The sequence below is a fragment of the Diorhabda carinulata genome, chromosome 5, assembly GCF_026250575.1.
Source record: "Diorhabda carinulata isolate Delta chromosome 5, icDioCari1.1, whole genome shotgun sequence".
NCBI classification, from domain to species: Eukaryota; Metazoa; Arthropoda; class Insecta; order Coleoptera; family Chrysomelidae; genus Diorhabda; species Diorhabda carinulata.
In genome coordinates this window covers 7,021,930-7,488,601 of record NC_079464.1, presented here as the reverse complement: position 1 = coordinate 7,488,601, position 466,672 = coordinate 7,021,930, and the positions used below count along the sequence as shown (strand labels likewise).

At 32.5% G+C, this 466,672-nt stretch overlaps 8 protein-coding genes across 14 annotated transcripts; 5 read left to right on the top strand and 3 right to left on the bottom strand.

Annotated features, from left to right (window-relative positions):
• The first annotated feature begins 15,256 nt into the window (after nucleotides 1–15,256).
• On the top strand, nucleotides 15,257–71,650 carry LOC130894508 (Friend leukemia integration 1 transcription factor-like). Its single transcript, XM_057801390.1, has 5 exons — nucleotides 15,257–15,965; nucleotides 33,447–33,614; nucleotides 34,435–34,551; nucleotides 64,044–64,281; nucleotides 69,078–71,650. Exons 1-5 carry the CDS (start codon nucleotides 15,257–15,259, stop codon nucleotides 69,394–69,396), a joined length of 1,551 nt encoding a protein of 516 aa, XP_057657373.1. The 3' UTR covers nucleotides 69,397–71,650.
• Nucleotides 71,651–72,068: 418 nt separating this feature from the next.
• LOC130894087 (trafficking protein particle complex subunit 4) lies at nucleotides 72,069–75,553 on the bottom strand. The gene is made up of 2 exons (XM_057800662.1): nucleotides 75,320–75,553; nucleotides 72,069–75,268 (listed from the first exon to the last, which is right to left on the bottom strand). The coding sequence occupies exons 1-2, from the start codon at nucleotides 75,492–75,494 to the stop codon at nucleotides 74,790–74,792; spliced, it is 654 nt and encodes a 217-aa protein (XP_057656645.1). The 5' UTR covers nucleotides 75,495–75,553; the 3' UTR covers nucleotides 72,069–74,789.
• Nucleotides 75,554–75,819: 266 nt separating this feature from the next.
• LOC130893887 (transforming growth factor beta regulator 1) lies at nucleotides 75,820–79,154 on the top strand. Its single transcript, XM_057800325.1, has 4 exons — nucleotides 75,820–76,027; nucleotides 76,108–76,339; nucleotides 77,855–78,143; nucleotides 78,748–79,154. Exons 1-4 carry the CDS (start codon nucleotides 75,896–75,898, stop codon nucleotides 79,136–79,138), a joined length of 1,044 nt encoding a protein of 347 aa, XP_057656308.1. The 5' UTR covers nucleotides 75,820–75,895; the 3' UTR covers nucleotides 79,139–79,154.
• Nucleotides 79,155–89,143: 9,989 nt separating this feature from the next.
• Nucleotides 89,144–109,539, top strand: LOC130893899 (odorant receptor 49b-like). Of its 2 annotated transcripts, XM_057800343.1 has the most exons (9): nucleotides 89,144–89,452; nucleotides 91,606–91,787; nucleotides 91,860–91,959; nucleotides 93,685–93,774; nucleotides 105,826–106,007; nucleotides 107,687–107,786; nucleotides 107,844–107,933; nucleotides 109,155–109,310; nucleotides 109,361–109,539. In XM_057800343.1, the coding sequence occupies exons 1-9, from the start codon at nucleotides 89,168–89,170 to the stop codon at nucleotides 109,409–109,411; spliced, it is 1,236 nt and encodes a 411-aa protein (XP_057656326.1). In that variant the 5' UTR covers nucleotides 89,144–89,167; the 3' UTR covers nucleotides 109,412–109,539. The 2 variants fall into 2 exon arrangements, with proteins under 2 accessions (XP_057656326.1, XP_057656325.1); XM_057800342.1 differs by lacking the exons at nucleotides 89,144–89,452; nucleotides 91,606–91,787; nucleotides 91,860–91,959; nucleotides 93,685–93,774 and adding exons at nucleotides 99,320–99,469; nucleotides 102,796–103,187.
• A 4,751-nt stretch (nucleotides 109,540–114,290) lies between these two features.
• LOC130894651 (spondin-1) lies at nucleotides 114,291–129,147 on the top strand. The gene is made up of 11 exons (XM_057801590.1): nucleotides 114,291–114,526; nucleotides 116,081–116,336; nucleotides 116,418–116,550; nucleotides 117,600–117,930; nucleotides 119,681–119,811; nucleotides 121,253–121,472; nucleotides 122,575–122,749; nucleotides 123,620–123,795; nucleotides 126,846–127,100; nucleotides 128,096–128,266; nucleotides 128,755–129,147. The coding sequence occupies exons 1-11, from the start codon at nucleotides 114,361–114,363 to the stop codon at nucleotides 128,982–128,984; spliced, it is 2,244 nt and encodes a 747-aa protein (XP_057657573.1). The 5' UTR covers nucleotides 114,291–114,360; the 3' UTR covers nucleotides 128,985–129,147.
• An 8,920-nt stretch (nucleotides 129,148–138,067) lies between these two features.
• On the top strand, nucleotides 138,068–169,545 carry LOC130894633 (neuroendocrine protein 7B2). 2 transcript variants are annotated; one of them, XM_057801554.1, is made up of 7 exons: nucleotides 138,068–138,136; nucleotides 143,103–143,183; nucleotides 145,164–145,415; nucleotides 146,699–146,831; nucleotides 163,297–163,487; nucleotides 165,494–165,550; nucleotides 168,349–169,545. In XM_057801554.1, the coding sequence occupies exons 2-7, from the start codon at nucleotides 143,121–143,123 to the stop codon at nucleotides 168,421–168,423; spliced, it is 771 nt and encodes a 256-aa protein (XP_057657537.1). In that variant the 5' UTR covers nucleotides 138,068–138,136; nucleotides 143,103–143,120; the 3' UTR covers nucleotides 168,424–169,545. The 2 variants fall into 2 exon arrangements, with proteins under 2 accessions (XP_057657537.1, XP_057657538.1); XM_057801555.1 differs by lacking the exon at nucleotides 165,494–165,550.
• On the bottom strand, nucleotides 149,267–162,057 carry LOC130894632 (cytochrome P450 4c3-like). The gene is made up of 8 exons (XM_057801553.1): nucleotides 161,741–162,057; nucleotides 157,328–157,528; nucleotides 156,315–156,500; nucleotides 153,729–154,102; nucleotides 153,320–153,388; nucleotides 151,308–151,479; nucleotides 150,866–151,039; nucleotides 149,267–149,554 (listed from the first exon to the last, which is right to left on the bottom strand). Exons 1-8 carry the CDS (start codon nucleotides 161,919–161,921, stop codon nucleotides 149,397–149,399), a joined length of 1,515 nt encoding a protein of 504 aa, XP_057657536.1. The 5' UTR covers nucleotides 161,922–162,057; the 3' UTR covers nucleotides 149,267–149,396.
• An 11,845-nt stretch (nucleotides 169,546–181,390) lies between the features above and the next one.
• Nucleotides 181,391–450,945, bottom strand: LOC130893595 (leucine-rich repeat-containing protein 24). Of its 5 annotated transcripts, XM_057799813.1 has the most exons (6): nucleotides 450,641–450,945; nucleotides 377,901–378,156; nucleotides 320,136–320,156; nucleotides 254,682–254,761; nucleotides 198,866–200,333; nucleotides 181,391–182,752 (listed from the first exon to the last, which is right to left on the bottom strand). In XM_057799813.1, exons 5-6 carry the CDS (start codon nucleotides 200,304–200,306, stop codon nucleotides 181,944–181,946), a joined length of 2,250 nt encoding a protein of 749 aa, XP_057655796.1. In that variant the 5' UTR covers nucleotides 200,307–200,333; nucleotides 254,682–254,761; nucleotides 320,136–320,156; nucleotides 377,901–378,156; nucleotides 450,641–450,945; the 3' UTR covers nucleotides 181,391–181,943. The 5 variants fall into 5 exon arrangements, with proteins under 5 accessions (XP_057655796.1, XP_057655794.1, XP_057655797.1 ...); XM_057799811.1 differs by lacking the exon at nucleotides 377,901–378,156 and having other exon boundaries at nucleotides 450,641–450,940; XM_057799814.1 differs by lacking the exons at nucleotides 320,136–320,156; nucleotides 377,901–378,156 and having other exon boundaries at nucleotides 450,641–450,940.
• Between the last annotated feature and the right edge of the window lie 15,727 nt (nucleotides 450,946–466,672).

Here is a 466,672-nt window from a genome sequence, read left to right as displayed (position 1 = left end):
AAATTTGATGTTTCGACTTTTCTTTAGGTCTTTGTCAAAATATATCTAAATATTTTTGATTTTAAGTCTCTTCTGTTTCAAAATTAGTTTTTTTAATAATTTTTGGAAGGTAAAATTTGATGTTTCGACTTTTCTTTAGGTCTTTGTCAAAATTTATCTAAATGTTTTTGATTTTAGGTCTCTTCTGTTTCAAAATTAGTTTTTTAATAATTTTTGGAAGATAAAATTTGACATTTCGACTTTTCTTTAGGCCTTTGTCAAAATATATCTAAATGTTCTTGATTTTAGGTCTCTTCTGTTTCAAAATTAGTTTTTTAATATTTTTTGGAAGATAAAATTTGACATTTCGACTTTTCTTTAGGTCTTTGTCAAAATATATCTAAATGTTCTTGATTTTAGGTCTCTTCTGTTTCAAAATTAGTTTTTTAATAATTTTTGGAAGATAAAATTTGACATTTCGACTTTTCTTTAGGCCTTTGTCAAAATATATCTAAATGTTCTTGATTTTAGGTCTCTTCTGTTTCAAAATTAGTTTTTTAATAATTTTTGGAAGATAAAATTTGACATTTCGACTTTTCTTTAGGCCTTTGTCAAAATATATCTAAATGTTCTTGATTTTAGGTCTCTTCTGTTTCAAAATTAGTTTTTTTAATAATTTTTGGAAGGTAAAATTTGATGTTTCGACTTTTCTTTAGGTCTTTGTCAAAATATATCTAAATATTTTTGATTTTAAGTCTCTTCTGTTTCAAAATTAGTTTTTTTAATAATTTTTGGAAGGTAAAATTTGATGTTTCGACTTTTCTTTAGGTCTTTGTCAAAATTTATCTAAATGTTTTTGATTTTAGGTCTCTTCTGTTTCAAAATTAGTTTTTTAATAATTTTTGGAAGATAAAATTTGACATTTCGACTTTTCTTTAGGTCTTTGTCAAAATATATCTAAATGTTCTTGATTTTAGGTCTCTTCTGTTTCAAAATTAGTTTTTTAATAATTTTTGGAAGATAAAATTTGACATTTCGACTTTTCTTTAGGCCTTTGTCAAAATATATCTAAATGTTCTTGATTTTAGGTCTCTTCTGTTTCAAAATTAGTTTTTTAATAATTTTTGGAAGATAAAATTTGACATTTCGACTTTTCTTTAGGTCTTTGTCAAAATATATCTAAATGTTCTTGATTTTAGGTCTCTTCTGTTTCAAAATTAGTTTTTTAATAATTTTTGGAAGATAAAATTTGACATTTCGACTTTTCTTTAGGTCTTTGTCAAAATTTATCTAAATGTTTTTGATTTTAGGTCTCTTCTGTTTCAAAATTAGTTTTTTAATAATTTTTGGAAGATAAAATTTGACATTTCGACTTTTCTTTAGGTCTTTGTCAAAATATATCTAAATGTTCTTGATTTTAGGTCTCTTCTGTTTCAAAATTAGTTTTTTAATAATTTTTGGAAGATAAAATTTGACATTTCGACTTTTCTTTAGGCCTTTGTCAAAATATATCTAAATGTTCTTGATTTTAGGTCTCTTCTGTTTCAAAATTAGTTTTTTAATAATTTTTGGAAGATAAAATTTGACATTTCGACTTTTCTTTAGGTCTTTGTCAAAATATATCTAAATGTTCTTGATTTTAGGTCTCTTCTGTTTCAAAATTAGTTTTTTAATAATTTTTGGAAGATAAAATTTGACATTTCGACTTTTCTTTAGGTCGTTGTCAAAATATATCTAAATGTTTAAATGTTATTGATTTTAGGTCTCTTTTGTTTCAAAATTAGTTTTTTTAATAATTTTTGGAAGATAAAATTTGATGTTTCGACTTTTCTTTAGGTCTTTGTCAAAATTTATCTAAATGTTTTTGATTTAAGTCTCTTCTGTTTCAAAATTAGTTTTTTTAATAATTTTTGGAAGGTAAAATTTGATGTTTCGACTTTTCTTTAGGTCTTTGTCAAAATTTATCTAAATGATTTTGATTGTAGGTCTCTTCTGTTTCAAAATTAGTTGTTTTAATAATTTTTGGAAGGCAAAATTTGATGTTTCGACTTTTCTTTAGATTTTTGTCAAAATATATCTAAATATTTTTGATTTTAGGTCTCTTCTGTTTCAAAATTAGTTTTTTTAATAATTTTTGGAAGGTAAAATTTGATGTTTCGACTTTTCTTTAGGTCTTTGTCAAAATGTATCTAAATGTTTTTGATTTTAGGTCTCTTCTGTGTTAAAATTAGTTTTTTTAATAATTTTTGGAAGATAAAATTTGACATTTCGACTTTTCTTTAGGTCTTTGTCAAAATATATCTAAATGTTTTTGATTTTAGGTCTCTTCTGTTTCAAAATTAGTTTTTTTAATAATTTTTGGAAGGTAAAATTTGATGTTTCGACTTTTCTTTAGGTCTTTGTCAAAATATATCTAAATATTTTTGATTTTAGGTCTCTTCTGTTTCAAAATTAGTTTTTTTAATAATTTTTGGAAGATAAAATTTGATGTTTCGACTTTTCTTTAGGTCTTTGTCAAAATATATCTAAATGTTCTTGATTTTAGGTCTCTTCTGTTTCAAAATTAGTTTTTTTAATAATTTTTGGAAGGTAAAATTTGATGTTTCGACTTTTCTTTAGGTCTTTGTCAAAATTTATCTAAATGTTTTTGATTTTAGGTCTCTTCTGTTTCAAAATTAGTTTTTTAATAATTTTTGGAAGATAAAATTTGACATTTCGACTTTTCTTTAGGTCTTTGTCAAAATATATCTAAATGTTCTTGATTTTAGGTCTCTTCTGTTTCAAAATTAGTTTTTTAATAATTTTTGGAAGATAAAATTTGACATTTCGACTTTTCTTTAGGCCTTTGTCAAAATATATCTAAATGTTCTTGATTTTAGGTCTCTTCTGTTTCAAAATTAGTTTTTTAATAATTTTTGGAAGATAAAATTTGACATTTCGACTTTTCTTTAGGTCTTTGTCAAAATATATCTAAATGTTCTTGATTTTAGGTCTCTTCTGTTTCAAAATTAGTTTTTTAATAATTTTTGGAAGATAAAATTTGACATTTCGACTTTTCTTTAGGTCGTTGTCAAAATATATCTAAATGTTTAAATGTTATTGATTTTAGGTCTCTTTTGTTTCAAAATTAGTTTTTTTAATAATTTTTGGAAGATAAAATTTGATGTTTCGACTTTTCTTTAGGTCTTTGTCAAAATTTATCTAAATGTTTTTGATTTAAGTCTCTTCTGTTTCAAAATTAGTTTTTTTAATAATTTTTGGAAGGTAAAATTTGATGTTTCGACTTTTCTTTAGGTCTTTGTCAAAATATATCTAAATGTTTTTGATTTTAGGTCTCTTCTGTGTTAAAATTAGTTTTTTTAATAATTTTTGGAAGATAAAATTTGACATTTCGACTTTTCTTTAGGTCTTTGTCAAAATATATCTAAATGTTTTTGATTTTAGGTCTCTTCTGTTTCAAAATTAGTTTTTTTAATAATTTTTGGAAGGTAAAATTTGATGTTTCGACTTTTCTTTAGGTCTTTGTCAAAATATATCTAAATATTTTTGATTTTAGGTCTCTTCTGTTTCAAAATTAGTTTTTTTAATAATTTTTGGAAGATAAAATTTGATGTTTCGACTTTTCTTTAGGTCTTTGTCAAAATATATCTAAATGTTCTTGATTTTAGGTCTCTTCTGTTTCAAAATTAGTTTTTTTAATAATTTTTGGAAGGTAAAATTTGATGTTTCGACTTTTCTTTAGGTCTTTGTCAAAATTTATCTAAATGTTTTTGATTTTAGGTCTCTTCTGTTTCAAAATTAGTTTTTTAATAATTTTTGGAAGATAAAATTTGACATTTCGACTTTTCTTTAGGTCTTTGTCAAAATATATCTAAATGTTCTTGATTTTAGGTCTCTTCTGTTTCAAAATTAGTTTTTTAATAATTTTTGGAAGATAAAATTTGACATTTCGACTTTTCTTTAGGCCTTTGTCAAAATATATCTAAATGTTCTTGATTTTAGGTCTCTTCTGTTTCAAAATTAGTTTTTTAATAATTTTTGGAAGATAAAATTTGACATTTCGACTTTTCTTTAGGTCTTTGTCAAAATATATCTAAATGTTCTTGATTTTAGGTCTCTTCTGTTTCAAAATTAGTTTTTTAATAATTTTTGGAAGATAAAATTTGACATTTCGACTTTTCTTTAGGTCGTTGTCAAAATATATCTAAATGTTTAAATGTTATTGATTTTAGGTCTCTTTTGTTTCAAAATTAGTTTTTTTAATAATTTTTGGAAGATAAAATTTGATGTTTCGACTTTTCTTTAGGTCTTTGTCAAAATTTATCTAAATGTTTTTGATTTAAGTCTCTTCTGTTTCAAAATTAGTTTTTTTAATAATTTTTGGAAGGTAAAATTTGATGTTTCGACTTTTCTTTAGGTCTTTGTCAAAATATATCTAAATGTTTTTGATTTTAGGTCTCTTCTGTGTTAAAATTAGTTTTTTTAATAATTTTTGGAAGATAAAATTTGACATTTCGACTTTTCTTTAGGTCTTTGTCAAAATATATCTAAATGTTTTTGATTTTAGGTCTCTTCTGTTTCAAAATTAGTTTTTTTAATAATTTTTGGAAGGTAAAATTTGATGTTTCGACTTTTCTTTAGGTCTTTGTCAAAATTTATCTAAATGTTTTTGATTTTAGGTCTCTTCTGTTTCAAAATTAGTTTTTTTAATAATTTTTGGAAGGTAAAATTTGATGTTTCGACTTTTCTTTAGGTCTTTGTCAAAATTTATCTAAATGTTTTTGATTTTAGGTCTCTTCTGTTTCAAAATTAGTTTTTTTAATAATTTTTGGAAGGTAAAATTTGATGTTTCGACTTTTCTTTAGGTCTTTGTCAAAATTTATCTAAATGTTTTTGATTTTAGGTCCCTTCTGTTTCAAAATTAGTTTTTTTAATAATTTTTGGAAGGTAAAATTTGATGTTTCGACTTTTCTTTAGGTCTTTGTCAAAATTTATCTAAATGTTTTTGATTTTAGGTCTCTTCTGTTTCAAAATTAGTTTTTTTAATAATTTTTGGAAGGTAAAATTTGATGTTTCGACTTTTCTTTAGGTCTTTGTCAAAATTTATCTAAATGTTTTTGATTTTAGGTCTCTTCTGTTTCAAAATTAGTTTTTTTAATAATTTTTGGAAGGTAAAATTTGATGTTTCGACTTTTCTTTAGGTTTTTGTCAAAATATATCTAAATATTTTTGATTTTAGGTCTCTTCTGTTTCAAAATTAGTTTTTTTAATAATTTTTGGAAGGTAAAATTTGATGTTTCGACTTTTCTTTAGGTCTTTGTCAAAATTTATCTAAATGTTTTTGATTTTAAGTCTCTTCTGTTTCAAAATTAGTTGTTTTAATAATTTTTGGAAGGCAAAATTTGATGTTTCGACTTTTCTTTAGGTCTTTATCAAAATATATCCAAATGTTTTTGATTTTAGGTCTCTTCTCTTTCAAAATTAGTTTTTTTAATAATTTTTGGAAGGTAAAATTTGATGTTTCGACTTTTCTTTAGGTCTTTGTCAAAATTTATCTAAATGTTTTTGATTTTAGGTCTCTTCTGTTTCAAAATTAGTTTTTTAATAATTTTTGGAAGATAAAATTTGACATTTCGACTTTTCTTTAGGTCTTTGTCAAAATATATCTAAATGTTCTTGATTTTAGGTCTCTTCTGTTTCAAAATTAGTTTTTTAATAATTTTTGGAAGATAAAATTTGACATTTCGACTTTTCTTTAGGCCTTTGTCAAAATATATCTAAATGTTCTTGATTTTAGGTCTCTTCTGTTTCAAAATTAGTTTTTTAATAATTTTTGGAAGATAAAATTTGACATTTCGACTTTTCTTTAGGTCTTTGTCAAAATATATCTAAATGTTCTTGATTTTAGGTCTCTTCTGTTTCAAAATTAGTTTTTTAATAATTTTTGGAAGATAAAATTTGACATTTCGACTTTTCTTTAGGCCTTTGTCAAAATATATCTAAATGTTCTTGATTTTAGGTCTCTTCTGTTTCAAAATTAGTTTTTTAATAATTTTTGGAAGATAAAATTTGATGTTTCGACTTTTCTTTAGGTCTTTGTCAAAATATATCTAAATGTTCTTGATTTTAGGTCTCTTCTGTTTCAAAATTAATTTTTTTAATAATTTTTGGAAGGTAAAATTTGATGTTTCGACTTTTCTTTAGGTCTTTGTCAAAATATATCTAAATATTTTTGATTTTAAGTCTCTTCTGTTTCAAAATTAGTTTTTTTAATAATTTTTGGAAGGTAAAATTTGATGTTTCGACTTTTCTTTAGGTCTTTGTCAAAATTTATCTAAATGTTTTTGATTTTAGGTCTCTTCTGTTTCAAAATTAGTTTTTTAATAATTTTTGGAAGATAAAATTTGACATTTCGACTTTTCTTTAGGCCTTTGTCAAAATATATCTAAATGTTCTTGATTTTAGGTCTCTTCTGTTTCAAAATTAGTTTTTTAATATTTTTTGGAAGATAAAATTTGACATTTCGACTTTTCTTTAGGTCTTTGTCAAAATATATCTAAATGTTCTTGATTTTAGGTCTCTTCTGTTTCAAAATTAGTTTTTTAATAATTTTTGGAAGATAAAATTTGACATTTCGACTTTTCTTTAGGCCTTTGTCAAAATATATCTAAATGTTCTTGATTTTAGGTCTCTTCTGTTTCAAAATTAGTTTTTTAATAATTTTTGGAAGATAAAATTTGACATTTCGACTTTTCTTTAGGCCTTTGTCAAAATATATCTAAATGTTCTTGATTTTAGGTCTCTTCTGTTTCAAAATTAGTTTTTTTAATAATTTTTGGAAGGTAAAATTTGATGTTTCGACTTTTCTTTAGGTCTTTGTCAAAATATATCTAAATATTTTTGATTTTAAGTCTCTTCTGTTTCAAAATTAGTTTTTTTAATAATTTTTGGAAGGTAAAATTTGATGTTTCGACTTTTCTTTAGGTCTTTGTCAAAATTTATCTAAATGTTTTTGATTTTAGGTCTCTTCTGTTTCAAAATTAGTTTTTTAATAATTTTTGGAAGATAAAATTTGACATTTCGACTTTTCTTTAGGTCTTTGTCAAAATATATCTAAATGTTCTTGATTTTAGGTCTCTTCTGTTTCAAAATTAGTTTTTTAATAATTTTTGGAAGATAAAATTTGACATTTCGACTTTTCTTTAGGCCTTTGTCAAAATATATCTAAATGTTCTTGATTTTAGGTCTCTTCTGTTTCAAAATTAGTTTTTTAATAATTTTTGGAAGATAAAATTTGACATTTCGACTTTTCTTTAGGTCTTTGTCAAAATATATCTAAATGTTCTTGATTTTAGGTCTCTTCTGTTTCAAAATTAGTTTTTTAATAATTTTTGGAAGATAAAATTTGACATTTCGACTTTTCTTTAGGTCTTTGTCAAAATTTATCTAAATGTTTTTGATTTTAGGTCTCTTCTGTTTCAAAATTAGTTTTTTAATAATTTTTGGAAGATAAAATTTGACATTTCGACTTTTCTTTAGGTCTTTGTCAAAATATATCTAAATGTTCTTGATTTTAGGTCTCTTCTGTTTCAAAATTAGTTTTTTAATAATTTTTGGAAGATAAAATTTGACATTTCGACTTTTCTTTAGGCCTTTGTCAAAATATATCTAAATGTTCTTGATTTTAGGTCTCTTCTGTTTCAAAATTAGTTTTTTAATAATTTTTGGAAGATAAAATTTGACATTTCGACTTTTCTTTAGGTCTTTGTCAAAATATATCTAAATGTTCTTGATTTTAGGTCTCTTCTGTTTCAAAATTAGTTTTTTAATAATTTTTGGAAGATAAAATTTGACATTTCGACTTTTCTTTAGGTCGTTGTCAAAATATATCTAAATGTTTAAATGTTATTGATTTTAGGTCTCTTTTGTTTCAAAATTAGTTTTTTTAATAATTTTTGGAAGATAAAATTTGATGTTTCGACTTTTCTTTAGGTCTTTGTCAAAATTTATCTAAATGTTTTTGATTTAAGTCTCTTCTGTTTCAAAATTAGTTTTTTTAATAATTTTTGGAAGGTAAAATTTGATGTTTCGACTTTTCTTTAGGTCTTTGTCAAAATTTATCTAAATGATTTTGATTGTAGGTCTCTTCTGTTTCAAAATTAGTTGTTTTAATAATTTTTGGAAGGCAAAATTTGATGTTTCGACTTTTCTTTAGATTTTTGTCAAAATATATCTAAATATTTTTGATTTTAGGTCTCTTCTGTTTCAAAATTAGTTTTTTTAATAATTTTTGGAAGGTAAAATTTGATGTTTCGACTTTTCTTTAGGTCTTTGTCAAAATGTATCTAAATGTTTTTGATTTTAGGTCTCTTCTGTGTTAAAATTAGTTTTTTTAATAATTTTTGGAAGATAAAATTTGACATTTCGACTTTTCTTTAGGTCTTTGTCAAAATATATCTAAATGTTTTTGATTTTAGGTCTCTTCTGTTTCAAAATTAGTTTTTTTAATAATTTTTGGAAGGTAAAATTTGATGTTTCGACTTTTCTTTAGGTCTTTGTCAAAATATATCTAAATATTTTTGATTTTAGGTCTCTTCTGTTTCAAAATTAGTTTTTTTAATAATTTTTGGAAGATAAAATTTGATGTTTCGACTTTTCTTTAGGTCTTTGTCAAAATATATCTAAATGTTCTTGATTTTAGGTCTCTTCTGTTTCAAAATTAGTTTTTTTAATAATTTTTGGAAGGTAAAATTTGATGTTTCGACTTTTCTTTAGGTCTTTGTCAAAATTTATCTAAATGTTTTTGATTTTAGGTCTCTTCTGTTTCAAAATTAGTTTTTTAATAATTTTTGGAAGATAAAATTTGACATTTCGACTTTTCTTTAGGTCTTTGTCAAAATATATCTAAATGTTCTTGATTTTAGGTCTCTTCTGTTTCAAAATTAGTTTTTTAATAATTTTTGGAAGATAAAATTTGACATTTCGACTTTTCTTTAGGCCTTTGTCAAAATATATCTAAATGTTCTTGATTTTAGGTCTCTTCTGTTTCAAAATTAGTTTTTTAATAATTTTTGGAAGATAAAATTTGACATTTCGACTTTTCTTTAGGTCTTTGTCAAAATATATCTAAATGTTCTTGATTTTAGGTCTCTTCTGTTTCAAAATTAGTTTTTTAATAATTTTTGGAAGATAAAATTTGACATTTCGACTTTTCTTTAGGTCGTTGTCAAAATATATCTAAATGTTTAAATGTTATTGATTTTAGGTCTCTTTTGTTTCAAAATTAGTTTTTTTAATAATTTTTGGAAGATAAAATTTGATGTTTCGACTTTTCTTTAGGTCTTTGTCAAAATTTATCTAAATGTTTTTGATTTAAGTCTCTTCTGTTTCAAAATTAGTTTTTTTAATAATTTTTGGAAGGTAAAATTTGATGTTTCGACTTTTCTTTAGGTCTTTGTCAAAATATATCTAAATATTTTTGATTTTAGGTCTCTTCTGTTTCAAAATTAGTTTTTTTAATAATTTTTGGAAGGTAAAATTTGATGTTTCGACTTTTCTTTAGGTCTTTGTCAAAATTTATCTAAATGTTTTTGATTTTAAGTCTCTTCTGTTTCAAAATTAGTTTTTTTAATAATTTTTGGAAGGTAAAATTTGATGTTTCGACTTTTCTTTAGGTCTTTGTCAAAATATATCTAAATATTTTTGATTTTAGGTCTCTTCTGTTTCAAAATTAGTTTTTTTAATAATTTTTGGAAGGTAAAATTTGATGTTTCGACTTTTCTTTAGGTCTTTGTCAAAATATATCTAAATATTTTTGATTTTAAGTCTCTTCTGTTTCAAAATTAGTTTTTTTAATAATTTTTGGAAGGTAAAATTTGATGTTTCGACTTTTCTTTAGGTCTTTGTCAAAATTTATCTAAATGTTTTTGATTTTAGGTCTCTTCTGTTTCAAAATTAGTTTTTTAATAATTTTTGGAAGATAAAATTTGACATTTCGACTTTTCTTTAGGCCTTTGTCAAAATATATCTAAATGTTCTTGATTTTAGGTCTCTTCTGTTTCAAAATTAGTTTTTTAATATTTTTTGGAAGATAAAATTTGACATTTCGACTTTTCTTTAGGTCTTTGTCAAAATATATCTAAATGTTCTTGATTTTAGGTCTCTTCTGTTTCAAAATTAGTTTTTTAATAATTTTTGGAAGATAAAATTTGACATTTCGACTTTTCTTTAGGCCTTTGTCAAAATATATCTAAATGTTCTTGATTTTAGGTCTCTTCTGTTTCAAAATTAGTTTTTTAATAATTTTTGGAAGATAAAATTTGACATTTCGACTTTTCTTTAGGCCTTTGTCAAAATATATCTAAATGTTCTTGATTTTAGGTCTCTTCTGTTTCAAAATTAGTTTTTTTAATAATTTTTGGAAGGTAAAATTTGATGTTTCGACTTTTCTTTAGGTCTTTGTCAAAATATATCTAAATATTTTTGATTTTAAGTCTCTTCTGTTTCAAAATTAGTTTTTTTAATAATTTTTGGAAGGTAAAATTTGATGTTTCGACTTTTCTTTAGGTCTTTGTCAAAATTTATCTAAATGTTTTTGATTTTAGGTCTCTTCTGTTTCAAAATTAGTTTTTTAATAATTTTTGGAAGATAAAATTTGACATTTCGACTTTTCTTTAGGTCTTTGTCAAAATATATCTAAATGTTCTTGATTTTAGGTCTCTTCTGTTTCAAAATTAGTTTTTTAATAATTTTTGGAAGATAAAATTTGACATTTCGACTTTTCTTTAGGCCTTTGTCAAAATATATCTAAATGTTCTTGATTTTAGGTCTCTTCTGTTTCAAAATTAGTTTTTTAATAATTTTTGGAAGATAAAATTTGACATTTCGACTTTTCTTTAGGTCTTTGTCAAAATATATCTAAATGTTCTTGATTTTAGGTCTCTTCTGTTTCAAAATTAGTTTTTTAATAATTTTTGGAAGATAAAATTTGACATTTCGACTTTTCTTTAGGTCTTTGTCAAAATTTATCTAAATGTTTTTGATTTTAGGTCTCTTCTGTTTCAAAATTAGTTTTTTAATAATTTTTGGAAGATAAAATTTGACATTTCGACTTTTCTTTAGGTCTTTGTCAAAATATATCTAAATGTTCTTGATTTTAGGTCTCTTCTGTTTCAAAATTAGTTTTTTAATAATTTTTGGAAGATAAAATTTGACATTTCGACTTTTCTTTAGGCCTTTGTCAAAATATATCTAAATGTTCTTGATTTTAGGTCTCTTCTGTTTCAAAATTAGTTTTTTAATAATTTTTGGAAGATAAAATTTGACATTTCGACTTTTCTTTAGGTCTTTGTCAAAATATATCTAAATGTTCTTGATTTTAGGTCTCTTCTGTTTCAAAATTAGTTTTTTAATAATTTTTGGAAGATAAAATTTGACATTTCGACTTTTCTTTAGGTCGTTGTCAAAATATATCTAAATGTTTAAATGTTATTGATTTTAGGTCTCTTTTGTTTCAAAATTAGTTTTTTTAATAATTTTTGGAAGATAAAATTTGATGTTTCGACTTTTCTTTAGGTCTTTGTCAAAATTTATCTAAATGTTTTTGATTTAAGTCTCTTCTGTTTCAAAATTAGTTTTTTTAATAATTTTTGGAAGGTAAAATTTGATGTTTCGACTTTTCTTTAGGTCTTTGTCAAAATTTATCTAAATGATTTTGATTGTAGGTCTCTTCTGTTTCAAAATTAGTTGTTTTAATAATTTTTGGAAGGCAAAATTTGATGTTTCGACTTTTCTTTAGATTTTTGTCAAAATATATCTAAATATTTTTGATTTTAGGTCTCTTCTGTTTCAAAATTAGTTTTTTTAATAATTTTTGGAAGGTAAAATTTGATGTTTCGACTTTTCTTTAGGTCTTTGTCAAAATGTATCTAAATGTTTTTGATTTTAGGTCTCTTCTGTGTTAAAATTAGTTTTTTTAATAATTTTTGGAAGATAAAATTTGACATTTCGACTTTTCTTTAGGTCTTTGTCAAAATATATCTAAATGTTTTTGATTTTAGGTCTCTTCTGTTTCAAAATTAGTTTTTTTAATAATTTTTGGAAGGTAAAATTTGATGTTTCGACTTTTCTTTAGGTCTTTGTCAAAATATATCTAAATATTTTTGATTTTAGGTCTCTTCTGTTTCAAAATTAGTTTTTTTAATAATTTTTGGAAGATAAAATTTGATGTTTCGACTTTTCTTTAGGTCTTTGTCAAAATATATCTAAATGTTCTTGATTTTAGGTCTCTTCTGTTTCAAAATTAGTTTTTTTAATAATTTTTGGAAGGTAAAATTTGATGTTTCGACTTTTCTTTAGGTCTTTGTCAAAATTTATCTAAATGTTTTTGATTTTAGGTCTCTTCTGTTTCAAAATTAGTTTTTTAATAATTTTTGGAAGATAAAATTTGACATTTCGACTTTTCTTTAGGTCTTTGTCAAAATATATCTAAATGTTCTTGATTTTAGGTCTCTTCTGTTTCAAAATTAGTTTTTTAATAATTTTTGGAAGATAAAATTTGACATTTCGACTTTTCTTTAGGCCTTTGTCAAAATATATCTAAATGTTCTTGATTTTAGGTCTCTTCTGTTTCAAAATTAGTTTTTTAATAATTTTTGGAAGATAAAATTTGACATTTCGACTTTTCTTTAGGTCTTTGTCAAAATATATCTAAATGTTCTTGATTTTAGGTCTCTTCTGTTTCAAAATTAGTTTTTTAATAATTTTTGGAAGATAAAATTTGACATTTCGACTTTTCTTTAGGTCGTTGTCAAAATATATCTAAATGTTTAAATGTTATTGATTTTAGGTCTCTTTTGTTTCAAAATTAGTTTTTTTAATAATTTTTGGAAGATAAAATTTGATGTTTCGACTTTTCTTTAGGTCTTTGTCAAAATTTATCTAAATGTTTTTGATTTAAGTCTCTTCTGTTTCAAAATTAGTTTTTTTAATAATTTTTGGAAGGTAAAATTTGATGTTTCGACTTTTCTTTAGGTCTTTGTCAAAATATATCTAAATGTTTTTGATTTTAGGTCTCTTCTGTGTTAAAATTAGTTTTTTTAATAATTTTTGGAAGATAAAATTTGACATTTCGACTTTTCTTTAGGTCTTTGTCAAAATATATCTAAATGTTTTTGATTTTAGGTCTCTTCTGTTTCAAAATTAGTTTTTTTAATAATTTTTGGAAGGTAAAATTTGATGTTTCGACTTTTCTTTAGGTCTTTGTCAAAATTTATCTAAATGTTTTTGATTTTAGGTCTCTTCTGTTTCAAAATTAGTTTTTTTAATAATTTTTGGAAGGTAAAATTTGATGTTTCGACTTTTCTTTAGGTCTTTGTCAAAATTTATCTAAATGTTTTTGATTTTAGGTCTCTTCTGTTTCAAAATTAGTTTTTTTAATAATTTTTGGAAGGTAAAATTTGATGTTTCGACTTTTCTTTAGGTCTTTGTCAAAATTTATCTAAATGTTTTTGATTTTAGGTCCCTTCTGTTTCAAAATTAGTTTTTTTAATAATTTTTGGAAGGTAAAATTTGATGTTTCGACTTTTCTTTAGGTCTTTGTCAAAATTTATCTAAATGTTTTTGATTTTAGGTCTCTTCTGTTTCAAAATTAGTTTTTTTAATAATTTTTGGAAGGTAAAATTTGATGTTTCGACTTTTCTTTAGGTCTTTGTCAAAATTTATCTAAATGTTTTTGATTTTAGGTCTCTTCTGTTTCAAAATTAGTTTTTTTAATAATTTTTGGAAGGTAAAATTTGATGTTTCGACTTTTCTTTAGGTCTTTGTCAAAATATATCTAAATGTTTTTGATTTTAGGTCTCTTCTGTGTTAAAATTAGTTTTTTTAATAATTTTTGGAAGATAAAATTTGACATTTCGACTTTTCTTTAGGTCTTTGTCAAAATATATCTAAATGTTTTTGATTTTAGGTCTCTTCTGTTTCAAAATTTGTTTTTTTAATAATATTTGAAAGGTAAAATTTGATGTTTCGACTTTTCTTTAGGTCTTTGTCAAAATATATCTAAATATTTTTGATTTTAGGTCTCTTCTGTTTCAAAATTAGTTTTTTTAATAATTTTTGGAAGGTAAAATTTGATGTTTCGACTTTTCTTTAGGTCTTTGTCAAAATATATCTAAATGTTTTTGATTTTAGGTCTCTTCTGTTTCAAAATTAGTTTTTTTAATAATTTTTGGAAGATAAAATTTGATGTTTCGACTTTTCTTTAGGTCTTTGTCAAAATATATCTAAATATTTTTGATTTTAGGTCTCTTCTGTTTCAAAATTAGTTTTTTTAATAATTTTTGGAAGATAAAATTTGATGTTTCGACTTTTCTTTAGGTTTTTGTCAAAATATATCTAAATATTTTTGATTTTAGGTCTCTTCTGTTTCAAAATTAGTTTTTTTAATAATTTTTGGAAGGTAAAATTTGATGTTTCGACTTTTCTTTAGGTCTTTGTCAAAATTTATCTAAATGTTTTTGATTTTAAGTCTCTTCTGTTTCAAAATTAGTTGTTTTAATAATTTTTGGAAGGCAAAATTTGATGTTTCGACTTTTCTTTAGGTCTTTATCAAAATATATCCAAATGTTTTTGATTTTAGGTCTCTTCTCTTTCAAAATTAGTTTTTTAATAATTTTTGGAAGATAAAATTTGACATTTCAACTTTTCTTTAGGTCTTTGTCAAAATATATCTAAATGTTTTTGATTTTAGGTCTCTTCTGTATTAAAATTAGTTTTTTTTAATAATTTTTGAAAGGTAAAATTTGATGTTTCGACTTTTCTTTAAGTCTTTATCAAAATATATCTAAATGTTCTTGATTTTAGGTCTATTATGTGTTAAAATTAGTTTTTTCAATAATTTTTAGAAGATAAAATTTGTCGTTTCAACTTTTCTTTAAAAAAACTAATTTCAAAATAGAAGAGACCTAAAATCAAGAGCATTTAGATGCATTAATAGATGAAAAGGTCTAAGAATTGAGAAATTACAGGAAGTTACTATTATTCTGACCTACGGAATTTGTCCCAAATTGTACAATCTTTCTATACATTCAGCAACAACTGATAAATTAATCGACTTACCTACACATCACCCTGTACCGGTACTTTTACCAACGGAACGGGACCATAGTTAAGTTAAGATACAGCCGCTCATTGGGTTTTACCAGTATTCAGACTTGAAAAAGCACACATAATCAACACAGAAAAATCTCCACGTAAATATCTTCCCGGAATTTGATTCATGAATCCGTCGGCTCTGGCCGCGAAAAATGGTGATTCAACAACGTTGCACAGTTCACAATGTGACAGCGAAGACTTTCTACGACCGTCCACGTCTGAACGGTCGATTTTCAAAAATTTAACCACCAGTGAACTTTTAAAGTATCTTTTAAGTGCGCGAATATCTCAAGACACATCTAATGCATCTAATGAGACTAAGAAGTGTGAGTCATCTCAGGAGACTGAGATGATTTTACAACATGGATGTATGACTAAACGCACTTTTTGTTCGAGTTCGGATGAATTTTGGTTAGGTAGTGATAATATCAGAGAGGATTTCAGTTTCAGTTCCGCTTTAATACCGTTCGATAAAAATGGAACAATGGACAGACAAAGTAGCGAAAATAGCGAAAATAATGACCAAAGTCACCTGTGCGATGAAGAAGTACAAAAATTCGAAAGACAAGATAGTGCAGATACGGTTCAAAGTTACGGAGGAGATAGTTCCTGTTCGTTGGACTTTATTTTACGTATTCAATCACCTTTTGACGCCGAAAAAGAAATCGACATTACGAATACGGAATTCAGTGAAAATGTTGAATGTGGTGAAATTAGTGCAGAATCGACGGAAATACCACAATCCTCGTCAACCACCGACAGAAAAGTGCTAAACGAAAATTTCGCAGAATGCTCAACAACAGGCCTCGATGAAACGGTTTTAGTTCCTTCAGGTAAGTCCATCCCTTACAAACTATGAAGATTCATATATTTCATATATAGATTTCTAAAAAAAAATAATTTTTGGCAAAACTGATGATTTATTACAATGTTTCTGATAAAAATTGCGTTATTCAATAAAATAAATATTTGTTATTAAATGTTTTAATATAAATTCTAGAAATTAGTTTATTTTTGATTCTAGTCTAAATAAATTTACAAAATATTTGGTTTGTTACAATAGAAAAACTTTCTCTATTGATGCATAAATATTAACTTTTTTCCACCGGCAAAAAATTTTTTTTCGCTACTAAAATTATTCCCAAAATAAACATTAAATATTACCATTGTATAAAGAATAGAATAGTTTTTATACAATAATAATACCCTTTGAAGGACGTATTTTAAACAGAGTTAATTAATTATTGATTATTTATAATAAAACAATTTCTTTTATTGGAATATCACTTGATAGTAAAGTTTGAACAATTAACTTTCAACATAATTTCCCGAAGATGTTGCTGCTGATCAGAAACCTCAGTTATTTCTTGAAGAGTTGGTTCCATAATTTCATCAGATATATCAAGGGTGGACAATTGGATATTTTACTAGACATCGCAATTTATTTATCCAAATATCTTCTATATATGCTTTTGCTACGAAGATAGATTTACAGCGACCGTGACGTTTTATGGATGCAATGTTGCCCCTTTCGGTAACCGAATGACTTTTGTAGCTCTAATACATGTCTTTTGCAAACCATTTTGCAATCAAGCAGAGAATTAATTATACCTCTACCTTACAAAGTAAATTTGTTTGGTTATCAGCTTCTTGAATAAATTTATTGATATAATTCCTTTATAAAACTTCAGAATGGGATCAATTTTGAAAACTTATATGAATATTTTTCTTAGCATTCAATGTACTTTTCTACATTTAGTAAATATTTCATAATGTAGGAGGTTTTAATATTTTTGATTTTTCCTCAAAAAAGAATACAAGGATATTTCCAGAAACTTTTTTTACAGTTTCTTGTCGCACTATTCACGAAGAAGGTCATATATGTTCTCATATACTGACTTGGATTTGGCCGGTAACATATTAGATGCTTTTGCGTTCGCTTCCATAGATATTTGGTGGCGTAGCACTACCACTATCATAATCAACATCCAACTTTCGAAAACAACTACGAGCAAACACAGTCCAATAATCGAACACGCGGTATACCAATAAACCGTTTCTATAGTGACTACCCAGAAAGACTATTGAATGTTGAAAACATCACTCATTTTAAAAGAATTATGTTTTCTTTATATTCTCCCTTCATATGTGCCCATACCAGGTTTTGTTCTGATTTATTATATGTAAACATAACCAAATACTGCTCTGAATCATCACACGTTGTTGCTTTTAATCGAATGTGAGCAAACGCGGCACTCATTTTAAAACAAAGTTTTCTCGTGTTCAGATGTTCATACATAATTGGAAACACACTGTCTTCTGGTATCTTATCATCACGGCCTCAGCTAATTCACGCAATTTCAATTTACCATTAGATACAACCAATTTGTGGACTTTTTTGATGTTTTCTGGAATAACCTCTCAATTGAACAACCAGAACGTTGCCAATATCGTTGTTTGTACGACCACGTTTAAATTTCAGCAAACTTAAACCAATAAGAAATGATTCTTTTCAATGGAACAAAGTCCGCATAACGATTTTGAAGCCATCGCTGAGCTTGTACAGTATTTTCTTTCAATAAGAACTTATGATAATTTTGATGTTTCCTGGAGTAACCACCTCAAATGGACGACCAGATCGTTTAATATCATCGGTGTCTGTTGTAAATTTACACATGAAATTGTTTGGAATTCATTGTTTATAAAAAAGTTGCTTCACTTAAATGGTTGTCACTTTTTTCTGACTAATCGAAATGTCATAAAATTTTAGTCTTTTGGAAGTTGGTACTCCTTAAACGTCAAATGGATTCGACAGTAGCAGCGCTGTCTGTATGTCAGTCACTGTCAAAATTAATAATATATCGATATCTTCTGCAACAATATTTTATTTCAATATGACTTATCTTCCATGGCTCTAAATTCGTTAGCTTCTACTTTCCCTTGATGGCACTTGATCGATTTGTTCCTCCATAAGGTATTTTATTAAACTACTTTTGTTTGTAAACTAACTCTTAGTTTAGCTTCAGTATCTGAAGACGATAACTTGGTTATCGAAACGCGCGTTAGACAGTGTAATTTTGAGTGTTGGTGTAGTGGTAATGTAAACAGTGTGCCCCATGATATGGTGCTGATCTAACCACAGTAATTCCACAATTTCAGTAATTTCATCAATTCCATAATTTGTTGATTTCTCTTTACGCAGGGAGCACAAAGGATACAGCTCTTTCTTCATAGAACCGGGATGGAACTTGCTTTATCCACTACTATTATATAGTTCTGAGAAAGAAGATCTAATATTTGTTCGAACAATTCTTTAAAGACATCAGCATTCATGTCTTCATATTTGGTACTGGTTCGTGTAGATTCAAAAGCCAATAAACTAACCTGAACAGTTGTTGTGTATTATTAACAGTCTGTGTCTCTTTCTTGATAGTGGAAGCTTGAAACTCGCCACATTTCTCTACTTTAATAACTCATTAAATGATTAAATCATAGATTTACAAACACCAAGCATACTAGTAATTCCACTGCTTCATCGAGAATTTTACTTAAATGTTTGTCTGTAAATGTTTAGAAACAATTAATGTTGTGACTGGCTTGTGGAAAACCTCCAGTAGAGCTTTACCTTGGAAGAAACATTAGATGCTAACTGGATGTACTTCGTCCAATTAATCACAATCCAAACGTCGATCATGGTCTCCAAAGCCGCCGATTAAGCGTGGGAGATGTCGTGTTTTCGAGGTACTATGCCAACAACCGGAATCAGTGGCACCGTTCTCAAGAAGCTTGGAAGACTTCACTACATCGTTCAGCTCGATATGTACAAGTGGAAATAAAACGCCACATTGGCCTGCTTCGCCGTTCAGAAATTCCAAAGAAGAAGATTCACTTTGCCCCTGAACCAGAGGGAGATGATTTGCAATCTACCTCGACTACTCATTTTCTTTCAAACCTTTTTACCTATTTATGATCCAGATTCTGACAGTACTCAACGAGGGAGACCTCCAAGTTCCGGGTCGACTCAGACTCCAACACCAGAGGCTCCAGTTGCAGGGGCAGCTCCAGAGTCTCTCACTACTGATATAAGGCGTTCCAACCGTCTTCGCAAAGCGCCCTCTTACTTGGAAGACTATATAACGTCTTAATAAGCGTGGGAGACTGTTGTGCCATTTATGGTGAAAGCAGTGTCATCGTGAAATTAGAACAGTAATAAGGTGATACATTCGTATTTTAGGTGAAATTTGTTGAGAAGAGATTTTTGAAATTAAAATAAAACACTAACTTTATTAGCAAATGGGTGATTCCATTATAACTGTGATATTCAATGTCCTGTATTGTTTTTTTGTACTAGTCATTAATTAATAATCAATTAATAAAAATTTTGTGTTAATTGAATAATTCTTAAGATATTTAAACATTATTTTTATACAATATAACTTGCCACTTAAAGAAAACTTATACTACATCACTTGAATGTCAGTACCGTGTCATGTCCATTCCTAGAATTTACCGATAAATTATTAATTTTTTTTGTCGTAACAAATGATTTAAACTAATTACCTTATAAATTCTAATGTTTTTGATCAAACTGAGGAAAATTGATGCACTTGTTGTTTAATATCTTAAGTTACCATGTCAGTACCGTGGATAAATGAGTCAGTACCGTGGAACTCAAAATCCGACATTTGTGTCTTGCTCGTGATACTTTGAAGTTGTAGTAAATTCCTCTTAGAGTTTTATTTTTACAGTAAAATAGATGAATAATATGCATAAAAAAGTTAGAAAAGTTAAATTTTAAAATCTTGAAATTTTGAATACAAAAAATCACAGTTAGAACGGAATCACCCAAATAGATAAATTATAGAAAAAATTCTTATGATATGGCTATGTGATCTTTAATACACATGGCTTTGGCCTGTAAAAACCTTTTTCTATTCTTCTGTAGTGCTTATGATTATAAAAGACCTATAAACGTTCGAAAACTTGTATTAAGCTCAGGTACATGTATGAAAACTTTCGGATATATTAGGATTATTCTGTAGCAATATTAAAAATGATTGAACTGAGTTTTGGATTAGAAATTGGGTTTTATTACTCTTTTGTACGTAAAAATAGACTATATATAAATACAAAAAGGCTAAAAAAAGCAGTAACACGTGCTACCTTCTACCCTTCTCATCTCTGGAAGTTCCCAAATAATCAGGAATAATCAGTGTGGAGAAAATGATTTTTCAATGATATTAGGCAGTTAAGCAATTTATAGGAATTCGTTGTCTTAAAGAGTAGAGCCAAGAGGAGCAGGTAATTTGAAATTGTTAAATATAGTTGGACTAAACACCTACCCTAGCGGTTATTCAGTATGATCATTACTGCAATATTAGGAAAGCTTAAACTTACCTGGAAATTGTATCGAATGGTTCAGGGCTACAGTGCTGAAATATTTTTTAATAATGAAAGTGACGAAAATTGAAAATACATATTTGTTAATGAAATTTATGTAAAAGAGAGGCGGGAAATTATCTCTCTTACTATTTCAATATCTATGCTCCTAATTTCAGTATTTTATCATCATGGTGCTGATGCAGTGGCCGCGTTAGCTACCGCGTGGCTCTGTGCGAGGTGATAATAGGGTAGCCCTCCCCCGGAAAATTTTGAAAATTTAGATCCTAAATTTGAATTGTGCATTTTAAGCCTCCAAAAATCACTCAATAAGTCGTGTGACTGACACACAGATATGGCGCTGCCAATCTCAAATCCATATATGACGTTTATGAAGTACCAACTTTCAAATGTAAAAATTTCATGACGTTTCGATTAGTCAGAAAAAAGTGACAGCCATTTAAATGAAGCTACTTTTGTTATTTTCAAAACAATGGTATCAAAACAATTTCGTATGTTAATTTATCATAGCTTCTTAATGAAAAATCTGTACAAGTTCAGCAATGGCTTCAAAAGCGTTATCCGGACTCTGCTTCATTGAAAAGAACGTTTTGGTCGTCCAATTGAGGGGGTTACTTCAGAAAACATTAAAAAAGTCCACAAACATTCGGCCATGTTTACACGTAATAAATCAGATTTTTTGCGTCAATATTTGACAAAGAATGAAATATGGATCCATCCCTTCATTATGGAATCAAAATTATCATCATTTGAGTTGACTGCAGCCGGTGAACCACGTCCGAAGCGTCCAAAGGCACAAAAGCCATCTGGGAAGGTTATGGCTTTGATATTTTGGGATGCGCATGCAATATTTTGTACCGATTCACAAGTTGATGACAACGATGGTTAAATTTCACGAATTATACTTCGAATTGCTTCCTCGTCCATCGTATAGTCACACGACTTATTGAGTGATGTGTTGAAAAGTATTTTTTGTCAGTGTTTTATCTCTATATTTCCATATATGATTTTTCAGAGCGTAGCTGTAGCTGCGGGTCCCTGAGAGGCGCCGGGCACTGTACTGACGTATACAACGCACATATCTGGCGCCGCAACTGCATTGATGACTTATAGTTGTTGCCAGCGCTGTTTTAAAATTAAGCTGGAATATTTTTTGAAAAATATGACGTCAGCTGTTTTACTGATATCCACAACGCTATTACCATTCATTTCTCATGATTATAGAGTCTAATTTTCACATTATTGTTTTATTTGCATGTAGAATCTAATAAATAATAAAATTGACAACGACAAATGCGTTATTGTCACATAAATGAAAATATTTTCCGTATATAGTATAATATATATTAAACTACTTCAATGTGACTTTTTAGTATTCCAAAGTTTGCCGAGAACAACTAGAATTTAAATTTCATCGACTAATGATTTCTCCGAAAATCATATTATTCTTTCAAGGTGTCAAACAAATTTTTGTAGTTTTATTAGTAAAATTAGCAATACCGAGGCGCCGCTTATTAAGGCGCCAGACAGGTTAGCGCCAATCAAATGATGAGATCAAATGAATTACCAACTATATTTACTTTTTATATTCTGTTTATATCATTTCGTTTGTCAACTAAGTTATTTTCAGAATATCAAACTTCTATTTGCCTCGGCAACATCCTTTTTTGACATTTCAAATTATTATGGATTCATTCAAAACGTGTTTCCATCTTATTAATTGAAATCTAATATATTCCTAATACTTGGATACAAAGTACTTTTGAATATCTTTATTAGTGATAACTGCCCATCATTAAATGCAAGTGATAAAATGTTAAATCAAATCAAAGGCACTGAAATATTTATGTAAAAAATTTGAATGTTTTAACTGTTAAGTAAGTGATAAGGATTAAAAATAATACCCAGTACTGAATAGATTGTTGAATCCACCGCTACAACTGCACAATAACATTGTCTGACGCGCGTTTCGATAACCATGTACCGTCTTCAGATACTGATGCATACCTTCGGTAAACAGTGTGTTCAGTATGAATATCCCGAAATTTCAACCCAAACAGTCTTTTATGTTGGATTATAATTTTCATCATCATACGTCGGAATCGTTAGCAAGATCTATAGTATTGTAATGTTTTTCTTATTTATTCTTTAAATGGTGGAGTGAATTTATACACACGGTGTTTTTTAATTACTGAATTTATTTATAGACTAACACTAAGTATACTAAATTAATCACTTTGCACTAAAAACATTAAGACTTAATTATTCACTAAACTATGCCCAATAATGAAAACACAAAAATTTAGGGAAAAAATATATTTATTTTTCAATGTTCTTAGCTCTTTTTAGTTCCATACAGTTTCTCCAGCTATGTTCAATAAGTTCGATACCCTTTTTATATATGAATCGTCTTCTCAAGATAGACACTAATTGCCGACATCACCTCTTCTTTGACCACTGAACCATTTTTTTCAAATCTTGCAGCAGACATTAATCCGAGGGGGCTAAATCTGACGAATACGGTGCATAAGCTTGCAATTCAAACTATAATTAATTAGTTTTAGGCATTGCAATAACGATGTGTGAACTGGTGCATTGTCTTAATGAAACAAAACTTTCTTCTTAGCAAAATGCGTCTGTTTTTGCTTGATTTCTTCGCTAAAACGTTGCAATAAATTCGTATAATATTCGCTGTTGATAGTTGTTCTGACGACTTGATCTTGCCTGAAGATGGAACGGTCTTTGCCTTCTTTGCAGCCGGTTCTGCCATTTCAGTTTATCGTTTCGATTGTTGATTTGTTTCGAGTGTGAAATGATGGATCCATGTTTCATCTATAGTTATCTATAATTCGGCTTTATTTCTGTGAAACATTGACAAACACTCGTCGGAAACATCAAAACAACGCTGCTTTTGATCCATTGTGAGCAAACGCGGCACCCATCTTTCGCACAGCTTTCTCGTATCCAATTTCTCAGTTAATATGCGATGTAACGCACTTTTTGAAATGTCTACTATGCCTGCTAGATCGCGCACATTCAGTTGACGATCATCCAGTACCACTTTGTAGCTTTTCTTCAACATTTCTGGAGTCGTCACCTCATTTGGTCGATGGCGATGCTGATCTTCGCAGGTCGAAAGGCCTCGTTTAAATTCTGCTACCCAAAATTTCAATGTTGATAAGGAAAGAGCAGTCTCACCCAGAGTAGAATCGAGTTCAGCTTTTATATTGGTTGGGCTAATACCTTTCAAATAAAAATTTTGTATCACATAACGATGACCAATTTTTTCCAGAAAAATATAACTAAAAACGTTCACTACTGATGATTGCCAAACAAATAATAAACAACGTGGCATCTTCAAACTTAAAATATATGCTGTATAGATTGTGTACTTTCTAATAAAGTGGTATTTTTCAAGCAGCTACTGCCATCTCTAAGTCAGGCCAGGTACTTTTGGCATCATCCTCATATATAATAAAATTATATTAAAATGGTTTTTTACATCATATAGGAAGTGGTGAGGGGCTCTATCGTGCATGAACCACATGTCTGCGAATGTTTAGAGGATTATCACATAACATTCTTAACAAATTCCAAGTATTGTTGACCATTCAGGTTATTATCAAAAAATTACAACACAAAATCGATTCTTTGTGTATATGGTACGGTGAGGATTTGCATCTGCCCATAAATGTAATTCATGGGAATTAATTTTGTGTGAAACCAGTTTGATCAGTAAACAGTACTTTTCCAACAAATATATTATCAAATCGTTGTTAATCTAGAACATTCCGGATGTGGAAAAAAGGTGGTTCTGGAGAATGCTAGTTGTCGATTGTTATTGTTTCAATACGTCCTATAAGTATTTTCAATAAATAATAATAATTTATGATAATTTTCTTTAGAATGTCTCTTTATGGCAAACAGTTTTCTAAAATCTAAAAATCCATATACCTTCTAAACCATAAATTTTATCGAGTTAAGCAAAAAGTACCTTTATGCTTAAAAAATCGATTGAAAAATTCATTTTTGTTATCTTCATATTGTACAGGTTGTCCCTGTGAAACTTACGTATTGTTAACCATTGGGCATAAGCCGCCCCTGGTCTTCAGATAGTACTGTAGAAGTATTTATACCGCCAAATACATCACATAGACTTACGTAATCATCCATTAAAAATTCATCACGTTCGAATGTAAAATTTAGAAAATATTCTCAAATATAACTTTTGATTTCGCAGCTTTAAATGCCTATACCTCGTACGAGGAAATTTTTTTAGTAATTGTATCGTTTAACCCACACAGCTACGATGACCTTGAACATTCAGTTGCTGTAAGGTGATTAATTTGATACGCATATATGGGGCGCGGATATCATATCTTCACATAGTTGTTTTGTTTAAAATTAAATCAATTTACAGATTTCTTTCCATGCAGTATTTCTCAAAGAATTATTGATTTTCTAATTGAATATATAGTCATCAGAAATGAGATAATTTGTATAGAGTGTGGTTAGATTAGGTCAATATTTGCATCGCGATTGCTAATAAGCTCGAACAATTTATACTGTGGAATCATTCTAACTCCGCTTTTGACTAATGAAATATATCATACAAATAGCATATATTCGACAAATGTAAACAAAGACTGCTAAGTTTGCACAAATTCGTTAGATAGTGATGTCATCTTGATTGGATAAATCGTTTCTGAGAAATATTTCGTGGAAAGAAATCAATATCTTGATTCAATTTTAAACAACAAAACTATGTGAAAATATGAGGGTTAAACGATACAATTACCAATTTTTTTTTATATCACAGCAATTTTTTCACGTCATCTACTCACTCCTGAATTTCTTGCATCAAGTCCCGGATCACCCTGTATATGTTTACGTCAATTAAGTTTAAAATTATACGAATTCATTTGACGGAAGTAGAAACCAATGCCTCCTAAAATGATTCAAAAATAATACCATACTGTACAACTAACTAAAAAAAAATTATTATTCATCAAACAGGAAATGATTCAACGTGGTTATTGAAAGTAATAGAGATATTCTTAGAAGAAATTATTCACTAGTCTATCTTGATAAACTAGTACAACTTTTTCTTCTAAAAATACTGAGAGGATTCTGTTGAATTTGATTCCAATTATAGAGTTATATTGATGAGTAATATCAATTTAAATATTCGGTTAAATATCTAAACGTAATCGTGATTTTGATAATGAATGAGTTAAATTGTCAGGAATGGATTTCGGTAACTATGATATTCAATTCAAGGACACAACATAGTTATGTGTTAGTAATCACTTTATTGAACAAAAATCTATATTTTTTATAATATGGTTTTAAATAGTAGGCATTAAATTTTTGAAAATGATAGTAACACACTCTCCCAGTGGCGTAGTAAAAAATGTTTATAAATTTAAATAAACATTCTATTGAGTTAATACAGATACAAATAGTGTTTATTTACGCTATATTTTAGAATAGATTTTTGTTAAATATATTTTCAAACGTAACGTGCCATATTTTGTGAAAGGTTTTTATGAAGTCTATTGTATTGTAATATCGCTTTAAGTATTATCCAATTAAAGATGATTAAAAGCAAACCGTCATTGGTCTTTCAAATTTCTTTTTTTTTTTTTTTTAAAAACAAACATTTGTCTTAGAACACTCTCTTGTTCAAAAGCAAATCCAAGCTGTCTTTTTCGAAAGTAGACCGTTATTTGTTTTTGGGCACAGTCTTCAATTTTCAATTCAAACCACCATTTGTTTTTAGAAGTTGTTTTTATTTGGAAGGAAAATCGTCATTTGTCTTAGGAAACTGTCTTTTTTAGAGACAAACCGTCATTTGTCGTTTGAAATTGTTTTTTTCAGACAGAAACTGTCATGTGTCTTAGGAGACTTGTGTTTTCGTCGTCGTCATTTGTCTTGGAAAGAGCCTTTTTTAGAAATAAACCATCATTTTTCTCTAGAAACTGTCTTGTTTCAAAGCAAACCTACATTTTTTTTTAGAAACTTATTTTTTTTTCGAAGGAATATCGTGATTTTTCTTAGGAAACTGTTTTTTTCCAGAAACAAACTATCATTTGTTGTTGGAAACTGTTTTTCCCATAAGCAAACCGTCATTTGACTTGGAAATTGTGTTTTTCAAAACTGAACCATCATTTGTTTGTAGAAACTGTTCTACAGAAACAAACAAAACGTCATTTCTCTTTGAATACTGTCTTTTTTGAAAGCAAATCAACATTTGTCTTTAAAACTGTATTTTTTCAAAGCAAACCAACATTTGTTTTTAGAAGTTGTTTTTTTTTTCGAAAGAAAATCGTCATTTGTCTTAGGAAACTGTCTTGTTCAAAAGCAAATCCAAGCTGTCTTTTTCGAAAGTAGACCGTTATTTGTTTTTGGGCACAGTCTTTTTTAGAATTAAACCGTTTTTTGTCTTTAGAAGCTGTCTTCAATTTTCAATTCAAACCAGCTTTTGTTTTTAGAAGTTGTTTTTTTGGAAGGATAATCGTCATTTGTCTTAGGAAACTGTCTTTTTCAGAGACAAACCGTCATTTGTCGTTTGAAATTGTTTTTTTCAGACAGAAACTGTCATGTGTCTTAGGAGACTTGTGTTCGTCGTCATTTGTCTTGGAAAGAGCCTTTTTTAAAAATAAACCATCATTTTTCTCTAGAAACTGTCTTGGTTCAAAGCAAACCTACATTTGTTTTTAGAAACTTATTTTTTTTTCGAAGGAATATCGTGATTTTTCTTAGGAAACTATTTTTTTCCAGAAACAAACTATCATTTGTTGTTGGAAACTGTTTTTCCCATAAGCAAACCGTCATTTGACTTGAAAATTGTCTTTTTCAAAACTGAACCATCATTTGTTTGTGGAAACTGTTCTACAGAAACAAATAAAACGTCATTTCTCTTTGAATACTGTCTTTTTTGAAAGCAAACCAACATTTGTCTTTAAAACTGTATTTTTTTAAAGTAAACCAACATTTGTTTTTAGAAGTTGTTTTTTTGGAAGGATAATCGTCATTTGTCTTAGGAAACTGTCTTTTTCAGAGACAAACCGTCATTTGTCGTTTGAAATTGTTTTTTTCAGACAGAAACTGTCATGTGTCTTAGGAGACTTGTGTTCGTCGTCGTCATTTGTCTTGGAAAGAGCCTTTTTTAGAAATAAACCATCATTTTTCTCTAGAAACTGTCTTGTTTCAAAACAAACCTACATTTGTTTTTAGAAACTTATTTTTTTTTCGAAGGAATATCGTGATTTTTCTTAGGAAACTGTTTTTTTCCAGAAACAAACTATCATTTGTTGTTGGAAACTGTTTTTTCCATGAGCAAACCGTCATTTGACTTGAAAATTATCTTTTTCAAAACTGAACCATCATTTGTTTGTAGAAACTGTTCTACAGAAACAAACAAAACGTCATTTCTCTTTGAATACTGTCTTTTTTGAAAGCAAACCAACATTTGTCTTTAAAACTGTATTTTTTTAAAGTAAACCAACATTTGTTTTTAGAAGTTGTTTTTTTTTTCGAAAGAAAATCGTCATTTGTCTTAGGAAACTGTCTTTTTCAGACACAAACTGTCATTTGTCTTAGGGGACTTTTGTTTTCAAAAGTAAATTGTCATTTGTCTTGGAAACAGCCTTTTTCATTAATAAACCATCATTTGTCTTAAGAAACTATCTTTTTTCAAAACAAACCAACATTTGTTTTTATAAACTAATTCTTCTTTCGAAGGAATATCGTAATTTTTCTTAGAAAACTGTTTTTTCCAGAAACAAACCATCATTTGTTGTTGGAAACAGTTTTTTCTACATAAAAAAACCGTCATTTCTCTTTGAATACTGACTTTGTTTTCAAAAGCAAATCGTCATTTGTCATTCTTAGAAATAAGCCGTCATTTATGTTCGAAACTGTCTTTTTCAAAATCAAACCATCATGTGTGTGTAGAAACTGTTTTTTTTAGAAACGAACCGCCATTTCTCTTGTAAATTGTTTATTTCGATTTCAAGACATCATTGTAGAATCTTTGCCTTTTTCAGAAACAGTCATTTGTCGTTGGAAACTTTCTTTCAAAAGCAAACCTTCATTTGTTTTGGAAGTTATCTTTTTGGAAACCAAGCCATCATTTGTTTGAAGAATCTGTTTTTTTTTCAAAAGCAAAAGTTTTTTTTGTGTAATCTACCAAATAGTACTAATCAAGATAAAACAAATTAGTAACTTTCTTATTTAAATATATACATCGAATAGTGTTTGAAGAACGATATAAAAATCTATAATAGTTCCCAATACCTCAATATTATTATCATTCGAGACGTTTTAATTTTCTTATTTCCATTTGCTTTAATACTTGAGTCAAGACTACTTAAGGAAGTCTCTTAAAATAAGCGATTGGTTAGGGTGGGGCATTAACTGACCATCTTATGTCTTTGGGAGTTGTCTTTTTCTAAAATAATTCGACATGTGCCTTTAGAAACTACCGTTTTTTATAAAAAACATCATTTATATTTATAAACACATAATTAAAATGATCAAACCGACAATTTCTGGTTTCAGAAGACACACTAACTTTGGATATTTGTTTTTTACATTTCCCTTTGAAAACTAACAACCTAATATCAAAGTACAATTCCGAATTGTTAACCTCAATGTCTATATTTCAATATCTGTTATGGCCTCAAGAAGATTACGAACAGGAACATCTCATTCTTTGACAAAGTTCACCATATTGTAATTGTAAGATCTCATTTGATATGTGACTATAATTTACTATTGTAAATGATTATGTTGAATAAAAGGAAAACCGGAATTTAAAAACTGAATCAATGAATCGTGTAACTCCAATACGCCCAATTAAGGTAAATTTTTTGAAAATATGCGGATGCGTGTATGTATGAGTCACGCTATTGGTATGCGCAAACTTGTTATAGAATGCGGTCCATTCACAATTTAATTTCTTCATTCCCATACGGTCAACCACTCATAGAAGCAGATTAAATCTTTCTCGGATCTCTCTACCTTGCGGGGAGATAGTTACATTGAAAATGTCGATTATGGTTCTAACTTCCTCTCGTCATTATACTTCGTAGTTGAATACAGTACGAGAAGTTTTTATTTCAGGACTTCCGTCTGATATTATTAAAAAGAACAAGACCATTTTCATATGTCTTCATATTTTTCCTCGATATCTATCCAGTAAATCAATGCTTTCCCTAATTATACTTGTCAAATCTCTTTGAACACTTGAGTGACCGAGGGTTTCGGTACATAAATCAATTTAAATGCAATTTCTGTGTAAACAATACGTCTGTTATTGTGGTGTGGTGTTATTGTCAGTGTCGCGTAAAAAATTTTATCTTTGTAGTATTCGACTGTTGAATTATAATTATGACATACCTTTTGGATACTAAAAAGTAAAACACAACGACTCTTGCGAATATAAAACTGAGAATGTACGTGTACAAAGTTTTCTTCTTCTTCTTCCGTGTATTAGGCGTAGTCGCTTGTTTTATCTTCGACATCCTTGCCTTCTATCCTTGCTGCAAGGTTGACGCTCCACCTTTTTCTGGGTCCTTAGGCCCAATGGGGATTTATCGCCTATTATCTTGACCAGTCTGCTGTTATCCATACGACTTATGTGCTCCTTACATTCTTTCTTTCTCGATAGAACCCATTCGTTGACGTCATCTATTTTGCACAATCTTCTGATGTTCTCATTTCTTTCCCTGTCCAGTAGGGTTTTTCCGGCTATCCTGCGTAGCACTTTCATCTCTGTTGTTTCCATCATTCTTTTGGTTTTCGCCGTTTCTGGCCGTATCTCTGCGGTGTAAGTCATTATGAGTTTTACCGTGGCCTTGTATATTTTCGATTTGGTTCTATTCCGATATGTTTATTTCGCCATATGGTTTCGTTCAAATATGCTGCTATTCTTAAGGCTTTAGTTTGCTCTCTTACTTCGTTCTCTACGTCTCCAAATCCTAAATTCTCGATTCCTAGGTATTTGAATTTCATTATTTGGTGAATTATCTGGTCGCCTACGACCAAATTACATCTTATCGGAGTAATGGATGTGGCCATACACTTTGTTTTGGACACATGTAAAAGTCTTTGAAAACATCCTCATTTTTTGCTACTTGAACAGCATCCTCAGCGTAACATAATATTGTAATATTTCGGCCCCCATCTGGTAGCCCCTTACCTTTCTTACTTTCTTGATTATTTGGTCCATATTGATATTGAAAAGCAAGTGGCCTAAGGAGTCTCCCTGCCGAATCTCTTTGTGTACTTCTATTTGCTCCGTTAGCACTCTATTCACTTTGGTTTGGATTTTGTTGTCCGTGTATATATTTTCAATGGTTTTATCAAGTCATAAGGGATTTTTTATCGTATAGTAAATGTACTACGTCTTTTAGTTGTACTCGATCGAAGGCTTTTTGTAGATCTATAAAGCACATAAATGCTGGCCTATTGAACTCAATCGATTTTTCTGTGATCTACCGGATGACCAAGATCGCATCTGTGCACGACCTTCCCGTAATTGAAGATTTGATAATAACAAAAATTACCAAACTGACGAAGTTGAATTCATGGATTATAGGGTTCTCAAAGAGAGTGTAGTGGTGGATCACTCGGTTTACCTTCAGTCTCTGAAGACGATAATATTGTTACTGGTATGATCAGTATGATTATCACCAACGATTCCAGAAATTTCAAATTAGATGTGTTCCCTTTAACAAATGTTCGTTCGAATCATTTATCTTGTCCTTTAATGCAAAACTTCGTCAAGAAGGAACTGTAAATAGAGTAAAGATTGGTTTTGTTATGTTTGAGGTGTATAACAAAAAACAAATATTATTTAATTTTGTAACTTGTAAGCTGAACTAAAAAAAAATCGATACGTGCTCTGGAAGTAACGTAGATGATTATAATAACGTTTATTCGTTTGTAGTCCTGAAAATTCACTAATTTTCCATGAAAATACATTCAGCATCATTTGTAGATTATAAAAACACTAAATTTTTTTATTGCAGAGCCTAAATCTTTAGAGAAATTTTTATTGATAAAAATTTATGATGGAATGAACTACCAGCAACGAAGATGATTGTAATAACCTTTAATCGTTTGTATATATGTTTATAAATCGTCTTGACTTTAGGTCCCTTTATATTTTTGCGATGTAAAAACTATGGAAAAATGAATTTTTTTTGTTAATACAGATTTATATTTTGATTTTCTTTTCATTTCGATATTCATGATGTAGCTAATCTATTGATTAATATAAATACGAAAATTGTCAGTGTCAAATCATATTTTGGATAAAGATTGAAAGTAGTCGAAACGTCAAATTTTATCTACCTTTCAAAAATTATAGAAAAACTTATTTCAAAATCAGGATCTAATGATATTGCGAAGTTGTTTCTACGAGGATGTTCCCAGAAGTACCTAGCCATCAAAACTAAACACGAAAATTCTGTACAAAAATATATTTATTTTTCAACATAATCTCCTTTTAGCTCCATACACTTTCCCCAGCAATGTTCAATAAGTTCAACACCTTTTTTATAATAAGAATCGTCAAGCTCCTAAAAATAGTCATTAAATTTCAACATTACCTCATCATTGCTAGAAAATCTTCGACTACCAAGACATTTTTTCAAATCTGAGAGCAGAAAATAATCCGAGGGGTACTGGAGGTAGCAATTCAAAGTTTAATTCATTAATTTTGCCCATTGCAATGAGGGATATGTGAGCTGGTGCATTGTCTTGATGAAACAAAACTTTTTAGCCAAATTCCCCTGTTTTTGCTTGATTTCTTCGCTTAAACGTTTCAATAAGCCGTTAATGGTTTTCCATTTTCCAAGATAGTCAATGAAAATGATCCCATGCGCATCCTAAAAATTCGACGCCATGATCTTGCTTGCAGATGAAACGGTCTTTGCCTTCTTTGGAGCCGGTTCTCTTTTCAGTTAATTGTTTTGATTCTTCTTTTGTTTCGGGTGTGAAGTGATAGACCCACGTTCCATCCATAGTTATAAAACGGCACAAATTCTGTGAAATATTCGATGGAAACATCTGTTTTTGTTCCATCGTGGCTTCCATATTGCCTACAGCTTTCTAAGATCCAAATTTTCTGTTATTATGCGATGTACCGCACTTTTTAAAATGTCTACTATGTCTAATAGCCCACGCACTTTCAGTCGGTGATCATCCAGAACCGCTTTGTGAATTTTCTTCAACATTTATGTAGTCATCGCCTCATTTTGTCGGCCATTGCGACGTTGGTCTTCGCAGGTCGGAAGGCCTCATTTAAACTCTGCTACCCAATAATTTGATGTTGATAAAGAAGGAGCAATCTCACCCAGAGTGGAATCAAGTTCAGTTTGTGTATTGGTTGGGCTAGGGCCTTTCAAATAAAAGTTTTGTATCACATAAAAATGACCAATTTTTTCCAAAAAAAAAATAATTGAAAATGTTCATTACTGATGGGTGCCAAATAAATACTAAACAACGTGGCGTCTTCAAACTTAAAATATATTCTGTGTTCTTCCTAATAAAGTGGTATCTACCGCCATCTCTAAGTCAGACCAGGTACTTCTGGAACCATTCTCGTATACGATGGTGGACAGTTGTAAAAAAGTTGTTCCAATTGCCCATTCAATAATACTCAAAGAATAATACGAAAATGTTAAATTAGTTTAAAAAAAATCGTCGATCTGAGAGAATTTTTAAACACTATAAACAGATCTGTTATTTTGTTTAGAATGAAAAATAAAAATAAAATTTATAAGAAACGAGAGCGGATCTTGAAAAATCATTGATAATTTCATAAATTGTGATCATTAATTTATTCCAAAATTAATCTAATTACAATTTATAACATTATTATTTTGTATATTTCTGGGTAGATCCATTGGAATGGACCACCACCCACATAAAAGCATGGTTAGAATGGTGTACTAGGAAATTCTCGTTACATCCGAAACCGGACCCAAATAAATTTCCCGGAACTGGTCCCGAAATATGTGAATTAAATAGAATCGAATTTGAAGAGAGGGCCGATAGCTCTAGATCAGGTAAGATATTCTTGACATCTAAGGAGATTTATTGAAGACGTGAATTCTGTTATTAATAATTTACTACTAGAACCAGATTTATCGAAACAACAAGTGACTGTTTGATATATTCAAATTAAATATCCAACAACCCTTTTTGTGATATAGTGGAAGATATAACCTAAAATCCCACGTTGGTCCAGAGCTAAAAAAATTTAGTACCTATATTTTTATAATGCTTTACTTATCCGATTCTATTCACTTTATTTTCATCCTCATTTCCTTTGGCTCGCTTCCAAAATACCGTTACGAATTAGAACGATAGGGAGAGTGGCGAAGAAAGGCGAAAGGACACGAGCGCACTGTCCACACTCTCGCACTCGCGTTCCCTCATGTGGTCCCGTGAAGATTGTAACTTAGGTTTAATAACATTAAGCTAATTTATGAATTCAACTTCCATGTTAATCGGTTAAAATATCTGATTCGGTTGTTTTCATGCAGACCTGTATTAATATCAACTTTAAAAATAAATTTAATTTCCTACTAAGAATATTTGGAACAAAATTGTATGAAAATCAAACACCTTTTCATGTTCTAGGATCAATTTTTTATACTAGTAACTTCTTTAGATGATATTATTAAATTTTGCCTATCAATTATAGTTATTTGTTCAAGTTACTGTTATAACAATGATTTTTATTAATTATTTTCTCGTTTTTATACACTTATGCAGAGCAAAGAAATCTCATTACATAAATGGTAACCACCTCAGTGTTTTATAAACACGATTTCCAGTGATTCACCTCGTAGATTTTATTATTTATTAGCTAATTTTTTACAGGAAAAATTCTTGCCAAATACATAGCATACCTTCGACACAGTGTAACGGGAAGAGCGAGCAGTCCGTTGAATGTAGAATGTAAAGAATTTGAGGATGATACTGACGACGATGAACAAGGTACACTTCAAAAAATATCCTAATGATCTATAGAGAGTATGATTTTCTTAATATATTTGGTTAGTTAATTCGAAACCTACAAAACTTAGGCCCGGTTTCCTCACGTTCTAATAAAGTGTCAAATAATTATTAGCCACATTACTTGAGTAGGAGCTTTTAAATGTCGAATAAATGTTTACCGTTTCTTCACCCTAGTTGGTTTAAATCCGAACTGTTGGTAACATTATGAAAGATGCCTATATAGCAATTGTCCATGTATTGAATAAGGAAAGAAATAAGCGGAAAACGTTCTTCTATTGACGGTTTCCTACGATTTGTGTTTATGATAACGATCTGTGCGTATATTTTTATATGAAGCCATCTGAAAGTTGTTCGTTCTATATTCATTTACATACCGAGAGTTGCGTTTTGTGTGTTCCATGTAGTGAAAGTGACAGTTCCGTACTGCAAAACACTTTCGGGACGCTCTGGAGTAGACAACTTTAACGTCCCTAAATGTGACTCTAGCCATTTCAATGTTGACAGTTGACAGTTTCACTTCGATGGTTTTGATGAATGAACTAATCAATAATATATATAATAAACAAACAAAATACTTTTGATGTATATTAAGTTTAAGTTTCTTCTTATCATTAATTGACACTTGTGATTGCCGAATAACTTATTTGGCAAATAACTCGATTTACTCGGAGGTTTTCTTTATTAGAAGGTGAAGACACCGAATTTTTAGTTATTCGGTAAATAATAGTTAGTAGGCACTTTATTAGTTTAACAATACTTCGTACTATATTCCGAAAGAAAGAATTGTCAATTTGGCTCATTTATTCCATTAACAGAAGAAATAGCGGATTTCTTCTTCTTCTTCTTCTTCTTCTTGTAGTAGGACGAGGTCCTGTCAGGTCTGTCATCTGCCCTCTTGTGACGCCGATGTCCAGCTATCGTACCAGCGTTTTGGGGGCCTATCGATCGGGCGTCTTGTGTCTGGTTTCTGTGTTTTGGCCCATTTGGCAATCCGTTCTGGAGCCATTCGTTCTACATGGTCTCTCCATTGTCGGCGTCTTGCTCTTACCCATCTAACGACATCTTGTACTCCCAGTTCTCTTAAGGTATCTGTGTTGGGTATTCTATCGTGGAGTGTGGTACCCTTTATTGTTCGTAATATCTTCATCTCTGCTGTTCTCATTTTTCTCTTTGTTTGTGTTGTGTCTGCCCTTGTTTCTGCGGCATAGGTTAGTATGGGTCTGATACAGGTCTTGTAGATTCGCGTCTTACTTTCTATGCTCATATATTTATTTCTCCATATAATGTCCCGTAAATATCCCGATATTCTAGTTGCTTTCTTGATCTGCTTATCTACCTCGTCCGTTATGTTTCTGCTGCTCGTTGTTTCTACGCCCGAGTAGTTGAAATTCATTACTTGCTCTATAATGCGCTATAGCGGATTTAAATTTATAAATTCCAATATATTTTTATATTAAAGTAACAGTAATTGTTACAAAATAACTGAAATATCGATAAAAAGTAGACTCGTGAGCAAAAATTCGACTCAGATGACACCTCTGCAATCGCAAGTCACTGGCAAAAAAACTGAACATGGCTAATTCACAATAGAGCTAATTAGGGGTAACTGACTTTATAAAAGGTTATCTACCTGATCCACCATAATCAGTTAGCCATCAAACGTCAACCTATACACATCCCCGTTAATAACAAACAAGAATTTTACCTGAAAATGAACTAAACAAGTGATAAAGTTGCTCAAGCAGTCACCCTATTGCCACAAGGCCAAAATCAGCGAGAAGTAGCCAGTGCGATAAACAAGTCTACTGTTTCCAGAGTTTACCGTTGTTACCAAGAGATTGGTAACTTAATCGTAGACGCGGTTTCGGAAGAAAAAGGTGCACATCCGAGAGTGATGACCGATTCCCCACTGGTGTTCAAGTCCAACAAGTGCTCACAGAAACGTGAGGAGCGACTGTGAGTGGCTTGACAGTCAAAATGAGATTTGGGGCAGCTAGCCTTGAGTCAAAAGGCTAATCACTGGGTCCAAATGAACCCCAGCCCCGAGCAGTTGAATTACGATTTGCCAGAGAATGTGTTAGTTGAGCTGACGAACTCCGTTATCTTCTGAGGCAAGAGCAGACTATGCTTACATGACAGCGATAGTTTTAATTCCCCATATTATTTTTAATTAGCAGTTCTCTTCAAAAAACTCGTGCTTAAATTTGATAGAGGTTAGATTATCAGTTTGTGACTCAAAGCATTTGTTAGTTAGGAGGCTGTAGTCTAGGGCGGCAGATTTCAAAGACCGACAAATTTTATACAAAAAAAAATTATTTCCACAAAATTAAAAACAAATATTGCTCACTAGGAGAGTGAGGAGAAAAAAATATTGAAATATTGGGTAACCTACTCCAATATTTTTATGCTGCACTTTTAGGGGATGAAATAAGTTATGTTAAGTTGGGGGAAATATTGTTATTAAGGGGTGATTTGAAACAAAAATATTTCTCATTTTTAACATAATTTTAGTTTACTGTTTCATGTTTTCTTAATCTTAATATATGAAAATTTAGGGTCCGTGTGTATGTTCCGAATCAACTCAAAAATGAGTTCTGATATTCATGAAAGTTGGCATATATATGTAATTTGGTCCAACTTAAATGATGGGATAGTTATTATTTGAATAAATGGTCTCAATAATTAATAATTAGTAATCTTAATAATAAACTGATCATCAACGTTGATTGTTGTTATTAATCGTAGTTTCCATAAGTCTGGAACAAATGGAGCCTTAAGCGAATTTCTTCACAGAGGACTCTAAAATTTTGTTATTTACACCTCATAGATGGCGCCACACTTCAATGTAATATATTTTCTTAGACTACACAATACATACATCCTTTTTAAATCACTCAGCCATAGCAACGCGTGGCCGGGTCTGCTAGTACATCAACAAATAGTCATTTTATTTACAATTATAAATTATGAACAATTACAAAATAATTAACAATTACATTTAATATGCGAATCGCGAATCATTGTAACCAACGCATGCAAGCGATCAGTCTGGTTAGCATAAAGGCGTCTAAACAGAAATTCCGCGATGTAACTATCTATCTGATAATCACGGCGGCCATATTTTGATATATTATCACGTGAATCACGCCATACACGCTCCACATTTTGGATGTATGCACCAGAATCAGGATGCACGAAATTATAAGTATGATTAACTATCAATTGCTTGAGATCTATAATATTAATTAGAAGAAATAAATTTTTCACCTTTTTAACGATTGATATAATAGGTTCATTCACCTAACCTAATCTATTGAAACCTAACCTAATCTTATCCAACCTAACTTAACCCAATCTAACCTAATCTAACCTAACCTAACCTAACCTCATGTGCTATTGGATTGGATAATTATTGACATACAATATCCATAAGGTAATGAGTATTACGACAGAAAATATTTTTGGATAAAGTTGTTTTCAATCATTTTGACGCAATATTAAGAAATGTGTAGTAATTTTGGATGATTTTTAATGAGTAAAAAAATAAAAATAAAAACATTGCAATAGGACCAAATGTTCTTAAAAATAAAACTTGCATTCTAAATAATGATGTTCCTTCTTTTAAAGCGGTAGTAGCGTGTATTTCCGCCTCTGAATCTAATTGTTGCTAACATTCTCCTGGATATGCTTTCAATTAGGTGCTGTATCACTTCTTGAGGTATGTTCTCCCATTCCTCTAATGCAGCTTGCTCAGTCTCATTTGAATTTTGAAGAGATGGATTTCGACGACGAATATGGCATTTTAAAATGTCCCAAACATGCTCAATAGGATTCATATCTGGACTTCTTGATGGCCAGTCCAGGGTATGAATTCCTACTTCGTTTAGGTAATTCAGAACATCTGTGATAACGTGTAGTCTAGCATTATCATGCATTAAACGAAAATCTTCATCAATAAAAGGCTCAAACGGATTGACGTATTTGTCAAGAAAGTCAGTTATGTATCTTGCTGCGTTAAAGGCGAGTCTAGGAAAAGTCACTAATTCTGTGCGGGCATCAAAACAAATTCCTCTCCAAAACATTAATAACTCTCCATGGAACGGCTCCCTGGGAATGATATAAGACTGCGCAAATCTTTCTCCTCGCCGTCTTCGAATTTGATTACGTCCATTTGGACCTCTTAGACTGATTCTTGTCTCATCAGTAAATAAAACTTGGGACCAATTTTCTAAATTCCAATCTAAATGTTGCCTTGCAAATTTTAATCTAGCAAAACGATGCTGCCTGGTTAGCAAAGGTGCGTGGAGAGCTCTTCTGCTATGGAGACCCGCATTCTGAAGGTGTCGTCTTGTTGATCTATCAGAGATATTTACATTTCGGACTTCTCGTAAAAGGCTGTTGAGCTCTACACTTGTCATTGAACGATTTGTTAAGAAATCTCAATTTCTAAAGAATCATTAAAATATGCATGTAATTAAAATTTTAAAAAACCACAAAAACGAAACCCAAAAGATTAACATTTTAGGTTTTGACCTTGAAATAAAGGGTGGTGCGTTATTTATGTCCACGAGTTTAGTATTATAGGCAGTATACTAGATACTTAAACGCCTCTACATTGTCTCTAATTATGAACGATGCTATCAAATTTCAGAGCTCAATAGAGTAGGCAAAAGATGAATAGTCTACAGGTGGCAAATCTGTAAATCCGCCTCTGTTATCAACTCTAAAAATATACGGAGTAGCTCTCGTATATTACCATTACTTTGCGAGTTGTTGCGATGGTTTTGATTCAGTACTTTAATAGCTAATATGCAAAATTTAATATACTGAACTGATTAATTCCATTAAGTAAACGATTTTTATTCAGCTTCATTTTTTAGGCACGTTATATTAAATAAATAAAAATTATGAGTAATTCTGTATACTTTATTAACTCGTTTAATTTTTATTCATTTCGTAAGTATACATTATCAAACCGAGTATAAATTTATCTCGGTCTCTATGAAATAACAAAATACCGCGCGGGCTTCTTAGCAAACAATTCCGAGAATAGTCAAGGTGGCTTAGCTTTCGGCTTGGCAATCGTTTCGATTTAGATTGCGTTCGTTGTTGGAATTAAAAAGTTGTGGGTTTTCCGATGAATTGAAGTCTTTTAAGCGCCAAATAGCTATTAGAAGAGTCGGCTTTTTATTTATATAAAATACAGACACCAATAAATCTCTTTTTTACACGCCTAACAACCATGTAGTGATACTTTTTTTAGTACCCACCATAAGAGATTAATATAATTATTGTTGGAACTGTCGCCTATACTTCATCTGATTTATTATTTCAGTCTAGTAAGAAATGAATGACTAAATATATGCAGGACTTATTGACAAAGCTAAGGTGTCATCGCATGATCTCCACAAATGCCCTAGTCATCTTATTATTTGTTTTGTTTTATTATCTTAATTATATCTTCCATTTTAATTTTCTCCTTTATTTCGTAATTCATAAGTTGTCTGTTTTTATTTTGTCTTGTTTTTTTTTAAACGGCCCCTTTTGTCACTTATGGCATCGTTCCTGGAACATACTTCATGAGTGACGGGCTTCCTTTTACCCTACGTCTCCCTTCCCCTCTCGGGATTAGGAGTTCGGGTTCCTTTCTCTCTGCTGTCTTTGTCTTTCATCTTTTTCCTTGTTGCTGAGAATACTCTTAGCCATGTTCTGCACCGATTTCCAGTTCTCTGAGCTATCAAGCATCTTCTCTACAATGTTGTCTGAAGTGAGCTCGCATTCCAGCTGTCTGCAAGTCCTGTCTCTGACCTCTCTCCACTTGTAGCATACGAAGATGGTATGTTCGGCAGTGTCTACGGCGGCACAGTATATATATCTATCCGTGGTGTCTTTTCTGAACCTTTGGCATAACATCGAAAGACGCCATGTCCTGTTAGGACCTGTGTCAGGTAGTAGTCTACCTGGCGGTGCTCGCACTTAACCCACGGCTTGATGTCTGGTATTAACCTTTTGGTCCATTGGGCCTTTACTGTCTCACCTTCCCATCTAGTTTGCCATGTTGTGAGGGAACTTTCTCTAGCTTCGTTGCTATTCTGTAGCGATTTGTACTTGGATGTTCTTTCCTGGGCTAAGAGATCAATGGGCACCGTAGCCGTAATTACTTGGAGTGCTACCGCAGACAGAGTTCGGAAGGCGGAGGCTACACGCAACAGCATGTCTCTTTGTGCTCTATTGACCGTAGTATAGTGCTTTTTTCTCATAAGCGCTTTTTGCCATATTGGGGCTCCATATAGGACAATATTTTGCATAGCACTACACAACACTGCTCTTTTGCTTTGCCTAGGACCTCCTACGTTTGGCATAATCCGAGCAAGTTTGGACACCCTTTCTATTGCTTTCTCTGTTACTGTTTCTACATGTTTGCCAAAATTTCTACTTTCGTCAATGGTTATAACTAGGTATCTCAGGTTCTTTGCTGGCTTTATATTGACTCCGTCTACGCTGAAGCTTATTTGCTCCCTCTTTTGTTTATCCTTTAGTAGGATTGCCTCAGTTTTGTGGGGGGCAAGAGCAGTTGTCTCTCATCCAGGTATTTATTTTTTCCAGGCACATGTTGGTGTTAGTAACCAATGTCTGTTGGCTTTTTGCTCCGACTATCAGCGCCAGATCAGATTGTTCAGCATTACGAGTTAGTTCTAAGCTCAGCACGCCGTCATATAGTACATTCCACAGCAGTGAGCCTAGGACGGAACCCTGGGGAACACCTGACGTAATATCCACCTCCCTATTCTTTTCTAATTGCAGCTTTCTGTTTCTTAAATAGTTAGAGACAAGGTTTATTAGATATGTCGATATTTTCCTTTTTTGTAGCTCTTTGATAATCAGGCTGTGGCATGCAGCGTATTTTTTCTTGTTTAGTGCTAATATTGTTCTTATTATCTCTTTTCCCGTCAAATCGTCTATTCTTTCTTCTATGTCTGATCGTTTTTATTCCTATATATTACTATTTGTACTTTTTTACATTCATTACCTTTTTTTATTGTCCCTGTTCTGAATTTTGTTATACTTTCAACCACATTTATTTTTTCCCTCTTTTATCAGTTTCTTTAACACTACCGAGCACAAAATTAGGCTCGTCTCGTTTGAATTTGAAGTTATTTTACAAATTTTAATTTTCTTTTTTGGTTGTACCATGTACCTATGTATATAAACACAGTTAAAACTATCTGTATATGGCAAAATAGTTTGGTTTTCGAATACGATCTTTTTAACTAAAATATTTTCAAAGATGACTGACTTCCAATTCTACTGGAAGTCGACTGCGATTTTGTTATTTTAAATAGAACACCCTGTATATTAATAAATTTTTGAAGTCTACGTAATTTTTTAGTATACTTTTGTCTAAGAACTTTTTCCGAAAAATGCATACTTTTTGAGTTACTAATTTTTTTGTAAAAAATTTGACCCTTATAAATTATTTTTTTACGAGGATACCCTTAAAGATATGAAAATGGTTTTTTTCCGATTGCTTTTAGCAAGTCAGACGTATTTGAATCCATGTCGAAAAATTTTTCATTTTATACATGGTGTGTATAAAAGGTGTTTAAAGTTTAACTTCATAAATATCAAATTTCTGCATCCCTAAAAATTTACGGAAAACATTTAATATCTGGATAACGGTAACGTTTAGGTATAGAAAAGTATACATAATAATTTTTTTATTTTTCACCCCTGAATGCATTAAAATAGAAAAAACCGGGTAGTTCTATTTAAAAAAATAAAGAAAGATGTAAAACTTTGAACACTTTTTATACATACCCTGTATAAAATGAAAAACTTCTCGACATAGATTCAAATACGTTTGACTTGCTAAAAGCAATCGAAAAGAAACCATTTTCCTATCTTTAAGGGTATCATCATAAAAAAATAATTTATAAGGGTCTGCAACTGTCAAATTTTTTACAAAAAAATTAATAACTCATAAAGTATGCATTTTTCGAAAAAATTTTTTAGACAAAAGTATAATAAAATTTAACGTAAATTTCAATATACAGGGTGTTCTATTTAAAATAACCGGAAATCGGCTATTTTTGAAAAAATTTTAGCTAAAAAGATCGTATTCGAAAACCCAAACGTAGAAATTTTCATGATTTTACTCGGATTTACTTGGATTGCTAATTAGAAGTTCAAATGGTAAACGAATCACATATTCGATTCCGTTTATAAAACATTCGATCGGAAAGTTCAATTCAAGGAAAATGATTTTGATCGGGGTCACATATTTCTCTTTATCTACCGATTATGTCGAAACTATTCCAAGAGAAACTGGTTAAACGTTCACCCTCCACCTTGTCTGTTTCCGTTCCCAACGGTAATTGATAAGAAACCGACGATCATTATTAATAGATCCTTTCAAAGATTATACCTGACGTATTCAATCGGAACTCCCCGGGGTGGAATATAATTATCCTGAATCGTTCCGTATGCAATTGAATAGATTTCGCGGAAATTGTTTAATTTTAACATTTTAATTTGCATGATTTGTAATTTCGTTTTACCAACAATATCATTAGACGTGTCGTAGAATTACTTTAGGTAATATGTTTCTCAGAATGAAGTTATAGCAAATATATCAAAATCTGTCAATTACTTGGGACAAGATTACAACAATGGAATTTGTTTTATTATTTTTCCAAAAACTGACTAAGTTCTTGATTCTTTTGCATCCGCCGTTACGATTGTAAAACGTGGGTTTGAGTTTCTGTGGTCAACAAATCTTTTTTCCAAAGTTCTTTCGGTTTCTTGTTTGTGTTAGTGTCTCATGTAGTTTCTTCCCTCTGTTCTCAGTCGCTTTGTTAATTTCGTTCATACGGGTTTTCTCGCTCTTACTGTTCTGGCTTTTAGTATGCTTTTATAATCATTTCTGCACTTATCCTTTCCACATTTCCGAATCATCTTAGTTGCAGTGGTGGCGCTAGGCGTTGGTGAGCCGATCTGAAGAAAGTGGAAGGAGGAGAAGAAAAGTTGAATAGCAAAGTTTTAGGCAATAAAAAATTTTATTACTTCTTTTTTCATACTTTTTACACATAGCCTCAAAATTTATGTGAAAACATCAAAATCGAGTTTTTGGTTTTTTAGGGAATTCAAAAAACCTCCAATCTGAATATTATTTTAATCTCGAAGAAACATTCTTAGCTAAATAGCCAGGATACTATTATTTGTGACGCACACATCTGAGTAATATTATCATTCTAGTTTACACTACAGATAAACAAAAGCATTTCTCCATTTCATATTCTTATACCGTATAATAATTTAATTACAACTTTCATTTATCAAAGAGAAACTCTTATTGCTTGGAAAACGTATAGTATTTTTAAAGTCAATTGAAGAGCTACGATTTATATCATGTGAGCGAGGCTTTCCATCAAACACTCACGATAATCACATTCACGACCACGATTTTTCCCGATCCACTTAGTTCAGAGGCGTTTTGAGTGTTGATATTAATATTGGCCAAACAGAAAAAATAAATCAAAAACTTTAAGAAGTTATGTTACAATTTGTAAATCATTGAATCTTTTAGTTAAATCTTTATAACTAATTTACATTGAAGTAAAATCAAAATATCTTCTGCGGCGATAATAAAATATTTCGTGGTGCGTCACAAGAATGCTTCAAACAAACAAAATTTCAATGTCAAAATATTTTATTACTCAACATATCATCCCCTTAACTGGATACATTTATTACAGCGAATCTGCAACGTCTCTAGACCTTTAAAAAAAATGTTTCTTCTTGCTCTGCCTCCACCAGACCTCCACAGCTTTTATTGCATCCTCGTTGAAAGAAAATTCACTACCTTTTAAACTTTTTTTCAGTTGAGGAAAGAGATGATAGCCAAATCTGGTGAATAAGGGGGGTGTTCCAGTAATTCAAACTCCAAATCACGAATTTTTTACATGGCAATATGAGATTTGCGTACAGGGCGTTATCCTGCAAAACAAAACACCTTTGAATAGCTTTCCGCGTCTTTTCTCTTTAATTTTTTTCCGTATAGTGGTCAGTACTGTCGAATAGTAATCTCCAGTTATTGATCTACCCTAATCCAAAAAATCAATCATGATTACTCCACGGATTATTGGACACGAAACTTCTCAGGTCTTGGAGAACCAGAGAGTTGCTATTCCATCGATAGTTGCTTTGTTTCTGGATCATAGAAATGTACCCAAGTCTCATCCATAGTAACAATTCGGCTCAAGAAGTCTACATCGTTTTCAAATCGAGCACAGATCGAACGCGATGCTTCTACCCTTGCACGCTTTTGGTCAACATTCAAACATTTGGGGACCCATTTTGCAGCAATTTTTCTCATGTCCAAAATGACGTGAACTATATGATGAACGCGTTCGTACGAAATATTCAGTGCTTCAAATATCCGTTTTAGCCCAATTCGACGATCTGATAAAATCATGTCATGAACTGAATCGATATTTTCGAGGACTGACACAGAAAATGGTCTTCCCGATCGCTCACTTCGGCCTATCTCTTGACAAAAGTTCTTCGAGAAAGTGACGTGAGTGACGTTCTCACCACTATCGTAGTCGTTATGTGGAACGAGCAAAAAAGTATTTCTTCGCTGTGGAATGCACCAAATTAAGATAGGTTCTGACAAAGTCATTCATTAAACAAAGGAGAAGCATTCATCAATGCTACTCCTTATATACTATTTTTCAAAGTTGTAGTAGGTCTTGGGGCCAACTTCTACATAGTCTTCTCGTGCGTGGACCGTTAGTGGATAGTTCTTCTATTAGATCGTCATGATTTGATATCTGCTGATTGTATGTTAGGGCCATACGCCGATTCTCATTTTTGACGTAGGGAATGTTGAAATCAGTTTGGAGGGTGTGATTATGTCAGTAACCATGGAGCATACGCAAGGTTTCTTAGTGGTTTGGATTGAAACCTTTGTATTATGTTGATCGGAGAAGGTTTTGCGTATCACTGTACAGCTTCAAGATTGATTTTTATATCAACAATTTGTTGGTTATTGACAATTTTCATTTCCTTCCGAGGAGCCAGTACATTTGACGAGCATTGATATCTAGTTGGCTTCTTTTAGCCTTAATGTGTTTTTTACAGAAAAATAAAAGAAATAAATATTGAAGCTATAGAATATGTAGTTTATCGGCTGTCATAACTTTCAGGAATTATAAGTTTTTTTTTCCTGATTCCATCTCTTGAGCATTCTTGATTCTGGTTCAACTGTTGACGAATTCAATTTCAGATTAAGATGACTTATTTCCCATCTTTATTCCCAATTGAAACTTCGTTGTAAACGAAGCTGGTTCATATTGCTTTTCATCTATTTTTTATCTTATTTGCCGCGTCCACGAATCAAAGTGTAATGTTTTTTTCATTTATTTAAACTATGAATTTATACACTGTCTCTTACTTAATTAAATTATTAACACTCTTACACTAGTCATTATAATAATTAACTTATCACTACTTATATGATTGACTGACTTATATCCACTACTTTTATAGTTTATTCAATTTCGCCGGTTACTTTTTACTATTTCGTTCTGTTATCTGTAACTCGCTGCTAAGCAAGCACGAATTTATATCAGAAAGGAATTTCTAGAATTCTAGAAAGTAAACAAACAAATAAATGAAAAGGCTTTCTAGAAATTGGTTAAAAAAAACAAAATGAACAAATCGCCGATATGATGGAAAACAAACATCAAACGTATTCCGGAAACCGATGTATCCACCAAATTTTAGACTATTATTATAACCGAACAAAACCAGTTTTACAGTCTATGTCGTGGACGAGTTCGTAACTGAATCTGAGAACGATAAGACTTTCTTTTCGTTCTATAGTATGAGCTTGTATATCTAAGAATAATCATATTTTGATGTATTTTCGGTTTTAACTGCTTCTAGTCATATACATCGATGAAGGTCAAGAATTTATAGAACTATAGTACCGAGGATCGAAGGAGGTTTCTAAATCGCGTGATGCCATACATAGAAACCCTTTACTTTTTTTAATTTATTAGGCGAAATTGTTGAAAACATGTCTGTCATACACATTTTTCTTAAAAATGACAAAGCTTCATGAAACATTACAAAAGTAAAAAAAAATTAGAATTAAATTATCCATGGTATGAAAATAAAAATTTTTAACATATCTGACAGATAAAAATGTGTAAAATTTTAAGGTTAGGTCACATTTTCCTAGTTGAAGTGCCCTCAATAGTTTCATACTGAATTTGGCATTTTTAATCTAAAGGGTTATGAAGGTATTAATTTTTTTCGAAATATTGAGCCTATAACTTTTCATGGATGCTACTTGGTACAGAAGTAGATTGTCTCCAATCGTCATATTTTGGGCTCCCTATACTCCTCTGCTCTGTGTCGACTATTCTGCGGGACAGTCTGTATAATAACGCAATTAAATTCAATTTAATTTTATTTGAGATGAATAATCAGGTTCTTGAAAGGTTATTTTAGGCTATCTTCATTTGAAATTTCCATTCCTCGTAGTTGATGTCATTTTATTGAGTTTTATTTAAGAAAAAGTGAACGAGTTCATCTTATCTGACGAACAATAAAGATTAACATTCCGGCTGAAGGTGGTCAATGATCGTCGATCGAATCGCAACGATTTAATTCAATGGGAAATATCATGGCAATTTAGGGAAAGGAAAGAGAGATAAGAAACGTTGAGCCGGAACGCGTAAATCGGTTCCTGTAGGATTACAAGTGGAATTGGAAATGGAAACGATTAACTTCGAAAATAAAAGAATAAATTGACCGTTTCAGAAAGGGCTATAATCACATTTACAGCTGTACATAAATTCACCCGAAATAATGAAATCGATCGATAAGATATTTACTTGAAATCGAAGTGTGTTTATTGTTTTTTCGACCATGTACCCATGTACGATTTTTATTAAAATCCAAATTGTCTAGTGAAAAAACTCTTTATTCATTAGATTAGAAATAATATAAAGTACATATATAAAAAGATCTACGTATGAAATACGGTACATTCGACATTTCTGCTTCTCAACTAAACAAAACAGACAGGGAAACGGTCCTAAGCCATATTATATTTTGAAAAGCTGATGGGATTACCGCTCTGCGAGAGACCCATCTAAAAGTCAAATACTGTCACTTCTCTCTCGACCCGCTGACTTTACAGGGCTCAAAACTCTTACCCTTCTTGAGGCCTTTGTGTTTATTAGATGTGATACACTATTTTCTTACAGGAATATTTACGTATTGAAATGTAACAATTTTTTAATAGATTTGTGATATTTGTAGTATCACAGTTGTCATTCAATAAATTATTTTATTTTTATTATTCTAACAATTGCTATTAGATGCTTATTCCTTTCTAATTATTTCGTCGTGTTGGATACATATATTTCGTGCTACCATCATCCACTGATTTCCTACAGTCTCTTTATACTCAACTAAATTTTTTTGTGAAGACCCGATAAGAAAATTATCAGGTAATTCTGTTATAGTCTATTTCAGAAATGTATAGAGTAATAAAATGGAGAATCCCATCCAGTTCAGCTCAATTTCGGTGTCGGCCATAGGTGTTGATCTTGAAATGGTATTGTTTGTAATATTAAAATTTGAAATAATTGTGTAAGAGAATCAGGAAAAGTGTCAATATCGAAATATTGTGTAGGGATTACTTAGGTAGTAGATTATACAGTTACGTTTTGCGTTTAACAGGTACCGTTTAACCTTCTATTAGTGCTTCTGCCTAATTCCAACCCTATTTTATACTCGACTTTCCTTTTTACGAGTAACCTACCGGCACGCTACTATTTTCAGTGTTTGTGAATGGATAACAATAGGCTAAACCCATATATTGACACCAGTCCGGGTGGTACTACCTGCACTTGATAAAAAGAAAAAAAATTACAATGAAATCAATGCCAAACTATGAAAGTGGCTTAAATATTCGTTGGCCCACTCTGTGGTCCCTTTGCATACCTAATGAGGTTTTATTACTCTATACCTTTCTGAAATAAACTATAAAGTATAGGTCAGGATAACCTGACGAGGACCTGATGAGAATGTAACACAGATCACTAATGAGTTTACGTGGTTCTTATCAAGATTACCTAATTTGATCCTGTTTAGGATTATTCTATAAGATCCTGATCAGGATTAATTTATATGGATTTGATCAAGATTAATTTATTGTTGATTAGATTTTACTTGTATAATTTTCGTAAGGATTGCCTCAAATACTTTCTGATCAAGATCTTCTTACGAGGTACTGATCAGATTATGCTTAAATGTTGGTTTTATGGTTAGAATTGACATGTGGCTCTAAATCGAGTCACTTTATATGGTTTCTATCTGATCTGGAGAGTAAATCAGCAAACATTTTCATAAGAATACTTTATTGATCATAGGAACTTATCTGAGGATCCTGAGAGATCAAGAAAGCCTGAAGAGAAATTAATTTGTTTCCAATAAGGTCAAGCTAAGGTGATCCTAGTGTGGACAATATCAGATTATACAATTCTTTTTCCAGTAAATGATCCTGAGAAGTTCCTTGTTGACAGGATATTTTGATAAGAAATATTCTTTTTTCCAGTAAAGTGATCCTGAGAAGTTCCTCGTATGGACTTGCTCAGGAATATCTGAATAATAATTTATGTATTTTAAGAAGGGTTATCCAAGTGTGGACCTCTACGGAAGAACCCGATAAGAAATATTCTTTTTTCCAGTAAAGTGATCCTGAGAAGTTCCTCGTATGGACTTGCTCAGGAATATCTGAATAATAATTTATGTATTTTAAGAAGGGTTATCCAAGTGTGGACCTCTACGGAAGAACCCGATAAGAAATATTCTTTTTTCCAGTAAAGTGATCCTGAGAAGTTCCTCGTATGGACTTGCTCAGGAATATCTGAATAATAATTTATGTATTTTAAGAAGGGTTATCCAAGTGTGGACCTCTACGGAATAACCCGATAAGAAATATTCTTTTTTCCAGTAAAGTGATCCTGAGAAGTTCCTCGTATGGACTTGCTCAGGAATATCTGAATAATAATTTATGTATTTTAAGTAGGGTTAGCCAAGTGTGGACCTCTACAGAAGAACCCGATAAGAAATATTCTTTTTTCCAGTAAAGTGATCCTGAGAAGTTCCTCGTATGGACTTGCTCAGGAATATCTGAATAATAATTTATGTATTTTAAGAAGGGTTATCCAAGTGTGGACCTCTACGGAATAACCCGATAAGAAATATTCGTTTTTCCAGTAAAGTGATCCTGAGAAGTTCCTCGTATGGACTTGCTCAGGAATATCTGAATAATAATTTATGTATTTTAAGAAGGGTTATCCAAGTGTGGACCTCTACGGAAGAACCCGATAAGAAATATTCTTTTTTCCAGTAAAGTGATCCTGAGAAGTTCCTCGTATGGACTTGCTCAGGAATATCTGAATAATAATTTATGTATTTTAAGTAGGGTTAGCCAAATGTGGACCTCTTCAGAATAAACTGATAAGATAAGAAGTTCCTTGTATGGACATGATCAGAAAAGCCTGATGAAAAATCAATTGACTTTAAAAACGATTATTGTGATACGATTTAAAACGTGGAGCTCATAGCCCAGTCATATTAGGGGCTTCACCTCGGAATGAAAGATAATAAGCTGAGGATTTTTTTTGTCATTGCTATCGTGTTCGCGTCTTAAGATATGGAAGGTCAAAGATCATCAAAATCGGTTTTTTGTGAATATCTCGGTTCCTATTGCTCAAATGAGTTTTGTATTTATTATAAAAGTTCTAGAGTATAAAATTTTCTACACCTTTTGTTTAAACTTTTTTTCCATACAACCAACCATTTTTGAGGTAGAGCGCAGAGTGTGCACAACGGTTATATAATGTTATTCAATTACTTTCTAAAAAATTAAAATTATTAAACAATGCCCATTATTTATATACTATTTATTAATTATTTATATTTAACTATAGTATATTATTAATTCTGGATTATATATTTTTAAATAAAAAAACAGGAAGAGAATAGATTTTACATACATTTTTATTCATCATTAAATATCGCATATTATACATTTATTAAAATGTGAGTCCAAATATTAAAATTCATTGTCATCATCCTCATTATCGATCATATTCATGCTTTCTTCATCGGGATTACTTGGACATAGTGGGGCGTTGAGGTCAGCTTGTCCATTGCACTGGCCTCAAGCTAAATAACATAATAGCCCTGATTTTCTGCATCTACAGAGGTACCCAGAACCATTTTTGCAATTGCAAATTATTATGTTAAGTTGTTCAGCTGGTGCTGGAGGTAATAACGATCTTATTCCAGGATTTCATTTTCAAGTATCCTTCCCTATTATTGAGGTTCTAAGTTCTTTCCTAACCACGTTTGAATTTGGTAGTAGACTTGTTGGTGGAAGTATTGACAATTGTACAGGTTTATTTAGTTTTGTTAATTTGATCAGATCAGATTTTGCAGCTTTATATAATGCCATCAAGATAAATGGTTCCAAATGTGTATATGTGTATTTTATCAACAGCATATGTCTGTATACATCAATGAAGAAAAACGAATCTCATTCCCAAATACAGAAATATATTTATGAGGAGAGAACTATCGACATCAAGCTTCGCTGGAAAGAGAACAGCTTCGAATTAAATGTACAAAAACATCACTATCACCATTTACATACACAGCAGGATGTTCTAGTTAGAGCTCCAATTCTCCCCAGCATCAAAGCATTGATAGATTTACTGGAATCTAGTTTTGGTGTCGGTTTCATAGGAGCTTAAATATCTAGGACGAGTCGCAAATATTTTCCTCTGTTTACCTTTCATTTGGCTCGCCCGTCCAAATTGATTAGGTGAAGATTGAATTTTTTTTTCCCAATCTATGTTTCTCAGTGTGTAAACTTAAAACATTAATTTTATTGCTTTTATTCAATTGGAATTACTGCTCACGCTAAACAAATATAACCAATCCAAAGAGTTAACTAACGAATTTACAATCTGTTACAAAATATAATATCCGACTAAAGTATCCAATAAAATTATTGGAAAAATAATATTTAATTTTGATAATCATTCCACTTCCTGATTCTTCGCTGATTTTAATTAAAATCCAGTCTCATCAAACGGGTCAATTTGAAAACAATATGCAAATGCGACGACTCTTGCCAACTTAATTATGAGGCAATAAATAACTTAGCAGGCTAATATGGTAGTTGAGACCGTTGCGTCCTGAATCCTTGCCGGAGATAATCCTATATCCCGGCTCCGGGTTTATCCATAATCCCGCCCTCCGGTCTCATTATGCAGCGCTGCGGGATTCGCGAAATTGTTTTCTTGATTACCTGTGCCATGCGCCTCCGCCAAATCGAGTTTACTTTCTTGTGTTTAGAGAAGCCAATGACGTCGAAAAATGACAGTCGTTTTTAATCAAAGAATAAATGATAATGAGCCTGAATGAACCTGTTAAATTTGAAAATCGTGTATGTGAATAGTGACATTTTCATATGTTGTTAACAAAAGTATATGCTTGTACACTTCTAATGCCACTTACTTTTTCCTTAATTGATTCAAAATCTTGAATTATTTTCGAAATGGCATTGCTATCCTCATGCGTCAAATTTCAATGACGAAGGATCTTTTGTTTTTTTTTATTATTTCTGTAGCGTTTTTCCATGTTAAGTTTATCTGTTTTTCGGTCATCCAAACGCGCGTCAGACAGTTGTTGTAATGTAAACAGTGTGTTCACTATGAATATCTTCAACGTCTCTAAAAATTCCAGCTTAGTTCTTCTCCATTTTCGCACAAGTCTGTCTCTTTTTCTTTTACCTGTTGTATTGTAAATTAATGCTCAATCCCACTAGAACTAAAATACTGATTTTCCGTAGGTCGACAGCCACAATTTTGTAGTAAAGTGGTCCCTATTCGAATACCTATGAATATTTAAGACCTTCACATCCAATATAAACGCAGCAACTCATCGCTTATATAAAGTTTCAACTCAATAAAGATCCTGTAATAATTTTTGTAATACCTACATTCACATATGCAAACGGTACCTACAAATTTCTATTCCTTCGAACGCGAACAGCAGTCTATATGGCAGACCTTAGAGTTTCTTCGTTTGATCCACGTCTGATTCTTCTAGCAAATTGTCAAAAATACATTTTCAAATATCTAGCCTCATTCTTGAGGTTGTAAGTTCTTCCCTAACTACGTTTGAATTTGGTTTGATATCTTGATGAACTGTTATACTTGTTGGTGAAAGTATTGACAATTGACAATTCTCCTCTGATTTTGGAGCATTATTAATGTCATCAAGATGCGCACTCCATTTTCAAAAATGTTTGTACGAGTCAGTTTTCTGTTCAAATACGTCCACCAGTTTACACCAATTTGGAATTTTCCCCAATGCTCTAGCAACAGTTTTTTTCCTTCTTTAAACAGCGCAGAAATCGTGCTTTTTAGTACGAGGATATTGGTCAAAACTTGTGTTTTAACATTGCCTTTGTAAACTTTTTTAAAGAAAATTTTCTGTCGATGTGATTGAGTACGTCCAATTGAAATAATAAGCAAGTCAATATCTTCTCCTATGATGACGGCAGTCTTTTGATGTTCTGATACGGCAATAGCAGTGTCGATGATGAGAACATCAGCATCATCTTTGGCCATATTTGGTCATATTAACAGTTTTAAATTTTTCAACAAGCATATTTAAGACCCTTACATCCAATATAAACTCAGCAACTCATCGGTTATATCTTAGTTTCAACTCAATAAAGACCCTGTAAAAATTTTTGTAATACCTACTTTCACTTACTTACATACTAAAGATACTAAGGAAGAACCTTCTTTTTCTTCGAACGCGAGCAACAGCTTTTATAGCAGATCATAGAGCTGCTTGTAAGGATAAAGGATCAAAGCTCTAAAAGGAGCACTTCTTCGTCTGATCCACTTGAAAGATCCTTCTAGCAAATTGGATTGACCAAATACACTACATTATATTCATTCTACATTCGAGAGAGAGAGGAAAGTTCGTTCGGTATTTTGTGAAGATAATGGCGATATTATTCATGTAAGTTGATGAGTGTTGTAGGTTTGACTCTGATATAAGGATTTTTCTCTGCTGCAGAGACTCTGAAGGCTGAAATTCTGGTGGTGGTTCCCTATTGTTGACCTTGTGGCTGGTTGCAGGCTACAGGAAAACCGCAAAAACATTTAGGTAGAATTTAGGAGAGGGTTTTACTTAATGGGGGAATTGCCAAAGAAAGGGAAATCTTAGTAGCACGTCGCAAGCGGCCGAAAAAAAGTTTCCTCTTTGAATTTGAGAAAAGGGGCCGTCTAGTAGTAATTTAGGGGAGCCAAGAGCGTCTTTGGAAGTGGAATCGTTTGATTCGATTGTCCGAATCATGTATTTAAGGCCATTTAGACGGCTCGGAATTGGAGTTAAGTCAATATTGACATAAGCCGTATTATGCAGCTTTGTATTAGTAGTACCTGAGAATCGACTGCTCGTAGGACAAAAGCCCTTTCAGTTGATGGTTGGGACAAGGTAGACAGTGACATAATGTGATGATTATGATCTACAGGTGAATAGTTTTAACCTAACCTAACCTAAATTAACCAGCTGCAGAAAATATCTTACGAGGATACAAATAAAACTTCCAAGTACACACCGCTCATCCTATAGACACAATTTGTAATTTATAAACTAGGCTATGAAAATCAGATGGTTCATAATCAATGAATAATGAATTGAAAATGACATGTATGTGTGTTTAGCTTAGAGCCGGTATCATTTACCTATCTCGGACACAAAGTATGAAAAGGTTAGGTACAGTTCACATAATAACTTGCGTACTGTGTGGCATTCGAACTTTATAAGTAATTTTTTGTGTATTGATCCTGGATTCTAGCTTTAGAATGTGATGTTATTGCTTTTCATGCGTATTTAATATGTCAAGAAAATTCACAGTGAGAGCGCCTTCTTATTTTTATGAAAGTTTTCTATTATTTTTCATCTTCATCTATTTCATCGTATATTTTCATCAAGTACATTGAAAATCATATTAAATTAATATCATATCAGTTTTTCTGACTACTTTCGTTGTATAATATCGAATGTTCAAACCTAGAGATAACGAAGACGATATTCACTAACAAAAATGATCATTAATATTGTGGCATTACGTTGGATGCGGAAAGTTTTCGGAAATACGGTGCTGTCAAGGAAGGAAACTCCGTACACAGGAAGGAAGGGTAACAATGAGGCGTGAGGGGGCAGTTCCTGTAGGAAGGACTCCGTTATATATTGCCTTTATATCGGGATTCTTACTGAATTTCAAGTGGGATTTATACTTCGACTTGGAATAGAATGGAAGGTGCTTGGAAGACGTGCATCGGTTAAAGTTGGAAACTACGTTTACACAACGACAAAAGATGATGTGTGAGCAATATGAAACTCGGAACTACATAAATTACGAGTACGAGGGTTGTATGGAAAATTTTCGACCCAACAAGTTTTAATTTTTAATATTAAATACATTTAATTCACCGCAGCTTTCTTTTGAGTCGAATTTTTAGGTCACAAAGTCAAAATCAAACAGGTTTGATGCTTGATTAACGAATCCAAAATGCAATGTAGGAATTTCACCACAGGGACATCTGAAATTTGAGTTGTAAAACCCTTTTTTTCGATGCGGTAACTTTTTTGAATTTCCACTTCTTATTTTTCTTTATTGAGATTTTTTCAAGATGATAGATGCGTTGAATTCCGTGGTCATTTTTTAAAAAAAAGGTGCTAACCCCTTCTTCGTCTTCATCATAAGAATCTTAGCCTTTGTTGAAGCAGTTTCACCTTTCACAACTCACTTTGATGATTTTTTCGTTTCAATATAATTAGGCACAAATTGAAGTAGTTTCATTTAAATCGTTCCAAAAGGACTTTGGAAATAGTCATGTTCATGGCCTCTGCTATCTTTCTAACTTTAATTCTACGGTTATCTAGGAGTATTGAATGCCCAATTAGTCAAGCTATTCAGCTATCCAAAGTTTTTCATATTCAAGTAACTTTTGACTATACAATCTGTAGACAAATACCATCACCTTCAGTTCCTACTATGGATTCTAGGGTGTTCCAATAAGAGGTGTTATTTTGAACAGCCCGCTATTTTGGTAAATGTCACTTTTGAAGCTGTCATTTTTTGACATTTGACAAGTAGAAACTATGCCATTAATGAAAATGGAACGATACACGCTTCAATAACGCAATGAAATTATTAAAATTCACTATAAAAATGGTGAAAGTTTGGCAGAGACGGTTCGTAAAACTAAAACATTTTTGGGTCGACGTGAAGCACCTTCTCGGACCGCAATACAGAAATTGATGGAAAAATTTGAGCTGTTGGGACAAGTTAGTGATGTGAAGAATAAAATCCGTGCACGTCGCTCAAGAACAACTGAGAATATTGCTGCTGTAGCCCAAAGTGTTGAAGAAAACCCAGGTTTGTCCATTCCTAGTCGTTCTTTGGAATTAGCTATTCCACAAACGTCATTACACCGTATTTTGCATAAAGACTTGGGTCTTAAGGTCTATAAAGTTCAGTTAACACAAGAACTCAAGCCGGCCGATCATCAACAACGTCGTGTCTTTGCTGATTGGGTCCTTGAAATGCATGAAAATGATCCGGAATTTCATCGAAAAATCATCTTAACTGATGAGGCCCATTTCCACCTTGGTGGTTACGTCAATAAACAAAATTGTCGAATCTGGGGCTCGGAAAACCCAAGAGTTATTGTTGAAAATCCTCTCCATCCTCAACGCGTGACTGTTTGGTGCGGTTTATGGTCTGTCGGTGTCATTGGACCTTACTTTTTCGAAAATGAGGCTGGAGCAACAGTTACGGTGAATGGATTGCGCTATCGAGAGATGATTAATGATTTTTTATGGCCGGAATTGGATGGTATTGATTTGGGCAACGTTTACTTTCAACAAGACGGCGCTACGTGCCACAAAAGCAACGAATCCATCGATCTTTTACGGGAAAAATTTCCGTGTTATCTCTCGAAGAGGTGATCGCAATTGACCACCGAGATCTTGTGATTTAACACCTTGCGACTTTTTCCTTTGGGGCCACGTGAAAGATAAGGTCTACGCCAACAGTCCAGCATCGATTCAAGACCTCAAAGATGGAATTCGTGAGGCTATCGAGGACATAGGGCAGCCGCTTTGCAGTTTGGTTACGGAAAATTTCATGGAAAGGATATGGTCCTGTAAGCGCAGTCGTGGCGGCCATTTGGCTGATGTTGTGTTCCATTATTAACAGCATACCTTCCTCTTTATAATGAAATAAACATCCGATCATTTATCTCAAAAAATGACATTTTTCTTTGAATATCAAAATAACACCTCTTATTGGAAAACCCGCTAGTTTCAAGGAAGTTATCATAATTCCAGGGGAGACAGTCTTAATCCATTTCTGTTTATACTTGTCATGGATAGGATGATTAAAATAATAAAAGAAAAAAACTATAAACTGGGGACAATAATTGGCTACAGATCCGATGGAAACAGATAGATTAGCTTATGCAAATAATGTGGTAGTAGTATCAGTTACATTTAAGTAGAAGGAAGATAAAGTAAACGTATGGATAAAGATAATGGAACACCTGAAAATAGAAGTGAATATTTAAAAATGCAAAATAATGATGATAAACCAGAAAAGAGAATTTATAATGATCACATTTGGATACCTGGGAGACATTTTCACAGAAGATGGAAAAATAGACATAGAGGTAGCAAACAGAGTAGGAAAAGTTAAGGCGAAAAGACATAGAATGAAATACAAGCAGTAGAAATCAAAATAGCAGGGATTGGACAGGTAAGGGAAATATGGTAATTATAAGATAGTTTAAACAAAAACCAGTAGGGAATAAAAGTTGTTGAAACTGGTACGGAGACATAAAAATAAGAATACTACAAAGCCTATTTAGAAAAGTGACAGAAACAAAAAGATACAAGAAAAAGAAGGAAAGAAAAACCCAGTAAAATTTGGCTGCAACAAGTAGCATAGAAAAGAAGAAGAAGATATAGTGTTAAGTTTACTTGATTTCCAAAATTGGTTCATTTCACATTTAATAATTTGAGCTTCTATCCATTCAGTGATTGGAAATTGTTACACAAACTGGTTGTTGTATGATGTAATAAAATATCTGCAAACTTTCTTTTATTATGTCTTGTGTCCATTTTTGCATTTGCGTAGACACGGAATTCGTTGAAATAAGCCTTGATTTTAATAAGAAAAATGAACAACGGATTACGAAATACATTAATACTTTTTCACTGTTTTTCTTTGAAATGACTATTTATAGAAAAGAAAACTAATTATTACTATTACTTTTGCAGTTTATTCAACTGCAATTATTTAAGAGCAAGGAATAAAAAAAAAACTTGTCTAAAGTATTGGGACTACTTCTTCGTTTTCCACAAGGGTCCTTGAATTGCTTGTTGAGACGCTTTTATGCTGAATTCAACTTAAATACAGCCTTTCAAGAATTTGAACAAAATGGGAAAGGTTGCTAAAACTTACGCAATATACTGAAACGAAAACATTTTATAGGAAAAAGAAAATAGGATGTTAGGAATAAAAAATACATCTGTTTTAAGAGTTTAAATTTCCAAAAGAATTTGAGGATTTTAAGTGTCGCAAAATTTAAATTAAAATTGTGTCAATCACAAACAAACAACGTAACAAAGTGAAGAAAAATGATACAAACTGACAGAACATGTAGACAAGAGAAAATAAATAATTGAACTATTATAACAATGATATTTTCAATAGTACATCATTTTTCAAAAATTGGTATGGGGTAGCAGCTTCCACGAATACCTATTCAACTCATTTATCACTTGTTGATCGCGGTTAAACAAATAAAATCCCCTTTAAATGGTGTTAATATGCTCTAGAATTTAATAAGGGTCTGTATTCGTTTATGCGTTTGTCGGCGCAAGAGGGGATGCTTGACGTGATTTTTGGCGTCGAGACGCCACTTATTGTTTAACTCTCCAACCGCCGATGCGCTTTAAAAGTAGTTGGTGATTTTTTGTGCTATTAGCGTGCAGTGAACTAAATGAAAATGTGATAAACTTTAAAAAAATAGTGACAACTTGCTGAATAATTTTTTTTCTAATGTAAATACGTCAAATTTTTTACTAGTTTAGGAATTTTTTATGAGCAAGTTTCTAGAATTATATGAATTTTCTCCTTTTTTTCTAGTTATCTATTTAAACATATTATAAGAAAACTCTTCTTGTTTTCTCAAGTTTTTGATATCTCAAGGCGTAAATTGGATATTCGTAACATTTTTTCCATACTTTTCTACCACTAGCAAGTACTTCCTACTCTCCCTTCAGTTCAACCCGTTTCCTCTATCTGGTCAATCTCATGTCTCCTTCATATTTATCTTTGCCTTTTTTGATTTGCCTACCGCCATTTTTAGAGACATGAACCCAGAAATTTTTAATACTCGATATGTCTTGGTATTTCGTAAATATTCTTACCGAAGTTTGACGATACATGATTCCACAATAACCCTCCTTTGTTGTTAAAATTACAAGTGTCGTTAAACATTTGTAGTCATAATTAGGATACTTAGGCATTTTTTTGGGATCATATCCAATATTAGTGATAAAAGTCATACACCATTGATGGAATAACATTTCTGGTTGCATCGTCAACTTTTATCGGTTTTTGGATAACCTTCCTTCATTTTATCGTATAATTTACAACATCATTCGCTTGTACAACGCGATAATTGGTAGAATATGGAATTAAAGGTCAATTTATTCAATAATAGAGAGTTTTTCAACTCATCTTCATGTTACCGTCTTCTGCATCAAACATTTGTATCGTCTTCCTCAAACTATTGCCAAAAACACATTAATGAATTAAAATACATTTTTAAAACTATTTATAATGGTGGGGTGAATTTATACACACTGTCTCTTATTTTAACATTATAATAATTAACTTAATAATATATATTATAAACTGACTTCTCCGTACTAAACAACAGTGCCGGATTAAGCTATAGCCCCGGGTCCCAGGTCCAAGAGGGCCCCATCATTTGGAAATCATTCTGTATTTTTTGATGTGTTGATACCACAAATCTAACGTATTGATATTATTTTGTGAATTTTTCCGGGTTTCCGAATTCCTTAAGGGGGCCCCGTCATTATTTTAGCCCCGGCCCTTATAAATCTTAATTCGGCCCTGCTAAACAATCATGAATTTATACCAGGAAGGAATTTCTAGAGTTTTAGAAAGTAAACAAACAAAAAAATACAATCGCCTTTATAGAGAAGGGTTCAAAAAACCAATATGAACAAATCGCAGCTGTGGAAAAAAAGTAGATAAATAATACCAAACATTCGGCGCGGCCACCAGATTTTTGATTATTCAACTCTCAATTTTATTCAGTGGTCATTGAAAAAATAGTTTTTTACTTTACACCTTACTTTATGAACACACTGTATAACCTTGAACGTAGGAATATTCAAGGAAAACGCTCGAAGAAGACCGAAGGAAATCTAGAAAACATCTGAAACGTATATTTCAATTTTATTGCCATTTATTTTGGTAAGACGATAATTCGAAAGCCCATTATGTCTTCTTAAATTCCAGTTTACCATTAGGTATACTAATTCTGCTTGTATTATTGCAACGTTTGTCATTCTTCTTTTGATGTAGTACCAGACGTTTTCATTATGATTTAGATCCGATGATCCTACAAGCCTGTATAGAGTTGTTAAATCTTCTATTTCCATAAATTCTTCAGCTACTCTAGTCTATTCACTTGCTAATTTTATATAGAATTTTCATTAAAAAACTCCCGACACCAAAGTAGTACTGTAGTACTGTACTGTACTACTCTTTTAGTATGGGATGATACATTGAGTAAAGCATCATTGCACAAGAACTCCTATTGGTTCTTGGTAGAAGAATATTTGAGGTATTGATAATTAGCGTTGACTAATCTTTACTATTTTGTCTAAGATTTAATAATTTGGCTGATAAAAGTGTAGAGTTTTCTACCTTAATATCTTGTTTAAATTCAGATATTATGTAATTAATATTTTTCTCGTTGATAATAAGATTTCTTGCGAACGAAAACCAAAGCGTTGCTCTCGTGACCAGTTACATTTTTCTTAGAACATTCAAGAAGGATATTAGACACTCATGATTAATTTGGAACTAGTTTACTAAGCAAAGTTAACAAAATTAATTACACTGACATTATATCTACTTTAATATCATCAGAATCCGAACTAACTTCTTCCTCTTTAATTTCTTCGAACGAAACTAATATTGTTTCTAAACACAATTAAGGAACTTCATATTTCACGTTTAAAACTCGAAAGAATCTAACTAACTTTTATCTAACTTTAGTGAAATATTTCTTACAAACGTCATTTTCTAAATTACCTATCTAAAGAATTCCATGAATTTGTTATTTACTCGTAAAATTATTAAACACTTTATCCATTTAGCTTCTAGGGATCCTGATTTTGGTATTTTATTTTTAATTGTCGTTTTGGTTTGATTCGATATCTCTTCCGCTAAAGTAGAAGTACGAGGATGGTTCCAGAAATACCTGGCCCAACAAATTTTGGAAAAAAATGTATTTCTTTTTCAACATAATCTCCTTTTAGGTCCATATACTTTTCTCAGCGATGTTCAATAAGTTCGCTACCCTTTTTATAATAAGAATCGTCAAACTTTTCAAAATAGCCATTAACTGCAGACATCACCTCCTTATTTTTGGAAAATCTTCGATCGCCGAGCCATTTTTTCAAGTATAGGAACAGAAAATTATCCGAGGGGGCTAAATCTGGCGAATAGGGTGCATGAGGTAGCAATTCGAACTTAAATTCATTAATATTGACCATCCCAATAACGGATGTGTGAGCTGGTGCATTGTCTAGATGACTTGACTTTCTTCTTGCCAGCCGATGGAACGGTCTCTGCCTTCTTTGAACCTCATTCGCCCTTTTCAGTCTATCGTTTTGATTGTTGTTTTGCTCATTAAGTGATAGACCCACGTTTCATTCATAGTTATGGAATGGTGCAAAATTTTGGTTTAATGTCTGTGAATCAACGCCAAACACTCGTCGAACACATCTTAACGACGCTGCTTTTGATCCATTGTGAGCAAATGCAGCACTCATCTTGCGCACAGCTTTCCCATATCCAAATTTGCAATTAATATGTGAAATATCGCACTTTTTGTTGCCTGCTAGCTCGCCCACTTCCAGTCGACGATTATCTGTACTGCTTTTTGGATTTTCTTCAACATTTCTGGAGTCGTCTTCCCATTTGGTTGACCACTGCGATGCGGATCTTCGCATCATCTACGGCCTTTGCAACCCAATGTTTTACTGTTGATAACGAAGGAGCAGTTTTTGTCCTGAAGAAGGGAAACGCTGGAGGTACTGCCGTTTTTTACCGAGTTAACATTTGTCCAGGATACAGCTTCAGCTTGCTTACGGACTTTTTCTTGTATGCTCTAATTAAAGCAACATTTCGTCGTTTTTAATTATATTATACTCGAGGTACAATTTGTGTCCACCACGCCGTTTTCTTGCACTCTCTGTTTAGATGATTTGATCTGCGCCATTCTAACAATCGATATTTTCGTTATTTAGCATATCAAGGTGCAATTCATCTTTTTTTCAAGAGAAAAAAAATATTAACTAATTAAAGAAAATTTTGGCAGGATCGTCATGAAATGTCGAATTAAACAAGTGTAATATTTGAAAGATTTTTATTGATTGATATAATATATAATAAGATATAAACAAATATATACTGAGTGATAGAATTCATCTTCTATAATTATGATAAATCCAGACAATAACATCTTTAATTCCATCTAAATATTGACTACCAGTTGAAATTGATTGTATATTATATTTTGAATATATTTGATAACCTGCGATAAAGCTTGTCTTCTGGAAACTCAAAATCGACTTTCACCTTAATTTACAACCCACTTTTACCTAGAAACCTCGTGATCTCGTACAATTCTCAAAAGTGATTTCTGTTTCGAATGGTTTCCACCGGAAAACTTACATCTGTGGGTTTAAGAATATGTCGTTTTACATCTGGATGAGGAGAAATTTTAGACTACTTCAAAATATTTTATATTTTATAACCTTTGTTTTTATTTGCCCCATTGTTGAGTTGAGGACTTTATTAATATATATGATCAGGGCCGGATTAAGCTAGGGGCTTGGGGGGCTATAGCCCCGGGCCCCATCATTTGGAAATCATTCTGTATTTTTTGATGCGTTGATACCACAAATCTAACGTATTGATATTATTTTGTGAATTTTTCTGGGTTTTCGAATTCATTAAGGGGGCCCCGTCCCTTATAAATCTTAATCCGGCCCTGTATATGATAGATAATAGGTTGTTTTATTTGTCAACTAGATTACAACAACTTCAAACATTGATCTAATCTAATTAAAAATTGCAATTGTGATGAATTTAAATTAAAATGTTAAGTGCTTGAAAGGGCAGCCATGTGGAGGCTGCCCCCCGGTTGTACTCCGGAGGATTTATTGGTAGCTAGAAGACTTGCCGTCCGTTCTCAATCTGTGCATCACAAAATACACACGGCAAATATGATTTATAGTGGTGAGTAGATGGTACTTCCATCAACAAATTTCAGATCAATATTTGGCCGTTTAACATGTTTTTATTTCTTTTTTTGGCTACGATCAGTACTTATATCATTTTATCTGTGTATTGATTTTAGGTCTCTTTAATTACCTTCCAAAAATAGGTAAAAATCGATGATTTTTAAGCTAAGTTTCGTTCAAAAGGGACCTAATATCAAGACGATTTATCTAGAAAAACATAGTGTAAGGAGTAAAAAGTTAGAAAAGAAGAAAAAAAAGAAATTTACCTGCACCTTAAACAAAGGATCTGATAGAAATAAAATCAGATGGTATGGTAAAATAAGAAATTTTCAATTTTTTATTCAATTAAACCCTCTAGCCGTAGGAATAATAATTTCCAGGCTTTTTTGAGCCAAAATTTTGTCCCGCATCTGTATTATAAACGGTTTCCAATACATAACCAATAGCCATTTTTATTGTGACATATAGTACATACCTTAAAGACCGTTATAATGAACCTGCTAACGTAAATATTGGTTCCATGTTGAATAAAAACTAGTTTCTATACATTTTATTTAAACCGGTCCTCAACATCAAGACAAATATACATAAAAATGCAGTTGCGGACATTTTGGGAGGTGATATACCAACTTTTTGACCAGCCACGGAACTAGAAATATGATTACACTCGTATGTAATAAAAAAAAAGTAATAAAAATAATTCCTTTTTTAAGATCCTTATCAACTGTTAAACGCAGCTACGAGTCGATTGGTAGCGCAAGGTTCGGGTCAGATCCAACTGTGGCAGTTTCTTCTCGAACTGCTCAACGATTCGTCGAACGCCGCTTGTATCACGTGGGAAGGCACCAATGGGGAATTCAAACTCACCGATCCCGACGAGGTAGCCAGGAGATGGGGAGAGAGAAAATCAAAGCCGAACATGAACTATGACAAACTCAGTCGAGCTCTTAGGTAAGAACGTAAAAAAAACGTTTATATAAGATGTATCATTAAACTGACAATTGTATTTCGTTCTATATAGATATAAATATAGAGGGTGTTTCATAAATAATGTCGGATTCCAATGTTCACTTTGTTTATTAAATAATCAAATAGATATTCGAGGTACAGCCCATCGTATTCTCTGATTTTAACCCAATATTCACCAAACTCTTTGAGACCTTAGGCTTAGATGCAAAAAAATGTCGCGCTGTATTAACATCTCCTATGGATACAAGAATTTCCTAATGGATTTGAGTAAATAGAAATCTGATGGTGTAATGTCTGGACTAAATACTGGATGTGGTAGGAATAGGTATCACCAAGTTCTTCGATCTTGTTTTGCGTAAATGTTGCAATATGTATTGTTGTAAGGGAACCCGCTTTTGGTTAACTAAACCTGGATATTTCTCTAGCAAAACCTCATACATCCGCATCAGCTGTCCACAATATTCCTCGACATTCATAGCTCAAACATCTGGATTGATTTTGGAGTACACTAAATCTTCATAATTCCACCAGACAGGCAACAAAAGTTGAATCTACCTGTCTTTGCGACGGGTTCTAGTAATTGTTTTTTGTCTCATCACTGATTTTTCATGTTTAGGTTGTTATCATTGCAAGTAACAATGCATCTAATGAAACAATCATCTTTAGTCAGGGCACGAATATGTTTACACACCTCTACTGGGCGTTTCTCTTGAATCTCGGTAAATTCGTGTGGCACTATTCGAAAATTTTTATAGATCTTACCTAATGATTTTGAATAGTGTTGTATGTTTTCTTTAGAAGGTGCAAGAGAGTTTGATAAAATCGGTGAATGTGGGTACTAATTTGGTTTTCTGCTGCTTCCCTTGTAACCTCAATATCCCACGCAAGACGACATGAACACGAACGATCTCCAGTATATCGGTTGTATCCAGCCTCTTTTTCTTTGTATAACTGAAAACTTTCAAGTTTACAGACGGTGGCATGCTACTGTTATATTGAAAGGGATTAGATCAAATGTATACAGTTAGGAAATTAAGAAGGTTTTAAAAGAAAGGCAATTTGGAAATCCCAAAACCAGGCGCAACTAGGAATTCGGATGGCGAAGGAAAATTTTTTCGAAACGATCGAATGATGAAAATCTCGTAAATGAAAATGTACCTGTATTATGTATGATGAAGTCACTAAAATGTGGGTAATTATACATTTTCACGGTCACCTGGTTTTTTGGCTCTAGAAAATCGAAAAATGGATGGATTTTAATGATCTTGGTCCCAAAATGTTCCATTTTACGGCGGATTTATAAAAAAAATTAGTAGAAATAGTTGGAATGGAAATTTCTCATAGTTTTACTGTTTTAAATCGTAAAAAAAACAGTTTTGCAAAAAAATCCTTTACAAAAAATTATGGTAATTATACACTTTCGCGGTCATCTGGTTTTTTGGTTAGGTTAGGTTAGGTTAGGTTAGATTAGGTTAGGTTAGGTTGGCTCTAGAAAATCGAAAAATGGATGGATTTTAATGATCTTGGTCTCAAAATGTTCCATTTTACGGCGGATTTATAAAAAAAATTGGTAGAAATAGTTGGAATGAAAATTTCTCATAGTTTTACTGTTTTAAATCGTAAAAAAAAACAGTTTTGCAAAAGAATCCTTTACAAAAAATTATGGTAATTATACACTTTCGCGGTCACCTGGTTTTTTGGTTAGGTTAGGTTAGGTTAGGTTGGCTCTAGAAAATTGAAAAATGGATGGATTTTAATGATCTTGGTCTCAAAATGTTCCATTTTACGGCGGATTTATAAAAAAAATTAGTAGAAATAGTTGGAATGAAAATTTCTCATAGTTTTACTGTTTTGAATCGTAAAAAAAAACAGTTTTGCAAAAGAATCCTTTACAAAAAATTATGGTAATTATACACTTTCGCGGTCACCTGGTTTTTTGGTTAGGTTAGGTTAGGTTAGGTTAGGTTAGATTAGGTTAGGTTAGGTTAGATTAGGTTAGGTTAGGTTGGCTCTAGAAAATCGAAAAATGGATGGATTTTAATGATCTTGTTCTCAAAATGTTCCATTTTACGGCGGATTATATAGAATATAGTACGAAACTATTCACGAAAATTGATTGTTTTTCATCGATTTCATTTTAAGCTATAAAAACTGAAAAAATCATTCTTTTTGGATTTTTTTTTAAATTGTTTATTAATTTATGTAGAATACAAAAAAATATAAGAACTTTATCTGATAATGAGATAATTTTTTGTAAAGGATTATTTTGAAAAACCGTTTTTTTACGATTTAAAACAGTAAAACTATGAGAAATTTTCATTCCAGCTATTTCTACTAATTTTTTTTATAAATCCGCCGTAAAATGGAACATTTTGAGACCAAGATCATTAAAATCCATCCATTTTTCGATTTTCAAGAGCCAAAAAACCAGGTGACCGTGAAAATGTATAATTACCAAAATGTGTTTGTCTATGTGTACGTGCGTGCGTATATGTGTGTACTTTGTACAAATTGAACTCGCCGCTCTGAGAACGCCCGAGTTCTTGCTGCTGTTGTGCTGGTGCGTCGTCCATAGGCTATGGTTGCTGTACCGGATTTTGAGCTGCTACTGGTACCCATTCTCTTCGTAGATGGTAATCACACCATTCTCGTCCTGTGACAGCATGTAAGTCGGTTTCAACCTGCCTATCGTTGCGGTTTTTTTTCTTCGGACTTTGATGAAGAAAGTTTTTTCTCCTTGTTCCATCATTTAGTAAGGTCCGTCGCGTTGCATGCTGTAATCAAATACCTAATGTGTTTTTTTTTTATCTTCTAAGAAATTAAAAACTGAACGGCTGGGACTCGCGAAGACATTAAGAAATATATATTTTAAAAATGGTTTAGAGAACCTCTTCTACCTAATATTTCAAGTTAGGAAACGCAGAGAGTTATATCAAGTGAATAGGGAGGATGAATAATAAATCGTAACACAGTTTGGGTAATGTTGTGGATAGATTAAATACTTTTAATTTTTGGAGAGTTAACAGTCACACAGAAAGAAAAAGGGTTAGTTTTGCTTAATGGTAGCCATTATGCAACTGTAACAAACCTGCATAATGTCAAACAACGTGCGATATTTGACCTTGCATGCAACTTCTAACACGTTGACTTGCACTATGTTAAGCGGTCTTTATGGAGAATTTTTTAGAAATTAATAATTTGCATTTATGCTGCCGAATCTGCGATTGCAAAATAAAATAACAAGACGAAAGCAGTTTGTCTTCAAACAATCTTAAATATGTTTTTTGGATTACTGAGATGACACATCATTTCTAATGGAAAAAACTTTTTCTTCTTTTTATGATTAAACTTGTGTTCTTCCATTATATATTTTGCTCTTTATTCTGATTCAATTCAATTCAATTTGTAATAATTCCATTTATTTAGGTACTACATTTCTTTTTCTTTGGCTGTATTTTTTATGAAAGTTTTTTGAAGAATCCCTGTACAGACTTCAGTTTCTATTCTAAACGTTCTTTTTACTTTTTGAGGCCACCACGCTGAGTGCACTTCGAACGATCTTTTTCATCCTTGGACTGTTTCCCTGAAGAACTACCTCAACAAAACAAAAAAAAATTGTATTTTTATAACCTTTTTTAACTGTATGCAATTAACCTTCTTCTTCGTGTGTCGTGATCGTTATCAATTATTGGCTTCCACTACTTTATTTACTGCAGCAAGAAGTTGTTGATTTCACGAACGATTGACGAATATTTTTTAACCACGATCTTGTGTGTCGACCTATGCTATATTACCAATTGAAGAAGATTATACTTTACTGCCTCTCCTCTCCAATATACCTGGTAGCACGTTTTAGATAAAACGGAAATACCTACAGCCCTCTACCTTTCGATCTGTTTTATTACACCCTACCTCTTTTCTACTTCCTCATACGAAACTAAGGACTAAGTTTCCGATTGACGCGAGATCTCGTTTCGACACCTCACTCGTCTCTAGCCGAGTTATGCTGCTCCTGGAAACTAGGCATGAGCGGAGTTATGCTGCTCCTGGAGGATAGGCATGTGTGGAGACCATTGACTAAGTTTACTTAAGTTTTACGGAGATTTTTGTTCCTTAGTATCTCCTTCTTCAGACATGCTATAGAGCTATAGAGCTGTTATCATTGGAGTAAAACTTCTTTGTTTTAGTTATTTGTTTCTGTATTCCAAATAATTGTCTTGAGTGTCATTGAACAACTAATGAATCAGGTAATCACTGCCAAAAAGACATAGGTATTGGAATCGGGCCCTTAGATCCGTACGAAGGATAAAATTGGGGAGAACATGAACAAAATTAGATAGTTCTATGTTAACAGCTGGACATAGGCGTTGATTATGTAAGTTTTTGGCATCAACAATGGTGTACTCACCCTATAACTCCGATATTGCCCTCTACGACTTTTTTTATATTCTAAGATGTAGATACACCTCAAAGGAACTGAGCATATTATCGAGGAGGAGGTTAAACGGGTTAACCTCAAAAGCTTACCAATACGCTCTAAATCTTCGGAATAATAACATGTGGAGATTATTGTGGATAATAAAATTTTTTAGGGAACTTCATTTGCTTGTTCTTTATAGTAAATTCCCGAAACTTCATTGTACTACAGGTAACTAGAGATCACTCGATTGGTAGCATTCCACGCCCTGACGGCACAACTCATCGAAGTAACTTTTTACCTTCAAATAATTTCTGTTTGATGAATATTAAATTTATTTATTTTTTTTTTTCAATTTTAGGTATTACTACGACAAGAATATTATGTCAAAAGTCCATGGTAAAAGATACGCATACAAATTCGATTTTCAAGGTTTAATGGTTGCTTGTCAAGCTCAAGCACAAGGCCAAGGAGATGTTCTTCCCACTTACCACAAGTATCAACCGCATCAGAGCGATTTAGGCGCTGCGTTGTATCAAACCGGTCACCCAACCAATCACAGATTACCCAGTATTTTACCAACTACTACTCAACATTCCCAAACAGGACTCTTCCCACCACCCAGTTATTGGCCCTACTCTCCAGGAACGTTCGATCCTAGAGGTGGACATTTTAATTGAAGATATTAGTGAATTACGTTCATTATATGTTCAGATAGTCTATTAAACATCCGAAACATTTTTTTTATACCATATCATCGTCTTCGATATTGAAAAACCAAGGCGAAAATATGATTATATTTTTACTACAATCTACATTGATGGTAAAGCTTTTTGTGTCCAGTATAAAAGATAATATAATTATCAGTACGCTGATTATTGAATAAGAAATCTACTGAACTGTAGGTCTAAATCTGACCTAAACTTTACTACTATCAAAAAATAAATCTGAGGAAGAATAAAGATGTAGAATTTATGCAATATTAAGAAGGGTACTTTTCTATAATACACCAGCGGAGAAGCTGATACAAACGTGAAGAAATATATATCTCATCAGATAACTTCTAAATAATAATTTGAACATCAATAAAGTGAATAGTTTATAAGCCGTTTTGCGACAATATATAGACAACCAAGATTACTTACACATCATGAGTACTTCTTGGAAACTATACTTGCGTGCATAGAAATCGGCCCACTATAAACTTTTGACTGCAACTATATTTTTTTTCAATTATTCATCAGATCAAAAAAACATGCTGTTTTGAAAGACAACAAACTTATTTCGATTCCATATAACATAGTGAAATTAATGCATTAAGCAAATTAGGCTTTTTTATTATTAACATAATGGGGTTACTGACAATTTAAAAAAAATTGATTTCTTATAAATTCGTAGGAGCTCCTCTTGCCCTAATAACATCTCTCATACGATCTAATCAAGTTAGCAATTGTTTCTTGTGGGAGGTTAAGATGTTGAGCTAATCTTCTTCTACGGCAACAATAAGCTCTGGGATCGAATTTGGAGTAGGCAATTTAGCTCGAATTCTATTTTTAGCTTAGGTCAGGAATGTAACCTGAAAACCGACTTCTGCATTGTAATCTTGCACGATTCTGGCGGTGTGCGGCCTTGCATTATCATGCATAAACCTCTTCTTCCGTGAACAAGGTCACCCCTACAAAGGAAAACAGGTTCAGTTCGTCCTCTCGTAGAAAATGCACCACAGATCATGCAGGAACCAGCTCCATAAGATCTTCAAAGAAGTAATCTCTCTTGGTATTCAGTATACTTTCCTTCTTCAGTCGCCACCATGGAGATATATTCTGGTCTCATCTGATAACAGAACTGTCGAAGAGCTAGAGTAAGTTTTGGACTAATCGCAGGTGTTTTAGGGGTAATTTTATTTTCCTTCAGTCTTCGTCTTACTGTTCACTAAATAATAGTCAATCCTCGCACCTCATGGAGCTGTCGTTGCACTTGGACGGCATTAAGGTGACGATTTCTTAACGTTCTTGATACAATAAAGAGGAAATCACGAGCGGTTGTCAATCACCTTCAGCCTTTTCCAGGTCGCTTATGAAGGGATCGAATCTCCTCATAATGTTAGAACACTTCTCGAACCCAGCGCGGGTCATATCCAATTGACTAGCAACAGCTCGCTGACCAAGTCCATTTTCGATTAAAGCAATAACTTGGGCAGCTTTTTGTGGTGTAGTATGCATTAAACTAACACAATCGAATGTTATTTAGATTCTAAATGCAAAATTTCTTTTTTTGATCTGATGAATAATTTAAAAATTATATATCTAGTTAAGTGTATGATAGGATGGACCAGATCATGATCAGAATGTTTGGGAAACTAACGAGGATCACGTTCATTGTTATTCAGAAACTGCTCGAGTTTATCGGGTCGTAGTCATATGATATGATCTTTCTACCTTGGTGGGTAAATACGATAAGGGTTGTTTCGTTTGTTAATGTTTTTATTTCAACTTTACAAATTATTAATTCCCACTGATATGGTAGTCGTTGATTATTTCTTATGAGCAGCATAATTGAAATATAATTTGCTCAGTACCATATGGAACAACAGAATAAGTATCACGGCAAAATTAATGTCCGAAAAAAGGTTTTTGCAGATCATGTTTTATGCAATTTCCATTGAAAATTGAACGCAACTATCTCATTCTGGGCTAGAATTCGCAATCAGCTGATCTACATAATTTCCGAAAAAGCTCTATAATACATCATAATACATTTCGGATTTTTGTACTTAATTGGATGATTTCTAAACATATTGTGAAAGTATTATGAAATTTTAACTGTTGTAATGAACATTATATGTTCTAATTTTTTTATGTTATAATCTTTTTTTGTACAAGTACCGTTAAAACAAAAATATTGATTGTTGTACTTATAGAAATAAATAAGTAGTGACATTTGGCTTAGTTTTATTTCTTGACCTTACTTATGATAATTCTGCTCCACAAACGATAAAAATAATGAATTTATGTTCCAAAATAATTAACTGGTTTATTCATGTAGATACGACTGTTTTATACAATACTGGAAAATAGTATTCCTACGTCTGGAAATCTTTTGCACTAGTTACTGTTTTACACGAGCCGCGTAGCGGCGAAAGCTGAAACCTAACGTAAGTGCGAAATACACTTTCCAACTAAATGTGTACACTATTTTTCCTACGACCATGTGGAAAATTCTTCAAAGAAACGTATTTTTTAAATAAGAAAGTCAATTAAACAATATGATGAAAAGTGTATAAATACGTGTGCTGAAAAGTTAAAAAATCCTACAAAATATTTTTTATAGTAGATGACAAAAACGAAAAGAATGATTATTAAATATTTTATAACTATAGAACAGAAAAAGTACCAATAGAACAATAATTTTTTATAACTATATCAGATACCTAACAAAAATTAAATAATTTTAAACACAAATAACAACAAACTTTCAATTTTTATTGTAAACACTAATATAACAAAAAAATCATATTGTCTACTTCTTCAGTCTTCTTAAATTTGGCCTATTGCCTTTCGGCACCCAGCCAAATTCATATTGTATTCGCGTATTATCTCTTGAGTTCGAGACCATATATAACATAAGAAAAAGAAGCAATTAAATACATGTAAGTTTTGTTATTTTTTGATACTTGTGTGAAATAAGTTACTTTCGTAGGTAAAAATGTCAAAAAAGTTTTTTTTTTTCAATCAAAGTAGACTTTACAGTACTAATTTGAATCTGGAAAATGGCATTTTACGGTATCATTTTCATCAGAACTTTTTACCTGGTATTTCTTACGCCAGTCGCAAAACATCGCATATTTTTCGTACCTTTTCGAATACTTCACTGGAATAACCGCTTCCGCACGTTTCTCAGCTATTTTATTTGAATTATCAGCCATTCTTTCAGAAAATATTTTTTGTTTTTCCAATATATCTGCCTTTGTTTACAATGTTGAGTGACTTATGTTAATTTTTATTTGTTTAAATAGTAAGAGAATAACCAAAAGAGATATTTTTCATTAAAATTGTCGAATATGACACTTCATATTTCAATAAAATTCTGCTTTTTATTTAAAACTGAAAACAGTATGTAAAAAAATATATTAGGTATGATATAAGTCCGTGAAGTACTCGATTAGATATTCTTGACTCGGCTCCCTCGTCGCCTCGTCCAAAAACATCTATCTCGTACTAAATTACTTCCCAGACTTATAACGTAAATTACCATTACATAGATCATTATTGCAAAAAAAGTTAATCTTTTCATATCCAACGCGAAACTAGAATGACAAGTGACGTTTTTGTGTGAAAACAACAAATTGTATTTTGTGTTGCATAATGGCTAGTGAAAAATGTGGGAACAACAACTTTCTATCAATCCTCTGAAAATTCTTTTGATGTCTTTTCAACTTTCACGAAAATTTTTCAATTACTACAACTTCAACAAACATTAAAAGCAATACTGAAGTTATTGATATCAGTAATTTTTTGTTGTTCCAAAAGTCTTAAGAACCTGTCTTCTGACATATTGGTCTGATTCAGCCGACGTAGCGCATATCGCTAGTGCCACCTATCGGTAAGGGTTCTATCAGATGGTGCGGAATGAACGTGCGTCACGACTATTGCAGAACAGGGAAAGCCAATCAGCACCTTGACGCGCAGATCACAGAGTTCCGTATCCAGCGCGTGGTCATAGCATGTGCGTCATGAAAGTGTCAAACGTCGCAACGTTCAGTTTTATATACACTTCCACTACCGCCATCTAGCTAAATTTAAAGCGCTCCGAAACATGGCGTCCGCTCCAAAACGTGTTTTGTTGTAACATATGTATCACCAATGGATTCCGATCGGGTGGCACAAAGGTTTCATCCGCTGAATGAGACCATTATAAGTAATAACCTGACATGATATGATAAATAGTGTTCCTAAAGTGGTACACAAAATGAACGCGAGCACGACGCTCTAGACGTTTATAAATGTCAAAGATAGTTCAACTTATTGAGATACTGGATAAAGCATATAATGTTCGGGCTTGAACGCGCTCTTGACATCGAAGTTAACCAACTTTTAACGTGCTCATCTTAACTAAACGTCAAAACCATTACCTTACTTTTGTAGTTGCAGATACTCCGAAAAATGGCTTTTCTAAGTGAAAGGCTAGATACAAAAAATTTGGCTGTATATAGGAAATCATTTTTCTATTTGAAAATATCATTTATCTAATTTAGATTTCCTCAAGTGGGTCCCGGATCTATTTTAGCCCTACTACTTTCTAATCTGATGCTGCCTTTATCATTGACTACAGTAAAACAGCGATTGAGAGACACGAAGTTGTATGGTCGTGTCGCCATTCAATAACCTTTGCTGATGCCACAAAACAAGAAAAAAAAGGATGCAATAGGCCCTTGCCCATTGAGACTGGACTAAAAAAGATTTTAAAAAAGTTCTTTGAATTTAAGTATAGGGTATTCGGTTCGAAATGAACAATTTATATTTGATGCAGTGCACAAGATGATGTTAAGTTGTGTAATCCCAACAATCAAGCATGATGGTGGCTCAATTATGATCTGGGATTGCTTTTTTAGCCATGATACTGGCGATTTGATCAAATTCGGCAGAATTATGAAAAAGGATCAGTACAAAAAATTTTAGAACAAAACGCCTTTCCTATGGCTTAAGATTAATTTGAGATGAATTCATTTCCCTACAGGACAATGATCCAAAGCATAGTTCTAAATTATGCAGAGGATATTTGTAATGTCCAAGGGGCATTGATAAAGATGGTTTGGCATCGTGAGACCCCAGATCTCAATCTCATTGAACTTTTGTGAAAAGAGCTTAATAGGAGCGTCCTTAATTGTGGTCCATTGTAGTGAGAAGAAATGTGGAATGCTTTATAAGAAAATGGGAGCAATATATTACAATTCTCTATTTGATGAAAAATCAGTGTTTTATTGGATGATTTAAGTTTAATTAAGATGGTTTTAAACTTTTGGCCAGCAGTGTATATTAGAATCCTTAAATGCTTCTATAAATACTAGGAAAACTTATATATTATTTATACCTACTTTTTCTATCTGTTCTAATACATTTTTCAAATTACTATCAAATAATTCACACCTTATAGGCATTTCTAAAGAATAAAATGGATTTTTTAAAGCATAATCAGCATACAACTCATAAATGCGTTTAAGTAATATCTCCACTCCTATTTGAGCCCTATCTGATACTATCATAATTTTGACACCAGTAAGAGTTTGAAAACAATTTAATCGGAATGTATCAGCTTCAAGAACCTCTATTCCAGAAGATTTCGGTTCAGGACTTAACTGGCTAGCAATTGCAAACAATGGATAAAACATACTGGCCAGAAATATTTTTTCATTTGTAGTCATTTTCGGCCTTCCGAATTGTAAGGTAACTGGATAATTTTCTTTTTTGTCTAGGAATTCTAATGCACTTTGTCCATTATCCATTTGATGGCCGGTAACTGGTATACCATTTATGGCATTTAAAACGTGACCAACTGAAAAGTCGTAGTTAAAATCTAAAATCCCATAATGTCATTTTATCTTACCCTGAATTCCATCTTTTTGTCCAAACTCGACGACAATCTTTTTATTTTCTGTTCGTAACTTTATATCTAATGGGTAACTAAATTTTCTTTCCGTTTCAATTTTTGGAACTACATTGTCATAATTAAATATTAATCCTCCAGATTTTGATACAATGTAAATACCATAAATGACCATGTTCTTTAGAGCAAAATATTTATTTTCAGCAAAAACAAGCTACTGGTATTATTTTCTTCTTCACTTCAGTTTTCTTATATCTAGAGAGTGGTCTGTAATTTCCAGTAAATAAGTAACACTTTAAGATAACCTACTTTCTCTATTTATGACTATATAGCATATTTAACTAAGCAGTTATATGAAAAAAATTTTCAAACACAATTTATCCAAATATTTAACACCAACATAAGTTAATGAATACATTTTTATGTTTTTTAAGAATATTGCAAAACTGACTGATTTACCACGAAGTATAGGTAATATTGATCCAGACCAAGAAGAAAATGAATTTTGACGTTTAACCTTAGAAAAGAGTTGTTTACAAATATGTATATATTTTAAAATCCTTTAATTTCATTATTATGGCTTACAATTATTCTAGCTCTAATTTTAATAATAGCAATTACATTCCGAAGAATAATATAGAACGTACTGCTGGAAAATACAAACAGAAGGTTATGTTATTAAAACAAATGATTCGGGAGTATGTTCACGTAAGTGATTTAAAAAAAAGTAGTATTCATCACTTTGAATTTGTAAAGAATGCACATATAACCAAATCAAAATATTCTAGGAAAATGCTGCAATGGTAGATGAATTAGAAGAAATTCAAATGAAAATCATTATCAGAAAAGAAGAGCGAAAATTTCTTTTGAAAAAATTATGCGAATATGAACCCCAAGTAGCACTAGAAGTCCAAAACGCAGCTAAAGATGGACCTTCGTACAAGTCAAATGTTCCCAACTCATCAACTATTGGTAATTCAAATTCAGACAAAAAATCTAAAAAGAAAATTGACTCCACAGGTAATGAAATTACGTTGAATACTTTTTCTTTGCAAATTTAAATACCTATTATACTTTTTGATGAATGGAAATAAATGACATAGGGAAAACTTCCCAACTTAACATTCTTCTTATATAAGAAATCAAAACAAAACTTTCAATTTTCAATGAAGAAATTCTAAATTATTCGGTAAATTATAATGATTTGGTAAGATTCTAAAGTAGTTCTTGGACTATTTAATGCTAACTTTTGGAAGTGTATAAAAATTTCACATTTCCCAAGAAAGAAAAGAAATGATTTTAATTTACAGATAGTTTAGAACAATACATTGAACAGTTGATGCATATTTATTCTTCATTTTGCTTATAATCTAATTGAATATTCATTTATACCTAAAAAAAGTGAGTATGTCAAGGCGACCCACTGTTATCAATACTTCACACTAGAAGTCAAACTCATAGGAAAAATGTTCAGGCAGGGAACCGTTTATGACCAAAAACATCAACATTTCACATATGCCGATGAATTAATGATACTATAAAGGATTAGAGGAGGAATCAATGAAGGATTAAGATGATTAGGAATTTATGCAAAAACGGCCTTGATTAGAATGAAAATAATACGATGTAATTGATAACAAGAACTGGCAATGAAGAAACAAATATTGATCAAAAACCCAGGGATAACTAACTACCCATGACAGAAACCAAAGAAATTAGCAAAAGTTTATAGACATGCAGAAATATTATAACAGCCTTTCAGTAACAGAAGATGTAAGGTCATAGATATGCTGGAAATGTTAGGAAACAATAGGGTAACCAAAGAGGTATTGAAAAGAGAATCAGTATAACAAAAAAAGGAATGGATAAAAGTAGAAGAAGACCTATAAAAATTGAACATTCAGAGATATAGCTAAAAAAATTGGAATCCACTAATCAAGTGCTAGGCTACATTGAATAACTAGTTCTTTTAAGGATATTGTAAATATATGTTTTTTGTTACAAGTTTACATTAAGGCATTTTTGATGACAAAACGTAAATCTTTTGTATGGAACATTCAAAAATTATTCATCAGTACCCTGCAATTGTTCTGAAAGTAGTGTGATGTACTTCTTGATTTGTCACTTCTCTAAATGTACTAGTACTTGGTATTTATACTGTCGACAATTTCCAAATATTTTTCAGTTTTCTGTCTATCCTAAAGATGGGATCACCTTTTAAAAAAAACAACGTGTATAAGCTATCATCAATCAAATTTTTTCACAAAATTCACAAATTTTTATCTGGGAGGACATGACTGAATTTCCTTTTTTTGTCGTACATGGGAGACTACTGCCGCTCATCCCACTCACTGAACTGCAACTGACAATCACTAGACTTTATTATACCACTCTCTAATGCATTCTTCTAATTTTTGATAAAGAGTAACTTGGTCTTGTACTTATGTTGCCGGCCCCGGACTATTATATCATCATTTGAGAGCTATGAAACTCTTGTTTATTTATCATTATTATTATTTATCTATATGCTTACAGAAAGGAGATCATCTGGAATGAAATCGAGAAAAAGTTCATCAAAAAGTAGAAAAAAAGTTGTACAACCAGTACCCGTCGATCATAATGGTAAACCAGTGTTTCCAATTGAATTGGGTAGACTTACCTTACACTCTCTTGGAGAAGTAGTCTATAATAGACCTGAATTCCATTCAGAAAATGCTATTTACCCTGTTGGATATGTATCTACCAGAACATACGGTAGTTTGAAAGATCCCACACAGAAATGTGTATATACTTGTAAAATATCAGATGTAAACGATACACCAAGGTAATTTTAAAATTTATTTTGTTCCGATATAAAAATATCTTATTTAAAATTAGGCAACATTGCACGAATGTAACCTAGACAGAGATACAACCTCTTGTGTGTGAATTATCTCACCACTCCTGATGGGAACCATTAGTTATTCATATAGTTAAGTGATATCAAGTGTCTTTTGGACATTAATATATCTAATTACTTACTTTTATTTTGTATTGATGTAACTGTGAACGTCTTAAATCTCCATTTTTGTAATTAATTATAGCTTTTGTGTACAATAGTATTTGGTATTTAAGGCGGTTTGTAAAGGGATATGGTGATTTTGATAGCTTGACATTACTCAAGTACTGTAGTCGAATTATTGTAACCAAGTTTGAATAATTATTTTCTTGTTTAATATACAGTTTTTTTAAAAGTAGTTTTAATGTTTTAATTCAAAGAATATGGTCAACCATTATTGGCTAGTCCGAATATATGTTATAACATTTGGCGAAAATTTAATTTGTATTATTCAGATTTAAAGTCAATTTTATTTATATAACCAGCTCAACCAGCCTTAGAATTGTAGTTGTTCTTTTGGTTTCCTTTATGTATTTTTGTTGTATTTTAGATTTGAAATAGCATCAGATGATCATAGCCAGTCAATATCGGGGGATACCCCAGATATATGTCATTCACTTCTTCTGCAAGGCATCAATGATTCTCTATCGTTCAATGTTGTTAGTACAAGACCAAGAGGACATGACTTCTTTGGACTATCACATCCTACAGTTCTCCACCTAATCCAGAGTTCTCCGGGAGCCCGTAGATGTTCCAACTATAAATGGATTAAATTCGAGGTTTCAAAACAGTGCGAACCTTTTACAGATGACAACGATGCTGGATTAAGTTATGAGTACTTGCAGAGAAGTATAAATTTTTGTAAATATAAAATGGCACCCGACGTTTTACAGAGACCTGACGATTTTTTAGATACTAAGGATAATTTAGTTCTTTTTTAATAAAAACTTTTTCGTATCTGTGTTTTTCATTCGTTTTTCGATAAAAAAAGTAATCTACATACGAAATATTAGAAGATTATCTTGAACATCTTTATCTGATTCATCAGTTTTCAAAAACATCATTCAGGTGTTTAATTTTGCAGTATTACTGAGTATTTAAATCGCCTCTAATAAAAAAATCGAAACAACCCTTGCACGGGGTCTCGGCAGAGCGATGCGACGCGAGCGCTATCTATTGAGCAGTCATGACAACAATGCGTGGGCCATATTGTTGATGCGTACAATTTTAGACCATATCTGCAGCTCTAAAAATTTACAGAAAACATTTAATATCTGAATAACGGTAAAATTTAGGTATAGGAAAGTTATGAAATTTATGAAGTTAAACTTTGAACACTTTTTATACACACCTTGTATAAAATGAAAAAAATTTCAGCATAGAGTCTAATACGTCTGACCTTGCTTAATGCAACGAACAGAAACCATTCTCATATCTTCAAGGGTAAAAAAATAATTATAAGGGTCTCCAACGGTCAAATTTTTTACAAAAAAATTAATAATTCAAGAAGTATGCATTTTTTGAAAAAAGTTTTTAGACAAAAGTAATAAAATTTTACGTAGATTTGAAAAATGTATTAATATACAGGGTTTTTTTTTTATTTAAAATAACAAAGTTACATTGTACTTCCTGTAGAACCGGAGATTGGCCATCTTTGAAAATATTTTAGTTAACAAGATCGTATCCGAAAACTCAAACGTGGAAATTTTCATGATTATAGAAACTATTGCAACTATTCCAGCTCTTGCGATTCACCTCTAAAACAGTACTCTGTATATATCTCTGTATTTATATTATGTATGTAATAGTAGTTTAGGAAACAAGTCCCAAAAGTGGTCTTTTACTGGACGAGTGGGCAAATTGCAGAGCGAGTCCAGTAAAAGACCACTTTCGGGACGTATTACGTACAATATTTTTTAAAACCGGCATTGTTGTACTATAAACTTCATATTATTCAATTTAAATTTTTATAACAAAAATTTTTTATTAACTAATTTTAATAATTTTTTCAACAATCGTTAATTTTTTGTTTAAAAATATAAACATTATTTTTGAATAGTTATATTAAACGTACAATTATTAGCATTACTTATCTGTAGCACAGTATTTCAAAATTATTCGTTGATGTGAGATTTTTTGCATTGGTCATTAGATATTGTTTTTAGTAAAAGCTTCAGATGAAGCTTTTACTAAAAACTTATCGATATCCTCTTTATTAAGTACTCTAGACTTCTTTGCTTTATAATTTTTTCTTCATAAACGCTGTTAATTTAAAATATTTGTTATGTCGATATTTCTTCTGGTACCTAGCATGGCCTTCAGAATCGAAGATAAACTCCACAACGAGGAAGATTTCAGCATTTCTGATTTGTCTGACGAATACGTCAATAACACATCCTCACAAATGCTTATTACCTTCTTTTCCAGGTACCACTTTTCAAAAATTTGGTATGTTTGTTCATATCAAATGTTGCAAATCAGGTATAATTTCATCTTCCATTATCTCACAATCAAATACATCATTTTGAATATCCAGCCATAAAAGCTTTTACCGTACTATCACAAAATTTTCTGGCTCGGTCCGACAAAATGGAATTTTCTTACCTAAAAATAAACCGGAAAGTACTAATTTCTAGCCCGTTTAAAAAAAAAAAACATTAATCAGCATGAGTAATGTTACAAGAAACATAATTCTAATTGATGTAATATACGAGAGCATAATAATTATGTAACAACGGTAATTCGACAAAAAGCATTTACTCCAAAATAAATGTATTGAACACCGTACATTTTGGAGTAGATACTAATATAGTTTATGCACTTCAAGGTGGTATGAGGGACTATTCCGGCAGTTTTTGAGCGCCCATACCAAGATATTTTTAAAAATTACATAAAAATAAATAAAAAAAAAGTTTCGGGCATGATGGCGAAATTTTAGCCCTCATCACACATTTCAAATAGGTATGACAGACCCTTCCGGCAAAAGAGTGGTTTGCATGATTTTTTTCTAAAAGCCAATGAAATTTACTGTAGCTAAAACTTTTTTCAATTTTTTTAATAATTTTTTTTACATTGTTTCGGCAAAAGGAATCCACGTATACCGAGCTTAATTTATTCCTATACTTTTGTTCTATTTATTTGAATAAGCATTTTTTAATTCCGCTATGACGGTACTTTTAGTGTTACCGGTTTCAATTTAATTATTATTTATAAAATCACGTGTTACTAGATGGCGCTGAATTTGGCTTCTATAGTGGTGAACAACAATACAATCTGTAATGTGTTTTTAGTGATTTTGGTAGGATTTTTTTTATTTTTTCAATTTTAGTTATTTACTGAACGTGTTTGTGTGGTTAAAACAAAAAGTTGTTTTTAAGAATCGGTCTAAAAATGACAAAAATTGAAATAACCCTTTTTAACATCATGAAATATATTGCAGTCAGAAGCAGATCACTAAAAGAAGGTGCAGCGATTCTTAAAACGGGATATATGTGGCTTACAAGGTATATATTTGAAAACCATTAAAAGTTTGGGGCTACAGACGTCAGGTCCAACTTCCCAGCCTCATGAGATAGCAATTAATCTGAATAATGTAGTTAAAGATTGGAAGTGCATTTGTTCATATAAGTACGGGAGGAAGAGACTTGAATATATACACGAAACTACCAAAAAAGTGCACCACACTTTTGTTGGCCCCTCGAATTGGATTTTAACAACTAGTACATTAAAAACACTTCAACTTTTACCACATTTTTATTCTTTTCGAAGAGTGGTTGTTATTTTCTAAGAAAACCACTTTAAATTTTACTATTTAGACTAAAATTTTAAATAATAATTTTATTGTTTATAAAACAGCAAAATTAGTTCATATTCTGGATTTGTTATTCACCTCTAGTAAAGTTTGAAAGCAAATTAACAGATGTCGCCCACTTCGTAATTTTCGCGAATTATGCAATTTCTTCTTCTTAATTATATTGCAATAGCAGCAATTTATTCTTAGGGTTGGTGATACTATTTGTTATGTTAAAAGTCAGATTATTAGGCAAAGCAATGTCAGAAGACAAGTTTTTTCGGATTTTTGGAACAAAGAATAAAATTACTGATATCAATAATTAATTCAAATCAGAATTAATAATAATTAGGTTAACTAACTTCTGTTATGTATGAAATATTCCAAATTCCCCTAACAGAGAGATTATGATCTCCAAATACACAGAAAACTTACAGAGGCCTTTGAGAGGATGCATTGGTATCTAGTCAGCCTAGACCAGTTCCAAGCATAAACAAAATATTGCGTTACCATAGCAACGAACAATAACCAGTAAAAATCGAAAAATTGGAGTATCGAGCCATCATCAAGTACCTACCTGTATTTAAAATGGTTAAGAGGTAAGCAGATTTACGAAGATATGCTTAATACCCTTGGTGATCATTGTCCTTCGTATGTGACCTTGAAAAATTGGACTGCAAGCTTTAAAAAAGGTAAATTTTCCATTGAAGATGACCGATCGGAAAGGCCAGTTTTTGTCTCAGTTCCCGAAATATATCGATGCAGCTCATGACATGATTTTATCAGACCGTCGAATTGGGCTAAAACGGATATTTGAAGCACTGAATATTTCGTACGAACGCGTTCATCATATAGTTTACGTCAATTTGGACATGAGTAAAAGCGTGCAAGGGTAGAAGCATCGCGTTCGATCTGTGCTCGATTTGAAAACGATTTAGACTTCCTAAATCGACTTGTTATTATGGATGAGACTTGGGTACATTTCTACGATCCAGAAACAGAGCAACAATCGATGGAATAGCGACACTCTGGCTCTGCAAGACCTAAGAAGTTTCATCTGATCATGATTGATTTTTTGGATAAGGATAGAACAATAACTGGAGATTACTATTCGACATTACTGACCAATCTATGGGAAAAAATTGAGTTACTAGAACACCCCCCTTATTTACCATATTTGGCTCCGTCCGACTATCATCTCTTTCCTCAACTGAAAAAAGTTTGAAAGTTGTAAATTTTTTTTCAACGAGGAGGTAATAAAAGCTGTGGAGGTCTGGTTTGCAAAGCAAGAATAAACATTTTTTTGAAAGGTTTAGAGACGTTGCAGGTTCGCTGTAATAAATGTATCCAATTAAGAGGAGAATATGTTGAGTAATAAAATATTTTGATATTGAAATTTTGTTTGGTTCTATAGTAGGTTAAGAATTTTTCAATATATCCTCGTATCAACACCTAAATCCTAATACTTCTCAAAGATAACACGCTGATAAGATGTTGACGACAAAATCATCAAATGAGTGAGAAAGTTCATATATCTGGATAGGATATGGGTAGGTCGAAGTGAAGTTTCAAAAACAGAATTTTATAAAATAACTAGAAAAGAATATGGATATTAAATAGATATATCGAATGAAACTGATGGACAATACACGAATTGTAATAATAGTCCGGTCAAATTAGACCAAAAAATAAGAGTGAAGATACATAAATTCCCGTCAAGCTGAAAATCAGTAATTGTTTAAAATACAATTGAAAATAAAATTTTAATGCTCCTCATCATTTCCGAACTTTAGCATGATAAAACTCACCGTTTTGCTGAAAATTGCGAAAAGCTCATTTTTTTACCTTTGACCTTGAATAAAATTTTTTCCATGCACGGAAATGATGGAGAACAATCAAATTCTATGTTGAATTGTATTTTAAACAATTTTACTGATTTTCAGCTTGATGGGATTCTATGTAACTTCGAATGTCTAAATTGACCGAATTATAATTTCTCACGACAAATCATCGCAAGAGTATTGGGTCTGATTAGGTATCAAGATGAAAATGGAATGTGGAACTTCTCTTCAACTGGAGATTATAGAAAAACTGTTAAAGTATGATATTAGAACATTTAAATATCCATTCCAAAAGGGAACGAAGGATTTTGGGTTGGTTTGTGGAAATTGTACCGTTTTCGTAAAACGTTGTTGCTCTTGAAGTTGAAATATCAAAAGAATTTCCAGTATTTTGATAGTAAGCTGTTGTTTTGTCACAATTTCTCCCTAGCGATAGGCAAGACGACATCTTGGCTATCGAAACGCGCTCACACAGTGATGGGTAGTGGTAGTGTCTTAAATAAGGATTGCATCACTAAACATTCAGCACAATCATGCTCACGATCACGATCTTTCCCGTTCCACTTAGTCCAGAGCATTATAATCGTTAATCCAAGTGGAATGGATTACAAGGTGTTTTAAGCGTTGACATAAATTGGCAAGGGTCATCGTTAACGTTAATCATGATGAGTGACGTTCTCGCCGCAACTACAACGATCGTAGTCGCTATGTAGAACGCTCAAAAGACTATTTCATGCGCCGTGAACGCTTAGACACTCCGCACACGGGTCCACTCATTTGCTATTCGAGTTGTCAACGAGAGTCGCGTGCAATCTTGTCTGTGTTTCATAGTGGGAGTACTCACACGGGCCAACTGCCAGTTGTCAACTCAAATCCAGTTGGAACGTGAATCGCATGAGTTGCTTGCAACGCTGACTCCCGGTTGTGTGCAATCTCAGTCGCGTAGTTGCGTGCCGTACAATCGAAGACCACGGGTGCGGAGGATATTATTTAAAATGAGTGATCAATCTCAATCAATTTCTTTTGTTGAAGAGGTGGAGAAGCATGAAGTGTTGTACAATTACCACCTTCCTGGTTATTCTAAAAAAGATGTGACGGAGAAGGCTTGGCTGTATTGTAGCAGCAACCAATCTCATCAATTCTTCAAAGCTTTCTTTTGTCATCCTATAGAATGCTGCAAAACTTTGCATCTGTTTCTTTCAGTTCTTCGGCGGTAACAAACAGCCTGCGACTTAAGCTTTTTTGAATATATGGATGACACCATTATTTCCTTCTTCCTCCTCACAGATACCGTCTATACTGATAGTAATCTATCATTTATTCCTCAGACCCATCACTGCTAGAATGTATTTTGAAAAACTAGCACTACATAAAGTGAAATTATAAAAATGTAATTTCACTCATCCGAGCTCTTTTGCCAACTGAAACCGACTATCAGCCGAGAGTTGCCGACTGAAGTTACAGACATGGCCCTCCTGTGTGCGGATTCCAGTTGCAAACAGCTTGCACAACTCCGATTGCCCGATTCAGATTGCGCGTTGCGCAGTCAAGTTGTAAACTCAAGTTGCAAATGAGTCGACTCGTGTGCGGAGAGCCTTAGTGGAATGCTTCCAAGGAATCCTTCCCTAAGGATAGTGTAAACAGTGTGTTCAATAGGCAACAGAAAATAAAATTGCTTGTTTTCACATTGCAACGTCATTTTTGATTCTTATTTCGCATTGTCAATGTAAAAAATTAATTATTTCAGTAACAATAATTAATTTAAAATATTACTTTAAGATACCGTTTGTAGGGGGAGTTAATTTCATATGCCGGAAAGAAATTTAATAATTTAAAATATTTTTTTCTTTATCTCCTCGTCCCTCATTTATATTTTAGACAATTTACGACCATTAAAATAACCCTTTCACTGTTTATTAATATTTAAGGCTATTATTAATAGAGAGTTCCTATAAATTCAAGATTTATGTCACGTTTACAGTTAATAACGTGAAAAATGGCACCGACCACAGTAAATAAGAAAGTTTCGATAACGTGCATGCCAGCGTCATTATCAATATTGAGAACGTTTCTTGCATTTCCTTCAAAAAATACCGAACTCGAACCTGGAGTTGTCTTTTACTTAAAGTTTTTAGGTGTATCTCTATTAGGATCTCTCCCGATGTTAAGCAGTATAATGCATTTAATAAATACTGTTCAGAGTAAGTAAATACTTCATATTTTGTCAGTACTTACATAGAGCTGCCCTCTTTATTTTCATGCTCGTTTTTGTAATACCTTTTTTACATAAAATTTTTCGGAAAGACTATTCATGAACAAGGCGTGGTGTGATTATTATTTTATTAAAAACAAAGTGAAATTGTAACATAAAACAGTAAAAATCCTCGCTAGCAAATCACTTATTCAAATGTTTAGCCCATGAAGTATTTCTGGACTGCTTATTTCAGAATGATTTAAATCTGCTTTGTCGTGGATTTGAGGAATTGTGTCTAAAGAATCTTTATAGAACGTTGTTTATTTTCGTCCCAAAAGAAGCAGTCAGAAACTTGTTAATTGAAATCAATGTGTGGGACGATTCAAATTGTAACAAATATGAAACCAGAATATTTGAAAAATGAACGAAAAAATGTGATAAAAACAACAATTTATTGAAGCAATTTCTATGGAAAAATATTATCTCTTTAATCTTTGATATTATCTCTTCTACAAACCGTTATCCATTTTGTCCAAACCCCATAGAATTTACAAAAGCGTTTTATTCCTCTTCTTCTTTTAAAACCTTTACTCTTGTTTTGAGTAGGATCTTGTTGATTTGCTATCGTTTTTCCAGCTTAATCTCCAGTAAGAACTTGTAAATTTTGAATTGATGTTCCCAGTAAAATCAATTTAGAATCGACACTAAGCCTAAACGTCACACCAAGCGTCACATAAAAAATTAGTGAAACATTTTTTAAACGTAATAATTCCGGTTTCTACAAGTCTCCAGTGTGTTAATCAGACATTTGACTGTTATCTACATTTCTACCTATAGCACTTTTTCATCGCCTTTTTACTTTACGACTCTAAGTCGTCTTCTTTTTCTTTTAATAAAACCATGTTCTGGTCAATTCCGAATATTCTTGATTCACTAAGTTCCAGATCTAATACTATCTTTCTAGTTTGCAACCTTCGTATGGGACGCTTTAAACAATGTGAAGAAAAAATATTTTGGAAATTGAAAAAAATTTATGATAGAATTTTCAACGAAAAGATTCTATCTCCTTAATATGGGATATTTTCTACAACAAACCGTTAGATTTTCTATATAAAGTGCATAAAATTTACAAAAGTGTTTTGCTTGGCTTCTTTTACAATATTTACTCTTATTTTTAACAAAATCTTTTGTTGGTATGCAAGCGTTGCTGCTCCCTATTTTCCAGTAAAAGTTTCTTGGTAAATTCTAAATGTACGAGTACAATCAATTTATTTATTAGAGCCGACACCAAATGCTTAAGCCTTTCACTTTTAAATGTCATCGTTTCAAGATTGTTAGCTTTAGTTATAACAAACACGTTCATACTGGTAATATTGAGTATCGTCATTATTTTGTCAACTACATTAACACCGCTCTTTAAGTGGTTGTTAAAGGTAAAAAGTCAAGTTTCTACAAGTCTCTTTATCGTAATTGTCCAATTTATGTATTAAGAGAGAGGGACATGTTACAATTTGTAGACTAAAGCTTGTAAAAACTAAAGAACAAACATTAAAATAACTAAATAGAGATAAAACAAATAAAATAAAATTTTAATATACAGTAAACCAGTATGCAGCATATTCGGAATTAGCACTTTCCAGTAAATATGCCCTGAAATTATTGCGGAATACGGGAAAAATGATATCGATTCTATTTCAATTGGCAAGTGATTGTGCATTTTTTCCATTGTAAAATATTGAGCCCTTGCTTAATTCTGAACGTGGAGTATGTAGGTAAAGGTCGTGCGCTACATATCTACTGATACTGACTAAATTTGTTTGTTTTTTGACAACTGTGCTTGTTTTGGAAACTTTTTTCCGAATAGATACGGCATAATTTGCGAGAAGCATTGAAGAAATCGCTGTAACATAATCATTGTAAGTTTGCCTGTTATCTATATTTCTAATTATAGAGCTCTCTTATTGCCTCTTACCTTTACGACTGTAAATTGTCTTCTAATTATTTAATAGAACCATGATCTGTTCAACTCCAAATAATTAGCCTCCTCTTTCTGATCTTTTCTTGATTCTTATTTTTCTGAGACATCTTGTTGTGAACATACCGCCCAATTCACTAACTCACTTGGCTTAACCTATTGATTAGATTCTTAATATATAAGTAAAAGTCAGTCCAAGAGTAAAGAAATCAGGAAAGTCAAAGTTCTTCAAATGAAATTTATTTTCCGTTAACGCTACGTAAGAATATGTACGGAAAGAAAAATCATGAACAAGAAGTAAAAAGAAGAGTAGGTTGATCTAGGGAAAAGTGTTGGAGAGAATGAACCAGAATCAAAGTTAGACGGAGAATTAGAAACTCCGGCTGAGAATAGCAAACTAATGGAGCTGACGCGGATAGTATTAAAGGATACTGAAGAAGACATACTTGGAACAAAAATGATGGATGAAGGAATTGATTATAAGATACTTATGCAAGAAGACACATAAGTGTAACTAAAAACACCAGTGGATCTTCCAGAAATGTAAAGTAACTTTTTTATAACAATATAGAAGGGGATTTTTGTTTAGCTGGATATCAAAGAGCTAGTGTATTTATGTTTTGGATGTCTGCAATTTCTAAAATACGTTTTAAGTGAATTTTTTAGAAACAAACAATGTTTTTGAAGTAAATGGAGTTTTTTTGAAAAAGAAAACGTGTTTCATTTCACCACAATAGCTTTAGAAAGTAATTCATTATTAAATTCATATCTTGTATCAATTCACTCATCTAAATGGGGTGAACTGATACGGGAGGTTTATTTCTTAAAAGAAATTAAAATTTTCAAACGAATAGATATAGCTATGTAATGTAATATTCTTAAAAGTTGTAATAGGTTATGAAGTCAGAATCTTTATCATTTATGAACTGAGTGTTATCATACTTATAAAGTATTTTTTGTCAATAAAATTCTGTCAATTAAAAGCTTGAAGGAAACTTCTATAGAATAAAATATGATCGATTAAGGAACGTAAACTACTAATTTTTGTTACGAAATATTTTAGATGGAAAATTCCACCATATCGACTTGGATTTAACATATGCAGTTTCATTTTCAACCGCCTACGCTTTAATTTGGGCTTTCATAATAAAAATAAAATCTGCTGCAAAAATGTATACGTTCATATCAGATTTTGAAGTATTTGGGAAACCTACAGATTTCGATAGATGCAATAAAGCTTTTAATAGATACGCTAAAATACATTTTGTTTACCTGGAATTGCTTATATGGACCATTATTTTAACGTCAAATATATTTAAAACTCAAAAGTGCAAATTGGAAAATCAAATATATAATATGAATGAAGTTTGTGGACTTTTTTCATATACTTGGATGCCTTTCGATATCGATTATTCTCCAATACGTGAGCTCTACTTGTTATTTGAAATCTTTGGGGTAAGTTTTCAATCATCTGAAGTAAACAGAAAAAGTTATTCTGTATAGAGTAACCTATTATATGTTTATATACAGGGTTACTTCACTATTGAAACCTCTTAAATCGAAACAAGTAATATGTTTTGCAATGAGATGGAATAACTCTCATTATATATATAGTTTTAACTTTTTTCTGTGTTCAAATTAATAACAGACAAAAAGTGATATACAAGTAATGTAATATATATAGTGAAAGGGTTTAAGTTCAGGTTGCGTGCATGCCAATCTAAAACTACAAAATTTACCTTAAAAAGATATTGTTGTATTATCCTGGCAGCATGGGGACGTGCATTATTTTGCATAAGCACATATGGCTCTAAAATCTCTGTAATATACCTATAGACAATTATTCATTCTTTGTGAGCCTAAACGTATTCCACCCTTACAAAGTGATAGACCCTCCTACAATATTCATTGAAAGTCATATGTTGTAAGGAAAATACCTCTAAATCTCCTCTATAAACAGATATTCTCCGATCTGAGGTACATAAACAAAATATGGACTCTTCCGTCAAAAATACATTACCTTAATCTTGAACATTGCAATTCACATTTTTTCGTGCAAATTTTTCGAAATATTTCTCACGGTTTGTAAAGTATTACATTTCGAGCTTCGGGTAAATCATTTTGAAGTTGTCTTTTTCGTAAAGTTTACCGTCTCAAAAATCTACAGGCCTCTTATCTTAGCTTCCGATCTCTCGATGTGTCAAAACTACCCGGGACAGCGTTGACTGATTTCTTTCCAGTATATTGGCAACGTATTTCTGACTCCGCTCGTCTTCAATAAGAACAACTATTCCAACAATTTTCTTCCTTGTTGACTTTAAATTTCTGCTTAATTAGAAATTTTAATAAAACACAATTGTGTACTCTCGATCTGTGCATAACGAAGACATGTTTCTATCAATCAAACTAATAGATAGTGCAGCTAATAGTGTTGCTATCGAGTTTCTGAACTGTCTACTTGCAAGGCGGGCTCTGCAGAGATGGATAAAGACACCAGGCATGAGACAAGCAAAGGCACATATAGACCAAACAACTGCTCCAAGTAAACAGGCGCGAAATCCGACTAGTGATCGGACTTTTAACCGAGCACAGCCATATTAGATGCCATGTCCACACCATGGGTATCACGGACGATCCGGAGTGCCGTTGATCCATGAAACCGCAGATCACCTCATCTGTGAGTGTCCTCCACTCAAAAGAACGTTGTTTTAATACTTGGATAAGCCTCTCAGCTCACCTAATGACGTCAAAGTGTTCAAGCCGAAGCGCCTGATCAGCTTCTCATATGATATCCGCATTTGGTAACGACAAGACTGGGCACGACGGGTCTATCTGTAGACTTATGTGCACAACGGCCCCTTGGCCGCACACAATGTAACTATGAACTAATCGATATTTTTCTTACGTGGTCATATGTACTTTTGTTAGTTTCTAGTACCATAATAAAAGTCCACTAAGGCTGAATTTGCTGAATGTTTACATTTTCATGGAGTTTCAAATAATATAAAGACTAAAAATCGCTAACCAAAGTAGAATCAAGGCGAAGTGGTAGTAAAAACTCACCAGAAAATCAAAATTTATAAATTTAAGGTTTTAAAAGAGTTTCAAGCAAAGATATACTCATGTTTTGCATATTTTTCTTGATTTTTTAATTAGCTAAGGCAGTTTCACAAAAACTTGAAGCTCACTTTAAAGCTAAGTTGTGTACAGCAGCTTTGATCCTCTGAAAAGCCCAGATTTGTTCATTTTTGGAGCATTGCTCTCACATCTGGAGCTCGGCTTCTAAGTGTATTGTGAGGATTACCGACTAAATACAGAGAAGAGCAAATCGCTTATAGGTGATGCAGAATTGATTTGAAACTTCGACAACTTGGACACAACTTTTCCGGTACTACCATAGCATTAACATCTAGTTTACCTACAGACGCCCTTTGGGCTCACAATCCAACTATGTATTATGAACTTACCAAACTTCAAGATCAATACCCACAAGCATCTCCACACTTTAGGCACCACTGGAGCTACTCGAGTATAATGGAGTTTAGCCTGTGCCTGTATTTTACATTCAAAAAAGTTTCATTGAAAAATCCAAACAATATCATTTATAGGCTCATCATATTTATATGCTGGCCGGACTGATGGCTTGGCAAGTATTTGAAACTATGCAACACATAATAATAAGAATACGTCACGTGAAACATGTTATGGTGGAAGCTTTTACCTACAGAGACTCTACTGTAAGAAGAAGAAAGTTTAATATTGCTGTCAGATATCATAATTCTATTTTCGGGTAAGAATCCGAATAATTTATTTTATCTAGATATTCCCGCAATCTTAACAGATTATTTTCTTACTATTATAGGCTGGAAGAAAAATTAAATGATGCTTTTAGTATATTCATGTTCACACATATGGTTTTGACAGCGGCTGTACTCGGTATTGGAATTTATTCCTGGCTACGTGTAAGTTGTTTTAAGTGACTAGTGTGGAGTAGACCAACTTGCTGATAAGAATTTGATACCTTTGATATAAGTAGATCCAGTTTAATTCAGTACACACTATATATCGTTATGTGTTCATTTCATTGTTTCCCAAGGTCGAGTTATGCTTTAAAGATACTGTAGATGAAAAGTGAAGTATCCTACCATAAATATTTGAAGTTTTTTTGATAAAAATTGATTGTAATGCAGCCAACGAAAATGTGTGGGTCTATCTTAACATATAACAATTACACTGGAAAAACATAATTGAAAGTTTTTGAATGAAGTTGAAAGATGCAATGTTTTTCTTATTTATTTAATCCATTTCTAAAGATAGGAAAATTTATGAAGTTTCTTACTTACTTAATATTTTTAAACACTTACACTACTTACTAATTATAATAATTGCCCACTAATAATTAATTATTCACTACTTATACAATTTATTTAAATTCAGTTACTATTTACTATACTACGACATTCAGTTATTAACTGACATAAGCTGATAAACAAGCTACTATTTATACCATAAAGAATTTCTAGAATAATTCTAGAAAGTAAACAAACTAATCAAAACAAATCAATAAAAAGGCTTTCCTAGAAATTGGATTTAAAAAACAATATACCAATCTCCGCTGTATATATGAAAACATGTAGAAAAAGATTATCAAATGATTTCCGAGAACATCCGCATTAGACAAACTCTAAACGCTTCCATTATAAGGAAACAGGACCGCCTTGACGATCCTTGTTGTGGACGAGTTAAAAAATGTTATTTTGGGGCAAGAAAAGATATGAAAAAAGTTTAACAAGAAAAGGGGGAGGTTGAAATATATTTTAACATTGATTTGTATCAGGTTTGTAATAGTTGCAATAGATATCAACGTATTTGCAATAAACAATAAAATTTATAACTCATTCCCATGAAATATACGAAAATGTGGACTAAAGAAATCAGAGATGGATTTTCTCAATTAATTTGTATCAAGACGATTTTATGGGAAATTTTAGTTTTAATTTATTGTTTGTTTCATGTCATACAAGATCAGTTTGATTAAAAAATGACTTCTCAGCGGATGACAAAATTTTCTTTACCCCAGAAATAAAAATACAGCACGTAAAAACCGTTTTTCGACCAAAAAGGTTATGGCTACAGTATTTTGGGGCTCCAAACGTGTAATCTCTCTTGATTGATTAGAGATCACGTAGCTGCCTAATATTATGCTGATTTCTTGACAGATTTTGAAGCCGAATTTAAGATCACACGATTGCATTGAAGAGAGAAGCTTTATTTTATCAGAACAAGATGAGACATTTTAATTTTCATCCGCCACATTAACCTGATTTGGATCCCTCCGAATACTCTCCTCAAATGTAACAAAAATTGGATCGCTGTAACGCGATATAAGACAAATCAATTTTTTTAAAAGTATTTTCGGAAGATTATTTTTAGAATCATGAAAAAATTTGTAACTCACTAGATTGTATTGTATTATGCCTTTTTTTCGGGTTGAGTCTTCCGTCAAACTGTTCTTGTACTTGTTAATATTCTGGAAACACATATGAAATAGACTAACCCTTTACTAAGTTTTGTTTCTATAGAATTTCCAAATAATCAAACTATGCCCCATCCGCCATTTGATTGATATCAAAATCCTTGATCTGATTTATTTATTACAAAAAATTCACTAGCGTTTATTGTTATAGATAAAGTCACTATCTACTTTTATGGTTTGTACTGGATGGTTTGTTGGATTATTTATGGATTGTTTCAGTGGCCAGCGTCTTCAAGATGAGGTTAAAATTTTTTTGTTATTAGAGAACTAGCGAAGAGTATAATTGAGATAAAAACATGTCCTGTAAATATCAATCATGAAGGATGTTTTTTATTTCTTGAAAAGAATTAGGAAATAAATACAATTATTTTTTGTAATATTAACGAATTTTTTTATTTCAAACGTCTAACGCGTATATTTTAGAGTCTTTGCAGTGCTACAGGCTGTTAGTAGTTTATCCCGACGTAGCACTTTTCCCGTGCTATGTGGCACCATTCTACCGAAACTAAATCTCCAGATCTTTGATGGTTTCTAATCAAAGTATAAAAAGTTGCTGATCTTGTCTATATACCAGTGGGTTGACCATGGGCATTTCTAAATACGATAGAAACGGTTAGTTTGTCTGGGTGTATTGGTGTTTGGAAATAATCGTAATCGTAATCTTCATTGAACACATTTTCGAAACAAAATGGAGGATTAATTGCAGCGTTTTTTACGCATGCTAGCTCAGACGCAAAATTGGCCAGAGGTTCAGTTTTTTGAGCAAGATGATGAATAGACACATTTGGATCTTCTTCAATATTACACTAAAGGCCGCTTGACATGATGCAAGACAACATGCAATGAATTACATGCAATTTCCTAACTTCATATTTTATTTAGAAATTGTGTGCGGTTTAAAAATGTTAATAACAATTGTAGGTGAAGTAAATGAGAAAAAAGGAGTTAGTGCATCACTAACAATAATTATCTCAGCTTTACCTTGCTTCTGGAGTCTGATGGACATAAAAGGGCACCCAGACGATGGTGGGCCAGGTCCTGGCTGGATAGTACAAGGAGAAACATGAGTTTAACTATAGATTAAGACGAGAAAACATACGAGAACAACAACAGTTAAAAACCTTAATAAAAACGTAAGACAACCAAGAAATTCTTGGCGAGAGACGTATTATCAGCAGATCAGAAACTCATTTCTCCCTAGAAATACAACGTGCATGCAATAAAAATGCCATCAAACCGATAATATTGTAAGTGCGAGATCTTGCATGTAATAATAGGATAAACTTCATCTATGCATGCTTTTGATCAAGAAATATTGCGTCTTACATTGCATTGCACGCTGTCTTGCACTATATCAAGCTTCCTTAAACAGAGGCAATCGCTTTTTGTGTATTTACTATGATAATATGGATATTGGCGATTAGAATAAACATATAATTCTGAAAGACCATTATGAGAATCATACGACTAATGTTATGCCCAATATGTCTTCCGACATTTCTCAAAGTTAATTTGAACAATTTGAAAATGTTGTTTCACCGTGAATCCATTTATAGTAAATAACAACCAGGCAAAGTTTATAGGTGTATGCTATTCAAGAGAAAGATATTCACCTATTTTAGGTTTTTTGGCTTTTGTGATATCATATAACGTGTAGGCTTCATTTTGTATAAATATTTGCTTAAGGCTATGACATGGATTGAGATAACGTACAATGAAATACGAAACGTAATTTTTTTATCAAAGCCATGCCAAGATGAAACTGTGTTAATAGATTCCTGCAAGCACCTGCAATTGCAAATTTATTGGTTTTGTGCCATTGTCTGCAAGCTACAATCCAAGTGAGAAATCTAGTTATTTTTTTAGTTTTAGAACCAATCAAATAGTACTAAGAGTATTTGATAGTATTCAGAACTTTTGTAAAATTGAATATTTCTTTTTCCAATGTTAGTCAGAACATCTGATTTAATCGAACACTTTTATAAAACAAACTTTTTTGTCTTCAGCGGTAAATCTAATCCTGTTGATTGGTATTACTGACATTTATTTGTTGCTTTTTATTATGACCATGTGTGAAGTAATTGTGTAGCAAAAGAGAAAAGGGTTATGTTTAGTTAGTACCAAGAGCAATAGTTTGACCATGAAGGTGAAGCGTCTTTATAAGACATTTCGGGAAGCGTCTACAAACATCGGAGCAAAATCAAGTAGACAATAGTGCTCTTGATTAAGAATTGATGTTCAAAACCTAGATTTCAATATGTAAAAAATTATATTTTAGAGTTTAGAATTGGCAGTGGCAGTATATAATCTACCCTGGTATGATTGCGAAGAACCACTGAAGAAAGATATTATGGTCGTTTTACAGAAATGTCAGAGCAGCTTGAAACTGCGTGCTGGGGCTTTCGGTGTTATGGATAGAGCGATGTTTTTGGGGGTAAATCATATAAAGAAATAATGAAAATTGATTAAATTCATTTTTTTGTAGGTTATAAAATTGACTTACTCGTACATAACTTTGTTAAAGCAGACATAAAAATTAAAACTAATTTTTGTTAGATTACAAATTGTTGGTTTGGAAATAAAAGTTATTGGCAATTGAGTTTTTTTAAATGAATTCAGATATAATCGTGGATAGATGGTCTTAACTTTTGAGACCTAAAAGAGAATCTTTAACCTCAATTTGGTACAACCTGTTTCTTATTCTTGAAATTCTAATATAACTCCAATAAAAAACTAAGAATCCATATCCATAAACATCCGGAAATCAGCTGTTTACTTTGCCTGGCGCCACTTGCTATATCTTCCTTTACTGCACATCGGAATATTAGATCATATTGGTAAATCCTCAACCCCATCAATGCCTCAGTCTTGAGTGACGTTCAAACACCGATCCGTGTGCACATGAAATTAGTGCACTTGTAGCTCACAAATGCAATAATCGGTGTGGAAATGGGTATTTTGATAAAATGACGGACATTAGTCTGATATTTCCTTTTTCTTAAAAAAAATAACAGGGTACGTTTGAAATAAAATATATTGATCACGATTTGACTACGAGAGGTCTCGCACTACACACTCCGCCATTTTTGGCATTCAGGCGTCAGTCGGCGTTGTGCTACAGCCACGTAAACATGTCCGCCATTACTGATACTCCCGCCAAGTGTGAATTGCGAAGTGTGATCCGTTTTCCACAGGATGAAGGCCATAGTGATGCGGAAATCCATCGGAGAATGAGTCGTGTAAAGTCGTGTTAAACCACAGCACCATTACCGCTGTTTTAAGGTCTGTTTTGTACTCTACTCTAATTCATTGGCGATAACTTTCTTTGAAGAGGGTATTGAAAAGTTTGTCCACAAATACGACAAATATCTCATCTCTTCGGATGATTATATCGAAAAGTAACCTAAAGTGTACCAAATCTTTTGGTAATAAACTTATTGTTTTATATGAACTTGTCTTTTATCTATAGCCTATAGGAGGATTAAAAAAATCGGCCTTCGTAAATGCAAACGTCGTGAATACCAACGTAGTTTTAAAACTAAACGTTATGAAAAAATTGACTGATTGTACATGGGTGTGATGTAAGTAACAGTCTCTACTGCCTCCCGTGTTTATTATTTAGAAGAAACGAGGCATCAAATGGACAAAATTTAGGGTTTGGAGACTTATAACGAACAAAAACTATCCTCGCAATGTTATCTATTGAGAAATGGATGATACAAAAGATATCAACTTTCACGAATGAATTGAATTAGTTAGTGCCGAATTTATTTCGAAGAGGAGTATAAAATACTTTGATAAAGTGATAAGACTATTTTTGGGCGTCGCGTGGCACTTTTTTTAACCTTATATTATGCCCTAAATTGACCAGTCATATATAGCTATTACATCCAAGGGCGATTTTTGCTGTGCTACAGCTTTGTCTGCATACTTCTTAGATTTTTCCGCAATCCTCAAAGGATGTTAGGATACCCATAGCTACTTGTTTGGGACTTGGTAGATAAAAAATAATATTTTTTTTTCATGCACAAACAGCAGGATAACTTAGTATATCTACAAACTTTTCTTATGAACACCCTATAAATACGTGACTGTTACTTCAGGATTATATTCATTAGTGACGAAATCATCATTATAAATATCTCATTCATCTTGTATTTTTCATCCTTATAATATACACTACAGGTCAAAAGTTTTTTCCCACCCTATAGTTTGCGTGATAAACAACAAATAAAAATAATACGATCGATTTTTATTTATTCAAATTTTTGATTCATCAATGTAACCTTCTTTAGCTTTTATTATTTCGGTACACAATTTTGGCTTTCTTTGTAACAACTTCGATGAATAATCGTGTTCTATCTGGTTCCATTCGCTTTTCAGGATATTCCATAGATGTGGAATGGTTTCTGCTTTCTGATTCCCCTGTAAAATTTGTGCCACAACAACTCAATCGGGTCGAGGGCGTAAAACTGTGATGGTCAAAATCATTACTCTCAGTACATTCTTCCTTTCCAATTCTTTCAAATACTCTTTGCACAGCTTCGAGGAATGCTGAGACTCCACTGTGTTTCACAGTCGAGATTACAACTGGATCTAGCATGCGTTCTCCCTTTGAACTGCGTACAAACACTCTTTTGTTAGAACCAAAAACCTCAAAATTTCACAAACAATTCCCTAAACCTCTCTTCCACTCTACATGCGTCCAATTTTTATGTTTTTCAGGTTTATCCAATCTCTTAAATTTATTTTGACGTCTTAAAGAGTTTCTCCCAATCTCCTTTTCACTGTAGAATTACTCAAAGGCAGATACCTAGATTCATTGATTTGAGCTGCTATCTCTGTGCCCGTGAGTCGTTGATTACGTTGATCAATGCAATAGGTTTACCTTCAGGGATTGTGGTTCTTCACGGCCTCCCTGAACAAATCAGCAGGTATGTGCAAGTTTTAACTTGTCGCACTCAGCAACAAAATATAAACATGCGCTCTTATAAAGGAAATAAATGACGGACACTATTATCTTTGGTTTCTAAGAAACCGTTTCGATCTTCGCTTGGCAATATGAAAGAGAAATTTGTTAATGTGTATTATTTTGAATTTCAATGGTTTATGGGGTGGGTAAAAACTTTTGACCAGTAGTGTAACTTGTCGAGTTGATTTGTAGATGAAAACTTGAAATAAGTTAAAGAAGAAGACAAAAAATTGGACATGAAGTGTCAAGAAAGTGAGATCTTGTTAAGAGATTTACTGCTCATAATTAATTTCTTGTATAACTCCGTATATATTCTTGAATATATCAAAGGTATACTTGCTAATTCTGCTATTAACAATCCTAAATCACAAGTGTGAATATTTTTTTCTTATTATTGCTCAATATGTAGTTTAATTGATGAACCATAACCTCACTTTTGTACTTGTGACTATATTCCTTATCAGCGAAATAATACAGTTCACTTATTCATAGCACATCAACCAAACGCTTGCTTTTGGCCAACAATACGGAACAATACAGGAAATTACTTTATTAATAATAAAACAAGTTGAGACTATATTCATGTTTGAGTGTGCGAGTTCACACGATTTGCAAAATCCTATATACCCAAAACTAATTATTAGTAATCGGTAAGTAGATAAAAAATTTATAACATGATTCAATATAAGTTGAGATTTCTATGCCACAATTCCGTTTATCTTGAAAAGGTGTTAAAAATATATAGTTGAGTCAAAAGAAAACAAAATGAAAATGAATGGGGGAAACAAACAGTTTGTATGCATGTCAGTAACACTGAACATTTTAAGAAGATTTCATGTTCTTCCTCCGGAAGAAACAATGTTAAATCCCGGTACCTTTTTCTTTTTGAGATTCGTTATGATATCTATTTTTGGGTCCTTAACAATGGCGAGCAGTATTTTACATGTAATCCACACTGTAGTAAGTGAGTGAACTTCTTATACACTTTATAATTTATAGTTACGACGTGAGAATTATTTTATTAAAAACAAATCAAAAAGGTGACATAACCTTGATTTTTGAATTTGATTCTTCTTTTTTAAGACGAGGTGAGTCTGTGGTTTTCCTTTGATTTTTATCCCAGGTTTATATCTATAGAGATATTTCGACATTTCGTGAGTTTCATTGGCAACTTTTTAAACTTGAAATGAAAGTTGATAATAGTAACCAATGTCCATGTTCCACTACAGATACGATTCTACTGAAGAGTTGCTCGTTGAGGTTGGTTTATCTTATTGGGTTACTAACTTTCTTTACTAATATCTAATAACTTGGCTTTGGATGGTTCTGATAATGCATTTATTTCTTCTGCAGGGAGTGAATTCAAAGCGTTGTTTCATGTGTGTGATCCTGTGAGTTCATTACGCGAGGTATTCTTTAATTGACGCAAAAATGCAGAGAGATAGAGGGAGAAACATCTACGCTTTCATTATTTTCGTCCACCATTGGGCCGATGAACGAGATATCTATATTATAGAGAAACCGCATAAAATCTGCACCACCAACAATGGGTGAGATGGGATTTCAGACTGTGGGTTTACACCTTATGGTGGTAGAAGTATTATTTTTAGAAAAGCAAGGGGTTTAAAGTAAGTACTTTTTAGGCCGTTACTCATAATCTAAAGGGAAGTAGGATGGTTTTCTTTTGGTATTGCCTGGGTATAATCAGGACTGTGAGAATCGTCTGCTCATAAGACTAAATCCTTATTAAGGCCGATTGGTGAGGTAAACGATTGCTCTATATTCGACTGAAAGTTCTATTATGTTTTATGCATACAGAGTGTTTTTATATTCGACTGACAACGCTCTACTACAGAGAGATTGAATATAGGATTCATTTTGATATAGGAATACGAACCCGGATCTAGTTGCTGAGATATAGGGTGTTCAAAATTTTAAGGACAGGTTGTTGAGAGTCACCATCCATTTCCAGCACCAATTCAAGTAATGTGCAGGATATCATAAAATCTGATATTGAGTGAGCCCATGTTGGAGGTGGAAGTAATGTGTGCTCATTAATTGAGCTGTTTTGCGAGTGGCATTCAGGCAGAATCTACCATTGATTACCAATAGGCTATAAATTAAGGCCTCTCATTGGTTGTTATTAATCCCTGGTACGTTCTTTACAAACATTGCTAATCGCGGGTACATTTTGTCTCCCGGAATACTATGCACACAATTGCCAATAGGAGGTAGGATTTGCCTTGACGTTGCTAATCGGCACTATGTTTTATCTAAACATGTGCACGTTCATTTATGAGCTTGCTGATAGAAAAGGAAAGATATGGTAAAAGGAACAATACAGGCTTTATTATTTATACAAAACATTTTAAATTATTACAGAAACATTTTTATGTTTAGTGCTACTTCGCATTTTTATTTACATTCAAAGCGAGATTTCTTTTCCTTTTTGAGTGCGTTTTTTTCACTAGTAGCTGGTCAACCTGTAGGTCGACGCTTACTGCTTCTAGTTACATCTAGTTTCATTCTGGAGATGGACGTCGGCTGAACTCTTATCGAAGCATCAGCTCGATTGCGTAGGTCAAATGTACTACCGCACGTACTTAAAAATGTATACCAACTATTTTTTGTTTTTCCTTTATCCACACTTTTTAAATATTTGTTCACAAGTACTTTACATATACCAAACTTAGTATGTTGTTCTCGTAGTGCATCTAGGAAAATGATCAAACTCATTATCCTTAGCATTTTTGCTTTCTAGGACTGACAGTGTTTCAGTATTTTCATTTATAGCATCATAATTTTCATAATTCAAACCTATTTCATTTAAATCTGGATTATTTGAGCAGCTGATGGACTTACTTTCAACAGGCGGTGCATAAAAATCCCTTTCCTTGGCGTTATCTCCTAATGTCAAAACTGCCATCGAGTATCTATCATTAGCCTCAGTTGCAATAGGATCAGTATAAAAATTCGCTTATTTGAATTATGTTGTTTTTGGTCAAGTATGACGTTTTTTTGCAGAAGATTTTGAACAAGATTTTTGGTAGGTACGCGTCCATAATATGGGTGTAGTCAAAATTAGCAACGTCAATGCAAATCCTACCTCCTATTGGCAATAATGCGCATAGTATTCCTAGGGAGACAAAATCTACCAGCGATTAACAACAACCAATGAGAGACCTTCTGCCTAAATGCTTTCGGCTGTATAGTAGAACCTGGATATATGGAGAATTTTTGAACTCCAGTCCGGGTGGCGAATAGTTTACATCAGCAATAACTCATTTTAACATTTACAATAGTAATGTGAAGATTGATGATGGCTTTATTAGCCAGACCTGAATCCAATTTTGATATTTGAAGACTGCTGATTAGTGAAATAGGGGGATAAGATTCAGGTTTTGTAGGTTTTTTAATGGGTTTGTGGATGAGAACAATATTGCTAGTAAGGAAACTCTAAACGTGAGTTGAATAGGTCATAGACCAGGGGGATTACGCTCTTTGGCTAGCTTTTTAATGGTTGACTGGTAGTAGTGTTTCTTTCAGCTCGACAAGCCGTTTTAATGACTTTGATAGTGAGTGTTTCCATTCAGTCAGATGTATACGTAGGTTATATTTCAATGACAGTGACTAATGAATTCAGATTTTCCAATTGGTTCGTTAATTTTAGGCAATTTTGTCTTTCTAGGTGAAGATTTTTGGATCTTGTGCATGGACGTGCAACTTTACCGTCTAGTTTTTTCTGAAGCACACGTTCTTGTTAATAGCTCAATCATTTGTAGTGGACTTTCACTTTCTCCGCTTTTCTGCTTTGGTTTCTTTCTTAAGTTACCTGTTTAGACGATCACATTTTGTTTTTAGTGTGGATTTCTTGTAAGAAAATGTGTAGCTTGTATAACTGTGATTTTTAACGAATTAATACGAGAAAAGTTTGTCATAGGATAGAGGAACGACGATGTCCTGTGCATCGATGATTTGAAATTCGTCTGCGTCATCTAAATTATCAGTAGCTCTATAATTTATACCTTGGGGTGAATTAAAGGAAACTTGATTCGCGAAAAAATTCCAATCCGGTTATTTGATGATACGAAATATGTAGTTGTTTGGTAAAAGTTGTATTGTTTCGAATAGTGAAAGATCAGTAAAGCAACTTAGTTTGATACTGGATCACCTATAAATCTTGTTATTAATCGATATTTTTTAACTTCAAAACATTCCTCTGAACATATTGTGAATCAATTGCTCTAAAACATTTTGTAAATCAATTAATAAATCGAATAATTGTTTCAGGTGGGCAATATAATCGCATTGACACCGATTTAACATTCATTGTCTCGCTATTAACATGTTACGTTGCTGTTTGGGCGTACCTCATCAAAATGAAGCATGTCACCGAGATGTATACTTTCTTGTCGGACTTTAATACTTTTGGAAAACCCAAAGATTTCGATATTAACAACGACAATTTTAATAAATACTCCAGAATGCACTATATATATTTGGAATTATTGGTATGCATTCTAATTTTAGGTTCAAATATATTTGATGGTAAAAATTGTCGCAACGAGAACGTAAGGTTTAATTTAACTGAAGTTTGTGGACTTGTCACATACACTTGGTTACCATTTGATATTGATTATACTCCTGTACGAGAAATCTATTTATTACTTCAAATACTTGGAGTGAGTATAATAATAATTACTTATATCATCATGATTTGATTGCTCTCAGTGGAATGCGGATTTTAACCCAGAACAAGATTTCGATCCCAGTTTCCGAATGTCGCGTTTAATTTTCGGTGCAAATTTAAAATTTAAAACGTGAACTACCAGAAAGAACTATTAATTTTAATTACTTTTTATGCGTAAATTCTTCCATGACATTTATTTAGTTGTATAATAGATTCTAAATTTACCCCCACGCTCAGATTTTGCACTAAAGTTTAATGACAATAAGCTTTTTTATGCTGAAATGTATAAAAACCGCAATCTTCAGTAACCCATCAATTCCTCATGGTAATTACTAGTAACAAGCCATTTAAAAGGAATAAATAACTTTTAAATTTCAAAAAACCATAGACAAATGAAACAATCCGACAGCTGATCGTATTTACCCACAGGAAAGGATCGTAACATATGACTACGACCCCATTAATTGGATCAGTTTCCGAACAACAATGAACGTGATCCGGGTTAATTTGCGAACAATCAGATCAAATTCGGATTAGGTTGGTCCTATAATATGTGGAATACTAGGAGAATATTAACCAGTAGTGACAGTTCTAATTCTTGTTATAAGAAACGTATTCAAATCACAAAATACATTAGGTCTAAGTCACTTACAAATAAAGTAATTTATTTTGGTCTGCCGGATTCTATTCATTGTCCAAGAAAAGTTACAAACCGTCATCTATTGTATCAAAACAAGTCATTTCCAGCAGCTCAGTCTAAACAAGTATTAATTGTTGACATAATTTGTAAGTGAGGGATTTTTTTGATATTGAAAGCTGAAAAATCGTCAATAAAAGACTCATCATTCTCAATCGGTAGACAGAATGAACTCTAGACGTTTATAAATGTCAAAAATAGTTCAATTTGTTGAGAAACTGTGATAACGCACACAATTATCGCGCTTGAATGGGATATTAATGTCGAAGTTTACCAAATTTCTACTTTTTACGCGCTGATCGTCGCGAACGTCAAAAACCTAATCTCACTTTTGTAGTGTAGCTGCAGATAACCTGAAAAATGACTTCTCGAAGTGAAAGGCAGTACGTGCTCGTAAGTGGTTATATAACTATCGACTGAATACTAGAAAACTAAAATTTGGCAGAATATAGGAATCTTTTTCCCATTTGAAAATTTCATGACAAAACTGGTGATCAACTAATCGATAATAAGGTTTCTCATTGAAAGTTTTGTCGAGCCTCTGCTCAATAAGTTCAAAAGTTGATCATATAAGCCCCAATTCATTCTTCTATGTTTGAAAAATTCGTCTGGATCTATTTCGTTGATCACTGCTCAAACTTCTTTATATACATACACTTTTAAAGTTATGTTTACTATCGAACCAGCGTCATGTTCGCGTTCATTTTGTACTACTTTAAATTTGGTGTGTATTTTTAACATTTATGAACGTCTTGAGCGCGTCAAATTCGTGATCATCTTGTGCAACGCTTTAAGCCCGTCAGTCTTTTGAGGACTACGATCTCATCATCAGTTACGATTGCTGTGCAATTCTCTTTAGGTTGTTAAGAAGTGGAAATAGTTCCTTCTGTATACTCATGGCTGCGTAAAAGACTGAGTGGGACTTCGTTGTCCACGTCTAAACTATAATTTTATCTTAATTCATCTTTTCTTACATTAATTTGTTCGGGCCAAGATTACATGTCATCCCAATATTGCGTTAGTCATCTTCTGCTACATAAAAACTTGAAATAGCAAAGTTTCTGTAATCAATTCTTCAGCATATGGGACCAAGTGTCCTCTGAACCACTCTAGTGAAATATTTCTAATAACTGGTAACTCTTCGGATCCAGAGGATCTTGGCTTTTTGGCATTTCCTACGACTAGTAACTGTAATTATGATTGCCTGTTGAATTTGCACAAGACGTAAAAATGGTTCATTCTTTAGATACCTTTTCAATGGAAAAGGCTTAAGTTTTATCATCAGATCATTCTAAAACAATCTCGATTCATTTGCATTATAGATTTTTTTAGAATAATCGTCTTCTCTTTTCTCATTTAAGAGCTTTCCATTGTATGGTTGTACAGCCTCAGAGACTTTCTTACCTAATACTTGCAGCTGGTGTATGCCATGACACTTTTTGAAATTACTTTACACCTTACCTTGCAATGAAATCAGAGCCTATTAGCCATTTATGAAATAAGCTCGCTTTTTCCATTACGATTTTGCGTAGCAAGGGATTGTGTCTTCGTCTTTACCCTATAAAACCAAAAAAAGTACTGCTAGTAGTACTGGATTTTCTGGCAACGTTGGACCTGAAAACGAACGTATTCTCTGTTCTTTTTTTTTAATTAGTAATTGTCAATTTTTCAACACCATATTTAAAAGAAAGGGTAGCTCAAGACACTCCATTTTCAAGGATATACACGTGAAATAGAATTTTTAGAAGTGGTTATAAGTTAAACTTATAGTTCTATTCAATAAATTTTAATACAATTACGAATAATTTAATTGTTGCGTATTTTGGTAAAGGAAAAATAATTTTTTGTGGTCGAAACGTCTATTTTTGTCTGTTTGTTGAAACTAATTAGATTAGATTAGAGAAGAAAAATATTGTAATGTATTTTTTTACAGACTCATCATTTATACATGTTAGTTGGGTTGATGGCTTGGCAGGTATTCGAAGTTGTACAACATATAGTAGTTAGAATAAGAGATATCAAACACGTTATATTGGAAGCTTTGTCTCAAGAGGATCCATTAGTGAGAAAAAAACAGTTTCATTTTGCTATAAGATACCACAATGCTCTCTTCGGGTACAAACAAAGTTATTTCTAGTATATTCCTGATTTTTCAATTATCTTCAGATAAAAATAAATGTACTCGAATATGAATTTGTATAATATGGATAGTTTTTTCTTGTGTCCATATTGAAGCTTCGATATTTAAAACTCCACCATAAAATTGAGCAATACTACAACATATTCAAGATGTCTGAGTGATTGAATGATACTATGCCATCTATCCAGCTATAATTTCATACTGATACACGAATTCGAATAAAAAGTTTCCTGATCGGCAGATAGGGCCATTAGATAAGATTTGTTGACCTCCTTGGTCCAGTCGTCTAGTAAATCTACGAGAAGCACCACAAGCATGCTTGTCAACACTTTCGAAAACAATACCTCAAACTAAAACAACGTTACAAATACTGAATTCACATTCCAAATAGTTAGTAATTGACGTTAATTGACGTTAATCGACATCAATACACATCAAAAGACATCAATTGACAAACGACATCAATAGAGAGTAATTGGCGTTCATTGATGTTAATTGACGTATATCGACATCAACAGACGTGAATAGACATCGAAAGACATCAATTAATATGACAAAGAACAAAGAAAGGAAAATAAGTATAATTTTTAGAGACTTATTTTTTGGCAATACAATGTTTGTGTGATGTTATAAATCCACAAAGCAAGTGAAACTTTTTAGCGGTTCCTAGGCATTCAACAAATAATTTTTGGAAAATTATTAACGATTTAGCTTATTAAAATTTTGTTTTTAATCTCAATATCTGTAACAATATTTTCGGATATAGGTTTGTCGCTTTGAATGATAAACGTATCAAATCGATGCTGGACTCCTATTAGTACTAGATATAACATCTGTTGGCAGTCTACTGTTTTTTTCCGGAGGCTCAGAAAGTAGTTCAGCTTGTGAAGATGGCTAAGTACATTAAATATATTGAATGAACGGGGTGAAAATTGAAATACTTCATCAAATATTCATATGAAATAAGTTAAAAAAAAATTCAAGCTCCCAAAATTGAAACTTATACACACAGTATATCATAGTTTTTGAAGAGATTTGTTAATATTAAGCAAATTCATAATATTAGAGACTATTTTTCGACCCCAGACAATATTATATAATGATGATTTATATCAGATTTATTGACTGGCAACGGAATATTTTATATAGTAAAAAATATTTGTTTGGTGCTGAAAAATGGTCTTTGATGATTTACATGTTAACTGTTAACAATCTTTTGGAATCCTGACAAGTCTTTTTATCATAATGAACACACTGTTTACACCACCACTATACCTACACTCACGGACAATTACATTGTCTGACGCGCGTTTCGTTAACCAAGTTATCAACTTCAGGTTACCTTCAGTCTCTGAAGACGATAACTTGGTTATCGAAACGCGCAACAGATAGTGTAATTGTAAGTTTTGGTGTAGTAGTAGTGTAAACAGTGTGTTCAGTATGAATATCACCAACGGTTCCTTCTATCAGTGCACAAACAACCTGTAGAAGTGTCTGATAATTCTATTAAATTCGATATAAAAAGTAAAGAAACTCAACGAGCGTCTTTTTCCTTTCCACTGCAGGCCAAAATTTTTTTTCAAATATAAAATAATACGGTTTCCGAGATTAATCACCCTGTATATGGTTAATAGTGAAAATTTAAATATTACAGTTTGGTGGATAGACTGAACGAAGTGTTTAGTATCTTCATGTTCACGCATATGGTTGTAGCTTCGATTATAATGGGAATAGGTGCGTTCACATTTTTGCATGTAAGTTTAGTGTGATAATGAAGATTAGAATCTTTACGGATATATTTTTTATTGTAGTCGAAATCACTAACTACCATAATGGTATGTACAGGATGGTTTTGGGGATTGTTTATGGATTGTATCAGTGGTCAACGTCTGCAAGATGAGGTAAACAGTTTATATTCATGATTACTAAGGTTGTTTCTTAAGTTTTGAGATATGATAACACTTGGTCAAAAAATGGAATTTTCGTTCGATGATTTTCGACATGAATTAAACCAACAGCAGTTTGCCGAAAACTTCGTTCGACCACCTTGAGCTACAGTGTTTGAATCGTGGTCGTACTTACTACAGAATAAATTTAGTGAAGGTTGTTTAAAATCGGTTGTTGTGTCAGAAAACACCGATGCTGTGCGTCTCATGCTCCAAAAAAAGTTCGTGACGATTGTCTAAAGAAATACTGAAGAAATTCAATGACGGTACATCAAAAGACGTCTATAAGATCGTTAGGAATCATGGATCTATGTATATGAACCCGAATCTAAGCAATATTGACTGTATCGGTCTTTCAACTGGACCTAACCAGCGTTAGTTTATCAGAAGTTAAAAATGAAAAGGTTTTTGAACAGTTGTAACACCGAATTGATGGGTGTTACAACTGATGGGTGTTTCGTCGTACAGTCCTTGTTTAGTACCCAATGATTCCCTCTTATTCCCGTAGATCAAAAATAAGAAGCGTTGATGCGTTCAAATCACATGTTTTGAAGGTACCTCAATCAGAATGGAAAAAATTCTTGGACAACTGGTTCAACACATATAAAAGTGTATTGGTCTTGAAGGAGAATATTTTGAAAAACAAAAAAGCCATCCAATCTTTGTTTTTATTTGTCTATCTCAGAACCTAATTATCAACCCTCGTATAGGTACTATTTCCAAATTCAAGAAGTGAGTCTTATACTTTATTTATTATTACTTAAAGAAGACAAAAATATAGTAGTAAAACAAAAAAGTAATCAAGAGTCTGGGCGAATTAGAGAAGCTCCGAGTGCAATTTTAATTGAAATATGGGCGAATCATTTTTAAGAAATCAGTTCAACCAACAAGGAGAATATCGTCCTAGACAAAAGAACATCTTGGAACGAAGACAATATTGAGAGTGTTGTAAAGTCTGTACAAGATCCAGGATTGTCTACTTATAAGAGATCGTCTATCTTACAGTTTTTGGCGACGAAGTTGCAACGAATTTCAAACTTTGGTCTTAAGCCACACCCATACAAGCTGCAATTACCAAAAGAATTGAGAGAATGTGACTTTAGAACCTTTTTCAATATTCCATAACGTAGATATTTATTTGATGTATCAATATTAAACTGAAAATCCATATTTCAGTCGTCAGAATTGGCTGTGGCAGTATATAATGCTCCGTGGTATGAATGTAACGAAGAGTTGAAAAAAGATATTTTGTTTGTCCTTTATAAATGTCAAAAATGTCAAGTACTATATGCTGGAGCATTTGGAATTATGGATAGACCAATGTTTCTTGCGGTAATTGGTATATTTATATTAAAAATAGAATTTTCATTTATATTTTTTAGGTTTTGAAACTCACTTACTCTTATATAACTCTATTGGGAAAAGCAAAGTGAATTTGATGAAAAAAATTGAATAGTCCGCTTTTTTAAACCAGCTTCTATCAATTAGTATATTTATTATATTTAGTAAAAATGTACAAAAAGTTTAATTTAATTATTTATAGAAATAAAAATCAAATGTATCACTTGTATTATTTGTTCACAATTTGATATTTATGATAGAAAGAAAAGTTTCAAATGACCATTTTGTGGTTATCGAAAACATTCAACTAAAGAATACACAAACTAAGACGTTTGTAATTATTTGGCAACGTTACACTAGACTCATTTTTGTGATTAACCATATGAATACAGCCATGAAACCCATTTTCAAAATAATTCATTGATAGTCAAAGAAAATTCAAGATGATGAAAATAAAAGTCTCGAAAGATCTATTCCCCCATTCCACTCATATTCGTTGTCTCTCCAGGAAACTAGTAGTACTGATCCCTTCATAAATTGTGGGACCTCTGCTGATTCTTGAAAACATACCTATCAGCATTAATAATACGTGAATTAAGAATACATGTTATCAAGAGATGCTGTTTGTGTGAAGCAAGCAAAACTTTTTATGTACTTGCTATTTCATAACTATTGAAAATTATTAAAAGTAAAACTGAGTTGGAATCACGTCGACAAATATTGAAGTGGAGTACCTGCGGCACTAGGCCGCATTAACACGAGCCACCTTTCCCTGGTCGCCTCATGGGTAGAACAACACCAATTGAAAAACATTGATGGATTAATACATAACGTTTATTTTAATTTTACATTTTACAAAACGTTGCGGCTCCCTATTGCTTCCGGCCTTAGGCTGGGGCATAGTCGACTTAATGGTAAATCCGGCACTACATATAACATAATAATATAAAGCAAAAATACGTCACATAAGAAAAAACAGAGAATTGAAAAAACCAAATAAACTTATTTCCGGAATTTTCGAATACAAATAATAGGAAAAACCTGGATGGCAGTATTGGGCTCCAATAAGATGGTGCAACACTAAATTAGGCGCATTGGAATACGTGGGTCAATAGGGTGGTCACCTAGATCACCTGAACTTAACCCCCTTGATTTGTTTTCTGTGAGGACATTTGAAAAGTGGTACCAACGTTAATCGATCAGATAATTCAGAACAAAATTAGACATGAAATGACTCGTATAACTCTGCAGATGATTGAAAACTCAGTAAATCAGATCCAACATCGTTTTGGCATTTGTTGTGATTGTGAACTGGATAGAGTTTGAAGAATTCCTGTAAGAAATAGTTCATGTTCAATAGATTGCTTAGTAAGTTTCTAGGTTTTTTTCTTGTGTGGCTCCTACTTAAATTATTTTTTATAATGCAAATAATTCTAAAATCCTAGTTTCCAATTTAAAAAAAATGTTGATGGTGTCATAAATTTGACAAAACAAATTGTTTTTTTTTCATTTTTTCCAAAATGAACACTATACGTTTCTTTGTAAATTAGTGTAGAAAAACTTGAACTGTTATTGTTTGTATGAAAAGATTTTCCTGCGATTAACCTCAAAAGAATCATAATAATAATGGCTTAACACATTTTTTTCCTGCCGGTTTATAACTCCTACTCTCCTTAGATCAACTTACACCTTTTCTAATCATTTCGTCCTAAGCCTGTCGCATCTTTTTCTACTACTGGATTCCCATTGCATCATATTGAATGCTATAGATTTTGTAACTTCTTTCCATACACAGAACTCGCTGAATTTTGATTTGCATTGCGAATTCTGCGACTTAAGTTTGTACGTCTAATTGCTGGCATTTTCAAAAACGAAAATTAAAATGTAAATTAAAGAAAACTATTGTATACTTCTTTATAACTGAGTATATCACTTGTTATGTTGGTAACCCTTTGATGATATTTGCATCACGCAATCTGTCAATTCTATGACAAAGGTTATAATGTTATATTAAAAAAGTTATTATTGTCTAAAGCTCTAAGGTTAGACTAGAAGTTAGTATTTTTAAAAAAGTTTTATCTAATTTTCTGATGTTCCGCGACATTTTCTAGTTTTTTTTCCTTTTATAAGAACCTTCTCCTGACAATAACCAACATAACAAAAAAAATCGCGCGTGAGGATGCGACCAAGAGAAATAAGGATTCATTTATTGTGTCAGCTATATTATGAGAGGTTTCTTATTGGGAACGTGGCAATAAAACACCAAAGTGGACTAAGTTTAATATATTTTCCAAGCTTTCGAATACTTATATATTCATCATCTGGGAAATAATTAATTGATATTAGTGGTGGATTTAACTTGCATAAGTTCTTGTGAAAATTTTATATTCATAGTACTCGAAATTCCATATTCAAAGTGACGTTGAATATTGAATTTTGAATCCTATGAATATGTAGATTACAAATTTTGTTTATCAATGGAAGTGTGAACTAAATGTGGGACTAAATTTATTGTTCCATTTTGTGATTGTTGCATATACTTTTTTTTCACTTCATTATTAATATCACCATACTTTACCGGACTTGTTATAAAATAGAAACCCCGTAATCTATAATAAATTATTGAAATCAGCCATTTTGAATAAATATAATTGTCAGACATAATTTGATAAATAAACAGTAATTTGAATATTTTTAAATCGGCAACACCTTTCACGGGAAATATTTTGAATTATTTATTAGTTATATCGGATTTTGTGTTGATATTCTTATCAATTACTTTGTAATAAATAAAAAATGATGTGAAATTTTATTCAACAAATATAAGTTCATGTTGGATAATAGCTGAAAGTAATCTAAATAATAACAGTTTTGTAAAATTTATTATTTGAATTTTTAGCTTGGGAATATGACCAACAAAATATAGTTTGAAGGGTGGGAAAGATATTATTATAATAGCTACTGAACACCTTACTTACAATACTGTGAATGAAATAGAAAAATAGTAGAAAATAATTGGAAGACATAATAGATATTGAGAAACTGGAATTCTGTGGAAAGAATAGGAAAAAGGGGAGAAATTATTATACTGGGTGACTGAAATGTTAGAATGAGGATCAGGATAGAATTTAAAGGATGACGAAGACATAATAGACATTGAAAAACCGAAATTCTTTGGAAATAATAGGAAAAAAGGGGAAAAATAATAATACTATGTCACTGAAATGTTAAAGTGACCAACAGAATGGAATTTAAAGGATGGAGAAGACAAAATAGCTCTTAAAAAGCGGTAATTCTGTGAATAGAATAAAAAAATGAGAAATCATGGTACTAGATCACTGTTATTGTGAGACGGATTAACAGAATAGAATGTAGGAGGATGTAGTAGACATAATACCTACTAAAACTCTGGAATTCTTTAGAAAAAATAGAAAAAACGTGAAAAATTAATATACTGGGTGACTGAAATGTTAGAATGAGCATCAGGATAGAATTTGAAGGATGAGGAAGACAAAAAAGCTCTTAAAAAGCATTCTGTCAATATCATCATCATCATCTATCAGCCATCTTCCATCCACTGCTGGATATAGGCCTCCTCTAGTCTAAACCATCTATCTCTATCTTGAGCTGTATATATCCAATTTCCTACAATTTTCTTTACATCGTCACTCCATCTTGTTGGCGGCCTGCCTCTACTTCTCTTATCCATTCTTGGCCTCCACTCCAATATTCTTTTCGTCCATCTATTATCCGTCATTCGGGCTACATGGCCTGCCCATTTCCATTTCTTTTGGGCTATAATTTCAATAATGTCCTTAACGTTTGTTCTTCTTCTTATGTTCTCATTTGTAATTCTATCCCTTCTCGTAATTCCCAACATTGCCCTTTCCATTGCCCGTTGCGCCACTCTCATCTTTCCTGCAGTTTGTCTCGTGAGGGTAAGCGTCTCTGCCCCATAGGACATCACAGGTATAACACACTGCTCATATACTTTTCTCTTTAGGCTTATTGGTAAGTCTGATTTCAAGGTACTACTCAACTTGCCAAAAGCTATCCATCCTAACTGTATTCGACGCTTTATCTCACACGTTTGGTTATCTCTTCCTATCCTCACTTCATGGCCTAGATATTTATAGTAATATACTTGCGCTATCTCATCTCCATGTTATCATTTGTTACCAGATTTGTCATAAATTTGGTTTTGTCTAGATTTATTTCTAGGCCAACATTCTGTCATTATAATATGTTAATATAATAATTCTGTCAATAGAATAAAAAAATGAGAAATCATGTTACTAGATCACTGGTAATTTTGAGGGGGATAAACATAATAGAATGTAGAAGATGTAGATGTAGAAGACATAATATCTACTAAAAACACTTGAATTCTTTGGAAAGAGTAAACGGCAAAAATTATGATATAGGTCACTGTAATGTTGAAATGAGCAAAAGAAAAGAATGTAAAGGATAATAGCCATTAAAAAAATCTACAGTAGGACTCACAATGCAAAGAGTGCTGAGAAGTATACAACGCTATCTTTAGTACTTTATTAAGTTTCAGATATAATAACATCATTTATATAAATTTTCGATTCAATTATTCATTCCTAAATAAACTAATGAATGATACCTACATGTAACAATATTTGGAATCGAATCACTGTGTACATACTGCTAATTATTGTAATTGCAGGTGGCGTCTAACTTTTTTGTGTAATTGAAAAGCATTATTTTCTGTGCAGTTGAAATATGCATTCTGTATATTCTGCTATAGGGTATGTTATATTTGTATTGGAAGAGTATTTATTGATCAATTTTCGTTGTAATTTGGTTAAATATCCTTCATTTACAATTTTTATATTTCAAGGAAGCATCGTGGCAAATGAAAACAATCATTCTGTATGAAATAGGTTTTAATTGGGAAAAATATCAGTCAAGTATAAATAAGGTTTTGACCTAAAGGTTATCCACAATTCTGATAAAGTAAACTAAATAACGTTAACATTTGTAACATTTCTTTAATTTGTGTTGATCATCAGACATGAGAATATTAATTATATTCTGTTTACTAATTGGATACGCACATTCGTGTGGCAGGACTCCGAGTTATTATCATTCGAGGAAGATCAAAACACCAGGAGATAATGGATACGAAATAAAAATCAACGAGAATCCTAAAAAATATGTACCGGGACATCTTTACACTTGTAAGTCCGTCAACTATTTCTTGTAATTAATTCCAGGTTTATATCTCGAGAAAATGAAGAAGATTTAATAAATAAAATTCACTCGTGTTGTAACTGATATCGCCTTCCAGTTCGCCTTCTATCTTCTACTTTATGTAACGATACGTGAAGGGGCTGGTCTTATTTGATAAAGGAGGATAAAGATGGTTTAATCAGTCTTAAAAGTGATGGCGACACTTTTTTTTGGGATAGTCGTGGGATTGTATTCATTACATATTCAATAGCAAGAAAGTATTATGCTTTATGCTTTTTCCAGTTTTCTAACCTTAAATTTAGACTTGCGGGAGATATATTTCCATCAAATGAGGACGTTGTCACATATATAGATCTATTTTGAAGAATAAGATGTAACTATTATATGAAAGAGTTAAAAAAAAAGAGCTAGGGTATCCCTAGACCAAAGGTATAGACTTGAAAGGAGACTATATTGAACTGAATTAAAATGATTATGTAAAAAAATGTCTTTTCTCATTTTCAGGTAAAAAACTTTTCAGACAACCTTCTTAAGTGACTATGAGGCGTGTTTTTAATTAGGACTATCATATCTTGTAGTGCTGGTAGAAAAGAATTTTGGTATTAATATTTAAGAATTAGACAAATACTGTACTGTCTACACGTGATTTGTCCCTTTGTTTAATTGGTTATAAAGAATAGGCACGTACCCTTTTGCCTTTTGATGTTAGCCGATGATGGATATTCAATTGAACCTCCGATCGCTCCATGCAGACGATACACGGGCAGAAGAAAGCGGGCATGTGCTGTAGATGACTGCGAAGCTCTCGTACTACACTCTCCGCCATTGTTGACATTCAGGCGTCAGTCGGCGTTTTGTTACATTCCTATAAACATATCCGCCATTATTGATGTTCCTACCATGTGTGAATTGCGAAGTGCGATTCTTTTTGTACAGGTGGAAGGCCATAGTCCTGCGGAAATTAATCGGAGAATGAGTCGTGTGTATGGGGAAAACTTCATGAGTGATGGTGTTGTGCGTGAATGGTGCCGAAAGTTTGAATATGGCCGTTCATGATAAAGAGGGCCCCAAGGACGCAAATATGTCGTTGCAGATGACCTGGTTCAACGAGTTGACAGAATGGTTATAGAAAACCGCAGATTACTGCTTCGTCTACGAAATTTCCAGAAATTTCAAGGTTTGTTTTGTACTGTATTGTTACTGAATTGCTATGCTACATTTGCGACAACTTTCTTTGAAAGGGGTATTGAAAAGTTTGTCCACAGATATGACAAATGTCTCAATCATTTCGGTGATTATGTCGAAAATTAGCCTTAAGTGTACCAATCTTTTGGTAATAAAATTATTGTTTTATATGAACTTGTTTTATATTTATAGCCTATTGGATGTTGAAAAAAACGGCCCTCGTATACTTCACAACAATTTTAATATTTTGTATATTTGCATTTCGATTTAATCTACCTTTGCTTATTCTTTCCAATAATTTAATTACTTTTGTATCTGAAAAAATGTCTTATTAATAAAAATATTTGCTTTTACAGTATATTTATTGGCTCCAACGCTTCCAAATTCAAAGTCTCTTCGTAAGTTTACGAGATTCACCGTAAACGTGGAATCTACAAACAACAACACGGATGCTCCACAAAATGTAGGAAGTTTTCAGTTATACGGAGATGAAGTAGCTACTTTTAACGAAGAATGTATAAATACAATATCTGAAGCTACCACTTCACCAAAAAGTGAGGTTATATTCATGTGGTCCGCGCCTCCTCCAGGATCTGGCTGCGTAACTTTTAGGTAGGCTGAATTAAAAGATGAGCCAAACGACTCATTAATATATTTATTGATCATAATAATTTATATTTATTATGTTTTTAGAGCTATGGTGCTAGAAAATGCAGACACTTGGTTTTCTGAAGATGGAAAACTAACTAAAACTTTCTGTGAACAAAAAGATGAGGATGTTCAATACGAAGATGATTGCTGCGCCTGTGACGAAGCAAAATATAATGTGAGTATACTAATAAATTTACTCAACCACTGTATTTTTTAGTATTGTTATTGATAATCTTATGTAGCAATAACTTAGATAAGTTATTAAACCTTACTTAAACCTTCAACAGATGTTTGTGATCAGTCAACTTGTAACAACATTAGAAAATGAGTTAGTGCAGTTTATTATATGATTAGTTTTAAAAAAAATCACCAAGTTCTGCTCTTGAAATCATCTAAACTCAAATATCTAAGAATATAAAAGTATGTATATCACTAGAGCTATGAAATGTGCACAACTGAACCTGGTGAAAGAACAAAGAACGTTGTCTTTCCTGAGTAAGTACATTTCATGGGCGAATCTTGCTACTGACGATATGATCAAGCATCGGAAAGACTTTGACTACAATGTTAAACAGAAAAAAATTAGGGGATTAGAATATATCACTTGAACCTCCAAGAAAAACAACACCAATTGATACACTGATGGTTAAAAAACTACATTATCACTAAACAGAAAGACTAGACATTATGAGACTAGAATGAATCTCTCATGGACAATTTGCTATTGAATTTAATAAATTTTAACCAAGAGAACACAAAAGTCTTTCAGTGGTACATAATTTTTCTGTGTGCATCTATCTACAAGAAGTTCCAGGAGAAGGAAAAATCTGAAAAAGAATTACTTCTACGAGTGCTCCTCCCATTGAACCGATCCAAAAATTTTCTTCAAAACTAAAAAAACTCTTCTTCAGGACATCCCCGTCTCAGGAAGCACTTGAAAAAACGGGTTCTAGTAGAAACTGACGACTGGAAAGCATGGAGAATAGTGAGAAACTCAACATCATCTCTAGTTGCTTTGGACGGGACATTTGTAGAAGCGATTATTTGACCTTCTTTATGTCAGTTCCGATACTGATTCTAGGGCGAGCTATAAAAGATCGTCGACAAAACCAGCTGATTGGGATCTTCAATTTCAAAGCTACCCATCAATGTCATGATATATTTCATTGTCTACTATTTATTTTTTTCTAAATTCTGTAGAGTGGAATGATTTATATTTTATAGCTAGTTTTTGAGGGCATATGGTCGAGTAATACCCACCCCAAAGATTACCCGACACTCTTATGGTTAACGCATTTTTCCGACGTAATTGGTGCTTCCCACGAGAAAAACTTCACTTTTTGGGGCGAAGGACAAATCGCCTCGGAAGGTTTTCGAAGTTTAGCAGAATGGGGATCAGTACGACTAATGGAAACTGAACTCCGAGCTAAAAGTAAATATCTGAGAACTATCATTCGAGCAGCTGGATTATGGTATCCCAATGTTAATTCGAATACATCTACGTCTTTCAAAGTAGACAGACGTCATCATCTTATATCTTTGGCATCTATGTTCGGTGAGTATATTATAATAACATAATTTTTATTGTGATGATCCTACTTACGACGTATATTCATAAAGTAAGCTTCGATTGGTTATAAAAAAAAAAAAACGTGTACAGATAAAAAAATGTATTTATTCTAAAAAAGTATAATAAAGTGTTAAACTAATTTTCTACATATTTTATAGAAGGATGTCGATTGTGTTTTCAACTATATAGTATAGTATTTTTACAATTTAAGAAACCTATACAGGGTGTTTCTATATTCTACCGACAACGCTCTACCACAGAAAGATCTCAATAAATGATTCATTTTGATATAGGAATACGAACCCTTACGGGGCCTAGTTGTTGAGATGTAGGGTGTTCAAAATTTTAAATCAAAATCAAAAATTTGCCATAAATCCAGAAATTTTTTGATCAATGCATGATAAAGTAATATTTTGACATAAACAACCTTTGGAAGAATTTAACAATTGGCGCGCTGTCAGAGTTAGTTGTCACTTTTATTCCCCTATTTTTTTCGTCACTGGAGCAAATTCTTTTTTTAATTTTGTTTTAAATTGCCTGATTATTTTTAATTAAAAAACTCATAACCTTTTATGGAGATAAAATGAACGGTGTTGTGTGTTGTAGAAATTTGCTTCTAAACAAAAGTCTGCACTACTCAATATTTCTAAATTATAATTTAGTAGGCACGTTTCATATTTTTGATAGTTCGTGACACTTTGTATATTTGACACGATTTTCCAAAATATGTGTTGTATACCGACGAGGCAAGATTTACTAGGGAAGGAATTTTCAACTCTAGAAATAGTCACGTTTGGGAGGAACAAAATCCGTGATAACTAATCCTGATAGCGCGCCACTGGTTAAATTTTTACAAAAGTTTGTTTATGTCAAACTATTACTTTATTAAGGATTTGATCATCAAATTTGGAAAAAAAGTTTAAAGCCGTTCTTGATTTATGGCAAATTTTTGTTTTTGAATTGAAATTTTTTGAACACCCTATATCTCACCAACTAGGCCCCGTGAGTGTTCGTATTCCTATATCAAAATGAATATATATATAAACACTCTGTATAAAATTTGATGGGACCCAAAAGCTATAAATTTTTGGTTATTTATAGGGAGGGCATTACGCAGGGCCCTACTATTATATTATAAAACCTGGCATTGATACACAATATATTAATACATAAATTCAAATTCCACATTTTATCTATTACTAGTTCAATTTCGCAATCCTGCAAATCAATAAAAAGTTTTTTACGATTTCTTAACCATTTATATTTGTATACATACATCTATATGAAAACTTTTTTCACGTGTTGAATATAATGTCTCCAATTTTCAACGGTTAGATTTTAATTTCTATCTTTATCAACTCCATCGCACTATTGTTTAAAGTAGATGTATTATTGTGAGCACGTACATTAATCTTATTCTTTTGGCGACTGGTATGATACGTTATCCATCACAAAAGAGGTAATCGGTGGTATATTTGACATTAATTTATTTTGGAACCAATCTTCAAAAACTACCGCGGTTTTATTGCAATGATACTCCAGGCTGTAATCCGAAATATTCTTGGCTACTAAAAACAGTCTTTACTTTTATTAAACGAAATTTTCGTGTAACATTTTTTTGAATTTTTGAACCATCAACCCCTCTTTCACTAATTGATTGATATAATAAATATAATGTTGATAAAATCGAATTTGTTCGTTCGTTTCAGAAACCTTGTATAATTTCAATTTTTAGGTCCTTCGCCTGACTGGGTAGTCGGTATAAACGGCTTGAATTTATGTCTAAAAAATTGTACTTGGAAAGAAAAATTAATAATAGATCTTTATCCTTATGATGCTGGGACGGATAGTGGAGTTACTTACATGGTAATACTGATAAACATTTCATTTGTTTTAAGCTACTCTATTCATACTTGAAAAATTCATCAATGTGGATCATTAGAATAAAAGCACCTTATTAAATATGCGATTAATAAAGTTTAAGTTTATTTAAATTATATTTTCTCAAATTAAATTATGATTATTACAGATTTTGGAAATTCGTAGTAGCAATTTTTGGGTTAATACTATAATATTTACAATGAAATACCTGAAATTATAAATAAGACTCTGTTTCTTTTCCTTCCTGGCAAAACCTATACATGGTTTGTCCATCAGGTTCTGTCATCTTACAATATTGGATAAGGAGCCTTTCATGAATTAATTTTCTTTGTCTTTGTTTCCATCAAATTTGAAATAATCTACACATCAAGTTTTGAATAGACTCGTGAGCAAAAAATAGACTCCACTGTAATAGCGACTCACTGACAGAAAAACTGAACACGATATTATATTTTTCCCAGTAAAATCTAATGGTATTATCCTCAAAATGATAAATTATTGTAATGTGTATTGTTCTCAGAGTCCTTTTGTCTTTGGTTAAGATTCCTTTTCGTTTGATATTTGGTCTTTACCAAAAAAATAACTCAATAACAGCATAGACCTCTCATTATAAAGCTAAGACTAATCGTTTTGAGATACTAATATCAGAAAAAGAATGGAAGCTACAGATTTTTTGCTGCCTAATGCCGCAAATTTTCTTTCAGCTCATCATAGTTTCTGTCGATATTTCTTTGGCTAACATGCCATTCTCTGTAACTCTCAGATACCTTTCTTGAATCGTACTTAGGCTAAGAACATGTCTATATAGTTTCTAAACAATTTGAGACTTGATCATTAGAACTAACCCTCTTTGAAGCCGCTTTATTATTTATTTATTCAATTAATTCATTCTTTCATCATTGAAATCATCATGAAACAACCAAGTTCAACTACCTTTAAGGGCTTGTACAGGAAATATATCAAAATCGTAAAAAGTTTTTCACGTTTTTTTGTTCAAAACTCCAATTAATCTGAAGAAGCATGGAAAGTATAACAAGCTGAAAAAAAAACAAGGAAAAGACCATGATATCTAAGATTGTCAAATTCATGGGAGCGAAAGCGGGAGGAATTGATTTGATTAGGGTAGACTTAAAAACGTTTTTTAAAAGTTCTGAGAGCCATAAAGATCAAACAAATAAGCTTGGGAACACTAAAAGGTGATGAAAATTACATTTTAAAATGGTTAATCGTTAAATATTTCATACTACCATGTATATTTAAGTTGAGTTGAGTTGTATTATGTACTGTGTATTTATAGCTTGCTTTTTGGGATTTCTATAAAAGATTTTTTTTCTTTCTTTTTTGATTTTAATTCACCTCTTGTGCACTTATATTTACTCTACAAATAGAAAACGGTTGAATAACTATTTTACATTTAAACTTGTAGTCACCAAACGCAGAAACGAGTCCTAGAGAAAGAATGTACCGAATAACAACAACTTACCCCGAAGATCCCAGAGCTCCTTTCTACGACCCTTCTAAAAAAGAGATACCACCACTTGCGAGATTATATTTGAATAGAGAAAAGTTGATACCAAAGAACTGCGAGGATAATTTTCTCAGCGCTCAGCTGGATATTAGTGATAATACAGAAGATACAGTTAGACGTAAGTTTGAGTTTTTTACAGCTCTATTTCTAGAATAGACCCAGTAATATAAAAACCCGATTAATTTATTTCACCCACATTTTCATCATAACTATTATGTCAATATTATAGAATACTATTAATCGAACATTCCTATCTATATTTAGTTATTATTTTTGCTGTTTGTACAGATAAAATGAAAATAAAATTATCTTTACCCTCTTCTATATTAACAACTTCGTAATAACTCAGTATAGCCCTATTTGAATATTTATTATTATATTTGAATTTGGTATTAATCAAGAAGGGGCATTTTGAAGTTGACGTATATCACGTAAATTTGCCATTTTGTCCACAACATACACTTAAAATCTATATTTTGCATCTTAGCAATTGTATAAAGATACGGTTTTCGTGAATCATTAGAAAATGGAAGATCTTCATGATTGGTTTATGTAAAACGATATCTGATTTTCGCCAACTGCTAGTTGATAATGGTTTCAATGATTTTCATAATATCTTCTCCAAACAAAAGCAGAATATTGTCCAGGTATTTCCTTTCTTTAAATAAAGAGCGTGACTTTTCCGCCTCAAAATTGGATTCTTATCGAGTTGGACACTCACCAATTTAGTCAATGCGCCTGGACCGCATAAAAGACGATTCATTCAGATTATGGAGACTTACTTCATGTACTAAACGAAGAAGCCTACATATATCTGTCTCCCTGATCCTACTCAGGATGTCTTTTCCAACACATCCGAGAAGAGCATTGAGCATCTTGCGTGATGCTCGTCGTTTTGAAGTGTTGTGCCTTGTATCAGACTGTCTGTAATCAACCGGATAATCAGCCTTAGGTGATTTCTTTCAAGCTTGATGAGGTTGTCTCCCGGTACCTTGGATGACTCTCTAAGTAAAAACCCTCTTCAGCTCTCTTATTAGACTTCTGATTGAACCATAGTTATTTATCAACAGCTTCTCAAGCTATCTTAATTTCATTTTCTGGGACTGATCTAGTTTTATTTTTTTCGTGGTTGAAGCGTTTTAGTTTTTTTTTCTTTAATTACTTGTTTACTGTCGAGGACATCTCTGTCGCTTTCATATTAAAAGTTATTTCTATTGCAGCTGAATGTGCCGTTACAGAATATACTAACTGGACCAAATGTTCTGTGACTTGCGGGAAAGGTTTACGCATGAGGAACAGAGAATATATATTTCCGGAAAAAGCTAAATTGTCCGGCTGTAATAGGCAACTCGTATCAAAAGAAATGTGCGTGGCTGCTGTAGCGGAATGCGAAAGGTAAGAAACAAATAAAGCAATCCGTTTAGAACTACTAGTTTTTTTACTTTAAAGTTTGGTTCAAGTATTTGGAATAGAGTTTGCAAATCACGTTTAATGTAATTTACAGAGCTCAAAGATTTAATATCGAAACCTTTAACGTTTAATGGACATAACTAATTCCTTGTAGAAGTGAATAGATTCATCGAACTCACTTATTTCCGTGTTAAAATATGAAAACCACACCAAAACCCACTTTCCTTGTTTTCACATAAAGATGTACTAGCCCTCCCTACTTTAAACACTTCTTCAATTGAGTTTCAACTGAAAAAACCCAAATAATAACTTATATTTTATATAAAGAGCGCGAAAAGTAACATTTAACACACGAGGGGAAATGAAAATTCACGTTCCAGCGAATTATGTACAATATTTTTCCCACGATTCTCTCGACGCAATAAATTTTCATTTTAAATTTATATATTAACATTGTATTGTTTATAATTCACATACTTACTTAATTGTTTTTATTTGTGATGGTTAAAAAAATTTATAGTTGAACAATTTGAGAAATAAAAGGAAGGCTTTGGTGATTTATAATCTAAGCGACATTTTTTAAACAGATCGTAGGTTTCCTCGTTTGTCCCTTATAAAACACATCACTACCCTAAAATTTTATTTGCAACCCTCATTTTGTTTGCTAATTATTTATCTTTATAATCTTCTGCCACTGCAACCCCCATGTCTATCGAGAGCTGCATGCTGGAAATCACCAATTTTCGTAACTACTAGATCGAATGAATATGGACCATTCTTTATAGGGTCGTAGGGAGAAAACTAAATATTCTATTAATTTACATACTGAATTATTATTTGAATTATTGTTAACAGCGAGGCACAACCAGATTCACAAGAAATAGATTCTCTTGATAACAGTGGTATTTGTGCAACTACGGAATGGAGCGCTTGGTCTAACTGCTCCGAAATATGCGGTTCGGGATATAAGATGAGGACACGGAAATTCCTAAATAAGAATGGAAGGAAGAAATGTCCCCATGTAAAGTCAAGTAAGTTATTCAAACAATGTTAGAACCGATTGTTTCATTGTTTTTTGAATCCGGGTTGTAAGATTCCCATTCCAATACCGGTTTAGGGCACAGGAATTATGAATATATCATATTCTTAAATTACTTATGTATTTAACGAGTTAAAAATTTTCAATAGTAGAAAAATGATAACGATAAGTAATGCGGGCTTAAAATAAAAATCTCGGGCTGTAAACTATTAACAAAATTAAATATTTTTGTACATAAAAATGTTAAAACTGTGATCTATTTGCTAATTTTAATTACTTTCTATTACTCTATCTTTCTTATTTCTCTTTCACGATTATAACTTAAAAGTGATATGGCTTCACATCTTGTAGTGCCCCCAGTGTAAGAGTATACTACCACTTTCTACTGTGATGTGCCATCTTCATTTAATGAAGGTTGACAAAAATTTCGGTATACTTATTTCCGTCCTGAGTGGTGCGAATTAAAGATAGTGTGTTCAAACCAATCCAATTTTTTTTAACCATGAATGTTGTCTGCTACCGGCTCCACGTCTTCCTTCGATTTTCTCTTCTATTATCAATTTCAGTATATCATACTTGTTGTTACGGTATATGTGGCCCAGATAAGCGACCTTTCTTCTCTTTATTGTTGTAAGCAACTCTCTTTCCTTTCCTATCCGTCTAAGTACTTCATCGTTAGGTATATGTTGAGTCCATGATATTTTAAGTAGTCTACGGATGATCCACATTTCAAAAACCTCGAGTCTGTTCATGGTATCCACTTCCAATGTCCATATTTCTGCTCCATACAAGAGAACTGAATGCACGTACGCCTTTACAAAACGGTATCTTAAGCTTAAGTTCACGGTTGCGTTACATAATAGGTTTTTCACCTTTAGGAATATGGCTCTAGCTTTTTCTATACGTGATTTTACTTGCTTGCTTCTTGGTTCCAATAAAGATTTCCTATAAACTCGATGTTTTGTTTGTCTAACCCTTTTTTCTGTAGTAATTTCAGAAGGACGGTATGATTGACTCGATCGAAGGCTTTCTCGTAGTCTATGAAACAGGCATAGACATCTTTCCTCGTTTCTCGACATTTCTGGAAGAGTATTCATAAGCTGGCTAGTGATTCCCTTGTTCCTAGACCTTCGTGAAATCCGAATTGGGTATCGCTTTGATCAGCTTCACATTTATGGTAGATTCTGGCTTGTATAATTTTAAGTAGGATCTTAAACACTTGGCTCATTACGCTTATCAGTCTGAACTCATCACATTTCTTGGCTTTTGATTTCTTAGGGTGGTGAGCCAGTCTTTTGGAATATTACCTGTTGTATTAACTTCTTGTAGTAATTGGAAAAATAGTAATAAATTTTCTTGTTCTATTAGTTTCATCATTTCTATGTGGATATTGTCCGGACCCGCTGCTTTTTCGTTTTTACTCAAGTGTTTTCCTTATATATGTTTGCCATACTTTTAATAATTACCGTTTCGATGTTTTCGTTCAATATACCTGTTACGGGCTAATTTTTGTTGGATTGCGTTACCTCTTTTAGTTACTTATGAACTCTGTGGCTATCCTGTTTAATCTGAAGTAATTCAGTCTTCTCGCACCTTTCTTTTATTCACTTTTTTTTTACTATTCGGATTTTTTTTCTTATTTCTCTATTTATTTGTTTGTATTTTTTCATTGTTTTCATGCTTGTCAAGGAATAGGATAGTTCAACCCAAAGTTGAAATATCCTATTCCTTCTTTCTTCTATGTTCACTATCCCATGTTTAATTTGATCCCAGACATATTCTATATTCGTATCTCGTGTTGTAGTTGACTTTATTGTTGAAAATTCGTCATTTATTTGTTCTTTTACTTTTGTCTGTGTATCTTTGTCTATCTTGTCACCACAGGATTAGGGTCTGAGCCTATGTCCGCCCCAGAGTATGCTTTTAAGCCTTTTATTCCGTTCTCAAATCTTGTTTTGATTAGGACATAGTCTGGTTGCAAAAGATATTATCTGGACGGTGTTGCCGAGATTGCAAAATATACAAATGTCTTTCTGGTAGTTTGTACAATGTATTAGTAATTACAAACTCCTCTTCTTGACAAAATTGTACTAGCGTGATATAAGTTATGTATTTTATAGTTTTGTAACACAATTCTTGTAGTATTTTAGCTGTTATAAGATCATAAGCTGGGGATTTACGAGAATTTAGCTTTGTTCTCATAGAATTACAAAATTGTATTATAAATCTCTTAAGGGAAAGTTCTAGTTGAAGATGGACTTGTGGAATTCAATAATTTCATCATTTTTTTTCGACTGTATCCATTAGAAAAAGCAGAAAACCCTCTTCAAAAGTGCAGCTTTTCGCTACTAATCTTAGCTCATTCAATTTCTCTGTCTGTTATAGAGTTGTGGTTGGTTATATTAGTTGTATAGTTGCCATCAGGTTAATCAAGTATCTTTGTATATCAGCATTCTTGTGTTCACTCAACATTTTGTGGCTGTTGACTTTAGTAAGTTATTCTTCATTATTGTTTATTACGATTTATTAAAAGTAATTTACCAAATACTATTTTGTATAGTTTTGCTATCGCTGCTAGTCAGTAGGACTAAAATGGGTGAGTGCTGGGATGATGTAGAAGTCTACTAAATCTGGCATTTTTTGTGTCTGTAAGCCAGTAAATTGGTTTTTCGGTGGAGTTTACTTATACTGCTACTTTTGGGTAGACTTTGAGTTATAGTCTTCTCTAACAATGAAACAGTTTATTTTTAAAGTTATGCTTTGAAAGACAATATACAGCACATATTGTGAGAGGTTCATACAAGTCTTCAATTTCAATAGTAGTGGCTTGTTTATATTCTTAATTGTGTCCAGTAAACTCTTGGTGTAGTATTCATAATCATTATCGCCGTTCTTCCATGAGTCAGGGTGTTGAGTATTGTATATCATGTATTTGGGTAATTTGAAATAACTTCTGTTGTTAAAAAGAGTTTCTGATACTAACATTATGTCTATATGTTGATTTATAATGAATGCTTTTATTTATTTCAATATAATTCTCAGTGGAAAAAGAAGAATGTATCAATAGAGAATGTAGACAAGACGAGATTGAAGTGAAAGATTCCTATTGTCCGACAACACAATGGATGGACTGGAGTCCGTGCAGCGCTTCCTGCGGAAAAGGCATCAAAATGAGAACAAGACTGCTTTTGGTAGAACCGTCGAAGCAACAAGAATGTAGTAGTCGTGTCGAACTAATTCAACAATTACCTTGTGAGGATGTACCTACTTGCACTATCGACATGAACACAGCAAAAGGTTTGTATAGAATGAATCTGAAATTTGAAGTACTGAATATAATCAATTCTAAGTAAAAATATTATGCAATGCTGCTTGTTACTAAAATTCGACTGTTTTTTTCGTGGTTTACTAAAATCTTGAATTAAGAAGTATTTATTGTCTTGACTGTGGATCTCTTTTGATCTCTGTAGATCACTCCATTTTCAGGATCATTGAATAAATGATAAGAAACCTCTCAATAATATGTATCGAGCTCGCTCATTGGTGCGATTAATTTGATTCTCAGGTAGTCAAAATCTTCTTGTGTATTCAATTTGAAGTTACCTCAACTTCATGAGAAAGAGCTATTAAAGTTTTCGGAGCCTGTACTCTAGAGATGTTTAATTGGAGACAGATCGGGCGATTTTGTTGACCAGGGTAAACCAAGTTGATACGAAGTTGATCCATTTAAGGTCTAAATTATCTGGCAACATGTGATGTGACATTGTAATACTAAGAAATATGATATGGAGGTATAAAATGACGATCCCTATCAAATTGTGCATTCCCAAATAAAAACGTGATTCGTCAATGAATACGATCTGATTCTATGGATTGTCTTGATCTTAGGTCTCTTTTGATAAAAAATTAGTTTAAAATAATTGGTAAAAATTTGACTTTTCGACCAATTTTGGTTTTTATCAAACGTAACCTAATAATCAACTTAATAAAAAACTAGAAACATAAAAAAGTATATACCTGAAAAATCTTTAAATAAAAATTGAGGGTTTTTATATTTCTTCTGAGAACAAAATGCGACATTCGGAAATTCTTATGAAAATTTATTTACAGCACTCTCTACCCCTCGTTTCTGAAACATAGGCCTTTAAAGCTGCGAAATAAAGCAACGATAGGTCGTAAGACAAATGTTTATGTCACAGCATTATTTTCCTGTCATCTATTCACTTCCGTTTTGTATCAAATCCCGGAACAGCCTGTATAATTTTTTAATGTTGATTTTTTTCAAATTTCAGTTGTATGTATGCAAGATGGTGATCCAGGTCCATGTCAAGGATATTTTAATAGATGGTGGTTTGATGCGACAAAATTAAAATGTTTCCCGTTTATTTACGGAGGTTGCAGAGGAAATAGAAACAACTTTTTGACAGAAGATCAATGTATGGATACGTGCAAAATAGTTAAAGGTAATATCAGTTATTTTAATTGAAAATAACAGTTTATAACAACATTATTAAAAAAACAGCACGAGAAACCGCAGCTCTGAAAATTTCTGTAGACGTCTGTCCGAACCATCTGCGCTAGTCTTTCAGCCATGCATTTTTTTTCCTTCGATCTTCCCTTCTATTCCAGGCGGAGAATCTCATTATATGTCCTAAGCACTACAACTTTATGTCCTTTTTTTTATATTTACCCATTTGCTGTAGAACCTCTATGTTTGTCTTTTATTCCGCCTAAGATATCCTCAGCATTCGCCTGTAGGAGTATATTTCTAACGCATCAATTTTCTTCCCTGTGGCCGCATTTATGGTCCAACTTACGCATCCGTACAGAAGAACAGGAAAGATGTAACAGCGAGGCATTTTAATCAGGAGTTCCAGACTGAGGTTGCGATTTGCCAGAAGTGTTTATTTGATTCTTACTACAGCATTCTAACCAGAGATTGTTTTTGTAGATGCCATTACAGGAACTCTAGATTCTACAGCTCAGCTTAGACAAAATACTCGTCTTCAACCTACCAATTGCGTTTTATCGGAATGGACAACCTGGAGTTCGTGTAGTGCAAGTTGTGGTACAGGATATAGGGAGAGGTACAGAGTAGTTCTGCAACATGCTACCAATGGTGGGTACTGTCCTAACAACCTTCAACAAAGAAGAGGCTGTTTCCTCAGAACATGTTACTAAATTAATGTATTTTATATACTATAGCATAATTTTTATTGTTCTATTACAGTATTCAGAAAGTAATGAATCTTGATTTTATGTGCCGAGCCTTACATTTTACATTATACGATTTTCCAAAAAAAGTTTCACTTATTTGGTAGTTTAATAAAGAGGACAAATGTGATCAGTTTGTTTATTATTTATTCAGTTCATGCTTCAGATGTATCATTGACACTATTGGGTGAAAATGCCAGTCAAAATTTTACACCAAGAGTATTTTCAGATTGATAATGGTTTTAACACGATTCGAAAGTCTTGAATAGCTTCTTGAAGTGAGGAAAATTGCTGTCCGCGCATCTTTTGTGGTAGTAGTGAACAAGAAAGCGTCATTATTATTTGGTGTTTTGTTTGACGTGCTTTATAAGAAATCCATTTAGAACAAACGGCGCTAATAGCACGTACAGAATAATCTCGTCGGTTTGAGAAAGTTCTGGTGTCTTCTACTCACTTCTAAGTGGTAGTAATGGGAATATATAAGAAGGCTAGTGGCGCAACCACAAGTCGGTTCCTATGACCTTGTTGTGAAATAAAATAGTGCGTACCTCCTTAAAACGTGTTTGCGTGTGTTTAAGTTTAAGACATCTTTGTAACACTATTTTGATTTGAATTGTGAATGCAGAAAATTCAAAGATCAGTGGAACATTCAGTATTTCGTAATTGAGTCCAGTAACAAGTCGCTATGTTTGATTTGCAATGAAAGCATAGCTGTTCTCAAAGAATATAACATTAAACCTCATTATGAAACAAAACATTTTCAAAATTACTCAAAATATACAGGAAGTTTGCGGACAAAAAATTCGAAGCAATGAAGCGCGGATTGAAATCGCAGCAGTATTCATTTACAAAACTCAAAACTGAATAAGAGACTACTTTCGTGTGGCTCTTGAAATTGCAAAACGTGGAAAACCATTCACCGATGGAGAAATGATCAAAGAATGCATAATTGCAGTAGCCGAAGAAATGTGCCCTGAAAAGGTAAATTTATTAAAAACTGTCAGTATGTCAGCAAACACTGTGGCTCGACGGGTAGAAAACATCGCTGAAAATATATCCCCTCAACTGTTCGACAAAAATGAACATGAACAAAGCTATGAAGTGCATAAAGAACTTCTTGATATGTATAGTATTCATGGCACAACTACTGGTACAACTACAACGAGTTAAAATGGCCATTAACCAAAAGAACCTTCGATGGAAAAACTTGAAATGTGGGAAAGATAAAGGAGTGGTCGCTCTTGAGTCTGTTGATAATTTGCATAAATTTGCTCGTGGCGGTTTTCTGTTTTCTGTTTTTGGTACTACTTATTTGTGAGAAGATTTTCTCCAAAATGAAATTTCTTTTAATAATTGGTACAAATAAAATTAGTCCAAAACTACAAACTATTGTCAGTGGAAAATCTCAATTAAATAAATCTCGTTAGTATTTCATATTTCATTATGCTTGTTATAAGTTATGTTTTTATTTAAAATGTATAAAATGTTAGTTGGATTCATTTCAATAATTTGTTAGTTTTTATATACTGAAGTTAAATTTTCTGCATATTATACATGTTCTCTAAAAGGAGTTTTCAAGTATGCTAGCTCTCCGCGGGCCGGACAAAACCTGTCCGCGAGCTGGATGTGGCCCTCGGGCCGTAGTTTGGAGACCCCTGATCTAGAATATAGCTTTCTCACACCTAAATGTTCATGCAAAATGGATTTTATTGTTCCAAGAGACGCTTCTATCTGCCTGTAAGTGACATGCCGATCTTTAATCATGTTACGCGCAGCATCGATATTTGTCGGAATAACAACCGATTTTGATCGACAGTCTTCTCTGATAATGGTTCATTACAAAAAGTTCCACGAAGCAATTCTATGCATTTCTGTTTAGTAAGGTCTTTTTAAACGGGTTATTATCATTGTTGCACAAATCTGATTTTTTAAACGTTCATTATCAACAACTTACCACTCAAGTTCTAAATTGTCAATGAAACCTGAAGCAGGTCGATTTTTATTCTTAAATTGACAATTTACAGTATGAAAATATTATCCCCCTCTAGCACCCCCTCTGAATTATAAGCACCGCCACGAAAGGGATGTTAGTTCTCTGTTCAGCAAATAAGGTTTTTTTTTTTAAATTTGATGCCATCAAAACTAATAAAATTAATTTTTAAGATGTAAAATTTTAATGTCTCGATCTTAAATGAAGATAATAATGATGCATGATATTTAGAATGTATTTTTTAATTTATTTTACAATTAACTTGAATGTTCAAAATGACAACCATTCGCTTCTTGACAATAACCGAGGCGATTTAGGAATTATCGTACAATATTGTGTATGACATCAGGGGTTATTTTGTTAATTCCTTCCGTTATCCTAGCTTTTAAATCAGCAATATTGTTTGGTCTATTGAAATATACTTTAGATTTTAAATAACCCAATAGGAAGTAATCGAGAAGAGTCAAATCGGGGGATTTAGCCGGCCGTTCGATCTCTCACGTCTTCCAATTCACCTATTGGGAAAAACCTCGTTTAAATAATTTCTAACTGTACGTGCGAAATGCGCTAAAGCTCTGTCTTGTTCGTAGTTAATAGATCGATCTATCTTATTTGGATCATTAACATTCCGAAGTCTTTGTAATGTAGGTATTAGGAATTTAATCAAAAAATGTAGATAAACCTCATCATTAACTGTGCGCCTCAAATAATAAGGGTCAATAATTTAGTTGTTAATGATACCAGCCCAAATGTTTTTTAGGATATTGAGTGTGAACCTCACACATCCAGTGAGGACTTTCTCTGCTCCAATATCTATAATTCTGTTTGTTAACAGTTCTATTCTATTTTGTTCCCTCAAGCAACATTTTATTTGTTAAGCAAAAGTTGAACAGAAACTTCATTTAGATGCCTTCAATAATTAAATTTTTACTAAGTAAGAATGTTAGTTTTTATTATTTTACAACGCGTCCCTACGGTGCCGACAATATTAATTTTCTGTTTCATTCGAGACACTTTATCTATACTGCGCATGCTTGAGTAATTTTAAATTAATATTGTCTGTATAAATGAGATAATGAAGTGAACTTATACAACCTACGGATTATTTTCGCATATTCAACAACAAATAATCTAGTGTACCAGACAACTGGTAAAGTTTAATTAACAGTAGACGCTTAAAAGTGAAAATTTAATCAAGATTATATTTCCGAGTTACTTGAAGAGAAGCATAAATATTTCTTAGATAAACAACTAGGGTTTCGCTTTAACGAAGAGAAAAATTTGCTCAACATAACGAAAGATAAATGTTTTAACGGAAACTCTAGAAAACAAAGAATGAATCTATTAATTAAAGTCTTTATCAGAAACAATCAGCTAAAACATAAACTACCCGAACTTCAAGAAATTGGCATCAAGCATTAGGTAAACAATAGACGTTGCCGGATTATTCTTAATGTTCAAAATATTCACAATTTATCTATATAAATTTCTTAGTGAGAAAAAGTGAGAAAAGATAGACATTCGGGACAAACCGGTTCGGCAGACAAGAAAAATGCTACACTAAGTTCATACTTTATCATGGATAAATATTATTTAAGGTGTAAGATGTCGGAAGAAATAGAAACTTTGATTTTGTTACAATCAGTGGCGTAGCTAGGCGTGGGCGAAGTGGGCCCTCGACCACGGTCTCGAACTTAGAGGAGCCTCGCGAGGCCTTTTTAAATACCATGCCATCTAACTTAGGTAAACAATTCATCGAAGTTGCCGGATTGTTCTTTATATTCAAAATATCATTTTATATTGTTGTAAAAGCTGAAAAAATATAAAAATGAGATGAGGTTATTTATTCAAATACATAATAACTTTATAATCATTTTTCTTAGAGTGTACAATAAAGCATTTGGGTTTATTCATATCCAGTAGCGGATCGAGATAAAAAATTAGTTGTTGTGCAATGTTACCTTGTCGAATTTCTGTTGTCTGTGAAATTTTTATTGATTTCATCGATTTCCGTGAGAAATTATGAATTTGTAATATACTACTCTTTGCTCATATTTTAGCTCAGAAAATTATTTAACTTGTAATGTGTGGGAAGAAAAGAGAACCGTTGATTTTGTTACACTGAGCTAGCCCTCGCTCACGGTCTCGCACTTAAAGGGACCTCGTCATAGACTGGCAACACTGCTTTTCAAAACGTTTCTTTACACGCATACCTACATAAAAGATATGTAAGATAGGGCATAAAATCCATATAATCTTAAAATCGTTTGACAATTTTCACAATTTTTGTAACTGGATCCAGAAATTTCGGGAAACAGGCTTTAATGAATGTACTGCAAAAGCCAACGAATTCATAGAAAATAGGAGTTGTGTGATTCCAATGACTTTAAAAAAGATACAGGTTTCATAAAAAAAAGAAAATGTTTAATTTTGAAACTGTAGATCCTATTGATTCCGCGAAAAGTAGAATCAGAACTGATTTTTTTTTGTTATAATGATTGACGCCGTGATACAAGACATCAATACAAGATTTACTCCACTCACTGAATATTTCAACAATTTTGGATTCTTGTACGACATAAATAATTTAAATCCTTGCTAAATATGGAGATTTTTAATTGTGATTATTAAGTACTAGTACTTCAAAATGGATAAAGCAAAGACATAAATTTTACGAACTTTACGAAGATTACAAATTGATATCTATCCTAATGTTTACATGATTATTAGAATTATTATTGTGCTGAGATCAGTTTCCGAAGAACTAAGCTTATCCACTTCCTCAACAGTTATTATATCCCTTAACAGCAGGACTCACTGCAGGGACTTTTTCGAAAGATTAAAAATTCTGACTCTTCCTTCCTCATTCATCTTTTAATACGTTTGCCTAATTCGTAAGCACGCTTCTCCAATTTCAGAAAGATCGTTACAAGGCTATCCCCTTAGAAACACGAAGCACGACCTCTACCTACCTACCCCACATTCAGAATTAGTCAAGGGCTCAATATTTTATAATACAAAAAATGCACAATCACTTGCCAATTGAAATCAAATCGATATCATCCTTTCCCGCATTTCGCAATAATTTGAAGGCATTTTTACTGGAAAGTGCCTTCTACTCTGTAAAAGACTCTAATTCTAATAATATTTATTTCCGGGCATGCTTTATACTAGTTTAATTTTGTTATGGATTTATAATTATTACCTATTACTATTACCTATAATTCTTATTACTCATTGTGGTTTTCTTCTGTGTATTGAAATTGTTTTTCAGTTGTTACAAGCTTTTGTATACAAATTGTAAGTTAAAATTGATTAAAAATTACTTAAGAAACAAAATGAAACAGGACTGACTATTTCGTTTAGCAATTATCTCAGTCGAAGCAGATTAAATAACAAATCCTTATTACAGGAATTCAGTAAAAATGAAGAACATTTTTTTTGTAAAAAAGTAAATCACTCACTAAGTTATAAAATAAAACTATTTTTCCATCACTTAATTATATTAGATCAGCGAGCAAAAAAATAAGTTTAAAGTTAAGTTATGGATCAAGACAGATTTTAACTTTAAACTCAGGAACATTCGTTGGCTAAGGTACTCGAAACATCCGGCGGTTAAATTTAAAAATAGTGATAGACTGATAAAGAGGAATTTAAAGGAGTAATGTTTTAAGAAAAATCGAAATGAAAGTAACATGTAAAATTTTATATAAAGCTCAAAGTCACATAAGCACACAATAAGAAAATTTACTAGAAATTGGAGATTTACTTTACAGAGAGTCCAGGATTACTACACCAAAATTTATTAACAGACAAAAGTATTCAGAAAGACACAGACCCGTATGCGGACAGATATCTTGCACCCCAAAAATAATTTGAATTTTGCATAGTTTTTTATTATCATACCTCATATATTTTTATTGTTTAAACTGGTTTTCTTTAAGTAAGGACACATAACAGTTTCAACATATATTTTTTTAAAACATGACTGTAACTGCTTTTTACAAACGAAATAAAATAAATAAAAGTCACATTAAAACACATATACCCTTTCTGTCGCTTCTCTCTTACATACATTGTTGGATAAAAAAGAAACAAGTTATGTTGGATGTTGAGATTGGAAGCAATATGTCCTGACGTAGTCACAAGGTAGCTTCACAAAAACTTGGATCCCTCTTTAAGACCAAAAAGCAACAGCTTCTAATCCTCTCAAAGGCCTAGATTCATCCATCTTTGGAATATTGCTCACACATTTGGAACCCGGCTTTCAAGCATACTTTGTTCCACTCCATTCAGAAGAGGTTCGATTAGGTAATCCAGAGTCAAGATAGATACTACCAAGGCAGATGCTCTTCTGAGTATAATCCCACCTAAAGCAGTTTATGCAAGTCGTACTCGACGGGCCCACGTGGCTCACGAACACCAAGTTCGCCTGCATATGCCCAGAACTTCAATTTATCAGGACTCATATTTTTTTGGGAAGTGCAAGCCTGTCGAATCAGCTTCCAGGTACGTCTTTCTCGAACTCTACAACCTACAGAAATTCAAGATCAATATCCGCAGGTATCTTCACGCGGCAGATACCACTCGAACTACTCGAGTGCAAAAGAGTTTACCCTCTTGTGCTTGCCTTTTAAATTAAAAAAATGTTAATTATGTTAAATACCAATTATCAATTATTAATGTGTTCTCAAATTTTCCAGCCCCAATCTCCACAAATATGTGAAATCGACTTTTAAGCGGCGACCACAGAATTACTTATCTGATATTTCAGTATGTATCAAAGAATAATTCCATGAATAGTAATTCTGTTCATACTAAAACGAGAATTATTCAGTTTGATAATGTATGTATGGATTTGGGGTCTCGTATACACTGTGACTCAAAGAATCTATTGTGTCCGCCTTTCTTGCTGCGTTACTGGAGGACCCACTATTTACAGCTGATCGATTGATACCACTCCTTTCTTTCTAGTCTAATCTAGTTTAGATGTGGAATGGCTTCAATTGCGAGAGATCTTCGTCTTCTATTTTATATGTTCCCAGGTGTAGTGCTCTGGAGTTCCTTAGTGCTTCACACTTCGAGAGAATGTGGATAGAGGTTTCGTCTTCTGTGCAACAAAACCTGCACGCCGCATTATCTGCAGGGCCTAGAGTTTTCAGGTAGAACTCCTGCTAGCATTCGTAGATTGTTCTTAAGTTGATACATTCTGCAGATGTATTCTGGTTATAGATCCCAGAAGAGTCTTTGCCTGTCTTAGGCCATGTAGGTTGTCCCAATAATTGATTTTGCTTTTATCTACCTTCTTCTCCAGTGCTGTTTTCATTGCTCTGTAGCTGATACCACAGAAGAGTCCAGGTCCCATGAAGGGCTTGTCTGCCCCCGGTTTAACGAGCTTGTCAGCTGTAGGGTAATTTTATTTTTCTTGTCCATCTCGTTTAATGTTTCTAGGCAATCCCAGAGGAGTTTGGATTTTATGATATTGGAACTTATAGCTCTAATGACTGCTTGGCTTTTGGTAAGAATGATGATCTCCTGTTTGCGACAGTTTCTCTTTGGATTGAACCGAACACATCTTTGTTCATTTCTTGTATGATTAGATATTTTGGTCCCACTTATTGAGGTGTAGTTTTTTTTGCTTAACTTTTTCGATCTGAAATCCTGAGATATGTCCCAGGGTTGATTCTGTTTGATAATACTCGTCGTCAATAAATTTTCTAACTATTTAAAAAGCGAATTTAACTTATTTAACTGACTTATTGAAAGAAAATGTCTGAAATGTCACTTTTAAGAATATTGTCTTGTTTTTATATGTGTATATATGCTATCATATTTGATCTTTCTATTATCGCACAATACTCAGGCAACCCATAGATGTCTCTGAATTGTGAACATGCAGAATTCAAATATTTTCCACATGGTTTTTCGGAAATGGAACGATTTCATTCTTGCCGCTTGACTTGAATTGGTCGCTTTTTATTAAATCGATACTACCGAAGCTGCACGACGTGATGCATCGAGATGATCAGGATTGTATTGGCTCATTTGTAAGTTAGAATATTGAAATTACAAAATTTCGTACGTTCGGTCTGGTGTAAGATTTAAAGAAACTAATAAATTCAGTATATTAATAATATTAATAGTGAAATATTTCGATAAGGTATAATGTGCTTTATGACTAATATCATATTTATTATAGACCTTTGAATATAAATTACAGAAGACAGTTATGCGAGGATCAATCAATATTTCATAAATACGCACGGCACTCATACCAAATTAAAAAATGGAAAATAATGTTAATGAATAATAAATAATTTATAAAATGAGTTATCTACGCCTATGGTGGTTCAAACAAAATTGTCGACAAGGGCTTTTATATAAGTTTTTATAATATGCTATTGATATTGGAAGAACTATAGCTAAGTAGGAAGTTTTGGAACTATTCGTGATATTCATACTAAGCACACTACTTATACTACCACTACATCAACAGTCTCTGAAGACGATAACTTGGTTATCGAAACGAACACTAGGCAGTGTAATTTTGAATGTTGGTATAGTGGTAATGTGAACAGGGTATTCGTCTCTAGGATCTTGAACAGTATTGAGAAAATTTCCCAAAAAACTCGAGAATTGTTGGTAATAATGTGAGAAAGAATAATCAGAAATATTAGCAAGTGATGTAATGGTTCTAAAAGTTAAATAAGAAATAGGAACAAATGGTACAACCTCACAAACATATGATAACGTGAAAAAAGTTTTTCAATCAAACAGTCGATTGACTTCGAGATCTTATTGAAGAGCTTAAAAGATTCGAAAATAGACCAACGCCAAAAGAAGCTTTACAGAACAGCTTGCTAAAGACAATAGATATATTCATTCAAATTTTATATTGCTTGTGATGTTGTTAATAAAATAATCACAGAACTTTTATCGCGTAATCACCCAACAATAATCCCGTAATTAGAATAATTCTGATATCACTCTATTTAAAAAATACGAAGCATACGATACACTGGGATAAAATACGGAGCTGGCAACGCAACGCCGAATGCGCATTTCCCATTGATTCCAGGGAGCTACAATAAGAAATTACCCGTGTCTGCATTAGTGCTCGACCCTTGGGGTAAGTACTCACTTTCCATTTTGGAATATAATATTAAGACTGAATTATTCTGTGTTAAAGCATTTTTTTAGTTTGTGAGCATTGATTAGAATTCTCTAGTATTTATAATTTTGAAAATTAGATACTGTTATGATATAGTTTGCACATGTTTCGTTATTTAGAATTCTACTCTTTGAAATAGAGTCTTAACAGGTGGTTCTAAAGTTATTTAATTTCAAAATTTCACTAATCTGAGTCTATGTTTTGTAAATATTAGTTTTTCACGTGATATTTTTTGATGTGTAGTAATAATTTTAAGCATACTGACCGTATTTTATCACTCAAAATATGCAATCGCAAAACTTACACGCGGTTATCACCTTGAAGATAGATTCACAATACATAGTTTTCCAAAATTCCGTTTTTCCAAAACCTACAAGAATTTAGGCTTAAAATGAAAACTTGAGCTTTGATGAGTTAGTTTATCAGAATAAGTATAATTATATTTATATACAGGTGATCCCGTCTCTAGGATAGATAGACAGCTGAGAAATATTTGGGGTTTCTCAGTAAAAAACATAATATTCAACATAAATAGCGATGAAGAAAGAAATTATACACATTTTGTACGATTTTGTATGTTTAACACCAATAATGCACACTACTGGTGTCAAAAGGGTATCACATCAATAACACCCATTTAGAGTTAATGTTTGGGCAGCAACTTTAGGTAACAAAAAAATAGTTTATCACATTATACTTGGATATTTAAATAGTGATATGTACCTGGATTTTTCAAGCAATCACCTGAAAGTGTCGTAATTGGTTGTATAACCATATTCCGAAATGATGGATTGGTAGAGGTGCAAAAGCTCTGATTCATTGGCCTCCTCGGTCATGCGATTTTAATCTCTTGGATCACACAGTTTAGTCATACCTTAAACTAAAAGTTTATTTTACAGAGATAAATTCACCTCAAAAATTGAAAGATAGAATTCAATGTCACTTCAATGATCTCATAGGTGACTGTTTAGAAGAATAAAGGATTCTTTAGAAAAAAAGTCTTTTGTATTCATTTTGAACATCTACTCTAAATGAATTCTATCTTAAGTAATTAGACTTTTTTAAAGTTTTATCTTATATAAATCAAAATATTCCGAAAACGGTACACAGTATCGAGTTTTATCAAGAGTACCGTTTTGGTGTATAATTAAATGATGTTTTAGTTCACTTGAAATTTTGTTTATTCTAATATTGAAAAAGTTGGATACTACTTGGTACGAACCGTGTAACTAGCGCCCTCTATAAGAGTCAGACATAAAAACAAATTCATTGGATTTATCAGCTTCTAAAACAAATTTGTTTTAAATTTCAATACAGTGTTGCTCGTAGTTGCAGCAAAATCGTAAAAAGTATGTATACGGATGGTGTTACGAAAATTTTTTACTGAGCAAACCCCAAATATTTTTTTGAAAATACTATACTATAATGATATTATTCATCCTAATATTCAATAGATGATACCTCCCTTTTTTATAATTATTTGTAATATGCATACTGGATACACAAAAACCAAGTTACCGTCTGCAGAATCTGAAGAAAAACTTTTCGCTTCAAAGCAACGTTACTCCTGGGAAAAAATCCAATGAGCTAACCTATTTCCGTGGAAACACTTCATACTCTTTTCTTCATTTCTTATCTATAGTTTTTTTATTGTATTATGACTGTATTATTTGTTCCTAAATAATAGTATAATATTCAATTAGCGCGTAATAGCCATCACTCGCGAATAGAATACTATATTTTATCTACAACTGCCAGGAAAAAAACCTTCTATCCTTAATTTTTGTCAACATAATAATTATAAGTGGTGGATAATAGATAGACTTCGTATGATAGGCCGAGAGGTCAGCATCTTTGAAACTTTTAATAGTGAACATTAACAGGCCATGACCGGAAAAACCAAGGCTGCTGATGGCGACGATGTGCCGAGAATCTTCAGTTCCTACCGGACTGTCTCTGCACAAGCTGTAAGAGGATATAGACGTAGCAACCAACAGTGGACAAAAAAAAATCAGGTGAATGGCCGAGACGATAGATAAAGACGATACTTTCTACGGTATCTTCACAAAATAAAAAGAGTGCAGACACCTGAGTGTACGTATTGTGGTGTCAACACGAGCCAGATGATGCCGAACATGTTTAATCACTGGAAGGATTTGAGAGAGGGTACTATAGAAGACTATTGACAGCCTAACCTATAATATCGTGAAGGTAATGCTGCACAAGATGATTGCTACTCACGTAGAGACAAAAGGCTACGGGAGTCCCACATATCGATCAGCTCTTTTGGTGAAATCCGTTGGACTCCGCATCTTCTTAAAAATACTTTGTATAATACAATTATTCTTGTTAATTATTTCCACGATTTTTCTACCTTATTCTAGCTTGTTATTCATGTTGTCGTCGATGTAACCCACGGCAACAACGCTTTATTTTCACCCCCTTAGTTTTTTCACCACAGTTTGTTGCCAATTATTGACCAAAAGTAAATACTATAATCTTCAAGTTTAAAAACTGTACCTATTTGTCTGCCCATAGCTGCCAACTTTTTACCAATAATTGCAAAAATAAGAGTTTGATGTGGCACAAGGTACTCACAGTAGCAAATATCGTGAAATCCATCTGACACAGTAAACGGTATAGATGTCTTTGTTTTGGTGACAGGTATATTGACTAGGGTTTTGTTGTAATCATCTATACCCGAATCTTTTATATTCATAAAATGTAACTCGTGATTGAAGTAACTTGCGTAAAACAGTAACGAAATATTTCAAAATCTCGTTTTTAATAACTAACTTTGTTCAGGAGGAATCTGGAGCTTATTTCTGAAATTTAATCAGCTCCTCTGGTGCAAAAGTCTTGCTTTTCCTTTGGCCGATGGTCGAAATGGAATTTTAGGAACACAATATTTTAAGAATCCGTAAGAAACAAATATTGAGGACGGCTTGTACTTCTGTATTTTTAAAAAAACATGAGTAATATAGAAGTGGTTTTATACATTGATTGCCAATCCATAACTTTTCACTTTGTAGACAGCAGCTTTTTATGGTTAATTCCAATATTATGTCAGATGTACTGCTAAGCATAGCGAGAATCTGACCTCAACTGTCATAGTTGAACGCTTGCTACCAGAAAAAACTGGTTTCACTTTAGAACGGTTATAGAATAGATGATCTACGGAGATGTTTTTGTCATTGCTTAGTGTAGTGGCAGCTTCTAAAAGACCTTCAAAAGAAATATCCTCTGTCATGGATAGACAAGATATTTTCTTTAAACGGTTATTGTCGTTGAAATCCAAATACTTATCTTAATACTGACAAATGTCATAACAAATTTGGAAACACTTTAAAAAACGTCTATATCTGTTTCATTCTTGACCATCCTCAGATAGGATCAAAAAGATTGTTTTTTTGCCTAGCAATTACTAGCAATTTCTTCTTTTAAACGTTTCATAGTTGCAAAGAATTTTGTAGCTATGGTTTCAGTTTTCTTAAGAAATCTATTCGCTCTTTCCATATATTAGCAAGAAAAAGAGAATATACAGTGGTTTAGAGTGATCAAATGTATCTTCTAAGCCCAGCAGTTGTTTCAACGCATTTGGACAAACACCTTCCAAAGATAGAAAATCCGAAATAAGTGTAGGATAAAATTTTAAAATCTTCTCAAGAGCTAGGCCTAATGTATTTCGACTTCCTCCACGAATTCTTTCAAACATTCCCTATTGACGGCAGATTGTTGAAAGTGATTTCGCCAAGAATGAATTCTAATCTTGACAGTTTAACTTCTGAACTCTCAAACTCAGACAACCGTGCTCGTTATAGTATTTAATCTTTCACGCGAAACAAACAAAACTAAAGATTATTAGGCATTACTTTTATTATAGCTGATGGTTACATTTAAATAATAAAATCCTCATCACTCATCAACAACTCGCCAACAAGAATTTTGCATATCCATCGATTATTTTACATCGAAAATGGTAAATTTATCATCTTTTGTGATCGAAATAATTGACATTTTAATTTTATATAATCCCAATAATTATGCAACGCTTATTTTGTTCAGTAATCCGTGGGTAGATATGACGATCAAATAAATAGGTTTAACGTGAAGGTTGGTGTTTCCATTAATCTTACACCCACGACGACGAATTGGCATCAAAACCTCGATGAAGTTCTACTTTTTTGTATTATTGATTTTATATGGTGATGAATTTGGATAAGTTTTAATATTGTATATCGACGGTTATACTACGAGGGTGACGCTATACATAGTGAGACACAAGAAGTTTTTCTCAAGAAAATGATTCTATTTATTCCCAAAGTAGTCACAAACTTCATAATCTTGTATAAACCAAAAATTTAAATTTTGAGATAATTTTTTAGAATGTTTCTAAAAAATCAATGAACTCCTTAATTTATCTCATCCTCCATTTGTGTTTCTTTACCACAAATAGTCAAAGCAAGTGAATAATATAATATAAAAACTATTCTATATTCGAATGCTCCCCTTCAATATACTCCCCTTCATTAGCCGCACACCTTTCTATACGTTTTTTCCATTGATTGAAGCAGTGCTGGAAATCTTGTTCTGGTGTTTTTTGCTTTACCGCTTCCATCGACCCAAATCGAGTCCATTTCAAAGTATATTTTATCTTCGGAAACAAAAAAAGGTCACATGGTGCCAAATCTGGTGAGTACGGCGGGTGTTCGAGCACTGGAGTGCGCTTACCGTCCAAATACTGCTTCATAGATGATTACAGATTTCAGTTCTTAGATTGTCCTCATTTTCAAGAGGTTGTTACAAATTAGCACTATTAAAAAAGTGATGATTTCAGATATACAATTATTCACATTACGCTTGATACATAATCTTATAATTGAAACATGAAATATTGTTAATAATATGTTTATTACTTTTACAGGTCGAAATTTGATCCAGAATGAAGCTCGTTTTTCTACTATGTTGTGTCACAGCTGCTACTTGCTATATACCCCAAGGCAAAGTGAGTCAATTCCTATATAAACAAATTAATCATTTATTGAAGATGGAATAATTATGAATTTGATATTTTGTATTCTGGAACAACAGCTAATTCGACTGCTTGTTGAAGGCTAATTTTTAAACATCCTGTATGAATGATCGACTAGTGGGACATATAGATAACAAACAAACTCTTGTTGTCAATTTCAAGTCACCTATTTCGTTATTAGTTAATATATATTGAAAAAATTTTCTTAAAAATCTCAAATATTTCATTTCTAGTGAAAAACAAAACAAATTTTCCGTTTATAAAAGATTTTCCACGAAAATATGGACATGGGCATCTTAAAATCAATATAAATGACAAAGTTCGTTAAGTTTTAGTTTACCTTTGATCTTCGAAGAAGATTACTTCGTTATTTAAACATTTGTTATTTTGAAGTGTTAAAACTGAAGGCAACTGAAAATAATTTATTAAATACCTATACAACCTAGGACTTCTTGTGTACATAGAAAAAGCAAAAGTTTCATCTTATAGAGTCCATCGTTTTGATGTAACTTTATGAATCTTTCTTAACTGTGAGTTAATGATTTCAATCTTTCATTATATGACTTAAACTTTCTTCTATACTCTCGAAACGTTCCAATTTAAAACATCTTCTTCAATGTATTTAACTGCTCTTTGTTATTCTTCAAACTGTTTTTCAATTTTGATATTTTGGCTATTGTATTTCGATGAACTTGATACGTTACCATTTCCCTAGATGTTCAATTGTTCTTATTAGTTACAGCTACAGTCAAAAAACTGATTTTTGTTTGTCCAAAACTACTAATTTCCTCTGTAAAAATGTGATCCGGACATTTACTTGAAAACTCCAATGACTCTTCTATATGTAAATTGCCAGATGTTAAGGAATGAACACTCACACTATTAACTTGATGCTCTTTGATGATCATATCGGTGTCTACCATACCTGTATTTACAGCATATGAATGTTTTGCTATCAAGTCATGAACTTTGGCATAACTGTGATTTTCCTAAATGGAAGTAGACAATGAAGGCAATGCTTCATACTTCAAATGTTTTCTATTAAAATTTGAACAATCACAGAAAATGATTTTCACCCAAGTTGAGCATTGAATTTTACAACATTATTCCCATAGAACAAACGTCAGGAAAGCGTTTTGGGAAATTAAAAAAAAAATGTGTCGGGAATTGAGAAATTATTCAGGATGAATGACATATTGACAATTGACAATTGACAGTACTGACTTTTATTCACTAGCGCCACGATTAGTAAGTGTAAGAAGTAAATTTGTGTTGTCGAAATTTACATGCAAGTTGACGTTCTTATTGGTATGTTCTGTCAGTCATCCTTTGAACAATTTGCAACATTGACAAGATTTATAGTAATATTTGCTAATTAAGCTATTTTTTAATCACTTATCATACACATTATAATGTAATATGTTGATGAGATAGGAAATCCTGTAGGGTTCTTCGTGTAAAAAGTATATGTTCTCATAATATTCTAATTTTTTTACATCTTAAGTACAGATGCAGCTCATATTTTCACAAATCAATTATTTGAGTAAATATATTGCCCAGTTTTCATTTCTCGTGTTGTGCTTATGATGTTTTTGAAACTTAAGAATCTGCTCATGTTTTATAGATAAATCTATATTTTGAAAAACAAAAAACGAATAATAATATTATACAAAATCTTACAGCTCTGCATTTTCACGTGTAATTTCTTCAAAAATTAGAATTTTTATCTTTGTTTCACCTAAAGCAGCTATTTTAAAACCAAGTCGATAATTATTTTACTTTATAAAACCAGGAGATAAATCTGGTGGCCTGGAAGTATTCTCCAAATAATTTTCTTTCTCACGTTTGTGCATTCCATAAAAAATTCAAAGTCGTTTTAAAATCAGTTTACCATAGTTAGCGATATATTTTGATAAATTGTGTAATGTTTTAGTTTATATATATACCTTACAGGGAAACATCTTGTCCGGATTGTTTTTGCGAGATCTGGTAAATCGCATAAACGGTAAACAGATTGCTGAAGGGGATGGTATCTCTTATTTGGATTTTACTGAAGGAATGCCGTTGGATGGTCGATCTCTTACTCGAGGATTGGAAGAAGAGCCTATGTTTCCATTGGATTATGATAGCATCAGAGAAATGGATATTCATCCGAGTATTAGAGATCAGGAATATTTGAAGCATAGTACTTTGTGGAGTAAACAGGTTGGTCTGATATTGTAATTATTTCTGTTACTTGTATTCTTTTCGGCGTTCATGTCTCTCAATCTCGTTATAGAAATATTTCAAACCCTTATCGACACCCTTCTCCAATTTGATTCAGAACTATTTTACCTGTCCTTGTAGTTCCTACCATAAGTAGAAATATTGAGTTCAAATATCTCTTTTAAGATATTACTCTTTTCATATTTCAATTCCAAAAATGTTGAGGAAAACCATAGTGAAATTATTGTAAGTAGTTAGTTCTCTCAGTTCCTTGACATTGTTAAGACTTACTTTCAAAATTTTAAATAAAAGACAATCTCCTAATAATTAAGTACTATTATTCAATAAATACGAGGATTGTCCCAGAAGTACCTGGCCTGACCTAGAAATAGAGGTAGATGCTTGAAAAATACCACTGAATTAGAAAGTAATCAATCTATATATGTTTCAAGTTTGAAGACGCCACGTGTTTAATATTTGTTTGGTAGCCTTCAATAGTGAACGTTTTCAGTGAATTTGTAAACATAGAAAAGTACATATGTTTCAAGTTTGGAATTGATTATCATTATGTGATACAATACTTTTATTTTGAAAGACATTAGGCCATACAAATATATAAGCCGAACTAGATTATTGTCTGGTTGAGACTGCTACTTCGTTATCAACAGTAAACTATGTATTGGGTGGCAGAGCTTAAACGAGGCTGTATGACCTCGTAGGTCTCGTAGGTCTCGTAGGTCCGTACTTTTTAGGTCACGTGACGGGCCAAAGTTATATGGAAATGCTTGAAGATTAACGTAGTCGCTGCGCAACGCGTTATATGTGCGGGAGTACCTCAATGTTCATTTTGGGGAATGAATGGGCTGACGAGGATTCGTTGAGGGGTCCGCTCGGTCATGTCAACTGAGAACCTGTGATTTCTTCCTGTGGTGCCTTCTCAATTTGAAACTCTTCACGTAGAGCTTAACATGCTTCGTCGGACCTGCGTCTCCGTTGCTGTAAATTCATTGATCAAGTTATGCATCAATTTGATCATTTTTTCGAATCCCTCTTCTAATTTCTTTTAAAAAAATTTATTTTGACGCTGTCTTTTTTTCTCCCATTGCAACTTTATTGCTTCTGACTTATTCGACCTCTTTATAATGACAATTTATTCATTCATTCCATTATTTATACAGTCATTTCCCAAAGCAATTATTATCGATTATAAATAACCTTTTGAAGGTTATTTATATATATTTAGATATTTTTAAAATCGGGTAATCGTCTCAAATTATTTTCAGTTTCCCAACGGAGATAGAGACGAAGTTCAGGGACTTCAACATGGAGGAATGAAAACCAAAGATAGACTGAAAAGTGAAACAACTTTACCAGCTTATTGCAGTCCCCCCAATCCGTGTCCCGTTGGATATACTGGTAAGATATATCTAAAAGAATTTTATGTAATGATGATTTTTGGTAAATGTTTATTGCATCACTAAGAGTAGTAGTTCAGAGCATGCTAGAAGTACTGTTTCGCCATCTTTTTCGGAACATTTACATACATTCACAACTACAATGGACTTATACCTTAAGGTGGGTCTACATCTGATATAAATACTTGTGTATTGTGATTTTGTTGAAGGCTACGGGGTGTTTGAGCAAGTAATTACAGGGATTGAGTATAATTTTCTAATCTAATTTATTAGGGCCTCAAAGTCTGCAGGAGACATGCGTAAGAAATTTCGAAAATGACCAGTACTCTCATCCAGGGATAATATATTTGATAAATGATTTTTAATATATTCATTTCTATTTATATACAGATACTTCATCCAACAACATCTCCTTTGCTTTAAACTTTTTTTTGGTAACGAGGTGGTTGATAATATTGAAAATGACACTTTTTTCATTTCATTCAAATAGTCAATTTTCTTAGTACGTCCACATATACATCACTATGTGCCGCAAGTTTAGTGTGAGCTACTTAGGAATATGGGGTCGAAGAAAGTACACAAAATGGAATTTAAACCAGTTTATTACAAACGAACATTTATTTCTAGTATTAATCAAAATACCAATGTTCATTTCAATGGTGTGAATGGAACTCTTTTTGGCCATCAAGTATTTTCTTGAAGTTTGGAGAGTATGTTGTGGCCGCCAGTCTGATGCAGTTGTCCAAATGTTCATCATTCAGTCTGTTTCTATATTGATTTTTTATGAATTTCATAATTGAAAAAGATGCTTCGCACAAGGTTGTAGACCTGAACATAGTTTTCAATCTCAATGCAACTTGAACCACAATCAATATGCTTTTGAAATATTGAAATCATTGATCATATTTTTGTCTTAAGTCTGAAAGAATTTCCACGTATTCTTGCTTATTGTTGTGGTGTTGCGGAGGATTTTGTTTATCAACGATCTGCTTCAGACTAGGAGAGTGCTTGTATCAAACTGGTGGCTCGTGATCGACTGTTTGGCGTCCATTGGTCTACATAATTCATGTGCGTCGAAAAAAATTTTGCCGAATGCAACGCAAAACAAGAATTTATGTGAGATGTGGATCTGGCTTTAGGCGTCTCGGTTAAACACAATTTGTTCTCATAAAATAGGGTTCATTTTCATTTACATGAGTAGAACCAACTACATGGCATGAGAATATTATATTGGGAAAAACGTCGATTTGTAATTATAAATGTGCGCAGGTAGTTGCTCAGGTTAAGTTATGAAAGAAAATAAACTTCTAAGCGTTCTTCGAATCTATTTCATATGGCCGTTCCAAACCGTATATTTTTATTAATTAAGTTCATGTTTAAATAGCAAATTTTCGAATTCCCATGTCACAAAAAATTGTTGCTTCATTAATACAAGAATACAAGGGCTGCTACTCAAGTTTTGAGATATGGCAGCACTGATGTGAATATGTCAAATTTGAATTGGGAATCGGGAACATTTTATTGCGATGATTTCGTATGACTTTTCACGTGAATTAAACTAACAGCAGTGTGCCTATCAACTGCTTCGACTTTTGGTAATGAAGCACTATCTCAAGCCACCGTGTTTCGAAGGTTTTCCGAATTCAATCGTGATCGCAATTCGCTACAAGACGAATTTTGTGAAAGATGTCCATAATAGGTTGTTGTGCCAGAAAACATCGATGCTGTGCGAAAACTGATATTGCAGGATCGTTATGTGACATCCCGTGAGATTGTGGTATACTTGGATATTAGTTCCACTCGCATATATTCAATATTGCATAAACATTTGGTTGTAAAAAGATTTGTTCGCATAATTTGACATATGAAACCGAAACTAAACAACAATCGACTGTATGGGTCTTTCGAGATGAGCCAAATCCAACAAAAGTTGTTCGCGCACGAAGCACATCGAAGTAAATGTTTTTTGGATATGTCGCCACCGTCCCATTAGAACAACGTAGAACGGTTAATTCTGAATGGAATAGCCAATCCTAAAAGACGAATAATCGTCCACTACGACAATGCGAACTTTCACGCATCAGTTCATCAAAAACGTGTTTGAACATCATCCGCCTACAACGTTTTTCTGCACCTGAAGAAGCGGTTGATGTGCTCAAAACACATGTTTTGGAGGTACCTAAATCGGAATGGAAAAATTCGACAATTGGTTCAAACTCATACAAAAGTGTATTGATCTCAAAGGAGAATATTTTTAAAAACAATAAAGTCATATCCAATTATAACTATTTGTTTTTATTTTCTATCGCAAACTTCATTAATAACCCTCGTATAAAGTAACTGAAATCCAAATGAAGCAAATATTGAGTTTGTTCTCTTCTTCCAATTCGTTTATCTATGTTTTTTTCATTTATGTGGAAAAGAATATAATATTCCTTGAAGTTAAAATATATTTACTTAAATACTATCATGAAAAAAATATAAAAAATAAATTGCTGCAAAAAATATTAGTTTCACTATTTCGATAATGCTTGTCAGTAACAGTAGGGCATACATAATTTTTATTTTATTCCCTCTTTTTTACCGACAAATGTATACCACTTTTGGAGACTAATATCAATTCAGGAGCTAGTTTGAGTCGATGATTTTTCGCCGGAAGTAGTTCATAATTTCTCAACACTTTTGACACTGTACTTTTCATTTCGAGCATTGCAAATTTTTGCCCTGAAACATAACAAAAAATGTATGTAGACACTCGTATACTGTATGTCTCATTTAAGATGGAGACATCCTTAGATTTGCGATATTTTGAGGAATTGAAATTTGAATAAATCATTCTTGAAGACTAGAATTAACAATTTTTTCTCATAATACGAAATGGATAAAAATAAACAATCCTATAAAAGAAGAATAGGATGAAAATCGTGGCGGATAAAGGAATCTTGATCTTAATAGATGGCTCTGAAACAAAAAATGGAAGTGGAGAAGGTTTTATTACTAAAGGAACTGAAGATCCAAAAGCTTCACCGACTCAAAACAAAACTGGATGTGATATCCTTCAAGCGAAACAACAACAAAAAATGATTGCATACCCTAGTATACAGTATGTCTCATTTAACATAAAAACATCCTTAGATTTGAGATATTTAGAAGAATTTAGATTTCAATTTTTTACAAACTACGAAGAGAATAAAAATAAACAGTCCTACAAGAGAAGAACAGGATGAAAATCATGGGGGATAAAAAAATATTCATCTTAATAGATAGCTCTGTAACAAAAAATGGAACAAGAGCAGGATCTTGTTCTTAAGGAACTGGAGATCCAAAAGCTTTGACGACTCAAAAATGGATGTAATATCCTTCAAATAAAAATAAAAACAAAAGAGATAACTGCCCAACTGTTTAGGGAAAGTGGTGAATCAAACAAAAACACAACAATCTAAACAGATATCCAGACAGTCTTAAATACAGTAGCATGTGATACCAAAGAAGGCCCCTGCTGGATACCGGGACACTACAAAGAGAAAGGGAGCTCTAAAGTAGATAGGCTTGCACAAAGTGGTACAAGGGAAGAGGATGCCAAAAAAAATAGTAATAGTGCTACTATAGATGTAATTGTTGAAAAAACCAAACATCGGATAAATGGTCAGACAGAAGTTATTGTATGATATCCAGAGCGATCTGGTTAAGGATGAAATGAGAGTAAACAAAAATGATAATAAAATTCACGTTTCAATTCATCTAGTAGACCATTGGGATCATCACTGTTGGCACAAGACTCCAGAAATGGGGATTGGTAATGGACAACTATTGTAAAGTGTTTAACGAAGAACAGGCAGTAGAGCATCTGTTCTGCCGGTACCCTGCCTTGATGGAAAAATGACATTATATGCTGGGGGATTACAAAAAAATCACCTCGAAGAAATAGCAGACTTAGACAGAAAAAATGAAAATCTTCCTAGATTGGATATTTTTAAAAATCAAACTGTATAAGAAGCAAAAAAATGATATTATTGATATTTGAGTTGTAATTACCAATGCAGTTTCTAGGTCCAGCGCTGAACGGGATGTATGTGTAGGGACGGGTTCCATCAATGGTTTCAAACCTCTCTGGTATAAATTTCAGAGGTTCCGGAAAATTTTTTGGGTTTCTATGTATTATGTATGGGAATATAACAATCTGTTGACCTTTTGGAACGATTATATTATCTAAAAATAAAATAAATGTTCTCTAATTATAAAACGAAAACAAATGAAAAAAATTTAATAAATACATTGTACATTTCTATCGTATTGATAACTTAGAATGAACATAGAATTTGAGGAAATAATAGGGTTTGAAATATTAATTGGTTGCTTCAAAATTCATTAACTTTGATGAAAATATCACATGAAATCGTAAAAAATATTATGCACGATAAATGAAGTACTTCAAAGCAATGTGAGAGTAAATTTTCGAAAATAATATTTATCTTACTCCACTCAAATTCCTCGGATGCAGTTCTTCCAAAAAAAGGTACTGACGAATAAAGTCGTAACGTTTCTTTTATAACCATCTCCAAATATTTCATATTTTGCAAATCTCCAATTTTGGGTCTAGCTGTTGCCAAGTTTCCAAACATAATTTTTTGTTCGTCAAGTGCTTTTTCCTAAAAAATTTTGCCTCTTTAAAAAACTTCGGGGTAAGTAATTAACAAAAGATTAGTTATAATCGATGGTGATTCGAATCTCAAAAAGCCACTATTTTTAACTAATTGAAACACAATTTTACTGAAATGAGGAATAACCAAAGGTTGGGATTGATTTAAATGATGAGCAAAGCAATAATGTCATGAGAAAAAAAGAAGATAAGCGCGATTTTGAATGCTGAGGTATTCAAAGGGATGTATTTCAAATATACTTCATCTACGTAGAACCTTGGTCTTTTTTAAAAAATTCGGTTCCCTGCTTAAATGGCACCTGGAATTTATACAGCGGTTATTAACAATCATCATTGTTATTATAGAGGTCTCTCATAAATAATATCGCTTTCCAATGTTCACTTTATTCATCAATCATTCATTATTCATATTCATCATATTTTTACACAGAAAGCCTTAACATTGGAAGTATAACCCATCGTATTTTATGGTTTTAACCCAACGTTCAGCAAGCCCTTTAAGACGATAAAATCATTCTTTCGGCTTGAATGAAAAAAATTCTCGCACTGGATTTTTCATAAAAGAATTTCGTCTTGGATCTAAATAATTAGTAATCTGATGGTGCAAGGTTCTGGATCTTATTGTAAGAGAACCAGCTTTCGGTTAACCAAATATGGATATTTCTCCGATAAAACTTCATATATTCGCATCATCAGGCCACTACATACCTTGGCATTAATTTTTCGATCATCTGGAATGATTTCGACGTAAACTAAACCTTCGTAATTCCACAAGATACACAACAAGACTAATTTGTCACTTTCGGGTTGTTTATATGTATTCATTTTCCATCGCAAGTAACAATTCGTTTATACTATTATCTTTCAGAAGCTGTTTGAACATTTCTATTCGCTTGAATGTCGATTAACTAAGTTTTATAGATCTTACCTAATGATTTTATGATATATCTGGTATCGTTAGGAAGTCCAAGAGAGTCTGATAACTAGCGAGTGCTGGTTCAAGTTTGGTTATCTACTTTTTCAAGCGTCAAATCTACTTTCCATGCTACCACGATTTGTGACTTGTGTTTCCAATAATGTCTTAACAATACACGAATTTCATATTTATCGCACTACATACTATTAATTATAAAAATGTGCCACGTCGTCAATGAACAAAGAATGATTAAAAGAAAGTAAAACAATCATACTATTCGTAAAATTAGAGATTACTCTTAACAAGGTAGACATGTTTGAATTACGGCGTAGGACATTTTCACATACGAAAACCGACATCACACATGAGACGCCATCTGCAATATTGCAGGAAAATTTTTATTGTCTTGCCTAAAATGCAGTCAAAAACAATTACAAGTGTCTTTTTGAATAAGCGTTCGTGGTATCTATCATGTTCATTTCGGCAGTAAGGATATTATGTACCATGTCTATTCTACAAGAGAATATCATGGACTTCAAGCGTTCATTAGAGACATAAATTCACGACAACTCCCTCCCTACGTCGTATACCACTACAGACTTTTCTAATGTCACCACTAAATCTTTGTGAATCATAGCGTTTTTAAACGTAAGTATTTAATCACTTCGAGTTTCTCAATACCATTCATTTTGACTCTGAGATGTGACTGTCTCTATTTCTTCTACTAAATACAAGGTTTAACAGGTTCATACTTGTTAGTGTTTGACATTAGTCTATACAGTTTTTTTTATTTATAAATGGGTTAAGAGCGTATTTATGCTTGTCCTATACTGAATAATAATAATAATAATAATAAAACAATCTTATTTATTGCCAAGTGGAAGGAGGTCTCATTTATAGCGAAGTAATTTACCTGAGCTGCTGGATTGTTTGCCAAAGCATAAAGTGTGAGAGATATTGCAGATGAAGTAGTGTCATGTCCCTAAAATATAAAAATATATTTTATTAAATGTTCGTCAATATTTTACATAACTCTGGATGAAAAATATTTTCGTTACAATAAAAATAAAACAAAAATTGAATTGAAGTATCTAGCTATACTAACCAACGTTGTAACTAAAATGATAGGCTCAGACATACGGTTTATTACATCCAGTAAATCTGTCAAGAATTGACACCAGGTGACTTTTGACGAAACATCCCCATTGAGAAAAATATATAAATAAATTCAGAACCCTTATACACTAACTTAGTGAAATTGAATGCATTGAAAATATACATCAATAAGTTAAATATCATTGGAAAAATCTATGTTATCTTACTTCAAACATAAACGTATCCACTTCTTCTCTAATGTCTTCCACAGATAAGTTCTGACCGTTAACAGTACTTTTTAGTAACAGATCCAAAAAAGCAACTCTCTTTTTTATACCTATATCGTCGTCTTCTTCACTATCATCAGATTCCTTACGTTCTTCCATTTTCTTTCTAATTACCGAAATGGTATGCGAATGAAGTTTCTCCAATGTGTTGATTTCTTTGTAGTAGTTAGGCGTAAAGGGATATAGATATGAACCTATTGTTGCAACAATTGAATAATTCTTGGAATGTATCAAGGAACACATCTCTTTGACGGCAGCTCTATATTCGGATTGGTTGTTTATTTGGGCGTTTATTGATATACCCATGGCAGTTTCTGAAACGAGTAACGGTTCAATTGAGACTCTAGAAAACAGTTTGCTCACGGCCCCCACATTTGATTGCGGGTCCTGTAACTAGGATCAGGATCGCCCCTCTTCCCTTAATGTATTAAATTGTAGAAGGAGAAAGTAGAGGGAGTGTGTGGGGCCCGAGCAAGCGTTGTATGCAAACATTGCAAACAGTAACTAGCTCGTGAGCACCTATTTAAATAATAACTAACCCAGAATCTAGAATTTAAATTTATATATTTCATTTTAAGATCAAATATTTTGCAATAAATTTGAAAATTAAATTAAAAGGGGGCTAGGCCCGAACCCTCCTTATGCCTAGGACTGTAACCAAAGATGTACCAGCACCACCTTTGTGGGAGCCATGTGTTTGCTGACAGTTGTTCGCTGTAAACGAATAACAAGCAGCTTTTTTTATAAATATAGATTTGTAGATATGTATTTACATGTTGTCAGATCATTCGTTTTCTTATAACTGTAGTCAATTGTGTTAATTTAAAATAAATATTTTTTTGGAATGCTTTAACGTTTTTATGTCGTTTATCGGCATCACAGTAGTGATGATCCGAAATTGCCGAATTTTACATCGACGACAACATAAATAACAAGTAAGAAGTTAAAATTAGAAAAACGAATTGTGGCATTAATTAACAATAATAACAGTACCATAATGTTCCACCACAAGTTACAGGTGAAAAAAATCCACCTGTAGCTTTTAAATAATAGTATATTTATACTTTTATTTGATTAGCAGGTAAGGTCACTTCTACCTGTTATATGATACAAACTTATTTTTGTAGGGTATAAAAAGAAATCTATCATTACAATCCGAATAAATTGAAATTTCATAATATCAGTTATGAAGCAATGTACACACACGCGCGTGTTAAGCATCAACCACTGGATAAGTCCATGGATTTTCCACCAGCCCATATAATTCTAACAGGTCCTCGTCGTGTTTGAAGTTAATCCGAGGTTCAATTATTTCACCTAAGTACCGCATATAAAGCTTAGATGTTCTTTCTTGCGCCCCGACTTGCAGTTAGATCGCTTCCAGCTGCTTTTCACCAGTAATGAGCGCTGCCTCAGCATTGTGCTCAGTCCTTTTCAATTTGAGTGTTTGTGTGTGTGCAGCTCCAGCCAATTTTAATTTATGTGTGTGTGAAGCTCCAGTCAATTTCAATTTATTTGTGTGTATGCAGCTCCAGCCAATTTCAATTTATTTGTGTGTATGCAGCTCATGGGAGGTAAAAAGGTAGTAGACTCTTCTGTCATTAATTTCCATGGTCTGAAATACTTGCCTAATGGAGAGATATAGTACCTAGATATAGATAATGAACCATGGTCAAAATAAACTATTTTAAGTTAAGTAACACGATTATCAGAGATAATACTAGTCGCGCTAAAAATATCATAAATATTTAGCTATACATTGACAATCATCTTATATCGGCTCCTAATGTTCGTAAAACAAGAAAAATTTTTTCAAATTGTATGGTTCTGAAGGACTAACTTTTTATATTTTTTGAACGAAAAATTTGTTTTGAGTTTAAGCCTTAAGCCATATATATATATATATATATATATATATATATATATATATATATATATATATATATATATATATATATATACTGTTTCTGTAGCGTAGTTGGGTTAAGTTGTTTATAATAAATAGTCGGAGACCAGAAAAAATTACAAAGTAATCGAAGAATTTAAATAAATTATTCAAGTTAGTTAAGTGATAGTGATGAGTTATTATAAATTAGTTAAGTGAATTATTATAAGTTAGTTAAGTGTATTGTATAGTATTTAAAAAAATTGACAAGAGTCAGTGTTTATTAAATAACCCCACGAATAAAGGGGTGAACATAAAAACGGAAAGCAATACAATATCAACTAAGTACATGCGGCCGCAATTTTGAGTTTCCAAATTGGAAAACACCAAAATTTTCTTTCAGTTCTACTGGTATAGTGTTATAGGGAATACGATTTCCTACAATTATGTCCACAATATTTTTTTGCGAGCGAGGAAGACTCGATTTACGAATGCTAGAAGATGTACTGGTAATTTTGGAAAGACGTAATGGAACGATATGTTTTCAATTAGTTGATGTTAGGTCGAGTTTTTGACTTACTTCTAGAGACGAGATATGCATAATATACACATGTGAAGTAATAAATGCGAAGGAAACTTACCGCTGATTATGTCAAGTGTTAATAAAGACACCAAGGGATATATATCAAAGGATTTTTTTTCAGCTTGTGTCGCTAGAGTTTTAATAAAAATATCACTAGCGCTTTCAAATACATCAACGAAATTTTCCAATATTGAGAAATGGAACGCTGGCGTTATCAAACGTCTACGTTGCTTCCATTTAGTGCCTAAAAACGTGAAATAATGATTATGGAAAGTACTATTTTTGTAAAAAGTCGTTATATCATTGTATTTTTTTGTTTCTAAATTGTCTTGATTTTACGTTTTTTCTGTTTGAAAATTAAATATATATGCTATCGTTAATTTGCGTCAACCCTTTAGTGTGTAAATTAGAAAGGTATTCGGTAGAATAGCTTGCTGATTCAGTTCAAAGAGAAAATTATTCAATTCTTGCATCAACTGGATCTTGAACAACAGTAACATGTCCTATTGCGTTCACTGTCCACCGTACTATTCGTTTCTATGCAAACTATCTAGGTAAAGCACAAATTTCACACTTTAACAGATGGTATCAGAAAATCTGCAGATTTTCTGGTTAAGAGTGGTTTCTTATTGGGAACCTGGCAATGAAACATCAAATTGTACTAACTTTAATATATTTTCCGAGCTTTCGAATACTTATGTATTCATCGTCTGGGACTGAAATTGTGGTCAAATACAATATAAGATATATGTATAAATGTATAACAATAATAAAATTTTACTCATAATAATTAATTGAGATTTGTTGTGATTTTGAGTTTTTTAAATTCTTGTAAAAATTTTAAATTCATAGGATTCAAAATTCAATATTCAAAGTGACGTTGATAGAAATGTATAGACAGATAGATAAAGACCGAAGGAAGTTGAAACGACAATTTTTTACCTGTTTTAGAAACTGATTTGCAGTCTTAAGAGACCTAAAATTGAGACGATTTGTCCACAAAAACATCTAAAGAGGTTCAAAAAATTAGAAACTAAATAAATTTTTTGTCATTATATAGAACTAACTCACCTGTACTCGTTAGAAGTCCATTTCCCAACCACATTTTCAAATTATCATATTCATCAGATTTGTCGATCAATTTACTGGAGCTCAATAGAAATTCTACAAATTTTTCATTACCGACCAACAATATAGTTTGTAATGGACCTTTGTAAACTTTCACCAAATCTCCATATTCTTCGAAAGTAGAAGCAATTTCTTTTAAATATTCTATAAATACATATAAAAAAAAATATTAAAACTCTTTTAAAATTACAGACATAAGAAATTATTATGATCTCGCACACTCAATACCTAAAGATGGCGGTATTTGTTTGAAAAATACCACTGTATTAGAAAATATACAATCTATACTATATTTAGTATTTGTTTAGCACTTATCAATAGTCAGTGAATTTGTAAACATAAAAAAATTGGTCATCGTTATGTGATACAATATTTTTATTTGAAATAACACAGACCAAGCAATATAAAAGCTGAACTAGATTCTACTCTGGGTACGACTGCTCCTACGTTATCAACAGGGTAGCAGAGAACAAACGGAGCCGTACGACCTGCGAAGACCAGCGTCGTAGTGGTCGACCAAATGAGGTGAGGACTCAAGAAATGTTGAAGAAACAGCGTAGTGGAGATGTTTCTATCTAGTGTTTGACGATATTTTTCGGAAATAAAGCCACGTTTCATAACAATAGATGAAACGTGGGTCCATCACTTCACACTCGAAACAAAAGAACAATCAAAACAATGGACTGCAGGCAAGATCATGGCGTCGGTTTTGGGGATTCTCATTGACTATCTTGAAAAACTATCAACGCCGAGTATTATGCAACGTTTCAGCAAAGAAATCAAGTAAAAACGGCTGTATTTAGCTTGTTTCATCAAGACAATGCACCAGCTCACAAATCCGTTATTGCAATGGTAAAAATTGATGAATTAAAGTTTAAATTATGCACCGTATTCACCAGATTGAGCCCCCTCGGATTATTTTCTGCTTCCAGATTTGAAAAAATGACTCGGCGGTCAAAGATTTTCCAACAATAAAGAGGTGATGTCGGCAGTTAATCGCTATTTTAAGGAGCTTGACGATTCTTATTATAAAAAGGATATCGAACTTATTGAACATCGCTGGGAAAAGTAAGTGGAGCTAAAAGGAGATTACGTTAAAAAATTCTGAGAACACCCTCGTACGAGTAATCGGGTGTTTCACAAAAATAGTGACATATTTATTATCTGCTAAAACACTCGGTTTGGTGTAGATTGAAAAGGACGATGACCCAACGGTGCAAGACATTCATTCATCTGTCTCCATCATTTAGAAATTATGCTATGAGCATGATCACAACCGCAATTGTATACATAGATGTTGAAAATCAAATATAACTAATCAACTTCCGTCCTACAGTTGCTTGCGCACTACGGATTGAGTCTGAATAGGTGAGAAAGATGAATTCAGTTACTCTTTCTCTTAGTAGACAACACTCACGAGAATTAGCAATATAGGAATATTAGTTATATGCACAATACATAGACGTTTATCCGACAGTTCTCGTCTGAGAAATGTTGCCAGTATCGTATTCCGTGTGTATCAATTCTCTTTGTATATCCAAAATAATTTTCCTTTTTTAAAAAGAGGGATTTCTTAAATCTATAACGATCAATTAATCTATCTACGGGAGTTGTGTTTCCGAAGGGCTGTATAAAAAAGACGGGTGAATATACAAAAAAGATTTTATCGCCAAAAGTAAGGTACAACACAGCTTATTTTTCCACATAATCACCTTGACAACTAAGACATTTGTCATATCTGTGAACAAGCTTTGTTGTTGTGACGGTTTCTTTGCCATTGCCATGGATCAGAATAATTCCAGAAGTCAAAATGCCCCTTCGTTTCTTGTTAAGAGCTCTCCGTAAGCGTCGTAAAGCTCCACAAAATGGATCTGTATTAATTGTTATTCTATAACTGCATTAACTGCACAACATACCTCAGTCCCAAAAGAAGCTTCCTTAATATTACGGCTGTTAAGGATTTGTTTGAATTTTTCGGGTCTCGTTGAAATATGTGTGCGTTAATTGTTATGATTGCCGTTTCGTTTCGGGCGTGTCATACATAATCCATGTCTTATCACCTGTCACTAGAAATTTCGAAAAATATTCTCCATCAGTATTGTAACGGTCCAAAGCTACACCCACTCGGCGAGGTTGGTTTCTCTGGTGCAATTATTCAGTACCGTTAAACTACAGAGCAAATCTTAAAACTTCTCGTAATTGCTTCGATAATTCCGTTATGGTGATATAGCGAGTTTCCCTAACCTTTTGGTCAACTCTCTGAACAATTTCGTCTGCAGTGACAGTCTTGCGTCTTTGATCCCCTTCATAAAGAACATCAGTTCGGCTATTTTTAAATTTGCCACACCATTGACGAATGCCATTGCACATAAGGGTGTCTCCATACACTGGATTCTTTCTTAAATGTAGTTCAGTTGCACTGTCTTTTTCTGCTTGCAAGAAACGAGTAACGGCTCGCAATTTACTCTCGCGGAGAGAGTGAACAGCGACAGCCATGTTTATGTGACTGCAACTCAAAATGAAATTACCTGTTGGATTCGCCAGTGACAGAGCGTTTGAGCAAAGAAGATGTACAGTCGCTTACAACGTACATCAATTACCTGTTGAATTCCTGGCCATCATACTAAGCGATCGGAGATTGAATAAAAAAACAACCTTCGTATAATTCTCTTTTCAGAAATTTCAGCCTTGTCTTCAATCATTTCCTTATTGTATTTTTCGATGTTTATATGAGAATAATTAAACCATGTACAAGAAAATAGAGACTAGCCATCTTATGTAATATCGAGGCACCAAATAATTCATAAAAATTTATGGTTTTTGCATATTTGGCTGTCTTCTTTGAGAAATTGACTTTAAAAGTGAATAATTCTCTGATATTTCTACAGGAACTTTTAAAATAAAAATCCAATCCAATGTGCTGTTGAGGTTTATATCTGTATAATAATAATAATAAATAATAACATTAAATTTAAGAATTACGAGGTTTATCCATTATATTATTAGATGGTTTTCAACAAGTATTAGCTGTTTTTCCAGCCAGACTTTAGTTTCGAAATTATTTTTTCGATAGTCGAATTTATGTTAAAATATGGATTTCCTATTTCTAAAAAAATTCCATTTCATTCAGTTCATTTCGTTAACTATTGATAATAAGTTCACGCCATGAACAATCATTTGCATTTTTTGAAAGAACTATCTTTTCAGTGGTGGTATATGCTTATAATAAATTATTTACTATAGCTTCAGGCCAAATCATTATCTATCAAATCATTTTATAAGAAAATTTTCTCATTTGAATTTGTTCTGTGACTTCATTTGCTATGGAAAATACGAGGGGTGGCTTGAAAAATATCCGAAATCAACCTGAAGATGTCAGCAATTATCAACATAATTTGAGAAGGATATTTACGCGTGCGTTGAAAGATTCTCACTAAAACTTCAATCATTTTGGAAGTTCATTTTTGGTTAACAAGATTTGAATATATATTTTTTAAAGGCCTGCGCAAATGAAAGGCAGTTAGACTTTGCACTATTATTTGCGACTGGAAAATTTTGTACAGTTGAATTCAAACGTGGCCGTTCCAACTTGACTGACGAGAATCTGTAACATCCAGAGATCATCGAAAACATTCAGTAAATAGTACTAGGCGGCCGTTGAACTGAGATTAAGAGAGGTAGAAGAGGTTATCTCCATATCAAAACAACGCAATTGTCGAAAACTGAGTGAAAACTTATGCATGCGTAAGCTATAGGCGCGTCGTATGAGCAAAATAATAAAATGAAAGTGTACTTTATAAATAGCGTTCACTTACACATACTGTTAACACTGAAAATAGCCACAGTGTGTGAAAATTAACTTGCTCTAAAAAAGCAATGGAGGCTTAAAAATTCTTACAGGAAACATTCAACATAATCAATCATCATCAATAAATTATTTTCAAACCAAACCATTCGAGTATCGCAGATGTTGATTGAAGAAAAGTCTGTTTATGAAACACACATAAACAATAGATAATAGCGAGATATAATGAATAAACACAAAGATTTTAAGCTATTTTATTAGACTATTATTATACTATCTTGACAAGATACAATAAGATTGGAACAAGTTGATTTTACCAGTCAAGTCATCGTACGTTTTTGGATAAATTTAATTCAATAATCGTCGCGGCATATAGCCTGGAAACTAATTGTTTTTCCTTGGAAGAACGATTAGAATAATAAGTAATGGTGAATAATAGGACGGTTAGACTATAATATAATTTTTTTTTTCGTAATTAACTGATGTTCTATGAACATGAAATTTTTCTAATTGCGACTTTTTTGTTATTTAAATGCTATTTACATACTTACCATCGGGAGATTTTCCAATAAACGCTCCCAAATTTCCATAGTACGGATTTGGTTTCGGCCCGGGCACATTCCATAGATATTTTGATTGACGTTTAACGAAATTTCTATGTAAAATCGGAATAATTATTAACAATATAAACAAAATAAATAAAAAAGATAGAGAAACAATTAAAACGAGCATTGCTTTCTTTCAAGGTAATGTAAGATACGTATTGTTGAAAAATTCTGCGTTCAATCGATGAAATGATATGAAAATAACACTGAAATAAATTATTGAAGTAATCGAATAATTCCGATATTTTTCTGCTTGGAACAACATTCTCAACGATAACTTATAGCTAAATATTTGATACCAATAATTACGAAAGCACATTTTAACTCATAGAAATAGTGCATTAGAAAATCATATCGAAAGAAATGTGAATTGAAGAGTGAAAGTTGGAATACAATTCGATGAAAAGATATCTGAAGTTTTAAAATGAACAAGGAAATAAACGAATGCGACATTTGAAGCCTGCCCGTAACATATTATGTCAATTAATTTACCTATTTCATTAATTAATTATTGTGAATCAGTAGTTAAACCTGTTTTATAGTCACATCCAACTTCAAAAAGAATTCAATTTGTTGTCATCTTCCCGTCCTGAATTTTAAACAGTATCTTTACCTACAACTCCTGCCAGAAATAAATTTTGATAAGTTTGCGGTGATATTTTCATACTTGGAAAAAACATACTTTTATTGATACTAGTACATTACTAAAGACATAGTTTTGTCTCTTAATGATACCATCTTCAGACAACAAAGAACAGTACGCTACCTAGGGGTAGGTTTTTAAGAAAATGACAAATTTTGAGAATTATGTACTGGAAATTACACAAAACGCAACGAAAAATTAAGCCAAATACAAAGACTTACATCAAAAGACCATCAATAAATAAGAGTAAATTGTTCTACTAAGTACTCTATTGCAAGCCACTCCTGTTTGATTTGGTTACTGAAACTAATAAATAAAAGAATTCACTAATTATTAGTATAGAGGAGAAGACAAGTGTCATATGTTAATATCGAACGGTGTCGAATGAAACAATCAAAATCATTGGTCGTATACCTCCAATCGACTTAATAATGGAGGAACAAACATTCCTGTAGAATAAAAGCACAGCGGAAGATACTAAAAAGAGACCAAATGAAGGACGCTTGAAGTGTGTCAAGAAACATGTGAAGATACAGATATAGGCAAAACAGGGTGAATAAAGAGACATGTAATATAAAAATACCAAGAAGATACTGGCAAAAGAAAGTGGATTAAACGCTTAATCCCAGATATTGAAATTCTTATCATAAAATAAAAAGATAAATATATTTAACATAATTATAAGACCAAATCCAAGTGTCCGGCTTTTTTGCTGTTGAGTTTATACCTAATTATCATTTATTAAAATTATTTTTCTCAGTGTGTATTATATTTGTTGTTTGTGCTAAAGTTATCATTTAACCGATCTAACCTCTCACATTACTTTTCCTCATATTTTCATACATTTATTACGTTTTAGCTACTCAAGGTTGTATAGAAGATTTCGAAAATACGGCTACTTTCAGTAGAAGATACCAGGCGGCGCAGGATTGTATGTGTGACACAGAACATATGTTTGAGTGTCCAGATTCGAACGACATGGACGATAATGAAAATACGGTTGATTTATATGATGGTTTCGAATTGGAACGAATGTTACAATCAGTGAAGGTACATAAAAAAATGATCATTTACAAATTGTTGCTTCATAGTATTTAGGTAAACTGAAGATATAAATATTTCTAGATAATTTATCGTTGAAATACTGTTTGTTTATATTGTACCGAATTCTACGATGATTATATTACCTCAGATATTCGCTATACTGATCTGTATATCCTCTTATTCCATACTTCTTTTGTTAAATCTTCTTAATTTTTCCCTTCTGTTTAGTACTACTACTTGTTGCAGTACTACTAATACTAAGAAAGAAGAGGCTTTGTCCACCTTGATTGAAATGAAGTGAAATCCCTGTATTTTCCTCTTTCTGCCAATAAAAGCTTGACAAACGTCGAGGATATGCGTCCAGTATTCTACAAAACAAAGTTTGGATGAGTGACCCTCCCGGGGTTGTACCTATGATAAATAAATTCCGCGTACCCTTTTACTACCCTTTCCAGAGTCTTTACTTCCCCTTTATTTAGTTGTAGTATTTCTGTAGCTGTATGAGGGGTTTATCTTACCTTTGAAGGTAAAAATCTGCATGCATATCACTGGGACCGTGCCTATTTGTTTTTTCCTTTTTCTCTTAGCTCTAGTGATTTCCACTAGAGGTTTAAACACTGTTAACGATCGAGTAACTCCAAAGCTCGTCGGTAATTTCATAGCGCCTGAATCCCCTACGTTCAAGAATGTTATGTACGAAGCATTTCATGCTATCAACTATTATTACTCTAATATTAGTCCAAATTTATTCCTCTTACTTTGTGAAAAGAGTATCAATACAATTAGTAGGTTATCTCTGATGATATTATTTTCTCAACTATATTCAACAAATGGCACTACAACTTGGAGTAGGACATTGCTTCCTCACACCATTCTGTTCTCGATAACAACTCTCCATCCTTTCAGTTCCATTACCTTCAGGCCTATCACCATATTATGAGTCCAGCTTAGCCTGAGTCAATCCTCTTTCTAATGGCATCACCAACATCTCAACAACTTTTGTAACTGTATGGAGTTTTCTATTTTTATTGATATTGAAACATCATCAAATATTTCTGTAGATTGTGTTTAAATTATTTTACTTTGTTCGATTTCCTTCATTTCTTTTTAGAGTACAATTATAATATAAATAATAAATTATTATTCTGATTAAAACTAAGAAAAAAATTGACTTGGCGTTTTCAATACGTAATTTTCTTTCTACTGCCTTTTCTTTTCACTGCCTAATACATCAAATCATCTTTCTGTTCTCATATGTCTCTTTCACCGCAAATAATACTTTTATCTGTAGAAATGACAGTTTTCATCATTCTATAGAGACCAAAATGTAACAAGTAAAATTGCTTTTCATCAAGTATTCTATGTTGGTAATACTCTCCTTAGTTGAGGCAGCAAATGATACAATTGATAAGTGTTTATATAGCAGATGGTTGAAGGAGTTTAACTTATATCACACACATACACGTAATTAAAACCATCCCGTCCAAAATTCATTCAGGGGATTAACTACCACTCACCCTCTACTCGATATTTTATTCTGACTATCCCCTTTCCTTCTGCTGTGTTGGGTGTGTGTTTTTCGCAGCCTCGAGAATTGATTGCGACTACAAACTACTTGCTAAACCTGTTCCTACTCGAGATCCTATCAATCCTTAAAGATTAACAGGCCCTATAATATGTAGTGATTATTCTTCTGATAAAGCTGTTTTCTAAAGGTTGGATGCCTGATCTATAACCCTATAACCCACAACTATAACTTAACTAACGGACATTGGAATATATTTAGGAGATGATTTAATAAATATCGAAAAGATTAATGGAGAAAAATTGTCACACAGTAGTGATTCCTTTCATGATATTTTCATCTGTTTATTTTCCTGGTCTATGAACCACTTACTCTCGTTTAAACTTTTCCTTATTTATCTTACACATTTCAATCTGCCAGTCCTTCCTTATATTATATTGTAGTGGATATATACATTATATTGTTCAAACTATAATTTCTTTTACAGTTGAATCAATTATTGTCCAATACAAATATGATCACAAAAAAGTTTCTACGAAAGAAGGTAATTGAATAGTTGTAGGCTTGGTAGAACTATTTTGTGTGTAGGTTGGAATTGTTTAATTAGAATTTGAATGGAAGTTTGGAACTTTGGAACCAATTGGCGTTAGTCTATTATCTTTAAAATTTACCACCAGTTTAATCTGCATAAGACAAGTATACTTTACTAGAAGAAGGATTTTTTTACCCCCTTTGCGCTTGTTTACTTTAGACAGCTCATATTTTTTAGATCCATCCCTGTAATAGGTGTGACTATGTAAAAGCAAGTTGAGCTTATTTAAATCTCACTCCTTCCTACTGGAAATATTTATTTTTAAATTCCTGTCTAGTAGGTACGTAAGTGGAATCATGAGGATTTCCTCTACACTCAGTTCCTTCGGCCCGTGCTATTTGGGAAGTCTACATGCTGATGCTGATCCGCAGTCTCACGCCCAGATGAGCCCCTAAGACAGCTGTATCTGTTTACTTTGGTGTCTTTACTATCACTTTTAATATTTGCCACACATTTTTTGTAAATGTCTAAAGATAAGTTACATATAGCTCAAAAATTGGCTGGTAGTACTAGCTAGAAACGATCTATGTGGAGACTGGTAAATTTTCAAAAATATGTCGCGAGAGGCTGCGGATCTCTCACCCTTCCATTTTGGAATAAAATTTGTCAAACAAAAAATAGATATGGAAATGGTGGAAAACATTTTGAACATTGGATTGTATGCATTATGCAGAATTACTTTTATCTAGTTTTCATTCATTTTACTTGAAAATTCACTGTTTCTTTTTCTAATTTCCTGACTGCGAAAAAGTGCCAGGGATAGCTATTAGTATTTCCAAAGTTTTATAAACCAAATTCTGAAATTGTACGCGGAGGCATTGAGATATTTTTAGGTAAACCAAATTGTTTACATTAGAGGAATAGAAACTGGGGTCTAAATACCTCATTTATGGGAAAAGTTACTTAACTCTGATAGAATTTGAGCACCAACACATCTGCAATTTGAAACAATAATTGTCCAAGGTCATTCAATGAAAATTTAAGCCCCTGAGCATTGAAAAGTGTTTGGCGATGCCGTAGCTGAATACACACTTGTACACGTCTAGGCATCGACATAAATATGTCTTCTGGTGGTTTATCGTTTCAAATAACTTCAATTTCGTTGATTTACTGACGCAGAGACTGTTTAGGGTGGTATAAATTCAACAGCTTTCTCCCCATTCTCATCGAGTAGGTCTAAATCTGGTAACCGGCCATGGCAAAACATTAACCCAGATAAACTCGAAACGTTCTACATTTCCACATTCAAAGGTAGACTTAATCATTGATGGTACGAAAAGAAATCAAACGCTCGAAGGTGACGATATAGTTACGTGCATTGATTGTTATTATAGTCTGTTCTAAATTTGGCAATAATGCCAATTCTTCTTCTAATGGTCACAATAAATTTGAAACTATTATTTTATATAATACATATACAATTAAAAGACAAAAGCAAATTTGTACTAAACAGTGAAGACGTCTAAATTTATATTGTCCAATGTGCTCGTGCTAAATTATTTATTTGGGATAATCATTCATCAAAAGTACGACAAGATTTTTCAGCACTGTCTTCGGTGAAACCAAAATAGAAGACAATAGACTTTCAAACACAACTTGAGTGAGCTTTAAGTTATTTATTATGTCTTTTGGTACCTGAACACCATCAAATATATCTCGTTTATCCATTCCATATAATCATGAAATACCATGTTAATATTAGATTTATTCACTAGTTACAACTATCGCCAGAAGTGGATATGTGTTGCTAGATACCATGAAAAAGTACACTTTAGAATTAGTTTGCTTGACCCATAGATCTAGAAGTAGCTTAGATTATTTGAAATAGTAGATTGCACTGCAAATTAAGTTCTCACACATGATTTATTCTCCCACAGAAGGAACCTATGATGATATTCATTCCAAACACATTATTCAGTGTCTCCCGCACGTTTTGACAACCATATCATCGTCGATAAAGACCAAAGGTAAAAGCGATCTCTGAAAACGGAACTTGATCATTGAAATATACAAAATAATTTCCTAAAAATGTCTGCAATCTAAAAATTTGATAAAATTATGCAACCTCAATATATTTAGAAGGTTGACATGGAAAACCTTGTCAAAATCCTTCGATATATCCACTGCGATTGCTCGGGATTCCCCATATTTCTCTATAGCTTCAGTCCATACGTTAGTGATGGGTCAGGAGATCCCCGGTTGATCTATATTTATTAAAGCCATATTGATGATCGCTGATGATGCTAGCGGACTTGAGATTTTCGTCTTTCTCCATAACTTTGGCAATGTCTGGGATTAAAACAATCGGATGGTAGTTGTTGTCTTTTTTCCTTTTTCCATCCATCGGGGACAGTGGCCTTATTCATGTCTAAGTTTTGCCCATTCTATTTCTGGCATCGATGAACTAACTTCAGGCAGGCTGGGTGGTAGTTTTTCCCGCGACCCAGTTGGGTGTGTAAGTCGTATCCAGGATATTAAAGTTGAACTTTGAATGTTGTTGAGTGGCATTCATATTCATGTTAAGATCTTGCATATCACAGAAATCTCTCCTATATAATGTGACATGATAATAAAAATTTTTTCTGATTTATAAATAAGTCAGGGACGGGACTGAAGTTCTTGTTTTGACGTGGCTTCTCAACAGATAGATACATTATTTCTTCTGAATTAATTCCAAAAGTAATTTCTTTAGAAAAGATTGATATTTTTTAATTGTGACTAATAAAAATCTATATATATATTTTTTTCAGGATCATCATAATCCATTCCTGAATGGAGAAAAACTTCCTGTCGCCGCAAAGAAAGGCAATAACGTAATATTATAAACAAAATTCAAGTTATTAGCTTTGAACTAAACTTGATGACCAATGATAATAACTGACTACGGCTATGAACTCGGACGATCCAAAGAACAATAAATCTCTCGATAAATGTGTTTAAAAAATTTAGATAGTAGTTGCTTTCAATGTAAGAATTTAATACAAACAGAAAGGTACCCCTGCTGTTAGAGTTAGAACGAAGGCAATCCAACAATTCTCAAGAGAATGATGATACTTTAAATCATAACAATGTTTGACATATCATGACGTCGACCAAGAACAAAAGAAAACAAATCAACTTAAGTCACGTTCAAGGCCCTATTGAGATTGACCAATGTTTACATATAGCTACGAAGAACTTGCTCTGGTATGGTTTTCAACGCTAGCTTTTCGGACCTACTTTATACCTTGGTCAAAATCAAAACGTAACTTAAGTGGATTATTGAACTACTATGAATCAAAATTATGATTGTGTCAACAATTTTTTTCGTTATAGTGAGGAGGTTTAATGATTTTTAGATGAAAAAAAAAATCAAAAATACAATTTTACTGTATTAATTCGTTAAATTTGAAGTGATCTAGTAATATTTTATTTTATATGAGACAACTTATACTTATTGTCATCAAAGATGTTGAATTTTTTTACTCTATTCAATTAATTATCTTTCCTATCCAGTATTCTTCGAGTGTTAAAATTCAGCTTCAATATCTTCAACATCGAGTAGCCGATTTGTGGTTTCGTGTAAAATAGATTATATACTGATTTTAATCAAATATTTCATTGGAAAAAAATCAGTGAAAGTTACGAATTCTTACCAGTAACCATTTAAAAATTATTTAGTATTTATTTAATATATACTGAAACCTACTTCAAGATTTGTATGTTAAGGGTGGTTATAACATAAATCTAACTCTCTCTTGTGTTTATAGACTGTTAATATTTAAAAAAAATAGTTATTGGTGTTTGAATAAACCATTTATAAATGTTATTGAATCTAATTTTTTCTCTTATTACAAAAAAATAATAATTAAAACTGAGGCGTAATTTTATATGTTTATTATTTCACTTTTAACCTTAAAAAAATTTAAATATACCAAAAACGGAATAAAATTATTCTCTTAATGCAATTTTGGTTGTTTTATTTTTTTTCTTCGATATTACCATAGCATTTGTCAGAAAAAAACATGAAAATACACTAATAAACAAAAAAGAAATTTCGATACATATACGAGAGTGGTTCAAATATGAATTGGAATTTTACATTGAAAAGTTTTAATAATAAGTTACAGAGTATTCATACCGAAAGAAGGTAAATTGTTTATCTTTAGTCTCCGAAGACGATAATTTGGTTATCGAAACGCGCGTCACACAGTGTAATTGTGAGTTTTGTTTTAGAGATAGTGTAAGCAGTGTGTTCAGTATGAATCAGTTACAGATGAAATTATTTACAGACCCCAAAGCCGATTGTTCTTGAGAGCTTTTTGAGACTGACCCAAAATAGCTTAAAAACTTTCTGCAGGAATTACATTATTTTTTGTGCACTATTTGTGGAAGTTTAAAGGTATTTAAAAGACATATTTATTGGGACAAAAATAAAAATACAAATATAAAATTAAATAAGTAATATTTACTGATCATAAAACAAATACTTAATGTATGGTCTCAGCCTACAAATGAGTTGGAATGTAACATAACATCTTAAATAGATTAAGTTAGATTATGTCAAGAAAACTGCGAAAAACATGGCAATGTTGTGTCACTCAACTCATTCTGAATTCTTCCAACCATATCTGACATTTGCTTATGTTTAGATGTTGGCATAAAGTTTTTATAAAAACTAGTAACATATTTGCTGCATAAAGCCAACTTTAAAAATCTTTTGTTACCTTTATAGCCAGCTGGAGGTCCATTGATCATGACATAAGCTAGTTTGTCACTAGTGCCTCTAGGTCAGAGGTGTCACTGGCTGCTGGTCGTTTCAGCATTACAGAAGCAATAATAAACTCGAATTATATTGAGTTGATCGTCGTATCGTTGCCGGTAACAGTGGTAATATTGACAGCGACCCAGCAGAGGGAGTGAAGTGACTAAAGTAGTGGGAACTATCCGATAGAAACAAACGTTGAAATCAGTCGTTTTTCCTATCACTTCGAAGTGAATAGTGAATAGACTGAGAATGTGTTTGCTGAGGCGCGCAGCTCTATCCCTGAGTCAGCTGACAGTATTGCTTTTTGATTGTCCGACCGACCGTCACAGCTGAGTTGTCAACTAGCCAAAATTGCCTCCGCTCACGTTTGGCACATTACGTAACTAACTATGCCGGCTGTATCAACTCACACTGCTTGCTCTAGTATCGCTGCTCTTCTCCAACAGTTTGTTTTTATTATTCAGTTTTCTGCAGTATATTAAAAATATTCTGCAAGCAAGCATATATTGTTGTTGTTTTCTTAGTAACATACGAAATTTCGCTTTTTTTACATAGAGCCAATCTTTCTGCAGGCCTCTTTCTGCGACAATGTCGCACTATCTCTCGTCGTTCTGCTTTGGGTTTCACAGATCCAGAATCCAGAAATTTTCGGATGCGTTTTTCGTAAAAACCTCTCGGCTTGTCTCGAAACCATTCGCGGTCGAAGGATTCTACCTCCTCTTTGCTTTCGAATCGCAGTCCGCCAATTACTTCTTTCGCATGACGACAAATTAGGACTATAAGGAGGTTGTTCCAGTGGTTTCCAAATAAATTTGGTTAACGTTTCCATAGTAAGTCGCGCATTGTCTTGCTGCAATATTGCATCCCGGATTGGAATAGCACGTCGCTTTTGTCTGTAGACTCCGTATCAACAAATCGTTGTTCGGTGAGAAAATCAACCGCAATTACTTCTCTTTTGTCCCTACACACGGCACACAACACTTTTCCCCCTTACAGTGTATTCATATTCATATTTCTTCCAAGTCTCCTCTGTGGTGGATATTCGGTGCAATAAATTTTCTGCTTCCTCTTCATACTGCTGCAGAAGACGCGTACAAATTTCCCAGCGTATGAATTTCTACTTAAAATTCAAAAGTCTTGGCACCTATCTGGGTGTTCATAAATTGTTTGCTCAATATTATCTACGCTAATACCCAATTCTTCAGACATATCGCGTCTTGTCTTGAATAGACTCTCATCTCCGAATTGCTCTATTAACTTTTAATACATTTCTGGGAATTTTATATTATCTTTGACCAAAAAACGAATAATGATGCGTTGCGCAATAGACACTAGTACATCCTTGTAGCTCATGGCTATAAGTACACTAAAAAGCAAGGTTACGCGGTCCCGGCTATTCTCTATGCTTGTATCAGCCCATTTTTAACCCCAGTGCAGCCACTTTTGTGATACTAATTTTTTGCGTGTTCATCCAAAACCTCCAGTTTATATTTGAGCCTCCCTCGTATATTGATATCCAATATTTGTCTTAAACGTTCGAGACATGCTTATAAAAACTATTTGTCTCTATTTCATACCGTATTTGAGATATCTGACATGAATCATTTATACAAGGTGTTTAAACATACCTTACTTTTTTTAAAACTCTTAATAAAACGTATTTTATGAATCCGAAAATTTTAATTCTGTTTTTACGATGTAGATACATACCTAAGGTTTTGTTTCACATAGAAAATCATGTAGGTGAAGTTCCCTATTCTCATTAGATTGAGCTTAGCGATTTCTGGCGTTCTATCATGACTCTTTTAAATATACGAGGCGTTTCTTTGGAATTTGTTCTTTTGATATTGTTCTTAATATCTTGAAGGGTCCGTGTGCGGTTCAGATTAATGTGAGATTCCAAAACACCCCATAGAACATAACCACAAGGCGACAAATCGACCTCTGATTGACAAGAGACGTTTTGGGAAGTCAAATCAGCCATAGTTGCCCTTACTAGGTGTGCCTTGGCATTATTTTGTTGTAACCAAATGCACCCCTAGTCCAATTCATCTATCCATGTTTACATTCCGAATTCACTGCTACTTCATTGTCCTCAAAGAAACAGGAGGGCTGGAAAGTTCGTAAGCTGGTTTAGAAAAAATTTTAGATTAGACAAAATTAGATTTTATTCAATATCAATAAAGTTGTTTTTAAGGGCGATACCATTTTGTACGATTTGTCTTAAGCCTCGAAATAGGCTCCATTTTTGGCGATAACCTCGTCATCAGTGAAAAATGTCTGTCCATCGAGCATCCACCATCAAGCATCCTCTTGAGGTCTGAGCACATAAAAAAAGTTTCTGGGCACCAGATCTGTCATTTTGTCCTTCTAACGCTCCAATAACTTTACGTAATAGTCTCTGCTTATGGTTTTCCCAAAATACTGATGCCGACTTTTGGTTGACTGTCGATTGGCCCCTTTTAAAAATGATATGATGATGACCGGGTTGTTTTTAGTCAGTTGTAAGCTCATGCGACACCTACTTTGAACAGAGCTTTCGCATTTTCAAATTTTCTCTTTCAATATATCCAACACGTTCTGTTGCTATCTTTAGGATTCCAGCTATCTCAATCTCAATCAAGCTGCACTCTACGGGTTATCCGAAATAATTTCAGATACTTTCTTTGATATTTTCCTTTTCCAATAATGTTTTCCAAGTTTTGTTTTCTATAGAATTTTTTTGCCAAAAAACAAGACATTAACACAAAAAATTCCTTTGTTTTAATTTTTCAAACTAATAAAAGTTTATCCACTCAAAATGCTACTGCGGCTGTCAAATATATACATCTGTCTTTTGACGGTTACAGCTAACTGCAAATCTTGTGAATTTTATAGTAGCGCCATCTATATGTCCGCTCACCTAGCAATCGTCGTGGAATGACATCCAGAAGAACCTCCCACAAGCCGTCAATTTTTTGTACGACATATTTAATGTTAATATTTATAAAAAATGTTGATAATCGAAATAAGGTTAATAAAATATTGCTGCTTCCTTAATATCGATGCAAAATAATAATTTAAAATCAATATATTGAACATCGCAGAAATTAACAGTTAATACAGCACGCGGTGACTAGGTAGACGTTACGCAAATTCTGTAATATTCGTCGTACTCGATCCAATTGTATTGTGCAATTTAATATCAGTAACGTAGGAAAGTAAAAGTATTTAAAAGATTATGAGTGTAAAAAAGGGCAAAAGATATTATGGTAATCAAGTGTAATCAAGTAATTATTTCACTAATAATAAGGTTGAGCTGCTCACTTAAACAGTGGAAAATAAAACATCTGAAGCAACAGGTAAGTTTAATTTATGGGTGCAACGTATCAAGTATGCGTTTCATGGGAGTTTTTCTTAATTACTGCAGATGAACAACTTCGATTTTTAATTCGTATTTCTTTTCTCAAAGAAGAATAACTTATATTCATTGTTAAAGTATGAACTTCTGCCAATTAACCAGTGCAGATATGTTTCCGCCGTGTTAATCTTCTATATAGGTACATAACCAGATATTTTGTTTAATTTTTTCTGTTTTAACTCAATATTGATCATTTTAAAACCCATATTGACCCACAGGATTCAACTCTCTGCAAGTAACATTGAAAGTAACATTGAAATCCTTTAAAGATTTCAGAACTATTATGAACGCCTTTTAAAGACCTTGAAGTGCCTTCAGTTAGAAAATTCCAAGTTACGGTGCCAAAATAAGTGCCCGCCCTAATGTACTCGTAAGGAAACTAACTGAAGGAAAGGTACATCATCTTAAAAGCTTTAAACTAAACAACTTGTGAATAACTTTAATTAGAATATAAAGAATGTAAAGAGGAGATCCTTATTGAAGGATACTCCTCCATTGCGGTCTTCAATTAATATACCAATTAAAAATATGGTCCTATCAACACAGATTAAATGTGACATGGTGTTAGATAAAAAAATTTCTTTTGAATACTATGAGATAAAAGTGAAAATGTATATTACTTATATAAAATTTAAAACAATATTGAAAAGTAAACTACAGTATTATTTGTATAGCGCGCCATTGCTATTGGTTATACATAAGTGTTTTTTCCCTAACTTTTTTGTTCAACAGTCTCTTCTCTGTTTATTAAAAGTTCAATTTTCGAATAAAATCCTAAATATTTTTCTGTAGAGGTTTGTAAACAGAATACGTATGGATTAAGTTTAATTGAGAAACTTCTGGAAAACTTCACGGTATAATGTACACAAAAGATCTAGTTTGATGGTTATGTTTTGCTGAAATGGAAAAAACAAAAGTAAAGTATAGAATTTATGCTAATATGATTTATGATCTACTTCAGTTTTAGAAAAGATCTCGATTGGAGAACAAATTTTTTCGACAATAAATATCAGCTCATCATCTACTTATTATTAATACTATTATTTCTGTTTTGTTTGTTATATTTTTTTGGCTTATGAAATGTTGAGAACATCTAAAAGATCACTTTTTGGTAATAGTGATGCTATATAGTAGAAATGTCGCTTTTAGAATATAAAACTATCATTTGGAAATACTTCTTTCGAATATTTTCTTTCAATATTTTTTTTAAAAAAATTCTAGTGAATTGATTTATCATAAAAGTAAAATGAACAAAAGATTTCTTCCGTCTTCTCTCATAATATCAGCTTTTTCATAGAGAATAAGCTTTTTTCTCACATTTATGACAGATTCAGTAATTCTTTTTTTAATATCTTCACAAAACTTTTTTCACTTTAGTGTAAAAATTAGGCTTTTGTTTTAAGAGGTAATAAGCAGGTGGAATACTTATTTGTTTCATGTAAAACTGATATAAGATAGGATATTATATGAAATAAGATACTAGGGCCGTTTTGTTTTTCAACTTCCGATCGCTCTGTGCAGACGCTACGCGTGCATGCGCTGTAGGCGACTGCCCGCTCTCTCTCTCTCGCACTACACACTCCGCCATTGTTGACATTCAGGCATCAGTCGGCGTTTTGCTACAACACGTTAACATGTCTGTCATTATTGATGCTCCCGCCAAGTGGGATTCGTTTTCTACAGGCTGGAGGCCATAGTGCGGCAGAAATCCATCGGAGGATGATTGGTGTGAATGGGGAAAACTTCATGAGTGATGAAGGCGGCCAGGAACGCAAATATGTCGTTTCAGATCACCTGGTTCAACAAGTTGACAGAATGGTTAAAGAAAACCGCAGTTTCACCATTATTGTTTTGTCTACGGAATTTTCAGAAGTTTCAAGATCTGTTTTGTACTCTATTGTCACTGAACGGTTAGGCTACACTGGCGGCAACTTTCTTTGAAGAGGGTATTGAAAAGCTTGTCCACAGAAATGACAAATGTCTCAATCCCTTATGGGGTTTGTTTTATATGAAATTGTCTTTTATTTATACCCTATTGGAGGTTAGGCCCTCGGAAATACTGTTTTTTAATCTAGCCATCACTTGAATAGGATTATACTCTATTTGATCGCAATAAAAAAGAACCTACAGAAGTAAATCTGAATTTTATTCATAATTGTAACAAACTATATAAAACATCAAGCAAAATAAACTAAAAATCTAGTCCTCTATCCTCCTCTTTACAGTCACAGTCTTGTAAATCATTCTCACATTCGTCATGCAAAATTCCACTTAGTTTACTGGCCAAAAATTGAAGTTTTTCATCTTGTTGACAATTTTTTTTATTTGATTCCATCTCTGTCATTATATTCAGTAATAGGTTTATATTGTCTTCATCTTCTTTCTTCCTTCTTGTTGGCGATTTTACTGCGTTTTTAGTTGATACTTTTTCTAGTTCTTTTAATGCTCTTATTTTTCTTTCATCTGTTGAATAATCATCGTCTGAATCCATTTCAGTTTTTTGCTGTCGGCGTTCGATTTCAGTTATGTCAAATTTGATTTTATTGGCAAATTTGATAAACAAAAGATTGAAACAACTCGCAGAGAAAGAACTAGGGGATTACCAAAACGGCTTTAGACCAGGAAAATCAACTATCGACGCAATCCACACTCTAGACCAAATAATAGAGAAGACAATGGAGTAAAAAAATACATACAGTTTTTATTGATTTCAGAAGTGCTTTTGATTCAATAAAAAGAGAGAAAACAACAGAAGAACTAGAAGCATCAAACAGGGAGACCCACAATGTCACCAACGCTAATCAACATAATATTGGAAGGCATTGTGAGAAACGCAGGATTAACAGAATAAGAACACTATAACAGGCACAATACAGATAGTAGCATACGCAGTTGATGTAACTATGATAGCAAATGAACAGATGGAATTAATAAAGGCTATCAACAAATTAGAAGAAGAAGCAAATAATTACGGACTGGAAATAAATGCAAAAAAACAAAATATGTATATGAAAATAGGGGAAAGAACACAAGAAGAGATAGTATCGACCTTTAACTATCTATTAATAGGGTTGGGATAAACAATCAGAGACAGGATAAAGGAAAGGATACAAAAAACTATGGAAGAAACAAAAACCTATTAAATAACAAAAACATAACCACACAAAACAACCCTAATAAGACTAGTAATCACGTATGCGATGGAAACAACTGTAATCAACAAGAGGGAAGAACTTAAAGGAGCCGAGAGAAAGATAATGAGAACTATAACAGGCCCAAACATAACACAGGAAGGAGAAAGAAGAGCAAAAACAATGAAATAGAGAAGAGAACTGGGGAAGGAAAATATGGTGAGATATATAAAAGCACAAAGACTCAACTGGGATGGGCATATAATGAAAAGAAAACCAACTGATATGATCAAAAGAATAAAACAATGGAACCATTTTGAGGCCAAGGAGAAGAGGCAGGCCGAGAAAGATTTGGAGGAACGAAATAGGGGAGAACAATTAATATAGAGAATTGGAGGACAAAATGCCGGAACAGGAAAGAATGGAAAATAATAACAAAAGCAGCCGAAACAAACGATAAATAAAACAAAAATAGAACACGAGGAGTAGTCCACCTCAAAAAAGAATTTTAAAGCGATTTTTTTTTCACATAGTACAGTACATAATAACGCTTAAATTGAATTAATTCTATACATATGGACCGCATTATATAAATGACACAACTCACTTTTTTTAGTTATTAATAATTTTGATTCATAAATTATGTCATGCAGTGTCAATGCAATGGTCTCCCGTGATAAAATAAAATTTTAATGCTCCACAGTTTTGTCTGGATTATAGGTGAAATAAATTAAACCATTTTTTTTCAAATATTATTTATAGACCTCAAGATTTGATACTATACATTAGATTTGGGCAATAGACATATTAGTAATTATTATATATATACAGTGCTTCTAGTAAAATATTACCAGAAATTATATAAGTAACTAAGATACATCACATGTTTTTCATGAAAATAATTGAGCAATAACTCAATTGAAATTACATACAAAAGTGTATTATAAAGTTTGTACTATTGATTTTGTCGAATTTTCTGAATTTTATTACTAATTAGTCATACTAAAATAGCCATTTTGAAATATAAGCAAACCCTATTAATTTTTTACCCTCTCCTTTTAAAAATTAAAAGTGACTACTGAAATTTTTCCTATACTATTTCATAGAAATTAAGAATTATTAAGAATATTTGGGCATTGAAGCCACTATTCACTAAGTGACAAAAAACTTTTGTTCCACTGTAAAAAATAATGAACTGATATAAGTCCAACATTTGAACTAAATTTTTTTAGAGGAAAAAGTAAAAAATCACCAGAGTAACTAATTACTAATAAATCTAGTTAAGAGTTAGTTACCCAAAGCAGTATGACAGTAAAATATAAATTATGTGAGATCGAGTTGAATTATTGAATATTCTAATTCTTTGGAATGTTCTCAATTATGCATTTTTAAATATTGAATTGGTTGAAAAATAATCTATTATCACAGTTTATTAATACTATATGTATATAATTTAAGAACCTTTGTTGATTTTTACAAATTTTATTTGTAGAAAAATAAAAAATTCAATTAAAGAAAATATGGTAAAAACTCTTCCAATCTATTTCGAAAACAATTCGATGAAAAAATTCAATCTTACATTTCAACTATATTTAAAGAACTTCCCTAAATGTTTTTATTTATATGATGTCAATAAAATAATATGAGTGCATGAATTGGAGGAAATATGAATGCATGTATTGGAGGAAAATATGAATGCATACCTACTTTTCATAAAATTTACACTTGTCACAAAGTTCCTAATAAAACTTATTCAGACAAACTCGAAATTCCATGGGAACGAAATATTTCTAATTAAACACCAACCTTAAATTAAATATTTTTTGTATTGATAAAAATAGAAATTATTCATCATTCCATCATATTTTATTTTTTATACCAACAAAAACATTTTGTCATTGAGTTGGGATTTTTGAAAAATTTAAATAGTAAGAAAATTGTTTATCAATTCATTGCTATCTTCATTTAATGTAGGTTTTGAGATGAGAAACAGAATACATATGACATTTCAAAACTGGAGGAATAGTCTCAAGAGGTCAACCTACATGAAGAAGAAAAACAGAACAGAAATAACAACAAAGAATAAAGGGAGGAAACCATATTAGTAATTTTAAAAAAATGAAATTGATCAAGCAGAGATCTGAAGAGTGAATACACTGCTTATTACCATTAGACTTTGTACTAGCATATTTATAGAAGGTAGTTAACAGTCAACTTCGTTTTGGAAGGTTCTCAAAACCTAGCGAAAACTGTGTACGTGTGAAGTATCTTGGTTTAGATCTTAGACATTTCTGAACTAGAGGAATAGTCTCAATGTAAAGCTACATAAAAAATAAGAACAGAATAGAAATAACTAGAAAACGAAGAGTGAAGTTCTGATTTTGAATTTGAATAAAATATGATTGATAAAGTAGAGGTCACGTTTTCTACTAATACATTTTAGGAAGGTAATTAAAGATCAATCTTGCTTGAGAACATGTATACATTACAATATATATAAGAAGGCTCTGTTGAGATTAGATCATAGTTGGATAAAAAGTCGCATATTTTCACTTTTCATTGGACTGACCACCACAAATTGGTCCATATCAACTGGAAGAATAATAAATCAGACGACAACTTTTCAGATGAAATTTCAGTTTTTTTTAAAAACTCCAGTTGATAGGTTAGGCGAAAATCCATTAAAAATATGGAATGATTTGAAAATACAATTCCCAAAATTATATATTGTTGCATATAAATTTTTGAGAATGGTTGCCACTTCAGTACCTTCTGAACTATTGTTTTACAAAGTTTGGAAAAAAATATTGGGATATATAAATTATTTTTTATCTTGTTGAAAATTTATTGTATAGATATTTATTAGAAAATAAACTTTATTGCATTTTATTTAACCAATAATTCGATGCATCGCAAACATCGATATTTCTCCCTGATGCATCGAAAAGAATCGATGTGACGATGCGTTATATCGGAAAAAACATCGATGTATTTTTTCAGAAGACATCCCTATTAATAAGACCATTAAGACTTTTCCATTCCATGCATAGTAAAGTTGATGGAAATAGAGTGTGGAATCAATTTACGACGTCGAATCACAGGGTTCCAATTAAACAAAAATATCTTTTGGGCCACCCTGAACATCAAAATTAAAATTTAAAAACAGAAATCGATTCCTCGTAAAAAATGAAGGAAGCGTACGTTTAATTTTTTCCGTAGTGCCAACAGTCTGGACATAGAACTAAAATTATTTGGTGTTTCGCACCAGCGTGCGGCGCCACGGAAATCGTACTCTTCCCTAATTTTATACTGTTAACACTACACCAACAGTCTGAGGTTAGTCTCTGAAAACAATAACTTGGTTATCGAAACGAGCACCAGACAGTGTAATTTTGAGTATTGGTATAGTGCTGGTGCTAGTATAGTTTTCCAATAGAGACTTGACAATTTTGAAGTTAGTTTGTGAACGCACCTTTTCACTTAACATCGAACTGTCAGTTTATTCAGTAGAGCCGGTGGCCGCTACTTTAAGAGCGTTAACTCTGATTTTCGGTCATAATTCTCGACCTAGTAGACAGGCAGTAACAAGTTTAGTGCAAAAGTTTGAGCCTACATATTCGTTGTATGATATTGCCGTGCCAGTGAGACTACGGGTTGGTTGAAGTGTCGAAAGTATCGCTGCTATTGAAACGTCCGTAGCAAATGATCCAAATCAGTCAATTCCACGGCGTTCTCAATAGTTGGGCATTACCAAGACCACTTAATGGCGAATGTTGCGTAAGGATCTTACTTTACACCCATACAAGATATCAGACTCGCTCAAGAATTGAAGCTGATGGACCATTCGAAGCGACGTACGTTCTCCGATTGGGCTCTGGAAAAGATGCGCCAACATTTCTTCGCAAAATCATCTTCAGTGACGGAGCTCATTTCTGGCTCATGTGCTTAATGAAAAACCACTTCATCCACAAAAGATAACTGTTTGGTACGATTTGCATGCCGGCGGCGTCATAGGGCCATATTTTTTCATCGACGATAGTGGTCGCCAGGTTACTGTGAATGGTGATCGTTATCGCGCCATGATTATCGATTATTTTTGGCCCGAATTGGAATATATGGACTTGGTAGGCATGTGGTTTCAACAGGACGGCGCCACACAGCACACGTTACAATCGATTTATTGAAGAACAAGTTTGATGAGCGTGTTATTTCAGTGGATTGGCCGCCTCGTTCGGGCGATTTAACGCCTCTAGATTTTTTTCTTTGGGGCTACGTCAAGTCTATGCTAATAAGCCGACGACGTTGGAAGAGCTCAAAACCAACATTGAACGCGAAATTACAGCCGTTTCGGCCGAAATGTGTGCCCTTGTCATGGAAAATTGGGGGTCCAACGAATCAACCGCTGCAAACGTGCCCGTGGAGGCCATATGAGCGAGGTTGAGTTCCATTCATAAATGTTTTGAATTTACTTCAACCCGATAATAAAGTTTTTGAAATATCTCGAATGGTTTTCATTTTATTTTGAAAAAAGTTGTCAAGTCCTTATAGGAAATCCTTATTTAACACCATGGAAATGGTACTTTTCAATTACAACCCCATAGTTGTGCAAAATAAGTTAAGTATGATGGACACGGTTGGTATTAAATTAGTGATTATAATCAGTTATGCATTCAAATAGTACAAACTTTAAATACGTTATTATTCATAAATATGTATTATAAATAAATTTGTAATGAAAAAATTTTACTCGTAGTCAATTTATACCAATTACAATAAAAAAATCTACTTTGCGCTCAATAAAGAATGTTTTTTACAGCATCAGTCGAAGTGGAAGCCCGAAGGATAACATGCATAACATTCAGGGAATTCGAAGCATTATTTAAACTGGTTTAATATAATAATTATGTATTATATTCAATTAATGGTTCATTGTTCACGTTTATTAAGGCACTGTTTCGTAAAATGTATACAATTAATCAGTCCACGCTGTCTCTTAACCCTGTCACTACATGTTTTTGGACCTCATTATGTCACAACCAGTGCTACCAGCACTGATTTTAGCCAATCTCACACTTCTGTTCCATCTTCTCCTTCGTCTTCGAATAATGGGCCAGTTGAGATCCTCTTCTTAGGTTTTGGCGGTGGTCTTGGAGGTATTTTTTTCATAAGTTGTCCATCTGGTGGCAAGGATGACGAGGAATTTCTTTTTTCGGGACTTCGTAAGGCTTCAGCGTTATCCTTAGTCCATTGGAGTTTTGACGGTGTTAGTTTAGTGGCATTTAAATTTCTAGGAAGGGTTTGGCTGACAAGAACTTGGCTTGGTGAAGATTCGTGAGTCTCCGCTATTGGATCGCAATTTGTTGGACTTAACGCCAGTACTCTGTTCGACCTAGGGGTACTGGTATTGCTCTCTAATTTATTTAAAGATAAAGTACTATTAGTACCACCGTCAGCAGTTGTCCTAGCTCCTAAATTATCGTACAGAGGTTCAACTATCATATCTCCCGCGTTCGGTGGTTCAGAACTCCAACTTTGCATTCTAGGACGTCTCGGAATCGTAACGTATCCAGTACGTGGTACTCTAATCGGCGGTCCAACGAATGGTGAATGAGATCTGGAATAAGGTAGAGTACGATAAACGCTAAGTTGATCGTAAATTGGACTGTTGATAGGAGATTGAGGTCCATGATGCGGTGGAAGACGGGTTGTATCAGCTACAGTTGATGCCGAGCTTCCAGCAGGGGATACTTGAGCTGCTCTAGGAGGGAATGGTAATAAATCGGGCGGATAATGATGCGGAGGCGCGTCTAGTAAAACGTGGGCTTTTCGGAGAAGTGGTTGATCGAAGTCCAGAGAACGAGTTTCTTCATCACAATCTGGAAACAAATAATAGTGAAATTAATTAACAAACATTAATACGTATTGGATTTTTAATAATTGAATTCTATATTTTTCGAATTACTACGTAAGTTTTGAGATATGGCAACACTGATGTGAATATTTTAAATTTGGCATTGTCATCATAAAGCTGGACATTTTTAATATTGAGAGTACTCAAAACGTGTTGTCGTACTTGTTTACAGATAGTTAAAACATTCATTTTGGTCAAGAAACAGAATTAAAAAACGAACATTTTCATGTGACGCTTGTCTTTGACTTTCGTTATGGATTAAACCAACAGCAATATGCCGATCAACTCTCTTCAACTTTTGGTGATGAAGGTCGTCCAAATTGGCTGTTGTACCAGAAAACATCGATGCTGATATTTCAAGATCGTCATGTGACTTACAGTGTGATTGAGGCATACATTCAAAATTGCATGAATATTTGGCTGTCAAAAAGTATCGTGTCGATTGGTCCAATGAAATGCTGGATATCGCGGTGCTTCAAAAAGACGTCTAAAGTTGTTCGCGCACTAAGAACTTCGAAGCAAATAAACTGTTTTTTCGTATAACGTCATAAGCATTGATATTTTATCAATAACATCAAGCAGACAGTTTATTATCAAACATTAAGAGAAATTGAAATTATTGATTTATGTAACAGCGCCATGGATATAGAAGAAGTATAAAGCAATGTATCAATATTTCAAGAATTGTTGTTAAACAAAGATTGCCATCACAAATTGAGAAAAACATTTATCTGAATTTTGTAAACAATGTTCAAACCTATCAATATTCTTATTACATATTACTCACTTTTTATAAATCATTGTTACTATGGCGTATTAAAGGAGTGTTTATGGGATGAATTATTACCAACCAAGGGTAGTAAGTTGCCTTACAACCCGTCATCAAGGGCAATCGATACCTTTTTTGGTAACTGTTATTTATGTTTTTCAAAATAGTCTTAAAGGAGGAGAAATAATTATTTTATGGAACAGGTAATTAAATTATTGAAGCGGTATTGCCGGCATCAAAATTGAATAATGAAGATGAAATAAATAAAAAGGGAAATTTAATTTGTTTCATAAATATTCAGGTTTTTATTACTTTGCTTAGGATAATTAGTCCGGTGAAATTAGACCAAATAATAAAAGTGAAGCTACACAAATTCCCAGCAAGCTGAAAATCAGTAAAATTGTTTGAAATACAATTAAAAATAAAATTTTAATGTTCCGCATTATTTCCGTGTATGGAAACAATTTTATTCAAAGTCAAAGGTAAAAAAAGATGAGTTTTTCGCGATTATGGACAAAACGGTAAGCTTTATTATAAAAATACCTTAGACGGAAATTGTAGATCATAAAATTATTTACAAAAAACGTAACAATACTTTTTTTCCTACGAGCCACCATTTCTGAGATATAACGATTCAAAAAGTTATAATGTTTCAGATTTATGGTCGTTTTTAATGGCTATAATGATTGCACGAAGAATACCAAAGCTGCATATCAACAACTTAGCAACATCCTCATCAATTGATAATTTATTTGATGAACTTATGGCAGTTCCCACCAGTCAACAGAATTTTTTTATAAATACACCAATCTCCATTAAATACGACTTTTACAACTTTTTGAATCATTATATCTCAGAAACAGTGGCTTGTAAGAGAAAAAGTATTGATACGTATTTTGTAGATAATTTTATGATTTACAATTTTCGTCGAAGGTATTTTTATGATAAAACTCACCGTTTTGTTCAAAGTTGCGAAAAACTCATTTTTATGACCTTTGAACAATTGTATTTTGAACAATTTTACTGATTTTCAGCATTTGTGTTACGCATATCTCATTATTAGCTGGAAAAGATGGCGATATATTTAGGCACAATTTTCAAATTTGACGACAATTTTTTTTCAAATTCATGTTTACTTTAACATTTTTTCTAGTTTTATACAAATTTACGGAAATTTACATTTATTTTTCTCAGGCTTACATTATACTCCAGATATCACTTATCCTTTTCAATCAGTAGTTGGAAACAACTCATTATTCCCATTATCTGCCAATCGTAATTCCTTTCTTGAGTAGTATGTGACCCCTTATGTTTATCTACGACATTTTCAAGTTGTGAGAGGGAAAGAAAGAGACACTACTTGGGGAAAGAAAGAGACACTACTTGTGATGAATGGATTTTCAAAACGATTCTTGACACTCTGTGAAAGAGTTTGAGTGTTGAAATTCGAAATGTGTTTAAAAATATTCGACCCCATCAGTAACCTTAAATGGTGAAACTATTTCTTGTAAACACTGAAGTAAACTGGTTAATTTTTTTATACAATATAATTTGAATTGATAGATTTAATTTTGATATAAATTAAAAAATGTAACAAATAGACCAGCCTTTCTCCAAAAGATATTACGAGGAACGGATTTCGCAAAATTTGCTGCAGACGTTGATTCGGGAGGTTTTGTCAATCAATTCAGCAAAAAATAAAGAAGATACCTACAAGTTTGATTCACTTAAATCCCTTGCCTCTATAGCCAGTGGTGAAGCGGTTTCACTTTATTTTAAATATTTTACTTAGATGAAAAAAGTTCACTTTTTCTGTACGAGATTTGTACTGTGAAAAAATATAATCTCAAAGGGAAACAAAAGTGAATTTACTTCAATAATGAAAACTCCTGCCTTTTTTATCACCTCCAACATCCTTCTTATTAAATAAATTAACGTGCTTTCTGGTTTTTTTCCCCAAATTAATGTTATTCTTTTTTTGAGTTTTTAAAAAGTTTGGATTTCAGGCTTCTGAAGTTTGCAAACTTCCCTTGCCATAGTTTCTACCAAAGGTTCTATTGGATTTAGATCTGGACTAAGTGCTGGCCAATCCAAAATATTGATTCCTGAATCCTTAAACATCAATTGGCTCTTCTTTCAACAATGTAATGAATGAAAATCGTAGTTTTCCATAACATTTTGATATATGGTATTTTTTAAATTCACTGGTAAATTCAGTTAATAAGTGTCACAGGTACATGAGGCAGGTAAATAAACGAAATAGGAAAAGGGATACTAAATCGTTACACTCTGATTTACATCCCTTAATTGAATTTTTGTATATTAGGTTAGTTTGTTGTATTTCTATGCATTTGTACATTTTCGAAATTATAAGTTTACATACAGTATGTTTCTGAGGAAACCTGCCATAGGATTTCCCATATTACCATTTGAACTCCTACCTGGGCGGCCAGACCCTTCTCGCTCCAAGGAGGCGGTAGACCGCCGACCTTTTCGAGTCAGTCTTTCTACCCGAATTTTATTGTTGATACATTAAATAGCAATTTTTTTATCATAAGTTTTTATCTTCTTAATGCTATTCTATTAAACGCTATGAAATTATATTTATTTTGGTTTTTGAATGAAAAAAATCGAACAACTTTAACAAATGATTGGTCGGATTAATAGCTTGAAACTGTTTTCTTTTTTGTAGTTTAAAAATCGTTCTCGGGCACCTAGCGTCCTAAAAAAATGTATTTATTTAAAGTGTGAAACACCTTCTGGTCCTCTTAACCAAAAATTATGTTTAAAATTGTTATGGAAAAGCTTTGATCTGAAAAGTACTATTTATTCTAATGTTCTTCATTTAGTGTTTAATAAACTTCCAATTTTATAAGTTGAGTTAATTTTGCAGTACCGTATGTTTAAAAAAACTCTAAATATTCAATTAGTTATCAATTAACTGCCGTTTTTTTACCAAAATCATTTGGAAAATTCCTTATATTTCAATTCAGCAAATGAGTTTTGATAATATTATATTTATTTATAAATTTAATCAGAAACGAAAATTGACAAAAATGAATGGAACAGATAAACGATGCAAATAACAAATAAATATTAATGAACGAACTTATCATTCAGCAAAATATTGATATTGGGAAATTTTAAGGAAATCTCATTATCGAGAATTGAATATTTATAGATGGGAAGCTTGTTGCAATAGATAAAACGGAATGTATATTATGAATAATGTGAATGCGGTTTTAGAAAATTGGAACTTAATAAATTCAATTACAAGACAAGTGGCAATCACGGAAACGGCAATATACGAGGTCTGCCTATTAAATAACGAGACTGCGCGCCTAGGCGGGTGGGATAAAAAATGTTGGGTATCTAGATATAGCATCTATACACGTCCCAAAAACACGTTTCCGTCACTATTATAATATTTGTGCAGTGGCGGACGTGTTTTTTCTCTCTCTATCTTATGCGCGTGTTTTTGAGTGGTGTGAGCGCTTTAGTGAGGGCCGAGCTAGCAAATCAATATTCAAGGCAATATTGATCATTTTTTTTTCGACATTAACGGTATGGTGATGACTGAATAGGTTCCAGAGAATCAGACTGACAACCGGACTTACTATTTATCAGTTTTGGCAACACTGCGACGAATTCGTAAAAAACGGCCCGAGTTGTGGAAAAACAACTCGAGGATTTTGCTCCAGGACAACGCACCTGCCCATAACCCGCTATCTGTGAAGCAAGTATTTGGCCAGTAAACGTACTCCAATACTGAAACACCCCCCGTACTCACCAGATTTGATACCGTACGACTTTTTTTTGTTTCCGGAGAAAAAATTTGATTTGAGTCGATGGAAGCGGTAAAGCAAAAAACGAGAGAGATCCTAAAGGCCTTCATCAAAGAAGACTTCCAACACTGTTTGGATCAATGGGAAAAATGTATGGAAAGGTGTTAGGCGAGGGGAGGTGAATATATTGAAGGGGAGTATTCGAATGTTATAATAAAATCCTTTTTCGTAACCAGTCTCGTTATAGAATTAAATTCTAATAAAATTAAAAGCAAAGATGAGAAAAAGAAAATGTGTTGTAGAAACAAATTGCGAATGAATATTCTACCAAGTGTATTCCTAAAGTAATGTAACTTGTTAATATATCGATAGAAAACGGAATAAAAGTTTTTTTTTTGATAATTCACGTCAATTGCATAAGTCAATTCGAATTATATAGGGTGTGTTACAACGAAATAACCTATTGAAAATGTTTCTAATGATACATATAGTTGAGACAATTTTTGTATATACAAGAAAAAGAAATAGTTTCCATGACTTATGTTCCAACCTTCAAATTATATTATAGAAAACTGGAACTAAGTGAGAAGTCGTCTTGACTAACCTAACCTAATTTCTTTTAAGCCTAAGAGTTTGAATTCATGTAAAAATGTATATAAACTTTTTTGTTTTGTACAGCTTGTTATGAGCTTAATTTTTTCTCTAAAGCAAATATTTTGGGAGATATTTAGTAGAATTGCAACAATCTTGAATGGGATAGGGAGCAAACGAAGCTTTGTTGATAGAAATTCTTTGAGGGATTATCTTCTCTCTATCATCGACAAGTTTTAGCAAAAATTCTAGCAAAATTAGGGGTTCGAAATTACACTTTTGACTAGTAGAAAGAAAATTCGATTTTGCATGGAATTGAAAAATCGTATATAAATTGTCACTGAAGATGAAGGTTTTCAGATAAAATTTGACAGCTAACCAGTGATTTGCCTCGTCCGAAAAAGTACGACAGTCAAAGTCGTAAATCATTGTCGTGGTCATTGGTTCCCTCGATTATTATATCATCAAATTCGTTTCAGGGGAATAATTGTTTACCCAGAATTTCATATTTTATCAGGGGGTACTGGAACGTCTGTGTGCATAAGCAGATCGGGAAAATGTCATCATGCTCCAGCTTTTTCCCGTTTCTCTTTCTTCATTTTTAATACAATAATTCATTGTATTTTTTGTACAAATTATCTTCTTCTGTCGTTCATCATTTTTTAATTCAACGGTTGCTAATTTGAATTTGTAATAAAATTATTAGATTAGATTAGTTGGATGTAAATCAAAATATTTTCATTTTGCCAAGTAACACTCTAAAATCGTAAGAACTCCTACCACAACTACGTACTTAAATTAAATTAGAATAAAAGCTAAAATTCCAATAGGAGAAACGAAATATATACATATAGACATAATTACATGCAGGTTTTCCTCTTAACTCAAGTAAATTCAACTTGTTCGAAACTCCATTAATTTCAGTATTCGGAAGGTAAATTACTTGCTAAATTCCCTCCGCATATAGAACTTTGTTTCCTATTAAACGTTTTTCCTATTACCCTTTTTCCTCTGAAATCACAGAGACTGAACTAGGCCACGTTTTTAAAGGAAAAAACCAAATGTGGCTTTTCGCTTTTTTAAACCAGAGTCGTTTCAAACTTTAAATAGAAGCAACCCAGTGTTGTACCTCCAATATTACAAATATTTCAAACAATCCTCCAGCCACCAGTAGTAAAGATGCTTTTCAATTTATTATTAAATGGTTTTTTCTAATATAAGAGACAGACTTAAACCAATACTCTTCAGCGTCAAACTATCGAAGACTAAGATGAATAGGCGGAGAACTAGCAATCTCTCATTATCAATCGCCGTTCGTCTCCCAACCATAAACAGAAACTGTTTCAATTCTCGATATTCTCGATAAAATTTGTCAGAAAAGAATGTCTTACTGGCATTATGTTCGAATAAGAGACCCATCAATCAAAACGCAATAGAACCGTCTACATGTCCAAGTCAGGCTTTGTATGAATGTCGAAAAGCAGAGAAGAGATGGGTAACTTCACCCGGCTTGGATAGTCATATTTCTATAGCCTTACAGGCCAATAAAACACGTGAAGTCGCACCTTGAAGTAGAAAGTAGAAGCTTGGCATTAGCATTTATAGTTTACAATCCATCATCCATATCTTCAATATCGCAAAAACGGCGGGATGGATTCCCTCTGTTGAGCAATATGACGCGGAGGGGAATGTTTTCATGACGAGAATCGTCACTACAGACGAAACATGAGTAAACTATTTCGCTTCCGAAAGCAAAGTGTCGAGGAGGAAGGGGCGACAGTCAAAGCGAAGACAACCAGATCCACGGGTAAGATTATGCTGTACGTTAATTACCTGTGCACACAACGTTCTATAAATTCTGCAAACTGCTCTAATCTTATAAAAACATACATGAAACCCGATTCTTTTTCGGGATAACGCGCTCCCACAAACCGCGCGTCTCACGCTCAATTCAATATCAGAACTGGGATGGGAGATACTAGAACAATCCCCATACAGACCGGACTTATCACCTTGCGACTACCAATAATAGAAGTCCTCGGAAATCAAAAATTCAACGACGAGGCGTTTGTGCGCACATAACTGTCCGAGTAAGCCAAGGAACCGATGCACACTGGAGCAGAAAGGTCCTATATCTGGCAATAAATCGAAAAAGTAATTAGCAAAGAAAGCCTACTTTTCATAATTTTTGGCTAATCAATATCCCCTTCATTATAACACGGGTAAATGTTATCATTAATACCAAGAGTTTACTACCCAACCCTGTACTAAAATCATTTTTCTACGGATATTGTACGTTTATTTTGTAGATTTGAATTTTGAATTTTTTTGTGTGGATTTAAAGCTATATTTTCATAGTTTCTGATTGAATTTTAACATGGAACCTTTGACTTCAGGTATGTAAGAACATTTTAATGAAATTATATCCGCAGAAAAGTTTATGTATTTAGATAATAGCGGATTTTCCAATAAGAGGTGTTATTTTGATATTCAAAGAAACATGCCATTTTTTGAGATAAATGATCGGATGTTTATTTCATTATAAAGAGGAAGGTATGCCGTTAATAATGGAACACAGCCAACATCAGCCAAATGGTCGCCTCGACTGCGTTTACAGAGCCATATCCTTTTCATGAAATTTTCCGTAACCAAATTGCAAAGCGGCTGTCCAATGTCCTCGATAGCCTCACGAATTCCATCTTTGAGGTCTTGAATCGATGCTGGACTGTTGGCGTAGACCTTATCTTTCATGTGGCCCCAAAGGAAACAGTCGCACGGTGTTAAATCACAAGATCTCGGTGGCCAATTGTGATCACCTCTCCGAGAGATAACACGGTCCCGAAATTTTTCCCGTAAAAGATCGATGGTTTCGTTGCTTGTGTGGCACGTAGCGCCATCTTGTTGAAAGTAAACGTCCAAATCAATACCATCCAATTCCGGCCATAAAAAATCATTAATCATCTCTCGATAGCGCAATCCATTCACCGTAACTGTTGCTCCAGCCTCATTTTCGAAAAAGTAAGGTCCAATGACACCGCCAGACCATAAACCGCACCAAACAGTCACGCGTTGAGGATGGAAAGGATTTTCAACAATAACTCTTAGGTTTTCCGAGCCCCAGATTCGACAATTTTGTTTATTGACTTAACCACCAAGGTGGAAATGGTCCTCATCAGTTAAGATGATTTTTCGATGAAATTCAGGATCATTTTCATGCATTTCAAGGACCCAATCAGCAAAGACACGACGTTGTTGATGATCGGCCGGCTTGAGTTCTTGTGTTAACTGTCTTTATGCAAAATACGGTGTAATGACGTTTGTGGAATGGCTAATTCAAAAGAACGACAAGGAATGGACAAACCTGGGTTTTCTTCAACACTTTGGGCTACAGCAGCAATATTCTCAGTTGTTCTTGAGCGACGTGCACGGGTTTTATTCTTCACATCACTAACTTGTCCCAACAACTCAAATTTTTCCACCAATTTCTGTATTGCGGTCCGAGAAGGTGCTTCACGTCGACCCAAAAATGTTTTAGTTTTACGAACCGTCTCTGCAAAACTTTCACCATTTTTATAGTGAATTTTAATAATTTCAATGCGTTGTTGAAGCGTGTATCGTTCCATTTTCATTAATGGCGTAGTTTCCACTTGTCAAATGTCAAAAAATGACAGCTTCAAAAGTGACATTTACCGAAATAGCGGGCTGCTCAAAATACCACCTCTTATTGGAAAACCCTTTATTATTTAAAACAAGAAACAAAATAAAACAATATTATTTTAACATTTTCCAAAATATAATCTTTTAGTTGGGTTCCAATATAGTTCAAGTTTTCAAATAATTTTTTTAATAATTAATATTATTTTAGCTTTTCAAAATTGTTTAGATTAGGTTAGGTTGGGTTATTTTTCTTGCACTAATTTGCACTTTTCTTTTAAAAAAATAATTTCTGTCTGATATATTTAAAAGATAAAAGAAATAATGAAGCGAACGAAATGTGAAAGTGAAGAGCTTTTAAAGCTCTCAAATAAAACTTTATCATATTTCAAATCACAGTTTAAATTGCTCTGGATGAAAGCGTTTAGGATAGAAAAATGGTTTATTAAAATAATGCTGAGTGGCCTGATATATCAATTTAATTTACAATAAGAGATGTAGACTCCTAAAAAGAAAAAAGGTCGCACAGAAATTCCATTGGTTAGGTTCCGAGCGAACGAAACGACTAAAAACAAAACAGTTGAGAGAGTCTACATCAATAAATGTATTAAATTATGCCACTCAAATGACTTTAAGAGCTACTGGACAAACGCAAGCTTCAAAAGCGTTAGATGATATTACCAGCACATCTCTGAAACGTGCGAGTCGATACAGAAAAGCATTTGAGAAAGAAATTATGTCAGGTGAAGACGCTCTAGCGTGTAGTCATGAAAAAACAAACGAGAATATTTTTAATTCATTTTTACCGTTAACGTTCCGACCCCGTTAACCAGTACAAGAAAATTTCAAAAGAAAAAAATCGAGTGCCTTCCTTATTAAAACCGGGACTTCAGCAACACTGTGATTTTAACAACATTAATGACGCCAACGATGGTAGTGAAAAAAATGACAAGAATAGCTCTTTTCGTTCTAAAGATGATGAAATGTAATAGCTGTATCTTTTTTGTATGGATGTTTGTTATGTCTTACGATAATGTCTTTTTGAATTAACATAAAACTCAAAAAGTTAATTATGTGTTTTATTCGTAGTAATAACATATTCTATTAATAATAATCAACTTTGGCATATAATTATCGAGTTCCTGATTGATTGCCAGGTATAGGGCCTTTTTGTCCCAGTGTGCGACGTCAAAAAACTTTCCCATAAGTGGTATAAATGAGTAATTAGTGAAAAAATATGTGAATGTGTCAGAGCGCTTGACTCTTCATAAACCTTATAATAAAAAGCCTATTAACTCTATATGAATGTTGAAAAATTTAAAACAAAAATGCGACACACTGTATATTCTGTTAACAAATTTCATCAATAAGCATGAAGTATTAATAATAAACCAACTGTTACTTAGTACGGTCCTGTCAGTATTACTGCTCGCGTGTATACTTCATTTGATTATATATTTTTCTTTCATCCTGTTCACTCTATTTGATGATCTCCATTCATCCCCGATATAAATTTGATAGAAACCTCCATATTCACAATGTTTTCTTAAATGAAAACAGCCCCTATTATTCTAGCCACCCTATAATATAATAATCCCTTAATCTTTAATCAATTTCATTAATACGACCTTAGGGTACTGGTAAATAATGTTTTCGCATGTTTTTTTTTTTGATCTCGTGATATATTTTTTCATTATAATTGTCCCTTTAGGCGAAACGTCTCACGTAAACAAAGAAAAAAGCAGCTTAATTTTTCAAATACCATAAACTAACCGCGAAATTGTTTTCCGTAAAAATATTTTACGATGTCATAATTCGGGTTTACTCGAAGAGAAAAGAAATTATCTGGATGTATGTTTGGCACGTAAAAAATTTATATACTATATAAAATGTATTACGGCAAAACAGAAATGTAGGCGATATATAATGTCAAGGTGTACTAGTAGAATATTTTCCAAATACACTGGGTTTCAAAGTTCACGCATTTTATAAAAAATGTACATGAGAACAAAGTTCTAAGGCTCTCTAATGAACTAACAATGAATCGTTTTTCTATTGCTTTAAAAAAGCCATAGAAATAATAGTACTGAGTGGACAAAAATGCATAATTATTAGTAAAAAAACTTAAAACCTCCCCTAACTTGAATTATTGATGTGCTTTCACTTAGGACAATTTAAATTAGGTTTCTAATTGCAACTTATTCAATTTGATCCCTTATTACGGTTCTTCTTAATCACTGTACAACTAGACTTCTATGTGGATGCTGTAGAGCTCTAACTCAATATCTCAAATTGTCCCAAAAGCGTTGAAACGTGGTAATATCATTATACATAAGACATGATGTTCCAAAATAATGTTGTGATAAAAAAAATTCTCACACGACCCCTCGTTTCTGAGTTATAGGCCTGAAGGCCAGGGTCGGCCCATGCCTAATGGTTAACAATCTGGAACTTTTACAGGGACAACCTGTTTAATCTAAGGATGCAAAAATGAATTTTTCAATCGATTTTTCATCAAAAAGGTACTTTTTGCTAACTCTATCAAATTTATGGAGATATGTAGATTTTTAGATCGTTGTACATGTCAATGAAATCGTTCGCCATAAAGAGACATTCTGAAGAAAATTATCATAAATTGTTATTATTTATAGGAAAAACTTACAGGAGGTATACAAAAACACAATCAAACATTTCTTGGAGAACTATAGTATGGCCGCTCATTACAGAGAGTAATCACGTGCATAGTGCGTGAGAGAGAAATTGTAAGCCTTATTCACACCATACACAACACTAAAAGGTATTTAGTGGCAAATTTGAATTGAATTTTAAATGCTTTTTAAAAGTATCTATAAATATATATAATTATTATTTTAATCGTAATTTTGTTTTCCCTAACCTTAAATAGCTAGACGGTTTTTCAAATTTATGGTATATTAAATAAAAATATAAGGGTACCTAATACTGTGAAGTAATATCTAAGAAAGAAATGTCGTGCTATATGTTTTATTCAAATACGTATCAAAGGTTATAAAGTAAATTCATACAAAACGATATAAATAATAATAATCTTTATAAACAACACAAGGTCCTTTCCTGAATAAATTCTTTGTTTTCAAAAAAGCTGGTTGAGAGGGATATAAGGGCGGATGAATTTTTATTTTAATCTAAATCGGAATCTGATTCCGACGAGGACGAATCAGCTCTTAAATTTATTATTAGAGGTTCCACTTGTTTTTCCATTAAATTATCAATGTCCCACATTTTATTTCGAAAAAAGCGGACATATTGGATTGCCTTACTCCAATTGGTTTGGGTAACATCATTTAAAGCTTTAGTAAATAATGTTTGGACATCACTAATTTTAAATGTTGTGTTTTTCTTTGCCAATTGGGTTGAATTAACAATGGTAAGGTGGCAATCGTGAAACAATTTTATTTTTCTCTTTGGCCATCTCATCAACGACATATCTTTGGACTAATGGCCGATTCTCTTTAACCAATGCCAATAGTTCTGCCCGCACCATATTGTTTTCAAAATTAATATTTCGTTCCCTTAACCACTGTTGTATGTCCGCTTTTCTTGTGGAACTTGTGGGACACTGGTCTAATTTTCTGGAATGGTAGGATGCATTGTCCATTACAATGACTGATCCGTTCTCAAGTTTATTTAAAATTCCCTTAAACCAACCCTCGAACCTATCCTACCCGTTTTATTGGTGGAATTTAAAAAAAATGCCACTTTTATGCAATATGTAAACATTATAGTCTTGGAATATTTTTTTACCCACACTAACCAAAAGATTGCAACTACAATAAAAACAATAACTTGGTTGCAATGAGGAAAATCGCTCCAGTTTTTATAAATAATAAATATTTATTATGATTTGTATCCTCAGATGCATTTTGACAAAATTCTAAAAGTATTAAAGCAATGAAACGTTTAGAAATGATTGTTCTTCAGATTGAATAACGTAAATAGACAATTTTAAAGAATAATAAAAATTGAAGTACATGTTTAACATGCGCTATTATACAGTCACATAATTCTTACTGTAAAAGCGCATGTTAGAAATAGAAATGTAGTTTAATTTTTAATTTTTATCAAAGTAAATCAATAACATAATAAAACAAAAGCTTAAAATAATTATTAATATGAAATTTTTAGAATATAATAATAATAAATTAATGTAACGTGCAGCTGTGTGAACTTGACTTTCTCAGACATTGCTTCAGCCAATACGAATCGTTATAAAAGGTACCACTAGCATCCCATGAGCCGATCACGCGTTTTTATTGCTCTCACTACCGACCGGCCAGATTATAGTGAATGAAAGAATAAACGTTTGTACTACATACTATTGAAGAATTGAGTAAATTAGTTGCCATTATTTTTTTAAGAAATGATATTATGGGGAGTGTGGTGGAGGTGGCAAAGGTCAACAACGAACTATACGAACACCAGCTGTAGAACAAAATGTATTAGATGCAAGCATGGGCATGCCATAGAAGAGGAGGATTATCCAGCAAGGTTGGCCTAAGCTCGTTGGTTTCTAGATAAACAACGAGTTGATAATACATTTGTTGGAAAAATATTTATTGATGAATATTGTTTCACACGAGACGGTATTATTCAGTATATAGTATTTTAAATAAATAATTACAATTTATGAGAATTTCCCTCAAAGTATATCTTTATGGCAACTGTTTTCTTGGCATATACAACGATCTACATATCTCCTAAATCATAAATTTTTTTCAAGTTAAACAAAGCGTACCTTTTTCTTAAATCGATTGTTGTCCCTGTAAAAGTTACGGATAGTTAACCATTGGGCATGAGCCGCCTCTGGCCTTCCGATAGTAGTTTAGAATTATATATTCTGTCAAACTCGGTACATGGACATACGTAATTATCATAATTTTCGAATACATTATTTAAAAAATATACTTAAATATAAATTCTAAAACCGCAACTTTAAATGCCTATAATTGTCATGTCACAGCATTATTTCCACGTCATCTACTCACTCCAGAATTTTTTTCATCAAATCCCGAAACCGGTATGCTGTCAGATAACTACTAAATCACAAATAGATCTTGATTTAAATTCTACCCCATACCATAATTGGCCCACCTTTATAGGTAACATATTCTGCAATATTCATAATCGTGATATACCTTCCAGTGGAGCAAAGGGTATTTGTCAGTGTTTCGGCAGCTGTGGTCAAATGATGAGGTCGCTATTCTCCGTCAATTCTGTTGAATTAGTACTTTGTATTGTATACTATTGTATTGTAGTTCAATGCTTGTTTGGTTAAGTATGTTGCTGGTTTAAGCTATCACCTCCATTTTAACATTGTAAACTTTAAGTGTATTGTCTCTCTTTCATTTATGTTTCAAAGGTGTTCATTGCTTGTTTGACTGAACATTTTTTATACGGTGACTTAAAATCCCTTTTCACCAGACCCTCTCTTCTTTCAATGTCAATTTCAGTACCTCCTTTTGTACTCGACTTAATCTTTTTCTCTTTCTAAATACATGTTAAGTTATTATGTAGCCCGTATCATCTTGCATAGGATTTCTATTTGTTGTTATAAGATATATCTTATATATCCTATATCTCCATAAATTCAAGGTCCTCCAGTTTCTTAACTAGGATCCAGGTAATTTCTCATATTTTATCCTTTATTTCAATCATTATCCAAACTAAAACACATTCTGTATCATTTTCTTTTAGATTTTAATCCACTCCGATACTTGTCCTTCGTGTTTTATCCCGACTATGCAATTGTTACAAAAAGAGCTGTATTATTCTGATGATTTGATAGTCCGTACGTTTTTACAATTTTCCGAATCACTTTTTTATTTATCGAGTCAAATGCTTTTATAAAGTATATGAAATTTAACTGTATATTTTCGTTTTGCTCTTTTGTTTGAGTGTTTGTAAGAGTTACCACTTCTGAATCCAGTTTGTTTTTTGCTTGGTTTGTCGTTTATTGGTTATCTAATTCTTTCCAAAACAACTCTATAGCCTATTTTTATGAATGAGATAGTAATAAAATGATGAATTATTCATTACTTTCTCGTACGTAAAAATAGACGATAGCCATTATCAGTGATGGGTTGCCCGTTTTCATAATTGGATAAGTTTCCTTGTAGTTGTTGCAGTCTTGTGCATCACTTTTTTTTTTTGAAAATTGGTACTATTTATGCCTTCTGCCAGTTTTTTGTTGTTCTATAGCTTTATTGAGAATATAAAACGGCATTTCTTTTTCTCTTAGTTACCTTGTCATATCCTGAGGCTATTCCATTCTTTAGTTGTATAATTGCATGTTTTATCTCTTAATTAATTTTTATATCTGATTGTTCTGTTATGTCAATTTGTACAATTACTTCTGTATGTTCTCACCCATTATTGAGTAGTTATTGGTAATATTCTCTCCGCCTTTTGTATGTTCCTCTTCGTTTGTTAATTTCCAGTATCTGATCTGGTATGTTGTCTGCCGTTAACTTGATTATTTTCTCTAATATTTTTTCCATCGCTTTCTTCGCTGTACTGATTATGTTATTTCACGGTATTTGCTGCAATCTTTTGCACCACTTTTTTTAAAAATTGGTACTATCAATGCCTTCTGCCAGTCTGTTGGGAGTGTCTCATCTTCTATAGCTTGAAATATGAAACATGTTTTTTCTTTGTGACCCATATTTTTTATAATTTCTGAAGTTACTTTGTCATATCCTGGTACTTTTCCATTTTTTAGTTGTGTAATGTTCTATCTCTTTATTAATTTTTATTTCTAATTCTTCTGTTAGGTCAATTTGTACAATTTCTTCTTTCGTCTTTATACCTTTGTATGAATTCCTTTTAGTTTTTTAATATTTCTTATTCTTATTTTTTTGAAAAATATGTGTCCTGCTGTTTTTCAGTTCTCATATTTTTCAATGTTTTGTAGCAGTGCTTTAGATTTGCTTTAGAGTCTTGCACCTTCCAAATATTTGTCTGCTTCATTCTTTGATGTTTCAATTTGTTCTTTGGTTATTATATTGTTACTCTGTTCTAGATAATATGTAATTATGCTATTTTTATTTACTTGTTTTTTATTTCACTTTTGAAATAGTTTTTAATAATTTTTATCCCAATTGAAATGAAAAATTTTTGTGAACTAAAAATATCTTATATTCATTTCATGCTGAAACCAACTAATATATTGAGAAATATGAGATGGTCTCATTTTATAGGACCGAATGTACTATATCTAATAAAAAACAAATATTTTTCTTACCAAAAACAGATTCATTGTCCAGCAATGTTCTTTTGGCATCGCTTACTTCCGTTCCTCCACTGATCACCGACGGAGAGACTGTCGTTCTAGGCGGTTTAGTAACGGGATTAACATCAGTTATAAGTCCTTTTTTAATTTCAGCTTGTCCTCCGCTCATATTAATATATTCTTCCGATGTATTAGGATGAGGTCGTCTCTTCGAATAAAATCCGTGGGTATTTTTTCTGCAGAAACAGAAAAGGATAATAAGGACGATTAATAGTACAACTATTATGCCTATCGCCAATCCAATGACTAAGTATGTATTAGTCGATAACGTTCCTACGAACGTTCCCCCCGACAACGCTCCTGGGGGAATGTCCAAAGTGACGCTCTTTTCACTTTCTCCTCCGGGGTTCTTTCCTATGCATTTATATTCTCCTCTATCCTTATAATTCAAATTAATTATGGTCAGATTATTCCATGTATAATCACCGATGGTATTTTTGGAGGTTATATATTTTTGTTTGTCTTTTCTGGGATCTCTTTCTATTATAATTCCCCCGTTCATCCAATCGACATCTGGTACAGGGGTACCTGTAACTTTACAAGTGAGGGTGACGTTATTCGTGGCTGCTTGGATAATACTGTTAGGACCTACTTCTATTACTTTAGGAACGCATGCAAATATTACAGATTCCTCCATCCACGATCTACCTTTTAATTTTTGTGGTCCAACACAAATAACGTCTTCTCCTGATATCAGATTATTTATAATAACACTCCTTCGGATCTTATCTAATCGACAATCGCAAATCCATGGGTTGTTTCCTAAAGTTATGCTTGTTAATTTGGGTAATTGTTCGTGAACGTCGAAAGATATTCGTTGAATTTTGTTGTGAGCTAAAGATACATGCATCAACATCGGTAAATTTTGAAAAGTTTTAGAAGACACTGTCTGAATCTCGTTGTGATCCAAAAGAATCTTCTGAAAATAAGTCAAATTATAAAATAGTTCGTCTTCCAGAACGGTTAGTTTGTTATGACTTAATATTAAGGTTCTCAGTCTGACTGCAGGTCGGAAGACGTTCTTGTCCAACACCGCTATGTTATTCATGCTCAAATCCAATTCAATTACTAGACCTAATCCAATGAACGCCCCTTGACTTATTTTTTCTATCGTACAGTTTTGCAATTTCAATTTATGTACATTTATTAGATGAGCGTTATCGAATACTTTGTAATCTAGGGAATAGAAAAAATTATTTGAAAAATCTATATCTCTAATATCGTCGCTCAAATCGTTTGGGATTATGTCGAAATTTCGACCGGCACAGTTGGCTGTCTTCCTCCCGCTAACCCATAAACAATGGCATTTGTTACAATGTGTTTCCCAATCTTCTTGTGCTGTTGTTGTTACGAAGAAAATTACTAACAAGTATATCATTATCCTTAGGTCCATTTTTAATCAGTTGCTTTTCTTTGCTACCTGAAACAAAACAAAAATATTGTAACCACACAGTTTTCAATTTCCAGAAGTAAAATTATTTGACAATATTACGTAACTAGAATTATTCTACCAGTTTGGTTAAATTTTATGCTTGTGGTCATTCTAAAAAACATAAAGGAACAAAATGCAGCCACATTTAACAAAAAATCTACAACAGGAGGAATCAAAAACACTTAATTTGGTTTCTAAAGTTGTGTACGCGTCAAGCATTGTTTAAAACTCAAGTGCTGATTCAAAGATGTAGGGATATGAACCACAACGTTTATATTCACAACTAATCAAAAGTTTTGCCCACCTCATAATTTCAAAATAACACTCTAACAAATAAATTTCTCTTTCATATAGCCAAGTTAATGTCGAAACGGTGTCTTACAAAACCCAAACTATATGTTTATATGTTGTGGATGAGTGTGATAAGTTAAAACTTGCAAGTATCAATTGATTTGTTTATTATTCTTCAGCTGTACATTATTTCTTCGATGTTTATGATTGTAGTTTGGGCCCAGTGAGCCCAAAATTCGTATATTCGTTCTCTCCAAATCATACTTGCAAGTTATAACATGGGTAAAACCAAGAAACTATCGGTTGAAACTCGTGCATTAATCACAAGTCTTCATAGTCTAAGCAAAAGTAACCGTACCATTGTCGCTGAATTAGATAACGGATGCTAGATCCATACGTAATTTCCGCTGTAAAATACGACGGAGGCTCGATGTTGATGTGGAGATGTTTCGGAGGAAGGGCGACTGGAAGCTTGGTAAACAATGATTTGTAAGAAAGATTCTGATTCTGATCGGTACAAAATTTATCGTCCAGCTTGACAACGCTCTCAGGCATTCCCTCACGCTGTGCAAAGAGTATTTGAAATAATTGGAAAAGATGTACTACGAAGTAAAAATTTGGCTGTCACTGTCACCCGACCTCAACCCGATTGAGTTGTTGTGGGACAAATTGAAAAGGAAGTCAGAAAGAAGTTTCCTACTCCACATCTTTGGGATATTCTGGAGAACGAAAGAAACCAAATGTACGACGAGTATTTGTCGAAATTATTACACACACTTGAAAAATGAGTAAAAGCTGTTAATTTCAAGAAGTTTAAATGCATTCATTGAATTTTTGTTTTTTAATTATCATGAAAATCGTTATCCGAGTTTGTTAAAACAATCTGGAATTTTTTTCCTCTCGATCTATTTAGGTTTAGAGCATTAAGGAAAATAGATAATCACGTAATACGTATTTAGAGTATAATACTAGCGACGATTTACTTCAAAGTTGGTTAACGAAATTATCACGGACCTTTATCACTGGAAATCCTTCTCAGTTTCAAACAAATCGTATTTAGTCATCGCATTACGAGGTGGAATTCAATTTCACGCAGGTCACCCAAGCCTTTGTGTGATAATTGGATATACATTTTGGAAAAGAGAACAACTGTTTCATTGACTAAATTTGCCAAAATGACTTGTTAACTGCCTTGATGATTTTTATTTCATAAAAAATATATGTATAGTAAACTGTTATGGACGAAAAAGTGATAAAACCTAATTTCCAATACAAAACTTGGTTATAAGCTAATTCGGAACAATGGAAAGAGGTATGGACAGGCCAAAAGCCCTGTAAATTGATTATTACAAAGCCGTATTACAAGATTTTTTATAATAAGTAGCTTTTTGCCAATAAAAAGAAAGAATTTTTATTTTAATTCCAAGAATCTCCTCCAGACAATTTCTACCAAAAATAAATTTATAAGTTTTCCATTTAATGAGAGGGTACAAATTGTATATTCTTAACATAACGTGCAAGGTGCAGTGTGCAGTCTGTTGAGAGTTATAGTTTAATTATAGTAAATTTGGAAGGGCCCCGTAAATTCCACTGAACAATTGATGAAAAAAAAAAAACATTGATGTTTAATTGTTTCAAATCATTTACAAACATTTATGTAAAAGTATTGATGGGATATTAGTAAGTAGATAATTTATAGAATAATTGAAGACGTAAAGCTTCCGGAAAACCAAAATTTCATTTAAATTCTTCGAAGAAAAGTGTAAGCATTCTTCTTTAGAAAAGAACTGCCGACAGTAAAAAAAACTTTTAAAAGAAATAGGTTTTCGCTAGACAAAGCAATTCAGAAAGTATAATTTACTGAAAGAAGCATAGTAGTCAGAGGAAAACGTTATCAAACGAGATTTTAAGAAAAATACCCACAAGTTGAAAAAGATTTACAGAATTATCTAAATTCAAAGATATTAAGGTCCGATCCGGTTCTATAGGAAAAGAACTTCATAACAAGATATTCAAAAAATAGGAAATTGACGGATTTGGAGTGAATCGTGGCATCACCATTGTTATATCACCTTAATCTTCTTAGCATGCCGTATAAAGTCCCCTTGACTTTGGCGATCAGTATGACAAAACTCTCTCTATCTTGAGCTAGTCTTAATAACGTCCTGCTTCTCTTATCCCAGTCCATTCTCTGATATTCTTCAATCAAGAGGCTTGTTTCCTTCCAATTCCTCTACGACCTTCAACTTTATCCATAATAATCAATCGGAGGCTATTAAACCGGCTACCACGCATTATGTGTCCCAAATAAGCTATTTTCCTGCATTTAATGTTATCAGTTGTGTCTAGCTTGCTTAAAGATCTTATCAGGTTACAAATTAAACAGAAGTGGTGAGATTATGCAACCGTGACTCCTCTTAAGATTTTCCGATAAGTCGAACGCCCGCTCTTCGGCGCCAATATAATTTTTCGATGGTTCTTTCGTCGGAACTATCAACTCCTTTTTCCCTTAATATATTTATTAACTTGTCGTGTTGTACTCGATCGTATGCCTTTTCGTAATCGATAAAGACTGCAAATACATCTTTCCTTTGGTCATATCACCACTAAATATTATATACTGTATAACTGAGCCCGATTGAACTTGTATGGGCACAAATAAAGGAAGAAGTTTCAAGAAAAAATAATTCCCTTAAAATGAGTGATGTTGAACAGTTGTTTTTGGGGGCTGTAAATAATGAAGCCTGAAAACTGGGAAAAGGCAGTTAAACATACGATTAAGGAAGAAAAGAAAATGAAAAAGTTGGCAATATTACTAACGAAATGAACGAGCTATTCATTGTTAATATTGGCGGCATCAATTCAACTTCTGATTCTGATTTGTAAGAAGTAGCTCCGCTTATACTGGTAAATTTTTATTTGGGAATCATTATTTATGAATATAACATTGTTTAAAAGCCAAAGCTTAAGCCCTCATACATATATAACCAGTATGATAAATGTTCTCTTCAAAAAATTGCACTTTTTTACTTTTAGAAGGTGTTTAGAAGTTATTAGTCAACTAGGTGAAACATACGTATATATAAATGTTATTTTATAGGAAAATATTTCAACTATTTACTACAATAGACTATAATAATGGGGGTATCAAGAACAAATTGCGAGCATGTATGACACAATCGTGAATCAATTCCAAGCAACAACGAGTGAAGTGACAAGGCACACATGGCGCTGCCATTGTCAAATCCATATGACATTCATGTAGTACCAACTTTCAAAAGACTATGTGTAAAATTTCATGACAGCCATTATTTTCAAAACAATTTAGTGTGTTAATTTATTATTGCTTGTTGATAAAAAAAATACTGTACAAGCTCAACAATGAATTCAAAAGTGTTATCCTAACTCTGATCCATCGAAAAGAACCATTATGGTGAACGTTCTGGTCGTCCAATTGAGGTGGTTACTCCAGAAAACATCAAAAAAGTCCACAAATCGGTTATATCTAATAGTAAATTGAAATTGCGTGAGATAGCTGAGGCCATAAAGATATCAGAAGGCTGTGTGTTTACAATTATGCATGAACATGAGAAAGCTTTTTTCAAAATGGGTGAGCGTTTACTCACAATCGATCAAAATCAATAATGTGTTAATGATTCCGGGCAGTGTTTGGTCATGTTAACACGTAGTAAATCAAATTTTTTGTATCGACATGTGACAATGGATGAAATATGAATCCATCACTTCAAGACGATCATCATCTGAGAGGGCTGCAGTCGGTAAACCACGTCCGTAGCGTCCAATGGCACAATATTAAGTTGGGAAGTTTATGGCTTCAGTATTTTGGAATGCGCATGGAATATTATTCATCGAATACCTCCGAAAGGGAGACACAATCAATAGCGAATACTACATAGAGTGGTTGAATCAAGGAAAAACGGTCTCATATTCACACCTCCGCTCAAATATTATCATAAGTCACTCTTTTATTGTACTATTGGTGCCTCTTTTAAGTTATCATCCGAACAGTGAAAAACGAAGCTAGAATTAATTTCAAATGCTCATTATTCCATAGTTTGTTTGTTGATTTATGAATCTATTTGAGTTAAGGTGCTATGTTAAAGAGAAAACCTTATTTCACTAAGACAATGAACCGATTCATAAGTCGATGGCAACGAATTACACTTTAAATTGCTTCCTCATCCTTCGTTTAGTCCGGATCTGGACCCCAGTAACTACTGTCTATTCGCTGTATAAAAAAATTGCTTGCCGGTAAGAAATTCAGCTCAAATGAAGAAGCAACTGCTGAACCTGCAGCCTATTTTGAGGCAAAGGAAAAATCCTCCTACAAGTATTGCTCTTGAAGGAGATTACATTGATGAATTTTGGCAAAAAATGTATTTTTCTCAGTTAGTCATACGACTTATTGAGAGAAATATGTTTCCTAAAACGGTCTGCTATTGGTCGAACTTGATTCTAAAATGTACAATTGAAAATCTTGAAACAAATGTAGTCTTTAGTACTTGACAGTTTTAAAATGGATATGTATTTAAAAATTTTCAAAACTAGAACATGACTCATCGCATATGAAAGATAAATATTCTATTCGAATACGGAAAAAGACGACGGAATATTCGTGTAAGATATATATAAGGAAAGTAAACAGAGACGTGGATGACAAGATATTTCAATTTTGCCAAAAGAATCCCTAAGAGGGCATTTGAATATAAAGTAAAGGCTACGGAATCGGTTGAATTAGAGTTCCATCGATTGCGAAAATATATGATTGGATCAGCAAGTCGAGAGAATTTGCTTTCTGAATTAATTCGTATAAAATTTATTCATACCATACCAAATATAAGAAGTGAATTTGTTCCAATTGATACTGATAACAATTAGAGATCGGAAAAAAGAAGAAAAGCGTAAAAAAGGCATTTCATTGAATTCTAATACGAGTTTTCACATTCACCTAGCCATTTATTTCGCTGCATCCTAATTTATAAAAATTTTATACATTTTTTTCGATTTTCTTTAGTTGTTTTATGAATATATAATATATTTGAAATCAATTTTATATCAATATTATTGACTATTGTTAGTTTAAAAAATAAACATGGTTACAAATATTCTCAACAAATATACATTCAAGCTATGATAACATATCAATATTTTATCTTTGATCATGTTTACAAAAAAAGACATAAACAACACATATAAAGCGTACTATTTAATAATACGAGCCTTCGTTTCCCAACCAACGTCTACTGCATCCTACCAATTGCCTTCTTAACACACTTTACTTGCGGGCAGCGATTCCTCAGGTACTGCAAATAGTAGATGTGCCCATTTAGTCTCAGCGTCATTAATTCCGAGCAATCTAAAAGACCTTCAAACCTGATACATGATTCGTACTATCAAAACAAGGAATACTTTAGACGAAAACAACCTCTTCATTCCTTGGACTAATAAGTGACACCTTTCCTCAAAACTCTTTATCTCTTTCTTCGGCAACTAGCAACCGCCAACCGACATATTTAGGGAAGTTCCTTATCCTCCTTTGACGATTCTCCTATCTCCATTAGGGGAATCCTAAGCCCCTACTCTCCATTCTTCGGTGTTGCTGTTTTCTGCGGTTTTTCTGTTAACTGGTGAATTAGTTCATCAGCCAAATAGTAGCCGACATGGAATAATACAAACGTAGACGACCTATCATCTACTCATCAAACAGCGCCTTGTTTCCATGAGTCATTTTCTTTTCATTTCATCTCAGTTTTAATTTACAATTTACAAAAAATCACTCCAACGCCAGCGGTGCATAGACAGATGTTCCTATATTAGGACCATCCACAAATATAACCATTACAAACAACACACATACAAATGGGTAATATCGAGAAATAAGAATAGGAAGTAAACAATTCGAAAGTGTATAAAAATTTGTTTTAGGAGAACAAAGAAAAAGTAATGACAAGAAACCGATTGCACCGAACGAATAAAACCTCCAGAAAATTAAAGAATAGGAGAATAACGAACGAAACTGTAGATCGGAGAACAAAAATACCAAAGAAGATTCAATGAAGAAATATTGGAAGAAAGAAAGAAAGAAAAGAAAAGGACAAAGGGATTGACCAGTTGACAAGTTGACCAGAAAAAGTTGGAAATAATGAGTATAGAGAACTTAGAAACTATGAAATTAAGAATGTACCCTGTACCTTATGTATACTGCTGATATTCCAACTACCGACGATACTCTAATCGCTACCTTCGCAGATGATACTGCAGTAATGTCTTCAGATACAGACCTTACAAGAGCATCAGAAAAGCTGCAATACCACATATATAGGTGGAGAATGAAATTAAACACTGACAAATCGACACAAATCACGTTCACCACAAAACGACGTGTCTGTCCGCAATTGACCATTAACGATATGCCGATTCCAATGAAAACAAAAGTCAAATACCTCAGACTACACTTGGACCAAAAGTTAGCTTGGAAGAAACACATACAAGCTAAAAAAAACACAACTAAAGCTAAAACTTCAAAATATAAACTGGCTAATCGGCAGATGATCGCAGTTAACAATGGAAAATAAGATACTTATGTACAAAATCATCCCAAAACCAATATGCACATATGGCTTAGAGGTATGGGGTTGCAGTAAACCATCAAACACCAAGATACTGCAAACTTTTCAATCTAAAATACTTCACATAATAGCTAATACTGCATGGTTTATAAGCAACCACAAATCACATCGGCGATAAGAAACGCGCAACGAAAACCATCAAAATCCACTAATATCCAAGCTTTGCACTGATCCAATGGAACAGAGAAGATTGAAAAGACGCTGGCCAGAAGACCTCATAGAGTGATCTACTGAGACTCAGTAAATTTGCAATTAAATTTAAAAAAAGACATTAAAAGAATAGAAAAACAACATAAGGAAAATTCCACAATGTATACCGAACGAGAAAATATTACCGGGAATACTAAAAAATATTTGGGAAGATCAGGTTGTACAAGATTGGAAGAAACAGATGCAGTACCGAAAAGGAGAATAATCGACACCACAAAAACATGTAATAAACTGTGAATAAGTGTTGATGAAATGTGGGCTGGTGTCCCAAGGATACAGGGTTAAAGGAACTAGATTTGAGGGACTACAATTCGAAATAGAATGTATATATATGCTTACCCACAAATTTGGTATTTACATTTACAATAATTCTCGTTTCATAAAAAAATACTATCTCTATCGGTACAAATCTTTATATTTTAGAGTTAGAATTAGAAGTGCCAATAAATCATGCCGTATATTTTGATTTTCTGTTTAAAATATAATCGTCTGATTCAAACTGAATTCTATGAATATTCAAATCTTGCGCCAACTCATTCGAGTGAGGTAAGAGAAGAATGACTAATTTTCAATTATTCTACTCACTTTTAACGAATCTTCCAAATTCTCCGTAACTAGTTAATATTTATAACACGCCGCTTAAAAAAAAATTCGTACACCGTCGCTACATCTCAAAAATAAATTATCTATAGCACTCTTATTATACCGGATCACCCTGTACATGATTATGTACGTAACTTTAGTAATAAAAAACATAATTTATACGTAATTGATACTGTATTCAAGGCTGTTAATGAAATAATCTCGTTCGTTTCAAAACTAATGGATTCTCAAGTTTCTTATCTAATAAGATGATGATTAATAAATACATTTTTTTAATGATAAGAAAATTTATGATTTCAGATTAGGAGTCACACAATGATCTCCAGTTTCCATTTATAGTCAGTTTGTAAAGTACATAGTATAAAATTAATTATTGAATAGTGATAAAAACAGTAAATAATTACAAGAAACTGAAACGTACCTAGTGGGGAGTTAAACATGTTTGAATTTATTCAACAATTGATATAATTTAACTTCAACTATCACTTAATCTATAGATTACTAAGAGAATATTGACAGTTTTAATATTTAATATTCAAACGTCATAGGAAAAGTTACGGCAAAATTAAGTTATAACACCGGTCTACAACATTTTTGGGCACGGGTTATACGTTATTTATTTTCATTACTTTTATACCTAGAAATAAGAATTAGAACAGAAAATACTTCTGAATTTGTTTTTATGAGTATATAATCATTGAAAGTACATAAAAAATCCACAGAGAGATGATTTATTAAAACATATCAAAAATCAATAGTTTTAAAATGGGGTTGAGAAATTTAAATAGTTATTTATGCAACAAGTGAATAAAGTATTCCTTTGTTCACGAGTAGGACGGTTTGACCGCACGAGCCGAAGGCTTAATTTGTTTAGATCATCCCGTAGAATGATTTATTTGTCATTAGAATTTGTGAGCATAACTTGAGGTACCCGGAAAACAAAGTAAAGATTAGTTCAAAACTCATAAAAAACCAGTTTTACGTTGGTGTTTTCAAGAAAATTTTGATTGGAAAATAAACCGGAGATCTTGAGAAACACAATGTACTTTTATGCTTGTCTATGATGATTTTCGAGAAGTTATCAAATTTTGTTTCTCCGTATTGCAGTAATCTCGTGGTGGCAATCTTATATCCTGGTTTTCAATCGAGTTTTGTGAAAAATGTACCAAATTCGTAGGAAATTTAATGTAATCTCACCCAACCTAACCTAACTTTAAGTTGTGGATGAGGTTATTTTTCTAATTGAGATTAATTGAAATTGGTTTAGAAAGTTGAAACAAACCACCGAACACAAACACAAATTTAACAATTAATGTTTAATGAACGCCTGCGAGGTGGATTTAAAGCAGTGAAGTGGTAATCTACAGATGATTTAACTATTATTGGATGTACTGTGTCAAATGAAATGTGTATACGAATAATGTAAATTCCATATTTCTTCTCTAGCATAGGTGGTTGATAGAGGGAAAAAATAAAAACTCTGAACAATAAAACGGGAGAAGTAGCATAAACGAATAAGTTCGATAACTTAAACTTACAAAAATACACAAACAAAAATATATACAACGGAAAATTCAGTCGCGCGAACTGTCTGTGGAAACGGCGCTGCATCGCTGTGATCTCGGAGTTCGAGATCCGATCGCTTCGTTCTCTCGAGACAAAAAGAATGTCTCCACGATCCCAAACGCCTCGCCGGGGTTCGTGTAAGTTTGGAACATTGGAACATGGAAGATCAATTTAATTGAATTCTATCTGGATATTAAGAAGAGTACATGTATCGGTCAGTCAAGTGTGGACGAGTTATCGTTTTATTGAGGGAATTTGTTCGGAGAAATGTCTACCTGTATTAATATTCTGAATGCAGGGTAACATGGCGTCGTCGCCACATAACCCCCCAACCAATGATGTAGTCACGAAATTGTGTTTGTATACGTGCATATGTATATGTGTACACGTGTGAATGAGTGTGTATGTTCACTAAAACCAGGCTTAATTACGAAGCGAATTCGTCGCTCTGAACGCCGAAGTTCTAGCTGTTGCTGCTGTGGATAAGCTGGTGCGTCGTCCTCAGCTGGTAAGTCCATCGGCTGTGGTTGGCTACAGTCAGGCGGCTGCTCCGAATTTTGATCTGCTGCTGCTAACTATCAGCTTCGTATGTGGATAGTCACGTCATTGTCTTCTGGTGATGTCTAGTTCACCATATACGCCGGTTTCACTCGGTCGATCGTTACACGAAACGTTACGAAAGTTGTGTCCCTTCGTTCAATCACGTTGGGATCACGTTATGGGTGCTAGTCTTAGTATCAAGGGTATAATACATCAACCAAAGTATATACAACAAAACTACGTCGCGCGATCTAAGTCTCTACAAACTGCACAGCATCGCTCGTTCGAGAACCGATCGCTTTGCGATTTATCCACGATTCCAATCGCTTCCCCGGGTTTTTGTGAGTATGGTATTTGGGGAGGATTAATTTAATTGTATGCTATTTGGACATTGAGACGGATTGTCGTTATATCGAGGAAATTTGTTTGGGGAATTGTGATTGCCACACACTGACATGATCAGCTGAGAATGTTTACATGAAAATTTACATAACTACATTAATTTTCATGTAAATTTTCTCAACTTTTCAAATCAATTTGATCGTACATCAATGGCTACTTTTTTTCTGTTATTAGAAAAGTTCTTTAAAACATTACGATGCTAATGAAAACATTAAATCTCGTATCTAAATCTGGAAATGCCAATTTTAATTATCCCTTTGTTCTGGGTAAGCGAAAAATGCGACAAAACGTGAAAATATCAAGTTAATTGTTGTATATATGTATTTATGCATACACGATAATGAATGCCACACGCGTTGTCGCGTTTATCGTTCAACTACACGGGTTACAAATGTTGACATACCTACAAGCAATCGATATGTATATCTCTTATACAAGATAATCTTTGAAAGGAACAAGTATCAACAGTCCTGGAAATAAGCGAACTACCTTAAACTAAAAATTTATCTACAATAGTCTTTTGCCGTTATCCTCGAAAATTCTAAACCGACCCTCTTATTTGTTAAACAATTACGTTATCCCTATTTTCATCAGTGGGGTTATCTTATGGCGCTCAATAGCGTCGCTCTTTTCAATGAAACAAGCACCAATAAATGAGGGAACTTTAGGATTCAAAATGAACGACGGACAACTCTGCATGTAATTTTTTTCCGAGTGGTTGTCGAGTTCCACGTGTTTCAAAACAGTACATATTTTACCCCCAGTGACTATTTCTTGTTTTCAAGGCTGCAGGATCATTCACCAACACGTGATTTTCCTCAGAAACGTTTATAAAACATGGCACAATGGACCTGATTTCTACCCAGATCGGTTAAAAAAGATGCTTCAATCATGAGATAGACATGTATGATTTCAATTTTCATTATTCCACTTATATAGTGTTATTCCTTTGAAATTTTTGCTTATTTAACGTTTTTTGTTATATACCATTTGAGAAAATTATAATATACAATTTCATACTATCGAACTAATTTTTAACGTTAAAACGAGAGTTGCTACTCAAGTTTTAAGATGGACAAATAAAAACAAATATTTATTTATAATTAGACTTGGCATTATTGTTTCCCAAAATATTCTCCATTAAGATCAATATCAATTTTTCCATTACTATTGAGATACGTCCAAAATATGTGATTTGAACGCATCAACCGCTTCTTCAAGTGTAGAAAAACGTTAAGTTCGCAGCTTATTATTGATCTGCAGAAATAAGAAGAAATAATTGGATGCCAAACAAGCGGTTACCCCTTCAAATTGTTCAAAAACCTTTTTCTGATGTGTGAGAACTCGCATTTTCGTGGTGGAAAATGATCCATGTTCTGCGATTGGTTTCCCTGATTTTTTCGAACACTTTTGACGACGATTCATCGTTGGTCGGTCTAAGTTGCTCCAATGGAACGGTGGCGAAAAACCGAGCGACCATTTGCTTCGTGCGAGAAAAACTTTTCATCATTTATTTGCACCTATCGACTCAAGCTTTTTTTTAAATTGAGCAGTCTCCAACAGGAACAAATATTTTTAACAGCTAAATGTTCATCCAATATTGAACGTATGCGAATGGAGCTTCTGCCCAAGAATTTCACGGTATGTCACATGACGATCTGGCAATGTCAGTTTATATACAACATCGATGTTTTCGCACAACAGCCGATTATGAAGGACATTTAGTATTATTTTGCGTCAGGAGTTAGATATGAAATTAGCTTAACGGATTGCACTATCATTTATTTGTTATAATAGACATTTGTTATCGTAAACATGAGTGACAATTCACATTATGCAATTCATATCCGAAATGGTAGTAAATGCACAAAACATTTTAGTCATAGCTTCGAACAATCGATGAACTTGGAAGAAAAGAATGCATGTGGCACGTAGTATGACACATTTACCTTGAAACTATGCCACCTTTGTATTGCCGATAATGTGGAAATTAATTTCACCTTCAACTATTTAGTAAAGCAATTTTTTTGTAAACTAGTTTTTCTAGTAACTACCTACGTAGTCGTTTTCATAATGAATGACAAACCGATTATTATTAACATATGTTTATACTTTTAGCTCGAAATTAAGGATGTATAACAATTTTTTCAATTGTCTGTTGTCACATATTTTTTTTGTTTTTTCGAATTATGAACATTACATTGAGATACAGATTGTTCCGTAAGGCATAAGTTTATAGAAATGCAATAGTCGATAATCTTTGGACATCTATAATTGCAATGATCACCTGACGTATCTTAAATTTATCAATCTTGACAAATTGTAGAAAAAGTTTAGCGATTCAAATTCAATTTGAGGTTTTTATAAGAAAAATCTCTAAGAATGTCAGATATTAAAAGTGATAATTTAACTCTATCAAATACTATAGACCAGGCCACAAATAATTTATTGCAATGAAAATCAGCAAAAGTATGAATATTCCCAAATATCTTAAATTACATGCATTACTCAAAAAAAAATCTGAATGATATAAGCCTAAAAAAACGTTTTCTACCAATGAAATGAAAAATATTCATTGGGAGAGGCTCCAGATGTTGAAGATTTAATTTTCATAGGTGGCATGTACTTTAGTATTATGGGAGCTTGTAGAAGGTATTACCTGCACAAGTTGGAACTTGGCGATGTAAGTGATTTTGAAACAACTCTCTTAGTAATATAAAAACACGAAAATTCACCGTTACATGAAAATATTATGAAAGCTGGAAGAAGTACATAAAGCTTTGTCTGTGCAATCAAAAATGTTTATATAAATCTACCAGATTAATTATAAAAAACTAATTTTTATAAGATTCTTATTTTGTAATTGGATAAATAACTCATAATTCATCATAAGTTTAATATATTTTCAAAATTAAGTGATTGTTTTTCATTAAGATTGGCGTTGGAAAAAATAGTGTGTGCAGCTCGCATTTAATGACTATTAAAACACTCGTACTTTCAAGACACTTTAGTGTCTTGATCATAATACACTATTTCCGTAATAATCTTGATTTTAGTTCTCTTTTAATTAATAATAAACAATACTTTTGACATGCCCCATTGAACTTTATATCCTAGAAATTGATTAGTCCTTTTTTATTCATTGAGAGCTTTCTCATTTTTATGTATTGTTTGGAAATTTTTCTTTTCCTTTTATTTGGTTCTGCGATCTCGAATTTTAAAAAATGGATGTGATTTTTTTTCTCATTCTCCATGGTTTGTTAATGAAGTTTTCATCTTTTATCGTATTACACCTTCTTAATATATTTCATAATTATACAGATGTCTGTCTTATATTAAAAGAGCATTATAATTAATACAAGTAACCTCATATATAATATTTTATTAGTTCAGTTGAATATAATGATAATTTATTATGACGGGCACACAGCCTCACGCCATCCGCCGGCGTCGGTAATGAGTTAATGTGGTGGAAAAAGATAGTAGGACGCTCCATCTATTGAGTGACCATTAAGTTGATTATTATTATACATACAGAGTGGTTTAATATTGAGGAAAAGTATCCAACTTATGTCAGAACCTCTTTACGCAGCTTTTATTCTGCGGACGCTTACTCTTTACTGCGCAAATTACTCCCTGTGATTAGTTTTCTGCTTACAAAAAAACGTTTCTCTAATGAACATTCATTCCCAACTTTGTGAGGAGTATTGGGAAAAGCGTCTCACAGGCCAGACTTGGCCCCCCAGTGATTACTATCTCTTGCATGAATTTAGGAACATTTGAGAGAGACGCATTTCACAATCGACGAAGGGCTGACAGAAGATAAGTTATCTCCGCCGGCGCGACGGCACATTTCCATGACTCCAATTGATCCAAATGGCGATTTGTCTAAGCTTTCCAAACATGTATTATTCAATGACAATAAACAAATTTTTCATTGTGAAAAGTCGTTGGGAATTTTATTTTATGGGCAAGCCTGATATAAGTGTTTGTTACCATATTTTTCCTAAAATAAGTGTCGAAACGTAGTGGGACAACTTGTATATAACCAAAATTCCTCTTTGGTAAGTTTGAAAAGTAGAATTTTATTGATCAACAAATTCTTTTTTCCAGTCCTCGGAAAACTAGATCACTGATAAAGGGTGAGTGATATAGGTCTTCCGCAGTTACCCCTGATCAGGTTAAATGAGCCAGATGGTCATCTTTCAAAGGGAGTTCACTAACAGCTGTTAGTGTAAACCTCGAGAAGAATAAAAATAGTATAACCGGGTGAATAACAAAAATATTTTTTCCTAATTTTATAAAATCTGTTTCTTTCGCGAAATCAGTTATACGAGTCGTTTCACATTTAATTTGCTCTTCTCTTTTAAATTATGTGTTAATTTAACATAGGGGGTGAAATCAGTGACCTTAGTGGTGATTTAATTGATCCACGTCTTCCTACACACTTTCCTCAACTCTTCCAAATACAGACATCCAAGTTTTCCTAATTAGTTGGATTCGGAAATGCCGCAATTAGATCTGGAAGTACTGCCATACAAAGATGCTCTAAAATAAAACTCCGACGAAAGAAACCAGAATCAACAACTCTTCTCCTGACGATTCCTACCCAAACATTAATTTTTTGTGGGTACTGAGTGTGTTTTCACTGGACCCAGTGAGGATTTTCGCGAACTCAATAGCGAAAATTTACTATGCCACTTGAACAAAACATTACCTCGTCTGGAAATATTATATTATTAAGGAAATGTCCCGAGAGTTCGTGAACAAGGTCAACTTTGTATGTGTGCAGTTTTTCTTTCTTTAAAAACTTTACTCACAAACGACCGACTAATATTTTTTTGTAAAGCAATCTCCGATGCAGTTGTGAAAGGGTTGTTATCTAATGATAGCAGATTATCTAGCGTTGCATCGATGCCAGAAGATTTTTTTAAAAATAACTGTCACAAAACCAAGTAAAAAATACTCAAAATACTGAGGATTGAATCTCTAAATATTCATCAATACTCATCTACAGTGCCTTCTCAAAAATGTAATGAAATGTAAAATAAAAACTTCATCATATTAATAAATGATTTCAAAAGAATATAAGAGAAGGTTCACATTGATTTTTTTCCGTGTACAAACGATACTAGCATTTACTGATCCTTTGATAATAATTGAAGCATCAGCTGGCTTCAGTTTGCATAAGTCTTACTCTATCTAGTATTCCAAATGTCGACCCTGAGGTATTATCTTGCATGTGAGTGGATAGTATTTTCGCATCTTGTTCCACCACTTATAGTTTACCTCAATCTCTATTCTGGTATCGATATCTTGATAAAAAAGCTTTTGAATCTCTCATCGACTAATTATTTGTATCGGTATCTTTTCAAAGTTTCCTATTGGTGTCTTCGCCCTACAATGTTGTCCCACCGAGCCAATTTATCCTTCATTTCTTCCAAAATAATATCGGTGCTGATTCTTCAGAATGGTTCTCATCTCTAGAAGTGTGTTAAGACCATCTCATATTCTTTTACTTTAATATGTCCTGATATTCACTACGGAGGAAATATCTTGCTCCAAGTTTACCATAATTATATACAGTAATGGGAATGATAATCAGCAACAAGGGGCTCAGAGCCACTCTAAAAATTTTTATGGTATGTACAAATGTGGTTTTATATGAAAAGTTTTCCATATTTCATCCACAGATCTGCAATATAATTGCAAAATGGCAATCGAATATGATAATTCTGATGCAGAATTTATAATTTCAATTTCTTTTAATTATGTTTTTTTTTTTAATTTAATTTAATATTTCATCCTAGTCAGTCAATAACTAACTATCCATCGATAAGTTATCACCTCTAGGTGTCTACTGTTGTCAACTTTCATCCAGCAAACATCACGCAGTTGGGATGGGAACGAAGCCTCACTATACAGTTACCGGCCATTTTTTTTTTGGTATTATTCATGTATCGATCGTAGCAGTGACTGTGAAATAATTATTTACTGTACATGAAAATAGCGGATGTATAAAATCATCAACTCGCAAAATATTTCTTATCGATCACAATTTTCCAACGTACACATACAATATAAAAATCATAAGTAGCTGGCAGAAAGAGCGATTTTGGCAGCAAAAAATGTGAATACAAATCTATCGATGCCAACGAAGCTGTGAATTATTCAATCGAGTTTTATAGTTCTTCCAATACCAATTGCAGATTGTAAAAACCCTTTTAAACAATTTTGTTTGATCTACCATAAGCGTAGATATAAATTTATTAGTTTTATAAATACAACAGAGATCTATTCTTTGCTAGACCTCTTTTACGATCGCTGACAGGAATAGGAATAGTTTTTTCAGACATAAATGCTAAAATTTGAACTTTGTTAAGTGGTAGTAACAGTTCATTGAAAGTTGGATCTCCGATTGTTCTGCTCCATAAGTTAAACCAACCAAGGCTGTTTAATGGCATACGATTAGCCTTTAAAAAATTAATAAATGAATGAAAAATGTTGTTGAATCCAATATTTTGAACGGCAAGTTTTAAGGAGCATTCAATTCACAATAAATCACAATGCCAGACGTTGTCTGTATATGGCTTAGATTTTGAATCATCGTGCTTTTCCCAAGGACAACTATATGTGGCATATTGTCGCGTGGGAAAACCATCCAGTTTGTATTGACTAAAGACGGACTAAGTCATATTAAGTTAGTTATTTTTATTGAACTGAAAATATATTTATTTGGCAAAACAACCTTTGCCGGGCCAGCTAGTAACTACACACACTTCAGCAAATATTTTTGCTGATTTTAATTTTTTTCATTAATAACAAAACTATTTGACACCACAGGATACAATCATTCATTTCAATATTATTGTAAAAAATACATGACACGTCATGCCTTTCGTACACATACAAAAATATATCCATACGTGACAAATTAAAACTGAGTGATTACCTACAACGTCAGTTGATATCTGTTCATATTTTTTATTTAAATTTGAGCCGTTCCAATGTGAGCGCAAATAGTTCTTTTGTTATCCATATTTTGTGCTGAATATGACATGGACTATAAAACGACAACTTTCCATAACACAGCAATGTTTTTGTCAATGAATACGAGGTAATAACAAAAGTTTCCTTCTTGGGGTTGATTTATGGTGAAGAATAAAATTAGGGAAAGGCTGCATGTGGGTAAACATATTTTTATTTTTTTTTTGATACAATAAAGTCATTTACACTAAAAAATGTTTTGAAAAATTTATTATAAGTACTTTAGGCTATTATTATATAGAAAAACAACGACATTGAAAAAAAATATATCTTTGAATCATCGATAGTAGTATAAACACGGCAAATAATAGAATTTTTTTAAAGATACTGATTACAAAAATACTTATATGGTCAAATATTTTATACCATAAAGTATTGGGGCATACTTTTTCTAATAACCTGAAAAGTTTTAAAAAAAATGTTGGCCATATGACATTCGTTAATTACTATGGGTTTGAAAAAGATTTTTTGTTTTTATATGTGGAATATTTTTACTCAGCCCTCATTTCTTGCAACGCGCCAATCGCTTGTTTACGTCATCAGCGCCGATCGCGTTTCGCACGGCCAAGCTACAGCAGCGTCCACAATATGTTTGTTTTACCATCCTAACGCGTCGAGTCGTATTAGTCGTATGTGTGAATTTTGTTTCCGATTTTCAAGTAATCGTTGGGAATGGTGTTAATTTGAGAGACCGATATTTCATCGTAGACTCACAATAATTCAGTTACGTTTTTTTCACAACTTCTAGAATGCATTTCAATGCAATGTAGCTTTGTCACAAATTGAATATATGTAGATATATATTGGAGGTATCAAAATAAAGGATTTCTACTATTTACCTCTGAAATAATTTCGAAAATGTATTCCGCCGTTCTTCAAAGGGGAAAACAACTACTTTCCTGGCTAATGCCTCGATGAATATTGAATTACAAGACGAGATTTCGACGTTATTACGTCTCATCAGAGCAGTTTACCACCCCCCGTTCGGGCATGAGACCCGAACTGAAGACAACGTCAAAGAGTGTCGCATTTGGTACATGTAGTTAAACATTTCCCAGCGAAAGCTAAGTGGCGCCATCGTCACTTCCAACTGCGAACCATTGGTCAGGTAGAAATCTACCGTAGTCGCCGGTAATATAGATTTTTATGGTAAATGAGGTGTGCAAAATGTATGAAAATAAAGGATTTCTACTATTCAATTCTGGAATAATTTCGAAAATCAATATTTCGATATGTATTCTGCCGTTATTCAATTTGGAGGTATCATATATACTGCGACACAAAGGACCCATTGTGGTCCTTTTTCTTGCAGCGGCACTTGGAATAATTACATAACGTTCACAGCTGATCTATTAATCCCACTCCTTAGCGAAAGTTCTGGATGAGGAATCTAAAAACATCATCATCTTGAATTTCCGTAATGTCTCGCCCTTCGAGAAAATTTGGTTAGAAGTTTTGTCCTTCAGGATGCAATTTTATCAAAATTTGTGAAATTTATTTCATTCTATGCTTAATAAAGTTCAATCTCATAACAATTTTAACAATTTTATGTATTAAACACGTTCGAGGGACTGAAACAAACCAATCCCGTAACAATCTCAAACTTAATCTTGTGATTACTTTCCAGGAGTGCTTGACGTTCTTCAACATTAATATGAACAATTTTTGCACCATAGACGAAAGGTGGATCCACTATAAAATATCATAGACCAAATAGCAATCAAAACATTTGATTTTCTTGGGATGAATGAAACAAAAAGTAAAGGCCGCTTGACATAGGGCAAGACAACGCGCAAGAAAGTGCAAGAAATTTCTTGGAAGATCAAAATATTGCATAGACGAATATTGCACGCTGTTTAACATTATCGTAAGTATCTTTCTATTGTATTATGGTTGCCACTAATCAAAATTCCATAAAAAACAATTTCCTAACCTCAAATTTTATTTTATATCTTGTGTTTTGTTTATAGGCATTCTTTTGGAGACTAAGGCCCCTTTCACACGAAACGAATCCGAATAATTCTTACCTGGAATGTTTAATTCTTCGCCAATTTTTCTCCACACAGAAGATATGAGATTTCTGTTGCTGTGATTTTTATCACTGGCGTCATAAATCGCACTATTTTCTTTAACTTTTAAAATTAATAACTCCACGTCCATCTCGTATGGTTGTTGATTCAAGACCGACCGGACGAGGAATCTGACAGGTTGAATCAAGTGCGACCTCGAATCAAACCTGATTGAACCAGATTCGTCCGGTCTGAAGGCGGGAAAAGAGTCCCTTCACATTTAAACGGAGCTCTCGAAGCCGAATCTTGGTCAATCAGATTCAACTTGATTCGGAGTGATTCTGATTGATTCGGATTCATTTGGTGTGAAAGGGCCTTAAGAGTACTTAGGCGATGCCGATGGTGGGCCAAGCCCTGGCCAGATAAAATAAGGGAAAACATAAATTCAGCTATAGAATTAGTTGAGAAAATATACAAAATTATATTTGAAAATGGATGAAGAAACACTTGACAAACTCCCAAGAAGAATAAAACATGAGATAACTAAAAAATTCTTGGCAAGAGACGTAATACCAGCAGAACACAAAATCATTTCTTCCTAGAATTGCAACCTGCACGCAAAATAAATGGCACCAAACCGATAATGTTGCAAGTGCGTATCTTGCAAAACAATCAGCTTAACTTCATCTAATTTTCATCGAGAAATATTGCGTCGTGCAATGCACGTTGTCATGCGTCATTTCAAGAGGCCTTAAAGAATAAAAAAGAATATCATTCGATACAGACTTTAATTGATCTTTTTAAAAATTATCATCTTATCCATAGACTGAAAAATAAATAAAAAATTGAGCCATCACATATTTTATGGAAAATTCTTTACAAAAATAAATTTATTTTCAAATTTTTGTCCTCAAATCATACCGCCATAGGCTTGGGCCTCGCGTGCCTAAGCGTACATCCATCACTGATTTCAAAGGAATCTATTTGGGGCAAGTTGCCTTAATAACCGAAACGAAAAACATTGTAAGATTAAGTTGTTTTAATTTGCGTTTAAAAAGAATATAGTGTTTTTTAATTTTCCAATTCTATTCGAAACTTTTTCATAAAAAATCAAAAATTCCATAACACAATGGACATAAAATTTTTAGATCATAGCTTTATTTAATAAAATATCAAATGTATTTAGCGGAAAATTGTTAAATTAATTTTAATTATCTCCCAACTTCCAATTAAGCAGTTTCATCGGCAGCGAAACATAAACCCTGAGATATACATTAATGCATAAATTGTCACTTAGGTAATTATTCCGAGAATTTGGTCGTGTCATTGTAGAAATTAGTTAACTTGAATGGCACCGTCTAGTTGCCAGAAACTGGATTCTAATTACATTGAGTAGCAAATACCTAGTTATATGAGACTTATAACTTCCTGGACGTCCATCAATTTCATATTCAGAACGTTCGAGAATAAGGTTACGATGATTTCGCGCAGAAAACTCATATTCTCATATGAACGATTAGATTAGGTAATAAGTTTGTGCCCACCCCATACTTCATTCATTAAATTTTAACGAATTTCTCTTTCATATTGTCACGCGAAAATGGAAACAGTGTCTTAAACACCCAAACGGTGAGTACGACGTGTTAAAACTTGCAAACAATTATATCATGACAATGTCATATTTGACATATTCACATCATTGTTGCCATATTTGAAAACTTGAATACCATTCCTTGTAATACGGTGTAGAAAGACGCTATTTGAATGAGGAATAACGTGGTAGACATTCAGTGGAATAATCAACTTGATCATTGTACAAAAACAAAGGTGTAGAGTGTAGTGATTTAAATTAATAACTCTCCACTTGATTAAAAAATCTTTTCGTCGGTATTTCATACTAAAATAATGGTAGTTACTGACCTATAATATTCAAATCAAACTGCTGAATCAGAGGTACAATACTAAACATACAAACACTTTTAGCTTTATTTCTCAACCATATCTCCGTTTATACATAACCAGAATGCATATTGGTGAATTCAACCATTCAAAATTGTTTGGTCTGGAACTCAGTACCTCGTCAAATATAATAGACTTAATGCCGCCTTTATGCACTCGCCTCTCAATCCAGAGTGGCATTACCTATAGGTCAAATATCGCAATAGCGGGCATTCATATGTACAGCTTAGGGCGGCAATTACATCGAATGAATACTTGGAACACGCAAGTGGCACTTGTCGTTCTTTATTTAGACTAACCGAGATTCTATTATACATCGGTTTCAAGTTAAGATATCTAATACTCCTCTATTCCGATTATAAACTTTCAAAAGCATACGTATTGAGTCTATAATATCCAAGTCCTCTCGTATGATAACCACTAGAAGAAAATATCTATTCAAATATCAATTTGATATCGAATTATAGTAAAGTTCGTAGACAAGGATCTGAGATACAAACGAAATGTTGATATTGTATGTTTAATAATAATTGATATAATTACAGTCCACATTGACTTGGAATATCAACTTTTATATTCGAATTCTCCCTATAGTCAGAAAGTTCGGTTTTTTCAAAAAGTGTTCCTTTTCACTTCAAAATAAATTTACGAGTCAAGCCCATATAGAAAGTTTCCTTATGAGAAAAAAAAATAGCTCACACTATTTTGATTTTTAAAAAATTTTTAAAGATACATACGAGGATGATCAAATTTGGAAGATTTTTTCTACTGTTCCTCCTTCCAAGAAGTTTGAACTAAATAAAACAAAATACTTGATAGGTACCATTTTTAACGTACATTTAAACATATAAAGTATAATTTTAATTGAAATATTATTAAAATGAATATATAAAATAAATTCGTTAAATACTTAAAGATTTATTAAAAAATTGAGAAGTATTTTAAAACTTCTCTATTGGCAACGTTGTGCTTTGGTATATTTCGTGACCAATATCTAGACCAGGGGACCTGAATAATTCTTACCTGGAATGTTTAATTCTTCGCCAATTTTCCTCCACACATAAGATATGAGATTTCTGTTGCTGTGATTTTTATCACTGGCTTCATAAATCGCACTATTTTCTTTAACTTTTAAAATTAATAACTCCACGTCCATCTCGTATGGTTGTTGATTCAAGATTGAACGGACCAGGAATCTGACAGGTTGAATCAAGTGATTCTGATTGAACCAGATTCGTCCGGTTTGAAGGCGGGAAAAGAATCTTGGTCAATCAGATTCAACTTGATTCGAAGTGATTCTGATTCGATTCGGATTCGTTTGGTGTGAAAGGGCCCTAAGACTAATGTGTTACAATGTACTATGTATGTACTGTGATAAGTTGAATGGAATAGAATGAAAACACAGAGTGATAATTACTTTATTTAATAGCAAGGTGAAACTTTGATGATGTAGAAAACTCAACTAAAATATCTAAGCGTAAGCATATTTATAACTAACAAACAACAAATATGAAATTAATTGTGATTTTTCAACGATTATTGTTTTGGTCCTTGAGATGTACCGAAAAAAATTATCCTGGCCCGAAGGCTTCAAAGTTTGGAGACCCCTGATCTAGACGAACGCTACTAACTTCATAGAGATGGGAGTAATCGACAACTGGAACTGTTATTCACAATACTAAACGTAACAAATCGTGCCATTTTATACAGTATTTTTTTTATAACTTACAGGGTTGATGTGTGATATAGCGTAATAGTAGCAATGAGATTCAACCAACAAATAATTTCTATTTCTAGGTTGTGATTATAGCTCTGGTTTCATTTTTTTGTTTATATTTCGATTTTTAAAAATCAGGAATATTTTGACAACGAATACAACATGGTTTCGGAATTTATCAACGTAGCCACCTTCAGAATTGAAGCTCTTCATCGTTGCTAGACGCTCATTGGAGGATAGGAATTTCTTGAGGTGCAAGTAAACATGAAAATAAATGAATGATACGTCATAATTTCTGCAATGTTTCATAGTAACGATTAACGTTCACTTATTCACCACGTGGAAGGAAATCGATGAGCAGAATACCCTTCTTGTCCTAGAATACCGTGCATGTCCATACCGACAAAGTCAGTTTGAATTTCGTCCTGAAAGTAAATCCAATATGACATAAATACATTGACTTCTGCTTGGTTTCCGAGGTAAAGTACAACTCATCGCCATCACCAGTGCTGCTCCTAAGGGTTGAATTTTGTAATCGGGTTATTGGGCACCCACGATCGCGATGGTTATCCAAAATCGTGAATTGACATTTCTTCAGTACGTGCTGCCGCACAAGCTCAATAAGATCATTATTGATGAGTGATGGTAGCTCACTGGTTCATCATGCATACTTTGACGTCACTCAATAAATTGCCTAACCAGCGACGCATCATCTGCTTACTCTTGTTGTTCAATCCATAAACCTGACGATAAATTTCAATTGGTATAATGATTTGTGCACATCACCGAACAACCCTCACAGGCCACGGATAAATGGGTACGAGGTGGAACCTGTTCGGCTGGCATTTGGTTAAAGTCATAGATTTGTTGTTATACAAGCGCAATTGATACTGTCAATTATGTTTACTTTAAAGGGGAAAACATCGGGAAACTTACCTTCTCGATGTGATGATACAATATGAGAAGGTGTCAAAAAATGTTGCAAGTCGAATAAGGAAGAATATAAATACAAAAGGGAGTTAAGAGGCATATATAACTATCGTTTCTATTAACATAATCATCAAGTTTATTTGAGCTTTGATGAAAACCCAGCACCTTGGTAGAAATTAGATTCGGGCATTCAGAACTTATATAATGCACGCTACTATGTTTGTTCTAACCTGCTAATCTGGACCGTTCATATACGGCTATGCGCAGTTCTTGTAATAGTTACTTACTGTCAGCCAAGTTTCGAAAGAACCGTCCCGGATCACAAACGATGCCTAAATCGGATGAAAAACAAAATATAATCGTTCGTATAACGGTAACGGTTCTGTTAGAATACGCAATCTCTATTGTTCAGAATCGTCATCGTACCAAGGACGGTTGGAACGAACCTACCATAAGTCAGTTCTAACTTCAGACGTCTGACGAAGTTGTTCGTTCCTTCTTCGTTTTTAGACGGAAAGAGTAAATTTTTATACTCATTAAGAATATAATCATGATTCGCACTTCCATTCGAGAGCAATTTTCTAAGCGTTTTGTCATTTAAATCATCTCGTAATTTGCGCATTTACTAGTAACTAACACTAAGTCTATGACAAATACTACCGTCGATTTTCACTTTTTGTAAACCAAAGCTTGTTATCTTTCGTTTCATCAAAAATGAGTATATATTATTGTGATTAATTAGATCCCAAAATTCTGGAGATTTGGGCGAATAAATTTGCTTGAGATAACTGGAAGCTGCTCATTTCGTTTTCCACGTATTCTTCTTTGAAGTATATCTACTAAGAGACTTTGAGTAGTTCCTAGTGACTTTACTATGTATAATACCGAGAACAGTACGTATGTTGAACTGTTGTACATATAATGTACTCAGCCGTTTCTTCCTTTTATCAACAGAATTCGTTTTCCTGTTTAGCTTGTTTTCACCCGATGAATTAATCCGTTCTAAACTAGAGTGGTATTCTTTTGTTAGGAAAAAATACGTGCTAACGCTTAAAATTCACTGCCATATACTTCTTACCGTGAATTATAAGTTTTAGTTACTATTTCAAGTGATATTTCACAACTTGTAACTCTAATACCACGGATATACTAATTTGTTTACTGCATTCATACATGACAACAACTGTCGTTATTTGAAATCTATTTTTGTTCATTCATATAATTTTTTCATTATTATTTTTCATGATAAAAATCGGTGTGGATAGAAGGACTGTCAACTAATTTCATAGAATTAATTGCCTTCCGCAAATTACTTATGCTGATATTGAAAATGTGAAAAATGTTTGAAATTTTCACATTCTTATAAATGATAGTAATTTGCCACTGTTTTATTAAAGTTATAATTTATCCCATGCTGGTAAATTAGACAGAACAAAGCTTTTTCCAGCAGTAAATGAAAATTCCCCTCAAATTTCCATTTTTGGCTGTGGATATTATAATAAAAAAGAGAACGAATTAATATTCTGAATACCAACGATTTTTCTATACGGAATTTTAAACCTGGATACCATCTTTTCGAAAACGATAGACAAGAGATCTTTATGTTCTTGTCTTTCTAAACTTGGAGGTTGCTGGATCTTTATTCGTACATCATTCCATATAATTATTTTCTTGATGAAATTCAACTCCAAAAGTTTTTGATTTTTAATAATTCCCAAATATATTTTAGGTACACATTCTTTGGTTATTCTTGGGATCTATTTGATATATATATTATTTGATATTATTAACATGAAACTTTGATCTTTTCCGACCGTAAAAAGGTACTTGAATGTATCAGTCATCGTATCATCAAACAGTGTCAGTGAAAAATTTGGGTACATACATCAACTGGTTCTCTTTTTTCTGCTTGTAAATAAACCAAAAGTTACACGCATCAAATTTGATACTTTTTTCCGGAGGAGGACTTGGAAGTTCAACATTTCCCCTATCAACCAAAATCTCCGCTTCTTCTTACGACCTCGAGCATGAAACTACTTAACACATTATTTCGATCTGGATTCCCTTTTTCGTTATTCGGGCTCAACTTTTCCTTCTCTTGCTTAAATGACTATTAGGTCTAGGTCAGCTCTTTTTTGTGCGTAGAACTCCTTGAAGTATTGGGAAACCAGATTCCTGTAATTCCTTTTTCTTAAAAACTTCACCACGAAGGCTCATCGATGTGCGATGCCAATTTTCTTTTCCTTATAAAGTACACGTGTTGCTTCAGTAATGATGATGGCCTCTGTTTTTGCCATGACATAAAAGCTGTTCTACTGCGTAATGGGAAAAAATGTATCATTGAAATGCTATTAACTGCAATTAAATATATGGAATACAAGTGGGAAGTTATTGGTGAAGATGGTGTGTTTTTTGACAGGAATGAAAGATGGTTATACTAAACACTCCTGTTATCTATGCCTGTGGGATAGTGGAAATGATGCCACTCGCTACCAACATAAATATTGGTCTTCATGTACTGAGCACGAAGTAAGACAATTGTCGATCTAAAAGCTAACTAATAGAACTTTACCTTAATTTTTTAAATAATGCTTAATACGTATTATTCTTAATAATAAATCAGAAGCTAATTTTACCACAGTTTTCAGCGGTATTAGAACATGATTGAAAATGGTTTTGACTTCATTTCAAAAACAATTTTCATTTTAAAGAAAATCAGTTACATTCCACATCTCATACGGGCGCCATTGGTGTAGATAATATATTCTCTTTCTTCAATTTTGAAATATTTAAAACTGCTTTTATGAGATGGTTTTGTATACTTATACTCTACAAGATCAATTGTAAGATTGCAAGACCTTCAAGACTCTTGTAGTAAAACCAAGACCATGACATCATTGTCATATTTCGATATAATTTGCTTATGCTTTCTGTGATTACCGAACTTAGACTAAGTAAACGATTATATCTGCGTAGTTTTCTTTTTAATGTACTCCAGACCATTTCTATAGGATTAAGAGATATTGCCAAATGTACGTTTACCTCCCGAATCAATGTTGACTGGGTAGGGAGCTTGGTTAGAAGCGATAATGTTTGAATTTGGTAGAAATTATGAAGACAGTACTGCTATTTCACCAAATATTGTAACAAAAGCTTCATTGGCAAATCAAGTAAGCTTTAAGTATTAAAATGCATTTAAGTTTTGTAGCAAAAACAATCTAGAGAAACAAAAAATGTCTTCAATAGAATATGTTAAAATTATTGAAGAATTTAAGAAAATAATTCAAAAGTTTCAGCTAAAATTGGTTTTAGAAAAAACAACGGCTTAAATACTTATGAGAAATTTACGAAATTTTGAATGGTAACTTAGAAAGTGTAGAATTTTCATTATAATATGACAGATAAGCTTTATTTTCATTAGAAAATTTTACGACAAAGCTACATAATTTTATTTGAGATAATATAAAAATAAATATAAAAAATATGTTCCAGTTAACTCGGCAGATGTTGAGAAGAGTTTTTGGAATTATGAAAATATATTGTCAATTGTAAGACAAAATTTCCGTATAGATAACTCATTAAACGTGAATAAATCGTATTCTATCAAAAATATACAAAATATAAGTAAATCTAATTTTTAATTATCGTTCAATTAAAAAAAAGGAAAGTGTGAAACATCCTGCATACTAGAAAAGATCATATTTGCTTTGAATATTTACATCTAGCATTAGTGTATTATTTACAGAACTTTTTTTAAAAAATTTTGTTTTAAATCCTAGCGTAATAATTTTTTGAGAAATCAGTACTACCTATATACATTTTGTTATTTTTTCTTTGGATGTTTCAGTACAACTAATTTCGTAAAGGCGACTTATGACCTTCATTTTCGACAATCTGTCGACGACCGCGACCTGAAGAACCTTCCCATTGACACAATACACTACCGGTAAGACAAGATTTTTCAACAAGAGATAACATCACACTTTTACTTGGCACAGCTTTGTTGTGAACTTTGATTTATGTCTGGGACATCGTTTGGGTTCATTTATGAACTTATTTCAATTTACAGTAATATTAGAAAGGCAAAGCTGTGAATTTTACCATAAAATGTAAGTGAGAAACTTTGAGGGACTGGTTTATGGTATGAACAAATATTTACTGTCAACCATAGAAATGGAGAATATTCAAAATAACAGGATAGAAAATTTTTAAACTAGCTTTTGGGTTATACGATATCAAGAAATCAAGATAAAATTTCTCTGTCTTGCTTCCACTTATACAAACTGTCCATATAGGAGTATTAAATATGTCTTTGATACTTACAGAGGGGGTCTGAGAGGTTCTCTGCACAAGAACCCAAAATTTGTAGTTCCGCTATCGAAGCTATTTTATATTTGAAACTTCATTTAGCAAAAGGTTGATATAATACAAAAAATCATTAAGAAAATGATACAATCTAATTGATGTAATTATAAATATTATTGGAGAAGTTTTATACAAAAATTGAAAGTTAATCAATTCATGTCATATTAGATAATTCGAACAATTTTTTTTATTATCTTCACAAGCGCGAGAAAGTTTGCGAATTTTCCAGTCAAAAGGTTAATTAAAAATTAGTGAAAATTTCATTAGATAATTCCATTTATACAGATCCCATCCCGATATTATAATCCAACTACTATAGGATTAACATTTTTATTGTAGTCCCTACTATTTAATTGACAAGAAAAATTATTTTCATTTTTTCAATCAACTAACAAAATTAAATATAACAACTGTAACCTTTAAATGGAAACTTTAACCTAAGAAAATACCAATCTATTAAAATATTCATTAATTTATTTACAAATAATTGAAAATTCATATCGCCTTAACACAATTAAAGTTCAAATCAACTATTCTTTTTGTCTCTAATGAAACAAAAGGATTGAAAATGATTTATTTACCACGCTTTTTCATTTGGAATGTTCCGGCGAAAAGATAAGATAAAGCACGTCTATTGGATCTGAGATTGCTATTCAGTTAATTCTTAATATACCCAAAACAAAATTATATATATCAAAGTTAGATATAATAGATATATTATTTAATTTAATGAGTTAATATAAACTGATGTTCTCGAAATAACAATAGACGACCAATAAACTTAAGAAGCTTTCCAGATGGTTAAGTATAGTCAGTAAACATTATGACCCTTTGTAGTCACAAACAATAAGATTTTTTATAGCATTTTACGGTTGCTAGGCTACGCAAATAAACAGGTGTTCCAACACTGATGACGCCTTCGTCCACTTTTATTAAAACAGAGTTTAGGGCACTCAACCGCCGGTATAATATCGAGTTCACAACTAAATTCTTTGTGTGAATAAATATATAAAAAATTTCAATACTTTGAATATAAATAATGTAAATCTAGAACTTACCAATGGAACACCTGGTCCTAGGTATACGTGTTATTAAACTATATTGTGAAATTTACGGTTGTAAACTGAACCAGCACCCGGCACTCAGTCTAATAGATCTCAGCATCAACACTGTACCACAAATTTAATAAATATCCTGATGTTAGTGCCCATTTCATATATTAACCTATTTTATAAACACTTGCACTTAAATTTTGAAAACACAAAAACAGTTACCACTCACGATTGTTATTATTTCACATAAATTTAAATTCATTTTAGTAGACAATATACCTCTATATAAGTTCAACTACAAATCCTTTGTGTAGTTAATTAGGGGGTTTTATTAACGTTTTTTATACCCTTTTTAATTCAACTAGAATAAAACTTTTATTTGATTAGAATCACTTTCACGAATGCTGATTGAATTCAACTTTTAACTATGCTCACTCTATAACAAAAAAAAAACGGTTCAGGTACGAATAATTCAGGAGGTGAAATAGCGACTGAGAGTCGAAATGTCCGTACTACAAACTGTTCATGTCAAATCTGTGTTTCACTGCGCATTCGGAGCTCGGTAGATCATCGGATGTAGTATTTTAAACGAAGACTTCAACCGACAGTCGGTCGATCGACCTTATACAAGGTGTTCTTGAAAATTATTTGTATATAGTGAAGTAGTTTTATTTAACATTTAAAAATTAAAAGGCTTATAAAAAATATATCTTACAATTATGTATGTCTTAAATTAGGATAAATCAAATATGTATTAAGACATGCCAATAACAATGTTTGCCGGCTGTAAGGTTAATTAAGGGTCATTGAAAATCCGAAGTTTCAGTTCGTAGTGGTGAATAATAGTCAGTGAAGAGTGGGAAGAATCATATTAAAAACGTCGTAAATCCGGTTCTTTTTATACAGTAAGGTGCAAAAGTAGGTCAGAATACAGAAATTACTTATGCTATCGAATAGAATCATATTTATCTAGAGCAAAATATTTAGTGGTAGTCAGTGGCGTAACTATACCATTTTAAACAAATTCGCCAATATAAAGATTTTAATTTATAATCACTACGTGAACAAATTTTATAACTACTTGATTTTCTAATAACTCTCTTTAATTTAAAGTGAATATTGAACTGGCATCACAATTGTAGTTTAAGTAAATAGTATAAATCATTAAAATTCCTTTCTTCGAACTTTCTGTTTAGCAAAAGTGTTAATGGCATCATCAGGGCATTTGAAAAAGAGTGAAATTGGCTGAAGTGATTTTGAAGGAAAGAACACAAAGTTCATTTAAAATATGGACTAACCGAAAAATTGGAAATAACCGAGCTCGCTGTAAGTCAAAATCTTGAAATAAATATAAACAATGTAAAATTTATAAAAATGTATCCAATAATAAATTGTTGATTTGATTTGAAAGTATTGAGATTATTAAATGTGCGAAAAGTTTATATAGGGACAAAGACAAAGCTTGTCGGACAAGCGTAAACCGGCACCGACGAATTTACCGGAATGAATTTTCATTTCTTGGTCGGTTGTTGTTAGTGCCGGATGTGGTCACATGATTGTTTAATAATGATAGATAGTGAAATTTTGATCGCCGCAATTTTTAGAAGACCTGCCTTGTTTTGTCTAATGTTATCCTAATCTACTGCCAAAAGCGTTGCTCATCTTGCTTAAAAGTCGAGAAGATGATGATATTCTCCGTGAACTGCTCGGTCTTAATTCACTGGAGGATTCAGTGCCTGGCATTTTGTATCCGTAACAACACATTTTCCAGTAGCACAAACTCTTCATCTGAGGATGAACGGCAGGCAATCAGCGTCGTTTGTGCATGAACCAGTAGAAAAACTGACGCTGGTTTTCAGCGCCTACAGTAGACGCTGGATAATCTGCTTTCTTTGTGTGTGCGGCCTAAGGAATTAATGTGAAATTTCCTGCCGGAGAGGCTCTCCCACTGGAATTATTTATAGCTAAAATAGGCAAAAAATGCTATATCTTTATGTTCTATCGAATGTTTTACATAAGTTTTCATCACTTTTAGATTTGAAAATAATCGCTCGGCACTAGCCGTAGTCAAAAAATGGTGAGAAATAACAGATCCAGTGCACCATTCAGGAAAGCCTGAAGATAAAAAATGATTCTTTATTATTAACAAAGTCAATAAGATGTCTTATAGAAAAGGGGCGAAAAAGTCTTTCTGATATACAAAATTCACTCGGTGATTCCCATTAATTGAATTTTAACGATTTTTTATACACTTTTTTACTTGTATATGCAACTAAATAGGTAAGTTACGTAAAGACTAAATTATTTTTTTACTAAATGTGTAATGTGTAAAATTTTGCTGGGGGTCCATGACATATTGCCGACTTGCCATCCTGTAGTTACCCCTCTGGTGGTGGCAGTTTAAAATTGAGCTGGAAGTTTATTAGGCTGCACCAATTATAGAAAGATAATCTGCAAACTGATATTTCAACTGCTAACAGCAGACTTAAAAGTAGTAATAACTGGCTAATTAACACGTTGAACCACCGTGCGATCCGTAGGCCCGCAACTGACCTTTACTCACAGCCCAGAGTGGTCCTATGGACTGCGCGACGTATTTTATTTCAAACATTCTCCCAATGGACCTTATTTTAATTTCTTCTACAGTTAGGTTGGACCGTCCTGGGTTCTTGAAACATTACATAATTCAAATAATATTTGACTAAAATTTTTCATTTCGGCCACCTTTACGTTACCTTGATCTGATATGATATTTTCCAAAACACATCGCACATTTTTGTGCACTTTACATAAAAACATAAATCATTCCAAGGATGGAAAAGCAAAGAAAATTTAGTTTTTCCAAACTGCATGTAGAGTGTACCTTCAACGACATGTAATGAAAAGATTTATTTCGAATAAAAAGTGCAAAATATTTTATTGGGAAAAGTTTTAGCCCAGAGCGGGCCTTGGAACCACACGTCATATGGGGTGTAAAAACACAAAAAAATTTTTTAGACCCTAGGGAACGTTTATCAAGTTTGGTTGGGGGTCAACGTGTTAAGAATGCGTTTCAGGTTAATTTGGAGCCCTAATATAGGGAAAAAACATGAGAAGAATGCTTTCAAATGAATAACAAAGCCCCACCATTGAACTTAAGCAGTATGAAAAAGTATAGAAGAACAGTGCTACAAATTCCCACCTGGAAGATCAATTTTTCTTGTTACTCGAGTGGTTTTCAGTTTCCTATTTTTTTTCTTAAAAATATGAACTTGATTTAATGCCTAGAAGGGCAGTGTGGAAGGGAAGTGCGACTTTTTAATGAAAAAAAAATATTTTATATCTCCTTTTAAGTCTAAACAAACTATAATAATCTTTCGAAAGTCCCGCAAAATACACGTTCATCTCTGTCATTTAAATTTGTTAGGGAATATACAGTAACCGAAGGGGGCCAGATCAGGTGCATATGATGGATCTGGCAATAAATCGAGTCGCAAATTGGTAAATTTTTCTACAACAATCTAGAAAGATTCAGCAGGAGCATTGTCGTGATGGAATAAAACTTTTTTATTAAGAATTGCGATCGTTTATTTTTAATTTCAGCATCAAAACGTGTCAGTAAATCAGCATAACACTAGAAAGTTATAGTTTTCTCTTTTTCCAAATTAGTAATAAAAATTATACCTTCGGAATATTAAAACACTATGGCCATGATCAAAAACTGTGGATCGTGGAAGAAAAAGCGGTTTTTGCTTTCTCGCTAGCTCGTTCCTCAAATTAGGTTCATTTTTTCGGCTACATATCTGTTTCTGTAGTATATTCAATTTTCATTTACGATATATCGAAGCAAAAAATCAATTTCATTCCATTTCAAGATATTCAAGCAATTTTGTGACTTTTTCATACGAACGAGCTTTTAACTAACATTAAGCTATCGCTGCATCCACCTTGTAGATCCTTTTTTTCCATGTAAAACATTGCATACTACTTTGAATGAAAGATTTACTCCATTAGCTATCACGTACATTTATTCGACAATAGCTAAATCCAGAAACAAGAATTAACACATGGGATGAAATACGTTCATGATAATATCTATGTAACTTTTTCTTGATTTCTTCAATTATTTTTCCACATAATTTGTGGTCTTTCAACGTAGCGAAAGTGTTGTCAACCTCTGGAAAATAACTATCTATTTCCGGTGTAACCGGGATTATCTTCGGATAAATATCTAAAAATCTTCTTTAACCACATCTGGTAAATTGTTCTTTCATTCGCACTTTGAGTTTTTATGGATATTATTATTTATGGGACATGACACTTTGTATTTAAAACTTTCGACAATAAATCTGCCATTCTTTAGCTTTAAAAAACTATGTAAGTTCTAGTCGGATTCCGAAAACCGACAAATATATCCCATAATTATTTCCATACAGTTATCCTTTTAAGAACCTGGCATCCTACCTAATCCTCCACTTAAGGAGCTGGGTACTTCTCAGAATAACACATCGCCCTACCTGATATTTGCTATTTACAGTTTTTCAAGTTGCTACCTGTTGAAAAAATGTTGATAGTTTTTATTTGAAAGTAACAGAGAAGAATAAATCAAGCAGGCAAACAGATATAAGTTATAGTTAGTAACTTTTTTTATCATGACTTTACTGATTTTTATCATCGGTAATCAATTGTCCTGTAAATTAAAGTGACAATTCGTTCCTGATTTTGCGAGACAGTCTCGATTTTTTCCTACATGTCCCGCTAAAGAAACTTCCCGAAATACGTCCCGGAAAACGCGTCCATGATTTCAGTACCCGGACGGATAATAATAATAATGCTACTTGCATCATTAAAATAAATTTTACAGATCTGATTGCATAAATCGACAACACTATTTGAGTATTCCTGGTAGAAGGTATCTGGAAGGTTTATGATATATCAGTTAGGTAATCTTGTAGTGTGACCAAAATTCATTTTTGTATTTTTGGAACTGTACTCAACAGCCTTTGGGTGATTTTGGGACGATCTAGAACTGCAAGACTCCAAGATCAATCTATTTCTGTTATATTTTGGGAGGACTTTGTTCAATTTTTTTTGTTTCCCGACAACAATTTCAGCTAAGCTACATGATATGCCGATGTTTTGTCAGTTATTGACTTATTTGTTGACCTAGATTACAGTATTCGATGCTTCTTGCAGCAGTATCCAAAAGTTTCGAGTTGTAAAATAACTTTGTTCAACTCAAAGAATTTTTCGATGGAAAAGTAAACTGAGAAAAGGAATTGGAAGACCAGTACCAGAACCAGAAAACTCAACAAGTAAATATTAGAAACAGAACTGATTGGAATATTCTATTTTCATGTAAACCAGGGGCAACTTTCGAAAAAAAACCTGAAGCGGAAAAGTTATTTTCAGACTGCCATACTTTGGGTTAGTTTGACTAAAAAAAAAGTTGAAATTGGCGAAATTTGAAATTGCGAATTTCGCTTCAGAGATTCATTTGTGAGGTGCCTCCGTGGTATATTGTTCAGTGGTTAAACTAAGAAAATATCACTTTGGCAAACGATCACAGTCAATTTTATTAAAGTTGGCTGACTTGATAATTAAAAATGCGTTTTTTGGTAGAAAGACTCGAACTCTGTTCGGTTCTGGCCGAAAGGTAGAAGCCGTTCGGGATATATTGGTTTTTCACTTGTCAAATGAAAACTAAACAACCTTATTTTAATCGGGGCTGCGGCATCTCAATTTTGGATTGAGTATTTTTTAGCCAGAACTGCCAGAGGAACAATCTGTCATCTCTACAAGTGAACTCACTAGTGCGTGAAAAATATGCAGGTGGTAGAAACAGCCCCGTTAGGAAGCTAAATCCGTCCCGTCTCTTAGTCTATTTCTATCTACATATTCCCATTTTTTACAAAATGAACTACTCAATAGTAGTACAAATGAATTTTATTTTTAATGAGAATGAATGATTGCATTTCTATCTAAGTGCATTTTTCCTAGATTTTATGTCGCAATTTACGAAAAATAATGTTACGCCAATGGACAGCGTTTACCGACAATGCTTGTATGTTTTTATTCACTGTAATATTCTTTGTTTAGTCTACATTATCTTGAACAACTGATTTTAGTCTTTGGAGAGGTTAGTTTTTAATATTTTTTCAAAACTTTGTACTTATCTATATATAAAGAATTTAAAAAACGATTAGAAAGTTTATATTTCTGCATTTCTTTAGCGATAAAGATAAAACATTGGATTTTATCCCGAAATGTTACCTTCATATAACGAATCTGAATAAAATATTATAACATATTTTCAAGAACTATGACCTAAGCTCAAGTAGTTCATCAGCTAGCTTATTGTGGATCCTATTCCCAGCGCCCGCTCCAGTGCCGGCTGACCCGGACATTTATCCGAGGCGGCAAATCTGAAGGGCGGAATTTTGGTCGTTATTGACAAAATATTGATAAGCAGTTAATCAATTTATTATATATATTATGTATTTGATGATTTTTTCTTCAGTTAAAATCAACATAAATTTATATTTCGTATTTATAGTTTAATATTTTCTAAAAAGGATTTGTCATTGTTTCTAATGAAGAAAATAATAATTGCCTTTATCATTTATTCATTCATTAAAATCAACGGGCTCAAAGGACATAACAATGAGGCCAATATGAGAGGCCGCAAAGCAGGAGTGCAATGTAGAATTATAAATTTAAATTCGCGAGCCTTCCACATTCCATCTAGTAGCCACTTTCTCAATTAAAAACATTGTAACATGCCATTTGTGGCATAGTAGTCACTTCGGATTTATTTGTTCTAAATTTCGAGTTTTTGAAGAAATTAATTTGTTATCGACCTCCGCTCCATTCGAGGAAATCAATAAAACCTCGAAATTGATTCGAATTCTTCCTCTACCTATCTACACTTCAAGCAAAAGTAAATTTTAATAAATTTGTGGTGATTTTATTCTTTCTATTCTCTGTTCTACAGCTGCCAGGTTGGGAGTTTCCACAACAATCACCAGACTACAAACTCAAACTCAACTCTAACATCTGGGAATCCAGTTGAGAGCTGCTGTTAATACGAATTTATAATTTTTTCAATAAATTTATTTGTTGCTGAAACCTTTTCTATTGTTCTTAGCAATAAATATTAATTTGGATAATCGTGTCAGGGAATAGTTTTGGATTGTTTAATTTTTATTTTAATTTAATTCATAAGGTGTTTCCAGCTTTTCCGCCTTTTTTAATAATATTTAACGTCGTTCGTTAAAAAGCTGTTGGCGTCCAATTTAATATTAATTGTTCTGGGTACAAGTTTTTATATACTTTAACGAGGCCGAATACCACTTACTGAGGAAGAGTTTCCTGTAGGGGATTTAAGGTTACAACATCATTTGAAGACGTTAACAATATCTTTTTTTTTGGTTTCTACTTTTCGATGGGCAATACTATTAAAGGACTAACCATTGAGTGAGACTTGATGGGAGAGTAGGAAAGAGGCCTTAAAGCCCTTAAGGTTTCATTCAGGAAATATTTATGATGCCTTGTTAAGCATTTACGAAAACAAAGAGATAGATAACTTGATAAAAGACGAAGCATCTGGTTTACTAAATTGTATGAAACAGTTTTTGTGTTCATTAGTTATTTGGTATAAAATATTAAACTATATTTATCCAATAAGCAAGCTATTGCAAACAAAAGATTACATAACTGCAAAAAATTCTTTAGGGATCTAAGATCGGAAGAGTCCTTTAATGAAATTATTGTTGATACAAAAGAACTAGCTGATGAAATTGACGTTGAGTCGACAATACAACGACACCGAGTAAGAACCGATCAATAATCCTAAAGGAAAGTATAAAATAGGTTTTTTATTTATTTTAGAATTGATCAAGCACTGAATGCACTGGATACTAGATTTGAACAACTTAATAAACATAGTAATTATTTTCAATTCTTGTATAATATATACGACTTAATAACATATCTAAAGAAAGTGTATTAAAACACCGCAAGGATTTGCAAATAATTTCAACTGATGGCGATTCTGTTAACATAAATAGGATAGAATTAGCGGAGGAAATTTCTGCAATTTCTGCGCTTTTGGGGGGAAAAGCAAGCATAAACGGAATAATGAAATTAATAACAACTCCAAACCTTAGTCTTGCTTCAAAATATTGTTTACTATACCAATAACTGTAGTAAGTGGGGCAAGGAGTTTCTATAAATTAAAATTAATAAAGAACTTACGATCCACTACCCCGCAAAATCATCTTAACGATTTGGCTGTTTTGGCTATTGAACAAGAAATAACTGATCTAATTAACATGAAAGAGATAATAAAAAAGTTCAGAACTTAAAGTGAGAAAAAAAATATTTCTGTGATTTTAGCGAGTTTCTTTAAACGTGTTACTTTTGTTCCCTTTTAATCATATGCTATAATTTTTGCTTATTTGCTTATACAGTAATGTAGAATGTTAAGGAGTATCGGAAAGATTTTTCTTATATGTAATGTTTTGTTCAAGTCCAGAAAAAGTAAAAACATTATAAATTTATTTTCGTACGTTTTGGTAAAATTCTGTAAAATAATTATTGTGAATATTGTGAATATTGTGAATCTATTGCTCTGACTAAAAAAAATTGTTTAATGGAGCGGCAAATTTGTCTTTTTGTCCGGGGCGGCAAAAAAGCTAGAGCGGGCGCTGTCTTCCCAGATCACAGTTTCTGAACGTTGCATCCAATTTTTGGTTGAAGTTTTGAATTTAAAACACGATCGTCTACAAAGAGGCGTCTACACGAGACGTCTACAAAACTTTTGACTTATATTATGTACTTTTTTGTCCTTAATTCTTCCATGATATCTACTTAGTTGTGTAATAGATGGTGGATGTTATTGAGTAGTCATCAACGATTTATTCACTCACACGGAATTTACACTAAAGTTTAATACTAATAAGCTACCTTTATGCTGAAATACCGTAAAGTATTAAAACTGCAAGCCTTAGTTTCCTTTCAATTAGGCTTAGGCAGTTCCAGACTTTATATCGCTTCCAAATTAAGGATTTGAACAGTTTTAACACTGATGTTCGCTTATATGAATAAGTTCTATTGAACGACTCTAGGAGGTAAAGAAGTAAAGTGTGCACATTCAGTTTCAGCTCAGGACCATAGTATAGTGAAATGATCGTTCACGGAAGATCTGAAAATCCAATGATCAATTTTCATTAAGAACACCATTTTCGTGCCGCATGACCTTTTATAAATAGTTTTCAATAAAGTTGGAGCAAACCTTTAATCAAATATGTACCTAGAATATTTTTTATTAGAAATCATGTCTACCTGAGACCATTCAGAATGGATAAGTCGAATACCGACTGTTTTAGTTCTTTTGTGTAAATTATACAATCGAGAACAATAATAACTCTGCCGTCTGTATAAATTTTGAAAATTAGCACATTGTAATTTTTTTAGCATCTTTCCACTTTCCATTAATAATGTATAATCATCATTTTGCCTCCTATTCTAAATTTCTTCTATAAATTACTTAACTGAAAAAAGGAACCAGAACATTTTTTTTAAATTTCTATGTGCAGCTGTTTTCCATTAGACTCTTTTATTATCACAAAAGGTTCTAACGAATTGGTAATCAGAGCCGTAACGAAATAGGGTAAATTAGATATTAAAATGATTTTGGAAATGAATAGAGCAAAAAGCAGATTAACAGTATGAAGAGATATAAATTATTTAACCCTCAAAAATATTAGTGAAAAGTTGATAAATAAAAAAAAACGTTTTTGGGTGCTAGATCTGGAAAATGCAGAGGGTGGTAACCAATACGTAATACAATTCATAAATTTCGGGCTTGGAGTCATTGAAGATTGATAAGATACGTTGGAGAAGTACTTTCTTTTTCTTCAAATGTGATTGCAGTTTCTTTTTTTATCTTATTAAGACAGTGACGCGTACTACTTCCTTTTATTGTTTTCACTCTTTTAAAGGATAGACGATGAATATAATACCATGACTATCCAAAAAAAAAAAACGATCGCCATTACTTTTCCGACCGATGAAACCGTCTTTTGGAGCAGGTTCGCTATTTGAAATCCACTGTATTAACTGTTGTTTTGTTTCAGGAATATTGAGATGAACTCATTTTGCTTAAATCGCGTGAATGAGGCCTTGGAAATGTACATACGAATACGCTTTTGGAAAACGCGACACTCGACACGTGCATAGCTTACGCATGCTTAATAATTCAGTCAGTATTTGGCAAATAAATTTTTTTACATCCTGATAACCTCTTCTATATCTCTAACTTTAATCCAACGGTTTTCCACTAGCATTTGGTGACATAGCGATGGTTTTCTAACGCAATCTCATATCTCAAAAACTACTACTTTTCAGGAATGACAAAAAACGTTTTATAATGAAATTGAAATTTTTTTTATTAATTTAAAAAATATTCACTGTCTTCATAAATTTTCAAGATGAGTTTAGTATTTAAAACATTTAATCATTATTTTTTTTTATTTTTTGAGATACATGTTTGCTGCAAAGGAAAAAAATTAACATACGTAGTATTCTTACAAATATAAGTACATTAAAACGTTTTGTAAATTATTTTATTTTGCGAACAAATCATACTTAAACGAAGAAAAGTGTTAAACTTCTTAGTTATTTCAATATGTTACTCTGTTAAATTTAGTTAAATTTGTTGTCTTAATTCCAGTATTAGTATTAATATCACATAGTTTCATTTCAATACTTTTAATCACTTTTATCGACTTTTCGAATAGAGTATATACAGCCAATACTTGCAGATTTTAAAAAAATATCATTTTTAATTTTCATTATTCACGTATCTTAAATTTTCATAAAAAGATTGATAGTCCTTAGGTATTAATGGTTTGAGAGATAATAAGTCCAAGTATTTTTGCTTAGTTAACGGGATTTCTTTGGAATATAAATCCAGTATTGACAGAAATTTTTTTGTTCAAATATGATTACTTCATGGCAATTCCAAAAAACTGAATAAGCAAAAACTTTTCCAGCAGATTTTTGGACACGAAACTTTTTAGGTCTTGGAGAACCAGAGTGTCACCATTCCATCGATTGTTGCTTTGTTTCTGGATCGTAGAAATATACCCAAGTCTCACCTTTGCACGCTTTTGGTCAACATTCAAACATTTGGAGATCCATTTTGCAGCAAATTTTCTCATGTCCAAATTGACGTGAAAAATATGATCGTATTAAATATTCAATGCTTCAGATATCCGTTTTAGCCCAATTCGACGGTCTGATAAAATCATGTCATGAACTGCATCGATATTTTCGGGGACTGGCCTTCCCGATCAGTCATTATCTTTAATAGAAAATTTACCTCTTTTGAAGCTTGCAGTCCAATTTTTCACGGTCGCATACGAAGTACATTGATCACCAAGGGTATTAAGCATATCTTCGTAAATATGCTTACCTGTTAACCCAATTAAATACCTTTTAATTTATTGCGTAACTCTGGTTTACTTTTTTGACGTCAAACTTTACACCGACACTTTTAATAAATTATTGTTCGTTGCTATGGTAACGTAATATTTTGTTTATGCATGGAACTAGTTTAGGCTAACTAGATATCAATACATCCTCGTATGAAACTATTGAATGCACAGAAACGAGGGAGAGGTCACTGGTACTTTGGTAGCACTTGACATAGTGTAGTAGTACAGTACAATAAAAAGTAACATAGTTTGAATTGTATCTCTCTCTATGGTTTCATTCCTTCATGACGTTTTCAGATGAACTGGTAAATATTCAAATAATTTTCACATCACATCAACATACAGATCACAAAAATTTAACATTTGGAGAATTAAATTTCCTCATACCACTACTCATCCCATGCCCATTTAATTCGTTTCGAGTATTTTTCATGAAAATATGAAAACATGGCAATTATAGTAATGATATTTTATCATATCTTTGTCTTTTCATATACTTTTTGCTTTCGATTGTAGATGTTTCCAACTGGGGAAAAATTTAATTAGAAGATTTTTAATTAAAAATATCATCACCAGTGCCAATCGCGTCAGGGTTTGTTTATCTATATAATTAATTGAGAAAAAAAATATTTCATCAAAAAAAAGATAAAGGATATAGGCTAGGGTCCTTTTACATTATGAATAATTTCTGATATCGATTTTTTTTTCATCCGTTATCTACATACGTTGTGTTAATAACAAAAAATCCTTGTTTATCTACGACCTACAAAAAATTGTAACGCCGGGGACATACGTTCTGTGATCCGGGAAAGTAAAAGTACATCGAGAAGTATGGATCGGGCTCAAAAGTGTCCAGGTGTAGTCCTGGTATTCTCTATTGGCCCGAACCGGAACACACGACCGGGACAATTGTCCGACGCCTATATAGTGGGTCTTGTAGAAAGGTCTGAGCTTTGGGGCAAAATATATTTATAAATAAGGAAAAAGAACCAAACGAAAAACAATTTGAGAATGTTTTGCAAAATATTTTCTAATGTTTATAAAGTCCTTGAATGTGAATCTTTATCTACTTATCGAAGTTCGAAGCTCATTGAAATACTTAATATTATCATCCAGCGACTCTAAAAATAAAGTTAATTTTAATCTGATTTGAAACTTGAAAAATAAAGTACAGAAATTTAACTAAATAAGAGTTTTATACAAAATAAAAATATGAAATTTAGTATTGTAGAAAACATTGATGGGATGGATATTTTTAATTATTTTACGGGCGTTTACTCAGGTCGTGTGTTGAATACTGCAAATTGCTCTCAAGTCCAGACAAAGCCCGGACCGGACGTTGATCCGGATCGTGTGTCCCCGTCCTAATATACACGCTTCTATACCTCTTTCAATATCGATGAAGTTTCGTTTCAAGCATTCCTTGAAATGTATACTCAGAATAAAAAAAATGGTCAGCACTATTCGAAAAAAAAACATATAAATTCGCTACGTTTGTATTTAGTTGAAAAACAAATTTATAAACATGAAGAATGGATAATATAATTCGTAATAGGTTTTTCTCAACGTAAACTATTAAGTTCAGCATTTTCAAGCACAAAAAGTATTGTTTCCAGTTCATATGGTAAATTAAAACTAAATTATATTAAAAATTAAAAAAAAAATTGTTTGTATAGTTAGTTTTTAATAATTAAAAAAACCCGTCTTCAGGATAGATGTAAAACTTTTGGGTATTGCTCATACTAAATATTCTGTACACTCTACCAACACTCACAATTACAATATCTGATGCACGTTTCGATAACCGAGTTATCATCTTCAGCGACTGAAGATAAACAGATTAGTCTCTGAAGACGATCACTTGGTTAACGAAACGTGCGTCAGATAGTGTAATTTTCAGTGTTAATGTAGTGCTGGTGTAAGCAGTGACTCAACCAATTACGACACTTTCTATAAAAGGATGGTGGAGGTCGTCTACATATCATCATTCAACTTTCCAGGTTACATATAATAACCTATTAATTTGTTACCTAAAGTTTTTGCTTAAACATAAACTTTAAGAGGTTTTCGCAGGTAGCCTTGTTCATAAAATGAATACATTTAAAAACATTTTGAATTGGGGCTGACTTTTCCTGTAATATTTGACAAAAACTCACTCTATCACGTAGATCGTCTGGTAAAAGCTCTTGGACTTGTTAGTCACTCTTTGAGTATTCTCGAAGAGGTTTTTTGACTTGTTTACACAGTTTTTACATAAAAAATCTTGAAATAGAATGATTAAAAGTGTAGAATTAATTTTGAATCTCCCAGATACAAACTGTGTTTAGATATACAATCAAAGGACGGGTTTGATGTGGTTCATTGGAATACACAAGTGGACCATATGCTGTGAATTATCATCACTCTGTTCACTTATAAGCTTCTAAATTGGTGATTCAGTCACTAATAAAAATCACGATGATCACTCATAAGTATATTGTGTAGTAACCACGGATATCTAATATTTGGATTTATACGGACTTCGTTGCGATAAAACTCTTTTATGTTCTGTAGAAAGCCCATAGCGATCTGAATCACGTTCAATACATGTCAAGTTAACGCAAATTTTTGCCGTATCCCAATAATGTGGCATTTGTGTTCGTGTTTTATTTGGACTCAAACTTCAACGATTAGAGATGAAGAAAGACTACGACAAGATGGCATACAACGAAAGTTCACCCGTATATTATCGAATAGATACCAAACAAATTGATCTCACACAGAGGAGATGAACTAACTGCATCTCAGACCTATCTACTACAATTAAAGAACATTTGTGCTTTGAGTCGAAGTGTTTTCGAAAGTTAAAGGGTTAAGCTACAGGAATGCAGCAACTAGATGTCGATCCCTCTAATAATAAATTTTCATTTTATGTTTGTTATTTTAACTAAACCTTTGTTTCAATACAATGTGCTTTTTTTCGTAGAATACCAAAAGATTAAAAATTGTATGGCCCACTTTGTAAATTCTAACATATTTTGTAATCAAATTAGCGAATAAAATCTATTTCTTTGAAAAACAAAGTAGTTCCAATAATCTGACTATTGTTCTCGTTGGATGTCAAGACTATTAAGTACACTATGCGAGTTCTTAAATACTAATCCTAATTTATAAAAAAGTTACAATTAATCATATTTATGGTTGTCATATCAATAGAAAAATAAGGCTAAGTCATATGTAAGTAAGTAAGGGTCATATGGAACCTCTTAAGTAAGACGTTGAGGACGGTCAGTTCACAATAAATTTTAACGAATACAATAATAGAATAGAAGTTAGAAAGGTATATTTCACAGTCAAGGGAATATTATACAGAAATTAGGTAATCCGAGACGATACGTTAATGGAGCATAAAATAAGAGACATATTGTATAACTTAATATATGGTTAACAGATCCTTAATGATTCCCATCAGGAGTGGAGAGATAATTCTTACTTGAAACTTTGCATATCGCTTCCCTTCCATGAGTCCAACAAACTTTTTATCTTTGACTTTTTTCGAAACTGCTGCTTTTTAGAGCTACAAATTTCGAAACATATCGAATTCATGAGTTGTTTTTATCTGATGAATATATGTGTAACTTAAAGCTAATTTGACAATAAATTCAAAAAAAATTTTGTCCGACAGAATAACTGCTGCATTAATCTTGTCCGACGCCTCGAATATGACGAATATACCGGGTTAAAATTTGCAATACTCATTTTACATCAATTGTTTAGTAATTTAAGTATTGTATTGTTTATGTATTTAAACGATTATAGTGTCCGACAAATTGCCTGTTGCGTTTTTAGTGTCCGACAGCTTAAATATGACGATTTCGCGAGATTCTATTGTAACATGCCATTCGACTTCGTACGTTTTTCTTCATTTTGAATATTTCTTTGTTCACTTATTGTGGCATATTAGTCACTTTGGATTTATTTATTTCAACTTTCGAGTTTTTGAAGAAATTGATTTGTTATCGACCTCCCTCTCCAATCGAAAAATTCAATAAAATCTCGAAATTGATTCGAATTCTTCCTCTACCCATCTACACTTCAAACAAAAGTAAAATTCAATAAACTTGTGGTAATTTTATTCTTTGTATTCTCTGTTTTCACGACAACCACCAGACTACAAACTTAACCTCAACTCTAACATCTGGAATTCCAGTTGAGAGCTGCAACCATTCCGGATTTCCATAGATTTCCAGCCTTACCTTTAATATATAGACAAGTCTGAGTTGTTTTCAATTTATAACTGCTTTTGTTCGTTGTGCTCTTTTGCATACGTAGTTAATTCGAATTTATTATTTTTTCAATAAATTTATTTGTTGCTGAAGCTTTTTTTATTGTTCTTAGCAATAAATATTAATTTGGATAATCGTATCCAGGAATAGTTTTGGATTGTTTAATTTTCATTTTAATTTAATCCATACGGTGTTTCCAGCTTTTTCCGCTTTTTTTAATAATTACTTATTTAATATCAACGTCGTTTGTTAAAAAGCTGGTGGCGCCCAATCTAATATTAATTGTTCACCCCATCGGAGTACCAGTTTTTATATACTTTAACTGAGGCCGAATACCACTTTGTAAGTTTCCTGCCGGGGTTATAAAATTGGCACCCAGTTAAACCTATTGTTTACTTATTACTTGGGTGTTGTGTATGAACAATATTCGTTAAATAAATTAATTTTTTTTTAGTATCCAAATTTTCCTGTAGTCATTTCTCGTGAATTTGCATTATACTGGAAAGCAGTATAAATTATAAGATTTGCTTTGTTGTTAGGTAGAGCAACTATATTTTTTTACAGATTCTAGGTCATTTTTTGTTTTAAATTAATTTAGTTATTTCAATTTATTTTATGTTTTCGTTTTTTTCCTCATTTCGTCGTAAAAACTTGTTTAAATATATGGACTTAGAAAATATTTGCCGTTTCTTTAAGTATATTGTTCTCCTTTTAAAATTGATATTATTAATATACCAGTTTCTTCAAAATTAAAGCTTCTCTCTTAAAATTTTCAATTTGATTAGTGACAGTAAGTGACAAGTTTAAAGTTTATTTTTAAATATTATATTAGATGCAAGCCAATCATTTGAAAACTTACGAACTCTTATGAGATCAGTATCAGAAATGTACCTGTACCTGATACGTTTGAGGAAAAGCTGTAAACACCTTATGAATTACATTAAAATGAAATAAAAAATTAAACAATCTAAAACTATTCCCGGACGCGATTATCCAAATTAATATTTATTGCTAAGAACAATAGAAAAAGTTTCAGCAACAAATAAATTTATTGAAAAATTATAAATTCGCATTAACTGCGTATCCAAAACAAAAGCAGTCATAAATTGAAGAACTCATACTTGTCTATATATTAAAGATAAGGCTGACTTATCTATGGAAATCCGGAATGGTTGCAGTTCTCAACTGGATTCCCAGATGTTTGAGGTTGAGTTTGTAGTCTGGTGGTTGTTATGGAAACTCTCAACCTGGCAGCTGTAGAACAGAGAATAGAAAGAATAAAATCACCACAAATTTATTAAAATTTACTTTTGCTTAAAGTGTAGATGGGTAGAGGAGGAATTCGAATCAATTTCGAGGTTTCATTGAATTTCTCGAATGGAGTGGGAGGTCGATAACAAATTAATTCCTTCAAAACTCGAAAGTTATAATAAATAAATCCGAAGTGAAATACTATTCGACCACACACTAAGCTGGAACTACCATATTATAAACCTTCTCCTAGCTTGCAATAAACGACTGAACTTACTGAAAATGCTAACGAACAAAGAATGGGGTGCAGATCGACAAACATTACTAACATTGTACCGAACACTTATTCGATCAAAACTGGATTATGGATCAATTGTATATTCAACAGCAAACAAATCGCTACTGAAAAAACAGCTTTCACAACTCAGCCTTACGTTTGATGGGTATTCAGGTGCATTCAGAACAACAGCAGTGGAAAGTCTGTACTGCGAATCAGGGGAATCATCCTTGGGAGACAGAAGAATATATTTGAGTCTTACATATGCAGCCAAACTAAAATCCAATCCTTCCAATCCGACCCTCCAAAACTGCTTCTCCAAGAACTTCCCAAATCTTTTTTCAAATAAACCCAGAACCCCCAAACCTTTCTATGCTAGAATTCGATCATATCTAAGCGAATTAAATTTCTTTATTCCTGAATACCTTCCTATCGAATCTTCTCAAACTCAACCATGGACAATAGGAAGCACGAAATTCATTACCCATCTCACCTCTTTCGACAAACACTACACCAACCATAAGCTAATCGAAGGACACTTAAATAACATACTCAATGAGTACAAAAATTTTGTACATATTTACACAGACGCATCAACATCTCAAGACGGTACGGAGATCGCAATCATTACACCAACCTCCAAATATATGATAAAAGCTCCTCAAACCCTATCCACTTTCACTGCTGAATTATACGCAATATATCGAGCTACCCACTTCGCCGCTTCATCAAACGATCCTAATCATGTCATACTCACAGACTCTCTTAGCTCAATCCAAAGTCTTCAAAAAATTCACACCACAAATCCATTAGTAATCAAAATCAAGCAACAACTGCAATACATACAAGACAACAACAAAAAAATAGTATTCTGTTGGATCCCCTCACACATTGGAATAAAAGGAAACGAAGAGGCAGACCTGACGGCTAAGGAAGCTGTAATTAGTGATAGTGCGGATTGCGTGAACTTTTTAACTACTACCGATATTAAAACAATCTTAAAGTGTAAAGTGTTTAATGAATGGGAGATCAAATGGTCAACATCCACACACAAACTTCGCGTAGTGAAAGACTCAATAAAACCATGGTCAATACTACCGAAAAATCGCAGAGATGAAGTTCTTCTAACACGTCTGCGTCTAGGCCATACGCGACTGACGCACAGCTACTTATTCGATGCGAAACCCGAACCAAAATGTAGCAACTGCAATTGCAAATTAACTATAAAACACATAATCGCAGTATGTCCATCTCTTAACTCAGAAAGATCATCATCAAATCTACCACTCGGAACAATACGTGAAATTTTAGGACCAAAATACAACATTACTTACCTTAAAAATTACCTTAAACAGATCTCTATTATAAAATTGATTTAACAATTATTCATAGATTAAATACTTAATCATCTTTACTAAATCGCTAATAACCAGTATACGGTTGATGCGAATTTTGTAATAAAAAAAAATCCGAAGTGACTAGTGTACCACAATAAGTGAACAAAGGAATATTCAAAATGTTTGAAGAAAAACGTAACAAGCCGAATAGCATGTTACAATTTAATTTCGCGAAATCGTCATATTTAATCTGTCGGACTTTAAAATCGCAGCTGACAATTTGTCGCACACTATAAGCGTTTGAATACATAAATAATACAATACATAAATTACTAAACAATTGGTGATATGTATCGCAAATCTTAATCCGGTATATTCGTCATATTCGAGGCGTCGGACAAGATTAATGCAGCAGTTATTCTGTCGGACAAATTTTTTTTTGAATTTATTGTCAAATTAGCTTTAAGTTACACATATATTCATCAGATAAAAACAACTCATGAATTCGATATGTTTCGAAATTTGTAGCTCTAAAAAGCAGCAGTTTCGAAAAAAGTCAAAGATAAAAAGTTTGTTGGACTCACGGAAGGGAAGCGATATGCGAAGTTTCAAGTGTGAATTATCTTTACACTCCTGATAGGACTTATTAAGGATCTGTTAACCATATATTAAGTAATACAATATGTCTTATTTTATGATTCATTAAAACGTATCGTCTCATCTAATTTCTGTCCAATATTAATGTAATTGTGAAGAATCATAAATATACCTATCTAAGTTCTACTTATTATTGTATTCGTTAACTGTAAACGTAAACTGACCGTCCTCACCGTCTTACTTAAGCGCTTCCATATGACCCTTAGACACTTGAAGTTCCATTAACTTATCAAATTACTTACCCCTATTTTTGTATTGATGTGACTCTAGCAACCATAAATATAATTAATTTCAACTTTTGTATCAATTAGGATTAGTATTTAAGAGAGCATAAGCACGCATAGAGTGTTCTTAATAGTCTTGACATCCAACGAGAACAATAGTCAGATTATTGGAACTACTTTTTTATTTATATTTTATGTTAATGAATAGTATTTGTGAAGTAAGTTATTCAGCTTATGTATCAATCATTAAGTAGAAAGGGTTTTGTTCTGTGGTCTATAACCACTTATCTTAGAGACAAAAAAGTAAATTGATCTGACCTTGAATTCTACCATTTTTCAATCAATATATACGTTTCATGCTGTTGACAAAACCACATAGTATCAAAGAATATCAATTGTGTCCACTCAGTTTACGGCATTGGAATGAATATTTAATTTCAATTGATTGCATATTTTTTCATATTTTCTGGTTCAAGTAATATCAAACCTTTAGAATAAAGACTTTCGTTCTTTGTGATGTCAACTCGATAGTGATAACGTTGTTGACAAACAAATAGAATACTTACGTCCAAATTTCACTCCTTTAGCGATAAAGTGAAAGATAAAGATATTTTCTTGTTTTACATAGCGACGATATGATATCCGATTCTTGGTACAACAAAACACACAGAAAATAAATTTATGATCTAGCAAACTATACAGGATGTGTTTATTGATGTTTAATTTAGAACAGGAAGAAAATTCTTCTGCATATAGAAAAAAAAAATGGAAATTGTCAATATTTTAATCGATAAACTGTTTAATGTATTGGATAATAATTACATTAAAATATACAAGCACAATGTAGTAACCGCGTTAACGTGTTAAATTTTTTTCAAATTAAGCTTAATCATATCGTTTTGTTATCTCTTACATCTAAATTTTAGAATTATCACCAAATTCAAGAATCCTTTGAGGATCTGAGCATCATTTCAACAACAGAACATTCAATATCATTTCAATTATGAAACAATTGGGTCCCTAGAAAGAAACCTAGAAAGTTTTAATATCATCCTATTTTTTTTGGAGGACTTTTATACCTTGTGTTGATTTTAAGATATTTGTTTAGATGGGTTGCTTACATAATAACTGAAAGATGTACTCCACTAATATTTTAGTAGCCGCTTTAGATATTTTGCAACGCCACAAAAGGATTCCGGACCAACGAATACTATTAACTTAGCGTGTTTGGCAATTTCGTTAATCTTATGATACCATTTGGTCTTTGCTACGGTCAACCAGTATTTTTAGACACAATCCTATACGAGTTTACCTTCACGATCGCCTTCAGCCCTGCTTGGTTGTCAATGAGGACAGCAATGGAAATATATGTTACCGCATTTTGATTTTTTACACATAGTAGTTGATCACCATCGTTTGATTTATATCTTTAGTTAGGTATATTGAGAAAACTATCTCTTGTTTTAGAGCCACTACGCAGTTATATACGATTTGCGTCCCGCGGTCAAATATTAATCCTGGTTACTGTAAGGATCATATTTAAATTGCCGTACCGAAGGTCTTCCAAGAAATGTAGTTCCAAATACAATTATTTTCTCAGCAGTAGCTTCAATAAAATACATATTAACAACTTAATCATCATAACACCCTCTCTTATGTTGGGGTAACTACCATGGATAGGGATAAATTTAAAATAATTGTTTGAAATTTTGGATCAAAAACGTAACCTAACCTGAAATAACCAGATTAGCCTGTATATAAGAAAATGTTTAACCCGAACGTAACTATTATAGATCTATATAGGTCCGGTTGACCACGGGACGCAACTACCATCCGTAAACCAGGTTGCTTCCGTCTGGAAAGGTTATAGGTAAGGTTCGTTAATAACTTGAACGTGGTCGTCTTATTTTTTACAGGTTAAAGCCGTCCAAAAATATTCGCTTATTCACCATATTATAATTAACTTATTTATACTGAAGACATATTGAAAGTATCAAAGATCTTCGACCGCAAAACGCCTGCCAGGTGGATTTTAATGAATGATGTGATAATCTACATTTGCTTTATTCGTTTGATGTGAAAAAAATTGAATTAAAACACATCAACGAATAGAAACAACGCTAAAACTTGAAATAAATGAAACGATATTTTTGTTCTACCATACAAATGAAATGAATAAATACGAAAATTATTTTGTGGTTATGTGAAGTGACGTTTCTTATTGGTCCAAACTGGGCCAGTCAAACTTTCTACAGGATTCATGTCCCTTATTATTAGTTTTATCTCAACTCTTAAGAAGTACCAATATCAAAATCTATAAGACGTTAATTGAATCGGTTTTATTCTTTGGCTCCGTAACCTGGACCTTAATAAATGAGTCGTTACCATCGACCTTCGAGAGATACTTATGGGGTTGTTCATGAAAATATTGTCCGGAGACGAAAATATAACTTTAAGATCTACAACTTATAGAGAAGATCAGGAAACAGAGACATAATAACAACAATAAAAATTGCCAGAATTAGATGGGCAGGACAGCATGCATCGATAACAATGTGCCTACGAAAAAGAATTTCAAAATCATACCAACGGTTAGTTTAGGCGGAGAGAGACCAAGGCTAAGATAGAGAGACGGGGTCTATGAAGATGCTACAAAGATCAGTGCAGCAACCTGGATGGTCCTTGCAAGAGACCAGAAAGGATGGTTTTCAAGCCTAGAGAAAGTTGAGCCTCCCTGTAAGGCTGTAACGCTAGTGATGATAATAAGTCAACACCCTATATAGTTTTAGCTTTAAATCCTATACAAAAATGTTTAAATGTCGAAACTCCTCATCATATTAATATTTTGTTCTGAGTAAGTCGTTTCACATAAATATTCCAGATTAACAACTTCTTTTTATTTTCTTCCTTCTAAATTGTTAAACAAATGATCTCGTTAAAATGGAAATCCCCTTACCTGTCACAATTCTTCAATTACGATATTGCAAATAGCTTTTATTTTGTTATCAGATTTCTATTTTCTGGAATACAAGAGTTTCCCCACAGCGAATTTAGTCAACTGCCAAAAGCAAAGTCCTATTTGAGAGACAACGTCCATGTCAGTATTTCCAAAGAAGGAATCTATTTTATTTAAACCGGAAATTTTAGCGTTCCACACGAATGTCCATACTTTTCGAATAGAAAATTCCACTTCAACTACGTAGAAAGTTAATAATGTAATATTATGTATATAAAATGAAATTGTTCGAATTACGAGTTACCTTGGACCGCAGGGCTTTTTCTAATCGTCAACAATAATATAAATCACTGCTAGAATTAGTGGTACTGGATATGTCAACAATACCAGAGACAGAGGAAGAAACTGCGTAGCAAATTTAATCCAAATAGCTAGATTTGGTTAGTATTAGCGACTAATCTAATTTTAGTTTTCTGAGAAGTTGATTCATTGGGTGTCTTAGGTTTTTTTCAAATAATGTGGTGTAATTTGGTAATTTGGAGATTTAATCCATCAAGATGGTGCTCTTCTATGCTATTACACTGCAGTAAGATGCCCTTTTGATGAAGAATATTATGAGTTGCAATGGAATGACCAGCTCCAACATCAGACCTCACACCTTTCGATTTTTTTTCGTGAGAGTATCTTAAATAGAAGGTTTACGGCACTGAACCTAAGAATATTGATATTTGGAAACAATGTATTGTTGACGAATGTAGGATTATGTACACAGACACGTTTAAATAAGTAGTAGAAGAGTTTCAAAATAGGATGTGCTTTCTTTTGGAAATAGGGCTGCATTTTAATTATTGGTCACAATGATCTTATGGGTAATTTTAAACTTACGGGATCCCCTCGTTTTTTGGCTCTAGAAAATCGAAAAATCATTCAATTTCTATGAATTTTTATAATTCTTCGTTTTTACGGCAGATTTCTTCGCATATCACATCAAACACAGTTCATACATTTTTTTTGTTAAAATACAAAAAAAACGAACATTTTGAAAAAACTTGAACAGTATTAGCAAGAAAAGTTTTCAATTTTTCAAAGTTAACTTTTAATATTGTACACTTGATTACAATAAGTGATTTTAAGAATATTTTTGTTCATATAACTTTAATGATTACTTAATAAAAAAGGTACAAACGATTATATATGAGAAAAGGTGAATTTTAAGAAACATTGTTATTATTTTCAATTGAAAAAACATGATAAATCAATATTTTTGTATAATTTTTTTCCATTTGGTTCGTTTTTTTGTGTAGATTATGAAAAAAAATATAACAACTTCAAATAATTATTTGGAAAAAAGTTATCAACAATTATACGTGAATGAGTGCATTTTCATGAACATTTAAAGCCCCGAAACCAATATAAGTTTTCATTTTTGATTCCCATAATTTTTTCTCGTAAATCCTCCGTAAAAATGAAGGTTTACAAAAAATTCATCGAAATCGTATGATTTTCCGATTTTCTAGAGCCAAACAACGAGGGGACCATCAAAATTACCAAATCAATGTAGATAAATTACGAACAAACACAATTATACGACAGTTGCTACTTAAGTTTTAAGATGGACAAATAAAAACAAATGTTCATAATTGGATTTGACTTTGTTGATTTTAAAAATATTTTCTATTGATATTAATATACTTTTGCATGCGTTTGAACCAATTGTCGAAGCATTTTTTCCATTCCGATTGAAGTACCTCCAAAACATGTGATTTGAACGCATTAACCGCTTCTTTAGGTGTAGAAAAACATTGACCTTGCAACTTATTTTTGATCTATAGGAATAATAAGAAATAATTGGGTGCTAAACAAGGACTGTACGACAGATGACTCATTAATTGAATGTTTTGACGGTTCAAGAACGTTTTTGTTTGAACTGATATGTGAAAATCGTGGTGGAGAATGATTCGTCTTCTGTGATTGGTTTTCCCGATTTTAACGAGCACATTCTGGCAAACAAATGCTGGTGTACCATTCAGAATTAACCGTTCAACGTTGCTCTAATGGAATTGTGGCGACATGTCCAGTTATTTTTAAAAAACAAGCGTCCTATGCTTAAAAGTGCTTCGTGCGTGAAGAACTTTTGTTGGATTTGGCTCGACTTGAAAGACGCGTACAGTCGATGTTGTTTAGTGTGACAATCATATAGACGTCATTTGAAGCACCGCGATCAAATTTTTTCAGCATTTCTTTGCGCCAATCGACACTAGCTTTTTTTTGAGCGGTATCTAACGCGTCCAAATCTTTTTGACAGCCTAATGTTCGTACAATATTGAATATATGTGAGTGGAACTAATGTCCAAGTATACCTCAATCTCACGGTATGTATACATCTGTAAACAACACAAATAGCACTGTATGACAAGACGTTTTGAGTACGTTCAGCATTAACAATGTGAAACTTTTTGATGTCAGTGTCAGATTTGACATATTCACATCAATGTTGCCGTATCTCAAAACTTAAGTAGTAACCCTCGTGAAAGTAAAATCGACTTACCCGTTAAAACTATATACTTAATTAACAAGAATTATGATGAATCCACCATATCGCCAATTTAGTAAGCCCGATTCCAGCATCTGAAACAAAACATACATCATTTGAAGTTAAGTTGGGGTTTCTGTGAGTGATTTTCATACTGAACATACCAAAGTCTACAGAGTTATTGAAAAAGAGAAATGAAATAGATCGTAAAGCTCCAGCAAAAACCAAAATTCCAAATATAAAATCGTTTGAAAAAAAGACTTCGAAGGTGCAAGCGTTCTCATTTAGAAAAGAATTTCCGACAGTATACAAGGTTCTTGCCACGGTTCGAGATGATAGGAATTAATCTGGAATGAATCGAAACATACTATGGAAATTTTTTAAAAGAAATAGGTTTTCGCTGGACAAAGCATTCCAGAAAATCCATTTTAAACCAATATTGTAGTCAATTTTATTAATTTCTTGTGAGTTCGCGAACCATTGAAATTTGTAAACTCAAGTTATTCCATTTGAATCAGCCATATTTGAGCCCCTCACTATTTGATTACACAAAGTAGTTAGAATAATTTAGTTATTAGAATTTAATTGTTGATGAGAAATCAAATCGAGCCTATGCTATTATTCTATTTTTTTCATATTTTCCATTTCTCTAATTAAAATAACTTTGAAATTAGTATAAATAGAATTATAAATCTCCCTCGTTTATTCTAGAGCCTTCTATTAGTGAAATTTTTAAAAACCACTTAAAAGTTCTACATATAACAGTAAGTTATTTAAATATGTTACCAATTTTTCTTATTGCATTATGTTTCCTCATCAAATTTGAGAAAATATGCGACAATTCGATAAATTGATTAAAGTAAGTGGAAATTTTGATAAGGAAATATAATGCTATTTGTTTTTCTTTTTCTTGATTATCAGAATTCCATATTTAAGTGTATTAATTTTTAAGGATCGTAAATATCATAAAGTAATTTAAAAAATTATCAAGACTTTAATCTTGGTTCTTAATATAATACAATGCTCAGAAATTAGTAATGAAAGTGAAAACAAACTCATAATTAAAAATCACATAAATTTTTCAGCATAACTTTCCCATTATCCTAATTTGTTTAATTTCAAAACCCTTCTTAAGTTAATTAATCTTTTAGTCTGATAATTTGGAAGTTCGTTGGTAGTTTTAAATAATTTTCAGGTCAAAAAATAACCTCAATTTTTTATACTTCATACAAATTCATGGAATTATATTTCTTGAGAGAATAAATCAAATTTATTTCATTTATTTCTGCGTTTCACCCAATACGAACACATAATGTGATTGAACTTTCCAAAAGTAATAAAACTTTGTCATATTGGCATTAGATCAATACTCTATGAACCAAACTTCATAAATTCTTAGTTTCTTCTATTTTTCAATGTACTTTTAAAGTTTTATTTATGAGGATTTAATCGTTCGATATGAAACTATGGTTATAAAGAACTTTCGAGATATTTTTATTTTTCAAGTGATTCTTTACCAAGTGGAATCCAAATAAAAATAATCGTCCATTTTTAGTCCTTTCTCTTTAAACCTGTCTCTTGGACTATAGAGATACATAATAATAAAAATTTCACCCCACAACTCAAGTATTTCGGTTGGAAAAAAGCCTAGCAGCAATGAGCTCAGCTGGAAATATTTCCATAAAATCCATGGTTTCACATGAGATAAGATAGGACTAGACTTGAATTCGTTCAGAAGAACACAACTGGTGTAGGATTGGAAGAAATGGAGACCTAGGGAGAAAAGATTTCCAGAACGACCATATATAGATGGGAGCTTAATATTGTAGAGCAGAACACATAGATGCAGGATAGAAAAAAAGATCTAACGAGATAGACCAAATAGTAGATCAAGCTGTAGATGATGAATTAGTGAAGGAGAACAAATCTGGAAGAGCTTGAGTCAGGAAAAAAGAAAGACCAAAAAGCAGATCGGAAGTAGAAGTTATAAATGATAAAGAATACACGACCAGAATAGGCAGACGGGAGATAATAAGACATTGCAAATATCTCTCTCGAGGGGCGGTTGGTTTTAGCCACTGTCACATGACACAACCTGTATTTTCTCAAGGAATTCATTATCATTTTATTATTAGAATGAATTTAATTATCCACTCAATATATCAAAAGATAAGCGAAGTGCTCCTTGTTTACCTTCATCCGAAATACAATGAGAATGACGTGGCGCGAACTCTTCTCGAACCTTCTTTATAACTTCCGGAGTTATTTGTACAACCTCAATACGTTCAAGATAAGTCAAATCAGATGACCTGAGCGATCATTCTATTGTTCCTCTTCGACCTATCTACCGATGTGGAAAGACGTTGTTCAATTAGTTGCGCACCAAGACAGCTTGGTGTGGAGGCGCACCATCTTACTGCAGCCATGAATAATTACTATTTGCAAACAACTGGTTCAAGTCGGGGATCAAGAAATTGCAAGGAGATCCTAAATATCGACCTAGTACCAATGAGTATATATAAGGTTCTAGAAGAGTTCATGGCACGTCTTTCTCATTGAATTTCAACTGGAGGTCAATAATTTGAGCACATAATTTGGGTTTCGTTGTATTCAAAGAATAATACAATTTATCGCTATAATAAATTAATTAATTAGTTCATTAGACAATAGTTGACAAGGTATTAGAAATACCTTTCCAATAATGTATCACAACACTCACATTTCAGGTTGGAATTTCAGGAACCATTGGCGATATTCATACAGAATACACTGTTTTCACCACCAGTCTCTGAAGACGATAACTTGGTTATCGAAACGCGCGTCACACAGTGTAATTGTGTGTGTTGGTGTAATGGTGGTGGAAACAGCGTATTCAGTACTCACATTTCTATTTAAAAATTTAGGCGTTGACGTCATTACGCTCACATAGATGACGTCAAAAATAAAAAGATTTCCTCACGAATAGCCTATTCAAACAGAAAAAGCGACGGGTTTCAGGATTTGCACCATACTGTATATGTATAGCCTTTCGGGAAGAAAATATCTGTTCTCATTGTACAAACATGTGTTTGGAGTAGTATAATTACAATCCTATTACGGCACCCTAAGATGCTTACCATGTTGTAAATATTAATTATTATTTCCCAGAGATGTTTCCATAATTGATATTCACGGTGTATGTATTTATAGTTTGGGTTTTGTGTCGCTTACGAGTTTATTACTCGGTACCTTTTAGTGGTGATAAATAGCAACCATTACGTCTATTACATATACTTTTTAATTTATTACATCAGAAAATGTATGTAACGTAACGTATTTCCAGTAATTTGTGAAACCGAAATGGAAAATGGAACATACAATGACTTTTCGAATATGAATAAAATACCACCTGTTGCCATTCAGATCATTGAAATATGTCTTTTTTGACTCGATTTGTGCTATAAGATTTAATAAAAACTAGTCAAATACATAAGCGTGCAGTACCAAACGTACAAATCGAGATGGAACAATCAATACGTCTGATTGAAGAAACTATACAATACAGTTCAAAAACACGGAGAAACGTTTTTAGACTTAGTTATACCAATAAGTAAAAAATAATGAAGAGTAAATGAAAATGAAAACCTACTTAATAACTAATTTTCGGTAATGGAAAGAAAGTTTGGACAAGCCGAGAAAAGAATCCAATCCAGATCTATTGGTTACGAGCTAGAAGATTCAGCAGTTAGGCTAGAGAGAAAAGTGCTTTATTCTCAACAAATTGTTACAATTTGTATACAAAAACTTGAAAAAATTAAAAAAACTAACATAAAGATACAAATTAAATCAAATTTCAATATACAGAAAAAAACCACAATGTATAACAAAATTATAGGTAAAAGTAATAGGTCCGGAATTAAATATTATTATTACAATAGAAGTCATTTACAGAGTAGAAGGCACTTTTCAGTAAATATGCTCTCGAATTATTGCGAAAAGATGATATCGATCTGATTTCAAATGGCAAGTGATTGTGCATTTTTTTGCATTGTATAATATTGAAACTGTACTAATTCTGAACGTGTAGTAGGTAGGTAAAGACCATACTCCGCGCTCCTAAGTGAGTAGACGGAATTTTTAGCCCTGCTGTTTAGTCCGAGTAAATATTTAACAGCTCTCCTTTGTAGTTTGAAGATTCGCTCAAATTGAATCGCACCAGATGTATCTCAGAAGGGAAGGGCATATCGGAGATGCGACTCAATAAGCGCATAATGAACTGTTAAGGAGATGGATAAGTTCAGTTCTTTGAAAACCGATCTCAGCACAAAACAAGAGGAACTTTTTTAGATAAGATATATTTTACTGCTGATGTCAAGATAGGCGATGTCGTTTATTACCAGAAGAAATAAAATAGGGCTTAGTACTGAGTCTTGGGGCATTTCACTTTCTATGTCAAGAAGACACCATTGTATCAACCATTGTAGTGGAACTAGATTATCTGGCAAGTATAAATAAATAATAAATACAATAAATCATTTTTCCATAAGGAAACATATCCAAATGCTTCTATATATTCTGACAGATCACAGAGCTATCGCGGACTTACTCTAAAGCAATTTTTCAAAAATTTTCATTTGATGTTTATCTCCAAATTTCTCTATTAGTTGCGATGTCGGCATAACTTGCTAACTATGCTACTGATGAATCTGCAGATTTAATTTTTTTTTTGTTTATTCTTTATATGAGTTCCGTCAACAGAAATCTGATTTTCTTAAGAGATCGAAAGTGTCTATTCTATGTTCATTGTTCACACTCATTTAATCACTAGGAAAAATTGAATTTTTTGAGTTTTTTTGCTCTACTTCTTAACACATCAATAAATCAGAGATCAATTCAAGAAATTGTGTGCATACGGCTCCAATAGAAATGCATTTTTGTTTATGATTCGATATTTTAATTGGTAAACAGTGGAGATGATGAGTCCACGTGGACTGACGGTTTATTAGATGTTTACCGAATTTTACACGGGGAGTAAACATTATCTCTAAACATATTATCCTCGCATAACTGTATTATGCAATTGATATTGGAAGAACTGTACTTTCCTCTGATTAGAAATGTATGAGTATTAAATATACGTATATTATCTATAACATTTTAGTTTCAAGGCAAACGTATGTATTTTTGACAAATAAAATATGAGTTGCAATTTATCTTTACTTGCACCTCCTACAGTTGTTCCTTTCGGCGCCTCGGGTTCGATATACAAGATAATTGCAGAAATCTGAACATTTGTAGTAAAAATTCTCAACAACAAAAAAACTAGTTAGAATACTCCAATAACGTTTCAAATAAAATGAACGAAATGAAATTCTAGCGTATCGGGATCCATAAATAATTGTGTTGTCAAGAAATGCGAAATATAATCTTAAGGTTATCGCGAAATATCGCCTAACTGACCTCTGTTCCACTATAGCGCTGTTTGATTTCACGTAGCATGCATGCCGTTGCGTGCTTTCGTTTTATTTATTAAGTCAAAAGACTAACTTGTTTTTTGCTTATAGAAACTTGAGATAAACAACTACCGAGGCAGTTGTTCGTTTTTACGGATAAACAGTTTTATTTTTAGACAATGAGAATTATTCGAGTCTATAGTTTGTTTAGAAATCGCGAGATGATAAATCATTCATAGGATTCTATTTATTTATTGTGCTTAAAACCCAATCCTATCAAATATCTTGAACTATGAGGAAGCACTATAAACCAATAGAAATGATATTTGGTTTACAAACAGTTTTTGAACACCACTTCAAGAAAAAAAACGTTCTACCCGCAAAACCTGGGAAACTTGGTTATTTTTTCAATAACTAATTTATAGAACGTGAAGTGAAAATCTGTACAAAAAAGTCTGTACATATTTTTTTCAAAAATGTTTTCTTCGCGAGATAATAAGCTATAATTGGTAATATTAGATCTACACTTCGGAATACTATGAGACTTGCCGTGTTCGACTAAAATTTGTATAACTCCCTTCTTTTTGTACGAAGAGTCCCAAAGTAAATGAAATTTTTAAGGAAAATCATTCAGCAATTGATATATACCGCTGGCAAGTTGTTTCTATTTTTTATCGAAAGCTGAAATATTTTTTTTTATAAATAAATAATGAAATTTAACTATTTTTTATATTTTCTTAAGATTATTTTAAAAAGCAGAGTTTATTCTAAGATTCACTAGGTCAAAATTGAACAAATGGGATATAACATTCAATCCCACCTTGTTTTTGGTCAAATTCGATCATATTTTTCTAAACACGTTTGCTCATTTTTTCTAATCGATGTCTTTTCGATTAACGTTAAAATAACAAATTGCAGATTCCTGGTCATTCTAGTTCCAAGATCCTGATCTTTAAGGATATGCGTCTAAAAACATGTTGGTATTTGAGTTATTGAACAAAGATGATCACTCACCAACATTTAATAAATTAAAACACCTTCAGTCAATCTGGTTTGTACTAGTAATTATTTCCTTCTTTCCTTCTATACGATTTCATCCATTCTCCCACATAGATATTACAAGATTATATTTTTTTGGAATACTAGTAAGTCATAAATAAATAATTCGAACTGTCAAAACTGTTTTCAGAAGCAGGGAGCGAATTCACAAATATCAATTTTGAATAACCAGCAACTCAATTTCATTAAAATTATATAGAAAATCTGATTTTACTCTAATCAAATCACGAATCTACACAGTTACAGCCTAATTAACTTGATCATTAGGGATCTACGTTACATCCTCAACAGGTCCTAATAAGGTTATCTTGACCTTTACCTCATCAGGTTGCGGAATGACCTAATAAGGTCCTTATGGATCCTCACAAAAAATTCTAGTCTGCTGTAAGTGAACTAGGTATCGAATTTTCAATATTTTTTGTAATTATCACAATTAATATTATTGTGATAAACTACTTAACATATGAATTGAGTACAAAACTGTTTTCACCTCCAGCATTAACTATTATAAGACAAGCGCCATTTAGCATAGATTTTATTTCTCCATCATTGTATCCTTTCAAATGGGCATGCGAGGAATGAATTCCATTAAGATTGGATGATTATTTTTCATTTTGCACCATATTTTGAAATAAGATATATCAATGAGGGTGTTTTTTTTTGTTAGAGTAACATCCAAATGTCTAATCGAAGACTTTCTCTATACACCTAGCGCATTATACTTACGAATATAAAATGAGAATTTTTCCTAATTTGAATTTCAATGGGCTCTTCATTAGATGAATTACATTAACTTTCACAAACTCACTTCCTCGCAGACAAACCAGACTTGACTTTAAAATAATGTAATTCTAAGAGAAACAGAGAACGGTTATTAAAATTCTCTTAGGATCATAACTGGGTTGTGTGCACTCTTAAAAATAATTACATCAGTACTTTGTTTTTTGCTCTCGACTCTTTTTAGTACACTTAATTTATTTTTACATTCATGAGACGGGATAAATGGAGAGACATTTTATACTACAGTGTAGAATGTTTAGTAACGCTAAAGAAATCATTTGAGTCATTTTAAAATGATAAGAATAAATCTAGATTTAAAAAAAATAATTACGTTACCGTGATATATTTACTGGCAGTTGAACAACAAAAACATTTTTTTATTCTTCTTCCTTCGAATCAATATTGAATGAGTCTTCAATCTCATATTTCACATGAAAAATCACAGTATTGTTTATTAATTACTAGAAATACTTAAAAATTTGTATACTCTGTTAGTTTGTATGTTTCAAATTACTTAAACAAAACGAAAATAAGAAAAATTGTTTTTCTTAAAATAAATGTAGTGTAGGTCACGTTAGTACATATCAAGTGTCCTCTGTGACTGTGCTTTTAAGTAAGTTGTCCAATGAACTTTATGCGATTTCTGTTTAAAGTTGTGGAAGAAAATTTCTTTGTTTTTGTCACGGATTGAGGTCGTCAATAACTTGTTGTAACTGATCCCAAGCATGCTCTATGTGTTTCAAATCGAGCAACCTGCGTGGAACGAGTATATGTAGAGAACTTGATTATCTATTTCTTCTATAGCCACTGCAGCTCGGTCTCATCATTATCATAAATAAAACTGAAATGGGCTTCTATAGCGGCATGGAATTGTAGCAATATGGTAGCCATGTATATCGTTTCTGTCATCTTTTCATCTCAGTATGACCATTGAAATAAATTCCTGCCTGGATCTCCTCAGAAGGGGTGAATTTTTAAGCTGTGTGTAATATCTGAAAATAATCCACAACGAAACTGATCTGTGGAGATGACTTCCCAACATTAATGACGCTAATGTTGGATTTTCAATGCCTTGGCTAATAATTAGTGACGGTTCGCAGTTGTCAATAGTATTTTCCACAAAAGTATGCTTGAACTTCATTTTAGAATTACGAAGTCTTCTCCTTATTGTTGTAATCGATACAAAAATACTTCTAGCATTAAAAAGTCTTCTTTCCAGAATTCTATATGCATTCTCAGGATTTCTACAAGCAGTAAATTGCAGGAAACGATCATCAATGGCGGTTTGGGACTCTCGGGTTTTCGTCTTTCGGCAACAATTTCAAAACAAATTGACCATCCTCGAAATGAATCTTTGGGAGAAATTTAGTCGATTTGCAGCATCTGTCTGCGTTGAAACCGCTTCGAAAAGACTCTTGGATAATTTGCCTTCTTAACGTTATTAAAAATAACTACTTAAGAATTGTGCACAGGTGTTCAATATTTTCATATAAATAAAAATAATCGGATTTGAATTCAGACTGCTCGTTAGAAATCTATTCCTTAATCCAATGAATCATTTCAAATAGATCGATTATACAGAGCAATTTAGAAATATCATTAACTTTTGAATGAGTTCACTATAAATAAATTTTGGTGTGACTCTAGCCGACTTTTCCTGAAATGACTATTTTAAGGAACCATATTTCAATCGATTAAAGACAAAGAATAGTTTGAGTTTTCAGAATCATAGATTTTTTTTTCGCTTTCAATGTCCCGTGCAGGAATGGAAGACAAATGCTTGTAATCGTAAAGAACTATTTATTTAACGAGGTGTCAGTGACTTGAAAAATTACACATTTACCAAATGAGTTCAAGTATTTAATTACAATGAAAAGTATTAAACTATGTAATAACTATTAAACATAATTTGTAGCCTTTCGAAAAACATTTAAATATTTACCGTCATTTTTGAATGTTTATAAATACTGAAACACATTAGTGCACTACTAAATTGTGGCAAGAAGTTGACTCTACAGATTTGGTTCACATAAAATCGGTTCTTGGATTCGTTTAACGTACATTCGATCCATAAACTTTGGTTCATAGATATTCAATCTTATGGAACGGATTTGATCCGTTCGATTCTTGTACATTCGATTTATATACATTTGAATAAGATGGAATGGAAAAATATGAATTCAAATCAAATGAATTTTATTTATATGGATCCGATGAATATAGATTCAAATTATATAGGTTCAGTTTTTACTCATGTAGAATAGATTTATACATATTTCGTTCATGTGCAATAGTTTGCAAAATTTTCAGTTTGAATGTTTTGTTGTAAAACGTTGAATTAATCGTCATATTAATTACTTTTCTTACGATAGACTCGATTGTATGCCACAGAATTGTCCCGTTCTAATATTCTTGCTGGGATGATTTCAGCTATTTTGTTCAACTATTAATCTAGTTTTTAGTTCACACAGCGATTTCATAGTCAGAGATCAAAATCGTAAGCTAGTAGCGAGTGAAGCAGTCCAGTAATCAACTTTATTCGCTGAGAAAAAGATTGCAGCGAATTTTCTAACAGCAGCAACTTTTATAGAAGCAAGTAAATTCGCTGAGAAGTAACGGGTAAACTCAAACTGTGTAACTTAGGTTTATGGTGAAAGTTCTCGTTAAAATTGGTTAACAAAGTGTCATAGAAGACGTTGGACAGATTTTATTCATTCTTTAGAAAATAATTTCAATATAATCAAACAGATTCGAAATATAATCGAAAGATAGTCCAACTCTCCGTTAGTACCCATGAAACCCTTTAGTTTATTTGAATCCAATTGGGTTAGATCAAAAGCAAGGAAAGAGCAACTGATCTGTTGAAATGAGTCATGAGAAGGAAGCCAAATGAAAGTAGACTAAGAGGAAAATCACGGACAGACCCAGTAAACGAAGACCCGATAATACAGGAGATAAAGAAAAGAAATATGGTAAATATTGCAAAAAACCACGATAAAATTTTTAAGAACTAAAAGGATTTTGGAATAAGTTTGTAGATGTTACTTAATATCTTCGACCTATTCTGTAGATTTTTTTTTTAATAAAAAATGTGAGTTCAATAAAATATTGATTTCTTTAGATACAAGCCGCCTCTGGTGAGTTGATTCCACATACTTTATAGTTAATGAAGAGCTTCGTTTTGACAAGTTTACCCCACTTTTCCTCTGCGACTTTTCTTGATTTCTCCGTTTTTCCTCCGGAAAAGTCCAAAAACATGACAATTTCCCGGAATCTGGCAAAGGCGAGACGACATTTTCTTTTTAACTAGTTTCTTTATTGTAAATGCGGCAAAATTTCAAATAACTTGTTGGTCTTGACTTTTTAAGATCTCTATAAACTGCTGCGTTTATATACTTTTCCCGGTGAGACAGAATTTCCAGAAGAGTTCCTACTGTAGGCCATTGAAGTCAAAATATTTCTATTACCATTAACAAATACATTAAATAATCCTATAAATTTAAAGTTAAAAGTACGAGGTATAATGAGAAAATGCAAAAAAATTAGTGTTTTGAACAAAGTAGAAATGTAGCATCAAATTTGATTATATCTATAGGGTTGGCGACAAAGTAATTTTGGTTTAGCCAGATCAGTGCTGTATGGGGGAGTGGTATCACTTCCCACCCAAGCTCCAATAGTTTCCTACGAGTTGTCAAAGATGTGTGAGGCACTGTATTATCACGGTGGAACATTGAATCCCTCGATTTGACAATTCTGGTCGTTTTTCGTAAGTAAACACCAAAATTGATCATTTGGTTCCTTGGTAAGGTCAAAAAAAAGACAACATCTTTGTAATCCCACTAAACTGACAGCATGAGCTTTGTTTATTGTTTTTCAGCTTTCGATGTGGTTTGTGCTAGTTCATCTTGTTAGCTCCATGATCGTTTTCAAACTATGTTACTGTACAGGACCCATTTTTCATCACTAGCGATGATTCTTTTCAAGAAAGCGTCAGTTTCATTTCGTTTAAGGTGCATATCGCAAATTTTGAATCTTTGTGTTACATAAATTTTTTTTCAATTCATAAGGTGACCAAATATCAAGTTTTTCTTGCAGCTAGGAATAAGAAAGCCGTTTTTTTGGAATGTCTAATCAAACATCGTCTCAAAAAATTATATTACATATTAGTCAAGTCGGAATAAACAGTTACTCCACCGAAAACAATGAGTATAACCCTGGATATTATATTTTGATTAACGGCCCTATAAGAAGGAGGTATATCATTATTTTTCCATTGAGAACTCAAAATTTCTCTTTCAAGTCTACAATTCTAATCTATTGTTTTCGAAACGACGTATAAAAATACGTAATAATTTTAAAAAGTAACCGATCTTTTGATAGTTATTTGTATAGCTCCAAGTACTATTGCATATTCTTAAATGTAATACTGCATGAAACAATTGTATTCGTATCTGAATATAGACTTCACAAGCAAAAATAAAAGAACCAAATAACACTTGTTTGAAATATTGAGATTAAAATGGCAACCAACGGAAATGGTTAAAATTGTATACATTCGTGTTGTTTCAACAAGTACGAGACTATAGTCCAGGCGTCGGCAATTTGAGGCTCGTGATTTGTAAGACAATGAAAACACTCATCTGAGTACAGTTTCTAGAGTCTACTTCAAATAAATACCACAATATTCGTTTTAGATTTCAAAACTGGGAAATTTTGCAGCTTTTAGCTCTTACGTTTTGAAAGGTTGTACTGGATTGTACTGCTGCTTTAAAGCTTAAAGGCATGTCTAAATTTGTTTTTACATTTTTTACTTTTCAAAGTATATTTTGACTAATAATTTAAATCATTTCTGTTTAAATATAAAATACCATCAATTTGAGTTTTTAAGCAACAAATGCATAAATGATGCTATATTCTCCCTCCTAAATACTATCTACTCTAGCTTAATTAGCCATCACTCCACTGCAACAACTTTTTGAGATTTTTCTAAGGCTTTCGATTGTATTAATCATGATATTTTAACTAACAAATTACAGAGGGACACCTCTCGCATGGTTTAAGTCATACCTTACCAACAGCTTATAAGGGTTGATACATCGATGTCTTCTTGCAAGCCAATAAAATGTGGAGAGCCCTAAGGCTCAGTACTAGGCCCTATTTTATTTCTTCTGTTTATAAACGATATCGCCTATCTAGACATCAGTGGTAAAATATGACTATTTGCAGACGACATAAGTTTCACTTGGTGCAACCCCGATCTCACGGCACTTCGTATGACCCAATCTTCTCTGAGTTGACGTTTCTAAAACTAAAGTTTTATCATATAAAAATACATCGCTGCCTTTTTCTTCTTAGTGCTTGTTGTGGGCAATTCCTTGAAAAGGAAGTTACATATTGTCGCCTTATCTTACTCGAACCAAACAATTGGCTCACTGCAGGGACTTGGGAACTCGGAGCATGATCTTTACCTACCTACTCCACGTTAAAAATTAGTTAAGTGCTGAATGCAAAAAAATGCACAATCAATTGCCAATTGAAATCAAATCGATATCATCTTATACAGCATTTCGCAATAATTTGAGGGCGTTTTTTTTGTAAAGGACTTCTATTCTAGTAATAATATTTAACTCCGGTCATCCTGCATACTGGTTTAATTTTTGCTATGAATAATTTTGTTACTCATTGTGGTTTTCTTCTGTATATTGAAATTTTATTTCATTTGTATCTTTATTTAGGTGTTTTTATATTTGTTTTTTAGTTTTTAATAGCTTTTGTCTACGAGTTGTAACATATTTTTGATAATAAATCATTTCTCTATCTCTATTACAATATTTTAGACTTACCGTATTATCGTCAAAGGGTTTTGAATTATATCTTTTTTCTAGCAAAGCAAAGCATCAATAACTCCGAGAGGGTACTTTTTTCTTTGGAATATAACTGTTGCCTTTGCTACAACTGTTTCCCGTATTTTTGATCATCAGTCACAGCTGATTGTTGTCAATTGTCTACGGTCATGTTCGCGTCCTAGTCGCGATGAAACGAACGTAGGGATCAGGTCCTCGTGTTGTAATTTTTTGTATATGGCCAAGTTTAAGCGTCTTTCTGATCAATCAATTCAAGACTTTATAACTTTCTCATCTTTTAAATTTAACATCAATACTAATCCCGTCAACCGGCATCCATTTCTTGAGCTATTGGCATCATTTAATTTGTATTTCAACACCACAGGACACGGAAACTACTCCATGATTTGAGCCGAAAGTACCCTTATAGTTTAAAACAATTTTGAATCAAGGAAAGGTATTTTTCAGAATCAATTTATGCAGTAAAAAGATTATTTTTATGATAAATGTAAGAATAATGACTAATGAGCCTTAGTCATATAAAAACGTAAATATTTCAGACATATTTTCAGAAGATATGGTTAAAAAATAGGTACAATTGATTCCGTCTAATCCGAACTAATTGAGACCAAACACTGTTCGGATTAGCCGAAAATAATCATAATAATACAATCAAACCTGTATAGAATTATAATATGAGCTTTCTCTCAGGATGATAAGCAAAACTGCTAAGCCTCGAGCCCTTCAAGCATATCATTATGAAGTCAGTCTATTATAGACGCAATTTGTGCCGTCTGCTAAACAGTTGAAGAACTTATTTGCGGCGAGATAAAGGCAGCCTTTTTACCACCAAATGTGACACCTTTACTACAGCCAATTGACCAGGGAGTTTTGCAGACGTTGAAGTACCGAAAACCATTTTTCAAATCCTTAATTGAAGACGATACCGTCCCTTTGGCACAAAAAATTAAAGAAACAAACGTAAAGGATGTTGTTTAGGGGGCAGCTGAGTCTTGGGAAAATGTTACAGTTGAAGCATTGAGAAAATCTTGGAATAAAATATTGACATTTTTGGAATTTGAAGAACAGTCTACAAAAAATGACACCGTTAACCTGATTCCACTGCTGTAGAAAATTTCAGATTGTAAGGATGCAGTCGAAGTAGACGTGATTGAATGGCACTGAGACTTTGACATATGGTGACATTATCGCAGCCGTGATGCACGAGCAGGTTCAATGCGACGAGGAGAAGTAGAGCAGCGATGAGTCAGAGCGCGCGGAGGGAGAGGAGAAAGTCTCGCATAATGAGGGAACAGCACTTGACCTTGCCCTTCGCTACTTGGAGCAACAGTCTACTGCCACACGCGCGGATGTCAATTTACTCATTTCTTTTCATCATAATTCACCTTCCCAACTGCTCTGTTTATTTTTAATTTTGTGAAATATATTTTTTGTATTCGGATCAAGCAGACGTTCGGATTACCCGTGTTCGGACTAGCGGGACTCGAGTGTACTTGAATTTTGTTGAGAAGATGCGAAGATGTTTATCTCTACCGGAAAAAATGTAAAAATTTACTTTATGGTGTAGGCTGATCGGAAATATTGAAATTTCGATAGGTTTTGAAATCCGATGGCACTGTGGTTTCAACTTTGAATGGTGTTGGGTATGGGATACCTTTCCGCAACATTATTGTCACGTATACGTTATAATCTTGTGACAAATTTAGGTTTTTCAAATGCAAGTTATGAATTTTTACTCCATTTCGTAACCGTAGGCGGAAGATACCACAACACACCAGCGACAAAACATGTAATGGTGACCGTTCTTGTGACATGAAGCACATTGATTGTCTTTAAAAGAATAGAACAGTCAATGATGAATTTTATGCCAGTAGTTAACAGTTGAATTCAATGAGGATTTGATTAAGAGCCTCAAGTGACCTGGGGATATCTCATGAACAATTACCTAGTTTGATAACACTGACAAATGTTGTATAAGAAAAGAATACGATTATAAGACGTTATACAAACTCTGTAGAGTTGAAAGAATGAAAACAAAGTGGGTTTTTATGTAGACGCCATTTAAATAGTCATAAACAAAGTGGGTTTTTATGTAGACGCCATTTAAATAGTCATGGAATCATAACTAAAAAACTTTTGTATGGTCAATTGGTGGAATATTAACCTTTTACCATTTTCACTTTCCGCATTGTAAAATGCTCGGTTTAACATAATCACGATTGTCTCACTTTAATCGTACCACATTTTATTGTAGCATATGTTTTAATCTATCTCAATAGGTACATTTCGTAGAAAAACTTTCTATTTATGTACAACGAGTCCATTAAAAATTAACTTTAATTAAAACATACATTTGCGTGTACGAGTATCTGCAGTTAGGTACCTAAAATAGAATTAACAACCGTTTACATTCAACAGAAACTGTAGCGAGTAACGTCATATTGTTTCATTTTTTTACCTAAATTATTTTGTGCCCAATTACTTTCAATTATTTGAGTATTTGGCATAATTTCTATTCTATTCTATGTCAAGTATGTTGTTTAATGACACGGCTTAATGGACCAATAATTATGTCGTAATAATTAATCAGTTTATAATAAAATCTGCATAAAATATTTTAACCAAGACTAATTGGGAATAATAGATAATGATGTCAATGGCAAACGGGAAATGTTTTCTACGTGTGGAAATGTCAAAATAGAGAGACCTCTGTAGTCAAGGAAAGAGTGGCGAAAGGGATCATACATTAATGTCGTAAAGATAGAAACAAACATGGATTCCCATGATAATTTGGGACAAAGACCCCTTCTTCATAATGTACTGTTACCTCAGCTCCCATAGCCAATTTACGTTAATCTAATCTGCAATTTAAACCCAAAATTCTAAAAAGTTACTTATATTGTAGAGTGATTTCAAAGATTAATCAAATCAGACGGTTGCCCTCGAATACTGACAAAAAGAGAATGATTTAGTATTAGTTAATAAAAAAGTAGATGGATTCTAACAGAAATTTTTACAAAAAATTTTTCCTTTTACTCACTCTCCAAAGATATTTTCAGGAAGATTTTAAGATATTTCCCGTAGGACCAAGAAAGTGTAACTCGATGAGTAATAGGTCTTTTTGTCTGATTTTTCTATGATCCGACATAGTTATTCAATGGAAAGGAAAATGCTCCTGTTCATACTGCTTCCCTTTGTAAGACTACCGCCACCATATAGCCGTTATCTGGCCCCGTCCGACTATTTTTTTTTCCGCAAAACCGACGGTATACGAACATTTTTACTCTAAATATGCATCATATTTTTATAGTGCAATAGAAGCTTTCGTCAGTCGTTCTAGAAAGTGTGTGCAAAAGAAAGGAAAATATATTGAGAAATATTTTTTTATCACTCATCTTTCTATATTAGATTAAGAACTCATGGACCGCATTTCGTAATATGTAATATTTTTTACGTATTAATATCATGAATAATAATTTATTATTAGTACTACACACCTATGATTCGTTGATTTCCTATCCCCTTCGATCTGCAAAGGTCTATATTGAAAATATGAGTCATTCTATACATTCGGCGTATCTTACTCTATCTAAATCTAGTCAATATTGGTTAGTTCTAACCTCAAATTCATTTTACATTATATTCTATCCCATGCTGTCACTAATTGAACATTTTATTTTTTCATAAATCTGATAATCTGTCCTGTCTGTTTACTAGCTATTATTTATATTTTGATTATTTCACTTAATTATTTGGGTACAAGGTCTGGCTATCAAATAACCTCCCCTCTCGCCACGTTTTTTTCCATTGATCGAAGCAGTGCTGGAAGTTTTCTTTGGTCAGGAGCTCTGCGGTTTTTTGCTTTATCGCTACCATGGACTCAAATCTGGTCCCTTTCAAAGCAGATTCTATTTTCGGGAACAAAAAAATGTCGCACGGTTCCAAATCACGATACTATTAATGTCGAAAGAAATGATCAACATTGTCTTGAATTTTGATGTACTTCCTCGGTCCTAACTAAAGCGTTTACACCACTCAGAAACACGCGCACGAAATAGAGAATTGTCCCCATCGGACTCTTGCAACAATTTATAGCACTCATTCGATTTTTTTTTTTCAATTTAACGCGAAATTTGAGATTGTTACGTTCCTCCTGTTTTTCATCACACATGGCACGATAAAAAAACACGTTTGTTTCCAACCGCCATTGCACAAATACTATAATAGTGACAGAAACCTGTTTTGGGACGTTCATAGACAAGATATCTAGATACCCAATGCACTACTCGTTGTTTACCCCATCCCTCGCCATGTAGACGCGCAGTCTAGTTATTTAATAGCCAGACCTCGTATAGAAGGAATCATCATGCCTAAAAATTATTCTGCGCAAACCGTAGTAAACATGAATATAAGTAAATATGGTTTCGATATATGCTTGTTTATTTTATTTTTATATAGTTTTCATCTTTTTCTACAGTTCCTATTTTTCATAAATCTTAATTTTTCAATAGTTTTTTGCATTTAACTACATTTAAACTATTAGGTTTGATTCCGTAATGCAGCCAGAAATTTTGATAGCCTCGGTTGCACTTCGTTCTAATGGAGACATATTTTTGCTTTAGCTACTTTACTTCTTTGATTGCTCTTGTTTTGATCGGATGTATTATCCATTTAAAAATGCGTCCAATTGAGTGACATATGATGATAAGCATTTCTGCTAATTTCTACAAACGTGGAAAATTTTATTTTTTATAAACTCTCGTAAATTTATTCACAAAAGGCATACGAGTTAAGTAATGAATATCTGTTTCATAATTGTTCATTTTTTTTTCAACTCAGAGGATCATTATTCATAAATGGGTTTGAGGGCGTTCGGGAGCCGTTGATCGCATAAGCCCGTCATCTCCCCCTTAAACATATTGAAGGCCGATGTCCTTACCCAAGTTTTTGAGCCTTGCATGTATTAATGATCTGTATTCACCATCTTTAGTTTCATTTTCCTTCATGCTCGGATCTATTTCTTGTAAAAAGTTCCAATATCAATTCAAAATTAGCTGAAAATCCTCACTGTACAGTAGAAACCAAGTAAAGACTTTGGTTTTTATTACTAAGCTAAGCAAATAACGGGCAATCCAAAGAATTGCTTCGAATCTTGTTGACAGTTTCTATAAAATATTATAAAGATTGGTATAAAGTAGATCTCAAGGTCTTACTTCTGTATGCTGTCTGTGAATCACGCAATGAAAGACCAATACCTTAGATAGAGAGCTTTTGTTTTAGGTGAGCTCTGAGGACTAAATATAGATAGTGTACTATCAGATATAGCACATACAACGTTGTTGATATCTAAATAGCAATAGGAAGAAGCAGTAGAATGTTTTCCATGCTGCGATCTCGTCTATTGATCCCTGAACAGTTTTATTGCAATGTAATTCAATATATTATGCAAAATGTCCATGAAGGATGGTAAAATGAACTGCCGAAGTCTTGCACGGAAAATGGCGCAACCATTTTACCCTGTCTCTTCCCAAGGACTGATTTTAAATCAAACTAGGCGCTAGACACGTTACAGCTTCAATAAATAAATTGCTTCATATTCTGTAATGTTTCGTGGTAACTACACACATTAATATCATCATCGACCTACTTTATCTGTTTGGAGGGTTAAAAACTATAAACATCTTAATTTACATTTCTGCAAAAGTTACAAGTGGGTCATTTGGTCTACGCCTTTGCCTTTTAAAGCGAATTCGTCAACGACCTCACATCTCCAATTTACTCGTATTCTTATGTCGCATTTATCAAAGTACCAACGAGGCGAGCATTTTACAACTTCGAAATACTAATGATGCTCTAATGAATCTGAGACTGAAATCAAAGGACTCGGTAAAGCCGGCAAGCAATTTTATACACTGTTAAAAATTGCTGTGATCATTATCATATATTTTTCATAAGCAAATACAATCCACGATCATTTTGACATGATAACTGACAATGTTTTAATATTAATAAAGTGAAAATAATTATGTTAATATAGGATAAATATTCACCATTAAATAATGAGAACAGTAACAGCAATATTCATTTTGAAATAGTTTCTAAAAGCTTGAAATACAAATATTAGATGAAGCAACCACTGATTTTCAAGAATTTACTTATAAGGAATGGGAATGTCCTGATAAAGGATTTATGATATGATGATGATGAAATACAGTAAATTGATTAGGAGAGAAAAAATCAAATGACAGATAACGCGGTGGAAAATGAGCTGCCAAGAAAGGAATAAAAAAAAATATTAAAGAAAAATAGTATCAATTAAATGTGATGAGATGTTTTTGGTTTTACTCATAATTTTTGCGCTGATTAGTTTTACAGATTGTCATAGTATGAATCTAAATGATTTCAATTTCCATATTCACATTTATTGGTTTTTAGTACTTAAGGGATAATTAGCTATATTCTAAGTAGTTAAAATGTGAATCAACTAATTAATTCTTCATTTAATACAGTTTCTTTGATATGAGTTACGAACCTTGCATTGATTTAAACAGTGCTAAAAGTCTGCTAGCTCCTCCAAGACGCGTGTCGTTTCAACGAACTCAAATATTGTTCTTTATAATGCGATGCTGAACTTCTTGACAGACGATGCGGAATGAGTTATAAAGATAGTCATGTTAATTAATAAATTGACCATAGGGAGCCTATTCAAGGTATATAAATATCGCAAATGGTTTGAATTTTGATTTGCTCATTTTTATGGTCGTTGAAAATGGGCGCTCCCATCCCGCGCTTCTTCTCAGGATCATGCGTAAAAAAACACCATTAGCGATAAATGGGGATAATTCTCAATGGCAATGTATTAGAAAAAACATTTATGCGAGCTCCTCGTGGTTCTAACGTCATTCAAAAACACGTGGACGTGAGATTCGTACCCTGTCATATACTTCTTTTAATAAATGTTCCGCTTTTTCAAGTTCCTTGTGATATTTCACATTTTGAAAGATTTATTGCTCTACTTTACACTTAACATATTTCGGTGAAACAACTCTGCTGCAAATGAAGTTACGGCTATGCTGATTTGATGACAGTAGCCAGAAGTCAAGTTAGTCACACCTCATGAGATTTTTTTTTTAATTTGGCGATGAAATTTATTTGTATATACTTCTATTATGTCATCTTTGATCAATTTTCGAAGGAATTACCTAATTTAGGTTATATATTCTCATATTCATTTTAATAGTGTATATGTTTATGAGGGTTTTTCACTTTTGCCTAAAGCTTGATATTGTAGCCCTCGGAAAGTTTGCTCAGGGGTTTGGAGAGAGCCTCTGGTCATTATTACGAGAATACACTCTTCTACTTTTTAATTGCCTTCTCGTACAAAAGACGACGTATTATTCAGAGAGCATGGTAGAAAGGAAAGGGGAAAATAACGAAAAAAAAAGCGAAATATTGGATGGAAAGGAGAGATAGGCAAATTAATTGTGATAGTTCCAGATGGAACAATACGAATTCACTTTTCTTTTTAATGGAGAATTTTTATTAAGTTAAATTGGACTCGACATGTTTCCTTTTCATTTATTGAAAAATGTTAATGTGATTTCGTGCTGTGGATGGAAATTCAATGTAAATTTTCGCCTCATCATGAATGGTTTTGAATGAATAGATGTATATTTTGACTTTCTACCAACTAATTTGATATTAGACATCTTGTGACTTAATCTAAACTAAAACTGAAAACTGAAATCAAAAAATGCATTTTTAAGCAATATAAAAAAATTAAATGATTTTAATATTACCGTTATGTAGACGACTTTTTAATCTGTTTTTCATAAAATGCCATTTTCGTCCTATCCAAACAGATTTACAATTATACTTGTTTTCTTTTAAAGTTATTTTGGTCTTAGACTAAAAGTTTAGGTATAGCATTTATATATATATATATATATATATATATATATATATATATATATATATATATATATATATATATATATATATATATATATATATATATGGGACCTTTATATAAATACAGAATTTATTTTATTGGTATATTGAAATTCAAAACAAATAAAAGCGAAGAATTTTCTGTTAAAGACTATTATTATGCAAATATCCTTTTTAGAAAGTATGTTCGAGGTATAATAAAGATATACTGTGATTTGTAGAAAGAACTAAGTACTGCTCTTGTTTAGAAAAGCGCTAATCCCAACGATGAATCCAAGTGAGAATGTCTGCAAGATTTCCATCTGTTCTCTTTTTTAGCTTTATCCAAAACGTTTAGAAAGAATCGGGGTGCTAAATCTGGTTAGTAAAACGGGTGTGAACAGACAGAAAGTCTGTCGTGGCTAAATACCAGCGAATTTAAACCGACTCTTTGTACGCCGCATTTCATGTTGAAGGAGAAAACCAATTTCAATTTTTTTCCATTGCATATGGCTCAAACTAGTTACTGGTTGTCCCAATAAAAGTGGGTATATTGTCGTTTTGTCTTTCCACTCGCTTTGCGCCTATACTTTTTACACATTTTCATCTTTATGCCGTTGAAAAAGGTGGCGCCGGGACTTCGACTGACTACTTATGAAGATAATCTTCAAAGGGACTCCGTCACCACCATGGACAAATTTCAATATTTCGTGGGTTACTTTGACACTGTTTTCGAATAAGTGGCAATGGGTTCTCAACAGATTCTGCAAACTTGAAATAGATTCAAACTAGTTTCTAGTTGTCTCAATAAAAGTTGCAGATTTGCACATTTTCATCTTTATGCCGTTGAAAATCTGTTAATGGATTCTCAATTAACTCTACTAATGAAGATACTCTTCAAAGAGACTCCGTTATCACCATCGACAAATTCCAATATTTCGTCAGCTACTTTTATATTTTTTTCGAATAAATGGCAATGCGTTCTCAACTGATTCTGCAAACTTGAAATAGATTCAAACTAGTTACTGGTTGTCCCAGTTAAAAAAATCTTTCTAGTGGTTTTTTGTCTCATTTTTACTGAAATTGGCAGGACATTCTCAGATTGGATGTCCCTATGGCTTGTTCATAGAGTCTGCAGTTGTCTTCAGCTAAAGCTATCATCTTAAAGTGGAATTTAATGTGGTAGTATCCTGTCAGAAGACCGACCACTAGTGTACTGGGATATCTAGATATCTTAAAAAGGTCCTTAGACTTGACTATGAATCTTTTGGATAGGCCTGAAGCGTTTCTCGAATTATACTCTATCTAATCCTTTATACATCCAGGTAGTTCGTTGCTGTTGTCACATTGGATAAAAACATTAGACATTAAACATTAAAAAATTTAATAAATATGGAGAAGTTTAAAAAAAATGGAGTAATATATCTTCAAACCTATCAAGCCTAACGATAACTTTCATACAAAAGATTGTATTTTGAGTTTTGGAGAATATTAACAGTGTACAATATATTTTCAAGAAATCTCTCCTCTATATTTTCCAGACTCTCCCTCGTTCGGAAAAACACGGCATCTTTAAGAGTATAATGTAACCATCGGGATAATGTATCATCTTTTTAAAGATATAATCCCCCTAGGAAAAATGTAAGATGTTCTTAAATTTTCGAGTTGTAAAATTCCACTTCTTAAGAAAATGTGAATACAAACTGTCGCTGTTGATCCTATATATATTTTGTGAAGTGATTTTATTATATAAGAAGATTTGAAACTATTATAAATATTTTTTTGCAATTGGATATTAAAATTTCTTGAAGTATTATTCCAGCCATTCATCTCAAAGCTTAGATATTTCTATTCACCTATATGAACTAATTAAAAAAAAGATACTTACACCATCACATCAAATACCAAAGGAATATGAGCTTATGATACCAAGATAGATATTAACAGTCACACATTGTTTATGAAGAAAAGGTCTCTACGAAAATGATATTATATGAAAGAGTTACGAAGAAGATAAAAGCGAAAGAACACCTCTATTGAAATACCTTTTCGGACTGGATCACTCCAAAAAGAAGTTTGATATCTCTAAATCAAAATACTATGTGGATCTCAGTAAGTCTATTTGTGTACTAACTTCATTACAAAACCCTACATTCCGTTACGATGACAAAGATTTTCCAGTTCACTTAGTTCTAAAAGTCTTCGTCATTTGGAGCATACGCAAAAGATGCTTCGATTGAAACACCTGAAAAAGCGGAGATCTAACTTTGTTGAAGCCAGAACAAATATAACTCAAGAACTGGAAAAAGGTTTCTGATTTGTAGACTACTCCATAGAGCATTTTAGCTTCATTTTCTATAAGTGGTACTGGATTGTTAAAAATAAGTTAGAAACTGATGCAATTATTGTATTTTGAATATTTGTTTGTTTTATTGTCAAATATTCACCTCTATAACCAATAAAATTCAGGATGCTCCTCCTTAAGTACTTAATCTTTCTTCTATGTACTTTTACAGCTGAGACTCTAACCTTTTTTTGTCTTCGAATTTCAAGTCTTGCTTACTTTATGTCGCCTTCACATCTTCTAACAATGCTTTTCTTGGTTTTCATCTGCACTCCTCGAGATCCATTTTACTTATTTAGTTTGCTATCGTTATAATGTTCGAACCTTGTCGGTTGTCCTGCAAAAGAAATACTAAGTTTGGATCCGATCCAGTTGAGGTAGAGCTATCTTTGAAGCTGAAAACTCATAATAAAGAATAAATTGATATATGGAGGGTCGGTGTTGTTTTCGAGGAACTGAAATGTGGATGTAACATGCACAATAGCTGTCGGAGTATTATAGGAAAGTGGTGAATCAAATAGAAATACAACAATCTTCACATATAGCCAGACAACCTTGAAAATAATAGAATCGCTGTGGTGAGAACTCACCTACGCCTCTGCTGAAGACCTGAACACTATGGAGTTGGAGCAGATAGATAAAAAAATGGAACGAAGGAACAGAATGCAGAAAAGACAGTTACAGAGCTCAAAGATGATCTTGACATAGGAATCGGGATAAAAAATCAGGAGAAATGATTGCACGATATCCATAGCGATTTGGCCAAGGTTGCTGCTCTACCAATGCCCAGCCTTGACGGAAAATGCTGTAGGATGAAACATCGTTACGAATAAATAGCAGAATTAGATAAAGAAAAAGTAAAAAGTAAAACTTCTTGAACAAATTCTTTCAAATTTCCTTCAACGACAAGCTGCACTTCAACCGAGTTCTGATATCAATAAATTTTGTAGTGTATCTCTGTATATAAGAAATTTTTTCATATGCTTTTTCAATTTCTTCATTTGTTTCAACAATATTTCTGAATGGAAATATTTTACTTATAAAATTGGGAGTACAAATACACATTTTGTAGAAAGAGTTTATAATTTTTGAGGTTTGATCTCAAATATTTTGTATTTGTAAAATTTTTCAGCACCCTGTCTATGGTGCATGAACTGCTACTCCTCTAACTCTCAGCAGCAAACAGAAAATGAGAAAACAACCAGTGCGGATTTTCAATTTGATTTCTTAAAAACTGGAATTCAATTTTTCAAAAATAAATTCCAATTAATATATTCCCGTTATCTTCCATTTCAATTAGCAAAAGAGAATAGAAATATTACTTACTGATTCTTTCCGTAGAAATTTATAATCAATATCGATTGGAAGGAAGAGAAATCATTTCTGATTCTTCCAAAACAATTTAAATCGTTTCCAATTTTTGTGAATGAATAAAGTCATTAATGAATGATAAGAGCATTGAAAATGCTTTTCGATTCTTTTATAATTATTGAAAAAAGGCGAGGGAATATAGAATCATCGTGCATACCTACTTGAGAAAGATCATTTTGACGTTTCAGTCGTTTTGCCACTTTCTTAGCCTGTATAGTCCCAATCATAATAGATCTATTTTAACCTCTATATTCTTCTAACTAACTACTTGGAATCAAAATAAGGGAAAATTAAGGATCAACAATTTAGTAAAAGATTATAAATCATTCGGTGCGTATGTGAATAATCGTCAGTAGCGCCCTTTGTATATCAAATATATGTAAATTCGTAAACATATAAGGATTCATGGACATGTCTAGTGCATTCATGATGAATTGAGTGATTAATTACTATTCCAATAATAAATTGACGTTTACTGTGACACCATACTGGGCTTAATTTATTGTTTCGAGGAAACCTCTCAAGATTGCTTGATTAACCAATTTGGGCTAAGCCCATTAAATTATATAATCAGCATATTACATCAGTTCATTTCCAGCTGTAGCTGCATGTCAATATTATAAATATGGAGTATGCAAGTTGTTGAAAGTATCTAAGTACCGTGTGAGCAAGGTAAGAACGTTCGACTCAAGAATGGATTATATTACAGCTTCAAGGAACAAAAACTTATAGAAAAAGACACACTAGAGAGGGTGTTTGAGAATATAAAATTAAAACAGCAACATTTTTTCGATTTTTCGTCCAGCAATACTGAATATGAAAATTCAAAGCAATTTAATTACTAACGAGAATGCTAGAGGGCGTTGTATATTTCATATATTGTGATTTCTATTGACTGATTTAAATAGAAACATATAAGTTTGAATAGGTCTTTTAAAAATCAAATAAATTAACATCAAAACTGCTTCGAGGAATATGTAAAAATTCCAAAAACAATGTAATAGGATGGTCCCAGAAGTACCTGTACCGGTAGTTGCTTGAAAAATATACAGTATATGTTCCAAGTTTGAAGACGCCACGTTGTTCAGTATTTGTTTGGCAGCCTTCAATATTGTAGGTTTTCAGTAAATTTGTAAAAATGGAAAAATTGGTCTTGGTTATGTGATACAATACTTGTATTTGGAAGGCTTTAGTCCAACCAATATAAAAGCTGAACTAGATTCTACTCTGGGTGAAACTGCTACTTCGTTATCAACAGTAAAATATTGGGTAGCAGAGCTAAACGAGGCCGTACAACCTGCGATGACCAGCATCTAAGTGATGGAGAAAATGAGATGACCAAGGAAACGTTGAAACAAAATCAACAAAGCGGTACTGGATGATCGTCGATTGAAAGTGCGCGAGCTAGCAGACATAGTAGGTATTACAAAAAGTGCAGTAAATAACTTATTAACTGGAAATTTGAAGATATGCGCAATATAGTTGTAGCGTTTGCTCACAATGGAAGAAAAACAGCGTCGTGAATATGTTTCCATCGAGTGTTTGTCAATGTTTCACAGAAATAAAATCGAATTTTTGCGCCGTTTAATAACCATGGATAAAACATGAGTCCACCACTTCACATCCGAAACAATAGAATAATCAAAACAATGGACTGAAAAGGGAGAACCAGCTACAAAGTAGGTTTTTTGGGATCCGCGTAGGATAATTTTAAATAACTTAATAACTTTGAGCGAAGAAATTAAGCAAAAACGGTCATACGGTGGTATGTCTTTCAAAGTTTCAGTAACTATATTTCATCTGTCTCAACTCCAATAATCTTTACCGTATTTTCAAACTTTAGATATTGTGAAAATACTAACGTATCCAATGTTACAAAGAAACGGCAAAGCTAGTAGCTTCAACAATTTGTAATTAAATAATTTAAATATAAGATTAACCCAATGTTTATGCAATTTTCTTTGGGATCAAATAAATTTGAATATCATCTTTGTTTAAAATATTGAATATTACGGAAGGGTGGATCTTTGAATAATTAATTTATAGTTAGCTGAGCTTTCTACCGTGACAGGTTAATCTCTTAGGTCTTTGTAGTCGGGAATTCATGTCAATTTTTAATCTCTTCCCTATGTTGGAGCAATGAAAGGAAAATTTCGTTCACGGGAGTCAATTAAATGGGGATGATGAGAAAGATGATTGATTAGTTTTCTAAATTTATTTACTGGGAATTTTTAATACACAGCCATCTTTTAGAAACACGTTAAAGTGGCGTACCTCTATAGTTATTCATTATATGTTCTCACTATATTTGTTGTTGATTTAATTGTGCATATATCCACCAAATATATGAATATTAGATCGTTGGTATCTCCTGGTACTACTATTCGAATAATTTTGTCTGCCGATGATGTAGCTTACGATGTTAGGTCAGATGGAACAGGTAACTTCGACCTAGGTTGACCAATTTAGAAACATAGTTAATTAACTTACCACCTTCCCATCTCTTACAGCAAATTTTCTAAATACTTCTAACCCAGAATAAGGTTTTTACTTTTTCTACTTCCAAATCTGCAGATTCTATATAGTTTCCCACCATTTGGCGTCGTTTTTCGTTCAATGACCAGTGACCAGTGACCAATCCAAGGTTTTTTGAGTTGGATGTTTCATAAATCTTATTATATCATCTGTATGTATCGCGAAATCATTTCTGTTCCATCAAATATCCAGATGTTGTTCTGAGTCATATATCAATAACATCTTTTACATTCCGTGTTGCACTTTTTTCACTTCTTAGTATCCCGATACCCAGCAGAGGCAGCTCTAGTGTCATAGAGTCACGAATTCAGAAGAGTGATTTTGTTGTTTTTAACGCTATTGTTTCAAAAGTTGTCAAGTTGTCTGTGTAGAATGTTCTACTTCTATTTAATACACCACTTGCCCTCAACCTCTTAGCATCCTTACGTAAATGTCTGTTTGACAGATATCACATCGAATTTTCATTTTGTACGACTTCTTCTATTCTTCTGTTATAGAAATGTTCATTTTTATCATTTCCTAGGAATCCGTTTAAGTGATTATATAGTCAGGGTTTTAGGCTAATAGATCCTTTAGTCTTTTTTCTTCTGTTCTACCTATTTCCTGCGGAATAGTTATATATCTGTTTCCAAAGGCTGCAGAATTGCTTCTAGTGCTAGTTGTGCAGTAGCATTGGTCACTTTCGTGACACTTTACTTGTTTCTTCTTATTCCTTAGATTCCTAGCATATCACTGAACCGTAGATTATGATAGGTCTAATGCTTGTGGTCGATGTAAGTTGTTAATGCTACTGTTATGTTCCCCACCTCAAAGCATTTTAGTCGCCATGTAAACAACATCGAGCGTTTGGTGTGAAAGTATTTTACCCAACCTGTAGCTGTGTAGCAGATCTGCGTAGTTTTTCTACTCATTTTGAAGTTAATCGCAATCCGTCAGCGCCTAGTGTGAATTCATTAAAGTTGTGGATGACAAATTTTGAAAATATTGGTGAATCAACGCACAAAACGAAAACGATTTTAGTGTCCGACTGCCATCCTGTGAAACGTTTTTGGGCATGGTTCAAGAAAATGAGATTTTTCACAATTAATTCACAATTATACTCTAATAAATCTAGTAGATCTGATTTGTTATTACTTCGTTTTTATATTTCAATCCTCATTTTTGATATACCGTTAATAAATTACAAATTCATCTCGTTGTAAGTTTTGGATAATAATTTTTTAGAAAGTTGTGGTATGCTTATATTATAAATAATAGAATTGCACCGACAAAAATAATTCAATTTCTAAAATGGTTCTGGCGCCTACAATTATTTACTTCACTAGATGAATTTATTATTTATTTTAATTCTTGATTCGGTAAAAAGTTGGCAAACTTGCAATGTCGACGAAACTACAAGTCGATCTTCCACTTTAAGCCGCCGAAGTGGCTCCAGTTGCATTTCAAAAGATGTAAAAATGAAATATTTGTAGAAAAGTCATACTAAAATTTTCCAAGAAATGATTTTCTAATTTTTGATGAACGTTCACATTAGAATCGTGAAATATTTTCAACAACCTCTTTAAGACCTTTGTAAAATTATTATTTCGACTTTGATGGTAAAAATTATCATATTGTCAGCTATCCTTTGGATTCCAATTATTTTCTACGGTCATGGATCTGAATAAATAGTAATCCGACGGTGCAAAGTACGGACTAAATGTTGGATGTGGTATGTATTTCTCAGTATATGTATTAATAGCTTGACTAGCTAGTTGTGAAAGACAAGAACAAAGAATTTATTCACATGTAAACATAAGAAATAAAAGTATCTACTCTCTATGCTTTGGTTTTGGTCAATTCTCTATATTTGCACCTATGATTGATTTCATCTAGGATCACCAGATTTTATAATACGCAATACCGGAATTGGCGTCTAAGGATGATGGTATAGAATAATTTTTACTTGGTGGTTAATACTTCAACGATGATGAAAGAACATGGTTGAAAATACAGGCGGCAACCTTCTATGAAGACGGAATACAAAAAAATTTCGATTGGTAATATAGAGCTGCCAAAACTCATTGTCAATTGACATTTACGTCGTCATTGCATTGAGTATTTATTATGTTAACATATTTAATTGATTTTGTTTCCATTTTAAAACTAAAACTATGTCTTGAATATTAGTAAAGGATTTCACTTTAAATAGTTTCACCAAATTATATAAATAATTAAATTGCATCTGAAGCATCCTTAAAAAGTTTTTATATGCTAATGAATCTTCTTACAGAAACTCATTGTTTAATAAATTTAGCAAGTTATAAGTCGAACTCTTATTCTCTTTTGAATCCAGGGCCTAATCCATTTCCGTTTTGGTTTATTCCGAGAAATGTTTAGTCCATAATAACGAAAAACCGAATAAAATAATTTCAACTAAATAAGGAGCCTGACCTATTACGGAGACACTGAAAATATGGTAGTGAATGATATTTATGTACAGTACAACAACCAAAACCATACAGAAACCACATCATGTCATACGGCCTTAAAATCATTTTGAGACCTGCTTCTTCTTCGTTTTCTTCTTTTACTTAAGGTTGCGAAGGCTCCAGCTTTCAGGGCTGTTCGGCTTGTTTCTTAGTGACTTTTAGAGACTTTTTATGCTCATGTTTGACTTTATTTACACTGTAAACTTGTTAATACTGACCAAGTTCTAGGTTTATAATTATGAAGCACTTAAAAATTTTGATATAAGTTTTATATTTTCACTGCTTGGAAATTTAAACACTATGTCTTGCACTGAGGATGGACAGTAAGCTCTAATCGTAGTCTTCAGAGAGCTGTGGAGAGAGTAAATATTAGAGCAATTTAAAGAGCCGTTATAAAACATTTTATGCAAAAAGAACACTGTCGCACAGTGGATGGAGCTTATTCTTAAGATTGTGTATAACTCTTTTCTAAATAAGTTAATTCCCGTGGAAAACCAGGGTTTTCTTCTCAGAGAGTTGATAAGTTGCATGTATAAGTTTCCTTTCAACGAGTCAAGTATTCTAAATGTTGAGTGCCACTTTTCTAGTATATTCTTTTTCAATGGGATGTTCCACATCTAAACGGGGTCCGTCAGGGAAGATGTAACGTCTGATGGTTCTTCATAAGTTTGCGAAATCGTCTGCTTTAAAATTTCCTTTAATGTGAAAGTGTCCTGGGATCCAGCCGATTCGAATGACTTTCCCTTGCTGATACAACTTATAAAGCAGTTCCCCAATTTTAGAAAATGATTGGAGGATGAAGAGGAGGATGTTTTAGATATGGAATTAATTGCGCTCTGGAAACCATAGAAGATTATAGCATTGGAGGTATTGGAATCGCAGATTTTTGCAATCAACTACTTGTTGAGATCTTTCGTTGTCATTTCAGCTAACCTTATACGGTTAAGGTATTCTACGTCTATGTCTTTTCTCTCTCTCTTACATATTTTCAAGTAAATATAACAAAATATTTCGTTATACTGATATCGTATTATATTGTTAGTTTCAAGAGGAACTGACGTGTAAGTGGTATTAATCACGTTTCGCTGGCAAAGTGGTAAAACGAAACCGCTGCGAACCTTTAATTAACGATATTGCTAAAGGTATCAAAACAGCGGCAAGGTTTTGCGTTCGACATGTCAACCGTCGCGCCGTTAAACATATACTAAAAAAGACAACTTATAGGTACATTTTTTTAATTAATACCCGCAGTAATGACCAAATTAAAAATAATGTTAAAATATAGAGACATAAAAATGTGAACTAAAGGTTATTTCAAGCTCTTAAAAAAAGAGCAATTGTTTGAAAATGTTGGAAATCAATCGTGCAACCTTATTTGCTTCTATCAATAAGGATACAATACATTTCTATTGTTCGTATTCTATGAATTGATAGATAACTTTGATTTATTTACTTGTGGTAAACTGTGAAATAAATTTCATGTTTCATTAGTTTTTATTCACGAACATTAGTTTTTATTTGACTCGAAATAGCGTAGGAATGTATAATGGTCATAAATAAAACAGACTATTGGCCACAAACGGTTAGAGAATATCCAGTAGCGAACCAACACGCTCGCCACAAACGAATAATAAAAATAACAAGAAGTTACAGAAAATAATTTTAATGCTTTTTTATTTGAATATATTATACCCAGTGACATAAGAAGTAGGTATTATACCTAGGGAAAATAATAAAAAGAAAAAAAAAACATTTACAAGGAATTTTATTAACATGTACTGAAAAATTAATAATGTGGGTGATTTAACATTTTAATTTATTCCAATACGACAGTTGCTACTTAGGTTTTGAGATATGGCAACACTGATTTGAATATGTCAAATCTGACATTGTCATCACAAAGTTTGACATTTTGAATGGTGAACGTACTCAGAACGTGTGGTCATACGAGTGCTATTTGAGTTGTTTACTGATACTTGAAACATTCATCTTGAAAAAAAAATGGAATTTTCGTACTGTTCTATAACTTACGACGTAGATTAAACCAACAGCAGTGTGCCGATCAATTCGCTTCGATTTTTGGTGATGAAGCAACATCTCGAGTCACTGTGTTTCCCGAATTAGCACTTCGCTACAGAATAAATTTCGCGAAGATCGATAACTATCGACTGTATGGTTCTTTCAAGACCAGCCAAATCCAATAAAAGTTTTTCGCGCACGAAGCATTTCGAAGCAAATGGTCGCCGGTTTTTATGGAATAACTGAACATTAGAGCAACGTAAAAAGGAATACCAAACTAATTACAAAAGTACTTACACCTATTGCGAGTCCTACGGTCAAATATAAAATGAAATAAATAATGGATTTAATTGGGGTGTATTTAAACAGAAATTTTAATTTTAAACGACAATAATGGCATTTATGACGTTACTCAGGCATAATCAAAAAAACAAGGAATATTAGTGATAACATGTAATAATTTAAAAAGCAGCTAATTCTTATCAGAGGTATTCCTATGTTTTCAAAAAAGTTAACTGATATAATGGTTGCTTTTAAGAATAAAATAAATAAGATAGTTTTTCTGGAAGGAAATCCATAAAAGTTTTTCTTAAGATTTATACCGACTTGTGAATCTAAAATGTTCACGGCATGTTTAGAAGATTTGGCATGCCGAAAAGTCTTTTACTAATGATTGGTATAAATCACGAGTGGGAAATGCGAAGAAATCCAGCGGATAAGTTCGTAATTGAAAAAGTATCGTAGTAAAACATTTATCTTTTTAGTTAGTTTTTTTAGACACAGATACGCGATGGCGAAGAAAATAAAGTGCGGTGTTATTGATCATATTTTGATAAATATCGAAATAGGTTGAAACGTTAATTTTTACCTGGTTCCTGAAACTAATTTTGTATTAAAAGAAATCTAAAATTAAGTTAAATTATCACGAGATACGTGTAAAAGATTTAAGAAGCAGTAGTTCAAGAAATGTATAGAGAAGTCGATGCACTTTACAAATCGATTTGAGGTTATCAGACTGGAAATATAATAAAATGAGGTTATGTTGGTGCATTTTTTGATCATTTTTTTTATCAAAAAACTTGAGTCATTTGGGATGTGGCTCTATCGACGCATCTTGAAGATAACATAGACTGACAGAATCACCAACGACTAAGTACTAAGACGTATTGGTCGCAAAAGAAAGCTGTTGACAATTGTTAAGATAAGAAACACATCTTACATAGGACACATTTTACGCAACGACAAATATCTACTGCTACAGAACATAATGCAGGGTAGAGTAGAGGGAAAAAAAGGCATCGACAGGAAGAAGAAATCCTGACTCCGTAACATAAGAAAATGGACAAATCTCAGCGTCAAAAGTTTCATGTTGCAAGGGACAGAGGCGCATTTAAAAACGTGGTCGCCAACCTTCAATGAGGAGACGGCATGAGAAGAAGAAAGATGTTGGTAGGTGGAGAGTGGTACAGTAACAATTGAAAAGTACTACGAAGTGTAGTACTGAATAACGCGAATTTTTTTTGGTTCTATTATTGTCCGAAATGCAAAAAGTTAAGTCGTTTGTGGAATTTTTAGATATAAATTATATATTCATCTAATCATTTAACCATTTTTTTTTGCCTCAATTTTCCAGATCTTAAATATCTATACTTCTATTCGTTTTAAACATCTTCTGTGTGAGGAAAACAAGCCAGGATGATGTTTGGATTTAGTGAAGTTAGAGAAATTTTTGAGATATTTGAACAAGGGCGAAACAAACCAAAAGACCGCAAGATTCTTGCATACTCGGTCTGGATCTTGCGGATTTCAAGCTCGTATTGGTGTTTTGCTTTTCCAGCAAGACCAAGACTAAAACGACGAGATCAAGACCTCATCACTATTATATTATATTGTCAATATTCGCTATTGGTATAGAAGGAAACAAGGGCCAGGAATCACGTCTTATAGTTCGTATAAAAACTGCTAAAACTATTCCAGACGTGTATTTGATACACATTCCCTGTGGTTTATATTTATGAACGAGGCGTATCACTACAATGAGTTCTTCAGTTATTTCATTAGTAATATTGCCCAACTTCCAAATTTTTTTTCCATCGTATGATTCATTACCTTCGCTTAGTTTATAGGATTCACATTATTCACAGCAAACAAAACCAAGTGTTTAGTTTTTTTCTTGTAATTTATTCCTTTATCTGCGTCCATACCGGTTTAATCGGGTTTTATCGCAATGATATGATGGATATATAACCACCGTTTTTCCACAATGTTTGTCTGTAAATGATTTAAAACACTATACCTTGCAGGTTGTAACGAAACTAAATTGTTAAAAATAGACAATTTAGACTTCCTCACTGAATGGAGAAAAATACAATCGTATTTTAGGTGAAATTTGTTGGGAAGATATTAAAGTGAAACAAAATTTTCAACCTTAATGGCAAATTGGTACCTAGTTATCGAAAAAAATGTCATATGATTTGTAATCTTCAACACACATGGCTGTAATATCGTTTTAATATTGTTCTTTACAGTTTATGGTTGTATGTAGACTAAAAAAAGCTTCGTACTAGCTCAGGGAGATGTATGAAAATTTTAGAAGATATTAGATTTTGGTTTATAAGTTGAGTTTTATTACTCCCTCGTCCATAAAAACTGACTATAGCAGTTTTTTCAATAAATTATATATTTTATTGATATTTTTCCTGTAAAATAAGTAAAACAACACTGATCTGGATGCAGTTTTCGGCTGATTGGTTGACAATAGCGCGAGGTAATGGATTAGTAACAAAAAGTTTCAAGGTATCAGAAAGTTTCAAGGCATTTTCACTTCTTCTCTACCACCCGAAAACAATATCTCGTATAAGTACTGCCTTTAGTAAACTAAAGTAAAAACTTCTAGCGACAAAAATTTGTGTAACACCAATAAAAACAAAAGATTTTCACAAATTTTAAATAAAGAGATCTTGAAAGATAGAGGGACAACGATTCATTAAATAATATCTCTATTAATTCCAAATGTATATTTTTAGATTTAGTAAAAATAGTTTCATTGCCCCATTTCATTTTTATATTTGTTGTAACTGTTTATGCTAAAAGACAGAAAGCAATTTCGAGTTCAATACACGTGAGAAAAGAAGCATGCCGTTTATAACCGACGTCTCTGTAATTGTGTGAAAAAAGCATATGCTCACAACCAAAATATACAAACAATATGCGTCGAATACGAAGAGTAAAAAAAGCCTTTGGCATAATCATTTTGTGCTGAACAAAAATAAACGTATCAGGTGCGTTAAATTTGTGTACATTCCGAAACCAGCGTGATATACGTGAGAACTTATACGCAATTCAATTAATTTATTATCGTTTCTTCACCGCATTATTCGGTTTCGACGTACTTCTGGACTGTTTATTTTTCTGATTAAACGAGGTTTATGGTGATTTCAGTGCTAAACTTTAATTACCAGTACAAATAAACATTCCATACTTCATACAGAATGACACCGACCATGCCACGGTCTTATAAACATCGTTTATTTTTGATCATATGAGTTTAAAATTTTCCAAAGGTGTATGACCTGAGGTTTCTCGCACACTTAATTCAAAGTATTCGTTTATGTATACGGCACTTTAGAGCCTGAAGACTTATGTCTAGATTATTTTTTACAATTAAAAAAATTAACATAATATTTATTCCGAAATCTTAAAGCTCTATTTTGGTCTTCATCATCCTTCTCAAATCTGATGTTAGTTAGCACTCTTTTCCATTTCTTTTTTGTCCTGCCTCTACTTATTCTAATTCCCTCTCCTTCCATTTATGCTCGCTTGGCAATTCTGTTTGGATTCTGCACACATCGTCCCATCATCCGTATTCGTAATCAGCACAGCAACAGTCGGAAGATTCAACTTTTTAAAAATGATATACCTCGATTTCCGTCTTGAGAAGTCTCTTTTCCACGTCATTCTTTCTTTGACGTTGCAATTCCATGTATTTTTTTTTCGCCCTTCACCTTAAGGCCAAATCTTTTTGATTCCTCCTCCAGTTTACTATAGACTTTTTTCAAATCCCTCCGAGATCTAGAATATCTATAATGCGAGGTTGAAAAGTAAAGTGGATACGGAGCTCCCTGCTTTTGCTCTCTTTTCCTTGGAAACTGATAGTCTTCCATTAGATAAAACTTTGATCCCAGTTCTCTCTAAAGCCTCATACATAATCCATAATTAGTATTTATATATTTGAGATACGAAAAGGACGAAACCTCAAAACCTCACAATGTTTTGTTAACAGACTCATAACAGTTTTTATCGTTTTCCTTATTCTACCGTGAGGTATGACCATTGTTCTAATATATATTGTTTCATTTGTCTTTAAAATGACGAGTTCTTCCAACATATCTTGAACAATGTGTAGTAGCCTCACAAGCGTTCCGATAAAACACTTGTCTTGGCCGTTTCGTCCGCTTTGTCGTTGCCCTTATGCGGTACCTAGATCATCATGACTTTACTTCCATCACTTATGGGATTATGCATATTCAGAGAACATACACAATCCCATTAGATTCGAGTTAACCCATACAGAATCACGTGCATACATTTGTAAAGATAGCGATTGCGCGTTATATGTTTTCTCCCCTTTTGAGTTCATCCTCACAAGTGGCCCGCTGTTTTTTTACTATTCTTCATTGTTATCTCTCATTCTGATCCTCTATGTATTTCCTAAGGTATATCTGCTGAAAATTTTTCTCTTGGAAACTTCATCTCCATTTTGATTCCCCTAGTTTTATTTCGATTTAGGTGCTTACTATTTGTTACAGATCTCTATTCAGTTTGCTTCAAATTATCTGTAATCATTGGCATTATTGTTAATACTAACCAAACCATTGATATTTTCCTTCTATACAACTCTTTTATTAATTCTGGAATTTATTCCTTAAAATTTTTTCTACGGTGTATTATTTTGTTTTCCTACTTATCACAGTCCTTCAAAAGTATTCTTATAAATGTATTTTTACCAGTGTATGTTCCACCTTTTGAGTTATCGTCATCAGAATCCATCCGATTTTTATGTAATCGACATGTTCGGTTCAGTTTTTTTAGAACTATACACTTCAGCGTGAACGGGCTTTGTCTTCTCTTGAAGTTAATATTTTAACTCCAATTAATGGTTTCCATTGTTTCCAAGGTACAAGTCCATCTTTGTTTCGTTAAGTAATTTTCATTGGATTCTGCTTGTCTTTGTTATTTGATAAATAAGGACTTGTGCGTTGATTAGTTTTTCATTTTAAATGTCTCACCTTAACAGCTAATTATATTTATTTTACGAATTTCTTGATATTATAACAGATTTTTCATTTGTAATTACTGTTTCTCATCTGATACTTTATGTAATTTTCAAGCCACTTGTATGTTCTTAGCTATTATTTGCACTTTATTTTTATAGAATTTGATTTTTTACTCAATATTGTTCATATTTGACGTAAAATTTTTGTCTAGTGAGAATAGACAAAAGTCCCCGGGCGCTAGATCTGGAGAATACTGTGGATATGGAAGCAATTTGGAGTTCAATTCTACCTTTGTTTTCATTGAATTGTGTCATAGTGTATTGACTTGATGAGACAGCACTTCTCTTCTTCTTCAAATAGTTTCGCTTTTCCGGGATTGTTACATAATAGTCGGTGTTTATGGTTTTTTTAAAGATAGTTAATGAATATTATACCATACCATACAATAATTCTGATGACATTTCCATATCGACTTTTTCGTCATTACATCATTTGGAATCGCTTCTTCCCAAATTATTTTGTGGACTTTCTTGATGTTTTCGTCGGTTACATGTTTATGGCGTCCAATTTTTGCATCGTCCTCGGCGCTCATTTTGCCTGGTTTAAACCAATTATTAATGGTGGATTTTTCTGAGACAAGTATCAGCTTCTACAGTGTACTTATGGCTAAAAAGCAATATTTTATTAACACAAGAAATTTCTTTTTACACATTTTCTAAAACTACCCGAAGTAGCTTCACTCAAAAATACTGTAAATTCAAAACTAGTAGTATGATAGCTGTCAAATTCATACACGTGTCTTTCGAAAGTTGAGACTGAAAATCATATGGATTTAATACTAGCATTGCCATCTATGTGTCAGAAAGGAGTATCTCAGTACTTCCATTGATTGCCAAATATAAAGGAATGGATATTATTAACTATTTCTGGAGTTGTTACAGAAAATGACTGTCCTGGACGTACTTTTAGTACAATTTTTCCTTGGTTCCTTTAATCGTTTTTCATCCGACGTACAAGTTCATGATTTCGATTTTTTCATGCCATGATTAATTATATAGAGTGAGTTTTATAATGTAGACATTCATTCCGATTTCACTTTTACTGATAATATCTCCTTGTACGATTTTTGAAAATTTTTGTGCGCAACGGTTTTGTGATACAGCCGGTATTAAGGTTTAGTGTCGGTAAGTTAGTAAAAAGTTGATTTGGATAAATCCTTTACCGAACCAGTTTCGTTAAGCTTTTTCACTAATTTACTGCGAAGAGATCTTGTTATGGGGTTTCGATTAGGATATAAATTATTAAAGATGTTACAAGTTTCTTGTAGACTTCTACGCCTATCACCTAATATCTTTAAAATATCAATTCGTTCTTTTTCACATAAACGATCCATTGTAACTTTCAATAAACTTATACAATATACAAACAATAATAATTTATTGAAATGTCAAATTAGTTATTGTATTATTTTAACTTCGGCGGGGTTAACGCAAATGTAGCTATAACTCTATATTTTTCCAGAAAAAGGAAAGATGTAAATACCATCATAATACCGGCCATATCACAAGACTCTTGTACACAAAAATTCATGAAAATCGTACAACGTGTTTCCGAGGTTATTGAGGCGTTCCATACATAAAACTCACTCTATATAAAAAAAGAGGAATTATCAGTAAAAGTAAAATAGGAATTAATGTCTATTTTGAGAAATGAGTAAACGGAATCGATATCATTGGAAAAGTGTCGATAAATATTTTTTTCTTTGTAGAAACTTATACTTATAACACCAGCTTCGTATTGAGAAAGATGCGGAAAGGTCTATGAAAAAATATTGTAAAAAAATCCAATATCATCACACAATTATTAATCTTGAACGGAATATCCTTGCGCGTTTAGGAAAGCTTGTCACCATGCCGCGCAACTTGACATGGTTAAAATAGAGTTTTTTTCATATACAAAATTGTTAATTCATCATCACCTCGCGAATAATCCAGGACAAAGTACCAAAGGGTTTTTCTAAATATATTTCAATAAGGACGAAACACCGACAATTTGTTAAATTTGACATTCCTTTGATATAAAAGAAGATTATTAGATTTACTAATACAGAATACATCGTTTGAACTTAATATTTCATTACTAAAAAGATTTAGTTTTGCTGAGGAACTTAAATAAAAAAATTGTATTTCATTCTGCCAGTCGAGGAAAATATAGAACAACTTTTTATTATATTCATTTTTTAAACTATGTAGTCGCATAATTATGTTATTCTATATAAAGTTTATAAACTGTATAATTTATTATTTGAAATAATTATATCGCATCTAGTTGACACTTTGATTACTTACCACCAGTAAGTAGTCAAAGTGTCTTTCTTTCGGCGGATTTTTTTTAAATGAATTGAAATCTTCCTCTTTAAGTTTCTACGCTTGTGAATATTTAATTTAATTCCATGACGAAATAGGTACCAAGGGATTTAAAGTTGTAATCGATTATTGTCATCGGGAGTGTCGTTAAATTACAACTATTGTCTCTAGAAATATAAAAGCGCAAATTTTAAACGGTTACCGTTGTACTTTTTTTCCCACTATTATTTCCTGTTCGTCACTTTATTATTTACTGTATCTTGGCTTCAATACAGTATTCAATACATTATAGAAGACTATCGATAGACCAATGTGGAAAACATGGATTTTTGTAAATGAGTGATTCAGACATAGTGTAGAACAACCCAATTCATTGGGGGTTGTTATATCAAATTGATTGGAAAAGACGCTGATTATGTTAACGACTTGTATTTGTTGTAGCTACAACAGATATGCCCCACTGATATGAAGATCTTGATTGGATATAGTCTCTGATGTAGAAAGGGCTTTTTTTGGTGCGGATGAAACATCTGTTCTTCTTGTGGTGCTGGTTGCTACTGGAACCACAATTGACTGGACCATGACTCTCAGAAGTAGTTTTGAGGACGATTTTGAGGAATGCCAAATACAATTGAAGATGGATGACTGTCGTTTCTTTCATCAGTCTGTGTTTTAGTTGAACCTCTAGGAACTCGCACCCTGGACGAACAAATTTTATTAATGTATCGCTTAAGCAGACGTCCAGAATCTAGTTTCACCATATAATGGCGCGAACCATGGTACTTAGTTACAACGCTAAATTGTCTGTTTCTTTATTATTGAGGTAAAGACGTAAAGACCCTCTTCCCTCTGACAAGGAACGTTCAGGCGTTTATATTTTAATATATTTTAATTTTTCTGCATTTGTTTTTCTTACAATATGATTTGTTTTTTATAATTAATATATTCTATTGTATTATAAAGAAATACATAAATGTTGCTTTATATGCTGTAAGTGTTTTGCATTAAAGAAAGAGTATTTGGCAAATGAAAAAGGCTATGGGTCTCTAAGACCCGGTGTCCTTTTTGGTATAATGATTTTAGGCACTCCGACTGGAAAACATGAAAATCGACATTACTTAATAAGACACCCTCTGTATTGTTTGGCGAATACCTACAAAAGCACGACTGAAGAATAAGGACCGATCCATAAACTTGATATTCCGTTTGCCGTTGCCGTTCGCGATTGACGTTTTTGCCGTTCACGAGTGACGTTTGCCGTTGCCGTTGCCTTTCGCGAGTGACGTTTGCCGTTAAACTTCTATTTATCCTATTCATAAACTTGACGTTGCTGCCGTTAACCTAAACATTTTGTTATTCTTCTGATATTTTTAGGTTTTTGTTTGTAATTTGGTTTTTATTGGCGATATTATGGAAAATACGAAGATATTTTTTATTGGGAGCATTAGGCAAAATCACGTGATGAAGCAAACGGATGTGATTGGCTCTTTTCTATTGCTACGGAAGTTGCCACGAACGGCAGACGGGAAAAGATAAAATTCGTTTGTATTGAAAGTCACCAACGGCAGAGGGCGATGTTAAACGGCAACCCTTAATGGTCTTATGCATTTAAATGTTTTTAATGTTGTAAAAGCAAACTTCAACGGTAACGGCAAAGGCAAACGGAAAGTCAAGTTTATGAATCGGCCTTTAAAACCAGAGAAATCCAAATGATTTTCATTAATAATAACGTCACTATATAAATATTAGGTTAATGTATCCGAAATTGATGATTGATACGTCGATCTAATTTAATCTTTTTTGTTCAACTGATTTTATTAAACGAATTCCAGTAAAAGTGTATTTGCTTTACCTAGAAAAGGAAATTAGATTGCGGAAACATCTGAATCGTCTGTCGATAAGATAAAATTATTTATTTAGCAATAAATATTAGTTTACTTTTAGCGATAAACTTCATTTCAAAACGAAATTTGATATAAAGATCAAACTGAATACTTATAATATATTTCCTTATAAGTATCTGTTGACAGTCCAGTTAACAACGGTTTTTACCATCAAGACGTATCGATTTGCTCGAAATTTCAACAATAGATAGTAAATATCTTGAAAAGCAAAGTCTACCCTTTGCCGATATGCCGTAGAAATCGATAAAAAGCATTCTAAGCACAAATGACTCTATGAAGTTTTTTCAAAAAATCAATACTTTTTGACTTAACTGAAATTTTTACAAAAAAAGCATATTTTTAATCGATTTTTCGCAAATAACTTTATATTTTATCAAAAAACTATAAGGAGGTTTTAAAAAAATTGGAAGAATGTTTTTTTTTGGTTATAGAGCCAATACAAACCGAGTTATGATTTACTCAAGGTGGAACTTATTTAGTGAACCGAAAATTTTGAAAAGTTAAGAGTGGAAAACGGTCAATTTTACAAAAAAATATATTGAATCTTTTACGAAGAAATTTAAATAACTATTGAAATGAGACTTTGTAATACAAAAAATAAGATGAAAAAAAGATAGAATCCCTCCATTTCCTGGAAAAAACATTTCTACCCTTGATATTGCCACCCTAATTGAAATAAAATGTAATAAATTTGCAAATCACTTTAATTGAATACACATAAAAGGATAAAGAAGTTTAAATGGTTTTTTTTTTTATTTTTTCCTCAACATCAAAATTAAACGAGATATAACCTTTCAAAGTTCACAGTAGCGTATCATTGGTAGCGTTTTGAAGCTCTTTGAACGTTTCCCTTTTAAAAATGAAGGGTATGTATTCCAAGCCTAATAGATTATAAATTTTCCTACAAAATGGTTTTCCAATCGACTACCTGGCTCAAAAATTAAGGGTTATACCTAAAACAAACTAACACATTTTTTTTTTATTTCGTAGCATTGTAAAATTTTTGTAACTTGCAATGGATATTCTGAAATTGCAAATTATCTGATCGGTGATCCAATAACTGATGAAGAAGGCGAAGACGAAAATACAGATGATGATTGTTAACTTTTATATATTTTCTACACTAATTTGTTAATTTCCTTAAATTGACATGTAACACATATGAAACACAAACTACAATCTTCACAATTTTTAAAGATTTCAATCATTTTTCTATGAGGGGTAATTTTTAAGGGATGAAAATATGCAAAATAATCATTTACAAATCAAGCACTACAAAAAATATCAATTTAACATAAGTAAAATTTTAAATTTTATAAATAAGATTATAAATGTTTTTTTTTCAAATGTTTTGCATAAGGGTGAAAAATTTGTGATGAAGAAACATTTGAGCTGAATATAATAAGAATACTTTTAATATAAATTGAGGACGATAAAGTATTATAATTTTTTTTTTTTTCCAATTTAACAAAAGAAGGATTGGTTTTTAACGGTTGGAATACATAAATAGTATCCTAAAAATATCACGCCTTGTTATTTTAACCCTGCAAATGTTTTTTAACTTTCTAAATGCCTTAACTTTCATTTTATTGAAGTTTAACAATAAGGGGTAGTTTCCATCACTTAGAATAATTTGCACATATTGGCATTTTGAAATGAAGGATAAATAGAACTTGATTCCAAAATTTCAAATCCATGCGTCTTGATGGAATTCTGTGGTAATACCATATTTTCACCGTTGTTCACTGGACTATAAAAACATGCGATAAGAAAGACCAATATATAACAGTAAGTTCATTTACGCCACAACGAATTTAACTTCTGTATTTGTGGTAATACCAGGTGGATGAATGTTTGTAAATCTTCTAAAATCTTTTGAATGTCTTTTCACATAATGGAAATTATTCAATCGATCATTTCGTTCCATCTGTTTACCGGTGTTGAATATATGAATCAATTTTATTTAATACAGGGGAACACGGTGGCTATACAAATGGACCTCCCTCTTCTTCGTGATCTTCACTTATTGTTATAGCAGTATCATCGGCTATCGTATAAGGTTCTAATTGTGGAATATCTCTAGTATATAGAATATAAAGGACTAATCCCAATACATTGCTTTGTGGTACTCCTGCATTTATTTCTTTCATGTCAGTATAAGCGCCTTTTTGTTTGATTCTACAAGTTCTATTAGAAATGTAAGATTTTACTAGTTCTGTAAACTGTTTGGGCCAAAGTTTCCAAATTTGCGGTGTAGTACGTCATGCCAGATTCAGTCAAATGCCTGCTCACGTTTAGAAAGACAGTAAAACAGATTTTTTTTTTGTTTTAGACATTTCTCTAATACAAATGTAATCCTATCGATCTGGTTAGCAGTGGGGTGGTGGGCTGAAGCTAACCTGATGATCTGGAATCAAGTTTTTATCTTCAATAATTAGCTTTATTATTTATGTAATGATATTTTGAAAAATTTTGATATTCTACATTTTAGTGATATTGATACGATGAAACAACTTTCATTGTCATCTCTGGTATGATGAGAACATATTTAAGTCTAAAACATATATATAAAAAAATGAGTCTGAAATCTACTAGCGAATTGCTAAATTAATTAAGTATAACCTGGAGCTTTGTTAGTATTAATATTTTCTTTAACTTCTTCTTCATGCGGTTGGAAAGATGTTCTAAGTTATCCTCCAAGTCTAGGAGTCTTTTTATACTTTTTATTGTCTAACATTTGCTTTTGTCATCAAGGGAGAAGTTTGATGAAATTAGGAATCGATCATCTGAATATTAATGAAGGAAGTATTTTAATAAATGACTAAAAATAGTTGAGATTATCAAATAGGATACAATTTTCATTTTAATATTGTTTCGAGTAACCCCCACACATTTTTATCCTTCTTTTCTACTCTGATTGCATTCGGATATTAATTTTCCCAAAGATTACACTGAAAACTTTCGTAAGCTCGTATTTAAAATGTATAAAGTTGTATTCGTATCACAGAAAATGTTGGACAATTAAAAATTTTGTAAAGCCAAAAAAAAAAAATAAGCATAGACGGAAATGAAAGATTTTTTCATTTTCAGAGTCGGCGATTTTTGTAATATAATTGCCATCACAGATACAAAAGACTCTTCAACTTTATTGTTGCTACTTGAAGATTAAATTGTTCAAAATAATCGTTATCCTATTACAAAGTTAAGAGAAATGTTATAAATGTATATAATATAAAAGATGGAACGATAATTATAACTTTTAATGGCGGCTGGTAATTTGAATCTGTGTGATTAATTTTTCATGAATACTTTGTTAATTGCTTATAGTGAAATTTCCGAAATTTCGACGTTGCTTTTTAATGAAGCCCTTTGATCCTGTTCATCGCGAATCACATTTAATTAGAAGCCTCTTATATGATTGATGCTAAATTTTAATAACCTATAATGACAACAAGATCATATTTGATGGAATTTTCGATGAAAAAACATTATAGTGTGCAGACAAATTAACTTCTGATAGTACCAATTACTTTTTATTTAGTTTAATTTGGTATTTTATTATTAATACATTAACACCAAAGCTAAGCTTGCAAACTTTTGATAAAAATAATAATTCTTTAGTGTGATAAATTCAATAGGTCGTTTTCGAATCAGGTGTATTCTTACTGTATCCTGTGAGACGCCGAACATGCGCACTGAAGAAGCTGTAGCCGCTGTACCGAAAAAAAAATGAAGAAGATCCAAATTAAGAAATCCGTTGTCGTTCTCAGCAATGGGGTTGTGTCCCTCCACTTTATGGAAGATTTTATGAAGAGTCTTGGCTTAAAAGCTTTCAAATTTAACTCGTACAGATATTAAAACCAAACTATCATCGTATTCGGTATAATCCGGCAAAAAGGCTGAAACACAAATTAATACAGAAGCTGGCATGAATAAAGTAGCATTACCGCCTTAGTATACTATGGACGCAAAATGTGCGAGCGCAGTTAAAGTCTAGCGCGGTTGAAATGACGGGCGTCTAGAATCAAAGTATAAAAACATGAAACACGAGCATTCACCGTAGATGTACAGCGCGTTTACCTCTCGTCAATCATTGCAACTGCGCTAGGTTACACCTTGTACGCACACTCTGAAGACGATATCTTATCGAAACGTCCAATTTACAAATCAATTTCCTTAAAGAACCTCTTGGAACATTCAAAAAATCATTTTTTTTTCCGAAAAAATTATGTAAGTTTATGTATTAAAATATTAATTGAAATGTTTATCGCAAGGTGTGGCAAATATCGACTTGTTTCATTAATATTATTATATTGTAATCCAAATGTAAGCTAGTTTGTACAAAAATATTTTTTAGGCTTATAAAAAATTGAAAGTATTCTCTGTATTTCATGTGTGTTCTGCTTCAAGGTGCGCGCGTGTTCTAATAAATTATTCATAAAATCTATTTTTTCATAGTTTCTTACACCCTTTTAGTCACATCGAACATCATGTATTTTGTTCATTCTACCTTCCTATGTCACATTAATGAGAGATAGTCTTCACTTTCATTAATTATATTTGCAGATTCATCCAACAAGGGATGCGTTTATTCTATGTAGGTTGTAGGTGTCCGGTATATTTTTTCCACTCTTTTTTAGCCTTATCCCATGATATTTTTCTTCCCATATTTGCGACATTTGTGTTTTTCCAAGGTTTCCTTGAACGTATTTTTTCTTTTCCGTTTCTCCAGCTTGTTAAATCCTTTTCGCCGGTCAATTGCTCTCTGCTCTACAGAAATGTTCAAATTATTCAAGCTTATTTTTTTAATGCTTTAATTACTGATTCTATATTCTCATATATTCTTCAGTCTGAATATTTGAAACTCCTCACTTGTATATATTATTTTTGTCTTATTAATATTCATGTTGTCAATTTCAAAACGTACTTCCATGTTAATAAATTATAATTAATTATATAATTCCAGTTTTAACGAACACCAGCATATGTCAAAAATACATCCAGAGGTTCCATATTTCTTTATCCTATTTGTATTTATTTCACTTTCGATTCTACTTATATTAATACAGTGGAACCTCTCTAACTCGAACCTCCTTCACTCGAAAACCTCTCCAACACGAAAAAAAAAAATTTTGTCTCGTAACTCGAAGTCTGATCGACCGACAAAGTCCTTTATTTTTCAATATTTAGCCCCAATAGCCTCTATAACTCGAAGGGACACTTCTCTGCAACTCGAAATGCGAAAATGTAAAGCCATATAAATATACGAACGTATAAGTTGGCGTTTGAAACTGAAATGTCTGAGCATTCCTGATAAAATAAAGGTTATTGAAGCTATGGATCGAAGTGAAAAAAATAAGCAATACATAGCAAAAGACTTTGGCAACGATTTTGAATTGTAAAGACGAAATTTTATCTCGATTTTATGAAGGTGACTGTAGTCGTAAAAGTAAGAGAGAGGCCAAGTTTTGAAGAAGCTACGTTGGATTTCAGGACCAATCTTGCGCGAGAAAGCTGAACAATATGCAAAAGATTTAGGCTGTGACAGTTTTAGAGCTAGTAACGGCTGGCTGCAGAAGTTTTAGCAGAGGCGCGACATTGTTTTTCGTAAAATCTGCGGTGAGAATGCCGATGTAAACAATGACACATACATGTGACGATTGGAAGCTAAAACTGCAAACCATAATAAGACTTTGATGACATTTTCAATGCCGATGAGCTAGGTTCGATAACTGTTTTAAAATTATGTTACAATAAAATAATAATAAGTATACACATACACGTGCTCTTTTTATGTAATTTTAGATTTATTTCACAAATTTCAACCTGACAGCACATTAACTTTTAATACTGAATCATGTTTTGGTGGAAAGCACAGCAAGGAAAGAGTTACAGTGCTATTAGCCGCCAATGCAAGTGGTATTGAAAAATTGAAGCCTTTTCTGATTGGCAAATAAGCAGAATCGCGTTGCTTCCGAGAAGTGAAATATTTACCAGTAGAATATAGATCCAATGGATGACGATCGAATTGTTCACAGAAGGGTTATTGTCTCTCGAAAAACAAATGAAGCAATAAAAGCGAAAAATTTTACTGTTTATTGATAACTACAGCCCCTTGATCAAGGAATCAATAGAAATTTCAAGTGCTTTTCCGAAAGAAGGTTGTAAAAAACAAAAGTCAAGTATTACACTTCTACATGCAGCTAGGTTCATAGATAAAGCATGTAAGAATGTTATTCAAAATACTATCGCCAATTGCTTCGAAAAAGCAGATTTTGCAGATGTCACTTCTTTAGAATTAGAGCCTGAAACTGATTGTAATTCGAACATCCAGTAGCAATGGTCTCCAGTTACTGCGCACTTCAATATTCAACAACCTGTGACTTTCGATGCGTTTGTTAATTTTGATGATGGTATTTTCTCCGCGTACGAAGATACTGAATCTGATACTGATTATGACATTATTACAAGTGTACGAAATGAAGACGAAGAAGATTCTGATGACGAGATAAATTATACACTACCCTCTGCAAGGCATCGATAATATCATAGATCTTCCATCACTTAAATTAAAATCTCAAAGGAAAATAACTGATTTTTTTAATTAAATTGTGTAAAATTTTTTTATCGACAAGAATAAAATTCATTAAGAAATGTAACTCGAAGTAAATTTATTTCACCTCTTTATCCTGAAGTCTTAATCCTTCTCTCTCTGGAATCCTTGATTGGTTATTATTTTTCCTCACCTGGTTTCTCGTTGTTTCATACATACATTTAATATTCTTCTTCAATTTCACTCCAACTCGTTTTTGTTATAAACTTTTCCCTATTTGATTTCTTGAGATGGTGTTGAATGTCTATAAAACCGAGGTATACTTTTTGATTTGTTTGTAGTCGTTTTTATTACAAATTTTGTAGCATTTCTAATATAATATTGTCAAAGTCCGCTGCTTCCTGTCTTCTAAGTTTCTGCACTACTTGTTAAACTTAAAACTTAAAACAATTGTAACTATATTTTCGTCTAATAAAATAAATAATGAACTACTCGTGTAATTTCTAGTTTTTTAGAACGTCCTAAACTTATTTATACATTCCTCTCTTTTTTACATGCTATCAACTTCAGATTTAACACGCTACGTCTATAGGGATAGAGCTAAGACCACTGAAAAATATAAAATAGAATTTAGTAGACCGAAAAATAGCTTGCCCGATACTAAGTTACTTACAAATTTGAAAAGAAAATAGATACTATCGACGGAACAGAATAGAATTTTCCCAAATATCTACTAAGTTCATTCCCATTATTGGTTTGGTTTGTGGTGTCCCAAATCTATTGACACATCTCATTCGTAAAGCCATTATTTCCTCAAAAATATTTCAAGTTCTGATATTTGAGTGTCAGTCAGTTTTCTTTTCGTATCATTTTTAGCTCAAAGCTTATTTTGAATGTCTTATCTCATAAAAAAGCTTTTAACTCGCATTGTTTTTTCTTTCGGTAAATTCGTGAAAATAAGTTGAATAGAATAACAAAGCATTTTTCGAATAAAGCGTCGCTGTTTACTGTCCCCAAAAAAGTCTTTAAAGCTTCAAAATTCTCCATTTTATATAAACGAAAATATATGTGACATTTTCTATTTGTGTATACTGATGTTTTGTTACTTTATATTTAAAAAAAGCAAGAAAATATCACTTCCACCCCAAATACGAATCATAAACGTCAATGGGAATTTTTTGGACAATTAAATAAAATCTTTTCTCGTTTCGATGCCTTCCAGCATTTTCAACCGGGAACAAAAATCTATTACAACAATGTAATTGTTCAGTAAGCATCTTAACTGCAGTAGAAACAACAGATTTTTTTCAAATTGAGCTGTTTTCTTACAATTCACACCGATAAAAGAAAATTTAATATCGTTTTCATATTTTATTACCTCGTTGGTTACAAACAGAATATAAAATGATCAAAACTTTATTATATGAAAAATATGAATAGCTATTTTGATAAAGAAATTAATTTTACATTTTACAACGACTGCAAAAATCTAAGTTTGGGGTATTATGATATGATCAAAACAAGTGAAGGAAATCAACCATTTTGTCAATATCGATATTCAACAATAATAGAAAAGTATAGAGTGCAAACTCTACGAAACTACTCTGAAAAAACTGCGCATTTTATAGAGATATGGAGAGACAAAACTCTTAATAGGAAAAACTTTATTTCAGACAAGTATTATCCACATTTTGCAACATTGAAGCATCTTGATAATAAAGGTAGTCTTTTCTTTCCACTACTAACACACATGTATAATTCATAAACTAAGATAAAGTAAAATACCATAAAGCGTGGTCAAAGAGTCTCATTACTTATTTCCCATTATATTTTTTTTCAATTCACCAGGTATCAATTGTTTTTACTTCCAAATGGAGAATTATCAAATGAATTATGAAATTCGATAGATTAATCAGTTTCACTATTGAATTATTTAATACAATTGCACAATAAACAATTGAGACTATTGCGTGAAAATTGGTAATTAAACACAATTCGAACAAGTAATTATGATTTTTCAAATAGAACTAATAGATACATATATAGTATATAGAAAAAAGTCATGAAACCGAGAGAATTTGATAAAGTGATAACATTAATAAAACCACATTAACAATATATCATTGGCAACCGTTTTATTTCTACTATTACGTGTTTTGAATTTCTGCCAACGAACGTAATTAAATTTGTTATTCAGTGTTTATTGCTGTGAGAAATTTCTTCATCACCAATATGTTGTTCATTTTGGCAAGATTTATATCAAATAGATACACATAATTATGTCCAAAAATCTAATAGCGAAATTGTTTTCTATTTTCGTATCATTTCGGACTTTTCATATTTGACGCCTTTATAATAAAAGTGGCCCAATTTTTTTATAAACCATCAAGTAGAAGTCATATGTTATACACGTAATATCAGTTTATATTGACCTGAAAATGGCAGATGCATTTACGGCCGATTCAAATGCATATCTACCAAGTTTGAAGACGCCATGTCATTTAGTATTTGTTTGCTAGTCATCAATATTGAAGGTTTTCAGTAAATTTGTAAACATGGAAAAAATTGGTCATCGCTTTGTTATAGTTTGAGAGAAGTTTGAAAATTTCTTTACCAAATTATCTGTCTCAGCTTTCACTATTGGCCTATAGTCCAAAAAAATGTTATAAAAAACATGAAAAGTTAGTGCATAATTTTGCGGCCTAAAGGTGACACATTATGGAACTTTGGCAGACGTTTTTTCTGTCCTCAAGTCTCTGGCAGTGAAAAAAGTTGATCGGAAAACTCATCTGAAACATTAGATAAGGTGCACGCGAGATTCTATTTCTTTTTGAGGTCATCAACAGCATCTGGAAAGCGATGGCAGATAATTTCTCTGTAGCCGAGTCCTCGGCAGACGTAAAAATGGATTGTCGCAAAACTCACCTCAAAATGCTATAAGGAGAAATGCCACAAAGAAAATTATTTTCCTCGTCCCATCTGTAGGTCATGACTAGCAGGTAAAAAGCAATGGCAGACGTTTTCCCAGTCCCAAAGTCCCTGGTTGTGGAAAAAGATTGCTTTCTTCGCCCAGTTAGTGTACTTGGTTAGTTCTTACAGTTTAATGTTTACATAAATATGTTCATTAGGCAAACTACCTCAAATTAAAAAAAAATATTGCAATGCGATAAATGGGCGAGTAGCAAATGCTTATTTTTAATTGGGCACCGAAGAAGTTAATATCATACGAGGATGGTCACAGAAGTACCTGGCCTGGCCTAGAGATGGCGGTAGTTACTTGAAAAATACCTCTTAGAAGGTATACAATACAAGCATATTCTTCAGGTTTGAAGATGCCACGTTGTTTAGTATTTGTTGGACAATATTGAACGTTTTCAGTGAATTTGTAAACATGGAAAAATTGGTCATACAATACAATACTTTTATTTGGAAGGCTTTAGCGTAACCAATATAAAAGCTGAATTATATTCTATTCTAGGTGAGACTGCTCGTTATCAATAGTAAAATATTGAGTAGAAGAGTTCAAACGAGGCCGTACAGCCTGCGAAGACTAGCATCGCAGTGGTCAACCCAATGAGGTGACGACTCCATAAATCTTGAAGAAAACCCACAAGGCGGTACTGGTTGATCGTCGATTGAAAGTGCGAGAGCTAGCAGTCACAGTAGGCATTTCAAAAAAGTGCGATACATCACATATTAAATGAAAATTTGTACATAAGAAAGCTGTGCGTAAAATGGATGCTACGTTACCTCACAATGGAACATAAACAGCGTCGTGAATATGTTTCCATCGAGTGTTTGGCAATGTTTCACAGAACTAAAATCAAATTTTTGCGCCGTTTCATAACCATTGACAAAACGTGGGTCCATCACTTCACAACCGAAACAAGAGAACAATCAAAACAATGGATTGAAAAGGGTAACCGGCTCCAAAGAAACTAAAGATCGTTCCCTCTGCTGGTTAAGTAATGACGTCGGTTTTTTGGGATGGACCTAGGATAATTATCATTAACTAGCTTGAAAAAGGGCGAGTATTATGCGAACTTATTGCAAAGTCTGCGCGAAGAAATCAAGTAAAAATGGCCGCATTTGGCTAGAAAGGATATGTTTTTTCATCAAGACAATGCACCAGCTCACAGTTGAATTGCTACCTCATGCAGCCTATTTACCAGATTCAACCCCTTCGGATTATTTTCTGTTTCCAGACTTGGAAAAATCCACTCAGGCACACGACTTTTTGGTGAAGAATATGTCAGTACTAAAAGGAGGGTGATTTCGAATTATTGTGGTTATATTTCTCTAAATGAAGAAAGAGAAGATGGAAAAGTAACTAAAATTACTACTATAACACTTTAAAATCAACATCAATTAAAAACCTCACAGCCATCAGTGAGGTCATCGAAATAGATATTTAAAAATTGCTGGTTGCAATTCAGTAATTACAAAGTTGACATCAATGATCTCAAATATTTTGAATTTGGAATAAAAATTGGCTTTAGTTAGAGAAAAAACAAAAAACAGATTTAGTTATTGGATGCATTTGATTCTCGAAACTAATAAAAAAATTTCAAGTTAGTAGTTATGACATCTAATCTTCAAATAAACTAGAAAAACAGTCACCAGTTTCATTTAACTTAGTTAATTAAAAAAATAGCACAACTAACCTTCATGGTTGGTTGCAAAACTTGTTCCTTTGTCTAATGGTTCGAAGCCAATACAATACGATGAAAAAATACCAAATTTATTGATTCACAATGCATGTAGGGAATATTATAGTGGGAAAGACAGTTAAATCTCTTATAATTAACGTCAAAATAAATTATTTTGTTCAAAATCCCAGTGAAAAAAGTCACTATCAAAATTTTCTTTATTAGGATATTACTCATAGTATTCGATATAATTTTTTTAATAGTTACACGATTTCAAACTGATTTTAAAATTCTCAAATAATTTCTCTCATAATGTCGTGATTGATTTTCAAAAATTATAAGTTGGGACTTGTGCCATCAGGAAAATGAATTAGAAAAAATATTTCCGCAGAAAAAGATTCAGTTGCGTTTTCTTCACTTTACCAAATGCAACCTTTCTTTATATTAGAAATTTTTTTGGAAAGTAGGAGATAAAGAAGCCACACCTTTTACTAAGCTTCTTACAATGAGTTTACTAACGCCCAATTCTCTAGCTGTTTTAGTCGACCTATACATGCATGTTCATCAGCTACTTATTGTTTGTTTCCATATATTACAATATTATGATTGTGTAGTGTCCTATTACAGAAAAATTTCAGTTCGAAATTAAAAAGAACTTAAATTAGGACATATAGTAATAAATAGATTAAATGGAAAACTCATTTTCGAATTATCCTAGGAGCTTACAGTATCCATTTAGTTATCTTGTCATCGCAAATATAAAAAATTGTCGAAAAGATTAATGGTTTAATATTCCAGAACCCGTTATTACCTTGCCCGAGGTCAACTTTTAAAATAAAAACCATTTTCCCTTATTTTAACTCCATGTCGTTTCCATGTTTCTTATCAGCTTGAATCAAATATAGATAATCTGCGGTTCCATTTAAAGTCGAAACCTGCGAGAGAGTGGAGAACAGTGGCAGAGTTACGGCCGAAAGGGAACTGTTTGAAAGTTCAAACTAATGGTCTTGAAAATTCATCGCACACGTTTTCCTTTACCAACAAAAAGGTGTCACTATGCTTGAATTTTCTCTAATATCGATTTATCAAAAATCCTTTTCGGTAGTTGAGATTGTAGATTCCATTTAAATTTACCGATTAACTTCAAACTACCCATCATTAATTTTGTTACTAATACAGATGCAAAAAAACGTATACATAATCAACTTTTATTGAAGATTTCACAAAATGAAATATATATACCAAATGATATTATATTGTAGAACTAGTGAGAGAAAATACAAATCTCGATTTGCGTCTAAAAACAATGTGGAGAAATCTACTGATTGTTTCTGATGCACAATGGGGCCAAAATCCAAGTTATCGATTTCTCAATCTCTCTCTACAGAAAAATTAAACGCGAGTTTTATTAACAAAGAGCTGTCTTATAATGAAAAAAAAAATTGAGAAAAATTTATTTGTCTTTAATACGTTGAATCAAATACTTTATAAAGTTCCAAAGGAATAAACTTCGCCAATGAAAAAGATCATATTTTGTTAATAAATATAGAGCTATGTTTGATTATGACCTGGTTCCAATCGAGCTTACTAAAACAATCTATGGAAAAATGATGACAATATCTAAAAATGAAGAAGAAATCGTATAAAGATTGTACGAAATAATCAACCCTAGACGAATGTAACCAGGAGTGAGACAGGGTTGCGTATTATCACCAATACTTTTTAGTATATGTTTAGATGTAATTATCCAGGAAGCACTAGCAGAAGATGACACTGTCTTGATAGCGGAGAATATAGAAGACCTTCAAATAATTACAAAAAAGGTAAATAAAATAATAAATAAAACTAAATACATGCACTTCTCGAAAATGCTAAATCAAAATGTACAGTTACAAATTGGAAATAACCACATTAAAAAAGTACAGAAATACAAATATCGAGGGTCTTGGATTAATTCGAGAAATGTCAGCATTAAAGAAGTAAGAGTTGAAATTGCTCGAAGTGCATTTTATAAAATGAAAAACTTCTTTGTGATGTACAAACTTGAATGACGAATTGAAAAAGATAATGATAAAGTTTTAGATGGCACTTTAAGAATAAGAGACATGAAGAGACGTAAATGTAACAAAAATATAATACATTAATAGTCATATGTAGAAGAAAGTGATGATAAAGAAAATAGAAAATAAAAGTATATCTCGCAAATTTGACATTTCTAAGAAAATAATTTTTCATGGAATCTTTAAATACACATATTTAAAAGTATCCTCTAAATGTAGAATGTTTTTCTCGCATCTTTCAGCACTAAATTTTGTGAAATTGGGTGTTAAACATTGTATTCTTTATACGTTAACCCTATTTTGAATACATTAAAGCTATAGTTTTATAAGAAAAATTGGTAACTTTCTTTGTCTGACACAAAAAATTTAGGAGTGAATCTTTTTGTCTTAATATGCATGTGAATTCGGTAACACGAATAATATTAGACAAGAAAACAAACTAAAAACTTATCTATAGTAAAAAACATTATTATATATAAAAACATCCATTATTATATTAGTCACAGATAAGATAAAGGACAAAAAGAAAAAACAGTTAAGGAAGATAATTGAAGAAAATTATATTTACTATTATATGCGGATGATTTGCTATGGATAGCAAATACCAGAAAGAAAATACAGAAGCTAGTGAATAAATGATTTAAGAAACATGATATTTGAAGGGAATATCTTCAAAACTAGAGTAATGTTCATAAATTCTCAATAATAGGATAAAAATTGAATGAAATGCAAAAAGAAGACACTGAATATCTAGGAACTATATAGAATATGAGAAGATAGAGACAAACATAATAAATTAACGAGACTGTACTTCATATTAAACATCATAAAGGAACGTAGAAATTTTGACATGGAAGTGAAAATAAAGATTTAAATGCGAGACGAGCCGAAAATTGAAATGAAGATAAATGGGAAAAACGAAGTAGGACAAATATATAAATGAGGACAAATAACAAAACAAAATCGAATAATAGGAAAAATGAAAATAAAATATCTAAACTGGTCGACATATCCTTGGAATAAAAACAGACAGATGTACAAAAAAATTATGAAAGTAGAAAGCAGTGTCAAGCGAAGAAAGGTATACCGAGAAGAAATAAAGAAACTAAAATAGGAACCACAACCCTTCTTCGACACATAAAAATGTAGGAAGAGACGAGAAAAAAAATTACTTTAGTTTTATCCAAAATTATAGAGTTTCTAACATTTGAATAGTGGAACATTGATAATTATTTTATTTGCCAAATTTACCATACCGCAGAAAAGTATCGTCAGCTCGTCCAATTTTTATACCTAAATACCTAAAGAAACACGATATTCATCCGAACATATGCGTTACTGGTCCAGGCGAAATAGCCCAAAAATCATCATTTTGCTTAGTTTTCCACGATATGTGTGAAACTTTGTATTTCGGTGGTGGAAAGTGTGTACAATGACATATCTTTATCCGTGGTCTGAAATAATTTTTTATCATTGTCGAAAACAAATATATGTGTCGAATTTTAAGGCAATTTGAGTTGAATCATTATTTTCTTATCATTAAAAGCCCTAGAAAAGTATATGTTGCACGTTGAAAAATATTGATTAGTTCAAGAGATAATCGAAAATAACAATGACTATTGTTGCTTCTAGATAAACAATTATAAAAGAGTTTAGTTATTGTCATTGAGTCTCGTAATTGTGCCAAAATATTCTGAACAATCGAAAACTGGCGTGTGCAAAAGCTGGCGAATGTACGTTTAATGGTTCATGACTTGAACAAATTAACAGCAATAACAAAAAACTTGGTTTATGCGTTGATTGTGGTTGTGCTGATTTTTTGATGAGTAGATTTCATTATTTTATGTAGGAAGTAGACGTTCATTTACAAAAAAGGGAATTTTGCAATCAAGGGAATTTTTTTTCGAAATCCCTTTAGGTGCCGATACGTCTTTTTTCATAATTTTTTGTTACGTGAATCGAGAGTGCATTAAAATAGCTTTCATTTGAAAAAAGAAAATTTGAGTTTCGTTGAAATACCAAGGAGATACAGACCGGGAAATTGAAAAATTAACAACAAATTTTATATTTACAGTACTTTAATTACATGAAAAATTTTTAGTCGTACGTTTCTCGGGGACTAATTGCGATAAAAGGATTATTTTTGATATCTCGCCACGAAAGGAATCGATTTGCATAGCTAAAAACTACTCAATATGAGATCCTAATTGATCTCAGATATATGTAAAACGTAGCTATCGGGGATTTTGGAAAAAAATTTCCTTGATTGCAAAATTATATTTTTTTATAAATGAACGTCGATTTCCTACATAAAATAATGAAATCTACTCATCAAAAAATCAGCACAACCACATTCAACTCCTAGATCAAGTTTTTTGTTATTGCTGTTAATTTGTTTATAAGTCATAAACAATTAAACGTACAATCTCCAGCTTTGGCACACGCCATTTTTCGATAGTTCATAATATTTTGGCACAATTACAAGACTCAATGAAAATAACTAAACTCTTTTATAATTGTTAATCTAGAAGCAACAATAGTCATTGTTATTTTCGTTTATCTCTTGAACTAATCAATATTTTTCAACGTGCAGCATCTACTTTTCTAGTGCTTTTAATGACTTTTTTATGTAAAATCACTAACAACGAAGCTATACCTAAGCAAAAACTAAGAAATTGCCTTAAAGTTCGACACATGTAGGTGTTTTTAACAACGATAAAAAATTATTTCAGACCACGGATAAAGATATGTCATTGTACACACTTTTCACCACCTAAATACAAAGTTTCACACATATCGTGGAAAACTAAGCGATTTTTCCTAAATTGTCTGGACAATACCTAATGTATATGAAAAAAACTCACTAATAGCTACAAAATGTTGCAATTTTATAGCTTACTACAGAAAATAAAATGAAACTACTTAGCAAAACTATTATAAAAAACTGCATATAATAAGCTACAAATAACTTAAAAAAACCTGGTATATCGTAAATTAACTTATAAGCTGTAGCATGGAATAATTAACACCTCAAAAATGACTAAATAATGATTCCTTCGAAAATGGCATCCATTCCAACTGCCTAAAAGCGACTATGATATTTTAACTTCATAAGGGTGGCAATAAATCCAAAGGTGTGATTATGAGCCTTACTACCATAAAATGAAAAGGAGGAGGCACAAAGATGAGATCAAGCAAGCTGAAGCTCCGCAATAAATCAGGAATATCCCCAAGAGCGTTTTCAAATACTAAAGAATGCCTATACACTCAATCTAAAATATATTACTGATGAACAAAAAGAAAATAAGAAAAACTGAACGGAAGAGTTCTAGTCTCCGCGTTGAGTGTGTAAACAAACTTTTGAAAAATGAAATAACTAACGCTTTTTTCTATCTAGAGAGATGATTCATTATTACAACGCTTTATACAATTTCCCACTGGTATGTCAAGTTGGAGGATCAACTTATAAGTTGCCTTGAAGATCGCAGAATTTGCCGTTAATTATTTTTTAAAATAATGGGGTGGCTCTTTAACTTGAGTATCAAGATAGCCGCGGGTCACCCCCTAGAATATGGCTCTCCTTTTTACAATAACTAAAAGTAACTATATAGATAATTGTCGGTTGGTTTGCCGTTTGCCGAAATCAAGGCACTTGGCTTCGAAATGATTTAATGGTAAGAAATGGCTCTTACCCCAGATGACAACGAGCTCTGATGTCGGTAATGATATTTTCGCGAACGGCAAATCAAGCGGCAATTATCTACGTACTCTGTTACACTTATTGTTTAGAGGGAGCTAATAGTCTACGATGTCTAAGTTAGCTGGTCCCTCGAATATTGCTTCCCTTTGTACGAATATTCATACTGAAATCATAGACACGGAATATGAAGAGAATACGGAATATGGGGAGAAGGCATTCGGATTATTTAAAGGCACTGAGTATGCTTATCAACTTGGCGGGCTACCTCCTGCCGTACTGCTTTTCTTCGTGCGGCCAGGTGTTTTCAATATTTTTGCCATTTACGAATATAACATTGACTGGCCTGGGAAATTCAGGGGGCACGGGTCTACATACCCTCTTCGGGTCTACGGCATCTATTCCGCGACAGGTATGTTTTCAAAAAATAAACAACAAAAGCCCTGAGCTCTGTTGTTTGGGTTATCTATGAGTTTTTCTGAAAGACGAGTAAATATCGAATAATAAATTCCAAAAATGCTTTTTACGATCAGTAACAGATGGAAATAAACAACCCAAGGACGTGAATTTTAGGAAACAGCCGATTCCGAACAACTATTCGTAAATATTATAAAATTAACTTTTCACTAGCTGAATAATTGCCATTTCCATATCGCTTTTTTACCGTCAATTATTTAAAACAAAAATGGGGTGACCAGTTAACTTGAGTATCAAGATAGCCGGCCACCCCATGCTGCCCTTCTTACAATAGCTAAAACTAATTGCACAGATAATTGCCGCTTGATTTGCCGTTCACGAAAATACCATTGCCGACCTCAGGGCTCGTTGTCCTCTGGGGTAAAACGGGGACAAGCAATTCCTTACCATTAAATCATTCCCGACATGGTTTTTTCTGGGAATTTCACGGTATAAAAACGGCAGTTTTTGAGCTTATCATAATTTTTTTTATAAGTTGGCCCGCTAGCTTGACAGACCTATTCCCCAGGTTTGTTTTGATTGTTCAATTATTACAACTGCGCTGGAAATCATCTCTAGAATTCTTGTTGCGCCACTGGTGTAATATAAGTATCAGAAATAGAAGAGGAAAGAATCGAAGAAAAATCCGTTGTATATGACATGATTAAAAAATGATTGATGATTATTCTCAGATAAGTTCCGAAATCGGTTGTCAAAAGAAATAGAAGACTGTTTTAAATTTAATGAGAAACTTTTCTCTCTCAAATGCAAATTTTCTTTGATATTTACATTTAAAAATTATTATCTAATAGTGCGCTGAAGTTTTTTAAAATGACTGAATGGAGACAACATCTTCTCAGATATCCAGTTTATTGCAGTTTTTTTTGTTGAAGAAAAAAACTAGCTCGTAAATATTTATTCAATATCATCGAAATCTGTACATAGAAAAGAGCTCGGAAGTAAACATTGATTCTGGGAAATTATTAATCGGAAGACATGGAAAAATTAGTCGACTATATTAATTTAAGGGTCTCAATTAAAAGCGCTAGTCAATTTCATTAATTTAGTAGGATTAATTGAACAGGGAGAATATAATATTATAGGTATGTCCTCTTACTACCTCGAAATTAGTAGTGAATAAGAAAGTTTGTGAAACACGAATTTGATAATATAGATAAGTAAATATCTACAATTACATGTCTCTCCAAAACAAAAAGCCTGACAACATCAAAAATACCTCCCAGATACAAGCTGGTCGTAGACGACAAAATAATCCAGCAAGAAATGAAATCAAATATTTGGGTAAAGAACTATCCGGATATGATGATATTGAGACAGAGGTAAGTCAGTAAACAATAAAAGCAGCAAGAGCAGCCGGCTGTCTGAACGACAGTATATGGGAAAACAAAAAATTAGCAGCAAGTATTGAGGCCAAGTCAAAAACCTACAAAACTGTAATCAGACCCATAATGATGTACACAGTAGAAACTCGGCCTGATACAACAAAAACAAAAAGGCTCCTGGAAACAAGCGAAATGAGTCCTACGAAAAATTACTGGAAAAACGCTCCTAGATAGGAAACGTAGCGACGACTAAGGCAAAAATGCAGAGTGGAAAATATTAACGAATGGGTACTGAGCAGAAAGCGCGAATGGGACGAACACATAAGTAGAATGAGCGAGGAAAGAATAGTAAGGATAGCACGAGACAACTTACCACTGGGGAGAAGAAGTATGGGAAGGCCACGAAAAAGATGGAGTGATAATCCTGCCATCAATTAAGGCAATGGGCATGCTGCGAAGAATGTACGGGTAATCTGCCTAAAATGGAGTAGGAAGAAGAAGAAGAAGATATGTTAAAAATATTATCAAATAAATTTTACTGACTATATTTTGAAAAAAGAAACTACTTTCCGAAAAGCAGCCGCGATGAATGTTTCTTTTTAAATGAAACAGGTAGTGTTAGGTTAGAGTTAGTTAGAGTAAAGTTCAGAATATCTCTTCTACACAGAGGTCGGCATAAGTCAGGCAAAGCTCTCGAAAAATCGGCATGAGTCCGACAACGCTCATAGATCTGACAACGCTGCCGAAAAATGAACCATTTTCGTGCTTCCGACAATTGTATCTGTGTCATAGTAACATGTGCTCGTCGAGTAGATGAGTTTTTTGAATGAATAACTGATACAAATTCACGTTTTTTTTATTATGTTGTATCGGCGTACAAACGCGTATTACGAAATCGTTCAACAGTGTGGAAGAAGAATGCTGAATCGCATGCACTATCGAGTTTACCATCCGCGTCTCCTCCACCTCCTCCTGCAGTCAGGATGATCCTCAGTTCCAGCATTTCATTTTGTGGTCAGATGATGCAACCTTCAAGCTGAATGGTACGGTCTATCGGCATTATGACCAGAATCCTCATGTCTTCATTTCAGAAGAATTGAACCTGCCTGGGGTATATGTGTGGGTAGGTATCCATGAGGGATATCCAGTGACTCATTTTTTGAGGGTCTAAAGTTATTTGGAAACCCTCGAAGATTTACGTGATCAAGGAGACAAAGATCCAACACTCGTAAACATCCGTCATTTCATGCAGAATGGAGTTTTACCGCACTATGCTTTATGTTAATGTTAATTTTGGAGAATGAATAGACAGACGTGGATTCTTTGAGTGGCCGCACGGTCACTTGATTCCTTTTTTCAAATCCCTTTTTCCCTGGCTAATATTTCAACGTACCTCGACATTTCTAGTCGATGATACAAGATTGAAAAATTTGAAAATTACATGAAATATTACATAAAGGACTATTACAAAATTGTTACAATACAAAAATTATACTGGATTATATTTTGTGGTAGCTTTGAGAAATAACCAAGATTCTCTTGATTTCTGTAGGATAGTTGATTATTCTTTCGTCAAAATTGAACATTAGATGTAGTAGAGTCTGTTTTCGGTGAGGAAAGTAACGTTGGTCACTCTTCTAGTTGATCTTGTCTGGTCCAAGAGATCCTTGGTCTATTTGTACATATTTCATACGTAATTTTTGTTGAGCAAATCAGTTTAGAGACATGCGCCTCTACGGTTCTTATTGTGCCGAGAGTTTTTTCTTTAGCTTCAAACCGTCAAATTCTGCTAGATTGGATTAAACGAGCTAAAGATACAAACACCCTGAATCAACCTCGCTAACTTTTCAACCTATTTATATGTTTTGACCAGTCAGGTAGCAACGATTTTGCAAAGTTAGCTCGTCTGAGGGCTATGAGCTTCAACCTCTTTGTAGCGTAGTTTTTATTAATGAACAGCCTCGCACTGACAGAGAAACGGTTCGGTTTTTTTTGTTTCTTGCTGAAACGACAAGAACTATGGGAAGTCTCTCCAATATTCTTCTCGTCTACTCCTTCTTATACACCAATCTGGTTTTAGTGGCGTAATAGTTTTCGATAAAGCATAATTTGGAAGACACGAAATCCGTGAGGTAGCTGCTGATTCCAAGTGAGTTTCTAAATGAATATCACCCGAGATATTTTATATTTTATTCAAAGTCTATTTCAATCTCAATCATACTGAGTAGATTTGAGACATGTTTGTTCCTTCTAATGGTATAACTAGTCCTATTGATGTATACTCGTAATTAGTGGAATAATATTTTTCCAGCTTGAAATGCCTTTTTTTGCTGCCTAGAATCTAAGGACTATGACACTCTTAGGCACCTCCAATGTCAAAATAGCATGCATAAGCATTCTCTATTAGAAGGAATTGGAAAACAAATATTGGAAAAAAATTGGAATATAGGTTAAACACGGTTAATTTGCCCCATAAATAGCTTAAAATCAATCGAAAAAACTGTTAGGACCAAATGGAAACGTAAACTTACCACGAGAAATACGAAACAATGTTGGAATTTTGGAATTTGGACTAACTCTTTGGAGCCAGCTGCAGCATTTACTGACTATCTAATAATATATGATAATATATATAAACAAAGCATTCGATATTTTAACGCTTCTAATTAGAATTTAGTAGACACTCATCAATATCTAAACTTTTTTTTGACCACTTTACTCTTGAATTCGACATACTGTATGAAAAGATTCAGCTATTTTCATGATTTCCCTCGTGAAAACTTCAGTATAAACCCTTTCAGCTAGAAATTTTCTGACATATCCAAATTGCAGTGATCTCAGGTATTTTAATTGCAGAAAACTTCGCGTCAAATTCCGTAGACAGCGAACTATTGAATATATGTCGTTTAAATTGGCAATTAAAAACTTCCGAATCACTATTAACTTTAATAACACCATAATTTTATTAGGGGTAGATGTTGTGTTGAGTTATTCCAGGGGGATATCACACAAGAACGAAAAATTATTATGAACAGAGAGATCTGTTAAATCGCACGGACGTGCAGTAAAATATGTCCAGGAAGTATTCCGCTAGGAAATATATTTATATATATATAGATTTTTGTCTTCTATATTCTCTTTCCACAGTTGGATAAAATTTATGTACTGTTTTATCGTTTCCCGCATAAAGTCAATCTGTAAAATTTTATTATTTCTTATGTCGTGTTACGTTGATTTATGCAATTGTTCGTCTTTATTATTATATTTATTATACTGCTTTTTAAACAAGTTATCCCACACAATGTGAAAATTGATATGTGCTAAAAACAATGAATTAAAGAGCATTTACTACATTTAACTAGTTTATTTATCAAATTATAATTATGAAGTATGAAAACGTAATATGTGTGTTTATAACTTAATTCGTGCGGTTTGATAAGAGATATTTGTATAATATAACATCGTTCCAATATTCCGAACTTGCGTTGGAAAGCTACTGTTATTGTATGTCGAAAATTGTTCCTGAAAAAGTGTTTTTACGGGGAGTTCTTCTTCATTCATTTAATATGAAGAAAATAATCGTATTTTGCTAATAATTATATTTTGCTAATAGTGGTTTGCAAGACTTAAAAGTAATGGATTTTGGCTTGGAAGTTTATGAACGTCCTGGACAGCCAAAAAAGTTTGAAGATGAAGAGCTGAAAGCATTACTCGATGAAGGTTGTTGCCAAACACAAGAAGAGCTCGCAGAATCTTTGAATGTCATTCAAGCTGCCATTTCAAAACTTTTAAAAGCAAGGAAATTGGGTTCCACTTGAACTCAAGCCGAGAGACGTAGAAAGGCGGTTTTGCATGTCCGAAATGCTGCTGGAATGCCACAGAAGGAAGTCATTTTTGCATCGAATTGTTACTGGTGATGAAAAATGGATCCATTACGAGAACCTCAAGCTCAAAAAATCATATGCGGAATCCGGCCGACCAGCCAATTCAACGGCAAAGCCGAATATCCATGTCGCGATGGTAATGCTCTCTATTTGGTGGATTCAGAACGGTGTGCTGTATTATGAGCTATTAAATCCTGGTGAAACCATCAATGGAGAACGTTACTTAACACAACCGAACCGTTTGAGGAGAGCAGTAGCCGAAAAACGCCCGGAATATGCGACCAGATACAAGGCAATACTTTTCTATCACGTCAACGCTCGGTCCCACGCTGCTATTCCGGTTAAGAACCCGCCTTATAACCTTGACCTTGCCCCTTTTGACTACCATTTGTTCCGGTCGATGCAGAACGCCCTCACTGGAATACGGTTCACATTAGAGCAAGATATCAAAAATTGGCTTGATTTATTCTTGGCGCCAAAAAAATAAACGTTCAAATTTTGAAAAAAAAACCGCACGAATTAAGTTATACACCACAATAGAAATCTTCAAATCCAAGAACTGATGATCCAATAGCACCATTTGAACCTGCCGAAGCGTTCTCACAGAAAAAGACCGCATTCGAGAGGATCCCATCTCAATGTCAAAATGAATAGTTTGAAAGAATTGAACTCAATACAAAAATTTGTTAAATACATCAGAAAAATCCGCGGTATCATAGAGGGTATATTTCTTCCAATATCAATTCAAAATTTTCTTTACCTTTGTCGTCGTTTTTTATAGCGACTAATAACACAAGTAATGTGCCCTGTCTGTTGATGCTGGTTAACGCCGTGCTGAGTGCGGTAGAAGCAATGCCAAGCGCCTAATGACTACTAACCCTGAGGGCAACAGCTCACAATCAATAATGAAGTTACTAGGGGTTTGATGAAAATTTATTTCAACACAGCACTTTTGTATTGAAACGCGAAAAGAAAGTGAAAATTATGGGAAATTTAGAGTAGGTTTCGTATTCTCGGCAAAGCAACAAAATCATAAACTGATATTAATCAAGAAATTTAGAAAATCTGTGAAAAAGATTGATGTTCTTTTTGAAGAAAGGTTGAAGGAAAAGAGGTTCCATCTTTAACAGATAACATGTGGCAAAAAAATCAAAGGGTGAATCAATAGAAACTTTTCTTTAATTGCTGCGATTGCTTCTTATGATTCTCTTAAAATTATTTTTCCAGTTGAATATTAATCTTTCATATTCTCAGAATTACTAGCGTAATTACTTACTGAAATAGAAGTAGAAAGATGTTTTTTTTGAGTCGATTATTAGTTTAGTTATTGAAGGTATCTTTTAAAGACATTTTTTCACAGTACAAAGTACTGATTCAGCATCAACTATTCTTGATAGTCTTCGATATATATCGCGTTTAACTGAATGTTGAATCTGACGTAGGAATTTTGCATGTGTGAAAAAACTGCTGAGCTTACCGTAGACTATGAGACGGATACCTGAAACAAAAATACATGAAATAGATTATTTAGAAGCAGCTTTTAGGAAGAAATTATTGATAAAGTTTGTTTGAAAAATGATAGACAACATTGTGCGAAGTAGGATCTATTATAGTAATTATCATCTATATTTCTTACTATTTCTATTCAGGAAATCAGGAATGCTAGCAGAAGCTTTTAAGATATAGTTCTTCCAATATCAATTGCAGATTATAAAAACTGGTTAAAAACCCTCACCTTTTAAAAATATGTATATCTTATACGAGAAAATATTTGGAAAAATGCAATCGAATCATTATAAATTGGACGGCATTATACGCAGTTATTTAGACAGATGCACTTAATTGTAGTCCTATTTGGAACTTAGAAAAAAATAATTATTATACCTCGTCAACTTGCTACAACTGAATATTAAATTATAAAACGTGAACAGACTAGTAAAATGTACCTGCCTGTATGAGCGTTTGGTTTAAACACGATACCAGACGTGAACTGTTTCTTTTTGTACTCCATTCGTTCTTTTCAAATAGAACAAAAGAAAAAAACATTTCAATTCCAAAGTATCTTTATAAATACACGTGGTGGTCAGAATCGTTTGAACTAGAGTCATCATTTGATTGAATTATGATGGATTGTAAAGAGGGTTATACCACAATACTGACCTTCTTCTTTGATAACATGTTCAGCTCAGTTTTTCCAAAGCCCTTAACTTTTTTTACGAGTTCAACAATCCCTTTACTAAGTTCTGGAGACTGTAATATTTTTTTCAGACATCAATTGTAAAATTTGAGCTTTGTTTGTGTAAACATTATTTTTCATTTCTTAATTTGGTACGAGTATCGTGTGTATTTATGAAATATTGATTGTTCCTCGCATAACTGTTTTCTGCAATTGATATTGGAAGAACTATACCAACAGAAGAACATTGAGGCCTCATAATTCTTGAATCATTCTTTGAAAGATTGAGTATAATAAAACATTATGTATTAGTATAAAGCAGTTCAAAAAGAATAGCATAAAGTATTATTGTTAAGTAAAGTGTTAATTAATTGTTGATAAAATAGGCAGAACACAAAACAGAAATTTGCAAATTGAACAATGTCATTTTATCATCTATTTGTCATATTTTTTTGAAAAAATTGAATTATGTATGTTAAAATTTATGATACTTGTGATAGAAAACTGAGTTTATCAGTTTGAAGACGTAGTTCATTTCCTGGGTAAACATCAGCTCCGAGTCAGTTTCACCTCAGGATATAAAATCTGTTTCATTTATGATTTTTTTTGTGAGTAGGGATTTTAGAGTTTCCCAATAGTATTTATGTACGTGTTTATGCGGCATGGAAAGCTGGGAAATCTGGGAACCGACTCTTTTATGTACAGATAAGCGGAGCCGGTGTCATTGCGAAAAGCGGAAGCCCTGATAAAACGGGCTGTGTGAAGGGTTGTTTGCCCCTAAACTAAACTCGAAAGGGAAGGATTGGCCTTTTTCTTGTTCAAGAATATTTGATATGGTGCGTTTTAGGTTTATTCACAGCGATCAAATATAGGTATCTTGAAAGAAAATCTGCATTTTCCCCTTTCTTTGAATTAATTAATCTTTTTTAAACAATGCAAATAACTTGTTTCCGAGATAGTAATAAATTTCGGCAGTTAGCTAAATACCTTACCTTGATTCATTTTATAATAGCTTCTTCACGGTATATTTTACATAAAAAAGATAATTACAATACCTAATTTGAGATTATAATCTGATTTAATACCAGTGGGACTAAATAGATCGTAAATAATTATTATTCGTTATTATATTTTGCAATTATATATTCCAATTGACCTACTGATATTTCGATAGCGGATATATTTATATTTGAAAATTCAAAAAGATGACGAAATGTTATACAAGAGGGATTTAACGAAAAAGCGACATATCAATAACAAATATAATCTCTTTTTAATTCTAGAAACTTAGTACAGCGTGTCTCCAATTTTTAACAACTGTCGGAAGTTCCGCAAAATACGAAATAGTATGTGTTGTACAAATGTTGCATTTTTGACATATCGGTTGGTGAAAATTCAAATATGGATTTTCCCAATAACTATTTTCATCATTTCTTTCTAAAAATTGGCATGAGGATTGCCGATTGGATTGCTAAGCATTGGTACTAGATGGCTGTTATACTTGGTGGTGTTCAGTATATAGAAGCAAATTTTTCCAATAATAAGATGCGCGATATGATTTTTTTTATACTTTATGGAATTACTTTAGAACAGCCGTGGCTTGAAATTATAACAATTGTATTGAAATCCAACTAAAATTTGTTTGAGAATCTTTATAATGGACTATATGAGATGAAATCTGTGCATCTAAAAGTCAAAGTAGGAGCTACAAAAGCTATCAATGTAGATGTTGATTAAGATTGGCAATTGAGGTGAGCCAATCACCTCTTTTTAGAATATTGTAGAAGAAGAAACCGAATCCAAATTATTACAATCTTGTTTATTATCAGTGCGTTTTCAACTTGCCACTTTTTCCAACATTAAGGAAATGCAAATATTTTCTTGAACAAGGGCCCTTGAAGTCCTAATGGGCCTCCCACCCTTAGATCTAGCGATACAAATTCGACGTCACGAGGACAGCCGACGGGCTGAACACAAATCAACTGGCAAAATCTGGACGCAGGTCACAGGTCAATGCCCAATTATTTTGATGAGCAGCGATTAAATGACGTCTACGACATAAGGGTTTGGAGCCCCACATCACTGAGCGGTAGCAGTGGATCGGTGACTCCAAACCCGTTATATTTAATCTGGTACACAGACGGCTCCAGCTTTGTCGGAGCAGGCTTCTGCGGGGAACCCTCCATAATAAGCGAATCTTTTTCGCTTGGGGAACACCGACTACCATGCCGAGGTATTCGCTGTGATGGAATGCGGACGCGTGATACTCAATCCACGCCACAGGAGCACAGTAATCTCAATCTGCTCAGACAGCGAAGCTGTCATACAAGCCGTAATGGCTGAAAAGGTGTGCTCTAGGATAATACTGGCGTGCAAAAAACTCCTAAAGAATCTGGTGAGTGATGGTTGCGAGATCTAGCTCGTTTGGATGCTACCTGCACTCACTAACGCGATTTAAATGCTTGGTCAAGCCTCACAGCTTGCCTAACGACATCAAAGGGTTCAAGCCGAAGCGCCTGATCGGCTTCTCAAAAGACATCGGCCTATGGTAACGACAAGTGGGGCCTATCTGGAGGTCTATGTGTTCAACGACCCTTTGGCCGCCCACAATATTACTAAGAGCTATGAAGAGTTTTTTTTTGGAAAAATAATCATTTATGTTTCGAATTTTGTAAAAATAATTGATCGATTGACATACATAAAAAGATAGTAACTTTGTACTATCTGACTTCTTCAATGTAGAACCACATTTGTATACCACATCATTTTTCCTCTTGTAGTGGAATTCATCTTAACCAAACATTTCTTTGGGAAATAAATTCTCAATTGGATTTAAGTGCGGTGATTTACCAGGCGAATAAATCACTTCTAATCTATTTTATCTGATAAAACTCTGGACTAATTTCGAGTGATAAGAATGGACCTTGTCAAGTTGAAATATTACATAAACTGTTTCTATGGATAGAGTAATTATACGGCCTAACATTTCAATGTATTTGTCAAAATTCATCGTCTTCAACAGAAACTATTTGTGATATTTCTTATTGGACAAATCCAAAATATCTGTTTATAAGAGTGTTTAACAATCTGTTGGATATCATCTCGTCAATTCACTTCAACTAGCAACACCTTGATTATGATATCCATGTACAAATATATATGTTTTATGATTAAAATTTTCTTTTCTAGTCATCAACAGCCCATACGGTATTTTTCGGTCCATACTAAACAATTTACCATAATTTCCAAGTTACGAAATTGTTAATTCTTTGGTTTCTTTGTCGGTCAACTTCCAAAAGCCTTTTCAAAATAGTTAGTTACTCAAAACCACCAAAAGCAAATGCCTTCGAAGTTTTATGCTTAGCTTTCGTGGATATAGTTTCCTTTTATTTGTGGTGACAATATTCTCGAATCTTGAAATGTTCTTGGAATATTTCCTATTCCTACTTGAAGCTATATCTCTAACAGTTATAAACGATTATAAACAGTTATAAAAGATTTAATTATTTAATATTCAAGATAAATTGTACCCACTAATTCTAGTTTTGAGAAGATTCGGTACTTCACATGCAGAGGCAACTTAACACAGACCAGAAAGACATGTCTGACCCAATTATTTCGTACAGTATAGTATGTTATTATAAACATCAAAATTCATATTTGTTATCTTCATTGCTCTTTATGGTTTGTTGAGATTTTAGACAGATGTCGACTATTCTCTCCATTAGTTGTCCTATCGTTTCAGCATCTATTTAATTCAAATCTAATCTTTTTACATGTCCCCCTTTTTCATTCAATGGGCTTGGTTCAGATTAAACAATCATCATTTTCTTTGCTTTCCTCCTTACGTCGACCCTGTCGCATATATTACTTATCCTATTTTTGAAAAACGGTTTGGAAGAAAGCCATTTCATGTATTTTATCCCCAGCTAATTCAACGGCGTTTCATTCTGCTTGTCGAGTTCTGAGTCGTCCTGAGGTGGGTTCCACTATATGCTAAAAGATTCTCGTAACTTAGTAGAATAAGGTTTTATTTCGATCGAGATAGGGAGAATTGCATTCATAATGAGAACTTGGCGCTTTTTGATTACAACGTAAAAGTTGAATAGCGAATATATCACAATTAAGCTCTAGTATTCCTGTAGGATGAGACCGTTTTGAGAGATTTTCTGGGATTATTTTTATCTTACTATTTCTCTTGTGACAGAAAATTTTGGGGTTTGATGTCCGTTCGCATGATACTTAATCAAAAATAAACTGAAGTATCTTATACTGAGTATAGATATAGACTTTTGAAGGATGGCAGCAAGTAGTAATTATTCTTATATACCCCCAACTACGCTTTGTCTAACAGTAAAATTGATTTTATAAGGACAACGCCATGGCAAAAATTCACGAATTGCACTTCGAATTGGTTGACCATCCACCGTACTAAACAGATTTGATCCCAGCGATTTTTCCTGTTGGCTAGCTTTGAAGTACCAATTGCAGAAGAGATATTTTCAGAACAGACGTTAAAGCTTACATAAATATCTCTCTTGAGGAGAAAGGCGACAACTATTTCTTGGAAAAGTTTAGAGCTTAGCTAGAAAAAGTATAGAAAGTTGAAGGGAAACTATGTTGTGAAATAAAAATAATATTAGAGTAAAACGTCTGTTAAATAAATTTTGAAAAAACACTTGACACTAGAAAGTGTATATTTGAAAAATTGTTAAAAACATAAATACAAAATATATATTTGAAATAAAAATGAGGAATTGTGAAATAAGAACTCCACAAAACAAGTCAAGAGACATCAAATCTGGAACTACCAAGAGTGCATTATCTTTTCGAAATCTGACCGAAAATATCTGCTTCACAACCATCATGGAATCGAATCGTTTTTTGACGTTTAATTGGTAACTCCATCTTGTTGAAACTTAGTTCATATTGGCGACGCTCAAGCGATGAGCATCGGGCGATGCCGCTTTTACTATGCTGTTCAAATTGGTTAGGCGTCGTTTTAGTTATTTTCTAGCTTTCGAACCAAAAGGACGTAATAAGTTTGGTATCCAAACGTTTATTACTTATAGAAAGTATACGACTGCGAGAGCTAATTTTAAAGGAAAGCAAAAAAATACAAGGCGTTCATGATCTTAATAGAAATAGACTTTTTTATGGCTAATTCCAGCACCTTTATCATGAACTTTGCAGTGATCCAATAAGATTTTTTCAGTTTTTAAGATTGTTAGTGGAAATATTTGATCACATTCTGGGAAAAATCAAGCATCGACTTTAAAAGAAAACATCTGATTTTAAAAAGTCTATTTATTAAAACTAAGGCATATAGATCGGTCGCACTTCGACTCCATACCGAATAAAAATATAAATATGAGCGCACCACAAGTCGATGCCGCTCAAAAAAACGAACAAGATCGAAGCTGCATCGCGCGACATTAGAAGGTGGTATTTTGCAATGTAAACACATTCATTTAAAGTCTATAGCCAGAAAGATTTTTTTACTCCGCTGGAGCGGCATCGTTCGACGCTCACCGCTTGAGCGTTGCCAATGTGAAAGCACACTAAGTTCGTAGAATTCATTTGTCTTGAAGCTAAAAATTCTAGATCCAAAAATCTTCCATCATTGCGATATAGCGGTCGGTATTAACAGTGACATTTTGCCAGATATTGATGCCCATACTTCAAGACTTTGCACTGGTTTCTGGTGCTTGAGTTTGGGAATCTCACTGTTCCATTAACAATAAATTTGACGGTTTGACGTTGATATAGGAATGGGCCTCATCAGGGAAAATGATATTGTTAAAATTGGAGAATCGATTTAGCTTTTCATAAACAAGTGGCATTCTTCCAATTCTTATGTTGATTGCAGCTCTTATAGATTCAGTTTAAGATTAAAGTTGAAAATTCGTTACAAACTTTGTCACCATAATTGTAAAACAAACAATCTTTTGCGAGTGGACAATCATGGATCGTTCCGTACTCACTCAATATGGTCTTCGATCTTAGATATTCTAGCACGACCTTTTGGTTATAGTTTAAACGTAAAACCAGTCTCTTTGAAATACTTTACTAATAGTTTAATCAAATTAGTACTCGGCGCTTCACTATTTGTGCATACACAAAATGCGCGTCATTCATTGTAACTAAAACTTCATAAGCGTCCCTACTCGATGGTAGTAAGCAGTGTTCCCTCCGGCAGCATATTCTATTGCGCCATCCTATATAACGTAATGTATAGGGTGGCTCTTTGATGCTATTACTTGTACATCATTAGTAAGGGAAGATTCAGAATGTTATACATCGTATCTTAATGGTTTTGATCGAGTTCATAAATTTCATGTGGAGAAATAATTTATGTTAAGACTGTTACATGGAATCAGTTGAGCCGCATATAAAAGTATATTTAACCTTTTTATCCTTGATAATCCGGATTTGAATCAAAATAGCAATCGAGTACATGGTTTGTAGGCTTCCGCCAGACCATTGACCCTTTTTTCACCTTCTAGCCATTCTAGTCATATTACAACAACGACATACACATGGTAGGATTACTGGTGCTGGTCTTCTACTTTCATACGAAAATATCTGTATAGTCTACTTCAAAGGAGATATACTGTATTTTTAGGAAGAAAATATTTCGATCAATTTCACGGCATGTTGATAGTAACTAGATATTCCATATCGACAACAAGAAACTCCAAATGTCAGTTAAAAAAATGAGGCAAAGAGTTGGTAATGAAATCAAGGGAGTAAGATCAGGTGAACTAGGTAGCCACTCCATTGATCCATTTCTTCCAATCAACCTTTTTTCAAGTTGGGGAACTGTCCCACATTAATCCATAATGTAGTGATGCATCATCTTCTGGAACTAAATACTGGGATTTAAGTTTTTTCTCATTATTTGGTGTTCTAAATATTGGAGCATTGAATATAAAACATGATTTCGAAGTCTACCAACGTGAACCACCATTACCATAATTTCTATCCTCTCTCTTTCGGTTGAAAGAGCTACAATATTAAAATTAATATGACGCTTATTATAAGACAACAGTTGTTCTATCAAAACAATTGAAAACAATTGATAAAATCAGATGTTCTAGATAACTTTAAATTGAAATTGAAATTCTTCAAAGTTTTTTTCGTAAATTCCACGTCAAGTTCATTTAGTTTTCTATTGATTTCCACAGTTTTCTGTATGACATCTTTTTGCATTTTTCATCAATGGTTATCCATATTCGATAATCGTGGATGTTAACGGAAAACTTCAAGCAGAAAATAACAACAAATAAGGAAAATTACAATTGGGTGCAGATTAAACGTAAAGCATGCAGTGCAAAAAATCAGTTACAATAGTAATGATGGTTTGGGTAGATAGTGAGAATGAAGAAGAACACAACAGTAAACGTGATATGAGAAACCGAAATAACCATCCATCTACAGAATAAGATGGAGAAGAAATAAAAACTCTACACCTATTACATGAAGACGCTAGACTTAGCAGATAAAGCGGCGTGCATATTTTTTGCACAATGTGAAACACTAAGGAACTCCAGAGCACTATATCTATCTCTGGCAACTACAGCCATTCCACATTCTAGTCTTTTTAAAAAAAGTGGGATTAACAGATCAGTTGAAAACACTGGGTTTCCCACTATCACAGAAAAAGACAATTGGACACAACAGATCCTTTGGGTCGCAGTGTATACGATACCCCAACATCCTTACATACATACATGTTAGAAAAGGTTACGAATGAGTAAGTTTATTTTGTATTATATGTATGAGGATCACCAAATATATGTATGGTATAACTTTGGTAAAATTTTATGTAAAGTAGTCCTCAAATATATCTTCATATATTAAGGATTCAGTTAACATTAATCATTCTCAGGATTTTCATGTTTCTTTTCAATAAGAGTGAGATTTACACGGACCAGCTTATCATTTTTTCACTCATTATGTAATACACTTAATATTTTGAATTTCATATGGCTGGAAATTTAAACGCATATAAAATTTATGGTATGTTTTTTTGTCGAATATTTCAAAACCAGATTGCTAAAACGTCAAGAACAGTTCACTGAAAAGAGGAAAACAATTTATTTATAGCGAACTTAACAGAAATATATATGACAATTTTCAGTTTTTATGTCTTCACATTGACTTTAGATAAACAGTAAGGGCTCTATATTCGCGAAGTATATGTTCCGTAAATATGCTACGAATACAGAGAGATCTGCGAATATAGAATGGTAAATTATATGGGATACTTTACTAAGTAGAAATGAATAAAATAAAAATATAAAAAAAATCTGGTTTCAACAGCAGTTTAAAAAACATTATGATTAAGTCAGACTGAAAATAAAGAGAAAATTTTTTGTGCTTGTTGAGAGCTCTTCTTCAATGGAGTAAGGATTTAACATATTCTACAAGATGGTTTCACTCGAATCTTCATCGTACCATACAAACACTCTTGAATATCCCATGGTTTAATATCGTCTACTCCATTTCGTTCTGTCCCATTTGCAATTCTGGCTATTATGTAGTTTCAATTTGTACAGAATTTTCGTCGTTATACACAGTCAGAGCAGTCCAGTATGAGTTCAATGGTTATGGCTTCCTTTTTTCCAATGACTCTTTAATATGTTTACAATACATTTTGCTAATTCAAATTTCTTTGAGAATACATAACATTGGTGATGGTTCCTCTAATATAACTTGATATCCGGTATGTTAATAGATCAAGTATGAAAGGATAGTCTAGTGCATTGTCCAAAATAAGACATTCTTTGAAGTTCGTCCTTTTTTTTTAGTTTTCGCTCCAGCAAAATAATTCCGGAACTACTCACATAAAATAGAGCTTACATTCCACTAATTAGTAGTCAAAATACTGGCAGATCGTCCTTGGTTTGTTTTTTTAAAGCATGGGGATGTAACCATTTTTAAACCATCAGTGGTTTAATGGCCCAATGTACAGATGCGTTAAAACAAATCCAGGAGTAGGAATTCCGCTATTAGAAACGAATATTTTGTTAAGCATTCTCTTCTAAAACAGTCTGCATCTAATACTTATCCACCACTTAAATTTGTAAATTCCCATGATTATTTTTTTACTGCAGTAGTATTTGCTGATGCCACAATTTTAATGGTCCAGGAAGACCAAACAATAATGTTAGTTTTATGTTTTGATTAGTCCATTTGCCGATACTTTTGAAAAATATAACCCCCTTTGAATATATTCCAATTAGATTCGCGAGAAATCTTCAGCTACGAATATAGGAATTGGGTCGCAATTTTTTGATCCGTGAATAATGGAAATGCCAAGCGTGAACATGTAGATTCCACTGTAATATATAAGTTGATGTGAATTATGTCATTTTGACGGAATGTAAAATAAACCGCATTCAATGAATATTCGCCTGATTCCAACGGTTATAATTAATGATTTGTTCAATAAGGCAAACACTCAAAAATTGAAATATATCCTGGGTAGTGTAGTCTTCTTCAGAGAACGTATTTACATTTGAAATACTGTTTGTATAAGAAATGTGAGATAGGAAGGAATCTGCCGCATGCCGACCGAGTTAAATTTGAAATTGCTTTGCATATCTTTATTCCAGCCGTCGAGGTTTGATAATTCTAGATTCATGTTTAAATCATTTTCCAACTACACTCTACTTCCTTCGTTAAAAATTTGAACTCATCTACCAAACTGCGCATGATAAATTATGAATATGTTGTAGTAACTAAGTTCCCAACTTTTGATCAGAAGTAGGCACGTCTCGAATATTTTCATTGTATTGCTTTTCTTTCAAGTATAATGGATTTATACCAGCAACAGGATTGCTCAAACTAGTAATTTTCATCTTAGTACCACAATCACAAGGATCCCAGCATGACAAACTCTCAAAAATAGTTTCTTTCGTTGTTGAAAATTGTGGATACAATATTAGTCAACGTGTGATAACTAATTCATATTGAAGTTTAGTTTTGTTAGTCAGTGTTTCGGATAACAATTGTAAAGCCGTAAAGTGCATATTGAACCGTTACCATCATGAAATTTTTCATCTTAGAGATCGACATGTTTGTTGTCAAGACGTTGCAGTTTAGAATATTTCGAAAAAGAGTAAACACACAAAAAATACTCATAACTAAGCCAGTTCATACACATCTTTAATAAGTCACCATACATGGAATTTTGTTGGAAAGTGTTTAAGCATCCAGAGGCTTATGCCGAACTTAAGAGATTCAAAACAAAGAAGAAGAGCTCTGTTGTCAGAAACTAGTGTCGCTTCAGTCTTTCAGTTGAATGCCCCTAGAGCATACCACATAGTGTTCAAGTACGCAGTATGTGTAATTGCCGGAATGCTACCAAAATCCCTTCACCTGAATAGAAGATCAACCGCACTGAGCGAAGAAGAACTGAAAAGAGATGAGCGGAGAAGCATCATAAATCCTTGGCAAATGTTATGGAGCATTTCCTGGAATTCCTAGCCTGTACAGGAAGGAATGAAAGTGAAAGGTATTCTTCGTGTGTAGGCGCTATATCATTTTTATCACACCTGGAGAGCTGCAATGGGAGTGGTAGAGAGGTCTGAAATTATGTTGGAGACTATGTTCTCAATGAAGATTACCTGGATAGTAATAGCACGTTTGCTGAGATGCTAGGGAAGAAAGAGCAAAATCAGGGAAAGATCAATTGATATAACTACTACCCCTTCGAAGTAATGTCTAACGGCTGTTCCGCGGAGGACACCGAACTCTGAAGACTTAAAGTATTTTCTCCTAAACCTCACACATACACCAGAGGGTACAGTTTTGACTCAAAGTCGTCGGCTGTCTCGGCCAAGTACCGTAATGCGTCAAGTAGATGCTTGTGTTTTAACTGGAGGTGCACATTTTGAGGATGTTCATCACAATAGGATTGCTTCGTATGAAATGAAATTCGCTTTAAGCCGCTTTGTATCTCATCAACTTCCTATAGCTACCACATATGTTCCTCTTTAAATTAAATAGCGAATCACCTCTTCGAGATTATTTCGGGAACATTCTGTATTTACTTGCTCTGTTTGTGAAGTCGAACACTTAATAAAAGAAAACTAGGCAAAAGTGTTCGTCCATTTTCACGCAGACGTACAAATAGATTTATGCGGTAAGTACATGGAAGTTTCCACCCCAAGATTTATTACGAGATTTGTGTGGGGTTGAATCGGGAAATGTTTAGGGTATGTTTTGTTGGCGTCTACATACCAATACAGTTCTGACGTAATGATTGAAATAAATCTTAGAAACGGAAATGTAAAAGTTTTATCAGCAATTCCAGATTCTACAGAAAGCGTAAATAGAATGTGTAGCTAATTTTAGAGATTGGGGAGAAGCATTAAATATATACGAGAGAGATTGTTCAAGTATATTCTCCTTAACATTAAACAAATAATTGAATAGACCAATTTTGATGATTGACAAAAATGTATTCTGCTACCAATAGATGGTTATCAAGATCCATTTTATCAGTACATTTCAAAATGTCTTGCAGTTTTAACGTCAGATCTAAGGGAGAAGATTCAAGTTAAATGAAATTTGAAGACGTTGTTATGTATATTTAGAAAAATGAAAATGAAACTGAATAGTATAAAGATCACAGAACATGTTAAAGCAGGTCCATAATATTAGTATCCATTATATGACATAGGTTTAGGATTTTGATTCAAAAACAAGTAAAAAAGCATGAACTATCATCTAAACGAGTCGAAATGTAAATGCTTAAATATCATGGATGTATGAAAGGAGAGAAAAATCGCCTGAATCGCAGATAGAAGCTTGAAGTATGGTTAACTTACGATAAGATATCAAAGAGCATGTTAAGGCTGAGCTAAGCGGATCGGTGACGAATTGGTATGATTGCGCACACATATCATAAAAGCTTATAGTCCAGGATCTGTCAATCTAAAAAGTCCCCTCATACCGTGCATGTATATTTTTTTATGAAAATCAACTGAGAAACATTTATTCTAGATTATCATTAACTATAATTCTATTTATCGAAAATAAGTTCGGAGTCAATGGATTTTAAGCTGCTTTGTTGAATATTTCCGGCCGTTTCTGAGCCGCAACCATGATAATCTTAAAGTAAACATTAAAATGAACAAAATAAAAAAATCATGTTACGTAGTGAGGGAGAAATTTCCTTCCTAAAACACACTTTGAAAAAAGACCAAAAAAAATTGGTTTGCGTTACTTTTTTTTTGGAAATATGGAAAATTTCGCAGAACTTCAGTGGAGAATACCAGAAAATATTCGGCTTGGAGAACAAGATTTATAGAAGTAAGGGATTACGAGAAAGTATATTGAACTGTCTGATCATCTTATGATTGGGTCGAACATCGTGTCAGCAAGTTCTACAGAAAAAATGGCGGAAACTCAGGGTAATATAGGCCCAAATCTACTCAAGTTGCATCAATGTTATTCAAATGAAAAAAAAAAATATAAAAAAAGTGGAAAGAGGAATATTATATTACATTCAAAGTCTGGAACATCAATACATTATGAAATAAATTGAGTTCAATCATAAAGACGCCAAATCATAAACGGGAAACTAAAATGAACAAGTATGACGAAACAGAAGACGAGATAAATCGAAAATTGGAATTTTTCAAAATACTGTTATTAAAATAAGAAAATATATATTATAGTAACTTTTTTCTTGATGAATCGTTTTAATTTATGGTTATTTTTGATAGGAAATTAGTTTTAAAACATTAGATTTCTGTCTTTATTAAAATATGACTTGATACCGAGAACCTCTTATACTCACATTAATAAAAAGATCACTCATATATCAAAAGAAAAAATATGTTTCAACCACCAAAAACACTTTTTCCCAATTGCCATTCGTCTAAAATATACCGCAGCTATCTAACAAACTATGCGAAGACTTCACAAAATTTATAAAATAGAAATAAAAATTTCATTTTAATTGCATATAATTGACGGCTATCACTTTCCTATGTAAGTTTCAAGAATTTTTATAATTGAATGTATGTTTTTTAGACATTCAATGTCTCTTCTTTCATCTCGATGAACTTTTAATCTATTTTCTAAACACTGAGATGTCTTTGCTATGTAAATAGCGTCACAATCATTACAAAGTGCTTGATATATAATATATTTATTGAAATAATTCGAGAACAATTGTACATATGGTGTGAAGAAATGTTTGGCACAAGTATGATAAGCCACCCCTCAACGATCATCATGAAACTCTCTACATAGACGAGAAATCGATTTATCATATCCATGGATAACTTTGTTCTATAGATCCCATCAAGATCTATCTTTGTGTGAAAAATCATGATGATTGACGCATCTGCAGAAGAGTTTCTGTGGAAAAAGTATGTAAATGCATTACTTTCACGAAAAATCAAGAGATAAGTTGAAAATTTAGTAAATTTTGTAAGGTTAGGTCAGGTTAAGTTAGTTTAGATTAGGTTAGGTTAGGTATTTTGATAAAAATGATGCATTTGCATACTTTTTTCACAGAAACTCTTTTGCGCATGCATCATCATGATTTTGATGTTTCATTTTTGTTTTGTTCCTTAATTGATCATAATATTTGAATATTCTATTCTTGATTATGATTTTCAGGATTGATCAACGTAGTCAGGATTCTATTAGTATATATTATTTGAGTATATTGAATATGAGCTCAAATTTTAATCTATGCAAAAATAAACTGAAGAAATATACTTGATTGATTTGACGCATATAGTCTTTATGGTTATCATTCTGTATGTTCATTAAACATGTTATCATGATTTTTATTAAAAATCAATGAAAAATTCTCAAATATTCGATACTATCCACTCCATATTTGTAAGTGGATAAATATTATTATTGTAATTATTATTAAACAAATTTTTAGAAGGCTATATGCAGGATGTTCCGGTTCTTGATGCAAAAATTTCGGGAGTGAGTAGATGACGTGAAAATAATGCTGTTACACAAGAAAAATTTTCTCATACGACCCAATATTTGATTGTACCTTCTGTAAGAATTTTCAATAAATAATTACAATTCATGATAATTTTCTTCTCTCTTTATGGCGAGCGGTTCCTTAGATTGTACAGGTTGTCCCTATGAAAGTTACGGATTGTTAACCGTTGGCCATATGCCGCTCCTGGCCTTCAGATAGTACTGTAGAATTATTTATACCGTCAAATATACTACATGGACATACGTAACCATCCATTAAAAATTCATAATGTTCGAATGTATAATTTAGAAAATATTCTCAAATATAAGTTCTGATTTAGAGGCCTATAACTCAGAAACGATGGGGCGTATCAGAATTCTTTTTCATGTTACAGCATTATTTTCACTCACTTCCGAATTTTTTGCATCAAGTTATATATACCGGAACATCCTGTATAAAGTTGTAAAGGTCCTTCGTATAAATTTATAGTGGTAACTAAGATTGATAGTAAAAGTAAATTTAGTCGCTTTATTATCTACCCTCGCATTTAGAAACTCTTTTTCATTTCATTTCTATTCACATAAATGGCCTTAACCCAAAATACATCCATTACCAATTTAACAAATTTTCTACTAACGTATAACAAATTTGAGTGTTTTTACTTTCCCACTCTATTCATTATTCTATGATTTCTCTATTATGAAAGCTCAAATACAATCTAAAATCAATAATTATAAATTGGTCGAGTTGTTATGACGGTGATTTGGTTTGATTTTGGTCGACTAATGGCTTTTTTATACATTCATTATTGAATTATTGAAAATGAAAGAATAAAAACACTGAATCTGATTTTTAATATAATAAAATAATTGTGATGTTAGATAAGTATCACATTAAAAAACACTTTTTATTATCAATTGATTGGAAAAACAGAACAAACTTTGTATTTCTACCCCAAACCACCTATATAGGTGATTCCTACGGCCCAGGAAAATTTCCTGGGAGAATGAAATTTGTTTTGTTAATGTTAAACAATATTTGTGAGAAAATAAATATGAAAATATTAGCTTTTACCCGCAGATTCGTTCGCATTGAAGCCATTAAATGAGTATCAGAAATCATTACAATAGAAATTAATCAACATGATAACTACATTTTATTGCTTGTCTGATAATATGAATTTTCAAAAATAACTACCAAAAATGAAGTGTAAAAAACTTAAAATAAACTTTATTGAAATATTCAGTACCATTCAATACCAATCCTAACGTATGAAATTTCGACGGCGACGCGTGATGTGCATTACTGCATTATGAATTCTTCTCGCCTGCGATTTTTTGGCGTTTCTATCGGTCTTCTAGCTGCTTGCACCGTAGCTTGTCATTCTGAACGAACTCGTACCTGAACAGGAGTTTTAGCTGCTCTCAAATCACTTTTCGCATTGCTTGCTGCTGTCTTCTCAGATTTTTGATTTCTTGCAGGTTCTGCTGCACGGGCCCACGACGAATCTTTAGATAGACCAGATTTCCGGTTCCGATGCATTTTTTAAGAAGAACAGAGTAGTAAACCAAAGAGTAAGATCTAAAATAATAAATAGCATCTAACCACAAAAATGACGCCTAATGTATAAACCTATTTTCAACCATCAACTATTGCTTCGTTCAGTACTATACTTCCTAAATCTTTAAAAAAACAAATACTTGAAATAAAATTAATGTCCTACATTAATGGTTCATAAAAATAACTGAATTAATCATTTATATTCTATTTGTAGACTTTTAGACAAAAATAATGACAGTATACCCAATAGGTGATAGTATACGTTTGTAATAACATAATTAAATACAGGGCGAGTCACGAAGAACTTTACATACTTCTACCATATGTAGAGTCCCTCAAGAATGATATCATGTGGCTGCTAAAAAGTGCCAACTTCTTTTTTCTATTAATTAATTGGGTGATTTGTGTAATTTATTATAAATTATGATTAGCTATGTTCAAGCATTCGACTGGTATTAGTTAAACTTAGAAATTTCGGCTTTGAAAAAATTAGTTTAGTGATTTGTATTGAATATTGCTCCCTGTATAATATTTTTATGATGCAATTAGTGATTTTCAAACTGAATAAATGATCAACGAAACGACATAAGCCCATTTTTTCTCAATTTCTAGTGAACTAGCAAATTAAACATAAAATATGGTTATTTTATAACCTATCACATAATGAGGTATTGATTTGAACAAATGTTAAGTATTTTAACTAAAATCATCAACTATATGAATTGAAATAGCGATAAATAAACAAACAAAAAACAGTAACTAATAATAAAACCGAGCAATAAATTTGAAACAATAACCAAAATTAGGTAGTTCATCCCATAAATAAGATTTCAAAAAATTAATAACAACAGCAACAAAATGTTCAATGTAGATTCTGGAATTGATACCCAGCAACCTCTAAACGTTTTCATTACCGAATTTTTGATTGCCAAATTGAATTGCGGATACTCTGGGGATCGTTTCTAAAAGTATTAAAAAAAGTATCGACCTGTTGACATAAACATTACTTAAATGTAAAAAGAGGGAAGATGCTCTATAATACTTAAAACACATCCCTAGGTTAACAACGTTCGCATTGGTAAACAAATTTAGCCATTATTTTGCGAAAAGTCCTTTTGAAGGACTATCAAAAAAGTGAGGGCCTACTAATTGGACTTCACGTTAACCGATGACCTTGAATGGGAACAACATATCGAATAGCATAGGGTTTTTCTTATGCGCACTTGTGAATTATTCATCCAGTTTCTTGTAAATACTGCTTCACATCCAAACTGTGTTCTTTACAGCCTTTGGTCGATAATTAATAATCTTTCTACAAATTTCCAACTTATGGATTACATAACCAGAAGTTAGTCGCTCTAGACTAGACTGTACTTACATTTGATTGAGTAACATTAAGTTCTAGACTTAATTATCTTGTTTTTATTGTAGGTTTCATAGTAACAGCGTCAATAATATCAACTTGCAAATTATTGAAAACTGAATGGAATTTTGACGATCAGGAAACCTCCTGTGATATTTTCTAGCAGCAGCTCTACAATTTCACATAAATACGTACAGAAGAAATATGTATTCTTATACACATATTACAAATATTTTGAGCTGCATGTTATTTTATTTGGTACTGTCCTGGATATAATACAAAGTGACAGTGAATATATAATTGAATTTATACATTAATACCTTATTATGTGATGCACCATTACGCTTGTACAAATGATACTTCGGCTCTATGATAATCATATTTATAAAAAGCATTTTATTAACTTATTTTGATCGTTGGATTTATTTATTGCCACTTGTGCATGCAACTAATGCTTGTTTTCAAATCTTTCTTCGTCTTCTTTAGAGTTGAATATAGGTCTCTTCCAGATTTATAACATTTCCCTGCTTTTTTACTGTGTCGTCCATTGTTTTCAGATTCGTGTGCCGAATTCAATACATTTTTCGCTTTAAGTATTCTATACGGACCTTCTAAACCTAGAATAAGCATTAGCCGCCAGGTAGTCATCCTTTCTAGCATCGAAATTTATGCAGCCATAATATTCACGTGATTTACTATGATTACTAAATATGATGACAAAGAATGTGATAAGAGCAGTATAAGAAGGCTATTAACTAAGCTGCCCAATATTTTAACTTTCTTTGGGCTACACTCAGGATGGGTTTTTACTGTGTCCACAGCTTTTTTAAATTATCTAAGAAAAATATTCATGACGTTTGGTAAGCTTTTATGTGAAGCTTGGCTGAAATCTGCAGTATCTGGCTATAAAGCAAATAGGATTATTCAATATCAATAATTTCAGTTAATTCATAATAAAACTTCATTATATAAAATGATAACAAAGAAGAAAAGCATAACAAAAAATTTTAGACACGCTGAAGATCTAAAATATAATTTCTCGTTATAAGATTAAAGATTTCTATTTCATACTCTTTTTTTTTGTCAAAGCAGTTTTTCGCTTTGAAAAGTGATGCTGATCTTTTTTTCACGTTATTCAAAATGTAACTCACTAAATATAGAATTTCAAGCAGAGCCAAGATTTAACAAAAAAGTATCGCTTAAAGCTTCGTTTTCCGAGAAAGTCTTTATAGTGACATTTAAACATTCCGCAACTTACGGCTTTCGTTTGTGGTATAAAAAAACGTAAACCAAAAAATTTATTTCCAACAAAGAAACGTTATATGATATTCATATGGATTCGTACAGACTGATTGATTGAAACGAGATTCGAAAAAGATAATTAACTGTCGCATTTCAAAATTATTTACAATTTAAAAAATATGACATTAAATATTGATATTTCGTTCTTTTCTACACGTACTCAAAGTGATGAGTGTTCCCAAATGATCTTTTTTTAGCTCCAATCTTTTTAACCTTGTTTTAAGCGAATTATATTTCAATATATTATCCTCTGCAATAAAATGTTCTTTGTATGTTGATAATCTAATAATGTAATGTCAAGTCGATACTAAATTCTATTTATAAAAGAAAAATAATAAACCAAAACAATGATCAGTGCGTGATCAGCACATGAATATCTCGGGCGAAACGCGTGGTATCGTTATTGGTCCACATCAGAGTGGCATAATATACCTAAATAAAAATCCGTGTTGGAGGACCGAGCACCTCATCTCTGAACATCCGTTAGATCATTGTATTATACTGCAATTGAAATTGTTTGTATATATCGTTCGTAATTTTCTTAATTATATCTGAATTTGTTTTGGTTTACTATTTTAAATAGACTTTAGTGAAATCCTCCATCAAGCAATGACAACTTTCGAGTCAAAACCTCCTCTTTTTTTTCACTTTTCAAATTCTGAAATATGAGTGAACAATTTACCATTGAAAGCTGTGGAATTCTGTGCCGAATATTTGATTCTAAACTCTACTGGAAACAGCAAGTACTGAAAACTTATATGTTTAAAAAGACTCATTATTGTGAAAACGTTTTCTTATTATCATTGGGTTGCAGAAGAATTTTCTCTAATTTCTCAATTCCAGTGAACTTTTTGATAACATCAACCTGATTGTTAGGTAGTAAACTTATGAACTTACGCTTAGCAATAAGCTATAAATTCATTTACCAGACATCTTACAGTCCAAGACATAACATTCACCCACTGCTGGGAATCCAAAATACTTAGGGTTCCTTTTTACGTTGGGATTATTGGTAACAAGAAGCCGATTGCCTTTCAAAGAAACATCTTCTAACCATAATCTAATAATAAATATCTGGAGGCGTAATATCTCACATGAAAAACTCAATTTAGCAGATTTGTTTTATCCAGATGTAGATTACGTATTGGTCACACAACATGGTTACAGAAAGCTTAAAATAAACATTATGAATCACTCTATCCTTATTTGAAGTTTATTATTGAAGCGCGTTTTTTAGAAGTTTCGAAAATACCACAAGTTTTATTGTGGAAGAGATAAAGAATTACGGCGTTATTTTTGAAAAGAAAACCGTATTATCTTTTGTTCAGAATTAAAAAACTTGAAATAATACGAATCAAACGACTGGCATTTATTCATCGATGCTCGAACCGTAGTTTAAAATGTATTTTATCACATCATGGAAATAAAAACAGCAAAGAACAACCTCGCGAAATGGGTACTTAGGCCGGCCCTGTCTAGCTACAGCGGAATTTTAAAATTCGGCGAGTACATGTATCTGTTTTTTATAAATGGTGGACGCGCCTTTGATGAACTTTTTATCACAGAAGGCGGTTTATTTACAGTTTTTTTTTTAAATAATTTCTAGGAAAGTATTTATTTATTTCTTTTTTTTTTACTTTTTGTTCTAGAGCTTTGTAGAATTTTAATTAAGTATATAAATGATTTGTCTAAACGCAGTGGGTTAGTTTTACATAAATAGTTATAGTGAAAAGAACGAATTAGTAAAAGTAATCGCAGAAATTAGTAAAATGATATTTATAAGTAAATTATTATAAGTTAGTGTATTGTATTCTTGGTCAACAAGAGGTTACAATAAGTTTATGTAAACGAGTGTAATTATCGTTATTACCATCCTCATAGCAAAAATAACAATTTTAAATATCGGAAAAATTTTGTTACAAATTTTACAATCGTTTTGCTATCAAATTCTATTTCCGTATCGTTTCTGGGTTATTACAACTAATGAAAATATCAATGAAATACAGATTAGAATGGAATTGAATACTGGAATTAGTCATTTCGTTTTCTTTTGAATAATTCATGTTTAATATGAATTGTTTTCCATTGCAAAAGTACTCGATGAAAATAAGAGATCAATTAACCTAATGAAATTCAAAATGCTTTATTTTCAATGTTGCACATTACTATGTAAATTTCAAGTGATTTTCTTAATACAGTCAGATTCCAATTTCTAGTTTGAAAGCAACTTGAGCTTTCCATAATATTCTGTTGCTTTCCTTGTAGCTCAAAATTTAATTCGTCGGTATTAAATGTCAGGACTGATGAAAATGGAAGGTCTAATAGAAATTTTACATCTTCAATTTGATTTTCCAGTTCAGTCGAGTCGAAACTTCATTTTTTAAGGAAAATGGAAATTTTCTTGAGAAAACCTCCGCAGGCGGCGTAAAAATTTCATGTTCGGCGATTGATTTGCATAGGTATTTTTGGTTATAGCCAATTAACAAACCACTGAAACGATTACAATTAATGAACTTCTCTCTTATTAATATCTATCTCTTTTCCTCCGAGTCAAAAAATTCTGTGTTAGTAAATTATAGGGCATCAGCAAGATTGATAGCCTTTATTTTTAGCCACAACTGTATTTATTGAAAATTTATAACGCATAGATTGATTAAGGTTAGCAAATACTTTCTACACAAAATTCCCTACTAATCTCTGTTCTTTCTGTCCTCTAATAACTATCCAATATTCAATCTTCAAAGGTTTTTTTCAGATATCACGAAATAACAATCATATCTCGATTATTTATGTGGGTTTATTTGAAGTCTCTGTCACTTTACACGTCATATTTGAAATTATATATGTAGTAGGTCAATAGACAAGTTGGGATTTTAACTAATATCCCAGGTCAATAGGCAGTTGGCTGATGGCGCGCCTTGCAAGCCTATTCTCCCGGAATATTAGCTAAATGCCTAATAATAGATTATTCGTCGAAAAATGAATAAGCGTTTGTCTATTCTTCTGGGACTTTAGCTGAAATTCGGATAACAGACTATTGGGTTTACAGAATAAGATAAAAAAATAGCATAAAAGAAGTCTTATTTATTTATTTTTTGCATGTCAATCAATCATTTATTGCAACACGTGGAGGCTTGGTGACCTTATTTACCTAACCTAACCTAACCTTATCAGTCTGACAATGAGCTTCTAAAATTTTTTCATAATAATATTTTACAGGTACAAAGCATCTGTTTGTTTTTTTTTTCTTTTTACCATTACGTGACATTCATTTTCGATTTGCAATAGTTCATAGCTATTCACATAATGATCGTAAGTATTGTAAGCTTTGGGTCCAGCTTCTCTGTCTGGAGGACCAGCGAGTAAAATTTGCCTTACTTTGTCTAACTGTTCTTTATCCCATATTCCGCGATTACCTTTCTGACTATTAAATAATTTGGCCTTTTTCAATAGATATTCTATTATCCGAATTTTTTCTAAAGCCCAAGAGAATAGACAAACGCTTGGTCATTTTTAGACGAATAATGTATTGTCCGGCATTTAGCCAATATTCCGGGAGAATAGGCATTCGTGGCGCGCCATCAGCCAACTGCCTATTGTTCTAGGATATTAGCTAAAATCACAACTTTTGTATTGTCCTTAGATATGTACATATTAACAAAATTAAAGTTAATTTGCGAAGCAGATATATCCTTAATTTGTACTTAAGTATTGTTCATTAAGACATTTATGCTTGTTGCAAATTGTATAAGTCGTTTTGAGCACTTATACAGAAGAACCGAGCAAGGAGCTCATTTATGAAGTTGCAGTTAACAAAATGATATACATGGTCCGTGCTCTTATACGTTATGGAAGGCTGGACACTGAAAGTTAACACCATGAACAGATTGGAGGTATTTTAGATGAGGATCTATCAAAGAGAGTTCCTTGGACAGAGATAAAATCCACCTAATAAATTCTGAAGAGAATAGAAGAGAACGTGCATTGCTGGACACGATAAAACGTAGAAAAACAGTATACCTGGGACATGTGATACGGAGCGAAAGGTACCGTTTGCTTCAACTCTTGATAGAAAAAAAGATAGAAGAGAGAAGGGGAATCGGCAGATGGATTTCAACAGTGTAGAAGACGTACCAGAAATTCTTAAAAATGGGCTCTGTTGCCGATATGGTCAAATATTCACGTGAGCACATGGACAATGATTCAGCTCAGTACATTAAAATTCATTTTGGAGAATGGATAGGCAGACGAGGATTCGTTAAGTGGCACTCACAGTCGTGATTTGACACCCTGTGGTGCCTTCTAGGACCGCGTTTTGGCAAGTGGATCATGCACCCCGACCTCCAAACTGCAATTGAAAAAGAATTTCAAATTCTTCACGGACAGCTTGACATGCTTTGCTATCAAATTTATCTAGTTTTTCAAGCTCTACACTTTTGATTGTGATATTGATTTCTTCAACATTTTTTTCTTTCAGTACATCAGTTAATGTGATTAAATTCGCCATTTACATTATTAAAAAATTTGATAATGATTCTCGATAGTACAAACATACATACACACAAGTTAATTATTGCACATTATTTATAAATAAGATCAATCTGCTTCGTTATTGACGCCTGCCATAGTACTTCGAAGCGATCGGTATCTTTACTTTTCTATTAAAAAAGTTTGGTTTGTTGTTCAATAGGAACTAAATTTAATGATAACGATATGAAAATATTTGAAGTGATGACAAAAACTATGAATAACCAATGACACAACTGATTTATGAGTTTTTTATAACATAATTTTCAAAAGATTATATTTAATTTTGCCATAGTCGTTTTGAATTCTTTAGTCGTGAGGGCAAGGACCTTTTAACATAACAAAATATACCCGCATCAATATCAGTTTAATCAATACACGCATTAATATCAACTAAAAACATATTTAATCAACAGTTATTTCATATTAAGCTTTTTTTTTCTTTAAGACACTCATATTAAATTAATTGATTTCAATAATTTATTCAATGGACGTAACAAAGCTTCTGAAGCCATTAATGTGGTAAAGCATTTCTATGAAAGACTACTTACTATTTCATAAGTATTGAATCAACACATGCAACATCAGAAGAGGTTTTTTTATCACGGGTAGTTCTAGATATTGATTGGTTGTACATTTTTAAAAATTCGTTAAAATTTTCATTTCTAAATATCGGTATATTTGAATTATAGAGACCAGAGAAATTGATTGAAAAAACAACAAATCGATATTTGTCAAATGATGATTATTGTAATTTCTTTCCCTTCCATTTCCCACAAATTTACACACAATTTTAAATAAGGAATTCACCACGGTAGCATGTTATAGAAAAGACATTCAGATTTTCGATAGGTTAATAACAGGATAGATAGCCCAGAATGTGAGATGGCGTAATGGTTTAACAGCGCATCTGCAAGAGCCTCCGATAAGCACTTTCAAAATTCTCGTTCGCTGGGTAGAAGGGTGTGAAGAAAAATGCTACCTAATGATTATAGAAAAAATATTTCGAATTACGCGTAATACCTTATCTACAGTAATTAACCGATTTTTTTAGGAATTCTAAGGGATCAATTTTTTGTGTAATGTTGTTGTTTATCTATATTTTTGAATGATTTAATAATTTTAAATATTAATATTGTATGTAGTAGTTGTTTACTATTCAGTTCGCAATTGGGTGTCTTATATCTTTTTGTTGAAATAAGATTTTTTCTATTTGATGACTGGTATTATAAACAAGTCCTCATATTGTTCACAAGTTTGATAATTATTTATTTCATGATACCATTGGGCCAAAAATATAATTCCGAATATTTGTTTGGTGTTGGCGTACGTCGAATTTACCAAAAATTGTGGTAAGTTATCATTTTAGGTAAGTGAAATCATTCGAGATAAGTTGTCTAACCTTATTATTATTGGTAGCGCCATTTACTCTCTCATGATGATGGTTCTCTTATTTTGAGGTTAGATGGCTCAATATTATTCCTTTTTTGTTAAGTAAATTAAGGGCTAGTTGGAGTGATAAACAATCAACCGAAGCTATTCAAGTCGTTAATAGAAACATAATGAGAATTAATGGGGCTACTAGAAATTTTAGGGTACAGGACACTACCTTACGAAGAAGAAAATTTAGAGAAAATATGAATTGAAGTATTTTTGGATCCTTTTCCCCATTAGAAGAAGCTTGTGAAGAAATTTTGGTCAAACAAACGGATGGATATCAAATACCGTTTCAGTAAAGAATTGCAATTAGCTAGTTTTATGTGGCTCTAATTATTTGCAGAGAAATCTGGGGGACTATCAGTGAAAGAAGCAGAATTAACAGGCTAGGCCATGTAATTGTTGATCAGAGAATAAAAAAGATAAACCAACACAGTTGTAGCTTGTTGTAACACCGTTTTTATTTTCCCATTCCGTTTAATGAGTGCTAAAAATTGAAAATGGAAGTTTGAGGATGGGAAGCAGTCGGGATATATGGTGAAAATCGGCCTATGTCAATACTGGCATATGTTTTCAAAGGCTTAAACATCAATTTGTTGCCAGAACACTCGCAGGAACAGTTTTTGCTGGTTTGTTTTCTATATTTCGCTTAAACTGAACTTATAATTTAATCATTAAAACTAATACCCATAATGAAAGCTCACTTTTTTTGGAGTTTGGAAAGTTACTTACTAGAGAATGGAATTGTAAATACTGAAACTTCAGCATGTAAGGATACTGAAATTGTGCTATTCAACTTTATTTGACTAAAAATAGTCAGTTAGCGATAGCGAATATCTCTGATGGAGTTTACAGTAAACAAACACCTAGTTTTGAACTTTTTCCAAATCTTCAGAGAATGACAATGAACAATGTTGCTTTAGTTGGTAGACTGTACACGAAACTGTACCAAAAAATATTAAATGGACTAACTAGGAATCACTAACTACTCCTGTGAAATGTATTTCTGGAAATATATTAGATATCATTCGCCTGTATCTGTTGCTTCTGCTGCCGTGGATTCAATTCGACGGAAGAGCAAGAAGATGGTAGAAATATGAACCACAAAGATGACAATTAAATAGAAAAAGTTGCAAAAAATCAAAGAATGAAAAAGGACTCCAATAATAAGAAGACAGTATGAAAAAAGTAGGAAGTAATTGAAAAAACACTTAACAAAGCTTTCAACTCATCTTCATGATTTAGAGGAACCAACGTTGGATGATTCTTTAGATGAAATGAACAACGGTGACTGATCTTGCACTGGTTGTGGTGAGATGTATTCCCATACCACAAAATCTAACGATTGGATTGAATGTTTGTTTTGTTTCAAATGTTTTCACGTTTCTTGATCCAAATTGTTCAACTTTATCGCGAATTTTATCATGAATTATTTTTTTTGCATGTCTTTTTCATACTTAATCGTGTTCCTATATCAATAAAGTTTTTTCCTTGGAATAGAACGGCAATTCTAATTCGATACATAAAAATATTCAAATGAAATTTTAAAATCTGGTCCATCTATCCTCGAATTACCGTATACACATGGTATCTAAAGACATGTGATCACTATACTTTTTGCTATACATATTCTTGATTGACAGTCATTGATAAGTTCTTTCATATAGTCTCAACATCTATAAATTCTTCTTCGATATCCGTTGCTACTTCTATCACTTTCTCAATTTCCTTTTCTGACTTCAGCCTTTTAACCTTAAGTAATAAAACTTGTCTTTCAAAGATTTGTAGGAGTTCTATAAAATACGCACCAAAGAAAAAAATTAGAAACTGATTTCATTTAAGATAAAAATTGTGAGAAATATCGGGAGTCAGAATTGTGCCATTAGGGGCTGAGATACTCAAAGTTATGAACTAAAAAATGGCGTTTTCGATTTTTTTGAGGTTATGTCTAGAAACTGCTTAATTAAAATGATATTGCGAACATAAGTTAGAGCGAAAAGTTGTCACAGAAAAAAGCAGATTCATTCATCATAATCATGTTAAAATTATCGATTTACAAGTAGAATTGGAATCATCTACCAGTTTTTATTATTCAAATTATTTGGAAAATATTTACAGTGTACTTTTGGCTCGACGCTGGAACAAATTGAACATTTAACATAATATCTGCTTTGTCGGTGAAATGTAATTGCTCATGAATAAATAATAAATTTGGAGACAGGTTGCCTACAATATATGTAAAATGTTTCTCACACTTCATTGCTGCTCAAGTGTTCTTTTATGATGCTCGATATTACCAATTAGATATTTGAGACATCGATGTTATCAGTTCAATGTTTATAAATTATACAAACTGTTTATTATTTCCGTTAAAGCTAATGAAACATGAACAAAGGGGTTATATGTAAAATTGGAATGTTTCGAATTATATTGTAACAAGTATTCTAAAATTCATTTGGATTATCTCATTGCCTCAATTATTCATTAGGTTGTCAAATTATTGTTTGTTATACGTCCAATATTATATAAGTGACTCGATTATGCATTAATATTTGATGAGCACGCTGTAATTTGAGAGTGATTAGTATAAAATGTTTATAATGTTTCGTCGATTCCATTCTTCAAATGATATCAGAGAACAGCTTGCAAATCTTTTCATCTGACAGAGCACTTTCAGGATAATATTTACATAATTTCAACTTGTTTTCTTTTGATTATTTGTAAAAAATATTGTTTACTCAACATTCGTTTTCTCTATAGGAGTTTTAAATCTGCCAGATTTCTGCCATGGCAGATACTAAAAACGAATAGTTGTAGGGATAGTGTTGTTAACTTCTGAAAAGTAATTTTTCGAATAAAAGTGAAATTATTATTCAATTAAAATCTTATTTGCTTACCACTTTGGTATTAAAACGTTAATTGAATATTCAGGAAAAATTTCGAAACAATTTCCTAAATGGAAATTTTCAATCTATATAAAGTAACACATCACTTAACAAGTCGCGTTACTAAGTAAGAAAAACACATTTTTTTGGCAAAAATCGATTTTATCCATCAATGCAGTCTCTTTCAAGAGCAATATATTTATTCCAATGCTTCTCGATGCCGTGCTTGTAGAAGGATTTGTCTTTTGCATCAAAATAGGCTTCAGTTTCAGCAATTGCTTTCTTATTTGAGCTGAATTTCTTACCAGTGAGCATTTTTTGGTAACAGAGAATAGCCAGTAGTCACTGAGGGCCAGATCTAGACTATACGTTGGTTGAGGAAACAATTCGAAGTGTAATTCGTTCAATTTAACCATCATTGCCATCGACTTGTGAATCGGTGCATTGTCTTGGTGAAACGGTGATTTTTTCTCTCAGATGATTATCGTTCTAATTCCGGACTGAAATAATGGATCCTTTATCACATATCGACGCAAAAAATCTACTTTATTACGTGTAAACATGGCCAAACAGTGTTAGGAATCATCAACACGTTGTTGTATATAATCGACCGTGAGTAAAACTTTCTTGTGGACAAATATTCTTGCAAAATTCTAAACACACTGCCTTCTCATATCTTTACGGTCTCAGTTTTCTCGATCAATTTCAATTTACGATTTTGGATTCTTTTATGTTTTGGAGTAACCACGTCAAGAGGATGACCAGAACGTTCACCATCATCGGTGTCTGTACGACTCAGATTCAGGGTTCGGATAACACATTCGAAGCCATTGCTGAGCTTAACAGTATTTTTTTTTATCAAGAAGCAATAATAAATTAACATACGAAATTGTTTTGCATCTATTGATTTGAAAATATTGAAAGTAACTTCACTTAAATGTGTTCTGGGTTTCTAAATTGAATTGAATCTTTCATCTTGTACGATAATCCATGACACGTATATTTTGAATATATGTGGTTATTTCCAGCATTTATCATGAGTCGATTTAGATTTTACATCTTCACTGTTTTCCATTCAATTTATTAAAAAAATTATAAATATAAACGATTTTCATCCCCGTATAATATAACAGGAATATTGAAAAAATACCCTTGGTTAGTCTTTTTCAAGTTTCTAGCTTCGCAGAAACTTAAAAAAAATATTAAATCTCAATTTGAGTCACCACCTTTTAAGGGTGGTGAAAGAGGCTGGCTCAGGACGTTTTGTTATAGGAACCCATCTTAATTTCATACGAGCAACCACCTCCTAAATTTTGTCATATGAACTTAATAACACATTTTTTTTTTCAATATTTATGAGGACAATATCCACTCGAAACTTCAACGAATCAATCAGGTTGATTTGACATGAAATTACCCTCATCCCATATGCCCATCATGCTCCTCTTAAAACTATTGAAGGACAATCTTATTTCACAAAATAATCAGGTATGTTCGCTTGAACCTTTTAATATATAAGGTTGCCCACTCACCTCCATGCAAAAACAAAGCCGTGCTAAAAACTTGCCGTGTCCGATCAAATGTCACATCTATTTTTGAATGTAGTAGTTTATTGGTAAGACAGATAGAAGACCCATTCGGGTGTGCCTTTGCTGGTTTAACGCCAGGTTTTCTATCCATCTCAGCAGAGTTTAGCTTGCAAGCAGAGTAGTGGAAGATGTAATAGCTGCACTTTTAGCCACACCAAGAATTCGTTTTGGCCCCTTTTATGATTTTGTTAACACAGTGTGTTGTCTTGTTTCTTTGGTTACTCTTTTGTAAGATGTTTTCGCACTCTAGTACAACTAGCACACCAAGTCGATCGTTAATATTTTTATAGCATCTTTGACGATATACATTCTCATATTTTGGGGTGTCTTTCTTAGAAGCCTGCTCTTGCTAAGCAGTTTATTATGTACTTATTCATGTACTATTATTTAGTATTTAGCATGCGCCATTTTATCACTGCAAATCAAAATGAATGAACATTTATCCGGAGCCTAGGTTTTCAGGTGACAATTTACTCTAGCCTTCATGAATTTCTTTGGTACTTTTTTTGTACTTGAAACAAAATTGCTAATGATATTCAATATCCATGTCTTATGACTAATCAAACATATTCTGCTGAAGCGGCTATAGTAACAAAATCACTAAAAAGAATGGATTCAAATTTGTCTAATTACAAGTGGATATTATATAAAAGTTCAATCGTTGTATTTTTTATCATACCTCGTAAAATTCATGTAACTGCGTTTTATTTCCAATAAAATCATTCGTAACAATGTGATATAGATATATATATCATATTCACGAGATTATTTTTTACAGTATTTTTATAGAGGTACATTTTTTTATTGGATATATGTTATTATGATCTTTTCTTAACATTAAATTTTCGTATGTAAATATACAGCGATCAAAAGTTTTTGCCCGCCTCATAATCCATTTAGTAAAATTCAAAATTTTATTGTTATTTAGTTCCAGTTAGACACAAGAGCTTGTACTAATTTATACTTTTGGGCCAAGACATCTTTTTGTGAAATTCGTATACGAATTTATTTGAAATGGGTACTTCTTCTTCTTTTTTGGATGCCCTCTTCTAACAAAGGTTGGCTATAGCCACAGCAGTAATTCCTGTCTTTGGCCCTTTTTATCAACGTCTGAAAGTCTAAACCGATCCACTCGCGAATAATCTTCAGTGATCGGGATATAAACAATTATCTCATTTTTAGAAAGACATTTCTTGCTTGCTCGATGCGTGATTTTATTTCTATAAGTCTACATCTTTTGTTACCCAGCCCCCCAGATATTTAAATTTCATTTTCGATGATGCCTCCAGGATGGTTGGATGTTTTGAAGACAAATATGGTTTTGGTCTTTTTAATGTTGATCAGCAGATCAGATCAATGAATCTTTAGATCTGCCTCTGAGTACTACTATAATGAAAAGGAGATTGAGAAAAGCGGTGGGCTAAAGTGTATACAATTTGGACGCATGAAGAGTGGCAGACAGTTATATAGAGAGATGAGTCAAAGTTTAACGTTTTTATTTGTTGTGTATCACACAAATTATTGGGTGGGCGAAAACTCTTGAATTGTAGTGTCTATATCTATTCATGAAAGTTAAAACGACATCTCTGTTAGAAAAACTTTATTAATTATAAGGTGGACATTTTAGAAGATTGTTTAGACAGTATTTCCATATCCACTTTTTTATCGTTTTGCATCAAAATTATATTTTCAAATTGTGATTATTATCGACTAAATAAAATCATCAATTTTATTAGAAAAATCGTAATTGTAGCAGCTTATAGTGAATCGATCACGATAAACGATATTTGAAAAGTTCATCCTTAATGTGAAGATCGAAAGTTAGTGGAACAGTAACCGTTATCGGTAAAATCCTTTACTCATACATCAATCCGTGTAAGATCTCCGAAACCGTAGAAACCCTCGTCACGTCTTCGCAAGAATAATCGGTACCTTTCGTAATTTGTGTCGGAAGTTACGTTTCAACCTTTTAAGACACGTCAATATATCGGAATTCGTGGGTGCATACCTTAGAATCGTCTCCGAATAATCGATAGAACTGTAGTATGTTACGTGTGGGAGTAATTCCATCGGTAAAAGGCGATTAATTTTGTTTTATATGTTGGTTTTGTTGATTAGAATAGAAAATTAAAGATTTTATTTTAGAATTTCTCCGTGACCGGTTTTACATTTTGTAATTTTTATTTTAATTTAAATTGTCTCCGCTGATCATTGGCACAATCACAAAAATACGAAAATTATATAAAGAACTATTACAAAAAGAAAAAAAAAACTATTTGCACACGCAAACTAGGAAAAATTCGTCGTACTTCACCCATAGTATTATCTAGTCGTCGTACTTTACTCATAGTATTATCTAGTCGTCAGATTTCCACTGCGGGAGTGTCAGATTGCGACTTATGTTCACTAAAATTGTTAAATCGGTCTCAAACCAAGACAACACGTAGCAACGTCATCGCCTACTACATGTTGCCAAATATTGTCATTGACGCATGCGACCTCGCTTTAAATTTAGCCGTTTGCGACCTGTTGCTGCCGATTCACAACAAAAAAACAAAAATTGGGAATTATTCGTGCGATCTTTTATTCACCCTATTCACAGCGGCGCATCATCATTAATTACTTATTTATTATTATGAACTTTGCCTCATTAAGTTATTGTTGCTATAAATTTGTCTGTGTTTAGTCTCTCTGTGTCAGTTTTATAGATTCCACTTCAATTATTTATTATTTAATTACTATTAATGTGACTATGATGAACCATAAATATATTTATCTAATTTTATAATTATTGTTGAATATAAACTAATATATAAAGAAGCCTGTAAAATTAATACTTTGTTCATTCAATTTGATATTCGTCTAGTACTCCAGTCAGGTTAATGTAAGCACTTGTAACTTTAAATTAATAAATACTCAGTTTGCTAAATAAATTGTGTTTAAAAAGCAAAATGGTGAATTCAGTTCTTTAATTATAGTATGGTCAAACGAAAAATCTATGATATTTATTAAAGATTTTAGTATAGTATAGAAATAATAATATTTAAATATCCCGCGTTAGTTTTAATATTAATATATATCATTAATCTAATTTATTACTACTTTCGGTACATGCATACGAAGGTAGGTAATTGTACCACGTTGTAATTCATTCCTTCTCTTCTTCTTTCCTCAATGTAAGAAAAATGTTTGTTTTTTCTCGTATCTCCTGTCATTTAATTATTAGAGGATGTCGCTCCATCTCTTGCGGTGTCTTCCAACGCTTCGGTGCCCTAAGGTCGACTTGTCTCTAACTATTTTGACCATTCTGTCCTCATTCATTCGATCTATGTGTTCGTTCCACTCTCGCTTTCTTATCAATATCCATTCGTTCACGTTGCCACTCTTACAAGTTCTTCTCATGTCCTCGCTTCTCTCCTTGTTAAAAAGTGTTTTTCCAGCGATCCCGCGCACTATTTTCATTTCGGTGACTATTCTCTTTGTATTCTATGTATCTGGTCTGGTTTCCGCTGTCTATGTTAATATAAGCCGGATGGCAGCCTTGTAGATTAGAGATTTGATCTCGATTCCCATATATTTGTTCCGGAAGATTGTATCGTTCAGGTAAGCTGAGTTTCGTGCTACTTTTGCCGCTTGGTTTCTTACCTCCGCTTCGATATCACCGTATCCTGATATTTCTATGCCTAGATATTCAAATTTCATCTCTTGTTGTATAATTTCATATCTACACCAGTTTGCGTGTGAATTTGAAGAGTAATCTTTGTGGGTAATCTTCGTTTTTAGCAATCAGAACAACATCATCGGCATAGCATAGAATCTCGACGTATTTGTTCCCTATTCTATACCCTTTTAGGTTACGAGTACTTCTTATTATTTCGTCCATATTGATGTTGAATTTCCTTATCGAATACCATTATCTACATAAATTTCTTCGGTAGTTATGCCATTGATTTTAACCTGTATTTTGTTCCTCTGTATTTTTTCGATAGTTTTTATGATGTTATATGGGATTTGCCCGTTTTATAGAAGGTGTACCACGTCCTCCAGTTGTATTCGGTCAAACGCCTTTTCCATGTCTATAAAACGCCGGTTTGTTATACTCGATGGATTTTTCAGTTATTTGTCGGAGGACAAATATCGTATCTGTACAAGATCTTCCAGATCTGAATCCTTGCTGTTCTTCGCTCAATTTAGTGAGTTCATTCATTTTGTTTGTCATGATCTTTATTACTTGTATTTAGGTTTATGCCTCGGTAGTTTCTCTCCTTTTTTTATCCGTTGGATGTAATAAGATTTTGTGAATTATAGCTGTTAGCTGTTGTTTCAGGCTTTTCCCGCCGTATTTAAGAAGTTCATTTGGAATCCCGTCTGGATCTGTTAATAAGTTAAACTCACTCGTGTATGATTCTTAAAAAGAGCTTCATCATCTGCGTTTTTAAATGAGCTCAAAAACTCTCTTGGGATAGTTCCCGTTGTTTAAACAACTGTCTATTCCACCACCTTCTTTTCTTTCATTTTTTCACTGGTTCTTAAATGTTCGAAATGAGCTGGTTCGAGCGACTGGCAACTTTCCCGTATACTGTTGCATGCAACTTGTTGACAGGTGATGCCTTGGTGTAAATGTCCATTCATTACAATTTTTGGGATATAAAGTATAAGATTTGTTAGGAACATTCAAGATTTTTACTTTTTAGACATTTTTCAATGTTTTTCTGGATAAATCTACTTGATTTTAGATCTCTGTGGATAAAAAATTAAAAGAGGTATTCACGTTTCGACCTATTATGATGAGACCGAAATAGGTCTAAATGTCAATTTTTACCTGTTATTTTAACTGATTTTCTGTCAAAAGAGATCTGAAATTTATCAAGAAAAACATTAAATTACTTGCGATTCGAAGTTATCGTAGACGTAGTTGTCTTTTGAACGCAAACTTAGCCAATTCATGCACATATTTGTAAAAAAGTAATTAATTTTAGTTTATTGTATAACATCAATTTGTGATAGAAAAACTCATATTAATTTGGGTTCGACATCCAAAACTAATCGTTTCCTTTGTGAATGTGACTACCACATTCTAGGACAAATGTTACAATCATTTCTCACTTTCCTTCGAAAATATCGAATGAGGGTGTATAAATTTATCATCCAAGATAATCTGAGAAGTCACAAATAAGAACGATCCTAGAAGACAATCATTGACCTGCAGGGTGTCACAATCTAATTTTCATTTCAAGTGTAAAACAATACTTTTCTATTCTTCATGTTTGTTCTGTTCTCAGTTCTTATTTGCTGTTTTTGTTGGACAAAAGCCGCGAATTGTTATAAAATGCATGAAAATATGATAAATACTAACAATAGCACAATTATTTTCGAATAAAAATATTTTGGACTTGAAAATTTCTTTTCACAACTATGAATTCGTTATCTGGTTTCCTAATATTAACAAAGAACCTATTCACGGTTGGCAGCAATTATTTTTCTTGAAAAAATAACTACTTGAAATGAAAACAAGTAATCTAGAGTTTAACCAAAGATTCCTGGGAAATTCCAAGTTCCTAAAAAATCTTGGCTCGAATCCAAAGTTCTTTAGAGAAAGAATTTTTCGAATTATTTCGCGGTTTAACAAGAAAGGTCAAGAAAATAATTTTTTGTAGCTTAGAAGCTTTTATGAATAATTTGAATACACTGTAAACTTCATTGTTACAACTGTGATCCCAAACTAACATGATAGAATAATTAGCTCATTAGGTAACTGTATTTTTACACAATTAGTGGTGGCCTTTGTGAGGACCACACTATGTGCACACATGTATTTTTCATACTTCGACCGTTTCCCCGAACATCTTCACCAATAAAACGATATTTCATCTCGTCTCTCGTCCTTTCGTGAATTGCTTTTTATAACACGAACTCAAGCGAGACATTTTGGATTCACAAATCAAGGAATCACTCGTCCATCCCCAAATGTTTGAATGTAGACCAAAAGCGTGCAAGGGTATAAGCATCGCGTTCGATCTGTGCTCGATTTGAAAACTATGTAGACTTCTTAAAACGAATTGTTACTATGGATGAGACTTGGGTACATTTCTATGATCCAGAAACAAAGAAACAATAGATGGAATGGCGACACTCTGGTTCTCCAAGACCTAAGAAGTTTCTTGTCAAAAAATCTGCTAGAAAAGTTCTTGCCTCAGTTTTTTTGGATTGTCATGGAGTAATAATGATTGATTTTTTGAATGAGGGTAGAATAATAACTTGAGATTACTATTCGACATTACTGACCACTGTACGGGAAAAAATTAAAGAGAAAAGATTCGGAAAGCTAACCAAAGGTGTTTTGTGTGCAGGACAGCGCCCCTGCACACAAATCTGATGTTGCCATGCAAAAAATTCGCGATATAGGGTTTGAATTACTAGAACACCCCCCTTATTCACCAGATTTGGCTACGTCCGACTATCATCCCTTTCCTCAACTGAAAAAAAGTTTAAAAGGTCGTAAATTTTCTTCTAACGAGGAGGTCTGGTTTGCAGAGCAAAGAAACAATTTTTTTGAAAGGTCTAGAGACGTTGCAGGTTCACTATAATAAATTTATCCAATTAAGAGGAGAATATGTAATAAAATATTCTAACATTGAAATTTTTTTTGGTTCTATAGTAGGCTAAGAATTTTTCAATATATCTTCGTATATACCTAGTGTCATCCTTGACCTCAAATTTAATAGTGCGTTCGCAAAAGTCTTCATGCATGTGTCAATCTTAACAAACTTGACCACAGTAGGTTTCGAACGACCACTCAGTTAAGTTGTTCTGAAAAAAGTCTGAAAGTGAGTTTTGAACTGTAATAAAGAAGGATTAACCTTAATAAAATCAAAAACAGAATGGAAGCTATTTACGGTGACTTGTGTCCATTATTTTCAATTCGTCTGAGTTGTTTAGCTGGGGTCAAGAATCATTAGAAGAAGAGATCCACGTGCGGAGTGTCCTCTGATAGTGACTACTACAGAAAACATTGAATTAATTAGTGAAAATAATTGTTCTAAGAGAAATTTTAGTTCATACCTATATTTCCAAAACAAGTGTTCTGAAGTTCCCACATGAGCATTTAAATGTGACAAAGTTCAGTGCAAGGAAGGTGATTCGATTTCTCAAAGCAGTGCAAAAGCAGCGTCCAGTAAAAATTATAATGGATGATGAAAATATGGTCTTTCACCATGATCCATTGAATGGAATCGGAATGGAAAACCAAAGGTCACGAAAAGCACCAAAAAAATGATTATTGTAGTAGTTTGTGACTGCGATACATCGTTCTAACTAAGTAAGGTAGTTGCATAGAAAAATTTATGGAAAAAAGGCGCGGAAAAATCAGTCGAGGTGTGCCCTTGCTCCAGGTTCCAGTCCACACTAATTCCCTTTCCAGCGCCACTGTACACGAATGTGACTTCACAGAAATTAAACACCAATCAAATAACCCTGATTCGTCTCTATTCGTCATTTTTTTGTTTGCAAAGGTGAAGGCCGAGGTGAGGGGAGGAAGATTTATCAACGACGATAAATAAATAAATTAAACAAGGGGTGTACGACCATTTTGACTCTAAAGATGCAGCCTTTATTTATAGTGGCGTCGATGCTTTAATCCGACTTTCTGAAAAGTGTGTGGAAATAAAGGGAGTGTATACTGAGAAATAATAACATACTTTTTTATTTATGTCCTTTCTTCCTATGTTAGGCTGAGAGCTCATGGATAACGAACTTTGATTATTGTGTTACCTCTTCGCTATCCTTGACCCTAAGAATCGCGCCCATACCTTGTCGTTCATTTTTTATTTTAAATCTTCTTTACCTCGTATACTACTTCACTGATAAAATTTTTCGTAAAACAGTATGGCATTCAATAGTCTTTATTTACATATCATCGCACGATATATTTAAAAAAATCTTTTTTAGATAGTTAGGAGTTAACCTAAATGGAAAATATATGTAAAGATGTTTATAGATAGACTGTAAAAACCCATATTTTTATGCATAAAATGTAATATCCCACCTTAAGCTGAATTTTCGTCCTAAAAAATGCATGAATAAACTCTCCTATAATCATATACTTCCAGGTAAGATTCTCTCCATTATTTTTCTACCAAAATTTAAACAGATTTAACAACGAAAATAGAATAATTTTGATAATATGATATGAGAAATAATGGAGCTGTACACGTTTTTAAATTATGTATTTTCATTTTAACAAATTTTATAGTAATAAATTTTCAACATTCTTTTTGTTATTTTGCTTCATTATTTATGATTCAATATGCAATCTCCCGAATCAATTTTGATGTGAATTCTGAGACACTTACACATCTTAAATCCTTTCAACTCAAAACACTTGACATAAATTTATCATTTCCTAATAATCTATTCCAACTAAAAAAGCTGTAAAATACAAAATGCATTTGTACTTCTTCCTTTCCTAAAGTCACTTTGCGGTTCCTCTAAATGTTTGTCTATTATTTACCTCATTCTGTTCTCTAAAATACTCTCGTAGAATTTCAGTACCACCCTCAGTAATGTTATGCCTCTATAATAATATCTCACTGAATTTTTTTTACTATCCATATCCTTTGTATAAAATTTGTTAGTTTTCCTTCATGAATTGCATTAATCTAGATCTAATAACTTTTTTTCATGTATTTTGGCGATTACAGAATTTCCAATACAAATGTGTGCTGAAGATATCAACAAAGCCCATACTTTCGAGTTAAACTTTTTATGTCTTTTGAAATACACTTCAGTATTTAATTCTTCGCTTTCTATAAAACGATTATTTCCAAATCTTTAGCGAGCTAAAACTCTTTGTTACTGTTACTTCTAAAGAACGCATAGCGATGAAGCGATACAATTTGCAATGCATTGCAAGGTGCAGTATTCCTTAATAAAAAGCATGCGCAGATGAAGTACCGCTGATTATTTTAAGATCTCGTATTTGCAACATCATCGTTTTGGTGGCATTTTTATTGCGTGCAAGATGCAATTATAGGGAGAAATCCAGTTACTTTTAGCAGCAGCAGAAATAATTATTGACAGTGAACCACTGATCAGATTTTCACTTCGTTACTTACTTTTTTAGTTTTGTTATCATCATTTGTAAACCGGTCACAAAATATTCAAACAAATTTTAGGTAAGGTATTTGTTTAATTCACTTATTGAATTTTTGTTAGTGGCAATGCAATGCAATGGCAAGAGACTTTCATAATGTCAGGCGAAGTGCAATATTTATCTATGCAATATTTTGACTTCGCAAGAAATTGCATGAAATTTCTTGCACGTTTTGTTGCGGCCTCAAGTTTTGCTTTTTGTTCCTTTGTTGCTTGTTCTTGATTTTTGAACCACATTCTGTTCCTTTAAAATAATGCTTAAGGCAACATGATATGGTGCTAGTCATTTTGCAAGAAATTGCACGCAATTTTTTCAAAAGTCAATGTATTTCATCGATTAATATTACACGTCGTTTGACATTATCACATAACATAACAAATTCCTAACGTCAAATTTTATTTAATATTTTGTGACAGCATTAACAAGTAAAGTGTTCAAGGGAAAAGTGGTTAGTGAATATTGACAATGATGATATCTGCTGCTGCCAGCAGCCTGATGAACAGGTTGGTTTTTACGCGAAAAGGAACTAGACTTTCCCCTAGAATTGTAATAAAAATAGCATCAAATCGATAATGTTGCAAGTGCTAGATTTTCGAAGCAATCAGCTGAACTTCATCCGCGCATGCTTTCGATCAAGAAATATTGCGTCTCGTATTGCATTGCACGTTTTATTGCATCATGTCAAGCAATCTTTAAATAATTCTTATCGATTTTGAATTTTTTTCGCAAACTGATTCCCTGTTTTTCGTAAGCCGCTTTAACCAAAGCTTCCCTCGCACGCCAACAAATATAGTAAATTGTTTGTCTGCCTATTCCCATTCTTACAAAGTAACTAACCGTAAACGATTTCTTTAGATCTTGATTTTGTTCATCTAACTTGGCAATTATTTCACGTCGGTCGTTTTCTTTTAGATTTTCCACACTTGAACACTTCTAACAAAGACGTAATGTTTATACTTGAGACATTTGACATTCTCAGACAACGCATACTTTCCTTGATAGCTGTCTAAAAGTGTAAGTTTTTGTCCCCACATCCTAGATTTCGTTCCCACAAATGTTTTAAAATTTCTGATATAATAAATATTATCGTAGTCTGCTTCAGTTTCACCTTTCATAATATTTGCGAAATAATGTGTTCCCAAACATATTTAGTCATGTAAAAGTTTATATCTATGTGGGTATATTGCATTTTCTGAATAAAATGTATTTGGTGTACGAGTCAGTCACTAATAGAATGAATTGAAACAAAACAATGGGTTTTGTACCATATATTGTTATTAACGTTGATTCGATAAAGTTGATGAATTCAATATTCATGAAGCATCTCTATAACCAATATCTGAACTATTGTTCGATGGTATTGTTGTTGTTCATATAAAATTGTTCGGTATCGGTTTCCTATATTCACTTGTGTATATTATTAGCCAAAATTAACTATGTTCATAAAATATGTTTATTGAATAATACATACCTAATCCCACTAAGCAAAATCGTAGCTGGTATGACAAATTATTTTTGTATCATCGTCAATTGTATACACAGTTTTTTACTCAGAAGAAGTCGTTTCTTGATGTTTATTTCGTGACTAAATTTGGAGAAAACTAAATACTCAAGTAAAAATATTATTTGTTTGAAATTATGGAGAACAGCTTAATCCTGAAAGATATTTTTACTAATTTTCAACAATTAAGATTAAATTTTACCATGGGTATGGCACGTTTGTTAGGTGTGGGTGGTAACTGAGTGTTTTTTAATCTCAAATTACAATCTATAATTTCCGGTTAAACAAGCAAACCGTGTCAATAAAACAATCTCATGAATAGAAAAATGAAATGAACATCCAGGACAGTTTTAACAAAATTTTCTGTTAAATCATTCGCCTGTATATAATTAACATTAAACTATTCATCTAATTTGGTTTACTGTTTACCATCCCCATGTGTTAATTATAACATCAAATTATTATTCACTAGCTATTAGAGACTCGTTTTATATACTATCATCACTTTCTAGAATCTAAGATTTCCTGAAAATCTCTAATTTGCTGTTGAACAAACAAAAATGTTTTCGTAGAAATTGTCTTTATAAAATCAGTTACAAAATCAATGTGAATAGGACACAAATGATAAATAAGAAATACAAAAATTATTCAGCGCATCCGCCAACTTTAGCTTCGATAATATAGGGAAACAGAATCTGCTTCCGGTCTATATCAGTAGACCAGTTTATAACATTATCGCCTCCTAAGAAGGAAGTTTCTTCTGTATAGCCGGGACTGGATGTTTGAATTTGCATCTGGAACTATTTCCGGTTTTTTGGTTATCAACTTTGTTAAAAGTTCTTTCCGTTGGAATGTTTTTTTGGGTTCAAATTCAAATTAAAAAAGAAATAGATTTCTTGATAGTGTATTTAAAAGATCTCCGACTTGAACTCAGCTCTTACACAGAACTCAACTTGGGCCAAATATCCTTAACGACCAGTTGCTTTGAACCTCCAGTTTCTCAATACAAGCCTTCGAATCAAATGATCCTGACGTATTCAAGATCAACTATAACACAGTCACACACCAGTTTTCAAAACAAACTTGATCAAAACACTTCCATGTATTCAACTCCTACGGTTCGCGTAAATCTGGTCCATAACCTCTTGGGTTAAATTCAAATTAAAAAACGGAATATAACTTTTGACAGTGATATTAAAAATGACTACACATACAAATTGAACGTCAATGTTAAAAAAAATATGCCAATAACGATAAAAACTCGAATTCTCGAATGTTTTCCTAATCATTATGTACAATTTTTAGCAATTTATAAAAATTTGACACTTCAAAAATTGCGAGATTGCAAAATTGATAAACAAAAAAGAGCTATACCACTATAATTAACAAACCCATAAGTTATAAAGTTGATATTTTGAAAAAATTGCAGAACCTTTTTCAAATAATTTCCTTAGATGCCTACTTAATGTTATTTTAATATATACCTGACTGATCTACAGAAAATGTTCTAGATTTGCTAATGAAAGAAAAAAAAAAGGATTACAAGTAATCAAATCTAACTATAAATCTAAAAATGATAATATAACATGATGATATATAATATATAATATTTTGAAAATATTGATTGGTAAAAATTGAATCATCTTTCATGTTAACCAATCTAGAGTCTATACTTCAAACATGGCTGGGCAATTAACTAGCAATAATAGTTTGGGACTGGAAGCTACATCAACGTGACATTAGGTCCAAATGTACACAAAAGAAATTAATTCCGGAAATATTTCTCAGAATTATTTCCTGTAGCCGTGAAACTAGATGTAACAATTAAAGATATAACTGCCACCGAAAATATGGTTTAAAATCCAGAAATTTGTGTTCCGATATGCAAAAAAAACAATAGTCAGATTCAACGGACGAAACCGCTGAATTGTTCGGTGGAGCATACGCTACGAACTCAACACGCTTTTATTTCTTAAAACAAAAATGATTATATTTGGTCATAAGATGAGAAAACTGAATTGAAGCTCCATGAATGATTCTCCATAATTTCGTTTTCAATTATAATGTTTGTTTTTTGTATACATATAAAAGTGAGTGAGTGCTGGATATATATCGTAATTCTTTAAAAAGAAACTAGAAAAATGTAGCACTCGTTATGTTAGAAATAATTTCGTTTGAATAAACTAGATAAAAAGCGACCAAAATAACCTCTATGTGAAAATTATACACGTCAAAAATTAACAGCAGGTAGCAGTAGCACTAAGTGGTATGTTTTCTGGATACGACCAATGATTGAGATGAAATTGTGGATGAAGAACCACCGCAGAGCTGGAAAATATTGAAGACAAAATCGGTGATAGTAGATTTCGCAGATCTACTAGAATCGGTGAGGTGTGTCGAATCTAACGATAAAGAAATGCCATCATGGAGACAAAAACGAACGGATAATAATTGGTTAAAATTATAATGAATTACGGAATCATGTACACATATCTATTTTATAAAAAAAATATTCACAACTTGTGATAGTATAATCATGAATTTACGATACTTTTTTTCCTATTTCGGCAGATCCAGAAAATTTTGTATAGGTCAGTCAAGTATATGATTGGTTTTAAAATAGCAATATAAAGGTATTTACTCTAATTATTTAAAAGAAGATTCCATAACCCTTCCATAATTCATTTGGTTGTTAACTACATTAGTATATTGCTATTTCTATGTTTATTAATGTAACAAGGCATCTCACGTACATATTGATAAGAGAAAATTTTGCAATCGAGATTTTTTTGCAGGAGAATTGTTGTAGCAATGTTTATTTTTTTTCACCATCAGACCAAACCAAAAACATACTTCAGCAAGATATCGGTTTACTTTCAGTTTACTATCAGTTTACGTTCAGTCTCTGAAGATGATAACTTGGTTATCGAAACGAGCTTCAAAAAGTGTAATTGTGAGTGTTAGTGTAGTGGTAGTGTAAACAATGTGGTCAGTAAACTTATTGTGAAAAATCGATATTTTGACATGAGAATTTTCTAGCGACAATTAGGGTACATTTTCAACATTGAAACCAAATAACGGGGAAAGTATTGTAAATAAATAAAAGTTACAGGGTATTTGGAACATAGAAAGATATTTTATTAAAAAATATGTAAAAGATGAAAATAAAAACCCAAAAGTTTGGTTAGTTGAACTTTACACATAAATGTTGAGGTTATGTGAAAAAAGAGTAAATCACCTATCACCTACATCTTGGCAACTTATTTTTTTAATATCCTTATCGTCCTTCCGACCTCAGATCGCCCGTAATTTATTTTTCCTTTCATTTTCATTCTACTTCTATTTTTTTTGGTTTCTAAAATGTGAATCCTGGTCTATGTGGTATACAGTTGTTAATTTGTAGCCGAGTATTTATATTATTGAAATTTTCAAAAAGAAAATCATGATTTTTGGATTTTTTATTGACCAAAATCATGTTGCCATCAAGGTTTTCAAACTTAGGCTTATAAAAATGAATAAAATGAAGAAATCGTTTATTTTTATATGATTTATGACCAATAATAAGGTGGAGCCCACATCGAATCATTTATCAAAAAATGGAATTGAATTGGAATACGAATATCTGATTTTTGATGCAACTGATCTTCTCCCGTTTATTTTTCGTTTGATTCCGAAGCAACGGTCCTGTACCATCTATCTATTCCGCATTATCATATGCAGTGAACCAAATACACAACGTGATTGCTCGGTATTGGGACGTCGAATTAAAATTCTTATCACTATAATACTTAGTAAGAAAAGCGATATTTAAGGGAATTGACAGGGTGTATACGATAGAAAATTGCAATCAATATAAGACGTGTCAGGAGTTTGTTATGTTCGGCAGGGCGTAAAATTGTTTACCAGTTTTTCAATATCGATATTAGACTTCTACTGTCTTTTATACCGATATCGTGCTTTGCAGCCAGGGAAACCGGTCATATAAATATTTTATAGATCCCATAAAGCTCCAAAGGTCTATTAAGCCTTTCGAATTAATTTCGATATAGGTATTCATAGAATAAATTATATTTTGCAATGAATAATTTCAAATTTCAAAGGTCAGATGATCGATATTTCCACATGTACGCTGCTAACTCCAAATATCAAACGACAGGATTTAAAATGAGTTTTGGAAGGATCTGACCCAATATGTATATAATCAAAAACTAAGTTTTCGAAGAAAAATTGTATTATACCCCAATGAAGATTGCTATATAATATTTTTGAAATATTGAAAAGAGCAAGGTAAAAAAGTGGAAAAAATTACTGCTTGAAATCGAACAAACAATTTTGAAGATACTAATGTCGAAAATGATACACTTTTCTATTCTATGTCTTAAAAATTTTAACTCAAATTTTAAAATTTCACTAATAGAAAAAAAGATTTCTAATTTCCCCAAAAGATGTCTATACTAATTTTGAATTTATCAAGAAGATGGAACCTATGAAAAAAATTAATTAATAGGCTCAATTAATGATATTTAAACAATATATATTTGATGAATGATAATTCAGTCATCCATTCATATCATCTATTTTATTGAAAAAAATCATCTATTTTTTAAACTTTTTATTTCGTAGACCTTTGGATACGTGTATTGTTACGAACGCCTTCGACTTTTTATTTACTAGGAAGGTTTATTTATTTATTTTATTCGTTCCTTTATTTTTCTATAATATACGTTTGAATATATAAGCGGGTTCGTTTAGCGCAATTTAGTGCAGTATATGATAAATAGTCGTAGTGAACAGCAACAGCAAAGTAATCGAAGAATTTAAATAAATTATTTTGAGTTATTTAAGTGATAATGATAAGTGAATTATTATAAATTAGTTTATTGTATTTAAATACATTAAGAGCGTAAAGGACAATGTTTATTAATTACCCCCTCGAATAGAAATCGTATAAATAAATATAAAAAACATTACAGTATGTTTTCCGTCATAAATCATCTTGATTTTAGGTCTTTTTTGAAAAAAAAATAGTTTTAAAAAACAGATGAAAATTGACGTTTCCAAAACGTGAATTTTTACCTGTTTTTCGAATTATTTATTGGAATCCTTCGCCAAACATGTTTCAAATGTAAAATCTTAGTTCTCCCATAAATCTCATATTATAGATATACATATACAGGCTATACATTCTATTTAGAATTGAAGCTGTTGGAATTGAGCTCTTTTGACCCTGTATTTTGTAGGTGGTCATATCACATTTTATTCCTAATCAACTAGAGTGTGGTCAGTACCGCTGTACAGAGTGGAAACTTGGACCTTGAAAGCTTAAATGATAAAAAACTTGAGGTATTTGAGATGTGGCTCTATAGACGCATCCTGAGGACACCCTGGACTGACAGAATCACCAACGACGAAGTACTAAGAAGCATTGGTCGCAAAAGAAAGCTGTTAACAATTATTAAGATAATAGAAACGTCTTAGATCGTCTTAAAAACTACGAGGAAGGTTCATATAAGAACTGGAATTTTGCTATAAAGAAACGTATTATCAAGTTACAAAGCTGAATTTTTTTACAGTTATTCTAGATATTTTCCGTCACACACTAGGTACTTTTGCCACATCTCCGGAAACTTTCAGATCCTTTTCTCGTAAAAATCTTTTGGTTTGTCACGTAACCATTCACGTACGAAGGATTCTTATTCTGCATTGTTTTCGAATCGAATCTGCCAAATGCCTCATCCAATGAACTGTATAAAATAATGCCTTAGCGATAAATTGAGTCTATAAGAAGGGTTTTCCGTTTACTGATCAATACAATTCGTTTAACTTCACCGATTGAGGTTTTTCGAGACCACCCTGAACATTTTTTATCGCCAAAGCTCCTGGTGATTGCATAATTTTTTCGCGTTTTCACGATACGTCGTAGTACTAATTTCAATTCGGCGAGAATGGTACGGTTACTTCTGTCTAGAAGAAGATTTGAGATTAATGCACAAGTTTCAACCGATAGTTCCTTGGTTTCATCCGTTTTAAACTTACATGAAACGATGTCTTGGTCCAAATGGTATAAATCACAGCACGTTCTTATTAGCTTGAAATAAACTACAATCATTAATACTGAAAATATAATAATAATAAAATAAACAAATCACCCGATACTTGCAAGTTTTAACTTGTCCCCCTCATCAAAAAACTGTCAGAATCGGCTCGTATAAATACAAATAACGGACACTATTATCTATGGTTTTTAAGACACCGTTTCGACCTTCAATTAACAATATGAAAGAGAAATTTGTATAAAGTGTATTTATTATTTTGAAATTTGATGAATTGATTATGGGATGGGCAAAAACAACTTTCGACCGCTAGTGTATTCGGAAACTTCACTTTGTAAAGAATCTTATAAATTTATAAAATTATAAATATAGATATATATTCAATATCTGATCCCACCACGGATCAGATACAGAATTATACAATGTTTGTATTGTTCACTTAAAATCACATGTTTTTTTTTATTCCTTTATTTATCTTAGTATTTACTTCTTGGATTTCCTGATTTTTGTTATACTTCTTCATTCCATTAAAAGGTTTAATCAGTTAAGTGGATGGGTGCACGCTCAATTTAATATCAATATGGTAGAAGCAACAACCAGATTGTCAAATTGAACAGACGCTTGACAGGTTTTGAATACGATAAAATTGTTTCATTATTAGATTACAAGATTGTCCTGATAACATATCATAAAATATTGATAAAACATTGAAAATCATAGTGAATCGAGCTATAAAGTGAAAAAAATAATTCTTAATTTAATAATTATCAATTTCGAATGGAGGGGCTGGTTGAGGATTCAAAATAAAACTGTCCAAGAGGTTTTTAAAATGCCGACGTTTGGATTTTTAATTTGATCTTTATCAAGGCAAAAAATATGTGGTATATTATAACTCAAACGCTGATGAAGATCAACAAGTAAACAGAAATTGTGAAATTGGAAGTAAAACAATACAACATTGTTGTATAAAACAGAAGAACAATGAAAAAGTCAGTATAGGCAAACGTAAAATCAGAATTTCGAAAATGCCTCCAGAATTGAGTAAAGAGGTTGTAGAACTCGTGAAGAAAGTTGCTGGAGACGGGCAAGAGCTTTGGAAAAACTATGTTGAACACGTTATCAAAGAGGAATATCAGTATGTAGTATCACCCTCTTTACAACCCTTCATAATTCAATCAAATGATGACTCTAGTTCAGACGATTCTGACTATCATTATTATTTTTTTAATTTTTTTAATTTTAATTTTTTTTGTTTTATTTGCAAAGAATTTATTTTCCTTTGTGGTTATTGCTTTGTAATTATGTTATTCTGAAAAATCTGGTACCTTGTTTAAACCAAACTTCCTTACAGGCAGGTACATTTTACTCGGCTATTTACGTTTTATAATTTGATATTCAGTTGTAGCAAGTCAAGGTGATATAATAATGTATTCATAAAAATAATAAATTTATAAAATGAGGTATGGTAGATCAAACAAAATTGTCGGCAAGAGTTTTTATAATCTGCAATTGATATTGGAAGAACTATAAAAATCTGTACAAACAATATAAATTTTTAAATTATTAGACGTCAGTCAAAATATAAAATAAATATTCCACGCGAAGACATAATTCTCCTGTTACTATACATCTATCAGTGAATGAAGACTTTCAAACTTTTTCAATATTAAAAAAAGCATGAACGGTAAAAACTGTTGAAAGTATTCTAATTATTACCAACAAGTACTAGTTCGGGCAAAGTATGTTGACTTATAAACATTTAGATTTAGAAGATGGTTATATTGAACCCCAAGATTGGCCACATCAATACGATTATTACCTGCATCATTCTGATTTATGTATATTATTTTGCTGATGATCTTCTTTGCATATTTTTGTTCCTTAGCCAGTTGTGTCCATCGGTGAAATGATGTTGAGCTCGAGCTGTTTTGTTCTTATTATGTTCTCGACAATCATATTCATGCTGATATATTCTGGATTCCAAGTATTGTTTAATCATACCAATGTAACTCTTACTGCACTCTAAACAATTTATTTTATAAATCACATGCTGGAGTTTAGGTGTTTTGTCTTTGATATGTGTGAATAAGTTGCTAATTTTTTTTATTGGATAGAATTCCAGTTCACAAATATTTGACGAGTGAGTTTTGAGTAGTTTCCAAGTTTCTCCGACAGTCCTTCAATGTTAAGAAAACTTATAATACTTTCGCTTCAAGGTAACTGTATCACGTTATGATTGCTCTCATTTATAATTTTGTTAACCAGCTCTCTTGGGTAACCATTAACTTTAAGAATTTGTTTGATTTTATTATTATTTTCAGTATAGAATTCAGGGCTACTTAGACGTTGATAATAATGAAAGGAGAAAAGAATCCTAGCTAGAATCTGCTCAAAAACAATAAACTCAAAGTATGTTTCCTCATCTCCCTCCATAGTTTTTACTTTTCTATTTTTACTATTTATCTTTCTTACTATTTACTATTATTAGCGTTTTGTAAATCCGTCCGTCTGTCTGTAGCAACGATATATATTCAGAGGAAGCACGTAGCGACCGCGGTTTTTTTTGCATTTAATTCCAGTATAGTTGTAGATATATTTGCAAAAACGAAAGAAATTTTGGTCATTATTAGAAACAAAAATTGATCAAAATCACTCAAATGTAATCCCATTGGCAAAATGACTTAAAATGATATGAATTGACGTGAATCGACAATAGACATCATAAGTCATCGATCAACATCAAAGTCAATTGGTTTCAATGGACGTCAATTCATGTCATTTGAGGTCATTTTTCATTTTATAAACCAATAAATCATTGTATCGGAGAACTATTAAATAAAACTATTATGTTAATCGCATGTCAAGAGATAAAAACTCATCGGAAGAAACTTGGTCTATTAATGATTTGAGGAAGAAAATGCGTTCATCAAACACTACTCACCTTGACCCAGGAGAACTTAACAATTATGTCGTGAACTATAGTTAGAATATTAGCTCTAAAATATCCTTAGGTCATGATGATCTTTCTTTCCTCATTCCTTCTAAAAAAATCACGTACCGTGTCTTCTTTATCGTCCTATCGCATTATTACCAATCCTATCGAAGATTTTTGAAAGACCAATGGAAAACCGTCTATTGCATTTTATTATTAAACATAAAATCTTAAAAGCTCAACAATTTGGTTTCCTACTCATCAAATGGACTAACGACGCTATATTTTTCTTATTAAATATACAACTCACTCGGCTTCGGTGTTTTGTGATTTCGCTAAGGACTTCGATTGTGTTGATCGGGAAATTCTGATTAACGAACCAAATTATTATGGCATCCGGAGTGTTCCTTTATAATGGTTTGTATCTTACCCTGAATGTAAAAAACATCTGTAACGAGCTAATGGTAAAGTTTCGAGTAATTTATCAGTTGGCAGTGGTGTACCTCAGGGTTCAGTTTCAGGTCCAATTCTTTTTTTTTATTATAATGGTATATACAAGCTTTACAATCAAGTAAAAATTTCATTACTAGTAAGTCCTGGTCTGACGGCAACGGTTTCTATTTAAACACTGAGGAAACTTTAGTTTTATCCTATAAAGGAATTTTCCTCTTAAACTCAATGAGTTAATACGACCAAGTTTCTTAGTCTACATAATAAAGCTCGTATCTATCTCTCTCTATTAAAAGAATAGAAGAAATAATGACGACAAAATAAATGAAATTATTGATATATTTGTTTGTTCTATCTTTCATGGAAACTTCGATTTATTAATTAAGATTTTTGTTATTAGCTGATTGCTAACGGTGAAAAATGCGGTATAGTCTTTACCCGTTTTAGTATTTTTCCGCAGTAATTAATGAAAACATAGCTTTCCGATACTAGGAAAACAATTTGTAATGTATTGAAATTTCATAAAGAAATCATCCTCAAAATAAATGGAATGAACCAATTTCCCACGAAGTTCTCGTGTTCATTAAAATATTAATCCAAAAAGAAAATTTTCAATTAATCAATTCATTAATTTCAAATAAAAATTCTTGAAAAATACATTTTTTTTATTTCTATAACAATTTCGGGAGAGGATTAGTGTTTATAGAACAGTAATGACACTATTGGGAATCGAAAGATACTCCAATGTTCCCAAACATCAACATGGAATATATTACACGACTACGTTAATTTCCAAATGCGACAAAATGCGGTATGGTTCAGAATATAAATGCGTAACCGTGTTTTTCTTTCATAGGAGTACATAATTGGAGCGCATGGAAAATTCATTCAAAATTCAATTTTTGATTATCGAAATTTTTGTCTTTGTAGTCTATTAACCGGCACATTTTATTTTTATTGACACAGTGATCTTTGATACGAGAGCGGATAAACTATTATCAGTCAAAGCATGATCCCTACAATAGTATTTAGTCGTTTTTAAATAAAAATTTTCATATTTACTGAAGTTTGTTAATATTAAGGCCTTAATAGATCTACCGTACTTAATTCTTGAGAATACATAATTCATTTAACACGAATATAAAGGAATAGATGTGCGAACATCATAGTAAGACAATAATTTTAACACACAAGAACTGTGCTTGATAATCATAGGATCAAGAAGACGCTTTCCTAACTTTCTTCTTCTTATCGTGCCGTATCAAGTCCCCTTGACGTTGGCGATCAGCATGGTAAAACTATCGTTATCTTAAGCTAGTGTAAATAACTGTCCTACTTCTCTTATCCCAATTCATTCTCTGATATTCTGTTTTCTTCCAATTCCTCTACAACCTTCAACTTCACTCATCATAATCAACGGGAGGATATTAAACCGGCTCCCACGTATTATGTGTCCCAAATAAATTATTTTCCTGCATTTAATGTTATCTACCAAATCACGAACCGCATTTGCTCTGTTAAGGACTGCATCGTTGGTTTGCATAGCTGTCCACGGTATCTTGAGCATGCGTCTGTATAACCACATTTCAAAAGCCTCTAAGCGACTAATGATAGATATTTTTAAAGTCCATGCTTCGACATCATATAAGAGAACTGACCATGTTGTGCGAGCTACTTCAATTCTCAATTTTATTTCATTATCGGGATCCAGTTGTTCAGTAATGTAGCAACCAAGATATTTAAAACTAGTCATACTTTGATTCGTTCGTCCGTTTACTTGTAGCTGTGTGTCATGGTACAGCAAGCGACTAAATACCATACATTTTGTTTTAGAACAGTTAATTTTTAGACCCATCTCTATTCTAACTCTGACAATAGCATTTAAAAGGTATTGCAGTCCGATCAAGTCGTCACACACTACAACTGTATCTTCTGCGTATTTGATTGTATTTATAAGTTTACGGTTAATTTTTTCTCCAAATGAAAGTTGTGGCTAGCTTGCTTAAGGATCTTATCTCAATACAAATTAAACAGAAGTGGTGAGAGTATGCAACCTTATCTGACTTCTCCTAAGATTAACCGTTAATTCGAACTCCCGCTCTTCGGCGAAAATATAATTTTTCGATTGTTCTACCGTCGGAACTATCAAATCCTTTTTCCCTTAATATATTTATTAACTTGTCGTGTTGTACTCGATCTAATGCATTTTCGTAATCGTTAAAGATTCCAAATACATATTTCCGTTGGTCCTGGCATTTTGTAGTGATATATTCAGTGCAAAACCTGCTTCTCGTGTTCCCAACGAATTGAGTTTCGTCTTGATCTTCTTGTCAGTTATTTCTGATTCTAGCGTGGATAATTCTTAAGAATATTTTCATAGTCGCTACATTTCTTTGGACGTTGTTTTTTTTTGGCAAAGTTCTGAATTCGAATTTTAACAAGTCATTATACAATTCTTTGATATACACACACCAAGTTGGTCGAAGTTCTTCATCATCTATGATTATTTTTCCTTTTGAATCCCTTAAGGTATGAGGAGTCTTCTTGTTGTATAGGAAAGCTACTTCTCTGACTTTTTTTAAACATAGTGAACGTGTTATATTTGTCTTGTAACTCTTCCATTTCAATGTATTTATCTTTCATCCAATTTTCTTTGGCCACTCCTATTTTTTATTTGATTATTTCTGTATCTGTTTTCTATTTTCCTTAATATTTTTCTGTCTTCTTCTTTGCTCCATCAAATCTAGGATTTAGTCAGTCATCCATTGTTGTTTATTGTGTCTTGGACTCGTTTTTATGTGTTTTTCTATTATTTTGGAAATATGATCTTTAAAATTGTTCCAGATTCAACTTTAACCACATAAAACTGGGCTTTTGAATCTGAAATATCTTAAAAACCATAATCATCCTTATTTTTGAGTAATTGGTTTGAAAAATTTGATGGTACTCATTGAAATAACTCACACGTCATCTAGCTTAATATGTAACCCAAAACACAAACTGTGTAATCCCAACAGAATTTGCCTAAAAAATTTTAGACCTAACAAAAAAACAAGACTATTCACTATAAATATTATTATCCTTTAATATCTAGTGAATATTGTGGGAAGTTCACCATTTCAATGTGCAATTCGTGAATTTTATCAATGGCGATCAGCGAAGTCTTCACGGAAAAGCAATTTTTTTCTCTGAATGCCGTTGTTTTTCTGCAATTTCTTGCTTTTTCTCATTAAACAATGATGTGCAATATCCTTCTGTTATTGTTTTACCTTTACTAAGATAGTTGATGGACATAAACCCATGACTTTCCTGTGCTCTAATATGGCGTAGAAAATCTGATCAAAAGTTTCGCAGCATTTTCAATCATGGTTTAGTCGATGAAGCTACGAGAACTACGAGAGGTTCTTGAGCCCATGACCGAAATTTTGGAAATAGTCAACACTATAAAAACTAAAACAATAAAATAATGTACAGAAGCATTGATTAGCGCACAATATTGAGGATGAAAAATTTTAAATAGTTTATATTCTCGCAGAAATTTTGATTATTTCTGATATCATAATTTATTTATATCAAGATAGAATCTCAGTTGTTGTTATTCGTAGATATCGGTCCTCTGGATATCTTCATTGATGATTTTTATTTTTCATCTTAATCATCTTTTCTCATAGAGTTTCTATGAATAACACAAGTTTTCACTTTATATAAGTTTTTCACTATAAGCTAGAATTTGGATACTCTTCCAACTTCAAGGAAATATTCTTATTTTTATTTAATAAGTTGTAGATCAACCAATTAAATTTTTCTATAATTCAATTTTTTTTTTATGTAAGTAACACTATGTTCGACATAGACATGTATCTCCCTCCAACTTTGCCAGCACCCGTTCACCAAATGTTAGACGTTGTGGGAGATCGTGTGGCTTCAATTCTTGCACCAGCCGTATCTTATAAGGTTTTACACCCAAATCCTTTCGCAAAATTTACCACGTAGTGGAGTAACAGAGGCCCAATTTTGATAGTAAAATTCCATAATTTGCAAGCGTTGTACGTTCATAAGTCGATTCATGATTAAATTATAAACCAAACTGAATAAGTTCGATAATGACACAAGACACGATTCACGCTTGATCTGTGAAAAGCAATATTGTCAGCAAAAAAATCACTCTTTATATATAACAACGGCTCGTGGCTACAGAGAAATAAAATGTGCAAAGTTTTGATTCTTCTTAAAGTGATCAAGTAAAGGAAATTTGTCTATAACATTGAAATTTTGTATATTATAGTAAAAATTATAATTTTATGATAATAAATTGAAATGAATATTGAAAATTTGAAAAATTTTTGTGAAGCTCTTATTCTCATAGGAATCAGAAGGAAAATCTAATCAGGAATATGTTTAGTAATTGTGATTAAAGCAATCCAAAGCAATAAGGATCTTATGAGGCAATCTTGATTAGGACCATATAAGGTAATCCCGATAAAGACCATATAAGGTAAACCTGATCAGGACCACATTAATCACCTGCGTTACATCCTCATCAGATCCTTGTCAAGTTATCCCGACCTATACTTTACCAGGTTGTTGTATGACCTAATAAGGTCCTTATCGGGTCCTCACAAAAAATTTTAGTCGGGTTTTAACTAGTAAAATCGCCCTCCTAATTTCAAGAGCCAACTTATGTCACCAGTATCAAATAGCACAAGGGAACAGTTTGTTTTGTAAATAACCTTGAAGTATGTCAATGTTCGTTACACTTTTCTTTGCCTCTTCTTCAAAATGATGGCGTGTAACATGTAAAATGAAACTTTCGCCGATTTTTATATGATTATTGAATTCAAATTTGTATTTAGCTGTGGATATACCAATAACTTCGAGGTTCTTTTGTCGGTTAATCTTGCTACAACATTTTATCTCTATAAACTGTACTATTCGTTCGTAATATAGCCAAGGGTCGTTCTTATTTTCCCGCCTGGTACATCAAAGAATTCCTCGTTGGATAGTTGCTCGCTTCTTTTGAATTAAAAAAAGAAGTATTTTAATCAAAGCATGTAGATCCATCGAGCGTAATATTGCTAATGATGTTCTAGCAGAGTAAAAATCAAAATAAGTTGAAATGTTTTGATTTTGTAAGAAAAAAAATTCTAATTCATTTGATTGATTAAATGAAAGCTGTAACTGATTAATAAAAATACTTATCATAAATTTCGCTTTCTAAAAGTTAGAAAAACAATTTTCTTTAAAGTAAATTTGGACTCGAATTTGAAAAAATGTTTTGTGTAAGAAGGAAATTATCGCACAAGTCTACATTGGAGGTATATTACATTCTCACTTATGAATGATGTCATCTTAAGTAACTCTTTTATATTTAAAGTTCCTTTAGAATAAACGTTATCATTGCAAAATATATATTTTTGTCTCGCGTCAACCATGTTGGTTATTAGCGATGGATTTGGTAATATAATCACAACTTATTAATTAGACTTTTTTAACAGTTACTTATTGAAAATGTAATGTTTTTCGTATTTATCTTTCTTTATCTTTCTATTCGTGGGGTGAATTATTAGGCACTGTCTCTTACGTTCTTAATTTATTTAAATACCTTACACTACACTTAACTAATTTATATAATTCACTTAACTAACTTAAATAATTCATTTAAATTCTTCGATTACTTTCCATATCGGTCTGTTCACTATGACTATTTATAATAAACTAAGTAAATTGCGTTATACAAAGTTCTTATATAAATATTCCAAAAGAAATTCTCAAAAGTTCTAGAAAATAAGGAAACAACATAGAGTATTCAAAAGAAACAATGTAAATATAACACCTGCTATAATGAAAAGTTAAACAAAAAAACATTAAACACGGCGCGTCCTCAAATTTTAGGGAGGATTCCCAAGTCAAAGATTTGTAGCTTCTACTTCGTAAATGTTCATGCGTAATTTTTATGTAACCTTGTCTTAGTCTAATTATTAGGGTGATTATTGCATGTTCGCAGTCAGTGTTCAACAGTGGATTGCCACTGAAGATTAATTTTCATTTTGAAATATGCTTTCACTTCACTAAAAACCGCACTATTCATTATATATACATAACTGCGTACCGTAGCGCCTTTTGCGTGTTTGTCAGCATCCTCAATTGAGTTGAACCCACAAAAATCTTACATCTAGGTTGTTGTTTTGTGGTAGATGCAAATGAATCTTGATTTGTAGTTCAAGAGGGTTGTTTGTATGAACTGAAGGCATTTGAGTAGTTTGTTATAATTACAGTTTCTTGTAGCTTTTTTGATTTAATTTTGACCGAAGCTTCTAGAATAGCATATATTTCTGTTGTATTCACAGAGTTTACTCAGATAATTTATATTTCAAAGTAGTGATAACAGCAGCCCCAACTCCATTTGAGGTTTGAGATGCATGAGTGTATATTTTATGGAAGTTAGAATACATGGAGAGTTTCAAGGGAAAGTTCTGATATATTATGGAAGCTGGACTTTCGGCCTTGTTAAAGATATTCAAACTTGTGTCGATGCTCGAAGTTTTAATCAGCCATGGTGGAGGTACATCAATATTTAATTGTACAATGAGAGAAATCCACATATCTAGTTTTTTGATATATTTAGAAGGGATAGTCGACTTTTTTCCTGAATTCGAACGTGCTTTGATATATTTTTGGTTGTTCTTTATAGTACCAGCTCATGACAATGTTAGGTGTTGTCTTCTTTGAGCTACTCATGGTTCTCCTAGTTCTACTTATGATATTTTGAAGGGAGATATTCTGTAAGCTCTAGTAATTATGCGTAACGCTATTGCAATATTTTAGTATCTGTTTTTTAGCGAAGGCATAGGCGATTGTAGATTGAGAGTAAAGTCTCTTGGTCAAATTCCCACTCTAAAAGAGAACTTTTAATAGGTTTAGTCCATTCTGACATCTAACGACAAGGTCCTTAATGTGTTCGATCCAATTTAATTGTCAAAGTTTATTCCTAAATTTGTGATTTATAACTGAGAGGGAGGAATATCATTTAGTTAGTAGTGGTTTTCGGTTTACCATTACAATCTTATTAAATAGTTCACCGTAGGAGATCAATCAATCATTTAGGGTTAGAGTTTTCGAACGTCGGATTTATTAGCTCCATTTTTTTATCTAAATAGCAAATTTTCAACTCTACAAATTCTCGTTTAACATGAAGAAACGATATGAATGTGGCACAATGGTGACCTTGAGTAGGTTTCTAGATTTTAAACCAATGACCATTGTCAAACAATGACGGAGTACAAGAGGAAGTTTCTGCTGGAATAGAAACAAAAAGACAAAGCAGAGGAGTAGTCTTGGATACTAGCGAAGAATAGGAGTACCAGCATCATGAAGTATTGCTAATGCAATAGTGGGGTGTTCTAGAAGATTATCAACCTCTCCCTTCTGTAATTTTTTTCATTCAAAGACTCAAAAGTAGTCATAAACTAGCCAAAAGTATTTTCAATTATTCGAAAAATGTCTTTGAATGGACCAATGAAAATGTCATGTTCAAATTCTACGCAGAAAACTACTTTGAACATGACCCTGTACTTTCCAAGAATAATGACATGAGAACTATTCCTCTCCTCTTATTCACAGAAAACATTTCATAAGCAAAGCTATGGTTTGAAAAAAAGTCATTAAGTAATAACTTTATTGGATTTAGTTCAAATATATTATCAATGAATACCGTTTTGTTTGAGAAGCAATCACCGATGAATTTCTTTTTCTTCTGTACTCTCTATTACCCACAATTTATGTGGATGAATCTCATCTTCTAAAGTATGCTCAATATTATACTTTCCAGATCTTACACTGTCTCTTGCTGGACTATATTGGACGTTTTTCGTAATGCTTTATTTCCGACCATTTTATGGAGATGAGGTAGACAGATTTATTTCCATGGGGTTAAAAACAGATATATGCCGTACAGGATATAAATCAGATAAATGTGTCAGTAAGTGGTAGTCGGTTGAAAAAATCGAACAAGACGGAATCATGAGAAAAAATGTTACATACGTCAACCTTTTTATGTAGTCCGTTTCCCAACAGCTTTTTTCCTATATTACGTTATCACGAAATCATTTTAATGAAACTCTTATTTCGAAATGTATAGCAAAAGGTAGGAGTAGCATAGATTATTTAGCTTTAAATGTAGTACATTAACAGATTATTTATCATAGGTAAGAATAATAACAATAAATTTTTATTATTTATCACATACTCTGTATTTATTTTAACTATAGTAGTTATATTCTTACTTGAAAAAGCAAAAAATAAGATAAATGAAAAATATAACAAAGGATTGTGTTTGTTACATTACCTCCAATGAATAAAGTAACTGTGAAGAATCACTTCATGCTTGAAATCCACTTGCAGGCGTTGATTGAAGGCTTTATTTTCTTATGTATAACTCCTTTTTTATAATATAATTCATTATATAAATATCTACTACAGGACGGCGTATTCGGCTATAGTTGAACACACTAGGTTCTGATGCACGATGACGCGCCTGGTCACTTTGCAATCCGCGTACGCCGATTCTTGGCATATCAGTCATCCCTAGGAAGAAGGGGGATCTGTGAAGGTGAAAAGTTCGAGTCAACAGAATCCCTCGTTTTATAGATCAAAATTTAGTGCTAATTTAGTGCTGAAAACATAAATTTGATATTGTGATAGGTGGACCAAAAATAAAAACACTGCTTTCAATTAAGATTGCACTGTACCGCCCGTGACCACGCTATGACTTGCAGCGAGAGGCACAAGTGCTCAATTAGTGACGACGCGAGCAGTCATGAAGTTGGAAAACGAATTTAAAATAGTCACTAATTAGTGATAAATTAATGCAGCAGGAACATAGCGACGCAAGCAGTATTATGGTAAGAATAACGCGCTAGAATATGAACTGACAGAATTCAAATACTACATTACTTAGTGCTCAATTAGTACTGCCGTTAGAGCCAACGTTTTTGAAGAATCAATAACTGCTGAAATAAAGAAACCAGCAGTCTTAATAGATGGAAGGAGACTCTAGAATGGGTACTAGTGGAATTGTAATACCTCACTGTTTAGTGTTTAATAAGTGTATACAAAGATTTTCAGACCAAAGATTTATTTATAGTTTTTTCAAATCATTTACTGCGTGTATAACCACGCAAGAACTGAAAAGGAACCCTAAAATCGGTACTAGTGGAATTGAAAACCGCTACTTTCTAGTGCTAATTAGTGCTGCTGTTTTTTTTATTTTGATGTTAAGACGGCATGGATGCATTTTTTTGAGTTTTAAAAATTTTATCCTGAGTGCAAAATCGATTTGTCGAAAAATTATTTGAATGAAAAACCTTTCTTTCAATTTTTTCGTTCACGAGCGATTGTTGAAAGAAGAAAAATAATTTTCCTACTAAAATCCCTGGCTACAATGACAGAACTAATTGGACACTAAATAGTGACGACTTTCGATTCTATCATTCATCTATCACAAACGGAAAATTTTTTTTCCAAAAATCGTTTTGGTACTGGTAGCAGTAATTAAGTACTAAATTATTAACTCGCGTGCCTATCGACGCAACTATATAATAACGTGGTACTAATGTGATTAAAGGTGTGCTCATTTTTGGTCACCATATATCTATTTTAAGCACTAAATGTGCACTAAATTTGATTTATAAAACAAGTGTTCTTATTTTTGTCCATCTATCACAGCACCAAATATCTATTTTCTGCACTAAATGAGCACTATATTTGGATTTATAAAACGAGTGATTCTGCCGACGTGACATTTCTAGTTTTGTGTTGTTGTTGTAATTTCGGGAACCGTTGGTGATATCTATACTGAAGACACTGTTTAAATTTACACTACCGCTACACTTGAAGTGGATCTAGTTTACCTTCAGTCTTTGAAGACGATAACTTGGTTATCGAAACACGCCCCAGTCAGTGTAATTGTGAGTGTGTTGGTGTAGTATAAACAGACTGTTTAGTAATTGCTGATGTATGACATCATATATGCGATTAATTTCGAATGATGCATCTGTTGACAGATTCAAAAGCTTTATGAACGTTATCAATTGTGTGTTGTATACAATGGCGATTACTGTGAAGGCCAATGAAAGTAATTTATTTTTATCTTCTGTTTTGTTTCTTTTCTGATACCATTCATCAAACTTTTGAAACCCTACAATGATTCTACTATGACTGTTTGATGTCTCTATCTGAATATTTCAGCGCATATATTTTAACAGAACAAATTGCATTATAATTGTTATATCTTGATATTTTCACATGCTCTGTAACCATTTTAGCGATTTGTAATGTGAGAATATTCCTTAAAAGCGGGTTTCAATTTACAATAATGCGGTTATACTTCCTGGCGGCCATTTTAGATAGTCACTCAGTACATAAATACACTAGACTGAAATTATAATTGTTAACATATCATAAAAATTGCGTTTCATTCTAATTTAATTAATAGATAACAATATCATTAGAGTTTATTCAATTTTCTTTTTATAGAAAGATTTCCCTAGAGTGGCATAAAATTGTTATCATCAATTCCCTGCTTTATTACAGTAGTGCCGTAGGTTATAATAACAAATTTATTCATGCTTTAAAATATATATATATAAGCTGATGCTTTTAGCTCCAATTAACATGACCTATATTTTAACCTTTTTTTGGATGGATGTAAGAAACAACCTTTATAATTTGATTATTTCCTCTATATAGGTACCCATCACAACGAATAAACTTTAGTTCACCACAAAGTAAATAATCTATTTACAAGAAATTAGATAAAAATTTAAATAAGAACTTGATAGTAAGTGGGATTTACAAGTAGAATGTTGTAGTTCTATAGCTTCGAATTCTCTGATAGTCTTCTTCTTGTTCAGTGTCCATTTTTTTTCAATATAAAATATGAAATTCTCAATGTGTAAACCTGCCACTTCATTAATTACAATTTTATCCATTTGCTCGATTCTGTTTCTCTGAATTAATTCCGTATTTCGATTTTCATTTTACTCAGCTAGAATTTTTCCCATTTTCTATCACCTAATATCTATTCAGATATTTTCTTTTATGCCAAATTTCTCTTCCTCTGTTTTGCGTTTCTTATTCCTAACTTTTACTGTTTTATGCAGATGTGGATCTCCCTACTGTTCACTTCGTTTTACCACCCGTAACTAAATCAAACTTTCTGGAAGCGTTGATTATATTTATCTTGTATACATATTTGCATTCTGAAGTCGATAGTTTGGTTATCGAAACACTTAGGCAATATACTTGGTAGTGTTGGTATGTGCATATTGTTTCATCAGCCCTGATTATATATTTCCTTGTTTATTTATTCCTCCTCCTATTTAGATCAACTAGAGCATAAAAAACGTCAATCGATCTTTTAACCTATTGTTTATCCCAGACTATTTACCAGTTCGCTAGCTTCGAATTTACAAAGTGCTGTACATCTGGATGCTATCTGACTTACCTCTTCTGGTTTTAGAATTAGTGATTGTAAGTACCGTAGCCATTGTGGATGGACATCCTCGCTTGCTTGTTTTCTTTGTTTCTTTGCAGAAACGACAACAACTATTATGGGTATTTCCGATGTTCTTTAGGTGATAATTCACCAGACAGTACCAGTACCAGTACCAGTAACTCTCCTTAGATCATCTTTGCTTTACCTACTTAGTATGTGTATGAGTTCGGCTTTGCTCTCACAAAATTCAGGATTCAGTTCCCAAAGATCTTCATTTCCTGTTTCATATGCTCTGGAGTAGCCTCTCGAGCCTCGAGATATTGTAGATAGAGATTATATCTCCTGCTCTCTTAACTTTATTTTCTAATGTTTCCTCTGTTACATTCGAAAGAAACTATATTCGGTTACCTTGTCCATTTAAATTATTCATATATATTGGGGCTCAGAGCTCTAATAATTGCTTGGCTATCGAATAAATTAATAATCTCTGGTTTGCAATCATTCTTTTCCAAAATGAATATTTCAATTGTTTATATTTCTACTTGAAAAATACTTGGTGTATAGTCCAAGTTTCCAGAGTGTTTAATTCTGATCTCACACAATCCTATTCCAGCTCTGTTTGCTGTTTTGGAGACTTTCGTATACTATTTGATGGTATTTCTGTTATTTATATTATGGTATTCAGGTCCTAGTTACTTCTTGTGTAGCCGTTGGACATATTCTCATGAGCTCGGTTCAATATATGCTGGTCAGTCTTTCTACCACCAAGAGAATGATTCTCGTGGTGTTCGGATCAGTTCTAGAGCTAGCAAAGACGTACATAGCTTGGCACTTATTTTAAATTTAAAACCTTTTTTTTAGTTTCTTTTTAGATGTTGAGAGTATTATTGCACTGTGTATACTCGTTTCTGTTCTGTTCATGTTTATTTCAGTCTAATATTGATTTATAAATCTAAAATTTTTCAGATGGTTCATAATAGCATAGAAACAATTCATATTTACTAAGTCGTACGCGGACAAATATTGATAGATAGTATTCCTTGGTCACTTTTGGCGATTGGTTCTTAATGAAAATTACTTCAACCTTCCTTTTTAAAGTTTCGGTAAAAAGGATAAAAAGATTCGATTGATTCTGCGAGATTTAGTAGAATCAAACTTTCAATGATTATTTGGAAATGTTTTGTTGGTATTCATCCTAAATCATCCGGTTAAGCAGCAGGTAGGTAGCACGAAACTACGAACAGACAGTCGTGACTCATATCTTAACGATGGAGATGAAATTCTTTTACCATGATGCATTTAGAAGAGTTGACATTCCGATCCTATATTATACTTACTATTAGAACGAAATCCTTTTGAAAAATATGTAAACATAGTTAAGACATTGTTTTGTTTTATAACTTGTATCTCGTCGTATTTTTTGTTGTTGATGTCGAAGCCTGGATCGATAAAGATTCGTTATAAATATTATATTGTATCAAAATGTACCAACACTAATAACTGCATCAAATAAAATATTTTTAAGAAAGAAAAATTATGGAAAACATGGTGTGACAGTAGAAGGAATACTGTTGTATCAAGTATAAGTAATCGCTTTTGTTGTGAAGATCATTTTGAAGTAAATAGATACTTTTATTTTTTAAATAGCTTATTCAAAACTTACGATACAGGTTGACGTTATATTGTAACAATAATGTAGTTCTAAGCCCCAAAGCAGAATGTTCTTGGTCTTTTTGCGACAGACCCATAATACCTTAAAAACTTTCTGCAGGAATTACATTATTTTTTGTGCATTATTTGTGGATTTGCTGCGTTTCCCCGAAGTTTGAAGATATTTAAAAGACATACGAGTATTGATTAGGAAAAAAGTAAAAATACAGATATAAAATTGAATAATTAATATTTAATGATCAAAAAACAAATACTTAATGTATGGTCTTTGCCTACATAGGAGTTGGAATACACATAATATCTTAAATAGAGTAAGTTAGATATATCAAGTATCAAAAAAATGGCAAGGCTGTGTCACTCAACTCATTCTGAATTCTTTCAATCACTTCTTACATTTGCTTAAGTTTAGATGCTGGTTTAAAGTTTTTATAAAAACTAGTACCTTATTTGCTACATAGAGCCAACTTTAAAAATATTTTGTTACCTCCTCTAGGTCAGAGGTGTCACTGGCTGCTGGTTGTTTCAGTGTTACGGAAACAATTAGTGTGTCCCAACTTTCACAAATAGCCTCAGAGACAGGTGTAGTTAATGTAAACTTTAAAAGCTTAACAGAAAGAGGATATTTTTATTCAATATCAGTGACAGCAAGTCTAAATAAATATTTCAAATCTGGAATATATCCACTAAGCATACGTGAGCTTAGTGTTTCCAACATTCACTGCAACAACTGTTTATATTCAAGAAACAATTGGTTTCTGTCAACAGAGGGCAGGAAAGCATAGCCACAAACAAAATATTCTGCAAGTAAGCTCATATTGTCGTTGGTTTCTTAGTAACACGCGAAATTTCGTTTTTGCCAGCTGCAACCTAATTTTCTGCAGGCCCCTCCCTCGTTCGCTCGTTGCTCTGCTTTAGGGGTTCTTAGGTAAGATATATGCTCATTAAGATTGAGTTTTCAATTAGTTTTTCAGTGTTTTCGGGCGTTTCTGTTATTTGTGATCTCCTTTCATGGACTTGTATTACAGAGAACTTGCAAAGCATGCGAGATGCTGAGTCTGCGTTAGGGAAATAATTGACGATTTGTTTTTTTTTCGGAAAGTTAGCATTATTGGTATAGGTTATATTAAAAGAAAGTAAGGTTGGATAACAGGTAGGCGGAAGATTGATATCATCAATGATAATTTTTGGCTGTCGTTCTGTCGTTGATGTTTCGGATTCCATAACAGGTTTATTTGGTCCGGATGTATCTCGTTGATAAGTTTAACCTATATAAAAATGAGCTTTAGCCAAACAAGGGGTTTTATTTATATTCCATGCTGTTTACATATATACGAGGATGGTCCCAGACGTACCTAATCTGACTTAGATATAGCGGTAGTTGATTGAAAAATTTCCACTGTATTAGAAAGTACACAATATATACAGTATATGTTTCAAGTTTGAAGACGCTACGTTGTTTAGAATTTGTTTGGCAGTTAACAATAATGAACGTTTTCAGTGAAATGTTTTATTAGAAAGGCTTTAGCACAACCAATATAAAAACTAAACTAGATTCAACCCTGGTTGAGACTGCTTCTTCGTTATCAACAGTAAAATATTGAGTAGCAGAATTTAAACGAGGCAGTATTCCCTGCGAAGACCAGCATCTAACCAAATGAGGTGACGACTCCAGAAATGTTGAAGAAAAGCTACAAAGTGGTACTGGATGATCGTCGACTGAAATTGCGCTAGCTAGCAGCTAGTAAGTATTTCAAAAAGTGCCGTAATTTGTATATTAACTGAAACGTTGGACATGAGAAAGCTGTGCGCAGTTTTTTGGAATGCGCGTGGGATAATTTTAATTGACTATCTTGAAAAAGTAGAAAATATCAACGGCGAGTATGATGCGAACTTATTACAACGTTTGAGCGACGTAATCAAGCAAAAACAATCGCATTTGGCTAAGAAGAAAGTATTGTTTCATCAAAATAATGCACCAGCTGACACATCCATTATTGCAATGATCAGAATGAATGAATTAAAGTTTGAACTGCTACCTAATGCACCCTATTCGCCAGATTCTGCCCCCTCGGATTATTTTCTGTTCCTAGACTTGAAGAAATGGCTCGGTGGACAATGATTTTCCAACAATGAAGTGATGTCGGCAGTTAATGGTTATTTTGAGGATCCTGACGATTCTTATTATAAAAAGGGTATTAAATTATTTTTGTTGTTGGGTCAGGTACCATCCTCGTATTTAGCCTCTTCTTCTTTTATATAATGTAACCAATCAATGATTCCAATTTTAATTTGTGAGATTGATTATTGCGTGGGAATTAAGTTTAGAAATTCTATGGAATTAATTTAAGTTTAATATTAATAAAATTACAATCAATTTCATTGTAGACTCATAAACGGCTATTTTTATACCAACCTCTATTGTCTTTCTGAAGTATTTTCACGCAATTATTAATGATGCGTCACTTAGCAAACAACTGGGGAAAAATCAATTCTGTACCTGAACAAACACAATTTTCCTAATGCAGTTTCATGCTATAAAACTCGAGAGAAGTTGGTAATGCCTCCGTTGACCTTACATAAATGGGAAAAGACAACTTATACCTTTCTCTTGTTACCCAATGGCTGACGTTTCTGTCGTGCTTCACTGCAGATTTTACGACTTTTCAACTATCTAACACGATCATTTTATCGAATTAATGGTTCAATTCTATCTAGTCCACAATTCATTTCAGCTTCATTGGCAAAATCTATCTGACATAATCAACGAGCAAATTATACTATTAAAATGTTAATAAAAACATAAGTAGTCATTTTATTTTATAAAAATACCTCTGAATGGTAGATAGATGTGATAATAACTCGATTATTTTTTGTGATAATGAAATTACGGACAAATATAAGCGCCAAGCTTAATATCATAATGATTTCTATTAATGGTTGATGACATGTGAATTACGTGTCTTGATCCATTATTATGGAAAGAATATTAAGTAAATTAAATTGATATCAATATAACAAATACATTTTTGGGTTAAATCGGTTAATAGATAGTAATGGAAATTGAGGGAAGTGGTGACATGTATTGGTAAAAGAATGTTCCAAATGTACAAATCATAAAGCCAATCGTGTTTTTTGGGAAAAGAAACAAACTATTTGCTATAAATTCAGATATAAGTTAAGAAGAAATTACAAGAGTTGAAATTATTATGTGGATCAGTTTTAAAAGTGATTCGTTCAGAAAGGTATGTGAATGAGACTAAAAAACATCGTACTAACGACGATATAAAAGAAACCGAAAATAATACATAAGCTAGACAACAAAGAGTAAGATGGTTAGGACACATTGTCAGATTGCCACAGCAGAGAATTGTGTGAAAAGTACTGGCAGGAACAAAAGGTGCGTGAAGACAAGCGGAATATAGATGAGGTAGGAAAGATCGAGTGGAATGAAGTAATATAGGACCGAAGGAAGTGGAGAAAAATAGTGTGGGAGATCTCATAGTTAAATGAAGTTAATAGCGAGAAGTACGAGTAAATAATCTTGACCTGAATATTTATTCGAAACTGGGTATTCAAGATGAGATAATTGAAGATTTCTGAAGCCAGAGTTTTGTATACCTAAACATAATTCTATGTTGAGGCATATTCACTTTGTCAGAATACATAAAAAAATTCAGCCTAAGAGACTTATATTTTTGAAATGGAGCTCAAAAAATTTCTGGTTTCTACTTACAAGTTGAAATGACATTTTTTGTGGTCCACTTTGACCCCACGAGTTACCCATGCTAAATTTCGTTAAACATTTATTTTGTTATATTCTTATTTTTCATCAGGAATATTATAGTGGAGATAGCTACTAATAAAACACAGTAAAAATGAGTTGAAAACAATTAATTCGATGATGAATGATGACAATGGTAAAAAATATACGCGAAAATTGGTTATTCGTGGTTATGCCCAATATGAACTTCATAACTCACAAAATAATTGAAATCAGGGTTTTTCCTCAATAAAAAAAGAGTCTACGTGAATTATTGCAGACCTTTTACATCAAACTGGAAAGAAAAATGACATTTTCAAGGCTAGAGACCTTAGAATTGAGCTTAGGCATTTGAAAATTTGGCCCAAGACGTCTTCGAATATGCTCTTTCTAATAATTTTAATAATTTAAATGAATATTTAGGTCAAATCAACTTAAACATGCTTATCCTGATATAGTTTTTAAACAGTATGAAATGTGAATTTTTTTACTAAGATTATAAGTGTACATTTTCTCTTAAAATACTACATGGTACTTAGCAAAATTGTTCCTACAGGAGCGATGAAAATTTGCGAAATTTCAATGATCATACACACTATCTCAAGAAGCTAAACTGATTAGTATTCTCGTTAATAGTGTTAATAATCTTTTCTTCTTGACATTTCCTGTATATTCAAATGAATAAATTGTCTTTTTTGAATACTTTTAAACAATTCCTTCAATAACTAATGCCGATGATAGGATTCAATAATAAATCGTTATAATCGTTTCAGTAATAACGTAAAACTGTGAATACCTTAATGCCTCCTCATTAATTAGAATGTTCATTTATTAATTATTCTGAAAACAACAAGCGCAAACAAAATATTATTATTAATCTTCTTAATTAGTAGCAGAGAAAGAAGAAGAGATAATACTTTGACTAAATAGATGATGTAAATAGATAAAATTCCTGCGAGGAAGTTTCGTGAAATTAGAATACGACTATTAGAAAATGAATGTAACGGGCATCTTGAGAATTTTTTTTATAAATATAATCACCATTGAAAACTTAATTTACGAGGGTGAGTTAATCTATACTTGAAGTTTAGAATGTCTCTAAATTTAAATATTAACACTCAGTACTACCACTAAAGCCAAAGCTGCGGATGAATGATAATATGAGAATTCTGCGATGTCAAATTCAATGACAAAAAAGTGGTTTCCTGAAAATTTTTTGACTGTATGAAAGCTAAATAACCAGAGAGTTGAAGTTGAGGTTACTACACTCAAAAAAATTGGAAAATTTCACAATTTAGAGTGGGCATATTCAAATCCGAGGGTTTATGAAATCATATCATCAAATATAGTTCAGTTGTTTGAATTCAAGTATCAGTGTTCTTAAATGTGTGCCATTTCGTACCAGTACTACCATAAAACAGCGGTTTTTTTTTTAATTGAAGCGGTTAGTACAATTTTTTAAAGTACATGTTAAAACCCATGTTAATTACAATCAATGGCGAATATGGAGGCAACTTATAATGAGGATTCGACAAAAAAAAACGGCATTTGAAACAGGACAAAACAAGGATATACACAAAATGGATTTTCATTGTTGGAAAACCTAAGTTAACCTCTTAATTACTTAGATCAGCGGAAACATATTGGGATCATAATATTTTTGGAAATGATAAAAAAATTGGAGGGACGTTGGACAAAGTATTCAGAAATATGATAGATCTCAGATACTACCATCTGATCAGCGATTTCCAAACAGAAATAGACAATATTTACATGGTCAATGATTGCATTAAATTTCGAGTTCATTGTTTTATTATCATTCATATTTTTATTCAAATAGGAGAATTTCACAGCGGTGCAGAATCAGATCTCTGTTCACTAAAAACTATCACGCGCTAATTAAGAGGGGTGGACACACAAAAAATCCTGCTCAATCACGTGAGGGGTAGGGGGTTCAAAAATGCTTCAAAATCCATTACAAGATTTATGGACGGCCCCAAACTGAAAGTTGTTCTACTAGTAAATGATACACCAGTTGTAACAATTAATTTTTTTATAGATACAAAAGGTACTCTTTTTTAACTCGATCAAATTTATGGTTTAAAAGATATGTAGATTTATATATTGTTTCACATACAAAAGAAACCGTTCGCCATAAAGAAAATCATCATAAATTGTAATTACTTATTTAAAATACTTACAGGTGGTATTGAAACACAATCAAATATTTCTTGGAGAACTAATGAATGAATTTTTATCACATACTATCGAGGATTATCCAGCAATACTAGTTTAGGCTTGTTGGTTTCTAGATAAATAACCAGTTGATAATACATTTGTTGGAAAAGTACTGTCTACTGATGAAGCTGGTATCAAACGAGACGGTTTTATTATTCCCCATAATCTACATTTATATGCAGATGAAAGTCCTCACGGTACAATTCAAACAAAGAATCAACATCTATTTTATGTTAATGTACGGGCAGGAATGGTGGGTAATAAATTAGTAGGTCCATATTTTTTGATAATAACCTGAATGGTCAGTTAGTCAGTCTTCCATTGTGATGCAAAAGGCCAGAATCTTTGAATACTCCTAAGTCCAGAAAAAAATCCTCTGTAGTCTCCGGATGTTTGTAGAGAGCAAGGTGCCTACTTCATACCTAACATTTATTATAGAGTTTTTTTGTTTTTATAAGATAAGTTGTTGCATAACAACAAATTTTCCACATTTTAGTCGAATTTTTCGAAGAAGACTATTACGGTAGGCATGACTAGAAGAAAAATGGGGGGCACATCATTTTTCCCATGTTTTGAGACCTCCTGAACACGATTATGATGGTTTTTCTAATGTCTGTAGTTATATATATATATATATATATATATATATATATATATATATATATATATATATATATATATATATATATATATATATATATATATGTGTTTAAGCTACAATTCTTATTTTCGTCTCTCGAGCAATTGCTATGGGTCAAACGAAAAGCGACTGAAAAATGAAATTTCACATGTAGGCTCAATTAGTTGCGAGATGATTTCCTGTCTAAGGTCGAAACTTTCCATCTCCACCCCTCTCCATTTTATGATCATTTTTGTTATATTTTCTTATTTTTTGGCCAGAAAAAGTTTAACTAGAGGGTTGGAACTTCGCATGCAAGTAGGGATGATGTTGAGGAATTGTCTTTCTCAAGTTCAAAGTTTTCTTCTTCAGTTCTTCTAGCACAAAACGCCCGAAATCATTTTGATCCTTGTAATTGTTGAACTGGACCGCCTCCTACTTGATGAATAATACGAGTATGATCGTTGCTAGGGTGATTTTTTTTACTTCCCATTTTCGAAATTTCTTGTTATTACGACAATTTTTTCTTTGTTGTCAATTGGAAGAGGGTTCGAGATCACCGGGTCTATTGAAATTATGAATTTTCATTCGAGAGAGAGAGAGAGTTAACTTGTGAAATGAAAAGTTATTGAGGAATAGCAAATTTTCCATATAAAGAAATAAGATTGAGAATTGATATCATTTCCAAGAAATTCATTTTGTGGAAAGATTTGTTTGTGTATTAGTTAAATTCTTCATTCGACGAAAAATTCGACTTTCGTGATGGCTTTATTTATTTTTCCTCATGTAAGTAACACGATGTTCGACAGTCTGAAGTTCAATTAGGAATGTTTTTTATTGTGTTTTCGGTGAGTATTTTCAATAAATAATAATAAATAATTACAATTTATGATAATTTTCTTCAGAATGCCTCTTTGTGGCGAACTCTTTCCAATTTTCGAATTTATTTCCTAATTCCTAATATAATAGTCCTAATTTCGCAATTTTAAGAGCCTATAACTCGAATGGGACAAATTTTTTTGTCACAGCATTATTTTTACGACCTCTACTCACTCCCGCGACACCCTGTGTATAGACCACAAATAGGTATCAAAAAACTTGTGTTCAAGTTTTAAAGGTCTTCGTATTATATTCCAAATAAATTTGGATGCTTCCGATATGGCAATAACTACGTTTTTTCATTGAACAGTTTTATGGTAATTTAATTAAACTTTTGATGAAGAAATTCCACCCTCGGATATTTTATTTCGTTAACTAACGCCGGTTGGAGACCCTTCCATACCAATAGCTTCAAACAAGGTTGGTTTCCATAAATCTAGAAAATTGGTCTGGAAAATTTATTTTAATTAAAGAATTCATGTCGAGGTTATTAGTATATTTGGGAAGGGATTAATGTAAGAATAATAAACTCTCTGTTTATGATAACTTTAATCAACAACGAAAAGTTCAGGAATATAGGGTGATTATATTCAAAATATGACCAATATGATGTTTTTTTTTTCAGTTGGATGAGCTACTATACGAGTATTTCGCTCACTTTCTGACATTTATGTTGGTAGAGATGTTCCACAGTACAACTGGTACTCAAATAGGAACAATTAATATTAAATTGGACGCCATTAGCTATTTAACAAACGACGTTAAAAGAAAATAAAAAATGTGGAAAAGCTATAAACACCTTGCGGATTAAATTACTTGCCCAACACATTAATCCGTATATGTTCGGCATCAAACATAGCCTGATAGGTGGATAGGACGTTTATTTATTTGACCACCTAGATCTCCAGACCTAACCAGCTTAGATTTTTATTTATGGGACCGAATAAAAGATCTTGTTTACACCAATAAATCCACCTCAAGAGATAATATGATTGAAAGACAGACAATATGAAGTATTTCAATGGTAAAAATTGGGCCAATGTAAGAACTATCCATCCAGAATGAATTTTCAAGTTCCATTTGGGCGAACCTGTCTAATAGACGTTTGAGGAAAAATTCTAGTCGTTTATACATTTCTTAAGATATCTCGTAACAGAAAAAAGATATGGAAATGCGGTTGTATCTATTTAAATGTTAATTTATTCACTTTCAAAAACCTACTGAAACTTTTGTCAAGAGAAATAATGATATTTAAATTATATGAAACAGCTTTCAGGAATATGAAAGACTGCCTTTCTTAGTTGCCCACCCTGTACTCGTATTTTTTATAAAACCAAATTGAAGGAGCTTTGGGGAAAAACAGTGATAGACTCGTAATTCAAGTCATTGTGAAATCAGGACTATTAAAACTTGTCAGAAAAGCTATGAAATCGACTCTCAGATTTCCAGCCTTGTTTATGTAAAAATTTGCTAAGTATTATATTGAAATATTTGCTGATTAACAGCCTGAGGGCCCTTTCTGTGTCAACTAAACGAAGTGGTAAAAACAATGGTTCACCTACATGCATTTGTTCGACATAACGGAACAGAAGAAGCTGTTCTGCAGTCTGAGAAAACGATAGTTGTCTGTTTTAGTAGTTGAAGTTTCATCAGTATTTTTTACAATAATTTGATCCCTAATAAACATTAATAGCAATCAACAGATGCTTGAAGAGCTAAGCCCATCTAATAATTATGTGGTGGACATGTATAAAGGCCTTCTATATACACCTCGTATATTTTTTTCTAGATTTTTAACTATAATAGAATAACGGTAATTCAAAGTGATGACTTAAATTTTTGATGTCAATAGAATCTAATGCCTATTAAAGTTGTGAACTATGTCAAACAAATAAAAGCTGATACACTTCACTTGTTGGTGAAACAATTAAAAATCGACAAGGGTTGACAACTTTGGCCGATAGATAGACCCTAATCTATTAATTTAGCCGAAAAGAGATTGAAAGCGGTTGAAGACTGTAACAAGGTTAAAACATAAAAAATCGATACCGATTCGAGATTCGAGTAGAAACTAACGAACGCTAAGGAACCACTAAAATCGATTTTTTTTATTCCGAATTCACTTAATTATTGACAAATAAGTTATTTATTGAAATATCATTTTATCGATTGTTTTCACGAAATATAATAAAAAAAATGATGAGTTTATTGAAGCAGTTACTTGGGCTGATTAGAAAGTGATAAGATTTATCTATTTGAGGACGCAATAGATCGTTTTGACCACAGTGTACGAGAATGTTCCCAGAAGTACCTGGCCCAACAAGGAAAGCACCAAATTTTGGAAAAAAATATATATTTTTTAACGTAATCTCCTTTTAGCTCCATTCACATTTCCCAGCATTGTTCAAATGACCACAGAGCCATTTTTTTAAATCTGGAAACAGATAATAATCCGAGGGGGTTAAATCTAGCCAAATAGGGTGTATTATGTAGCAATTCAATCTAAGCTGTAATTCATTAATTTTGGCCATTGCAATAATGAATGTGTGGGCTGAGGCATGTCTTAGCAAAATGCGGTCTTTTTTGTTTGATCTCTTCGCACAAACGTTGCAATAAGTTCCCATAATACTCGCCGTTGAGATTTTGTTTTGTTTTTGTTTCATAATTTCGTATCATAAAATCCTAAAGCAAATGGGAAACTTAAACATGGTGAAGAATCGGTCATTGTCCGTCCATTTATACTCCACAGTAATTCACAGATAAAATAATCTAAGCTCTCAGATTCTAACCTAACCTAATCTTTGTTTTGGAATGAATTTTAGTGAAATTAACGAATTAAAGAAAAACTTACTGGAAATACTTTATGATTCAACATTCATACTTGGTGACTGGAATGGCAAAGAAAAACTCAACAAAATTTAACGATTGTTTACGTGATAGCACCACGTAAATACTTTGATTAGGTCCGCTTGTACCTAGATCTCCAACTTTGACGTCCCCTTCCCTTAGATGCTTTATATGAAGAAATTGAGGAAATATTGGATAGAATTAATAGCATACATATAAATTTTATCGATTGAAAAAGTGAAATGAAATTATCATGGAAGGAAAATGGAAATCATGGTAGTATATAGGTTTAGAGCTTGAATCTAACCTTCAACAGACTTGCGTGGATAACACAGTCACGCATATAGACTTATAAAAAATGTTATATAACCTATTGTCCTACTAACATATATAAAATGTATATAAAATGTAAAATGTATTTACCGGACATAAGTTCGTGTTTAAATTTTTAATTAGACGGAATGACTATTCGAATTATTGTATATGATCATAATTATATTCGTATACTGTTACACAATTTTGTAACAATTAACAGTTCAATGAAAGTAGGTAGAGATTTGAGCGACAATAAATATTACTAAGCTTAGACATGTACAAGGAAATGGGTTCAGTAACTTTCAGTTCTTGCATAGGGATCATTAACTAGCTGGCGCCATTGACATATAAGTAATAATAAATTGCTAGTAGCATCAATATTTATGATTTGTTGCAGTGAATAGATTTAACTAATGAAGAAATACAAAACTGAGGAAAATTATTACTTTCTAATTTATAAAAAACCGCCTAAACACGTAAATCGTTTTTCCGTTGGATGTTTTTGTAGACAAAAGAATGAAACCTTTTTTCAACTACAAGGGTCACTTGTAAGAGGTCAAAAGTTTCTGCCTACCCTATTTTATGAGACATATATAGATAACAATATAGTAAAAATAAAATTATAGTCTATAATTGATTTTTATCTAAATTATAGATTCATCGATATAACCCCCTTTTTTATTATTTTGACATTCTCTGTAGCCATTTCGACAAATAATCGTTCCATTCGTTTTCCAGGATATTCCGAAGATGTGGACGTAGGACACTGCTTTTTGACTTCGCTGTTCAATTTGTCCCACAACTCAATCGGCTTGAGGTTGGGCGACTTTGACGGCCAAATTATTACTTTCAGTACAATCTTCCTTTCCAATTCTCTCAAAAAGTCTTAGCATAGTTACGAGGAATGTTTGGAATCGTTGTTGAGCTGGAAGATAAATTTTTTGACCATCTCTTTTGCCTTTGATCTGCGCGTTTATATTATTCTCTTAGACTCAAAAACCTCAAAGTACTAATCACTCAACAACACTCTTTCCTACTCTTCATGCGCCTTTATTTTCATGCTCTTTAGCCCACTGCAACCTCTTGAGGTTATGTTGAGGATTTGAAAGAAGTTTCTTCACTGCTCCCCTTTCGAAAAGGCCTGATTTTCTCAATCTCCTTTTTCACCGTAGAAGTACTCAAAAGCAGATCCCTAGATTTCTTGATTTGAGCTGCTATCTCTAGGCCTATGAGTAGTGAATCATGTTCACTGATCAATAATATTCTCTGTACATTCCAGTGTATATGATATGGTCTAGGTATAAAGCTTCTTTTTTCACATAATTTTTATCTCATTATTATTTAAAAATTTTCCTCCATGCCTCTATGTATATCTGTGCTTAACCTGCTGTTCCATTTTAGTATCATTGTTGCGTCGTTATCTTCTGTGGTAGGATCTAATAAGTTTTACAGATTCTTGCAACAGCAGATTGGTAAGCTGCTCGAGTTCAACCCATACCAAAAAAAGAATAAAAAGACGGTTCCCAATAACTACCGTTCTATTGCTTTAGTCCCAGCCATTGTCAATGTCATGAAGAAAGTCGTCAACTAGTAAATCTTAAAATATCTTGATTCTGCTAACATCATCAGCGACCATCAATACGGCAATACCTTAAAAGGCTTTTAACAGGGTTTGACATGACACTTTTCTGAATAAATTAGGATCATACGGTTTGTCGACCTCACAAGAGCTTAGTAGCTTTCTAAAAGATCGATCCATCCACGTCTCTATCGATGGACAAACCTCAGAAAGAGGTTCCTTTCTTCGAAGAAGTGGAAGCATGTGGAATCAGTTACCAAGGCACATGTGCTTGTTTTTTAAATAAAAAAAAGCAGTTTCGTTTCATATACACACATTATTAGTTGTTGTAACTGACTATTTTGATGATTAGTTTTTGAAACTATAACATTAACTTGACATTTTATAATTCTGGTGTTCTCTATCTGCATTATACTGAATGTAAACAGTTAACCTTCAGTTTCTGAAGACGATAACTTGGTTTTCGAAACGCGCGTCAGACAGTGTAATTGTGAGTGTTGGTGGAGTGGTAGTTTAAACAGTGTGTTCAGTATGAATATCACCAACGGTTCCAGAAATTCCAGCTTAGTCTATGAGCATTAAATTAATTAAGAAAATAGAGAAACTATTATATTTTTATTCCTCATAAAATATAATGTTTTCCTTTCCAATAAATATTTTCTTATGCAAGTCACCAGCGGTTTATAAATTATTAATGTTGATTGAAACAGATATGCACGTACTAGTACTTGAGTCAATTAAGAAATCGAGTATCGGGAATCGACCGTTAGGCCAAGAAGCGAAAAGAGGTTCTTAAACACCTATTAGTAAATTGATGGAGGATATTAGTCGATGTTGAAAAGGGAATTGAGAAAATGCAAGGCATCGACTTCGCTTGTATGCGAATGACCTCTTCAATTTGTAACAGTTATTTAACACAAGCGTAGAAAACGAACATAATTCAACTTGAATTATTTTCTAACTAGATGTTTCAAGTGGAATTGAATTGAGGAATATAATTATATATGAGAAATTGACAGCTTAGGGGAAAAATGTGTATGTATGTATGAAATCATAATTTTGAGCAGGGATTATGATGATATTCATTAATTTTGTACTTCAGCAGCAAAATTAAATATTCTAGAAATGAAATAATTGATTATTTCATTCAATCCAGTTGATGAATGCCACATCTTTTGTCTTAGAACATAATTAAAGCTTTTCATCAATCTTCTATAGTAATTGTATAGATTATAAAAGGTGGACGATATTTTTTGTGCCATATGAGTTTAATTCGCTGCTTCGATGTATTTACAAAACAACGAATTAGACGACGTGGTACAATTAAATGGCCAACAATACTCCCATACTTAATCACATTAGATTACTATGTTTGGGGGATATCTGAAGGAGGAAGTTTATCAAAATTGACCTGATAGTATTAAAACTTAAAAAAGACAGAATTGGAGTTGAATTAAAGCCAAACCACCTGAGGCTATTTGGAATTCCATAGACGGGTTTTACAATCTCGCAATAGCCTGCCAAGTAGAGATAAAGAACTTTTCAACTCTGCTACGTATTTGTAACTTTAGTTTTTGAGGGAACTACTGATTATTTCCCAATAACTACACTACCGGTAAAAAATTTTATTCACCTTAAAATCCATTCATTAAATTTCAAAATAATACACTTCAATAAATTTCTCTTTCAAATTGTCAAGTAAAGGTTGAAACGATGTCATACAAACCAGAAATTATAGTGATCGTTTTTTGTTCACTGTATAGCTGTTTGTTTATTGTTTCCAGATGTAAATTACTTCTTCACTGTTTATGATTTTAGTTTAGTCCCACAAGAACGTGCTGTGATTTATATTTTATAGACCAAGACATCTTCATATACAAATTGTTTTCGTCAAATTCATTGTATGTTTCAAAATAGGTAAAACCAAAAAACTATCATTTGAAATTTGTGTATTAATCGCATGTTTTCATAGGCAAAAGTAACCGTACCATTGCCGCCGAATTAAAAATATCTCGCGGAATACAACGAGAAAAAATATGCATCTGGCGAGAAATAACGTTCAAAGGGATCTCAGAAAATCACAACTAAATAAAGATAAACGTGTCGTATTGATCAGTAAACGAATTCGACGACTCACAGGCCCAGGGATAACAGTACAGACAAATCTAGGTACCTGCTTTTGAGTAATTCTACAGTGAATAGAAGATTGAGAGAAGCTGGCCTTTTTGGAAGGGTGATAATTAAGAGACCTTTTTTATGATATCAAAATAAAATTGAAAGGTTGTAATGGGCTAAAAGACACAAACATTGGACTCATGAAGAGTGAAAGAGAAGAGTAAGGAAGGCTATAAAAAAAAATGTAGTACCCACTGGGCAGTGCCTGATCGGCAGAAAATTTATGCTACAGCATGACAACGATCTCAAGCATTCCTTGAAGCTGTGCAAACTCTCATAGAAGAATGGAATGGAAGAATATTCTAAAAGTAATGATTTGGTTGTCAGAGTCAAACAACCTCAACCCGATTGTGTTGTTATGGTACAAATTGAACAGGGAAGTCGTAAACCAGTATCCTAGGTCCACTACACATTTTTCGAATATCCTGAAAAACGATTGGAAAATAGAGACGACGATGATTTGTCGAAATTGTTACAGAGAATATCAAAATTTTACCCTGAAATAAGAAAAACAATAAAGGTATCACAAAAACTATGGGGTGTGCAAAAACTTTTATGAAGCAAAAAATATAAATATAATAATGTAGTTTGAAATTTATTGATTCATTTTTTGTTTTATTTTTGAATGGCTAAGTAACGTAACTGAAATGGAATTTGTCAGATACCAAGTAGCTTGTGGCCAAGTTTCCTATGAGACAACAACCTAAAGTTGACATTGACCATCGAAATGGCCCAGTCTCGGCTTAAAATACCATTTCATTTTGAAAATTGGATATTTTCCATGCAAGTAAAGTTAGTAGAGCAATATATATGCAGACAGAAAAAACAATAGGCTGAAAAGTAAGTGCTAGTTAAATGCTAATTAAGTGCCACATTACAAACTTTTCAACTGCCCGACTTTTTGAGAAATTGGCTGTTCTGCTAACTCTAAAATAAAGTTAGCAGAGCAATGCAAGTTCAATGTGCAGAATAGTTTAGGAAAGTGGAATGCTTCCATAATTAAATGCTTTGCTGTTCAATAAAAAATTTTTTTGCATGAAATTGGCGACTATTCTACTGATAAAACTCGAAAAAGTCATTCTTTTCTTGATATCTACAGAAAATCCATTTTTTCCGTAACATTTAATTGGCATTAGTCAAGCATTTGATTATCCAAGCCCTTACGAGGCCACACAGGTCTATGATTCTTGGGCAAGGATGGTGTTCAATTAAGAAAACTCGAAAAATTCTTTTCGTGACGTCTCCGGAAAAATAATTTTTTCCGCAGCATTTAATTAGCATTAGTCGAACACTCAATTATTCAGGCCCTATCGAGGCCACATAAGTCTATAATTTTCGCCAATGATATTGTTTTGCTGAGCAATGTTGAAAAAAGTCCTATTTTCGAGACGTCTTTAAGAAATTTATCTAGTCTACAGCATTTAACTAGCATTAGATATTTAAGACCTACCGATGCTACGTAAGTTGATAATTCCTCGGCAATTATAGTGTTCTGCTGAGAAAGCCCGAAACAAATCACATTTTGTGACGTCTTTTTTTATTTTTTCAGTCCGCTCATATTGCTGTGCTACCTTTAGTGATATGTCTCCTCCACAAACTAGTACGTATTTTCTACCGCTTCATAAAGTTAAAACTATCCTATAGTCCGGTAAATTAAGACATAAAAATAGTGGTCAAATAACAAAAAATTTCAGTAAGCCAAATATTGGTGAAGAGTAGGGGTTTACAATTACAAATAAAGTTTTAAAATCCCCATGAAACTTACGTGTGCTACAAAAGTTATTTGGGGTTGAAGGACAAAATTTGAATTCTAAGAGTCACATTATACATGATATGCACATACAGGGTGTTTCTATATTCGACCGACAACGCTTTACCATAGAGAGATTTTAATAAATAATTAATTTGATATAGGAATACGAGCCGTCATGGGGCCTCTTTGCTATAGGGTGCTCAAAATTTTAAAACAAAATAAAAATTTTGCTATAAATTAAGAACCCCCTCAAATGTGCTGATCCAAAAAAACCTAAAATTTTGACTTTTAACCCCGAATAACATTTGTAGAATCCATTGGGATTTTTAAAATTTTATTTGTAATGAAAAACCCTGGGTCTCTACCGGGAATTATTGATATTTTAAATGTCTATATTGACCGGACTATACGATAAAACATCTGCTGTTCAAAACCACAAACAATTTACCTCAATGCACGTACTATAGTACATAAATTTCTATTTTTCGTATACTTGATTAAATTTAGAATCTAGCACGACTCTGTCAAGATATTCGAGACAGTTATTTGTTCAACTATAAACAAAGGAGTAGCTAACAGCATTATTCTTCGTGTATCTATTACAATATTATCATTATAATAATTGCTTGCTTATGCAGAATTCACCCACGTATTCCGTGAAGTACTATGCCGATAGAGCTTAAAATTTTATCCGCTATACTCGAAGATATTATCGAGTCAGGAGTTTCCACCTACACATGTACATACTTCAAAGAAGGAAAATGAATCCTAACAATTTCGAAGACAATAAAAGTTATTTCGATACGTGTAACACGAACATTTTATTGTTAAGGAAATGTTCTTTTGTAATTTGCCACTATGCGTACTGGGCACATTTATTAATGGTCAATAATATTTTAACGTCAATTATTACATCTGTTATGTATTTTTATTTATTCAATCATAAGTGAGATTATAGTGAGGTGTAGGTCTGTTTGATTGGAGTTTATGGCACACATTTTTTCAATGCTTTTCCATTTTTCGTTTTATTCTTCTCAAGGTATTCCCTTTGTCTCCACTGCTTCATCACATTATCAATCCAGGCTTCTATTGATCTATTTTTAATTTGAATAAGAACGTTTTTTTCTACGTTCATTATAATATTCACGTTTTTTTCCCATTAATTAGAATTTATAAAGAATGTAATTTCTAAATCAGTCTAAAAGCGTAAAAAAAGTACCGGAGCGGTTCATTTTTTCACGCTTTTGAGTTAAAAAATGTGCGGAAACGTGTCATTTATTAACACAATTATAAAATTGTTTTTTCAAAATAATGGACCTGTGAACGCTTCTTTTGCCATGTCAATTGGTTTCTCCGATAAACTGTCACACTTTTATTCCTTCATATTCGTTCAAGAAAATCCGTTTTGTATCTAATTAAAAGGAGTGTAGTATGATTATTAGTGATGGAGAATAATAGTGAAGAAAGTTTAAACTGCAAACCAGAAGGTGTTGTTGAATCGGCAACAGCAGCAACTAAGTATGAATCTTCTCCCTGAGAAACCTAGGAAACAGTATTTAAAGGAATATAATTCTTTTATGGAGTGGCGTCCTGAAAAAAGGCATAAACAGCTTCACAGAAAGAGTGTTACTAGCTTACTTTGAAACTAAATATAAAATGTGGAAGTCTTCAACACTTTGGTCGACTTATTCAAAACTGAAAGGCACCCTAATGGTAAATACGACGTAGATATCAATAAATACTCGAAACTCATTGCATATTTGAAAAATAAATCAATGAATAAGTTTCTGTTGCAAGCTCCAGACGTTTATTGTCTGTAAGATATGACAGCAAAAAATTTTAATGTAAGCTCAGATATTATTTCTAACATCTTTCAGGTTGCTTTAATATTCGGAATAACAGGAGATCTGCGGAGGGAGGAATTAATTATCGCAGTACCTGATACAAAAACTCATTACTGTTATTGGTGAAATATCTGACAATAGACAATAGAAATGAAAAATGCAAAACCCAAGCTGTGAGTATCAATACCTTTTCAAAAATTCCCTCGCTTATCGCAACATATTTGAATTTACCTAATCCAAAAAACGCCGCGGCCACGCTATTAGTAGATTCCGGTGGTGATATAATTCAACTAAAGAAGCACGGTGGGTGGAAATCCAACAGAGTTACGGAGAGTTACGTAGACGACTCGATATAAAACAAAATGGATTCCGCAGTGAAAATTTTAACGGAAAACAACAAATTCGACTTCAAGCAACATTGTAAATGTTCACGATCCCACCAACAAACTCGTTAAATGTTGTCAATTCAACTACAAATAGTAATGTATCTTCAAATTAATCATGCTCACGGTTGTACTTTTAATATTACTATTACAAAATAAAAATTGATAAAAGTTTTATCGAATTTTTTTAAGTCTACGGACGTACGAAAAATTTTGTATGAAATTTGTGAGTATAGTAACTTTTTTCCACTCATAGGATTTGCAAACTGTTAAACCGTCCTACTTTTTTTCGTCCAAATTATCTCCATTTTGTTTATCTTATCTCTAACGGGTATTATTTTTAGTATTTTTGTATATATTTCATTACTTTTATTTTCTTGAGAAATCTCAATTCCATTGTATTCAAACGGTCTACTAGATTTTGATTCTGATGTCTGACTCACAGCTGTAAAGCATGGTAAACCGCACTACTTTTTTCCAAGCGAATTTCTTAAATTCCATTAAATACTTCACCAACTTTCTTAGTTTTTCCTGCTATTGTCCGCCATTACTTTCTATTATTGCATCTAGATATTTATATCTTTTTACTTCTTCAATATTATTTTCTTGTATTCGAGTCTTTTCTTGCTCTTTTCTTGCCATATCATGCTTTCCATTCTATTTGTATTTATTTCCTTAAAGGTTTCCAGATCATCTTGTAAATATTTTTCAGATTTAACTATTAACACCAAATTATCTACGAATATCAATTCCATTGGTTCCATCCTCCATTTTTCAATATTAAATATTTTCATCTGACTCTTCTTTTGAGAAAAATAACTTTTATTGTTTTCTGATCTATATGACGGTTTCAGGTATTCTAATCTTCTTTCCTTATTTAGTCAAAGGCTTTCTCCAAATCTATGATGCATGAATGAGTCCTTATTGTCTTTATTTATTAATTTGTTACTTAATGGACGAATCGTGGTGGTGCTTCTTCCACTTCTAAAGTAACATCACAAAGTGAGTCATCAGATATGAATCTGTAGAAATAGAAACGATTTTCACCACTATGGTAAAAGTTGAGTTCATTTCTTTAAAGATATGCATCTAAATGGCTAATAATTTACCAAAAGTGTAGTATGGAGGATTGGGAAACTTTTTTAAGTGGATTCATTGGAAAATACATAAAAGAAAAATTTGGTAATGAATTTCAACTTCATTTCAGATGTACCGATGAACAGACTGAAGAGATTCCAGCATCTGCAGTCTATAGTCCAGCATTATTGGATCCATTGGAAAAATTGGCACAATTACAGCACCGCCTTAAATGGAAAACCAAGAGGTCTGAACTTTTAACCGTTGGTTCTTTATTCCTGGTCCAGGGAGACAATCATAGTTTCATTGCTGATTGGCACCTGGAAAGAATCATCAAGTTCTATTCCGGACAAGACGGAGTAGTTCGTGTAGTAGACTTAAAAACAAAGTGTGGTGAAATTAATCGTCCAGTTCATAAAATATTTGAATGATTGAAATTTTTGTTATAAACTTTATTGAAAGAAATTTATTTTATATATTTAATATTATGATTATTCATTTATTTTTATGATTTATGTTTTTTGCAAGAACTTGGTTCTTCCATGACCGGCAAAATATTAAGTTCCATGTCTTTATTATTAAAATATATTTTTAGTGACGGTCGTCTACAAGGGACTTAATGTTTCAATACATGACTGTTCACTTAAGACTGGATTTTTATACTTGGACTTTGTAGTATCTCGTAGAATGACGGAAATTGTTGTTAAAAAAACGTAAAAATGTGCATAAGTATTTTTTAGAAATCCAGAGAAAAATATATATGATGTTCCATTGCAAATGTACCTTGATTATAGGATGTTTATTGAAATAAGTCTCCATAGCGTGAAAAATATTTAATTCTGTGACAAAACGTGTCAGCAAATTGATATACGTTAGTTATCATCGTCCTAACCACTATGGAATTCAAAAATACTGTAGCCATAATTATATTGGTCGAAAGGAGAAACGGCTTAGAAACACATACCTCGGATTAGGTTCTTGTAATTTTGTTTCTGTTCAAGTCGGTCTGAGCTCAAGTAGATAGGGGTAATCCAGGTAAACCCATGAAATTAGCAGACGAACACCTAACCGCACCATGAGAATTCTGGGTGAGTTTGTACTGGTGATATAAGAGATAACTGTTTTCAATCGCCAAAATAGGAAAATTGTCATTGTGGGAGGTGAGTTTTCAAATTTCAGTGGTGGTCGTGTTTGTGTTCTCAGTCAATAGAGTGAGATCTGAGAACCGACGCCTTACCGTGGAGCTCTGACCTTCACAGAGCTTTTACAGGCACCTGCTTTGTAGTAACTAGGTATCCCCCGCATAATTATGCGCTTTTGGTATCACATCATTTACCCATCTAGTTTGTTTGTATTACTATGTCTTTAAGTATACTTTTTTTCTTAGCTTTTGATAAATAGCAATGTGCACAACAGTCGTTTAATTGCGATAATTACTGGTTTTCGTCATAACCAGAGTAACCCATGAAGAATTTTCTTTCTTCACTGATGCTGCTCAGAACAAGTTGAGCTTACCTCGATAAAAAGCTTACGCCCTAGGCAACCTGATACTTGAACTTTGGCGTCGGACTGCAAGTAGTATTTTATAATTTAACGCTTTTGACAAAACATTGGAGAAACAATCTTGAAGAACTTTTAATGAGAATTTACCCAGTAACGAAAACAGTTATCTTCATGGGAGAACTAAAACTTGACTATCTATAAGATTTGTGTGAAATTTTCACAATCGACATCAGAAACATGGCGAAAACTAACAATATAATCAACGTAGTGAAAGCGTAGTCAACTTCTGTGAAGTTACTCTTCCATCAAACTGTTCTTATAAGTCCAAAATTAAATGCTGAACTATGCTATTAATCCCTATAGAATTATTGAATAATCTGGGATTGACAAACTATACAAGGTAATGAAGTTAATAAATAATCAAATGGTATAGCGGAGTCTAGGAATAATGAGGGTATCAGAAATCAATAAATCGAAAATATATAAATTTATACGCAACCCAAATGTTACGAGTTATAATCATAGATATTATTATAGAATTCATAAATCATTCGATAGCTATTCCAACAATGAATATTCAATTTTCCATATCCTTAAATATAGATGAATCCATTTCGGAAATTTCACGTTCAATTTCATATCTTACAAGGTCATTCTTGGCATGCCATTATTTGTTATACGATTTTTGTTTGATGATGTTTTTAAAAAGTATTTCATTGGAAATAAGTTGTGCTATGATGATGATATTACATTTAACAAAGGTACCTATAATGTTACTGTTCCTATGTGGTGAACAATTGTCACCAATATAAATAAATGTTAGATAAAGTCGGATGGATATTAAGCTCGAGAATAATAAATTAAGAAAAATGTCCTTCGATGAAGAATTGATGGATTCTATCCCTCCAAAATTACGACAGGCGGCTGACGCAGCAGCACACGGGTTGGTGCCAGAAAAAACTTAGCATCGCTACCTAAAAGCTATTAAATTATATTGGAAGTGGTGCGAAGAAAAAGAGGTGAAGAACATCAGTTCCGAAAGTGTATTTTGGAGAACAAACTAGACGAAAGAAGCGGTCTACTTTGTGGGCAATGTACAGTATGATGATTCGAACGATGCTACAAATTGAAGAAGAAACTGATATTTCGAAACATGGGAAACTATTGACCTTTCTAAAACAACAAAATGTGGGCTTCAGGCTTTAGAAATCTAACGTATTTTCCAGGAATACAGGCGAAACAAAAAAACAGCTACTATGCAAACACGAAAGTCATGGATACAGTGGTTTGTCTACTAACCAAGCAGACATTGCATTCGAAAGAGTAGGCTTCATGTTAAACAGCTGACAGTCGGTGCACGAGTACTTTTTCTGTAGCAGCCCTAGTCTCTTTACTTAATAGCCACACCTCGTAAATCCCTAATTTCGTTCCTTACATCTATGGACTATACTAAATGATAATTTGATTTTTTAGTATAACTCGACTCGAATCACTGAGATTACAATATAGTGGGAAAGAAAAATTGATGTTAGTTTGAAGCAATAAAATCAAATAATTGCTCCAACACAAGTAGCCTTGATCTTTCCGCGTTTTGGTGGTTATACACAATCCAAACTTTTGTTGAATTCCGTCCCTCTTTTACTGGTAGCTGAACACCCTCATTATAAATGCAAATCTGTTAAAAGTTATATACCGTCGGCCTAAATAATTTTCATGGTATCAAACACGTGTTTACATGTTTCGAAGTTTAATTTTCGAGTTTTGTTCTATTTTAAAAACTATAAAAAAATGAAATTATTCCTTAACTTCGATGAAAGTAGTACATATCATTATAAAACTCATGCTTATATTAAATTTGGAATAATAATTGACAATTTTTCGATTTTTTTTTATTTTATAAAAGTCAAACGTTTATCATACCGGTCATAAAATAGCGAAAATCTTATCTTTACAAGAAGAGGTAAGGAACCACTCACTGCGAACTGATTAGTAAACAACTTTTTTCAGTCCGCATTACCACATGTTCTTTTTAGAATCAGTGAATTATTCAAAAGTATATATAAATAACAAAATTACACTAAAAGTTAATCTTGGTTACTAAATCGAGTAATACTGAGAAAAAGCGAGGATGGTCCCAGAAGTACTGGCCCAACAAAGGAAATACTAAAATTTTGGAAAAAAATATATTCATTCTTCAACGCAATATCCTTTGAGCTCCATACACTTTACCGAGCGATGTTTAATAAGTTTGATATTCTTTCTATAATAAGAATCGTCAAGCTCTTCAAAATTGCCATTAGTTGCTGGCATCACATCTTCATCGTTGGAAAATCTTTGACCACCGAGCCATTTTTACAAGTCTGGGTTCAGAAAATAATGCGAAAGGGCTAAATCTGGCGATTACTGTGTAGTAGGTTACAACTCAAACTTTATTTTATTAATTTTAGCCATTGCAACGGATGTGTGAGCTGGTGCATTGTCTTGATAAAACAACACTTACTTCTTAGCCAAATGCGACTGCTTTTACTTGATTACCTTGCTCAAACGTTGTAACAATACTCGCTGTTCACTTTTTTAAGAGTGAATCGCGCATCCCATATCCTTGGCTACAGATGAGAAGGCCTTTCTTCTTTGGAACCGACTCTCCCTTTTCAATCCAATGTTTTGATTGCTCTTTTGTTTCAGATGTGAAGTGATGGATCCACGTTTTATCCATGGTTATAAAATGGGGAAAAATTTAGCTTTATTTATGTGAATACTCGATGGTAACATCTTCACGATGCTATTTTGTTCCATTGTAAGTAAACACGCGGCACCCATCTTGCACATAGCTTTCTCATGTCCAAATTCTCAGTTAATATGCAATGTACCGCACTTTTCGAAATTCCTACTATGTCGGCTAGCTCGCGCACTTCCAGTCAACGATCATCCAATACCGCTTTGTATATTTTCTTTAACATTTCTGGAGTCGTCACCTCATTTGGTCGACCACTGCGATGATGGTCTTCGTAGGTTGTACTACAACGTTCAAACTCTGCTACCAATATTTTACTATTGATAACGAAGGAACAGTCTCATCTAGAGAGTGGAATCTAGTTTATTTTTTTTATTGGTTGGGCTAAGACTTTTCAAATAAAAGTATTGTATCACATAACGATGACCAATTTTTTCCATGTTTACAAATTCACTGAAAACGTTCACTATTGATGGCTGCCAAACAAATACTTAGGAGCGAGGCGCCTTCAAACTTGAAACTTTCTAATACGTGGTATTTTTCAAGCAGCTAACGCCATCTCTAGGTTACGCCAGGTACTCTGGGACCATCCTCGTAATGAACGTAGATAATTAGGATATTAAACATAATTTTTTCTATGATCCACAGGTAGGTACTTTTAGTATGATTATTATGTTACCACATCCTCTAATATATGCAGAATATTTCCTTGTAAAATTTTCTTCTCGCTATTGTTTGCTGTATGAAATATATTGCGCAGAAAATGTTTGCAGACATTGCGTCCAAACTGGAAAGGTACACAAAAAGTTGGGGAATAATTTCAAATTGTTTAAAAAGCTTTAAACTCGGCTGCGTAGGTACATCAAAGAAATCCCTTGATAGATGTGGCTTCTAAGCCTTTGTTTGATAACAATGGAAACATTTTGTTTACAAGTCAAATAAATAAAGCGAATTGTATCAATTGAAAGTTAAAATGGAAATAAAAAGCTTTTAGCACGCTTTATATCGGAAACTAATTTCATACCTCGTGAAAATTATAACAACAATATCATAATATACATATATTGTTGCAATTTGAAAGAGTGTTAGTTTGGTTGCATACGTTACGTCATAGACAACGAAACATGAGTGACGACAGCCCGCGAATAGAAATGAGATATAGAAGATTTGCGCGTCATATCGAATATTTAAGAGGTTAATAGGTTGAATGTCATATGGACATAAGTAGTTTTTCTTTATATTAGATCATAACATTTGTAATTAGTTTTTACATCACTGTTAGCCACTGTTAGTCACAAGTATATAAATTTATTTTCGCACCAAAGACGAGTATTTGAATTTTCGATTTAAGCTTCCCGCTTAAACGATCATTACTAATATGGCGGGGTATTGACTTCAGTTAATAGTTAACAGATTGCTTTCGTGTTATAGAATCTTTTTGAAACTTTTAAGTGGTGTGTAGTGCCTCACTGGACTTGTCCTTCCGTGAAAACACCTAAGAAACTGTTTATTCACGTGTCTAGAGCAATAAAAATGAATGAAAAAGTTTGTTAGAACCTGCTTGAAGCGCTATTTTCACGCTAAAACGTTCATTATCAAAATGGCGCGCTATGACGTCAGTATATAGTAAACTTGTGGACAGTTGACGGCATTCGTTAGTGTTTATTTGTTGTGAATGAGGAATCACTGGACTAATACGTCCTTAAAAACACCCTGAAAAACTGTTTATTCATGTTACTAGAGCTATAAACGAATAAAAAAACTTTATAACAACTTGCTAAAACATTCATTATCAAAACGGCGGTATATGGAAAGCTTGTAAATGCCGTAAACAGTTTACAGCATTCTTAAATGTTTATTTGATTTTCTGTCATAAAATTTTTTTATAAAGTTATAAATGGTGCATCAGTGTATTAATACTTCCGTGAAAACATCTGAAAAATTATTGACAATAGATTTTTGAGCCTAAAATTTATGAAAAACCTAACCTAACCAATTGAGGTCCTAGTTGGAAATATAAAATTCAGAAAGAAACACTTTTTTAAATTTACTCAATTGAGTGGCATTTTATATACAATAGACGAATTCTATAGTAAATTTTGCGATAAATTAGAGGCTTTCGAATTATGGATACCTAGACTAACAAATGAAGATATACCAAGACGTGTTAACAAACAACTAGAACTCTTTTAAATAACTGAAAAGATGAAGACGGTATACTTAGTGCATATAATTCGAAATACGTAATATCAAATCCTGTAACTGTAATTGGAGGGCAAGATTGAAAGCTAGAGAGGGATCGGGAGGAGGAAAATGTCTGAGCTGCGAAAGATTTGACAATGGTCAAGTTTACAGTCGTCAATACACGCTACAAGGAATAGAAAAATAATGGAAAACGTTATCACAAATATTCATTAATGGATGGCGTAAAAGGAGGTATGCCATTAAAGACATTTCCTCGGGGAAAATGAAGCTTCAGCTCCCTCACTATTTTGTGCCAACAAGTTTTTTAACGACTATGAAAATATGTTAGATTTTAACGGGTAAATTTAATATGAAAGAAGTTTCCGCACTTCGCATGAATACAATCCATTATATCACCATAACTATAGTTAGAAGTTTGAAAATTGATAATATTACATAGTCATAGCCTCCAGCTATTATTGATTTTTTTAATTCAATACATTAGAGCAGTGGTCGTCAACGTGTCGATCGTGTAACGTAGAACGAAATGATGCTAAAACAAAAAGTATAATTTCATAAATTTAGTCTTTGCCAGCTATATTATGAGCGGTTTCTTATTGGGAATACCAAAGTGGATTAACTTTAATATATTTTCCGAACTTTCGAATACTTATAAATTCATTGTCTGGGAAATTAATTAAGATTTTTGGTGGTTTTGAATTGTATTAGAGTAAACACTTACTAATACCAAATATTTGTAACTCAATGACAGTAGATATTCTCTTCCACTTATTTTATAATTATAGTTATCAAAGTAGCTAGTTTCGAAAAAGTTGGTGACCACTGATTTCGAGATTGTAGATATGGAACAATAGTTGAACTTTCGGTTTTATTTTGGTTACATCAAAACAATGCATTATGTTGCATGAAAAATGGTTAAGAGTTATTTTTAAAAATTTATATTTCGAAAGTGCTAGTATGTATAATGAAGTCAACAATATACTAGATTGATTTAGCAATATTTAGTTATGCAATGTCCAATTATAAATAAATATTGTTTATAAAATATACAGTAGAGTCGTTAAGGGTTCTCGGCATAACAAATTCTCAAAAATATTTGCTTTAGTAGCCTTTCGTTCAAAAGAGTACCCTGTAGGTCAAGAAAGTAACCTTTATATTCAAAATTGTAATCTAGTTGTAGGCTCTATTGAAATCTCTACCAAACATGTACTTTGAAACTTAATTATTTTTATTTAAAAAAGTTTTCGAACTTTATTCCTCTTTATTTTCTTTGCCATCTTGTAAGCAGTAAGTTAACCACTTTGAGAAGGTTTTCTAATTAATTTATTTCCTCAGTTATAGTACCTACAGTTTCATAATACTAAACTTTCTTATTACTTTCTTTGTGCAATTCCAATAATGAATCAAGAGAATCATTCTTCAATTCTTTATCAAATGTAATTTTGAATATAATTTTTTCTGTTCAGTGATAATGATGTATGGAATATTTAAAAAAAAAGTCGCCTCGGTTGTCCAGCTCAATTCCGTTTTGTCATCTTTAGATTTTTGTCATGTAAAAACTGTAAAACTGTCCTTATGCCTCCTGTATCACCTTCTTCGTTAGTAGTAGATAATATTTCTCTGGCTTCTGTGAATAGATTACCTGAAGATTTTTGTGCTTAATTTTTTGTTTCTCAAATTCTTTAATTCCTTCAATGAAAACTTATTTTTGTTATAGATTCAACTTTACCACTTGTTATATTCTTCTTCTTTACCATTATCCTTCTCAGAAATAAGCTTGTAAGGGTTGATACAACGATGTCTTCTTGCAAGCCAATAGAATTTGGAGTACTCCAAGGCTCAGTACTAGGCCGTTTCCCCTGTTTTACGCTGAGATCAGTTTCTAAGGAACTAAATTTATCCATCTCCTTAACAGTCTATTATACCATTATTGAGTCGCACATCTCAGATATGCCCTTCCCTTCTGAGGTACGTATGGAGGGACTCAATTTCAGCCAATCTCAAACTACAAAAGAGAGCTGTTAGATATTTACTCGGACTAAACAACAGGGCTCACTGCTGCATTGACTTCTTTAACTAATTGATAATTCAGCAAGGTTACCGGACACAAGTGGGATGTATTAAAGGAAGCTTGAATCCATAGATAATTATCCGAAGCTCTTAGGCCTCGGTCTCCAATGTAGCGTCCAACTTGGAGGCGTTTATTTATGAAGAGACAACAAGAAGACAACGATACTGGAATTATTAAATATTTTACCGACAATCAAGAACAATTCAAACATATCGTAAAACTTGTGAGGGAATATATGATAAAACTGCCATTAAAAGACATCCTAAGCATATATCTCCCGAAGAAAGAGTTGCTTGTCACTTTTATTGCATAATGCACAATAACATTGGACTAATTCAGTCAATAATTCGTATTTTTCTTTATAGAATTTTGATTTTGTGCTGACGCCAAATACGACGTTTACGCTGCAATGGTTCGAAGTGGAGACGCAGCGCAAAGCGTATGAAAGTATTTTTCTATAGCAAGCATCATGATATGGCGTACGTCAAGACGCTATACGCGGCCGACGGCTTTTATAGGAGACCAAAGCCTTATATAGAATGGAACGAAATTTTCGAAAAAATTAGGTAAAATTTACTTCTTAGTAGGGAGTGTAGAAAAACAAATTCCACCTTATTTTGTTCGTAATTTGTTTGTAGAGGCGAATCCTATATTTTTAAGTTAACTTTAATATATCTTCATATACTCAAATCAATTAATAACTAATTTAGTAGAAAATCATTCAAAAGTCTTGGGGGACGAGCAAATATTTCAAAGAAGTGTTTTGTTTCATGTCTTCATATTTTATAATGCATGACTCTGTATACTCTAGTTCTCATATTTCTTAAAATGTATCGGAAATATTGGAGTCTTTCCATGTTATCAAAATCAAGTTCATCAATTCACAACACTTATGCTGCAAGATTTAACTTTCCACACCGTATAAATGACCTAGTTGGTGATTGCCAACTCGTAGCATAGTTTTGGTACAATACGAATAAAAAGTTGTTTATTTTCACTCAACAATACTGAAGGTTATTCTTGTGAATATAATTGTAAGTCTTATTCTTTTAAGAAACAAATAATGACATAAACATTGATTTTTCAACAACCGTTGCACGTGGTAGTGTCTGGAAACCAGCGGTGTCAGCTTTATAGACAAATTTTTTTAATTTAATATTCTACTTCAGTAAAGACAAAAAAAAGACTTTTCCCGAGGACAAATGGAAAACGTCAATATGTAATGCGGCGTATGCGCGAGCAAAAAGTGATTCTACATTGGATAATTTGTTGAAGAGGATTGAAAATAATAAAATTATCCTTATGAACGTGTAGCGAACACAAGTAGCAGTAGACTGGGTAAAAAATACGAGAGAAAAGAAGAAAATAACCACAGTTTGAGATTGGTGTTGGAAGTACGGTTCGAAGCACCATCAACCGAATTCACCAGCAATATGTAGTTCACCAATTTTCCAGTTGGCGAATAGGATTCTCACTTAGTAATATTGAAGCGTAAAATATATGTTGTTAGCAAAAATATAAAGTACAATGAGTTATCACATAGAGGATACAGTATGTATATATTATAATTTCACAATTTTCCAATAATTTCCAAACATTTCCTGGACAGTTGTGTGAAAGAAATATGGCAATGAGTTTTGTGTTCGATAGACGTTGTCTTAGAATTTCTTTGCCGAATGTATCATAAATGTGAAATTAAAATCTTTGTAGGTTGAGGAAATTGATAAGAGCCATCCACCTGATGATTATTGTCGTTCAGATGCTCAAGAAATCTTGCTTAGATATTTATCACACAAGGAACAACAATCAATTCCTAAGATTACTGTCGTACATTGAGGAAGTTTGAAAGAGCTGTATAGATGATGGTTACTGTCTTCTAGATGCTTCGGGAATCTTACTAATCAAATTTATCACATGTGGTACAAGAGTCAATTCCAAAGTTTACGATCGTACGTTGAGGAAGTTGAAAAGAGCTTTCCAGATGATGAATACTGTCTTTTAGATGATCTAGATACCTTGTTAATTGAATTTTTCACACGTGCAATAGCAGTATATTCCTAAGATTACTATCGTACATAGAGGAAGTTGAAAAGAGCTTTACAGATGATGGTTACTGTCTTCTAGTTGCTCTAGAAATCTTGCTAATCAAATTTATCACATGTGGTACAAGAGTAAATTCCAAAGTTTACTGTCGTACGTTGAGAAAGTTGGAAAGAGCTGTCCAGATGATGAATACTGTCTTCTAGATGCTCTAGATATCTTGTTAATTGAATTTTTCACACGTGCAATAGCAGTATATTCCCAAGATTACTATCGTACATAGAGGAAGTTGAAAAGAGCTTTACAGATGATGGTTACTGTCTTCTAGTTGCTCTAGGAATCTTGCTAATCAAATTTATCACATGTGGTACAAGAGTAAATTCCAAAGTTTACTGTCGTACGTTGAGGAAGTTTGAAAGAGCTGTCCAGATGATGAATACTGTCTTCTAGATGCTCTAGATATCTTGTTAATTGAATTTTTCACACGTGCAATAGCAGTATATTCCCAAGATTACCATCGTACATAGAGGAAGTTGAAAAGAGCTTTACAGATGATGGTTACTGTCTTCTAGTTGCTCTAGGAATCTTGCTTATCAAATTTATCACATGTGGTACAAGAGTAAATTCCAAAGTTTACTGTCATACGTTGAGGAAGTTGGAAAGAGCTGTCCAGATGATGAATACTGTCTTCTAGATGCTCTAGATATCTTGTTAATTGAATTTTTCACACGTGCAATAGCAGTATATTCCCAAGATTACTATCGTACATAGAGGAAGTTGAAAAGAGCTTTACAGATGATGGTTACTGTCTTCTAGTTGCTCTAGGAATCTTGCTAATCAAATTTATCACATGTGGTACAAGAGTAAATTCCAAAGTTTACGATCGTACGTTGAGGAAGTTGAAAAGAGCTTTCCAGATGATGAATACTGTCTTTTAGATGATCTAGATACCTTGTTAATTGAATTTTTCACACGTGCAATAGCAGTATATTCCTAAGATTACTATCATACATAGAGGAAGTTGAAAAGAGCTTTACAGATGATGGTTACTGTCTTCTAGTTGCTCTAGGAATCTTGTTAATCAAATTTATCACATGTGGTACAAGAGTAAATTCCAAAGTTTACGATCGTACGTTGAGGAAGTTGAAAAGAGCTTTCCAGATGATGAATACTGTCTTTTAGATGATCTCGATACCTTGTTAATTGAATTTTTCACACGTGGAATAGCAGTATATTCCCAAGATTACCATCGTACATAGAGGAAGTTGAAAAGAGCTTTACAGATGATGGTTACTGTCTTCTAGTTGCTCTAGGAATCTTGCTAATCAAATTTATCACATGTGGTACAAGAGTAAATTCCAAAGTTTACGATCGTACGTTGAGGAAGTTGAAAAGAGCTTTCCAGATGATGAATACTGTCTTTTAGATGATCTCGATACCTTGTTAATTGAATTTTTCACACGTGGAATAGCAGTATATTCCTAAGATTACTATCGTACATAGAGGAAGTTGAAAAGAGCTTTACAGATGATGGTTACTGTCTTCTAGTTGCTCTAGGAATCTTGCTAATCAAATTTATCACATGTGGTACAAGAGTAAATTCCAAAGTTTACTGTCGTACGTTGAGGAAGTTGGAAAGAGCTGTCCAGATGATGAATACTGGCTTCTAGATGCTCTAGATATCTTGTTAATTGAATTTTTCACACGTGCAATAGCAGTATATTCCCAAGATTACTATCGTACATAGAGGAAGTTGAAAAGAGCTTTACAGATGATGGTTACTGTCTTCTAGTTGCTCTAGGAATCTTGCTAATCAAATTTATCACATGTGGTACAAGAGTAAATTCCAAAGTTTACTGTCTTACGTTGAGGAAGTTGGAAAGAGCTGTCCAGATGATGAATACTGGCTTCTAGATGATCTCGATACCTTGTTAATTGAATTTTTCACACGTAGAATAGCAGTATATTTCTAAGATTACTATCATACATAGAGGAAGTTGAAAAGAGCTTTACAGATGATGGTTACTGTCTTCTAGTTGCTCTAGGAATCTTGCTTATCAAATTTATCACATGTGGTACAAGAGTAAATTCCAAAGTTTACTGTCGTACGTTGAGGAAGTTGGAAAGAGCTGTCCAGATGATGAATACTGGCTTCTAGATGATCTCGATACCTTGTTAATTGAATTTTTCACACGTGGAATAGCAGTATATTCCTAAGATTACTATCGTACATAGAGGAAGTTGAAAAGAGCTTTACAGATGATGGTTACTGTCTTCTAGTTGCTCTATGAATCTTGCTAATCAAATTTATCACATGTGGTACAAGAGTAAATTCCAAAGTTTACTGTCGTACGTTGAGGAAGTTGGAAAGAGCTGTCCAGATGATGAATACTGGCTTCTAGATGCTCTAGATATCTTGTTAATTGAACTTTTCACACGAAGAATAGCAGTAAATTCCTAAGATTACTGTCGTACATTGAGGAAGTTGAGAAGAGCCATCCGAAGGTAACTGTCTTTTAGATGCTCTAAAAATCTGTTGAGAACAAACCCCGCGGATTACTGAGTTATCGGGTTATCAAGTTCATGAATGAGGGGAAGATGTTGCACAGTAGAGGAAGGATATGTAAATAAATTAACAATTATATAGTTGTACTGGAAATGGAAGCATATGGAAAAATTAGAAAAATATTCGATCAAGTTTTTTTGAAACTACGGAAGTCTAGCGATTTTGGTAATAAAATTATTGTGGTATGTAAGTGTCAGAAATTAATTCCCTTAAGAACACATACACCTATGACATTGTATACATATTACAATGTCACTTATTCTGAATAATATTTATCTTTGTATATGCTATGGTAATAATAATTTCTAACGTCAGTATGATACATAAAGTTAATTTTAATTAAGTATGTCAATTAGATAGTTCAAGTAGCAGCTGTACGTCGACAAAACTACACGTCACTTTGTTGATATTTGTTGTAAGTCGTTTGGAAAATAATTGCTTAGGTAAATACAGTTATATCACAATCAATGAACTTTCTTAAATATTATTTTAACTGGAAAAATTGAGTAATAGCAAAAAGAGAAGTTTTAAGAATGCTACTTCATCGATACGAAACAATGTACTTTTATACCTATATCAGATAAACCATCATTAACTCAAATTCCGTAAATCTCTCTTCTATTATATAAAAAAAAAAAAAATTTCATTACTGTGTTTTGTTAAGAAGCACTAACAAATCTTTTATATACGATCTGATCGCTCCGTGCAGACGGTACGCGGGCAAAAGAAAGTGGGCATGCACTGTAAGCGACTACGAAGCTCTCGCACTACACACTCCGCCATTGTTGGCATTCAGGCGTCAGTCGGCGTTGTGCTACAGTCACGTAAACATTTCCGCCATTATTTGAGCTCCCGATAAGTGTGAATTGCGAGGTGTGGCTGAAGGCCATAGTGCTTTAGAAGTCCATCGAAGAATGAGTCGTGTGTATGGGAAAAATTTCATGAGTGATGGTGTTCTGCGTGAACGGTGTCGAAAATTTAAAGATGGACGTAATTATGTGCATGATGTAGGAGGCCAAGGACGCAAATCTGTCGTTTCAGAGGACCTAGTTCAAAGAGTTGACAAAATGGTTAAAGAAAACCGCAGAATCACCATTACTGCTTTGTCTACAAAATTTACAGAAGTTTCAAGGTCTGCTTTGTACTTTTCTTGAATTCATTGGTAGCAACTTTCTTTGAAGAAGGTATTGAAAAACTTGTCCACAGATATGACAAATATCCCAATCTCTACGGTGATTATGTTGAAACATCACCAAGTTTACCAAGCTTCTGGTAATAAAATGTTTATATGTTTTATATGAACTTGTCATTTATTTATAGCCTATTAGAGGTTGAAAGAAAACGGCCCTCTTATTTAGCCGAAAACGAATGAGAAAAAGCCTATTATTTCATCCATTTGGTATAATGCTACAATGGAATAAATACCAACTAAATCATAACATTGAGCAAGTATGACGAAAAATGGAAATCCAATATATAAGTCCCTTCTTTGATTACATGCACCTAATAGTGGAGATAAGTTGCATGTCTTGGATACAATTTTGAACGATTTTGACTTCCTTTCTTTCATTCTCATATACTAGTAGAGTTTCTGTTTTTACTATTAAGGTTTCAGATGCTTACTATGAATGTTTCCATATGCTTTTGTCAGGTCTATAGAATATTCTGTCCGATTTTTCTACAAAATTTTGAATATATCACTATCAATTTGCTGTACAAACAACTTGCCTAATCTACTCTTTGCGTATTTTTTATTAGATTTTGTTCACATTTATTTTGTCGTTTCTATCCACGTATACTTTTGTTAAAACTTTCTTGAAATATATGAATATGAATTTTTTCTACTTCTTCAATTCTTTTGGTACGTCTAGTCGTATTCTTCGAACGCCTGTTAAAGTATGTTTTAGTTCACATCGCTTTCAAGATTTTATTCTTGAAATTTTCTTTGTTCTTTCCTGGTTATACGTACAAATTTTTTACATATTTCTCTCTAAATTATATTAGCTTCAATCTTTAACAGTTCAAGCTTCCATTTTACAGATACATGGTACTCAAATAAAAGCTCTATTCCCTTAAAATGTGGACAAAAACTCGTCAATTATTGGACGGGGGATGAATTAGCTGAAAAAATCTATAACTTCTCATGAAAAGTGTGGTACACTTCGTATTAATCAATGAATTGAATAATTAAAATTCTAACATCCTTTCACCTATTTTCAGAATTCTCTACGCTTACATAGAGTAATCGTCTCAATTCTTTGTTACAATTCGTTTAAGATCTGCAGGTAGAGAGATGTATTTTTCTGATTTTAGGTGTCCCATAAAAAAATGCAAATACGCAACATTCTGGCCGGCGTTTCTATTGTTTGCCAATCCAAAATTCTGGGAAACGTTAGTTCCAAAACTATCTTAAGCGCCAATCAAAATGTAGGAGTGCCTCGTCCTATTGGAAAATCAGTTAATTCTCAAAGGATTATTATCCTTTTGCAATGTATCAGTAATCATTGACTTAATTAAGTATGCTTGCAAATTTAGACACGCAGATTGGCTGTATTTCTATGAATTTTGTATGAAACTCGTTCCTTTTCCAATAAAATTTAACATTTTTTGCTTCCTAAAGTTTCTAGGAGTTTAAGTTTTACCTTTTCATTTTCTCGAAACTCAAAAATAGCTTAGGGGGCGCGTCATCATTAAAGCCATAAAAAGTAATTCGCTTAAAGTAGTACCGGCGATCCTATCCGAGGCTTACAACAAGTTAAAGGTTTACATGTTTTTATGTTTTTACTTTCTAAACTTCTACGAAGGTGGTACTTGGTCTAGAAACGAAAAAATTTGTAAAAGTGGCGATTTATGATCCAATAGACTTCCTATAGTTCAATACACTGGACACTGCGATGCTGCAACTTCTTTTATACATGTAAAAAATAAGTTTGCTCCTGTTTTGTAAAATAGACCCCTTGACCAATTAGCTTGAAGTACTATCGGCTATCCCATCCGAGGTTTACAAGTGTATGGATTTATTTGATTAAGAGTTGACAGCTTGTATTAGTTCGAAAGAAGTCTAGTACGAAAGCGATAATAAATAGTAGATCCCGTGGCGATAATTATCTCCTTCTTTGACACAAATTTCTGCCCGGTGATGAATTTGCTAGTAGTTTTTATCACATTTCGACCAATTTGATCGTCGTGTGAGCTACTGTGTTATCATGAATGGAATAGCGGATTTTTCTCCGGCAAATAGGGCCGTTTACTCTTCGATTATGGCCATTTTATCCTCTACCAGGTATTCGATTCATATCACAATTTATGAATCCTAGATAACGGTCGCATACACTTTTTCGTTTGATAGACAGCCCATATAGGATTTTGCCCAGTATAGGCCCAGACTTGGGCCAAGTATGTACAACTCTGGCCCTAGCTTGGAAGCCGTTATTGGCCCAGACTTGGTGGGACTCTGCGATGATAAGAATGTCCCTCCTTGGTTTGCAAGCCTGAACCAGGCCTGGTTGCTTGTAAAAACAGAGTTTCAATATATTGCTAAAAAATTATATTTTTATGACAAATTTCTATTAATGCAATAAATAGTTAAATAATCAAACATATAAGGAAGACAATTTTATTTATAATATATGATTACTTTTAATGTCAAGATATTTATTACAGATAAGATATTAGAACAAAACTAGTTATTCAGAGTTCTGCAAGGCCTGGCTGACTATAGAATGGTCTTAGTCGGGTTACCCAAAGTTCAGCCAGGCTTGGGTGAATATGAGATGGCTAAGATAAGGTTTCATAGAGTTTGGCCAGGCTTGGCCGATTATAGAATGGCCTAAATTACCCAGATTTCAACCAGACTTTGACAATTATCGGTATGCCAAGGCCGGGTTTTCCAGCACAAGCTACATAGAATGTCTTCACCTTCTTTAAAGCATCTCCACTTTTTCAACTGTCTCTTGGTCTCTGATATGTATCAATGGATCCCTGTTTCGTCGACTGCCAAGAAGCGATGCACAAACTCCTTCGGAGTGCGCTTAAACAGCCGCAAACGCTGCCCCAGTAAACGCGAAAAGAATTGCGTCGACAGTTTCTTCATAAGCAAAATTTCATACAGAAAATGATTCACACATTAGTTTGAAATGCTTAGTTATGCCTTAGTTATTCCACACACCTTCAATCGGCATTCTACCAATACGAGAACGTGGCTCACCTAAAACGAAGTGCTACCTCGTTAAAATTCGTTAAGGTAAATGTTAACGGTCGCCATCGAGTATAGTTACGATACATATTATGCGAACGATTGTCGATTTCACTGCCCCATTTGCTTTTGCGAGAATCGAATCAATGACCGATTTTGTTTTTTTTTTTTTTCAATATGAAACTAGACTAGAAATTCAATAGTAGTCATCTACAAGAATGTATAGCACAAAAGTAGATTGCTGTTACGATGCTGGCGCCATGAAACGGTGAGTCTAAGTACTTGCTGGGCTGCACGTTTCCAGATATATTATTAGCGCTACATATTTCATGTGAAATTTCTTATTTATATGCAACCACTCTAGGAATATGAGTAACAAGGATTTGTCTTTAACAAAATGCTACTATTTTTTGAAACTAGTTTCACACTTTCTATAAATATTTTAATCCCATCCAATGGAACGCCCTATATATTTCGACATCTACAAGAAACTTCTTAAATAATATCGTTAATAATTATTTTAAAATGGTTAGCCTTGTATTCACACACACGCAGACAAAGGTCTTTTATATCCTTGAAACGTGTAGTCGCTACCACGTCTTGTTTCTTGTCTGTCTGAAAACCCACGTATGTGGAATATTCACATTTGCTCGTGAATATCACGGAATTCTCGTAACGTGGTGAGTCATCCATGATGAAAGTATTCATTTAAGTCATTCTATTTGAATATAGCAGAGCGAGGGGTCAACTCAAATATATCGCTCAGATCTTATGAGAAGGGATTAGGTTTAAAACGTCGACAGGGGGAATTGTGTGAATTACGCGTAGAAAATGAAATTGATACTTCCGGAAGATGTGAAATTTGAAATTCTTAGTTTCAACCCTAAACTTTAGAATAGAATAGAGCGAGAAGAGTATCATTTTCGTAAATAACCAGTGAGTTAGGAAATAAGAATGCGAGGAATGCGTTTCTTCTGCTTTGCATATACAATCTAGTAAATATCACTTTGAAAATCTTATTTGTAATTATATTGAGTTTCAGGAAAGATATTTGTAGAAAGGGATTATTTATAAGTATCATAGCAAAATGTGTAGTTGTTCATTTGGCTTTGAGTACGCCAAAAATCCATGTTTCATTTAGACAAATTATGTGTCTATTAGAACTTCGGTAATCTTTTATCTAACGCCATCCAACAATCCTTGGCGATTCGGTTATTGCCATCTGCTTATTCAGTTTTTTGTGTTCAAAATTACATGCTGACAAAACGCAATGTTTCTAGGCTGGAATAGGAACAGGAATATTTCGAAGAAATTGTGTACATACGGCTTCGACCAATAGAAATTCATTTATGTTTATGATTCGATGTTTTCATTGGTAAACAGTGGAGATGATGAGTCCACGTGGACTGACGGTTTGTTAGACTTTTACCGAATTTTATACGGGGAGTAAACATTATTTTTTATTTCTCAATTTGGTATGAGTGCCATGCGTATATATGAAATATCGATTGTTCCTCGCATCTTCTGCAATTGATATTGGAAGAACTAAACTAAAAAATTAGATTCCATCCGAAAGTGTTTTATCTATAAAAGATCTGATAAAAACAACATTATTGATAATTTTTTGTAATATTTCATCTCTTGCTTCCCTTCTCATGAAAAATACATATCGCCCCCTATCAAAATATGATAAACAGTCCCTAGACTAACCAACTACACCCCTCCGTTTAACGTTCAACTATATTCGACCCTTGTTTACTATGGCATATGCGATATAATATTTAAAAACGAAGGATATTTATTATATCCCACGTTTTGTCATAATTTATATCTGTACACTATCTCGATTAAATATTTAATCTAATTGTTGGAAGGGGTCGTTTTAATGATTTAGTGACGTTTAAAAGGTTTTCAGGTCTATGATAAATAATTGTAACATCGTAGAGTATTATTTATGCGGATTTAATCAATTCAAATCCTTTTGGTAGTTGAAATTTAGTATAATTGAACGATCAACATGATTGTAGAAGTTAACTAAGTTAATTTTTAATTAGAGTTCCATGAAATCTATTAATAAATTAGTAATGAAGCAGTAATCTTTTTCTATCACTATAGCTAGTTCTTCATATTTTGTTAGTAGACCACGTTCAATTTTTCAATTTCAGAACAAATTTTGAAAATATTTCAATTATTTTCAGAATTTGAATCAAGTTTCGTTGTTAAACTATGGTAATCAATTTGACATTTTGTTTTCAAACTTATTCAAATGAAAGTTTTCTAGTTTTTTCGGTCAGATTTTCATCAGTTTAAATTGTACATTCTGAAATATCTTGCACGGTTCATTGGAATTTTTGATTTGGACATAATTGTACTCGAGAAAAGTTGGTGTAGTTCTTCCAATATCAGTTGCAGAAGACAGTTATGCGAGAAACAATTAATATTTCATAAATCCGCGCAGCACTTATACCACATTAAGAAATGAAAAATGATGTTTACTCCCCACATAAAATTCGGTAAACACCTAACAAACCGTCAGTCCACGTGGACTCATCATCTCCAGTGTTTACCAATGAAACATCGAATCGTAAACATAAAAGCATTTCTATTGGCCGAAGCTGTATATACACAATTTCTTCGAAATATTTCTGCAAGAAAGTTTGAGATAAGCATTGGCGTGGCTTTGTGAGATTAATTTAATTCATAAATTTCTTTAAATAAATAGAAATATGGCTTTATTTTAAACAAATTTAAATTGGAAGCATGTGGTTTCAAATAAAAAAACTGAATAAACGGATGGCAATAACAGAATCGTCCAAGATAGATCGATGGGATGTTCTAAAGGGAAATGCATTATAATTATTAATATCTGCTAAAAAAGGCAGTTTATGTGTAGTCCTAATAACTTGTTATCGTAAACACCATGGATTCCGTACTTCTTGAATCTGGAGTTGACTCAGATTCAATTAGAGCCAATTTTCATCTGCTTATTTCTCAAGGAAATAAGTATTGAATTTAATAGTGAGCAAAATCTGAGAAAGAAGAATCCTTAAGAAAAAATATGTTTACAAAATGGCAGAAAGTATCAGGAGAACCCGTGTAAATGTAGAACGAATGATGATATAGAAGGAGCTAAAATAAGACAAATATTTCGAGCACAAAGAGGAAGATAGTAAAGATATATTGCCAGATTACTATAGCGAAAGTTTAAAAAATGATGCTAGAGGGAAGAGAAAGAGAGAAAAGAAGAAGAGGGCGCTCAAAGAAAAGTTACTACAAGAAATAAGCCAGGATGTAGATGAGTTAAGAAGGATTGACTGGAAAGAAGTAGCAAAGGGCCGAAGAACGTGGGGAAGAATAGTGAAGACAACTGTATAGAAGACCTGTATACAGCTAAATTATATATAAGTATTTAACTTTCTTGAACTATATATTACGTCGTTAAAATGAAGACATTATATCTGTGGCAAACAATTCGTTGCTCTCTACAGTCGCGCTGAAGCACTACGTTCAATTTTAAATTACAATCCTAAATACTTTTATTCATAAACTATTTCTGTCGAATGATCATGAAAAGTAGAATATGAAAAATATTTTCAAATACCAACTGCTTCGTATGTACGTCAAGAAAATATATTTCTAAGAATCACAAATTGCAGATTTCAATTGAATCTATGGCTTTGAAGGACCTTGTCTTGTAAAAGAAAAATATAATGTAGTGGACCGTTTTAGAAGAAAATGTGGCAGTCAAGTTACAATAGAATCGTAAGGGGAATATGAGGAAATTTATGACAACCACGTTTCTGAAATAACAAAGTTTTCGTGAAAGGATGGCATTTATGTATTCAACATTTCAACGGGAATGATTCATTCGAAGGAACTTTTATAAGTAAGCATCTAAATAATTTTTAGCGGTGGTTGTTATTTTGATATCTTATAGAATACGAGGGCTGTTTTCCTTCAACCTCGGTTAAGCTATAAATAAACGACAATTCATATAAAACAATATTTTTATTACCAAAAGATTGGTAAACTTACGATGACTTTTCAACATAACCAGCGGAAAGATTGAGTCATTGGTCATATCTGTGGACAAGCTTTTGCAATGAATTCGAGTAGAGTATTTATTCAACCATTCTGTCATCTTGTTGAATCAGGTCGACATATTTGCGACCTGGGTCCCTTTCATCATGCACATCATGCACGAGAATCTTTAAACTCTCGACAGTATTCACGCACAAGACCATCACTCAGCTTTCCGAATCACGAATCACACTTCGTAATTCACACATAGCGGGAGGATCAATAATGGAGGACTTGTTTACGTGGCTGAAGCACAATGTCGACATAGGCAAAGCGATGGGAGGATGAAAAAAAAAACAAGGTATATTTTTGCAGGGGAAGCAATTGAAAGTTTATGATATTTTTAATGTTTTTGTTGATATTATCAAAATAGAGTTGGAAATAGTAATGGGGTTGTTGTTCTTGTGACAGTGCGTGGCAGTATGATACCCTACAAACTGATTCCCTTTCTTACTAATACAACGATCCAGCGATTTCTCCAGATATTGCACAGTTTGTTTAAGGATAGCGGACAAAATTAAAAATTTCAGTATTAAAATATCACAAATTTATGGAGTGACGTACATTTTCCTGTGGCAATAAGATTATCGAATAAGTTTAATCTCAGTGTCACAAAGTGAAATAACTAAAAAACCTAAACATGGGGTCACAGGTGACCCATTTTCTAAGTCTCTGCACCAGTTTCAATTGAGTGTTTGAATACTTACATGTTTAGCCGAGCTTTTATCGATACAGTACAAAATAATTGGTAGTATGTCGTAAAAAATTCTTAATAGAGTTCTTCGTGTTTTCCAACTGTTCTCTAGGGAAAGATATGCATTTTTTTTAATGCAATGCACACAACAATTATTTGCAGAGCTTCTTGATCTTCTGGGAACTAAGTGAGTACCATTTGAAACCATTACGACCAAAAAAGCATGCACGTTTTGTTTGATGCATTCTCATTATTTTCTGAACCTTTCTCGATAAGTGCTATGATATTGGTTAATTATTTTCTTTTCTCCTCTCTATCGATTCTATATTTATGACCGTCTTGTCCTTTCTTATAGGTATTATATCGATAAACTCAGTACTTTCAGCATTCAGGCAAGAGTACCGTCTTCATCTTCGCTATATTCTTTATCCAAAAACTGTTTTTTCAATGTATTTTCATTCTCTTCGTCCTTGAAGAACTAATCCCATAGTTCTCTGACATTAAGAAGGAGTTTTCATTTATTGAATCATCGTTTTACTTCAGTATGTTCATTTTAATAATTAGCTTGGAAAAAAAATCGTTGTATATGGTTCTATGCTAGCGGCGGATATTAAGTTGAAATTTCTGGAACCGTTGGTAATATCCATACTGAACACACTATTTATACTACCCCTATACCAATACTCTCAATTACACTGTCTATCGATAAACAACTTAGTTTATTTAGAACAATCACTGATAATTTCTTCTTTAGACCTGTAGATAGTTTTGAGCTAGTGCAAACCATACTTAGTATTCAAAACAAAACAAGCTTTACATTCTGCCATAGGTAAAAATTTCATCACTATTAAGTACTGAGCTGACGCGAACAATCTCTGTTTAGACAATGAGGAAAACTTAGTTTTATCCTACAAACGAGTCTGACAACATTTAAAACTTAACAATGACAATACGATTTTCAAATTCGATCAAGTTTATTGGTCTACGTTTGCATCTCTTCGAATCTATCTTCAAACCAAGGCTATTTTAAAATAAAATTAACTCTCTCCGCTCTTATCATTTTAGATTCCGCGTGTTTGGTTCGTAAATACTTTCACAATTCTACTGAGAGACGCAGAAAAAATTTATATATATCAATTTAACAACACCGACCTTTGATCTGGTAAAAAATTCGATCACTTTCAATGCCAAAAAATTATTCAATCAGCTACCCTCAGAATTGAAAGTGGCAAATATATTGAATAAATTCCGGAGATTCACAAAGGCATTTTTGATTGTGAGACTTTATTATTTTGTCGCAGTCGCGTTCTACAATCTATCAGACTGAAATTGTTCAGTATTTAGTATGGGGTAAGATATAAATATTTTATTATAATTATTGTTATTTTATATTGTCTAATTTCGAATTTTGTCGCTTTGTCCATAAAATTGTAAAAGCTTATCTCTCTTATCTCTCTTTCGCCCATTAGTCTCTGAAGACGATAACTTGGTTATCGAAACGCGCATCAGACAGTGTAGTTGTGAGTGTTGGTGTAGTGTAGTAAATAGTGTTTAATACTAGCAAAACCAAGCACCTAGTTGTTATAAACACCAAACCTTTATGAATATCTCGTAAACAATAAAACTAGTAATAAATTTTTGTATCCCAATTCTCATTCTTATATCCTATATATGTATAGTTCAAGGTGTCACATAAATTGAGGTCCAGGTATTTCTAAATCAGCTTGGATTTTATGTTATTGGAGCTCAGAGCTTTAATGGCTGCTTGATTGACGATTCATATTTGGTTGCTTGAAGCTAGTCTTCGAGTTGTTAGAAATAAGGAGTGCAAAAATGTTTTTCTGTTATTGTGCATAGTATATATTATTGGAATGTGAATTTGAAGGAAATCATAATCTATATGGTGAAATAAACTAAAATATAGTGTGTTTCAGATGATAATGATTGCTTTTAATAATGACTGATACACCTGGTACCCAAAACACTTCAGTTTATCAGAATAGACAGCTATTTATCTTTGTCGAAATCGATTAAGCAATTATCAAACACTAGATAGAATCGATTCTGAAACTATGATATTAATTTCGACATAAATCAGTTTATTTCATTTCTTCGAAAATTAAAAAAACAGTTTAAGCAATTCTGATTCGCGCAAAAACAAAGAAAATGCCATTAGCCGACTTTTTATCCCAGAATATTGTGTAGATAACAGGAAAGTCGATAACACACAGAGGTTTTTTTATCTACCATTGAGATAACAATGGTGGAGCTGGAAAAGTTTAAAGAACAGGATTCAAAGTTGTACGTCGTTAACCTGAACGCATACATAACTTATAAGTGATAATATAACTTTCTGATTCTTTTTGTAATATATCTTCTATACGGACGCAGTTTATAAAGTTTTTCTATTGACGGAATATGGAGAATATATTATTTATCGACCTTAACACGTAACACATAATACTATACTTTCAAGACTTAAATTAATCAGTTCGTGTGACTAAAATTGAAAAATATTTGATTTAGAGAGAGAGAGATGCTTTATTGTCAAAAATTGATTACAATTTGTAGACAAAAAGTAATAAAAACTAAAAAACTAACATAAAAATAACTAAATAAAGATACAAATAAAATATTTGATTTCAATTGGCAAGTGATTGTACATTTTTTTGCAGTGTAAAATATTAATCCCGTAACTAATGTGGAAGTATTTAAGTGAAGGTTGTGCTCCGCGTTCCTAAGTGGATAGCCGATGATATTTCTGAAATTAGAGAAGCGTGCTTACGAATTAGACAAAGGAGGGAAAAGTCAGAATTTTTAATCTTTTAAAGAAGTCCCTGTGGTGAGCCCTGCTGTTTGGTACGAGTAAATATCTAACAGCTCTCTTCTGTAGTTGGAAGATTCGTTGAAATAGAGTCGCACCACACGTACCCCAGAAGGGAAGGGCATATCGAAGATGCGACTCAATAAGGGCATAATAGACTGTCAAGGTGGTGGGTAAGTTCAGTTCTTTGGAAACTAATCTCAGCGCAAAACAGGAGGAACTTATTTTTTTAGATAAGTTCGCAATATGTAACTTTCATTTCAAGGAATTGTCCACAACAAGCCCCAAGAATTTTACAGGTTCAACGACGTCAATGATGGTGTTATTTAATAAAAAAGTCTTCAATGTATTGTTATGTGATGAAACTTTGCTTTTAGAAACGTTGAGACAAAGAAGAATAGAGTTGCATCAAGATTTAAGAGTGATTATGTCACTAGATATGGTCCTATGAAGTGCCGTGATATCAAAGTTGCCCCAAAAGAAACTATTGTCGTCTACAAATAATCATATTTTAACACTGGTGTTTAGATCGTTTATGAACAGAAGAAATAATATAGGGCTTAGTACTAAGCCTCGAGGTACTCCAAATTCTATTGGCTTGCAAGAAGATATCGTTGTATCAACCCTTACAAGCTGACTTCAGTTGGTGAGGTTTGACTTAAACCATGCTAGAGATGTTACCCTGCAATTTGTTAATTAAAATATTATGATTAACACAATCAGGCTAGAGTAGACATTAATTAGGAGGGAGAATATAGCATCATTTGTACTGTACTTAACTTGTTTTTTTGTTTTTTTTTTGGAATAATCCGTAGCCTTTGCCCTAGAAATATAGCAATTTTATCCACTGAAGCAATGCCACGCTACAGATCATGGGCAGCCCACTGTTTGTCCAAATCTTCAATTATAATACGAGGTGTGACTTGTGACTTCACCATGAATTCTGCAGGAATATAACAAACCTTGTCAGGAGCAATTTTGCCATTTTGATTGATAGAACAATTTATTAAATACACATTCAATTTAAAAATCAAATGTAAACTAAGATGAAAATAACCCATTGAATACAATCTTTCTGCTTGAACTGTGTTACAAAAATCGCGTGGGTTAGTGGATGAAAACATTGAAGAAAAATATTATAAAAATGGATGCATGGTGATAGTAAAAATATAAGAAAGTAAAAAAGAAAAATAACAGGTATCTACTCAAAATCTACTCAAACAAATTCGTAATATTCTACAAAAAACGTAAAGGTTACAAATTCATATCTACGAGGGTTGTGTGGAAAGTTACCAACCTAACAAAGACACAAGACATTTTCTATGGCTATGTTTAATGCCATCTAAATAAAAAATAAGTTCTCTTATTCATTCATATATTTCGTGTTCTTCAGAGCCATTAGTTTGTCTTAGCATGAGCAACATTCTAACGTAAGTGGATGGTATACTTTTTCTATGGGTTAATTTTGGTAAAGATTGTTCCCTTGATTTTGCAAGAATATGTTACACATATTTATTGTGTGAATGCCAAAATGTTTACCAGAATGGTTTTTTTATCATTATCTAGATAATAATGCATGCTTAATAAACATTTCTTTATTTAAGTTTTTTATAAAGGAAACAAAACCGAACTAGGTGAGTATTTGCGTCAATATTGTAAAGGAAATTCAACGGTGAAGATTTTGCAGTTTATAGAAATACTGATTACATGGAGAGGAAAAGAGCAGAAAGAGAACTATAAAGGCATTAAAGTGTCGACGACGCTACAACTCAATAGTATAGTAAGAACCGACATCTGGGTCCTTGTAAGGAATTTACAAATAAAACATGATAGAAACTTAGAATTTAAAAGAAATTCTCCTCGCTGGATAATGTAGAATTATACAATGGAAGTAATAGAAATAAGTATCAGCAATAAATGCAGTGAATAAAATTTTATAGCGACAATTACTTATTCTGTATTTAAGCTCGTCTTATATTAAGTGTTGAAAAAAGTAGTGTATCACTTTCGGCTTGTCGGTGCACCTCAATGACATCGTATTAATAGTGTCTTTCGTGGAACGTGAATTTTTTGCCACAAGTGGACATAAGTGCGAAGAGAACGTTTACAAATTACGTAAGGCTCATTGAAACGAGAAGGGGAGGGTGAGATTCAATTTTTCTTACTTAAGGTCATTGACTACATTCATATTTTATTTTCCGTAATGATTTAATACCTGCGATTCAAATGCTAGCTGCAACGTAACTAGTGCAACATATGCAGATGACACTGCCGCACCAGGACCTAGCTATGGCCTCTCGTATATTGCAGACAAACTTGGACACCTTTTCTTGTGACTATAAACTTGGCGAATAAAAGTAAATGATAATAAATGTGTGCATGTTACCTACACCCAAAGGAGAGGAAGCTGTCCAACTGTAATATTCAACGGACATCTTCTGCAACAAAAAGGGAGTGAAAAATACCTTGGAATTCATCTGAACCGAGGACTAACCTGGAGCACACGCTTACTAACCAAGAGGAAGCGATTGGTTCTAAAATTCAGTAAACTGTACTGGTTAATAGGTCGAAAATCTCAACTAACAATCGACAAAAAGCTGCTAATATACGAAGTCACACTAAAACCCATCTGGAGTTATGGTTTTTAACTATGGGGCACTGCATCCAACACAAGTATAGCAATTCTAGAAAGATTTCGATCAAAAGTACTCAGAATTATTGTAAATGCTCCTTGATACATGTCCAACAGCGTTATTACTTATGACCTGACAGATTTTAGCGTCATGTTGTGTGCTTATGCCTCAATCAAAATATTTCTTTAAGTGAAGGGAAATTGCCACTGAGTGATTCTCCTACAAGACAGTTTATATAGCGTCAAACATTTGCTGTATAAAACGTGAGCTTAAATTTTTAAGAAAGCACGTGAATGCCGAATGAAACTTGATACATACTTCATACCAGCTACTGTTAGTAAGCGGCCGCATGACTTAGAGTCATATTTAATATTCCTAACCAAGCAGTGTATATTATATAAAAATTGTTTAATGTGATTTGAACTCTTAAATATATATATATATATATATATATTTTTAACCATATTTCTTACGTAATAGAGAAGAGATGGATATCGTCAAACCTGATGTTTCCCTACATGGGGGTAGGGCATATCCAATATTCCAAAAAAATTCCTTACGTAATTTGTAAATGTTTCCAAATGAAGGTGATAATTTAATAACTTTCAGAACTTGTGCTAAGAGCTAGTAACGTAAGAGAACTAGTGGAGACGTCTTTTCACCTCCAAAACCGATGCAAATGTGTTAAAAGTCGGCATATTTGTTTGTTGATCAAAGCAGTTTGGATACTGGATAGATTACAAAATGAAGTGTGAAGAAATTGGTTTTTGGTGACTTCACTCACCAGATTTATCACCAAGCAACTTCTGGTTCTACCCGAGAATAAATGTATTCAAAGAAAACACTCTTCCTCATAATGAAAAAGCAACAAGAAAGAAAATGAAAGCCATTCCGGAGGAAACCTTCCACAAACGCTTATAGTAATGAATTCAACGTTATGATACTGAAAGCAGTACATTAGATTAATTCGAACCTCTTTATTCTGTTACGTTCAAATTTTATTTAAAAAATATCATAAAGCAGAACAATAGAAATAACAGAAAAAGTTTTTGCCGCTTGATAAGAAAATTGCAATCAATTGAAAGAATAGCGAAGGAAATTTTTGTTAAAAAATATAGCCAGAAAAAGATTTTGCAAACATACATAATTTTTACATCATAGCTCTCTATAAATTTCCCAAACTTCAAACTGTCACGGATACAAAACTGTCATCCATCATTCTAGTTGAAAGCTCCAGTTTGAGAAGTTGAGAGTACATAAATCAAACGATAACTGATTATATAATAAAAAATATGGATGAGATTAACTATAGTAAAATTATTCATTAAAGATTCTGCTTTGCCAATGAACGTTTGTGTCGTAAGGGAAGATCCTTTGATATATCTTCTACAAATACAGCTCGTGTTTCTCAATGAAATCAACTCTTATACGGGCTCTTGCTTTGAACCAAATTATAGTGAATATGCAACCGTCTCCAATTAATTCAATTGAAAATTTCATGTTGTATAACTCTGATTCTCATACTCTCGTCAGGAATTATCTAGGGGTGCGTTACACTAATTATATACGAGCTACGAACTGAAAATGGCACAACTACCCAAAACATGATAATTGTGAATTTGTTTCAAAGCGAAAAAAAACTATTGCATGTTTTTTAAAAAATATCAAAACCGACTAGGTTATTTTTAGAGAAACTCTATGTTTGAATAGTTCTCATAATAAAATAGCAAGTAGTTAGCAGAATAGATGTACGAGGCAACTCAAATTGAATGTTAATGTAATGACTTCCTACTTTGTTCACACTCTTTTTATTGGTGAGTAAATTAATTAACTCTGTTTTTAATGTATTTGAACACTATACACTACACTAACTCATAATAATTCACTTATCACTATCACATAAATAATTTAAAGAATTATTTAAATTCTTCGATTACTTTCTATTTCGGTTTTTCTTCTACGACTATTTATTATAAACTGAAATAAAGTGCGCTACATAAACTTCTTTTATATATCCCAAAAAACTAGATAATAAAGAAACAAAACAAATAAATAAATAGACCTTCTTAAAAATTTTTCAAAAGAAACAATGTAAATAAACCGCCTACTGTAATATAAAACAAACTTCAAATGGATTCCGGTTATTTCCAAAAGGCATCGCATTATAAATTAACGTATCAACCACAAGTATAAATAGGATTTTCCAAGTGAAAATTCTTTACCCCTTTCACATCCAGAAAGTGGATGCCATGGAGGTAGAAGTTTAACCAGTAAAACTGGCCTACAGTCGTTAGTTTCTAGTTAAAAAACGAATTTGCTGAGACATGTGGTTCATGCACGATGGAGCCCCTCTCCACTTCCTAAATGATGTGAAAAGTCATCTCAATAACATTTTTCCTAATAGGTAGATTGGTCGGGCAGGTCCATTAGCATGGCCAACACGTTTACCTGAATTAAATACAATGGACTCATTTTTTTGCGAATATCTTGGTATATGCAATAACGGTAAACATCAGGAACGAAATGATCGATAGAATGAACTTGTGACGCTATAAGAAATGCTCTTCCAAGTTCAAAGAAATATTCTTCTATTCACTTCGGAAGTGTGTAGAAGTGGAAGGCTTCCACTTCTAACATTTCTTATAGTTTTTTTATTTTTATTTGATGAGTTGTAGGCTACCCAACTGAATTTTTCCTCATTTCAGATTTTTTCTTATGTAAGTAACACGATAATAATTTTTTTCAGAATGTATCTTTATGGCGAACGGTTTTCTTGGGATTTTCAACGATCTAAAAATCTACATATCTCCTAAACCATGAATTTCATCGAGTTAAGCAAAGAGTACATTTTTGTTAAAAAATCGATTGCAAAATTATTTTTCCTATCTTTCGATTGTACAGGTTGTCCTTGTAAAAGTTACGGATTCAACCATTAGGCACGAGCCGCCCCTGGCCTTCAGATAGTAGTGTAGAATTATTTATTTCACACAAAATCCTCATACTTAAGCATTAATTAAAAATTCATAATGATTTATAGAATAAATATAAGTTCTGATTTCTTAACTTTAAAGACCCATAACTTAGATTAGGGATCGTATGAGAAAAGTTTTCTTATGTCACAGCTTTATTTCCAGACACTCTCTTCTGATTTTTCTCCTAACGCCCCTGTATAAAATAACAATTCTACGCCTATGATATCACGTCGTATCTAATGAACGGTGCAATTGTTTTTAAAAAAATTATGAATTATCTGGACTGATGGCGAAATATCAAAATTTCTAAGCTCAAAAATAATAGTTTCACATCTCGTCAAGAGATGGCGCCCGTCACCTCAAAAGCACATGCAATATTTTTCTCAAACCTAATTGATGCACAATGATCTGAGAGATATTTTTTCAAAGGAGTTTTTATAATAAAGATCAAATAAAAGATCCAAACGTTGGAATTTAAAAAAATTCTTGGACGGTTTTATTTTAAGTCCTCAACCCGCAACACCATTCGAAAGTCTGAATAACTTAATCAAAAAATCAAATTATGGTAAGTTATAAGAAAAAGTAAACAATATTCCTATCAAATGAAATATGTACGCCATTGGACGATATTATATGAATAAAGATGTACAAGAGTCGGAAAATAATTTTATTCACATTTATTATATGGAATAATCAGCGTCTGAGACAATGCTTGACCGAAAGCTTGACCTCTGGAATTGTTCTTGATTATTTTTCATAGCTCTATAATCCCCAAGTGCTGGAGATCTTTACAATGATTGGTAAGTGAATTATTTGAGTGATTTATCGATAAGGTTCGGTCATAACATAACGAGAGTCAATTAAGAGGGATAAACCGCGTAGTTTGATTATAACAGGAATTTAACACAAATACCAATGAAATTTTCCCCCTCTCGCTCTCTCTTATTCTCTTCGTTGAAACGCAAGTGGTATCGGTTAATCTGGATTTCGGCAGGAAGATTTGTTTGATATTCGAGATTTGGTAGTTAAGTTTGCCTGCCTTACCTTTATTAAGTTGTTAACGTTGAATTCGACATTGTGTTGATTGAAAATTTATGGATATATCAAAAATATATCGGGTTTTTTACTATAATTTAATCTTACTAATTTTTAAAATAGGAGATGTTAAAATTGTTGAATTGAAATTTTAGAGGGCTTTAACAGGACTATTTATTCGTGGACTTTTTTATATTACGAAAAATGTAGTGCAGTCCACGAGTTTTTGGGTCTCAGAAAGTGAAAAGGGCGCGTTCACAAAAATATTTATGCACGAGTTAGTGGTTCAACTTGCCGCTCCAATCCACTTTATTATAGTAGAGCTTGATCGACTACTCAGTAAATTTGTTTCGAAAAATGGATTTTTTACGCTGTTATAAAATTTGTGACGAAGGATTAACACCAACACAAATCAAAGACAGAGTAGCATTTTACGTTGACTTTTGTCCATCATTTCCAACAATTAAAAATTGGTTGTTTCGCTGAAGACAGTGACTGCTCCAGGAAACATTAAATTGGAGAAGTAGAATGTTGTGAACAATTTTTAGAGCTTTGCCGCGATGACCAAGAAAGGGTGATCCCATCAATTGTAACGAGTGATAAAACTATTGCCTTTAACTATATTCAAAAGAAATATCCATGGAGTGGCATCGAAAGGGAGCTGAAGAAAGTGCCAAATAGATGTCAAAAAGGTACCAAAAAAATAAAGGTCACAAAAAGCAAAAAAAAAAAAATGTGATGACTTAATATTTAGGGACTGCGAGGGTATACTTTTTATTGACATTTCTCCAATCCACACTGCTTGGCGTTCCAAGGCTATTGTGAATAAATGTGGTGTTACAGATGATGATGATGATTGAACACATGTTGCATGAGGTAGGAATTCAAGCTTTAATTTGTTAATTTTGACCATTGGTATAAAGGAGTTGAGCTGGTGTTTTTTTTTTCTCCCAAATGCGGCCGTTTTTGCGGTCTTTGAAGCCGGTTCTCTCTTTTCAGTCGATTGCTTTTATTGCTTCTTATTTCTGTAAAATATTACCAAACAATCGATGGAACATCTTCACGACGTTGTTTTTATTCAATTATAAGCAAACGTGGCAACCATCTTACATACAGTTTTCTCATGTCCAAATTTTCAGTTAATAAGCGATGTAACGCACTTTTGGAAATGCCTACTATGTCTGTTAGCTCGTGCACTTTCAGTCGAAGGTCATCCAATACCGCTTTCTGGATTTTCATTAACGATTCTGGAGTGGTCACCTCATTTGGTCAACGACTGCGATGCTGGTCTTCGCAGATCTTTCAGCCGCATTCAATCTACAATGCTACCCAATATTTTACTGTTGATGAGAAGAAACAGTCTTACCAAGAGTAAAATGTAGTTCAGTTTTCATATCAATTTTTCCATGTTTACAAACTCATTGAAAACGTTCAATATTGATGGCTGCCAAACAAGTACTAAGCAACTTGGCGTCTTCAATGTTGAAATATGTGCTGTACAGATTATGTACTTTCTAATAGAGTGGTATATTTCAAGCAACTACCACCATATCTAGGTCAGGCCAAGTACTTCTGGGACCATCCTCGTATTTTGAATATTTATTCGTTTCAGAACTGTAGTAGTTGCTTGTCATCTGCAATTATAAATAGACCCAAACGATCTGACTTAATTTTCTTAAATCTCGTTAATAAATGCCTGGGAAATGCTCATTCGGACCAAAGTGAGCAAACCCAGTGATATCGCTACGCTAGTTATTGTAGTTATCAGTCGTCCCGAATGTTCGCCATGAATTAAGATGATTCAGTCACATTTGAAATTTTGAAATCAGCTGCCCAAAAATTTGAGACTGTAATTAATGATATAGAGTCCTCGAACACGGTTCAGGTTGAAGTCGAAACCTTTTCAGATATCCCTCGTATGTAGGTGAATCCAAACTTTTATTGAAATCATGGAGATGTGTAACCCGTAATCACAGAGAAATATAAGAGAAATTTTTTGCGTTTTGACCTTTGGTTTGACATGAACGTTTTGTAGTTATATTATCGAAGTTAGTGATATTTTTGTTAACGTTGAACTTAACTAAATATATAAATACTCTGTTTATTGGTGTTTCGAAAAAATAAAATGTGACGCGAGACTGGTATGTGTGGTGAATTGTCAATCAGCTGAGTGTATACTCGACTTTGAAGCGAGATCATGTTCTAAATGACCTAATACAAGTTCTGAAGATGAAGAAAATACAACCGTTTCAATCAAGATCGAAGTGAGAAAACTTTCATACTAAACATCTCTTATATTTTACAACAAACATAAGACTAAGAGTTTCAAGAAACGTATACCATTTGGTACGCACACTTTACGAGAAACTTTTACGAAATTAACATATGTTATCCAAAACTTTCCAGTTATACACAAGTTCCCTAAGTCTGTTCGATGACAAATCGTCCTATAAAGATTATTATGACGGTAGAATGTTTGCAGCTGAATCATAATTTTAACTGTTATTGTTGTAAACTTATAAACGTTCGCTACTACACAAACAATGTAAAAGGAGGATGGATGTTATTTCGATAAATAGGTCATGAAAACAAGAAGAATTGATATTCGGAAGATTTGGACATAAATCTCACTTGAATAATCATCAAAAACTTAATGGAAAAACAAGGGAATAAAGTTATTGTTGTTCAAATACAAACTGGTACTGTGCAGAAGAAATATCCCTTTAGCGTTAGATAACGTAGATTGTATCTGTTTGATAATGGATAAACAAAATATCATTTGAACGCATCCAATAATCCAAAAACGGTCCAGACTAGCAGGTTGGAACAAACCTATACAGTACCTGTAAATAAACGGAAGAAGTTTGCATGAGATTACTTACAAACGTACTAAGGGTAAAGTAGAATATATCTCTTTGATAATGGATGAAAAAGGAAAGAAATTATGACATAAGGTGTAATAACGTTACAAATGAAGAATATCGATACAAGATTTGTTGTAGAAAGAAATAAAAGGAAAAGGTTAGCATGAGGTTACCCAAGGAATACTAAGGATGAAGTAGTTTATACCCTTTTGATAATGGATAAACGAAGAAAGAAATGATGACATAAGGTGTCCTGACGTTGAAAATGAAAAAAATTTTCATACAGGACCTGTTCCCCCCATGCATGGTATTGGAGTTTAAAGTTATTTATAATTGACAAATTCAAACGTCTTATATTTCATTAAATTCCACATAAAATTGTACATAGAAAGTTGTGACAAATTGGAGAAAAGTTACAGCATATGAACAATATTACAAAAAAAAAATTTCAAAACCAGCCCAAGGACTGACGAGAAAATGAACGACAAATTTTCCAGCTCTCTAGTTTATTTTTTAGAAACAGAAACTACTACTAGACTTCGAAAAGAGTTTGTTAGAATTAGTCTTGGTTTAATCTTGATGCTTTTTACCAGTGTAAGGTGTGTTGAGAGTTGAGTTATTGTATGGGCTCCTTTTTCTAAAGCTGTTACTTTTCTTTCCTCTCCCGTGTGTCCTCCTACTCGTTTTCTCCTGCCATTTTTATCTGTTCTGTTTAGATCTTCCTCGGTTTTCATTTCCTGTTTCTGTAAACTTGTAGTGTGCTTCTTCGATTTTGCTTTTAAGTTTAACTTTCTCTTAAATGTCAATTCTTCTTTGACCTATTTTATTCTCTTAGTTTCTTAGGAATCTCATTTTTGTACTTGGTGTTTTTCTATGTTAACTAATCTTCCAGTTGCACCAGACCTATCATTTAATTCTTGTACACGATCTTGTTTTAAAGTCATGCTAAGGTTTTAAAGCATTTTGACTTGGTCTATTGTTTATTTTTCTAACATCATTTCAAGTGTCCTCTCCTTTCAGTTTATTCCCAGTGTGTTTTATTTTCGTTTATTTTCATATTCTTTATCAGTAGATTCTGTCCTCTGCATATATTATCTACGAAATTCCAATGTCTTCTATTCCCCAATATCGACTTTATATTATTTCATTTGTATGTTTGCTCTTTTTAATCCTGCTTTAAGAAAATAATAATGTGCTTAGTATATGAGGTGTGGCTATTAAGTTACAACTTTAGCGCTGATACATGATTATAGACAAATCAATGTAGCCGTTGCTATGTTTGAGTAGTGGCTGCTTTTCTGTTTTAGTATAAAATATATTATCTTTAAATTTCACATGAAACTAGAAAAACTGCAATAGAAACATATATTGATGACGCGTCCACGTGTTTTTGAGTGGTTCAAGTGTTTTTAAGATGGCCGAGAAGATATTGAAAACGATTCACGTTCGGATCGTCCTTCCATTTTGAAAACTGATGAAAATATCGAAAAATTCGGTAATCTTGTCGCGATTGTTGAATTTATATGAATTGACAAAGAATGTGTGAGGAAAGTTTCACATGAAACTACTTTTAACATCCAAAAAATGTGTACGAAACTGGTTCCTCATTACGCACTGCCCGTCAATAGGTTTCTAACCTTGTACACCAACCAAAGTTAGAAAATCCATTTTATTCAACGGATCCTGCAGCCTGCGACTTCTACCTTTTACTTTAGGTAAAAAGGATCAAAATTTGAGTTCGTTGTCCGTTGTGAAAGTAAAAGCGGAGCGCGTTCTGAAGGAGCTGATGCAAAAATGGTTCTTACACTGTTTTGCACAATGAAACATTCGCGTGGAGCGATATACGGATACAGGAAAGGTATACATTAAAGGTAATATAATTAAAAATATAAGAAACTTTTTGCATATTTGAGATGGGAAATTAATGGCTGGAAAATCAAAAAAATATTATCTGCTGAAACACATGCTCTAATTTTAGGAATTGCTGGGGGCTGTCGACGTGGAATATTCGCATAGACAGATATAGGGATACATGAGGGGTATATATTCAAAGTAATAATAAATATAGATAATATTAAAAAAAATTCTTAGACCATTTGCTCATAAATCTTGATTTTGTTTAAAAACTAATTGTCAATTAGAAGAGACCTGAAATTAAGACAATTCAGAAACATAAAATCAAATATTTTATATCATCAGTCTCGTTATTTAATAGTCACACTTTTTTTTAAACATATTTGATACCTCTTCCCTTGCCATTGTCATAACTTACTATCTGTTTATTATTACTACTTACTCTGTCGAAAGTTTTTTCAAGATTTTTCAAGGTTTGCATCTATTGTTCTTCTGTTCCCCTTTTTCTGCTAAGTCCTTGTTATAAAATTGGCGTTTTCTGGTTGTTGTCTTCATCTGTTTTCTATTAATCTCATATAGATTCATTTATTAATTAGTCGAAGTGCCGTTTTGGATCAAATTTTACGGTAGATAAGAGTAAATTTGATATATCACGGAACCAATTGGTGCCGTTTTGATTAACTTGCCAACAACAACAACTTCCAAAATAATAAGCCGTTCGTTATACAATTATTAAATACATCTCCGCTTCTAGTATATATTTTTCAGCTAAGCCTATTTCACGGAAATTAGGGCACAATAAACAACGCAACCTTCAACGAAATTTCTTGTTTGTACAACGAATAAAATTACAAAACGTTAAAGCCGGTTCTGAAGTTACAGTACGCAATAGAGAGGGTGGTTAAATTTAGGTAGAACGAAGTTATTTACGAAGTTGTAAGGACGTTAATACCATCGATTTATGAGATGGATTCACCAGCTGGTATGGGATGACAAGTCGTCTTGTTGTGTCGAAGCGTATAGTGACATACGAAGGGCTTCTGTACAGATTACACACGTCTAAATAAATATATAAAATGGTTCTTAACTGCCATTTTCAAACTAGTCGATAGGATCATTCATTTCAAACGAAAATTGGGGCTGACAACATCAGGAAATACATTCAAAATTGAAGTAACAAAGATATTGACAATATTCACAATATATTGAATCATTAGTAATTGATCAAAAGTCGACACGTCAATATTTTTACTGTTTTAAAAACAAATCACTATGTTAATATATTTTTAAGACTGCCCTATTTTTGGCAATTCTCAGTACAATTTCCTTTTGTTCCTGGCACTTATTATCTAGTAGTATACCCAGATAAATGAAATTTTCTGTTTCCTCGCATTCTTTTAACGTCCTATCATGTTTATGTACTTTGAAATTGTTTTTTGTCTTGCTTCCATATTTATTCTTTATTTCCATAAACTTTGTTTTGTCATTTTTGAAGTGTAGGCCTATCTCTTTTGCTGCTGTTATTAATTGTTTTGTGAAATAAAGATAGTTTACGATAATTTTATAATTTCAGAATCATAAAGACCCGGTAAGACGAAAGTTGAGTGTGGTTCTTCTAGAATAAAAATATATTGTTGCTTTTACCTCAATGACCAATTGAGGGCCGTTTTTTTGAAACATTCTCGCGAAATTCAAGTTATACATGGATTTATATACAAATTAAATGCTCGATCAGCTGGTAGTGTCAGATTCATGAACACGCGACAACTACAGGATCTATAGCATAACCAAATTTTTGCGGTTTTTCAAAACTCAGTAACTACGCAGACTTTCCAAAAAATCAAAGTAACGAACCTACTTTTTTTAAATGAACCATTTCTATCCAAAAAGTGCTTCTTGTCACCCTCTTGTCTTTTGTGATTTGTCTTTCTTTTCAAATGCAATGCAATAGAATATGGAGAATACAATAAAAACGTCAACCTTACGGAAAAGGGAGGAAAATTTCATATTTCTGAAGACAATCACGATAAAGTGAGTCCAAAAATTACGCGTTACAGAAGAGGAAGTTTAGTTGAAGCGGCATTTGCATGTAATCCTTTCGAAAACAAGACAAAAGGTGTTGATTTTAATGCAGAATAATTGACAAAAAATGAAATACTTAGTAAGTAGATTTTTTTAAATTTGCAGTTGAATGGAGATTTTCAAAATTAGATTTAAGAGAAATGGAGCTAGCTGTCACTTTTGAAATTAACAGATACTGGGCGTGGGAAAGCCCGCGAAAAACAACGGCGCTCAAAATTTTGATCAATACTTCAAATATTATTTTAAAACTTATTTCGATTTTTTTGACAGATTATATATTTTCTATCGAGTTATAACTATATAAAAAGTGATTCTATATTTAATTTGGAAATATATTTCTAGCATGAATTAAGAAACCAGTAGTTTCCTCATTATTTTTTAATTTATAATCAAAACTTCAACTAATTATAAGAGCAGTGACTTCGACTATGATGAAAAAACTCCAGATTGTTGTGCACTTTTTTTTATATGTAATATTTTCAACAACGATATTTTCAACTATATCAAAGTATCACGAATAAATGAAAAATTAACGTATTCTAAACAATTTCGAAACATCATTTAGACATTTTCACTATAAAGGAGGCAAACTAAGTTACTCAGAATTAGGAAAATCCTCTAGAGGGAAAGAGATGTTAAACAACCGCAAGTGATATAAAGAGCTCCTGTTTGTAAATATCTGCTTTAATGCAAGTGCATAAAATTCCTAAAGGGAATGCGGTCAGGATGTGTGGATTTTCTCGTGAAATAAATAAATAGGTTTAGTAGTGCATGTTTTCTCTCATTCTAGCTAGTCACAAAATGCTGGAACAGTTTTATAAGGTGCGTCAAAGAAATTTCCATGAAGGATTGAACGGTGGTGAAATCCGTGGAATTAAACTAGGAAGTTCAACACAAAATATGCTTTCTCATGAAAATTCGAGATGTGATCGTAAAATAAGGTGCTGAAATTTATTGCACTGCGTTATTTTAATTCCAATAGCTTATATTTCATACATTCCTTTGTGAGAACAAGCAATGACAAGTTTCAGCCCATTCCGACTTGTCAATGTTTTATTATTCGTAATGTCTGCCAAAAGAATCTTTTAATTCAAATTGAGAAAAAATTGTATATACTAACAATGTACACCAAAATCATCCGTCCTGTAGGATTTTCTAAACGGCAGGTTGCTAGCCTCACCTTCAAACCCTCCTCCTTTATCCAGGCTTGGAACCGGCAACAGAGACTTTGGACTACTCGATCCATCCAACGACTCTGTAGGCGGAGGGACTGAATAAGGAGTGATGATTTAGGAGAAGAATTGGGTGTACAGGATATGGTAAAATGGGTCAGGACAAGGAAAAGATTCTGGAGGGATCACGTAGAAAGAATGGGCGAAGTGGGTTGAAACTCAACCAAAGCTGAAGTTCAGCTTCTCAGGAAGATCCAGGTAGTGGGCCAAACGTATAGGATTGAAAAGGACCTAGTCCTATTGATAGAAGAAGAAGAAGAAGACGACTCATAATGTAGTAACTTTGAAGACTGGTATAAGTAATTTAAGGGTATTTCAGTTAATGCATGTCTCCATGTAACATTTTTAAACGTAAACTTCAATGTCAATTGTCGCGGTCACAATTTGTCGTAACCTAAGGGTCATGTTGATATGTAATCTCTATGGTCACCTTCCAACTCCATCATCAGATCCTGATTACCATATAGTATCATGGTACTCATCAAGACGAATCAAATGAGCCAAAACTCGATGGGGTTGCGTTGTTTAATTATGGAGTTCCTATGGCCACCTTCCAGCTCCATCATCAGATTAGCTCTATGTCATAATAGTATTGCATTGTCAATTGATTTATACATGGATGCAAAGTTCCAGCTCAACTTTTAAAAAGCTTTTGATTTTGACAACGTCCGAAGATATCGAGTGCGAGACATTCTAGTTGAATATATTATATAGAGCACATTTGTAAAAAAATGCATTCCCCTATTTTTTTATCCTACCTCGTACTTGAAAAAACTAGAAAATAAATTCATTAATACCCAGTATAAACAGACAGAGGTAACGGAATGAACTTTATCAATCTGACTTTTACAAAAAGACTTGTTTTTTGTGTTTTTATGTTGTTTCTAAAAAACATTTGTTCACCAAAAGAACTAATTTGAAAAAAAATTGACGTTTGCTAGCAAATTTATCACAAATTTCCTCCTATAAATACACTCGACAGCTACAAACTAAAATACATGGGGGATGGAATCAATGATCAATAATATAATAGAACCCTTTTTTTGGTACTTCAGAATGGGGATTAACTGTTTCCTTCGTCAGATACCGAATGTATTATGACATCCAGAAGAGTTTAATAGTGATGTATCATTCAACAAGACATTAATCAAGAAAATAATCATTGATAAACTGTCAGAAACTGGTATATGGTAGAAAATCAGCAATTTCACGTGGTGAAACACTACAAAAAAGTTAACCTTAAGAATACTATATATTTCTCAAGAAATAATGCAATTGAATTATTTTAGCTGATATTATATCTAACAGGTTACCTTAGAATATGTCAATAAAGAAGTAAAAAGCTATTAATTTTAAAGAAAATGTTTTTATATAGTTTGACTACTTCGAACTTATTAAATATACGATCTATGAAGTGTCTTTTATAATGGATGAATAATAATGTGTGTAAATGAAATTAAGTGAATAATTTTGATCATGTATGCTTACCAGGGAAACCACGTTTAACAAATCTCGTGTATACTACGTCATAGATGCCTTGGTAACGTCACATTTTATGGATGATGTTGCTCCAGTTAACTTTCCGATGGCTTTTTCCCATAAAAGGTAAATCTTAGAGAAGAACGTAAAGACTTGGTGTACCATACTACTTTGAACTACTTCATAAAACTTACCGTTTAGTCAAAAACCCATTCTTGCAAATTTTACCATTTTCATCATAATGGGATCAATGGGGACTTTTCTCAAGATGCCTTTAGATTGGTGCTTCATCAAGCTTCAGGATTTCTTTAGTAGTTTGACTACTTCGAACTTATTAAATATACGATCTATGAAGTGTCTTTTATAATAGATGAATAGTAATGTGTGTAAATGAAATGTAAGTGAATAATTTTGGATATTAGTGACTTGATTAAAGGATATGATTTGTTATGCTGGAAAAGAAATGAGAATGAAAGTAAAAATAAAGAAAGGTATGCTAATAATGTGAGGAGAGTTGCAAGGATTGTTGTGGAAAAGTTTAGAAGTAATATTTAATGTAGCAAGTTAATGAAGTATAATAATGATTTTTTTCCAAGTTCCTAGTAGGACTACAATTAAGTACATCTATTTAAATAACGGCGTATAACGTTATCCAATTTATAATGAATCAATTGCCTTTTAACTAATACTTTCGCATATAAGATTGTAAACATTTAAACGCTCATATCATATCTTGAGTTTTTCTTACTACAAAATATAGAACACAAATATTTTTTGTAGAAAATTTTATTTTCTAAATCAAGCGACGGCCTACTTGTAACGAGATTGAAATATATTTAAAAAAACACGTAAATTACTTATTGTAATAAAGAGAAAAAATACTTGGAAATGTACGTGAAATGAAAGAATATTTTTAAGAGATTTGAATGGCTTCCACCTTTACGGGGCGTCATTACAATCAATCATTTTTCCGTAAAGGAAAAAAACATTGATGTTATCAGGTATGGCTGCGAGTCTTACAATTAAATATATAAAATGCATATATTGAAGGAAAACAATGAACTTAAGTGAATACAAAGTGTAAAAATGGACTTTGTTGATGGACTCCATGCGTGCTTGACCTCGAGAAGCGGCGTAATTCAGTTAATTTCAATGTCGGGTGGACTTAAGAAGAAACCCGAATAAAGTACTTCAAAATGCGTCGGTGGGAGTGCATATGTAGTGGTCGCCACAAAAGCTTTTGAAGATGACAAGAAAGCATTTGGAGATATAGGTTAAAAAAGTTACTGATAAATCTACAGTGTTTCCCATTGTTATCTTATACTGATTCCTAGAATGATTCGTATTTTCGAGCATACCACCATATTGGTCTGAACTACACCAACCATTACTAAGAAGCTTGAACATTTTCAATGTTTAACATAGTGAAGGTATGAAGCTGATAATTTAGCTACTAGCGAGAGCCGAATTGTCTCAATTTAGAGGTTAAAAATTTTTCTTTTTCATTTTATTTCCAAGAGTTTCCTTTTAAAAATCATCGCTTCTTTTGCAGTAATGAAGGTAAGGATATTGAGAGGGACAAGCCCAGAATTTTTGGTGTAAAATTTGTAAGGTTATTGCAATTCCATTCAAAGATTCTGTTCTGAAAATAGCGCAGTCACGTTGTGAGGAAATTTCAAAAAACTATTAGGGCTCGCATAGGGTTCGAAAACGATTTCAGCGCTGCTAAAGTTAGCTATCATGACGATTGTTATTCTTCTTTTTCAAAACCAACCACTGGAATTGAACCTAGTCGTTTCCAAGATGAAGCACGGATTCTTGCCATTGAAAAAATATTTGCATACATCGCAAATAATGATGACTGTCAGTTTGTATTAGAAACATTAAGACATGTTAGCAACATTGAAATCTTGATAATAGAATGTTTCAAGTACGATTAAAGTTAAAATATTGTGATAAGGTTTATTACCACAAAAAAATCTGGACAACTAACATTTATATGTTTTGTCAAAAACCATTATGATGTATTAAATCAAGCTTGGAATGAGAAAAAAACTTCAAATGGAAATGAAGAGTATATTGAATATTGAATCGAGAAAGAAAAAATTAGGAACAAGAAGCTTAATACTTATTTACCACAAACCAGATCATGTATGCTTACTAGGGAAACCACGTTTAACAAATCTCGTATACTACGACATAGATGCCTTGGTAACGTCACATTTTATGGATGATGTTGCTCCAGTTAACTTTCCAATGGCTTTTTCCCATAAAAGGTAAATCTTAGAGAAAAACGTAAGGACTTGGTGTACAATCTCACTTTGAACTATTTCATAAAACTAACCGTGGACATTTCTCAAGATGCCTTTAGATTGGTGCTTCATCAAGCTTCAGGATTTCTTTAGATTGGTGTTTGTAGATTTTAATTGAAAATTTATGCCTTTCTAGTGCTCATTTTACCGGGCTAACATTTTTTATGTGATCCCATTTTTTTTTTCAAGCAATTTAAGGTAATGGTCCTATTACATATTCGAAGTCATAATTTTTCTCTAATCTTACTTCGTTTTTGTCTCCATCTTCACGATATTTTTAAGGATGTTCACCATTTACGAGCGCACATATCTCAATATACACATTATATTTTTTTACAACCATTTTTATAAGGCACTGTATTAGATGAAAAGAAGAAATATGCACGATGCTCTATAAATATAAATATTAATGCTCTTCTGTTTTAAAATTCGTTTTTTTTTAAATAATTTTTGAAATATTGATAGAAAATTGACGTTTCTACTTAATTTCAATCAAAATATTTGTTTTCAGTTGATGCAGTTTTTCTGCGCTCTGATTTGGATAAATGTTTTACTGAATCACTTTCGTTAAATTGAATTGATAGTAGATGAGATTTCGGTTTGGATATAAATTATTAAAGATATTACACGTTCCATATTGACTTCTACGCCTATCACCATATCCTAATATCATAAAAATATCAATTCGCTCTTTTTCAGATGAACGATCCATTTTAGCAAATGTAGCTATAACACCGGAATTATGACATTTAGGTATAGAGAACATTGGACGAAACAAATAAGTATTTCTTAAGGATTTCGAAAAGCGAAACGTATACTGTGTGATTAATTTTAAATAACAAAGTTCATTTTTTTTCGGAAAAAGGAAAGATCTGACAACAATGTAAATACCACCATAATACCGGCCGTATCACAAGACCCTTGCGCACAAAAATTCATAAAAATCGTACAAGGCGTTACCGAGATGATTAAGGCGTTCCATACATAAAACTCACTTTGTACGTTTTATCATTTTCGAGTTACACAACTAAGAATCATTTAGATTTCCTATTAATTTTTTAGATTGAATAAGGTACATCGACAAAGTAACTTCCATTAGTTATATAAAAAAAAACGAGTACAGAGACAGAAAAAAATATTTGTTGTACTAAAATCTACAATTGTTAAACTAATTTTTTACATAATTTCCGAAATTTAGCACGAGTTGTGGTATGTCTGAGTCAAAGATAACACAATTTTTAGGCTTGGACTTTTATGAATTTTTACATCACAATTTTTCGTAAACAGATTACTTATTAAGTTTTCTTCGAAATAGTCAAAGAAATTTCCACATAATGACGGGGCTTCGATTTCTAAACGAATGATGCGCGTCAGCGTTCAAATGTAAACTTTAAATTTTTTTGACATTTTTTGGTATTTTGTTTTTTGATTAGGCGAACCTTATGATACTTGAATCATTTTCTAGATTTTCTGGGTCTTCGATTCAGTATCGTGAAATATGTATGTACAAAACACGTGTTTTGAACATGTTTCTAAAATGTTTTTGCCATTTAATCTTCCAAGTTTTGGTAGCAAAATTATGTAGTCTGTTATAATGTCATTATATATATCCTCTATTAACATTTTTTTGCAAAAGTTTAGTTTAGTTTGTGAAAAAATATTCGTAGTAGAAATCCGTGGATAACTTCAGTAGTAGTCAGTAGTTTTAATGTTGGCAATGACGACCTGTCACTGTTATTTTTTATATTTCACATGTCAACAAATAAAAATTTAAAACTTTAAATTGTTTATCTATTTTGTGTCTCAGTGTTACCACACTAATATAAAAACCAAAATTTCTCTAGTATATTTTTAATTTGAAATAGAAAATAGGTGCAGAATAGAGAACATTTTGTATTACACTAATTTTATAATATAATGTTTCGCACTCGTTTCTTTATTTATAAAACTTTTATATAAAACTTGTATAATGAATAACTATTATCTGCTTCGGTATTAGAGCAACGTTACTCTCGCACGCATTTTCGTGTAAAAATGGACTTCACTCTAAACGATTTTTGGTAATTTTCATTAGTGGGTTGGTGTTCCTGTACAACAATTTCATTTTGACATCTGACTGGACGATGCAAAATATATTAAAACGAATATTTATTATTATTAATATTAATTTTTAATTAATATTAACGTTGATTTTGATTATTTAATTTCACTCATGGCACCAAAAAAAGCAATTAACACATGATAACAGTCAGCCCTTCATCCGAACAGCAAGCCGTAAATTTTTCATAATTGTTTATTGATTTAACAGGTAGTAAATTATTTATGGCGGTATTGGCCACGTCTCGCAATTCTCGTGGTGTAAATTAAAGTTCTACACCCGACATTCCGCTTACAGGATGAGTTTTTTTTTTATTTAAGTCAACTGTCAAACTTGAAGCAGCAATTGAATGCTACCAATCGACCACCTATGTTACCAAGCCTTCTGTTACTTGTATTTTAATACACTATCCCCATACAGTAAATCCCAGAGTTGACAAAGGGGCCAAGCCTGGGCCAGTCCTGGGAAGATTCGGCGTACCTGTATTGGCCTATGCGTGGGCCAGGCTACTTAACTCAGTTTCGGCCATACCAATGATTACCCAGCCTTTGCCATTCGTTGACAACCTAGGCTTGGACCAAGGTTGGACCAATCCTGGTTAACCCAGCCTTGGCCATTCATTGGGGACCCAAGCTTCGGTTGTTCGGTCACATACGGCGTGGTTCGAGTATTTTCGTCCGTCAGCAGCCATACTTTTTTTATTATGGGTCTGATCAATCCGATTTCTAGTTTATTCAGTGTATGTGTTTTTTATTATTTATTACTACTAGAAGTAACTATGTCTAACGCGTAAGTTCGAGTTCAAAGATGGCGTGCATTGAATAGAGAAAAAAAATCTTAATTGTGAACGCGTAAAGCTTGAATAATTTAAGTGTGAACATCAGCTCTATGAGTGAGGTTAACGATAGTGGTACAGACTTGTGCAATCTACAAGTGTTTAATATTTTTATTTAACTAATTAACTGTTAATCACAGTAAGAGTAAGATCAAATATAAAAAAATATGTTTGCTTATTTTTAAAATCAAAATAATTATATTGAATAAAAAATAAATAAAGAAATGAACTGCCCAGTCCTGGCATTTAAGCATGGCCCAGTGTTGGCGACCAAGCTTGGCCCATGGTTATCACTCCAGAGTTTTACCAAGGCTGGGCCAGGCCTGGCTCAAAGTTCTACATGGTTGGGCCAAGCCTGGGCCTTTGGAACTTTCCTCTACAGGTCACATTTACATATTTTTGTCCACTTTAAGCTAATTTATTTAAGAGAGTCATTTCCTTGATATTAATGTAGGCCTATTTTAACCCACAAGATCAAGCAAAAAAATATGACACGGTACTATAATATATAATAAGGTATGGTAGTAGAGTTGTGTCAAAATAAGAGAGTCCACAGCTAGTTATCTTCATGACATTTTACATTGGATTAAACAGATAATTTTTGAAAATCTGATATGATCTCTCCAACAATCTGTTTCTAATGTCTCTGATATTTTGGTCTAATAGGTTTAAAAACTAGGAACTTTTCCAATGTGATTTTTAATAGTGATTAAAATTTTGATCCCTTCCTAATTAGAAACTATTATTATAAAATCATTATATCATTAATCTTTTATAAAAAATGTTATTTTTTAAAAAAGATAAAAACAAGCAAAAAACTTAATCGCATTTATGAAAATATTTTAGAAAAACATTGTATATTGTATATTTTTGAAGAATTTAGATAAACAAAAGTTGATAACAGTCTCATAGAACAGTGGTTCAAGTTTATAGTTAAGAAATATGTTCTTAATCGTTGAAATTATGTAAATAAGTCATCATCGTCAATCATCACTGCCACTGAATTATGCTAATCATTTTTTGCAAACAAACTTTTCTATTGGTCACCCAACGCACCTCCATTCTTAAAATTAAGAACTGGGAGTAAATAACCCTCTATTTCAAAAAATTAAAAAATTAATTTTTTGATTGGGAAATATGTGGAAAAATATTAGTAAATAAGACTTGAAATGAAAAAGAATATTTTGCGGTAAGAAACACTGCAAATACAAACATTTAAATGTAGGAATTGTAGTTCCAGGACAAATATTATAAATTCAGGACAAAAAAATCAAATTTCCGGACATTTCCACGTTCCTGATATATATTTCAGTCAATAAGAATATACCAATCAATAGGCTAGCATTTAGCTTCAACATATATCTTGCCAAACTGGATCAATTTAAATTCCTTCAATTTCTTATTTCTTAGATATTTTGATAAGTTCATGCTTCTTGATTTTTTGTCTCTTCTGGTTCCAAATTAGTTTTTTTAATAATTTTTTAAAGAAAGATAAAAATGACGTTTCGGCTTTTATTCAAGTCTTTATCAAAATATGATAATGACACTGACAATTTAAGTATTTATATCAATCAATAGATTTTCATCTTTCTTTCAAAAATTATAAAAAAAAACTAATTTCAAACCAGAAGAGACAAAAAATCAAGAACATTAAGAAGCATTAACTTTTAATTTATAGACCCTGTATACTATATCAATAATACGAGTACATTTGTTTACATATTCTGAACAACCTTGTACTATGTTTAGAGCTATAATAGTTATCTTAGATCCTTGTAATAATTCTGTTTGTCGCCCAACAAAACTCAATTCTTAAAAGTAAGAATTCATTTTTTGATTGAGAAATGTATGGAAAAATATTTAATTAAATTAAATATTCAAAAAGACTTAAAAGAAAAAGAACTTTTTGCGGTAAAAATCACTGCAAATACCAACATTTACATGGAGGTATTGAAGTTCCAGGACAAATAATATAAATACAGAACAAAAAATCAAATTTCCCGTCATTCCACGTTCCTGATATATATTATATATACCAATCAACGAGAGGCTAGAATTCAGTTTTAAAATATATCCTGCCAAACTTATCAAAACACGAGTACATTTGTTTGCATATTCTGTACTATGTTTAGAGCTAGTTACCTTAGATCCTAGCAATAAGAACATGTGTAGAGATAATTCACAAAACAGCGACAACTACTCCACTGTATCCTATGTAATAAATAAGTACCACAGTACTACTACTACTGCTACAAACAAAGGTACAAATTACACACACTAACACCTAACCCGGTTGTTTTTATTTAATGAAAACACAGAGTCTTATAAATTTACCACCGTATTATATGTGAAACCAAAAACATGAAACTTTTCGGATTCGACCCTCGAAACGAAAACAGCGAAACTAACTTTGTCTGTCACCACGGACGCATGTTCAGAACTGGAGCGACTATGAACTCCGTATTGGAGTATAGGTTATACGGCCATCGAAAATGCTTTAGTTGCCTTCGTTCTGTTGTTCGTTTATCATCGTTGTTCCAGCTTATTGTTCTAGACCTAGGGAAACTATCAAAAATCATAAGAGACCGATATAAAGTTTTTCTACGTTATAGTTGATTTTATAACGAAAATTAAATACGAACATAACTTGATTTATATTATTCCAAATTAAATACATTTTTATAGATAATATTCAGCAAAAAGTTTTTATTTCATTTTCATAATGAAAAAAGTTTTACTTCTTAAAAAAACTCCGTGAGAAGCTGAATATTGAAAAAAAGTTATTCTACTTAAAAAAGAACTCCGCAAAATGTGAATTACAACAATCCGACCTTGAAATTTTTTAATCGTCTACGAGTTGAGTAAAATGAAATCAAGTTTTATAAAATTATATATATATGAATACATTTTACATTTAAGGTAATTCTTGTAATGAATAATTCATGACTCAATTTTTAGGATAGTTACGAGGAGAGTCTCAGAAGTACCTGATCCAACAAAGAAAATAAAAAAATATATTTATTTTTCAACGTAATCTCCTCTTAGCTCCTTTCACTGTTCCCAGCGATAATCAATTAGTTCGATACCCTTTTTATAATAAGGCGTTTACTATTGATAGCTGTCTAACGTGGAGTCTTCAACCTACCTATCTCTAGGTCAGACCTGGTGCTTCTGGGACCATCCTCGTACAAGTAGGTTTTAGATATTAATAAATTTTAAGAGAGGAACTGTTTAGATGTTTCCAAACTCTGTATTTTTTTCCTCAAAATCCAGTCAAATGTGACATTCATGGTCGATTTCACAAAGAACCCTGTAAATAATTGATTCTCAAAATTTTTTGTTTCATAGAACTGCAGCTACATTACTACCAATGCCCAAATGTAGATCTACCTATGGAAACTTGGGTTGTGGCTAGTTTGAACGAAGGATTAACAGTTTTCGAAAATAAAAAGGTTAGGTCAGGTTCTTTTTTTTGTTAGTAACTTTCTACCAGTACTAAAACTTTTTTGACGATGGAATCGCGATCAGAAGCTTTTGTACAATTTTCCACAGTCAAGGATATTTTTCAGATATTCTCAACTGTAGCCAAATTTTCTGCTCCACTTCTGAATAAGAGTTGCGGACGGGACGTCGCGGTGGTCTGCGCGGCAATGGCAAGTCTGGACATGTTGTACTGAATATGGAATATGCAAATTTTTACAAAGTAACAGTCGCCGAGCTTCTTAAAATATTATCTGGCTGTATTGATAGGAAAAGTCGAGGCAAAATTTTAGTTCTTTACTATCGGAATCAAATCAATTTTAAGGACCCACGTATAGGATTGTGGGCACCCATTTTTGATCACGCATAACATAGATCCATGCCGAGTCTCCCGTGTACCCCTGGTGGTCCAACAAGACCACTTTGGGAACCACGGTTGTAGATTAATAAGAGTAGTTGAGACTTTGTATTAGTTCCTCATGACTCACCCTATATACAAGATCCTTGAGTATATGCATATCGATTCAGCTCGTTGTGGAGAACCCTGTACGCCCTTCTAAAAATCCAACAGGATGTATCAAATGACAAATGTCATTGAAATTTATTTTCTCATACTATCTTTGTGTTTACTACGTTATTTAGAAAGAAATGATATTTTTGGGATATGACTTTATTTTTTTACGTGTTTTCTACAACTTAGAAAATATATTTTCTTTTGTTACCTATTTTCAATATTTCTTTTTCAAATATGATACATGGTGATTAGGTGATGATGAATCGTTTGCCGCAAGTAACGAATGATTATACAGATTTAAATCTCGTCATGGAATTCGTGAATTGGAAATACAAGGGAAAAAATGTCAGCTAATGTAGACGCAGCAAACTCTTTTGAAGTTGATTTTAAGAAGAAATTCGATGAAAATAACTATGACTTGGATTTTGTTTATAATGCTCTTGAAACCGGATTAAACTGGAAATCACTACCTTAAAAATCTTTATTTTCTAGGCGATAGAATTCAGCTCCATAAAATACCTTTGCTCTTCATCGGAACATCAAAAAAAACTAGATGTTTTAGAAATATCAGGGTGCCCTTAATTTATAAAAATCAAAAACTTTCGATTATCCGAGTACCTAAAGACAATAAAATAGAGTTAGGTTAGGTATTTTGAATATTTTGAAAATATATTAAATAACAATTGATGTTAGTAATCGAGAGATAAACATAACGGATTAGTTTACTATACATAATTTCTTTTCTAATAAATATTTTATTATATAAAATTTTTACTATATCTTAAATCCCAACGTATTAATCTGAAAAGCAAGTATTTGAAACAATTTTTAAAATTATCAATCAATCTATTTTTAACCAAGTCGTGTATATCACACCACGATTCGTTAAAATGAACTATATTTCTTATTAAGTCTCAGTATGTCTTAATCGTAAATATTAACTTCGTCTGCGGTAGATTATTTGGACACATTCCGAATGTATACGGAATATCTTCTGGACGTGTCAAATGCTTTGTTCAGAATATGTTCTGAACATAAATTCCTCAACGAACGATTAGGAAAATAAAATGTATATAAATAACTGACCGAAGTTTTATTCTATAAAGTCAACTAACTAGTTTTTTAAATACACCAAAAAACCACATAGGCCAGAGGTTATTTCATGATAAATATCACAAAAAGGATAAATGCTTATACGCCAGATTAAAAATCTTTACCAATGTCCGAAGATACATTGGACGTATTCTGAACACGTTAGAGATCTATGCTCCACGAACAGAGGATTTCAAAGAACATGTTTTATTAGCACCGCGAACGCACAATTTCAAACTGGGCATGAATCTGGTGACTGAACATGTTCAAGATATTTACTGGTGGGTTCACACGGTACAGACTTTTGTTCGTACAGATATCTGTACATACTATGAAGTCGGAGTAAAAAATTTCACCCAAACATTTGGATAGAATGTCTGTATAGACTTTTCATTACTTCAAACTTTTAATTTTCGAAAGTTTCAGTCTTCTAAAAATTTCCGGTATCAGAAGTGTCGAGAACTTCGGTGGAAACAGTCGTGCCTAAATATGGATTAAATTTTATTGCAAAGAAGACGTCAAATATTATGAGCAACCGCAGCTTGCATTATTGTTGAAGAAGAAGAAAAAGAACTAAAAAAAAGGTCTGTATGGTGTAAGAAGTGGTAATTGCAGCGATCTAGGTTTTCGCATAAAAATTTAACTAGTGAATTAACTTGTGATGATGGTCGTGATTTTCAAAACTATTCACGAATGGATGTAGATGTGTATAATGAACTTTTAAATTTAGTTACGATAAATATGCAGACTTACATCCATACTCCGACTTTTGCACAGACAAAATTCTATAGAATTTTATGGAAGTCTGTATCATGTGGACCCACCATACCGCGAATAAAGCTATTCTTGTGGATCTTAGAACATGATTCCATAATAATCATTGTGTTGTCAACTGGAAATATGACCATTATACAATGAATCTAATTGCGCTATCAATATAATTAATTGCTTTCAGATAAAAGTCAGTGGTGATTTATATACTTTCGACAAATTTTAGCTGTTTAATATTATCATACTTTATTTGGAAGGTCAACATGCATAAAACTATTTTTAGATAAAAATTATAGCCTCCATATGGATAGACGAACATTTTATAGCATTTTTATCGGGGATTTTGTACGTTAGAAAGATAGATGGGTTTATAAAGCTCAGTTTTACAATCATAAGAAGATTCTTTGATATGGCGCTTTTATAAGAAGCAAAATAAAATTTATTTCTAGATAGTGACTGTCAACATATTTTAATTTTTGCGTAATTATATTACCCGGAAGATATGGTACATAAATAGTTGTTTACACAACAAGTGAGTAAAGTAGTACATTTTTTCACGAGTAGGAGGGTTTGACGAGTAAAAAAAGTTACTTTTCTCATTTTTGAGAAGGTATTGATACCTAAAACTTGGGTTTTGCATTTTTTATTTTTATACTGCAAAAAGAAATGATCTGTTTTGACATTTGTGGGTCGTTGGTTTTTATATTTTCTATGAATGTTTACCAAATTTAATCTACTGCCAGATATTTCACCAATAACAGTGAATCGACGTAGAACATGAATTTTTGTATCAGGTACTGTGATAATTAAAACATTTCCGGTATGATGAATATCGTTACACTGCTTTTTATAGAATTCCTTCCTCCGCAGAGCTCCTGCGATTCCGAATATTAAAGAAACCTGAAAGATGTTACAAATAAGCTTATATTAAATTATGCCTTATGCATGAGATAATGATCTTCTGGAGTTTGCTTATTAATTTCTTCACGGGCAAATGATTTAGATTTTTTGGGTCTATAGCCAACTGATTTATTATTCAAATATGCAATGAGTTTCGAGTATTTACTGATGTCTAGGTCGTTATTTACCACCAGGGTGCCTTCCAATTTTGAATACGTCGACCAAAGTGTTGAAGACTTCCACATTTTGGATTTGTCCCCTGGATTTCTCAGGGAGAAGATTCATAGTCGCTGCAGTTGCTGATTCAACATTTTCTATTGTGCAGTTTAAACTTACCTCACGATTAATCTTTTAATTAGACACAAAACGGATTTTCTTGAACGAATATCAAGAAATAAAAGTAAAAACAGTTTATCCGAGGAACGAATTGACATGAGAAAGAAAGCCTTCACAGCTCACTATTTTGATCAAACAATTCTATAATTGCGTTAAAAAATGACCCGTTACGGCCTTTTTTTAACGCATTCTTTATGAATGCAAATTAATTAAAAAAAAATAAACGTGAATATTGTAACGGACATAGAAAAAGATTTTTTTATGCCGCTAGGAAAATGCTTCAGTAAGGTCTGACGTAAATAACTCATCATCATCACGATTATCAAAGATATACTTTGATGATCGTGTTTATCAAAATACATTTCATGTTACAGTCGACGTAAAATTATCTTTGTGGAGCATTTTCAATTATTATCGAAAAATTCATCAATACTCCGTTATTTTGCTTGATACATTTTGTCGTTTAGTTTAATTAAATATTCTGTTTTGCTTAATTTAATTAGAGTAGCTACTATGGCCATCGGGAGTCGTTACACGTTTCAATGCTTTGTTGGAAAAACGTCAAAGCATTCCACAATGCAGAAACCGCTCGTCGTTGCTCCCTGCTTTTGACGTTCACTGGAATTTCGCGGATGTTATCAGCTATAGAAATAGTTCAATTAAATTATAATCATAAAGGACAATATGGACAAAGGACATTACGGTAATTGAGAGATTCCACATATATGTCACACAAAAATTTAATGAGACGTTATTAAATAATTATCATTATTATTATACACTATTAGTTATTCGAATCAACTTTTCCCAGAGTTATTGATGAAATGATGCCTAACAAGACATGATATCGAATAGCAATATAAACAAATCTGATTACATAGAAAAACGAAACAAAAAGAACCGATTAGTTTGCAAGCTTGTAAAATGCTCCTAGTATTTTTGAAGCAGAAATTTATGCAGTTCAAAAATGTGTTCAGTAATTATTGTAAACAAGAAATTATCATCTGGTTCAATAGCCAAGTAACCATTAGAACTCTGAGCTCAAATGTCATAAGCTCCAAGCTGGTTTGGGAATGTCTGGATGAATTAAATACGCTAGGCAAAAAGAGTTAATGCATTCTACAAATTGGAGTAGGGAGAAATGAATAGCAAACAGAGTAGTTGAAGTAGAGGTAGATAAACACTTCGTAGAACCTAAAGCTTCTGGTGAAATCGACTACAGGATAACAAATAAAGACTCTAATATACGGAATATATGTAGATATGGAAAAACAATCTATAGTTACTGAAACAGGAAACGATACACCTGGGAAACTATAACAAAATGAGATATATTGATTGTCTCAACCAAAGAAAGAACAATTTACGAATACTAACATGTGTCTTTTCGAATCATTGCTGCTTCAACGGCCACCTGAAGATGGTAAGAAACCTCTATCCGCGTTCTTTCTGAGCACTTCCAGTGTCTCACAATAGATCTTTTAGGTCGCAGTTACTATGATACATAAATAGATGAAAAACCATGAAGAACAATGAATTGAAGAAAGATGTTGCTAGAAAAACAATAAGACTGGAGGAGGTAACATTATCACAATTGAGAATCTAAAAAATATTAGAAGCAGTTTGTGAGAAAATTTCGAAAAATTAGTATCTAGTTGTAGTGCTAGATCTGACCTATATGACTTAAAAAGATGAAAAGTAAATAGCAAAATGAAAGAATGCTTTTTTTGAGGTATGAGAAGAAATGTTGCGAAAGAATATAAGTTAACGAATATTAAACAGAAAGTCAGTCCTCCTGAGGTCATTTAACACTTGACGGCGCTCCTTTCCTAATGGTGGCCTCAATTCATTCTCTATCTGTCTACAACATTGAATAATTGTATAAAATGAGTTATATGAATGAAGTTATGTGGAAAGATACCGAATTGTTTCTCTTTAAAATCTTCATTTTTGCATTGATTTTGAAAATGTAAAAAATGCATTAGCAATTTTTCCTTGTAATTTGGCTACTTTTTTCACAACTATACCCATATAGTCTCAAATGAGTTTTAGTTCAATTCTGCTATTCAGATATTAAAAAAATTTTCTGTTGAAACCCCTTCAACAAAAATATTACAAATTTTTATACACAATGACAAATTTTATAAATTATTAATTAATATATTAAACATATTTTTACTCGTTCAGTTTTGACCCGATTTGAATTAAACTTGTTTCAATCAATTTTTCGATCCGAAAAACGTAGGAAATAACTCCTTGCGCGTTACTGATGCTGTAGATTTCCGAAATTTTAAAACATTAAAGAACTGAATTTGAAATTTGTCCGATTTGAACAGAGTTCACAAATTACTATACCCTAGAATGGGGATTAATAGAAAGAAGGGTAATCTACAATAATATTAATAGATATTTTATATGTTATCCGTGTTTCGTTCCTTCCTAATGGCCGCCGTCGAACACCATTCGGCAGGCATTTGTTCCGGTAAAAAATAAAAAATCTAGGAATAGATTATGGTACATTTATAGCATTACATTACGGTTAAATTGGGCCAGAAAATTTTTCAGCTACGAGAAATTATGATACTTTATTCATTCTAGCCCCCAACTTTGATTACGTTTAACAAGCAATAAACAACGTTGCGAGAACACAAAATTACTGAAAATGCACCACAAGATGACTTTAGAAGAAGCTGGGAAGATATTGAAGAATAATGAGAGTAGACGAACGAAAGAAAAGTACTCATATCAGTTTTAGTAGATGTAGAAGTATGTGAAGGTAGTGGAAATTGAGATAATTTTTTGATAAAAGTCAATTTTTAGAAATTAAAGGAACTAGTAGACGTTGTCAATATGTCTATATTAGTAGTTAATGCTCCCTCAAGCACGTAGGCTAATTTTGTGCATTACAGAGCTCAGTAACCACAAAGAACAAACGGAATTTCATTAACTTTAAAAGTTTTGTTTTGAATGAAATTGCATTGATCGCTCACGGACATACACTTTAACACAAAATTGTATAATTAATTAGTTTGATGCAAATTCATTATGAAATTCATTGTCGACAATACAGTAAATTTGTTAAATAAACAGGTTCACCACAATTTACCGTTTATTGAGTGATACAATAATTAAATAATTACAAAATAATTACACAATTGATTTCTTCAAGTATTTGAATTAGTACTAGAGAGATCCTAAATAAACAACAAAAATATTACATTTCATAAAGCATATTTAAAGCAAACAAACAAATTTTTATTGAAACAGCAAATTTTCATACTTGACTTTATCATTATCTCTTTTCTAGTTGTTTATTTTCATTGCAATTTTTTGGTACAACGATAAACAAATATTATTTAACAAGACAAAAGACTGAATCCAAATCAACCTAACCTAAACTAAAAGATTTAGACATTTTAGGTTTTAACATTTGCATTTTCCAGCATCACAAAGTGAATTAGATACTAATTTCCAGGTAATATTCTTAATGAATCAGTCACGAGTTGTATTATATACTCGAACTACCTTTTCGTTTACCTAAAATATCCCCGTCCCGAGTTGGTGCATTTTTATCTGAACGGATTAAAACTCGCCACAATTTGTAGCGGAACCAATTTAGATTGGATATAAATTCCTAGAGCTGTAATTCTGTTTGTGCTATGGCCAGAATTATTCTATTCAATAATCCAGAATAATTTATAAATTTTCTATCAAAGTAGAAGGCGAATTAATTTAAATGACTTATTGAAAGAAACCACCAGTCCAACAATGAATTTATCGCACCAAATACCTAATTAAATATAGTTTGTATAGTTGTAATACCGAACTGTGGTTCTCTATTAGCTAACATTGCTTTTCTTCAACTGTTATTAACGTGTGAGTTTTCAGAATACTGAAGAGGGCTTAAGGTTCACCCCAATCACTATGACAGATGGTCGTGCAATAAATAGTTTAGGGACAGATGTGGAATCTCAAAATCCTTACGATAAAATGAAAACTCTTTTTTTGTGGACTGAACATCACTTTTAAATTGGGATACAAAGGGATGAAAAGGAATTAACGAGACAGCGAACAGAAATTTACTACGGCTAGAAATCTTCTGAGGAATGTGTTAAAAATTTTAATTGGTTTTATATAGGATAACTCAATTGGGATGAAAATTGTTTTCATTTCTCAAATTTGTTTACTATTCCATTATTCTTAGTGCAGTGTTTTCTTTTATAATATGTAATAAATGATTTTGTTAATTAAATTCAAGGTCAAATACATCTACAGCTTGAAAGATGAGATTGCGTGAACTGAATGAAATCCCATTCAAATATACGGTACTATGACAAAAAATAAAGAATATTGCACCATTAATGGAGGCAAGAATTGAGGGAGAAGAAGAAGAAAGAAGGGAATAAAGGAGTAAGTAAGTAAAGTATATCACAGAGTAAGTGAACAGAATAAATCGAATACTCTACATCGAAAATAGTGAGAAAGCTTGTACATACAACGATACTACGATAAGTACTTCAACAAAACAAAAATGAAAATTTTCCAATAGTCCCTTCAATCTGTTTAGTAATACGTTTTCACGAGGTCTGCATAGTAGGCCTTCCTACTCACTTCTGTACGGAAAATGACATTTCCAAGTTTGGTAACAAAAATAAATTGCACTGAACTAATTCTGGTAGTTGGGGTAACAGTTCGTAAGACCAATTTGGACAATTTAGCTGTAGTGGGGGTACGGTTTTGACTGTTCCTCCATCTTTAGTATGCGCTAATGGATTCATGTTTTGTCTACTGTCACGAAATAACGTTAGAGCTTATCTGTATTGCGTTTAAGCAGCTTTAAACATATGAAGTGTTCTTGCGGTTGCGATTGTTGAGGGTCTAAGCTCTGCTTTTATTACTCTGACAGCTTTCTCTTATCCAAAATTTCATATAGGAAATGACTCACATAAAATTTGAAATGTCTACTTTCTCGTGCATTTTCAAATAGCAGTCTACCATTGATCTATGTCACGTTATGCACGTGGGAAGTAGTGATCGTTTTCAGGACACTTGGGCGCTGCTCATCATAAACTGACGTGCGACTACATTGAAACTTGTTAAATTAATTTTTCACGTTCACTGTTGAAGGTAAAGTCAAGATACATAACATAAAATGGTGGATATTAGAAGAAAAAGTTTGGAAACGGCTATTAGAAATTTTTAAAAAACTGATTTTTCTAAGACTTATTCTTTATATAATTATTTGCAGTCATGTGTAATATTTTAAACATAGTAAAAATTCATATTCAAGGGGAAACTCTAGTTCAACAGGACCACAAGATTTCTATATAATAATTTTGCTGTGAAACTAGATTTGGACACTCCCGTGGCATGCTCTAACAAACTGTGATACATACTCGTATAATCAGTGAAAGTTTCTATCCCCTAACAAATTCTCATTTAAGGCGTTACTCTACAACTTACCAAGATATTATACTATTGCTCAATGTTGGAAGTTGGGAAAATTTACATCTCTAAGATTGAGTTTCTTGTGGTATAGATACATCAACTCACTTAATTGATATCTTTAATCATTTAATTTGGAAAACGTGGTATATATCTTCAATTATGAGGATGGTTCAAATAGGAATCAGAATTTTTCAATACACCCGCGAAAAATTAAGTGTCTTGAAAATAGCTATACTGGATGTTAGACTGGTCTATTACGAAGCCTAAAGAATAACCGGGACCGCGTAACTTCTCTTATTAGTATACTTATAGACGTAAGCGAAAAAGATAACCAGTGTCCGTTGCGTAACGCATCATTATTCATTTTTTTGGTCAAAGATAATTTAAATCCCGCGAAAATTCACTGGAGAAATTCGGAGATGAGTACGAGTCCAGCACTGAAATGTATGAATTGTGTTCTGGTTTCAAAAAAGCCAAGGAGAAGTAGCAAACCTGCCCTATACACCACGTACCAAGACAAGTGAAGATTTGGGCATCAGTATAGGTAGTATTGTATCAATTATTCATGAGCAGCTCAGTTAGAAGGATTCTTTTGCACCGATTCTTCACCATAGACGAGATTATATTCCGCGCGTTTATGAAGTGGATAAATAAAGACGAATGCGCGCTAGTTGAGGCGAAGATTACGCTGTCAGTAGGGAAGGTATTGTATAACGTATTTTGGGACACGCGAGGAGTAATAATTGCGGTTCATTTTCTCAATGAACTGTTAACGCGCAGTATTTTAATAACCTACTAAATCACGGTGAAACCTGTCTTCAGATCAAAACGACACGATATTTCAATCCGTAGTGTGATATTGCTGAAAGACAATGCCTGGCCTTATACAGCTCGACTTACGATGGAAACGTATTGAGTTGGGAAACCTTGGAACACCCTCTCCATCCGACTATTATTTGTTTTTTCCATTGAAAGAGGCACTTGGTGGAATGCGATTCCAAAGCAATGCAGAGGAAGAACTATTCGTGCGATATGGTTACTATCTATAAAAACTGTGAAAAATGTTAGCTCTGTAACTTAATAAAATTTTTATAGCAAATTCCGGTTTATACATGATCCACCCTTGTATTTACTTTGTTGTTTACCAATTACTGGTTTTTTTTCTTTCAGTTAAAGTATGTGCTTTGGAACAAAACTCATAAGGATGCGATTAAATCTAATATACTTTAAGAGACTATTAATGTATCAGATCAAGATGAAAACCTCACTGAAATCAATCAGAAAATAGCACAGTTATAAAATTGAGGAAGTTGAGGTAGTTGTATCCTCTTTCAATTAGAATAAATTCTACCGATAGTTTACAGATCATTGACAACACAGTTTTGGGTATTGAGCAGATATTTTGACTATAAAATATGTTTAATGGTGCAATTCAGTGATGAAAATGATGATATAAAATAAATTTATTATAAAATTATTCGAGGTCAACGTGATTCTCTCAAACATATTTTCTAATATACCGTCTGACAGCTATAGAAAAAAAATACTAGCATTTTTGTTCCTTGATATCTTAGTGGTTAAAGAGCCAATATGTCTGAAACACTCAGATGATAGAAAACTAATTATAGTACACAGTTGAAAAAATGTGTGAGTGTACAGTAGAGTTGTTACATTAAAAAGTAGAAATTTCATTATATTGCAGTTATCTCAAGCGCGGCAAAAAAATCAGTCTCTTTACACAATTGTCAAACCTCGTATTTTATCATGTAACTACAAATTTCATATCATTCTCACGTAGTTATTAAATCTGTTTGTTACTGTGTAGCCATGAACTTGTATTGAACACAACAATACCTTAACTGGCGCAATAAGTAAGATATAGTCGTAATTATAGTAGTATAGTAGTTATATTTTTACGAATTTATCGTAGACGGATTCTGTGAAAAACCAAACGTAAGTTTTGTAATCATTCAGGGCAAATACGATCCCGTGGGAACTTCATCCTGTAGGTACCGAGTATTGCAAAAATATTGAACAAATTAATACTTAAACTGGCAGTTGGCTGTCGATGGCAATACCTCAAATTCATATATTATTAATAAATAAAATGAAGTAGGTAATGTAGTTGATAATAATAATATGTTACGAACAATTCGTTACAATGTGGTAGAACTTAACTCGGATGAAGGAGAAAGTGAGATATAGAACTAAGTTGGACTTTCTGTAACCGTTATTGATATCCATCATGAACACACTGTTTTTTGGCTACAACGCACACACACTCTCAATTACACTATTTGATCTGCATTGAAATAACGAAGTTATCGTCTTTAGAGACCAAAGTTTATCCAATAAAAATTTCCACAGACTTTCAAAAAAAGGATAAAACTAGCGAAAATCCCAAAAATCAATCTCCTTGTGGCCGTGTCAGCTCAAGCTACATTGAAATCATATAGATACTAAAACAAGGTATTGACGTTTTGCAAGGAAACCTGACGAGCGGTTTTATTGGAACGAAAACGCGGGATAGAGAGAAGATTCAAGAAGTTTGTTTTTGGGTAGTGTATTGGTGAAAATACAGAACAGAGTGCGTTTTGTGTAGTAATAGCAAAGACAGAAAAAACCCAGCGGGTCAAACTCGGTAAAACACTTTAGTCCTTAGATTATAATTTGAATAAATTGCTTGTTAATAAGTTTTTAGTTCTAATAAATAAAGAATAATAATAAAAGAAATATCACATATTTTTGTTTTCTGCACTATTATTTTCATAGAATTAATGTAAAGTTATTTCTAAATATCTTTTCCCATGACCCTAAAAGAAAGTCTCTATATTCATTGAAACTAGTAGCTACGAAAGTTTGCGATTTCGAACGTACTGCGTGAATTACTAAAGCCAACGTTTGTTGAGGATATAACACTTGCGATTGACTCTAGGGCTGTCAATAGTCAAATAAATTCATCTTCAATTCAGTTCCTTTTTATTGTTTTGCAGTTCCAATACTAAAATAAAATAAACGTCGTCAAATATCGCAAAACAGGCAAAATGCTACTTTGAATCCTTTACCAATAGTCTTGAGAGAGGTATCAAAGCTACTACAATAATTTCAAATTGAATAATTCCTATGCCCAAGTTATTATGATTCAAAAACCTGGTAAGCCCGCAGCATAAACTACTACTACATTAACGAACTCATCCCTCATCACCAATTCGGTTTCAGATGCGAACACTCCACAATTCAACAATGCTGTAAGATAGTTAGCTTCATTAAAAAAACCCTAGAAGGAAAAAATGTGTGTGCTGGAGTATTTCTCGACATACAACGGGCGTTCGACAGAGTCTGGCATGATGGTCCCTTTACAAACTGAAACTACATTTAACAGAGCAACTATACTTAGTTTAAAATCTTACATCACCGACCGCTAGTTTCAAGTCAAAGTTGAGGATACCTACTTAAATTACCATACGATAGAATCTGGAGTACCTCAGGGTAGCGTTTTAGGCTCATTTCTGTACCTGATATTGACAGCAGACATTCCAAGCACAACGATACCTTCATAGCAACCTTTGCAGACGACACGGCAATCATGGCAATAGATGTAGACCCAACTGTAGCTGTAGAAAAAGTACAAAATCATCTAAATTTGTTACAAAACTGGCTCCATCAAAGAAAAATTAACGTCAATGCCAGTAAATCAGAGCAAATAACATTTACAACAAGGAAATCTGTTTGTCCGCAAATGTTTATCAATAATATATAATAATAATAACCAGTTTTCAAGTACTTAGTGCTGCATTTAAATGGAAAGCTTACATGGAAAACACATATCAAAAAAACAAGAGAAATCAGTTAGATTTTAAACTGGCGACTCAACAAAAGACTCGAAAATAAATTGTTCATCTACAAAACTTGTACTTGTTCATACTAATTTGGTACTAATAGAACTATAGGGCTGCAGTAAATCTTCAAACATTCCAATCCAACACTTGAGTAGAGCACTCTGGTACGTTAATAACCAAACAATTCATAACGATCTGAATATCCCACTAAGTAAAGATGTGATTTAAAACTGTTCCATAAAATACAAAATTCGATTCAATGACCACAACAATTATTTAATAAATAATATATTCAACCATCCATTAGCAAAAAGAAGATTTAAGAGAAAATGGCCAGAAGATCTCCGATAATAAATACCGACTTCAGTGACTTATAGACAATTTATTTATTACTGTGCTTATAGAGTAGATTTTGTAATATAAAACATTGGGAAAAGCAGAAGAGATCATTTCTTTTTTATCTGAAAACTTGTTAGTGATTTATCTAGAAGGAATTTCTAAGAAAATGAAACCAAATAGTTTTAGGACACATTACAAAAGTTTCGGAAACTAAAAACACTACGAAAGCGCATTGTAGAGAAAAATATTGTACATAATTTGTCGAAAATTGAAAAACATATTCGTGCGATTTTCCACCTCCACATAAGTTATGGAAATGATTATATGATAAAAATTTTATGTTAAATTGTATTTAAATTGATACCGAATGTAATAAAATTAGAATTGCTTAATGAAACAAATTTAATGCCCTTGTTTTATATGTCGTTTAACGATTTATTCCAGGCAACGTGCTGAGATATTGATTTCTTCGCGTAAGATTATCTATTCTATAGTCGTATCGTACAACGAAGTGACGTTGTATTGAATTTAATTAATTTTCACAAATTAATACGGCGTATGTTTCTCGATACATGTTCACACGTTCTCCTGATTGCTTATGATATTATGTTGATATATTTGTCAATCGTGTTCAGCTTGGAACGAAAGTCGGTATGGAAACTACGATATTTCAAATTATTAGTTACAACCCTTATTACGTGCCACACTCCAATTCAATTTCGTATAATCCTACGAAGGATAATAATATAATTCGTAGATGTTTCACCTCGACTTACTACCTGCAAATTAGTATTCAGGAGTTACAAATTGCAAATAGTAAAGTAAAAAGAAATATGGACATTAACAGCTATGGTTGTTAAAACAGCACCGATCTGAAAATGAAAAGCAGGACATTTTAAAATTGAAAGCTTGTATTTTCATCTACTGTCCAATATAATTCCCATTTAAATATATAAAAAAATATATCAAAAAGATATATCGTTCTTCGTGATAACCATAACCAACATACCCATTTTGAGATCATCACATACTAATCATTCCTCAAATTAAATGATAATCACCAGGTATTAGAATGAATATTCAAGTTGCTTTTAACTAAATGTTCTGAATAGATCTTGGATTCGATTAGCAAAAGTATACTAGTCATAATTTTCAAATGAAAATATTTCGAAAACGGTACACAGGATTTAGTTTTACCAAAAGTACCTTTTTAGTTTAAGATTGAATGTGTGAATTCACTTGAAATTATAATCGATAAATCTAACCTTAAAAAAGATACATTCAATACTACTTGGTGCAAACCGTGTAAATAGCGCCCTCTATAAGAATCAATAAATTCATGGGATGTATCAGCTTTCACAACGTCAATCGATCAAAATTTTGAATTTTGTAATGTTGCCAGTAGTTTAGCTAAAATCGCCTTTTTTCTTGTAGCTTTTTAACTAAGAAAAACCG

Excerpts from the sequence above, each read along its gene's own strand:
- LOC130894508 (XM_057801390.1), top strand. The coding sequence starts at position 15,257 with ATGAATCCGTCGGCTCTGGCCGCGAAAAATGGTGATTCAACAACGTTG. Across the intron at positions 33,615-34,434 it reads GGCCGATAGCTCTAGATCAG|GAAAAATTCTTGCCAAATAC; the intron begins GTAAGATATTCT and ends AATTTTTTACAG. Across the intron at positions 64,282-69,077 it reads AAACTCAGTCGAGCTCTTAG|GTATTACTACGACAAGAATA; the intron begins GTAAGAACGTAA and ends TTTCAATTTTAG.
- LOC130894087 (XM_057800662.1), bottom strand. The coding sequence starts at position 75,494 with ATGGTCATTTATGGTATTTACATTGTATCAAAATCTGGAGGATTAATA. Across the intron at positions 75,269-75,319 it reads ACAAAAAGATGGAATTCAGG|TTGGTCACGTTTTAAATGCC; the intron begins GTAAGATAAAAT and ends ACGACTTTTCAG.
- LOC130893887 (XM_057800325.1), top strand. The coding sequence starts at position 75,896 with ATGGCTTACAATTATTCTAGCTCTAATTTTAATAATAGCAATTACATT. Across the intron at positions 76,028-76,107 it reads TGATTCGGGAGTATGTTCAC|GAAAATGCTGCAATGGTAGA; the intron begins GTAAGTGATTTA and ends AAAATATTCTAG. Across the intron at positions 78,144-78,747 it reads GATGTAAACGATACACCAAG|ATTTGAAATAGCATCAGATG; the intron begins GTAATTTTAAAA and ends GTTGTATTTTAG.
- LOC130893899 (XM_057800343.1), top strand. The coding sequence starts at position 89,168 with ATGTATACGTTCATATCAGATTTTGAAGTATTTGGGAAACCTACAGAT. Across the intron at positions 91,960-93,684 it reads GAATTTATTCCTGGCTACGT|ATAAAGTCACTATCTACTTT; the intron begins GTAAGTTGTTTT and ends TTATTGTTATAG. Across the intron at positions 107,787-107,843 it reads GTGCGTTCACATTTTTGCAT|TCGAAATCACTAACTACCAT; the intron begins GTAAGTTTAGTG and ends TTTTTATTGTAG.
- LOC130894651 (XM_057801590.1), top strand. The coding sequence starts at position 114,361 with ATGAGAATATTAATTATATTCTGTTTACTAATTGGATACGCACATTCG. Across the intron at positions 114,527-116,080 it reads ACCGGGACATCTTTACACTT|TATATTTATTGGCTCCAACG; the intron begins GTAAGTCCGTCA and ends TTGCTTTTACAG. Across the intron at positions 122,750-123,619 it reads GCTGTAGCGGAATGCGAAAG|CGAGGCACAACCAGATTCAC; the intron begins GTAAGAAACAAA and ends TATTGTTAACAG.
- LOC130894633 (XM_057801554.1), top strand. The coding sequence starts at position 143,121 with ATGAAGCTCGTTTTTCTACTATGTTGTGTCACAGCTGCTACTTGCTAT. Across the intron at positions 146,832-163,296 it reads GTGTCCCGTTGGATATACTG|CTACTCAAGGTTGTATAGAA; the intron begins GTAAGATATATC and ends ATTACGTTTTAG. Across the intron at positions 163,488-165,493 it reads GAATGTTACAATCAGTGAAG|TTGAATCAATTATTGTCCAA; the intron begins GTACATAAAAAA and ends TTTCTTTTACAG.
- LOC130894632 (XM_057801553.1), bottom strand. The coding sequence starts at position 161,921 with ATGCTCGTTTTAATTGTTTCTCTATCTTTTTTATTTATTTTGTTTATA. Across the intron at positions 153,389-153,728 it reads TGGATACGTTTATGTTTGAA|GGACATGACACTACTTCATC; the intron begins GTAAGATAACAT and ends TTTATATTTTAG. Across the intron at positions 151,480-153,319 it reads CAAACAATCCAGCAGCTCAG|GAAAAAGCACTTGACGAACA; the intron begins GTAAATTACTTC and ends AAAATTTTTTAG.
- LOC130893595 (XM_057799813.1), bottom strand. The coding sequence starts at position 200,306 with ATGGACCTAAGGATAATGATATACTTGTTAGTAATTTTCTTCGTAACA. Across the intron at positions 182,753-198,865 it reads GGACAATGAATCTGTTTTTG|ATTGTGATGAAGAAACTCGT; the intron begins GTAAGAAAAATA and ends ATTTGTTTCCAG.